General features: G+C 44.1%; 1 protein-coding gene, 4 long non-coding RNA genes and 5 other non-coding genes across 18 annotated transcripts; 7 read left to right on the top strand and 3 right to left on the bottom strand.

Moving 5' to 3' along the window:
- Positions 1 to 59,850: 59,850 nt before the first annotated feature.
- Positions 59,851 to 59,988, top strand: LOC114809689. Its single transcript, XR_003757466.1, has one exon. It is a non-coding gene; the product is annotated as a small nucleolar RNA SNORA7 (small nucleolar RNA).
- Positions 59,989 to 135,269: 75,281 nt separating this feature from the next.
- Positions 135,270 to 135,407, bottom strand: LOC114809505. The gene has a single exon (XR_003757284.1). It is a non-coding gene; the product is annotated as a small nucleolar RNA SNORA7 (small nucleolar RNA).
- Positions 135,408 to 206,007: 70,600 nt separating this feature from the next.
- Positions 206,008 to 317,380, bottom strand: HS3ST2 (heparan sulfate-glucosamine 3-sulfotransferase 2). The gene is made up of 2 exons (XM_029058586.2): positions 316,444 to 317,380; positions 206,008 to 207,576 (listed from the first exon to the last, which is right to left on the bottom strand). The coding sequence occupies exons 1-2, from the start codon at positions 316,974 to 316,976 to the stop codon at positions 206,958 to 206,960; spliced, it is 1,152 nt and encodes a 383-aa protein (XP_028914419.1). The 5' UTR covers positions 316,977 to 317,380; the 3' UTR covers positions 206,008 to 206,957.
- On the top strand, positions 218,151 to 218,288 carry LOC114809616. The gene has a single exon (XR_003757392.1). It is a non-coding gene; the product is annotated as a small nucleolar RNA SNORA7 (small nucleolar RNA).
- Positions 316,796 to 357,474, top strand: LOC114809218. Of its 8 annotated transcripts, none has more exons than XR_005659678.1 (9): positions 316,796 to 316,880; positions 323,018 to 323,143; positions 332,839 to 332,965; positions 335,319 to 335,416; positions 349,891 to 350,032; positions 353,697 to 353,799; positions 354,893 to 354,949; positions 355,787 to 355,843; positions 356,850 to 357,474. It is a non-coding gene; the product is annotated as an uncharacterized LOC114809218 (long non-coding RNA). The 8 variants fall into 8 exon arrangements; XR_005659682.1 differs by lacking the exon at positions 323,018 to 323,143 and adding an exon at positions 354,136 to 354,140 and having other exon boundaries at positions 316,797 to 316,880; XR_005659679.1 differs by lacking the exon at positions 323,018 to 323,143 and adding an exon at positions 351,156 to 351,223 and having other exon boundaries at positions 316,797 to 316,880.
- LOC114809220 lies at positions 356,354 to 378,368 on the bottom strand. 2 transcript variants are annotated; one of them, XR_003756992.1, is made up of 3 exons: positions 378,317 to 378,368; positions 358,634 to 358,899; positions 356,354 to 357,022 (listed from the first exon to the last, which is right to left on the bottom strand). It is a non-coding gene; the product is annotated as an uncharacterized LOC114809220 (long non-coding RNA). The 2 variants fall into 2 exon arrangements; XR_003756991.2 differs by lacking the exon at positions 378,317 to 378,368 and adding an exon at positions 362,150 to 362,277.
- Positions 378,369 to 384,589: 6,221 nt separating this feature from the next.
- LOC114809160 lies at positions 384,590 to 505,465 on the top strand. Its single transcript, XR_003756922.2, has 3 exons — positions 384,590 to 384,834; positions 474,560 to 474,644; positions 504,749 to 505,465. It is a non-coding gene; the product is annotated as an uncharacterized LOC114809160 (long non-coding RNA).
- Positions 481,921 to 482,058, top strand: LOC114809545. Its single transcript, XR_003757322.1, has one exon. It is a non-coding gene; the product is annotated as a small nucleolar RNA SNORA7 (small nucleolar RNA).
- A 1,023-nt stretch (positions 505,466 to 506,488) lies between the features above and the next one.
- LOC114809939 lies at positions 506,489 to 506,595 on the top strand. The gene has a single exon (XR_003757710.1). It is a non-coding gene; the product is annotated as a U6 spliceosomal RNA (small nuclear RNA).
- LOC120639014 lies at positions 506,494 to 518,327 on the top strand. Its single transcript, XR_005661115.1, has 3 exons — positions 506,494 to 506,533; positions 515,634 to 515,638; positions 518,309 to 518,327. It is a non-coding gene; the product is annotated as an uncharacterized LOC120639014 (long non-coding RNA).
- The last annotated feature ends 58,389 nt before the right edge of the window (positions 518,328 to 576,716 follow it).

Genomic DNA, 576,716 nt, shown 5'->3' with positions numbered 1-576,716 from the left:
GCTTATGCTGAAGCAGAAAAGAAAACCCCACCACTCATTCAATTGCTATTAACTCCTTTCCAGGAGGAACACCCTGAGATGGCAGATTTCCTCTTATCTTCTTCTGGCTTTATAATAACCCTTCCTTTTGATCTGGTATTGATCTTGGGAGAAGAAAATAAACCTCCCCTTTCACGGGGATGCTTCCTTGGTGATGAATGTCAGATAGACACACTTGTTACTTGCTAATATTTATGGCAAAGGCACAAAGGGAATCAATGAAAAGCCAATTTGCACACCCAACTCCAGCTACTGCAACAGCAAACAGTGTCAGGATAAAGAAACAACTAAAGCTTCTTCTGAAGTTAAAATAATTTTCATTAATTCCATTCTGGCTTGGAACAGTCAGTGCTGTCCACCCCGAGACACAGCCAGACACTTTGCATTAAGCACCCAGGACATAAAGAGGACCATTTACCCATTGCGACTATGCTGGAGGAAAGAGTTCTCCATTTCCTCCGAGGAAGTGATTTAAACACATTTCTAGGGCATTACTAGGACACTGGACTGGGGAAATGGAAAGTTCCACCCAGGAAGTGGGTTCCTCCACCACATATCTGGAAAGTTTATGGAGTTTATGCATTAAATCTCAAGAAATTGAAGATTCTTCTAAAAACCAGCACTATGCAGCCATTCATTCATTCAGTCATTTACATTTATGGAGTTTATGCATTAAATCTCAAGAAATTGAAGATTCTTCTAAAAACCAGCACTATGCAGCCATTCATTCATTCAGTCAGTTACATTTATTGAGCACTTACAGTGTGCAGATCACTGTACTAAGTGCCTGAAAAATACAATACAGCAATAAAAATACAATATAGCAATACAGTTAACACTGTGAATGAAAACGCAGAATGTATAGTTCAGTTTGTTCCCTGAATATGCCCAAGAAGTGGAATTTAGGAAAGAATACTTGATTATTCAGGAAAGGAAAGCAGCTCAAGAAAATATATTACTATAAAAACGCTCATTGTGGGCAGGGAATGTGTCTATTATACTGTATTCTCCCAAATACTTACTACAGTGCTCTGCCCACATTAAGCACTCAATAAATGTGATTGACTGAGTGACTAAATAGCTTAGACAACAACTAACTCTTGAAGACCTCTTCCCCCACTTCCAGGAATGGCGAAGGGAGCAAATGAAGGCGTCCTTGAACCAGATAGTTTCTGCAGGGACACAACCAGGATTGGATGGACAGAAGTGTGAGTTTTTCACCCTTTTATCCCAGGGTTTGGCGGCAGAATCTCCCTTTTGAGTATATGACATGCCACACTGGTTCATCCAGCCCCAGGATTCAGGTTATCTTTTTCTGTCTATCCTTTTTAGTAGTAATATGTCCTTCCTGAGTTACGAACAGGGTGAGACTGACTTCAAAATCATTACTTGGGAAACCAAGTTTGAGAAGTGGCATGACCTAGTGGAAAGAGCACAGGTCTGGAAGGCAGAGGACAAGGGTTCTAATCCTGGCTAGGCCACTTGCTTTGTTGTGTGACTTCGAGCAATCACCTAACTTCTCTGGGTCTCTGTTACCTCATCTGCAAAATGGAAATTAAATATCAGTTCTCCCTCCTACTTAGACTGTGAGGCCCATATGGGAGAGGGATGGGAGTGATCTTGGATCGATCCCAGCATTTAGTACAGTGCTTGGCTCATAGTAAGCCCTTACCAAAGACCACTCTTATTATTAATGTTATTATTTTTTTCTTGATTATGGAGAAAAGGGAAGGGAGACATTTTAAGGCATGGACATTTCTCTACTTCTGCTTGCCTCCTTAGCTGGATTTAAGGGGCTGCTTGATTGCTCAGAGTTCTGAGCCAAATATGGAAACATCTGGAGTCCGAATTGACTCTGAATAGTTTTGACTGGTCCTCTTGGGCACAAACTCACCGGCTTATTCCCAGTTTCCAGTGAGCTCGTCCAACCCTGGATAAGAAAACTAAACTGCAAACTCTGTTCCAGTTGCAGATGTACCTCGGAGGGTAGAACTCTGCTTTTTTTAGTTTTTATACTCTACTTGATAATGCCCAGCAATTTCCTGGCCTTTTTAGCTGTGCTTCAAATTGGATCAATTTTGACAATGATTCCAAGATCTGTTTCATGAGTGGTGCCTGGTATCTCGGAGCCCATCATGAGATAGTTGTAGTTTGAACTATTTTTCCCTAGATGCATGAGTTTTCCTTTGCTCACATTGACTCGCATCAGTCTCCTTCCTGCCAGACTCCTTAATCTTTGGAATCTTTCTGCTGTACATTTTCATCAACGCCTTGGTGTACCACCCAGGAGAGGTTTGAGCCGCCTGCAAATTTGAAGATTTTACTATGCATTTCCTCTTCCAGAATATTTATGAAAATATTAAATATATTGGAACCTCTCAGTTATTACTGGAGACCTGCATAAATTGTACATCTCTATCTAGAAATAGGTCCTTTACATTTAGCCTGTTTCCTATCTGCATCATTTATTTTAATGTTCGTCTCCCCCTGTGGAATGTAAGCTCCTGGTGGGAAGGAAACATGTCTGCAAACTCTGTTATACTGTACTTTCCCAAGCACTTAGTATAATGCCCTGTACACAGTAACCTCTCACTAAGTACTATTGATTGACTGATTGATTTTCTATGAATGGTAGCATATTTTCTCCAGTGCCATGATTATACAGTATTTTTAATAAAGTCTTTGGTAGAAACCCTTGTTGTTGTTATTATTATATGTGTTATCCACTTACGCTCTGTCAAGCACTGTTCTAAGTGCTGGGATAGTTACAAATTAATCAGATTGGACACAGTACCTGACCCACACGGCTCTTACAGTCTTACAGTAAAGGAGGAACAGGTATGGAATCCTCATTTTACAGTTGGGGAAATCGAGGCAGAGGGAAGTTAAGTGACTTTCCCAAAGTCACATAGCAAGCGGTTGTCAGTGCTGGGATTAGAAACCAGATCCTCTGATTCCTAGGCCCGTGCTCTTTCCAGTAGGCCATGCTGCTTGTTAAAGGTTTTTTGAAAAATCTAAGTATATTATGTCTACTGGTTGCCCACTATCCAAATGTTTATTGATCTTTTCAAAGAACATTAGAGGCATGATTTCCCTTTATGGGAAATATCTGCTCAAAACTTTGTGTTCTTCTATGGGCTCACAGATCCTAAACTTAATTCTATATTCTATAAATCTGTCAGGTACACAAGTGAGAATCTGGTCAATAATTCCCAGTCTTTTAGAGAAGCAGCAAAGCCTAATGGATAGTGTATGAGTCTGGGAGTCAGATGGACCTGGGTTCTAATCTTGGCTCCACCACTTGTCTGTTGTGTGACCTTAGGCAAGTCACTTAACTTTTCTATGGCTCAGTTACCACATTTATAAAATAGGGTTTAAGACTGTGAACCCCCACGTGGGACATGAACTGTGTACAATCTGATTAGCTTGTATCTTTCTCAGTGCCTACTTCCGTGCTTGATGCATAGTAAGAGCTTCACAAATCCTATTTAAAAAATCATTTTATACCTTGAAAGCACGTTGGAGATCTGTCAGCTATAGTGGTCCCAAGAAGTTATATTTTGTACCAAGGATTAGGGCTCCTGAGCAATATCTGGTTCTTCATGACACTAGGTGTGGCTTTCCAGCATAGGTGCCCATTCTGTGGGCAGACAGGACATCAGGAGGGTGATGCTATTCATTCATTCCTTCATTTAATGGTGTCTATTGAGCACTTACTATGTGCAGAGCACCATACTAAGTGCTTGGGAAAGTACAATACAGCAATAAAGAGAAACAACCCCTACCCACAGGGAGAGTTCGCAGTCTGGAGCCATTAAATCTTCCTCACAGCTTTCTGGATAAGAAAGAGCTTTATATATTCCCACCTTTGAGCCAGATAAGGACTGAGGGGGGAGACAAGATGGCTACTCCATCCCTCGGCTTCTGCGGGCAGGATGTGGCGCAGACTAGGGCAAGGTGGAGCTGCTTTGCCCTCTCCCCATCCTGCTCTGGTGCCCATGTGAGCAGCTGTGGCGCTGAGGCCGGACAGCTAAGGTTGACGGGGAAGGGGAAAGCTCAAGCCCCAAATAGATACTGGGTGCTGAGCACAAAGATAGTGGCAGTGATTAGCTGTATGCTCCTAAGTGCTTAGGGCAGTGCTCTGCATAGAGTAAATGTTCAATAAATACTATTGATTGATTGATTGACAGGGAAGTGCAGAGGCAGGTTCCCCCCATAAGGCCCTACTCTGATGTCATTTGAGTGAGCTGCTATCAGGGCCTGGTTAAGAAGAGCCTTTGCATTAGGTTCTACCATTCATTCATTAGGTGCTATTTATTGAGTGCTAACTGTGTGCACAGCACTATACTAAATGCTTGGAAGAGTACAACATCCAGACAGGGCCGCATTACATTGGCAGCTCAGGCAGAATGAAACACAATGATAGTGTACTGCAACTCTGGTACGTATCCTCCCCACATTCCAAATGAACCAAGAATAAATTTGTGTGCTCTTTCGCTTTCCCCACCCCTCTTCCCTGCCTTCCTTGCCCTCTTTTTTCCCCTCTTTTTTTCCTTACTCTCCTTACCCTGCCTCTTCTGTTTCCATTTTCTCACTGGCTTTTTGCACACCAACTTGACAAAAGTTCAATTCAGTATAACTCTTCTGCATGGTAAGGTTGAAAATCCCTGCATTATACATTCTTTCCTGGAATTGCACAGCTTCATCTCTGAGTTCCTTCAGAACTCTGGGGGTCATGCCTTCTGGTCCTGGTGATTTATTTTCCCCCTGAGTTTATCCATTTGGTCTAAAATCTCCTGTGAGTTTAACACGATTAGTTTTTTAGAAAAGCTGGATCAGCTGGGGTGTAAAAATCTCCTTAACCTCTTCTCCAGTAAAGATCAACAATATATATGGTTAAAGAGCCAAAATGTCAAGGCATGCCCTCACCTTTAGCTTTGGGAGAAATTACTCTTCCCATTTTGTGGCAATCAGATTTGCCCTCCTTATTGAACTCAAATGCCCCATTGGTTTCCCTCCAGACCCTCACTCTTCAACCTCTGGCAGATCCTTTCTTAATAATAATAATTAATAATAATAATCACGGTATTTGAGTGCTTACTATGTGCAAAACACTGTTCTAAGCACTGGGGAGTATACAAGGTGATCAGGTTGTCCCACATGGGGCTCACAGTCTTCATTCCCATTTTACAGATGAGGTAACTGAGGCACAGAGAAGTGAATTGACTTGCCCAAAGTCACACAGCTGACAAGTAGCTGAATCAGGATTTAAACCCACGACTATTTCTTTGCAGGAATGATGCCAACCTGGGTCTTTATTTCTACCCTCCATTCTTGTTTTTAGTTAAGAATTACTCTACAACTTTTCAAAGTTCATGTTAGTGATCTGGTGCCAGTGGGGTTTAGTTGGAACCTGTCCTTCCACTTATCCCAGCACAAATTCCCTTCTGTCAAATCCCACCTTTCAGCATGATCTACTCTAACCCACAGGAAAACCCTAAATCTTGCCTTCTTCTCAGGCCTTGCACGTGGAAACCTCCACAGAAACTGTGACTAGTGAGATAATCCCAAAATAAATACCGTTACTCCAACATCAAGATGTTGAGCTTCAGTCTCCTGTTTAGGAATCTGAATTTGGCTTCAGAACCCCTCTCCCCCAGGCCCACTTTCCTTAGTACCTATGACAGCTAGCTCCTTCTCTACCCCTTGCAACAGCCTCCTTATGCATCTAGTGCCATCCCCTTCATTTGCACTTAGCAAGCGAGGCATCATGTGGTCTTTCAGAAGTCACAAACCCAGCTGTCGCCATGTTTAACCTCCCATTTCCACCATCTGCTTCTGCCTGGTCTGGAGGATTCCCCTCCTTGAAGAGGTGTCCTTGGTGCGGTTATTAAGCAGGGAGGTAGATTGGTTGCCCTCCTTTCAGCTGAACCTTCTTCTTTCTCCCTAGCAACTTGATCATTGCTGTGGGGGAGATGGTGCTGTTCTATACTGTCCCTGGAAATCTCATTGATGAAACCCTGGTTCCCTTATTCATTCAATCATATTTATTGAGCACTTACTGTGTGCAGAGCACTGTACTAAGTGCTTGGGAAGTACAATTCAGCAACAAATAGAGAAAATCCCTGCCCACAGTGGCCTCACAGTCTTGTTCTTATGCTCACCTCTCTAGTCGCCAACCCTTGCTCATGCTCTCCCTCCTGCTGGGAACTCCTTCCCACCCCTCTCCCTCTTCAAGGCCCTTCTGATTTCATGCCTTCTCCAGGAGATCTTCCCTGATTAATCTCTGTTTTTTCTAATGCTTAAAAAAATAACATTTTAATGATATATAACATGATTTATTGTTATAATCATTTATTATAATGAAATAATATTATTATTTTTAAGCACTTACTATGTGCCTGGCACTGTGCTAAGCACTGGGGTAGATACAAGCTAATCAGGTTGGACACTGTCCATGTCTCATATGGGGCTCATAGTCTTAATCCCCATTTTACACATGAGGTAAATTAGGGATGGAGAAGTGAAGTGACTTGCCCAAGATCACACAGGAGACAAGTGGTAGAGCTGGGATTAGAAGCCAGGTCCTTATGATTTCCAGGCCTGGACTCCATCCACTATGCCACACTGATCTCTCATCTCCCTATCACACATTCCCTCCACTCTTTCCATTTCAACACTTTTGTACCATCTTAACACTCTGTGGATATAGTACCAGAATGATGTCAGAGAGAGGTGGGGTATTCTGGGTGAAATGTGTCCTTGGAGTCGCTATGGGTTGGAAATGACAGCATACGGCAAGACAAGCACTTGGATCCTTCCCCTTCCCTTGCACATCTTAATAATAATAATAATTATTATTATTATGGCATTTGTTAAGTACTTACTATGTGCAAAGCACTCTATTGCTTTCCTTTCCCATAGTTCATTTTTGGGATGACTCCCCCACTGGATTGTAAATTCTCTGAGAGCAGGAATGGTGTCTACTATCGTTATTGTAGTGTCTCAGGCTCTTAGTACAGTGTTCTGAATACAGAACAAGTGTTTCATGAATACTATTGACTGTTCAGCCACCATTGCCTGAAAAGGCTATAACCTGTTCTCTGAGAGCCTGGGGCTCCTTACATTGAATGCACAGATCTGTGATACACCTGGTACAATAAACTGGGTTGCCTCACTATATTGCTGAACATGTAACTCCATGTTCTTAATTGACTGGGTTAGAACCCAGCCTTTAGGTCAGGTGGCCAACTCAAATAAAATTACAGGCTTCCAGTCTAGGTATAGCAGCATGGTTTACTTGGACATGGCTTCCCACTGGCTTTGCTAGGTAGTTCTCAATGGCATACGCTGCCTGTTTCCTACCCCTTTTGGAATCTCTCCGATGGGCTCTGCTTGAACTGCTTCTGTATCTAAGGGATAGCAACCCAGGGGAGTTCACCTTCTTAGTTTTCAGCTGTGGGTGGGCTACAAAATGATAAGTCCCGGCCCCTGAGAAGAGAAGCAATTGTTCACACATGCTTACTGTGTGCAGAGCACCTTACTAAGCACATGGGAGAGTACGATATAACAGAATCGGTAGATATTTCCCTGCCCACAGCAAAGCTTACGTCTAGAAAAGTAAGGTGTCAGGGATTCTGCCCAGCTCCCTCCTTTTCCTCTTTCTCATCTTTGTTAACCTCCCCTTCTTTATTCTTTCTTTTTTTGCCTCCTTCTCCTCTCTGTGACTCAGGAAACTGTCCCCGTCGCCATGATCATGGGTTATTTTCTGCCATGGCTGTGCCTGATTATTTATTTGTGCCTGCTGCTGACCTGGAGAAAGCCTCAACAACTCCTTGCTGCTGCGGCTGTTGGAAAGACTGGGGAAGATGGGGAGTGGGGCTGGGGAGGGGGAGAGAAAAGCAAGCAGGCCCACCTGCTTGCAAGAGCATTAGGAAGAGCAGGTGGGAAACAGCACAGCTTGATGAGAGAGGCGGGCACTATCTCCGCAGAGGCTTTCACGGCAAAAGCCCCGAATTGTGCGTCTGCTGCCGGCTTGCTCGTGACTGAAACCCACAGGAGAGAGGGAAGACAATCAGAAGGTGTTGAGGTTCCTTGCTGCTATCAGAATGGAGCAGGAGGAGATTGCAACGAGAGGCCCTCTGAAAAGTCACAACTGAGCCTTCGCCTGCTTGCGGTGGAAGCAGAGAGTTGCCAGAGGAAAGAGTGTAAGCAGTTAATAATAATAATTATGTTGGTATTTGTTAAATGCTTACTATGTGCAGAGCACTGTTCTAAGCGCTGGGGTAGACACAGGAAAATCAGGTTGTCCCACGTGGGGCTCACAGTCTTAATCCTCATTTTACAGATGAGATAACTGAGGCACTGAGAAGTTAAGTGACTTGCCCAAAGTCACACAGCTGACAAGTGGCCCAGCCGGGATTCAAACCCATGACCTCTGACTCCAAAGCCCGTGCTCTTTCCACTGAGCCACGCTGCAGTTACATCACTCCCCTATTCCCCCGAAGAAACAGACTCTTCAGGATGTTTGAAAGGTGAGAGCTGACAGGCTTCAAAGGGACAAGGACCTTTCTGGTTTCCTTCTTCCCTTAGTCCTCTATTTCTTGTATCAGAGAATTTCCTTTTTATCTTGCTCTCAGTATTATATCTATTTTCCTGGCCTGGGTATGCTTGTCTATATATATATACCTGCACTAGGAGGTTTGAATTTTAAGTATATATATATCTGTCATTTTATTTGGATTGGTGTTTGTCTCCCCCATTCTAGACTGTGAGCTTGTTGTGGGCAGTGACTGTCACTGTTTTGTACTTTACCAAGTGCCAAGTACTGCACTCTGTACCTAGTAACTGCTCAAAAAATATGATTGAATAGTTAAGTCCAGTGTAAGAAGGATTTTCATCTCCTGGTAGGAGCACAATTCTCTTTTTCACAGAAGATTTTCTTGCATCAGCTGGGAATCCAAGGTAGTTGAGTCCTAAAGAGCCAGAATAAACTTTTAAATAGGAGAGAGATTGCTTTAGTACTGCTCTGAGTTCCTTGACCCTTGAACCCAAAAGAGGATTCTGAAGTTACACAGAGAAATGATCCAAGAGGGAGTATGAAGAATCACCGGACTAGAAATGGAGTCTCAAGGGTAGGAGTCAGGTGAGGGGTAAAACAAAATAAAAACAGTAGGTGACAAAATGGGCAGGAAGGGAAACGGTTTCAAATAGGAACTGAGAGGATAATTTGGAGCCATAGAAAAGAGTGGCAGTTTGGGCAATGGCAACTGTTGCAATTATGGAAAAGGTAAAACTCCAATGATGATCATACTTCCCACCTTCAAAGCCATATTGAAATAACATCTCTTCCAGAGGACTTTGCCTGACCAAACCCTCATTTTGTCTAATCTTTCTCCCTTCTGTGTCATACATGCACTTGGATTTCTATCCTTTACCCCACACTTAACCTGACAGCCCTTTTGCACATTTCCATAACTTATTTCAGTGTCTGTCTCCCGCTTTAGACTGTTACCTACTTGTGGGCAAGGAACATGCCTACCACCTCTGTTATATGGTACTCTTCCAAACACATAGTACAGTGCTCTGCGCACAGTAAATGCTCCAATGCGATGGATGGCAAGCATCTGGTGCAGATTGGCTAGCAAGAATCAAGGCTAACCATATTAAGATCTCATTTCTTTAGGGAGGTGACAGGAGATAGACATTATACTCGTATAAGGCTAATAAACATACCAAGTGGGACACTTGGTAATAATCAGTGAGTGGTAATTATTGTTTATTGCACATAGCACTGCACTAAAAGGTTGGAAGAGTATAATACAGAAGGGATGAGATTGAGTGAAGTTTTCTCAGTGAAGTCTTTATCTTTTTCTCCCATGTAAAACTATGGAAATCCCAGCTAGAAGTGGAATGATAGGAGTCTCTATGGCTCGGGCTAGTCCACTGGCCAGGTAAAACCAGGCTCCCAGAAACCTCAGCTGACCTGTATTATCCCAGCCACCCCACAGGAATAACTTCACATACCAGCTTTTTCCCTGTTATGGAAATAAAGGCTGACCTCCTTAGGCCTGCCTGGGGTTTAGAGTGGCTATTTGGTCTTATACTGGATGGTCTGTTTTAAAGCTGGTCTATTCTCCCATCATATGCTCTTGGGCCTGAATTTTTTAGAATAATTGTTTTTTAAGCACTTACTATGTGCCAGGCACTGTACTAAACACAGGGTTGGACACAGTCCCTTCGCAGGAGGGGCTCACAGTCTCAATCCCCATTTTACAAATAAGGTAACTGAGGCACAGAGAAGTGAAGTGACTTGCCTGAGGTCACACAGTAAACAAGTGACAGAGCTGGGATTAAAATCCATGACTTTCTGACTCCCAGGCTGGTGCTCTATCCACCACTACAGAGAAGCAGCATGGCTTAGTGGAAGGAGCATGGGCTTGGGAATCAGAGGTCGTGGGTTCTAATGCTGGCTCTGCCACTTGTCTGCTGTGTGAACTTGGGCAATTCACCTAACTTCTCTGTGCCTCAGTTACCTCATCTGTAAAAATGGGGATAAAAAAAGTGAATCCCCCGTGGGACAATATGATTACCCTGTATCTACCCCAGTGCAGCACATATCATTATTATTATTACTACATCATGCTAACCTTCCTCAATTTCTGCCACTAAATCCCACAGCCCAAAAAGGGTGCTTGTGTTTTAGAGGCCTTGTGAGGGGAACACAATGGCAAAGAGCAGTAGATTGGATTGAGGCATCCTCAGCAATGTAAAAGTCCTGCACAATAATGAAAAGAATCTTCTCATGTATCTTTATAACCCCCTTTCAGACGTGCATTATATAATGAACCTAATTATAACTGTGGCTTCTGTTATTTACTATGTGCAGAACACTTTCCAAGCACTAGGAAAGCACAAGTGCAGGATAATCAGGTTGGACATAATAATAATGATATTTGTTTAGTGCCCACTATGTGCCAAACCCTGTTCTAAGTGCTGGGCTAGATACAAGGTTATCAGGTTATCCTAGGTGAGGCTCACAGTCTTAATCCCCATTTTACAGATGAGGTAACTGAGGCACAGGAAATGATTGCCCCTAATTGCCCAAAGTCACACAGCTGATGAGTAGCTGAGCTGGGATTAAAACCTATGACCTCTGACTCCCAAACCCATGCTCTTTCCACTAAGCCACGCTGTTTCTCTAAGCAGCCTAATGTTGCATATGTAATATGCATTAGCAAAAATGGGGATTGGCAAAGGAGTATTCCCAAAGTCTTTATTATTACTAGTGGCCCCCCTCATATACGAATATGGTCTGTGCTGCTGGGGTGCTTGGGGCCAGGCCCCCAAACTGTAGCTGTACTGGGCTCTAAATACAAAGGGTGGGAGGGGAGAAGTTAAGGACTGGAGGAGAAACAAACTGTGCTGAGGTACTCTATGCATACCCAAAGGGAGGAGACTCTAAGGCCGATTAGGCTGGTATATGCCAGACTGCATTGATAATATTGAAGATGATAATGGTATTAGGTGCTTACTATGTGCCAAGCATTATACTAAACAATTGGGTAGATACAAGTTAATCAGATCCCGCATGGGGCTCAGAGTCTAGGTGGGAGAGCAGGTATTGAAACTTGTTGTGGGCAAGAAATGAATCTGTTGTTGTACTCTCCCAAGCACTTAATACAGAGCTTTGCTCACACACTAAGCTCTCAGTAAATACGAATGAATGAAACCTCGTTTTCCAGATGAGGGATCTGAGGCACAGAGAAGTTGTGGCTTTCCCAAAGTCACTAAGCAGACAAGTGGCGGAGCCAGGGTTAGAACCCAACTCCTCAGATTTCCACGATCGTGCTCTTCCCACTAGGCCATGTTGCTTCTCTTTATTTCACATTCAAACGTCATTCAGGTGGTACATTTTAAGTAGTGGTTTCTATTTTGCTTTTTTGCAGCTTCAAGGGGCTAAAAAAAATTTCAAGGGAAAAATCTATAGGAATGAATGGGATGAGCCAGATTCATTTGGAACATAAAGCTGAAAATTGTACCTACCAAAGGACAGTTCTCTTACTCCCTGGAGACCCTGGCATTGACAGAAACTGTATTAACTCTTCAGGCCTATAGAGGGTCGAGGGATGGGCCTTGGCCGCAGTAACTTACTAAATGGTTTCCTAGCCATCAGGGCCCCAGTGGCCTAAAATGAATTCAGCCTCTGCAAATCTCCAACTAACTCCCAAGGAGTAGTGCATTCATGGGGTTCACCTAGCTCAAATGTGAAATGCCACCACCTCTGTGGAAGAAAGATGCTAAACATACACACCCAACTATAAATTTAATTAGTTAAGGTCTGTCACACTCCCATGCTTCTTCCGACTCCCTACTCTATCTCCCAGAGATCAAAATCGGGGATGTGGTTGCTGTTTTTGCCTCTGCACTAGAGCTGATGATGATAAAAATGGTTATTTTTTATATCCTCCCTGTTTTCCTCCTACTTTCCCTATACCTGGAAAATCACTTTTGTGGGACATTTAGTGGTTGCCAGGGAAGAATGAGATTCCTTGAACATTCCCTTCTTAGCTCCTTTAACTTTATTTCCACTTCTTCAAAGTTCATATACAACCAAGTCAGAGTTTGAAAGATAAGAGTTGCCAGGCAGAGTGAGTCTAGTGAGGACAGTTTTATAGAGTATAGGAGCCTTGGGTTGTAATCTAATGTAGACAAATCACTTTTTCCTCTCTTCCTTAGTTTTCCCCTTCTCTTAAATGGAAATACTTATTCCTAACCCTCTCTCAGATATTGTGGGAATAAAGTGAGATAATTGATGGGAAGGTGCTTTATAAGATGAAAGCACTTTAAAATTTCAAGGAGATATTATTATGCACCTAAATCCGAGTCTTTTGTGTGTGAGTGTGTTTTGGTTTTTTCCCCTTAGTTTCTAGTTGCTGCGGTGGCTAAAGGGAAAGATTTGGCAAGCAATGGCACATTCCCAACAGGGCTGCCTGCCTATCCCCTTATTCATTCATTCAATCATATTTATTGAGCACTTACTGTGTGCAGAGCACTGTACTAAGTGCTTGGAAAGTACAATTCAGCAACAGAGAGAGAAAATGCCTGCGCACAACAGGCTCTCAGTCTAGAATTATGGCACTGACTAAATGGAGTGCAAGAGATAATCAGATCCGACACAGTCTCTGACCCACCCAAGCCTTCCTATATATTTTATCCCTGTAACTGTGGTATTTGGTAAGCGCTTCTTGTGTGCCAAAGTGCCATTTTAAACAGTGGGGTGGATCATTCAAGCTTCCCTACACACACTTCATGTTGGATAATCAGTTCTCTCTATCTCCAGGTCTGACCTCATTCCCTTCAGAAACTGATTACTTCAGAAACTGAAACTTCAGACTGATTAGTCTGGAACATCCCTTTCCTAAAGAGCTGAGGGTGGTTTCTATCAGATTTAGACATCTTTTCTCTAGTCCCAGAATAGAAATTTAGCTTGGCTCTAGATCTGCACATCACTAATTCAGAAAAATATATTTTAAAACATGATCTGGATAATTTGAAAGCATAGGCACAGCTTCAGGAAGTCAGTTTTTCTCTTGGTTTATAAGGAAAGCCTGTCTCGGTCCCAGCTTCATATATGAAGTATTAAACAGGCAAAAATTGGGTCACAAGTTCTTTCTCCTTTATCCTTTAAAAAAATTGTCCTTTTGGTTCTGTCCAGCAAGTTAGAAACTGTTTATTTGAAGCGGGTAGTTAGAGCCCTGATCTCACTTGCTCAATTTGTCCCATATAATCTGGTTTGAGATGGAGCCATTGTTATTCTTTTGTTTCTTAATGGTATTTGTTAAGCACTGGGGTAGATAAAAGATAGGTTGGACACAGTTCCTGTCCCACGTGGGGTTCACAGTCTAAGAAAGAGGGAGGATAGGTATTGAATCTCCATTTTACAGGTGAGGAAACTGAGGCACAGAAAAGTTAAGCAACTTGCCTAAGATCACACAGTAGGCAAGTGGCAAAGCTGCGTTTAGGACCCAGGTCCTCTGACTCCCAGGCTGGTGCTCTTGCCTCTAGGCCTTTCTCCAATTAAGTCCTCTTTTCCCCTACTCTCTTTCCCTTCCGCATCACCTACGCACTTGGATCGAAACACTTTATATTCACCCCACCCTCAGTCCCACAACATATATGTACATGTGTAACTTATTTATATTTTCTTTCTCCCCCTCTGTAAACCTCTTATGGCCAGGGAACATGTCTTACAAGTCTATTGTACTCTCCCAAGAGCTTAGAACAGTGCTCTGCACACAGTAAGTGATCAATAATTTTTTAATGGTATTTAAGGGCTTACTATATGGCAGGCACTGTATTAGGCACAGGGGTAGCATGGCTCAGTAGAAAGAGCCTGGGCTTGGGAGTCAGAGGACAGGGGTTCGAATCCCAGCTATGTGACTGTAGGCAAGTCACTTAACTTCTTTGTGCCTAAATTACCTCATCTGTAAAATGGGGATGAAGACTGTGAGCCGGGACAACCTAGCGCTTAGAACAGTGCTCTGCACATAGTAAGCGCCTAACAAATACCAACATTATTAATCAGATTGGGCACAGTTCATCCCACATGGGGCTCACAGTCTTAATCCCCATTTTCAGATGAAGTAACTGAGGCTAAGTGAAGTGATTTGCCCAAGGTCTTAGAGTAGACAAGCAGTAGAGCTGGGGTTAGAGCCCAGGCCCATGCTCTTTCCATTAGGCCACACTGATTGTTGATAAATACCATAGATTGTTTCAATAAATAACATTGATTGGTAAGCCACCCTGAGGGAAGATCAAAGTTTTTTTTATTCCTTAGATATCTGATCAATGTAGGTCCCAGTCTACTTTCTAGGCACAATTTTAACTTGGCCTAACACTGTATCTGAACTGTTCTTGTACAGTTCCGTTTGTCATAAGGTGGGGGCCCAAGCATGGCTGAGAAGAGAGAGAAGGTAGATCGATCATTCAGGTAGATTGATCAATAGATCATATTTATTAAACACTGGCCTGGCACATAGTAAGTACTTAAATAATACCATTATTATTATCATTATTTTTGGAGAATGCCTTGGAAGTTGTGGTTGTTGGCACCCAGACTTTCAGGGTTTAGGGTCTCAAGTTCTCCTAGAAATCAAGGGTTTGGGAAGTATAATTTGTTGTTTGGTTCCAGAACAATTACTTTACATCTGTGGCCTCAGTTTTCCCCTTCTATAAATGCATCCCTCCCACCAAGTTAGTCTCAAGTTTTCCCACAAGTAGTAAAGATGACTAACCATTCTTCAGTGTCAGAGCAAAGCTGAATCAGTCAGAGAGCCCTGCCAGACCATGCTAACCTGCCTCCCAGCTTTCCCATGGAGGCTGTTCCCTCCATCCCTGACTCCTCACCGGGGGATTGGCTACAAACATTCTGGCCAGCAAGCCAAAGCAAACTTGTCGAGCGGGAGGAGGGAGAAGAGGAGGAGCACGGCTTCCTGGGTCTGTTTTATATATTGAATGTGGGGGCATTTTTTTGCATGGATCCAAGGTGGGGAGTGTCTTGGATGACTCCAGCTTCATGTCCACAAGGAGTGGAAGCATTAATTCAGCGCCCTTGTGGGGCAGTCCACTGTACTATATTGTTGTAGGCCCTTGGGAAGTGCAGAATAATAGTGTCACATTTTCTGATCGCAGGGTGCTTACACTCTGACAGGGGAGACAATCATGAAAACATTTTCTACTAGAAAGGTAAAACTGAAAATGCCCCCGAGAACTAATTGAGAAAGGTCCCCAGTAAGTGAGAGGAAAACTGACTTAGTGGAATGAGCATGCGACTGGGAGATGGGAGAGCTGATTTCTCCGCCCAGCTTTGGCTCACCGTATGCCCTTGGGAAGGTTACCAGTGTGACTCAGTGGAGAGAACACTGGCTGGGGAGTCAGAGGTCATGGGTTCAAATCCCAGCTACACTGCTTGTCAGCTGTGTGACTTTAGGCAAGTCACTTAACTTCTCCGTGCCTCATCTGTAAAATGGGGATTAAGACTGTGAGCCTCACTTGGGACAACCTCATCACCTTGTATCCTCCCCAGTACTTAGAACAGTGCTTTGCACATAGTAAGTGCTTAACAAATGCCATCATTATTATTATTAACTCTCCAGGTCTCAGTTTCCTAATCTGTAAAATGGGGGCAAAGTAGATTGTGAACCCAGTTGGGACCATGTTTGACCTGGTAGCTTTGTATCTACCCTAATGCTTAGCATGTAGGGAATATTTAATAAACACAATAATTATTTGAAATCTATTATTTGAGTAATAGATCCTCCACTCCCCTACTCTTTGAGTTGACCACTTCCAGCTTCCACACTTGTGTTTCCAAAACAAGGTGCTAACTCTGGAGTTATTTTCACCATCTTATAGCCACAGAATAGGGCTTGCTGCTGATTTTATGGATTGCTAATGGCTTTCTGCAAAATAAGAAGCTTGGTGGAAAAGACTAAATCCAGGCATGGATTGGCAACGCTTTCTTTTTGTTTCCAAAATGTGATTTGCTTAAGTAGTAGAAGTTGTTTTATCTAATACACTTAATGTTCCAGTATCTTTATGGCAAGTAGAATTCCAATTAAACCACATATCTCTTCGAATGAGCCAGCAACTTTGAGAACGGGATAGAGAGAGTGGAGTGTTACAAATATTGCGGGCGGTGGTATTTAATTCAGCGCTTACTCTGTGCCAGGCACTGTACTGAGCGTAGGGGTAGAGGCAAGTTAATCTGGTTGGACCCAGTCCCTGTCCCATGTGGGGCTCACATTCTTGATCCCTATTTTACAGATGAGGGAAGAGAGGCACAGAGAAGTGAAGCAACTTGCCCAAGGTCACACAGCAGATAAGTGGCAGAGGCAGGATTAGAATCTTGGTCCTTCTGACTCCCAGGCCCATACTCTATCCTGTAAGTCATACTGTTTCTGTAGTGTTTTGTTTCAGAAGGATTTATGTTTGCCTTTGCTTGGGTCTCTGGTCATTTAGACTGAGAGATTTCCTCCCAGATAACATGGATAGTGAGGTTATGAAAGACTATTTGTTGGGGAACTACATGGAGGAAACTAAAGGTCATTTGCATTTCTCTTCACAAGGAGGCATGGGGCCCAGATTTTTTTTTTTATACTTTCCCCTTCGTCTTTATCATGACCATGGGAGATTAATGCTTAGCCCAGGGTTAGTGATCCAGAAACAGGACTCTGTGTCATTTTCTGCCTTGCCCCCCAATAGCCCCATGAAGCCCATAACGTCTTATACCTCCACCATCACTCCAGATCCCACACCCAATAATGTGCATCAAGTCAGTCTCTTCTCTCCCCCCTCTCTCTACTGCACACCAAACCCAATCATGCACACTGCCAAATTCGGCTCTCAAAACACCTTCTCCACAAATGTGTACGTACAGCTCCCCAGCTCCACACGCAGTGCGTATGTGCCCAAGTCATATGGACAGAGGACATTAGCCAGCAATGCTGTTAGTGTTTTCATTTCTGCTAGGCAACCACAGAAGGAGCAGTTAACTCCCCACCCCTCCAAAAAGACTCCCAAAAAACTAGCCCATAAGGCCAGGCCATCTGGCCTGCTGGAAGCCCAGGGTGGCAGCCACACTGGGTGGATTGGACTTTTCCATCCTCTAGTTTAGGGTCCATAAGCAGGGCCCCCCTGGGGGACCCAGGGGAGGTCTGAACTAAGTGCTGGGGTAGACACAGGTAAGCATTTGGACAGTCTCTGCCCCCTAAGGCCTCACAGTCTTAAGGGGAGGGAGAATGGATATTTAAATCCCCATTTAACAGATGATCAAACTGAAGCACAATGAAATTAACTTGCCCAAGGTAGAGCAAAAAAGTGGCAGAGTTAGAATTAGAACCCAGGTCTCCTGACTCCCAGGCCCATCCTCTTTCCATTATGTTATACTGCTTCTGGTACTGTCACCTACTTGAATTTTACATCTTTAGAAACTGAAATTTCTGCTTCTGAACATATAAGGGGGAGGGAATATTTTTCTTCTCTCTTCCTCTGCCTCGAACTGTTCGTTCTTTCTCTCTCCCTCCCTCCCCCTTACACAAAATTCCTCTTCACATTAACCTCAGCATACAATAGTTAAATACACTGCAAAGGATAAAATACTTCACTTCCTCCCAGTAATTGCAAGGCACTGTTACTAAATCTAATGTCATTTCACAAGCCACTACATCACTAACCTTCCATGTCCAACCAACACGGAAAGGTAAGTAAAGCCATGTCTCATGGGAAATGGGGGGCCATGGGGAAAGATTCTGGAGTCCCCACCTCACCCTGGCCCCCCACGCCTGCCCCATTATCATCATGCAGCATTACAACTGACAAAGTTGGATGAATAGGTCATTTTGGAGGTCTCTAAGGTGAAGTCAAAGAGCATGTTCTTATGCATTTCTGCTTCAGGATTATTCCCTCTCTCCTTCCTCACCCCAAAATGAACGGTCTGGTGCTGGTTTTCAACTGTGATAGCAGTCAAATGACCCCTTGGAGAGGAGACTGTGATCACCAAAGAGACTTGGCCTTCAGACCTGGATCATCAGTATGGAGCTCAGGGTCCTAATGTGACCACTGCCTCAATCGTTCAGTGGTATTTACTGAACGCTTAATGCGTGCAGAGCACTGTGCTAAGCGCTTGGAATGTACAATTTGGCAACAGATAGAGACAATCCCTGCCCAACGACAAGCTCACGGTCTAAATGGGGAAGACAGACAGCAAAGCGAAACAGAACAAAACAAAAACAAGACAACATTATCAAGATAAATAGAATCAAGGAGATAAACACCTTATTAACAATAAATAAGGTAATAATATATACAGACGTTATGTACCAAGCTCTGTGCTAAGCAGTAGGATAGGCACTAGTTAAATCAGATACTTTCCCTGTCCCACAAGGGGCTTCCAGTCTAAGGAGGAGGGGGAGCAGGTATTTGATCTCTAACTTACAGATTTACAGAAGTAAAGAAAACTAGTACCAGGAGGGAAATCAACACAGTCTTTAGGCCAGATTTGAATGTTTCTTCCTTCTCCTCAGAGCTGTCTTGCTCAGGAGAGGTCAAGGCAGAGGTGAAAAGACCTGATAAGTGCTCCTGCTGGCTCAGGGGAGCCCCTTAAGGGAGGTGAGCCTTGGGACCCTGTGCATTTTGCATAAAATGTCCCTGCAAACATGGTTGGGGATAAAACTGTGGTTGGATGCAAGGGTGATATGGACATCTTTTCAACCTCTTAGTCAACTGTATTATCTGAACATTTATGTACAGAGCACTGTACTAAGCATTTGGGAGCACAATATAACTGTTCAACTGTGTTGAGTGCTTATTGCAAAGATTACTGTACTAAGCTTTCCTTGTTTTGTTGCCTTTCTCCCCTCTTCTAAACTGTGAGCCTATTGTAGGATAGGGGTTGTCTCTCTCTGTTGCTGAATTGTATTTTCCAAGTGCTTAGTAGAGTGCTCTGCACACAGTAAGCACTCAGTAAATATGATTGAATGAATTAAGCTCCTGGGAGAGTACAGTATAACAATAGACTCATTCCCTGCCCACAATGAGCTTACAGTCTAGAAGGGGAGACAGACATTATAAATAAATGAAATTACAGTTATGTACATTAGTGTTGTTGAGCACTCATGTGCCGAATGCTGCACTAAGCACTTGGAAGACTACACTACAATAGGGTCGGTAGACATGATCTCTACTCTCCATTTTTCTCTTTGTCCTTTGTTCATGTACTCTAAATTTTCTGTTTACTGCTTCAATTACTAATCACCCTCCAGAACCCTCACCACTAGAGACCTGGCTCCGATTAGGACCTGTTTTTAATAATCTCTTAGTGCTTGTTGTCCTTTACGTTTCTCTTCCTCTTTCCCCCATGCCCCAGGACAGGTCATCTGCCACTGAGGTCTTTATTTCACTTGAATGGTGTTTCAGAAAGATCTGAGCCCCAGGGATCTTTATATATCAGGGAAGACTATTCATGACAATGGCAGCCTCAGTTTTTAAACAATACACCTCCTCTTTTATATGCTTTAAATTAAATAGAAACTTGCCTTTTTTGCCTGGCTCTAGGGGCTTGCAACCTGTGCTTCTTTTTTAAATAAGCTTGTGTGCTTTGATATAAAAATCGGCAGAAGGAGAAACAGGTTTCAGGTTCTTACCCAAAACCCTCTGTTCCAGAAAACAAGTTCCCCATCTTTTACCGTTCCCTCAGTACTTGCCCCAATTCGATTAAATAAAAGGTAGTTTCCCAGTTCCTGAGAAGCAGTGATGTCCGGCCTTAGGAGAAGGTGGGGGGTGATGCCCTTCAGACCTGGTTTAACTCTTACAGTTACCCAGTGGTCATTTTATGTGGTCAACACCTGTGGAAGACTGTAACTGATTGGGTTGAGGCTAATATTTATACAACACCCTGGGCAATTCCAAGTTCAGAACTTTGCAGCAGCAGTTTGGACAACAGGAAATGGAGGCTCAAGGAATGGAAATCCCTTTCTTTCTCTTCCCTTCCCCTTCCTCAGCCCCATCCTTGCTCCCAAAATCTCCATAAGGGAGGTACCAAAGATATAAATAAAAGAATGTAGGAAGAGAATCCAGTGGGACAAATAGGTTGGGGTCAAAGGGGTATTCAGGAATGATAAGAACATGGCTCAGTGAATTATTTAATTTGACGAAGAGGTTGCCCTAGTGGAAAGATCCCAAGGCTGGGAATCACTTTCCTGATGTGACATCAGGTGTGTCACTTGACATCTCTGTGCCTCTGACTCTTTATCTATAAAATGGGGTTTCACTACCTTCCTCAAACTGAGACCCCTATGTGGGATAGAGATTGTGTCTGGTCTGACTGTATTGTGTCTCTCCCAGTGCTTATAGTAAGAATTTAGGAAATAGCAGCGCTTAGAACAGTGCTTTGCACATAGTAAGCACTTATATTCAATATATTTTTTTTGAGGTAGACAAGGTGTTTTAGATCAAATTGATCAACTAAATTTAGACAAATGACCAAGACTACTGTCCACTTGAGTAGTGAAGGAACCTCAGAAGGGAAGTTGCCATACTTTTGGTTAGAGAGGGTGACCTACTGTTACCAATGAACACTGTGCCAGTGGACTGACAGATGGGCAGTGTTACTCATGTTGATTTTCTTTTTTTTTTTAAAAAAAAAAAGGCTTGAGAATTGACCCTAGGAACTAGTCCAGTTAATTCACTTCTTTTCCTAGCAGATTAGTAGAATCTATAATTAAGTTTAAGATCCATGAGCTCTTAGAAAAATACAACCTTTTGGATGAAAAAAGTACATAGTTTCAATAAGAGAAAATCCTCATTAGCCTGCTGGAGTTCTTTGATGGATCACTACATATATGGGTGGAACCAAGAGAAATGAAAGATTCAGATTTTCAAAAGGCTCTTGACAAAATTCCACCCCCCCCCCCCCAAACCGCCCCACCCAGTAGCTTTAAATGAAAGCAGAATAATCATGGGGATGGAATTGGAGTCTCCAGAGACTTACAAACCCAGTGGGATTTAATGAATAATATCACTGCCTTATGATATGAATGTACAGTGAAGTTTCCAACAGTCCAAAGATCTACTATATGGTACCAATTATAGGTACTCAGTACATACCACTGATCTATTAGATGGTTCCCAGTGCTTCCCAGATTGGTTTACTCGACACTCCTGATGAGGAGAGCAGGTAGTGTTGTTTCCAAACTCCAGATGGCACTTAAGGCACAGAGAGGTAAAGTGCCTTGCTCAGCAACCCACAGTAAAGGGATTGTGAGGGTTGGGGGGTTCGATCTAGAAATAGAGCGAAAGTCCTTTAACTTCCAAGCCAATGCTCTAATCTCTAGCCACCGTCCTTATTATATAAGGCTGTGAGTTGGATGTTCTCCAACTTTACAGTGAAATATTTTAATGCATGGGGGAGGAAAGGACCTGATGAGGAAAACCTAGTAGGAGAGGACAATGTATCCCAAAGTATCTATGAGAAAGGTGAAGAAGAGGTGAGGTGGGCTGGATTATGGGCCACCATTATATGGTTCTCACGTGATTGAGGGGAAGAACTCAGGATTACAGGACTGATTGCCCAAGAGAGGATAAAGAATGAAATGTATTTGAGGTAAGGGAATCTCTCTATTGCAAATGTAAATGAGGTCTAATGAGGTTCTCATGATTACCTTTAATTAGCTTTTACTACCTGTGGCTGCTGATTTATGTCCATGGACTTTTGGACAGGCAGCACTCTCTCTCTCTCTTTCTCTCTCTCTCTCTCTCTCTCTCACACACACCCACACATACACATACACACACACACACTCTATTGCCTTCATTAAAACTAGATGCTTTTTTAAATGAGTCTGCAATATGCAAATTACCTATTAAATGTTTTATAAAAAGATTCTAGGGGAAAATAGATACATATACATATGTACATATATTTCTGTTTAAAGGCAAACTGTCAGAAGTTTACACCATGTTTCCCCTTCTGCCTCAAGCTAACTTTGTGTTTAATAACCCAAGAGGGGGAAGTCAGGGGGGAAATCTCTGCTGTTGATGCCACATCTGCTTTTGAACTGATGATTACAAGCCTCCAAAGGGGAGTGAAGAACAGGAATTTTTCTCCCTTGATCATACTCTACTAGCCATTCTTTGACCCACTGCTTTCCCAGAAATCAGTGTATTAAGAATGCCTTTAATATTCACCCCCAAATAAATCCCACTCTTGATACGCTTTTTCTTCCCTACTCCACATCTCAATGGAATCAAAACACTTAAATAGGTAAATACCACGAAACGTATAAGCTGGGCTCCAGTGGTCTCAGGCTGTTTGGAGCAAATTAAATTTCACGCTAACCCACCTCAGGCAGAGAATATGCTATCAGGCTCCAGGGCATTTGGTTAATTACACTAAAATATATATTCATACTATCTAGAGATGTGGGAGAGGCACAAACATTTTGATAGTAGCATCAAGGAATTTTATGGTATTTACATCTCAAAAAGGCAAGGTGCCAAAGTTTCTGGGTTAACGTGATACACATTTGTGTGATTCTTCAGGTCCTACCCTGGGCCTCGGCAGCTTTGTGAATGCTATCTAGCTTTGCTTTGATGAGGTTATGGTTACCATTTTAAACTCCCTGCTCAACAGTAGCCAACATATGGCATCACACAATTTCTCAGACTCCAGGGGTATTGAGGCCTTGTATAATCAGGACTGAAATCTCCAGAATGGGATAGGATAAACACTGAACAGGGTTCTGGAGCTATCCTCATGGAAAGTGACTGCAATGTCCTTGTTTTGTGCCTGGGAAGTTTAGGATTTGAGAAAGTAGAATAATAATAATTGTAGTAGTTAAGCACTAACAAATGTGCCCAGCACTGACGTAAGTACAATCAGATAAGGCACAGTCCTTGTGCCACAAAAGGACTCAGTCTGAGGAGGGTCAACAGGCATTGGGTCCCCCTTTGCAATTGAGGAACTGAGGCCCAGATAAATTAATTTGCCCAAGATCACACAGGAGCTAAGTGGCAGAGCTGGGATTAGAACACTGTTCCTGTGACTCCCAGGCCTGTGCTCTTTCTACTAGCCCATGCTGCTTCTGAACAACCAAACATTCCCAGATCCTGGATGTCCTAGTTTTCCATGAGAGAAAGCCAGATTCTAATTTGCACCAGAGCCGGCTGGAGTTTATCCTTGACAACTGTGGGCATAGATGCCCATTCACGGGTGTTGGGGGCAGTCATTGCCAGAAATTTTGGGGCTGGACTACTCCCTTAATTCATCCCAGGTCTCTGGCAAGACCGGAGTTTCCAATTAGAGCTGAAAAGACAAACATATAGTCCTCATCACCATGCCCATCCCCCTCACTGCCACCGCCAACACGCCCCCCCCCCCCCAAAAAGACCCCAAACCTCTGCCTTCTTTTTCAGCCCCACATTCTAAATGGAAAGCTGGCACCTTTGCCTGTGGTCAAAGTCCAGAACCTATGCTGGGCAGTGTCTTAGATGGTTCATGGTCCACCCCCAGATGGCTGAGTGTTTCTGGGATTATGTGCTGGAGCCCCACCTGTGCTCCATCCTGGAATCTCTCTACTTCTTATTTTCACTTCTCTTCTACTCTACACCCAAACTTGCATTCTTCACTCTTCCCTAGCCAGCCTATTCCCTAGGCCTCATTCGTATCTCTGTCACCAACTCTTGCTGACATCCACCCTTCTGCCGGGAACTTCCTCCCCCTTTACATCCATCAGATCACTACTCTCCCCATCTTTGGAGCCCGTCGGAAATCACATCTCCCCTAGGAGGCCTTCCCTGATTAATCTCTCCACTCTATTTTCCCCCTTACTGCCACTTTAGCACTTTCATACCATCCTGAGCACCTGAATACTCAGTGTCCTTCTTCCCTTATTGTACTTATGTACATAGTTTTAATCAATCCATCAGTAGTATTTATTCAGTGTTTACCATGTGCAGAGCTTTGTAATGAATCCTTAGGGGACTGTAAGAGAGACAGTCCTTGCCCACAAAAAGTGTACAGTCTAGAGGAGAAAAAATATTTTAATATTGGCCTCTCTCCACAGATTGCACCTTCCATGAAAGCAGGGATTGTGCCTACCAACTCCACTGTATGCTCCCAAGCACTTAATACAGGGCTCTGTACACATTAAGCACTTAAAAATACCACTGATTAGTAAATCTCATTCAATTGTACTTATTGAGTGTTTACTGTGTGCAGAGCACTGTACTAAGCACTTGGGAGACTACAGTATAACAGTAAAAAGACACATTTCCTGCCCACAATGAGTTTATAGTAAATTCTTAACTTTGGGTTTGGACCCAAGGAACAAGAGCACAGAGTGGGTGGTGAGTGAAAGGGGAGCTGTCAGAATAGCCTAGAGTCAATCCAGAACTCATACTCATTGCTTTCCTGATCAGCCAGGGAGATTTCATGAAGAAGGTGGGATTTCACAATGAAGAAAGGGGTAGCTGATAGTGCTAGGATAGGTTTTCTAAGCATTGTATCTGTTCTTGGAACATCACTAGTTTTTTGGGGAAGGAGTTTAGGTTAGGCACCACCAAACTATAATAATTTAGAGGAGGGTATAGATGTCAGGACACCAACTGGTCCCCTTGACCGTGCTATCAAAGTAGCTATCTGGTTACAGTACTTGAGCACTTGCTATACACTAGATGTGCTAAGTGCTGGGTTGAAAGTTAATTAAATAATTCAGGCCCAGTCTGGCTGAGAGAGAGAGGATGCAGAACTAAACAATTAAAAACAAATTAAAGTAATAATTATTTGTTAAGCGCTTACTATGTGCCAGGCACTGTACTAACAACACGGGTAGATACAAACAAATTGGGTCCCTGTCCCTCCTGGGGCTCCTGGTCTCAATTCCTACTTTACAGATGCAGTAACTGAGGTACGGAGAAGTCAAGTGACATTCCCAAGGTCACACAGCCGACAAGTGGTTCAGCTGGGATTAGAATCCATGACCTTCCGACTCTCAGGCCCGTCTCTCTCCACTAGGCCATGCTGCTTATGAACGGGGTACTGAGGACACAAGAGCCTGAGAAATAGGACTGAACAGTCTGATTGTCCCGAGTATGTTGGATTGGTTACTAAGGGTGATGAGAGGGGTTATGTTCTCCTTCAAGAGTCGGGCCTGAGAGACTAAGAGCCAGGAAAAGAACATGGAGGTACAGACCCGGTGGGAGCCTGCTGTAGCAAAGCAGCTTCACTCTGGCTTTGAGGAGAGAAAAGAGATGAGTCATATTCAAGATGTTCCTGGAAAGTAAATTGCATGGTTCTTATCAGCGAGTGCATGCTGTCTGTCTTCCATTACATTATGCAAGGGCTCTCTGGGGAAAATAAGCATTTTCAGGGAATGTCAAGTTTGCTTTATTTTCTGCCTCCATTAAAGGAAGATGATCCCAAGCAGTGGAAAAGCACCCCAAAGTGAAAACAGAGCCTGTCCTGTTATGAATGGATTTAATTAACCAACATATTCCCTTTTATCAGGGTGCAGGCGATAGGCAGATTTATGGAGTGTCTATTTCATCCCGCCTCTCCTCTCCAACCCATATTTCAAGGTGAAGGAAGAGGTCCCTGGTTAATTTAGCAACACATTCTAAATCAACTGGGTAAAGATCGCTATTGTCTTTTCAAGAAAGGCAAGGAAGGGGGAACTGAGCAACGTCTGTAAGGAGGTTTGGTTCAGGATGTTGTAAAATGCCCAATATTGTCTCCAGATAAGCCAGCACATTGGTGTGTTCTTTTTAAAAGGAATGGCTAGGACACTGGGGCTTATATAGTGACTTTAGGATTGAAGTAAAGTTAAGGCTCTTTGCTGTGTCCTTAGTAGGCTCACATCTTCGAAGGCTTCAGGGCAGGTTGTCATTCACTAAAATTAATGTTCAAGCTCTACCTCTCCTGAATTGTTGTTGGATTGTGAGCCCCCTGAAGGACAGGGATTTAGAACAGTGCTCCGCACATAGTAACCATTTAATATATACTATTATCTATCAGTCAATCAGTCAATCATGTTTATTGAGTGCTTACTGTGTACAGAACACTGTATTGAGGGCTTGGGAGAGTACAATATAATGGAGTTAGTAGATATGTTCCCTGCCTACAGTGAGTTTACAGTCTAGAGGCAGAGAAAGATGTTAATGTGAATGAATTATGGGTAGGCTGTGAGACTGAGGGAGGGGTGAATAAAAGTGTAAATTCAAGACTGTAAGCCTGGTGTGGGCAGGGATCGTCTTTCTCCATTGTCTCTCTTCCAAGTGCTTAGTACTGTGCTCTGCTCACAGTAAATGCTCAATAAATACAATTGAATGAAAGTGCAAGGGTGATGCAGAAGGGAATGGTAGAAGAGAAAATGAGGGCCTAGTTGGGGAAGGCCTCTTGGAGGGGATGTGCCTTCAATAAGGCTTTGAAGGTGGGGAGAGTGATTTGCATGTCAGATATAAAGAGGGAGGGCTTTCTAGGCCGGAGGCAGGATACTAGTGAGAACTGTGGGGAATGGATAAAGACAAGGTACAGTGAGTAGGTTGGAATTATAGTGAAGAGTGGCAGTTGGGTTGTAGTAGAAAATCAAGGACTTTTGGTAGGCGGGGGAAAGGTGACTGAGTGCTTTAAAGCCGTTGGGAAGGAGTTTCTGCTTACTGAGGTGGATGGACCACCACTGGAGGTTCTTGAGTGGGGAAGCATAGACTGAATGTGTTTGTAGAAAAATGATCCGGGCAAAAGAGTGAAGTCCAGACTGTTGTGGGGAAAGACATGAGTCAGGGAGGTAAACCAAGAAGCTGATGTGGTGATCAAGATGGGAAGGGTTAAGTGCTTGGATTAATATGGTAGCAGATTGGATAGAGATCTCCTGATCTCCTCACTGATGTCTTACTGCAGCCCAGCCCACACGCTTCACTTTCCTAACACCAGTTTACTTAGTCGCTGTGGCCCAATATTGTCTATCTTGCCCCTGACCCCTTTTCCATATTCTCCCCCTAGCCTGGAACTCCCTCTTCATATATGCCAGACCACCATTCTCCCCACCTTCAGAGCCTTATTAAGGTCACATTTCCTTCAAAAGCCCTTCCCCGACGAAGCCCTTTTCCCAGCTCCCTCTCCTTTCTGTGTCATCTATGGACTTGGATCTGTGACCTATGGACACCTGATATTCGCCCCACAGCACTTTCTGTACATAGCTATACATTATTTATAGTAAATTATTTATACTGATGTCTGTCTCCCCTCTAGACAGTAAGCTTGTTGTGGGCAGGGAACGTATTTGCTAACTCTAATGTATTGTAATCTCCCAAGCACTTAGTACAGTGCTCTGTCCACGATAAACGCTCAGTAAATACCACTGATATTGATAATGGTATTTGTTAAGCACTTATAATATGTCAAGCACTGTTCTAAAAGCTGGGATGTAGTACCTGTCTCACATTGGACTCAGTCTTAATCCCCATTTTACAGATGGGGATTAGAGAAGTGAATTGACTTGCCCAAGGTCATACAACAGCATGGCTCAGTGGGAAGAGTGGGCTTTGGAGTCAGAGGTCATGGGTTCGAATCCCAGCTCTGCCACTTGTCAGCTGTGTGACTTTGGGCAAGTCACTTAACTTCTCGGTGCCTCAGTTCCCTCATCTGTAAAATGGGGATTGACTGTGAGCCCCACGTGGGACAACCTGATTCCCGTGTGTCTACCCCAGCGCTTAGAACAGTGCTCGGCACATAGTAAGCGCTTAACAAATACCAACATTATTACAACAAACAAGTGGCAGAGCAGGGATTAGAACCCAGGTTCTTCTGATTCCCAGGCCTGGGCTCTGTCCACTAGGCCATACTGTTCCTACTATTGCTACTACTAATCCCCTGCCCCAACTCTGTCTCTTTAATCCTCTCTGTCTTGGCTGCTGCTGCCGTCGGTTGTTATAAGAGGTCATGGTTGAATATTCTGTCTTTCCTGAAGAGGATTCTCATTTTCGGGCTTTTGACTGACCAAAGTCTTTCAGGGGTGGCTCTGAGTATATGGTCCCTGGCCACCCACTAAGGAGGGTGATCCTCTTTGAAGGTCCTCTGGGACTTGAGCTCCCCTGTGGAATGATTCTGGGGATGTTCGCAGGTTCCAAAAGGGAAGAGGGTGGAGGTCTGAGGAGGGAGAAAGAGGCATATAGGAGCTAATTCCGGGAGCTACCGAGCCTCATTAGTATCCCAATCACTCGAGACCGTGCAAATGAATTTAGCAGGGATAGAGTCAGAGTTTCTGGAGCAAATCGTCTTTTATTCCCATCACTGGCACAAAGCCAATGCAGGGGTCTAGACTGTGAGTCCGTTATTGGGCAGGGTTTGTCTCTGTTGCCGAATTGTACATTCCAAGTGCTTAGTACAGTGCTCTGCACGTAGCGCTCAATAAATACTATTGAATGAATGAAGGGTATAGTTCTGAAACTCCTCCACATTTTTTTTAAATTGCTGACAAATTCATCCACTATTTCTCTTTCTGCTTTTCCACAAAGAGGAAACATGTTGCTCAATAAGCTGTCCTTGAGTTCCTTCTTGGAGTCTAAATCTATCGATGGTATTTGAGCACTTATGTTTGCAGAGCACTGTGTATTCTATGTGACTTTGGGCAAGTCACTTCTCTGTGCTTCAGTTGCCTCATCCATGAAGTGGGGATTAAGATTGTGAGCCCCATGTGGAACATGGATGGCATCCAACCTGATTAGCTTGTATTTACCTCACTACTTAATACAGTGCCTGGCCCATAGTAAGCACTTACCAGTACCATAAAAACATAAAATAACTTCTACTAAGCTCTTGGGAGAGTACAGAGCAACAGAGTTGATAGACTTATTCCCTGCCCCCAAAGAGTCTACAGTCCAGAGGGGGGAAAGACATTAAAATAAATTAAGGATCTGTACAGAAGGGCTCTAGGGCTGCAGGTGGGGTGAATAGCAAGTACTAAACCCCTGGAAGGCAGAGATGAACCATTTACCTATTCTGAACAAATCCTAGTGTATTAGCAAATTGGAGACCTTTTTATAGTGTACGATAGTATCTCCTAATCTGGGCACCTCTTGGTACAGCAGGTGAGTTGAGCCAGATAAGCTCAATCAGTGATATTATTGAAGGGTTAATGTGTGCAAAACACTATACTAAGCTCTTGGGAGAGTACAGTGCAAAAGAGCGTGGTTCAGTGGAAAGCGCTTGGGCTTCGGAGTCAGAGGTCATGAGTTCGACTCCCGGCTCGGCCGCTCGCCAGCTGTGTGACTGTGGGCAAGTCACTTAACTTCTCTGTGCCTGTTACCTCATCTGTAAAATGGGGATTAAGATTGTGAGCCTCACGTGGGACAACCTGATTACCCTGTATCTACCCCAGCGCTTAGAACAGTGCTCGGCACATAGTAAGCGCTTAAATACCAACATTATTATTATTATTAGGGTTTGAAAGCACATTCCCTGCCCATTAGGGATTCTCCTCTTCAGCCAAAATATCCCATAGCTCCAAGGAAAAATGGCAAGAATTTAGGGAACAGGTTCTGCATTGGCCCTGAAGTTATGGGGAGGGGAGGAAAGATGTACCTGAACAAGAAGTTGAGAAAGGTCCTCAAATTAGAAGTTAGTGAGATACTATCATTAATCAATCCAGTGTGGCCTAGTGGAAAGAGCACAGGCCTGGAAGTCAGAAGGACCTGGGTTCAAATCCTAGTTCTGCCACTTGTCTGTGTGACCTTGGGCAAGTCATTTAACTTCTCCGTGCTTCAATTGCCTCATCTTTAAAATGGGGATAGACTGTGAATCCCATGTGGAACATGGACTGTGTCTGACCTGATGACCTTGTGGACTTCAGTGCTTAGAATAGTGCCTGGCACAGAGTAAGTGCTTAACAAATACCATTTCAAAAAAATCAGTGGTATTTTTCAAGTGTTTACTAGGGTTCAGAGCACTGAACTAAGCACTTGTGAGAATATAATGAGTTGGTAGACATGTTTCCTGCCCACAAGGAGTTTAGTCTAGAGGGGAAGACAGACAGTAAAATAAGTTACATATAAGGGAAATGGCAGCATATAAAGATCTGTACGTAAGTGCTGTGGAGCTGGGCTTGGGAAGAGTATCAAAGGGCTTAAGAGGTATTCATTCAATAGTATTTCTTGAGCACTTACTATGTGCAGAGCACTGCACTAAGTGCTTGGAATGTACAAATGGGCAACAGAGACAGTCCCTGCCCTTTGATGGGCTTACAGTCTAATCGGGGGAGACGGGCAGACAAGAACAATGGCAATAAATAGAGTCAAGGGGAAGAACATCTCATGAAAACAATGGCAAAGAAATAGAATCAGGGTGATATACATCTCATTAAACAAAACAAATAGGGTGATGAAGATATATACAGTTGAGCGGATGAGTACAGTGCTGAGGGGATGGGATGGGAGAGGGGGAGGAGCAGAGGGAAAGGGGGGAGAAGAGGGTTTAGCTGCGGAGAGGTGATGGGGGGGTAGAGGGAGCAGAGGGGAAAGGGGGGAGCTCAGTCTGGGAAGGCCTCTTGGAGGAGGTGAGCTTTAAGTAGGGATTTGAAGAGGGGAAGAGAATTAGATTGTCGGAGGTGAGGAGGGATGGCGTTCCAGGACCGCGGGAGGACGTGGCCCGGGAGTCAACGGCGGGATAGGCGAGAGGCAACACAGAAGGCAGAGCAAACAGGGTGGAAAAATGATGGCTTAGTCAGGGAAGGCCTCTGGGAGATGTGATTTTAATAGGGCTTTGAAGACAGTGAGAGAGTTGGTCTGTCAAATATGAAGGAGTAGGGAGTTCCAGGCCAGAGGGATGATGTGGGCAAGGAGGGTAGTGGGATAGATGAAACTGAGGCACACCTCAGACATTCATGTCTACAACAGTTCTTCTCATTTCCCTACTCGCATATAATAATTTTGATGTTAAGCACTTACTGTGTTCCAGACACTGTACTTAGTGTTGGGAAAGATACAGTATAATCAGGTTAGACACAGTGCCTGTCATATATGGGGCTCTAAGTAGGAGGGAGGAGGATTTAATCCCCATTTTACAGATGAGAAAACTGAGGCACAGTCACAGACCTGCCCAAGATCACTCAGTGAGCAGGTAGCAGAGCCAGGTTTAGAACTCAGGTCCTGTGATTCCCAGGCCCATATTCTTTCCTCTAGGCCATGCTACTTCTTTCACAGAAACATACAGGAAGGTTCAGGAGGGGCCAAATAAGTAAATATGTCTTCAAAGTGATTTTCATCTCCAAATACCACTTGTTCTCAGATTGGCTCTATTTCTCTGAGGAAAAAGAGGAGAGAGTAAGCTTAGTGGGAGTTTTTAAAAACACCACGGCCATTGTTATATCCCTCAAGTCAACACACTGAAGGACTCATTCCTGATTTTTTTCATGCAGCAATAGCTCCTGCTTTTCTTCCTATATGTAAAATCCAGTGATGGTAAAAGAGGAACAAGGCTTAAAGTGTGAAATGAGGGATGTAGTTTAGCTAGAAGGAAGAGCAGCAAGATGCTGCTCTTGAAGGACATTTTCTGTAAATAATAATATTGGCCTAATTGTTAGAGCTGGGTGTTGGGAGGAACTGGGTTCTAATCCACTTCTCTGCTGTGTGACCTTGGGCAAGTCATTCACTTCTCTGCACCTCAGTTACCTCATCTGTAACGTGGGATTAATTTTGTAAACCCCAAGAGGGACAACCTTATCATCTTGTATCCCCCCAGCGCTTAGAAAAGTGTTTTGCACAAAGTAAGCGCTTACATATACCACCATTATTATCAGTGGAAAGAGCAGGGGCTTGGAAGTCAGAGGTCGTGGGTGCTAATCCTGGCTCCGCCGCTTGTCAGCTGTGTGACTCTGGGCAAATCACTTAACTTCTCTGGCCTCAGTTACCTCATCTGTAAAATGGGGATGAAGACTGTGAGCTCCACGTGTGACAACCAGATCACTTGTATCCCCCAGCGCTTAGAATAGTGCTTTGCACACAGTAAGCACTTAACAAATACCACTATTATTATTGCCTAGACTGTGCTCAACCTGGTTAGCTTGTATCTACCCTAGTGCTTAGTACAGTGCCTGGTATATTGTAAGCACTTAGCAAATGTCATCAAAAATAATAATTGTAGTACTTGATTACCAGTCAAAGACTGTACTAAGTGCTAGGGTAGATTGATGAGGGCTGTAGAACCTTCTCTGGAAACCTTTAAGAGCAGTTAAGCTGTTGTCTGGAAGACATGGCTGGTCTGGCTCCAAGAGACCTTCCCCAACTAAGCCCTTATTTCCTCTTCTCCCACTTCCTCCGTGTCACCCTTGCACTTGAATTTGCCTATTTTATTCACCCCTCCCTCAGCCCCACAGCACTTATGTACCCTTATGTAATTAATTAGATTAATGTCTGTGCCCCCGACTAGACTGGAAGCTTGTTGTGGGCAGGGAATGCGCTTACAACTGTGATACATCGTAGTCTCCCAAGCGCTTAATATAATGCTCTGCACACTGTAAGTGTTCAATTAATAAGATTGCTTGCTCAAGGGGCTCAAAGTTAAGAGGATGGACTACCTGTGACTTGCATTTGCTAGGCTGAGGTGTCCATGATGTGAAGGCTCTCCTGAAGCCCCTTCACGCTCTATCTGAGGGGTAACTCTTCCCTTCTCTCTTTTAATGGTATTTGTTAAACGCTTACTCCATGTGAGGTGCTGTACTAAAGGCTGGGGTAGATAAGTCAATCAGGTTGGACACAGTCCCTGTCCCTCACGGGACTTAATTAAGCAGCGTGGCTTAGTGGATAAAGCACAGATCTGAGAGTCAGAAGGACCTGGGTTCTAATCCCGGATCTGCCACACGTAATAATTATGGTATTTGTTAAGCGCTTACTGTGTGTCAGGCACTGTACTAAGCACTGGAGTAGATACTAGCAAATTGGGTTGGATACAGTCCCTCTCCCACGTGGGGTTCATAATCTCAACCCCCACTTCAAGATGAGGGAACTGAGGCACAGAGAAGTAAAGTGACTTGCCTGCTCCAGGTCACACAGCAGACAAGTGGCAGAGGCTGGATTAGAACCCATGACCTTCTGACTCCCAGGCCTGGGCTGTATCCGCTATGCCATGCTGCTTCCCTACACGTCTGCTGTGTGATCTTGGCAAGTCACTTAACTTCTCTGAACCTCAGTTACCTCATCTGTAAAATGGGGATCAAGACGGTGAGCCTCATGTGGGACAAGGACTGTGTCCGAAATGATTAACTTGTATCTACCACAGTGCTTGGCACATAGTAAGTGCTTACCAAGTACCATAATGATTATTGGATGAGGTAACTGTGACACAGAGAAGTTTAATGACTTGCCCAAGGTCCCACATCAAAGAAGTGGAAGAGCAGGGATTAGAATCCAGGTCCTTTTGACTTCCCAGCCCATGCTCTATCCACTAGGCCATGCGGCTTCTCCTTGATGCTCTAAGCTGTTTCCCTTCCCTCCCTCCCTTGTATCTGTCGAAGGAAGAATGCACTGGATCCCACTTACCCACACCAAGCTGGGCTTCAGAGCTTCCTTAGTTTCAGCAACCATTGGGATGGTGCCTTGTGCCTGCGGATTCTTTCTCGCTGAAGCCCTGGGATTTGAGGGCACCCTTCTCAGTGCCCAGAGGGGCTCCATTTTCCATTAAAAAAATAATAATTTGTGGAATTTAGGTACTTATGTGCTCAATATATACCCTTGATTGATGTGCCAAGCACCATAATAACGTTGGTGTTTGTTAAGCGCTTACTATGTGCAGAGCACTGTTCTAAGCGCTGGCGGAGACACAGGCTCATCCGGTTGTCCCTCATGGGGCTCACAGTCTTCATCCCCATTTAACAGATGAGTCACTGAGGCCCGGAGAAGTGAAGTGACTCGCCCACAGTCACCATACTAAGAGCTGGGTACAAAATAATTTAGTCAGACAGAGTCCTTCCCACATCTAGAGGTCACAGTCTAAGTAGGAGGGAGAACAAGTATGTATCCCCATTTTTACAGATGAGGGGAACTCAGGTTCAAAGAAGTAAAGTGACTTGCCCAAGGTCACACAGCAGGAAAGTGGCGGAGCAGGATTAGAACCTAGTTCTTCTGATGCCCAGACCCTTGAGCTTTCCACTAGGCCACGGTACTTCTCTAAGATGCTTTTATAAGAAGCAGCGTGGCCTAGTGGAAAGAGGTTCTGGGAGTCTGGAGACCTGCTTTATCAGTTTGATTCTAACCTAGAGCCTACCATAGTGCTGAACACAAAGTAAGAAATTCACCAAAGCCATAATTATTATTATTTTATTTTTTGTTCTGTTGGAATATTTCTTGGGAAGTTTTTAAAAGTGCCAACCAAGCAATTTTTACTTGAAAACCTGCCTGGCTCTGAATGCTTTCATATCCTGATATGTGCCGCAGCCTAATGTAGTCCTATGTAACATTTATGCCACATTGTAAACTGTAATGCTGAAAACGGAAATGGTTATTGTTTTCAGCAAAATCTGTAACCACTAAAATTTTAATAAGGAATCTGATAGTCTCCTAGGTTCTGGAAAGGACTGGCCTTTTTAAAATGCTCTTTATTGCCTTCTAATACATTTTTTTCCCCTGAAATGCAGCAATTCATTACAGTGCAATGGCAGCATTAATTGCAGAAAGGTACCTGAGCTCATTTCAACCCACAAAACACCTGTTGGAAATTAAATTGCCCACTCCATGAAGGTCAGTGGGGTAAGGGGTGTCAGATTATACATCTACTTGAAGAGCAGCATGATTTGGTGGAAAGAGCACGAGCTTAGTTGTCAGAGGACCTGGGTTCTAATCTCATCTCTGCCACTTACTGGCTGTATGATCTTAAGCAAGTTATTACTCTGGGTCTGTTTCCTCACATGTAAAATGGGGATCCAATATCTAGAGACTGCAAGCACCTTGAGGGCAGAGAGCATGTTTACCGATTTTGTTGTATTGCACTCTCCCAAGCATTTAGTGTAGTGCTCTGCACACAGTGAGCATTGATTGATTATGGAAAATTGAATTTTTAAAGGGAAATTATGCTGGAAACCCCTGCCTTTGAGATTGCTCCTCTAGCCTCGTGGAACTACAGCCTTTCATGGCCCTGGATCTCTGTGGTCTGTGCTTTGTGGCTTTTAGAAGGTTTAGCTCTCTTTTTAAAGCAGGGATACAGTTATGGCTTAAACTATTAACCAGTGGTTTTACCCATCCTGCAACATCCCATACAGAACCAGAAAGTCAGAGGGAGCTTTTTGGCCAGGGTTTGGGATTTTGAGGTGCAAGAAAGAGGGTGGATAGGGACATTTCTGAACATTTTGAAATTCAGTGAAGGATAGGATAATTTAACTGCTATGCACTTTACTTTTTGTCATCATTTTGGGCACCTCTCTAATGGGATTGTAACCTTGATCTGATGGGAAACAGAATGCCACAGTGGAAAGAACAAGGGCCTAGGATTCAGAAGACCTGAATTCTAATCCTAGCTACTCCATTTGCCTGCTGCATGCCATTGAGCAAGTCACTTAACTTCTCTGATCTTCAGTTTCCTTTTAGGAAAAATGAGGATCCACGTAGCCATATTAGTAATAGTATTTATTGAATTTCTACCGAGTTCCATGTTATGTACTAATAATTTGTGGTGTTTAAGCATTTACTATGTGCCGAGCACTGTACTAAGCACTACAGGAGGAACAATTTAAGCAGAGCAGACACAGTTCCTCTCCCACTTGGGATTCACAGTCTAAGGGAGAGGGAGAACAGGTAGAAGCAGCATAATGTGGTGAATAGAACATTGGCGTGGGAGTCAGGAGATCATGCCTTCTAATCCAGGCTCTGCCACCTGTTGGCTATGTGGCCTTGGGCAAGTCACTTCACTTCTCTGGGCCTCAGTTCCCTCATCTGTAAAATCAGAAATAAGACTGTGAGCCCCATGCAGGACAGGGACTGGGTCCAACCTGATTTTCTTGTATTCCCTCCAGCCCAGGGCTTAGAACAGTGCTTGGCACATAGTAAGCACTTAACAAATACCATTATTATCATTATTATTTTATTTAGTTTTCATTTTACAGATGTGAAAAAGGAGGTATAGAGTAGTTGAGAGAGTACAACAGAGAACAAGTCATTTTCCTCGCTCACAAGGAGCTGACTCATAAAAAATATCTGTGAGCTGCTAAAGGCAAATCCCCACCACTTGGGATCATAATATTATTGTAGCAACAGAGAGGGACTGGTTGTAAGAAGGATGAGTTTTGGCTGGCCCTCACTTCCTTGGTTGAGGGAAGCCTGTTTGATTCTCACAGCATCTTCAGCTGCATCACTTGAGTCTGCAGAAAACCAGGCACCTCTTGTTTCAGTAGTGAACGCTTACTGTGTGTAGAGCACAGTGGCACTGAGGAAGTACAATACAGCAGAGTTGGTAGGCAAGATTCCTGCTCACAAGGAACTTATAGTCTAGAGGGAAACTGAGTCATGTTCGGAGTGGAAGGTTGGAGCAAGAAGTAGCTAGATAATTTGAGGAAAAACTCTGATTTTTCCTTCATTTTTTCATATAACTCAAGCCAAAGTTTCTGTTTTCATTTTTTTCTTTCTCTTTATTTTTTTTTTTTCGGCCCAAACTCCCCAGAGCACTATGACTATAGAACTACTTTAAATGGTGATTTCCCAAGATAAGTTACAAGGCAAAAAAAAAAAACAACCTTAATTCTGGCACTGCCCTACCAACATGTTGCCAATTGGACCAGCTGGGCGCCCTTTCTGCCTGGCACACTTATAAATCATCATTCCAATCCCCTTAAATCCCCGTTTTATGTTAGAGCAGCTAGCAGATTTATTTAAATCTTCCACCAGTAACAGGGCAGCTCTCTTCACCAGACAATTGGGATCTCTGGCATTGTAGGAACTATGTGAGGAGAGACTGGGGAAAATAGCTGATGAGAAAATGATTTATAATGAAGTCCTGTAAAACAGATTGCAACAGTACCTCCAGCCTAAGCCTGTAGGTATTAAATCACCCAATTTCATTCTTTACAAAAAAAAAATAGTTTTCTACTGAAACACTGAGCTGAGGCTTACTGAGTACCCTTCCTCACCTTCTCACACCTATTTTGTTTAAATTACAATCACAAATGTGTCTACTGTTTGAAAATATATTGAGATCATGTGAGAGACTTTCCGGATAGAGTTAATGTACAGAGCCTCTTTGCCACTTTGGAATCACCTCTGTCTATTTCATAGCTCTCTCTGGCACAGCCATAGCCATGAATCAAGCCTGAGGCCCACAGCAAGACCCAGATTGCAGGGTGGAGGCAAAGCCAGCTGCTCAGCTGGAACGACAAATGGTGACCGGAAATTTGCTTTAAGATTTCAAAACATGTTCTCCCAGACCTCGCTCCCATTCTGTGTCCAACTGGGTTTTTCCCCTAGAAGTCCTCTTAAGCAGAAAATCAGTGCAAGTTGCTGTCTGATTTGTCTGATTTCATTATTTTTCTGAAGCTTAAAATATTTTCTCCTTCCCTTCCAGAAAAGAAAAGGAGGAAGGCTTCCTTTGGGGAATTTCTAGAAGGAAGTGATTGAAGGAAACTGCTAAGTAAGGGAGGAGTCACACTGAGTAGAACTCATTGGTCTTGGCTATGAGGAAGTCTTTGGAGATCTTGGAGAGTGCAGTATCTAGGAAGTAAGAAGATGAAAACCTGATTGTAATGGGTACAACCATTACAATCAGGTCAAGAAGAGCATTGCTAGAGAGGAGGTAAAGGCAGTAGGTGCTTGCCATGTATTCAAGGATTTTGGACAGGATTAGAACAGGAAGTTGGGCAGTAGCCGACAGGAGCTGTGGGACAAAGAGAAGACTTCATTAGAGTAGGAGAGATGTGAGCATTTTTGAAGAGAGACTGGAGGGAGCCTGTAGCAAGAAGAGGTTGAAGATGGTGGTAAGGGAGGTTAAGAAAAGTGGAACTGATTTTCTTGAGAGGGAGTAGGGCAGTGGAAGAGGGTGTAAGTTTCGAGAGCAGCTGTCAAAGAGAAAACAGTGGATGTGGGAATAGAAGAATGTTGAGGAGACAAGGCTGAGATTAGGGAAGTTCATCCTGGATGACTTCTATTTTAGCAACAAAATAGTTGGCAAGGGTATCAGGATTAATAAGGGAGGAGAATGGGGTACTGAAAGTTTCATGAGGGAGTTAAAGATTTGAAATGATTAGTGGGAGCTATGGGCATGGGAGTCAATGTGGACGCTAGAGTGCCCACTTTAGAGCTGCAAGGGGTCGAATTATAACAGGCAAAGGGAGATCTGAAGTGGCCAAAATGAGCCTGACTTCTGGATTTGAGCCAGAAACTTTCTGGTACCTGTCAGAGAAAGGGGACTGTGGGGGCGATCCAAGGCTGGATCGTACTGGTGGGAAAGTGATGGAGGGACAGGGGAGAAAGGAAGGTCTTGCCATAGTGGCCAGGGCAGTATGGAGGGTGTGGAGATCTAGTTTGAGAGAGGAGAATTCATAGAGCATCCAAAGGGAATATGATAGCTTGCAGCAGGTGGAGACTATCCAAAGCTCAGAGGCTCTGTGGGGAAATGTCAGTTTTGGGAGGCAAGAGAATGTGGGTGAGGAGATAGATTAGTAAGTGGACATCAGAGAGTGGTGGTTCAGCGTTGGAGAAGTGAGAGAGTGCGCAACGTTTTGGTTATGAGGAGGTAGAGTGTGTGTTCATGATGGTGTGTAACTAATGTGTGATTGAGTAAAAAGTCACCAGAGATGAGGAGCAGTAGTAGTAATAGTATTTATTGAGCACCCTTTTGATACAGTGCATGCTTAAGTACAAAATAATAATAATAATTGTGGTATTTAAGGACTTACGTAACATACACTATACTAAGTTCTGGGATAGATACAAGATAATGAAGTCACACAATATTTGTGCCACATGGGGCTCAAAGCCTGTGTAGGAGAGAGAATAGATATTTAGTTCCAAGTTTGTAGATGAAGAAGCTGAAGCCCAGAAAAGTTAAGTGACTCTCCCAAGGTCACACAACAGGCAAGTGGTGGAGCCGGAATGAGAATCCAGGACCATTCTGTTTCCACTAAGATAGCAAGTGATACATTCCCTGCCCAAACTGAGTATATACTATAATTTGGGCAGATAGACTTAAAAGTACTTACCGAGTAACCAAAATAAATAACTCAATGTACATATGAATAAAAATGCTGAGGATAAGAACATAAATGTTAGAGATGATTGATGGCATTATATGACTTGGGATGCTGGGAATTAATTGGTGAAAACATGTTGGAAGAGGTGGCTTCAGGAGGGCTGCGACTACAGGGAAAACTGTAGAAAAGCAGTGTGCCACAGTGGATAGAGCACGGGTCTGGAAGCCAGAAGGACCTGGATTCTAAACCTGGCTCTCCACTTGCCTGTTGTGTGACCTTGGGCAAGTCACTTAACTTCTCAGAGAAGCAGCGTGGCTCAGTGGCGAGAGTCCGAGCTTGGGAGTCAGAGGTCGTGGGTTTTAATCCCGGCTCCCCCACTTGTCGGCTGTGTGGCTTTGGGCAAGTCACTTCACTTTTCTGTGCCTCAGTTATCTCATCTGTAAAATGGGGATTAAGACTGTGAGCCCCACGTGGGACGGCCTGAACACCTTGTATCCCCATCCCAGCGCTTAGAACAGTGCTTTGCACGTAGTAAGTGCTTAACAAATACAATTATTATTATTCTCTGTGCCTTACCTCCCTCATCTGTAAAACAGCGATATAAACTGTGAGCCCCATGTGGCACATAGACTGTGTCCAACCTGATTAGCTCGCATTTACCCCAGGGCCAAATACAGTACCTGGCATACAGTAAGCACTTAGTAAACACCATAAAAAAAAATCTTTGCTCTGTCAGATGTGTGGAAGCTGGGAGTCCCAAGCTAGGAAGCAGGGAGAAAGAGGAGTCAGGAGCAGGAGGTTGAGAACAAGGTACAATTAGAAGGTTAGCTTGGGTGATTAATGCATTAAAAGAGGTGGCCCGGAAGTACAGCGGAATCATCAATTCCCTGGGGAGCAGTTTAGGTAATGTGACTAGGAATAAGAAGGAAAGAAAGGTATCAGTCATTCAGAAATGCAGGGGTTGTACTGGGAGAGATGGAGATTAGAGGTGAATATCGGAAAGGCCAGAGCTGTGCAGAGTGCGACTGTGTGAAGTTGCACTGGGGGGGGTGAAGAGTAGATTGACTCTCTGTTTCATAACATTTTGAAGGGATTCTTTCTTTTTTCCTTAGAGATCCAACTCACTTTTTTTGGCCATTGTGCTGTCCTCCCAGAATGCACCAGGGAGTGGTAATCTTTACCCTTCTTGGACCAAAGTTTTGTGCAGCAGTGTTCTGGGTTCTCTGTAGCGACTGGCAATTGTGCATCTCTGTGGAGTTAATTTCATCCACAGACCGAAAAGGATGTATCATCCCAACCTACACACATAGCAGTGGATTAAAATTTTCATTATAGATACAACACCCGGCGAGTTTTCATAATCAGGAGCGTGATCCAAAGAGTGAGAGAAGCCCCAAGACACTGACCCAAGAATAAAATAATTCCACCTAGACCCTGACCCTGACAGCCCTGCTCTCTCCAGGGAGACCAAACTCATTAGAGGTAGAGCTTGCTTAATTGTATGCAAAGTAGACTTGGGGCACCGTTCTCACAAGTTGATGGCCAGTGTCATATACATGTTCTGCATCTGTATGTTGTGACTTAAGTGGCTGCTGAGGTGATTGTGGCATGGAGCTCATTCATTTCCCAGTAAATATTAGCCAGTTTGGGTGTGTGTTTCTTAGTAAAGAATCCCATTACTATGTATCGGTAAAACATGACAGATTGCTTTCCCACCCCCTAAAATAATAAAACATCTCTTTCCTTCTGAACCTTCAGGAGTAATGAAAATTTTATTGCAATCAATTCTGTCTCCTCCAGGTCTTTTGTTTTGATTCCGCTCATTATCAGCTTTGAGCCCACCCCAGTCCCCCACACATCCTGAAATGGAAGGTTTACAAATGCTGATTCAATATTATGGCCGCATTACTCTGATGGATCATGGGATTGCCAGGTCTTGGATCTAACTTAGACCAGTGAACTCATCTTAACCCTCTGCCTCCAGGCAGGAGGGCATTTAAAAGAATCCAAGCAAAGGATTTTATGGCTGATTTTTAAAGACCTGTGGGAAAGGAGTTTGCAGAAACTGCCTTGGGAAAATTACCGTGTATTTTTGGAGCTCAAAGTGAGACAGTCTGGTTGGACTCTTAGGGAGCACAGTTTCCATCAGCATGGGGCCAGTGGTACAAGATTGTGGGGTAATGAGTAAATCAGGATACACGCAAGACTCTGCCTTCAATTCAGCCCTCCTCTCCAATTGACCTCTTCCCAAACACACACGTGACTTCCCCTTGCAGCCACCACTGTAACAGCCTTTTTCTCCACTGGCTAAAATGATGATCTTTTTCTATAATGGGGTCACCTGGCCGCTTTATCTTTTGGTGGCCCACCCTCATATTTAATGAGAAGTGGAAAGAGCACGGGCTTGGGAGTCAGAGGTCATGAGTTCGACTCTCGGCTCTGCCACTTGTCAGCTGTGTGACTGTAGGCAAGTCACTTCAGTTCTCTGTGCCTCAGTTACCTCATCTGTAAAATGGGGATTACCTGTGAGCCTCACGTGGGACAACCTGATTACCCTGTATCTACCCCAGCGCTTAGAACAGTGCTCGGCACATAGTAAGAGCTTCATAAATACCAACATTAATAATAGTAGCAGTTAGCTGGAAGCATGTATTTGAATGAATGTGATTGAGGAACAGTTAATCATGAAGGGAGCCAGAGTGGGAATGTCGGTTAGACTGGTTTACGGAGGGGTCAGGCCAGTGGGTGGGGATGTGTCTGTTGTTGTACTCTCCCAAGTATTCAGTACAGCGCTCTACACACAGTAAGTGTTCAATCAAGACGATGGATTGAATGAATTTTTAGAGCCGTGCGTTATGACCTTTGGCCAGAGCTCAGTCTGCATTTTCATGCCTGCACCAACCTCTCCCAGAGGATTTTCTTGACTGCATTGTTTAGATGGCCAACGATAGTTCAGATGAGAAGCTTTAGTGTGATCCAAGCAGGGTCAGTGACTTTCCTGTTCAAATTGCCTTCTTCCTCCCAGACCTGATAAATACCTCTCCCCAATTTTACTTCTACCCACCACCCCTTTTTTAATGGTACTTGTTAAATGCTTACCGTATGCCAGGCCCTGTTCTAAGTGCTGGGGTAGATATAAGACAATCAGGTTGGACACAATCCCTGTCCCATGTGAGGCCCCCAGCTTAAATAGGAGGGAATAGGGTTTAATCCCCATTTTACAGATGAGGTAACTGAGGTATGGAGAAGTTTAAGCGACTTGCCTAAGGTCACCCAGCAGACCATCAGCAGAGGTGTAATTAGAACATATGTCCTCTGACTCCCGGACTTGTGCTCTTTCCACTAGACCATGCTATCTCTTCCACACCGATTTTTTTCCTTCTTGGTTACTGCCATAGCTCCCACATAAGGGAGAGATAAAACCCCTGAACTCCTCATAATCTTTGCCCTCTATCTACTTCATAAACGTCTCATTCATTTCCACAGATTGTAAGGTCCTTGAGAGCAGGGATGAAGTCTACTAAACTCTTTTGTGCTCTCCTGAGCACTTTGTACAGAGCTCTGCACACAGTAAGTGCTCAATAAATACTGTTGATTGGTTGATTAAAGTCCATACCAACCTCTCTATTTAAAGAAAAATCGCACAGCAATGCCCATTGACGCTATAACTCTAAGATAAATTATTAATCGCACATTCCCACCTCTGCCCCTTGCTTTCTGTTCGACCTTGAGCAAGTCACTTACGTTTTTATTCCCAAAGTGCTCTTACGTTAATTTTTGCCCTCAAGCTGAGCCTGGAAAGTAAACAGGTATTAATTACCTCCAGGTATTAAATTTCTCACGCTTCAGTTCTAGGTCCCTTCTATTCTCCATTTACACGATTCCCTTGGAAAACTCATGTGATCCCATGACTTCATCTACTCTCCCTAAGTGGAAGATTCCCAAATTTACACCTCCACTCTGATCTCTCTCCTTCTCTGCAATCTCCTATTTCTTTCCGCCTTCAAGACATCTCTACTTGGATGTCCTGCTGATACCTCAAACTTTGACAGATTCAAAACCAAACTCCTTGACTTTTCTCTCATTCAACTCACTTATTAACCTGCCACCAAATCCTGTCGATTCTACCTTCATAAAATCACTAAAATCTGCCCTTTCCTCTTCAACCAAACTGTTACTATGCCAGTTCAAGTATGTGTCCTATTCCTTCTTGACTATGCAACAGACTCCTAGCTTACCTTCTTGTATCCTGTCTCCCCACTCCAGCCATACCTTGCTCTACTGTCTGGATCATTTTTCTAAAACAAGAAAAAAATTTCAGTCCATGCTTTCCCACTCTTCAAGAACTTCCAGGATTGCCATCCACCACTGCATCCAACAGAAACTCCTTACCACTGACTTTAAAGCACTCATTCAGCTCTCGCCTCTTACCTTGCCCCACTGATTTCCTACTACAAGTCAGCATGCTAACTTCACTCCTCTAATGACAGTGTATTGATTGTACCTCAATCTCGTTTATTTCTGCCTACTCCTTGGCAATGCCCTGCCTTTGGTCTGGAACTTTCCCTACATAGCTGATTGATGGTGAGGAGAGTGATGGTCAAAGCCTTATTGAAATCATAATTCCTTCAAGAGTCCTTCACTGCCTAAGCCCTCATTTCCCCTACTCCCTCTCCCTTCTGCATCTTCCTTGCACATTTTTTGTACTGTTTGAGCACTTGGTAAACACCCCACCCTCACTTCCACGGTACCTATGTACCTACCATAATTTAATATATGCTTCCCCTCTAGACAGAATGTTCCTTATACCACATTGATAATAATAAGGATAATGGTACTTGTTAAGTGCTTACTGTGGGTCAACCACTATTCTAAGCCCTGGGGAAGATAGAGGATGATCAGTCAGACACAGTCCCAGTCCCACAGAAGCCTCTCTAAGTAGGAGAGAGAACAGGCACTGAATTCCCATTTTGCAGATGAGATAAATAAGGCTCATGGAACTTATGTGACCTGCCCGAGGTCACACGGAAGACAAGTGGTGGAGCTGGGATTAGAACCCAGATTCTCTGACACCCAGGCCCATGTTCTTTCCCATAGATCATGTGCTCCTGTGCTGTGGTTGAACAAACAGGCATAGAGATAGCGTGAAAGAGAAATCTGAATGGAATTTAGTCTTACGTTATTTCTTAAGCCATGGCTTTCTATAGGGAGTATGGAGGTAGACCGGTCCCTTGTTGACCTGATTTGTACAGCCTTTGCTGTAATAATGTACTCTCCCAAGTGTTTAGTATAGTGCTCTACACACAGTAAGAGCTTAGCCTACTACAGTCCACCCCACACATTTCACTCTTCTATTGCCAACCTTCTCACTATTCCTCGGTCTCATCTATCTCAACACTGACCTCTCGCCTCTGGTCTGGAATGCCCTCTCTCCTCATATCCAACAGACAATATCTCTCCCCCTCTTCAAAGCCTTATTGAAGGCTCATCTCCAACAGGCCTTCTCTGACGAAGCCCTCCTTTCCTCTTCTTCCACTCCCTTCTGTGTAGCCTTGACTTGCTCCCTTTATTCATCCCTCATCGCCCTCCCCCCAAAGCAATTATGTACACATCTGTAATTTTATTTATTTATATGAATATCTGTCTCTCCCTTTAGACTATAGACTAGTTGTGGGCAGGGAATGTCTGTTCTATTGTTGTACTCTCCCAAGTGCTTAGTACAGTGCTCCGCACACAGTAAGCACTCAAAAAATACAGTTGACTAATTCACCTGCCTTTGGCCTGAATTGGGAGGCTGAAGAAATTCCAGCAACATGGGGCCTTCTCAACCTTTAGATTTTTGGAAAGCTGTGGCTGCTTCAGCTGTGACCGCTGTGACTGTTGGACTCTGTCATGAGGAGTTTGAACCTCTCCTCCAGCCACAGCATTCTATACTGAACTCTTGTATTCTATATTGTCCTCTTGTCCTCTGTGTTAACTTTGTGTTTTTACTAGTTTATCTTTCCTTTTGAGTCTGTTGCCAACCCCTTCTCCCTCCTAATTCTTAGATTGTAATTCCCTTGGAAGCCCAGGGACTGTATCTAATTCTCATCCTTTTCTTATTTTCTTAGTTCTTGGTTCAGTGCTTACCACAAAGTAGGTGCTAAATGAATATTACTGTTGTCAACCAGTGACTGAAAGGAGAAAGGAGTTGTTTTCTTTAAGCAAAAGCTTTATGAAGAGCGAGAGACAAAAGAGAAAACAATACCTGATTTTGCAGACATTAACCATGGCAACACAACAAGGTACAGTCTTTGTGTATGCCCAGTGTGGCTAGGATTGAGAGTCCTTTTCTGCCTCCCAGGCACTCGCAGATTAATTTCACCATCTGTGGTGTCTTTTTCAAATATGAAGGATAACTATTATGTGCACATTTATATCTCGTAGATACAACACGTAACTATAGATCACACATAATCACATAACTAGAGAAACAGCATGGCCTAGTGGAAAGTGCACAGGCCTGGAAGTCACTCGTCTGCTGTGTGATCTTGGGCAAGTCACTTAACTTCTCTGTGCCACAGTTTCCTCATCTGCAAAATGGGGATTCAATACCTGTTCGCCCTCCTACTCACTGTGAGCCTCATATGGGACCTAATGATCTTAGATCTACCCCATAAATTAATACAGCACTTGGTACATAGTAAACACTTAAACACCACAGTTGGAATTATATAGCATAAATGCTACATGTTATATTTCCCTATCAATTTGTGTCTAAAACCTAGCATCAGTCATTCTGCTGTCTTCACTTCTTGCCCTTACGCACTAAACTGCTCCACCTGCATTTGCACTAACAGCTCTGATCTCCAGGTAGCAGGCATCTCTATCTAGTTGGTTCCTTGTAACTCATCAATCAGTCACGATTATTGAGCACGTACTGTGTGCTGAACATTGCACTAAGCACTTGGGAGAGTAAAACAATACAATGGCCACGTGTGTCTGTTATGTTGTACTGTCCCAGTCACTTAGTACAGTGCTCTGTACTCGGTAAGTGCTCAATAAAGATGATTGCTCACATTCAGCTTAGAGTTTAGAGTGGGAGACACACATTGAGACACACGTTAATATAAATAAATTATGGATATGTAATAATGGTATTTGTTAAGCGCTTACTATTTGCCAAGCACCGTTCTAAGCACTTATATGCACTTATAAGCACTTATATGGGGAAGCAGCATGGCTCGGTGGAAAGAGCCTGGGCTTGGGAGTCAGAGGTCATGGGTTCGACTCCCGGCTCTGCCACTTGTCAGCTGTGTGACTGTGGGCAAGACATTTAACTTCTGTGTGCCTGTTACCTCATCTGTAAATTGGGGATTCACTGTGAGCCTCATGTGGGACAACCTGATTACCCTGTATCTACCCCAGCGCTTAGAACAGCGGTCTGCACATAGTAAGCGCTTAATAAGTACCAACATTATTATTAAGTGCTGTTAGGGCAGAATTGTGGGGGTTGAATAAAGGGAACAATCCAAGGTGCTGGAAAAGGGACTGCAAGAAAAAGGAAATGAGGGCTTAGTCAGGGAAGGCCTGTTGGAGGAGATGTGCTTTCAATAAAGCCTTGAAGGTGTGGAGAGTAATTGTCTATTGGATATGAAGAGGGAGGGCATCCTGGACCAGAGGCAGGATGTGGGCGATTTACTTAATCAGCGAGTCTATATTGTGTTGCAGTCAGTTTTGATGGTATTGATGCCTGACTATTTGTTTTGTTTGCTCTGTCTCCCGCTTTTAGACTGTGAGCCCATTGTTGGGCAGGGATTGTCTCTATCTGTTGCCAAATTGTACATTCCAAGTACTTAGTACAGTGCTGTGCACACAGTAAGCGCTCAATAAATACGATTGAATTAATGAATGGTATTTATTGAGTTTCTACTATGTGCAGAGCACCGCTCTAAGTACGTGGGAGAGTACAGTACAACAGAATTAGCAGACGCTTTCCATATCCATCGTGAATTTACAGTCTAGAGGGGGACACAGACATCAATATGAATAAATAATTTATAATTTATAAATATGTACGCAAGTGCCTATGTACATAAGTACTTTGTGACTAAATCCCTGAGAGTAAAAAATTATCTTTGTGAAGCATCCCAGTTGATGTAGACGAGATTATTTGGCAGAGGATGAATTAGAAATTCACCAAAGTGGTTAAAATAAAAGTAACACACTGAGATTAGAATGACATTAATTTGCCAAAAAATATGGTAAGAGTAATTAACTACATGAATTTCTTGTTTATGGGAAAAAAAGTCACCCTTGCTATAGATGTAACCATTTGGTAGTAATTTGTAATATGAAAAGGAATACAGGAATCAAAAAGGAGCAGAATGAATAATCAATTGTATTTATTGAGCGCTTGCTTTGTGTAGAGCACTTGGAAGAGTTAGGGTACAAGGAAGAGTACAACATAATATATAATGTAATCTAATAGCATACATAATTAAAAATAGCAGCACCCTTTAGCAATCTTCAGTGGAAAAGAAAGCAGTCGGCTGATTTTTAAACACATAGACACTAATGGGAAATATAAAATCAAATGGACTCATTCCAGATGGGAATATAAAACTTACCCTAAATGGAAAGGAAGTACAGTCCAACTGTCCAAGTGACTATTAAACCACCACAGACTTGCAATAGGTTAAAAAAAAGCCAAATCTAAATGGATGTTCAAAAACGGTATTCAAATCATGCATTGAAATAATATTCCAACCAAGGGTTCTTGTAATATACCGGTGCAATTTGAAAATGGGAAGGAAATATTGTGCAATATATTGTTAAGGGGAATAGTTTAGTAATTTGGAGTTTGCAGACTTGTTTAGTGTTTGGGTTAATTAAAAGAGCTTGTTTCTTGCCAGAGGAAGGTAGTATAAATGTTGAAGATAGATATCAAGAGATATTTAAAGGCATTTGAAAGTTACAAACAAGCTATAAAATTAGGCTGAAGAAAAATTACGTTCTGGCAATAAATGCTCAAAGAACTGAACCATTAACTTTAAAGGAAAAATTAAATGAGGAATTTAACAAATTGGAAATGTAAGGGTACATTCATTAGTGAAATGAGAGAAATAGGACTAATCATGTAGCTTGTATTTAGTTTCCAAAAAGCTTGTGTATATATACTAAAAGAACAATTTCCCATTCTGGAATGAGGTGCACTTTTGGGACAAATGTTAGGGCCCAAATGTTTTCCCTTTCTAGAAGCATTTTGGGGATTTTGGCAGAATTGGAGGCTTTGCGGGGGAGGTAGGATCTGAGAGGAATAAACAAATAGTCTTGGACAGCATAAGGGTTGTTTTTTTCCCTATGGTATTTGTTATGCACTTACTATATGCCAGGCATTTTACTGAGAGATGGGGCAAATGCAAGCTAATCAGGTTGGACATAGTCCATGTCCCAAATGGGGCTCACAGTCCTAATCCCCATTTTACAGATCAGGAAACTGAGGCCCGGAGAAGCGAAGTGACCTGTCCAAGGTCACACAACAGACAACTGGCAGAGCCAGGATTAGGACCCAGATCCCTCTGACTCCCAGGCCAGTGCTCCATCCACTAGACCATTCTGCTTCCCCTGTGGAAAAAAATAGTATGGCCTATTGGATAGAGTGCGAACCTGGAAGTCAGAAAGACCTAGTTTCTAATCCAGTCTTCACCACGTGTCTCTTGTGTGACCTTAGGCAAAGGCTTCCCCTTGTGGAAAAAAGCAGCATGGTCTAGTGGATAGAACATAGGCCTGGAAGTCAGAAGGACACGGGTTCTAATCCCAACTCTGCCATTTATCTGCTGTGTGACCTTAGGCAATAAATTTAACTTCTCTTCCTCAGTTACCTCATCTGTAAAATGGGGATTTAGACTGTGAGCCCCATGTGCAACATGGACTATGTCCAACCTGATTAACTTGGATTTACCCCAGCATGTAGTACAGTGTCTGGCATGAAGTGCTTAACAAATGCCATTTAAAAAAATCAAACCCAAACAAACAAACCCCTGAATTCCAGGGAGATGAATGAAGTTATCCTAAACAATTCTAAGAGACAGGGAGAAGAGATGAGGGAAGGTTAAGATAATTTACAGTGGTCATCTAGCTTGGGAAGACTGCCTGAAAAACTCTTCGCTACAGTATAAAGTATTAAAATGATTTGTTAATGTTAGAAGAGCAAATATTAATAATAAAGGAGAAAATGATAGGATTTTTAAGAGGTCTAGGAAATACTTGTGGAGTCAGCAGGAACCAGAAAAGCACAGAAAAATGTATTTTGTTACAATTTAACCCTAGACTCTTTTTAAGAAACATTCAGGGATTTATTTGAGCAGCAGTGAAGACAACTCATGCGGGAAGCTGTTAGTACTTCTGGTGTTAGATTAATCAATCACTTGGGTGTTTACTATGTGCAGAGCACAGTGGGCGTGGGTCTGTGTAGATCTTAAGGTGATAATAACTGTGATATTTAAGTGCTTTCCTATGTGACAATTGCTGTTCTAAATGCCGGGGTTGCAAGGTTGGATACTGTCTCTGTCCCACTTGAGACTCACAGTCTTAATCCCCATTTTGCAGATGAGGTAGCTGAGGCACAGAGAATTCATTCATTCAATAGTATTTATTGAGCGCTTACTATGTGCAGAGCACTGTACTAAGCGTTTGGAATGAACAAGTGGGCAACAGATAGAGACGGTCCCGGCCGTTTGACGGGCTTACGGTCTAATCGGGGGAGACAGGCGGACAAGAACAATGGCAGTAAACGGAGTCAAGGGGAAGAACATCTCGTGAAAACAATGGCAACTAAATAGAATCAAGGCGATGTACATTTCATTAACAAAATAAATAGGGTAATAGAAGTGAAGCGACTCGTCCAAGGTCATACAGCGGACATGTGGCAGAGCTGGGATTAGAACCCACTTCCTCTGCTCTTTCCACGAAACCACACTGCCTTTGGTGTTGTATTGGTTTGGACGTCTTGGATTATTTCCACCTTGGCATGTCACTCCAGGTTGCAGAAGTTCCTTGAGTGGCTTGTTAAGCAACAGGCTTCTGAAGAGCTCCCTTGGGTCAAAGTCACTGAGCAACTCTGCCAGGCTTTGGCAAAGCATTACTTGCTTCACAAAAAGGAGTTTTTTTAGTTTCCATGTCATCGGCTCACCGGGGCCACCGCAGCCTTAATGGCTGCCGCACAAACAGTTTGATGGAGAGTTTCTCATTTGACATTCATGTGGGTAATTGCATATGGAATGGCTCACTGAAGGTTTACTAAGGTGCTCTGCATACTGTAAGCACTCAATCAACACCATTTGGATTAATGGATTGATTAAAAAGGCTGCGGGGATTGCTGTTTGGTGATCCCCGAAGGTGACTTGATTCTCTTTGAGGCAGTAATTGGTCGTATTTGTGGTAGTGCCGTGTGAGTGTTCCTTGTTGAGCCGCTTTGGATTTTGTCCAGTTTTCACTGGACGTGTTCATATTATTTGTTCGGCTACTTGGGGGGTGGGGGGAGGCTGGATGTCCCATAAATTGGTAGGTTGTGGTACGAAGCCTGAGGCTAGTATCCCTTTCAGAGACCTACAGCGGTGCTAGACAGTCTTTCTGTTTAATCTCGCTAGTATTCCCTGAAACCTTGTTTGAGACAGGAGAGTTCGATGTGGTTCTCTCATCACATTCCCAGGTTTCCTTTGGTCTAGCACTCCTCTGATAAGAGACTCTCCTGATCAGAACTACATAACGTGCATGGAGAGTTGCGGGATTGGAATCTGTTCAGGCAGAACTGAAGTCAGAAAGCATAATTGGCTTGACAAATGTTTCTCTACTCTGCCTTTTCGGCTCTGAGCTATAACATATCGGTGTCTCTATTTCAAGATTATTTTTTTCAATTGCCATGTAACGGTTGTAGAGCTCTATCTTAGTTCTAATCCCGGCTTTGCCACCTGTCTGCTGTGTGACCTTGGGCAAGTCACTTCTCTCGCCTCAGTTTCCTCATCTGTAAAATGGGGATTAAATATTGCAGCGTGGCTTAGTGGAAAGAGCACGGGCTTGAGAGTCGGAGGACGTGGGTTCTAAACTTGGCTTCGCCGCTTGTCTGCTGTGTGACCTTGGGCGTGTCACTTTACTTCTCTATGCCTCAATTACCTCAGCTGTAAAATGGGGATTAAAAGGGTGAGCCCCACGTGGGACAACCCGATTACCCTGTATCCTCCCCAGTGCTTAGAAGAGTGCTTGGCACAAAGTAAGTGCTTAACATATTATTATTAGATTGCAAGTCCATGCAGGCAGGGACTGTGAGTGATCTGATTATCTTGTATCTACTCCAGAGTGGTCTGGTGGAAAGAGCACATGCTTGGGAGTCAGAAGGACCTGGGTTCTAATCACGGATCTGCCACTTGTCTGTGTGACCTTGGGTAAGTCACTTCTCTGCCTCATGGTGTATCTACCCTAGAGCTTAGAACAGTGTCTAGCAGATAGTAAGCGCAGTGGGTTCGAGGGAGGCCAGGCCAAAGCTTTTGGTTAAGCATATCTAGCCCGGTGGAGGAAATAGCCCTGGAGATGGGGTTTGCACAGAAATTCATCCTTCTAAATACAGAAACAAGGAGGGAGGGTTGGGGAGGGAAACCTATTTCAGAAAGGCACAAACCCGTAAAAGGATCTAAGATAACTGCTCAGATCAGCCCAGCATCTGTGAATATTAAAGCCTAAGAAAAACAATACAAAATAGAATGATCTCAAAAATTTTCATTTCCTGCTCTGAGTTATCCTTAGATTTTCCCCCTTTTTTTGTGGTTTTCTCCGCTTTTTCATTCCTTACCTTCTCATTTATTTTTGGTGTGACGTTCCCTCTGGGTTGACCCTCAGCAGTTCTGTCTCTCTCTGACTGCCCTCAGTATCCTGGCCCTACTTGATCTCTCCCAAATGTATCGCAGAGTTATCACCTTCCAACATTGTTTCTGAAATCACCTGGAGTGGCTGGAATACAGATTGAGAGGTACAATGGAGAGAGAATTTTCATTTGGATTTCCACAACTCTCCCTGAGGTGGGGAGGGGTTTCTATAGATGCAAAGGCCAGGCCGACGCTATGATACGGCTGTCGTTAGGTCAATCGAAATGTACACTGATCAACAATAAATAAAAAAAAGACTGCCCAGGATGAATCTAGATATCCACTTTCTATAGTAGAGAAACAGCTGTCCTGGCTCCAGTTTGATTGTTGATCAATATAGGTACAGAGGGAAAATACTGGCGGCGGAAAGTTGTGCATGCAGGCTGGGTGAGACGGAATGTGTTTGGAGGGGAACGGAGGCAAGAGGAGCCAGGACTAGAGTGTTAAGGGATTTTCTTGTTTGAGAATTTCCTTAATTAGTAGAGAAGCAGCGTGGCCTAATGGAAAGAACATGGATCTGAGAGTCAGGGGACCTGGGTTCTAGTCCCTGTCCCTCAAGGGGCTCACAGTCTTAATCCCCGTTTTACAGATGAAGTAACTGAGGCACAGAGAACTGAAGTAACTTGCCCAAGGTCATACAGCAGACAAGTAGTGGAGCTGGGATTAGAACGCAGGTCCTCACTCCCAGACCTGTGCTCTATCCACTAGGTCACGCTGCTGTGTGAAGTTGGGCAAGTCACTTAACTTTTCTAAGCCTCAGTTGCCTCATCTGTAAAATGGGGATTAAATACTTGTTCTCCCTACCCCTTAGACAAGCTCCACTTGGGACTGGGGCTATGTCCGACCTGACTATCTCGTATATACCCCAGGGTGCAGCTCACTATTGGGCACGTAGTAAGTGCTTAACAAATGCCACAATTATTATTTATGGTTGTTAATTTCTCTTCTTCCCAGAGAAGAGATCATTTTTCTCCTTCCTGGGTCATATATTGCCATATAAGTACTTTTTACACATATGGATGTGCATAAGATACTATTTAAGTACTCATCTATCCAATTCCTCATCTTCCTTGACTTTTTAAACTATTTTGTACCTGCCTCACCCACTGGACTCTAAGATCCTTGAGAGGAAGGATTGCTTCTATTGTACTGTCCCAAGTGCTTAGAACAGTGTTCTGCATGATAATAATAATAATGTTGGTGTTTGTTAAGCGCTTACTATGTGCAGAGCACTGTTCTAAGCCCTGGGGTAGATAGGGGGTAATCAGGTTTTCCCACGTGAGGCTCACAGTTAACCCCCATTTTACAGATGAGGTAACTGAGGCCCAGAGAAGTGAAGCGACTTGCCCGCAGTCACACAGCTGACGAGTGGCAGAGCCGGGAGTCGAACCCACGACCCCTGACTCCGAAGCCCAGGCTCTTTCCACTGAGCCACGCTGCTTCCCCTAACAAAACATACAGTAGATACTTAGTAAATACCATTGATTGATTGTTTAACGGTGACAAACATTATCAAGAGGCCTAGCTAGCTCCCCCCCATTTCCCTTGTAACATCAGAGTAGGTGGAGAGGGATTAATGTAGGGATACTCTTGATATGATCTGGATCTTTCTAAGACTTTGAGTCCCAGAAGCCCCTAAGGAGCAGACAACTATTGCCAACGCCAACAGATACAGTAGCAGAGGAAAGAGGGCCCTCTCCGGCATTACCCATACTCCCCCTGCTTTGTGTAAAGCTCTGAGCTTCTGCCCTGGTGGCTCTTTCCAGCCTGATTCATTCATTCGTATTTATTGAGTGCTTACTGTGTGCAGAGCACTGTACTAAGCACTTGGAGGAAAGAGCACGGGCTTGGGAGTCAGAGGTCGTGGGTTCCAATTCCAACTCCGCCACTTGTTAGCTGTGTGACTTTGGGCAAGTCACTTAACTTCCCTGTGCCTCAGCTACCTCCGTGGCTCAGTGGAAAGAGCATGGGCTTTGGAGTCAGGGGTCATGAGTTCGAATCCCAGCTCTGCCACTTGTCAGCTGGGTGACTGTGGGCAAGTCACTTCACTTCTCTGGGCCTCAGTTACCTCATCTGTAAAATGGGGATGAAGACTGTGAGCCCCACGTGGGACAACCTGATTCCCCTGTGTCTACCCCAGCGCTTAGAACGGTGCTCTGCACATAGTAAGCACTTAACAAATACCAACATTATTATTACCTCATCTGTAAAATAGGGATTAAGACTGTGAGCCCCACATGGGGAACCTGATTACCTTGTATCTACCCCAGCACTTAAAACAGTGCTTGGCACATAGTAAGTGCTTAACAAATACCAGCATTATTATTATTATAAAGCACACTTCAGCAACAAATAGAGACAATCCCTACCCAACAATAGGCTCTCAGTCTCGAAGGGGGGAGACAGACAACAAAACAAAGCAAGTAAACAGGCATCAGTAGCATCAAAGTAGATAAATAGAATTATAGATATATGCATTTCATTAATGAAATAAATAGAATAATAAATATGTACATAAGAGATGTGGGCCGGGGAGGCGGGTAGAGCAGAGCCAGAGAGTCAAGGCAATGGAGAGGGGAGGAGGAGCAGAGAAAATGGGGGCTTAGTCTGGGAAGGCCTCCTGGAGGAGGTCAGCTGGCAAGGCATATGGGACTCTATTTGGAAAATGTGGGAATGGTCAGGATCCGTGTCAGAGGATGTATGCTTAGAGAAGCAGCGTGGCTCAGTGGAAAGAGCGTGGGCTTGGGAGTCAGAGGTCATGGGTTCGAATCTCGGCTCTGCCACTTGTCAGCTGTGTGACTGTGGGCAAGTCACTTAACTTCTCTGTGCCTCAGTTCCCTCATCTGTAAAATGGGGATGAAGACTGTGAGCCTCACGTGGGACAACCTGATTACCCTGTATCTACCCCAGCGCTTAGAACAGTGCTCTGCACATAGTAAGTGCTTAACAAAACCAACATTATTATTATGCTGATGGGAAATTGATGTAAGGTGTTCTGAACTTTCAGAATGAGTTGTAAAAATGACCAAGACAACCCATGTTAAATGAGCATCAACTGGTTCTGCAGCGCCCATTACCATGGTAACCTGGCAGTTGGCAAAATAGATTAAAATACATTTCACACCTGATGGAGAAGGAAAAAAAAGAAACTTTGCTTCCTTATCCTAACAGAATGAAGACTGGCACTAGAAGCAACTTACTGGAGGCAGCTCAGAGGGGATCTCCTGTGCTAGGATTCAGAAAGGCTTGAATGAGGAAACATGAAAACCCTTGAGAGAGAATCAGCCCAAGACAGGCAGGATCCTGGCCTTGGGAATCTTCTTGGTCCAGTCTTTAACAATCTCATTCTCTGCCTAAGGACAAAAACTGGTTGGAAACAATGGCCTAGAACTAAGAATTTAAGGCAAGAGGGCAGGCCTTGGGAGTTTTTACAGACACAAGAATCAGGGCAGACCTGAGTCAGCTGAGTCTGAAACAGATTCTCTGCTGTTACTCAAGCGAATGCTTACCTAACTCCAGCCTTCCATATATCACTGGACAATAAGGCCCATTTCAATCCATAAATCAGTGCCATTTATTGAGAACTTACTTGGTGCTAAGGGTTTGCGAGAGTACAAAAAAGTCAGAAGCCACCATCCCTGCACTCAAGTATCTCACGATCCCTTTTGAATGAACATATTACTATAAATCTATGGGGCCAGCCCCATATCCCCCACTGGACCCACTCAGAGGAGCTGTACTGCACTGACCATTGCTTTAACCTTTTTTATGGTTTGTCAAGCCCTTACAATATGCCAGTCCCTGTTCTAAGTGCTGAGGTAGGTACAAGCTAATCAGGTTGGGCAGAGTCCCTGTCCCACTTGGGGCTCAAGTCTTACCTGAAGCACAGAGAAGTGAAGTGACCTGCCCAAGGTCACACAGGAGACAAGTGACAGAACAGGGATTAGAACCCAGATCCTTCTGACTACCAGGCCTGTGCTTTATCCATTAAGCCATGCGGCTTAATGTTGAGGTAATCCGATCCTGTCATTTGATATTTTATGTAGCTCAAAAATGTAAAACTTCATGTGTCTTGGGCTGTAAACCCAGTCTTACAGGCATGTTGAAGGGCTGTCATTGCAGTTTTTTTGCCCTTCAGATTGCTACCCAAATGTTTCCAAATTGCACAGCTCCCTAAAGCCATGCTCATCTTGCAGCTCTTCATGATAAAAGAAGAGGCCTATAAAATCTTGCTATGGTCCATACAGATCACACTAAAAAACATTCATGGACAGGGGTGAGATGGCAAAGCTGAAGAGATCCAGGGATAAGTTGACCACCAGCAAATTTGGGGGCTTTTCTCATTGGAATAAAAGTTATACAAAGAGTTGGGTTGGCACCTCCTTCATTACAAAGAGGGAACTGTGTAACTTCCTCAGAGGTTGGAGCTACACTGATGATTGGAAAGATGAGTTCAGTATCAGTCCGATTTAAAGGATTCCCCTTTCTCTCTAAGGTGGTGCCATCTAAACTCTTTCTGTATATATAGTTATCCTTTATCCTCAGCAAAGACCTCAACTGTGGTATTAGTTTGTCTGAGGCAGGCTATTTTATGGACACTCTCTCTGATTGCTATTTTATGGATACCTTTTCTAGCCCTTTTCCTGATTTGGAGTGAAGTACAGTCAGGCCCAAATAGTGTTGCCCAGAAATTCAGGGTGCCTCCAAGACACTGCCTCTTCTGGGATCATACAGCCAATATTCCATATTGCCTGCTTAGATAGGACTTTTGTGAGTTTAGATATGACTTGCCCTTGAATATTCTCCTTAGTGTAATGGGTTATTGAGAGAATTAGTTGAATCGTTCACTCTGGAAGAGTTGGGATAAATTCTGATCCATCTCACATGATGGCTGTAAAGTCCTCCTGGGGTTGAGGGATGGACCAGCTGACCTCTTGAGAACAGCTCTCTTTTGGGGGAAGAAAGAACACAGAACTGGTGATCAGGAGACCTGGGTTCTGATCCTGATTCTAGCAATGATCTGCTGTGTGACCTCAGACAAGTCGCTTATCTGCTCTGTTCCTCAGTTTCCTCACCTATAAAATGGGGATAAAATCTATAAAATGGGGATAAAATACCCTTTTTTCCCCCTCTCTCTTAGGACTGTAATAATAATAATAATAATGTTGGTATTTGTTAAGCGCTTACTATGTGCCGAGCACTGTTCTAAGCGCTGGGGTAGACATAGGGGAATCAGGTTGTCCCACGTGGGGCTCACAGTCTTGATCCCCATTTTACAGATGAGGGAACTGAGGCACAGAGAAGTTAAGTGACTTGCCCACAGTCACACAGCCGACAAGTGGCAGAGCTGGGATTCGAACTCATGAGCCCTGACTCCAAAGCCCATGCTCTTCCCACTGAGCCACGCTGCTCGAGTCCTGTGTGGGACCTGGACTGTCTCAGATCTGATAATCTTGTATATTTCTAGGTGCTCAACACATAGAAAGTGCTTAATTATTGTTGATGAGGACACCGCTGTCTCTTTGTTTCTGGGAACTCAGAAAAGCAATCCTAATCCAGGGCAATGGGGATGGGAGGGAAATTTCAGCTCTACCCATGAATGTGGAAAGACTGTACCTGGCTCTGAGAGCTGTCTCCTGGGGCACCTTTTTCAAGGAGAAAAGGTGAGTGAACAGTAAAGAGGTATAGGCCAACCATGGACTGCTAAAACCTAAATAAAACCGCAGTGAATAATGGCCCAATCGCTATTACCCTAGACTAACTTAAATAAAGTGCAATGAAGCAGCACAGAATGTGGCTTTTATTAACTGCAGAAAGACATCATTAAAATGTTAAGATAAAGAATATCTAATTCAGCTTTCCTAGCTTATTTATTTAGCCAACTATGGGGATCCAAGAAACCAAATTCTCCAGACTTATGACTGCATCAATTAGTACTGTTACAGTTCTTGAGCCACCAAGTTGCTATTTGCTTATTTCCTGCCATCTCCTTGGGGAACTGGGTCCCCAAGGGGAGAGAGAAGAAAAGGACCGTGGTGAAATGCTTTCTCTGCTTTGTGGAGTCAAGGGAGACAAATGGGGAAAGAACAATTTCTGGGCAATAAGGGATTATATCCACATTTTCCTTGAAGTCAACAGGATCATTTTGATATTATCTTACATTCAGGAAGAACTATAAGTCCCTTGAATTGTTCACTGCTTTCTTTTCTTCCTGCTTCTGCCACTGAGTTTTCGGGTGACCTTGAGTGAATTTTCATCTGTCTGTTCTTGGTTCCTTTCCTGTATAATGGTTGGGGGGGGGGGAGGGGGTGGACAACTAACTTACTACCTGGTTGTTGGAAGGGATTACTAACAACGATAACTCAGTGGGACTTTACAAGCCAGGAATGTGATAGAAATGTATAATCATGCTCCGGGGACACATTTAAACACTCAGTAGCATCCTGCTGATGTGTTTTCAAATACTACAGTGCACACAGGTTTATTACAGAATCCTGTAGGGTGTAACTGTCTCTTCTTTTCAGTAAAAGTGAAGAAGAATTAGGTGGGAGAAGAGTGTAATGTGGAGGTGAATTTGGATGATGGTGATTTCCGTTCTGCTCTGGAGTGTGTAGTGGGAATTCTGAAAGATGTACAGCCTTCCAGAAGGCCCTCACCCCAGTGCAGAAGTAAACTGCTAAGTGTTGTCAGGAATGAAATACCCCTGAGTAGCCCACCCAGGAGCAGAGGGCCTGAGCCCCAGCAGATGTGCTTTAGAAAAGTATTTTCCAACATAGCCCTCAGGAGAGAATTTCCTCCTTAGTGAGCCAGTGTTTGTTCCTGTTCATGACTATGTTCATAGTTCCCTGAGATGCCTGGGGGCTGCCACCTGCCTTCTAATTGTCTGCAAGTGGTGAGTCAGTGTGTATGTGTGTGTGTTTGTGGGTTGTTTTTGTGTGTGTACCGGGGGAGCACAGGGATAGGGAGAGATACTGAGGCTCTTTGGGATTCTTTCCCATGGTTAACTTAATTCTTCTCAGTTTGATCTGTGGAACCCTCACTTGAAAAGAAAAATCCAGGAGGAGAAAGTCACCCTTTAGGGAAAATCTCTGACAGAAAAAAAATTTAAAAATGTTAATGACATTTATTAAGCATCGACTATGTGCTAAGTATTGGGTAATCAATGGTACTTGTTAAGCACCTACTATGTGCCAAACTCCCTCTCAGGATCACACCTGGAGAGTTTCCAGTACTCTACCTGTCTCGGATATGGGAGGGAGAGTGGAGCAGAGGCCTACCCATTCCATTCCTAACTTGGGCAGTGGCTAGTGAGTGGAAGGCCATCTGCTCCAAGTCAAAACTCACCTGTGCTGGGCAGCAGCTGCATGGGAGAGAGTCAAGATGGAGACTCATTTACTGCGCAGAAGGAGACAATGGTAAACCACTTCCGTATTTTTACCAAGAAAACTCTATGGGCATACTACCCGAACGATTGCAGATGGAAGTGGGACATTCTGGGAGAGAGGTGTCTATGGTGCTGCTATGGGTGGGACACAACTCGACAGCATGAAAACAACAATATGCCAGACACTGTTCTAAGCACTGGGGTAGATACAAAATAATCAGATTTGATGCAATCCCTGTCCCACATGTGGTTCACACTCTAAATTGTGTTGGGATGCTTTCTCTTTTTTCTTTTAATGGTATTTCTAAAGTGCTTACTCAGTTCCAGGAACTGTACTAAGTGCTGCGGTAGATGTGAGCTTACCAGGGTGGACACAGTTTACTTCTCACATGGGGCTCACAGTGTTAATCCCCATTTTATGAATGAGGTAACTGAGGCAGGGAGAAGTGACTTGCCCCAGGTTACATATCAGACATGTGATGGAGTAGGGATTTGAACCCAAGTCCTCTGACTCCCAGGTTTTTGTTCTTTCCAGTAGACCATGTTGCCTCTCTATGCAGGGACACTGTACTAAGCACTTGGTAGAGTTGATAGACACGATCCCTGACTTCAAGGAGCTTTAATGTTTTATGGGAGAGACAGACATTAAAATAAATTGCAGATAGAGAAAGCATCTGAGGGTTCTGCCCAAGACTTTGGCACCACTCAAATTGCTCTTCCTACTTGGGAAGAGGGAGCTTGGGCCTGGACTGCAGAGAAGCAGCATGGCTTAGTGGATAGAGCATGGCCCTGGGAGTCAGGAGGCTCTGGGTTCTAATCCAGGCTCCGTCATATCTGCTGTGTGATTTTGGGCAACTCACTTCACTTCTCTATGCCTCAGTTACCTCCCCTGTAAAATGGGGATAAGAGTGTGAACCCCAAGTCGAACAGGGACTGTGTCCAACCTGATGAACTTGTATCTAGCCAAGTGCTTGGTACATAGTAAGCTCTAAACAGGTACCATTATTGTTATTACAAACAGGGTGTCTCTCTGGCACATGACCTGCTGCTTTTATTAGAGCACTGCTTTTCACCAGGTGGAGTCTGATTCTGGGCCCAGCAGAAGAGGGAAGGCCAGATGCAGCCCGGAGGCAGGTCCCTGCTGCCTGCCTTCAGCCTGGGAACTCCTTGAGGGCAGTTATCATGTCTGCTAACTCTATTGTATTCTTCCAAGTCTTAATACAGGGCTCTTCACACAGTAAGCACTCAATAAATGCCACTGATTGATTCTAGTGCCCACCCCACAGCAATGGTTACGTTGGGTGGTCCTTTTCCTCTCTTATCCAATGCACCAAACAAGACAGACTCCATTGCCTAAGAAATCTGAGCTCCTTTGTCACAGCAGAACCCCAGGTTTCAGTCATTCAGTCAGTCATATTTATTTTATATTACTTTTCTTTATGGTACTAAGCTCTTACTCTGTGTCAGGCACTGTTCTAAGTGCTGAGGTAGATGCAAGCTAATCAGGTAGAACATAATCTCTGACCTGAATAGGCCTCATATTCTTACTCCCCATTTTTGCAGATGAGGTAACCAAAACACAGACAAGTGAAGTGACTTGCCCCAGGTCACCCAGCAAACACGTGGTGGAACTGGGATTAGAACCCAGGTCCTTCTGAATGAATCCCAGTTCCATGCTCTTTCTGCTAGATCACACTACTTCTCTATTGAGTGTTTACTGTGTGCCAAGCAGTATACTAAGCACTTGGGAGAGTACAGTATAACAGACGCATTCCCTGCCCACAATGAGTTTACAGTCTAGAGGATTGTTGCAGGCTTGGGGGATGGGGAGTTGGCAAAAGAGCCACTCTGGGGCCTACTGGGTCAGAGGAGCGTTGTCACCCGACCATGGGAGGAACAAAGTATTGCTGGCTCAGTAACCTGGAGCCCAGATTGCGATGTTTATCGTGAAACATTTGTCAACGGTTTAATGAGAAGCTCTTGCACGATGCCTGGGGCGATCATAATGCCATGAGAGCTGGACTACTGCCCATCCTAATCTGCTTTCATTGTAATCACATGTGGGGTGGAGTGCTGAACTCCTCACTCAGCCTGCAAGGGAGGGCTTGAGAACTGAGCAGATTGCCCCTCTCCTCTTCAAACCCTCCTAAAATCCTACCACTTCCAGAAAACCTCCAATCATCAGTCAATCACCAGTGGCATTTAAGTGCTGATTTTGGACAGAGCACTATATTAAGCCCTTGGGAGAAGCAGCGTGGCCTAGTAGAAAGAGCAGGGGCCAGGTAGTAAAAAGGATCTGGGTTCTAATGACTCTGCTGGATGTCTGCTGTGTGACCTGAGAATGTGTCTGTTTATTGTTGTAGTCTCCCAAGGGCTTAATACAGTGCTCTGCACACAATAAATGCTCAATAAATAGGATTGAATGAATGAATGAGAGGGATGGGCTTCATCCACCCAAGACAGAGCCCTACAGGGAAGAGGGAGAGGCAGATGCCCATCCTTGAGAGCTGGCAGGAAGAGAGACAGGGAATTAATAGGGTGGAAAGGAGTCAGTTGTGGAGTGGAGGGGAGAGAGGGTCAGTCTTCCTGCTTCTATGAAGCAGAGGGTGGAGTGCGAGATGTTTTTCTCCACTTCCCAGAGAGGCTGCAGGAAAGAGGCAAGATGAGGAAATCTCACTTAGGCATGGACGAGTCCAGTCAGCCATTAATGTGATAACAGGTGCATTCTCCCAGCTAATGAGCCTCATCTCTTCCCGCAGTAAAACCAAGAAATGTAAGCTAAGAGCTGACGGATTTGATACACCTAATTTCTGGCTAAACCACTGCTCTTGGCTGAGCAGAACCCAGGGTTCTTGTAATCTTAGGGTGTAAAAGGGGTCTTTTTCAGGCTGCCTACCTGAGACAGCACCCAACTGTTCCAGTCAGAAAGGTGTTTGCTTTGTTCCAGGGAATGAAATATCCTGTTCTCCCTCCAGAACCCATTCCATGGTTTGACAATCATAACATTTTGGTTTTGTTAAACACTTACTATATGTCAAGCACTATGCTAAGCACTGGGGTAGATTGAGGATCATCAGATTGAACACAGTCCCTGTTCTATTAGGGTTGCCAGTCTAGTGGGGAGGGAGAATAGGTATTAACCTCTTTGTTTCTTCATCTGCAAAATGGGTGAAGGGGAAGGGTAAAGTGACTTGTCCCAGGTCACCCAGCAGGCGAGTGGCAGCGTCACCATTCAAACTCAAGTCCCCTGACTCCCAGGCCTGTGCTCTTTCCACTAGGCCAGGATGCTGAATAATCCTCATTTGTAGAGAATCCTTCTTAGACATAACCTACATCCTTAACAGAAGTTCTCACACGTTGAAGACTGTAATTAGGTCACTCTGCAGTTGCCTCTTATCCAGGAAGAATAAGTCCAAATGAAGTTTTCTGGACTTCTTAAGAGCCAGGGAAATGCTTCCACGCTCTCAACCTGAACTTTTAATCAGTGGATCCAAATGAACTAATTTGAACTAATCATCCTGCATCTCTCAGGACATCTAGCTTCCTGTTTCTCTGACAAAGTTATGAAAGACCACCAGGTGAACCAAGAGGTACCCAAGAGGTTTACTGGTGTGGCACAATCCTCTCTTTATGTGGAGCTCTTGGATACTATATCTTTCTGCAAAGGTCCTGGTTAAAAGGAAAGGAACAGGAAAAGCAATTCTGGGATTTGGAACCTAGCACTCCTTGCAGACTGCAAATATTGCATCCTAGAGTCGTGGAGTTCATAAGGTTATCTTGTCCAGCCTCCTGCCTCTGGGCAGCAAATGCCTAATTGGCCTTATGATTGCTTTTACTATTTTTAAAGCACTCCAAGATATGTATCTATCCAATTAATGATTTCTTTGGTTAAAAAACATCAAGCCATAGTTGATCCACTGGAAATCAAGGTGTTTTTTCATTAGCCTGCCCTCACCTGTAATTTATTTCAAGGTCTTGCTCACCCTCTGCATTGTCAACTCCTTGTGGGTGGGGATTGTTACCAACTCCTAAGTGCTTAGTACAGTGCACCACACAGTGCACACTCAATAAATACCACTGATTGGTTGATAACAGTACACTTAAAGGCAGTGAAGCAGCATGGCCTAATGGAAAGAGTAGAAGACTGGGAGTAAGGAAACCTGGATTCTAATTCTGGCTCTACCATTTGTCTGTTGTGTGACTTTGGGCAAGTCATTAACATTCTGTGAATTCAGTTCCCTCTTCTGTAAAATGAGGATGATAGCTGTGCTCCCCCTACCTTAAACTACAAGTCCTAAGTAGAGCAGGGCCTGTGTGCTCTCTGGCTATCGTGTACTACCCCAGGACTTAATACAGTGCTTTTTATAGTATTTGTTAAGCGCTTACTATGTGCCAGGCACCGTATTAAGTGCTAGGATGAATACAAGCTAATTAGATTGGACACCCTCCGTGTCCCACATGGAGCTCACAGTCTTAATCCCCATTTTACAGATGAGGGAACTGAGGCTCAGGGAAGTTAATTTGCCCAAGGTCACCTACAGTGCTTGACACACAGTAAGTGCTTAATAAATACCAGAATTGTTATAAATAAATGAAATCTGCATTCCCTAGTCATCTTATGGAAGTGGGCAAATGACTCCTTGCAGAGAAGAATGTGGATCTCCTCTTGTAGCTCCTGGGGTGACATATAACCTGCAATGCTCCCGACATTGGTTTGGGGTACCACCTGACAAGCTATGGTGGCAGCTGGGTTTGTGGGGCATGAACCAATCCTCCCTCCACCGGGTAAAGGACTTATATTTTTAGCTCTGTGAAAGGATGCAAGCATCTTTTTTTTTATGAAGAATCCAATCTAACGGATCGGCTCTGTGCACAACAGTGAGTCGCTCTTATTTTATAACCCGAGCAAAATGAGCTTGAGTGAGGAACGTGGGATAGCATTTCACTCTGGCTTTGTAGTTTATATTTCCCCATCATTCTCCTTCTCCATTTTAAACTTTATTGCAGACTGGAGTGGCTTGGAATCTGCTTCAAATAGACAGGTTGGGGAGTAGGGAGCCCTGCTGAAAGAGCAGGAAATGTTTTCTGAACTCAGTGCAGACTCGTGTTTGAGGACAAATCTTAACTGTCTAAATTATGTACCAAAATTCTCCCTGCCCCTCAAACTAATTAAATTTCACTTATTTGTGGTATTTAAGTGCTTACTATGTGCCAAAGGACTGTACTTAATGCTGGTCAGCTTATTACAAGCTAATCAGGCCAGATCTAGTCATAACTAGTCCAGAAGAGATAGGATTGTTGTTGTAGTACTCTCCCAAGTGTTTAGTACAGTGCTTTATGCAAAATAAGCGCTCAGTAAATACAACTGAATGATAAGTCAGAGGGCGTAATGGACTGGCCGATTAATCCTATGCTACTACCATCAGTGAATGAAAACCTCTTTTGCGTGCATCTTGCACATTTCTTTTAAGAAGCTTAAAACACTATTGCAGCTTTCTCATTTGATATTACGTCCTTGAGAGGATTGTCTGATTGCCCCACTTTTCAGGGGGTGAAATGACAGCCCAGAGATGGGCATAACTTGAATAACTTGGTTAGGGTTGCACAGCAAATCAGTAGGGGAATGGGGATGGGCATTTGGATTTTCTGACTTGCTTCCTCTCATCTCCTGTGTAAAATATTGGAAGCCAAAAGAGAAGCCCAGTAGGCTTTAAAATGTATCCCTGGCCCTCTTGAGTCCACCTGAGTTAGGAACCCATCAGATGCATCAGCTCCAAGGTAATACGAGAAAAAACAAGCTAAAACCAAATAACACAGGGAAGATGTGGTTTCCTTTACAGTTAAGACCACTGAAATGCTACCGTAGAAGGGCAGAGAGAATGAACTTTGAAAGTTTAGGAGGCCTTGATCCGAGTAAAATAAGAAGCACTACATCATAAATAACCACAGTGTCCAAAAAGCAGTGGCAATTATTGGTAAAAATAACCTTTATCCATTCTGGAGCCACCTGGACTTGCCAGATTCTGCAGTGTAAGTCCTTGGTACTTCGATTTGGTCTCAGATTCTGCTAGTTGTTCTCTACAGGCACCACAGGTTGACCTTCAGCTTGAATACCTTCATGGCCTAATGGATAGAGAATGGGTCTGGGAGTCAAGAGGATCTGGGTTCTAATTCCAGCTCCGCCACCTGTCTGCTGTGTGATCTTGGGCAAGTCACTTAACTTCTCTGTACCTCAGTAACCTCATTTGTAAAATGTGGATTAAGATTGTGAGCCCCATGATGGACAGGGACTGTATCCAACCTGATTTGCTTGGATTCACCCAAGTACTTAGTAGAGTGCCTGGCACATGGTGAGCGCTTCACATATACCACATAATTATTATTAGAGGGGAGGTGCATTAGATTGTTAGCACCAGAGATTCTAAGGTTGAGACCAGTAGTGGTAATGGCATTGCAGTAAGCCCTGGGAAAAATGCACGTGAAAATTCATGTATCATCTGGTCCTTCTTTTTGGTGTTTAGTACAGGCTTTGCACCTGATAGACTAAAATAAATACTATTGATTGATCATAAAGGGCAATAACAATGATAAAATAAGATAGTAATACTGATAAAAAGAGGACCAATGGCGATGTCGTCAATGGGCATAGCAGATGACAGGTGGAAAGAATGATCCTAGAAGTCTTATGGGTCTTGATGATGCTAAGGATACTTAATTATCCAGTTAATATTTGACAAATTTGAAACTGGTACTTTTTTGCAATTAAGTCCAGGAAGACTCAAGGCATATAAGCAAAATATTTTTCACTGAGGCTACATCCTTGCACATCTCTCGTGTTAATCTCAAAGAATGTGAATCACTTCAGAGCAGTGACTGTTTCTTCTTCTACTGAAGGTTTTCCTGTACCTAGTACAGAGCACCAAATGAAGCGTCAACAGTTCCCTGTTGTTCACCAAATTTTCCCACCAATAGAGTGAGAAGGTGCTAAATAAAACTTGGTGACAGGAATATATTCATTCATGGAATTTAAGCACTTACTTTGGAGAAGCAGCGTGGCTCAGTGGAAAGAGCACGGGCTTTGGAGTCAGGGCTCATGAGTTCGAATCCCAGCTCTGCCACTTGGCTGTGTGACTGTGGGCAAGTCACTTAACTTCTCTGTGCCTCAGTTCCCTCATCTGTAAAATGGGGATGAAGACTGTGAGCCCCACGTGGGACAACCTGATTCCCCTATGTCTACCCCAGTGCTTAGAACAGTGCTCGGCACATAGTAAGCGCTTAACAAATACCAACATTATTATTATTATTATTATTTGGGCCAAGCTCTGGGATAAGGTTCAAGAACACTAAGAAGCAGAATGGTCTAATAGAAAGAGCAAAGACCTCAGAGTCAGGGGACAAAGATTCTAATTCTGTCTCCACCACTAGTCTGCTGCATCATTTTGGGAAAGTTACTAAAAATTTCTGTGCTTCAGTTTCCTCATCTGTAAAATGAGGATTAAATCCTAGTACCTCCTACTTAAACTTTAAACCTCTTGTGGAATATGGATTGTGTCCAACCTGATTATCCTGTATAATAATAATGTTGGTATTTGTTAAACGCTTACTATGGGCAGAGCACTGTTCTAAGCACTGGGGGAGATACAAGGTCATCAGGTTGTCCCACATGAGGCTCACAGTTAGTCCCCATTTTACAGATGAGGTAACTGAGGCACTGAGAAGTTAAATGACTTGCCCACAGTCACACAGCTCACAAGTGGCAGAGCTGGGATTCAAACCCATGACCTTTGACTCCAAAGCCCGGGCTCTTTCCACTAAGCCACGCTGCTTCTCTAATCTATCCCAATGTTTAGTACAGTGCTTGGCACATAGTAAGCTCTTAATGAATAGCATCATTATTATTAGTTGAGAAACTGATCCTGGCCCACAGTATAAAAGGGGAAGCTGATGGCAGATTTACAGGGGAAGAAATTAGAGTACTTTCAGTGAAAGCTATGTTTCACAAACAACAAAAGTACAGTATTGCTGAAAGAAATTAAAGAAATATGAGAACCCATAGCTCCTTGGGTTTCTCAATATTTCTGGTTAAACAGTCACAATTTTCCTGATGTTCTGAAAGTTGGGCTATGGAAAACTGGAAGTCTCTCAGAAGGAAAAACCCCTGAATAAGTCAAGCTAAATTGCTGGTGTTTAGGCTCTGAGTTCCAACTCTTTGCAGTCTAGTTTTGTATCCATCCCAGTGCTTAGTACAGTGCCTGGCACACAGCACTTAACAAATCCCATAACTATTATTATTGATGTAGGATGTCCTGGGTTCTGAAAAACCCACCAAATGGTGATAATTGCTTGAAGACTCTAAACTCCTTGTGCACAGGGAATGTGACTATCAATTCTGTTACATTGTATTTTCCAAGGGCTCAGTATGTTGCTCTGCACACAGTAAGTGCTCAGTATACAAATGTTTGATTATTTATCTTTTGTCATCATAGTCCTCACCACCATCATTGCCTACCAAATTGATGGAGCACTTTTTGGGGCTTAGAGCACTGTTCCCACTCATTGCTGGAGACATATTCAGAAGGTAGTTTTTGACTTCAAGGGGCAGATGTGGGGAAATCTAATTGGGAAGACTGACAAACAAGAATGAGAATTTACTAGCCCACATTTCATACCTGTCCACTTTTCCCTCTTCTGGTCCCTTCCCCTTCCAATCAATAAATGGCATTTATTTAGTACTGACTATGTGCAGGGTACTTGCTAAGTGCTTGAAGTCTGCAGCCAGAAAAATGAATGTACTCATTGAGAAGCAGTGTGTCCTAGTGGATAGAGCACGGGCCTGGAGTCAGAAGGACCTGGGTTCTAATCCTGGGTCTGTCATTTGTCTGCCATGTGACCTTGGGCAAATCATTTAACTTCTCTGTGCCTCAGTTACCTCATCTGTCAATGAGGATTAAGACTGTGAGCTGCACTTGGGACATGGACTGTCTCCAACCTGATTTAACTTGTATCTGCTGCAGTGCTTTATCGCATAGTAAGCACTTAATAAATACCACAAATAAATAAATGAAAACTCAGTCTTCCTTACTATTCACTAAATCATTGACCAAGTTCCAGAGGCTAACTGGTTATTTGAAAGCCTTCCCTGCTTCTCTTTGGTGAAGTAGCACGACGTAATGGATAAAGCATGGACCTGGGAATCAGAAGGGTATGGTTTCTAATTCTGGCTTTGCTGCTTGTCTGCTGTTTGACCTTGAGCAAGTCACATCACTTCTCTGTGCCTCAGTTACCTCATCTGTAAAAATGGGAACTAAGACCGTGAGCCGGTCTTAGTCTGTGACAGGGACTGTGCCCAACCCAATTTGCTTGTATCCACCCCAGTGCTTAGTACAGTGCCTGGCACATAGTGCTTAACAAATACCACAATTATTTTCATTTTCCAAATCAGAGGCTCTGTAGGCTTTTCTTTCCTTTTCCCCTAATCCCAAATATGATTAAATAAAATCCCTCCTCAAAAATGTTGTTTACCTTTCATTACATCTTCTATCGATTCTAAATGCTCTTAATTATTCAAACAAAATAGGTAGTGCTTTATATAATTTCACCTTAAAATGAAGTACATTTATTAAAAGAAGCATCCAGGTTGATATTCCACCCTCCACATTTGTACTTCAGTGACCCAGGTCAGACTCTGACCACCAAGGTAAGCCTGCAGAGCCAAATTGTATCATTTCTCTCTGGCAGCTTCCATTCCAGGGTTGGTTAAGCCAGCACCTACAGAAGTTGCATGGTCCACTGCTTTCTTACATAGCAATTTATTCTGGAAGCTCTGACACTTTTCCTCTCCAGCATTGCAATGAATCAGACTTCAGTCAACATAGATCTGCACTTTTACATAATAACACAATCACTTTTTGGCAAACTGTATATTACCGCCAGGAATGAATCTAAGCCCCTCCTTTGCTGTCTGCTCCCCTTACATTAGAACCATCACTTTCCTTGTATTTCACATCAAAAGAGGTCAGTTCTACATCACTTCTTGAATTCATTGTTTATCGTTCAAAAATGTAAAACACCCTGTATTAGCTGTTAGTATTTAACAATTACGATTTCATTGCCTACCATGTTAATACAATCACTCATCCTATCCCGCCTAGATTACTGCATCAGTCTCCTTGCTGACCTCCCAGTCTCCTGTCTCTCTCCACTCCGGTCCATACTTCATTTGTTGCCTGGTTCATTTTTCTACAAAATCACTGGGGACTTGTTTCTCCACTTCTTAAAAAAAAAAAAACACTCCAGAAGTTGCCCGCCCACCTCCGCATCGAACAAAAACTTCTCACCATTGGCTTCAAAGCACTCAATCACCTTGCCCCTTCCTACCTCACCTCGCTACTCTCCTATTACAATCAAGCCCACATACTTCACTCCTAATGCTAACCTTTTTACCGTGCCTCGGTCTCACTTACTCCACCCGCCTTCAAGATCTTATTGAAGGCACATCTCCAAGAGGCCTTCTCTGACTAAGCCCCTCTTTCCCCTTCTCTCACTCCCTTCTGAGTCGCCCCATCTTTTTCCTTTCTTCATCTCCCCTCCCAGCCCCACAGCACTTATGTACACATCTTTAATTTATTCATATTGTCTGTCTTGCCATCTTGAGACTGTAAGCTCGTAGTAGGCAGGGAATGAGTCCTTTTATTGTTGTATTGTACTGTCCCAAGTGCTTAGTACAGTGTTCTGCATGCAGTAAGTGCTCAATAAATACAAATGAATGAATACTAATGCATCATATTTCATTTAGGGGTCATAAAATGATGTACATGTGTTAAACCGAGGGGGAGAGAAAAAGGGAGGTAAAGATTGGCATTCCTAATTCTGAAATATAGTTGCCATTTGGGCTCAAATAATACATTCGTTAGGGTGAAATGCACTTCCAGGGGCATGTGTAGCTGAAAAGGTTAATAACTGTGGTATTAAGCACTTATTATGGGCCAGGCACTGTATTAAGCACTGGGGTGGATACAAGCATATCAGATTGGACACAGTACCTGTCTCATGTGGGGCTCACACTCTCAATCCCCACTTTACAAATGAGGTAACTAAGGCCCAGAGAAGTAAAATGACTTGCCCAAGGTCACGCAGGAGACAAGTGGCAGAGCGGGGATTAGAACCTATGGCCTTCTAACTCCCAGGCCTGTGCTCTCTCCACTTTAAGGCAGGACTGCATTTTGCACACACATAAAATGTCCTCTGATGTGCTGTTATGGTTGTTGGTTGCCATGCTTGGAGCTGTTTTTGCTCTTGCTTCTTTGTCTTACGACCCTTATGAGACTTCTGTTTGGAAAGAATTGCCGTTTGCTTGGTTGCACTGTCTGCGAAGGTGTGTCGGCAACAACTGACTCCTGGTTTTCAGCAGAGCTGCCTGTGGTCTGAAGCTTTGTTTTGCTGTCTCCTTTAAAAGGTTTCTTTGGTCCTCTTTTTACTTTGTTTCCCAATTTTAGCTCACAGTAAATACCACTGATTGATTCCTCGGAGACTGACTTCATTCCTTTTTTGTTTGTGATTAGTTTTTTTCCATTTGATGTTGAATAAGTCCCATATATGATGCTGATGGAACTACTTAATATGTCTAAAATTGGACTCCTCTTCTTTCCTCAAACCCTTCCTTCACCTAACTTTCTTATACCAGTTACCACCCTCCTCCATCCCTGAAGCCATAACCTCGACAGTATCCTTGAGTCCTCCCTCTCATATATTCCGCCACTATAGCCTACTATAGTTTCCTCCACGGTATTCCTGGATCTATTCTTTTCTTGCCATACAAGTGACCACCACCCTGGCTTAGGCCCGTTTCCCAGGTTTGACTACTATATCAGCCCCCTCACCGGACTTCTCGGTCTTTGATCTCTCTTACCTCTAGTCGATATTTCATTCTCCTTCTCTTGACGACAAAATTGATGACCTCAACACCACCCTCTCTACTGAACCTAACTCACTTGCTCCCTTAGCCCTTTGTCAATCTCGTACCACTAACCCACAGCCTTGAGTCACCTCCACAGTCCGCTTCCTTCCCTTCTGTGCGTGTTCCGCAGAGCGCTGCTGGCAGAAATCCATAGACCTGGCCGACCTCACCCACCTCAAGTTCACCTTTGCATGCTTTAACTCTGCCCGACAAAATTATTTCTTCATCCTTATTGACTCCCATTGCCCTCACCAGTTGTTCCAGATTTTTAACTCCTTCCTCAAAGTCCCTGTCCCCCCGCCTCTCCTGTCTCTCACCCTTAATTATGTAGAGAAAATTGAAACCATCAGGTGTGATATACCTAAACTCTCCCCTCCCTCTCTTCTGTCCCCTCCACTTATTCATTCTATCCCTGAATCCTATCAGTTCATCCTTCACATTTAAAATCCACCCTTTCCTCTACATCCAAACTACTACCATTGTAATCCAAACAATTATTCTATCCCACTTTGATTACTTTATCAGCCTCCTTGTTGACTTAGAAGATTCTTGTCTCTCCCCACTCGGGTCCATATTTCACTCTGTTGACCGGATGATTATTCTACAGAAACGTTCAGTCCATGTTTCCTCAATCCTTCACTAGTTGCCTATCCACTTGTGCATCAAACAGAATCTACCGACCATCAGCTTTAAAGCACTCAATCACCTCACCCCCCTCCTACCTCACCTCACTGCTTTCTGACTAAAACCCAATCTTCACCCTTCATTCCTCTAACGCTAACCTACTCACTGGAACGTCAGTCTTATCTATTTCACCACTGACCTCTTGCCAACATCTTGCCTCTAGCCTGGAACGCCCTTCCTCTTCATATCTGCCGAACAATCACTCTCCCCACCTTCAAAGCCTTGTTGGAGGCGCATCTTCTCCGAGAGGCCTTCCCATACTAGGATCTCAATTTCTCTTCTCTCACTTCCATCCACATCATCCTTATACTTGGATTTGCATCCTTTATTTACCCTTCCCTCAGCCTCACAGCACTTATGTACATGAGAAGCAGTGTGGTTTAGTGGAAAGAACCCAGGCTTAGGAGTCAGAGGTGGTGGGTTCTAATCCCGACTCTGCCAGTAGTCAGCTGTGTGACTTTGGGCAAGTCATTTCACTTCTCTGGGCCTCAGTTACCTCATCTGTAAAATGGGAATTAAGTCCATGAGCCCCAAATGGGGCAACGTGTTTACCTTGTATCTTACCCAGTGTTTAGAACAGTGCTTGGCACATAGTAAGCTCCTAATAAATACTATTATTATCATGTCCATAATTTATTTATATTAATGCCTATCTCCCTCTCATGACTGTAAGCTTGTCAGCAGGGAATGTGTCTACCAACTCTCTTATATCCAACTCTTGCTAGCACTTAGTACAGTTCTCTGTACATAGTTCAGTGCTCAATAAATGATTGATATCAAATTTCTAAAATAGCTCCGTACTCCCTACTCCACTCCTCTAAGACCTCCGATGGTAGCCCATCCATTTCTGCATCAGATTCTTCTGTCCATTGGCTTTAAAATAAAATAAATGAATGGTGGTATTTGTTAAACGCTTTCTATGTGCAAAGCACTGTTCTATGCGCTGGGGGATACGAGGGGATCAGGTTGTCCCACGTGGGGCTAACAGTTTTAATGCCCATTTTACAGGTGAGGTAACTCAGGCACAGAGAAGTGACTTGCCCAAAGTCACACAGCTGGCAAGGGGCGGAGCTGGGATTAGAACCCATGACCTCTGACTCCTAAGCCTGGGCTCTTTCCACTGAGCCATGCTGCTACAGCCCTCCAACATATCTCTCTCTCTCTCTTTCTCTCTCCTATGTATCCACTCCACCCACTACACCTCAGCTTGCCTTCTTCATTCCCCTCAATCTACAGTGCCTTTCTTAATGACTTCCTTCTATTGCTTGCCCCTTGCCCCTTTCTCATTTTGGCTCCTTCCCTCCTTCCCTGTCTTTCTCCATTCTTCTCATAACAAATCCTAAAGTTTTTAGTACCAACATCATTTCCAAATTCCATTTCAGCAGAGAACAGAACTGGGAGCTGGGAAGTCCAAGTAGTTTCCTTACTGTGCAATTCTGTAGAAGTCATTCAATCTCTCTGGGTCTCAGTTTCTCCCTCTCCATCCACCTGCTCAATCATTAGGCAATTCACTACTCAATTGGCCCTCCACGAGAGGCCAGGCAAAGGGAGAGGGAAGAAATTAAACTCAAAGCTACTTATACCAGCAGCACCAGTGAAATATTTGCTGGATAAAGAAATAGAAACTAATGGATCCAAGGAGATTTTTGATTGCCTTTGGCTTTCATTTTTCTCTCTCTACATCTGGGCTCATGCCTGGCAGTAGAGAATAGCTCCCTAGGGTGCTGATTGTCCTTGTGGCCCCCAGCAGAAAAACTTTCTTGATAGTGTAATAAGAATAATAATGGTATTTATTAAGTGCTTACTATGTGCAATGCACTGGGGGAAATACAGGGTAATCAGGTACAATCTCTGCCCTGCATAGGACTCACAAGGGATTTACAATTTTTGAATGATTATTATATTAAGTTCTTACTCTGAAGAGCTGTTCTAAGCGCTTGGGTAGAACCAAGTTAATAAGGTCAAACAGAGTCCCTGCTCCATGTGGGGCTCACAGTCTAAAAGGGAGGACGTACAGGTGTCTTAGCACCATTTTACAAATGAGGAAATGAGGTCCAGAGAGATTGTGATTTATATGAAATTCCCACAGCATGTTAATGGCCACTGAGATTAGAAGATGTGTCTCCTGACTTCGGGTACGTCTTTCCTCTAGTTCATGCTTCTTCCTGTGCCGAGGAACAAGCCGAGATTATCGTGAAAGTGGAAGACCGTGGATGCTGATCTATTTAGCGACAGTCCCCCAGACTCCTACCCCTACCCCATCTCTCTGTGCTTGAGCAGAATTATCCAGGGAAGAGCCACGATACTCATGGAGAGGGCAAAGGAGGGGAAAGGAAAGACTACTCACCTCCCTTCACAGGGACAGGAAAAAGAGAAAATTAGCTCCATTTATATTCCAGGACTGATCAGCTTTCCATGGTGTCCTAACTCCAGCTCTGGGCTCCCCTACTTAAAAGAGATATAGAGATGTGAAGAACTTGGAGAGAGGTCAGAGGAGAGCAATAAAGATTATTAAAGGGCTGGAATACAAGACTTTTCAGGAGAGGTTAGAGAAACTGAGATTATTTAACCTTGAAAAAAAGTGGTCTGCAAAGGGAAGATTATTATACAGGGGCTACTAACCAGCTGTCTCCAGCCCCATTGTAGTTGGTGCAAGAGGAAATGGGTTTGAATTGCAGCATAAGGAATTTAGGTTAGCTATCAATTTCCGGGCAGCTAAGACTATTAAATCCTGGAATGGATTTCCAAAGGCGGTTGCAGAATTTCCTTCATAGGTCTTTAAAGATAGGAGAGCGTCTCCCTTGACTTGGATGACTTAGTGACGGTTCTACCCAAGGCAGGGGAATGGACTAATTGGTCTTTCAGAATTGCATCTAGCCCTCCCTGAGTATATAACACTTCTGTATGCAAGCCAAGACCAAGCCCCTTTCCTCTTTTCCCACTCAGAATTTCTTGCCTTCCTTGCAGACATTGTTTCTGCCTAAAATCAACCGGGAGAAGGAGAGGGGAGTCGGAGCAGATGGCTGTTCTAATAAACTGCATCAAGTAGCGGAGTTTGAGTCTCCCCATTTAGCTCCCTTGCAAAGTGCCAAAAAAAAAAATAAATCTGCCTTGGAGATAATTTAGGGAAGAGACTTTGGAAAAAAATGTGACTTGTTTTCATGATTTCCTAATGCAGATGGTTATCCATTGAGTAGCAGACTCTAACTTGCAAACATTAGAAATATTTAGAGAGAAGGTTCAAATCTCAATGGTTCAGATTCCCACACTTCCCACGGTCCTTTGAGGCAATCCTATGATTATCACACTTAAGCAGTGGTTGTGAAAGTCTAAGAGAAGTTCATCTTTTCCATCTCTGTCAACAACACTTCCATCCTCCCTGGGGCTGAAACCCACAACATGTGTATTATATTACTAATAATTGTGGCATTTGTTAAGCACTTAATATGTGCCCAGCCTGTACTAAGCTCTGGGGTAGATACAAGATCATCAGATTGGGCAGACCCTATCCCCAGTAGGGCTCACAGTCCAAATAGAAGGGAGAACAAACGTTTACTCTTCAATTTACATTTAATCTAAATTTTATCCTTTCAGCCTTATTTGTGTTTATGAATGTTGGTTTTTATGTCCAACCTCAGGACTTTTGGTTGTGTGTATTAAAAATTTGTGTGTCTCCTCCAGCCTTAGACCGTAAGCTCCTTGAGGGAAGGAATCCTGTCTTATGCATCATTTAAATCTCCCAAGCACATAGTATGCGGCACTGAACTCAGTAGTTTCTGAAGAAGTACCATTCCTACTATTCTTGTTTAAGAAGAAAGTAGATAGTTTAGGCATAAGAAATTACTTTCTGTCTGGAAGGCAGATTTGCTAATTGTTTCAACACATTTTCAGACTGCAAACATTTTTATTAGCCTGCAAATTTTCACCAGCATTCCCACATCAATCCAAGTTCTATTGCATCTGATGACAATGAGCATCAGGAATTTGAAGAAGGAGAATACAGTGAATATTGCATTTTCACTAGCTTCTTAGCTAAATTCTCAGTTGACTGGTTTCTTTTAAGGTAATATTTTCAGACCTTGGCCTTGTCAGAGGCTGTCAGGGTTGTTAGACATTACAGTGGGTCTTTAAAATAGCTTGGGGAATAGTTTTCTATGTAGGATGGACTAGGAATAATTAGAGTTTCCTTCTACTCTTATGACCCTGCGCTTAACTCTGTCCTGTATGCTTGGAAAACCTTTAGAACTTTGCCTTTATGAAACAGTTCTCTTCTAGATTTCCTTTTACTTCCCTAGCCTATCTTTCTCATTTTCTTTTGTTGGCTCTATCTCTGCCTCCCACTCCCAACTGTGGGTACCTCTTCAATCTCTATCCTGGGTCCTCTTCTCTTAATTTCCATCCATTCTCTGGGGGAACTAATCCATTTCGAGAGTTTCAACTGCTACTTCTATTCTAATGACTACTGCATCTACTTCGTTATTCCTCTCCTCTCTCCTCTGCAATACAGCATCTCCTCTTGCCTCTAAGAGCATCTCTCCATGATGTCCCACTGGAACCCCAAGTTCACTATGATCCAAATCCTCTCTTCATCTTCATTTTCATACCATAATCTACCACAACCACCATCATCCCTGACTCCAAAATCCCAACTTCAGCATTATTCCTGACTCTTCCCTCACATTTACCCCCACATCTAGTCTGTCACCAAATACTGTCACTTCTTTCTTTTTTTCCAATGGTATTTGTTAAGCACTAATGTCCCAGGCAATGTACTAAGTGCTGAGATAGATACAAGTTGAGAAGCAACATTACCTAGTGGAGAGAGCATGATCCTGGAAGTCAGAAGGACCTGGATTTTAATCCTGGTTTTGCCACTTGTCTGCTATGTGACCTTGGTCAAGTCCCTTAACTTCTCTGTGCTTTTTATCTCATCTGTAAAGTGTGGATTATATAGTGAGCCTCATGTGGGACGTGAACTGTGTCCAACTTGATTACCTTGTATCTATCCCAGTGATTAGAACAGTGCCTGGCACAAAACAGGTGCTTAAAAAATACCTGCACCCTAAACAATGTTAATCAGGTTGGATGTACTCCATGTCTGACCTGGTGCTCACAGTCTCAATGCTCATTTTACAAATGAGGTAATTGATGCACTGAGAAGTGAAGTGATTTGCCCAAGGCCATCCAGCAGATGACTGGTGGAATCGGGATTAGAATCCAGGTCTTTTTTCATTCTTTCAGTAGTATTTATTGAGCACTTAGTATGTGCAGAGCACTATACTAAGTGCTTGGAATGTACAATTTGGCAACAGATAGAGACAATCCCTGCCCAATGACAGGCTCACAGTCTAAACGGGGGAGACAGTCAGCAAAGCAAAACAGAACAAGACAACATCATAAAGATAAAGAGAATCAAGGGGATGTACACCTCGTGGCTCAGTGGAAAGAGCATGGGCTTGGGAGTCAGAGGTCATGGGTTTGAATCCCGGCTCTGCCACTTGTCAGCTGTGTGACTTTGGCCAAGTCACTTAACTTCTCTGTGCCTCAGTTACCTCATCTGTAAAATGGAGATTAAGACTGTGAGCCTCATGTGGGACAACCTTATTACCCTGTATACCCCAGCACTTAGAACAGTGCTCTGCACATAGTAAGCGCTTAACAAATACCAACATTATTATTAACAAAATAAATAGGGTAATAAATAAAATATACAAATGAGCACAGTGCTGAGAGGAGGAGAAGGGGGAAAAACAGAGGGTGGAGGGAGAGGAAGCAGAGGGAAAGGAGGGCTCAGTCTGGGAAGGCCTCTTGGAGGAGGTGAGCTTTCATTAGGGCTTTGAAGAGGGGAAGAGAGTTTGGCGGACGTGAGGAGGGAGAGCATTCCAGGACAGCGGTAGGACGTGGGCCAGGGGTCGATGGTGGGATAGGCGTGAATGGGGGACAGTGAGGAGGTGAGCGGCAGAGGAGCGGAGTGTGCGGGGTGGCAGAAGAAAGAGAGAAGGGAGGTGAGGTAGGAGGGGGCAAGGTGATGGAGAGCTTTGAAGCCGTCTTTTTGATTCCCAGACCCGTGCTCTGTCCACTGAACCGTGTTGCTTCCTCTTTTGGGTTCACTATTAGATGAGATGCCACTCCTGACAGACATATTGGTCAGAGAGGGTCACTCTGGATTACTCTTGTCTACTCATATTGGGCTGGGCTTTAGAGCTGCTGTTCCAATTCCTTGTTCTCCAAATTGTTCCCTCTGCCCTTTGGACTTCACCTTCAGTCAGGTTGTCTTTGCTTTCTTTGATTCTGAGACAGCGAATAAGATTTCTGAAGGATGAGATTTTCTAATGCCATATTTACATAGGAAGGATTGGTAAAGTTTATCCCATGACCTATTCTGGCTAACAGTGGGAGTCATCATATTCAGTTCAGTTGCTAGCTGGTGGACATCCAAAATGAATTCATCATGGGAACAATCCTGGAGTAGACTTTGACAACTCCACAGGGTTTGGTGAGAAGTTGAAACTCCCAGATGTTTTTGGAATCAATTAGTTAATCAGTAGAATTCAATGAGCACCTACTAAGTGCTTAGTCTTCATGCAGCATTATGTAGTGGACAGAGCATGGGCCTAGGAGTCAGAAAATAATAATAATGATTACGGTATTTCTTAAGCACTAACTATGTGCCAGGCAGTGTTTTAAGTGCTGGGGTATATACAACATAATCAGGTTGGACAAATTCCTGTCCCTCATGGGGCTCAAAGTCTCAATCTGCATTTTACAGATGAGGTAACTGAGGCACAGAAAAGTTAAGTGACTTGCCTAAAGTCACACGGCAGATAAGTGGCGGAGCAGACAAGTGGCGGAGATGGAATTAGAACCCATGGCCTCTGACTCCCAAGCTCGTGCTCTTGCCACTAGACGATGTTGCTTTTCTGGGTTCTAATCCCAGCTCTGTCACGTGCCTGCTGTGTGACCTTGGGTAAGTCATTTCCCTTCCTCTGGGCTTCAGTTACCCTATCTGTAAAATGGGGATTGAAGCTGTCGGCCCCACGTGGGACAGGGACTGTATCCAACCCGATTTGCTTGTATCCATCCCAGTGCTTAGTACAGTATCTGGCACATAGCAATTGCTTAAAAAATACCACGATCATTATCATCATTATTATTATTAGGGTAGTTCACCAAACTCCATGAGAGGGCTCCTGCCCCGAGAAACTACGCTGATCAATTGAAGCGAGACACCCCCATGCACGCTGTTTTGTCTAGGTTCTCGATCTGACTTGAATTTCAGCCAGGTTCCCTTTCCACTTCAACTGCTCTGTCCTTTAAAGATCTTTTCTGGCCTTCTGCTTATTTGTTGGCTCTGGGCATGAAGCCCAAGTTGATTTAATTTGGTGTTTACTGTGCACAGCATCCAAAACACTGTCTTGTAATGTATCCTTATTGATGTATCCTTATTCTCCTGGTTAATTAGAGTTCTGTGATACTCTTAGGGCTTAGGACACTGGGTGCCTGCCCCAACCATTTCCCCTGCTTCTCCCCTGCAGGAGTCAACTCAGAACCAGTTGGTGACATCCCATATAGTTCCACCAGCCCTGTGCTGATATTATCATTGAGTCCTGAGCTGCCCAGGGAGGGAGGGGGCAGGGAGGGTCTGACAGGGGGAATATCTGAGCTCTTATTCTTTCACAAACATCTTTAATAATAGAAGAGGAAAGGGAGGTAATGACTGGGCCTATCAACTCTTGTCATATAAATGTTTTCCCTGTCAACTTTATTCTCCCATAATAGTCTTCCTTTAGCTCACCGTCTTTTTGTTATTTTTCTCTGACTGGCCATCTGCTCTGATGGTATATTAATTTTTCATCCAGGGTGGAAACCTCCTTGTTAACATTCAGGCCTCTCACACATGTCATAAATCTCAGCTTTGATTGCCTGTGTGACTCTCAGTGATTTATGAGCAGGACAACACATTTGCAAGTCCAAAGACTAGGCGAGACCCTGAGACTTGCTCTGTAACGGAATACCGCCGACAGGGCTGATGAGCAGGTCCTTCTGGCCCTGGGCTCCTGCTAGCCTCAAGACTCTCCCCTTGAATGACTCTTCAGGCTGATCCAAAAGTCCCTGCTCAGAGGAGTAAGTCTGGAGAAGCAGTGTATCCTAGTGGAAAGAGCACAGGTGTCAGAGTCAGAAGACCTGAGTTTTAATTCCAGCTTTACCACTGGTCTGCTGTGTGAATTTGGGCAAGTCTATAACTTTTTCTGTGCCTCAGTTTCCTAATCTGTAATATGGGGATTAAATAGTACTCCCTCCTACTAAAACAATGAGCCCCATGTGGGTTAGGGACTGTGTCCAACCTGATTATCTTGTATCTACATGAGTGCTTAATACAGAACTTGTCACATATAGCAAATGCTTAACATGTACCATAATTATTGTTGTTGTTATTATTATTATTACTATAAGGTACCCTTCCTTTTCTCTCTGAGCTTCATTGCTTGGGCAACTCTCCTATTATGTCTTAGGTTAGAGGGGGTGGGGGAAAATGAATGGAAAGGTGATGGGAAGCAGCACGGGCTAGTGGAAATAGCAAGCGCTTGGGAGTCAGAGGAAGTGGCTCTGCCACTTGTCTGCTGTGACCTTGGGCAAGTCACTTAACTTTTCTGTGCCTCAGTTACCTCCTTTGTAAAATGGGGATTAAGACTGTGAGCCCCATGTGGGGTAGGGACTGTGTCCAACCTGATTGCTTTGTATCTATTCCTGCACTTAGAACAGTGTTTGTCACAATCATTATTATTATTATTATCATAATTATTATTAAAAGCAGGACTGAAGCCAGATCATGACTACAGTATAGATCCTGCCCAAATTTGGTTGCAAGCAGTGGAGTGATTAAATAGGATTTGTTAGGTGGTGTTTTTATGCCAAATTCTGTGCTAAGCACTGGGGTAGTTAGAGCACAATCATACTGGACTCTGGGCTCACAGTGTTGGAGTTTGATATGAAGCCCATATCTGGGGTATTGTTGAAGGCCTGTGACAATTCACCATTTTTGGTTGTGGGAGAGGGATGGAGTAAGCTGGAGAGGAAAGAGATTCTGTGGGAGAGGATTAATATGGGCTAATCAATTTTTCATATCAAGTCAGTCAATGAAGTTTACACACACACAGCTTTATCATTCCTCCCCACTTCTGTTTACTTGTCTCCCTGGATATGTGATCTGATGTTTTGTTTCCATCCCAGACAATTGTGCCGGCTGGAAAACGGGGCATTCAAAGCAGACCTCAGAAGGCATTTGGTCTTGGGATTTGCAAGGTCTTTTCAATTCCTCTTCCATTAGCAAGAGCAAAAGCCCTGAGAGAGAAAAACGTGCCAGATACTTCAGTGGGGGCATCTTTCTTCTTGTGTTACTCTTTGGCTCACAGTGAAGACAAAGGAAACAATTTTTGAGTTTCCTTGTGGGGGCTATTATAACACAGACCACTTACTTTAGCTCCAACCTAGTCTTTGACCTTGACCTCTTCTATCCTACCACTGACCTTTGGTGCTGGGATTCCTTTCCCCCTTCATATTGGACAATTCCACTCTTTCCACTTTCAAAATCCTCCTATAAACACATCTCTTCCAAGAGGCTTTCCCATACCAAACCCTTTATTTCCTCTTTTTGCCCTCCCTTCTGTGTCACTAATAATAATAATATGAATAACAATAGTTTTGCTTCTTAAGTACTTACCTTGAAACAAATCCTGGGTTAAGATACAAAATAATCATATTGGACATAGTCCCTGTCCCACACACTATGGGGCTCACAGTCTATGTATGCACTTTGCAGTATCCTCTTTCAGCACTTTGATACTCAGTCCAGTCCCACAATACTTATATAAAGATTCTTACACTCTACTAGTAATTTCCCCCATTCCTAATCTATTTTATTTTCTGTCTTTCCCTGTAGACTGTGAGCTCCTTGTGAGCTGGGATCCTGCCAACTCTGTTGCATTTACTTTCTCAAGCACTAAATTCAGAGCTCTGCACACAGTAAATGCTCAATAAATACCATTGATGATATGCACCCAGTAAACGCTCAATAAATGTCACTTATTCTTTGATTGATACAAAATTAGAGCTTAATAAATACCACAGTTATTTGCCTCAGAACTATTATTGTTAGAAGCCACCAATGTGCCAAGCACTATTCTTAGCACTGGGGTAGATAAAAGGTCATCAGGTTGAACAGAGTCGCTGTCCCAAGTGGGGCTCACAGTCTTAATCCCTATTTTACAGATGAGGTAACTGAGGCCCATTCATTCAATCATATTTATTGAGCGATTATGGTGTGCAGAGCTCTGTACTAAGCACTTAGGCCCAGGGAAGTGAAGTGACTTGCCCAAGCTCACACAGCACACAAGAGGTGGAGCTGGGACTAGAATCCATGTCCTCTGATTCCCAAGCCACTCTTGCCTCTAGGCCATGCTGACTTCCCTCCTAAACCGACTTTTGGTTCTCCTCATCCGGTAGTGGCTCCATTTTTCGCCCTACTTCTCCTCCCTTTAGAATCTCTCTGCCTTGCACAATTGCTCTCCGCCTCTCACTGCCTCCCAGAATCTGTTCAGTTCCTGAGAGATTTCATTAAGCACAGGCTTTATTTTTAAGCAGTTGAGTAAACCCCAGCTCAGACTCTTACTCCGCCAGTTCCCGACTTGCTGTTCCAGCGAGCCGCATGCAGATGGCTGGCTGGGGGCTCCTGCTCCCTTTAGCAATCTGCCCGCGCACTGACAGTCTCATTTGAAAAACAATTAAGCCATCTTTTTTCCATACAAATATCTGAAAACTGGCTTGGAAGGTAGCACCCCTCCCCAGGCTTTCAGCTAGAGCTCAAACTCAAAGCACGGAGCCCCGGGTGGCATACTTTCTCTCGCTCAATCACTTCCTGTTGCTTATGATGGGGCAAGAGAGAGGGTCTATCATTTTTCATGGCCCCAGATGATACTCTGCCATCACCAGAGCTCAGCCCCAGAAATTGGGCTCTCACTAATGGTGTCACTGCGGGACTTGTGAGGATTAATGAGCTGATGGTTGTGAGTCTCTCAGAACTCTTCTTATGAAAGTTGCTATCTACGTACAAAGTCTCCCAAGCCTGGGGGAGATTATGATTCTATCTATTCTATGATTCTCTAGACCCCTATGCAATGCATTTCTAATTGTCATTTTGCCTTAAAAAGTTTTCAGTCAACTTTTTATGGATCCCATAAAAAGAGATGGTCAGGCTTTTCTTTCAAAAATAGCCCCAAGTCTGTACTGATGATCAGGTAGGAGTCCTTCTCAAAGAAGATGAAATACCCATTTAAAGAAACCTATGTATGAACAATCAGGCACAAAAGAGCCACACTTTTGCTTTGTATTCATTAATTCATTTTTTTATGGGAAAGGATGTTTTCACAATGAATTCTACATCAATTGCAAAGGACAGATTTGGACATTGATATCTCCGATAATAAATGTAGTATTTGTTAAGTGCTATATGCCAAGAACTGTACCAGGTTCTGGGGTAGATTTAAGGAAATCAGGCCAGACAGTCCCTGCCCCACAAAGGGCTTACATCCATAGTAAGTGGAAGAAATAGGTGTTCTTTATTTTACAGCTAAGGAAACTGAGGCACAGAGAAGTTGCGACTTGCCCAAGGTTACATAGCAGTCAAGGGGCTCATCCAGGTTTAGAACCAAGGTCCTCTGACTCCCAGCTCTGTGCTTTTTCCAATAGGTCAAGATGCTCTTTTCATCCAATGACTACTTGACTTTGTGGACTATGGAATTCCTTGGAAGGGAAAGATGTGTTATCTCTTTGGGCATTCTGACTCCAGTTTATGAGAACTGAGTGAGCATTGTAAGAACTTCAAATGATGAAGTTAGGAAAAGTCTCTCTGACTTCTCTATTCTTTTCCCCCTCTTTTTCTTGTTTCCTCTCCCTTTTTCTGACCCTCTTTCATATCCTCTCTTTCCTTGGTTCCTTTCCTTCTATTTCTTCTCTTCAATCTGCTTGGACTCTTTTTCTTTCAGTGTCATGCTTGGTTATCAAAAGCCTTGGTATCTGTTTTCTTCATCAATATGGAGTCTTCCCTGTGACTCTTACCCTCTTCTCTCTTATCGGATCCTCCACCATTTTTCCATTTGCTGCTAGTCTTCTCTGAAAATTCCACCCCCATTCCCTCTACCCTACTCTCCTGATCACTTTCTACCCTGACCCATAAGCTAAAGGGATTTTGCTAAATTGGTGTTAATTTAAATATGGGAAAGGCTGGTAGAAATGATCAAATGCTGTAACTTTTCCTTCTTAACTGTAATCTCATTATGGGCGGGGAAAGTGACCCCTTATTTGGTATCATATGCCTTCAAGTACTTAGTACAGTGTTCTGCACATAGTAAGTGCTCAGTAAATACCACTGATTGGCCACAGGAGTAATCCTGGTTCCAAGCATGCTAAACAGATATCCTAAAATGTTAAAAAAAACCACAAACATACCTCGGCATTACACCATTGGGGGCAGAGATTTGATTAGCTGAAGGACCTGACCATGGTGGTATTCTAAGGGAAACAGGAAACAAAGGGGGAACAGAGCTAGAGCAGAATGTTAACTTGCTCCCCAAAGTGGGGTGAAACAGGTTTTTTTTTTTTTTGGCATAAACTCTTATGAAAGGAAATGCCATATTTACATGTGAAATTGTCTCCACACTGATTTTTGAGGAAGATATACAACATAATTTTATTTGGGGACAAAAAACCAGAACTCAGTTTAGAATCCACTCTTTTTTGATATACCACAGAACATTTCAATATAAGAAAAGCGCTCGTCTAGTATGCTCATAAAACAAACAGGGGCAAAAATTGCAGTGTCGTGCCAAGCCTGAAACTACCACAGATTGAATTGTATCTATCCCAGTGTTTAGTACAGTGCTTGACACATAGTAAGCACTTTACAAATGCCACCATTATGATTTTTAATCAATAAGGCAGGAAACTTCCCCCTTATGTAATAAGAAAATGCTGCCTAAACAGAAGGGGATTAGTGGAATCCACTAGAGGGTGTAAGAGAATGGATGGTTGCAGATGTAAAACAGAATTGGCTAAACACTGTGAACAGAGACAGAATACCAGTAAATATTTTCAAGTTCCATTATTGCTAGATGTCATTTTTATATGACCAGGAAATGGGCCTGTTCAAGTTTTAATGCAAAAAAACCCCAAACTGTGTGGAAGAAGTGAAATGGAAGGGAGGACAAGGATTGGTGTTCTAGATGTGGGGATCAGATGGACCAAAAGACAGAGAGAGACCGTCCTTTTATTGAAAAATCATCCATCACTGGAGTTGACCTTTTGGTTTTGCCCTCAGGGAAGGGCACAGATGGAGCAGTATAGTTTTGGATTCGCTGTACAGACTTAGCCTCAGGGAGGGAGAAAGGCCACTTGGCCATGAAGCCTAATCCTCAGCTACTTGTAAACATAGCCGTCTTTGGCCTCACCATTAGAGGCCCAACACTTGATGTCTGCCTGCTCTCTCTGGCTGTTGTTATTCTGGCAGCTGACTTGGTTTCTAAAAAGGTAAATAGTATGGAATCAGAAGGAAAAATAGGTCTCTAACTGGATCCCGTCTGATTCTTAATGACCCAAATGTGAGCTGTCTTGGGGATTTTTACGGTATGTGTAAGCACTAACTACGTGCTAGGCACTGTACTAAGGGCTAGGGTAGATACAAGTTTAAGTTGGACACACAGTCTCTGACCCACATTGGGTTCACAGTCTTAATTCCCATTTTACAGTTGAGGTAAATGAGGCACAGAGAAGTGAAGTGATTTGTCCAAGGTCACACAGCAGACAGATGATGGAGCTGGGATTAGAACTAAGGTCCTTCTGACTTCCAGGCCCATGCTTTATCCACTAGGCCACTATGCTTCTCTTGTTACTCTTTTTCTTGCCCTGGCTTCTGGTGATATCCATTCCAATTTAGGATTGTTCAGTCAGCCCATTCAGGCACTCATTTGGGCATGAGAGAGAAAAGGTGGTCTGTATCATCTCTTCGTGGCGCCTTTGTTTTTCTTGCCCCGGTTTCTGTTGATATCCTTTCCAATTTAGGATTGTTCAGTCAGGCCATTCAGTCACTCATTTGGGCCTGAGAGAGGAAAGATAGTCTGTATCATTACTTCGCAGCTCCTTCTCCTACTGCTTTCTCATTAACATCAGAATTCACAGGTCTGACAGTGGACTTTTCTTAAAGGAGGGGAGTGGGCTGAGACGTCATGACATGCTTCCCCCATTCTGCTTCCAGTTCACTTGAGTCTGCCCAGATTGGCAATGGGGCTGGGGAGGAAGGCTCAGAGGTGTGGTAAAACCTGGGATAGTTTTCTAACATCCAAGCCATGTCAATATAGAGTGATCAGATTCTTGAGGCAGATTATTATGGGGTGTGTGTACCTCTATGAATGGATAGGGTATCAACCAATATGATCAATCATTCATATTGGGCTCTTACTATGTGCAGAGCACTGTATTCAGTGCTAGGGAGACTATAGTAGAACAGTGTGTAGACCCATTTTCTGCCCACAAGGAGCTTACAGTGTACAGGGGGAGACAGATTTGAGCTCACTGTGGGCAGGGATTGTCACTCTTTATTGTTGTATTGTGCTTTCCCAAGCTCATAATACATTGCTCTGAGCAAACAGTAAATGCTTAATAAATATGACTGAATGAATATATTACAGACATGAGCATAACTGCTGGGGGCTGAGGCCGGGGTGAATAAAAGATGCTCACCTACCATGGGTGTACATTACTGTCTGAACACGAAGACTTTACCATATTCAAAGGCGGGGAAATAGAGAGTGCTGGCAGAAAAGAAATGACATCCTTGGTGTAGACACATTGTCAGTTAAGTCCTTTACAGAGTGAGAGCAGTGTTCATCTCCCATTCAGGTATTACTCAGAAAAGAATTACATGAGGCACTGTAAATCTTACCTTGTTGACTTAGCTGACTTTAATTTGATTGCAGCATGTCTCCAAAGGAACATTTTCATTCATCAAATTGCCGAGATGTCTCCTAAGAAACATGTCCCTCCAGTCCCTACAGCTAGATCACTTACTTGCCTAGACCCACGGCTATTATATATTCCCTGCTTTTATTAAAAAAGCATTTTTGAGTAGAAACATGTCAGATGCTCTCTCACAAGATGAGACTATCTGATCCTTTATCACCTGAATTCCAGTCCCCTCTCACCTACTAAGGTGGGATCTACCCAAAGCCAGAAGAATGAAGAACTGAGGAAATGATCTCAGTATTTCGGGATAAAGAGGGCTCTGGTGTTCAAGTGGGTGACTGTGGTAGATAGATACGTCTAGTTCAGGCTCCCTTGGATCTAGCCCACCATCTAGTTCATAGAAAGTGCTTAATAAAAGTCAGTAGTATTATTGAGAGCAAAACTTGGGTCTGTTTTCCCAATAATTTCCTAAACTTCACTCCCCCCTGCATGCAGAGGCTGAGTATTGGTCTTCACATGCAAATTATTTAAACAATTAAGACCCATGATTCTGCTGGACTCTTCCTCCGACTACCTGTTACAAAATCATATCTTTCCCCTCCTTTAAGTTGAATCTTGTTTAAACTAAACCACTGTGCAAGTCGCCAACCCAATCCGTGTTATTCTCCTCTTCTTTAACACAATCCAGTAATCAGTGCTTGGGTATAGAACATATTATTGATTGTGTTTTTACACTGTCTTACTTCCCCTATTAGATGGCAATCTGAGGGTATCATCTTATTCTCTCTAGACTGTAAACTCCTCCAGCGCTATCACTCTGTTGTATTGTAATCTCCCAAGCATTTAGCACAGTGTTTGGCATACAATAAGCACTCAGTTGATTCAGGAGACAGACATCAATACAAATAAATAAAATTACAGATATGTACATAAGCGCTGTGGGGCTGGGAGGGGGGAAGAGGAAAGGGAGCAAGTCAGGGCAAGGCAGAAGGGAGTGGGAGATGAGGAAAAGTGGGGCTTGGTCTGGGAAGGCCTCTTGGAGAAGATGGACCTTCAATAAGGCTTTGAAGGGGTAAGTTCACTGTGGGCAGGGAATGTGACTGTTTATTGTTATATTATACTCTCCCAAGCACTTAGTTACAGTGCTTTGCCCACAGTAAGTGCTCAATAAATTCATTTGATTGAATGAATGAATTCAAATATTCACTATTATTTAATTTCCCATTAATATAGTTCATCTTTTGGCATATGTCTCTTTTAATTAATCAGTGGTGTTTATTGAACACTTTTTATCGTATTTTTAATTGGTTACTATGTGCCAGGCACTATAGTAAGCACTGGGGTAGATATAAGATAATTGAGTTGGACACAGTCCCTATCCCACACGGGGTTCTCAGTCTTAATCCTCATTTTCCAGATGAGATATCTGAGGCACAGAAAAGTTAAGTGACTTGCCCAAGGTAACACAGCAGGAAAATATTAGATCTGGGATTGGAACCCAGATTCTCTGACTCCCAGGCCTATGCTCTTTCCACTGGACCACCCTCTTTGCTGAGCACTTACTCTGTGCAGAGCACTGTACCAAGCATTTGGGAGAATTCAATGGAATTGGTAAACATAATCCCTTCCCTCAAGGAGATTATAGTCTAGTGAGGGAAACATTTTGAAATTCATGGTATTTACAAAAGAGCATTCCAAAGGATTCCTCTAGACTGTGAGCTCACAGTGAGCAGGGAATGTGTCTACCAAAGCCATTATAGTATTCTCTCCTACTTACTTTCATTCATTCAATCATATTTATTGAGTGCTTACTGTGTGCAGAGCACTATACCGAGCACTTGGGAGAGTACAGTATAACAATGAACGGACACATTCCTTGCCCACAGTGAGCTTAAGTGCTCTCCACACAGTAAGTGCTCAATAAATATGATTGACTGATTGCTCCCTCGGTGGTATTCCCCTCACATTTTCGATCCAACAAAATTTAGGGGTTTTGCTCCTGTACTTGAATTCCATTTGCCTTGAGCCTAACGGATCAGTCGCTCGGAGAAAAGGCAGTGGATCCATGGGATGGCTTCCTAGGTTCAGTCTGCAGGTTCACACTGGACACAACCACTGCCGGCCGACGCTGGCAGTTCTCAGATCACCCTCCCACCCCAGTACCAGCCTGTCCTGAGGCCACTCAGACCATGGGTGGGCAAGCAGCGTGGCTCAGTGGAAAGAGCACAGGCTTGGGAGTCAGAGGTCATGGGTTCGAATCCCGGCTCCGCCACTTGTCAGCAGTGTGACTGTGGGCAAGTCACCTCACTTCTCTGGGCCTCAGTTTCCTCATCTGTAAAATGGGGATGAAAGACTGTGAGCCTCATGTGGGGCAATCTGATTACCCTGTATCTACCCCAGCGCTTAGAACAGTGCTCTGCACGTAGTAAGCGCTTAACAAATATCAACATTATTATTAGGGATTAGCAAGTATTAAGAGAGGCAAGTCTTTTGTGCTCTCAGGGTCAGGGTGTTGTGGCCTCATCAGGGAGATATCTGGGGCCGGTCAGGATACAGGATAATAAGGATTATCTGTCTCTCCTGCTTCTTGTCCCCTCTGCCCAGTCCACCCACTGTAAGTATTTGATAGGTGCTTTGCATCCACTGAAGCAGAATTTTCTACCGAAAAATGCCTTAGGAAGCAGCTTAGTCTAGTGGATAGAGTAGAGGCCTGGGAGTAAGAAGGACCTGGTTTCTAATTCTTGCGCAAGTCACTTCACTTCTCTGTACCTCAGTTACCTCATCTGTAAAATGGGGATGAAGACTGTGAGCCCGATGTGGGACAGGGATTGTGTTCAACTCAATTTCCTTGGATACAGCCCAAAGCTTAGTACAGTGCCTGGCACATAGTAAGTGTTTAACCAAATACCATTAGGAGAAATCTGCCCTACAAGAGGACTTGCTGGAGATATTGTGACTGACCGACTGTTTCCTTTTTGGAGTTATCCAGATATTTCAAACCTAAACAGCTCACCTACCTAAAGTATCTGGGTAATTGAGTCCATTGTTCATCTGGGGGCTTGAGTGATCCGTGTCATTCACCCATGTAGATATAGTCACAGGCTCTGAATTTGCTATTTCTTGCAGGAAATGTTTGTGAGCTAATTCTGCAATTTCACTCCTGGATTTCTGTCCTGGGATTGGGGTTATTCCTACCTCTCAGTAGACTTCTGAATAACAATGGTTGGATGATGATAATTGCATTGCAAATAGGCACCTCTTATGGGGAAGTCTGATTCTCATCAAACTGACACTCAGATTTCCCCCAAAACCAAGTGATTTCTTTTTCTTCTTTTTTCTTTTGAGAAACACTTCTACTTCCTTCCTGAAAGATGGAATTCAATTAGCCAAATATCACAAATCTTACAAACATTAGTGTTTCCATTCTTTCTTTCCTAGGAAAAAAAATTACCACTAACGTGAGACTTTCAAAAGCAACCATCTCTCAGGAAAGCAGAGCATTCATACCAAAAGCAATTTACTCTGCTAATTATTTTCTCTGTTCCAGCGTTAAAGGTATTTGTATTTGAATAAGAGCTATCACGGGGCGGGGGTGTCTCCTTCTGCTCGATGCTTCAGTCAGCCATAATTCCATGTTTATGACAATCCTGTGAAGTAATGACACTCTTTTTTAAAAAAAAATGACATTTGTTAAGCACTTACTTGATAGTGGGCACTGATTCAAGCACTGGGATAGATACAAGGTAATCAGGTTGGACACATTCCATGTCCCACTTGGGGCTCACAGTCTTAATCCCCATTTTACAGATGAGGTAACTGAGTTCCTGAGAAGCGAGGTGACTTGCTTAAGGTCATATACAAGAGACAAGTGGCAGAGCCAGGACTAGAGCTGGTCCTTCTGACACTCAGGCCTGTGCTTTATCCAATAGGCCAAGCTGCTACCTCTGTTCTTGTGAAGGACCTCTTATCGCTTGATCTCAAAGCACTTAGCATTAATCGGGCCCCTCAGCACTTTGCCAACAGTCATGAAGTAATGCCAAAGGCCACAGAACCAGAAAACAAGCTATATGAAATGTCCGAGACATCCTGGCTAGTATGGTAGTTCTCCAAATATATATATTTTTAATTGTATCCTGTTTGGTAAGTGCTTACCGTGTGCCAGGCACTGAACTAAGCGCTAAGGTAAATAGAAGCTAATCAGGTTGGACACAGTCCATGTCCCACATGGGGCTCAAACTGAGGGACACAGGAGTCAAGTGACTTGCCCAAGGTCACACAGCAGACAAGTGTTAGCTGAGTTAAGAAACCTGGTGCTTCTGACTCTGAGCCCTGTGCTCTATCCACTAGGCCATGCTGCTACTCTTTAGCTTTAGAGAAGCAGCGTGGCTCAGTGGAAAGAGCACGGGCTTTGGAGTCAGAGGTCATGGGTTCGAATCCTGGCTCAGCCACTTGTCAGCTGTGTGGCTTTGGGCAAGTCACTTAACTTCTCCGTGCCTCAGTTACCTCATCTGTAAAATGGGGATTAAGACTGTGAGCCCCACGTGGGACAACCTGATTCCCCTGTGTCTACCCCAGTGCTTAGAACAGTGCTCGGCACATAGTAAGCGCTTAACAAACACCAACATTATTATTATTATTTAGGACATTCTTGTTTCCCAAACCTGCACTTTCATCAGTAACCAGGGCAGAACCAAGGAAAAAATCTGGCATCTCTGGCAACTGTTGATGGTTGCCATCCTGGAAGAGGTGTCCTTTAATTACCAGCCTGTTTGTGGTGATGGGTGGGAAGGAGGAGGTGCTTGGATGAGTGAAAATTAGTCACCTAAACAGCTTTTGTCTGCCTTGCCTCTCCCCGGTCAACCCAGTCCTAATCGTATGAGTCCATTTCCCTGGGAAGAGATAAGCTTTGGGGAATTAAATGTAAAAGGTATTCAAAATGAACCAGAAATGTTCTGTTATTCAATAGTGTTTATTGAGAGCCTACTGTAGACAGAGCACTAGAATATGCCCCTGTGGTAGAATACAAGTGGATGAGGAGACTTGCTCACTGCCCTGGAAGAATTTACAATTTAGTGAAAGAGCCAGACATTAAAATAAATTACAGTGAGTGGAATAAGGAAAAGGATGTATTTAAGCTTGTTGCACAAAGTTGAGACTTGATAATTATTACATAGAGCATATAAGTGTGGTAACCTATTGGAACAAGTGTGCTTTCTATGATAGACACACCTAAATACTATTTCAGCCATGCCTGGTTCCTAATACGCTTTTCAAAATTCCTGCTTAACTCATGGCTGAGTGAAGCCTGTGTTAATAGAGAGCTACCCACTCGGAATTGTTGCATAAAGCCTGGTCTCTTCACTTCCTTCCCATCCGTGTTGCCACATTTAGACTGTGAGCCCGTTGTTGGGCAGGGATTGTCTCTATCTGTTGCCGAATTGTACATTTCAAGCGCTTAGTACAGTGCTCTGCACATAGTAAGCTCTCAAATACGATTGAATGAAAGTACGAACTCTGTTGCATTACATCTCCTTAGTGTTTAGTACAGTGCCCTGCACACAAAAGGCACTCAATAAATGCCACTGATTGATATGTATGAGTTAGTGGTTGTGAGCAAGGGAACACGTCTACCAACTCTGTTGTACAGTATTTTCCTAAGTGCTTAGTACAGTGCTCTGCACACAGTAAGCACTCAATAAATACCACTGATGATGTTACATAAGTTAGTGATCATCAGTAGGGGTCATGTCTACCAACTTTGCACTTAGTGCAGGCAAAGAGGCAGGAGAAGTGATGTTGCCTTTTGGAGAGAGGAATGAGTTTTAGCAAGTGAGGATGAATCTGCGTTCCAAAGTTGGCCTAGTGCCTGGATTTCCACCAATGGCAGTCCATAATATGGGCGCGGGAATGGAGGAAGCAACCTGTGGAGGCCAAGTGGGGTTAGAAGTTCCTGGGGTGAGAAAAGTCCTGATGTTTAGCAAGGAACATGTACAAGGGCTTGAGAAGTGAATTTAGGAAGAGAAAGGGCTGAAATCTACCCCCATTGAATATTTCTGGGAATGGGTAACCTGCTTTCTCCGGGTAGATCTCCACAGGCCCAAGTTACTTGAGAATCCATTTGAGCCTTTGGGATTATCATGTAAGCCCCCCTGCAATTATGGGTGCAGCTACCTGTGTTCTGAAATGATTTGAAATCTCAGACCTATTTCCGGGTAATCCGGGGACTGCCTCAAACCTGGCCCTTGGGGAGAGCCGCAGCTTACTCCATGTAATTGTAACACCAGATCAACTAGCAAGACAACTCCTTATCCTGCAGTTCCAGCTGGGTGTGAAGACCCCCAAAAAGGTTTTCCCCACATGATTAGGGTATTTGCTTCCTGGACTCGGTGTGAACCGGGTGTGTGTGTGTGTTTAACCTTCCCACATGTATAATGAATTTGACCAATCTTATGTGCGTAGCAGAGCAGCTGAGGGTTAATTAGATAAGACTGACTGCCAAGCACATAGTGCTCTGGGGAACAAGGTGTGATATATATGTCACTAGGAGTGATTATTGTTTGAAACATAGTCACATATCCATCCTACCCCATTCATAGGAAGCTGAATGATTCTGAATGCTGACCCATAGTTTTTTCAGGTGAGTTGTCTCATCAAAACTCATTTCTGGAGATTTGTTCCTTCATTCTGTTTCTCTCCCAGGCAGATCTCCTGTCATCTTTATTTCCATGGGTTCATGGGTGGGCTGGTGACAGCTTGACATACATATTGGGTGATGGGATCTGAAGAGAAATAGAGGAGGTGAATTTCCCCTCACTCTTTTTCCCTGGTACGATCTTGGACATTCCAGTAAGGAGGTTTCTTTTTTCTGCCACTCACCTCTTGTTCTTGGAGGGAGAAAAGGAATTTTTAGAAATTCCTGGGCAGAAACAGATGATTAAATCTGGTTCTGTAATTAGCCACTTGCCCTGCCAAGTCATAATGCAAGATGAACTGGTTAGTAAAGAATTTAATTGGACTTTCTGGGTCTCTCTGTGCACAGGGAATGTGACTACCACTTCAGTTATATTGTATTCTTCCAAGTACTAGTATAATGTTCTGCCCACAGTAAACACTCAATAAATATGATTGATTAGGGAAGAAAGGGCAGGTTGTTAGATCATTGCACTTATGGGCAGAGTTGAATTTTCACCTTTATTCTTCATATATCTATATATTTGAGAAATGAGAATATATATATATATATATATATATATGTATACATATGTAAGTGGTTAATGATTACAGCATTCCTTAAATACATATGTTCCCAGCACTGTGCTAAGCACTGCAATAGATAAAATACAATTAAATCAGAGAGAGTCCCTGTTGTATATGGGGTTCACAACCTAATTGAAGGGAGAACTGGGATTTAATTTCCATTTTACAGAGGAAGAAACTGAGGTACAGAGAAATTACTTGCCCAAGTTCACACAGCAGGCAAATGGTGGAACTGGGATTAGAACCCAGATCCCCTGACTTCCAGTCCTGTGTTTGTCCCACTAGGCTTCACTTTTCTATTTCCTTTTAAATAAAATGTCAGCTTGTCTAGGCCCATGATAAAACAAGCCAACATCTAATCACTGATCTCAACAACACAAATTGAAACTTATTTACAATTCTTAGGGAAAAAACAATCACCCACTCTTTTAAATAAACCCACTCTCATTGACACTGCTTCTCTGCCTTTTGAATGTTTGGGATTTGGGCCCATTACTTCTCCAAGGGTCAAAACGAGGATTTCCAGAAAGCTCATCCAATTTCATATTATCAAAATGACTCTGATGGCTAGTGTAGTGCCTCTCTGTTCTCACTTCAGCTGTTCTTACAGCTCCGGCTGCCTTCCAGGTCTGTCATATGCTACTATTCTGAGTTACTGCCGGTTATTACTCACTTCCGAGAATAATCCAGGAGTGAGATTGTTAGAACCACACTGCTCCATTCAGTGTGATGAATGGTTAAAAGTAAGGCCTTCCATTAGCTGGCATGTCAGAAATGCGGGCTGCTGCCACTTCAGCGTACAATACAGCTGTTTTTAGGAGATCGCTTATCTTCTCAACCCAATGCTGGCTGCTTCTCTTTCAGAAAATCCACCTCCAGTTCACATTCCTTAGCCTAGATTTGGCTCGAGAGACTTGTTATTAACTTTTCACTTACCCAGAGTACATTAATAAACTGAACAAACAGTCAAAACCTAAAAACTGAGGCTCAATAAAATATGAGTATTAGAAAAGAGCGGAAAAGACTCCATCGCCAATCTATTCTCCAGCTTGGACTAATCTTTTTCTCTGTGGTATTTAAGTGCTTACTATGTGTCAAACACTCATTCTATTTACTGGGATAGAGTCAAGTTAATCAAGTTGGACACAGTCCCTGACAGACAAGGGACTCACAGTTGAATCAGGAGGGAGAACAGGTATTTAATCCCCATTTTACATATGAGGTAACTGAGGCACAGAGAAATTAAGTGATTTGCCCAAGACGGCTCAGCAAGCAATTGGCAGAGCCAAAATTAGAATCCAGGTCCTCTGACTCCCAGACCCATGTTCTTTCCACTAGGCCATGCTGCGTCTCATGCTAATTGTGAGGAATAATGGGGATTGGGGTGAGAATGGGAGACTTTTCTTTCAAGGACCCTCTGTATTATATTTGCCTCATGTACTTTTTTCATTCATTCATTCAATAGTATTTATTGAGCGCTTACTATGTGCAGAGCACTGTACTAAGATCTTGGGATGAACAAGTCGGCAACAGATAGAGACAGTCCCTGCCGTTTGACGGGCTTACGGTCTAATCGGGGGAGATGGACAGACAAGAACAATGGCACCTCCTCCAAGAGGCCTTCCCAGACTGAGCTCCCTTCTCCCTCTACTCCCTCTACCACCCCCCCTTCACCTCTCTGCAGCTAAACCCTCTTTTCCCCCTTTCCCTCTGCTCCTCCACCTCTCCCTTCCCCTCCCCACAGCACTGTACTCGTCCACTCAACTGTATATATTTCCATTACCCTATTTATTTTGTTAATGAATTGTACATCGCCTTGATTCTATTTAGTTGCCATTGTTTTTACGAGGTGTTCTTCCCCTTGACTCTAGTTTCTATTATATATAATATATGAAAATTATATAAAGAAAATTCATCTATCCGATCAGAGATGTGTGATGGAAGAAAAATCTCATCAATTAAAGAGTATTTATCAATTTTTTTTTTTTTAGTCAAAGTGCCATGCAAATTTCTGCATAATTCAAGTGAAGCAAACATGGCCTCTGGGGGTATAATCTGGATTCTAATTATTCAGGTAGACATTAAGAAAGACAATCTGAGCCAATCATTGAGGAGGGCTCCAGGCAAATGCCATCCTGTGTGTAGAATGGAGATAAATACTTCTATTCTGCACAAACGTCCTCTCCTCAGCCCAGCCTGCTCCACTTGATCCAGGGGTCTCCACCCTCTAGCCAAATCTATGACTGGGGATATCTAGGAGCAGTGTATGACCAGTCAGTCAATTGTGTTTATTGAGCACTTACTATGTGCAGAGCACTATACTGTTTGGGAGAATACAATATATCGATAAAACAGATACACACAAGCTTACAGTCCAGAGCCAATTCAGTTCCTGCAGGTCTTGAAGTAAACTGAGTTTTGTCCTAGGAGAAAACTCAACCTCTTGCATTGTGCAGCTAGTTGAATAGCTGTAAAGTTGAGAAGCGGCATGGTCTAGTGAATAGAGCATCGGCCTGGGAGTCAGGAGGATGTGGGTTCTAATCCAGGCTCTGCCATTTGCCTGCTGTGTGACCTGAGCAAGTCACTTAATTTCTCTTTTCCTCAGTTATTTTATCTGTAAAATGGGGATTCAGATTGTGAGCTCCATGTGGGACATGAACTGTGTCCAGTCTGATTTACTTATATCTACCCCAGAGCTTAGTATGGTTTTTGGCACATAGTGCTTAACAAATACCCTAAAAAGGAATTTTATTTCTTTGTAGGAACACAGCTGTTAATGGTGGTGGGGAAACATTCTCCTATCCATAGTATTCTCCTTTATGGAAGGATCTGGGTAATCCAAATATCAAGGCTCATAAGAATGAAAGGCAATGAGTGATAATAATAATTACGGTACTTGTTAAGCACTTAGTATGTGCCAAGCACTGTTCTGAGCACCTGGATATATGTTAATCAGGTTGGACACAGACAATATTCCACACTGGGCTCACACTCTTGATCCCATTTTTTTACAGATGAGGTAACTAAGGCATAGAGAAGTGAAGTGACTTGCCCAAAGTCACCAGCAGACATGTGGTGGAGTTGGGATTAGGTCCTTCCGACTCCCAGACCCGTACTCTATCCACGAGGCCACGCTGCTTCTCTGAACCGGATCAATGGTGCTGCTGGATTGTCAGCTCCTTGAGGGCAGGGATCATGTCCTCAAGGATATTTCACTCTCCCAAGTGATTAGAACAGTGCTTTGCACACAGTAAGTGCCACTGATTAATTGATTGGTCCATTCAGCCCCATGGCCTGTTTCTGTTCAGATATGTCAGTGAATGCTCAGAAGCCTATCATGATGGTTTGCTCTCCAACATGCTTAGCATTCACCCTGGAAACCTACCGTGGATGTATTGTCAATAATTAATCAGTGGTATTTATTGAACTCTTACTGAGTGCAGAATACTAGATTAAGCATTTGGCAGAATACAACAGAATTGGTAGACATGCTTTAATCCCACAATGAGTTTACAGTCCAGAGAAATTAGGAGTAATAGTATTTATTAAGCAATTACTGGGTTGAATTTTGGAAAGAATTTACGGGGGAGAATTAGACAAGATCCCTGGCCCCAAAGACACACAATCCAAGATTAAAGGGGGAGAGAGGAGACTGACATAAAAGGGAAAAGTAAAATAAAAAAAACAAAATCAACAGAAAGACGAGGACAGGTATAAGCACCAATAAACAAATAAATATAAATAAAGGCATAGGGAACTGTGGATAGAAGAGCAGAGTTTTGGGCTATGGGCTGTCTAGGAGAGACCACTGCAGACACAGTGAGCCCGCAGCTAGGAGTGTTCTACAGTTTATGGAGTTGGCACCCTGACACTGCTTCTGCTCTTCCTGCCAAGATGGGGCAAGACAGGCTGGGACTGAGGCCCGGGGATGACACGGTGCAGGGAGTGGGAGAGAAGCAGGACAGATTGGGATGGAGGTCCCAGGATGACATGATGCCAGGATGGAGGGGGTAGGGAGAGGGGAGCGGGGCAGGTTGGGATCGAAGGCCCAGGATGACATGGTAGCAGGGGTGGGGAGGGGAGCAGGACAGGCTAGGATTGAGGTCCCATGATGACATGGTATTGTGGGCCAGGGGTGGCATGGGTTTCCGGCAAAGTGGCTTGGCTTTCTGGTGCACTGGGCAGCCCAGGTGCGCCCTACTGCTGCTTCTGTTCTGCCCAGGAACTAGGTATTATATCTAAAGGATAACACCAACTGGCATCATCCATACAGTCCATCAAAACCCTTCTTGAACTCTCTAACATCCCTGACCTTTCCCTGCAGTATTAGAATGTGAAGAACTTTAGGAAGGACCGTATCTGATCCATCCCCTCAACCTCCATCGTACACAGCCCAGTGTCAGGCAGCTTGTAGGGCTCCTACAGATCGATGCTGAATTTTTCCCTGACGTAATGAATCCACTCGAGACATTCATTTCCGGCAGACTGCCTGACCCAAGTCTGAGGGGGAAGACAAGTGTTGGGTGGGAGGGAAGACACACAGATCTCTAATTCACCCTCGAATTTCCTTTAGGCAAAGTATCTTTCCTCAATCACAGTAGGCAGACTTTTCTTGCAAGCTGAATTCTCCCTCAGTGTTTCTAAAAACCAAAGGGCACTCAAAAATACCCATTAAGACTTCATTTCTTACTCTTGTTGAGGCAAAGATGCCCAAGAAAGCAGGGAATAGCACATAGGCATTAATAATTCAAGAACACACATCTGTTAGGGCTTCTGCATCATGTTTACTTAGATTCATGTCAAAATAAGATTTTCATGGCTTTAATCCCTCTGGGCCATCAGCTTTTAGAAACCCAGCCTTTCTGTCTTTCATCTCCCATCTGGATCACCCTTTACAGGTACTAGGAAAACCCACATGATCCAGTTCTGAAGCCCAGAGCTAGGTGAGAAGGCCACTGGAGAAATCATTACTGGAGAGACCCAGGAATCCAACTCCCGAAGGAGGGAAGAGAGAGGTTAGGGTTTCTGCGGTTTCCTTCTTTGAGAAATTTAAGGAGACTCAAAGACTTTTTTTCAAATGAATTATCTCGGTCACCCTAGGAGGGTAAAATAGAGGGCGGGGTCTTAGCCCCATTTTACAGATGGAGGAAAATAAGATGGCAGAGGGGTGAGGGGGAATAGGGAATGGTGTGAAGCAGCATGGGGCAGCCTCTTTGCTTCTCTTCTTCAGGGTTGAAGAAAAATGTTGAGATGAGAGATTGTATGCAAGAGATTGGTATGAAATTATTCATGTCCATTCTTGGGGTTTGCATTTTATTCATTCTTTCATTCAATAGTATTTATTGAGTTGAGCACTCACTGTGTGCAGAGCACTGTACTAAGCACTTGGAAAATACAATTCGACAACAAATAGAGACAATTTCTACCCACCAGTGGGCTCACAGTCAAGAAGGGGTGAGACAGACATCAAAACAAGTAAACAGGCATCAGTAGCATCAATATAAATAGAGTTATAGACATGTACACATCATTAATAAAATAAATAGAATAATATGTACATGTATACACAAGTGCTGTGGGGCGGGGAGAGGGGTAGAGCAGAAGGAGGGAGTCAGGGTGATGGGGAGGGGAGGAAGAGCAGAGGAAAGGGGGCTCAGTCTGGGAAGGCCTCTGGGAGGAGGTGAGATTTCATTAGGTCTTTGAAGGGGGAAGTGTGCTAGTTTGGCAGATGTGAGGAGGGAGAGCATTCCAGGCCAGAGATTCGACTGCGGGACAAGCAAGAACGAGGCACAGCTAGAAGGTTAGCAGCAGAGGTGTGGAGTGTGTGGGCTGGGCTGTAGAAGGAGAGAAGGGAGGTGAAGTAGGAGGGGGCAAGGTGATGGAGAGCTTTAAAGCCAATAATGAGTGTTTGCTTGATACGAAGGTTAATAGGCAACCACTGGAGATTTTTGAGGAGGGAGGTGACCATCCCCAGAGCATTGCTTTAGAAAGATAATCCGGGCAGCCGAGTGAAGTATAGGTTGGAGTGGGGAGATATAGAAGGTTGGGAGACCAGAAAGGATCTCCCATTCACCTCATCACATTAGGAAACAGAGGCACAAAGACATTCAATAATCTGGGCAGAAACTCATCATACAGAGAGGAAACAGTGAAAAATAGAACCCAATTTTATGAACTCCCTATTCAGAACTATCCACATTAGACAACATTATTTTCTCAAGTGTTTCTAGTGAGTAATTAGAGGCAGCTCCAGGAAATGCCTGAGGTGCCTCTCCTCTTCCCCTATCCCTCTGTTTCCTCTCACTGGCCCTTTCCTCTCCCTGAAGCAATAAGCTCATCCTCTGTCATTTCCCTGGCCCAGACAGAGAACAGCTAAAGGCTGCAGATGAGATGGTAGCTCATTCCTTTCCCGCTCCACATTCTGAGTCACTGGGGGTGGCACAGCAGCAAAACTTGCCATGGTCCTCTGCAAACACGTCTCGCTATTTTTGAAGAAAAGAATCCAATCAATCATATTTCATCAGAGCTTACCGTGTACAGAATGCTGTACCAACCAAAGTCAGCTTTTACCAACCCACTACTTCTGGTTTTCCTTCTCACCACCTCCTCCAGTTTTATTTAGTTTTTCTTAAGATCTGGTTACTGGAACTGCTCATATATTTTCAGTCCCATCAATTAATCACTCGTGTTACTTGTTTTGTTTTGTTCTGTTTTGCTTTGCTGTCTGTCTCCCCCATTTAGACTGTGAGCTCGTTACCGGGAAGGGATGTGTCTATCTGTGGCCAAAATGTACATTCCAAGTGCTTAGTATGGAGCTCTGCACATAGTAAGTGCTCATTAAATACGAGTGAATGAATTAATAGTGTTTATTGAACATGAACAGTTTGCAGAGCTGTGTATTAAGTGTTTTGGAGAGTACCAACAAATTAGTAGGTATGAAAGAGCTTAATTTGGTTTTATATAATGGCAAAACTATGTCTTTTGTTTTGAACCCCCATTTCTGATGAAGCCCAATACTAAGTTGGCATTTTTAGCTGCTCTTGCATATCGGACAAATAATTCACAAAATAATAGTAGAAATACTACTTTTTGAGTGCTTCCATGTCAAATATCCACCTTGCATTGGCTCCCAATGCTTAGTACAGTGCTCTGCACACAGTAAGTGCTAAATATTATTACAATTACTGGATGTACTCTAGTAAGGACTTAGAAAGTCCTAAACAAAGGAGTGATGTGTTCTCTGCCCCCAAATGGAGCTTACCCTTAAGAGAGTCTAAAAGAGTCAGAGATCTTCTTTCTGAATCATGACTCTTAAAATGGGTCCAGATCATACCTCCATTTCAAGCAAAAATATTGTAATCAGATGACTTTTGCAATGATCAGTATCATTTGAGTGCTTCCTGGCTGCAGACCACTGTACTAACTGCTTGGAGGAGTACAGTATAAGTGAGTTGGTAACGTTTCCTTCCCCTAACAGGCTTACAGTCTAGAGAGAAATGAGTTTCTATTTGGGTGCTTTTATTGTCTTAGTACTTTGCATTAGTTATTTCAATAGACTTGATAATGTTTCCTTCCTGTAATGAGCTTACAGTCTAGAGGTTTTCTATTTGGTGCTTTTATTGTCATAGTATCTTACATTAGGTATTTTAATTAGCACCCCTGTGAGGTAGGGTTTTTATCCCCATTTTACAGACAAAATGATGGTTGAAATGATGGTTGAGATTTCAGCTAAAGTGTCTACCTATTCAAAGACCACAGAATCCCAGGGCATCCTGCCCAGGAGTGGATTTGGGTGGAAGGAGAGAGAGGCTTGGGAGCACCAGTTTCACTTTCTCTCCCATCACTGGGCTGTTTCTCCTGGAAGAGAAACATGATGATGGCTGCAGCTCTTCTGTCAAGGTTTTGTTCCCTCGGGCACTAGTATCAGGCCCCTTCAAAAGTCTCACTACCTAACTCAACACGATGAAAGAATCGTTGACACCCTTACTGCCCATTCCGCCCCAAAAGGACTTAGATGCTAATTATAAATGACATATAGAAAACCAGCTTTCGAAAGCACCAAAGAGAAATCCATTAGAATCTAAGAGCTCCTTTGGTAAGTGATTTCATCAGATTGGCTAAAGAGAGGATGGATATAATCCATGTAGTTGAGTTGGCCTTTGGTTGCTTCAGATGAGGAACATCGCCACTCTCTTGATTTAATTGTTGTGTGACAGGGTTGGGTTTTTTTGCTGCTACCCAGTGGCCAAATCGAGCAACCTCAAGGCTGCGTGAAGGTCCCGGAGCCTCTGAGGTGCAAATTGTCATAAGACAGGTAGCAACGAAACCACAAACTATTGTCTCCTCAGGCATTAAAAGGAAATGATCTTTGCAGCAACTTTGCTTCTTTCCGACTGGGAAGGAACAGTGCCAGTACCCAGAAAGTGAAGATATTTCCTCATCTCCCCTTCCCTCCATGTACTGTGGTGGAAGAAAGCTCTTTGACTTGCCCAAGGTCAGACAAGTGGTAGAGTCAGGATTAGAATCAAGATCTTACTGGCTCCCAGACCTGTGCTCTAAGCACTAGGCTATGCTTATTTTACTATCATCGTCATTATTATTATTTGTATTACCGAGGCCTTTGAAAAGGAGATTGTGAAATCGTTGGGGCCATGTGTAGTTAAATAAAACCCAAATGAGTCACCTTTACTTCCATTAAGGTAAGGTTAAAGGGAACCTCCATAGTCTCTGGATCTGAAAAGCCACCAAAGCAGAAGCTATAGAGACTCCTCCTGAATCAGGTAGACAGAACCAGTTTCCAACCTCATGGCCCCAAAGATAAATGAGGCTTCTCCCCTGATCTCACTGAATTGAGTTGTGGAGGGCGAAATACCTCATTGTTCCTAGTGAACTGTGATATACTACTCCTACTAATAATAATGGTGTTTGTTAAGCACGTACTATGTGCCAAGCACGTACTGTGTGCCAAGCACTATGCTAAGCGCTGGGCTAGATACAAAGTAACCAGGTTGGACTGAGCTCCTCTCATATGTGGGGCTTACAGATGAGGTAACTGAGGTACAGAGAAGTGAATTGCCCGAGGTCACATAGATAAGTGGTGGATCTGGGATTAGAACCCAGGTCCTTTGACTCCCAAGCCTATGCTCTTTCCACTAGACCTCATTCACCGTCATATTTATTGAGCCCTTGCTGTGTGCAGAGCACTGTACTAAGTGCTTGGGAGAATACAACAATGAACAGATATACTTCCCACCGGTCCCTTTCAGGGCAAGGAGAGCCACCTGCAGAAGAGGCCCATGGCCAGCAGATGACATGGCCAGCAGGAGAGCTGTTGCCATTGTGTGATCATCCAACATGAACAGCTCCACATTGGACCTTTTTCTTGACCAAGCCTAGGGAGCATCTGGAGAAAGCTGTTCTCCCTTCCGTGTGTGTACCCTGGAGCAGCCTCTGTTCTCTGGCGTTATCTGCAGAATTGGGTTCATCCCCTTGTGACTCTGATAGCATGCTATAAGCTCCATATCTCAAGCTTACAATCGGGCTTGACCCTTCAGATCTCTCAGACTCAATGAGTCAATCAATAAATCAATCATAGTGATTGATTTATAAGTGCTGTGGGGCTGAGGGGAGGGTAAATAAAGGATGACAACCCAAGTATAAGGGCTTTGCAGAAGGGAGTGGGAGAAGGAGAAATGACAGCTTAGTAAGACATTCAATCACCTTACCCCCTTCTACCTTACTTTTCTGATGTCTGACTATAACCCAGCCTCCAGATTTCACTCCTCTAATGCCAACCTATTCACTGTACCTTGATATTTTTTATCTATCTCACTGCCAACCCCTTGCCCACATCTTGCCTCCCCTGGCCTGAAACTCCCCACCCTTCCATAACTGACAGACAATCACCACCCTCGAAGCCTTATTAAAAGCACATCTCCTCCAAGAGGACTCCCCTAACTAAGCCCTCATTTCCTCTTCTCCCCCTTCCTTCTACACTGTCCTTGCACTTGGATTTATACCCTTTATTCACCCCACTATCAGCTCCCATCATTCAATCAATCATATTTACTGAGCATTTATTGAAGTTTAGAGAAGCAGCATTGCAGAGTGGATAGAGCACGGGCCTGGGAGTTAGAAGTTAATGAGTTCTCATCGCGGCCCTGCCACTTGTCTGCTGTGTGACCTTGGACAAGTTACTTCACTTCTCTGTGCTTGTTACCTCATCTGTAAACTGGGGATTGAGTTACCTCATCTTTAAAAGTATGGAGATTGTAAAATGATTTGCTTGTATTCACCCTAGAGCTTCAGTGCTTAGTACAGTGCCTGGCATATAGTTAGCACTTAGTAAATACCAAAGTTATTATTATTAATGTGTGCAGAACACTGTATTAGGTCCTTGGAAGTATACACTATAACAGTATAAAAGAATTGGTAGACACGTTCCCTGCCCGAAATGAGCCTACAGACTAAAGGAGAAGTTTACAATCTAGAGGTTTCTTTTGTTCATAACCACAAATTATTTATATTACTGTCTCTATCTCCCTCTAGGCTGTAAGCTTCTTGTGGGCAGGGAATGTGTCTTCCAACTCTGTTAGGTTCCCCTCTCCCAAGTATTTAATACAGTGCTCTGTACACAGTAAGCACTCAATAGATATGATTGATTGTAGTGAAGACTATTACTGCCAGATTGGGCCACCTACATGGAGGCAAAGCAAGATTCTCCCTGTGAGAAAAGGAAATGACAAAAGGGGAACAGGCAAATATGTCACAGGGCTAACCGAGGAAGTTTTATGAGCTGTTAAGACAGCTTGGGATGGCCCATGGTGTCCTTTAGACGAAGGAAGCCGTGTTCGTGCTAATTTCCTCAGAGCATTTCTAAATTATAAATCCAAGTGGGGAGAGGGCCTGGAACTCTACATGAAGACCCCCATGCGCCAAAGCGATTTCCACCGTCAGACACAGCAGAGCAGGAATGTCAAGTGAAATTTTCCGTCTGGTTAGAAATGTTTTTCACCAGCTTCTGGCTTGTAGGGAAACGGTTTTAGGAGTCCCCAGCCAAAGCCGGAGCCGAGAAAGCAAGTACCAGCCTGAGCAAATGTAGCCCCTTCAGGGAAATCACCGGCCGCGAAAGGCAGGCAACTGCACAGTGGCTTCCAGAGGCATCCATTAAGCTGTGTGCCAGAGTGATTCATTGCATTGGTAGTTAGAGTTTAATTAGATCTTAATCACGTAATTTTATCTTTGTTTTAGAAATTAGAGCTTAATGACTGTATTGCTCTCATAACAGTGCCGTGACTAAACACAGCAATATCACATCTCAGCTCCATAGTGCACAGATTTGGAATAGATATTATCCGCTGTTCCTCAAATCATCCCTTTAAAGGAGAGAACCAAAAAAAAAAAGCATCTTGAAAAGCAAATACAATCTGTAAGTCCTTAGCTCTGCATTAAACAAAGAATGGGAAAACGAGCCAGAGAAACGCATTAATATCTGCACATTGAAACCACCTAAACATTATTTGTCTCTTCTCCAGGATCAACATGCAGATTCTCCTCCTGGATTTGGTTTTGGAGGAACAAGAAGAGTCAAATTCTGGGCTGAGCTTAAAAAGCCTTCATGTTGGTGATCCAATTTGGCTGATCCCCTGTCCGGTTCAGGAGGAGGGTGGTTAAATTATGGTCTGACAGATTAATCCGCAAGGAGACCCTGGATTCTCCTAGTAATAATGGTATTTGCTAAGTGCTTATTATTTACCAAGCACTGCATTAAATGCTGGGAAGATTCAGGTCAAACACAATCCTTGTTCCACATGGGACTCACAATCCAAGCTGGAGAGAGAGCAGGTTTTAATCCACATTAACATCTGAGGAAATGGAGGCACGGAGAAGTGAGCTGATTCGTCCAAGGTCACACACAGGAAAGTGGCAGAGCTGAGTTTAGAACCCAGATGATCTGATTCCCAAGCCCAGGCTCTTTTCAATTTACTAACCTGCTTCTCATGGGATTGTTAGCTCTTCACACAGTAACTGCTCAAAAAATATGATTGGCTGACTGAGTGGAAGAGATCTGAGGTTGTAGCTGTCCTGATCGATAATCCAGGAAATTTAGATCCGGGATGAGAGCCTGGGATATCTCCCGTAACCCTTGGGGCTGTCCAGGGCCTTACCAGAGGACTGTAACCAGGTCCAGATTTCCCAAATTTATAGTGAGGAAGAAAAGTCGAAAAGGAGCAATAGCCAAATCCTCCTCCTCCAAGCATTTGTATTGTTGGGCTGGTCTCCTGCATGTGTTTGTCGACTTCTGCTCTGTGGAGGGGGCAAGGGGGGACGGGGGTGGGGGGAGATGGGGACATAAGCAGCAGCAGTAATTGCATTTTTTAAGTCCCTACCAAATACAAAGGACTGTATTACAGGCTGGGGTAGAGTACCTGGATGAGAACAAGTCACTGTTCCTGGCCTGCAAGGTGTTCACAATTTAGGGAGCATAATTGGGATTGATGAGGAGGTGGTGGGACAAGAAAGTATGGCAGCCCTGTATCCTGGAGCGCATCCTCTAAGTTCTCCTCCTCCCATGTGTAGGGTGCAGGAGGTCGTTGAGATAAACTGTAATGGCTGCCACAGAATGGAACCGGGGTCATGGATCCAGGCAGTCTAGTGGGGAGAGGCTGGAGGCAGGGAGACCAAGTGAGGAGGCTGATACAGTAGTCTAAAAGTGATAGGACAAGAGCTTTGGGGACCAGCTGGTTTTCCTCTCCAGCTGAAGACAGAACAAGCAGAAATGGGATTAAACGCCTATCAAGGGATTCAAGTTAGTCATAAGGAAAAAACAAGAGATTTTAAGTAGTGAAATAATAATAATGGTATTTGTTAAGGGCTTACTATGTTCCAGGCACTGTACTAAGTGCTGGTGTGGATACAAGCAAGGCGGGTTGGATGTGGGGTGCTCAGTCTCAATTCCCATTTTACAGATGAGGTAACTCAGGCACATAGAAGTGAAGTTACTTGCTCAAGGTCACCTAGCAGACAAGCGGAGGAGAGCCCAGGCCCGCGTTCTTTCCATTAGGCCATGCTGAAACTGATTATTAGTGGGAAGCCCTGGGCAGGTTGAATTACACTCCTTTCTGAAGGCGGAGGAATGGACCAGATGACTTCTAGAGGTCCCTTTCAGCCCAAGGATTGTACCTGTCTAGGTGGTGCCAACTAATACCATGCAGTGAATGTCAGCGTTACAAGGTGAGGAGACTCTTGTGGTCAGAACACCAGAAGCTGGAGCTCACTTCAGAAACCTGCACCATTCACACCGTCTCTCAGAGCCTCCGGTTTATTATATGTGAAGTGGGAATAGCAGTATCTCCAGCGGTTATTCATTTGTTTCTATATCAAGCAGAAACACCTCCCCATCGGCTTTAAGGCACTCAATCAGAAATCTTCCCCCACCTACTTTCACGCCTCTCCCACAACCAGACCATACATACACTTCACTCCTTTAATACCAAACTAGTCATTGTCCCTAGCTCTCATCTCTCTCACCACTGACTCCTTGCTCGCACCTTTCTTGCCTGGAACTTTCTCCCTCTTCATTCCTCACAGTCCAGCACCCTCCTCATCCTCAAAACCCTATTAAAATTCATTCACTCATTCATTCAATCATTTTTATTGAGTGCTTACTATCATATCTGTTTCACGAAGTCTTCCTTTAGTAATTTCTCCCCTCCACATTTTCACTCTCTACAGTGGCACCTGTGCTCGTGTACCTGTACCCCCTAAGCGCTTAGATACTCTTCCCACCACAGTACTGATGCACGTATCCTTGTGATCTGTTGCCCCTCGTACCTGTAATTTATTTTAATGTCTGCATCCCCCATTAGATTATAAATTCCTTGAGCTGAATGAGCTCCTTGAGGGCAGGGATCAGGTCTACTTTCTCTGTTATACTCTCCCAAGTGCTTAGCACAGTGCTCTGTACACTGTATGTGCTTAATAAATACCACTGGCTGACTGACTTTCTGAATATTCCAAAAGATTCAAACCATTATTAGTATGATGAGATGGCTTCTATCAAGCCACACAAGTAATAAGATTTGTTTCCCATGTGCTTCAACGCATGTCCTGTGAATTGTTTCTTTCCACCCGGGGGTTCAAATCTCATCACCTTTATTGCTGATGTCATTAAAAAAAACCCAGCTGCCATGCACTGATTTACTAAACAGGGCTTTGGAGCGGGTATCTCAAATCCTGCACTTCCATTTCACGCTTCACGTTTTCATTTCACGCTTCCAGTTTGTCGTCCTCCCACCTGAGAGTCAAAGGAAGTTCTCTCCCCTCCTCGCTGTCGTCCTGTGGATGCCAGAGCAATCTGATCATGTCAATTATCCAGTGTGCTTTTCAGTCTCAGGAACTGGTTGACGCCCTAGGATCCGGGCCGACAGGGCACGGGCAAGCCAGTGAGCAGAAAATGATAATGGGTGATGGCCAGGGATAGTTTGTGTCCCAGCACGTCAGTGGGCATGTTCAGTCATCCCCAGGAAAAGGAGATGCTGTAGTGGATGTCAAACAATCTGGGTAGGCACCCTGAGACACTGTCTGACTGGAAACACAATCCGGGGGAGGAAATGTGTGCCTCCAGCTTAGTTGGTTTTTGTGTTGGATATCATGGTCTCCCGGTATACACAGTGGAAAATTGATATTCTGATTGCTGGTTACCATAATAATAATTGTGGTTTTTGTTAAGTACTTTCTATGTGTCTGGCACTCTAGTAAGCGCAGGGGTGATTACAAACAAATCGGGTTGGACAGTCACTGTCCCGTATGGGGCTCACAGTTTTAATCCCCATTTTATAGATGGGATAACTGAGGACAAAGAGAAATGAAGTGACTTGCCCAAGGACACAGAGCAGGCAAGTGGAGGAGGCAGTATTAGAACCCAGGTCCTTCTGACTCCCAGGCCTGGGCTCTATCCACTAGGCCACGTTGCTTCTCCGTATCCTTAAGGGCACTACTAGGCAAAGGTGCTAGAATATAGACACGTTCCTCTTTTGTGGTATTTATTAAGCATTTACTACGTGTCAATCACTGTTCTAAGTGCCTGGGTAGATAAAAGTTAATCAGGTTGGACATAGTCCCTGTCCCACAAGGGGTTCACAGTCTTTATCCCCATTTTACAGATGAGGTAACTGAGTCCCAGAGAAGTTAAGTGACTTGCCCAAGGTCACACTGCAGGCAAGTGGCAGAGCTGGAAATAAAATCCAGATCCTCTGATTCTCAGGCTCCTTTGTAGAACCTCTCTGTTTAGCATAGCTTTACAGCAGTGCTTGGAGACTGACCTCATTCTAATGCTTCATTCCTTGTGATCCAGTTGTGGTGCCCGCCCATGATGGGAACGTGATGCCTATATATTCGAAAACTCTACAGAATAGGGAATTAAAAGAAGAGGGAGTGTGCATCAAAATTATCCTCAAATTATTGATCTGATATTCATTATTCTTTGATGCCTATTTCTCATTTTTCTGCCCTGATTTTTTCTTAAATCTAAAGTCATGGCTTTTCCATATTACAACCATAGCCTGAAAGGATGAGTCATTTCCCTTATTTACCCTTGTGTGGTCCATTTGTCTGGTGGTATGCTTTTGTTCACTCACCTCCCCTCTTTGATTTAAGTAGCCGGAGAGTAAGAATTCTTCTTTTGTAATTCTCCCGATGCACAGTATGGTATAGTCCATAAAAAAGTCACTCAATCAACACTCATGGTGGGTATGATAATGAAGATGGAGATAATGATAATGGGCAGATGGACAGGATAGGTTTTGGCATTTATCAAATTTTCCTAAGAAAATACCATGAGGGAATGTTTTGAAAAACACTGAATGTTGCGTGAACATGCATTTAGTTCATCTTCACAATCATCTGGTTCTGTTGGTTCCAACCCAACATTCTGGCAGCTCTCCCTACAACAGAGAAATTAAAGACAGGACAGAGAGATGATCTGGCAGAAAAAATAAAAGAGATGGGCTTCCTGAAGACAGGTTTTACACATCAGATAGCAATCCTCTTTCTAGAAAAGGAAGAGAAGGTAAACCACAAATAGTGAAATCAATAAATCAATCATCAATCATTCAGTGGACATGGTAAGGTGCTGGTGAAGGGAGTAGAATTTGAGATGTAGTGGGAGATCTCTTCTTGAGATACTGGTGGGAAGGTTGGGAGATTGAAGAGCGGGCAGGAGGAGGTAGGAATGGATTAGGATCTTGGGGAATTTTAGGGAGATCACTCCTGATGGTTTCAACTGTGAGTCTGTTGTTGGGTAGCGATTGTCTCTATTTGTTGCCGAATTGTACTTTCCAAGCACTTAGTACAGTAAGCAGTAAGCACTCAATAAATGCGATTGAATGAATGAATTAAATCGATGAAGTATGTGGCCATGTCAGTAGGGGCAAAAGATGAGGCGGGGGACGGGTTTTTGAGGAAGGAGTTCAAAGACTGAAACAGCCGGCATGGGCAATGAGCATGGAAATCAATAAGGATGGAGAAGTGAATTAATACTCACGAAGCAACAGAATTGATTTACAAACAGCGGGAGGAAGTACAAGGATATAACAAGAAGTAGTACAAATGTGTCAGGAAGGAATAGCTGAATAAGTGGATAAACAACTACAGGAATATGCAGGCACCCAAGTGCTGAGAGCGGGAATGAAATATATAAGTGCTAAGGGTAAGAAGCAGGGTGAGCTAGTGAATAGAGCACACATGCGGGAGTCAGAAGGACCTGATTCTAATCCCAGCTCTGCCATTTGTCTACTGTGTGACCTTGGACAAGTCACTTAACTTCTCTATGCCTCAGTTATCTCATCAGTACAATGAGGATTAGATCTGTGAGCCCCATGTGAGATGTGGACTGTGTCTACCCTGATTAGCTTGTATCTACTCCAGCACTTAGTCCAGTGCCTTGCACAGAGTAAGCACTTAAATCATTAAAAAAGAGGTCATTGAAAATGCCAGTCATTTATTGTCATAACCTCAACTGAGTTTATCTCTAAATCTAGGAATAATCTGGATTGTAATTTTAATTGTAATTTTAAAATATGGGCTTCCGTGTCAGTGATAGGTTTTGCCAGTTAGGTGCAGATAAACTGGTATCTTAGGTGGGTGGAATGTCATTGACCACTCCACTTCCTGAATTCCTTCAACAGTCTAAGAAAGGGGACACTAATACGCCAAGCCAGGAAACCCAAACCTTATCCTAAGCATGTACAGACCCTGTGCCTGATTGACTTGAGTTTTAAAATACAGATCTGAGGTAGAATCACTGAACACTTTCACATAGTTTCTCCAGAGTGTTACATCGTGGCAAACAGTGTATCTGTTTAATCAATCCATCAAGGGTATGTATTGAGCACTTACTCTGTGCAGAGCACTGTACTAAGTATTTGGGAGAGTACATTACAACTGAGTAGGTAGAGCAGCGTGGCTCAGTGGAAAGAGCCCGGGCTTGGGAGTCAGAGGTCATGGGTTCGAATCCCTGCTCTGTCACTTGGCAGTTGTGTGACATTGGGCAAGTCACTTAACTTCTCTGTGCCTCAGTTCCCTCATCTGTAAAATGGGGATGAAGACTGTGAGCCTCACTTGGCTCAACCTGATGACCCTGTGTCTACCCCAGCACTTAGAACAGTGCTCTGCACATAGTAAGCGCTTAACAAATACCAACGTTATTAGAGCTGATTCCGGCCCACAAACAGCTTACAGTATGTACAATCTTTTTATTTTAATGCTTTTTGCTAAGCGCTCACTGTGTGTCAGGAACTCTACTAGGCGCTGGGATAGATGCAGGCTAATCAAGCTGGACACAGTCCATGTTCCACATGGGGCTCACAGTCTTAATCTCCATTTTACAGATGAGGTAACAGGCACAGAGAAGTTAAGTGACTTGCACAAGGTCACATTGCAGACAAGAGGCACAAGGGGGATTAGAACCCAGTTCCTTCTGATGATCTACAGTTTATGTTCAAGTTGTTAATGTTAGGCTCCCTTATTAGATAAAGCATCCAGCTTATCTGTGCTGCTTTCCAAATGTTCTGTTATGGCAAAATCAATGAAGGACTCGATCTGAACTGTATCATCTAAGATTCAAAGGGAATGAGTCTCTCTCTCTCTCTGTGAAGCAATAACCACTCACTTTGCAATTGGAGTGAGTCTTTTTATCGTCCTTGAATTCTGCATTGCCCTTGTGGAGTGAGGAAGAGTGCCCTTCCTCAGATTCCCTTTCCTGTTTATTATGCCATATAAGCCACTCAGAGTCATTACAGCAGAAGCTTATATGTCCCTAGGTAATAAAACATATTTGGATAATTACTACAAATCCCTAATAGGAAGGAACTCAATGGAAACAAGTCAATCAGAAACTAAATATTTGTTTTTAAACTATATCAATCCGACACAGCATACAGCTTTCAATCAACCGTGCTGACAAGTGCCACAATTTACTGGCCTATGGGCATTTTACCAACCTCCCTACAAGGAATGCATGAACCTTCGTGTAATTCTACAACTCCTCACTATCTTTCACCTCTCACTTTCAATCAGTTGCTAAATCTAGAAAACTTCCCCTTCTTCCTCCTGACTATTTTCTGAATCTGCACCTTCATCTCTACCCAAACGACGACCACCTGGTCTAAAATCTTGTTATATGATAGTATCTATGCCTCCGGTCTCTCCTTCAGATTATACACCATGCTGATGTATGGATCAGCTTCTTGAAGCATCACTCAGCACGCATCTCTCCAGTCCTCTAGCCACAGTAATGATAATAATCGTTGTTGTTTTTTTGTTAACTTCTATGTGCCAAGCTCTGGGGTAGATACAAGATAATCAGGTCATTCATTCATTCAACCATATTTATTGATCACTTGCTGTGTGAAAAGCACTGTACTAAGCGATTAGGTCATACAAGGTCCCTATCCTAGATGGGGCTCCCAGTCTAAGTCTCCAATGGCAACCCATCTTTCCCCTCATTAAGCATAAACTCCTTGCATTGGTTTCAAAGCTCTCCACCACCTTTCTCCACCTTACATGTAGGCCCTCTTCACCTGCTACACCCAGTTCACATTGCACATAGCACTTAACAAATGCCATTATTATTATTACTGTTCCTCCCAAGATAAACTTCTCACTGTACCTCACTCTCAATTCTCAATTCAATTCTCAACACTCACACTGTTTCCTGAATCTGGAACTCCATCTCCCCGCTTATCCACCAGAACATCCTTCTTCTTGTCTTCAAAGATCTAAAATCCCATGTCCTCGAAGAACATAATCCCTTTAAAATCACAGTAATAATAATTCATTCAGTAGTGTTTTTGAGCACTTACTATGTGCAGAGCACTGTACTATGCGCTTGGAATGTACAAATCTGCAACAGATAGAGACAGTCCCTGCCCACTGATGGGCTTACAGCCTAATCAATTCATTCATTCAATAGTATTTATTGAGCGCTTACTATGTGCAGAGCACTGTACTAAGCGCTTGGAATGTACAAATCTGCAACAGATAGAGACAGTCCCTGCCCACTGATGGGCTTAGAGTCTAATCAATAGTAATGGTGATATTTATTAGGCACTTAGAATCAATCAATCTATTTAATAAATGCTCTTTATTCAGTGCTTACTCTGTGCAGAGCACTGTACTAAGTGCGTGGGAGAGCTTAGTATGAGTTCATAGACACGTTCCCTGCCCACACACAGTACCAAACCTTGGAGTAGATACTAGATAATCAAGTAGGACCCGCTCTGTATTCCACATAGCTCAGGATCTAAACAGGAGGGAGAACACATATTGAAGCCCCATTTTACAGATGTGGAAAGTGAGGCACAAAGATATGAAATGACTTGGCCAAGGTCATATAACAGGCAAGAGATGGAGTTAGGATTTGAACCCTGGTCCTCTGATTCCCAGGTCTAGTTATAGCAGTTATACCAGCCCAACACCCAGCCTCGGCATTTTTTGTGCCTTATTCCTCTCCTCAGTACTTACAGGTGGGGCTTCATTTATTTATGTATTTATTTGGACATTAAATTATTTACTCCGCTATTTCATCTGGATGTATTTGTACTCCTTCCTGCTCTCTCCTCGTTCTACCTCCTACCCTCACTATTTGTAAATACTTTTGATGAGTCTGTCTCCCCGCATTAGATATTAAGCAGCGAGAAGCAGCGTGGCTTAGTGGAAAGAGGACAGGTTTGGGAGTCAGAGGTCATGGGTTCTAATCCTGCCTCTGACATTTGTCAGCTGTGTGACTTTGGCCAAGTCACGTAACTTCTCTGTGCCTAAATTACCTCATCTGTAAAATGGGGATGGAAAATGTGAGCCCCACGAGGGACAACCTGATTACCTTGTATCAACCTCAGCGCTTAGAACAGTGCTTTGCACATAGTAAGCACTTAACAAATATAATTATTATATTAAGTTTCTGGAGGGCAGGGAACATGAGTCTTGCTTCCATTGTACTATCCTAAGGGCATAGTACGGTGCTTTGCGCTAAGTACGTGCTCAGAAAACTGCACTGATTGAAGTAGTTCAGGGATTAGCACTAGGATTGCTTAACACTTATCCAGAGCTAGGGGTTAAACGGCAATATGGAAGTGTGCTTTAAATCTGCTTACGACTCCAACCAAAGCCAATTCTGAATGTAGAGAGTGAGGACTTTCCTTAAAGTGGTACCTCTGCTACTGGACACCTTCCCAGATGATTCTGAGGAAGGCACAGTGTCAGTAGAGTCTGACAAAGATGGAAAGATCCACGGCTGGTGGGCAGCTTGCTAGTCAACCTTGGGGTTGGGTGGGGGTGGTGGGTGTTAATCAAGGATAATCAGGATAATTACAGCAGACTGTTTCTAGGCTTGTGGCTACCACCTGTTCTCATCTGACCTGGAAAATCCTGATGGGACGAACACAATGTTATTTCTACCATGAAATGAAAAATGATCTTTTCTGCTCAGACAGATGCTGAAAGGTCAAAATAAGGAAGGAAAAAGGCTGACCCATTTCCAAAGTCTCCTGTGGTATAAAAATGCACTGAACAAGGTAAGTAGAAGGTTAGATGGGCTTTCGACTCAGGAATCCTGTTCTTTTACGGGTAGAAGGATGCAAAGAATGGACAAACAGCCCTGTTGCACTCCAACCCAATTATAAATCTTTCCCTGAAGTTATTCTTGAATCTGCCATTCCCCCAGGATAGAATGAAAAAATCTCAAAACTGGGAAAGGTGTCTTCCAATTCCTCCCTCTGCATTTAGATAGGACTAAACCTTACAGTGATAGGGAAATAAATAGTCACAGCACAACTCTACATCCTCAAATCTCCATCCAAGTCAAGCAGACACTACTGGGAGACCTCACAGGCCAATCAGATTTCCAATCAAAATTAAAGCTCATACTCTTCCCGGTGGAAGAAGATACCCACATTCTGAGTTAGCAACCTTCTATTTCCAGACTGCCTCCTGCCGGACTCCATGAAGGAAAACCTCCCAGAGTGTCTGAGACTACATAATTTTGTTTTCCCTTCTCCAGGGCTCTTTCATGTTTGACCTGTCCAGTTACGATTGGTATTTTTTCAGAGCTATTTTGATCTGCAGAAAAAAGGTGTGCAGAGAAATTGTGACTCACACCTCAAAAGCTTTTGGTTTAAGTGCTCCAGCCGTATCGCCTCCTGTGTTTATAATTTCAATCACCCGTCTTTGTGTTGTACTGGATGCCTTTTCACTAGAATTAGTCTTTGGCTGTGACACGAGAAGCACTATTTCTCAGACAGAGCTAAAATGTTTTTGACAGGAGCTTTCTCAGACATCACTTTGTGAAATGCCCACTGCCATCTGCCTGCAACTATTTCAGCAGGAAGAACTGACATCATTGTTCTGGAGAAGGAGGTTGAGGGGGAGAGGGGAAAGAAAACAAGCTATAGATGCTTATAAATACAGATGCCAAGGGTATAAATATATACAGATTTCAGACCATTCCTTGAGAACAGAGCACGCTGAAATCTGCCAGACGGCTGTCTCCTGGCTCTCAGTTCCTCTCTGAACCCTAGCTAATTAGTCGACATTAAGTAGACTAAGTGACTACCTCAGGAATCCAGGTCTGTGTCAGGTGATTGCAACTCTGACTGACAAAGAATAACTGACAGGTGGTGTTCTCCCCCTTTGAATCTACCTGGTGGTTTTCAAATCTGTGCAACAAAGTATATTTAAATGAGTTCTTTAAAATGTGGAGATAAATTCTCTTTGAAGGTACACCAACTCTAAAGCTGAATAAGTGCAGGGTTAAAAGTTAGATTTGCAGTTGTGGAAAGTAGGAAGCATTTCTTGTTTACTTGGTTGTCAATTAATGGTATTTATTGAGTGCTCATCATGTGCAGAGCACTATACTAAGCACTTGGGAGAGTACAATACAACAGGGTTGGTAGACCTGGTCCCTGCTCACAAGAAGATTATAGTCTAGATGTGGCATCATAGAGGAAATTTTCAGGCAGGCCCCCATTTTACAACTTGCTTGTCAGATAGAAAAATGACTTACTATGGGCAGGGCACATGTCTACCAACTCCGTTATATACAACTTTCCCAAGCCCTTAGTACAATGCTCTGCTCAATAAAGTGCTCAGTAAGTACAACTGGTTAATTGATTGTGTTCCCTGATCTACTTCAGCATCTTCAGTGACATCAGTTGTAGGGGAAACCACATCCTTGAACTCAGGTGTGTGTACTAAGGGGAAAAATTTTCCGTCATTTCAACTTTTTAATAATAGTATTCTTGTCTTATGCTGTCAAACCATCTCCGATCCATAGCAACTTCACGGACACATCTCTCCCAGAACACGCAAAGCCCATCTGCAAAAATTCTGATAGTTGTATGTATACTTTTTTTGGTAAAAATATGGAAGTGGTTCCATTGCCTTATTCTGCACAGTAAACTTGAGTCTACACCCTCGAATCTCTCCCATATCACGGCTGCCCAGCACAGGTGAGTTTTGACTTATAGCAGATTGCTTTCCACTCACTAGCCACTGCCCAACTTAGGAATGAAATGGGTATGTCTCTGCTTGACTCTACCTCTTGTAGCTGAGACTGATAGAGTACTGGAAACTCTCCAGGTGTGATCCTGAGAGGAGTATAATAGTAGTAGTAATAACATTTATTTATTGCTTACTATGTGAAAAGCACCATACTAAGCACTGGGCAAGAAATCTGTGGATGAGATAGGGACATGGCCCATGGCCTCATAACCTAGGAATGAGGCTGAAGAGATGTTGGTAACAGCCTTGCAAGGAAAGGCAAATAAGTATATTAAAGTTATAGATGATGATGAACTTGAAAGAAGCAGCAGGATTTCAGAATCCACAGAGTTTAGGTGAACAGTCATATGTCACAACCGTGGACCTTCTCACTACCAGCTATTCTATTTAATAATAAATAATAATGATGGTATTTACGTGCTTACTATGTGCCAAGCACTGTTTTAAGTTCTGGCACTGTTCTAATTTCAACTCACCATTCAGCCACTGTGAGTTGCCTAATGTAAAGCTCCGTGAGTTCAGGAATCTAGTCTATCAACTCTATTACATTGTACTCTTCCAGAGCCATGTCCTAAATCATTCAATCAATCATATTTATTCAGTGCTTACTATGTGCAGAGCACTGTACTAAGCCCTTGGGTGAGTACAATGCAATAGAATTAGCAGATATTTTCCCGGACCATAATGAGCTTAAACAATAAACCTAAACTGTGGTGAGATTAACTTTTTTGACATCATGATTTGTGTGGCCCAATCTTGCTAACTGATATCAGTGTCAGTCAATTTATTGAGTACTTACTGTGTGCAGAGCACTGTACTAAGCGCTTGAGGGAGTACAATAAAATAGACACATTCCCTGCCCACAATGAACTTACAGTCTAGAGGGGGGTACAGGCATTAATATAAAGAAATTACAGATATGCTGTGCTGTGGGGCTGGGAGGGGGGATGAGTAAAGGGAGCAAGACAGGGTGATGCAGAAGGAAAGTCAGATGCTTGAAGAAAAGGAAAAGAGGACTTAATCAGGGATGACCTCTCGGATATGTGCCCTCAATAAGTCTTTGAATGTGGGGAGAGTAATTGTTTGTTGGATATGAAAAGGGACGGCATTCCAGGCCCGAGGCAGGATGTAGGCGAGAAATCACAGGCAAGATAAATGAGATCGAGTTACAGTTATCTTCAATGTGGCAAGTAGGTAAACCTAATGAAATCACTAAGAGATTTTGATTAGATTTCATTGGTGGGTTCAAGTTTCACAGTTATTTAGAACGTGGGGTCCATGGCATGTCTAGCAACTTTGTTGTAATCACCCAAGCACTCAGTATACTGCTCTGCACACAGTAAGGGCTCAATAGATACCACTGATTATGTATCTCCAGACCTTCAGTGCAGTCTGAAACTTGTTAACCTGAAACTTATTAATAATAATAATTTAAAAATTGTGGTTTTTGTTAAGCGCTTACTATGTGCCAAGCACTCTTCTAAATACAAGGTAATCAGGTTGTTCCATGGGGAGCTCACAGTTTTAATCCCCATTTCACAGAAGAGGTAAATGATCCACAGAGAAGTTAAGCAACTTGCCCAAGGTCACACACCAGACAAGTGGTGGAGCCAGGATTAGAACCCAAGTCCTCTGACTCCCAAGCCCGGGCTCTTGCCACTAAGCCAGTCTGCTTCCCCATGCTGCTTGTTGCCACTTTGTTGCCTCTGCCTCAGTCTTCTAAAGAACAACCTACTTTTCTTGATTAGCTTTCTAATCCTTCCAAATTCTTTCAGAGCATTAATAGGCAGTGGGATTCCTAGATAGGCTAAAATCAATCAGAGGAATTTCTAGAGCATTGCACTGTTATTAGGGGAGTAAAACTGAATTAGTAGACATAATCCCTGCCCTCAAGGAGTATGCAATCTAGAGGAGGAGACAGACACTAAAATAAATTACAGGCAAGGGGAAACAACAGTTTAAAGATTAATGTGTAGGTGAAACCGAAGAAGTGGAGGTGGTGGTGGGTTGGGCGGAGGGGTCAGGAAAGGAGATATCAAGTGCGTAGGTGTCTTCTGTGATAGAGGAAAGATTCACATTTCTAATGAAGATTATCAAGTATATTAAACAATTCTACGGTTTTCTTCCTACTTGGTTCAATAAATGATGATGATGATGATATACCTTGCGAACCACTGTGGAGAGTATATACTCAATCAGCTTTCCCTCTACTACCTAACCATGCTCCCCTCCCACTACAACCCAGTCTGTACATTTCACTCTTCTAACACCAACCTACGTACTGAACCTCATTTTTTTCTCTCGCCATCTACTCTTTACATCCTCTTTCCTGCCTGAAACTCCCTCCTCCTTCATATCCAACACATGACCCCTTTTCAGCTTCAAAACCCTACTAAAACCCCTCCCATTTCCTCAATCTAACCTCCCTCCCTTCTGCATCGCCTATGCAGAGTGTAAGTTCACTGTGGGCAGGACATATATCTGTTACATTTCTATATTATGCTCTCCTAAGCGCTTAGTACAGTGTTCTGCACACAGTGAGTGGTCAATAAATACGATTGACTGATTCTTCCCCTTAAGCACTCTGATACTTGCCCCACCCCCAGGCTCACAGCTTTTGCGTACGTATCCTTTGACTCTGCCACTTCCTCTACCTATTTTAATGTCTGTCTAGGGCAAGGACTGTGTCTACCAACTCAATTGTACTGAACCCTTCCAAGCACTTAGAACAGTGCTCCACATTCAGTAAGTGCTCAATAAATACCAATGATCGACTGAGTGGCATACTGAAGAGAGTTTGTGTCCACCCAGATCTTGTGTAAGCCGTGGACTGATGGCGACTCAAATACTCCACCTTACCCAAACGAAGATGAGGCCCTACAAAGGCTCAATGCAGTATATTGCAGTTAGTAGGTGCTCAAAGAATATTACTGTTATTAGAACAAAACATTAAGAAGCAACAAATACATGAAGACACCACCACAGTGCCTGGCACATAGTAAGTGCTTAATTGTGGACGGCATTACCATCCTTCCCGTCTCACAAGCCCGCAACCTTGGTGTCATCCTTGACTCTGCTCTCTCATTCACCCCCACACATTCAATCTGTCACCAGAACCTGCCGGTCTCACCTTCACAACATTGCCAAGATCGAACCTTTCCTCTCCTTCCAAACCACTACCTTGTTGGTGCAATCTCTCATCATATCCCGAGTGGATTACTGCATCAGCTCCTTTCTGATCTCCGTTCCTCCTGTCTCTCCCTGCTTCAGTCTATACTTCACTCTGCTGCCCAGATTATCTTTCTATAGCAATGCTCTGGGCATGTCACCCCCCTCCTCAAAAATCTCCAGTGGTTGCCTGTCAACCTTCACATGAAGCAAAAACTCCTCACACTTGGCTTCAAAGCTCTCTATCACCTTGCCCCTTCCTACCTTGCCTCCCTTCTCTCCTTCTACAGCCCAGCCTGCACACTCGGTTCCTCCGCCGCTAAACTCCTCTCTATACCTCGTTCTTGCCTGTCCCACCGTCGACCCCTGGTCCACATCCTACCTCTGGCCTGGAATGTCCTCCCTCCTCATATCCATCAGATTAGCTCTCTTCCTCCCTTCAAAGTCCTACTGAGAGCTCACCTTCTCCAGGAGGCCTTTCCAGACTGAGCCCCCATTTCCCTCTGCCCCTCCTCTCCTCCCATCGCCTCTCCTCCCACCCTCCGCTCTGTCCCCTTCCCCACCCCACAGCACTTGTGTATATTTGTAAATATTTATTCTATTTATTTTATTAATGATGAGCACATCATCATTTTGATGCTATTGATGCCTTTCTACTTGTTTTATTTTGTGTCTGTCTCCCCCTTCTAGACTTTGAGCCTGTTGTTGGGTAGGGATTGTCTCTATCTGTTGCCAAATTGTACTTTCCAAATGCTTAGTACAGTGCTCTGCATGCAGTAAGTGCTCAATAAATACGAATGAATGCATGAAATACCATTATTATTAGTATTATCCAGCCATCTTGAGGCTCTTAGTCACATTAGTCACTATGAGTGTTCAGGCAGAAACAACCCAAAGCAGAACTTGGACCTACCCATGTGGGAAACACGTTTCTCAACCTTGAAGGCAGCAGGAGAGATTGTTTTTCTCAAGGTGAGAGCTCATACAATTTGTGAGTGTCTCAAGGCAGTTTGGAGACTTGAAACTTTGTCCTGGGCAAACATAGATTCTTATTTCTAAGGTTTAGCTTGGCTTAGGTTTATATATGGCTCACAAAGCTTCTCAGACATTAGACAGCTCTTGCAGGATCACTGAAGGGACCTGGGATAAAAGAAAAAAAAACCCCAAAACCAAAACAACAGCAACAATAACAATAAAGGATTCAAATTGCCTTTGAAATTATTGTTATTATTATTGTATTTCTTAAACACTTGCTATGTGCCAGGCACTGTACCAAGCACTAGGGTGAATGCAAGCAAATCCAGTTGGACCCAGTCCCTGTTCCACGTGTGGCTCACAGTCTGCATCCTGATTTTTCGGATGAGGTAACTGAGGCATAGAGAAGTGAAGTGACTTGCCTCAGGTCACCAGCAGACAAGTGGCAGAGCTGGAATTAGAACCCATGACCTTCTGACTCCCAGGCCCGTGTTCTATCCACTATACCATTACTCAAAAGTTTCAAAATAATGATATGAAACAAGTAACCCTGTAGGGTTTGGGTGAAGTAGCTTACTTGAAAAACAGTTTGGATGCTTTCGAACATTTCTTAGCATCCTTGGATTCTCTATTGGCTAGTAAAGAAGTAAATTGAAAATTACTGGCTGTGCAAATAGGTTGGAATGACAGACGAGTATTTCAGGCAAGGTTTATTATTACTCAGGTGTTGATAATGTCAAATATCTTTTCTTGGAACTTTTCAATTTGAAAAGCGAGGTAGCATTATGTTTGCATCACATTGTATTTGATTCTCTTGTATGTATTCTTAGCACTTATCACAGTGCTCAGAGCATATTAAGCAGTTATATACCACAGTTAGTATTAGTGTTATAAGTTTGATTTAGCCTTAGAAGTTAAAGAAAAAATGGACCATACAAACTAATTTCTAAATCCAGTCAGAGAATCTGCACCAAAACTTGAAGTGTTGCTGAATGTTTGCCAAAGGACATCTTCACTGTAAGAGTGACACACCTAGAAACCCAAAATGTTTTGGAAACATCCATTCCAATAAGCAACCAAATGATTTTTTGCGATGCTTCCGACAGCCGTTTCCCATAAGAAGCCATGGGTGGAAGTGATGGCAAAATGTTTGAGTGACGTCACATCCCTAAAATAAGCATCCGCATTAGCCGCAGTGTTGGAAGCAGATTCTTGAATTTTGGAAACAGGGACTGCTGAAAGAAACTTCTGCAGAGGAAAAAATAAAAATAAGAGCCACATATTTGCAGTCAAGAAATATGTATAGCTCCTGGAAAAGAGAAATTCCTTCTAGGGATGCCACCCCGCATTGCTTGTTCCTTTCTCCCACTAGCTCTCGTATCCCCTATTCTCTTTCCCTTCCACACAACCCTTTCACTTGGATTTGTACCCTTTATTCACCCTGCCCTCAGCACCAAAGCACTAGTAGATATCCACAATTTATTTTAAACTTCCTATGGGCAGGGGATATGTCTATTAAATGTTATATTGTACTCTCTGTAGTGCTAAGTTCAGTATTTTGCACATAGTACAAGCTCAGTAAATACTTTGATTAAATGATTCTTATCCTCTACTGGGAGAGAACCTGAGGTGATGGAATCAGCAAAGTTTAGTACCTGGTCATTGGAGACCAGTCACATCCCCTCAAACCATTAATGAATGACCCACCTTATATTGCTAGAACTAAGCCTCAGGTCTCCAAAATAAATGAGTTAGAGAAGTCCTGGGCTAAGGAGCCTCCAAGCTTGGAGATTTTAAAAAAAGAAGTGAATAGTCCTGAGTCCAGGTTGTTTTAATTTCCCTCTCTGAAGACAGTGGACTGGGCCAGATTACACCCTCATATCTCTTTGGCTCTAGGATCCTATGATCCAGTGATTCATGAAAAAGTGGCTTTTTAAGGTATAATTATAGTAATACTTGTGGTATTCACTAAGTGCTTACCAAGTGCTAAATTCTGGGCTGATACAAGATTATGAGACCAAACTCTGTACACTTTCCACTAGGCTACATTGTTTCTCCTCTCCCCCGTTTCTTTCTGCCAGAAAGGTCCCCATATTGCTAACTTCCTGGTCCAAACCTCACATTTAGGCTCACAAGGGTTTAGAGAGATACAAACGCTTGAGGAAGGTGGTCTTGGAAGCTGGAGCTTTGGAGATCAAAATTTATTTGAGATGATGGAAGCTCTTTAAACAAACTCCTCTCTAGATTTCCCTTTCCCTAGTCTAGTCATTGGTAATATACTTATTGAATCCTCCTGGCCTCTTGGGGCAGACACAGCAGCAGATTGAAAAAAAATTCAGGGAATCTACTTGCATTTTAACAGTGCTAACAGTAGTCAACCTGTTAATCTACCAACATTGGCGAGATGGGATATTAAAACTTGGTGTTGCAATCCTAATGAGGTGAGCTGAAAAAACATTAGGTTCATTCATTCAATCATATTTACTGAGTTTGTGCTGTGTGCAAAGCACTATACTAAGCACTTGGGAGAGTAGAAAACAATGAACAGAAACATTCCCTGCCCACGACAAGCTCACAGTCTAGAGGTTGAGGGGGCAGAGGATGACTTTTCATCCATCCCCTGTATTTGATTCCTGGGACTGAACTTTTATCAGAGGAGGTGCCACAGTGTCATGGGCAGCCTGGAACTTGTTTTAGCGATCCAGGCTACCCAGTTGACCACCTGGACTGAGTAAAGAGGTGTTCTTTGATCCCTTGGCACACAGGTTGCATGGATGTGGGGGTCTCTGGTGCTGCCCCAAGTCTGCCAAACAGTGCTTAATGACTGTAAGCTCATTGTGGGCAGGGAATATGCCTGTTTATTGTTATATTGTACTTGTCCAAGTGCTTAATACAGTGCTTTGCACACAGTAAGTGCTCAACAAATATGATTGACTGACTGAATCCCCAGGGGAGATGCCCAAGTGCCCAGAAACCTGGACCTCTCCCATTGCTGAGTGAAAACTATCATCTGGAATGCTTGAATGTAGGTTGGGAGGTGGGGACATGGCTGAGGAAGCTCTCCTGAAGAGCTTGCATTCTGATCCAGGCTCTGCCACTTGTCTGCTGTGTAATCTTGGGCAAGTCACTCAGCTTTTCTGTGCCTCAATTACCTCATCTGTAAAATGGGGATTAAGACTGTGAACCTCATGTGGAGCAGGAATGGTATCTGATCTGACTAACTTTTATTTACCCCAGGATTAGAACAGTCCCTGGCACATAGTAAGTGCTTAACAAATACCATTAAAAAGAAAATTAAGCATGACTCCATAGGTGACACAAGATTGTCAACTTCTAGGGGATGATGATGAAGATAATGGTACTTGTTAGCACTCAAATGTGCCAAGCATTCTATTAAACTCTGGGGTAGATACCAAATAATTAGGTAAGACACGTACCCTAATCCACATAGAGTTCACATCCAAGTAGAAAGGAAAATAGATATTGAATTCCCATTTTACAGAAGGGGAAAGTGAAACCCAAAGAAGTTGTGACTTACCCAACATCACGCAGCAGGCAAGTGACAGAGCTGGGATTAGAACCCAGTTCCTCTGACTCCCAGGCTTATGCTCTTTCCCCTAGGCCACCCTGCTTCTCTATCTCTTTAAACTAGTGCAACTAGAAGACTAAGTCACCACCGAGTGGCTGTGGGCCTCGGGAGATCTTAATTACATAGATTTGTGTCTGTGGCAGCCACGTGGCCTAGTGGATAGAGCATGGGCCTGGGCATCAGAAGGACCTGTGTTTTAATCCCAGCTCTGCCACTTGTCTGCTTTGTGATCTTGGACAAGTCACCTAACTTCTCTGTGCCTCATTTATCTCTTCTGTAAAATGGAAATTAGGACTGTTGACCCCATGTGGGATTAACTTGTACCCACCTCTGAGTTTAGTAGAGTGCCTGGCATATAGTAAATGCTTAACAAATACAATAAAAAAAAGATATCTTCCTGGATCTTAACCAAGGGTTGCATAGTATAAGGACTGAGAGAGCATCTAAGGATCAAATGAGGAAGGGACTAAATTGAAGGAATGGATAGGAAGTAAATTAGTGAACTCCACGAAATGACAGGGAGAGTGGAATGAAATTCCTGAAAGGCAGAGAACTAGAGGCTGGGGATTCCTTACAAGTGGAAATCTAAAAACAGCAACGAGACTATTTCTAACAAAGCTGGGAGTCCATTTCCAATCTGGAATCGCTGGGATTGTGATTGCAGTCAGAGTCTATACACGGTTCTTTGGAAATTACTTAGCGCTCAAGTGCTTTGGGAGCTCAAGTAGGCTAAAAAAACAGGATTAGACTAGCTGTTCCCCTGAGCTGGGACTGTGGATTGTGGTGGAGAGGGGAGTTCTTCTCTCTCTTAACGTGAATGGAAGTGAACAGGCCATCTGAGCTTTGGAGGATCTTGATTAATTGATAAGTTCAACGACTGGCTGTTGGAAAAAAGAAAAACTGGATTTGTGTTTGTAATTGGAATCAGAGAGCTGGAAGAAAGGAAGATGAGGCTGAGAGTTCAGTGAGGGAATAATCTTTCTGATAGGCTCCTGAAAAGACAGCAGACTCATTGTCTAACCTTTGTGGTACCCACCAAGCTGCTGTACCAATCAGAAGCTAGTCCTTACCGATGCACATTAGCTGGGATTTCTCTAGGATTCTTCAGCCTCCTCTTGTTTCAACCAGCAACTAAACCTGCATGCAGAGAGCAGCCCCTCCCCAATGCCATTATGGAAAACATGAAAGATTTATGATCAATCAATGGTATTTATTTTGAGCTTACAGTGGGCAGAGCACTGTACAAAACACTTGGGAAAATACAGCAGAGTTGGTAGACATGATCCTTGCCCACAAGGAGCTTCTGTTAAAACTCTAGCTTTTGTGTCCAGATTGTTCTCCAGTTATGGGACAGATAAGCAGCTAAACCCTCACCAAATTGGATATTAACAAAGTGTAGATAGGGAATTCTAGAGTTTGGATGACAGGAACTGGCTGCGCTTGTCTTGCTAGCCCAAGAATATAGCCTTTGTGGAGTGCACTGTAGGGTCTCTTTTCTTGGCATCATCCATGAATTTCTCCTTCAGAGTCTGTGTCTGCTAGACTGTAAACTCTTCGTAGGCAGGGAGCCTGTTGTATTATGCTCTCCCAAGCACTTAGTTCAGTGCTCCATGCACAGTAAGCTCTCAATATATTGCACTGATCTATTGATTCTACTGCATGCTCCCAAGTGCCTAAATACAGAGCTCTGCACAGAGTGGGCAGTCGATAAATACTGAAGATGATGATAAAGATGATGATCCCGTCAGACATGAGCCTGACGAAACAGGGAATTACTGGGTAGAAATAGCATCTAGGAAAAAAAATCCAAGGTCCTGGTTACTTTTGTTTGACATTCCTGTTGAAGAGAGTGGTTCCTTTCTCTAACACTAATGGAATGATGAAAAAATATTTGAAGTAAACATTTCAGAAGAAAATCGCCCTTGCTTTATTGTGACTTTTTCTGCCCATTAGTTTCTTCCTTCACTTTGGTTCTCTGGTCATTTTAACTCTCTCTCAAAGTGTTCTGTTGCTCGAGTATTCCTTGATGTAATTACCGATTCATCTATTTAGCGAGTCCTCACCCCAGGGTTCCTATCTTTTTATGTAACATCAGAGGCACATTGCGGAGAGAGTCAATCACAAGCAAAAGAGAACGGGGAGGCTTAAAGAGATCACTCACATAAAGAAGTGACTCAGGGGCTCACAGGAGCGGAGTTTATGTGCATTAAGCAGAGGAGAATGAATGGCAGAAAACACTCAGCTCTTCACACAGAGAACTGGTAAGATTAGCAGAGCAGATGGAAAGAGGACGTGAATGAGAAAATGGGATGGAATATTTCCAAGGAGCATTTCCAACTTAAGACAGCTGTCGGTGATTGAGTCTTTGAGAGTCCATCCTGATTTGGGTATTTAATCAATCAATCAGTCATATTTATGATCGCTTACTACAAGCAAAGTGCTGTATCGAGCACTTGGGAGAGTACAGTATAAAAGAAATGGTAGACACGCTCCCTTCCAGTAAGCCCTGTGGAGGTCCTCTAGGGCAATCACGAATTACCGCTGGGATCAATGATCCCATCTGTAAAATGGGGTTTTTGGCTCATGGGTCTGTATCAATGTGTTTTTCTGAGGACCTATGCAGTATCTTTGTTTTGTTTTTTTTTTATACATGGTCAGTTCAGCATCTTAGAACCATTTCCCATTGTTGCTGCAACTACTCAGAGAGGCCTGCAGGCTGCTCTTGTCTCCAAAGATGCCCCAGAAATGCTGGCGCTTACCTGCTACATCTAATAATAATTATGATATTTGCTAAACACTTACTATGTGCCAGGCACTGAACTAAGCGCTGGGGTGGATATAAGCAAATCAGGTTGGACACAGTCCCTGTCCCACAAGGGGCTCACAGGCTCAATCCCCATTTTCCAGATGAGGTAACCAAGGCACAGAGAAGTGAATTGTCTTGCCCAAGGTCACACAGCAGACAAGTGGCGAGTCCAGGATTAGAACCAGTGACCTTCTGACTCCCAGGCCTGTACTCTATCCACTACACCATGCTGCTGCAGGAGTGCAAACATCATTACCTCAATCCAGGAGCCCAAAGGAAGAAATAGTTTGTAGATGAAGCGGAAAAACATTTCTATCTCATCTGCACCCACTGAGAGAGGAAGGGAAGAAAAGAATGACTGGAAAGCCCCATAGAAACACATTCCCAACTCTGGCTAGTTTTAGGAATTTCCCTTCACATGCAATTTGTGTTTACAGAGGAAATCTATTTAAAGGAAGAGGAGAGTCAGGATAGTTCTTGCAGAATACTGGCTAACACTTCGTTCAGCCATATTTATTGAGCGCTTACTGTGTGCAAAACACTGTACTAAGAACTTGGGAGAGTACAGTAGAACAATAAACAGGTACATTCCCTGCTCACCTGGGCCCCATCCATGACTGCACCCCATTTGGATTTTATCTGAAGACACACAGACACACACAGTCACACACACGCTGCAGCAAAACTAAGAGCTCTACAGCTTGTGCGTTGGGGAGGAAGGCATTCTCCCCCACGATGCATATGTAGGTTTTAAAAAAAATTATTTTATGGTATTTGTTAATCGCTTACTATGTGCTGGGGTAGATAGAAGATAATTGGGTTGGACGGTCCCTGTGTCACATGGGGTTCACATTCTTAATACTTTATTGATTAGGTAAGAGAGGTACAGAGGAGTTGAGTGACTTGCCCAAGGTCACTCAGCAGAAAAGTGTCAGAACAGGGATCAGAACCCAGTTCCTCTGATTCCCAGTGTTCCTTCCACTAGGCCATGCGGTTTATGCAAGTTTCACCCTTCGTCCAAATATACTCCGTATTTCTAAAGGAGATACTTTATTTAGCCCATGTCTATGTCTTCTCTTTTCTTTTTCCAAATTTGTGGAGTTACTGCAGCTGCCGTTGCTTTTAAAGATAGCAGATTTAGATAGTTTCTAAAGTGCAACTAAAATATTGCTTTATAGAAATCAGGCAGGCTTAGCAAGGCCTGAGGCAAAAATAAAATCCTGTGAAAAAGTTCTGTGATGGAAACCACCAATTCTGGTTATGTTTGGGAGCCCTGCTAGTGTGCAGACCTTTGTTCAGGAGACTTGAGAGGAAAAAGAAAATGGGAGTTGCAGGATGTCACTATGGTTTCTGATTTTCGATTCAAAGTCACGTCTAAGTTAAGGAAGCTCATAACTGAGCCAGGAACGGGGGCAGAGGACTTGATAGTAAAAAGGAGAATTTCAGTCTTTGAAGTCATCAACAGGTGAGTTGTTTGGGAAATGAAGCTGAGGAAATAGTAGGAAGGGAAAAATCAGGGAATGAAGGGGGTTATGATACCCTTAATTCAGAAAGTACGAGATAGGTTGGAGCAATCAGTGACCTATTCCTGAGGAAGAGGATTCAGGCATAAAATCTGGGGGCTTTCCCCTCTTAGAGGAAATGAGAACAGTCGCAGAACCAGGAGAGACAAAGAACCGTGACTGTCAGCAGGTGAGCGCCCAAGAGAAAACACTTCCATATAGAGGTCAGGTAATGAAGGAAGAAAGATCAATGGAATGAGATCCGTGGAAGAAGTTTTAACCACTCAGCTCCTACCAGTCCCATTTCAGGGAAGGTGCCTGAGCCCCGGGGAAAAGGACTGTGTCTGCTCTGACTACCACAGCGCTTAGCACGGTGCCTGGCATATAGTAAGCATTTAGCAAACACTATTATTATTATGATTATTAATAATACAATGTGCTGGAAGCTTGAGTTTTCCCTCCTCAGTTTTCTTGGGAGGGATGAGAATCCTCCCATGGTCACTCCCTTGTAGTCAATCAGTGGTATTTATTAAGTGCTTACTGAGGTTAGAGCACTGTACTAAGCACTAGTAAGAGTACACTATGACATAGTTGGTAGAAATGTGCCCCATGAGCTTACAATCTAAAGGGAGAGACAGACATGAATCTAAATAAATAAATTATGGATATGTACATAAGTGCTGAGGGGCTGAGGGAAGGGTGAATAAAGGGAGCAAATCCAAGTGCAGAAGGGATTGGGAGAAGAGGAAGTGAGGGCTTAGTCAGGAAAGACCTCTTGGAGGAGTTATGCCTTCAATAAAGCTTTAGTTATTATTTCACTAGAGTCTTAATTTTACTTAATGCCCTACTTGGGCCATATCGGATGCATCCTGGAGTGGGCACTTGTGCTACCATAGCAGCTTCCCTCTGACCCAGTTACTCATCTCTCCACCCGATTTCCCTTACGACTGTACTTGGGTCCAGACTCCTAAGCTCTCCGACACTCACCACATCCACCAGCCCCACAGCACTTAGATACAGATTCTTACATTCCGCCGGTTCCCCAATCTGAAATTCATTCCAATGTCTGTCTCTCCCGCTAGAATGCAATCTCTTTAAGGGCAATGATTTTTGTCTAATTACTCTATAGCTCTCTTCCAAGTGTTGAGTACAGAAGTCTGTGCGCAGGAAATCCTCAATAAATACTGATTGATTGGTCGGTTGACAAAAAGAAGCCAGTTGTAGAGGTTTGAGACTTGAGAACATTCGTGAGGTCAAGAAGGAGAGAGAGAGTGAAATGGGGGTGGGGGGGAAGAGAAAGAGAATGTATTATGTCCACTCATGAGAGATGACTTTGGTTGCACCCTTCTGAGAAAAAAGGGAGAATCAAGCTGATTACATTTATATTTAATGTGTTCATTCCAGCCATGCAAGTGATTACAGAACCAAAGATCCAGACCCTGAAGAAAATCAGCCTGAGATTTAAAATGGAAATCATGTGCAAATCTTAAAGTAATTCCCAAAAACTCCATCTTTCAATTTTATCCCCTTTTTTCCAGGAAGGAAGATGAGAGGGATTGATTTTTCTGAGGAAATTCAGAATTTATTTAACTCTGGACAGACATATTCTCTTAGCCCATTTGATATTGGAATGTTTTCAGAGGTGTTTATGGACAGAATTGACTGGTAAGTACACTGCCCAATGTGGATAGGGCTAATTCCTCTCAATTAGTGGTATTTACTGAGAGTTTACTGTGTGCAGACCATTATACTAAGCACTTGGGAGATACAATACAGTTGGCAAACGTGATCCCTGCCCGCAAAGAACTTACATTGAAGGCTGCTGAGCATTTTAAGGGGTTTGGAATCTGCCAGTGAGTCTAGTCTTCTAAGACCTGAAATGGGGTATGAAGCAAAGCTTCTATTTTTGGTACTGATGCCATTATCAATATGCTGGGGACACTTAGAACTACAGTATTTCCTCTGGGGTATTCTCACCCAGCACTTAGTAGAGGGTAAGCCCTCAACAGATACTATTACTGCCACAGTGTCTCACAGCCAAAGGGCAGCCTGAAGAATTTGCAGGCCCATTTTGAGGGGAAAGAGGCTTAAAGCTGAATATATGGAGCCTGGTTCTAAGTCGGCAAGGGAATTCCTTTTAGCCTGGATTATCCTAAGAGTCAACATGTACTTTGCCATTTATTACACTGAAATATTCTTGAGAGGGTGCATATTAAAGAGCAACTCACTGAGGTGTTCAAACTTGAGTGCGCCAGTTAAAATGTGGGGCCCAAGAAGGTACTGAGCCCACTGCAGGGGCTGTCAATAAGTAAATAGTGAGCTGAGAGGAAATAGTAGAACACAATATCCATTTTTTATCCATTAGGTGTTGCCTCTATTAAAACTCAAGCCCATTAGTCTGAAACCATTCACTCAATGAGGCTTCATGTGCTTTGAAAAAGATTGCCAAGTTGTATGAGTTAAAACAAAGCATTGGCTTGTGACTTAATGTTTAGGTCTGATTTAACTAACTGATCCCTTTTATGGAAAAAAGATCTCCCTCCTCTCCTCTCTCTTCTGTCGTTTTTCTCTCTCTGTCTTCTCTTTTTCTTTCTTCCCTCCTTCCCTTTTCCCTCTTCTCTTCCACCCTTTATTTATCTCTATTAGCTCTTTGCCTCTTGCTCTGCTTTTCTTATCTGAGCCCTTCCTATTCCTTCACTTTCCCTCTCTATTTTCTTGTCTTGTTCTCCTTAATTCATCACCTTGCCATCTGCTCTTTCTCACTCTTACTTTGAATCTTAGAAAATCTAAGATATTTCCTGCTTTTGTTCAATTTCAGTACTGACTTTAGTGAAATTTCCACAAATTAGATCTCTTTTTAACCAGGATTTTACGGGTTCTTGGTTTTCTATAAATATTGATATTCAGTAATAGTTCAAGAGTGAACACTTTATTATTATTTATTGGTGAAAATCAGCTAACGGCATTAGTGGCTTTCCATTATGTGCTTCCCTTTTATATTTGAGAGGCTTTGCCCACTTATGATTCTTTATTCTGAATTTCTAGACAGGCCTCAAAATAACTTTCTGAAGAAGTAATTTTCTACCCAGAAACCACCTCTTCTACAGCTTGTGAGCCATCTCCCCACTGTAATATATGTAAGGCTCATCTTGCCTTCCTCTTCTGCAAGGAGTTTTGCTCCAGTAGCCAGAGGTATGGTCAAGGGACTTCAAGGATACAGGGAAGATAAGCTGGGAAAGCTGTAATGTTCAGGAGGTGAGTTGAGGAGTATCACAAGGGAAGAACTTCATTCTGTCTCTGACCCCTTTGACTTTGTAACTTGATCTCACCACCAATGACCTTGATGGTAACTCAGTGAATCTGTGAATGAGATGATGCAGAGAGAAGGATCAAGACAAGAGGGCAGACCAAGATGGGAGGGAGAGCTCTCTGAGTCTCTCTGATGATTCCTGCTCTAGGCAATTTGATGACACAGGCCAAGAAGCTGCATTCTAGATTTCCCAGTCACTTCATTTCCTTGCACTTGGATCTGGGACCTTTGAGCATTTTTTTATTTGCACTACCCTCAATCCCACTGCACTTACGTACATATCTTTAAATTATATATTATAAATTATTTATTAAGGTCTGTCTCCCTCTCTAGCCCATAAGCTCATTATACGCAGGGAACGTGTCTGCTGATTCTGTTGTACTCGCTCAAGTACTTAGTACAGTGCTCTGAATATAGTAAGCGCTCACTAATTACCACTGATTGATGTCTTTAGAGACCAATGACTGCCCATGGCACCCTCACTCCCATGAGGGAGAAGCTAAGGCAGAATCCATCCTAGAGCAGTGGTTCCCAAGCTCTTTTGCCTGAAAAGTACCCTTGAGCCCCTTTTCCTGTTTTCATGTGTCCTTGTCCCTCATTATAATTGTGCTCCCTTGCAGAACCTAATGCTGTGACAGATTTTGAACGATATTAATAGTGAATATTGACAGTGGATAAAAATTTTCATTCATTTAATTAAACATGAAACTAAAATGGTTGATTTCTAATGCTCATATATTTTTAAAAAAGATTTTCAGAGTAAAAACATCAAAACTGGTGATGTTCAAAATCCTTGATCACAAAGAAAATAGATATTTAGAAGTCAATGAAAAGTGCTCTAAACTTTTTTATCCATATTATTTAGGGAGACACTTGGCATTGAGGAGATTTATGGATGTGTTTTAGCTGTTACACTCACCCTTCTTTCACTGTCTCTTCTTTCCCTGTTTATTTTAAAAGGAAGAAAGAGAAAGCAGCTCCCCAAGTCTCCATGTCCAAGCATCTCCTCGCACATCCCTAAAGGCAGATGTTCCTTCCCACTAGATGTTAGATTACCTCCTTTGTGCATATCAAATGTCCATTCTCTACTTCAGGGTGGGGCATCTAAGGTGTAGAACATTTCTGAGGGATAATACCAAAACAAATGAGCAATCATGGGTTGAAAATTAATAGATCAAATGGTGGAAAGGAAGATGACTAGGTAATGATCAAAGGAGTTCACTTTTTGGTTTTATGGATTGTACAAAACCTGTGCTCTCCAGCAAGATAAATGTCTCTATCGGTCAATGGTATTTATGGAGCAATTACTGTATGCAAAGCACTGTACTAAGGGCTTGGGAGAGAACAGTACAATAAAGCTGGTAGACATGATCCCTGCCCACAAAGAGGATACAGTCTAGACCCATATACATCAATAAAACCTGCTCATAGTCAATACATCTCTCTTTCCCATCCATCTACTCTCTCCATACATCCACTGATCTCGTGTGATCCTGCCAATCCACTGTCTTCCTTTCCAATTCACTCTCTGCCAGCCAAACCTTTTCTCTGACACTTCTATTCACTCTTTTCTAATACTCTTTCATCTGCCAATTCAGTCTTGCTTTCAAATCTCTCCATGTTTCCCTTCATTTTTATTCTTCTCTCCTTTTCTCTTCCTTTAATTTTATGTGCACCTTTATTTCTTTCCCTTCTACCCTGTTCTCCCTTCTAGGCAATAAGCTTGTTGTGGGCAGGGAACATGTATCCAACTCTGTTATATTGTGTTCCCCTAAGTGCTTACTACTTAGAGTATCCATAGAGTTTTCTTGGCAAAATTACAGAAATGGTTTACCATTCCTCCTTCCGTGCAGTAAACTTGTGTCTCTGCCCTCGACTCTCTCCCATGCCTCTGCTGTCCAGCATGAGTGAGTTTTGACTTGTAGCAGATGGCCTCCCACTCACTAGCCACTGGCCAAGCTAGGAATGGAATGGGTATGCCTCTGCTTGACTCTCCCTCCCATATCTGAGACTGGTAGAGTACTGGAAACTCTCCAGGTGCAACCCTGAGAGGGGCTGCACACAGTAAGCATACAATAAATATTATTGATTGATTGTATTTCCTCCAGTATCTGTATCTTTTCCCCTTTTCCTCATTTATCCCTGTCACTACAACACTCTGCAGGCACTCAGTAAGTTATTCATTATAGGCAATTATTGCTTGATTGACTGACTGTTGGGTGACAGGTCTCCTGAGAGGAAAAAAATGGGGGGAAAAAGAGGAAGAAGGAAAAGAAAATAGCAGAATGGGAAAGAGTGGAAAAATAAAAGCATGACAGAAAAGAAAAAAAAAATACCAGGAAGGAAAAGGCGAAAGAAATAAACTATTAGGTCCCAACATTTACTTATAAGCTAACCAAAGAGGTGAACAAGATAAAGGAAAATGATACAGATGCAGGACAGCTGTTGCCTGATGGCATAAAAGTTCACCTTATTGTATGGACTCATAGAACTAGGAAGCATCATAGCCTTGTGGATAAAGCATGAGCCTGAAAGTCCGAAAGATCTGGGTTCGTATCGCCCTCTACCACTTCTGCTATGTGACCTTGGGCAAGTCACTTAACTTTTCTGTGCCTCAGTTCTCTCATCTGTGAAATGGGGATTAAGACTGTGAGCCCTGGGTAGGACAGGTACTATGCCCAACCTGTTATCTTTCATCTACCCCAATGCTTAGTGCAGTACCTTTCATTCATTCATTCATTCATTCAATCAATAGTATTTATTGAGCGCTTACTATGTGCAGAGCACTGTACTAAGCGCTTGGGATGAACAAGTCGGCAACAGATAGAGACAGTCCTGGTACATAGTAAGTGCTTAGAAAATACTATTAAAACAAAAACTTAACTGGGACCTCTCCTGAGTGCCTAAGGGGAAAAGGAGAAGAGCCAAATGGTGGGAAAAGCAAAAATTACATCAGTCAGGCAAATTCTTAGCATTCCAAAACCAGGAACGAAGCAAGATAAAGGATTCCCAACACATCAATCACATCTGCACTGCCCTCTCCTTACTTATAATGTCAGAGCCTAATATTAGGTTTGCCTTAGGCTGATTAGAGTCCCATATTGTGTTTTTTCCCATGGAACATTTGTTTTGGAAATTTGCTTGCCCAGTTGAGACATGGGTTCTGATTCTGAGACGATGCTGAGATGGCATCACAAACATTCTAATGGTGGACAAGTTTTCTGCCCACCTCTGCACATGGAAATGGGTGTGCAAGGCTGACTGGGGAAATGTGGGGGTAACATCCCCAGCTAAAGAGTGGTGATAATAGGAATGTTTTACAACTAATATGTGCCGAGAAGCAGCAAGGCCTTGTGGAGAGAGCGCGGGTCTGGGATTTCTTATCAATCTTTATAATTTTATGGTATTGTTAAGGTGCTGTGTGCCAGGGACTGTACTAAGCACTGGGATAGATACAAGTTGGTCTGGTTGGACACAGTATCTGTCCCAAATAGGGCTCACAGTCTTAATCCCCATTTTACCGATGAGGGAACCGAGAAGCTTAGTGACTTGTCCAAGGTCATACAGCAGACAAGTGGCGGAGCCAGGGTTAGAACCCAGGTCCTTCTGACTCCCAGGCCCCTGCTCTATACACTAGGCCACGCTGAGCTAACTGTTTGCAGAGCAAAGTACTAAGCAATTGAGAGAGTACAATATAACAGAGTTGGTAGACATGTTCCTTCTCCACAATGAGCTTACAGTCTAGAAGATGAGGCAAACATTAATATACATAAGTAAATTGCAGATTTGTACATAAGTGCTGTCGGCAGAGGGAGGGTTAATAAATGATGCAAATTCAGTTATCTTCTCTGGACCTCAGTTTCCTCATCTTTGAAATGGAGCTTCGCTACCTGTTCTTCCTCCTACTTAGTGAGTTCCATGAGAGACAGGGACTGCATCTGCCCTGATTATCTTGTTTGTACCTACCCCAGTGCCTCATATTTCCTTGACACTTAAGTGTGTAACAAATACCAAAGTTATTATTATAATTGGACAGGGCACAGGATTGGGAGTTAGAAGACCTGATTCTAATCTCCATTCTGCCATTTGCTTACTGTATGACCTTGAGTAAGTCACGTAACCACTCTGGGCCTTAGTTTTCTCTTCTGAAAAATGGGGTTAAGATACCTTTTCTCCCTCTCCCTTAGACTGTGAGCTCAATGTGGGAAAGGGATTGAAGCTGATAGTATGCAGTATCTACCTCGGTCCTTAGCAGAATGCTCAGCACATAGTAAACACTCCATAAATACTGCCATTAATATTGCGTTTCACGATCCCTTGCCAGGCTCCTGGAAAAGGCAGTTCCCAAGATGAGAATTCACATAATTTCAATTTAGGATAATGTTTGTGTATTCCTCTAGGCTTCCAAATAGCTCAAGAGCATCCTAGCACGAGTTCTGCCATTTGGGCAGTAGTCCAACTTCTTTATTTCAAATAAGAACCCGACGCTACTGCCTTTGCCGGCTCCAGGTCCCCACTGGTAACAGATGTCTCTTTGCCATTCCCGAGAGTGGCCTGCCTCTTCGGAGCCAAGCAGCAGTGGTGGGAGGAGAAAGCCGAGGAGAAAGTCCTCTGTGGGACCCATGCGAGGAACGATTGCGCCCTGGGCATTATTTGCGGAGCTGCAGAAATCCTTGCTGATGAAGTCATTCTTACTGGGGTTAGTGGCATGTCTAGAAAATCGAGGACTCGCTGCATCCTGACTAGGCAAATATCTGCCAAGATTAGCGACCCATGGGGGAATTTGGGACCATTTTAGAGGGATCGTGATTTCTTTTCTTTTTGTCAGACTGTAATTAGCCAAATGGGCAGCAAGAATCTTGGGATGATGAGGATCACGGTAGTTACTTCTTTGGCTTTGTAGAGTTCCTTTCCGACCCAGCAGCTGCAAGTAAAAATCTCCACTCCTTGCTAAGCCCAAACTCCTGACCCCTGGCTGCAAAGCACCCTTGCAGTTCTCTCTCTCCTATTTATCTACTTTCCTCTTCCACTGTGCTTCGGGTCACACTCTTCATTTCTGTCAAGATAACCCACAACCCCTTTCCTCATTCCTGGAGCCTCCTCCTGCTTCAGATCCACCCCACCACAGTTCTCCACATTTTCAAGGCCTTTGTGAAATTACAGGCCTTCGAGAATTAATTTTTCCTCCCAAGTCATCTCCCTCCACCTAACACTTCAGCACTTCTGCCCCAAAGACATACTTACACATTCACATCTACCTGTGGTAATTCTGTACTCTTCAGTTTATAAACCCTTCTATTTAAGTGCTTGCTCATCCTCATATTCACTTCTTCTTTCTCTTCTATCTATAAATTACTTTGAGTTTCTCTCCCCTACTAGACTGTCAGAAGAATGGGGCCTAAGGGGAGTCAGGGGACTTGGGTTCTAATTCCAGTTTTGCCACTTGTCTGCTATGTGATCTCCGGCAAGTCACTTCACTACTCTGGGCCTCAATTTCCCCATCAGAGACTCTGCCTGACCTGATTACCTTGTTTCTGGCCTCATTGCTTAGTACGCTGCTTAGGACATTGTAATCACTAAAAAAATCCCACTATTGCTATTATTATTATAAATTTAGAAATTTCCTGTTCAATCTAAGACCTACAATTTGAAAGTTTCTTTGGCAAAATTACTGTTTTTCAGGGTGGCCAGTCATCTGATTTTGGACTGAACAGTCTAGTTTTCAGCTGACACTGTCCCGATCACATATAGATTGTCAACACATGGGTTTATGTTGAACAGTGTAATTTTAAGGGCCCAGTCTCACTAAGTCTCAGCTCTTTCTGCTAAGTCCCCTAGCTCATAAGTGATTCTGTTCAAAGAAACCTGGGAGTGCTGTATAGTAGAAAATCAGGATGCTGTTCAGGAGAAATCCTCAAGATGTGGACAGTCTTTCACGAAATGTTCTGCGTTACATGATTATATTATGCTGCATGCCCTGCAGAAGGCACGTGATGCCAGGGTTATCCAGTATCTACCAGTGGCCACCCAGACAGTGTTTCATGATGCTCTTTCTCTGGGCTGCTCACTGCACAGTTCAGGTCTAGGAAATTGCCTTTAGCCCCCATTCTGGAGGTTCCTGCCAGTCCCCTTGAGCTTTAGATATGCTGCTCGAGAAGCACCATGGCCTACAGGAAAGTTCGAAGACCTGAGAGTCGGAGGACCTGAGTTCTAATCCTGCTCTGCCAATTACCTGTTGTGTCCTGGATGAGTCACTGAACTTCTCTGGGCCTCAGTTACCTCAATTACGTGGGTATTAAATATCTACTCTCCATTTTACTTAGACTATAAGCCCCTTGTCAGAAAGGGACTGTGTCTAATCTGATTAGCTGGTATCGACCCCAGAGCTTAGAACAGTACTCACAGTAAGCACATAAATATAATTATTAATTATTATTAGTGAGTAGAATTAGCCAAAGTTGAATTTCACTTAAGCTTGAGGAAATGTTGCTTGGCCAGAGTGATAGGAGTGGAAACATATTGTTTTACTTCTGGACATTGGGGTTGGTTGGCCCTTATTATTATTAATGATTCATAATATGATTATATTTTATTATTATAATATTCATGCATTCATTCAATTGTATTTATTGAGCACTTACTGTATGCAGAGCACTGTACTAATTATTATAATTATCATTAATAATAATAATACTTATGCCCTTATTATGTGCCAAGTACTGTTCTAAAAACTGGGGAAGATACAAATTAATTAGATTGGACATAGTCCCCATTCCATAAAGGGCTCACTCTCTTAATCCCCATTTTACAGGTAAGGAAACTGAGGCACAGAGAAGTGAAGTGGCTTGCACAAGGTCACACAGCAGACATGTGACAGAGCTGGGATTAGAACCCAGGTCCTTCTGACTCCCAGGTCCATTCTCTATCCACTAAGTTCTCCTGCTTCTACTATAGGTACAAGGGCGATTATTCTCATACCACATTTTGACCTCTACTTCTGGCATCCTTTTTCTGGATTCCTAATCCCTCTACTGCATAGAAACTGGATTCAGCAGTTTGAACTTGACATACCCATTAATCATGTCACTGAGAGGTCCAAGTTGTCATCGTGTCAATGGACATTTTCATCAAGTCTCTATACCAAAACATTCCCTAGGAAAACTCACTGGCTCCCTGACACGAATACCTGGCTTCATTTATCCACATTCTTAGCCCACAGAAAACTTTGCCAAAATGATTAGGGCAACCATGCTGAGCTACAAAATTCACATTGAAAAGAAACATTTCCCCCTAAATGATTTCCAGCCTGAACATGACATGTAGAATATTCAGGGCTTCAGTTGCATAATGAAGGAAGCATTGTGCAATCACAAATAATTGGTTCTAAAAGATAAAGACTCACTGCCACTTAGGGGCAGCATTGACATTTTTAGGAGGTAATTCTGGCCATCGAGGTTTACTATCCAGTGCCTGCAACATGAAAGAAGCTCTTTTTTATGGTATTTATTAAGCACTTACTGTGTACCAGGCACTGTACTAAGTGCTGGGGTAGAAATGAGCTAATCAGTTCAGACATAGTTCATGTCCCACAGAGAACTGAAGTGACTTGCCCAAGGTCACACAGCAGGCAAGTGGCAGGGCGAGGATTAAGACCCAGGTCATTTTGTACTGAGCCCTCATCTTCCCTCCCAAGCCCTGTCCTCTTCCCCACTTCCCTATCACCGTGGATGGTCCGACCATCCTTCCCGATTCTCAGGCCCGCAACCTCGGTGTCATCTTTGACTCGTCTCTCTCGTTCACCCCACACATCCAATCCGTCACCAAAACCTGCTGGTCTCAGCTTTATAATCTCGCCACGATCCGCCCTTTCCTCTCCACTCAAACGTCTATTTTACTGTTACAGGTTCTCATAATATCCCGGCTGGATTATTGTGTCAGCCTTTTCTCTGATCTCCCTTCCTCCTCTCTTTCCCCACTCCAGTCTATTCTTCATTCCGCTGCCCGGCTCATCTTCCTGCAGAAACACTCTGGGCATGTCACTCCCCTTCTTAAAAACCTCCAGTGGTTGCCTATCAACCTCCACATGAAACAAAAACTTCTCACTCCAGGCTTCAAGGCTCTCCATCACCTTGCCCCTTCCTACCTCTTCTCCCTTCTCTCTTTCTACCGCCCACCCCGCACACTCCGCTCCTCTGCCGCCCACCTCCTCACCGTCCCCCGTTCACCCCATCCCACCGACGACCCCTGACCCACGTCCTCCCGCTGTCCTACAATGCCCTCCCTCCTCACCTTCGCCAAACTCATTCTCTTCCCCTCTTCAAAACCCTACTTACAACTCACCTCCTCCAAGAGGCCTTCCCACACTGAGCTCCCCTTCTCCCTCTACTCCCTCTACCGCCCCCCCCCCTTCACCTCTCCGCAGCTAAACCCTCTTCTCCCCACATTTCCCTCTGCTCCTCCTCCTCTCTCTTCCCCTCCCCTCAGCACTGTACTCGTCCACTCAACTGTATATATTTTCATTACCCTATTTATTTTGTTAATGAGATGTTCATCCCCTTGATTCTATTCATTGCTACTGTTTTTGTCTCTCTCCCCCGATTAGACTGTAAGCCTGTCAAGGTGCAGCGACTGTCTCTATCTGTTACCGATTTGTACATTCCAAGCGCTTAGTCCAGTGCTCTGCACATAGTAAGCGCTCAATAAATACTATTGAATGAATGAATGAATGAATGCTCTATCCACTAGACCACATTGAAATAGCATGGCATAATGGATAGATCACAGGCCTGGGAGACAGAAGGTCATGGGTTCTACTCGTAGCTCTGCCACTTGTCTGCTATGTGAACTTGGGCAAGTCACTTCACTTCTCTGCACCTCAGTTACTTCATCTGTAAATTGGGGATCAAGACTATGAGCCCCACGTTGGACAGGGACTGTGTCCATCCAGATTTCCTCATATCCAAACCCCATGCTCAGTTCAGTGCCTGCACACAGTAAGTACTGAACAAATACTATTATTATTATTATTATTATTATTACTATTATTGTTTCCCTGGCAAACAATACCATCTTACGCAGAGAAGGTTGGCTGCTGATTGGTGCCTACGGCCCAGATCCTGACCAGGCTAGCCACTGGGAAACAGGGCTTAGGTTTGCATTCAGATTTGTTCCTAATAATTACAATAACTGTGATGCTTGTTAAGCGCTTTCTATGTGCCAAGCCCTCTACTAAAGCAGTAGTGTAGAAATAAAATAATCCCTATCCACACTTGCAGGGGGGAGGGAGAACAGATATTTCATCCTGATTTTATAGATGAGGAAACTGAAGCACAGAGAAGTTAAGTGGCTGGCCCAAGTCACACAGCAGACAGATGGCAGAGCCAGAATTAGAAACCAGATCCTCTGACTCCCAGGCCAGTGTTCTTTCTACTAGGATACCTTCTTTCCTCTCTATTCCCCTCACTCCATCCTCTATTGTTCAAGGCCTGAGGTGTGTGTTTCATTCCCCCTTTCAGTTCAAAAAAGTATTTTTCAGTCAATCAATAATGATAATAATGATAATCGTAGTATCTGTTAAGCATTGACTCTGTGCCCAGAACTATACTAAATGCTGGGGTAGATACACGTTAATCAGATCCCACATAGGTTCACAGTCTAACAGGTATGTAATCCCTATTTTAGAGGTGATTGAACCAAATACTATCGGTAGTTTTTATTGAGTGCTTACTCCATGCAGAACACTCTATTAAGTGCTTGGGAGAGTTCAGTAGAGATAGTAGACATGATCCTTACCAACAAGGACCTTGCAATCTAGCTGGAGAGACGGAATCTTAAATAAATTACAGGTGGAGGGGAGCAACAGGTCTTAAATATATACTTATATATCTATAGATAAATGCATATGTATTTCATAAATGTAATAAATGCATATGTAAAAGCACTATGGATGATAGGGTGGAAGTATGAGTCTCAATTGCTTAGGTGGTGCTGAAGTGGCAACTGTGAGATTAGAAGGTCAAGCATTTCTGAAGGGTTTTGAAGATGGGCACAGTAGTGGTCTGCCACATGTAAAAGGGGGAAGGAGTTCTAGGCAGAAGGGAGAGATTGAGCGAGGCTTTAATAGTGAGAGAGATTGAAAGGGAGGTATAATGATTTGACTAGCTTGAGAGGAGCTAGGTTTCTGCACTGGGATATAGTGCAAGAAGAGTGAATAAGTCAGAGAGAGAGAGAGCTGACCAAATTCCATAAACCAGCGGTGAGGAGATTCTGCTTCATGTCAGGAGGAATAGGCAACATTTTAGAAAAATGATCCAGATAGGACAGGTTAGTATGGTCTGGTAAGAGGAGAGATCAGAGGCAGGAAGGTCACTGAGGAGGGTGTTAGAGCAGTCAAACTGGGATATGAAGAGTGCCCAGACCGGTGTGGTGGTTGTTTGGATTGAGAGGAAGCGGTGGATTCTGGAAATGTGGAGGAAACCACATCTGACAGGATTTCGAAATTGGCTGCACATGAGAGTCATTGAAAGAAAAGGAGGACTCAAGGGTAATGTCATGGCTTTGGGCTTGAAATATGGGGAGGCTGGTGGTGGTGTCGGCAGTGTTGTGAAAATCAGGAAGACGAAGAGTTCAGTTTTGGGCAAACTGAAAGGGAGGTTCCATCAGAATATGCAGCTACAGATGTCCTGGAGGCAGGAAGTAATGGGAGATTGCAGTGAACGAGTGACGCCAGGATTAGCAAGGTAGATTTGGCAGTTTGATGTGTAGAGGTGCTATTTGAAGCAGTGGGAGCAGATGAACTCCCACCCATCAGTGTAATGAGAAACTAGCTTTATGTGCCCACTGAATGGAATGAATTGTTTGTCATAAATCTGCCTTTTCAGCCACACTTGCATGCATGGAAAGAATTTCCCCATCAATAGTGTCCCCTTTGAAAGAGAAGGATGTACCAGCTGACATCTTTAACTTTTCCCTCTGATAATCTATTTCGAGCTTCCTACCGTCCCTAACTCTTCCCCCAGAAACCCGCGAATTTGTTCCAATTTTACTTAAAGCTGTTGATACTTTTGTGCTTCACAATTTTCCAAGGTAATGAAATCATTATGTTTACCAACCCTGTGTAAAAAAAATATTTCTACCACCTTCAAGCTTCAGTGGGTGCCCCTTCCTCTCGGTGTTGTGGATTTGATTGAAAAAAGTCCGAGTGTGTCTTGTATACGTGTTTTGTTGTGATTTTGTAAAACTTCCATTCTGTCCCCTCAGTCTTCAACTTTCCAAACCTAAGAGTCTGAATGTTTTCAATTTATCCTCATCTGTACCTGTGCCCACTGACTGACTTTCTCCACCCCTTCCTGTGCTGCATGATCAGAACTGTAACAAAACCAGAATAATTCTGACGATGACAAAGTAAAATATTTAAACCTTAGGTTACTCGCAACACTGGACAAAGTCTATTACTTCATTCCAATATCTGAGCCAAAACCGACTGGAAAAAGACAACTTCAGAGGTATTTTTAAAAGGTCGATACAATTCTGTTACTTACTTAAGATACATAAATTAAAGGTAATAGGTTACCCCTATCACCCTCACTCTCTATTGAAACTGAAGGGCATGTTGCCTTTATATTATTATTACTATTATTATTATTAAATTTGATGAGCACTTTGTGCCAAGCACTGTACTAAGCACTAGGGTAGATATAGCTAATCAGGTTGGACACAGTCCCTGTCCCGCATGGGGTTCACAGTCTAAGAAAGATTAGAATTGAATTCTCATTTTACAGATGAGGAATCTGAGGCACAGAGAAGTAGCTTGCTCAAAGTCACATAGCTAGCAAGTGGCAGAGTCAGGATTAAAACCCAGGTCCTTCTTACTCCCAGGCTTGTGGTCTTCCGATAGGCCATGCCGTTTCTCAAATTGCTACTTCCAAATTGCACTGCCTTCTACTTCCTCCTCTCTTCTGCATTTCCTATCCCTTTTCTCCCTTCCTCTCCTTCCCATTTCCCTCTCCTATTTCCCTAATAATTTTGGTATTTAAGTACTTTCTATATGCCATGTACTGTACTACACATTGGAGTAGGTACAAGAGAATAATACTAGATTCATTCATTCAATTGTATTTATTGAGTGCTTACAGTGTGCAGAGCACTGTACTAAGCTCTTGGGAAAGTACAATACAGCCATAAAAAGTGACAATCCCTTCCCACAGCAAGCTCACAGTCCAGTGGGATCCAGCCCCCTCTCCCATACAGGGATTACAGTCTTAAAATGTACAGTCTTAAGCTTTTCACAGCACATCTCTTTCCAGAAGCTTTCCTTGCCTAAGCTCTCATTCCTCTTTTCCCACTCCTTCTGTGTAATTCCGGCTTGCTCCCTTTATTTACCTCTGACCTCCAGCCCCACAGCACTTATGTACATATCTGTAATTTATTCATTTGTATTAATGCCTGCCTTCCCTGTAAACTCATTATGGGCAGAGAATATATCTGGTATGTTTTTATGTAGTGCTCTCCCTAGCGCTTAGTACAATGCCCTGTACACAGTAAGTGCTAAGTAAGACTGACCTGAACCTCAGGTCCAAGGTTCCCTGGGCAAGAAACACTTTTAGTTTTTAAACCCAAGACTGACTGTAAAGAACTCTTAAACTTGACTGAAGTGGAGGTCAGTCTGGCCCACCCGTTCCTTATGATTTACCAGCCCACATTTTGTTACCTACCTAGGAAATTCCTAAAGAGTAAGATACAGGATCTAGGCATTCTTGGCATTCTTTAAAGCAGAGAAGCAGTGTTGCCTAATGTAAAGAGCACAGACCTGGAAGTCAGAGAACCTCGGTTCTAATCCCTGCCCTGCCTCGTGTCTGCTGTGTGACCATGGCCGAGTCACTTAACTTCTCTGTGCCTGTTACCTCATCTGTAAAATGGGGTTTAAAACTATGAGCCCCATGTGGGACGTGGATGGTGTCCAACGTGATTAGCTTGTATTTACATCAGTGCTTAGTACAGTGCCTGGCACATAGTAAGCACTTAAATACTACAGAAAAAACTTCCCCAGACCAAAAACCGAAACAAAACAAAAAACCCCTCACTCGGCATAAATCATTACTTGTCAAGGTAAATGGGCAAGAGACTATTTCCTGATCTCAGTGATCACACTCCAGGTAGAGGACAGAAAATTCATAGTTCTACGAAGTGAATGAAACCAGAAGAAAAGGGTAGAGAGCCAGGGGGGCAAAATGAGGGGTTCTAAGTCAGATGAAGCCTTTTTGAGTTTCCACAAAGGATATATCTGGTGACCAGGATGTAAACATTTCAAATGGAGGACTGGGAGTGATGGGAACTGGTTGGGTGAAAGTTGTGTATTTCCCAGCACCTGCTCTTTGCCTTCACCAACCCTTGACTTACAGTGTGAGCAACACAACTCTCCAAACCATCCCAACAGGAGTTCAGAAGATCTATGGCCAGTGAAGTGACTTTAATAGGGCCAAGGAATCAACCTGATTGAATTGCCACTCATCAACAACTTGCAGAATCCTGACTGAGGCAGGTGGTTCCAGCTCAGTGGTCTTGTACACATTAAATGCTTGAGGGATTCTTGAGACCGTGCAAAACACCTGCAGTGAATGTGTTCAGCAACAAAGTAGAGCAAGCAGATGTTGAACTGACCTTCACAGGTTTAAGTGTCCTTATTCCTGCCTTGATAGGAATCAAGGAGGCTGGAAATGCTGATTCATTTTTAATTCAGCCTTGCAAATAAGATCCTGAATTGCCGGTCTACATATTACCTACTTAGAACATTGTTGAGGAGGAATATACATGATCTTCAATCAATTAGTGGTACTTATGGAGCACTTATGGTGAACAGAGCACTGTAATAAACCCTTGGCAGAGTACTAGGTAACAAAGTTGGAAACCACGTTCCCTGCCCGCAAGGAACTTACAGTCTAGAGGATCTTGGCATTCTTTACAACTAATCTCTCTCACATTCAACCCACATATTCAAATCTATCGCCAAATTCTGGCACTTCTACCATCACAAAATCACTGTAATCTGCTGTTTCCTCTCCATTCAAACTGCTTTTAATTCAATCCGATTTCAGTTCAATTCAACATATACTCATTGAGTACTTACTGTGTGAAAAACAGTGTATGTCCTAAGCTCTTGGGGGAGTATACTATAACAATAAACAGACAAATTTCCTGGCCACGTGAGCTTACAGTCTAGAGGAGGAGACAAACATCCAGGCATTTATCCTATCCCACATTGACACTAGCATTATCAACCTCCTTGCCGGCCTGCCTGCCTCTTCTCTCTTCCCACTCCAGTCCAGTCACTCTGCTGCCCAGATTATTTTTCTCAAAAAATTTCAGTCCATGTCTCCCCACTCCTCAAGGATCTCCAGTCCTTGATGAGGATCCACCTCCCCAACAATCCCAAACTCCTTACTGTTGACTTTAAATCTCTCGGACAGCTCACCCCATCCTACCTCACCAATCTATCACAGTCCAGCCTGCACATTTTGCTCATTTGCACTAAATGAGTTCCAGCTTACCCACTGTGCCCAGATCTCATCTGTCTCACTGCCAACCCCTTTCTCTTGTCCTCCCTCTGGTCTGAAACTCCATCACCCTCCATATACTCCAGACCAACACTCTCCCCAATTCAAGGGCTTAATAAGGTCACATTTCCTCTAAGAAGACTTCCCCGATTAAGCCCTCTTTTCCCCAGCTCCCCCCTCTTCTGCATCATCTATGCACTTGGATCTGTACATGAGCCCCACCCTCAGCCCCTCAGCAGTTATGAACATATCTATTATATATTATAAATTATTGGTTTATATTAATGTTTGCTCCACTTCAAGACTGTAAGCTTGTTGTGGGCAGGGAACTCTATTGTACTATACTACCAAGCAGTTAGTACAGTACTCTGCACACAGTAAGTGCTCAATAAATACTATTAATTGATTGATTGATCTGGCACAAGTCGTTACTTGCCTAGATAAAAGGGCAAGTGACTGTTTCATCAAGTAGTTCCATGTATCTTTCAGACCATCAGACCAGGATGCTGGGGTAATCATCTAGCATCATGGAGGTTCTTATTCTGTGGGGCTTTATGAGAGCTTCCCTCCTGGCTACATTTTCTCTGAGGAAAGTAGCATGGCCTGGTGGAAAGAGCACAGGCTTGGGAGTCAGAGGACGTAGACTGTAAGCTTGTTGTGGGTAGGGAATGTGTTTATTGTTATATTTTACTCTCCCAAGTACTTAGTACGGTGCTCTGCACACAGTAAGCACTTAATAAATATGATTGACTGACATAGGTTCTAATCTCAGCTCTGCCACATGTCTCCCGTGTGACCTTGGGAAAGTCACTTCACTTCTCTGTGCCTCAGTTTCCTTATCTATACAATGGGGATTAATCCTCCTCCCTCCTACTTAGACTATGAGCCCCGTGTAGGACAGGGATGATGTCCAACCCGATCATGTTATATCTACCTTAGCATTTAGAATAGTGCTCGGTGCATAGTAAGCACTGAAGTACCAAAATTATTAATTAGTTATTATTATTAGCCAGAAATCTGATGTAGCAAACCAGGTGATCCAAGAGGAATCTATCCACATCCAAAATGAGATCTTTATCAGGTAAGAGAGATGTCACTGCAGTAACCATGGTAGCAGGGGGTGCAGTTCAAAGACTGCTACAGATGGGCAACAAAGAAAACAGATGGCAAAAGAGAGCAATGAAGATGGCAAGTCTTGATCCACGTCAGTAGAAAATGAAGTACTCAAATGGAGTTTGGGGATTCAAGTGGAAAGCACAATTTTGGTCTGACCCCTTGTTCCCCACGATTGTCTAATGCTTCTTAAGATTTCATCCAGGATAATATGCTGCAGTGGGACTGGGAACTGTTGGAGAGAAGATTATGAAAGAAAGGGAAATGATAATGGATTCATCCAGTCCAAGCTTGGAAGTGAGTTTGAAGTCACTTGGACAGACTGCTCACCTGGTGAGATTTTTTTTTTCCCCCTGTGGCTCATTGGTTTTCCCTATCCATGGTGTGGTATGATCAGTCAGGTAGTCAGTGATATTTATCGAGTGTTTACTGTGTTCAGAGCACTACGTGCTTGGAAGAGTAAACTAAAATACAACAATACAGTTAACAGACACGATCCTTGCTTTGAAGGAGCTCACAATCTAATGCGGAGAGAAATACACTAAAATAAATTGGGTATAGGGGAAATGGCTGATTGTATGGTTATGTACATGAGAAGCAGCCTGGCCTAGTGGAGAGAGCATTGGCCTGAGAACCAGAAGACCTGGGTTCTAATCCCAACTCCACAGCTTGTTAACAGTGTGACGTTGGGCAAGTCACTTCACTTTTCCGTGCCTCAGTTCCCACAGCACTTCTAGACTGTGAACCCGTTGTTGGGTAGGGATTGTCTCTATTTGTTGCCGAATTATACTCTCCAAGCACTCAATACAGTGCTTTTAACCCAGTAAGCGCTCAATAAATATGATGGAATAAATGAATGAAACCCCATTTTACAGATGAGGTAACTGAGGCATAGAGAAGTTAAGTTACTAGCCCAAGGTCACAGAGCACACAAGTGGTGGAGTCAGGGTTAAAACCCAGTTCTTTCTGACTCCCAGACCTTGGGTCCAAACACTAGAGCATGTTGCAGGGAACATGTTTACCAACTCTGCTATATTGTACTCCCCCAGTCACTTAGTTCAGTGATACATATCTGTGACTGATTGATTCACCGTCTTCAGAGAAGGCTAAAATCATTCCACTTCCTTTCAGATGTTAAATCTGTACCTGGGAATCAACCATTCCAGTTTATTTCTTCAGTGGAACAGAAACAAAAACCATCTCATTTTCCTTTTCACCATCTTTATTATCCCACAGGCTTAGTACAATGCTCTGCACACAGTAAGCCCTCAGTGAATGCTATTGATTGACTGATAAAGAGTTCTTAATTAAAGCACCTCACAACAGTGGAATAAGAGGAAAATTTGAAAAATCTGGTTTCCCATGTCACTGAATAATAATAATAATAATTATGGTATTTTCAAGTGCTTACTATATATCAAGCACCGTTCTGAGAGCTGGGGTAGTTAATCAGGTTGGACACAGTCTCTTCCCCACACTGGGCTCCCAATCTAAATGGGAGGGAGAACAGGTTTTGAATCCCTATTTTACAGTTGAGGAAACTGAGGCACAGAGAAGTTAAGTGATTTTTTCAAGATCACTCAGCTAGTATTAGTCCTAAGCAGAGTGGCTTTGTGGAAAGAGCACGGGCTTGGGAGTCAGAGGACGTGGGTACTAATCCTGGCTCCGCCACTTGTCTGCTGTGTGACTTTAGGCAAGTCACTTAACGTCTCTGTGCCTCAGTTACCTCATCTATAAAATGGGGATTAAAAGTGTGAGCCCCATGCGGGACAACCTGATTACCCTGTATCTACCCCAGGGCTTAGAGCAGTGCTAGGCACATAGTAAATGCTTAACAAATACCATTATTATTATTATTAGTCCAGTGGGTTGCATAAAGTTGATGCTCAATAAGGAACTGATGATCATTTCTGACCCCACTTTGGCAAGATATAAATCGAGGTCCAGAGAGAGTAGACAGATTATCTGGGTTCACAAAGTAAGTTAGACATCAAGGAATAAAATCCAATAGTCTACCCCCTCCCTACCAATCCCTGGTATAGCCTGGGAAATCATATTTATTGAGCACTTACTGTGTTTAGAGCACTGTACTTAGTGCTTGGGAGACTATGATATAGCAGAGTTGCTAGACATGTTCCCTGCCCACAAGGAGCTTACATTCTAGTGCGGAGGCAGACATTAAAATAAATTTCGATTCATGTTTGCACAGTGTAGCAAATGATGGTGAAATATTTGCAATGACGAATCAAAGAATCTACAGTATTTATTGATCACTCACTCTTGTGCAGAGCAGCACTTGAAAGAGAACAAGAGAGCAAGTAGACACGATCCTTGTCCCTCAAGAAGCTTTCATTCTAATGTGGGAGACTGCCTTAAAACTAAATTGCAGTATAGAAGAAGTTCTATGTAGCAGCACCAGTGGGATTTATTAGTACCAACCTTTACTAGTATGGGAACTACAAAACAATCTAAAACTTCTTTTAATTAAAAAGAATGAGAACCGGCGAAAAACCCAAATCAGTGGCAGAGATTCTCTGAAGACTAGGAAAGTACAAACCTATTCATTTTGAAACCAAATATTTTACACTTAGTTTTTCCTTTGGACGTCTGCCAAGTTCTGAGTTCAACACAGACAGTGCAGCCCTCAAAGATCTCTTTTCCTTGCTTTTGGTGGGATGAGCTGTTCTTTGTGGTTAACCAGAGGAGGCTGTGAGGACACATTCTTAGAGATGAGCTGATGAATGAAGTTCCAAGAGCTTGATTGCAGCTGTGAATTATAAATCTGATCAGAGCCATTAGATTTTCCTAGGAAGTTTTGGTTCTGATTTAGTATCTTAACTTCATCGCAGAAGTTATAGATGATTTAAATTTGATATTAACCCCACCCTTAGCCCCCCAGCACTTATATACATATCCATAATTTATTTATATTAACATCTGTCTTCCCCTCTAGACTCTAAGCTCACTGTGGGCAGAGAATCTGTCTACCAGCTCTGTAATATTCAACTCTCCCAAGCACAAAAGTAAGCACTCAGTAAATGTCATAGATTGACCGATTAAATTTCATCTTTAAGAGGGGCCTCCAGATATTTTCCTGGAGCACATTTTCTTCTCACACAGTTACTCCTGACATACAGGCAAAAAATAGACAAGGGAACAGATTCATATGGAGATACAGAGAGAGGAGAGTATAATATTGCCATCCATTGAAAGTCATTACAGACTTAAAGTGTAAAATTAGATGATTGCTTGAGTCCTGGCACTTCTTTCATTACACATTATTCGCTGGTCCCTGAAAGTTTGTGCTTGGTGCCAGCTCCTTAAAAGGCTATTTCTAAAAGCAGATTTGAGCTCTAAGCTTGAGAATAATTGTGGTATATTTGTGCTAAGCACTGAAGTAGATACAGAGCAGATCTCACATATTCTCTCTCCCACATGGGGATTACAGTCTAAGGGGGAGGGAATATCACCTTAAAAAAGGCTCCCTCTTGAACTGTGCAAAGAAAGAGTTATTTCATTTGAAATGGAGGTACTTCATTTCACCGAGTGGTGTGGTACTTCACTCTACAGCTGGTTGAGTCCAATGTCAGTTCTGGGGGAGGCTGGAAAGTGTGGGAAGGCACATGTGCTGGGGAAATCTCGGTGATGTGTTGGGCATGTCTTCAGCCCCAAAGCACTTACATACATATCTATGAATTATTTATCTGAATGTCTCTCTCCCGCTCTAGACTGTAAGCTCTTCATTCATTCATTCAATCATATTTACCGAGTGCTTACTGTGTGCAGAGCACTGTACTAAACACTTGGGAGAGTACAGTGCAACAATAAATGGACACATTCCCTGCCCACAGTGAGCTTACAGTTTAGAGGGGGAGTGACATTAATTAAAAAAAAATTACAGATATGCACATAAGTTAATAATGTTGGTATTTGTTAAGCGCTTACTATGTGCAGAGCACTGTTCTAAGCGCTGGGGTAGATGCAGGGTCATCAGGTTGTCCCACGTGGGGCTCACAGTCTTAATCCCCATTTTACAGACGAGGTAACTGAGGCACCGAGAAGTTAAGTGACTTGCCCAAAGTCACACAGCTGACAAGTGGCCGAGCCGGGATTCGAACCCATGACCTCTGACTCCCAAGCCCGTGCTCTTTCCACTGAGCCACGCTGCTTCTCTGTCTCATGGACAGGAATGTTTCGACCAACTCTGATGTATTCTGCTCTCCCAAGTGCTTACTCCAGTGCTCTGCAGATGGGAGGCGTTCAATAAATGCCGCTGATCGATGTCCATTTGACCTGAGAAGCGGCAAAGATTTACAATAGCAGCAGCAGTACCTGGGCTTCACTGTGAGGCTGCAGGGTGAAGCCAAACTGCTACAAAGTAGCATGGCCTAGTGGATAGAGCACGGGATTGGGAGTCAGAAGGCCCTGGGTTCTAACCCCAGCTCCGCCCCTTGTCTGCTATGTGACCTTGGGCAAGTCACTTCACTTCTCTGGGCTTTGGTTATCTTGTCTGAAGAGTGGGGATTAAGAAAGTGAGTTCCATGTGGGAAGTGGATTGTGTCCAAACTAATTAGCTTTTATCTATCCCAGTGCTAAGAACAGTGCCAGGTATATAGAAATCCCTTAACAAATTTGACAAGTATTATTATTATTATTATTATTAACATCACCAGGAGACAGAGTTCCTCCCTCCCTGAGAATGTGAGAATTGGCTGTGGTGTGGTCCACCCCACTCCAACCTAATAATAATAATAATAATAATGATAATGATTTGTTAAGCACTTACTATGTGCCAAGCTCTGTTTTAAGCACTGGGTAGATACAAGTTAATCAGGGTGGACACAGTCACTGTACCACATGGGGCTCACATTCTTAATCCCTATTTTACAGATGAGGTAACCGAGGCCCAGAGAAGCCAAGCGACTTGCCCAGGGCCACACAGCCGACATGTGGCAAAGCCAGATTTAGAATCCAGGTCCTTCTGACTCCCAAGCCCATGCTCTATCCACTAGGCCAATCTGACCTGGGCTCCAGTTTATCTTACCTTTCTTTACCCTGGTCAGCCCAAGGCCCAGCTCAGGTTTGGGCAAGGTTCTAGTTCCTTGCCAGATTTATGTTCTTCAGGGCCTTGCATTTTGCAGATGAGATGAAGTTTAGATGCCAGTTTTCATAACATCATTGAGTAAGGAGTCAATCACTCAGTGCCTTGCATGGCAGATGCTTTATATACGTCAAGTCTAAGAGCCAAACAATGCCACAATCAATAAAATGTTACTGTATAGATCTAGGGTGCATCCATTCAACCTCTATAGATCTAGGGTGCATCCATTCAACCTCACCGAGCAGATGCCACCCTTCAAGCTCCATGTGATCCGACTTCTTTTGCCAAAATCCAGCCCTGCTGCCAATCTCTGCACTGAAATCTTCCTACTCAATAGGCTTATCAGTTGCTGGTTCTGTCGCAGTGACTTATTTCTAGATCACTTTAGAACCTTTCTTCCCAAAATGGCATCAATCCATGCAGGCAAGTAAGACTCCATTTTGAGAAGCAACATGGCCTAGTGGAAAATGCACAAGATTGGGAGTCAGGAGGACTGGGTTCTAATCCTGGCTCTGCCATCAGCCTGCTCTGTGACCCACTGGCCTGCTGAGGAACTTGAACAAGGTCTCACAGCAAGCCAGTGGCCGAGCTGGGATTTGAACCCTGGTTTCCAGACTCACGGTACCATATTCTTTCCCACTAGGGCCACGCTGTGTTAGTCACTACAAGTGGAGAAGCAGTTGGCTCTGGGAAAGAGCATGCATCTGGGAGTCAGAAGATCTGAGTTCTCATTCTTCTGCCAATTGCCTCTTGTGTGACCTTGGGTAATCACGTAACTTCTCTGAGCCTCAAATCCCTCATCTTTAAAATGAGGATTGAATACCTCTTCTCCCTCTTGCTTAGATTTTGAGACCCATATGGGACAGGGACAAAGCCTGAAGTATCTTGTATCTACCGGGGCTTTGCACAAAACACTTGAGAAACAGCATGGTGCCGTAGATAGAGCACAGGCCTGGGAGTCAAGAGATCACGGGTTGAATCCCAGCTGTGCCACATATCTGCTTTGTGATCTTGGGCAAGTCTCTTCGCTTTTCTGGGCCTCAGTTACCTCATCTGTAAAACGGCGATTAAGACTGTGCTCCCCACATGGGACAGAGACTGTGTCCAATCCAATTTGCTTGTATTCACCCCAGGGCTTAGTACAGTGACTGGCACATAGTAAGTGCTTAAGTAATATCCAATTATTATTATTAACACTTAACCAATATAAGTATTATTATTTCCTATGGTTGATGACCTTTCTCCCCATCTTCAAATCCCTGGTAAAAATCATTCATTCATTCATTCAATTGTATTTATTGAGCGCTTATTGTGTGCAGAGCACTGTACTAAGCGCTTAATAATGATGGTATTTGTTAAGTGCTTACTATGTGCCATGCACTGTTCTAAGCACTGGGGTAGATACAAGGTAATCGGATTGTCCCATGTGGAGCCCACAGTCATAATCCCCATTTTACAGATGAGGGAACTGAGGCCCAGGGATGTGAAGTGACTTGCCCAAGGTCACACAGCAGACAAGTGTCAGAGCTGGGATTAGAATCCACGACCTCTGACTCCAAAGCCCGGGCTCTTTCCACTAAGCAACGAGATGTCTGCACATCTCCTCCAAGAAGCCTTCCCTGACTAAGCCCTCACTACCCTGCCTGAACCATCCCTTCTGCATTGCCTATGTACTTAGCCTGTTCCCCTCAAGCACTCTGATAGTCACCCCTTCCCCAGCCCATGAACACTTCAGTATATATCCATCTGTAATTTATTTTAATGTCTGTCCCCCCATCTAGTCTATAAACTCCTTGTGAGCAGGGATCATCTATACCTACTCTTTTCTATTGTACTCTCTCAAGCGTTTACTACAGCGCTGGCCCCACAGTAAGCACTTAATAAACACGACTGATTGATGGATTGATAGCTTACTTTCAGAGGATACAGAGGTCATGTCTACCAACTCTATTGTACTGAACTCTTCCAAGCACTTAATACAGTGCTCTTCACAGAGTAAGTACTTAGTAAATACCGTCGGTTGACTGATTGCCTATGAAAATCACTGAATTCTTTAGCCTGTGGAGGGAGGGAGGAAATGGGAGATCCTGCATAAAGATAATGGTATTAGTATTAGCGGGAGGGGCTTGTAACAAAGTTAGAACAAGAATCCACACACTCAGAGAATAACGCATGAGAAAGGGCAGCTTGGAAGCAGTCTACTAAGACTTCTCTCTTACTCTTTCCATTTCCAATTACCTCTCTGCTCTATTCCAGCCTAAAGAAGCACCTTCCTCCCAGAACGATCGTCCACAATCGTATAATGGAGGGAGAAGTGCACAACGGTAACCACTTTCTGCCATCTCTCATTTGAATCTCTAAATACTTGAGAGAATAATTGAGGTCCAATGTGTAAATCAATAGCTAATTAAAAAAATAAAAAAAGGCAGCAGCACTAGAATTTAAAGCTTTAGCATTTCCTAGGGGAATGGAAACTGCGAGAAAAAAAGGTTATTTTATCGATTTGGCTCAGGACTTTGACGGGGATGGCAGACGTTTGAGGAGTCAGCCAGTCAGAGGAGATGGGGCGGCCGGCGGGGGGAGCGGGGGAATGCAGCCTCAGATAAGTTTTAGGTTGTTTGCGATCCAAGGGAGCCAGCCGGCGCCTCACCATCACTGTCTGCCTGGGTCTGAAGGGTTTTGCCTCTTTGACCCACTGCATTGAGAAAAGGGAGTGAACGCAAAGCCTAGTTTGTTTCTCAGAAGGCAGAGGGTACCCAGAAAAGGACACTGTTTCAAAGTAGAGCCTTCTGAAGGGGCCAGTTTCTTCATCATCTGTGAAGTGGAAATAATTGAAATTCTTAAGGGGACACCTCCTGAGGTCAACTATCCATCCCACTGACTCCTTTTGAACCATCCCTGACAAATGGCTCCCTGGATAGCACATTTCACCTTCACATCAACCTTAAACTAGCCTGAATCCTTAGTTAGAATCCTAAAATTTAGAACTGCCTTCTCAGGTCCTGTACTCAGGGAAATGGCAATCCCGTGTAGAATCTTCAAGTTGGGAAGACTGATATTGAATTCTCTCATCAGTCTTTACCTTGCCTAGACCATCTCAGTTTCATAAGAAGCAGTGTGGCTTAGTGGAAAGAGCACAGACTTGGGAGTGAGAGAGCATGGGTTTTAAATATGACCTGCTACTTGCCTGATGTCTGACCTTTGGTAAGTCAATCAATCAAGAATCAATCATATTTATTGACGCTTACTCTGTGCAAGACACTGTACTGAGCACTTGGGAGAGTACAATATAACAAAGTTAGTGGACATGTTCCCTGCCTTTAGCAAGTTACAATGTAGACTGTGAGCTCCATGTGGAACAGGGACTGTGTCTTGCCTGGTTATTTTATCTTTCCCCAGAGCTTATATAGTCCAGTGTCTGGCAAATACTAAGGTCTTAGCAAATACTATTGATATTATGTTCCTTTTCCACTTCATAAATATGTTTTTAAGCATAGCCTCTGAAAATGTTCAATTGTCCAGTGGATACTAAGTTATCAGCAGGCAGGGATAGTGTCTGTTACATTTTAGTGTATTTCCCCATCCACCATGAACACAGTAGAAGCTCAAAAAAATGATGATGATTAATTACCCTTCTGAAAATTCTGGGTGCCCAGTGGAAGGGAGAGCAGGCAGAAGAAAGCTTTCAGATGGAGAGGGAATATCAATCAGTCAATCAGTGGTGTTTACTGAGCACTTATTGTGGGTAGAACACTGTACAGAGCATTTGAGAGAGTAGAATATAACAGTTTTGGTACACACATTCCCTGCCCATAAGGAGTTTACAGTCTAGAAGGGGATACAGACAATATAAATGAATAAAGTGTGGATATGAACATAAGTGCTTTGGGGCCAAAGGTGGGGTGAATATCAAATACTTAAAGGGTACAAATCCATGTGCATAAGTCACTCAGAAGGGAGAGATTGTAGTGGAAAGAACGTCTTACCTGGCTGTGTGCCAGAGTAATCCTGCAACCCTGTGTCCCCATTCCCCAGCATAAGCCCCGGTGGTCCCCCAGAATGGAACTGCTTTTCTGAGGAGAGCCACGAGTGTGATCCCTTTAAGTGTGCAGAAGGCAGTTGTTCCAGCCTTACTACTGAAGATTCCCTGCATGTCCACCTGAGACCCGAAGAGAAGCTCCATTGCAAGAAGCAGTGTAAGTCATTAACTCCTGGGGAGTGAAACTCCCTTGACTAGGCATTAACATGACTTAAACAGAGTGCAGTCCAGGAACAGAGGGGAGGAGGGCATTTCTTCTCACTTTGTTGCTTCAGAGGACATGCTGTAATGTCCTTCAGACCAAGAGGGGAGAGAATAAGGGTGAAGGATTTCCAAATATTTATTTTGAAACATTAGCAGGTTAGCCACCTCAGAGTAGAGACACACTGCACACTCCCTGTATGGTGGTGACTCTTTGGTTCCATAACAGAACAACATCACCATACTGTGTTAGTTAGTTTTCCTGTAATGGATAAAACCACTGCATTATCCCTTGGGACCCACCCTGACATTTGGGTGAAGTTTTGGATTGGTTGTTTTTACTGTCTACCAGAAATTAAGCTAGGATTTTCACCTTTGTGGCCTCTAAGCTTCAAATTAGAAGTGAAAAAAATAATAGACTTGAAAAAGACACCTTCTCCCCCCTGGGTCTCTATATAAATAGTGACATGATAAATTGCAGTGCTTGCCAGCAATTGAAATTAGTGCTGTTGGGAGTGTGTGTGTGTGTGTGTGTGTGTGTGTGTGAGAGAGAGAGAGAGAGAGAGAGAGAGAGCGAGAAATATATGAATGCCTACACTTATGTATTCACAATAAATTGATAAAACACTGTTAATAATAATAATATTTAAGTGCTTACTATGTGCCAAGCACTCTACTAAGCACTGGCGTAGATAACAGATAATCAGATCCCACATGGGGCTCACAGTCTAAATAAGAGGGAGAACAGGTATTGAATCCCCTTTTTGCAGAGGGAACTGAGGCACAGAGAAGTTGTGACTTGCCCAAAGTCACACAGCAGACAAATGGGACAAAGACTAGAATCCAGGTCCTCTGATTCCCAGGCCCATGCTCTTTTTCTCTAGGTCATGCGGATTTACATTTAGTCTTCTTAAATTTAGTTGATTGTTACTTTCATAAGCTGTGCAACAAGTTCCCTAGAGACTGGAATGTTCTAATTAAGATTATGATTTGCTCTTAATCTTGGAGGTTACCTCCATCACTTAATAGATGAGTTTTTGTCTACCCCATTAAAGTGTATTGGGTAAGGAATATGTCACTTGTTATTCAGAACTTCCAAAGCACCTAGTACACTGCACTGTAGCAAGTGGGTGCACAATAAACACCACTGCTGCTTCAACTACTACTAAATAAACCTTTAATGAGTGCCCAAGGGACATATTATGAGGATCTTGGAATCAGTGCCAGTCTTAGGGTGAAAGTGGGAAACTACCTGGGACTTTTGGGAAAAGGAATTTTGACAGTCTGTGCCCTTCAGCTCTCTGGGAAGGAGCAAGAATTTGAGCATGCTGAGATGCTGAGAGTCTGGGATGGTGTTTCTGGGAACTAAAAGTCAAGGAAATGCTTGTGGCATACAACTCTGCCTTCCCCACCTCTTTTTCTCCACCCACTCCACCTGCTTTCTTGTTTGTTTGACTGGGTTGGTGATCTGGCAGGCAGGAAGAAGTAGGATGGTGATTGGAAGACCCCAAAACATTGCTCTTCCAATGTCCCATCTGAACTAAGGCTGTTAATTCCTAGAATTCAGGCTAAGAACCAGAGAGCCTACAATAGATCACGATAGACAATTGTCAAAGCTGAGTATGACAAACCTAAGGGCAGGTTGAAGAAAATTACTTTAATTTATCTGGGTTTTAATAGTATTAATAATAGGTTTCTGACTCATTAGCTAGCTAATGTAGAGGGTTTTGGGGCAGCTTTCAGCAAAATATGGCTCTAGGCAATTTTATCATGAAATTATGCTGTGTGGCCTCATAGAAAGAACTTGAATCTGAGAGTTAGAGAACAAGGCTTATAATACCAGCTCTGCCACTTATCTGCTATGTGACACTGGGCAAATCATATCTTCCCTGTGCCTTCGTTTTCTCATCTGTAAAATGGAGATTCAAAGTCTGCTCTCCCTTCTACTTGGACGGTGAGCCCCATATTGGAGAGGGACTGTGTCCAATCTGATTATCTGGAATATGTCACAGTGCTTCATTCTTTCATTCTGTTGCATTAATTGAACATTTATTATGTGCAGAACGCTGTACTAAATGCTTGGGAGAATATGGTATAACAATAAACAGACACATTCCCTGTCCACAATGAGCTTATGGTGTAGAAACTGTGCTTAGTACAGCTCTTGGCACAGAGTAAGCTTGCTTAACAAATACCTCCTCCTAAATCAACAGTGTCTGCCTAAAGGGGTGGAGGGTTAGCAGTGCCTTTCTCCTCTCATCACCAGCCTGTCTGTATCCTGGGAATAGCCAACTGGTGGGCTAGAGACTGATGTATCCATCAAGCACTAAGATGGAAGATGCCTGGGCTCTTAGGGCCAACTCGAAGGCAGGGCTTGTGATTTGTGACTATAATAAAATTACTCCAGCAGGATAACAGGGCAAGCCTGGCAATCTCCACTTGCCCTCACACCAGAACTCCAACTGGGGGACAGAGCTGAAGGTTGAAGAGAAAGAGCCTGAAATGCTAAACGTGACTCAGTCAACTGTGCCCATATTTCTAAAGTTCCTGGAATGGGGAATTGTCAGCCATGGTGCCAAAATTTTTAATGAGTTTTCCCTTGGCAAACCCTGCATACTTGAGGTAGACATTTCTCATAAGGTTTACCCTGGGCAGAATGGGGAACCCGTTGGATTTTCCTACCATAAAATGATCTGTGAAGTTGCATTTTTCCTATGTAGACACATCGAGGCAGGTGGATCAATCTCCCATCGCTCCTATCTCTGTTAATCATGTTCATGGAGTGCTTACTGTGTACAAAGCACCGTATTAACTAGTTGGGAGAGTACAGTACAACAAAGGTGGTAGGCATTTTCCCTGCTCATGACGAGCTTACAATCTAGAGAAGGATCCAGGCACTAATATAAATAAATTACGGATATGTACATAAGTACCGTGAGACTGTGGGTGGGATGAACAGCAAATGCCCAAAGAGTACAGATCCAACTGCATGGACTAAGGAGGGAGAGGGAGTCGGGGAAAAGGGGGCTTAATCAGGAAAGGCCTCTTCGCGGAGAAGGCCCTTAAGGAGGCTATGAAGGTGAGGAGAGTGGTGGTCTGGCATATATGGCAATGGGCAGTGGGAGAGTTCCAGGACAGCTGAAACATGAATCTAAGATCAGAGAGTGGGGAGGTGGCCCAATAGGCTATTTCTCAGTCCTGCTCTGGCACTGTGAAGTAGTCAGAAGGAGATGAGAGGGGCCTCAACAGGGGAAGGCTGTTTTTAGGATGAATGGATAATAATAATAATAGCAATTATTATTATTATGGTATTTGTTAAGCGCTTAATATGTTCCAGTCACTGTACTAAGTACTGGGGTACATACAAGCAAATCGGGTTGGACACAGTCCCTGTCCCATGTGGCACTCATAGTCTCAATCTCCATTTTACAGATGAGGTAACGGATGCTCAGAGAAGGAAAGTGACTTGCCCAAGTTCACACAGCAGACAAACGGCGGAGCTGGAATTAGAACCCATGACCTCTGACTCCCAGGCCCTTGGTCTATGTACTATGCCATGCTGTGTAATGAAATGGATGAAAACTTTGGATATTAACAATAGTATTTATTAAGTGCTTACTTTGTGTCATACACTGGGCTAATGATGATAATAATAATAGCGGTATTAGTTAAATATTTACTGTATGCCAAGCTCTATGCTAAACACTGCGGTAGACACAGTACAATTTAATTGGACACAGTCCCTGTCCCACACGAGGAACTGTGTCCATTCTAATTGTCCCTACTACAGTGTTTAGCGTAGTGCTTGGCACAAGGTAAACATTTAACCAAAATAATCTAAAGAGGAGGGAAAACAGATATTCAACCTCCATTTTACAGATGAGGAAGTTGAAGCACAGAGCAGTTAAGTAACTTGCCCAAGGTCACACAACAGAGAAGTGGTAGAGCCAAGATTGGAACACACATTTCCCAACTCCCAGTCCTGTCCTCTTTCCACTAAGGCCTGCAGTTTTCAGCATCCAGGATCACAACAAAGGGGGTTCAACCCTCCACCCTCCCTTCCCACATGACCAGCATTCCTGGAGGAGAGAAACTGGGGTTGAGAAAAGGGAGGAGTAGATCTTGGGAATGGGCAAGGAGCATGCCTACACCCAGCTTGTATCACAAAACCTTGAGGCAGCTTGTCCTGCTACAAGGGCAAGGATCACATCCCGCCTTAGTCAGTTCCTGAGATTAGACCAGGCCACTCCTGGTTCTGAGGCAGTTGAACTAAATACTCCCAACTTTGGACGCATGTTCCAGGACCTGACCTGAGGTCATCCAGACAATAGCTTTGCCTCCTCCTAGTAGGATTGTTCACTGTTCCGTGTTCATTGTTCATTCAATCTAGGCAACCCAGCTGGTTTAGGGCAGGTGATTGCTTGGGACATTTCCATTTCACCCCTGCTTCTTTCCATCGTCCATCACTGACAATGACAGTTCTGAACTCACGGCCAAAGCTCCTAAAAGCTTTTCTCCTTTATGGTGTTTTAGCACTTCTCAAATCCTCATTTGCTTACCCTATGGATATTTAATACCGGGTTTCAACAAAGTAATGCTCTCTCCAGGGAGTTTCCTATGTTCTAGCTCAAACTTCTCACTAGCTCAGCATTATCAAGAGCAGCAGTCTCTCCCATCACTGTTTATCAATCAATCAATTGTGTTTATTGAGTTCTTACTATCTGCAGAGAACTGTACTAAGTGCTTGGGAGAGTGCAATTTATCATGTTCCCTGCCCACAAGAAGCTTATACTCTAGAGGGGTAGATGGACATTATTGTAAATAAATTACAGATATGTCCATAGGTTATTTAATGCCCAAATGACCTGGCCACATACTTCATTAATAAAAGTGAAACCAACAGGCGTGATCTCCTTAAAATCTCTCCTGCTCTTCTCCAATCCCTGCCTCCTTCTCCACCCTCTTCAACTTTCCCTATATTCCCTGAAATAACTGAAGAGATCTCTTGCCGCCTCTTTAATTGTACACCCGTCACCTGAGCTTCTGAACCCATCCCTTCATATATTTTTAAAACAATCATCCCCTCTAATCTCCCCTCCTTGATTGTCATTTTCAACTGTTCACTTTCCAATGACTTCTTCCCCACTGCTTTCAAATGTGCTATGTGACTTTGGGCAAGAAGTTAAGTGACTTAACTTCCCTGTGCTTCAGTCTTCTCAACTGTAAAATGGGTTTTCAGTACCTGTTCTCCCAGGTCCTATGACTCCTAGGGCTGTGCTTTTTCCACTAGGCCTTGGGAAAAGCAGAATGGCCTAGTAGAAAAGCACAGGCCTGGCAGTCAGAAGGATGTGAGTTCTAACTCTGGCTCTGTCACTTGACCCTGGACAAGTCATTTAATTTATCTATGCCTCAGTTCCTTCATCTGTAAAATGGGGATTAAGATTGTGAGCCCTACGTGGGACAGGGACTGTGATTACCTTGTGATTACCTCAGCTCTTAGAGTAGTACCTGGCACACAGTAAGCACTTAAAAAATGCCACAGTTATTATTATGCTGCTTCTCATTGTGCCCCAATTTCATCTGTCTTAACTCCAACCCCTTTCCCATGTCCTTTCACTAGCCTGGAACTCCCTACCCTTCCATATAAGCCAGAGTACTACCCCATATCTTCAAAGCATTATTAAGGTCACATCTCCTCCAAGAGGCCTTCCCTGATTAAGCCCTGTGTTCCCGGGCTCCCTCTTCCTTCTGTATCATCTATGCACTTGGATCTGTATGCATTTGGCATTTGATATTCACCCCACCCAAAACCTCACAGAATTTATGTACTAATCTTGAAATTATATTTTGTAAATTACTGATTTATATTCATGTTTGTCTTCCCCTCTAGACCAAAGACTTGTGGACAGGGAACTGGTTCGATAACTCTGTTCTACTGTACTCCCCCAAGAGGTTAGTACAGTGCTTTGCACATAGTAAGTGCTCAATAAATACCATTGATTGATGTATTGATTGGTAACTGCAGTGGGGCTGATGGAGAGGTGAGTAAAGGGTACAAGATTAAGTGAAAGGATGAGGTAGAAGGGAGTGGAAGAAGAAGAAATGAGGGCTTAGGGAGGGCCTCTTGAAGGAGATGTTATTTTAATGAGGCTTTGGAGGTGGGGACAGTGATGGTCTTTCAGATATGAAGAGGGAGGAAGTTTTAGGCCAGAGGTGGGACATGGGTGAGTGATTGATGGAGAGAGATGAGATCGAGGTACAGTGAGTAGATTGGCATTAGAGGAGCAAAGTGGGTGGGCTGGGTTGTAGGAGTAAATCAAAAAGACATGGTGGATGTTCTAAGGCCAATGATAAGGAGTTTCTGTTTGATGCAGAGGTGAATGGACAACCACTGGAATTCTTGAGGAGGGGAGAAACCTTTACTGAATGGTTTGGTAGAAAATGGTCCGGGCAGCAGTGTGAATTAAGGATTGGAATGGGAAGAGACAGGAGGCAGGGAGGTCAGTGAGGAGGCTGATGCAGTAATCAAAGTGGGATAGGATAAGTGCTTGAATTACTGTGGTTGCAGTTTGGATGGAGAGGAAAGGGTGGATTTTAGCTGTTGTGAATGTGGGATTGACAGGATTTGCTGACAGATTGAATATGCTAGTTTAAATGAGCGAGGTGAGTTGAGGATAATGCCAAGGTTACTAGCTTGTGAGACAGAGATGAAGACGGTGTTGCCTACAGGGATAGGAAAGTCAGAGGGAGGGGACAGGGTTTGGATGGGAAGATGAGGAATGCTGTTTGGACATGTAAAGTTTGAGGTGTCGGCAGGACATCCAAGTAGAGATCTCCAGAAGGCAGGAGGAAATATGAAACTACAGAGAAGGAGAAAGAACAGGGCTGGAGATGTAGATTTGGGGATCATCCCCATAGAGATGTTAGTTGAAGCTTCAGGGGCAAATGCGTTCTCCAAGGGAATGAGTGTATTTGGAGAATAGATAGGGAACCAGAGCTGAGCCTCATGGGACTCCAACAGTTAGTGGGTGGGAGGCAAGCGAGGAGTCTGCAAAAGGGACTGAGTATGAGCTACCAGACAGGAGGAAAACCGGGTGAGGAAGGTGTCAATGAAGCCCAGGTTGGATAATTTCTCTGGGAAAAGAGAGTGGTGCCCAGTGTTGAAGGCAGCTCAGAGGTCTAAAAGGATTAGGATGGAGTAGAGACCATTGGACTTGACTGCTTAATTCCCACCATGGAAATACTTTCTTCCCCATTGAGATTCTGGAATTTGTGAGGTGCCTTCTGAAATTTCTGTTCTCCTTTATTAAAATATGTCACTTTTCTTAGTACCATAGTCTCCCAATCTTCCAGTAACCTAAATCTCTGTAGCTCTGACAAAAGCTGTTCCATCTTCCCTCTAACTGTGAAGGAGCTCAGCTGTTGCTCCTGATATATAGACTTTATTGGAATAAATGCAGATAGACCTTTCATTAGATGTTCATTAATTACCTCCAATTTTTCCCATTAGATCTCTCTGGATAATAAGCAATCCAAATACCATCTCAGGCACAGTCATTTGGCTTTGGGCTCTTTTAACGACCCGTCTGCTTAAAGCAACAAAGGATACTTTGACATTCTTTCTGTCACTCGTTGTTGTCTCAGATATTTCCAAAGGCAAGGAAAAAAAATGAAGACATTCTGATAATCAGAGAAGGTCAATACAGATTCTAATTTGAAAGACTGATTAAGTATGGCTCTGCTGCTCTTCTGAAATACAATATGGCATCTGAATCAGATCTCGGGTGTGATTTCTTGGTAGATATTTCTTCCCCATAACAACAATGACATATTTTACCCAGATAAGCCGATGATCATCCCAGATATCTGGAGAAGGTGCCAAAGACAGTGTGGGTGGGGATATGCTCAAAAGATAGATTGATGCTGTCATCCATCTCACCCCTTACGTCGATCTCACCACTGACCTCTTGCCCACATCTTGCCTCTGGCCTGGATTGCCCTCCCTCTTCATATCCAACAATCAGTCTCCCCACCTTCAAAGCCCTAATAAAAGCACATCTCCTTCAAGAGGCCTTCCCCCACTAAGCCCTCATTTCTTCTTTTTCCATTTCCTCTCTGTCACCCTTGCACTTGGATTTGTGCCCCTCATTCACTCCTCAGTCCCGCAGCATTTATGGTCATATCTGTAATTTATTTTTATAAATGTCTGTTTCCCACTCTAGACTGTAAGCTCTGTGTGGACAGGGAACATGTCATTGATTGATTGACATCAATTAATTGTATTTGCTGTGTGCTTAATGTGAGCAGAGCACTGTACTAAGCACTTGGGAGAGTCCAGTAAAACAGAGTTGGTAGATACGTTCCTTTCCCACAACAAGCTTATAGTCTAAAGGGGGAGACCGATATCAGTATAAATAAATAACATATATGTACATAAGTGCTTTAGGGCTGAGGGAAGGGTAAATGAAGGGTGAAAATCCAAATGCAATGGCGACACAGAAGGGAATAGGAGAGGAAGAATGAGGGCCTCGTTGGAGAAGACCTCTTGAAAGGGATGTGTCTTTAATAAGGCCTTGAAGGAAGGGAGAGTGATCCTCTGTCAAATATAAAGAGGGAGGGTGTTCCAGGCCAGAAACAGGATGTGGGCTCGAGGTCAGTGGCGAGACATACAAGATCGAGGTACAGTAAGTAGATTGGCATGAGAGGAGTGAAGTGTGCTGACTGGGTTGTAGTAGGAAAGCAGCAAGGTAAGGTATGAGGAGGCGAGGTGATTGAGTGCTTTAAAGCCAATGGTAAGGAATTTCTGCTTGATGTAGAGGTGGATGAGCAACGACTGGAGATTCTTGAGGAGCGTGGAAACGTGGAGTGAACATTTTTGTAGAGAACTAAATCCAGGCAGCAGATTGAAGTGTGTACTGGATGGGGAGAGACAGGAGGCAGAGAGGTCAGCAAGGAGATTGTTACGGTAATGAAGGTAGGATAGGATAAGTGCTTGGTTCAACTTGGTAGAAGTTCTGAAATGTGTGCCTGTGTGTTTGTGTGTATGTGTGTGTATGCTGCAGAGAAGGGCATAACTAATCATCACATATGATAGGTCATTGTCCAGATTGGAGTGAGCAGATTTTCTTCATGTCTACTGAAAATAAGTGATCACTAAGTCCCCTAGATAACAAGCAGTGCTGAAATTTCACTTATCTAGATGTTTTTGCTTAGGGGTCTGGATGAAGATGGCCATTTGGTCTCTGGACAGAGAAGTTTCCCAACCAATCTCCTATATGTGGATGTTTGGGTGTGATCACCTGCTCCAATTTTGGGGCAGAGGTTTCCCTGCCTTTTGAGTTTTTAAAATGGCATTTCCTGGTCATTTCTTCTTGTAAAGAATTAGATTTGTTCTTTTTACTTTTGTGTCTTCTAATAGGAAATCATCTTCCAGTAGAAAACCATTCTGATAGATTGATGATGCTGAAAAATAACATTTCAAAAAAGAAAATCAATCATTTGTAATCCTCCAGAAACTTGGTTTCGAAAGCTCCCCTAGCCTCAGAAATCCCAGTTTTGCCCAACGGCTTGCTTAACCAAAAAGAAAAGGGAACTGAAGTCAACAAAGTAGGAGGGATGATGAAAATCTTCACCTTTACTCTTAGAGTCTTCAGGGATAAGCAAAGGATCTGCATCACTGATGAGGATATTAAGAGAATTAAAGTGAGAGGTCTTTAGATGTACTGTTAGGACAAAGTACTGAATGGGGAATCAATAATCCAGGATACAAATCTCAATTCTGCCCTTCACTGGTGACCTTGGATAAGTTCTTCCCAGATCTCTGCATTTTCTGTCAAGTGAGGTCAACAATTAGTCAATCAATCATATTTATTGAGCGATTACTGTATTTAGAGCATTATACTAAGGGCTTGGAAGAGTATATGCTACCAGATTGGTGGACTCCCTGCCCACAAAGAGCTTGCAGTCGTAAGTCAAAACTTCTATTTCCTTAACCCTACCCCTCTGCAGGATTTGATGATTGAACACATGATCTTCATTAAGTGGCAGCATGGCCTATTGGAAAGAGATGAAGGACCGGGATTCCTAAACCCAGCTCTGCCAGTTGATTGCTGTATGACCTTGGGTAAGTCGCTTAAATTTTCCTCGCCTTGTTCCCTCACCTGCAAAATGGAGATTCAAAACCTGTCTTCCTCCTACTTAGACTGTGAGCCCCATGTGGAACAGGCTGTATCCAGCCTGATTAACTTGTACCTACTCCATTGCGTAGAAAAGTGCTTGACACATGGTAAGCGCTTAATAAATACCATTGGAAAAAAAATGAACTACTCTTTACAGATGAGAAAACTGAGGTGCAGAAAAGTTAAGTGGCTTCCCTAGAGAAGCAGCATGGCTCAGTGGAAAGAGCACGGGCTTTGGAGTCAGAGTTCTTGGGATCGAATCCCGGCTCGGCCACTTGTCAGCTGTGTGACTTTGGGCAAGTCACTTAACTTCTCTGTGCCTCAGTTACCTCATCTGTAAAATGGGGATTAAGACTGTGAGCCCCACGTGGGACAACCTGATTCCCCTGTGTCCACCCCAGCGCTTAGAACAGTGCTCGGCACATAGTAAGCACTTAACAAATATCAACATTATTATTATTATTAGTGTCACACAGCAGGCATATGGTGGAGCCAGGATTAGAATCCAGGTCCTTCTGAATCCTTGGCCCATGCTCTATCCACTAGGCCCCGCTGCTGCTTCTCATTTCCCAGGATTTCCTAGAAGCTGCAGTAATTTCCAAAGAAACCCATGTGTCTTTGTGAAACAGGCCTGAGATTGCTAAAATAATCAGAAATCTAGGGATTTCTGATCAGAACAGTGCTCTGCATATAATAAGAGCTCAATAAATCCCACCGATTGATTCACTTATCCTAGGGTTTGCTTTGGAACCCTAAAACCCCAGTTCATATGGACTTTGGGACTACATTCTCCTTGGCCCAAAAGCCCAAGACATTGTGTCATCCTCGTCCCCTCCCAGTCATTCAGCTCTCACACTCAGTGCAATTGCTAACTCCTGCTAATTGCATGCTGCAAACATTTCCCGAGCCTCTCCCTTCCTCTCCACCCAAACAGCCACCGTCCTTGTTCCTGTTCTCAGTCAATCAATCAGTAGAATTTATCGAGTGTTTACTGTGTGCAGAGCACTCTACTGAGCACTTGGGAAAGTACAATAAAGTCGAGTTGGTTGACTTGATCCCTGTCCACCAGAAGCTTACGTACCACGGCTCGACCACCGGATCAACCTCTTTACTGGTCTCCCACCCTCCAGCCTCTCTACGCTTGGGTCCATTCTCCATTTTGCTCTGCTGATCATCTTCCTGAAACATGGTTCAGCACACATCTCTCCTCTTTACCACTGGTTTCCTGGCTCTCCACCAGCTGTCTCTACCTCAACATATTGGTTCTCTTCACCCATCCCAGCTGTCCCTCTTGGCTCCTTGCAAGCTTGGTCTCTAACTGTATCCTGACCTTCTTGTTTTCTCTTTCTATCTTCCTGGCCTAGAATTCTCTCTCCACCTCCTTACCAAGTCATCAAACCAGAAATGCTCCCCATCCTCAAAGCCCTCTTAAAATCACCCCTTCTCTAGGAAGTCTTCCCCAGTTAATATCAAGCGCCTTAAGACATTTTAACCTAACAGCAACTCCTAGCATTTGTGTATTTTGACCCATCATCAGCACTTAGGCATATATATGCATCTCAAATATGTATATTTAAATTGCGCATTCAATTAAATGGAAATTTCATTCCAACATATTTGCCCTACTACTTTTTGACCCTAGTTTTTCATCCAGCTTCTATCTGTAAATTCTTTTGCATGTTTGTCTCCCCCATTAGATTATAAGCTCCTTAAGGACAAGGAACATGTTTTTACTTCAGCTATATTTTCCCCAGGGCTTTGTACAGTGTGCTTAGTAGATGGTCAATAGAGACTCTATCTCTGCCCTACCTTGAAACCCAAAATCTCCTTTCAGAATAATATTGTGATTCCTGCTTCTGCTTCATAAATCCCCAAATCATCTGCATCTCCTGGCGCAAACCTTGCCACTTGAGACTGTGACCTTGGGCTAATCACTTAATTTTTCTGTGCCTCAGTTTCCTCTTCAGTAAAATGATTTTTCAATACCTCTTCTCTCCCTTATTTAGACTGTGAGCCAGATGTATGTACCTCAATGCTTAGTACGGTGCTTCACACATAGTTAAGCCTTTAACAAACACCAGCATTACTATTTGGAAAAGGAGATATGAAAAATGAGGATTGTTTTTAAGAACCAGTGTAGAAACCTCCTTTTCTCCCATAAGTATGTGCAGGCCCAGAGGTTGACTTGAGTTGTAAGAACTTACCTCACCCAGGAACTTTGGAAGGGGCTGGCAAGTGGAGGTCTTTGAAAGGGCACTTGAGTCCGCCCACCCTCCGTCAGCGGGAGGAGGTCGGTTCATCTGGACATTAACGGGGCTTCCGCTCCTTTCCTCCTTCCCAGGTAAAAGCAGCTCCGTGGTTTACAAAATGGCACTTTAAACTATTTTTACAATCGTGTGAAAGAACTGGATGGCGGTGGTGCCTCTCCACTGTGATTTAGATGCTAGTCGTAAATTGCAACCTTTGACAGAAATGGCTGAGATTTACTGCAAAAATCAATAGATGATTCAAACAGTCCACGAGCTCGAGGAGCTGAAGAACACTCCACCAACTCTCCGGCGAGAGGCTCTTTTGCTATGCAGCCGAAGGAAGCACTTAGCGCCTGGGGCCAGTCAGGTGGAGAGAAATGGTACAGGTGAGTGGGACCAGGGGTAGATCAGGCAAAACACTTTCTCTCATCATGTCTTACCTGTCCCACCTTCTCACTATGCCTCGTTCTCGCCTGTTCCGCCGTTGACCCCTGGCCCACGTCCTACCTCTGGCCTGGAATGCCCCCGTCTTCCAATCTGCCAAACAATCACACTTTCCCCCTTCAAAGCCCTACTGAAGGCTCACCTCCTCCAAGAGGCCTTTCCAGACTAAATACCCCCTTTCCTCAGCTCTCCCTCCCTCCATGTCGCCCCGACTTGCTACCTTTGCTCTACCCCTCCCCTCCCACAGCACTTGACTGTATATATATGCATATCTATGATTCTATTTATTTCTATTAATGCCTGTTTACTCACTTTGATGTGTATATATAAGTCTATTTATATTGATGCCTGTTTGTTTTGATGTCTGCCCGCTGCCCGGCTCATCTTCCTGCAGAAACGATCTGGGCCTGTCACTCCCCTTCTTAAACACCTCCAGTGGTTGCCTATCGACCTCCGCTCCAAACCAAAACTCCTCACTCTAGGCTTCAAGGCTCTACATCACCTTACCCCTTCCTACCTCTCCTCCCTTCTCTCTTTCTACCGACCACCCCGCACGCTCCGCTCCTCCGCCGTCCACCTCCTCACCGTCCCTCGGTCTCGCCTATCCCGCCGTCGACCCCCGGGCCACGTCACTCGCGGTCCCGGAATGCCCTCCCTCCTCACCTCCACCAAACTAATTCTCTTCCCCTCTTCAAAACTCTACTTAAAACTCACCTCCTCCAAGAGGCCTTCCCAGACTGAGCTCCCCTTCTCCCTCTACTCCCTCTACCGCCCCCCCTTCACCTTTCAGCAGCTTAACCCTCTTCTCCCCCCATTTCCCTCTGCTCCTCCCCCTCTCCCTTCCCATCCCCTCGGCACTGTACTTGTTCGCTCAACTGTATATATCTTCATTACCCTATTTATTTTGTTAATGAAATGTACATCGCCTCGATTCTATTTAGTTGCCATTGTTTTACGAGATGTTCTTCCCCTCGACTCTATTTATCGCCATCGTTCTCATCTGTCCGTCCCCCCCGATTAGACCGTAAGCCCGTCAAACGGCAGGGACCGTCTCTATCTGTTGCTGACTTGTTCATTCCAAGCGCTTAGTACAGTGCTCTGCACATAGTAAGCGCTCAATAAATACTATTGAATGAATGAATGTCTGTCTCCCCCCTTCTAGACCGTAAGCCCTCTGTGGGCAGGGATTTTCTCTTTTTATTACTGATTAAACTTTCCAAGCACTTAGTACAGTGGTCTGCACAGAGTAAGTGCTCAATAAATATGATTGAATGAATGACTTGAATGAACAAATGAATAATAATAACGATGGCATTTGTTAAGCACTTACTATGTGCCAAGCACTGTTGTAAGCGCTGGGATAGACACAAGGTGATCAGGTTGTTGCATGTGGGGCTCACAGTCTTAATCCCCATTTTACGAGATGAGGTAACCGAGGGCCAGAGAAGTAAAACGACTTGCCTAAAGTCACACAACCGACAAGGGGTGAGCAGGGATTAGAACCCATGACCTCTGACTCCCAAGCCCATGCTCTTTCCACTGAGCCATGCTGCTTCCTCCTTCTCCCCTCACAAGGGCTTATCAGCTGTCTCTGGTGGCCCAGAAGCTTGCCCTAGTGGAAAGAGCGAAGGCCTGATAGAGGACCTGTGTTCTAATCCCAACTCTGCCACCTACCTGCTATGTGACTTTGGGCAAGTCACTTCTCTGTGTGTCCATTTCCTCATCTGGAAAATGGGGATTAAATCCTTCTCCTTCCAACTAAGACTTGGAGCCTCATGTGGGAGAGGGACTGTCTGACCTGATTATCTTGTATCTACCCCAGTTCTCAGTGTACTGCTTGGCTCAGAGTAAGTAATCAATCAATCAAACATATTTATTGAGCTCTTACTGTGTGCTTGGGAAGAGAGTACAATTAACCCTATAACAGAATTCATAGACACAGTCCCTGCCTACTTTGAGTTTACAGTCTAGAGGACCATTATTTTATTATTAAGTGGGAGAATAGAATTATTTGCCCTGGTTGGTACCATCCCTCCTGACCCCGAAAGAAGCAGTGAAATCACCGGTTGGAAGTGGAATGTTCGCATTACTCTGTTTACCAGACAAGCATCAGGAATGTCCAGTTTCCCTGGGGCATAAATCATGAACAACATTTTCTCTGACCTTGTCTCATTTGACCATCACTAGGATACCCTAGTGGCCAAAGCTACCCTGAACTAGGAATTAAAAAATGAATACTCACAGTAGGCCTAAGTGTTTTATGTAGCGCTCTAGACTGTAAGCTCACTGTCGGCAGGGAATGTGACTACCAACTCTGTTATATTGTACTGTCCCAAGTGCTTAGTATAGTACTATGCACACAGTAAGGGCTCAATAAATCCCATTGATTGATTGATTAAACCCCTTAAATCGTGGCTTGAAGCCGCAAGCAGATGCCACGGTGGGTACTCCATAGTCCAGTGAGCTGACAAATTAAAGCCTGATGCAGACTTCACACTTTCTTTGGCCTAAGGTAAAACCGAATTAATGATTGCGGTAGTGAGGCTTTGTGAAAAGAGCCGAGTCAAGAGACCTGGGTTCTAGTCCTAGCTCTGCCTCTTGACTGCTCTCTGGCCTTGGGTATGTCACCCAACTTCTCTGGGACTCAGTTTCCTAATTTTTTAAAATGCAATAAAATCCTTGATCTCACCCTGTCTTAGCCTGTTAGCCCATGAATCTACCCCAGAGTTCCTCAGGGTTCCTGAAACTCAGTAGGCATTTAACAAATACCATCATCATCATTTTTGGATTTGGGGGTGGAGACCAGAGCCAGCCTTGGACTTGCTTCCTTCCCCCCCATAGTGGTCTCTAAAATTGTGGGGAGGCTTCCAGAGGTGTTTCTGGGTCAGGGGACCTGCTCTTTCTCCTGCTGCTTGGAACTCACTTAGGTTTTGCTGTGTGTGAGAGGAGGAGGCCATAGGCTCTGGGCAAAAGCTTCAGGAGCCAAGCATAGACAGGACTGCTGACAAGGCTTTGATGCGTTGCTGACTGCTACCTCTGGGGTTGGCAAATGGGAAAGACATTCCTCCACACTCCTATGCCTCCCCTTAGGGTTCAGATGCCCCGTACATGGTTCCCTCCTGTCTTTTGGGAAGCAACATGGCCTAGTGGATAGAGCACGGGCTTGAGAGTCAGAAGGTCATGGGTTCTAATTACAGCTCCTCCACTTGTCTCCTATGTGACCTTGGGTGAGTCACTTCACTTCTCTGCGCCTCAGTTACCTCATCTGGAAAATGGGGATTGAGACTGTGAGCCCCACATGGGAAAGGGACTGTGTCCAACCTCATTCGGTTGTGACCACCCCAGTGCTTAGTACAATGTCTGACACATAGCAAGCATTTAACAAATGCCATAATTATTATTATTATTTTGGGACTACAGCTGTAAGCTCATCCTCTAGACTGTAAGCTCGTTGTGGGTAGGGAATGTGTCTGCTTATTGTTGTACTGAATTCTCTTAAGCTCTTAGTACAGTGTTGTGCACATAGTAAGCACTCAATAAATGTGATTGAATGATTGAATGAATGAAGCATTACAGATGCTGGGAGACAAGAGAGGACACAAACAATGATTTGTGCTTCCATTAGAATTCCAGTAGTTGTTGGTCCTCCTATGGCTGCATTTCATGTTTTTTCAAACTCGCTCCCTTCCTCACCCAGAATTCCCAAGGCCTTTAAAGCAACTTGTTTTCCACTGTTGCTTACTCACATCTAAGATTTTCTTAACCCTCTTCTTCCAAAGTTGTCTTAAGAGAAGACTGGGGATTGAAGCAAGCGCCCAAGGTCTTTCTGGGTTTCCTGAGGTGAAGGGGGTCCAGGAATGTCTCTGAATGGGCCCTCGGAACTGGAGTTCTTTGTGCCCCCTGCCCGTTATCATCGGGCATAGATGCTGCCCTGGTGTGGGGAAACAAGTGCTACCAGCAAGCTGAGGAGGAACAGCCAGACAGCTGTCCTATGCCAAGACCATGTGATTAGCATGGCTCGTCTCCTGACCTCATTGAAAAACTCACCAGTCCCAAAATGTAACATAACTTCCACCCTGTTAAGGGGGAATTCAGGGAGGTAGGGGAAGGCGAAGATGAGAAATAGCTTGGCATAGTGAGAAGCAGCATGATGTAATGGATAGAGCCTGGGCCCTGGAGTCAGAAGATCATGGGTTCTAATCCCGGCTCCACCACTTGTGTGCTGTGTGGCCTTAGGCAACTAACTTCACTTCTCTGGGCCTCAGTTACCTCATCTGTAAAATGGGGATTAAGGCTGTGACCCCCATGTGGGACAGGGACTGTGTCCAACCTGATTTGTTAGTATTCATCCCGGCATTTAGTACAGTGCCTGGCACATAGTAAGTGCTTAACTAATACCACACTTCTTCTTCTTATTACTGTTATAAAGCAGTTCAACCCAACGTCCTTTGGCTCCTTCATGGAGAACAATGGTGTAGAAGTGATCCTTGGCCCAAGACCATTCAGGAGTGCCTGAGTTATGGACTAGTTAGGAATCAACCAACCAATCAATCAATGGGCTTTATTGAGTGTTTACTGCATGGAAGGCACTATACTAAACAAAAGAAGGACCGTGTTACAAAAGGGTTGCTCTGGGGCCAGCTCCCTGAACCTAAGAAGAATCTTCTTTGGCTTGTTTAGTACCCTTCCCTCCTCCCCACAACACTTTTGGGGAGGAACATAGAGAACTAGAGAAAAGGGAATAGGGTTGGACGATGAGAATGGACCACTAGCCCCATTATTATTGTAAGCTCTTTGAGGGCAGGGATCTCGGCCTACTAATGCTATTGAATCCTTCCAGGCACCTAGTACAGTGCTCTGTCCACCAGAAGTGCCCAGTAAATACTACTGTCTGATTGCCTGGATCAGTGGTGGACAGTGCCTTGGCCCAATAGAGAGGGCCTCTCATGTGCACAGGGATCAAGTGGACAGAAAGGCAGTAGGTTCAGGGCTCTTCCACCTGTCTGCTGTGTGACCTTGGGCAAGTCATTTCACTTCTTTGTGCCTGAATTTCCTTATAATAATAATGCTGGTATTTGTTAAGCGCTTACTATGTGCAGAGCACTGTTCTAAGCACTGGGGTAGATACAGGGTAATCAGGTCGTCCCACGTGAGGCTCACGGTCTTCATCCCCATTTTACAGATGAGGTCACTGAGGCACAGAGAAGTGAAGTGACTTGCCCAAGGTCACAGAGCTGACAAGTGGCACAGCCGGGATTCGAACCCATGACCTCTGACTCCCAAGCCCGGGCTCTTTCCACTGAGCCACGCTGCTTCTCTAGAGGTCTGGAGTGCGTTGGCCGGGAATCGAACCCGGGTCAACCGCTCGGAAGGCAGCTATGCTCACCACTAGTAAAATGGAATTAAATACCTGATCTCCCTCCCCCTTAGACTGCGAGCCATGTATGGGACAGGGACTGTGTCTGATCTTATTGTATCTGTGCCAGCACCCGATTGCTTGGAATGTGGTAGACGTCTTGTAAATATTATTGTTATTATCTTAGTTCTCAGCAGGAGACTCCATAGGGATTGGAGCAGGATGAACTGAGCGCTTACCGTTGACAGAACACGGTACTAAGCAAAACAGTAACCGTTACCAAAACGGTTGATTTGTGGCCAGCTTCCGGACTCTAAAGAGACTCTTTCTAAGGTTTGTTTCCAACCTTTCCCTTCCCCCTTGTCCTAGGCATGGGTGATTCTGGAGAGCTCTGAGCCAGTTCCCCAGAGAGCAGGGGAATCCAATCTGCATTCTGTCAGGATGCCGCTCGCCCTATGGATATACCTTCCCTGGAAGCCGAACCAATTAGGAGTTTGTTGTTCCTAAGATTAAAAGCACTGAAGTGCGACGAGCCGAGGGGGAGGCGGTAATTGTTCATCATGGGAAGAGTTCTCTGGGCTCACCTGCTGTGCGTATAGAATGGTATCATAGTCTTCATGAGCGGTGAGAGCTGAATCTGACCTCTAGACCTGAGCTGTCTTTCTGGATAATAATAATAATGATGGCATTTGTCAAGAGCTTCCTATGTGCAAAGCACTGTTCTAAGTGTTGGAGAGGGTACAGGATAATCAGGTTGTCCGATGTGGGGCTCACAGTCTTAATGCCCATTTTACAGATGAGATAACGGAGGCACCGAGAAGTGAAGTGACTTATTCAAAGTCACACAGCTGACAAGCGGCTGAGCTGGAATTTGAACCCATGACCTCTGACTCCCAAGCCCATGCCCTTTCCACTGAGCCATGCTGCTTCTTTCTGGATACCGTTCAGGTTTCTGGAACTGAATCTCGAGTGGCAAAGGAGCATTTGGTCTTGCCTCCCAGCTCTTCCTCTTGCCTACTGTGTGACCTTGGGTAAGTCACTTAACTTCTCTGGGCCTCAGTTTCTTCATCTGTAAAATGGGGATTCAATTCTGTTCTCCCTCCTACTGAGACTGTGAGGCCTTTGTGATGCCAGCAGCATGGCTAAGTGGAAAGAGCCCGGGCTTGGGAGTCAGAGGTCATGGGTTTGAATCCCTGCTCTGCCACCTGTCAGCTGTGTGACTGTGGGCAAGTCACTTCACTTCTCAGTGCCTCAGTTCCCTCATCTGTAAAATGGGGACTAAGACTGTGAGCCTCACATGGAACAACCCGATTACCCTGTATCTCCCCCAGTGCTTAGAACAGCGCTCTGCACACAGTAAGCACTTAACAAATACCAATATTATTATTATTTACTCTTATTCCAGAGACGTGTCTGACCAGATCATTTTGTATCTATCCCATCGATTAGTACCGTGCTTGACACTTACAAAGTACTACAATGATCAAAATGATAATGACACTTATAATAATAATAAGCATTACACAATTATAATTACATTATGATATAATTATAATTGATCATATTATTATTACTAGAGTTTTTATTAATAAACAGTAAGGCTACTTTAAACCTTTATGCCATTACTTTAGATCGTTAAATCTTATCACTAAATCCTGTCGGTCCCACCTTCACCATAAAGCTAAAATCTGCCTTTTCTTCTCCATCCAAATTGCTACCACATTAAGGCAAGCGTTCGTCCTATCCCACCTGGATTACTGCATCAGCCTCCTTGCTGACTGCCCAGCCTCCTGTCTCTCCCCACTCTAGTCCCTACTTCACTCTGCTGCCCAGCTCATTTTTCTGCAGTAACGTTCAGGGCATGTCACCATATTCTTTAAAAAAACTCCAATGGTCGCCCATCCACACCCGCATAAGAACAGATACTCCTCACCATTGGCTTTAAAGCACTCCATCACCTTGCCCCCTCCTACCTCACCTTGCTATTCTCTTTCTACTACCCAACCCCCACGCTTGGGTCTTCTATTGCTAAACTCACTGTCCCTCCATCTCACCCATCTTGCCACTGACCCCTAGCCCACATCCTGCCTCTGGCCTGGAACACCCTCCCTCCTCAACACCAACAGACAATTACTCCCCACTGGCCTTCGAAGTCTTACTGCAGGCACATCTCCTCCAGAGTCTTCCCAGATTAAGCCCCCCTTTCCGCTTCTTCCACTCCCTTTTGCGCCACATGGATTGGCTCCCTTTTTTCTTATTGTTCTTGTCGGTCTGTCTCCCCTGATTAGACTGTAAGCTCATCAAAGGGCAGGGGCCGTCTCTATCTGTTATCGATTTGTACATTCCAAGTGCTTAGTACGGTGCTCTGCGTATAGTAAGCGCTCAATAAATACTATTGAATGAATGAATGAATATTCTTCCCCCCCCAGGCTCACAGCACTTATGTACATATCTGTAATTTATTTATTTGTATTGATGTCTGTCTTCTCTCCTCAAGACTAGACTGTAGATTAGACTGTAAGCCCATCAAAGGGCAGGGACTGTCTCTATCTGTTACCGATTTGTATATTCCAAGCGCTTAGTACAGTGCTCCGCACATAGTAAGCGCTCAATAAATACTATTGAATGAATGAATGAAAGACTATAAGCTCGCTGTGGGTAGGGAATGTGTCTGTTTATTTTTGTATTGTACTCTCTCAAGGCCTTAATACAGTGCTCTGTACACAATGAGCACTTAATAAATATGATTGAATGAATAAATGAATGTGTCCATTAGATTATCTTGTATTTATAATGATAATAATAATAATAATGGTATTTAAATGCTTACAATGTGTCAAGCACTGGGATAGATACACGGTTATCATGTTGTCCCAGGTGGGGCTCACAGTCTTAATGCCCATTTTCCAGATGAGGTAAATGAGGCACAAAGAAGTTAAGTGACTTGCCCAAAGTCACACAGCTTACAAGTGGCAAAGGCGGGATTTAGAACTCATGACCTCCGACTCCCAAGCCCATGCTCTTGCCACTAAACCACGCTGCTTCTCTTATCCCAGTGCTTAGTACAATGCATGGCACTGAGTAAACACTTAACAAATACCTCCCTTATAGCAATAATACTAATGATAACTATTATTAATAAAGAGTGAGGTTACTTCAAAATGTGAATGTCATTACTTTAGACTGTTAGCTCCATGTGGATCAGGGACTGTTATATCAGAGCTATCTTGCACCTACAGTGCTTAGCACGTAGTAGGCCTTTAAATACCTAAATAATTGTTGTTGTTGTTAGTATTGTTATAATAATAACATTCTCAGGGATTCAAGCTTCGGTCTGGTGCTGGAGGACATTGAGGCATGAATGTAGGAGGAAGAGCGAAAGGGACTCGGTTGGGGTGAAGTGTTTAATGAACTGTTTAATGATCTGTTTAATGATCAGAGATTCCACTAAAGCTGAAACCCTGACCAGAATTGGATCCTATTCAGAGACCACCCGTTTTAGGGAAAGGAGGATCAAGAGAATTTAAAAGTGGGGGTTGGGGGGCAGAGGGGAAAGGAAGTCACCATAAGAAAACTGGTATTGGTTCAAAGGGATACTTTTTTCTTTTAAAAAAAGTATTTGTTAAGCACTTACTTTGTGTCAGACACTGGAGTAGATACGAGATCATCAGATTGGACACTGTTCATATAGCACATGGGGCTCAAAGCTTTAATCCTCATTTTACGGATGAGGTAACTGAGGCCCAGAGAAGTAAAGTGACTTGCCCAAGGTCACACAGCACAACTGTGGAAAAGCTGGGATTAGAGCCCACGTTCTCTGACTCCCAGGCCCATGCTGTTTTTAGGCGACCACGCTGCTTCTCCATTAGAAGATGCAAAACCTGAAAGCACTAGTGGGTGTGATCGAGAGGCAGCACCCAAGCAAGATAGTCATTTCCCTTTAAAAGATGGTGATCCCTGTGGATCACCATACACACTTCACCACACACTAGCACACCTTCCTCCTTCAAAGCTCTACTGAAAGTTTACCTCCTCCAGGAGGCCTTCCCAGACTAAGCCCCCCTTTTCCTCTGCTCCTCTTCCCCTCCATCGTCCCCACTCCCTCCCTCTCCTCTACCCCCTCCCTGCAGCACTTGTATATATACTTACATATTTATTATTCTATTTATTTTTAAAATGATGTTTATCTATAATTCTACCTCTTTATATTGATGCTATTGATGCCTGTGTACTTGTTTTGCTGTCTCCCCACTTCTAGACTGTGAGCCTGTTGTGGGCAGGGATTGTCTCTATTTGTTGCAGAATTATACTTTCCAAGCGCTTAGTACGGTGCTCTGAACACAGTAAGTGCTCAATAAATACCAGTGAATCAATGAATGAACTTGGGTATCAAGAACTTTCTGCTCCTTGGTGGGAACTTCCTGCATCTACAACATTGAGCTAGTATCAGTGAGTTCTCAGGAGTATCTTCTGTGATCCAGAATTTATGTAAGCAGTTTGATTCCCAATTTGCATTACCTGTAGCCTTGAATCAGTGTTACGTGACGGAGACCTGTGGTCGCTGCTATTGCAGAGGTCAGTGATGGAATTTGGATCTATGCATCCGAATGAGGGTTAAAGCTGCTTCCAGGGCAGATAGCATGGACCTGGGAATCTGAAGGACCTGCCTGGGTTCCAGTCTCGGCTCTGCCGCGTGTCTGCTGTGCGACCCTGGGTAAGTCACTTCACTTCTCTGTGCCTCAGTTACCTCATCTGCAAAATGAGGATTAAGACTGTGAACCCCATGTGGGACATGGACAGGGTCCAACCTGGTTACTTTGCTTCTATCTCAGTGCTTAGAACAGTGCCTGCTACATAGTAAAGACTTAACAAATATCATTAAAATAAAAGAAAAAAGTTATCTATTCTGCTGGGCCACTCAACATAGCCCTATGACTTTGGTGGTTTGGGGATTACTAGAGTGCTGTTTTCTGAGGCACTGGTGATCACCCTTTAGTGATCCTTCAGAGAACTAGTAAACTCCACCTCATGATATGTTTGCTAACGGATGTGTTCATTTTGACCCCATGATAGGAGACTCGCCCTCCCCCCCCCCCCGCCCCCAGGGTGACAACCCAAGATTTCCGTCTGTTCTAAAAGGACCCAATCACTTTGCATCACCTGAGTCCCTCCGTTCCACAGCCTTCCCTGTTTAAATTGCTAATTTACATTTTTCCTATTAACTGCCTTAAAAAGATCTTGTGTTCTCCAGTGACATGAGGAGTGCAAGTAAACAGAAAATTAACAAGAACACTTGCCAGGAAGCCCAATCTGGAATCATTTTTTATTTTTACCAGCGTCTCTCTCCTTCACTTTTTTTTTTAGTTCAAAGTCATTTTAGTTTTGTATATAATGAAAATGCATTAAAACAGTAATGAGAGAGGTTTGAAGTAATTGACACTTATAATTGGTACACAAAGGAAAGGCGAGAGCAGCTTTTATCTTGGAAGTTATTCTGTGTAGCTGGGAATTGATCTTTAGGACATGATGGGAAAATTGAATTTAAAAAAAAAATGCATGAAGAACTGACTGATGTTTGGAGATATGCAAAAAATAGATGGGTCCTCTGGTTGCTATTTAGATTTTCCACGTGCCTGTTTAGCCAAGTCATGTGATTTTGGGCTCAATCTCACCTCTAGACTGTACGCTCGTAGTAGACAGGAAACATGTTTATCAACTCTGTTATACTGTGCTCTCCCAAGTGTATAGTACAGTGCTCTGCTGATGGTATGTGCTCAATAAATAGGATTGATTGATTGTGTCTCCCCATCTGTGACATTGCTGCTAAGATAATGTAGGTTGGGTTATTCCCCCAGTGCACTGGTAATAGTTCAAGCCCTATCTAGGGAGTGGGTAGAAAAGGGAGAGGACCTGTGGAGCTCTCGGCTCCTTTTCCCTCATCTCTGTGGTCTCTGTCTCGGATATCACTGTCCCTGTTGGCGTAGGGAAACAGCATCATGGAGTGGATAGAGCACGGGCCTGGGAGTCCAAGTTCTAGTCCCAGCTCCTCCACTTGTCTGCTGTGTGACCTTGGGCAAGTTACTTCACTTCTCTGAGCCTCAGTTACTTCGTCTGGAAAATGGGGATTGAGACTGTGAGTCCCATGTGGAATAGGGACTGTGTCCAATCCTATTTGCTTGTATCCACCCCGGTGCTTAGTACATTGCCTGACATAATAAATGCTTAACATATACCACAATTATTATTATTATTATTAATTCCTCCTACACCCCATCTAAGGATGGAGACAAGACTCCATGCTCAGATATGTGACCACCCAAGGAAGTTAATTTTTAACAGTCATTTTCAAGGTTTTATTTGAAACTGTTACTGGACATGTCTTTGTAGAGTCAAGGATGTGTTGCTTTAAGAAAAGGTAGACTGAGAGACCATCGGGTGGCTCTGAAGCTTCTTTGTTGAGTGCCCTTGTTCTGAGGTCTGGTGGAGTTTCTTTCTCATTTGGTCCTTCAGCTTAGAGAAGTAATCCATTTCTAATGACCCTGTAAGTTATATGGCATCTTTTGTGTAAATAGTAAGTGATAAAAATAGGTGTAGGTTTAAGTACTGTTGCAGGAACATATTTAGCTGTTAAGTGATTTCTTTTCCACACCATTGACTTTCCCTATTTATATCTATTCCAGCGGAGAAGTCTCTTTGTACTCATTTCCTGCCCAGCTGCTGGTCTCATAATCTAATTCTGAAGTGATGACCTACAGGTTCCTCCTCAGTGGCAGCTGGGGGCATTTTTCTGGGTTTCGGGTGAGGATGCCCCTCCAACCTGAGATTAAGAAGCCAACAAATGCATCTCTTCTCCTCCTCTCCCAACCTTGTCTCCAGTGCATGGACTGGTTCATTCATTCATTCACTTAATGGTATGTATTGAGTGCTTACTGTGTGCAAAGCACTATACTATGAGCTGGGAGAGTGTAAGAGACACAATTCCTGCCCATAATGAGCTCACGGACTAGAAGGGGAGACAGACATTAATAAACATAATGGCAATTAATAAGTTGCCATTGTTTTTACGAGATGTTCTTCCCTTTGACTCTATTTATTGCCATTGTTCTCGTCTGTCCGTCTCCCCCGATTAGACCGTAAGCCCGTCAAACGGCAGGGACTGTCTCTATCGTTGCCGACTTGTTCATTCCAAGCGCTTAGTACAGTGCTCTGCACATAGTAAGCACTCAATAAATACTATTGAATGAATGAATGAACATAAATAATAAATTACAGATCTCTACATATGTGCTGTGGGTACAGAAGGGAGGATGAATGAAGGGAGCAAGTCAGGGAAAGGCAGAAGGGAATGGGAGAAGAGGAGAAGAAGGTTTTAGGGTTCTGAGTGCAGATTTCTGGTATGAGGCTTCAACTGGCTCACGTAACATAGGATGGTAATTTGCCCACAATTGAGTACTAGGGGCCCATCATCTGGCAAATTGTTTTGTTAAAAGTTACCCACCCCCTGCCCCAACCAAGCTCCTAATCTTTCAGCTAAGGGCAATGGTCTGCCCAGAAGGCCAGCTCTGGTACCTAGCAGAGGGGACACTGCGCCTGTTTTCAAATCTTCTGAAGTTCTAGTTAATTCCCTGCCCTGGAAGCTGATCTCAGACTCCTCTCTGAAGTTGGTGGGCATTCTGCAGTGAAATAAATCCAGAACTTTCTTGTGATGTTTTACTTGCAGGTCACTATTACCTATCAGTTGATCAATCAATGGTATTCATTGAACACATTTATTTATTGTGCCCTTATTGTGTGCAGAGCACTTTACTAAGCAGTACAGTACAACAGAGTTGGTAGACACAGTCCCAGTCCACAAGGAGCTTATAGTCTAGAACTGGGGGACAGATATTAAAATAAATTATGAATAAACTTAGAAGTGCAGTGAGACTGGGGGGCGGGGGTGAATATCAAGTGCAACCAGGTGATGCAGACAGGAGAGAGAATAGGGGAATTGAGGGCTTAGGGAAGGCCTCTTGGAGATGTGATTTTTAATAAGGCTTTGAAAGTGGTGAGAGAGGTGGTCTGTTTCAGGAGTGTACTCAGAAATGACAAACAGCATAGCTCAGTGGAAAGAGCACGGGCTTGGGAGTCAGAGGTTGTGAGTTCTAATCCTGACTCTGCCACTCGTCAGCTTTGTGACTTTGGGCAAGTCACTTAACTTCTCTGTGCCTCAGTTACCTCAACTGTAAAATGGGGATTAAGACTGTGAGCCCCACGTGGGACAACCTGATTACTTTGTATCTACCCCAGCATTTAGAACAGTGCTTGGCACATAGTAAGTGCTTAACAAATACCATCATAATTATTGTTATGATTATGCATCATTTTGGGAAGGAAGACAACAGGCTTGCAGTGGACTACCCTAGATGGCACCTCTCTAGAGCTCTAGTCTCTAAACTGTAAGCTTGTTGGGGGTAGGGAATGTGTCTGTTGTTGTACTGTACTCACCCTTGCGCTTAGTGCAGTGCCTGCACAGTAAGTGCTCAATAAATATAACTGACTGACTGACTCCCACCGAGCAGGATGTGGGGAGGGCCAGGAGGAGAAAAGGGCAGGTACCACCCCCAACTCTTGAAGCATCTCTGAATTTGTCTGCCTGTTAGTTGGACTCCTTGAGGGCAGGGATGGTGTCTATTTACTGTGATCTCTCAAGAATTTGGTACAGTGTCTGTAATCTATAGCACTTAATACCATTTCTTGAGTGATTGATTACTAGGGGAGGCAGAGGAACCTGATCTTGGGAATGATCTGCAAGGAGGTTAGGAAGGGATTTGAAGAGAAACCTACTTTCCTGCTGTCTGACCTCAAATTTCTGGAGAAGACAAATAGCTAGAAAGCCAGGGGACTCAGCAAAAGTGATTTAAATGAGAGCTAATGGGAAAAATGTGTTATGAATGATGAAGAAGAAAATAGATTACAAAGACTAAGTGCTACAGTAGTAAAAAAAAAAAAAAAAAAAAGGAGAGGAAGAGCCAGAGGGCTAAGTTATTTGATTTGCTTTGGTTATGATGATTTCTAAGAAAATCATTTATACAGCTCCTGTAACTCTCTTGTGAGGACTTGTGTTTAGAGAAGATTGACAGTGACATCCCCGGTTATGTGATCAACAGAGAGAACTCACTTCAGCCAAGACTAACCATTCAGAAAGCCTCTCCTTAAAATTACTAGCTAGTGGCTAAACATTCCTATCCTCTTACTTCAGTTTTTTATGGTACTTGTCCAGTCAGGGGTTCACAGTCTAAATTAGAGAGAGGATGATATAATCCCCATGTTACAAATATGGTAACTCAAGTAGAGAGAAGTTAAGTGAATTGCCCGAGATCACAGAGCTGACAAGTGACAGAACCAGTATAAAAACCAAAGTCCTCTGATTTCTTGGTCTGCTCCCTTTCCACTAGGTTTTGCTAATATGCAATTCTCATCAGCTAATCTAATGTATCATTCCAATACAGACCACAGAGATCAAGGCCAGGTGCCTCCAGAAAGTAATTTTCTGTCTGTGTGTAAATTAGACACTGGGGTGTTAGGACTGGGAAGAGGCACTGAGCCTCTTGGGGCTGAGGGATATGTGGCTTAGAGAAGCCCGCCCTTGGGCATGAGGTGGATTAACATAGTGGCCCCAGATGTAGTCTTTCTCCTCAATTTTCCCACACACTCTTGGACACCGGCCCTGTACGTGTTATCTCACAGATCCTGTATGCATTCTTTATTTTTCCTTGTACATTCATTTGGTTGTCTCCTCTCAGAACCTTGTTAATCAACTTCTCCCCTCCACCTTGTGGAACTAGGAACATCTTCCAACTTCTTTTTTCCACTGGGTGAGGCCTCTCTAACTGAAATTGATCCATTAATATATTTGAGAAGGTACTGTGTACAATTCACTGGACTAAGCTCTTGGGAAAATACAGAATGAATTATTGTACTTGTTAAGCACGTACTATGTGCCAAGCACTATTCTAAGCACTGGAGTAGTTACAAATTAATCAGGTTGGACACAGTCCCTGTTCCACATGGGACTCCGTCTTCATCCTTATTTTACAGTTGAAGTAACCAAGGCACAGAGAAGTTAAGTGACTTGCCCAAGGTCACACAGCAGACGAGTGATGGAGCTGGGATTAGAACCCTGGTGCTTCTGACTCCCAGGTCTGGGCTCTATCCACCAAGCCACACTGCTTAGTAGACTTAATCCCTGCTTTGAAGGAGTTTACAATCTATTGGGAAATATAGGCTCAGAATTATGGATAGAAGAAGAGAAAGGAAAAATGGATAACATTCATTGTGGCATTTTTTAAGCACTTACTCTGTGCCAGATAGTACTAAGAGCTGGGGTAGATACAAGATAATTTGTTTGCACACACTCCCTGTCCCACATTGGACTCTCAGGATGCAGGGAAGAATAAGTGCTTAAATAGTAGGGAATTTTAGTCAATATGTAAAGGATTGATGCAGCAGGGATTGCAAGAGCTTTTAAATGCACAGAATTGGCATATACAATCAGTGGTATTTTACTGAGCTCTTATTGTGTGTGGAACACTATACTAAGCACTTAGGAAAATAAAACAGAATTGATAGACACAACTGCTGCTCATAAGAAGCTCACAGCCTAAAGAAAGAGAGAGACTTTAAACTGGGGAACACAGGTGATTGTTGTGGGAGGGAGGGTAATAGGAGTATTTATTGAGCATCCACTTGGTGCCATCAACTGGAATAGGCTCTTGGGAAGTATGGAATAAAGAAATGAAACATTTTGTGCCCACATGGAGTTTACACTTGAACTGTGGAGACAAACACAACCTGGGCAGAAGATAAAGCCCAAGTTCTGGAAAACTATGCCCTAGAATATTTCCTGGGACCATTGAAAATCCAACCAGTAATCAATCAGTGATATTTACTAAGCACTTTCTGTGCCTAGAGCCCCAAACCAAGCTCTTGGGAAACTACAATAATGTAACAGCATTGGTAGACATGTTTCCTGTCCACAAGGAGCCTTACAGTCTAGACAGGCCTGAAGATTTAATGATCTCGCTTTCATTCCTCAGCCGCAAAGGTGACCGCATCAGCCAGATTGGCTGGACCCGAGTCTGGGATGACATTCCACATCCTTCAGGGGCGTCGAGGAGAAAACAGCTTGTGTCCTCTGTGGGTAGCATTTCCTGAAACGACCGTCTAGCTAGCACTGGGAAATTGTGCAGGTGACAAACCTCCTCCTCGTTAGCTTTCTGTGAAGTCTCTGGAGTAAACTTAATGATCGGGGGAAATAAACCATCTGTCACAGACTATTTTTGATAAATTAATTAAGAAAACATTTAAATTTCTTTATATGTGAAACGTGCCCCTGAGGAAAAATATTTCAAAGTCAGAGCCTGTGCTCTCTCCTCACTTATACCGTGTGCCCCATGTTGAACAGAGACCATGTCCAGTCTATCTTGTATAATAATAATAATAAATTGTGGTATATCAGTGCTTGCTTTGAGCTAGGCACTGGATTAAAAACAATATAAGCATATCTAGCTCAGTGCTTAGTACAAATCTTGTCACATAATGAGCATTTAGCAAATGCAGTTATCAGAGAAACAACCCCACTCCCTAGCCCCACATCCTTTCAGTGTTCTCACAGCTCCAGCCCCCAGCCAGGTCCAGATCGCTGCCTCAGTCTGTTTCCTCTGCTCCCTCCACTCTTGTGGCTGAATGCAGCTGGCAAAAATTCAGGCTCCGGGTCAACTCTGGCCATTGAAAATTCACTGTCGTGGTAGGTCAGCTCTGGTTTCTGCTTGATGACTCTGTTATTCCTCCCTCATTGACTCACGTGTCCAACATCCTTGCCAACTTTCCCAGGCTTTCGGCTCCTGGCTGAAGCCCCATTATCACCTCCTTCCCTAAATGGCTGATGACCTGGCCAACTACATTATTGGTAAAATGAATGCTGAAAACTATAAGCTTCTTGTGGGTGGGGATCGTGCCAACCAACTATAGTGTACAGTACTTTCCCAAACATTTAGTGTAGTGCGCTGCCCACCACAAGCATTCACTAAATACCACTGATGGAGTTCCCATAGTTTTTCTTTAGTCTTGACTCCCCCTCCAAATCCAACAGTTTGCAGCTCTCTCCAAATTTAAAGTCCTCCTACAATCTCACCTCTCCCAGTAAGCCTTCCCTAATTACTTCTTAGCCCCCTAAATAGTATATATCTGTCATCCCGCTCTAATACTTACAAATTTATTTAGACACATCCTCAGCGATTTTGTTCACTTGTATATTCAGTGATTTGTTTTGACTGCTGTATTCGTAAGCAGCGTGGGTTAGTGGAAAGAGCACAGGCTTGGGAGTCAGAGGATGTGAGTTCTAATTCCGGCCCCGCCACTTGTCTGCTGTGTGACCTTGGGCAAGTCACTTAACTTCTCTGTGCCTCAATTACCTCATCTGTAAAATAGGGAATAAGATTGTGAGCCCCACGTGGGACAAACTGATTAACTTATATCTACCCCAGCACTTAGAACAGTGCTTGGCTCATAGCACTCAAGTCACATCTTCACCATCTGTAAAATAGGGATTAAGATTGTGAGCCCCACGTGGGACAAACTGATTAACTTATATCTACCCCAGCACTTAGAACAGTGCTTGGCTCACAGCGCTCAACAAATGCCATAATTATTATTATTATTAATAATAAATCTTTTCATATCTCTTAGATTAGAATGTAAACTCTTTGCAGACTCTCTCTCCTTGTTTTTTGACTTCCCAAGTCAATCAATCCATCAGTGATATTTATTGAGGGCTTACTGTATAATAGTAATAATAACGATGGTATCTGTTAAGCACTTACTATGTGCCAAGCAGTGTTCAAAGCGCTGGGGTAGATATAAGGTAATCAGGTTGTCCCATATGGGGCTCACAGTCTTAATCCCCATTTTACACAGCTGAGGTAACTGAGGCACAGAGAAGTGACTTGCCCAAAGTCACACAGCTGAGAAGTGATGAAGCCAGGATTAGAACCCACAACATCTGACACCCAAGCCCATGTTCTTTCCACAAAGCCAAGCTGCTTGCTGAGCATTGTACTAAGTTTTTGGGAGAATACAATGTAGCGGTAAACAGACATATTCCCTGTCCACAGTGAACTTACAGTCTAGAGTTTACAGTCTCTACAGTCTACAGTACAGTAGAGTTGCTAGGTATGATCCCTGCCCTCAAGGAGCTTCCCTTTTAGTTAGACATTAAAATGACATTCAAGTAGGGGAAGCAGCAGTATAAGTGCATGGGTGTTGTGGGTCAGGAGGGAGGATCTCAAAGTGCTTACCGAGGAGAGACCCAAGTGGAAAATAGGGTGGGGAAATGAGGGATTAGTCCAAGAGGTCTTCTTGGTGAAGATGTGACTTTAGTGGGGTTCTGAATATGGGGGAAAGTGGTGGTCTGTCAGATTATTGAACGGGTGTGGGGATTCCAGGCAGGAGGGAGGATGTGAGCAATGTTTCGGTGGCTAGAGATGAGGTTGAGACACTCTAAGTAGGTTGGTGTTAGAGGAGTGAAGTGTATGATTTGGGTGATAGTGCGAGAGATAGGAAGTAAGGTAGGAGAGGGAGACCTGATTGTCTTAAAGCTGATAATGAGGAGTTTCTGTTTGATGTGGAGATGGATGGGTAACCACTGGAGTTTCCTGAGGAACGAGGAAATGTGGACTGAACATTTTATTTTAAAAATGATCGAGGCACAGAGCTCTTGCTTGTTGTATTAGTGAGTGCTCAATCAATACCATTACTACTAAGTCAGAACCAGGGGGACAAGGTTTTCCTTTGCTTAAGTCCCCCAAACTGGTCCATGACCTCACTTCTGCCTGACCTTCCAGCCCTGAGAAACACCAGAGGGGGCTTGGATTAGGCTCGGGGTGGCAGAATTGCAGCCACTCGACTATGCAGTGCCTGGAAAGATGGCTGGAGCAGCAGCCGAAGCGCCGCATTGGTTAACTAAATTAAATCTGAGAGAGAGATGAAATCAGCCCCCACGAGTCCCGCTGGGAAAACGGAGTTGAGAGAAAGAGGCAGGCGTGGCAGATTGTCACCTGGCTGCTGCTCCACGTTCTCAGCAGCTGACCTAGTTCTGTTTGAAGACGAATCATGATGAATTGTTGGTTTGTTCATAGAACAGATCTCTGGAGATTGAGAACATTGTGAGATTTGCCAGTGGGTAGGGGAGGCAGCCCCAGCACTGAGCAGCAGTGGGGTTGGCTGCAGCGGCGGCAGGATCTCAGCCTTGCAGCCTCATCTGCCCATCCTTCCTGTGTTTCTACCAGTCCATGAACTGGCTCATTCCTCATCATGGGACTTGTGTTCTGCTGGTTAACCTCTAAGAGGCCTTCCCTGACTAAACCCTTCTTGTCTCTTCTTCCACTCCGTTCTGCATCACCCCGATTTGCTCCTTTTATTCATTCCCCTCCACCCACCCCACAACACTTTTGTACGTATCTGTAATTTATATATTTATATTAATTTCTGTCCCTTTAGATTGTAACCTTGTTACGGGCAGGGGATGTGTCAGTTTGCTATCTTGCACTCTCCCCAGCTCTTAGTACAGTGCTCTGCACACAGTAAGCATTCAATAAATGATTGGTTACTAACTTCCCACAGATCTGTTTTCAAGTCAAGGCCACATCCTATTGTCTCAGGGAAAATGAGAGAGATTTGAGATTAGAGAAACAGCATGGCCTAGTGGAAAGAGTCCAGGGCCTGGGAGTCAAGGGACCCCAGTTCTAAAACTTGCTCCACCACTTGCCTGCTGGGTGACCTTGGGAAAATCATTTAACCTGTTTGTGTCTCATCCATAAAATGGGGATTCAATACCTGTTCTCCCTCCAAACTAAGACTATGAGGTCTGTGTGGGGGCAAGGACTGTGTCCAACCTGATTATCCGGTATCGACAAGATAGGCCAGACACTGTCCCTGTCCCTCATGAGGCTCACAGTCTATGGAGGAATGAAAACAGATATTTCTTTACTTAGAGAAGGAAAGTGATTTGCCACAGGTCACACAGCAGGCAAGGGGTGAAGGCAGGATTACCGACCCAGGGCCTCTGACTCACAGTACTGCTTCTTGCAGGGCTCAAACAGGTGAGTGTCAGCTGGACAATGATGTCATCTTCCTCCCAGCTAAATTGAACTCCGGGACAGAAAAGCAGGTGAGCAGTAATGAGCCAGCTCTGGGCTATAGCTCAGAACCAGACATTTACCTCAAAAGTTGCTTCCATCGACAAGACACTGAGCAGCGTGTGCTGGTTGGGGGAGGCGTAGAGCAACACAGAGTGCCCAAGAGCAGGGGAGCTGAGACTCCAACCCTCTCCTCAAACAATGACTAGGTAGGCAGCTCCTCTCAAAAATCCTGCGGGAGAAATGGGACAAGGCAATGAAGCAGGGCCACCATACAAATAGGTGACATCTGGCAACCCTAGCCTGGAAATACACCTGCCAGGAGGAGAATAGATAGAGGATGGGGAGATAAAAGATTGGAAATCTAACAATTAATTTGAAGAATTAAACACCAGGTGCAAGGGGTTGGAGGATTCCATCCACAGAGATTCACAGCACTTGACATTCAATTATAATTGTGGGTTCCTATAAAACAGCCCATTAACTGCGCCTATAAATTATTATTGCTTGTGAGGAATATATTAGGAAATATATTGTTCACTTAGTAGCTAATACTAAGGATAATGAAAATTATTAACAAGAAGGAATGTGTCTCTGACTCCTTTTTCAAGCATTTATCCTTTGGAAGTTTGGCAAGTCTGGCTGTAGATAACTTTGGATTTCTAACTGGATAATAATACTCATAATAGTAATAATTGTTGTATTTGTTAAATGCTAAGTGCCAAGTACAGTATTAGGTGCTGTGTAGGTACAAAATAGTCAGGTCTGATGGGCGCTGTCCCACAGAGGGCTCACTATTTAGACTTCTAGAGTGTAGACTCATTGTGAGCAGGGAATGTGTTTATTGTTATATGCAGTGATCTGCACACAGTAAGCAGTCAATAAATATAAATGACTAACTGCCTAAGGGGGAGAGACTAAAAGTATTGAATCCATAATTTTTAGATGAGAAAACTGAGGCACAGAGAAGTTAAATCATTTGCCCAAATTCACACAGCAGGCAAGTGGCAGAGGTGAGTTAGAATACAGTTCTCCAAATTCCTGTGCTCTTTCCACCAGCCCACATGTTCCTCCTAAGAGTCCTAAGTTCTTACCTAAAGATTAGGCTTGGTTGTTTCCTGTGATCATCAACTATGCATACACCTGGACATAGCAAGGTAATGGACCTGTATTCTCATCATTATCTAAACCATTCATTAGGTGTGTACTGTGTGCTGAGCAAAGTACTAAAGAAGAGTAGAATAGAAGTAGATGGAAAGAGCACAGGTCTGGGAATCAAGAGATCTGGGTTCTAATCCCAGCTCCACAATTTGCCTGCTGTGTGACCTTGAGCAAGTCACTTAAATTCTCTGTGCTTCTGTAAAATGGGGATATAATATATACCTTTTTTTCCTCTTTAGACTGTGAGCCCCATGTGTGACAGGGGCTGTACCTAATCTGATTACTTTGAATCACTTTCAGTGCTTAATACAGTGGTTGACTTATAGTAGGTGCTTAATAAATATCACTTATTATTACTACTATTTATTATTAAATCAAGGACTCTATCTTCAAAGAATTTTAAATCTCTGGTCTGCAGATGATTTTTTATTTTTAATGGCATCTGTTAAGCCCTTACTTTATGTCAAGCACTGTTCTAAGCACTGCAGTAGAAACAAGTTAATCACATAGGACACAGTCTTGTCCCACATGGGGTTCCCGGTCTAAGAGGTAGAGAGCAGATTTTTAATCCCTTTTTACTGTTAAGGCAACTGAGGCCCAGAGAAGTGAAGTGACCTTCCCAAGGTCACATAGCAAGCAACTCCCAGACCTGGAATTAGAATCTAGGTCCCCTGACTTCCAGGCCTGTGCTTTTCCACTAAGCCATGCTGATTCCCATTCATCATTCCGGACCCTTGGTGGATGGGGTGACTGTCGGTCTGGGCCCCCGATGGATGGGTGATGGTCATCCTGGGCTACTGATGGATCAGTGGGTGCAAGTCAGTCCAGGGGCCTAGTGAGTTGGTGATGGTCAGTCCAGGTACTCAATGGATGGATGGGTGTTGGTCGATCTGGGCCCCCATTAGTTGGATGGGTGACAGCCTGAGTGCCCAATGGATTGGTGATGGTTGGCCTGGGCCTCGATGGATGGATGGGTGACGGCCTGGGCCCGGATGGATTGGTGACAATCAGTCCAGACCCCTGATGGACGGATGGGTGACAGTTGGCCCGGGCCCTGCGGGAATGGCAATGGATGGATGGGTGGATGACAGCCCAGGCATCTGATGGATTAGAGATAATTGGCTTGGGCCCCGACGGTTGGATGGATGACTGTTGGCCCGGACCCCTGATGGATGAAAAGTTGATGGTCGGTCCAGGCCCCTGTTGGATGTATTGGTTACAGTCAGCCCGGGCTCCGATGAATAGATGGGTGACAGTTGGTCTGGGGGTCCAGTGGGTTGATGATGGTCAGTCTAAGCTCTCTATAGATGGGTGGGTGATAGTTGGTCTGGGTGCCTGATGAATGGATTGGTGAGGGTCCATCTGGGCCTCCGATGGGTGGATGGGTGACAGTCGGCCCAGGTGTCTGATGGATTGGTGATGATTGCCCTGGACCCCTGATGGATTGGTAATGGTTAAGCCATGCTTTACTTTTAATTAAAGCACTGCAACATTCCTCCTCTGGGATGAAATTTCAGGTTTAGCTTTCTTGAGGCAGTTTCAGTGCGACAGATTGTCACTCTTTGTCCCCCGGGGTCTCTGTCTCATTCTTTTTGGAGAACACCCACCTTACCACTCTTAAGACTACAGCCACGATGATGAGAGGCTGGTCTGAGGCAGCCAAGTGTCGCGAAGCTTCTCCGGCGGGGAGAAAAACATGACCCTGATGCTGATCATTTATCTATTTCTTAGACTGTTTCAATTGAACCTTTTGCTAAGGAGCCTCAGGGAACAAGGACCATAAATAAAAAATACAATTAATGGAAAGAGTTTAAGGAACACATTAACAAAAGCAAGATTCATTCACTGTTACATCAGCAGAATTACCTCCCTGTCCTTATCGAGCTAAACCAGGCCCACTGAGGCCCATGGGGATCGTGTCTACCAACTCTGCTGCACTGTGCTCTCCCAGGTGCCTAGTACAGTGCTCTGCACACAGTAAGCAGCCACTAAATACCACTGACTGAGTAGTGCCACATATCTTGGGCCTTCATGCCAGTAAACTCTAGGCCTGTGTGGGGCAATCTGGTACCCCTGTGGGAGAAGAGGGTGGACAGAAGGAAACTCCATCAAAATATTTAGGGTGTTGGAAAGATTGCTTTGGCGTGAATGAGACTGAGAACCAGTCTTTCTCAGCAGTTACATTCTCTGTCATCCTTCTCAGCAGTTACTCTCACTGTCCTTTCTATGAAATTGATCTTTTAATCCTGGTGGGTTTTTTCCCACTGTGTCTGCTCCAGAGCAGATGATGCAACTTTAGCAGCGAAGAGAAAGTCACCATTTTATGACTCCTGAGCTAGTTGGGGAGGGTGTAAAGAGAAGAATGATAGCTAAGTTCAAATGGCTACAGTCCACCTTGATTTTCCTCCACCTCTTAGCTGCTTTTGACACTGTGGACCGCTCCTTCCCCTTCAACAGCCTTAGATTTGTTAACCCCTAACGTGGTTCTCTTCCTACTTCTCTAACTGCTCCTTCTCAGTTTCTTTTACTGGCTCCTCCTCTGCCACTCATTCTTTCACTGTGGACATCTCTCAGAGCTCTGTTCTATTCCCTTATTCCTCTTCTATACACTTGCTTTCTTGGGGACTTCATCAAACAAAGGTATTTTATTGAGTGCTTACTGTGTACAGATCAATGTACTAAGTGCTTTTAGAGGAGGGGTTTTTCAGTCTAGAGGAGGAGTTTATCAGTCTAGAGGAAGAGTTTTCAGTCCAGAGGGCCTCATCCATTCACATGGTTGTCAGACCCCTACTTGGATGACTCCCAAATCTTGGTCTCTAGCTCTGACCTCTCATCTGATTTGTAGCCTTGCGTCTCTTCTTGCCTTCAAAATATGTTACTGGCTGCCCCACCAGCTGCTCAAACTCAATATGTCAAAAACACAACTATTAATCTCTCCCATTCCAACCCACTCCCGCTTCTAACTTTCCTAACTTTCCTAATACCACTATCCTCCATGCAACACTGGTGTCACTCTCAGCTTGTTGCTGCCTTTAAACTCTCACACTCAGTCTACTGCCCATTCCTGCCCATTCCTCCTTCACATCATCTCCTGGATCCACCCTTTCCTCTTCACCCAAATAGCTGCCATCCCTCTAAAAGCTTTTTATCATATTGCTGCTAGACTACTGTCTCAGCCTCCTTACCAGTTTCCTAACCTCCAGCCTTTCCCCACACCGATCTATACTGCACACTCCTGGATAGATCATCTTCTTTTCACTGGCTTCCTGGCTCCCTCTGCATCAAATAAAATCTCACAATCAGCTTTGTGCACTCTTCCCCAGTTTGCTGTTTTTGTTTAAGACTTCTAATTGTACCTTGCTCTCAAATCTCTGCCTTTATACACACACTCATTGTTTCTCCAGCTAAGAATCCTCTCCCTCCACAAATCCAACAGATCTTCCCACATTCAAAGTCCTCCTAAAATCCCACCACTTCTCAGAAGCTTTTGCTGATTAGTTTCCGCAACCCAAATGATAAAATCCCTTCAGCAATTTTTAGCAATTTGTATGCATTTGTTTATACACATTTTCAACAATTTTGTACATACATTCATTCAACTGTACATTTAGTTATTTCTTTTGACTGCACTGTAAGTACTTTTATGTCTGTCTCATCCCCGGGTAAACACCTTGTGGGGAGGGCACATGTCATTTCTCTGTTTTGTACTGCCCAAGTGCATTTGCACAAAATATCTGCTCAATAAATAGTACTTCTAGTAATAATAATGTTAGCATTTGTTAAGCGCTTACTGTGTGCAAAGCACTGTTCTAAGTGCTGGGGAGGATACAAGGTGATGAGATTGTCCCACGTGGGGCTCACAGTTTTCATCTCCATTTGACAGATGAGGTAACAGGCACAGAGAAGTTAAGTGACTTGCCCAAAGTCACACAGCTGGCAAGCAGCAGAGCCATGACCTCTGACTCCCAAGCCCGGGCTCTTTCCACTGAGCCACGCTGCTAGTAGTACTTTTACTTTTAATACTACCTCAAGACTACTCCCTTATCAGCAAGGGGGCTGTTATGGGAATCAAGGAGGGTTAGGATGAGTGCTTGGACTAATGTGGTGGCAGTTTGGATAGAGAGGAAAGGGTGGTTTTTAGCGACGTTAAAAAGGTCAAACCGACAGGATTCAGTAATGGATTGAATATGTGGGGTAAATGAGAGAAAGAAGTAAAGGATAAGCAGCGTGCAGCAGCATGGCTCAGTGGAAAGAGCAAGGGCTTGGGAGTCAGAGGTCATGGGTTCTAATCCCGGCTCCACCACTTGTCAGCCGTGTGACTTTGGGCAAGTCACTTACCGTTCTATGTGCCTCAGTTACTTCATCTGTAAAATGGGGAGTAAGACTCTGAGCTCCATCTGGCATAACCTGATAAATGGTATCTCCCCTCGTGCTTAGAACAGTGCTTGGCACATAGTAAGCGCTTAACGGTATCATCGTTATTATCATTATTACTATTATAATGCCATAGTTACAGGCCCGTGAGTCAGGAAGAATGGTGGTGCTGTCTTCAGTCATCCTGGAATGGTGCAGGGTTTCAGAGTTCTATTTTGATTTGCTGGGAGATCCCGGATAAATTCCCACATACTTGGCTCCTCTAATGCCAATCTGCTCACTGTGCCTCCATCTCATCTATCTTACTGCTGGCCTGATATGCCCTTCCTCTTCGTATCTGAGAGAAAACTACTCTTCCTGCATCAAAGCCTTATTGAAGGCACATCTCCTCCAGGAGGCCTTCCCTGACTAAGCCCTCATTTCCTCTTTATCCTCTCCCTTCTTTGTCACCCTTGCATTTGGATTTGCTCCTTTTAGTCACCCCTCCCTCAGCCCCATAACACTTATGCCCATATCCATAATTTATTTATTTATATTAATTCTGCCTCCTGCTCTAGAGTGTAAGCTCATTGTGGGCAGGGAATGTATCTACCAACTCTCTTATAATAAAATCTCCCAAGCACTTAGTACAGTACTCTGCACACAGTAAGTGCTCAATAAATAAGATTGATTGATTGATTGAAATTCCTTAGCCTTTCTGAGCCTCATTTTTCTTATCTAGAAAATGAAAGGTACAAGGTTAAACTACCACTGGAGTTCCTGGGAGAAGTAACTGATAGTCAAAAGAGAACCAAACAGGGCAGTGTCCACTTGAGAATAATTTTCAGAATAATAATGTTCTGTTGACCATGAGTGGACAGCTCAGGGGGTACATAAGGGGCATGAGGCCCTACTGCAAATTGTTCCCTCATCTGGGTTGGAGTGAAGTGAAAGGTGCTGGGGGTGAGAGATGCAGTGAGCATTTCAGTCCCCCTCCCCTAGATCGTCATCTGTCACTGCTGTATCCGAGTCCTGCCCTCTCACTGGAGCAGAGCGGAGGGAAAGTTGAGCAGTTTCATCGTAGATATGTGGACGTTGTGGACTTGCCTCTTACAAGGCTGGGAATGAGTGATGCATGGAGAGAGGGTAAGTTTTAATGTTTCTGAGTTAGTTTTACCAGTGTTTGTTTTGATACCAAGAAACCATTGCCTAGGGGATAGAGCACAGTCTGGGAGTCAGAAGGATCTGGGTTCTAATCCCACCTCTGCCACTTGAGTTCAATTTAATTCAGTCATATTAATTGAGCATTTATGGTGTGCAGAGCATGGTATTAAGCACTTGGGAAAGTATAATACAACAAAGAACAGTGACATTCCCTGCTCACAACGCGCTTGCTTTTATGTAAGTCATTTTACTTCTCTGTGCCTCTTTTACCTCATCAGTAAAATGGGAATTAAGATTGAGCACTATGTGGGACAGGGACTGTATCCAACCTGATTATCTTGAATCTTCCCCAGCGCATAGTACAGCACCTGGTACAGAGTAAGTCCTTAATAAATTTCATAACAAAATACCACTATGACTACTATTCATAATAATAATAATAATAACAACTGTGGTAATTCTTAAATGCTTACTATATTCCAGGCACCGGGGTAGATTCAAGATAATCAGGAATCAGGTCCCACATGAAGTTCATGGTCTAAATAGGAGTGAAAACAGGTACTGAAAATCCATGCAGATGAGGAACTGAGCTACAGAGAAGAGAAGTGACTTGCTCGAGGTCACAAAGCAGGTAAGTGGTGGAGCAGGGATTAGAACCCAGGGCCTCTGACTCCTAGGTGTGTGCGCTTTCCATTAGGCCTTGCTGCTTCACCGCTCTAAAATGTAAGCTCCTAGTGGGCAAGTTCTATCTTCAATTTGTGTTTTTGCATATCTCCAAGAACCTGGCACCCTACTATACACAAGGCAGACCCTCAACACATATTAGTACTAAATGAATCATGTGATGCTGCAGCAGGAGGTGGGAGAATCTAGCTAAGGATGATGCAAGGGTGGCAAGAGGGGCTCACCCAGGACAAATGTAGTGAAGGGGAGCCGGAGGAGGTGGAAGGTGGAGAGAGAGTGTATGAATGAGCTGGGGAGAAAGAGGCTCTGGGGACGGTTGGGCAGGCAGGGCAAGTACTCAAGAGAAACGACTGTAAGACTATTTTCTGGGCCTGACAGATTATCTCCCAGTGTGGAACCATGGTACTGGAGGAGGAAAACGACTACAAACACCAGAGGCCAGCCTGAGCCCTGAGGGCCAAGAAGCAGAGCCAGAGGCCAGCACCAGCAAGATAGCAGCAGCTGAGGGAAGCTATTGGTAACAATGAACAGGCACGGGAGAGATTCCAGAGTCCAAATATCAATCAACTGCACAGATGGGGCCCAGCTGCTTCTCTTAAGAAAGGAAAAGGCACAGGATTGGGTATCTAGTCTATCTCGTCCTTGACCTCTTGCCCACATCCTACCTTTGGTCTGGAAAGCTCTCCCTCCTCATATCAGACAGGTAATTGTTCTCCCCCACTTCAAAACCTTATTGAAGGTACATCTCCTCCAAGGAGCCTTCCCTAAGCCCTCCTCTCCTCTTCTTCCACTCCCTTGTGCATCACCCTGACTTGCTCCCTTCATTCATCCTCCCTCCCATCCCCAGAGCACACATGCATATACCTGTATGTATCTGTAATTTATTTATTAATTTATTCTCATATATTAATGTCTGTGTCTCCTTCTAGACTATGAGCTCATTTTGGGCAGGGAATGGGTATTTTCGTTGTTATGTTGTACTCTCCTAAGTACCTAGTACAGTGCTTCGCTCATAGTAAGCACTCAATAAATATGATTGATTGAATGAATGAATGAATGAATGAGAGGGCCAGGCTTTCTCTTTCAGGTCCCTTGCCCCCTGGCAATAGTCTCCTTAGTAACAGTTTCTTTTTTCTTAATGGTATATGTAAAGCACTTAGTCTATGCCAGACAGTGTTCTAAACACGGGGGTAGATACAACCTAATCAGGTTGGACACGGTTCCTATCCCACATGGGGCTCACAGTCTCAATCCCCATTTTACAGATGAGGGAACTGAGAAACAAAGAAGCAAAATGACTTGCCCAAGGTCATACACCAGGTATGTGGTGGAGCTGGGATTAGAACCCAGGTCTTTCTGACTCCCTAGCCCGTGTTCTATCCACTAGACGCTGCTTGTACATCTACTGATTAGGAAGTGAATCCGACCCGGTTGCTAAGTGCCAGCTCTCTCCCATACCCCCATCAGGCACCACCAGGACAGGAGATAAAGTTGCATACAATAGTGGTAATAATAATGATGGTATTTAAGTGCTTATTTTGTGCTAAGCACTGGGGTAGATGCAAGATAATCAGGTGGGACACAGTCCCTGTCTTACATGGGGCTCACAGTCTAAGCAGGGAGAATAGGTTTCCAATTTCCATTTTTCAATTATGGGCACTGAACTAAGCGCTTGGGAGAATAAAATTCAACAGAGATGGTAGACATTTTCCCTGCCCACAATGAGCCTACAGTCTAGAGGGGTTAATGTTCTAGACGAGTTAACTGAGGCACAGAGAGGTTAAACAGCTTGCCTATGATCACAGAGCTGGCAGGTGGTGGTGCTGAAGTCATGTTGTCATGACTCTCAGGCTCAGTCCTTCGACTAGGCCGTGCTGCCTCCCTCCATCTATTTGACCTGTTTGCCATTTGACCTGTTTGCCATCAGTCACCAGGTACCTCTCCGCAGCTAAAGCCTCATTTTCCCCTTTTCCCTCTGCTCCTCCACCTCTCCCTTCCCATCCCCACAGCACTGTACTCGTCCGCTCGACTGTATATATTTTCGTTACCCTATTTATTTTGTTAATGAATTGTACATCGCCTTGATTCTATTTAGCTGCCATTGTTTTTACGAGATGTTCTTCCCCTTGACGCTGTTTATTGCCATTGTTCTCGTCTGTCCGTCTCCCCCGATTAGACCGTAAGCCCGTCAAACGGCAGGGACTGTCTCTATCTGTTGCCGACTTGTTCATCCCAAGCGCTTAGTACAGTGCTCTGCACATAGTAAGCGCTCAATAAATACTATTGAATGAATGAATGAAAGGATCTCCAGATCCAGGGAGGCTTAGTACTCAGGAATCTCATTCCTCAACTTCCCTCCCCCAGGGAGAGAAGGGGCAAGGTAGGTCTGGTTCCACCTTTGTGGGGAATTGCCTTCTATGCCAGCACGGATCGACAGGTCCTGCCAGTGAAGGGTTAGCGGGCCATTTAGGGGAGTAAATGAGAGCTCACCTCCTCCAAGAGCCCTTCCCAGACTGAGCTTCCCCTTTTCCTCTGCTCCCTCTGTTCCCTCTCTGCTCCCCCTTCACCTCCCCTCAGCTAAGCCCCCTTTCCCCCCTTTCCCCCCTTTCCCTTTGCTCCTCCCCCTCTCCCTTCCCTTCCCCTCAGCACTGTGCTCATTTGTATATATTTTTATTACCTTATTTATTTTGTTAATGAGGTGTACATCCCCTTGATTCTATTTATCATGATTAAGTTGTCTTGTTTTTGTCCATCCGTCTCCCCCGATTAGACTGTAAGCTCGTCAATGGGCAGGGATTGTCTCTATCTGTTGCCGAATTGTACATTCCAAGCGCTTAGTACAGTGTTCTGCACACAGTAAGCGCTCAATAAATACTATTGAATGAATGAATGAGTATCAAAGCTGAACTCTGGAAATAATCTTTGTCACCGTTCAAGCGGTTTTAGAGATTTCTTGGAATAAGTTCAGCTCCCATTTCCCACTTCCTGCTGCTGGTTACAGAGCTTAGTACGGTGCTAGTAGAGTGGTCTGCATACCAGAAGCCCTTGATAAATATGATCGATTGATTAATAGAACACCATCCTTCCTCCTTCTGAGACTCTTGGCGTTGAGGCATCATTTGGGATGATGTAATAAAATGTTGAACTCCTTGTCCCACTGCTACTTTAGACTGTCAGCTCATTGAGAAACAGCATGCCGTAGTGGATAGAGCTGAAGGTCATGGGTTCTAATCCCGGCTCTGCCACTTGTCTGCTGTGTGACCTTGGGCAAGTCACTTCACTTCTCTGGGCCTCAGTTACCTCATCTGCAAAATGGGGATTGAGTCTGTGAGCCCCTTGTGGGACAGGGACTGTGTCCAACTAAATTTGCTTGTCTTCACCCCAGTTCTTAGTGCAGTGCCTGGCATGTAGTAAGTACTTAACAAATGCCATAACTATTGTTTTTATTATTAGTGTGGGCAGGGAATGCATCTACCAACTCTTCTTCATGTAATCTCCCAAGCACCAAGTATGGTGCTCTGCATCCAGTAAGCACTCAATAAATATGATTGATTCATTTATGGCCAAAGTGCTGCCCCGCTTAGAGCAGGCCTCCATTGGCCCAACTCTTCTCATCAGACTCTGTAAGGCCAACTGGCTCAGATTCTGTTTTCAGGGGTTTTAAGTATGTGCTAACTGCCTGATTCTTCCCTTGGGCCTTGGTGGAAGATGGAGCTTTCCGTGGTTGGGGGGGGGGGGGGGCGCCTCTGTTTCCCCTACAAAGGACTGATTTTTAAAAGGGAATACATGTCTTCTCATCCCACTGGCCCACACTTTCCTCCTGCCAAATCTACCCCAGTTATGGCTGAGAAGATCAGAAAAATCTGTTGCTAGCTCTCCCGGAAGGCTTCACCGAGGGGAAGTCATGGCACTGGTCCAGACCTTGGCCAGCAAGTACACATGTTCTCTGACAATTGATGTTGGAGACTGGCCCCATCGTCCCCTGGCAGAAGTTATCTTGGGGAGGGGAGGATATGGATTTCTGCAGCTCTCTGGAAAAGGGAACATATGCTGCTTGGGGATTTTTTCCCTGCAGTTGCAGTTCCAAAGGGAACAACCCAGGGAAACAAATTAAAATTTCCTCCAGACCTAAAGAGAAGCAGCATGGGCTATAGGAAGGCGCATGGACTTGGGAGTCATGGGACCTGAGTTCTAAACCCAGCTCTGCCACTTGCCTGCCATGTGACTCTAGGCAAGTCACTTAACTTCTCTGTGCCTCAGTTTCTTTCCTCTGTAAAATGAGAATTAAAATCCGGTGCTCCTTCCCCTTAGTCGGTGAGCCCCATGTAGGACAGGGACAGTTTCCAATCTGCTTATATCTCCCCCAGTGCTTAGTGCAGGGGTTGGCACATAGTGTTTAACGAAGAGTTTTATTATTACTAGTATTATTATTACTTTGACAACTAAGGGTATCCCAGTCCTGTCCTTACTGTACTTGGGAATTGAGGGTAGCTTCTGGCATGAAGATTTGTTCTGGCTCCCAAAGGGGTGATATGGGGGCAGTGAAAGAGATCTCAGGTGCAACTTGAAGAATAGGTTGGGTCTGGCCTTCTGAGGCCTTGGCACCCGCTGTTCCTATTGTTACCACAAAACCTTCGATCATGTCTAAACCCAGCCTGAAGAAATCCCATTGGACTCTGATCTCCTGCAGATCACCATTTTCTGGGGACACAAGGAATGTATGGGACCACTAAACCTCAATATTCAGCCGAAATTACCTTCGTCCTCCTGATCTTTTTTCTCTGTGTGTGTCTCTCTCTGTGCCTCTCTCTGCCTCATCTCATTCTGCCTCTGCTTCTCTGTCTCCCTCTCTTTTTGTCTCACTCCCTCTTTCCCTCTACCTTGATGGACTCCCTTAATTCCCACTCCTGCAGGGGTAGGCACTCACTGGTTTCAAACTAACAGTATCCAACAAACAAAGCTTAATCTCTACCAGCTGCTCAGAAAGCCTCTTGGGAGGAATGAATTATGTACAAAGGCAAGAGGAGGGGAGCAGGTGAGTGAGGAAAACCAGGCAGTGCGTGTTTGAGCGCATACACAAACACACACACACACACACACTTGCTCTCTCTCTCTCTCTCTCTCTCTCTCTCTCTCTCTCTCTTTCTCTCTGGATTCCAAGCTCTGGCTTGGGCAAGCAAGAATCTGGCAGTTAGGTGACTTTTTCCCACAGGTCAAACATCCTTCAGGATATCCTTTCTGAGGTCCGAGTGTCACAGTGCTTCCTGTGCACTGTTCACTTGAGATGCCTTCCATTAATGATGGTTCCCGCTTTGTTAAACGTTTAAGGCTACTGTGAGGGCCCTTCGAGGGGAGATAGAGAGCAATACAATCTTCTCAAGGACCTGAAGGACTCTCCTATTTACCCCTCTGGGCTCATGGAGGCTCCTTCTGGTCTTTTCCTTATCCTCTGATGATAATAGTTGTGCACATTGATGGACAAGTGACTTTACTTCCCAGTGCCTCTGTTATCTGTAAAATGAGGATAAAGACTGTGAGCCCTATGTGGGACAGGGGCTGTGTCCAACCTGATGATCTTGTATTTACCGCAATGTAGGTACAACCCTCAAAGTGCTTATTTAGTGCCAAGCACTATGATAACCACAGGGATTGATACAATATATTGGCAGGTCGGACACAACCTCTGTCTCAGTGTGGGGTTCACATTCTGAGGGAGGGTAAATAGGTATTTAATCCTCATTTTACAGATGAGGAAACTGAGGTCTGGAGAAGGGAAGCGACTTGCCCAAGGTCACACAGCAGACAAGTGCAGAGTTGAGATTAGAACCCTGGAGTCCTAACTGCCAAGCCCATGCTCTATCCACTGGGAGCTACCAGCAGCCCCTCAGATAGTACAGGGATGGGGAAAGTTATGCCAATCCGGAAGAGAGCGGAGCAGACCGTCTCTTCCCCATTCTGGCAGACTGCCAGGAGCAGAACCACCAGATGTTAGAGTCACCTCAGCAACTCTGCAGGCACGTGAATGGCTCCTGAGGTGCCCTCCCATGATCTCGGGCAGCTCATCATTGGACAGAACAAGGCACGTCTCCTAAAATGACCATTCCCAGCTTTAACCCAGATCTCTCATCCTGTTGGTAAAGGGAGGATCGGTCCATTATCTGAATGGAGTAAAGCAGAACTTTTATTTCTGCTGGATGGTGGGTAATTGGGGTGGGGTCAAAGTGGCTGAGAGTGACTGAACTTGGACAGGAAGATGATCCTCATGCCGAGGAAGTGATTCCTGAGCTTGAGGCCAATCAGAGGTTCTTCACCTCCTCCTTCCACCTAGTCCCCTCCCCCAACACCCCCACCACAAACTTTATTGCAAAAAGCCTCCACACCCAGTCCTCAGTCCCCCTAATTGTAATAATAATAACTGTGGTGTTTGTTAAGCGCTTATTAGGTGTCATCGAGTTAGGATTAGGGTTGTACCTACATTGCGGTAAATACAAGATCATCAGGTTGGACACAGCCCCTGTCCCACATAGGGCTCACAGTCTTTATCCTCATTTTACAGATAACAGAGGCACTGGGAAGTAAAGTCACTTGTCCAAGGTCACCCAGCAGACAAGTGCCAAGCCAGAATTTAGAATTTAGGTCCTTCTGTTTCCCAGGCCTGTGTTTTTTCCACTAGGCCATGCTGCTTCTATCTATAGATTGCCTATCTGGCCTGTGAGAACCACCACTTCTGCTATGCCCTAGGCACAGCTCTCCTGACTGAGATCTTGCTTTGCTGAGTTGGTTCCTGAGAAAAGTACATTACTTAGGACAAGTGATAGCCTTCTTTATTTCGCACGAAAAGAATCACATGCTGAACAAGAAAACTATTGTCAATAAAGTACCCGTAACAGCTGAAATCTGTGCTTTATTCACAGGACCAGATATCATTACAATGGGTGTTTCCAAGACTGTTTTCAAGCATATACATCACCCCCTTCATGGTTACAGGTTTCTCTTAAGTGACAAAAGGCAAACCGGAGAAGGACTCCGACTCCGAGCCCTCCAGCCATGACTTCCACTGGGTTGCCGAGGCCCATTCCAACCTCAAGCCTCTTGTAGGGGAGTCGGGGCGGGGGGTGTCCTGGCAGTAGTGGGGAGAGCTGATGAGATGGCTCCCTGCCCTCTTTGTCCCCCAAGTGGACAGATTTTGTTCAGGTAATGCACCTCCATTGGCATTGACCTTGGAACCTGGAAGGAGGTATATGCCAATAAGGAATTGAATTTGGAAAGCCAGGGAATGTATGGGCAGCAAATGTAGGTTGATTGACTTTGGGTGTGTGCGTTTGTGTGTGTGTGTGTGTATGTGTGCCTGTGTGTGTGTTTTTATATATATATATATCTATATATCTATAATCTCTGAAAATCAATTCTCATTCTACCCAGATTCCCCAGGCTTCCTTCAGTGAAGCCAAGGAGACGTGCCCCGTTGCGTAGAAAATAACCATGTGACTGACCCGACAGTGGGAACGTTGCAGGGCTAAGCAGAGGCTCTGACGGACAGCTCAGACCCTCTCCGCCCAGCAGACCCTGCCTCCCAAGTAAGGCTGGCAGACTGGAAAAGGTCAGCAGTCAGTGGGCTTTCTGGGTGCTCAAGCCCACCATGATTTCCCAAACTGACCATTCCTTGGATGTGATGGCCTGAAGGGATGCCCTCACGTGGTGGGCGGGGGTGGGGTGGGGGCTAGGGGGAGCGGATCAGAGCGGGGTACCCCGCTCTCACATACGCCTCTAAGATGCCGTCCTCACGGAAGACTGAAGGATGCACTTACTGCTGCCGTCATCTGGGCCCGGCCGGTTACTCCCACCTGAAATCCTGCCCGACGGTTTCATAGAATTTGATATTATAAGGTCTATAGAAGTCTCTGAGCTGCTCTATCACCTCCGGATCTATCTGTACATGAGTTCTCCCTTTCGATTTCCCCAGGCAACGGGGGAGGCTACTACTCTCCGTTTTTTTCAAGCAAGGGAATCCTTTTGTCTTGTTGAAGTAGAAATGTTTGTCCGTGATGATGCGTTTGATGCCCAGGAAGTCCTGGACCCTGCCCATTTCTCCTGCAGGATCAGTGATGAGCCGCTCCCCGCTGACGAAATGGATCTGGGAGAGGGGGAAGTACTGAAGCCAGATCTCCAGATGTACCACGTACATGCCGATGCGGATGGCGTTCCATGATGTATCCACGATGCCCAGGCTTTGGTTGCGGAAGGAGAGACCCTCGAAGGTCGGGATGTCCGGCTTTTTGGAGAGGGTCTGGGTGTAATCTGAGATGGCCCTGGTCACAGGGTTTCGGACCACTACGATCAGTTTGGTATCTCTGGACATGTTGAAGATCCTTCTTGGGGCTTCCTTGGTGACAAAGTAGCTGGGAGTCTTCTCCATAGTGATCTGACTTTCAAGAGTCCGAGGCATCAAGCTTCTGCAAACCAAAGAAACACAGGTCAGAAACAGCTCCTTGGTGTCTAAGCCCGGATGTGGGGCAGGTAGCTCTGTAAACCTGGTGTGTTCTTCATTTAGTTGTGTTCTGAAGTTGGTGTCCTGAACAGTTGCCCTGTTGTAGCTAGTTGGTTGCCCAGCCACCTCCATAACAAACAGGAACTCCTCACCATTGACTTTAAAACACGCAATCACCTTTCCCGCCCTCACTTCACCTCGCTGCTCTCCTACTACAACCCAGTGCAAACACTTCACTCCTCTAATGTCAACCTTCTCACCTTACCTTGATCTTGTCTATCTCACCACTGACCTCTCGCCCAACTCCTGCCCTTGGTTTAGAATATCTTCCCTCCTCATATCTGACAATTACTCTCCCTCCTTCAAAGTCTTATTGAAGGCACATCTCCACCAAGAGGTCTTCTCTAAGGCCTTCTTTCTTCTTCTCTCACTCCCTTCTGTGTCACCCTGACTCACTCCCTTTATGTATCCTCCCTCTCCCAGGCCCGCAGCACTGAGGTAGAGATCTGTAATTTATGTATTTATATTACTGTCTATATCCTCCTCTATACTGCAAGCTTGTTGTGGGCAGGGCTTCGGTTGAAGTGACCAATTCTGGGCTGTGCTGCCAAGGCCACCCCTTCTACCCCAGCGATGGTTGAGGGTGGCAGTGGTGATGGTGATTTCCTGCTCTCCTCCTTCCTTTGTCTGTTTTCCTGACCCCTTTTCCCCTCTATTCTCCTCTTCCCCTTATCCCTTTTTTGTTCTTTTATTACTCCCTTCTTTCTTCCTCCTTCTCCAAACCACTCTTTCTCTCTAAACTCCTTCCTCCCTAAACCACTCTCTAAACTCCACTCTCTTTAAGTGCCTCTCTCTCTAAACCCCTCCCTTGCTAAACTTGTCTCTAAACACCTCTCAACTCCTTTCCCTCTGAGCCCCTCTCTCTCTAAACCCCCTCCCCCCACTAAACCCCACTCTGTAAAGTCTTCTCTCTAAACCCCTCTCGCTAAACTCCTCCTTCTCTAAACTCCTCCTTCAATAAACCCCATTCTCTAAACTCCTCTCCCTAAATCCCTCTCTGTAAACCTCTCTCTCTCTAAACCCCTCTTTCTAAACCCTTCCCTGGCTAAACTCCTCCCTCACTAAACCTCCTTCTCTCTAAACTCTTCTCCAAACCTCTCTCTCTTTCTAAATCCCTCTCTCTAAACCCCTCCTTCTCTTAACCACTCTCTCGCTAAACCTCTCCCTCTCTAAGGCCCCTCTCACTAAACCCCTCTCTTGCAAATCCCCTCTCTCTTACTCCCTCTCTCTCTCTAACCCTCCCTCTCTCAACCTCTCTCTCTCTCTCTAAACCTCCCTCTCTCTAACACCCTGTCCCCCTTCACCCATCATGAGGACTTGCTAACAAGGAGCTCAACCCTGCACTAGTAGGAGTGGGGAGTGAGTGAGAGAGAGCTGGGAAGTCTAGTCGGTGGCAGTCTCAGCCCAGGACCGTTCAACGTTTGTGTCCATCCAGCAGTGATGAATGGTAGCTCTGTGCATCACCGTTCTGGTTGATTTATCGTTTTGTTGAATTTTTGATGTTCAATATTGTCTTTAAACTGATACTCTTTCCCTCGGTGCATGTCTCTCACCCACCCCTAGATTGTGAGTACTCTGGGGATCAGGGCCCTGCCTGAATCTATTTCCATGTAATTATCTCCAGCACATAGTACAGTGCATCGGCCCTTGCAAGTGCTTAATAAATGTCTGAGTGAGCAAGCAGGCAATAAACAGGTTTGTTTGTTTTTTTCAATTGAGAGTCATGCCCAGCAAATTCTTTAAGCGCACTGCAACACCATAAGAATAACTACAACGCCGTAACACCCACAGCACATATCTATATGTATATATCTGTAATTTATTTATTTACCTATCCATTTATTTATTTATATTAATGCCAGTCTCCCCCTCTAGCCTGTGAGCTTGTTGTGGGAAGGAATGTGTCTGCTTGTTGTTATACCATACTCTCCCAAGTGCTTAATACAGTGCTTGCTCACAGTAAGTGCTCAATAAATACGATTGAATGAATGAATGAATAACAATGCAGTATGATTCCTAGTTTGACTGCAGTAGTCCAGAAATCATTTCCCACCAGAAACAGTAGTGTGGTCTTTTACTCTTTGTTTTTTAAATAATGAGCGATGGAAGATAAAGGTTGAGTGGAGATGAAAGGTTAAAATGTGGCCTTAGTTGTAAGCACATAAGCCTGGGAATCAGGAGACCTGCATTCTAATCCCAATTTAGTCAATTTTTTTTAAGGTATTGGTTAAGCGCTTACTATGTGCCAGGCGTTTTGCTTATTACTGGGGTAGATACAAGCGAATCAGATTGGACTCAACCCAATCTATGGAGTTGAGGGGCCATTTTAATCCCCATTTTACAGATGTGGGAATTGAGACACCCAGAAGCTAAGTGATTTGCCCAAGGTCACGCAGCAGATGAGTAGTTGAACCGGAACTAGAAAACAGGTCCTCTGACTCCCAGGCCTGTGCTCTTTCCACTAGACCACACTGCTTCTCAATCAACCAATCCAGTGTATTTGTTGAGTGCTTACTGTACTCAGAACACTCTATTAAGCACTTGACTGAGGTTTCAATACAACAGAGCTGCTGGCCATGCTCCCCGTCCACAAGGAGTTTACCAAGAGCTGCTGTGTGACCTGGGGCAGTCTCTTGACTTCTTGGTTTACTCATCTGTAAAATGGAGCTTAAACTCCCACCTTGACTGCAAGCCCCGTATGGGACAGGGACAATGTCTGAACTGATTGTATTCAATCTACCCCAGTCTTTAGCACAGTGATTGGCACAATAGTAAATTATTAACAAGTGCCACAATTATTATTATACAAGATTTATCAATATACTAAGAGGCAGCAGTTAACTTATTGCTTATGAGCAGGCAGATTCTAAATGTGCCCCTGGTTTTCTGTACTTTATCTTTTCCCAATTGTCTACCAATCTGTGGAAAGAGATCAGGTCTCAGCTCTTACAGAAGGCAGTTCTGGGGTTGCTGCTGCTGGGTCTGAGTTAAGGCTAAGGGTAATTTCCTAATGTGACAGTTTTTGTTGTTGACCCATTAACAGCACCTCCCCAGCCCCACTTCCACTTTTCCATTTCTTCCTCTCTTCCTCAGCTCCCCCAGCCCCAGAGCTTTCCTCCTGCTTCTGGAATCTGTACCTAATTTTGAAAACTAATTTCCACCCCTGCTCATAAAATTTGTTGGGGGACTTGTTTGACTCTACCCTAGAGTACTTCCAAAGAGTTAATAAATTTGAACCACATTTTAAAAGACTCTAGGGCCTGGAACATTGATGTCTTATAAGACCGAAGTTCTTATGACATTTCAAGACTTACTCAACTGGAGCCAAATAATTCTTTACCACAACTTTTCCTCCCCAGTTCCTCCCAGTTCCAGACTTGGATAAGATCAGAATGTTCATCATATCTTTTCTACAAAACCAGAAAATAAGGAGGGGAAGGGCATGTGATTTCCTGACCATAAGCAATCAGTGGTATTCATTGAGCAGTTACTGTTTGCAGAGCACTGTACTAAGTGCTTGAGAGGATACAATACAATAGAGATCTCTGTCCACAAGGAGCTTACAGCCTAGATGGGGAGACAGGCATTAAAACGAAGTACAGGGCATTAAAACGAAGTACAGATAGAGGAAATGCTAGAGTATAATGATATGAGGTCTTGGATGAGCTCTGTTTTAAATCTAAGCAGTTTTACCTCAGCCCAGCTTGTTTTTCACTGTCAGTCATATTTATTGAGCACTTACTGTGTGCAGGAGCACAGTACTAAGCACTTGGGACAGTACGATACAATAATGAACAGACACATTCCATGTTCCCCCAGTCCTAATTGCTCAGAGAAAATAATTTCACCTCGAGATAAGAATAAAGCTGGCTTTGTCTTGAGAGAAAACCCTGGGTGAGCCTCCTGCACGTGGGAGGTTGAGTGAATCAGAGGTTCCCTTTTAACTATAGAACAGCTTGAAGACTGTATGACTATATTCTGAATTCTGGGCAGTTGGTTCTAACTCGAGCTGAGTGAGGAAAGTGCCGAGGTACTCTGCATACAGTAAGCGCTCAATAAATATCATTGGTTGAGGTTTCATAGCATTGCTCCAGTAAGCTGTCAGAAGTTGTTTCCATTCAGTTGCCCACAATGAGCTGAACTCTGTCCACACCCTCCATTATTTCTTCAAAAGTAAACTATGGTGGTGCTAGAATGGGGAAACTGCTAAATCACAAATCGATTTCTGTAGCCTTAACCACCACCCCCACTTCCCCCATTACATCCCCTCTGTTATATAATCCCACATGTCTTTTTGCCTCCAGGGTTTTTCTACTTACATGAGCAGACTCAACATGTCCCAAACAGAATTTCCCAAATTGCCTCCTGAGAAGCAGCATGGCCTAGTGGAAAGAGCATGGGCCTGGGAGTCAAAGGACTTGGGTTCTAATCCCAGATCTGCCAATTGCTGTGTAAATTGCTAGCTGTTTGACTTTGGCAAGTCACTTAACTTCTCTGGGCCTCAGTTTTCTCAACTGTAAAATGGGGATTCAATACCCGTTTGTCCTCCCACTTGAGACTGTGAGCCCCATGCAGTACAGGCACTGTGTCCTGACTAATCGACTTGTACCAGATACTGTCAAAATCAGGTTGGACACAGTCCATGTTCCACATGGAGCTCACATTATAATCCCCCTTTTGCAGATGAGATAACTGAGGTTCTGAGAAGTGAAGCGACTTGCTTAAGGTCACACAGCAGACAAGTGGTGGATCTGGGATTAGAAATCAGGTCCTTCTGACTCCCAGGCCCATATTCTATCCACTAGTCCATAGTACTAGGCACATTGCAAGTGCTTAACAAATACCATGATTATTATTACTAATGAACCACTCAACTGAAAAACTTATTTCTTTCTCAATGACTAGATTCTGAGCCAGCATTATAGACAGTGATGGCAAGGAGTGATTGTAGGTAGCTGATAATAGTAGAAGCAGTGGCAGCATTTATTGAGCTCCCACTTCAAATAATATGCTGTAATAGGCACTGGACAAGTACGGAATAAAGAAGTAACATATTCTTTGTTCACAGGGAACTTTGAACAATAATGGGAGAGAGAAACGTATATTTACAGTCTACAGAATAGAGGCAGTTTTGCCATAAGGGCAACTTCTAGTTTAAAATCAAGCAAGAGCCTTCTGCTTAGGACCAGGGAGGTAAATGGCAACCATCAGAGGGAGAATGTAAGCTCGTTGTGGGCAGAGTGCACGTCTACCAGCTCTGCCACTTGTCGGCTGTGTGATTGTGGGCAAATCACTTAACTTCTCTGTGCCTCAGTTACCTCATCTGTAAAATGGGGATTAACTGTGAGCCTCACGAGGGACAACCTGATGACCCCGTATCTACCCCAGCGCTTAGAACAGTGCTCTGCACATAGTAAGCGCTTAACAAATACCAGCATTATTATTACCAACTCTGTTATACCATCGCAAGCACTTAGTACAGTGCTCTGCTCACTGTAAGAGCTCAGTGAATAGCGTGGCTCAGTGGAAAGAGCACAGGCTTAGAAATCAGAGGTCAGGGGTTCTAATCCCAGATCCACCACCTGTCAGCTGTGTGACTTTGGGCAAGTCACTTAACTTCTCGGTGCCCCAGTTACCTCATCTGTAAAATGGGGTTTAAGACTGTGAGCCTCACGTGGGATGGAGTGATTACCCTGTATCTCTCCCAGCGCTAAGAACAGTGCTCGGCAAGAACAGTGCTCGGCACATAGTAAGCGCTTAACAATACCAACATTACTATTATTATTATTATTAGATTGAATTATGTTTGTTTGAATTCACTGAACAGTTTCCACATCTGTGGGGAAGCCTCATATATAACAAGACAGGAATGAGCCCTGGGTTCATTCATTCATTCAATAGTATTTATTGAGCGCTTACTATGTGCAGAGCACTATACTAAGTGCTTGGAATGTACAATTCGGTAACAGATAGATGCACTCCCTGCCCAAAGACGGGCTCACAGCCTAAACAGGGGAGAAAGACAGCAAAGCAAAACAGAACAAAACAAAACAAGACAACATCATCAAGATAAATAGAATTAACATTATAAATAGGGTAATAAACAAAATAAACAAAATAAATAGGGTAATAAATAATATATACAAATGAGCACAGTGCTGAGAGGAGGGGAAGGGGGAAGAGCAGAGGGTGGGGGGGGAGGGGAGGGGAAGCAGAAGGAAAGGGGGCTCAGTCTGGGAAGGCCTCCTTGAGGAGGTAAGCCCTCAGTAGAGCTTTCAAGAAGGGAAGAGAGTTAGTTTGGCAGTTGTGAGAAGGGAGGGCATTCCAGGACAGTGGTAGGACGTGGGCCAGGGGTCGACGGTGGAATAGGTCTGCACATAGAGAGTGCTTAACAAATACCAACATTATTAATAGATGTGAACGGGGGACGGTGAGGAGGTGGGCGGCAGAGAAGCGGAGTGTACAGGGTGGAAGAGTAGAAAAAGAGAAAGGAGGTGAGGTAGGAGGGGGCAAGGTGATGGAGAGCTTTGAAGCCAAGAGTGAGGAATTTTTGTTTCGTGTGAAGGTTGATAGACAACCACTGGAGGTTTTTGAGGAGAGGAGTGACATGCCCAGAGCGTATCTGTAGGAAGATGATCCGGGCAGCAGAATGAAGAATAGACTGGAGTGGGGACAGGTGGAAGAGAGATCCGAAAGGAGGCTGACACAATAATCTAGTCATGATATTATCAGACCAGTTCAAACTGGGTTCAAACTGGTCTCACCCTGCTGGCATGGGTTTTCTTTGCTCTTCTGAAAAAGGTGGGGAGGGAGGAAGAGAGAGAGAGAAGGGGGTGGGGAGGAAGGAGAAGGAGGAAGGGAGGAAGGGGGGGGCAGGGAAAAAGAGGGAGGGGTGAGGGTGAGGGAGAGTTGGGAGGGAAGAGAGAGAGAGGGAGGGGGAGAGCGAGAGAGAGAGACATCCCTATCAGACCTGTTGGCACTATAAATAATCCTAATTAAAGTTTACAGTGCACCTGTCACCGCTCAGGAACCCAAACCAATTTTCTGATTTTCCAAACATGAAGTTGGTGAAGAGAAGTTTTGGCAATTATGGGGTAATTTGATCAGCCTAGAAAATTGGCCAATTCAGTCCATAGAGGAGATTTGGGGAGATCAGAGGGATCACCTTTCCCTATTGATCAAATTCACTGGGTGACCTCCAAATCCCTAATTCAAACTGGACTGTGTAATCGCTCCCTTTCACTGGTGCTACACTGGGCAGTTTTGCCTAGTTTCCTCTAGGGAGAGTTTGGTCTCTGAGCCATCTGCCAAAGGTCAAGATCAAAATGGCACCTTCCAGAGTCACTTCCAGGCCAGTTCCCTATCTTGGGATATTCTAGTTTATACCTGCTGTTGGAGGCTGGTTGCCACCTCTGGGACTTGGTCTTCTGCAGTTGGGGCATCAAATTTCCTGCCTTCCTCCATCTACCCAAGCAGTCTTAGGTGTAGGGAATGACCCTCTTCCCAGAAGTGGAAAAATGGACATTAGCTTCTTGTGAGGACCAAAGTACAAGCCTTTTTTAAAATAGTATTTGTTGTCAGGCACTGACCAGGCACTGTACTATGTGCCAGGCACTGTATCTGAGGTTAGATACAAGCCAACCGGGTTGGACGCAGTCCATGTCCCATATAGGGTTCACAGTCTTAATCCCCATTTTACAGATGAGGGAACTGAGACACAGAACAGCGAAGTGACTTACTCAAGCTCACACAGCAGAGAAATGTTGGAGCTGGCCCATGCTCTTTCCACTAGGCCAACCGTTCTCTCTTTTCAGTCTTCAGTCTCTACCACTGCCTGGAGCGGTAGATTTTCTAAACCCATTGATTTTCTAAACCATCTTTTAGGAAATATCTTCCATTCTAGAGAAAAATTGTTCCTTTCCTCACAAACACTCAACCACCTGCATCACAGAGCTGAATGGGATCAGGGGAGGAGAAAATGGGGAGAGGTGTAATGAGGGGAGTTGAGGCCACTTCTGTAAAGTTATAGCACTTCTTCCTCTCTGATTATTACCAGGAAAATTAGCTGGATGAAATGTTCATTTTTTGCTAAATTTGTATGATATCAATATCTGTTCTGGAAGAGCCTGGGGGATTCTGGTGATTTATTAGAGCCTGCCTAGGCTACAGGGTTCCTTGAGATGGTTTCAGTCTCTTGAGGGACAATTACATGCAGGGGGTAGGGAAAGTGATATTTGTTAGAAGAAATCAGTGCAAGCAATTGAAACTGGATAACTTCCAAAAGCCAAAACAGTGGGACAGGACCTGCTGGTCTTGAAGCAAGCTGGACCAGCTGTGTGATGTTTATTATGGTAAGAAAGAGAGAGCACTGTAGCTACTAATAGGACCTGCTTCCTTGCAAGCAGGCAGGTCCCATCAGTTATCCTTGAGAAGTAGCACGAAAATCTATGACAATTAGAGAGAGAGAGTGCCAGTAAAGCCCCACCCAGGCAAGGCCAGTGGGGAGAACAATGTTTGGAAACAGGCATGTTTCTATCTCTGGAGTAGAAATGACAACACAGTTCTTTGGTTACCAATAGGCTATGATTCTGTCCCCAATCTGAGACAGTCTTCAAGATAACCTTTTGGTCATTTGCTTCTTCTGACACACCTGGAAGCCTAACTGTTCTCCCCTTCTTCAAAGCCCTTCTGAAATCACATTTCCTCCAGGAAGCCTTCCCTGACTAATTGATCTCTCATCTCCCAACTGTCACTCCAGCACTTTGACATCATCCAAGCACTTGGGAAATCACACCTCCCTCCCTCCCCATATCATTTACATTCATATCTTTATTCTCCACTGTTACCTCCTTTATGCAGTATCTTTCCCCACCCCTAAACTGTAAGCTTCTTAAGGACAGAAACCATGTCTACTAACTCTACTGGATTCTTCCACGGTTTTAGTTCAGAGCTCTATAAATATTCTTGATTCAAATGTGGCTTGTGGTTTTTTCACTCCTTCAAGAGTAGTGAGATAAAGGTGATCTCATAAGAAAATGACTGTGGTTGTTCATTTGTGAAAATATTTTGTGTAGCAAAATCCTTCACCTTGACAAAGGCATTTCCTCGAAGTTGTCAGTCAGTCAGTGGGATTTATTGAGCACTTACTGTGTGCAGAGTGCTGTACTAAGTGCTTGGAAGAGCTTAAAACAGTAGTGTTGGGAGACAAGATCCCTGCCCTCAAGATATTTCAGGGATCAGCATTTTGGAACTGCAGGTCCTCCCACTGAGTCTGCTATGGGGATTCTGGACTCAGCAAAGCCACCATACTGGAGGACATTATTTCATGCATCTCAGCCACCCTGCCAAGTGGAAGGGAAGGATAGAGAAGCCCCTCTTCTCTCCAAGTCTTTCCCTTCCATCTATGCTCATTTGAGTGAGCTGGGTACAGTCCTCTAGACTGTAAGTTCCTTGAGGTCCGGGATCAAGTCTACCAATTTTGTTGGACTCTCCCAAACACTTAGAAAAGTGCTCTAGGGTGGGGAGGAGCAGTTTCTGTGCTGTAGTGGTTAGACATTTGCAAGCATCTGGCCAAATTTAAAGTACTGTCTGCATGAACGGGAAACTGGAGGGAGAGTCAATGGCTCGGGACCAAGGGTGGAATCAGGAGCCTCTCCTTTGTCTCAGTTTTCATTGTGCTAAGCTGCGTGTGCATAGCATATACTGCAATAACATCTTATGGCATGGGGACCTGATGTGGTGGTATGTTTTTCCATGTCTTGGGTACCTTAGTGTCTGGAGTTCCATTATCAACCTGGCAACAGATGCCCACCTGATGGACTCCTGGATTAGTTAGGAGTGATAAGCACTTAGTACAGTGTTTTGCACAGAATGCTCAGTAAATACCATTGATTGATCAATTGGGCCCTCGAAGACCTGCCTCTCAGGAAAAATACCCTGCTTGTCCAACTTCAGCTGCTGTTCTCCACCTCCCCCATCCTTCTTTGGGATAAAGGGTCATCGTAAAACCCTCTAAAGATTTTAGAGAAACAAATATTATTAGGATCTTTGAGATTCAAATGAAATCCATGGGAAGTAGAATGGCTGTGTGGGGGAGCATAGGACTGTGGGCAAGTCACTTAACTTCTCTGTGCCTCAGTTACTTCATCTGTAAAATGGGGATTAAGATTGTGAGCCCCACGTGGGACAACCTGATTCTCTTGTGTCTACCCCAGCTCTTAGAACAGTGCTCTGCACATAGTAAGCACTTAACAAATACCAACATTATTATTAAGTCAGGAGACCTGGGTTCAAGCTTCAGCATCACCACTGGTCTATGGTGTGACCTTAGACAAGTTGTTTAATCCTTTTGGGTCACGGTTTTCTCATCTGTAAAACTTGGATAAGATAGGTTGTGAGCCCAGTGTGGGACAGTGACTCTGTTCAGTCTCCTAACCATATATGTATTCCAACGCTTAGCACATAGCTAGCAGTTAATATACGCTCTCAGGGTCATATCTGGAGAGTTTCCAGTACTCTACCAGTATTGACTATGGGAGGGAGAGTCAAGCAGAGGCATACTCATTCCATTCCTAACTTGGCCAGTGGCTAGTGAGTGGAAGGCAATCTGTTACAAGTCTAAGACTTCCCTGTGCTGGGAAGCAGCAGCATGGGAGACAGTTGAAGACGGACGATCAGGTTTAGTGTACAATAGGAGGCAATGGTAAACCACTTCCATAGTTTTACCAAGAAAACTTTATGGATCCACAACCAGAACAATTGCAGATGGAGGTGGGGCGTTCTGAGAGAGATGTATCCATGGTGTCGCTATGGGTCAGAGACGACTCAACAGCATAAGACAAGACAAGCAGTAAAAAATGCCATAATTTGGATGGCGATGATGATGATGATCCAAGCACTTATTTATACTAACCTGCTTTGATTTCTGTAGCAGCCTACTTGCTGTCCTCCCTGCTTCCTGTTTCTCTCCACTCCAGTCCATACTTTACTCTGCTGCCTAGATAATTTTTCTACAAAAATGTACAGTCCATGTTTCCCTATACCTCAAGAACCTCCAGCAGTTGCCAATCCACCTACACATCAAAAAGAATCTCTTTACCATTGGCTTTAAAGCACTCAGTCACCTTGCTCCCTCCTACCTCACCTCACTGCTCTCCTACTACAACCCAGTCCGCACGTTTTGCTCCCCTATTGCCAAGCTTTTCACTGTGCCTCAGTCTCATTTATCTCACCACCTACTTCCTGCCCAAGTTCTGCCTCTGGTCTGGAATGCCCTCCTTTTTCAAATCTGACAGACAATTACTCTCCCTTCCTTCAAAGCCTTAGTGAAGGCATATCTCCTTCAAGAGGCCCTCCCTGACTAATTTCCTCTTTTCCCACTCCCTTCTACATCACCCTGACTGGCTCTTTTCATTCACCACCCCTTACCCCACCTCCACAGCATTTATGTTCATATCAGTAATATATTAATTATATTAATGTCTCTCTGTCTAGATTGTAAACTCACTGTGGGCATGGAATATGTCTGTTAAATTGTTGTTTTGTACCCTCCCAAGTGCTTAGTACAGTGTTCATTCAATAGTATTTATTGAGCGCTTACTATGTGCAGAGCACTGTACTAAGCGCTTGGGATGAACAAGTCGGCAACAGATAGAGACAGTCCCTGCCGTTTGACGGGCTTACAGTGTGCTCTGCACAGAGTAAATAGTTAATAAATAGAACTTATTGATTGATGATGATAATGATGATAGCTTGCAAATTGTCATAGGATTGTTTTTCCTGTGGGCTCAGTCATAAAGTGTCTGGAGTAGCTTGACAAGAAGTTTGTCCTTTATCTTGACTGCCAGTGAAGGTACCCAATTCTGCTCTCCTTGAGCCAACAAGAAAGCAAATACCCATTTCAGATGCATTACAGGATCTTTGCCTAGAGAGAGAGTGTGTTTGGAGCCAGTCCCATACAGCTCAGTGCTTTTCTTGGACTATCTTCCCTCTGAAATCGCAGAGGGCCATGATGAAATAGTTTGACAGTTTGCCAAGTGGGTCAGTGCCAATTTGAGATGACAGTTTCTCCTTGGGATAAAGTTTGTCCCAACTCCAATAACAGGTCTACATTTTCCACACTCTGAAGCTGTCTTTCCTATCAGACACATCCGCCTGAACACCCCTTCCTTTCACACCCCCGCACATCCTCTCCCCTCAGAAATAAATTTCCTTCCCCCTCCCCTGAAACAGCGATTTGTTGAGGGAAGTTCAGAGCCACAGAAAGCTCTTACTCTAGGGGCAGGAAAGAGGGTTGTGACCCCTCCCATGTGATTGCCATCTGCATTTTGTTCCAGGTGTCCACTCGGGGCCCATAAGAGAATGGATATTTGCCCTCACCCACCCAACCTGGCAAGCCCTAGACCACCGTACTGAACGTCTCTACCTCCCTCTGCAGTGAGGCCTGTAAGAGAGGAATGGAGGGCCTTCCAGAACCCATATTCAATGAAACCAGAGTCCTCATCTGTACAGTGGCATTTAAATGCCTCTGCTCCCTCCCCTTAGATTGAGAGCCCCATGTAGGACAGGGATTGGGTCTGACATGGTTATCTTACATCCACCCCAAAGCTTAGTACAGTGCTTGACATATTATTAATAGTTAATTGATACCACGGTTACAATTATAATAATGATTAGTGTTATTATTAGCTCTCTGTGCTCTCCCACAAACCGTACCATGAGCAGCATTTGTAGAACATCCTCCCCACCCTGCCTTATCCTTCCTGTTTCCTTGTAGGGGCCATCGATTTGGGAAACCAAGAAGATTGATTTCCCAGCTCCTCCTGCAGGAGGTTACCACAGAGACTTGGAGAGGGCTCTCATATGCAGAGTTTGAAAGGAGACCCAGCGTGGAAGCCTAGAGAAATTATTATTATTATTACTCTATTTGTTAAGCACTTTGTCAAACACTGTTGTAAGGGTTGGGGTAGATCAAAGTTAATCAGGATGGATGCAGTCATTGTTCTACATGGGGCTCACAGTCTGAGTAGGAGGAAGAACAGGTATTTAATCCCCATTTTTAGTTGAGGAAACTAAGGCACAGGGAAATCAAGTGACTTACCCCAAGGTCACACCAAAAAAGGCCGGCAGAGCTGGAATTAGAACCCAGGTCTTCCGACTCCCAGGACCATGATCTTTCTACTAGGCCATACTGGGAGAAAGGCCCAGGTGGGTGATAAACTTCAGCTGGATTTAAGCCGAATCTGCTTGAAGGGAAGTCCAGGAGGGAGGACCAAGCTAGGAACCCCAGCCAGACAACTGTGGTTCAGCTCAGGGTTGCCTTCTTGCTCACTGCCACGGAACCAGCTTTTTCTTCATCATCTCTGCTTGGCTAGTTACTTCATGGTTCAGCTCTAGATACCATGAATAATAAGCATCAGGTTCATCCACGGTGGAGAAAGCGTGTCTGAGCGTTTACCTGGCGCATCATCCATTTCAGGCCAGGCATGGGTGCAAACTGCCAGAGAGCTAAAGGAGAAGGACTTTGAGGAAGGGGGAATATCCTCAAGCTAAAGTCACCCCCTGGCCTGCTGCAGGACACCCTCTGACCCTGCATGCCCCCTGCCTTCTCTGCTCCCTTTGGTTGGATTATTTGGGAGTGGGGTTATTGTATCCCAAGTCTCTCCCATCCCTCCCTGCCCCTGCCCCTCAGGATGTCTTGTAGAATTCAGAAGAGATATTTCTCCCATGATTTCCTTTTCCTCTAATTTCCCCTAGGTTCAGTAGGGTTGAATGATAATGACGATAATAATAATCGTGGTATTTGTAAAGTGCTTACTCTATGCCAGGTACTGAACTAAATGATGGGATGGATACAAGCAAATTGGGTTGGACACAGTCCCTGTCCCACATGGTGCTCACGGTCTTTAAAGATGATAGAGGGTTTGTAAACTCCTCTTGGGAAGGAATCGCGTCTACCACCCACCTCTGTGGTATTGTATTTTCCCAAGTTCTACACCCAGTAAGCACTCAGTAAATACCACTGATTGATTGTTTGAAACGGGCAGGGTGATAATCAGAGAGCCCTTGTGGATGCCACCTTTGGTTGCCCACTATCCAGATGGGCCCCTTCCACTGGTTTTAGACCAACCCGTGCGGGGCCAAGGTCTGGGTGAGAGACACAAAAGATCAGGGTGGGGAGAGTTTTTGCCCAGGGTGGCGCAGTGGGGAGGCGAGGGTTTTGTGTTTCACCTGCAAGTGTCAGCTATGGAAAGACACAGGGAGGGGTTTAGGCGACAGAAGTCCGTAGGTCCCCATCAGCCACAACCGATCCCTCACAGCTAGCTGTCTTCCTCCCCGGCGGCTGAATCATGAACAGTGACCTGTTTGTTTTGAAACCACTGCAGCTCTCAGCCTGCCTGGATAATGCATTACTGGAGAAACTCGCTGAAGTGTCGATTTTTTAAAGCACATTAGACTTCACGACGTAAATCAATAGCAAACCACACAGGGAGGAGATGGGATGGGGAGGTGGGGGGAGCCAGGGGAAATGCGGAGGAGGGCAGGAGGTAGGAGTGGTGGGATTGGGACAAGGGGCCTTGGCAGGCGATGCTGCTCTCCTCACAAACCCCGACCGCCCCCATCACACATACACTCATCGCTTGTATTTATAATCTAATCATTTCAATGCTAACTCCCAAGTCAAAGGTCGGGGCTCCTCCTCAACAGCCCTGACCTTGGGGAAGCCGCCTGGTTCTCAAGGCTCATGATGGAGACCTCACCTAAAATGTGTAGGTGGGTTTGCGTCAGGCAGTTAAAGAGTCTTTGAAATACCCGATTAGGATTATTGGAAAAGCTTTTCAGGGAGACCCTTTGGATCATTAGTTATCTGCAGCTTTCTATTCATATCCTGGATGACTAAGGCTATGGGAGGAATTGGCATGAAGCTGCCATCTCAATCCCCCCAGATCTCTGGAGCTCTGAGGCCGGAAGAGGGTGAGAGACTTTGCTAAGAATCACCTCAGTGAGGTTGGAAGTGCTAGGAAGTATCAAACCCAAGGATGAAATCATCTGAATAGTCACTTCCACCACGTTTTTTTTGTTTGTTACTATTTTTATTTTTTGATATTTGTTCAGTGCTTTCTATGTGGCAGGCACTGTACTGTACCTCAGGTGCTGGGGTAGATACAAGCCGATATCCCACATGAAGCTCACAGTCTTAATCTTTGTCTTCCAGATGAAATAACTGAGGCACAGAGAAATGACTTGCCTAAATTCACACAGCAGACAAATGATAGAGTCAGGATTGGAACCCAGGTCCTTCTAATTCCCAGTTCCATAGTCTATCAATTAGGCCATGACTTTCAACAATTCCTCAGCAGCTGACACCAAGTCACTTGCTTACATGCCAGGTGCAGTAAGATTTTATGGCAGGTGTTTAGGAAACAATGCCGATTTTATTAATTCCACCCTCTTGAATGCTTGGTGAGCTTCTTTTCAAGATTCTCTGGCCAGGAGGTGGGCAGATCCTGGGTAAAAGTCAGAGGGCCTACACTTCATTTCAGTCTCCTCAGTCTGTTTTGCTGGGGGAACCTCACTTTCTACAAGCCATTCTTAGACCTGTTTTTCTCCCCGGAAGATGGGGATATAGGTATCCATCTGTAATAATAATGATAATAATAATTATGGTGTTGGTTAAATGCTTATTATGGATCAAGCACTGCCCTAAGTACTGCGATAGATGCAAGTTAATCAGGTCGGATATAGTCCCTGTTCCACATGGGGCTCATAGTCTTAATCCCCATTTTACAGATGAGGTAACTGAGGCCCAGAGAAGGTAAGTGGCTTGGCCAAGGTCACGCAGCAGACATGTGGTGGAACTGAGATTAGAACTCAGGCCTTTCTGACTCCCAGGCCTCTGCTCTATCCACTAAGCCTAAGTAGTAGGGAGAACTGGTTTTGAATAACCATTTTATAGTTTAGGAAACTGAGGCACAGAGAAGCTAAATGATTTGTCCAAGGTCACACAGCAAGCTAGTAGCAGAGGCAGGATTAGAGCCCAGGTCCTCTAATTCTCAGGTCACTAGACCACACTTCTTCTACAAGCTGCTTTTATATCTTGTATTGGGCTTGGTTGATTAAAATAGGCATTGTCTGCAAAGCGCTTAAAGGTATTAGGGCATGCACTTTAAACTTAAAATTTATAATGCTATACCAGATATACATCATTATATAGTGTTTTATGTATATATGAATCATTCAAGATGAAATGTTTGATGATTTGTCAGAAAGCATTCATTGACTTATTAATCAGTGCATAAAATGTCTGGACACTTTCGCTGTGCCGAGCACTGCATTAAAGTACTTTGGAAAGCCCAATAGTATAATGTAAGCTCCTTATGGGCAGGGAACATTTTTGCTAATTCTGCTGGATTGTACTCTCCCAGGTGTTTAGTACAGTGGTCTGAACATTGTAAGCACTCATTAAATACTATTGATTGACTGACTGATCGATTGCTAAACAGGATCTCTGCTCTCAAGGAACTCCCAGTCTAGTAGGGGAGACATACACGATCAATCGGTGGTATTTGATGAATATTTACTGCGTGCAGAGCAACAACTAGTGTTTGGAAGAGCAAAACAGAGTTTGTAGACATGATCTCTGTCCTCAAGGAGTTTACAATTTACAATCTCTCACTAAAATAAATTGCAGGAGGAAAGAGTAAGGTATAAAGATATGTATGTGCGTTATGGTGGGAATGAGAGATGCAGCGACTCAAGTTCTTGATTCATTCAATCGTATTTATTATGCACTTACTGTTTGCAGAGCACTGTACTGAGTGCTTGGAAAGTATAATACAACAACAACCGGTGACATTCCCTGCCCACGGCAAGCTCACAGTGTATGGCGTTGGAAGCAGACATCAATACAAATAAATAGAATTATAGATATGAACATGACTGCTGTGGCACTAGGAGGTGGGGGAAAGACCAAAGGGAGTAAGTCAGGGCAACACAGATATGAAAGTGATATGGAAGTGATGAAGTGACAGTAGTAGAGGAGGAGATACGGCAGGGAGATGAGAGGTTAATCAGGGTAGGCCTCTGGGAGGAGATGTAGTTTCAGAAGAACCTTGAAGATGGGAAGGGCAGTGGTTTGCCAGATGTGAATGGGGAGGAAGATCCAGGCAGAAGGGACGCGGTGTAGCCTAGTGGATAGAGCACGGATCTGGGAGTCAGAAGGACCTGTGTTCTAATCCCGGCTCCACCACTTGCCCGCTGTGTGACCTTGGGCAAGTCACTTCACTGTGCCTCAGTTACCTCATCTATAAAATGGGGATTAAGATTCTGAGACCCATGTGGGACGGTCTCCAACCTCATTATCTTGTATCTACCCCAGCACTTAGAACAGTGCCTAGCACATAGTAAGCACTTAACAAAATATCATTAAACAAAAAAAAAAAGAGTGGGTGGCGCGACAGATGAGAATGAAGAAGGATGGTGGTGGTGTCAACAGCGATGGGAAAATTACTTAGGGGCAGAAAGGATTTGGAAGGGAATGTGAGTTCCGCTTTGTACACATTGAGCTTGAGGTGTTTACCAGATATCCAGGTAGAGCTGTCTGGGAGGCTGGAGGAGATGCACAATTGCAGAGGAGGAGAGAGGTTGGGGCTGGTGAGGTAGATCTGGTAGTTATCCCCAACATCTAGGATATAGCAATAACTATTAGAGGTTGAGAAAGCGATAGGGAATAGGTGGAGTAGGGAGAAAGATTAGGTAAAAAGATCACTGTGAGAGTTGGAATCTTCACTGAAGGTACAACTGAGCAATTTTGAAAGGTGGAAAATAGATTCTTGATGAATATGGCTGCCTCCTGTATAAAGCAAAATACCAAAGGACAAACTATCCTCCATTCCATCTCTTTCTTGACTCCTCTATATTCCCATGTTGGAGATTCTTCTACAATAATCATTCTAGCTTTATGTTAGCAATTGAGAGGGATGCCCAGCCCATTGCTATAACTGACCTGTGGAAGTTGGGGTTAATGAAATTGTTTCTGTCTTGGTTTTTGAACTTGGGACTGCCCTCCACTCCACCACAACAACACACACACACATAGAAATCACAGCTCTGAATACCACTGAAATCCTGTGTAAACTACTAGAGTTCAAGGAGGAGAAGATCCTGTTTTTCTTGGCAGCCCTGTTGCGTATCAGCTGTGGAGAAATACAGCCCGCCAGGGAATAGAACTGGACAGAACCCAGAGGACCAGAACTGGGTGGAGTTGAGGTAAGAGGAGATCGATGGAGGTAATAGTAGAGGAGACACTGGGTTAGGGCAAAGATTCATTATGTCTGGCTTAAGCCAGCAATACTGTCCTCTGATTTCTTTGTGAGAAGTAAATCTTGTATCATAGGTCGCCCCACCAGAGAAGCTGGAATTCCAAATATAACCCTTTGCCTTGTTCACGGTAACCAACCCAAAAAATCCATCCTGATGATAGATCTACCCTTTTTGGGATGCTGTTCCTTGGAGTTATTGTCACTACCCTTCCCTCACCACTTTCCCTCTGTAACTCAAAGCATTTTCAACTTTGCCCCCAATAATACCTGACCTGGCTGAAAATTCCCAGCTATGTGATTCGGTCACATTCTTCCACAATTAGTAAACAAAATCTGATGTCAAGTGAGTGCTCGAAAATTCTGTTGGCTCACTGGCTGTTTATCTATTTTTGCACGCCGGGAAAATCTCTCATTAGTACCTACCTCTGACCCTGCATCCCTTTCTGCTGTGGCAAAGATAGGTTTGGGTAGAGGGTAAAGAATTAAAGTGGAAGAGAGAAGGGACATAAATATAGAGGTCTCCACTAATTATGCTCTCCCTACCTTACCTTGGTGAGCTCTTATCACAACCCAGTCGGAACAGTACACTACTCTGTCAACCTACTCACTGTTCCTCGATGTCATCTATACCACCACCAACCCGTTTCCCACATCCTCCCTTGGGCCTGGAAGTCCTTCCCCCTTCATAGCCAACATCTCTTCACCTTCAAAACCCTCATTAAAATTACATCTCTTCCAAGAAGCCTTCCCTGACTAAGCCCTCATTTCCCCTCCCCTCTGCATTGATTATGCACTTAGTTTGGTATCTGTTTTGCACTGTGCTACTCACCCCAGCTCCACATAACCTATGTACATATCATTATACTTTATTATTTCTCCTATCTGTAATTTATTTTAATGTCTGTCTCCCCTTATAAACTCTAAGCTTATTGTGGGACATCTCCTCCAAGAGGCCGTCCCTGACCAAGCTCTCATTTCCCTTTCTCCCACTCCTTTCTGTGTCACCCTTGTGCTTGGATTTGTTCTCTTTATTCATCCCTTTCTCAGCCCCACCTCACTTATGTATGTGCCCAGAATTCATTTACTTATATTATTGTCTGTCTCCCCCTTTGGACTGAAAGTTTGTTGTGGGCAGGGAACATTTCTACTAACTCTGTTACATTGTGCTCTCCCCAACTCTCAGTACAGTGCTCTGCACACAGTAGGCACTCAATAAATACCAGTGATTAACAATTGTTAGAGGAGTTCTAATGTGAGGAGCAGAACTATAGAAGCTTCCTAAACCCTCCATGCAACCCCATCTGAGATGATTACTATCCACTCCAAGAATAGGCCTGGGCCTGAGCCTTAAGGATAAAACATGTATTCTTGTAAGGGTGTGGGAAAATGTCTCCAGAGAGAATCAAATCACTTAGAGGGGCTGCAGACACACACACACACTCACTCACTCCCCCTGCCCCCCCACCCCCCACCAGTCAAGCCAGTGTGCTGAGACAGAGAACATAAAACCCGGTGTATTGTGTCTGGACCCTCATTCTTCACAGTAGAAAATGCATTGGAAAAATCAATGCTGCCTATATATAGACCATGTGTTTCAGCTACCTAGAGGTGGAAATTGGAGATATGTTATTAAAGTCCTTTTTCCACAGCCCTGGAGTGAATGGAACCAGAAAGTTTCATACAGCTTAGCAATGAACTGACCTACACCCAGCTAAGGTCTTGGGAGTGTCCAATAATAATAATAATTATAATTGTGGCATTTGTTAAGCTCTTATTTTGTGCCATGGACTGTACTAAGCACTGGGGAAGATACAAGATAATCTGATAGGAAACAGTGCCTGTCCCACATGGGGCTTACTATCTAAGTAAGGAGGCTTAGAGAGAGTCGTGGATGCCAAATGGAAAGGCAGCTATTTTTTCCAAAATAGTCATGGGGAAACAGTATACAGCCAACCCCCAATGAACTATCTGTTACAAGGTTGTTGATTCTGTTGTGGGAGAGCACAACACTTGCTTCCAGGCTGAAGAAAGTAGAAAAGGTTCCCTCCTCCCCAAGCCTCCATCCATACCCCCACAGTCACCACTGAAGAAGGGTGACCTGGTGGACAGAGGGCAAATGATGGATCAATCTGTGAGTGGAAGGCAATCTGCTACAACAAGTCAAGACTCCCCTGTGCTGGGCAACAGCGGCATGGGAGAGAGTCGAGGGCGGAGACTCAGGTTTTCTGTGCAGAAGGAGGCGATGGTAAACTACTTCCGTATTTTTACCACAAAAACTCTACGGATACACTACCAGAACGATTGCAGATGGAGATTGGGACGTTCTGGGAGAGATGTGTCCATGTTGTTGCTATGGGTCGAAGATGACTCGACAGCATAAGACAAGACAAAATAAGAAAGGTGGTAGACACCTTCCCTTCCTACAGGGAACTTAAAGTCTAGAGGAACTGTAAGGATGCCAACAGGTGTATCTCCAGGAGAATTAGGCTTACCATTTCCTGTCCTCCCTGGGCCAAGTCCACTCTTGATTTGCCAACCCCAGGTTAACCCCTGGGTGTGGTACTATTGTGTGTGTGGCATGGCTCAGTGGAAAGAGCATGGGCTTTGGAGTCAGAGCTCATGGGTTCGAATCCCAGCTCTGCCACTTGTCAGCTGAGTGACTTTGGGCAAGTCACTTAACTTCTCGGTGCCTCAGTTACCTCATCTGTAAAATGGGGATTAAGACTGTGAGTCCCACGTGGGATAACCTGATTCCCCTGTGTCTACCCCAGCGCTTAGAACAGTGCTCGGCACATAGTAAGCGCTTAACAAATACCAACATTATTATTAGCATGGTGGAAGACTGTGGGAGGAGAGAAGAGAGACATTCTTTCTGTCTACCAAGTCTGTCATATAGTCTTCCAAGCGTTTAGCACTCAATAAATATGATTAATTGATTGATTTCTGACCTGTTGCAGAAAAGAAGGAACGCTTTCCCTTGTGGTTTTTTGAAAGCTCTCTCCATTTCCCTGTAAGTGAGAGTGGGCTTCATTAAATATAGGGTAGCAATTGCCACTGAATGGGACTCTTTATCTGGAAGAAGGGGGTGTTTGAGAACTACCATCCCCTAAAGATATTTAACTGACTTGTTTTGGCATTGCTGTCTTGTCTGGTTGACTCCGTTGCTTGCTGTTGACTGAAATCTATTGTTACCATTGCCTCTGTCTACTTCCACCTGGATTGGAAGCTGGATAGGGATTGTGACTCATCTATTTTGTTAGTATCTACCCCGGTGTTGAGCACTTTGCTTGGCATATACTAAGCTCCTAGTGGTATTCATGAATAAATAATAAATACTTATTTATCTATTTTTAATAGTATTTATGGTATTTATTAAGCACTTACTATATGCCAGACACTGTACTAAATGGTGGGGTAGATGCAACCTAATTAAATAGGACACAGTCCATGTCCCACATAGGGCTCACCATCTTAATCCCCATTTTACAGATAAGATTTATTTTTTTTAATGGAATTTGTTAAGCGCTTACTACGTGACAGGCACTGTTCTAAGTGCTGGGGTAGATACTAGGTAATCAGGTTGGACACAGTCCCTGTCCCACATGGGGCTCATATAGTCATAATCCCCATTTTCCCGAAAAGGTGACTGCGGCCTAGAGAAGTGCAGTGACTTGACCAAGCTCACACAGCAGGTAAGTGGCAGAGCTGAAATTAAAATCGAGATTCTCAGGCCAATGCTCTAGACTGTAAGGTCATTACGGGCAGGTAAAGTGTCTATTATTGTATTGTACTCTCTCAAGCACTTAAACACAGGGCTCTGCACATAGTAAGTGCTCAATACGAATGAATGAATGAATGAATGAATGGTGAGGAGTACCAAACAGGAGGGAAAGCATGTGCAAAGGGTCGGTGGGTGAAAGGGACAAGAGTGAGGCCCAGTGAGTAGGTTGGGGTTAGAGGGTTGGGTTGTAGTGGGAGAGGAGCCAGGGTCAGAGAGGGGACAGTACCTTAACACCGATCATGAGGAGATTTTTTTTGGATGCAGAAATGGATAGTCTTTTTCACCAGCCTTCACTGTCCCTTCCTCACTACCATCAGACACCCTCATAAGGTCAGTAAAAATGTTGGGATGGGGAGACACTTAAAGAGTTGGCAAAAACTTAGGGGGAACTGTTGTGTGTTTGTTACTTGATAAACAAAGCGAGCTTAGTCACCTGTTAGGGATGTTTAGAGACGGATGGAATAAAATGTATGTTACATTCTTTAAGCTCTCTAGAGGGACATTGCTTCAAAATTGAGCAAGGGCCTTTGCTTTAATGTGCTGTCCACACTCAGGCTGAGCTATTTTAGAAGACCGGAATAGATAGCATTCATAAAAGCTGGGGAAAGGGAGGAGGTGTCCGTTATAAGGTTGTACTCTCCCAAGTGCTTAGTACAGGACTTTGTACACAATAAGCTCTCAATAAGTACAAATGATTGATTGATTTGTCAGCCCCCTAAGGGGAGGGACCTCATCTACGTACTCTGGGATATTCTCCCAAACACTCAGTTCAGTACTCTGCACCCATTCAGCATTCAATAAATACCATTGATTGACTGGTATTCTGAGATAGTTCTAGCAGTGACCTCTCTCTGTCTCACAGTTCCTCAGTGTTCCCACAGTGTTAATGATGGAACTTATTACCGGGATAAATCCCTGCATCTGCCTTGAGAGTAGACTGGAAGATGACAGGCTAGGGAAAGAACTTGGCTAACTTATTTTATTTTATTTAATTTATGGTATTTATCAAGCACTTACTACGTGCCAAGCACTTACTAGGTGCCAAGAACTGTAATAATAATGTTGGTATTTATTAAGCACTTACTATGTGCAGAGCACTGTTCTAAGCGCTGGGGTATACAGGGTAATTAGGTTGTCCCACATGAGGCTCACAGTCTTAATCCCCATTTTATGGATGAGGTAACTGAGGCACAGATAAGTTAAGTGACTTGCCCACAGTCACACGGCTGACAAGTGGCAGAGGGGGGATTCGAACCCATGACCTCTGACTCCCAAGCCTGGGCTCTTTCCACTGAGCCACGCTGCTTCTCTACTACGTGCTAAGTACTAAGTACTTACTAAGTACTAAGTACTAAGTACTGTACTAAGTGCTGGGTTAGATCCAAGCTAATCAAGTTGGACACAGTCCATGTCCCACATGGGGGCTCACAGTCTTAATCCCCACTTTGCAGATGAGGTAACTGAGGCACAGAGAAGTGAAGTGACTTGCCCAAGGTCACCAACAGACACGTGGTGGAAGCTATTATTATTTTATTATTATTGTGTGATTTGCTAAGCGCTTACTGTGCGTCAAGCCCTGTTCTAAGTGCTGGGGTAGATACAAGTTAATCATGCTGGACAGACCCTGCCCTACGTGGGACTCACAGTCTAAGTAAGAGGAAGAACCGGTTTTGAATACCCATTTTACAGTTGAGGAAACTGAGACACAGAGAAAACGTTGGTATTTGTTTAGCGCTTACTATGTGCAGAGCACTGTTCTAAGCGCTGGGGCAGATACAGGGTAATCAGGTTGTCCCACGTGAGGCTCACAGTCTTCATCCCCATTTTACAGATGAGGTCACTGAGGCACAGAGAAGTGAAGTGACTTGCCCCATGTGACACAGCGGGCAAGTGGCAGAGGTGGGATTAGAACCCAGATTCTCTGACTCTCAGGCCCTTGCTCTTTTCACTAGATCACACTGCTCAATCCCTCTGGCGTTACCATTTGTGGAATGACACAACCACTGAAGGGAGGACATTGACTTGATTACATTTGATTAACACTATTACAAGACTGTTCAACTGAAGACCCTTTCCTCTCAGAATCTTGCACTGGAAAGTAATTATCGCTTTTCCTGGGTGACAGTAGACTAATTGTTTTCATGAGTTTTTCAACTCAGCCCAAGGAACAAAAGGGGCCTGCCCACTTGGGAAATTTCTGGAGTTTGGGTCTTTGCGATTAGGGAAATCCATACGGTATCAACTAGCAAGAAATGATCTTCCCATTTCTAAACAGACACCTTGGTATGAAACTTACTTAACCAAACGGAAAGAGGAGAGGTTTACCTGGAAACAGTGATAATAATTATGACGTACTAAGTGGTTTGCTATGTGCCCAGCACTGTGCTAAACACTGGATTAGATTCAAGATAAAGCAATCAAATACAATCCCTGTCTCCACATGGAGCTCAGTCTCAGAGGGAGATATTTAAACCCCACTTTACAGATGAGGAAACTGGGTCACGGAGAAGTCAGGTATTAGAACCCAAGCCTCACAACTCCCGATCCTCAACTCTCTATCCATTAGGCCATACTTCTCAAAACAATCCTACAGCAGCTCCCATTCAGAGCAGCAGCTGGAAATTAAAGGGAATGTTTCAGAGGAGAATGAAAGAAATTGAGACTGCAATGGGAGGACTTGTGTTCCTCTAGTTAAGAAGCAGTGTGGCTCAGTGGAAAGAGCATGGGCCTGGGAAGTGAAGGGTTCTAATACTTGACGTCTCCGTGCCTCAGTATGTTTCACTGAAAATGGGAATTCAATCCCTGTTCTTCCTATTTAGACTGTGAGCCCCATATGGGCCAGGGACTGTGTCTGACGTGACTACCAACATGATGCCCCACTGCTTAGAACAGTGCTTGACACAGAGTAAGTGCTTAAAAAATACCACTGCTATTATTATTAGTTTTACATCTGGAAGCTTATGGAGAAGGTCAAGATCACTCATCCCCCAGTCAGAATCAAATGATTGGGTGTCTCAGCTGAAAAACTAATAGTAGTAATAACAGTGATATTTGTTAAACATCTGTTATGTTTAGATATACTATGAGGAGAAAGAAAAAAACAACCAGCCAGGACTGATCTAGAACTCATAACATATTAAGGGCTGTTTGAGGGGAAGGACCAACTACTCTTTATTTGTTCAGAACTAGAGAAAATGGGCTTAGAGTGAAGCATGAGGGATTGAGGTTATTTTTGAGAAACAGGATCGCTGCCAAAGGATGGTTAAATATTGCAATGATTCTAAGTGGAGGTGTGGAATCTCCATCTTTAGGAGACTTTGAGAATCCGGTAGTTTAAGAGAGCTTGTCTGAAGGTGGATAATGGGCCAGGGTGTGTGAATGGGCAGGGGGTGGGCGGGGGAGGTAGGGTGGGGGTGTTTCTTTAGGGATCCTCCCAGCCCCACTCAGTGAAACTGTGAGAAAGAGGCAGTTAAGTAGAGAAAGAGAAAGGAACGGCTACCAAGGAAACCAAGGCAAAAGGAAACAACCACGGTAATCAGTAAATGAATCGCCCAGAGGAGAGAGAGCCTGGGTTGTGGAAGGAAAGGAGTCAGAGCCTGTGTCTCTCTGCCGTCCGTCTGTCTGTCCATGGAGGACTGGAGCCTGCTGTTCTGAGACGAGGCGGTGCTGGGATCCCAGGCTGCATCTAATTAAATCATTGCCAGTGATAGATGAAAGCCCAAATCAAATGAAGACTGAACGTAAAGATTGATTTACAAATCTTGTTTTATGATGAATAAAATATTAAACCCATTGAGTCTCAATTCATTATCTCGGGTATCCCTTCAAGATGGCATCTTTCCTGAGAGTAGTCCCCTGGTTTAAATCATGGTTAGGCAACCCTGGAGTTCTCCCTGAACGTTTCCCACAAATTCACTGCCCCTTAGAGAAAGGAATCTATTGACAGTCCTGCGGCACTCTGCTCCCCTGGACATTCATGTGAGCATATGAATATGCGTGCACGTATATGGATATGTGCGTGTCCACAGCTGTCTTTATATATGCATATGTACCTACCAATTTATATAAAATTGAAAGTGATACATATGTAAGCTAGATTTGTCATATCAAACGACAGACCTCCAATTCATAACATTATTTCTGCCATTGGTTGGGCCAAATAGTCCCATGCATATGTGGCCATCAAAACATAGCGACTTTTGAACCCAAGCTCTATGTTGCCTTTGCTCTATCCCAGCTCCTCTACTGAATCAATCATATTTATTAAGTGCTTACTGTGTACAGAGCACTGTACTAAGCACTTACTGTATCCAGGGGTGGAATAATAATGTTGGTATTTGTGAAGCGCTTACTATGTGCAGAGCTCTGTTCTAAGCGCTGGGGTAGATACAGGGTAATCAGGTTGTCCCACATCAGGCTCACAGTCTTAATCCCCATTTTACAGATGAGGTAACTCAAGCACAGAGGAGTGAAGCGTCTCGCCCACAGTCACACAGCTGACAAGTGGCAGAGCCGGAATTCGAACCCATGACCTCTGACTCCAAAGCCCGGGATCTTTCCACTAAGCCAGGCTGCTTCTCTGAGTAAGTCAGAGCAAGATGGAGGTTCATCCCAGTAGCTGAGGTGGATAAAAACACCTCGTTCTGTCTGCTCCAACCTCCCCGACCACTGGTGTGACACACTTGATCTTAATGCCTTGGATTCTGGCTTTCTCCCCCACACCATTGTGAGTCAGTTTTTACTTTCACTCCTGACTATATCAGTCTCCTCACTGGTTTTCCTGTCTCTAAACTTTCCCCTGTCCAGCTCGCTCTGCACACATCTCCAAGTCTTAACCCATTTCTGTCTACATCAAGTAGAAACTCCTGATGGTTGGTTTCAGGGCACTCCATCAGCAATCTCTCTTTCAGGTATCTACTCCCCTCACTCCCATTGCCCATTCCATCCCAGTTCACACCCTTCTTTCATTTTCAAGTATATTTACTCACTGTGCATTATTCTTGTTTCTCCTGTCTGTAGACTTCTTGCTCACACCCCTCCTCCTGCCTGGAACTTCCTCCCACTTCAAATCTGCCAGACCACAGCTCTTCCCATCTGCAAAATCATCCTGAAAGCTCAGCTCCAGGTTGCTTTTCTTGATTAAATTTTCTCCTCCTCACAGCCATCAGGAGCACCTTTGTAAATGGTTTATATATACACCGAAGTAAGCACTGACTCAGCTATCCATCTTTCCATTCTCTTTTTCTTCTCACTGGGAAATTCTTTCGTATCTCTTTCCCCTGTTAAATTCCATGCTCCTTAAGGGCAGCGATGATGTCTTCTACCTCTACTGTGCTCTGCCCAAGGCTTAGTATAGAGAAGCAGCGTGGCTCAGTGGAAAGAGCCCGGGCTTGGGAGTCAGAGGTCATGGGTTCGAATCCCGGCTCTGCCACTTGTCAGCTGTGGGACTGTGGGCAAGTCACTTCGCTTCTCTGTGCCTCAGTTGCCTAATCTGTAAAATGGAGATTAACTGTGAGCCTCACGTGGAACAACCTGATTACCCTGTATCTACCCCAGGGCTTAGAACGGCGCTCTGCACATAGTAAGCGCTTAACAAATATCAACATTATTACTATTATAATAGTGCTCTGCATATGAGCACTCTGTAAATACTGATGAAGGCAGGGAATGTTTCTTTTCCTTAATGAATACTGTAGTCAGGTGTCTGGTATGTCTACAAACGGGGAGAGTTGAGCCATGTGTGTGAGAGCAATGTTGTTGACAATCCATGTGAGGGAGTTTGGCTAGAGAGGACTGGACTCAAAACGATTCTGAATCAATCTTTGATGATGATAATGAGGAGGCTGATGACAATGATGATAATGCTAATGGTGATAATGGCGAGTGCAAGGAGAGGAGGGGCGTTCATTATCTCCATGTCCTTCTTCAGAGGACAACAGGAGAGGTTTATCGACCATACAATTAAATGGGATTAAGCACTGGAACAAGCTACCAAGGGGGGGTTATGGAATCTGCATCCCTAGAGATCTTTAAAAGCAGACAACCATCTGTCTAAATTGGGTTAGGCAGTCACCTGACGAGAGGCAGAGGGCGTGGCTCAGTGGAAAGAGCCCGGGCTTGGGAGTCAGAGGTCATGGGTTTTAATGCCGACTCTGCCGCTTGGCAGCTGTGTGACTGTGGGCAAGTCACTTAACTTCTCTGTGCCTCACTTACCTCATCTGTAAAAAGGGGATTAAGACTGTGAGCCTCATGTGGGACCAACTGATGATCCTGTATCCACCCCAGTGCTTAGAACAGTGCTCTGCACATAGTAAGCGCTTAACAAATACCAACATTATTATTATTATTATTATTATGACCTATTGAGGATCTTCTAGTTCTCAAGCTTTGAAAAGGGACACGAGCAGAGCGGCTGACAGGGGCGTGTTACAAAGGTGTCACCTAGAGAAATTCAGATTTCCTTAGTGTTTCACTATGGCTTAGACTATGTGAGCACTGTTGGGGAACTGTTTTGAGGAGAAAACTACTTTGCCTTGACCTTTATTGCTGTCAAGAAGAGCTCTGCGCTGACTGTCCTTTCCACCTTAATTGTATTCTCCCCTCCTTCTATAATAATAATAATAATGTTGGTATTTGTTAAGCGCTTACCATGTTCAGAGCACTGTTCTAAGCACTGGGGTAGATACAGGGTCATCAGTTGGTCCACAGTCTTAATCCCCATTTTACAGATGAGGTAACTGAGGCACAGAGAAGTTAAATGACTTGTCCAAGGTCACACAGCTGACAAGTGGCAGAGCCGGAATTCGAACCCATGATCTCTGACTCCCAAGCTTGGGCTCTTTCCACTGCGCCACGCTGCTTCTATGGGAGGATAGTAGGCAAGTGTCAGGGCTGGCTTCAGATGTTTGAACGCCCCCCCCCACCCCCTGCACCCCCTCTTCCTTGTCATATAATAATAACAATGATGTTGGCATTTGTTAAGCGCTTACTACGTGCAGAGCATTCATTCATTCAATAGTATTTATTGAGCACTTACTATGTGCAGAGCACTGTACTAAGCGCTTGCAATGGACAAATCGGTAACAGATAGAGACAGTCCCTGCCATTTACTGTTCTAAGGGCTGGGATAGATACAGGGTAATGAGGTTGTTCCACGCGAGGCTCACAGTCTTCATCCCCATTTTACAGGTGAGGGAACTGAGGCCCAGAGAAGTGAAGTGACTTGCCCACAGTCACACAGCATATCATCGTTACATTGCACACATGCTGCACGATGCAATTATATCCTAGGAACCATTTTTCAGAAGGACGTCAGAGTCCATCTGAAACTAGAAAATCCCACCTGTCAGTCCCCTGCATTTTCTCCCGATCGGTTGTTTTCCTCTCCCAAGTCTCTAGGCGTGTGGGCTGCTCTACTTCCTTTGGGTGAAGCGAGGTGGGGCAGCTTGGCCTAGGGGAAAGAGCGGGGCCTAGGAAGCAGGGGATCTGGGCTCTAATCTCAGCTATGCCACTTCTCTGTTGTGTGTAGTGGACAAGTCATTTACTTCCTCTGTACCTCAATTTCCTCATCTCTAAATTGGGGATTAAATATCTGTTCTCCCTCCCTTTCAGACTGGGAGTTCATGACAGTCAGGTATTGTTATCTGACCTGATTATCTTGTAACCAGTACAGTTCTTGCCACATAGTGAGCACTTAACAAATATTATTATTGTTATTATTATTATTATTATTATTATTGTTATTATTATTATCCCTCACCAAACACACACCAAGTGCTGCTGTATGGGTGCAAAGTGCTAAAGATGGGTACAAGTAAAACACATAAGTGTTAGAGAAGGCTGATAAACTGATGCAACTCAGGTTTTAGGAAATTAATGGGGGAAGACTTGTGAGAAGAGGTGGGACTTTAGGTGCTCTTTGAAGGTGGGGAAGATTGAGATCTGGTAGATTTGGGAGGTGGGAAGGGAGTTCCAAGACAGGGAATGGAATCATCGTCATCACTGATGGTATTTATTATGAGCAGTTACAATGTGCAGAGCACTGTACTGAGCACCTGGCGAAGCAGCGTGGCTCAGTGGAAAGAGCCTGGGCTTCGGAGTCAGAGGTCATGGGTTCGAATCCCAGCTCTGCCACTTGTCAGCTGTGTGACTGTGGGCAAGTCACTTAACTTCTCTGTGCCTCAGTTCCCTCATCTGTAAAATGGGGATTAAGACTGTGAGCCCCACGTGGGACAACCTGATTCCCCTGTGTCTACCCCAGCGCTTAGAACAGTGCTCTGCACATAGTAAGCGCTTAACAAATACCAACAAATACCAACTTAACTTCTCTGTGCCTCAGTTCACCCATCTGTAAAATGGGGATTAACTGTGAGCCTGATGTGGACCAACCTGATTACCCTGTATCTACCCCAGCGCTTAGAACAGTGCTCGGCACCTAGTAAGCGCTTAACAAATACCAACATTATTATTATTACTACACAACGGAGTTGGTAGGCATGTTCCCTGCCCACAAAAGTTTACAGTCTAGAGGGAGGGACAGATATTAATATTAATTGATGATTTATATAATTTACAGGTATGATGATGATGGTATTTGTTAAGCACTTACTTTGTGCAGAGCACTGTTCTAAGCGCTGGGGGAGATACAGGGTAATCAGGGTGTCCCACGTGGGGCTCACAGGTATGTACATAAGTGTTGTGGAGCTGAGAGTGGGGCAAATATCAAATGCCCAAAGGTCACAGATCCAAATGCACAGGTGATGCAGAAGGGAGTCTGAGCCTGGGGAAAGAGGGATTAATGATGGAAGGCATCTTGGAGGAAGTGTGATCTCAATAAGATTTTGAAGGTGGGAAGAGTGGTGATCCGGTATATACGGAGGGAAAGGAGTTCCAGGCTATAGGGAGGAAATGGGAAAGAGGTCAACAACGAGTTAGACAAGACTGGGGCACGGTGAGTAGACTGGTGCTAGAGGAGTGAAGTTTACAGTCCGGGGTGTAATAGGAGATCACTGAAGGTAGGAGGAGGAAAACTGATTGAATGCTTTAAAGCCAGGGGTAAGGAATTTCTGTCTGATGTACAGGTGGAAGGGCAACTTCTGGAGCAAGGGCCAGGGGCTGGAGGTGGGTGATTAGAGAACGGGGTGCAGATTTACTCCACTGGATTGGGAGGAGTAAAAACTGTGAGCTGGGAAACAGTGAATGAAGGGAGCTGATATAGGAGATGAAGAAAACTGGCTGACAGCCTTGCAGCCCATGGTGAGTTTTTGTTTGATGATGAGGGAGATGTATGATTGTGTGTGTGTGTATAAGTTGCATTCCAGTCAACATTTTCTGAGTCAATCTGTCATATGTCTGCTTTAAGGGATTTTGATGTTCTCTGGCACTTTTGAAATTAAGGTTTTAAAAAGAAGGTGTTATCCATTCAATAGGAACAAAAAATGACTTGAGAGAAGAAATAATTGTATATTTTCATTTCATCTATCTCAAAGAAGCATTGGGGCATTTCAACAAGTTTGAGTTTTCCTCGAGGATTACAGCCAAATATACTGTGGTAAGCAGCACTTTCCTGACACCAAAAAAGCCTGGGACTTCCAGGGACCCCAAGCTGCTGAGACTGACCCCTTTTCTCTGGGGGCCAAAACCCCACATTCGACAACAGCCACAGCAACAGCAACAAGTCCAGAACTACAAGTGAGGTCTTTTGACTTCTGGTCCCATGCCATGTTTCTCAGACTCTTTGGTTTCTGATGGGACATCTGGGAAACTGAGTCCCAATAACTGGGAAGCAAAGAAGCCTACAGTCCTTGACTCTTTGGAGGTTGGCACTATCTTTCCATCACAGGAAAATCAAAAGCTACTAGAGGTCAGGAATTGAAATAGTATAATAGGAGAGACTTAAGTGCCTAGTACAGTCTGCCTTCGGTAGGTGCTCAGTAAAAACTGCTGATACTAAGGAGGAGGGGAGCAAAGAGTCACCATACAAAAGTGAAAGAAACGGTTCCTTGTGTAACAGCATGGCCTAATGGCATGAGTATGGACCTGAGTTCTACTCTTGGTTCTACTTGTCTGCCATGTGACCATTAGCAGGTCGCTTAACCTATCTGTGTCTCAGTTTCCTCATCTGAAAAATGGGGATTCAAGCCTGTTCTTCCTCCTTATTAGACTGTGAGCCCCATGTGGGATCTGATTATCTTGTGTCTACTCTAGTACTTAATACAGTGCTTGACACATAGTAAGCGCTTGACAAATACCACAATAATTGTTATTACATATTTCATCCTAAACCTTGGGGATCCTTTCTTTTTGAATGGCATGAGGTAATTGTGGAAAAAGAACAAGAGGGAAAGAAAAGGAGGGGAGAAAAAGGAAAGAGAGAGGATGATTCAAGAGTCCCCATTCTTCCAAGTGTCATACCAAAGGCGAGTCCATAATGAAAATAGAGTGAATTAATTTTGCTGCAGGGGATTTTGTTCTTCATTTCAAAGTTGCTGAGTTATAAACTCATTTTGTCAGATTATTTATCTTAAGGCTCTAAAGAAATGTAAACAATGCAAAAACTTTGTTTATGCTGAGTTATGTAAAGGCAGTTCTCCCTGGCTGGATGAACTACGCTGGGAGTTGAATGGAAAACTAAATTGAGAAAAATGGTGGCGCAGTCCCCTTGGATCCAAATCTGGGGGTTGGCAGGTCCAGTAACGGTCTTGGGAAAACTGACAAGCTGTGCTTTGTTAACCTGCTGCACCTGAGGCTCCCTCAGAATAGGTCATAAGGAGCTAGTTGGACAATAATCTAGAGCCTCCTTTCTGGACAGTCTTTAGGATTTTTGTCCAACTTTTCTTGCTATGACTAAAGAATGACATAAATCCCTTCACAAAAGAGGATGGTAATAATGTTGCAATCAATCTTATTACTATTATTTGATTGAAATGACATCTTTCTTCCGAGAATTCATAGCATATTTGCATATTTCATCTCATTTCTTCTCCTAATATCTCTGAGAAATGCAAGAGACATATACCGTTATCTTTGCTTTACAGAAACAGGAAACCAAGGCATCGAGCACTTAAGTGACTTCACTGAGGATCCATTTTCAGTACTAAAATTAGGACTAGTCCTTTTGAATCCCAGTTCTGGTCCTACTCGTCAGACCTTGCTTTTGCTAATGGAGTTTCTGGGACTGGGGAGTTCCATCACCCAGGAAAACCTGCTGTTCCATCATCTTTATTAAAATCTCATCTCCTCCAAGAGGCCATCCCTGACTAAGCCTTCAATCAATCAATCATATTTATTGCGCAGTTACTATGTGCAGAGCACTGTAGTTAGCACTCAAGAGAGTACAACATAACAGAGTTGGGAGACACGTTCCCTGCCCATAGTAAGTTTACGGTCAGAGGCGGAGAACTTCATTTCTCCTACTCCCTTTCCCTTCTGCATCACCATTACGCTTGGATTTGCTCTCTTTATTCACCCCACCCTCTGTCTTATGGCACTTACTGTTCATAACCATAAATTATCTTAACGTCTGTCTCCCCCAACAGAGCTGTGCCTACCATCTCTGTTATACTGTTCTCTCCCAAGCAATTAGTAAGTGCTCACCATACAGTAAGCACTCAATAAATACCAGTGGTTGATTGATCATTCATTTATTGGAGTTTCTTGGGGTCAACAGATGCTATGCCCATTCACATTTCATTCATTTATTCAATCGTATTTACTGAGCACCTACCGTGTGCAGAGCACTGTAATTAGTGCTTGAAAAGTACAATTCGGCTATAAAAAGAGACAATTCCTACCCAACAACGGGCTCACATCTAGATTCACATAGGAATCACACCCACAGTTCTACTCACTGATATAAATAAATCCCATTCTATCACTTTTATGACAAAGTGGCTCCCTTCCTTCTCTTGAATCTTCCCGCATCCCACTTCTCCCTGTGGTCTTTCTTGAGCTTTCGGGAATCCTGAGAATGATGGTAGTCTGGGCCAAGCCTTGGGGAATGCATGATAATAAGCAGTCAATCAATCAATCAACGACATTTATTGAGCACTTACTGTCTGCAGAACTCTCTACGAGTACAGTAGAGTTGGTACACATGGTACCGGATCTCAAAGAGTTTATAATCTAGCAGGAGAGACAGACCTTAAAATAAATTACTGAGAAGGGAGTCACTATTGGACATTCAAGGGTTCCCAGGAGTAGTGGTAGAAGTAATGATGCTGGGGGTAACAGTAGTAATAGTAATAGCAGCAGCAGCAACATTTATTGAGCTCCTACTCGGTTTGGAGTACTGTACTAGACACTTCAGAAGTACAGAAAAAAGAAATGACATACTCCCTGCCCACATGTTGTTGATGCTTTAATGGAGTTTACCATCTATGAGGGAGATAGAGCAGGTATTCTATTCCCATTTTGCAATCAATCAATCGTATTTATTGAACACCTACTGTGTCACCTGTTCTGGGCAGTAGTGACGTGGGAGAGAATCAAGGGTCAAGACTCAAGTTTACTACATGGAAGTCGGCAACGGTAAAACATTTCCATATTTTTACCAAGAAAACTCTATGGATACACTACCAGAATGATTGCAGATGGAAGTGGGGCATTCTGGAAGAGATATGTCTTTGATGTTGCTATGGGTCGAAGATGACTCAATGGCACAAGAAAAGACTGTGTTCAGAGCACTGTACTAAGTTCTTGGGAGGGTACAATATAACAGACTTGGTAGTCATTCTTCCTGCCCACAATGAGCTTAGAGTCTAGGTGGGGAAGCAGACATTAATATAAACTAAGGATATGTACATAAGTTCTGTGAGGGTGAGGGAGGGGGGAAGTAAAGGGTGTAAATCCAAGTGCGTGGATGACACAAAAGGGAATGGGATAAGAGGAAATGAAGGCTTAGTCAGGGAAGACCTCTTGGGGAGATGTTGTTTTAATAGAACAGTACTTGACACATAGTAAGCACTTAACAAATACCAATGTTATTATTATTATCATTATTATAAAGTTTTGAAGGTGGGGAGAGTGGTCCTGTCAGGTAGGAAGAGGGAGAGCATTCCAGGTCAGAGGCAGGACATGGCCAAGTGGTCAGCAATGAGGTAGACGAGACTTAGGTGCAGTGAGTAGGTTGGTATTCGAGGAATAAAGTATATTAATAAAGTTTACTACTTTAAAGGTTGTAGTACTTTTGCAGTGGTCAAGTGGGAGACCCAGGATTTGAACTGAAATTTCCAGAGCTCCCAGTTCCTTGGAGAGCTCTTTCCACTATGCCACACTGAAAACAATTGAGAGGACCCGAATGAAGAGGCTCTTCAATATTGCTGCCTCACCCTCCATTGTCTGAACAAATCTGAGAGTCAATCCATCAATGATATTTACTTTTTAATGACATTTGTTAAGTTCTTACAACATACCAGGTACTGTACTAAGTGCTTGAGAAAGTACAGAACAATTCAGTTGGTAGACAGAATCCCTACCTTAAAAGAGTTTACAATCTAGTGGGATTTGTAGAAAACTTGTAGAAAAACTGTAGAAAGTCCCCCTAGCTTTTTCCATTGCTATAGACAATGCTCTATGGATTGGAGAGTCTTCTTCAATTTAATCCTAACTTTTCTAATTTTCTCTTCAGAGATGAGAGAGAATTAGTGACCAACACCCTATATTTAACCATTCTTTATGAAGCTAAAGATTTACTGAGTAACCCCTCCCCAAGCCTTCTTTTCTCCCGGCTGCAACATCCCAATTCTTTTAAGCTTTCTGTTCAGATGCTCTTTTCCAAGTCATTCATTGCATTCCTTGTTAGTTTCTAATTTCCCCAATTTGTACTCATCTCTCTGAGGCAGAAGTCCATACCAAAGCCTATGAAAGTTAGCTTGGCGCCCGTGATCTGCTCACAGTTCCAGGCACAGACAGAGATAGGCGTATCAGGAAAAGTGAATAATCTTTTCCTGCAGTTAACTGCCACTGTCTCCCAGCTACATAGAAGTTAGAAAAAAACCTAATAGAATAATCATCTTCAAGAAATACTTCACTCTGGAGGAATTTCTGCCAAGTATTTTATCACGGCCCAAGTCAGCATTTCCTCTGTGAGACTAGAGTTGGGGTGAATTACCTCTCTCCTGAGATCATTCTTGTAGAACTATAGTATAGTATATAGTAGTATAGGAGTATAATAGTATATACTAAGTTTAGTAGTATAGTATAGTAATAATAATAACAATAATAATGGTACTTGTTAAGCACTTAATATGTGCCAAGCACTGTTCTAAGCACTGGGGTAGATACAAGGTTATCAGGTTGTCCCACATGGGGCTCCCAGTCTTAATCCCCATTTTACAGATGAGGTTACTGAGGCCCAGAGAAGTTAAGAGACTTGCCCAAAGTCACACAGCAGGAACGTGGCAGTGCTGGGATTAGAACCCACGGCCTCTGACTCCCAAGCCCATGCTCCTCCCACTAAGCCAAGCTGCCTCTCTGTAGTTTAGACTGTGAACCCGTCATTGGGCAGGATTGTCTCTGTTGCTGAATTGTACATTCCACGTGCTTAGTACAGTGCTTTGCACATAGTAAGCGCTCAATAAATACTATTGAATGAATGTATGAATAGTAGTAATAGTAGAAGAAATGGTAGCAGTTGTAATGATAATTGTAATAGCATTTATTGAGTACCCATGAAATCAATTAATAGTATTTATTGAGCATTTACGGTGGGCAGAGCATTGTATTAAGTCCTTGGGTGAGTACAGTAGAGTTAGTTGATATGATTTCTGCCCCCGAGGGGGTTTGCCATATAGTGGGGGAGACAGACATTAAAATAAATCACAGGTTTAGGGGGGAAAGGAGTTTAAAAATATACATTTAAGTACAGTGGTGTACCTAAGTGCTTAGGGAGTGAGGCCTCAAGAGCATAGATGATGCAGTAGGCAAGGGGAATAAGTAAGGTGGGAGATGAGAGATTAGTCAGGGAGGGCTTTCTGAAGGAGATGTGATTCGAGTTGGGCTTTGAAGTTGGAGAGAATTGTGATTGATTGGTTGATGAATAGGCAGGGAGTCCCAGGCTAGAAGGAAGGCAAGAGCAAGAGGTAAATAGTGAAAGAAATGGGAGTGAGGCAAAGTGGATAGAGTAACATTAGAGGAGCAAAATGTACCGAGCATTACAAGTTCTTGGGGATAGCTGAATAAAGAATCGATACCACCCCAGTCCACCAGGAGCTTGCCCGGTGATGGGAGAGGCAAACATAAAAATACCTACAGCTAGAGTGGTCAGAAATGTCCTGCAAGAGACCTTTCCCAACTAGGTCCTCATTTCCCCTTCCCACACTCTCTTCTGCATCACCCTTGTCCTCGGATTTGCACCTTTTATTCACCCCTCCCTCAGCCCCACAGCATTTATGTGTATCTCTGTAATTTATTTATATTAATGTCTGTCTTCCCCTCTAGACTGTAAACTCACTGTGAACAGGGAATGTGTTCACCAACTCTGTTAAATGGTACTCTCCCAAACACTTAGTGCAGTGCTCTGCACGCGGTAAATATGATTGGTTGATTTATGATTGATAGATAAATGTATAGTATTCACGAGTGCTGAAGAAGGTATAAATAAATTCATATTTTAATGCCATAATATCTGGGTTATGTGAGCCGTCCGGTCCTAACGTTTCCCCCTGAGTCCCAGGCAACTGATCCCGGTGTTCTTTTTGGCATTCAGATTCAGCTAATGAACAAGGATATTTGTTCACAACCTCCGCTATTGCTAATAGGGATGGGAAAAGAAAAAGATCAAGCCAGCCTACATGGAACAGGCCAGCGGGTGATCTTTAAGGACAATCAATCAATTGTACTTATGGAGCACTTATTGTCCAGAGCTATTATTATCATTATTATTATTAGTATTATTATTCCTGTTGTTGTATTAAGCACTTAATACGTGTCAAGCACCGTTCTAAGTTCTGGGGTAGAGATAAATTAATCCAGTCAGACGTAGTCCCTGTCCCACATAGTTTATGTAGGAGGGAGAACAGCACTGATGCTCCATTTTACAGATGAGGGAAACTGAGGCACAGGGAAGTCAAGCAACTTGCCCAGGTTTCAGAGTTGAGATTCAAACCCAGGTCCTCTAAAACCCAGGCCCATGCTCTTTCCACTAGGTCTCTTTGTTCCTCTACTAAGCCCTTAATTGTGTTTGTTTGCTCTACTTTATGAATTATAAAGTTGTTAAATAAATTGCTCAAATGCTCTCTTTCCTTCCAATATACTGGTAGGGATATGCTGAGGTCTGATGCATCCCAGAACAGCCCCACTGGAAGTTTTTCCAGGCTGAACCAATCTAACATAACACTGGGGGACTTGGAGGCATTAACAGAAAATGGGCTTTGGGTCTGATACCAATCAATCAATTGTATTTATTGAGTGCTTACTATGTGTAGAGCACTGTATTAAGTGCTTGGGAGACCACAATACAACATATTTAGCAGACATGTTTCCTTGCCCACAACGAGCTTACTATCTAGATATGTTTGGTTCAAACAAGCCACGTTTGGGTTTTTCAGCAGACACGAGGCAAAATGTATGAGAAGCATGGGGCCATTTTGGGAAATTGCCAACATTTGGGTTTCTGTCAACAGACCTATATTGTCAAAGAAGCAGCATGGCCTAGTGGAAAGAGCATGGGCCTGGGAGTAAGAGGACCTGGGTTCTAAACCCTGTTCTGCCAATTGCTTGCTATGTGACTTTGGACAAGTCACTTCACTTCTCTGTGCCTCATTCCCCTCAACTGAAAAATGGGAATTAAACACCTATTTTCCCTCCTACTTAGACTGTGAGCCCCATGTGGAACAGGGGCTGTGTCCAACCTAATTAACATGTATCTACCCTGGTGCTTAGAACAGCAGCTGACACATAGTAAGTGCAAAACAAATACCACTAAAAGAAAGAAAAGAAAAAACAAAACAAATCAATGACAGACAAAAATCACCGAAGGGGAGTATAGACTGTAGACTGTAAAGTCCTGTAGGTAGGATCATATCTACCAACTCTATTGAATTGTACTTTCCCAATCACTTCGTACAGTGCTCTGCACACAATAATTGTTCAATAAATACCATTGAAGGATTGATTGAATTTATGCCCTTTCTGGAAAACCTCTAGCCTGTTCTCTATTAGCCTGAAAGAGTCCACGTTTGGGTAAAGGCCTTTTAGTCACATGACCCAGAACCCCAGCACCTATTACTATCCCTTCTGTCCCACCGTAAGAAGACTGGGTCATGTGGAAGAAGAAGGTAGTAATTTACTTCCCCCTGTGTAGAAGGCAGCAAAGCAGTTTTTGCTAGTGGTAATTTCAAAACTTGTTGTCCACTAGCAATATAGAATCAGGTTTCTGAGCCTGAAATTTGCCTGGCAACTTTTATACCTCAGGAGCCTGGGGTCAGTTTTGTTCACGAACAAAGTTCACAGACAGACAGCCCTTGCTGGCCTGTGTTTCCATGGTCCTGTTGCCCACTGGATGACGATGCTGGACAGGAGAGTCCTAGAGATTGGTAAGCCAACCCGGGCAATTTAAAAAATGTATTTAACTATGCCAAAATTGGAATTGAAGTGGCTTAACTAGTTGTCTTATCCCAACCCCAAACTTGCTCACTTTAAATGCTGTTTTTCACAATCCAGTGGTGGTAACACGTCAGAATGTGCTGGATTTAGATCCCATAATACCCCATAACCTACAGTGGGGACATCCTGGGCTTCTATTCCCAGCTCTGCCACTTGCCTGCTGTGTGACCTTGAGCAAGTCACTTAACAACTCTACACCTCAGTTTCCTCATCTAGAAAATGGGAATTCAATACCTATTCTTCCTCCTACTTAGATTGTAATCCCATTTATGGGACAACGGTAATCCCATTTAAGGGACAAGAACTATCTTTTATCTTCCACAGCACTTAGTTCAGTGCTTCATGTCTAGTAAGCACTCAACAAATTCCACAATTATTATCTCAGAATGCAAGAATTATCTTTAGTCTCACTGCCTCCTCTTCTCCTCTACTCTCACCCCAACTCGCTTCCCCTAATGAAGGGGAAATAGATGGTTCACAAACCGATGGCCCTATTATCTTGGTTCCACAATTATTCCGATCAGCTTTGGAAGATTTCATCAGCCAAATTTTTAGGAATCCCATAAAAGTGAACAGGGCTTTCTTTGAAAACTATCCCCAAGTCTGCCCCATAAGGTATTTGGACACAGTTTCACTTGACAGTTGTTGCAGCTTCCATTTTTTAGCATCTTACATTTAGATCTCCAATCTCAAATGTGACTTAAAAACGGACCCAAAGCAACTTTACATAGCAAGTTAGAAGAGGAAGGGCCAGAGCACTTCGTAGTCAAATAAAACTGCAGGGGATATTCAAGCAGAATGTAATTACCCAAGTTGGAATGTGGCCAAGGTACCTGGGTCTTGCAAAAATGTGCCACTGGGTGTTTAATCAAGATATATATGCACCCTCCTACACACAAAGCACACACTCCTCTCCCCAATGCACAAAACGGCAAAATGCATTGCACCATAGCACATCTGTTCATTTTAGAAAAAAAAAAATCTCCCACCACTAATTAACCAGGATCCTAGTTAAATGTCTCCAAGATGCCTCACAAAATTAAATATCCAACTTCAGGGCTTTGTCTGCACAACTGACAGGGCACAGAACCCTCTTGCTGGTCTGCCCTTCTATCGCCAAATTGGCATACAAACTTCTGGGGGTTTGGCAATGTTTAGCTCAGGTATGGATGCTCCAGCCTCACTGCCCTAAAGCCAGCCTTTCTGCTTCTGTTCAGGAGGGGCCAACTAAGGAATGGCTTCATACCTGTGAACCTATGTTGGGCTCTGCAAAGGACCTGCGGGGACTCCAGTGGGTGACAAAAGGAAGAGGAGGAGAAAAGGATGAGTTGATGAAAATCAGGCAACTTTATGAACATTAGTGCCTTAGGAGCCACCGAACTGGAAAATGCTGAATTATCTTATTCCCTGAGAGACTGGCAAAGTCTCTAGGGAAATCTGTATTATCCTGGGTTAATTCCAGAAAAAAACTCATTTCATTTACTCTGATATGCTCTCTTTAACAACTAAAGCTGCTGTGTCCTTATGAGTATTAACATTGATATAAATGACATAGTGTAGAGTGAAGGCATGGGTTTTCTAAGGATCTGGATTGTTTTCTAGCTATCTCTGGAGCAACGGAACCTAGTTTTACCAGATTGTAATGTTGAGAATATGAGATACCAACTCAAGAGCAAATTCATTCTTTCTGCTCCTACAGAGATGGGATTGGTATTACTTAAATATGGACAATTATGTATTCCTTATGACCTTCCCATGCAGAGGAGGAAAGGCAATGGAATGAGAGAATATCTCATCAATTTGGGACATCTGGCAACCCTAATGGAACGTATCTGGCAGAGGATGAGAAGCTAGAACAGCAATCCAGGTGGGGATGTGTCAAGTTAAAAAAAAAAGTTGGTACATCTAGGGGAAACTTTCCATTTAATCTAGCATCAATGTCAGGACCCAGATAACTCTTTCCTAAAGCTGGCCTGCTGTTGGCTCTTTCATTTCATCCTGCCTTGAAGTAAACTAGATTTAACCTTGGATTTTAGGGGATGAAAATGAGCATGTTTGGCCCAGGAGCCTGGAAATAGGAAATTACTGGAGAACTGTTGGAGAAGTGGAATGGAATAGTTTAACTGGGCTTCCTGCAGATTTGATGTGAGATTAACCACAGTGACCTAAGACAGTGAGTTAGTTGCCTGAAGTCGAATGCTTCAAAATGGAAGTAGAATATATTCCTCCATTGCCAGCAAGTGCCTGTCACTTGCCTCCAGTGTCTTTAAATCACCCTATTTAGTCACCCATTTATTTTCCTACCCCTCTTTTTAAGGATTGAGCTGAAGACTTGGTTTGAGAGAGAACCAAGAAACTGAGGCCTAGTGGAAAGAGCATGGGCCTGGGAGTCTGAGGACCTGGGATTTAATCCCAGCTCTTTCATTTGTCAGCTATGTAACGTTGGGCAAGTCATTTAACTTTATTGTGCCTCAGTTATCTCATCTGTAAAAAGGGGATTAAGACTGTGAGCTCCATGTGGGACAAGGACTGTATCCAACCTGATTAGTTTGTACCTACTCCAACATTTAGTACGTGCTTGGCACATTGCAAGTGCTTAGAAAATACCATTAAAAATGGGGAAGTTAGATATGTAGCAATACATGCACAAAGTGAGGCAGAGGAACATTGAGGGAGGGACTCTAGAGAGTCAGAACTCACAGATATGGAGGAAGAGAGATTGGGGAAGACTCACAGACATCTGGTACTCATGGGAAAGGCTAAAGAAGAACTCAGGGATGGTTTTGTTCTTTCATCAGCACTTCTACCCTAGGTTTTACCCTTGTTTCTAGCACTTGTTTATCTGTATAGGGAAAGAGGGAGGGAGAGGTCTTGTGGAAAGAGCCCAGGAATGAGAGACATGAGACCTGAATTCTAATCCCTGCTTGCCTGCTGTGAGACTTTGAGCAGGCATTTTTATTTCTCTGTACCTCTATTTCCTCATCTGGGGATTAAATACACATTCTCCCTCTCCTTTAGACTGAGAGTCCCATGTGGGATAAGGACTGCATCTGATCAGACTAACCTATATCTACTACAACATTTAGCATGATGCTTGGAAGCACTGTGGCCTAGTGTAAAGAGCAGGGGTCTGGGAGCCAGAGGACCTGGGTTCTAGAGAAGCAGCGTGGCTCAGCGGAAAGAGCCCGGGCTTGGGAATCAGAAGTCATGGGTTCGAATTCTGGCTCTGCCACTTGTCAGCTGTGTGACTGTGGGCACGTCACTTAACTTCTCTGGGCCTCAGTTACCTCATCTGTAAAATGGGGATTAAGACTGTGAGCCCCAAGTGGGACAACCTGATTAACCTGTGTTTACCCCAGTGCTTAGAACAGTGCTCTGCACTTAGTAAGCGCTTAACAAATACCAACATTATTATTATTATTATTAATCCTGGCTCTGCTATTTGTCTGCTGTGTGTCCTTGGTCAAGTCACCTAACTTTTCTGTGCCTCAGTTACCTCATCTGTAAAGTGTGGGTTAAGACTGTGAGCCTTACTTGGGACAGATACCATGTCCAACTTGATTATCTTGTATCTATGCTGGCACTTGGTAGAGGGCATGGCAAATAGTAAAACCTTAACAAATACCACAAAACACAGTAAATATTTGACAAATACCATACATTATTATTATTAAGTGAAGTGACCTTTACCACTTAATAAGCAATTGTTTAGACTGCTATTAAGATGAGGCTTTTTTCGTTTGTGTGAAAAATGGCTCCAGTGGCTCATCTTGGTTGTAAAGCACGATGACATCCATGGGGGAAAAAAAGGATCTTTGCAATCCTAATTCAGATGCACAGTTCCCTCTAGCAAGAAAGCAGAGACCTGTAAACAGGGAAAACTCCTCCCTAGAAGCAATAAGGAAAGACTTTGATGTCGATTCTAGAAGTTATCACACATGAGGTTCTAGCGAGGAGAGGCTGTGGAAATCTCTCAGCTGTCAGTTGTAACACCTGGTTTTTCAGCTAAAGAGGGAATGGTGGAGGGATTACAGGGAGACACGTGATTTGATGCACCCCCAAATTAGTGTTGCAGGGAGAGGTGTTTTGTCTGGTAGGGGCTGGAAAGGGAGGCTATATTTCAATTATGTTTATTGCTCAAGAGCATCTGCTACATTTTCCACTTTGCAGGGAAACTTGGTGACTCGTATTCATAAACTTACAGATTTGGATTTAATTGTGCAGCAGAACTCAAGCTATAAAGCACAATCAGGGGGCTGCCTGGGGAGGGATTTTGTAGGGAACTGTGAAATGTGCCTCCAGGAATGCTTTGTTTAAAATAGAATCCATATGTTTAACTGGATCGGCCCTGCACGTGGCCTGAATAAAGCACTCACATCCCCATCAGGCGGAGACCAGAAAGCTCAAAGCCCCACTTTTTTTCTCCTTTCCCATGCAGCTGAGGCCTTCTGCGATAAGCTCTGATCCCTGGGTGATTCCAGAGGTGGTAACAAGGAGCTTTTATTCTCCAGGCTCGACTAATGCGAACGATTTCTGCCTTGGAGCCCGGTGGCTTCTCTGCAGTTCCCACCGGTGGGCCCTGCCAGGTCACTTCTCAAGGGAGCCGAAACTGCCGGGCTGCTAGGAAGGACCAGCGCAGTTGCCCAGAAAACTCGCCTAAGACTGCTGGGCAGGTGGACGTGGTGGCCAGAACCTGTTGCTCAGGTTGGGTCTCTGGCCCCCAACCCTGAGAGGAGAAGAGAGACAATATCACAGTCATTCTTTCAGATTCAAAGTGGATTTTTTTTTTTTGTCTGGAAGGTGTCAGTGTGGCCTAGTGGAAAGAGCGCAGGACTGAAAGTCAGGAGATTCAGGTTCTAATCTCAACTCTTCCACTTGGCTAATGTGTGACTTTGGGCACTTCACTTAACTTCTCTATGCCTTTGTTTCCTCACCTGTAAAATGGGAATTAAATGTCTGCTATCCTTCCCCATGAGACTTTGAGTTTTGCCTGAGACAGGGACCCTGGCTGATGAAATCATATGTCACATTCCAGTACTTAGCAAAATACTTGGCACATAGTAAGTGCTTAATAAGTACTGCTATATTACTGTAATTTTTTTTATTACTGGCTGACTGCACTGCTTTGAATTGGCTGGGAAGGTACAGAATTTGGGTCCAATGGTCAGGTGCATTGATGACTTCCAAATGGTAGATTCAGTGATTTCTAGAAGATCCATTGTTTCTAGAAGGGAAACATGCTTGCACCATTTAGTGCAAATAGACCCAATTACTACCCCTTGGGATCTAGACATGTATTTTCCTTGACTGTTTTAGGGGAGTCCTGAAAGGAGGCAGAGGGATGGAATCAGTAACCCCTTGGGATGACACGAGGTCCCATGTTTCTCTGGTTCTTTATCTTCATTAATTCCCCAATTGATCAAGGATGCGTGTACATATATATCCAGGATACTGACTTTATTCAGTGTACATACAATTTACAAAGTAAAAAAAGACCTATATTTGCTTCATGTATGGGTATATGTATTTCCACTTTTCTCCTTGTTTATTGGAAGTCTCCAGTGATTTTTTTTCTCACCATCAATGGACATCTCAACATAGCAGTTAAGTGATTCAATACTCACTTAGCTCACATTTCTACTGCTGTCAGTCATAATAGCGGGAGTCTCCATTTCTTAGCTCCCCTTAACCCCTTGAACTACCTCTCTTTGACTCAAGTATGAACAAAGGAGTAATCCAAGCAGGGAGTTGTCTCTTATTCTTACTGGAGCATTAGCAATCAGGGCAGAAACTGCAGGTCATTAGAATCAGCATAAACTCTGGTGGCAGATCTTCTAATTGTAATCTCCTCATTAACTCTGTGCAAGTTACTCCTAGGTTTCAATGCCTCAAAATGCGAAGTGATAGGTTGGTAAAATGGAAATATTTGCCATTGATCATGGCATCTATTTCAAACTCCTCAAAGAATAGTTTGATGGAATTGGAGCAGAGAAAGACATACAGTGGTTTGTTTTTTTTAATCAAATCAGCGAGTTGGCAAAAAAGAGGCTTTGCCAATGTTCAACTGCTTCTCGGCAGAGTAATAGAGATGCTCAAAACTGATGATTTCTCACTTTGCAAGAACTTATGGCAAATAGATCTTTTTTCCTTTGATTTCAAAGGTGTACAAGCTCCAGCACGAAAATAGGGTCCTGGGAAAGATCGATAAATAACTTGGAGGCACAAAAATAGCGATTTCACATCTATGGAGTTTTTGCAAATTAAGGGCAGGAGTCTTGATTTCTACAAATCTGATCTTGAGTATTCAGGAAGGGAATGCACTTAATACTCATTCGGGAATGAGAAATCTATTATTCCTGATCCTTAAAAGCATCGGGAACCCCACAGGGGCACAAATACCTGGCCTTAAAACTCCAGAGCTGTTACCAATTGTCTTCCCTGTATACCCCTCATTACTTTGGAAGGATTGCAGTCCCCTAAGTCTGACTCCATCTTCTCCAGAGTTCCTGGAGGTGCCATGGCAATATAGCCACCTTTAATTCTGAATTATCAGTCAACCAATCAGGGAAGTAGCATGAGCTAGAGGAAAAAGTACTGGCCTGGGAATCTGAAGGCCTGGGTTCTAATCTTGGCTCCGGCATTTGTCTGCTGTGTGACCTTGGACAAGTCACTTAAATTCTCTGTGCCTCAGTTCCTTCATCTGCAAAATGGGGATTCAATATCTGCTCTTCCTCCCACTTTGATTGTGAGCCCCATGTGGGAACCGATTATCTTGTATGTACCCTAGTGCTTAATACGGTTGTTGGCATGTAGTAAGTACTTAATGAATACTGCAATTGTTATTATTGTTATTATTCAAACAGTGCAAAGGATTTGAATACCCACTATATGTAGAACACTGTACTATTTGAATGGGAGAGTACAAAGGAACTAATAAACATGATTCCTGCCACAAGCAGCTTACAATCTAGCACAGGAAACCAACATCTAACCAGCTAAATTCTTGGTCGTATGACCATTATTTACACTTGAATTAATTTACTTTTGGATCCCAAAACAAAAGCCAGTACTTTTTGATAGCCTCATTTTATCACCACCATCTACTAGGTTGGAAGTCACTGTAGAATCATCATGATAGCCCAACATTCAAGGATCATCTTTGGGCTTGGTCTCCCCTTATAGCCTAGTCAGTCAGTCAATCATATTTATTGAGTGCCTACTGTGCACAGAGCACTGTACTAAGCACTTGGGAGGGTACAAAGTAACAATAAACAGACATATTCCCTGCCCACAGCAAACTCACCGTCTAGATTGTAATAAATGAGCGCTTATTATGTGCCAAGCACTATTTTAAGCACTGAAGTAGATACAAGGTAATCAAGTTGTCCCATGTGGGGCTCACAGCCTTAATCCACATTTTACGGATGAGGTAACTGAGGCACAGAGAAGTGAAGTGGCTTGCCCATGGTCACCCAACAGACGAGTGGCAGAGCGGGGATTAGAACCCCCGTCCTCTGACTCCCAAGCCCAGGCTCTTGCCACTAAGCCACGCTGCTTCTTTAAGGGGTCAGCACCTTGGGGGCAGGGATCATATCTACCAATTCTATTTTTGTATCAATTGCTTAGTACAGTGTACTGTACGCAATAAGTGCTCACATGCCACTGACTGATTAAACTACAGTTAGGATGAACTAATATAGTATAAAGAGATACAATCACAATAATAATAATTATGGTACTTGTTAAGCACTAAGTGCTAAGTACTTTTATAAGCCCTTGGGTAGATACAAGTCAATTAGGTTGGGCACAGTCCATGTCCCACATGGGGCTCCCACTCTAAATCCCCATTTTACAGATGAGGTAACCGAGGCCTAGATAAGTTAAGTGACTTGCCCAAGGTCACAATACAGACTTATGGTAGAGCTGGGATTGGAAACCAGGTCCTTCTGACTACAGGCTCGGTAGATAGAGCCATGCTGCTTCTTGTATACAGTCCCTCAGATATGAAGGGGGGAGGGGAATCAGGCAAAGGGCTGGGTGGGAACAAGAGATCGGAGTTGGGAGAGACCAGAATAAGGCACACTGAGTATGTTAGTTTGAGAGGAATAAAGAAAGTGAGCTGGATGTAGTGGGAGGAAAGAGTGGTTATGAACTGATAGAGTGCCTTAAAGCTTCTGGTCAGGAGTTTCTCCTTGATACAGGTTTCTGCTTGGGAGTCAGAGGTCATGGGTTCAACTCCCAGTTCTGCCACTTGTCCGTTGTGTGACTGTGGGCAAGTCACTTAACTTCTCTGTGCCTCAGTTATCTCATCTGTAAAATGGGGATTAACTGTGAGCCTCACGTGGGACAACCTGATGACCCTGTATCTACCCCAGCGTTTAGAACAGTGCTCTGCACATAGTAAGCACTTAACAAATACCAACATTATTATGCAGGGAGGAATACTAATGATGGTATTTGTTAAGCGCTTACTATGTGCCAAGCACTGTTCTAAGCTTGAATAAATAATCACTGTAGGTTTTTGAGGAGTGGAGTGGTGTGCAGAATGATTTTTTAAAAACATAATCCAGGCAGCAGAATGAAGTATAGCTTGGAGAGGGAAGAGACTGGAGGCGGGGAGATTAGCAAGGAGGATGATGCCATAGTCAAACTGGGATAACAAGCACCTGGATCAGCATAGTGACTATTTGAATGGAGTAGAAGTGGCAGATGAGTCTGGCAGCTAATTTTCATAAAATGGCTCCACCACTTGTCTGCTGTGTGACTTTGGGCAAGTCACTTCACTTCTCTGTGCCTCAGTTAACTCATCTGTAAAATGGAGATTAAAGTAGTAAGCCCAGTGTGGAACATGGACTGTGTCTACCCTGATTAACTTGTATCTATCCAAGGGCTTAATACTGTGCCTGGAAAATAATTAACAAATAATATTTTTAAAAAAGACAGATTGAAAACACAACTATTTGCCTGCTAAGAATTGGACCCTTAAAAAGTTGACCAAAAACCTTTCACCTGAAAGGGAGGCAAGCAAAAGAAATACTTCTGGCCATTTGGGTCATTTCCTGGATTTTTTTCTGCCCCATACTGCACCTGCAGGCGTTCCTAGAGTGGAAAGGGAAAATTTTTAATTGTGGTCAATTTAAAATGCCTGCAGGTGGAAATCTTGTCTTGAATCTACCGGCGAGTCTACAATATAGGTTATGTCATGGTCTGGAAGTCAGATCATCTGAGTTGCTAAGTGACCCAGAACCAACCATTTAGCTCAGTTTACAAGATACCTTGGATTTCCATCAACAGAATGAGCCTACTTCTATACACTGCTTTGTAAAATGCTTCATAGGCCTAAGCCTTAAAAGCCCACTAGGAACAGAAAAACAACAGTTTTGCTAAAGAGCACCTGAAGTTGCATTATAGTACCATGTACCTATTGTTAGATGGACCAGAATTAGTTCAAGGGACAGGGAGGGAGGAAAACGAATGTAAAATATAAAAATTATCACCTCCAATTGTTACCAATGATAATGCTGAGGCCTATTCTTCCTCCCCAGATCCTACTTTTTCTCCTATCCAGGGACGGGGGCAAGGAGAGCCTGAATAAGCAGCAATTTGAAATGGAGAATGGGAGATTTCCTAGATGTTGAGTACTGGAGCAAAATGAGTTTGTTCATGACTAATTTGCCACGTGTTCATGGCCCATGCAAGAGGAGTGAATGTGGAACAAACTACATGGCAGAAGAGATTATAGCACTTGCGACTTGTGGAATGCCACTTGCAACCTCTTGATCCCTGCCGATCATCTGCCCTCTGGTAAATCAATGGTCTTTGTGGACCACTTCCTGTGTGCAGAGCACTGTACTACGCACTTAGGAAAATATAATACAGCAGAGTTAGTAGACATATTTCCTGCCCACAACGAGCTTAGGGTCTAGAGATGCATGGTGACCCTTCTCCCCCTTTTCATTTTAAAATTGGAGGCCCCCGAGGGGACACTTCTCTTCCCGAGCAGGACTGCTGTGGGCAAGGAATGTGCCTACCAATTCTGTCATACTGTAATATTGTACTCGCCCAAGTGCTTAGAACAGTGCTCTGCATGTAGTAAGTGCTCAATAAATACGATTGGGGGCATCTGTGGGGGTCTTTGCAACCCAGAGGAGTAATTGAGTGTTCTGTGCAAACTCTCACATCCCCAAAGAGCAAGAACGCTTCGTTCTTCACTAACACGAGGATTGCATTCTTGCACAACCCTGCCTTGAGACAACGTCTCGCTGTGTCACTCAGCTGTTTCAATTCTGGGCTCACATGTACACGTCTTTCCTCCTACTCCCACGACACGCTATAACCAGTCACGCTGCCGGGCAAACGTTGCCTAATTTTCTAACAATGCTCTATCCAAAATCCAGAGTAAAAGCAAGCGTCATGGCAGGAATGAGCATATCTGAGTGTTCAGCGATCCAAAATGTCAGGGTGTTTCTGTCTTGCTGGCTTTGCTGGAGTTCCACATGCCCCACTGGGAGTGGGAGATGTTTAATCCGCTGTCCTCCAGCTTCCCCATTTGCAAAGAAGAAAGGGGACGCAGAGTCCCCTGGATTGGAAATATAACTCAGATACCCCTGATTTTGGTCGCTACACACAGAAAATATTGGTCATCCAAGGTTCAATATCCAGAGTCTGTCAGATTCCTGAGGGGTTGCTCTATATGTGTATTTGTATATAGACCTGTAATAATTACCCACGCATGTATTTAGATGGATACACACAAACATGTGTGTTTACATACACCTTATCTTTGTTGCATATGCAAATTTCTCATTTACTTGTTTGGGATTTACACAGTTCTCCAATCTGACTCCCCAGTGATCTCCATACTAATTAGAGTGTGGGGCCTGCTTATTCTAGGCCTCCTTCTGAGTCTAATGACTAGGGCTTCAAAGGGGTAAGGGAAAGTGATCAGTTAATTGAGCATCCTTGGTTTGAGAAAAATAATGAGAAGAGGTTAGTTTTTTAAAAAAAAATCTGCTTGGGTTTCTCAGAAAAAGCCATCACTTTCACTGTTCTGAGGGGCTCATTCATCCTCCCCTCATCGTCTAAGTAGTCTGTTTCCATCACTGTCAATCACACTATCAATTTTCTTGTCCCAGAAATTCAAAACCCTGGGTTTTTTCTGCTCCTCTTTTGCTTTTGTCTTCTGCATTCATTTGGTCTCCAAATCCTGCTAGGTCCTCTTCTGCAGACTGCACAGATCTGTCCCTTTGTCTTCATCCTTATGGCCATCTCCCTAGTTGAAGCTACATTCTTTCATTCATTCATTCAATAGTATTTATTGAGCGCTTACTATGTGCAGAGCACTGTAACTAAGCGCTTGGAATGAACAAGTCGGCAACAGATAGAGACAGTCCCTGCCGTTTGACGGGCTTACGGTCTAATCTTACGGACAGACGAGAACGATGGCAATAAATAGAGTCAAGGGGAAGAACATCTCGTAAAAACAATGGCAACTAAATAGAATCAAGGTGATGTACATTTCATTAACAAAATAAATAGGGTAACGAAAATATATACAGTTGAGCGGACGAGTACAGTGCTGAGGGGGTGGGAAGCGAGAGGGGGAGAAGCAGAGGGAAATGGGGGGAGAAGAGGGTTAAGCTGTGGAGCGGTGAAGGGGGGGCGGTAGAGGGAGTAGAGGGAGAAGGGGAGCTCAGTCTGGGAAGGCCTCTTGGAGGAGGTGAGTTTTAAGTAGGGTTTTGAAGAGGGGAAGAGAATGAGTTTGGCGGAGGTGAGGAGGGAGGGCGTTCCGGGACCGCGGGAGGACGTGGCCCGGGGCTCGACGGCGGGATGGGCGAGACCGAGGGACGGCGAGGAGGTGGGCGGAGGAGGAGCGGAGCGTGCGGGGTGGGCGGTAGAAAGAGAGAAGGGAGGAGAGGTAGGAAGGGGCAAGGTGACGGAGAGCCTCGAAGCCTAGAGTGAGGAGTTTTTGTTTGGAGCGGAGGTCGATAGGCAACCACTGGAGGTGTTTAAGAAGGGGAGTGACAGGCCCAGAGCGTTTCTGCAGGAAGATGAGCCGGGCAGCGGAGTGAAGAATAGACCAGAGCGGGGCGAGAGAGGAGGAGGGGAGATCAGAGAGAAGGCCGACACGGTAGTCTAGCCGGGATATGACGAGAGCCCGTAGCAGTAAGGTAGCCGTTTGGGTGGAGAGGAAAGGGCGGATCTTGGCGATATTGTAAAGGTGAGACCGGCAGGTCTCGGTAACGGATAGGATGCGTGGGGTGAAGGAGAGAGACGAGTCGAGGATGACACCGAGATCGCGGGCCCGAGAGACGGGAAGGATGGTCGTGCCATCCACGGTGATAGGGAAGTCTGGGAGAGGACCGGGCTTGGGAGGGAAGATGAGGAGCTCTATCAACTCCTTTTATCTAACAGTTCTATCAACAGCCTCTCTACTTACTGATCTCCCTGCCTCAAACATCTTTCCTCTCTAATCTATGCTACATATAACTGCCCAGATCATCTTCCTAAAACACCATTCAGAACATATCTGCCCTCCCCCAAAACCTCCAGTGGCTTTCCAGTTCTCTCTATGCTAACCAAAAATCGTAAACATTGGAATTAAGGGTCTACACCACCTATTTCCTGCCGACTTAATAATAATGCTAATAATAATGATTATGGTACTTGTTAAGTGCTTACTATGTGTCAAGCACTGTAAATAAGCCCTGGGGTAGTTACAAGTTAATCAGGTTGGACACATTTCCTGTCCCATACATGGCTGGTACTCATCCCCATTTTACAGATGAGGTAACTGAGGCCCAAATAAGTTAAGTAACTTGCCCAAGGTCACCCAGCAGACAAGTGGCAAAGTTGGGATTAGATTTTTGCCCAGATTCTTCTTACTCCCAGGCTCATGCTCTATCCACTGAGCCACAGAGCTTCTCCTAATAATGTTGGTATTTGTTAGGCACTTACTATGTGCAGAGCACTGTTCTAAGCGCTGGGGTAGATACAGGGTAATCAGGTTGTCCCACGTGAGGCTCACAGTTGATCCCCATTTTACAGATGAGGTAACTGAGGCACAGAGAAGTGAAGTGACTTGCCCACAGTCACACAGCTGACAAGTGGCAGAGCCGGAAGTCGAACTCATGACCTCTGACTCCGAAGCTCAGGCTCCTATCCGTTGATTGATTGACCTATCATAGTTATTGAGTATCAATCATATTTATTCAGTGCTTACTGTGTGCAGAGCCCTGTATTAAGCACTTGGGAATCTTCAATACTCCAGAGCTGGTAGACATATTCTCTGCCCACAAGGAGCTTACAATCTAGAGAGGGACCTATCTAATCTAATAATAATAATAACTGTGGCATTTATTAAGTGTTTACTTGGTGCCAAGCACCGGACTGAACGCTGGGGTAGATGGCAAACAGTCCGAAAGGTCTTGCCCATGAACCCATAGAGCTCATCCATGATCCCACTGGTAGACTTTGGCTGCCAGCCTCCCTTCTCCTGGATTTTGCTATATTAGGTACAACTGCAGAAGAGAATATGGGTGAAATTGGTCTCTTGAGCCCAGTCAAAGGAAAGTAATTACAACCCCTCTGCTGAAGAGTCTGATTAGTCCTTTACTCTGATTCCAAAAGAACTGTCATGAATTTAAGTTTCCCTGAATTCGAGATGAGCCCCAGGCTGGTTTCCTGCTAATTAACATCTGTTTCGGAAAGTAAGTGATTGATATTTTCTCTGGTTGGCACTTAACCCTGAACACAGCTGAACTTGCTCCAAAGGGACCCTGTCTCTGTTTACGAAACATGCTCAACTTGTGGTAGGATCAGCCCGTGGTGAAACTGGGCCATATTCCCACTCACTGGTCTCATTTCCCCCAGAGTAAAAGGGTGGGGAAAAGCGATGGTGCGGAGGGCACAGGCTTTGAAAGCTGATGAACTGAAGACAGAGTCAAAACTTCTCTCCAACATCAGACCCAAGCTGGAGAACCGAACGAGGAGAACAACCAGTCGATCATGCAGTCAATGGTATCTACCGAGTGCTTACTACGTGCAGAGCACTGTACTAAGTGCTTGGGAGAGTCAATACAACAGAATTAGCAAACCCATTTCCTGCCCATAATGCGGATGGGGAGTGGCGAGACCAGAGCTGTGCATAATAGCAACAGTTGTGGCATTTGTCAAGTGTCCATCATGTGCCAAACACAGCACCAAACGAACTAGTCCCAACTGACTACCAGGTCAGCCAGGGCTGCAGCGTGGCTTAGTGGAAAGAACCTGGGCTTGGGAGTCAGAGGTCATGAGTTCGAATCCCACCTCTGCCACTTGTCAGCTGTGTGACTGTGAGCAAGTCACTTCACTTCTCTGTGCCTCAGTCCCCTCATCTGTAGAATGGGGATTAACTGTGAGCCTCACGTGGGACAAGCTGATGACCCTGTACCTACCCCAGCGCTTAGAACAGTGCTCTGCACATAGTAAGCGCTTAACAAATACCAACATTATTATTATTATTATTAACGCCAGGGCTGAAGAGATGGTAGAAGGAAAAGGAGCCCCTTGCACTTCTTTTCAGGGTCTGAAATGATCACAGCGTGCTGGAGAGTAGACCAGCCTGCTTTCTTATTCATCCAGGATACACAACCATCACGTTTCCTCGTCTGGGCAGGTTGTCAACCAGAACTGAGGCCCTCCATCATCCCTGTTGGGACATTCCATCTTTATCCTCTGAAGCACTGAGCCCTGCTCTGAGAATTTCAGACCAAATGAACGTAGTAAGTGTTCAACAGATAGTAGAAGTAGCATGGTGTAGTGGCTAGAGCATGGGCCTGGGAGTCAGAAGGTCATGGGTTAATGTTGGTATTTGTTAAGCGCTTACTATGTGCAGAGCACTGTTCTAAGCGCTGGGGGAGATACAGGGTCATCAGGTCGTCCCACGTGAGGCTCACAGTTAATCCCCATTTTACAGATGAGGTCACTGAGGCCCAGAGAAGTGAAGTGACCTGCCCACAGTCACACAGCTGACAAGTGGCGGAGCCGGGAGTCGAACTCATGACCTCTGACTCCGAAGCCCAGGCTCTTTCCACTGAGCCACGCTGCTTCCCTAATCCCACCTCTGCCACCTGTCTGCTGTGTTGCCTTAGACAAGACACTCAATTTCTCTGTGCCTCAGCTACCTCATCTGTAAAAATGGGGATAAAGGCTGAGCCCCATGCGAGACAAGGACTGTGTCCAATCTGATTTGCTTGTATCCACCACCGCACTTAGTACGGTATCTGCCACCTATTAAGTACTTAACAAATACCACAATTGTTATTATTATTACTATGTAGTGAAATGCCCTCGAGACACATTAGAACGGGAAAGAATTTGAAGATTTCAAAATGACACTGTAAAGTTGGGTCCTCTAATTAATGTAACCAATTGTGGAATTTATTAAGCACTTACAATGTGCCAAGCACTATACAAAGCACTAGGGCAGATAATAAAGATGGCATTTGTTAGGTGCTTACTCTGTGTCAAGCACTATTATAAGTGCTGGGGGAGATCCAAGCTAATTAGGTTGGCCACAGTCCCTGTTCCACATGGGGCTCACAGTCTTAATCCCCATTTTACAGAAGAGGGAACTGAGGCCTGAGAAGTTAAGTGACATGCCCAAGGTCAGCCGGCAGACAAGTGGTGGACACAGGATTAACACCCAGATACTTCTGACTCCCAGGCCAGTGCTCCATCCCCTAGGCCACTAATCAGGTTGGACAAAGGCTCTGCCCCACTTGGGGCTCACAGACTAAATAGGAGGGAGAACTGGTAGTGAATTCCCATTTTACAGATGAGGAAACTGAGGTGCAGAGAAGTTAATTGACTCGCCCAAGATCACACAGCACGCAAGTGTCAGAGCCAGGATTAGAACCCAGGTTCTTAGACTCCCAAGCCTGTGTTCTTTCCACTGGACCATGCTGCCTGGTATCTTTCAAACGTGAAATGAGGACCCAGGGACGTTTTCCTTCAGATCAGATGGAAACCCATGCCACGGAGCCACAGTATCTCTCTCGGTTCTAAATTACCCTGGTCCTCCAGACCCAACCCTCCCCTCAGCCAGACTGTCTCTGACCTAGAAAAGCAAGCCAACCAGGCGACTCGGAGCAGAGAGCGTCGCGGCGGCCCGTGTATAAAACTCTGTGCCTTTGAAAGCGGCGAAGGAGAAAGGAAAAGGCGCTGCTCTGGCTTGCTCTCCCCAGGGTCTGGTGAAATATCTCAGCCAGCCACAAACATATTCGGAGGCAGCAATGAGGGAGAATTAGGTAGTCAAGACGCTGCCCTCTAGATTAATTTACACTCCAGCAGCCCCCAATGAAACTGACAAGCTGATGGATGGCAGTGCATGCTGGGAGCCAGCAGCTGCGTGAGCTGGCGGCATTAATGCTGGCACTAACTCAGCTCATTAGGTGTTGAGCTCTCTCTCTCTCTCTCCTCCTCTCTCCCCTACAATTCATACCTCGTAAACAGTTAATCTAATGTAAAATTTGTCCTGGCTCTCCAGTGCCATACATGCTAAATGCCAAGTCCCTGAAGCACACTCCAGGGTCAGTCTGTAGACCAGGAGGGATGGGTGTGTGCATGAGGCGGGGATCAGCTGAGGCTGATTCCCCAAGCGCTTCTCCAGTGGTCAGACTCCAAAGGTGAGGGTCAAGGGGCAGAGGTGACAGTGACATGGACTCTTGATCCATGGGCCTCCATGAGAGGTCTTATTTGTGGGTAAAAAACGTAGCCAAGTTAGTCACCCGAGGGGATTCCCATGACCCATTTTTAAGGCGAGGGGCTGTGTGCTGTCACTCGTAAATGATCCAGCCCAAGACCAGTGAGCATTATTCCCTTCCATTCTCCATTTTGGAGAGGCAGCATGGCCTAGTGGAAAGGGCATAGGCCTGGGAGTCAGTGGACCACTGCCACTTGCCTGCAGCGGCATGCCCTTGGACAAATCACTTGGCTTCTCTGCTCCTCTATTTCTCCACCTGTAAAATGAGGATTCAATACCTGTCCTCTCTTCTACTTAGATGGAAGCCCCATGTGATAGAGGGACTGTGTCCAATCTAACTACCTTGTATCTCCCCCAGCACTCAGTACTTTGAATGGCACAGAGTGAGCCCTTAACAAATACCCCAGTTGTTACTATTATTATCATTATTATTCTTCAACAGGTGATTTGATGAATATGTCAAGCCCTGAATTGTGAGGTATTAAAGACTTTAGAAACAAAGGAAGAGAACCTTGCTTTACTCCAGCCTTGCAAATCACATACCCATTCACCCAGTAAAAATTTACACCGGATTGGCAGTAAAAGAAAGCAATTTCACTTTCTCCTTATGTCCCTCCTGGGAAGAGAGGTGACTGGTAAATGCAAGGCTGAGTTAAGTTGATTGTCCCTAAATCAGCCTAAGGGTTACGGATCAGACCGCAGCTGCTTGCTATCCAATAGAGTTCCAGTTTCCTAAAGAGGCAGCAGGTCTCCCAGCCAACAAGAGCACATCAAGCTTTTGCCTTGTGTCTACATGTGCTTCCTGTTCAGAGTAAGTAACTGAGGTTGGAGAGTGAATATTGAGAAAGTCAGAAGATGTGCTGCAATCCTGTTTTTAACCCAGAGAAAGTCAAAATGCTTGAAGAAGGTAGGAGACAACCACATCATTGGAGAATCATGACTGTTTACACTTACCTATCCAGCACTTTCTGCTGAGTAGCTCTAACTACTATGTAGATTTTTGTTGTTGTTGTGTCTCACAAGGAAGAAAAGGGGAAAAGAGATGAGTCCCATTTTATAGATGTGGAGACTGAGGTATCGAGACAGGAATTGCTTTGTGCAGAAATGTTCAGGGAAGGCATGATGTGGATGAGAGAGAGAGAGAGAGTCAGTTTAGGTAGTTTGGGCAATTGATGTAATTAATTTGAATATGTTAGAATCTTGTTTTTAAAAAAATTATATCTGTTCTATTCAAAGACTAAAGGCAGATCATACAGGGACTTTGACTAGAAATCAGGGTAGAGAGTCCAGAACTACATGGGATTTAAGTTGATTGCCCTTGCTGAGAGAAGCCTCTGCCAAATTAGGATTAAGACATGTGGTTGATGCATTTGCACAGAGCTCTATCTTATTCTCCACTAAACTGTAAGCTTCTTTAGGTCAGGAATCGTGTCTACCAACTCTGTTGTTCTCTTCCAAGACTTCAGTATAGTGATCTGCACACAGGAAGTGCTCAGTAGATACCACTGATTGGTTGCAATGAAAAAGCATTTGAGGTGAGAGAGCTACTTTCTGGACTGATTTTAGTCATGGAGTTAAGTTGAATCTGCAGTTTCCAGATATGTCCCTTTGGCAGTTTTTGCTGGTGCTAAAAAACTCATTTAAAAATTCTGTTCAGTGTCCTTGTAAACATTCACGTCAGTCGTACCCAGGGAACAGACACACATTCAGGGTGATTTAGTAGCTAACAGCTCATTCCCAGAACGCTTTTAATAGCATAAATTAAATGTGAGTCCAGGGACGACTCACCTCCAGACCTGAAGGGATGAGATTGTCTTTAGGAAGGGAGAAAAACAGAAGTTTTAGCTCACGGGTGGGCCACCTGTGGAATCTGTAACAGCCCCGAACTCACCAAGGGGGAGCCCATTTCCCTCAGCAGCTAACTGCTCTGAGCAGATTCTGTTGTGGAGGCTTTGACATCCCTGATGATGGTCATCCCCTTCAGTCACCAGAAACTACTATCGTAAGGGCTGCACCTTTGGAAGACAAGGATGAATGGGTGAAAATACTGAGACCTCTGTTCCACTCAAAAATGGCCCTGGGGAGACGAGGAGAAAGAGGTCTGGCCAGATCCTAATCCTGAAATCAGTTCCAGGATTCTTTTCTTACATCCTAGATCCTCTTCCCCGAGTCCCAAGAGTCACTGTTGTGGCTTCTACCAACTCTGTTGTACTTTCCAAATGCTTAGTATAGTTCTCTGTACCCAGTAAGCACTCAATAAATACCACTGATTAACTGATTCTAGCCTCCCCTTTTCCTTTTATCTTTGCCAAACTTTGACACCTCCCTTTCCCTAAGCACTCTCTCAAAACCCTCTTCCACTGAGCCTTTCTGGTTGAACTGTTGATTTCAGGCATGCTGAGTTCTTGGATTCACCCCCACTGTATTTATATACTGTGGATGTTACTTATGTGCTTTGTTTGTTTGGGATCCATGAGATTTGGGTTTGGTCTTTAGTAGGGTAGGCTCCCTGACTTTGCCCAAGGTCCATGTAGGGTGAGGAGAAGGCTGATTGTGCACGAATTGATGGCCAGGTTAGGGAAGGTCAATGGACTGGAAGTGCAGCTAGATCCAATTCCACCATCCCTTCTTGGACCAGTATAAATGTGGAAAAGCAGAGCTCTTTCCTCAACTCCTGCTGCTACAGGGCTCTGTTGCTGCTGGAATAAATCTTGTCAGGGTGAGATGCTGTCTCACCACCACTTGAGCATTTGGGTAGTTTTTATGTTGAAGCCTCAGTCATCTCGGTTACTGAGTGCCCACTGGGAGCAATGCCCTACCCTAGGCACTTGGGATAGTAAAATACAAAGAAATGATGAATTCCCTGCACTCAAGGAACTTACAGGATGATAAGGAAGCATCAGAGTTTATACACTGATGGAGAAGCTGGCATAAAATATCTACAGAGTAAGCAGAATAAATAATTGCATGTCCAGTAGAATAACCGTCTGGACACAAGTACTTAGGGTAGGTGTACAAAAATACATAGTTGCCTGAGAGGGTCGATATGAAGAAGAATGTTGGGATTTAATCAGGGAAGCCTTATTGGAGGAGATGGGAATTTAGAAGGCTTTGAATATGGATAGAGTGCCGAGGTTTTGGATTTGAGGAGTTAAGAAGATACAGGCTGGGGAAACATTTTAGATGAGGAATGGAGAATAGATACATAGAATTCATGTACTTTTTTTCTACTGATGTCCATGTATTTCTGTTTGTTCTATCTTCCCCAACAGATTTTATGTGAGCCTGTGCAAGTCACTTCACTTTTTAATTCCTTCATTTCCTCATCTGTGAAATTAAGATTATATAACACTCGATCACTCAATGCTATTTATTGAGCGCTTTCTGTGTACAGAGCACTGTACTAAGTGCTTTGGAGAGTACAATACAAGAGAATTAGCAGTTGTCATGTACCTGTTTAGCATATTTAGCATACAGATCTTTTTTAGCAATTAGCATATATCTGTTCTCCTTTCCTTAGACTGTATGTCCCTTATGGAACGGGTTGTTAAGTCTGATCTGTTTGCATTGACACTACCCCAGCACTTAGTAAATTTTTTGGTACATAGAAAGCACTTTACAAATACCACCATCATTTATTATTATACTCCCTGAGGGGAGGACGCTTGATCATCTTCCTCTGTGATTCCTGTCAGCACCTAGAATGGCTCTTTATTTGAAAAAATACAGTGGCAGACAGGCTGACAATAGTCCCCAAAGGAGGCGTTCCCCATGTCTGTAATTTACTTAATGATATTAATGTCTGTCTCCCTGTCTAGATTGTAAGTTCCTGTGGGCAGAGAATGTGTCTATTGTTGTATTGTACCCTCCCTTTGCGCTTTGTACTGTACTCTGCACATGGTAAGCACTCAATAAATATGATAAGCATTGGGACTTCAGGCCTCCAATCAGTGCCTCTCTCCTTCCTGCTGGTCTCCACTCTTCCAGAGAATGCTTATTGGAAGGCAGTTTTAGGAATACATGACAAATGCTTGGGGTTAGTGTCAGTGTTTCCAGAGCCCCTTGGATTGCCTCATGGTTCTTTGTTTGGCCACATAAATCCTGATTACAGTGCTTGTTGTCTAATGACTGTCAGAAAAATGTTAATTTCTTCACAGGCTCCACTGCCATTATCTCTCTATCACAAACAAATTTCCATCATAAATCAACGAGGGGCAGCATTTATCAGTGATTCCCTGGTACAATATATTGGTGGCGACTCATAAAACCGCTGTTTCATTAATGGCCCATCTTCTGGCTTGTTATAGTTTCATTACAGGGTGTAATAGGTCTATGTATTTAAAAAATGAAATTACAGGTTCTAATCAATTATAAAAGATACCAAATAACTACTTAATAAATTTAAAAAATGAGACAAGATTTTTTTTTTTCCAAAATACTCCCTGTGCTCAGTATTCCCCAGTAACTCAGAATGCTGAGGCCACAAAACTGCCCCCCAAATAGGGAAATGAATCACCAAATAAAATTGCAAGGTGGAGAACTGACTCCAGCACATTCATTTTTAGGTTAACTGGGAGATCCTGGAAACCGCATAGGCCCCCGAAAGGATCTTAAGCTTAATTGCAGTTGACTTTAAAAATGATATTTCCTGGCTTTGCATTCTCCGAGTTATTTGCATGCAAATAACATGTCACATATTTTTAAGCCTTATTTTTCTTCTGGGTTTAAAAATCTTCCAGCCTTGGGATTGTTTTGGGATGCACCACAGGCTGCAACCCCCGACAGTGTAGGACTTGTGGCTTCTCTTCATATATATGCAATCGATCAATTCACCAGTCAATGGTTTTTATTGAGTGCTCACTGTGTGCAGAACATCATACTAAGCACTTGGGAAAGTACAATAATGTAAAGTTGGTAGACAAGTTCCCTGCCCTCAAGGAGCCTGCAGTCAAGAGGGGGAAACAGACATTAAAATAAATTACAGGTATGGGCAATGGAGTATAAAGACATGTACAGTGTTTTGTAGGGGAAAGAGCATGGGCCTGGGGGGGTCAGAGGACATGGGTTCCAATCCCGACTCCACCACTCACCTATGTGACCTCGGGTAAGTCATTTAACTTATTCGTGCCTCAGTTACCTCATCTATAAAATGAGGATTAAGACTATGAATCCCATATGGGACATGGACTGTGTCCAATCTGATTATCTTTTATCTACCCAGCACTTAGTACACTGCCTGGCACATAATAAACACTAAACAAATACCATTAAAAATATGTGCTGTGGGGCTGAGAGTGGGTTGATTACCAAGTGCTTAAAGGGTAGCTAGCCCAGAGGGGAGGGCACATAGGGTAAGGAAAATGAGAGCCTAGTCCTGGAAAGTCTCTTGGAGGAAATGTGACTTTTAGGAGGGTTTTGAAGGTGTGGAGAGTGGTGGTCTGTTGGAGATGAAGGGGGAGGGAGCTCCAGGTCAGAGGGAGGACATGAGTAAGGGCTGACAGCGATACGGGGAGATCAAGGTACAGTGAGTAGGTGGGTGTTAGGGGAGCAAAGTGTGCAAGTTGTGTTGGAGTGGGAGATCAGCCTTGTTTAAGGAAAGAATGAGGAAAATTGGAAAAATTAGTGGTCCGATCCAATGTCAACGAACAACAGTGATCAAGTGTTAACCAGTTGCCCCACCAAAGAATGAACAGAAAGTTCCAACACAAGGAAAGGGGAGAGAGGGAGCTAGTTCAGGGCTTAAAGCCAACGGTTAATAATTTGTATTTGATGTGGAGGGAAAGAGAGTGAAAAGCAGAGAGGAAGTCTGGTAGTAAAATTCCCATAAGTAAATGCCACCTTTTCTTACAATAACATATTTTTTGCGGATGAGAACACAGAGGGCGGGATTGAGGAGATTTTTATGCCAAAAGTGAGTGTTCTGTGGTAGAAAATCACAATCCCCTGTGCCTATGGGGCCTTTCATGGAAGACTGGGGGATATATTAATAGCCCCAGCAAGGAATGATGATCAGATGATCAGAACTGAAACAGTGCTCTCTTCCTTGATGCCCATGGTTGTCTCTAAAATAAGAGACTGTAAGATCACTGTGAGCAGGGAATGTGAATGTGTCTGTTCATTGTTATTTTGTACCTTCCCAAGTGCTTAGTATGGTGCTCTGCACACAGTAAGCAGATTGGTTGTGGCTGAGCTGAACTTTCAGGATCAGGCAGGGACTTTTTGAGAAGCAGAGTTTTAGAGAAGCAGCGTGGCTCAATGGAAGGAACACGGGGTTGGGAGTCAGAGGTCATGGGTTCTAATCTCAGTTCCACCACTTGTCATTTCTGTGACTTTGGGCAAGTCACTTAACTTCTCTGTGCCTCAGTTGCTTCACCTGTACAATGGGTATTAAGACTGCTAAGCCCAAATGGGGCAAGCGGATTACCTTGTAAACCCCCTCCTCCCACCCCGTGCACATAGTACACTTGGTTTGGCACATAGTAAGAGCTTAACAAATACGATCATCATCATCATTCTGGTGATGTTGGGAATTTATCACCGAGCTGCTCCCAAAGCTCCTATGCACTGGCCCAAGAGGGATAGTTGAGTGCAGGCAAGTGGCAGGGTGACTTCGGCTATCTGTCACTTTTCAGCTACTGCTGAAACCGATGCTCATTGATGTCCACAACTCCCTGACTTTGGTGGCAGCAAAACTGATGGCAAGGATTATCAGAATCCCACAGCCCAGGCCGCTCTGAGGGGGCTGGGCAGTGGTGGTAGGGAGCTGTGGTCAGTAGACAAGGGAGAGGAGGAGGCAGAAGAAAATCCCTCCTCCCTTATCTCATATATCCCCTTTACTCTATAATAAAAAGAATTAATACCTTTGATTTTCATTAAGTGCTAATTTGGTGTCGAAGCAGAGCTAAGTGCTGAGGTAGATAGAAAATAATCATATCGGACACATTCCTTAACCCACATAAGGCTCATTTATTAATTCAGTCATTCAATCGTATTTATTGAGAGCTTACTGTGTCTAGAACACTACTAAGCGCTTGAGAGAGTACAATACAATAAACAGACACATGGTCTGAAAGACAGGAATTGCAGATATCTTATATCCATTAACCAGATGAGGAAACTAAGGCATAGAGAGATTAAGTGACTATTCCCAGGTCCCACTCTCTCCGTCATTCGCTTACTTGTCCTTTCTCCTTTCCATTCTCCCCTCAGCTTTTTCCCTTTTCTTTCTCTCCTCATTTTATCATTTCCTCTCTCTTCCTCAAATTTCTCCTCTCTCGGTGTTCTACCTCCACCTTTTGCATGGGGTACTCTGCACACAGGAAGCTCACAATAAATACCACTGATCGATTGCTTGATTGTGGCCCTGCTCTTGTCACCTCAGACATGTTACCCACTACATTCATTCAGTCCCCAGCTCTACCAAGGATATCTAAGGAAAAGAGAATGGGGCCCCCAGACTGGCAAGAGGCTTCATGATTTTTGCATAAGAAAAGAGATTTTGGATTCTCTAACATGGCAGTGAATCTATATCTATCTCAACACATTAATCTCCCAGGGGATTCCACATTATTAAAAAAATATTTAATTCAAGAGGAATTAGTTACTAAACTCCTAAGGCCACTACTGCCATTTTATACTAACATTAAAGTTCCTTAAACTTTGAGATTTAAATATTGATCTGTGGACACTTCACTGAAATGGGGAGAATATACAGTATCCTTACAGAGAAAAGTCCCTCTTGGAAAAACAGCTGTAGTATTTGTGAACGTCTGCACGGCACCCAAATTCTTTAATATCAACTCTTTTCCTGACCATTTCTGGGACCTGGAGCAGAATCCGTTCAGTTTTGCTTTCTTTGTAAATGTCAGCCTCAGCCATGCCTACACTAATTTACCAAAATGCAAGATTGCAGTGGATGCCCCAAACTGATTTTCACTTGAATTCCAGTTCAGTGTGAGAGATGGAAATAAAATATTTGTTATAAGTGGTTTTCATTATTAAAGGCAAATGAGTGGGCAGGGGTGGAGCCTGTATGTTAATCAGATTGGCTGAAAACTCTCATTCTTCATAGGATTAGAGAAGCAGGAAAAAGAACACAAGCCTGGGGGTCAGATGACCTGGATTCTAATCCTGGCTCTGCCACCTACCTGATGTGTGACCTTGGGGAAGTCAATTAAAATTTTTTGGCCTGAGTTTCTTCATCTGAAAAATGGGGATTAAATACCTGCCCTTCCTCCTACTTAGACATTAATCCCATGCGGGGCAGGAACTGTGTCTGACCTTATTATCTGGTATCTTCCCAGGTGCCTAATAGGTGCTTGGAACACTATAAGTGCTTAACAAATATCACAATTATCATTATTACTCTGGGCCCACTGCCAGTTTAACTGAGTATAGCTATCTCTCTGACCACATGCCCTGTTCCTTAAAAACCTACTCTAAACTGATAGGGTTGAAAAAACAAATTAATGGCCCATACCTATTTTTGCTCTGAGACTGCAAGTTCTTAGTGGGAAGAAGTATTTGTGAAGTACTTATTATGTGCTGAGCACTGTTCTAAGAACTGGAATAAATATGGGATAATCAGATTGGCGACAGTTCCTGTCTCACATGGGGTTCACAGCCTGAGAGAGAGGGAACAAGTATTTTCCTCTGATTTTACAAATGAGGCCCAGAGAAATTAAATGACTTGTCCAAGGTCACACAGCAGGCACGTGGTAGAATCGGGTTTAGAAATGAGAAGTAGCATGGCCTAGTGGATAAGCACAGGCCTGGAAGTCAGCAGAACATGGGTTCTAATCCTGGCTCTGCCACCGTGAGCCCCATGTGGAACACGGACTATGTCCAACTTGATTAGCTTGTATCTATCCCTGCTCTTAATACAGTGCCTGACACATAAGTGCCTAACAAATACCATTTAAGAGAAGAAAATGCCAGGTCCTCTGATTCCCAGGCCATGTTGTAAACCATGTTGCTTCTCAGTGAGTGCCGTGCTCCAAAGGCTAATAGTCAGAGGCCCAAGTGAATATCCAGCTGTAGCTACTTGGATTTACTTGGACACCTTCCACAGCAAATGATCTGTTAGTGATTGGTTTTTACTTCAATTTGTTTTCTGAGCCTGGATACTGATTTCATGATCTCACCATATGTTACCAAGCCTAATCTGGCATCACGGCTTCATTACCTATATGTCATCAGACATAAACATTTCATGTGCTTGGTATAGTGCATTTCTTAAATACGAATGCTACTACTATTGCTATTATAACTAAAACCCCATTTTCTATTAAGTAAGTTTATCTTAGCATTTGCATTATCCTCTTCCCTGGTCAGGTCTCGCAGCCTCCAGCCTCTCCCCTCTCTGATCCACACTACATACTGTTGCACAGATCATCTTTCTGAAGCATCACTTAGCCCTCATCGCTCCTTTCCTCAGATCCCTTCTTAAACTTTCTATAAATCTTGCCTCAAGCCAAAACTTCTAACAATTGGCATCAAAGCTCACCTCCATCTGGTCCTGACTTACCTATCTGCTCTTTTCACCCACTATTCCCCATCTTGCTGTCATCATTCTCCTTAAGTCAACTTTCTAGCTGTCCCTCACTCTGGACTCTCCCACATGTCCTCTCACTTGTGCTATTCTCCAGCATAGAGCTTCTCCCATCAGACAGGCCATGGCTCTCCCGACATTCACAGCTCTCCTAAAATCCCACATCCTCCTCAGTTCATCTCCCAGAACTGGCTCCTACTGACATCCTCAACTCTCAACAGATCAATTCAATCAACAGTATTCAGTTGCCCTCTCCAAAGGAGAGAAAATTGCTGGCCCAGAAAAGTAATTTTGCATGTAGTCTACACTTGTTATCCCCTAACTGGCTAAACATTTAATTGCTCTAAATACAAGGGATCAGCTACTTAATTATGCACGATGCTCAGAAAACATTCATAAACTGATTCACTATTTCTATGATTTCATGGAGACCTTTGGTTATATATTAGTTTCAGGACTGTGCACTTCAGCTTTGGCATCTGACATTCTATTCTCAGAGTTTTTTAACTATCGTTTTGTGCAATTGATCCCCTAGAGAGGTGAATCATCCCATTTCCACCTTGCCCTCACTTTTTTTTTTAATTTTTAAAGTTACATAAATTAAGTACTCTACAGAAAAGGTTCTCTGTTAATACAATGGACTTTGTAAAGGTAATTCACGATAAGGTAACTTAACCATATTTCAGTGTACTTATGATCTCTTTGAAACTGCAATGTACCCTTCTGTGTTACTGTAGTTAGATTTAATTTAATTATTTATAGTGTGCACAATGAGGGTGAGCTACTGTTACTCAAGAAGTTATTGTTTGCTCTCAGGGAGAGTCGAACGTTCTGAGGTAAGCACTATTCCTGTTTCTTTTGAGGAGTTTTACTTTTGGAAGGGATGAAAGATGGAGTTTCAGCATATTCAAGCATGTGGCCTATGGATTGTTTTGCAATGCGTCCTTTATATTACTTCATGTCTATTTTTGGTCTTCAGGGGTTTTGTGACTTATTAATAATGGATAGAAATGGAAGCACTGGAAAGGAAGTTGATGTGGTATAATCACACCCTGTATTTACTTTATCGTGAGTAAATTGTTAAGATTTAATAAAGCAGTCATAATTGGGAACCATTCTCCCAGAAGTCATGGAAGAAGCAGATAAAACATTTGGGCAAAACAGATCATATTTTCTTACCCCTTGATTAAACCAGTTACAAAAATAAATCCAGTAGGAGATTATGCTAGAAATTCTTTGAGCCTTCACAAAAGATCTCTCTCAAGTGGAAAAATCAGAGACTTAGGAATTTTTAATTAGGGTCGGGGGAATACAGTCATCCTTGCCTTTCCCATGCCTGTCTGCAGATCAAAGGTTTGGTGTTTGACCAAATCTTAAACTAATTTTGTCATCAAAACAGTTCTCTTTGTTCTGATTTGCCAAGTGCCATGGGAAGTTCTATTCATCTAGTCCTGCACTGAGAAGCAGCATGGTCTAATGGAAAAAGCTCAGGCCTAGGAGTCAAAGAACTTGGGTTCTAATTCTGACTCTGCCAATTGCTTCCTGAGTGACCTTAGGCAATTCACTTAACTTCCCTGAGCCTCAGTTTTCGCAACTGTAAAATGGGAAAATTAAATCTTACTCCTTCCTATTTAAACTATGAGCCCCATGTGGGACAGGATTGTGTCCATCCTGACTGACTTGTAACTACTCCAGTGCTTAGAACAGAGATTGACACATAGTAAGCGCTTAACAAATACAATAATAACAATAATAATAATAAAGTTATACATTACTTATGCTAAAATAATTTACAATATATACATATTTAACTGATCTTTGTTCTTGAAGAGCTACAAACAGTGAAATTCACACCCACATTTGTCTGTGTGTAAGAAAAAGAGGGAGAAAAGAGAGAAAGAGAGAGAGAAAAAGAGAGAGGAAAAAAAGAAAAAGAAAGAAAGAGAAAGCCAGTGCAGAACCCAGAGTCCTGGCTATATTTTAAAGACCCAAAGGCTAAACCTTATTGTACTTTCATATTTGTTGTATGCAGCAGCTGGGCCTGTTTTTGCTTTTACTGTATTGTTTCACAGTACTTTTAGAGCTTTTGCTCCACCAACCAGTCCTCTCTTGACAGCAGTGTGCCATGCTTGTCCATCTGCAGCAACTGACTCCCAGCTTTTAGCTGGGTTGCTGCATCTTCTGGACTTCATTTTACTGTATCCATAAATGGTTTTCTCTGGCCTCCTTGATTTGTTTCCCAACTTCACTTGCCATATAGCAGCTTGCTTGAATATCCTGCTGTCTTCCATTCTCCTCACTTGTTCCACTCAGCTCAGGTGTGTCTTGGTGAGCATAGCCTCAATGCTATTAATCTAACCTAGTTCTAGAATTTTATTTTTTAGGATCCTGCCTTGCCATCTGTTGCTGTATTGCTCATAAGTGTGGATGAAGGAACTTGCTCAAAGAGTCAGAAGAGTCTGTGGGAAGTCCAAGCTTCATTGTTGTAAGGCAGTTTGATCAGCACTAAGGTTCTGTGCAAGTTTTGTTTAGTCTGGAAGCTGATACGACTCTGCCACCATACTCTGATTGACAGTCTTCCAATATTCTTCTTGAAGGATCCATCAGTGGTCCTGAAGATTATGGCAAGGAAAATCTGAGGGTCCTTGGATTTTTAAGGACACAGTGTGGCAGTGGGTGAAATATTGGTGGGAGATTAGAGTGCGTTGTGGGTTTATGGAACGTTTGCATTTTGGCATGATTTCTTTCAAATTTCACATTTGATTATACGGGAGTGTGGAAGTATGTTTTGATTCCAAACCTCCCTTGTCTCTGGTTTGAAGTTCAGTTTGGAATCGAAACACATTTCCTTACGCCCACACCTCTCCATGTCAAGCAAAAACCCCTCACCATTGGCTATAAGGCACTCAGTCAGCTCTCCCCCTATACCTATCCTCGTTCCTCTTCCACTACATCCCAGACCTCACTGTACCTCGTTCTCATCTCTCTTCATCAACCCCTTGCTCACACCCTCCCATCTACCTAGAACTCCCTCCCACTTGATGCAACAGGCCACTGCTCTCCCAATCTTCAAAGCCCTACTAAAGCTGCATCTCTACCAGGAAGTCGTCCCTGTCTCATCTCTCTGCCCTAGTCTCCCTCTCTACTGCTTAAATGGTGCACTTGAGTCTGTGCCCTTTAAACACTTAAGTACTTACCACCCCTCATCTCCACCACTCCACAGCAAGTATGTATGTATTGTTAGACTTTGCTGCTTCCCCCATCTGTAATTTATTTTAACATCTGCCTTCCCTATTAGATTGTAAACCCCTTGAGGGGAGGGACCAGGTCTACCAACTCTATTGCATAGATTCTCCCAAGTGCTTAATACAGTGCCCTGCACAGAATAAGTGCTCAATAAATATGATGGATTGATTAATGAGAAACTCAAATGGCTGATCTCTATTCTCCCCAGAGGCCCAGAGAAGTTCAGTGACTTGTCCAAATTCACACAGCAGGCATGTGGCAGAGCTGGGACCAGAACTCAGGTCTCTGGACTCCCAATCTCATGTTCTTTCCACTTGGCCATACTACCTCTCAAGAAAAATTATCTGTAAATAAACAGCAAAGACTAAATAAATTATGGTATTTATTGAGGACTGGGTTAGAGACAAGGTTAAGACATTGGATGTAGTCTCAATCCCACCCTCATGTCACAATCTATCTTTGCCCCATTTTGAAGATGAGCAAACTGAGGCTCAGAGAGATCTAGTGACTTACCCAAAATCGCACAGTAGGTCAGCAATGGAGCTGCGACTCGAACCCAGGTCTCCTGGCTCTTTCCACTCTCACTGACATATTCTCCAACCTCATTATATGCTCCCAAGCTAACTACCCTCCATCATGTAGATTATCAAGTGAGCCTAAGAGCAGTGTTGATGTTTTTCTATCTTGAATCCCCTGTGGAGGCTACTGATTCTCTCTTTTATCCCTCCAAGGGAGCACAGATAAGACTGGCGAAGTGGGGTAGGGGTTGAAGAATCAATCAATAAACTACATTCATGGAGTCCTTACTGTCTGCAGAGCACTGTTCTAAGAGCGTGGGAGAATGCAATACAACAGAATTTGTAGACATGTTTCCCGCCCATACTGAGTTTATAATCTAGATGGGGAGAAAGACATTAAAATAGATTATGAATATGTACTTAAGTGGTGAGGGGCCGAGGGTAGGATAAATAAAGGGATATAAATCGAGGTGCAAAAAACAATCATCCCAGAAGGCTCCTCTCCCGAGGGTTTGCTCCCAAGGCTCTGAGGCTGGCACACTTAGGAAGAAACTGGGCTCCCTCTTAACATCCGTTCCTAATTTCTAAAATGGCTGATTCTCCAGTTACTTTTCCTATTTCCTGAATTATTAATTTCCTTATAATCTGCCTTCAGGCACCCTCTGGCCTGCCCAATGCTTCCACATTAAAGAAACATATGCTCTCTGCCCTTTGATGTCAAACACGAAAGAAACGCTCTCCTGGGGATAAACTGGAACCAAAATTTATCAAGAGACTGAGATGTATCTGTCTCTCCATATGCACTGACATAGATTCCAACATAGATATTAGAGTAATCTCATTATAACATGATTTCTTTCCATCCAACTCAGGAAGCTGGTTACACTTCAAGCTAAAGTCAGTGAGTAAATATTTGCTCATTTTATCCATTGTGCATTGAGGATTTGCTAGGCTGGAACTTGGCAACTGAGTAGATTCTGTGTAATCCTGGATTTTATCCACTTGTCGGGAACAAAATAAACTCCCTCATTAGCCAAGAGGCAGAGGAAGGGTATTCTTTGAGGAGAAAGTAACTCACCTTCACCTCCCTTACCCTGCTGCTGCTGCTTCATATTTGCTTATTTAAATTTACTCGGATTTCAGATAGGAGCAGGACTCTTGACACTAGAGAAAAAATGCTAGAGTGTGATGAGGAACTTTTTCTAATAGAAAAGAAACAACTTCCCCATTTTCCCAACTGTGCTCCACCTGTGGGTCAGATTTTGCTTCCCCTATCTCTAATTTATTTAAATACCTCTCTCCCTCTCTAGGTTCTTGTGAGCACAGATCACAACTACCAACTCTTTTGTAGTCTCCCAAGTGTTTTGTACAGTGCTCTCCACACAGTAAGGTGCTCGATAAATACCACTGATGGCTTGATTTATTAAAGTTAGGTTAGTGATAAAGAATTTGTATAGATTGGAATTTTGTGTGGCTGAAGGCAAACAAAACACACCCATAATGTCGAAAGGGCAACAGTGCCAGAATGATCCAGGCTGGGAGCAGAAATCCTGGTGAGGATTTTGGCCAGGGAGAGGAATGGGATCACGTGACCCTATCTGGGTCTTGGAGAAGTGACACCAATTTCAAAAGTTGATTCAATTGGTGGCCTTATGAAGCAGCATAATTTCATAGCGAGAAGGGGTCAGGAGAACCTGATTCCAATCCCAAGTCTGACACTGGTCTGCTGCATGACCTTGGCAAGTCATTTAACTCTTCAGTGTCTCAGTTTCCTCATCTGTAAAATGGAGATATGGTATCTTGCATTTCCTTCCTCCCTCTTAGATTCCGAGACCCTTGAGGGTCAGGGACTGTGACCAATTTTATTGTATCTACTTAGTGCCAGGCATGATTCTTGGCCCTTAGTAAGATGAAAGTCAGAGAGTTTGGCAAAGGAAAATCTAGCCTAGTTGTTGGGCCAATTGTATTCTCCTTAGGGAACCAGGAAGAGGTAAAAAATGTTAATACAGACAAATGCCGCTCTGGAGTTAGTAGTAGACAGCCCAGAGCTGAGAGTTACAAAACCTGGTGACCCATGCATGCTATATGACCAGACTGAACTTTTAACTCCCTTTATGCAGAATGAGGCTTAGAAAGCTCTGTGGACCTTGGGGAGTTACTGGACTCTCCTAAGGGGGGGGGGGGGGGGAGCAAGAAAGGGCTTGGTTTTCCCAACTGAGCCTGTAAGGGAATTACTTTCAAGTGAATGAAGCCTCAGATGAAAAAGCTTTATTCTTTCTTACTTACCATCTCCTTTACTAACTCCCCACAACCATTCCTCTTCAGACTTCTTGAGCAAGTTGCTATACCACCTCTTTCAAGTTCCTCTCCTCCAATTCTCTCCTTGTCCCTTTCCAATCTGTCTTCCAATCCTTTCACTCCACCGAAACTGCCCACTCAAAGATCATCAATGGTCTTCTTCTTGCCAAATCTAATGGCTTCTACTCCATCTTAATCCCCCTTGTCCTCTCAGCTGGCTTCGACACTGTGGACCATCCCCTTCCTCTAGAAACATTATCTACTCTTGGCTTCACTGATACTGTACTCTCCTGATTCACCCCCTATATCTCTGGTCACTCCTTCTTAGTCTCTCATGCAGGCTACTTCTCTGCCTCCCACCCTGTAACTGTGGGAGGCCCTCAAGGCTCAATTCTGGATCCCCTTCTATTCTCCAGCTATAACCACTCCTTGGAGAACTCATTTATTCTCACGGCTTCAACTACCATCTCTATGTGGATGATTCCCAAATCTACATCTTCAGCCCTGATCTTTCAGCCTCTCTGCAGTCTTTTAATGTAACCTGAAATTGTATTCTCTGATAACCTTCTCACTATACCTCAAACTCAACCTTTCTCATCGTCAACCTTCCGTCCACATCCTGCCTTTGGCTGGTAATGCCCTCCTCCCTCCTATCCAGGAGACAATAACTCTCCCCACCTTCAAAACCTTATAGAAGGCACATCATCGCTAAGAGGACTTCAATGACTAAGCCCTCCTTTGTTGTTCTCCCACTGCCTTCTGAATCACCCTTACATTTTGATTTTTCCCCTATATTCATCCCACCCTCAGCCCCATAGTGCTTATATACCTATCTGTAATTTATTTATATTGATGTCTGGTTCCCCTTCCAAGACTGTAAACTCCTTGTGGTCAGGGAACATGTCTACCAACTCTGTTATTTTGCTCTTTCCCAAGGGCTTAGTACAATGCTCTTCACACAGTAAGTGCACAATAAATACACTTGATTGATTTATTGAACTCTATCACGTTCCCTATGCTTCAGCTAATAACTGTGGTATTTGTTAAGCTTGGAATCTGCCAAGCACTCTATGATAGACACATGATAAACAGGTTCAACATAATACTTGTCCCTCATGGGACTTACACTGTAGCGGGAAGGAAGAAAAACTATTAAGTCCTCATTTTTCAGATGAGAAAACTGAGGCACTGAGAATTTAAGTAGCATAAATAAGATCACCCAGCAAGCAAGCAGTAGAGCTGGAATAACAACTCAGGTCACCTGACTCCTAGGCCTGTGCTCATTCCACCTTGCTTATTCAGCTCCTCTGGGCTTGGGCCAGCTAAGATGGTGAATATCTTTAGGCAGTGTGGCACAGTGGATAGAGCATGGGCCTGGGAGTCAGGTCATGGGTTCTAATCTCCACTTTTCCACTTGTCTACTCTGTGACCTTGGGCAAGTCATTTCACTTCTCTGGGCTTCAGTTACCTTATCTGTAAAATGGGGATTGAGACTGTGAGCCCCATGTGGGACAAGGACTGTGCCCAACCTGCTTTGCTTGTATCCACCCCAGCGCTTAGTATAGTGCCTGGAACATAGTAAGCACTTAACAAATACCACAGCTATTATTATCAGCACTTAGAACAGTGCTTGGCACATGGTAAGCACTTAACAAATACCATAATTATAAATGCCCCAGATGGCTCTTGCAGCAGACGTATGTCTTCCCAGGAGGTCTCCCATACAGGGGAACAAAAGACAATCCAGATGTGGCCACTCTCTAAGAGGCAGAATTGCTGCTCACTTGTTTGTCAGTAAATCGTATTTATTGAGTGTTTACTGTGTGCAGAGCACTGAACTAAGCATTTAGGAGAGTACAATATAACAATATAACAGAAATATTCCGTGCCCACAATAAATTTACAAGTTAGAGAGGGAAAGCAGACAACCATTAAATTAATTCAATCCCATTTATTAAGTGTTTACTGTGTGCAGAACATTGTACTAAGTGCCTGGGAAAGAACAGTGCAACAATAAACAGTGACAACCCCGGCCCACCACGAGCTCCCAGTCTAAATTACAGATATGTACGTAAGTGCTGAGGTGCAGGGAGGGGGAATGGATAAAGGGAACAGGTTAGAGCAATGCAGAAGGGAGTGGGCAAAGAGGAAAGGAGGGCTTAGTCAGGGAAGGTCTCTTAGAGGAGACGTACCTTCAAATGGGCTTTGAAGGCAGGGAGAGTAATTTTCTGCCAGACTTGAAAAAAGAGGACATTCCAGGCCAGAGGCAGGCTGTGGGCAAGAGAAGCAGCGTGGCTCAGTGGAAAGAGCACGGGCTTTGGAGTCAGGGCTCATGAGTTCGAATCCCAGCTCTGCCACTTGTCGGCTGTGTGACTGTGGGCAAGTCACTTAACTTCTCCGTGCCTCAGTTCCCTCATCTGTAAAATGGGGATTAAGACTGTGAGCCCCACGTGGGACAACCTGATTCCCCTATGTCTACCCCAGCGCTTAGAACAGTGCTCGGCACATAGTAAGCGCTTAACAAATACCAACATTATTATTATTATTAAGTCAATGGTGGGATAGAGGAAACTGAGGTACAGGGAGAAGGTTGGCATTAGAGGAGCAAAGTGTGGGGGCTGAGTTGTAGTAGAAAAGTGGCGAGGTGAGGTAGGAAGGGGCAAGGCGATTGAGCACCCTTGCTGGGTTTTGTAACTGATTGTTCTTCCCTTCATGAGGGAGTGTCCGAATGGAGGTAGTTTTATAAACCAAATAGCTTCTGCTAAGAAAACTTGTGTACGTTTATGTAAAATCCAAGATCTGGAAAATTAGTCAGAAAGAAGTAGCAGCCATGCTTTGCATTTAATTGTTTATGAAAGATTTTCATTATAGGTCAGAATCCAGTCAAGTATCTTTATTTGCATTTTGTGGAGTTTGTTTTGTTTCTTGAGTAGAAGGTAAAAACAGTTGTTACTTGGTTAGGGGCTGAGAAATCTTTTAAAAATCTGTTAGCTGAATACAGTTTTATGAAAGTGAGGGAAAGTGGCCACTGGAGGAAATTATAAACACATTAATCTACTTCACATGAAAGCACCACTTTAAACCCATTTTAAGACTGGATTACGAATGATAATTGCCCTGGAAGCAGAGTCATCAAAAAAGCATATCCTTACAAGGTCGCCTCCTGGAAGAAGAATGGGAGGAGTGACCTAGTTAAAAGTACACCTTCACAGTCAAGCCTAGCTTTCAGTAACCTGCGTATTGAAAAGTGTCTCCATAGTATTTCTGAGGTAACAGGGACAAGGAATAAAAGCCAGTGTCTGGTTATCACAGTAACCACAATTCCGGAGTCCATAGTCTTTGAGGAGTTGTTGCTTTAGGTCACTCTGGAGTTGGCCATCTTGAAGGCCTCCAGATCTCACTGAGATGGGTTTATGATTCTCACAGAATTTCGTGTGAGATTTCATGCCCAGAGTGCTATAGGAAATATCCTCTGTAATGGAGATAACAGAACCTGATAAATCTAAGTCTCAGAGGACTCACATGCCCAGGAGTAAGATTGTCACTAGTCAGGTTTTACCTCAGGGTGAAGCCTCAGGTTTGCCTCAGGTTTTTCCTGGAAGGTGAGGTATCTGCCCTGATGTCCATACAGACCTTCTCTACATTTTAAATTGTTCTGCTGCATTAAAACTCTTTAATAAATATATTCCACGATCCTATAGATTTCCTCCAGATACTTTCTTAGCTCCTCCTTCAGTGGTGGGTATCAATGCTGATGGCTTCGGAGTTGTCATAGCATCTTAGACAACCAAGCTGTTTCCTCCTATTCCACCACCTATTCCTATGGTTTTTTGTTTTTTTTAAAATTTTGAAAAGCCCATCTGGTTTTTGGAGAGCAGAGTTGAATAGAGGGTATGGCTAAATGATAGGCATCTCTAATACAGCTCGGTAAAGGAGCTCTGTTGACTTAGAGTGGAGTAGAATCTCTCTAAAGAACTTAAATGATTAAAAATGAAACGGAAACCAAGTTAATTACTATGTTTCAACTGTTAGCCGGCATTGAAATGTACCTAATTAGCTGTCTTTGAGCATAGTTGTAAATTTCTGGAACACATACATTTATTAAAGAGAGTTAATGCATTATTCACAATTTCATATTCCTGTGTATAGGGTACCAAATTCAGTTAAGTGGTCGGGAGAAACAGTCTACTCCCTCTCTCTTTCAAAGAAGGAGGTAAAATCCCTTTGTCCTTGCCACAAACAGCTATTCCCTGCTACAGTCTGAGATTACGCTTGTCCATGCAATCTATGAGAGAACGACTCAGAAAAAGAGTTTGCGAGTCAGGCACTACTTGACTGGGTGTCTGGTAGGGGCTTTGACAAGGAGCGTGGCTCAGTGAAAGATCCCGGGCTTGGGAGTCAGATGTCATGGGTTCGAATCCCGGTTCTGCCACTTGTCAGCTGTGTGACTGTGGACAAGTCACTTAACCTCTCTGTGCCGCAGTTCCCTCATCTGTAAAATGGGGATTAAGACTGTGAGCCTCACATGGGACAACCTGATTACTCTGCATCTACCCCAGCGCTTAGAACAGTGCTCGGCACATAGTAAGCGCTTAACAAATACCAACATTATTAATAGTGGCCAAGGTTGACTACTACTTGAAGCACTGAATGACTTAGTGGGCAGGAAGAATGAACTGGTCTCTTATTTTGGTTGCTTATGGTTTTTTTTCAGCTTCAAATGGCAGAACTCAATGCTGCCTCTGCTTCCACACATTCTTTCCCCATCAGTCCCCTCCTCCCTGAAAGCTATAAAATCGGGGGACTGGACAAGCTGAGAACAGAGAAAATGATAGCAGTGTATAAGGACTCAGATTCAGAATGTCTCAAATGTCATAGTACTGATGGGTCCAGACTAACTCAGATTGCATTCTCCACTCTGTACGGCCCCACTCACAGCACTTATGCACATATCTGAAATTTATTTTGATTTTATATTAATGTCTATCTCGCCTCTAGACTGTAAGCTTGTTGAGGGCTGGGAATGTGTCCGTTTATTGTTGTACTGCACTCTCCCATGTGCTTAGTACCGTGCTCTTCATATAGTAAGTGCTCAATAAATAAATTTGACTAACTGATAGTAGTTATTCAGATTTCACTGATGGGTATTTGGGGCACAAATGTATGTCACTTAACCAAATTGGATTGAATCAGGGGCCAAAGGGATGTTGAGAAGCAGTGTAAAGAAAGAATACTGGCCTGGTGGAAAAAGCATGGACGTGAGAGACAGAAGTCCTGAGTTCTAATTCTAGCTTTGCCACTTGCCTGCTGTGTGACCTTGGTCAAGTTATTTAACTTCTTGGGATCATAGTTTCCTCAGCTTTAAAAATGGAGATACAATATGTTCTCATTCCCCCGTAAACTAGGGTTCAATGTGGGACAGGAACCATATCTGATCTGCTTCTCTTGTATTTACCCCAGTGTTTACTACAGCACATAATAATAATAATGTTGGTATTTGTTAAGTGCTTACTATGTGCACGGCACTGTTCTAAGCGCTGGGGTAGACATAGGGGAATCAGGTTGTCCCACGTGGGGCTCACAGTCTTAATCCCCATTTTACAGATGAGGGAACTGAGGCACAGAGAAGTTAAGTGACTTGCCCAAAGTCACACAGCCGACAAGTGGCAGAGCTGGGATTCGAACTCATGAGCCCTGACTCCAAAGCCCGTGCTCTTTCCACTGAGCCACGCTGTAGCACATAGTAAGTGCTAATTGCTAATATTATTATTATTACAATATTACCCTATACACAGGAATATGAAATTAACTCTTTAATTTCTATAATATATTACTATAATAATAGTGGTATTTTAAATCTCTTACTTTGTGTCAAACATTTTTCTAAGCGTTGGAGTAGGTACAAGATTAGTCAGGTCAAACACTGTCTTTGTCCCACATAGGGCTCACAGTCCAACAATGAAAAAAAATATTATTATTATTACTGATAATAAAAATATAGAAACCAGATTAAGAAACTCTCAGGCCAGGGGTCTTTCCAACCAACTACCACTGAACTCAGTGCTGAGGGGGTCCCAGTTGGGGCCAGACGGCTTGTGAATTAATTTGACCAGGTGTGTTTACTGAGGTTTGTTGGATTTTACATTAATAAATGTGGAAAGTCTGCCTAAAACTTTCAAATCAAATGTGGGATTTAAAAAACAGCTGGATAATTTGACAGCATTTGTAACATGCTGCTAGAATGAATGTGATCAAACTAAATGCTTCAGCAAATCTCCGAAGCACCTGCTGTATTATCTGGGTTGCTTAACTTGTAAATGGCAATGTGAAAAGATGGCCTGAAAAACGGTACCTCACTATCACTGGTTAGATATGGAATCTCTGACCAAAGAATTCATGAGAGTAGCGATTCATGGAAAGGGAACTGAATACTTTCCAAATGTCCTGGTATGAAAGAGTCACAGGCCTGGAAAAGATCTACCCTTTCCAGATAGTCTAAACTATTTGTCCCTAAGCAGAACCGTGACTAAATCTCCTCACACTGAGATATACCCATTTTTAAAGGACAATCTGTGACTTTCTCAGTAGCCCTTTTTTTGTTTGTTTTATGGCATTTGATAAGTGCTCATTATGCATCAAAAACTGCCCTAAGAGCTGGCGTTGATACAAATTAATCAGGCCAGATACAGTTCCTTGTTCCACATGGGACTCACAATCAAGTAGGAAGGAGAACAGATTTTGAATTCCCATTTTGCAGTTGAGGAAACTGAGGCACAGCTAAGTTAAGTGACTCTTCTGAGATCACACACCACAGGCAAGTGTCAGAGTCTGGATTAGAACCCAGGTCCTCTGGCTCCCAGGTCCATGCTTTATCCACTAGGCCATGCTGTTTCCCAGAAAGTTCTTATCACACTGATCTATAGTCCTCATCCTGTACCTTAAACCATTGACATCTTAGCCTGTTTTCGGTGGAAGTTCAGAGCCGCTCCTCATCTTCCACCAAATAATCCTACGGCTACTCGAAGACCGCTTGTAGGTCATTCCTCAGGTCCACATTGGTCTTCCTCATGTTGGAAGCAGCATGGCATAGTGGATGAAGCAGAGGCCTGGACGTCACAAGGTCATGGATTTTAATCCCAGATCTGCCACTTGTCTGCTGTGTGGCCTTGGGCAAATCACTTCACTTCTCTGTGCCCCAGTTACCTCGTCTGTAAAATGATTGAGACTGTGAGCCATATGTGAGACAGGGACTGTGTCCAACCCGATTTGCTTGTGTCTACCCCAGCACTTAGTACGGTGCCTGGTACATAGTAAGCGCTGGACAAATATAATTATTGTTAGTTTAGCCCTCTTATTTCTCTTCTCATAGAGGAGTTTTGTCTTCAAATTCCAAAGCATTTTCATTTCTTTTCTAATAATAATAATTATGGTATTTGTTAAGCGCTTACTCTGTGCCAGGCACTGTACTAGGCGCTGGGGTGGATACAAGGAAATCGGGTTGGACACCGTCCCTGTCCCAAATGGGACTCACAGTCTCAATCCCCATTCTACAGATGAGGTAACTGAGGCCCAGAGAAGTGAAGTGACTTGCCCAAGGTCACACAGCAGACAAGTGATGGAGACAGGATTAGAACCCATGACTCTTTGACACCCAGGCCCATGCTCTATCCACTATGCCATACTGACCCTTGCCCACTTTTCCTATAATCCTCAAAATATGGTGCTTGGACATGGCCAAGGTGTGATAGAATGGGTCTGATGGACACAGTTAACACTCAAATATCATTGATTGATGAAGGCTGAACATAACGAGAGTTGATTTGTTTTAAATGTTGCTTACGATGAGCCAAGCCTTGTGCTAAATTCTGGGATAGATACAAGAAAATCAGGTTGGAGATGTCCCTGCCCCCCATGGAGCTCACAGTCAAAGCAGGAGGAAGTAGGATTGAATCCCATTTTACAGATAAGGTAACTGAGACACAGAGAAGTCACTCAGCAAAAATATGGCTGATTAGAACCCAGATCCTCTGACCCCTCCTGGGGAGCTTCCCCTGGCAGTTCTCAAGACTATCTCAACCTGACACCTCTCCTTGCTCTTAGAAAGCTAGCAGAACTGGCTAAGGCCCTTGAATTTCTGGGAATAACTTCAGGACATAAGAAATGACAATGGAAAGAGAAACATTGATCAGGTAATTGAACAAACCAATGTCACTGCATTTCAATGAATGAAACTTTCTGCCACTAACTGCTTGACACCCTGACCTTTTACAAAACATCCTCTCCTCTCACTTCTCTTTTACCCCTGCCCTTTTGAAAATCCATCCTTCAAACTTATTCTACAATTTCCAGGCAGAGGACAATATCTAATCGATAGTTATTCATCCTTGTTCTTCTCAACTTATGCATTGGCATATAACATCTGAGAACCAGGTGTTTTGGAGTCAGGGTATCTTGGAAAGCCTGTACAGGTTTTATGGTTTTAAAGAGCTCATTCTGCTCTCTTTGTACTAGATATTTTGCTTCCTTGTTCTCTGCTGTGACATCTTTTCCCCACCAAAAATAAAAAGTCAGTAAATGACTCAATTCATCAGTAGATGTACTAAGTGCTTACTTTGTTCCTAGCACTTTAGTAAATGCTTGGGAGAGCACAGTAGAGTTAATAGATGTGATCCCTATCCTTGAAGAGATTAGTCTAGTGGGGGAGATGTACACTAGAATAAATTGAAGGTTAAGAAGCAGCATGGTGTAGGGATAGAGCACGGTCCTGGTAATCAGAAGGTCTTGGGTTCTAATCCTGGCTCCACCACTTGTTTGCTGTGTGCCCTTGGGCAAATCACTTTACTTCTCTGGGATTCCGGTAACTCAAGTGTAAAATGGGGATAGAGACTGTCCAACCGAATTTGCTTGTATCCACCCCACACTTAGCGCAGTTTCTGGCACAAAGTAAGCATTTAATAAATACCATAATTATTATAGATAAGGTGTTACGGTGGGGACTGGGAGGGAGGTGGAGTAAGTATCCGATTACTTAGGTGACACAGAAATGTTGGCGTGGTGGACAAGTGTCAAGGCCTAGTGGAAACAGCAAACGCCTGGGTTTCAAGGTACCTGGGTTCTAATCCTGGGTCCTCCACTTCCCTGATAAGGGGCCTTAGGCAAATCACTTAACCCCCCTGTGCTTCAGTGTCCTCTTCTGTAAAATGAGGATTAAATATCTACTCTCCCTCCCCCTCCAGCTGTGAACCCCATGAGGGACAGGGATTGGGTCTGATCTGATTGTACTGTATCTATCCCAGCATTTACCCAGTTTTTGGCACATAATAAGTGCAAATGTGCTGTAATCATCATCATTATCACCATCCTTGTTAATAATTATCATTATTAACTGACTCCAGTGAGGAAATGTGGTCGTGAGGAAATGTGCTTGTGAAATGGAAAATTTATCCGGAAAGGCGTCTTGGAGGAGATGAGGTTTCAGGAAGGGCTTTGAAGATGGGGAGAACAGTTTTATGCTGGATGTGAAGGGGGTTTCGAGCAGGAGGAAGGGCATGAGCAAGAGAGGCAAAAATGAGTCATGGGGAGTAGATTGGCTTGAGAGGAGTGAAGTGTGCGAGCTGGGGTGTAGTGAGAAAGGAGTGAAGATAGGTAGAAGCTTTATCTACACAGCTACAATTATCTTGGTAATTTAGGAGCAGTTTCCTTTCTGAATTCCTTGAGGTATTGAAATTATATGGACTTTACCTTTCTATCTGAATTCAAGAGCTCACCTACCACTAGCTTTAAATGGAATAGAATGTGGAACCAGAACCAAATCCTAGTATGAAAGAATTGAGTATTGCTGCTCCTTCAGGAAACAAGGTTGAGGAGTTGCATTCTCATATATACAGCAGAAAATAATGGGAGGAAGATTGAGGGACTTTTCTGTAGGATGTAAGTTACTAAAACTTTCCGTCGGCCCTCCTCCTCTCTCTTAAAGAATCAGGATGGCCAACTGACAACCTGGAAAACAGAATGTAATAGCCTCTTGCATGAAAGATAGTACAGTTGGATGCATTCCAGATGTACCAAATTACACGTTCACAACTGATGATCCATCTGCCACTACACAGTATAGATGAGTTCCTTATCATAGAGAGAAAGTAGTCATGATGCATCTGTTTCAGAATCACTGGAATTGAGTGCGGAAATGATATTTTGATTCACTACCGGGCAGGGGAGCCAGGATGGGAAGCTAGTTGGGTGGCTTTGGGGCTTTAATCAGCTTTCCTTGAAATGTTTCGTTATGATTTCATTCACCTTTAGGAGTTCTTTCCCCAGACCACACACTTAAATCCCACTCCAGGGCTCAGATAAACTCTGCTTTTCTATCCAAATACATGGCTTTAACACTCTTCCCAATGTCCCCCGCTTTCACCCTACCCTGTTCTCTCTGTGGTACATATGCCTGGCAGGCAAAAGTCTCACTTTCAGATTTTTTTCTAGGACTCGGCCATGGGAAGTCCCATTTCAGCCACCTCAGATTGTCTTAATGGAATTTCTTCATAGTGCATGTCTAGCAAATTTGCTTTGTCTCTTTGGAAGCCAAGTGGGTCAGCCACAGAAACACAGTGAACTGGTAATTCTAGGAGACTGAGAGCCAATGAGTGGCAGAACAGAAGAAAGGAGAAGACAATCCAGGTAATAACAGTCACATCGATGGTCTGATGACCTCGGGAAAGAGGGCAAGATTATCCTGCTGTTAGGGAAAAAAATGTGTAAAGGGGACTGCTGACAAAATGTGGATTGGCAAATCACATTGAGCACTTACTGTGTGCAGAACACTGTACTAAGTGCTTGAAAGAGTACACTACAAAAGAATTAGTGGACATATTCCCAGTCCTTAACGGTAATTGTGATTGATTAGTCAGATGAAAGTTACTCTCTTACTGTACAGGCAGGGGGTGATCCCATCAAAATGTCCAAGGTTCTTTTCACTTGGAGAAGAATATCTGATGTCATTTGAATGATCGGGCTTGTATGTGCTGTCCTACAGGGCAGCAATTGCTATTATTATTACCAAAAGGCACAGATGAAATTACTCCACAAATGTGACTCTATCCTAGGTGCTTCACAAAGCAAGCTATGCAGGCAAGGTGCTTGCCCCCTAAGAATTGCCTATGTAAGAAAGGAAACTATTCCCTGGAATAAAATAAAGAGCAAGCACACAAGTAGAGAGACCCTTTAACTATTCTTGTACAAATTATGATGGGACATTATCTATACCGCTGCCCTTTATATTTCAAAAAGATAGCTGATGGTGAAGTTCACCTCATTTGCTTAGTACAGTGCTCTGCTCACAGTAAGTGCTCATTAAATATCATTGATTGAGAGGAATGTGTCTGTGACTGAAAGAGCAATGCAGGACCCAAGGTCCCGGCTACACTGTGCACATAAAAAGGTTGTGCCTTGTTGGGTTGTCATGCTTAATTCTTGGCATGCCTAGTTCTTTTTTCTTTTTTGCCTCCTTATCTGTCTTTCCTTACAAAGTCTTTATTCAAAAAGAGAGTCACTCCTTTCTTAATGAAAACATCTGCTGATCAATCCTCAGCAGTTGACTTTCAGTTTTCAGTGGTACAGTAACTGTGGTATTTAAGCATTTACTATGTATCAAGCCCTGCACTAAGCATTGGGATAGATACAAGATAATCAGGTCTCGTATGGGGCTCCCAGTCTAAGTAGGAGGGAGAACAGGTATTGAATCCCATTTAGCAGATGAGGGAAGTGAGACACAGAGAAGTTAAGTGACTTGTCCAAGGTCAAACAGCAGTAGGCGGCAGAGCCGGCATTAGAACCCAGGTCCTTTGACTCCCGGGCCTGGGTTCTTTTCAGTAGGCCAAGTTGCTTCCTTGATACAGCATTGTTGGAGACTGAGTTTTACCAGTCCTTGAACTATCTCTTCTGCACTCCTTGCTTTAGGTTTTAAAAACAAAATATTATCGATCAATAACATATTGGCCTTACTTTCATCAAAAATTGCTTGGCACTGGGAGAGGTGAAGGGGACCCAGTCCCAAGAAACCAGGGTCTTGGGAAAATATCCTGTACTTAGCGTGCATAGTACAGTGCTCTGCACACAGTAAGCTCAGAAATTCCAAAGATTAATTGATTGCCTGAGTGGGTCTCCCAGGGTCAATGTATTCCTTTTGATTAGAATAATCCATGGCTCTGAACCTGCAGGATTCTATCAATCGATCAATCAATCATATTTATTGAGTGCTTACTATGTGCAGAGCCCTGTACTAAGAGCTTGGGAGAGTACAATATAACAGAGTTAGTATATATGTTCCCTGCCCACGATGAGCTTGTAGTGTACAGGGGGAGATTACACCCCAAGGGAAAAGGGCAGGAGAGCAAGAAGAGGCAGAAAGGGGTTAGTAATGGAAACACTCAATATTGGTAGTTAGTTGGAAAAGAGGTCGCCAAGTGACTCTCTACCTCAAGTTCCCTCTTCACTAACCAAGCAGTGAGCTGCTCTTAAAGGAACCCATGGGAGTGCCGAGTGTCTTCTTCTTCCTTCCAAGAAGAGCCCAAAGGACCTGCTCATTTCTAGAGGTGGCGATCCCCTCATTCTATCACAGTGTGAAGTGAAGGAATGAAACAGAGTCCCCAGATCAATTAAGGATCACAGATTTAGTGTCAGTAAGCTTTCTCTCCTAAACAGGGACAACACCCGACTCCTCCCTAGGATGCACAACTTCCTCTTCCTGCTCTCACGGATGCCGGAACTTATCTCCAGTCCCTCCAGTCCTCAGTTCCGCTGAAATTTATATAGATATCTAAGGCTGGATTTTGGCAACCTCCTGAAACCCTAAGCTTCTGATATATATATATATATATATATATATATCATTCCAGCTGAATGAGAGTCTTTTGAGAATTATCTGTCTGTCACAGCTAGCATTATTCACTCTGTCTCTGTTTCCCTCTCTCTCTTGCTCTGTTTTTTCCTCTATAGTGTGTATGCGCTCTCTCTCTCTCTCTCTGCACTCAGGCTGGATGGAATTCTTATGGGTGGGAAAGATTTCTCAAACATCAACCCAAACATCTTGCCGATGTAGTCTGACAACTCTGTGAGGAAATTGCCTGAAAAGTGAAGCAGAGGACAAGCCAAGGCCCCCATGGGACTCTATCCAACTTGCACTGCCCATTTACTATCCCCACTCTTATGCAAATCATGATCATTAAAGAATGTTCTATGGAACAGTTATGCTGCCCACCCAAAAAAGGAAGGTAAATGCATATTTGCCTCTCTTTCTCTTTAATCTGTGTAGGGATTGCAACAAAATTGTCTGGGAATACTTTGGAGCTTAGAAGATTTCTTTGGAGAGTGGATCTTAACCCTTAGCATGAAAGAGGTGGATGGACCCAATGGGGAATGGCTTTGGCCTAGGAAAGGAATCTCATCTGTAAAATGGGGATTTAGACTCTTAGCCCCATGGAGGACATGGACTGTGTCCAAACTGATTAGCTTAGTAAAGTGCATGACAAATATTAAGCGCTTAACAAATACCATAAAAAATCAACTAACAGTTGGCTAATCTATTTGGAAGCACCAGTCATTTCAGTTTGAGGTCAGAATTAGCATGTAGTCTAAGAATAGAGTCTGCGCTAGTCATTAGGAGACTTGGTTGAATTCTTGGCTTTGCTACTGACTGTATAAACTTGGTTAGGTAACTTTACTGCATTGTGTCTCAGTTTCTCCAACTGAAAAATGGGAGGAATACTTTGCCTTTTCCTACCTTGCTGTGATATAAGGCGGTTTTATGTGAAAGTACTTCAAAATATTCAGAAGAAATGGCATTTTAAAATCCAATGTGGTGGTGTTGGTATAGATGATAGGTGTTCTCTAGCCTGTAAAGGACAGAAACCTTTTTTGTTTCTTGGCAATTTATTCTGAGCTCTGTAAGATCTTTGTCTGAGAAAGCCTTGTCCAGCCGAATCTTGTTTCTTTTTCCTCACTTCAGCTTGTTGCACAATTTCAAAATCTGTTATTCTGAAAGGGTTCTAATCTCGTCCCCCTTGGGAAATCTCTTGAGGTTATTTGATTTCTCCCACCACCTGGGAAAGAAGATTCTCCTGGTAGCAACCTCCATATTCTCTGGATTCAGGCCAGCCTCTGGTCAAGAATGGGGTTATGGATTCTACCCCCTCAGAAGAAACTCAATGATGTTTGTAAGGCATCAATTCCTCAATCTCCGGGTGAATGGGAGATTGGAGTTTCAGAGATATTTAGGAATGGATTGTGCCCATTAACTCTATGATAATCTCCCAAACACTCAGTAAATACTATTGATTGCTACAAACCCAAGAAGAATCTCTTCAACAGGGTCACAGGCTCATAAGTAAAAGATTCCAAGCTGTTGATTTGAAAACAATCGTTAAAGTGAAGATGAGCTACGTTTCCTTTATCAGGCATAAACCCTTTCAAAGATTTCCCAGTCCTTACTCTTTTTCTGCCTCCTCCAGAGCCTCTTAGCCCCTTCTTTTCTCCAGTGTCCCCTAATACCTGTCAGGCTGGGCTGGGCTACCCAAGGTGGACAAAATGCCAAGTTCCCTAAAGCACCCCTCAAATGCAGCTCTATTCTCCAACCTCTAGACATTTTACAGGACAGACATTGCTTTCTGCTTCTCTTTCTCTCTCTCTCTGATTGACTCTCCTCACCCACTGTGTGTCTTCAACTATATGTCAAGTAGAATTTTCCTGCTTGAGATATAAGGCCATGCTTAGATGAAATCTATCCCAGTGCTGCCAGGGCATCTTAAACTCAAATTAGCCCTCTGGGTAGTCCAAAAGACCCAAATGAGAAATTTCCTTCCACCAAACAGCGAGGCCTAGTGGAAATAACATGGGTCTGGAGTCAGAGGCTCTGGGTTCTAATCTCAGATCTACCATTTGTCTGCTGTGTGACCTTAGGAAAGTCATTTAAATTGGTCTGTGCCTCAGTTTCCTCATCTGTAAAATGGGGATTAAATCCTACTCCCTCTTAGACTCTAAATTCCATGTGGGACAGTGACTGTGTCTGCCCTGATTATCTGGTATCTACTCCAGCACTTAGTTCAGGGCCTGGCACATAGTACCATAATGTTAAATTCAGTGACTGGCACAATGCTATTCAAGTAACATAATTATTACCAAACAAAAAGGACTCTAAATAATCTAGATTGACAAAGATGGACAGTCTTTCAGAGGAGAGCTGTGGGACCAATTCCTCTCTGCCTGCCCAACAGGGAAATAATAATGATAGTGGTATTTGTTAAGTACTTACTATGTGCCAGGCACTGTGGGTAGAAACGAGGAAACTGGTTTGGATACAGTCTCTGTCCCACATGGGGCTCACATTTACAAATGAGGTAACTCGAGGGCCAGAGAAGTGAAGTGTCTTGACCAAGGTCACAAAGCAGAGAAGTGATGGAGCCGGGATTGGAGCTCTGGTCCTTCTGACTCCCAAGCTCGTGCTCTATCCACTAGGCCATGCTACTTCTCAATGCCTGGTACTCTCAAGTTCTCTTCCCAAGGTTGTAGAACCTCCACCTCCCCTCAGTGGCACTTGGGATAGAATCACCAGACTCCTTCAAGCCAAGATAGATTATACCTATCACTTCCCTCAACCTCCAGGCCCATCTCTCCATCAAGACCAGTCGTTTAAAGGCCACACTCCTTATTACCTTCACCTCAGGTCCTTCGAGGTGTTTTCAAATTAGAACATCCTTCAGTTTCCTGTCAAAGGGTTGGCCATCAGTTTTTTCCACTATCATTTTTCCTACTTACATCCTAGGCATGTCTCCTGTGACTCTTTAATTAATACTAATCATCTGAATGTATTCATTCCCCTCCTCTAGGATGTTTCAAACATTCATATGTGTTATTTACCATCAACATCCCTATGGGGTAGGTAGAGATGGGTAGTAGCATTTTTATGGTAGAAGTAATAGTAGTATTTGTAGCATTTACCGAGTGTCGTGTAGGTTCAGTGCACTCTAAGTGCATGGAAATACAAAATCATCAAGCAACACATTTTCTGCTCACAAGCAGCTTCGCCTCTAATGGAGAAGATGATTGTAAATGCATTTTCAAATAGAGTAAGCAAAATAAATAATGGAATGTCCAGTTGAATAAAAGTATATACAAAGTAAGACCAGGATCTACTGCTTCTAGAATCTAGAACCATCCTGATTTTAGAGCAGTTTCATCAGTGCCACCTACAAACCAGACTCAGCATCAAATGGCAGGCCAAGGTAACCATAAATGAGCCATGGGGGAAAAGTCACCTCACTAGAATTAAAGCCATCCTCAAAACAACATAGCTACACTGGGAAGGTCATGGGAAAAGAATGGACGAGAGCAGGATTTCTAAGTTGCTGTTATAAGATGAGCTGAAAGGGGCATACATGATCAATGGTAAACAGTGTAAGTACTGAGTGCTTCCTGTCTGCAGAGCATTATATTAAGCACTTGAGAAAGAACAATTTAATAGAGTAAGTTGACAGGATCCCTGCCCACAGGAAGCTTACAGTCTACATGAGCCAGGAAAGCAATATAACAATATAAAGACTAAAGGAAGTCTTAGGGAAGCAGCATGGCATAGTCGATAGAACACGGGCCTGGGAGTCAGAAGGTCATGCGTTCTAATTCCAGCTCTGCCACATGTCACAAGGCTTGTGTGACCTTGGGCAATCACTTAACTTCTCTGTGCCTCACTTACCTCATCTGCAAAAAAATGGGGATTAAGAGTGTGAGCCCAATGTGGTACAGGGACTGTGTCCAATCTGATAAACTTGTACTACCTCGGCGCTTAGAACAGTGCTTGGGACATACTAAGTGCTTAACAAGTACCATAATAATAATTATTATGATTAATGAAGCATATGGTAAATCGATAATATTTATCAATATATCGAAGCCTATCTATGTACAGACCACTGCCCTAAGTGCTTGGGAGAGTGCAATAGAGTTAGCCATGGTCCCTTACCTCAAGGCACATACTTTCTGGTGGAGAAGACAGATCTGAAGTAAATTACAGCTAGAAGGAGGAGGAGAAAGGAAAGATGGGTATGCCGATGGGAGAACAACGTAAAAACAGTCAAGACTGCCAGGAGACAACTGCAACAGACCGGCCTTGCGGAAAGCAACTGGGTCAGGGGTTGGTCTCTGTAAGGTTTTGCAAAGGTCAGCATACCAAGTGGAGACAGTCCCTGTAGAGGACAAACCTATTAACATAGCCAGAATTTAACCTGAAGTGCAACTGATGCAGCAGAGTGCCTCAGTCACATGTATTCATGCACTTGGATAATAATGATAGCAATAATAAAAGGATCTTATTCTCAGTAATTTCATCTTCAAAAGTGAGGGAAAACTTGGTCCATGTATATGGCTTCTCGTTGATACATTTATTTTAATCAGGAGAAAAAGGGATTTTCTAAGGGGATTCAACGTACTTTACCGAGGAGAAAATCAAAGTGAGCCACTGGAGAGCCGTTCTGGGGACACAATATATGCCTCCAATATTTCCACTGCTTATCACAGCCCTAGAATAGAGCAGTTGAATGAAGAAGCAGTGTGGTTTAGTGGAAAGAGCATGGACCAGGAAGTCAGTGAACCTGGTTTTTAATCCTGCCTCTGTCACTTGCCTGCTGTGTGGTCTCAAGCAAGTCACTTAACTTCTCTGTCTCAATTCTCTCACTTGTAAAATGGAGATCAGATGCCTATTCTCCTTCCCTCTTAGACTGTGAGACCCACGTGGGACAAGGACTGTGTCCAGCCCGATGACCTTGTATCTCCCCCAGAGTTTAGTACAGAGCTTGTTCGTACTAAATACTTAAGATGTCACTTCTTCTTGTTATTATTACTTGCCCCATGTCTCTGAGTCAGGAGTAAAACACAAATTTTCTGAGTCCCAGTTCAATATTTATTTCCCCGTGGTTTGTTGCTTGTGTTGATTTGGATGGATTTGGGATGAGTCCCCCACTCCCTCACACATAATGAGGCACAGGGAGATTCTCTATGAGGTGAGGCCACCCTGGTGTCGGTAAAGGCCACGGTATACGTGAATCGTCCATTTCCTCTTTCCCTCCAATTTTCTCTCTCCACTGCGATCACAATGCCTACTCTAGTTTGAAAATGATGATTCGAGGGTGAAACTTAACCACCTCCCACCCCCCAGCCAATTTATATTCATTGAAAAAGCACAGAATCAGCCACAGCTGCTGCAATTATTTCCTAATTAAAAGCTTGTAAAAAACAATGAGTTATCCATTTGCCCTAAATGTTCCAATAGTTACCCAAACACCCTGGGTTAGAATCTGGGAGGAAGCCATGCAGAAGCAGCAAGAGGAAATGAAACCATCATCAAGCCAGAATATTTATTCAATCATTTCTAGGAAATGCACATTCAGGGGGTCTCACAGTGCTTGGCTGGTTACTAATAGGGCTGAAGCTTAGGTATCCAGGGAGGGAGAGATGCCTGAAGATGCTGTTGAGATTCCCTTCACAAAAGCAAGAACAGTCTGGGGTGTGCTGGGGAAGCCCAGTGGTGCTGCTCACTTCTGTACTCAGGAAAGTTAATCTCCTGCTTTCCCTCCCCGATGGTCCGAGCTGCACAGCCCCTTGGCGGTTGTAATGCACAATCTCTGCAGTTATCATCTAGAAAATGACGACTTGAGCGTTACCAGGCCAGATGGTTTTTAACCGGAAGTCTTCCCCACAAGAGGTCCATTGGGCTGAAAAATAAACACCATCAGCATTTTGTACTATACCCTGGCATAAATTTTTAGTCATCCTGGGTGGGCAAGTGGCTATTTGTATGCCTAGTTGTAGTTTTGGGTTCTCCAGGTATTTAAATCTTGACTGGGCCTATTCAGGTTTGGATTTTGTTGTTTTGCCTTCCCTGAAGGAGATTTGGTATCAGGCACTGGTGCAGACAGGTTCAGAGGTTTGAGTTTCCTTCTTCTTGAAAGAGTAAGGTGGCCTGTGAAACTGGCAGAGTGATCAGCCCTGGGGAAACTGGGGCTGGATCTTGGGAGCAAGAGCAGAGAATCACTGTGGGGACAGACGGAATCCTAATCCTTTGTTCAAAGACCCTGCTGCTCTGATTCGAGGAGAGGAGTTTCCAAAATTGATGGGAACCAGGGCATTTCCTGTCAGGTCATGGAGTGGAAACTTGAGGAACAGGGAATGAGCAAAGGGGAGAGCCTAGCTTTTAGAACCCTTAGAAAGTGAGTGGATATGGAGATCCTACAACATGTAAAGCCCTGGCAGGAGAATTTACCAAATCACAGTGTGCCTTGTCGTATCCCTCAAAATAATGGCTCCAAGAAGAGCAGTGTGTGGGATAGGAGGGAGTATATCCTTCTGCCCTCTATTCCGTCCTCGAATAGGTTGTCAGAGGAAAAGATGGGAGACAGAAAAGAGTGAGCTGACTGTGTTTTGAACTTTTATCCTAGGATTAGTAATGAATCAATATTCCCCCGGGCTGAAAGTTTGGCTTCTGCTGTCTTAAGCAGATCATTCTAAAAATATCTTTCTCGCATTGCCTCTGCGGTTAATGAGGCGGGATAAAGGGGCTGACGGAAAGTGGAGGAGCATGTGCACATTGGGGTAGGAATTGTCATTATTTGAACGTCGGAGCCTGGCGGATCTTTTGGCTCATATGTGCTTAACGTTTGGTGAGAAGGGTGAGGGGAGGATGAAGTCAGTCGGGGGCGGGGGCAGCTCTGGCTTGCTCTCTGCTGTTAACGAGACTATGCACTATCTGGTGGAGACTGGCTGCCGATGCTTCCTTTGCAGAAGACAGAAAGGATGAAGGAAGGGCAAGAAGGTGTCTGAGCTGGCCGGGAGAGAGGACTGTGCTGAGGGAAGACCATCTGGTCCACTAACAGGCTTACATTTACATTTCTCTCCTACCTCCACCCAAGCTGTTCAAAGGAAACATGATTATTGATTCTGAAGGGGTGTTGGGAAGGTTAAAGTTGTTTGCAGTTCTATGGGAGAGATGTGAAGGGAATACCGTGTGCACAGTCCAGGTGGCATCTAAACACCTCAACTTTGCCTTAAACCCACTTGTCCCTCTCACTGTCCCAGCTCAGCTGATAATGCTGTCATCCTCTTCAGTCCCAGAAGAATGCAATCTCGGTGTCATCCTTGAATCTCTGCTATTGTCTATATTCACATTCAGTCCTGCCATTTTTTCCTGAACACTTTTCATGGATCCTCCACTTCCTTTCCACCCAAACTACTGCCAGGATAACTCTCATCTTTCCAGAGCTGAACTATTGTAATTATCCTCCATGCTGGTCTCCTGGCCTCCAGTCTCTTCCCGCTCCAATCTACGTGTCACTCTGATGGACAGGTCATCTTCTTGTAGCATTGTGCAACCCAAATCTCTCATATCCCCCAAACCCTCCACTGGCTCCCTGTGTCTTTTCACATCAAACAAAAACTCCTCACAAATGATTCATCTTCACTTGGCTGCTCTCTTCATCCGCTATTCCTCAACTCACTGTCTGCATTCCTCCCAAGCCAGCCTTAACATTGAAACTTGCTTTCAACCCTCTCACTTCCACCTCTTGTTCACTCTGCTCCCCCAGCTTGGAACTCGATCCCTTCCCTCATCACACAGATTACAACTCTCATCTAGTTTGACGACTCCTAAATTCCCACCTCCTCCAACAAGCCTTCCCTGATTGATATCCCAGTAACCTGGGCCATATAATGTCATCCACCCACTCTAGCCCTTCTGGACTTATTTACAACCCACCTCAGAATTTGTGGACCTTTGCATATGCAATTATTTACTCTGACCACTCTGACTGTAAAGATTTTTATGTCTATCTCCCCAAGTGGTGTGTAAAACCCCTGTGGATGGGAAAAGGTGAACGCCATTACTCTTTACTTCCCAAGTGTCTATTACAATGCACTGCAACAGGTGAGTGCTCAATAAATGCTGCTGCTACAACTATTCCTATTGGTACCATTACCATTAATACCGCTATTGGTGCTTGGGAAGCAGCATGGCCTAGTGGATAGAACACAGATTTGGGAGTCAGAAGGACCAGGATTCTAATCGCGGCTCTGCCACTTATCTGCTGTGTGACCTTGGACAAGTCACTTAATTTCTCTGTGCTTCACCTCATCTGTAAAATGGGGATTAAGGTTGTGAGCCCTTTGTGGGACAGGGATCTTGTCCAACCTGATTAGCGTGTAACTACCCCATCACTTAGAACAGTGCTTGACACATACTAAGTGCTTAATAAATACTATTATCATTATTACTTGTACCATTACTTCTATTACTACCGTTACTATGGTAAGACCACGATAGAAACTCAAACTTCAGGAGTATCATGAGGAACCTCAAATTCAGAGGACAAAGAAACTTCTGGGAAGGTCTCAGAGGGGGGCATGAGGTTGTTTTGATGGGCATCTCTACCTCCATATCCCGAAATCCTCACACACGCCTTACCTGGAGTGAATCTAATCAATCAATTCTACTTACTGAACACATTGTTTTGGAGACTACAATACAATACAGTTGGAAACACAATCCCTGCCCTCAGAGAGCTTGCAAAGGGGCATAGGAGACTGGAACTCACTTAGACTCTGAGCCCCCTGAGGGACAGAGACCTGATTATCTTTTATCTATCCCAGTGCTTAGTACAGTACTTGACAAAGTAAGTGCTTAACAAATACATTATTATTGTTATTACTGGGGAGAATAAAATCTCTACACAAGGAATGCTGCAATGGTAAACGTGTTGTGTGGGGGGGGAAATGAGGTAGAGAGGAGATTCCAGTGGGGCAGAGTGAGTCTTCTAAGCCAACTTCAAAAGAGGAAGAAGATACAGGATTTGGGAGAGCACACAGCCCAGTCCTCCGAGCCTCAGCTGAAGTCTTGGGGACGATCAGTCAGTCGGGGCAGGCCTGAGCTCTCAGCACGGAGGCTACCATCCATTTGTTTGTACGACCCTGCATCATGCTCTGCACCACGGGCAGGTGGTAGCATTTTTTAGAAATTACTAAATAAATCAGTGTGACTCTACTTGGTAGGCTAGCAGGCTTCCGTCTTTAGGGAAAGTTTATTTACATGTGAAAATGCCCCAGAATCGAGGCCACAGCAGATGGTCTTTGCCTAAGGATTCCTCCAAGTACCGTTGGATATTTGTGCTTACCATTTTCACAGGGGCTGTGAAGTTCACTAGCCCTCCTGACTGCCCAATCAGACTGGACTCAGGAGGCTGGGTCTCTTCTTGCGATAGGGAACTAATGGGAGATTCCATTACTTTCCTCCACCCCACCTCCAATAGGATTCAGGGATGTCAGGCTAGTGGCCCACCCCTCTGCCGGCTCCCTGAAGCCAATCCAGCAGGTGAGACCTTTGTTATCAGAGGTAGGAAAGGATGCCAGCCAGGGCTTGTTAATCACTTTAGAGCTGCCCTTTTCTGGGCTAGGGCTGTCAATACTGAATCTCTTATTGGCTTCCTGGGGTCTATTGGCAGAGAAAATGGGAGATAATCATGTTGCTAAGGTCACCAAGCTCACCAAACAGGGCTGTTTAATTGCTCCACTTTAGTAGAATAAAATCAATTCAGCATTTTATACTTTAGTGCACTCTCCACTTAAGTTTTGGCACCCATGTGAGGTTACAGAGGAGAGGGAAAAAATCTAATAAAGTCAGGGGGGAAGTGTCGTTTAATTGTTTTAGCTGAGCTAATTTAAAAGTTTTATTACTTGGGTGCTATCCGGGGGCCTTGGCCCTTCTCAACGATGGGTGGCATCCAGCGAGGCTCATGGGCATCAGGCTGGCCCATTCTCCATCCCGGTGATGATCAACTACTTCACTCTGTTCCCTGTTCTGGGGGCTCATGGCATATAAAGTCTGATATGCTTCTTTAATTCACCTTTGCAAGGAGTGTAGACATACCTAGTCCCCTGGTCTCATCCACACTTCCCAGCAACAGAATATCTGACAGTAATTTTGTGAAGCTCAGAATCAATAATAGGGACTCGTGTTTCTTATTCTCTTTTCACTCTTACTTGCCTGCCTCCTGATTTTGTTCAGTTATACCTCATTTCTTTCAGGGCCACAGCCTCAGGGTTAGGGAAAGCGTGGTCTGACCGAATTCCTCATGCTGGGATTTCAGTCTATTTCTTCCTCTTCTGTCCTCAGTGGAGGCCAGAAAGCTAAGCTGTTCACCGTCTCTCGAAATCTTTTCACCATCTGCTTAATGACTCTAAAATTCAGTCTCTCCCAGTTTAGCAGAGCATCTCAGTTAAACGGAGACGTTTGATATAGAATTTGGCTAAGACAGTATGAGAGAAGTCAGGGCTAAATTAGGGATTTTGCAGCTACCGGGCTTTGCAAAGACTTAACTCATTTGTCACGGAATTAATAATTCAGGTTCCCACCCTGTTTCAGCTGGATACAGCCAGAAACAGCAGAGACTGCATCCAGCCTCTTCTGAAATGGGGATTGATTCTAGGGAATGCTCACTCCACGTTAGCCATTTCGCTCGAGCAAAAGGTAAGTTAGATGATTTCATAGCTGTGGGAAACCCACCAAGCAGCAACATGATGTAAAATATGCCTCTGTAGTAAAAGCCAACCCTGAGCACTTTAGCAATTTGGGGTGAGGCAGGAGGGTGCTGGCCGAGACTACTTTAAAGACGGTGCTAAGGACTGCATGAGGAAAGCCAAGTCGCCGGTGTCGTAAAATTAACTCAACTAGATTTCATCTTGGTTCAGTACCACGTGGCCTCCGGTTCCACCACTTTCTTTATTTTCTGTTTTTAACCCCATTGCTCCCTGGGGTTCCGTTGAGTTGATGGAGAATCTTTCCTTCATTTGTTCTCAGGAAACATCTCTACCAGGGAAGGCAGTTTCCATTTAATTACCTGTTTTTCCATAATTAGAGCCACCATCACAGAAGGAAGCACCAGCTTCCCGCACACGGAGAAACCTATCTACTCAATCCGCACTTGGCTTTTATCTGGGATTCTCTGGGCTCAGTTATCGATGCTTAAACAGTATCTAGAGGCCCACGGTTGTCATTCCTCTGAGCTGCTATCAAATCACATCATTATAAGTTTTGGTAATTACCTACCCAACCAAAGATCAGTATGAAGATATTGAGCAAAGCAGACACCCACTGCTTTACTTAAATTAAAAGAAGGTGGAAAGCACAGAAGTGATTCCTTTGGAGTGGAGAACTCATTTCACTTTTTTAAGATAATTACAAGAACAAAAATTGGGTTTTTCTCCCATTTGGTTAAATCCAGTGTCCTTCGCTTTAATGAGTGTATAAAAGAGCTCTGGTGGTCTGAAAACTGAAAAGGGAATTTATTCCAACAGGGGTAGTTTGAAAACTAAATGAAAATGGGAGTAAAGCTCCCCCTACTGCTCAGACGATGCATTGTATTAGACTCCACTTCCCCCCCCGAAAGCAAATTCTTCCAAAGTTTATCCGCGAACTTGACTTTGGTGTCACTTTGGCAGCAAAATTCACAGTTCCTAAAAAAAAATGGAGGCCATGTTTGAAGTAGCAGCTTGGGTAGGAGTTAACCTCATTCTAAAATAAAGATACTCATCTGAAATTTTACGGATTAGGAAGGCTAGTATGTGTGGGCTCTGTTGGGCTAATTGTGATCTGAAATGTGCCTTGAATCTTAAATGAGAGAGTATCATTTTCCTGAATAACCACAATCAAACTGCCTGGAAATGGCCTGCCATCTCCCCTTTCCTGTCAGTCAGTAGAAGCAAAAACAGCAAGTACATTGTTAAAAAAAAAAAAAAAATTCCGGGTGATGCAGCTAGAGGCAGATAACAATTAGTTCTGAAATGCAACATTATTTCCAACTCACATTTTATTCACTTATTCCAACTGACTGTAGCCTACCGACCGTATTAAAGCATTACTTTAGGTGAATCCATCAGTTTACCAGAACTTTAGCAAAACCACACAGAAGTTCTTCAGAGAGGTATCTCCAAGAGAGAGGTGGGAAGATACCAAAACTGATACACCGACACTGATTTTGCAGGACTTCAAATAGGCTCCACATCCTTTTATAGATCCTGACCGAGCTCTTCATTCTCACTTGCCCCCCCCAAAACACCCTGTCAAATCCACTTCTGAATAAAGAGGCGACTGTTACATTCATCCTAACAACCCTAGGCCCTTTTTAAATCTAGGTTGCTTATGGATACTGAGGGTTAAATCTGAATCTATGGGTTTTCCCCCTTCATATCTGGAAAACTACTACTCTCCCTATCTTCTAAAGCCCTTTGAAAAATCACATCTCCTCCAGGAGGCCTTTCCTGACTAATCTTTCAAATCTCACCCTAATGCATCACCTGTGCTCTTAAATGTGTGATGCTCGAAGGTTTAAGAACACACCCCAGCCCCTCCCATCACACCACTTACGTACTTAGCTTTAAATTCTATTGCTACTTCCTACCTGTAATTTATTTTAATTTTTACTTGCTTCCTAGATTTTAAAAATCCTTGCTGGCAAGGTTTATGTCTACTAACACTATAGTAATCTGCCAGGTGCTTAGTATGAGGGCTCAATAGATACTCTTGACTGGTTGAATAACTGATTGATTATCTGACTCCTCCCGCTACTGAACAGAATCTAGCTTTGCCCAGACATGAAGGCAAAGGAGTAAGGAAGTGAGCTGAGTTTGCAGAATGACTTTATGTGCAGTGACAGCTCTGCTTACCCCATAATTAATTTTCCAGGTTGCGTTACAATTACTGTACATATGCTGGAACTAATTGTAATATATTGTGAATGATGCCCAAGTGATGGAGAGCTATGAGATTTCCAGTGGATTTATGTACTTGGTGATTTTATTCACAGTCAAGACCAACAAGAGGGATGTGTTCGTGTTACGAAAAAGCAGAGCTTTGTTTTTTTTGATTTGGGTGTGTCGACACCTCTCTTCCACCGTATGCTTCACATATTTAATCACTCATAAAAAAAATTATGAGAATAACATTGGCATGAAAACCTCATGAAGATGGTTCCCATTTCCAGGCTTTGGGTTTATTATTGGCAAAGGTTGATTTATTGGGAATCTGCAATGTTTTTACAGTTTGATTTCCCGATTTAAACAATCCAGATAATGTAATGGACCTTTTATTGTGCTTTTTATTGTCTGTCTCACTTAGACTGTAAGCCTCTGGGGCAGGGACTATGTCTTCCCCATTTTATGTGGCACCAAGAATACCGACGATTCTCAGCACACAATAAATAACCATAATAGCAAAGCCAGATTTCAAGAGTAGCAGAACATACCGATTGACCTGGAGCAATGACATCAGAACAGCACTGAGGCAGTAATCACATATAAACTTGATCTAGTTTGCATATGAAGATACTGTGGGTTAAAACACCGTGAAAGTTATGCCTTTTCTAGCATTTAAATCTACCTTGGTCTGAGAGCAAGGGAAGGAAATTGAGCTGGTGTCAGTCTTGTCCCCGTTACAAGGTTGGACTAACCCTGTCTACAGCACAATGCAGGAAATCCCACGTAATTCAGAACTATTGAATCCCCTGAATGTTGCCAATGTCAGGTTGTAGCAGTTACCTATCACAAGTTTCTACCCAATGAAAATAAATCAATCAGTAGTATTTATTTAGTGCTTATTGGATACAGAGCGCTATACGAAGCCCCTGGGAAAGTAGACTACAACAACATCAGAAGACACGATCCCTGCCCACAAAGAGTTTACTGTCTGTAGGGGAAAAAAGACATTAATTGTAGACATAGATTAAGGACAGGGGAAATAGTCCAGTATAAGAATCCTTACCTAAGTACTGTGGGGTTGAGGTGAGTGTCAAAGTGCTTAAGGGGTACACAGCCAAATTCACAGTTGACGCAGAGGGGAGGGTGGAAAGGGGAAATAGAGGACTTAGCCTGGGAAAGTCTCCTGGAGGAGATGTGATTTTTAGAAGGGTTTTGAAGGTGTGGAGAGTGGTCGTCTGTTGGATACGTTGGCTATCTCGTCTATTGGCCGTTGACCTCTCGCCCACATACTAGGTCTGGCCTGGAATGCCCTCCCTCCTCATATCAGACAAATAATTGCTCTCCCCCACTTCAAAACCTTATTGAAGGTCCATTTCCTCCGAGAATCCTTCCCTGACTAAGCTGTCTTCTCCCACTCCCTTCTGGGTCACCCTGATTGCTCCCATCCCCACCGTACATATGTACATATCTGTAATTATTTATTTTTGTATCTTCATTAATGTCTGTTTCTCCCTCTAGACTGTGAGCTTGTTGTGGTCAGGAAATGTGTCTGCTGTTATGATGATGATGATGATGGTGTTTGTTAAACGCTGACTATGCGCCAAGCCCTGTTCTAAGCTCTGGGGTAGATACAAGGGAATCAGGTTGTCCCACGTGGAGCTCACAGTCTTAATCCTCATTTTACAGATGAGGTAACTGAGGCACAGAGAAGTTAAGTGATTTACCCAAAGTCACACAGATGATAAGTGGCTGAGCCGGGATTAGGACCCATTACTCTGACTCCCAAGCTTGGGTTCTTTCCACTAAGCTACACTGCTTCTCATATTGTACTAGTGCTTAGTACAGTGCTTTGCACACACTAAAGACTCAATAAATACAATCGAATGAATGAATATGAAGCGGGAGGGAGTTCCAGACTGGAGGAAGAGTTGGGGTAAGGGGTTGCTGGTAGTATAGATAAGATCCCGGTACAGAGAGTAGGTTGGTGTTAGAGGAGCAGAGTGTGCAGGTTGCAATATAGTAAGAGATGAACAAGATTATGTAGAGGGAGGGAGCTGATTAAGTGCATTAAAGACGGCGGTAAGGAGTTTGTTTCTGTTTACAGAGGTGGATGAATAACGATTGAGAATTTTTGAGGATTGGGGAGATAAGGACTGAATGATTTTTCTCAGAAAATTGTTCTGGGCAGCAGGATGAAGTATGGACTGGAGAGGGAGAGACAGGAGGCGGGGAGGCTAATGCAGTAGACGGGGTGGGAAACGATGATTGCTTGGATTAGAATCGTAACAGTCTGGCACAAAAAGGGAGGATTTCAGCGATCTTGTGAGAGTAGAACATGAGGATTTCATGACACTGAATATATTCCCCCTCCAGCCTGAAAGCTTGTTGTGGGCAGGGAATAAAGCTGCTTATCACTATATTGTACTTTTCCAAGCTCTTAGTTTCTTGCTCTGCACACAGTAAGCACTCAATAATTATGATTGAATGAAGGAATGAATTTGTGGGTTGAATGAGAGACATGAGTTGAGGATGACGCCAAAATTATGGGCTTGAGAGATAGGGAGGATGATGGTTTGGTTGGGAAGATGAGTTCTGTTTTGGATATAATAAATTGGAGGTGTTGATAGGACATCCAAGTAGAGATGAATTTCCTCGTGCAAGACTGCAGAGATGGAGCGGTCAGGGCTGGAGATGTGGTTAAAGCTATGACAGCAAATGAGTTCTCCAAGGGCATGAGTGTAGATGGAGAGACCCAGAACAATAATAATACTTATTATGGTATTTGTTAAGCGCTTACCATGTGCCAATCTCTGTTCTAAGCACTGAGGTAGGTAGAAGGTAATCAGGTTGTCCCACATCTTAATCCCCATTTTACAGACGAGGTAACTGAGGCACAAAGAAGTTAAGCGGCTTGCCCGAGGTCACATGGCAGACAACTGGCGGAGCCAGGATTAAAGCCCATGTCCTCTGACTCCCAAGCCAGTATTCTTTCCACTAAGTCATGCTGCTTCTCCACTGAACCTTGAGGCACTCCACACAGTTAGAGAGTGGGTGGCAGAGGAGGAACTGAGATAGAGACCTAGAGGTGGTAGGGGAGACAGGAGGAGATCCTGGAGAGAACAGTGTCGGTGAAGCCAAGGTTAGAAATTGTTTCCATGAGATGGTGTCTGGAGAAAGAATTTTAAAATGATAGAAAAATCCGCTGATGTGGGACACATGGTGATGCTCTTTGCTTAAAAAAATATTAAGCAGTGTGAGAAGCAACGTGGCCTAATGGATAAAACACGGGTTCGTGAGTCAGAGGTGCTGGGTTCTAATCCCAGTTCTGCCACTTGTCTGCTGTGTGACTTTGGGCAAGTCATCTAACTTCTCTGGGCCTCAGAGAAGTTACCTCATTTGTAAACTGAAGACTAAGACTATGAGCCCCACGTGGGACAGGGACTCTGCCCTCTGCCGCCCACCTCCTCACCGTCCCTCGGTCTCGCCTATCCCGCCGTCGACCCCTGGTCCACATCCTCCCGCGGTCCCGGAATGCCCTCCCTCCTCACCTCTGACAATCTAATTCTCTTCCCCTCTTCAAATCCCTACATAAAGCTCACCTCCGCCAAGAGGCCTTCCCAGACTGAGCTCCCCTTCTCCCTCTACCACCCCCCCTTCACCTCTCCGCAGCTAAACCCTCTTCCCCCCCCTTTCCCTCTCCTCCTCCCCCTCTCCCATCCCACCCCCTCAGCACTGTACTCGTCCGCTCGACTGTATATATCTTCATCACTCTATTTATTTTGTTTAATGAGATGTACATCACCCTGTTTCTATTTATTTGCCATTGTTTTTATGAGCTGTTCTTCCCCTTGACTCTATTTATTGCCACTGTTCTCGTCTGCCCGTCTCCCCCGATTAGACTGTAAGCCCGGCAGAGGGCAGGGACTGTCTCTATCTGTTGCCGATTTGTCCATTCCAAGCGCTTAGCCCAGTGCTCTGCACATAGTAAGCGCTCAGTAAATACTATTGAATGAAGAATTTGCTTGTATCCTCCCCAGTGCTTAGCGACAATAATAATAATAATTTTGGTATTTAAGTGTCAAGCACTATTCTAAACACTAGGATAGATGCCAGGCAATCTGGTCTGACACAGTCCCTTTGTCACATGGGGCTCACTGTCTTAATCCCCATTTTATAGATGAGGTAACTGAAGCACAGAGAAGGTAAGTGATTTGCCCAAGGTCACACAGCAGACACATGGCGGAGGCGGAATTAGAAACCACGTCCTCTGACTTCCAGGCCGCACTCTTTCCACTAGGTCATGCGGTGCCTGGCACATAGCAAGCGCTTAAGGAATGCCACAATTATACATAGTAAGCACAAAACAAATGTCACTATTATTATTATTTCCTGCCCCAGAAGTGGGGGGAATCCTGCTGGGCTATAATAATAATAATAATAATGGCAGAGCACTGTTCTAAGCGCTGGGGTAGACACAGGGGAATCAGGTTGTCCCACGTGGGGCTCCCAGTCTTAATCCCCATTTTACAGATGAGGTAACTGAGGCCCAGAGAAGTTAAGTGACTTGCCCACAGTCACACAGCTGACAGGTGGCAGAGCTGGGATTTGAACCCATGACCTCTAACTCCAAAGCCCATGCTCTTTCCACTGAGCCCCGCTGCTTAGTGACAGAAGAATCACCCGGGACATACTGCAAGGCGGACAGGCCCAGCAGGAATCCCGAGAAACAGCTGGCTAATTTGGGAGACAAAAATTACAGCAAGCTGCCAAGGCCGCCGCCTGCTGCATCGGCACTATGCTGCAGATAGTTGGGCCAGTAATAGGGTCCTTCCCACGAAAAATCCCTACGTGCGCGTCACAATGTGCTGCAGCCCTGCCCGCCTACTTGCTCCTTGCTTTCTAGGCCCTCGGGGGAACATGATTGGTAGACACGAGGGAGGGGAAGTGGTTCCGTGTAATCGACTAGAATGAAATCCAATTCCTTCTTGCTGGTTCTTGGGCCTCGAAATCTCAGGACTGAGGTTCGTTGTCGGTATGTCGACGGGAGGCTCTCTCCTCCCGTTGCTCTCCTGTGGCAGTGGGAGCAGAAGCAGCATCGTCTGTCTTGGGCAGGATCCCGTCGATGTTGCTCATCAGGGGGGTTTTCACTTATCTCTGGGTGCCTTTTCACCGACGTTCAGGAGCATCAGCTCTAGCCCGACCGCTTCTCTCCCCTGGCCTGATTTCCCTCTGCCTCAGTAAAGCCAGCGGAAGCTCTTCCCAGACGAAGGGAGTTGAATGCCTTCGAGTGCAACCGGGCATAACTGCCTAATTCACTGGAGTTTGGCACCAAACAGATCCAAGTTCAGGCTCTAGGAGGAGGCTCGGAGCAGGCCCCGTCAGCACTCATCGAACAGTAATGGAGTGTGAACTACCTACAAAGAATTTTCCAAATCCGAATGTCTGGGTTTTAGAGTGATGGCTTGCATTTTGGAAATTCAAATATTTTAGAAAGTTTGAAGAAGTAGCATGGCCTAGTAAAGAAGCAGCATGGCCTAGTGAAGATGTTACGTGGTCTAGTAGATAGGGCACGGGCCTGAGAGTCAGAAGGACCCGAGTTCTAATTCGGGCTCTGCCACCTGTCTGCTGTGTGACCTGGGGCAAGTCACTTAACTTCTCGGTGCCTCAGTTACTTCATCTGTAAAATGGGGATTAAGACTTTCAGCCCCCTGTGGGACAGGGTCTCTGTCCGATGGGACAACCGTGTATCTACCCCAGCACTTTATAGAGTGCTTGGCACAAGTACGGCTCAGTGGAAAGAGCCTGGGCTTCGGAGTCAGAGGTCATGGGTTCGACACCCGGCTCTGCCACTTGTCAGCTGTGTGACTGTGGGCAAGTCACTTAACTTCTCTGTACCTCAGTTACCTCATCTGTAAAATGGGGATTAACTGTGAGCCTCACGTGGGACAACCCGATTACCTTGTATCTACCCCAGCGCTTAGAACAGTGCTCTGCACATAGTAAGCGCTTAACAAATACCAACATTATTATTATTACAGTAAGTGCTTAATGATTACCATAAAAAATAGAAAGTCAGAAGCTGCTTCAAACATAGTGACCCCCTTTGAGTTTCAATGTAGTGGCCACTGGGATCAATTAATGGTATTTATTTATTGAGCTCTTACTGTGAGCCGAGCACTGTACTATGTGCTCGGGAGAGTGCAGTACAATAGAATCAGTAGACATGATCCCTGCCCATGAGGATCTTACAGACTCATCAGGTGCCCTCAGGGTTCAGGATATAGAAAGTTTAGAAGACGAGGAGGACTAAGCACCCTGGGCTGAGGGTTAATTTGTTCAAAATATCCGCCTCCAGAAGGGTTGGGGTAGAGAGCCCTGCATCTGTCACCCAGGTTGACATTAAATGAAACTCTCCAGGATTCCAATGAAAATTTCAGCAGAAACTAAATGTGGTTTTAAAAAATGTGCTCTCAAGTTAAAGGCTCACAAAAATCAGGCTTAGACTCACACATGCCCATGTTAAAAATCAATCATCATCGGCTGTGACTCATGCAACTCTGTTCTAGAAGGGAAAGGAGTTTCTGGTTGGGATGAGGGACCCAGAGTCTCTTGGCTACAAGGCAGGCCAGGTCCTGGTGCTGGGAGGATCAGTGATTCTGGTACAGTGGGCGAATTTGAGCACATCAGGTATCCAAGAGACCAGAGCTCTTTATTATTATTTTGCATTTAGAAAGCACTTCATATTGGCAAAGTGCTTTACAATCATTTATTAGTTATTCCTCTCAGGAAAAGGTGGTATCTACCACCTGAGTAGAGATGGAATTTCTATCCTATGGGGTCCCGCCATGGAACATTACTGTATGTTCCATCTGCCTCACTCTTTCAAAGCCCAGGACAGGACAACTAGGGTCCCCTGAGAGGCTGCTCTTGCCCATGACCCCTCACTATCGCCTACGAGCAGACTCACAGCCCCGTTCTCCAAGCCCCCGATCGCAGAGATCTTAGTGTCACGTCCAAAAACCTCTTCGGTAGAGCAAACGCAAGGATCCCATCCCAAAGCCTCCCTGATCTCCCTTCCGTGTCCAACTTGTTTCCTTGCACTGAACCATGTGAAAAATTCTGATGGGAGGAGGTGAGGGACCAGAATGTGAATCCAAACAGGCTTGGATTTGCTTGGTTTCTGCATTTACCCCCTTTATTCACTCCACCCTCAGTTCCAGAGCACTTATGTGTATATCTGCAATTTATTTACATTAATGTCTGTCTCTCCCCCTATCCTGCAAGCTCCTCTTGGGTGGGAAATGTGTCTACCATTTTTGTTATGTAGTACTCCCCTAAGCATTTACTACAGTGATCAGCACACAGTAAGTGCTCTATAATAATAATTGTGGTATTGGTAAAGTGCTTACTATGTCCCAGGCACTAAGCGCTGGGGTGAATGCGAGCAAATTGGGTTGAACACAGTCCCTGTCCCACAGGGGGCTCACCGTCTTAATCCCCATTTTTACAGATGAAGTAACCGAGGTACAGTGAAGTTGTGATTTGCCCAGGATCGCACAGTAGAAAAGTGATTGATTTAAATTGATTGGTTTTTGCCCCTTCTGGAGGAAGAAATGTTTGATTCTCCCCTTGGGGGGCAGCTTCAGTGGGTGAAGACATCACAGAGAGCAACTATTTTACTTTATGAAAGCATCCAGTTTACGGCTGGGGAATAGCCAGTAGAATAGCAACAATTCTGGGATGCAAGTCCAAGGTCTAATGGAATTGTCTCTCCTTCCCAGTCCCTGATCATCCAGAAGGAATGTCTATCAGACGCAATAATAATAATAACTTGACTATGGACAGCCCTTTCAGTTTTCCAAATTGCCTTCCCATCAATCACTTATTTGGTCTTCGCAACATTCCCTGTGAAGAAGGGAGAAGCAGGTTCTTTTATTTCCATTTTGCAGATGAGGGACTGTAGTCCAGAGAGGATCGGTGATTTGCTGAATGTCGCACAGCAGATCGATGGCAAAGTTGGGGCCCAAACCCAGGGCTGCTCACCAGGGCTCCGTACCCCCTTAATCTATACACTAGCCACTAGACCACCTTGTGTCCTCTTTAGAGTGCGAGGAGAATAAGGCATCATCAGGTCCTCAGTGGCAGCGAGCAAACTCCCTAGCCACTAGCCCACCTCGAGTCCTCTTTAGACTGCAAGGAGAATAAAGTTCTCAGTGGCAGCAAGCAAACTCCCTTTGCTCCCTCAAGGTTCTGCAAACCACCATCTGCAAACAACTGAGAGAAAATGTTTTGTTCTCTAGGGAGGATTCCCAGAGAATCTGGGGAATTCCACGTTCTTAGTGCACTGGTCATCTCCTTCTGCAAGGCTTTGAAAGATTCGCGGGGCACAGGTGATGCGTCCCCTTCCTGCTGCATCCTGAAACGGAGTCCTCTGCGGTAGCAGTGTGGCCTAGTGAAAAGAACATGGGCGTGGGAGTCAGAGGACCTGGGTTCTAATCCAAGCACTTAGAACGGTGCTTGGCACACGTTAAGCACTTAACGAATAGCGTAGTTATTAATCCTGGCTCTGCCCTGCGTCTGCTATGTGACCATGGCCGTGTCACTTCACTTCTCTGTGCCTCAGTTACCACATCTGTAAAATGGGGACTCAATACCCATTCCCCCTCTTTCTTAACATGTAGGTCCGGTGTGGGACAGGGACTGTGTTTGACCTGATTATCTCCTCTAGATCGTGAGCTCCTTGTGGTCAGAGAATTTGTCTACCAACTCCTTGACACTGCACTCTATCAAGCGCTTAGTACAGTGCTCTGCGCACAGTAAGCGCTCAATAAATACAACTGATCGATTGAGCTCCAGTAGATATCATTATTATATTTCCATTTTCACCCCTACTCTTATCTGTCTTCTTCCCTTGGTGCCTCAGAGATCTGGGGGAGATCCAGGCGTATCGGTTGCTTTAAAACCTTAAGGAAAGATTTGGAAGGGGCGCCGGCGGGCTTCTCGCTGGAGTGGCCGGGTTGCCGAGGCTTACGGCGTCTCAGAGAGGTCTACCCCTGCTTCTTTGCTTTGTCCCCATCCCCACTCACTCATTCCTCTCCCCATTTTCAGGTAGCTCACATAGGATTTTAGGTGCCATATTTGTTCTTTCGGAGGATGGGGAGAGGCTGGGAAGCCTGGACGAGTTCTCTCTTTCGATGCCGGACAAAGCTTTCCTGCTTAGCTTCCCCATGAGGGTGGTCTTGCACAAGGCGCGCGGTGGGGTTGGCTATAAAGTGACTCCCTCCCTCAACGCGGCTGTCACTGCGGGACAGTCTTCACTCCATGAGCTTCGCCTGTGTCTGCCCTCGGCCCCCACCGCTCCCAGCCAGGACACCGGTTTTGCCTGCCGTCAATGCGGTGCTCTGGTCCTCCTGACCGTAGGGGCAAGGGGGTCCTCCTGACTGCAGAAGGGGCGACCGACCCATTCCTGGGGGTGACTGGGCCCAAATTCCCTCACCCTGTGGCCCTAAGGGGACAGAAATCAATCAGTCAATCCAAAGCATTTATTGAACGCTTCCTACGTGCAGAGGACTCCGCTGAGCGGTTGGGAGAATAGAGTACGACAGTATCGGCGGACGCGTTCCTCGCCCGTAACGAGCTTTCAGTCTAGACGGAGCTTACGGTCTAGAGGGTGGCCCCAGAGAGGAGCTAGAGGGTGGCTAGACAGTTGCCCAGGCCGACCGAGTCCAGGGATAAGCGACGATCCTCTTCTCCTTGGCAACAGCCCGGGTCCTAGTCCGGCGATGCTCTGGCCATAAGCACCCGCTGAGCTTGAGGCTCGAGGGTGCAGGGAGGGAGTCCTCTGAGGGCAGCCGGGGTTGGGAAATCTGGGGGCGACGGAGTCTCTCGGGGTCACCCCCGAACTCCCCCCGGCCGCACCCTAGATCCCCGCTCCCTCCGTCTGCAGCTGGAGGTTACGGCGTGGACCCCCTTTTACACCCCCAAACCTGGAACAGCCGCCCCGGAGAGGTTTGGCCGACGGTGACCCCCGCCCACCCTTCGAGGGGGCGATCTGGTTCCCGGGCTTCGGGGGTCCGCGAGGTTGGGGGGAGGCCTCGGGGGGGCCCCTGATCTCCACCGACCCCGAGCCCTCTCTCTGCCTCCGTCCGGTCCTTCCCCAGGAAATATCTCTCCGCGGCTCCCCCTCGGTCCTCGGGCGGCACCGATCAGAACAGCGCCTGGCGTTCACTCAATCCTATTTATCGAGCGCTTACTGCGTGCGGGGCACTGGGGTAAGAGGTCATGGGTTCGAATCCCGGCTCTGCCACTCGGCAGCTGGGTGACTGTGGGCAAGTCACTTCACTCCTCTGGGCCTCGGTTCCCTCATCTGTCAAATGGGGATTAACTGCGAGCCTCACGGGGGACAACCCGATTACCCTGGCTCTCGAAAGGTGCTCCGCACATCGCAAGCGCTTAACGGATACCAACCTCCTTAGAGCAAGCGCTTGGAAGGGCCAGTTGGGCGCCGGAGAGAGACGACAATCCCTGCCCGACCACGGGCTCGCGGTCTTGGAAAGTAGGGTTCGGCCACGGAGAGAGAGACAATCCCTGCCCAGCGAGGGGCTCACAGTCTAGAACGTAGGAAGCGCTGGGCAGATCCCATCATTGTTAATATTATTATGACGGTGCCCGGGCAGACCCTCTCTCTGGTCAAACGCGGCGACTTGCCGGTGGCCCGGCCCTCCAGGCCCCTCTCCTCCCTCCCTCCCTCCCTCCCTCCCTCCTAGTGCCGGTAACCGGGGGGGGGAGGGGGGTCGGGATCCGGGCCGGGTGGTGGGGAGCGGGACGGGTCGGAGCCCCCGACGGGGCGGAGGAGGCGGCGGCGGACGGTTCGCCCTCTCCGGCCGTCGAGGGCGTCCGGGCCGGGGGAAGAGGGGCCGAGGCGGGCCTTACCTGTACCAGTCCAGCCCCCGGTCGTAGTTCCTGTCGAAGAAGTGGGGCTCCGTGCCCACGGCCCGCACGTCGGGGTGCACTCGGATAAACTCCAGCACGGCCCGGGTCCCCCCTTTCTTCACCCCCACGATGATGGCCCGGGGCAGCCTCTTGGTGCCCAGCTTGGGGGGCGGCCCGGTGCGGTTGCCGCCCTCCGGCCTGGGCTCGGCCTGGCGGGGCCGGGGGGGCGTCCGGCCGCCGAGCCCCGTGGGGGCGGCGGCGGCGGGGGCGGCGGGCCGGCCCGGGCCTTCCCGGGGCTCGCCCGCCTGCAGGCTGCAATAGTGGGACTTCTGCAGAAGTTTCTTGCCGCCCACGTTCCGGACGAGGAGGCAGCGGGTCTCGCCCAGGCCCGGGCCGGGCATGATGCGGTGGCAGCAGAAGAGGAGGCTGTAACAGAGGTAAGTGCAGGACAGGGACAGCGTGAAGATGAAGAGGAGCCTGCGAGGCAGCCGGGGGTGAGGTGGCACGGTCCAGCCGAGGACCCTATATGCCATGGCTCCATGGGGCCGGGGCTGGGGGCATGGTTGAGGGGCTGGGCCGGACCCGGCGGGGCATGGGGCTCTCAGTCCGGGCCGCCCGGGGAGGCGAGCGCCGGCTGCGGGCGGACCGTCGGGGGCCGCCCTCCTCCCAACGCGCCCACCCTGCCCGGCCGCCCCGGGCGAGCGGGGCCGGGCGGAGGCGGCTCTCCCCGCATCTCCCGGGCGGGGGCCGCGGGGCGGAGGGACCACAGAGCCGGGGTCGCCCCGCTTAGATGCCCCCTGCCACCCACCGCCGGGGCCGCTCCCGCCCGAGGTCCCGTGGACCCATCTCCCCCTCCTCGGGCCGCCCCGCCCGCCGCCGCCCCTCCGAAGGGCGGGGCCCGGGAGCCGGGTACCGGGTACCGGTCGAGCGCCCCGACAAGGCCGGGGCGGGGCGGGGCGGGGCGGGGCGGTGCGGAGCGTTGCGGTGAGGAGCGGAGCTGGCCGCCGCCGCCGCCGCCGCCGCTCCTCGCTGCTCTATTTAAAGGGGGGGGGGGGGCTCCTGACGTCAGTCGCTCCGGCTCCCGGAGCCCCACGACCCACGCTCGGGGGGGGGGGGGATTGGAGGGGACGGGGAGGGAGGAGGGAGGGGGTGGGGGGTCCCCCCCAAACCCGAGCCGCGCCCCGGACTGGCCCCCGCCCTCGCGTCGCCAGCCCGCGCTCTCTGCCCGCACCCCCGGAGTTTCTCCCTCTTCTCCGGTGGGAATCCCAGATGCCCCGACCCCCCCCCCCCGGTCCCCTGTCCCCTGTCCCCTCCCCTGTCCCTTTCCCTGTCCCTGTCCCCTGTCCCCTGTCCCCTCCCCAGCCTTCCCCAGGGCCCCCGGAGGGCAGCCGGCAGCTCTCACGCAGCCAGGACCGGTCCTTTTGGGGAATATGAGAGAGAGAGAAAAAACAGAGAACAGAGAAATACAAATACGTCTCTCTCTCTCTCTCTCTAGATAGATATAGATATAGGGATCTATCAATCTCCCCCACCTAGATTGACCCCCTCCGGGGAGCGGCGGCCCCGGGCCTCCGACGCGCCCACATCCACGTCCATTCATTCGTTCAATCCTCTTTACTGAGGGCTGATTGGGCGCAGCACGCTGGACTAAGCGCTCGGATCGGACAGTTCGGCACCAGAGAGAGACGATCCCCGTCCCACAGTGGGCTCACCGTCTAGAAGGGGGAGATCACACACACACACACACACACACACACACGCGCGCGTATTCCTTGCTGTCCAGTGTGGATCTCGGTGTTCCCCAGGGAGTGGAAGCGGGGTGGAGGGCGAGGGTGAGGGCCGGGAGGTTCTACGTTGGGGGTGTGCGTCCCTGCTAGACTAGCCGCGGGCGCTCAATAACTCGGAATCGAATTCCCCGAACTACCGAGTTGAGCCCCGCCGGTGGGGACCCGGCCGGGGGGAAGCGGCTGCCATCCCGTCTCCCTCCCGTCGCACACGCTCCCCCAGTGAACTGACGTCCTCTTCGCCCTCTCCGTCTGCCTTTCCCTCTTCCTCTCCCCCCGCCCTCGGCTCTACAATTCCGTAGCCACATCCCACTTTCCCTTCCGAGCCACACACGCCTCCACGCCTCCGGATCTCAGACACAAACGCTGGCGCTCACGACGGCCCAGCTCCCCGCCCCCGACGTCCTCCCCTCCTCCCACCTGCCCGACCCACACTTTTATTCCCCGCGTCACTCACACCCACCCACAAACACACACTCACTCACACCCTCATACACCCCCCCCTGCACGCGCCACGCTGGCCCTTGGCCCAGGGAACGTGTCTGCTAATTATGTTGTGGTGTGATAATAATGATAATAATAATAATAATAATGATAACAATAATGTGGTATCTGTTAAGCGCTTACTATGGGCAGAGCGCTGTTCTAAGCGCCGGGGGAGATCCAGGGTCATCGGGTTGTCCCACGGGAGGCTCACGGTTAATCCCCGTTTTCCAGATGAGGGAACCGAGGCCCAGAGAAGTGAAGTGCCTTGCCCACAGTCACACAGCTGACGAGTGACGGAGCCGGGATTCGAACCCATGACCTCCGACTCCGAAGCGCGGGCTCTTTCCACTGCGCTACGCTGCTTCCCAAGCGTCCAGTACGGTGTTCTGCATTAGACTGTAAGCCCGTCGATTAGACTGTAAGCCCGTCGAACGGCAGGGACCGTCTCTATCCGTTGCCGACTTGTTCATTCCAAGCGCTTAGTCCAGTGCTCTGCACATAGTAAGCGCTCAATAAATACTATTGAATGAATGAATGAATGAACACGGTACGCGCCCAGTAAATAGCGCCGATTGATTGACTGATTGGGCTCGGCGGCCTCCCGTTCTCCATGTGTTGTAGTGTACTCTCCCAAGCGCTCAGTACAGTGTTCTGCACACGGTAAGCGCCCAGTAAATAGCACCGGTTGATCGACCGGGCTCAGCTCGACGGCCTCCCGTTCTCCAAGTGTTGTAATAATAATGATGATAATAGTTTTGGTATTTAAGCGCTTACTGCGTGCAGAGCACCGTTCTAAGCGCTGGGGTAGATACGGGGTAATCGGGTTGTCCCACGTGAGGCTCACGGTTAATCCCCATTTTACAGATGAGGGAACTGAGGCACAGAGAAGTGAAGTGACTCGCCCACAGTCACGCAGCTGACGAGTGGCAGAGCCGGGAGTCGAACCCATGACCTCTGACTCCGAAGCCCGGGCTCTTTCCACTGAGCCGCGCCGCTTCTGTTGTACTCTTCCAAGCGCTCAGTACAGTGTTCTGCACACTGTAAGCATCCAGGAAATAGCACTGATTGATCGACTGGGCTCAGTTTGACGGCCTCCCGTTCTCCGTTCACCCTCCCTCGTCTTTTAGCCCTCTGTCCCTCTGTTTTGGGGCCCCTCCGTCGCTCCAACTCCCTCAGCCCAGGCCTGGGCCCAGAGCCCCCTCTCTCTCCTCCCACCGTCTCCCTCCCCGAGCCTCTCCAGGGGCCGCTACTCCGTCCTGGAGCTGAGGGACGGAGGATCGGGATCCCCAGGCCGCAGTCGCTCTCCTTCCCATTTTCCCCGAGAAAAGGGATCCCTCTCCCCACGGACACATCTTTCCTTCGCACCTGGTCCCAAGAAAGAGCGGGTTGCCAAGGGCAGTGCCCGGGAGAGGCAGTTCATTCATTCAGTAGTGTTTAGTGAGCGCTTACTATGTGCAGAGCACTGTACTGAGCGCTTGGAATGGACGAATCGGTAACAGATAGAGACAGTCCCTGCCCTTTGACGGGCGCACAGTCTAATCGGGGGAGACGGACAGACGAGAACGATGGCAATAAATAGAATCGAGGGGATGGACATCTCTTTAAGACAATAGCAAATAAATAGAATCAAGGCGATGTACATGTCATCAACAAAATAAATAGGGTGATGAAAATATATACGGTTGAGCGGACGAGTACGGTGCTGAGGGGAGGGGAAGGGAGAGGGGGAGGAGCAGAGGGAAATGGGGGGAGAAGAGGGTTTAGCTGCGGAGAGGTGAAGGGGGGAGTAGAGGGAGAAGGGGAGCTCAGTCTGGGAAGGCCTCTTGGAGGAGGTGAGCTGTAAGTAGGGTTTTGAAGAGGGGAAGAGAATGAGTTTGGCGGAGGTGAGGGGGAGGGCGTTCCGGGCCCGCGGGAGGGCGTGGCCCGGGGGTCGACGGCGGGATGGGCGAGAACGGCAGTTCCGCCGGAAAAGGCTGAGAAGGATGTCAGCCTGCACCGAGCCCTAACCTCCCACCTCCCTCAGAGCCCCTGGCCCTGCCAGGCCCCCGCCAGGACTAGACCACCCCAGACCGTCGACCCCAAATCCAGTCATTCATTCCTTCATTCAATCGTATTTATGGAGGGCTTACTGTGTGCAAAGCGCTGTACTGAGAGCATGGGCTCAGTGGATAGAGGAGGGGCCTGGGAGTCAGAAGGTCATGGGTTTTAATCCGGGCTCTGCCACTTGTCTGCTGTGTGACCTTGGGCAAGTCACCTCACTTCTCTGCACCTCAGTTACCTCATCTGTAAAATGGGGATTGAGACTGTGAGCCCCACAGGGGGCAGGGGCTGTGTCCAACCCGATTTGCTTCTATCCACCCCTGTGCTTAGTATAGTCTCCGACAGTAAGTGCTTAACAAATATTATTGTTAATTATTATTATTATTATTATTACAATACAGTAACACACTGACACATTCCCTGCCCACAGTGAGCTCCCTCAGATATAGGACTGGACCCCCTTTGTTCCTCATTCCCTGTTGACTGTTTCCCGGGCCCCCGGCCCCAACCCTGACCCCATCCCCAGCTCTTCACCCAGGCATCCTCTAGCATGGAAAAGGTACTTTAAGGCCCCGCAGAAAAGATTCTAATGCAACAGTCCCGACATCCTTCTTTTTTTTTTATTTTTTTGGTATTCATTAAGTACTTACTATGTGCCGGGCACTCTGCTAAACACTGGGGTAGATTAAGATAATCAGATTGGACACAGTCTCTTAACTCCCATTTTACAGATGAAGTAGTTGAGGCACAGAGGAGTAACAGTCTAGAGGCAAGGTAAATCTTGACAAGGTGACAAGGGAAGGGTAGCTTGCATGAAATTAAGGACTATGAGAAGCAGCATGGTGAAATGGTTAGAGCGTGAGCCTGGGAGTCAGAGGTTATAATAATTATGGTATTTGTTAAGCACTTACTATGTGCCAAGCACTGTTCTAAGCGCTGAGGTAGATACAAGGTAATCCGGTTATCCCCCGTGAAGCTCACGGTCTTAATCCCCATTTTACAGATGAGGTAACTGAGGCCCAGAGAAGTTAAGTGACTTGCCCAATGTCACACAGCAGACAAGCGGCGGAGACAGGATTAGAACCCCTGTCCTCTGACTCCCAAGCTCGGGCTCTTTCCACGAAGCCACACTGCTTCGAACTCCAGCTCTGCCACTCGTCTGCTGTGTGACTTTGGGCGAGTCATCTCACTTCTCTGGGCCTCAGTTTCATCACTTGGAAAATAGGGGTTGAGACTGTGAGCCCCACGTGGGACAAGGTCGATTTTCTTGTATCCACCCCAGTTCTTAGTACAGTGCCTTGCACATAGTACGCACTTAACAGATACCATGACTAATTAAGAGACTTGCCCAAGGTCACACAACAGTCAAATGACGGGTCTGGAATTAGAACCCGGATCTCCTGATACCCAGGCCCATTCTCTTTCTACTAGATCACACTGCTTCTCATAATCCTCAACTTGGTGAAAGCTATCCTTCCCTTGTCACCTTGTCAAGATTTACCTCGCCTCTAGACCATCACCTAGTTTTTTATGGTATCTGTTAAGTGCTTACTATGTGCCAGGCACAGTACTAAGCACCGGGGTAGATACAAGTTAATCAGCTCGGACAGAGTCCATGTCCCACATGGGCTCCCAGTCTTCATCTCCGTTATATAGATAAGGTAATTGGGCCACAGAGAAGTTAAGTGATTTGCCCAAGGTCACACAGCAGTAAAGTGGCGAATCTGGAATTAGAACCCAGGTCCTTATACATCCCAGTCCTGTGGTCCATCTACTAGGCCATTCTTCTCCTCGCTGTGGGCAGGGAACATATCTATCGACTCTGTTATAGGATACTCTCCCAAAGGCTTAGTATAGTGCTCTGCACACAGTAAGCACTCAATAGATATCACCAAACGCTCAACCGATCAATGGATCCTGGGATTAGAGCCGAGAGTTTACCTGGTGAACCTGGTCTTTTCTTAGACCACAGGGAAAGAGAGCTTGGGCTGAATGTTTATGAGAAGCAGCGTGGCCCAGTGGAACGAGCACAGGCTTGGGAGTCAGAGGTCACCGGTTCGAATCCCGCCTCTTGGTAGATGTGTGACTGTGGGCAAGTCACTTCACTTCTCTGTGCCTCAGTTCCCTCATCTGTAAGATGGGGATTCAGACTGTGAGCCCCACGTGGGACAACCTGATCACCTTGTATCCTCTCCAGCGCTTAGAACAGTGCTCTGCACATAGTAAGCGCTTAACAAATACCAATATTATTATTATTATTATAGGATTTCCCCAGATTCCCTATATGAGACGGAGTCCACAGGACACAGTCATCATCTCTGAAGCAGCTTCGCTGGACGGCCTCTGAATACTCCTCTGGCACCTCCGTTTTCCAACCAAGCTGTCTGAAAGTTAGAGAAGTTAACTTTATGGTTGGGGAGGTCAGGTTCAAGGCTCCAGGACTGGCTGGGAAATGAATGCGCCTAATGAATAAGGGAGTTTGAAGATCAAACAGATGGCCTTCCTCTGAGAGGAGGTCATATTTCATGTGGGTTCTCTCCATATTTCAATTGGCCGTGGGTTGGATAGCCTGAGATGAGGTAAACAGGAAGAGTTAGATGGTGTATGGAAAAATGCGTAGGGGAAAGAGGAGATGAAGATGAAACAGCCAGAGGCCAAGACAAAAACAAACAGGAAATATGTGAGAGGATGAAAATTTATGCTCCAAGAAGTGATGATTAGGCACCCACCAGCCTGAAAAAATCACCTACCATGGTTTGTCAGAAAACTGAAATAGGATGTTGTGCACGGGATTCCCAATGATGCAGTGGAGGAGGGCCATTTAGCAGGTGGGATGCTGGTTGGTGGGTTGGAAAATAAAATTAATATATCAAAAAACAGCAAGGAGCAATAAATATAACCTCCCACAGCATCACTCTTTTTGGCTACTATTATAGCATCTAAAAGCATTTTACTACTATCACCATTTTTCCTGTTATTTAATAGTTAATGATTTAAATGTGTGGCCCATAGGGGAGATGTGATTTTAGTAAGATTTTGAAGATGGGAAGAATAGGTGGAGGGGGTGGTAGGCTAGAGGGATGACATAAGCAAGGAGAGGTCAGCGAGACAGATGAGATCAAAATGCAGTGAGCAGGGAGACGTTGAAGGAGCTGAGTGAACTGCAGTGGGAGATTAGTGAGGTTAAATGGGAAGGGGAGAGCTTATTAAGTGCCATAAAGGAGTTTCTGTTTGATAGGGGGGTGGATGGGCAACCCCTGGAGGTTTTGGAGGAGTTGGGAGATGTGGACTGAACTTTTTTAGATGATTAGAGAGTGAAGAGAGAAGATGGTACATTGTATCCGTAGCTGGTCGGCAGCCAAATTTCTTATTAGCCACCTCCACTTAATGAAACTGTATAATTGCCTAATGAACATGCATAATGAATTACCCGAATATCAACTGAGTACTCTCCATCCGCATTTATTTGTGGTCAAGAAAGTATCGTGGCTGGTGAAGGGGAGGGGAAGAGAGGGCATTTTATTAGCAGGGGCTGTATCGGCGATCAGATCGAAGAACGATACAATCGATTGATAAGGGAATAGTAGCAGTAAGAAGACATGGCACTCTCCCAAGTGCTTAAGAAAAGGTTGTGCTTTCTATCGTTAATACTCCAGATCGCAGAAGGTGTTCGGGATGATTTACAGCTGGAAAAATGGGAAGGAGTTGTGTGATTTTGGCCTTCCCACTAATATTCCTCTGATCTATTAGATTGCAAGCATGTTGTTCCCAGACACCTAGTTACAGCGCTTTGCGAACAAAAGACTCTCAATTAATACTGTTGATAAGAAAGTTTTCTTTCAAATTTTAATGAGTCCATTTTGGAAATTAGTTGGCATGCATGTCAAGAAAAATAGTAGAGCCTGAGAGAACAGGAAGACTGTAGTGTGAAATAGAAAATAGATAAGAATTGATTAATTCTTCCCCTTTTGGGGTTTATGGTACGCTTATTCTTGAGTGAAAAGGAAAGACCCTCTCGCAGATTCTCTTGTGCCTGGCCTTGGTGCTCCAGTTCAGGGGAGAATCAGTGACCCATGGCTGCCACCCATCTCCAAGAAGAAGCTATCTGTGCTTCAGAAGACTCCAGCAGATGTTCTTTAGGGAGCACCTGGAACCAGCAGCCCTCCTTTGAGAAATGACGAGAGATGCATGCTGCTGACACCCCCAGTCCCTCCATCCTGCCCCTCGGCACCCCAACTTTGTAGATTTCTGTCCAGAAGGACGGACACTGCGTGGGAACTGTAGATTCTGCTTGGGGGAGGAGTCTTTGTCTACTCCCTAGAATAAACCTGCATTCACAGTGGTATGGTGATAAGAGCTGTAAAAGAAGTAGAGAAGCAGAGTGGCTTCGTTGATAGCGCGTGGGCCTGGGAGTCAGAAAGCCCTGGGCTTTAATCCGGGCTCTGCCACCTGTCTGCTGTGTGACCTTGGGCAAGTCAGTTAACTTCTCTGGACCTCAGTTCCCTCATCTGTAAATTGGGAATTAAGACTGTGAGCCTGTGAGACTGTGTCCAACCTGATTAGCTTGGATCTACCCCAGTACTTAAAACAGTGCCTGGCATATAGTAAGCACTTAGCCAATACCACAAGTATTATTATTAGTAGTATTAGTATTAGTAGTAATAGCAGCAGCATTTTTGGACCACCTTCTGGAGGTGGTACACTGTACTGGGAACTTGGGAAGCCCAGAATTTTTAGAAAATGGCATTTTCCTTGTTGGCAAAGAGCTTACAGTCCAATGGGGGAGACAAAAATGTTTTCAATTTGAGTGGTCAAACTAAATAAATACCCAAATATACTTGAGTGCTAAGGAAGCTGTAAATGAGTTTGCCTTGCCGACAAAGCGTTGTAACAACTGTGCAGGGGAAAAACATTAACCTGTTGCAGAATAACACAAGTAGCAGCTGACATGAGGAGAGGATTGTACGGAGAGACTCCATCAATCCCGGATGAGAGATCTGCCCATCCCGATGACCAGTTCTAAGGAAAGGGGCCAATTTAAGTGCAATTCCTCATCTCAGAGCCAAGGAAATCCTAGTTCCAATAACCGATCTTTGAGAACTCCATGACCAGCCTGGTCCTGTGTACCAAAATCTACAGTGCTTAGGAAGCATCTACTGGGGACGAACATTTGGAAAACATATAGAAGGGGTCAAAATGTAGCCTCTACCCTCCGGGAGTTTCCAATCTAATAGTGGTGGGAGGGGGGCAGTTGAAATGCTCTGATTAACGTGCAATAGTTGAAAGAGAGAATAGGTAAATAAGCACACATCTAAATTCAATCAAGTACAAATAAAACAAAATCATAAAAAATGAGTGATGAGATTGAATGCGTGATTAGGAAGTAGAAATGATTAAATGGGGCATATCTCCTGGAAGAGATGGCTTTTTACAAAGGTTTTGAGGGGAGGACTGCAAAGAGGAGGAACTGGAGCCTGGCTTGAGCTGATAATGGAAAGAGGGGGCAAGCAAGGTCAGGAGCAGAAACTCCCAAGTCGAGTTTCTAACTTTCCATCATAGTCGACAATCCTACTATCCCCCCGTCACAGCAGCCTGTGAATTTGGGGTCATCTTTGACCCTTCTCTTTCTTTTCACACTTCTGTCGTTTGCTAAATCCTGTCAGTTTTCCCTCCGCACCATTTCTCCATTCCACCCTTTCCTCTCCATCCAAATGGCCATCGCCCTGGTTCAAGTTTATGCCACTTCCCCACTCTTCACTGATCTAGATCATCTTTCTAAAACGTCATGTGAAACATGTGTCTCTATTCCTCAGGCCAAAAAGTTCTCCCCCAGCTCTTCCAACCTCTGTTTCATTTTATCTACTACTCCCCATTTTATGCTCTTCATTCCTCCTAAGCGAACTTTCTTATTATGGCTTGCTTTCAATTCTCCTGCCTCTGCCTCCACGGTCATGTCCTCCTTCCTCTCTGAAAGTCCCTTCCCCTGAAATCCCACTTACTCCAGGAAGCAGACCCCCAGATTAATTACCACCCCCTCAGGTCATATGATGTCAACAGTCCCACCCACTCCCCCCTTTTCACTGAGGTATAAATTGATTTATTTATTTTTCCATTCTTGTGCTCTTGCCAGTTATATCTATGCTTGTCCTCCCGCTCCGCTATTTGTAAATCACGAATGTAGGCCTTTCTCCTCAGATTGTAAACTCCTTAAAGGCATGGATTGTGTCCTTTGCTTTTATTGTACTCTCCCAAGTACTAGGTAGGTACAGTGCTTTGCATGATGTGGGCACTAAATAAATATTTTGGAGTGACTTAATGGGGAGAACTTGTGAATGGACTCAGTCCAGCCCTGATTCCAAAGAGGGATAGCAGCGTGGCTCAACGGAAAGAGCCTGGGCTTGGGAGTCAGAAGTCATGGGTTCGAATCCCGGCTCTGCCACCTGTCAGCTGTGTGACTGTGGGCAAGTCACTTCACTTCTCTGTGCCTGTTACCTCATCTGATTACCCTGTATCTACCCCAGCGCTTAGAACAGGGCTCTGCACACAGTAAGTGCTTAATAAATAGCTTAACAAATAGCAACATTATTATTATTATTATTATTGTTATTATAGAGAAGCAGCGTGGCTCAGTGGAAAGAGCACGGGCTTTGGAGTCAGAGGTCATGAGTTCGAATCACAGCTCTGCCACTTGTCTGCTGTGTGACCTTGGGCAAGTCACTTCACTTCTCTGTGCCTCAGTTCCCTCATCTGTAAAATGGGGATGAAGACTGGGAGCCCTACGTGGGACGACCTGATTCCCCTGTGTCTACCCCAGCGCTTAGAACAGTGCTCTGCACATAGTAAGCGCTTAACAGATACCAACATTATTATTATTATTATTACCTGTCTGTGCTGTGCCCTCTGGTGGTCAGGAGGTGTCACTGTAGCCTTTTCCCACATTCTTAAAAAAAGCTCAAATCCCAGCGAAACTTATGCAATTCCCAGCTGCACAACAGTTTTGCAGCGAGCGCCTTCCTCAAAAATGAAAGGATTTTGAGAAAATCAGCTCGCTCACCTGCCGAGGTACCCTCTGAACTAATAGCCAGACCTGTATATTTAATATCCACTACCAATCTGACTGCTGCAATTTCTAAGTTCTTATCCTGAATGCTGAGCACATGTTGCCCTGGGCATAATTGCAAAAGAATGCTGCCACTTCGCCCTTATCGGTGGGACCTGGAGGAAAGAAAAAACAAATTTAGCTCCAGAGTAAGGGATTCCCCCAAATTTCATTAAACTTCGGTGGGAGGACGGTTTACCTTTTTATTGAGGGTAGATGAGAGTCTGTAAGCCTATTTCAATGTGGGGTGCATTATGTTATAATAATAATTAATGGTAATAATTACGGTACTTATTGAACGCTGACTCTGTGTGCCAGGCACTGTACTAAGAACTGAGGTGGATACAGTAAATTGGGTTGGACACGGTCCCTGTCCCATGAGGGGCTCACTACCTCAATTCCCATTTTATTGATGTGGCAACTGAGGCCCAGAGAAGCGAAGTGACTTGCCCAAGGTCACGCAGCAGACAAGTGGCAGAACCGGGGTTAGAACCCATGACCTTCTGTCTCCCAGGTCCGTGCTCTATCCTCTACGCCTGCTGCTTCTTTATCATGGGTCCCTTCTAGTGTTTAGACAGTGTTCCTACCTGGTGTTATTTTGAACATCTATATTTCATGGAATGGGTAAGGACAGTCTTTCATTTACCGGGGGACAGATGACTAGACCAGAGCTTCTGTCATCTTGTGATTGTCATGAGAATATTTTTGAACTCTATTATAAAATGACATATAATGTCTTTACGACTGAATTCTCCCATCTCGAGGTTCATAGCCTGATAAAAATGCAGGAAAACAAGAGAGAGCCAGAGAAAAAGAAAGCGAATATTGTATTCTCCCAAACGGTAAGTACAGTGCTCGGCGCATATTAAGAGCTCAATAAATATCATTGATTGATTGAGAAAGGACACTACCAGGAAGGGGTAAGAAGACAAATATTCACAAATGCCCACACATGCAATCAGTCATACACTTAAAATTCATTCATTTGTTCATTCATTCCTATCCATTGAGCGCTTACTGTGTGCAGAGCAATGTGCTGAGGTCTTGGAAAGTCCAATTCAACAATAAAGAGAAACAATCCCTGCCCACACTGGGCTTACTGTCTAGAAAGGGGAGGCGGGCAGCAAAACAAGAAAACAGGCATTAGTATAAATAAATAGAATTATCTATACTTAGTGTATATTTATGTGTGTATGTATATCTATCTCTCTATATACACTATATATAGATAATTATATATATGATATATATGATAATGATATATATATATATAATTATCATATGAGATATATATATATATATATATGATAATGACATATATATCAACAAGTAAACAGGCAGAATCACTCACCAAGACGTCTTCACTACCGGGCAAGTCAGCCACAGCTGCAGCACCAGGGAAGAGCTGAAGACAGGCAGCCAATGTGACACATTCTCTCCTCCCACAATTGTCATATTCACCCTGACAGCCCAGGCCAGTTTCACAAGCTGTCAAAGTGTTTCTGCCAAAGCCATAACTGCAGACATGGTGGTTATGGTGGAAATTCTGGGAAACACTCTTAGGATCTACCCCTGGATATGGAGTCATTAGCAGAAGGGAAACCTCCAAATACTAACAGTAGATACTATTCATATCTACTGTTGCTACTGCTACTGACTCCTCTGGGTTGTATCACTCCCCTTCTTAAATGCCTCCAGTGGTTGCCTATCAACCTCCGCTCCAAACCAAAACTCCTCACTCTAGGCTTCAAGGTTGTCCATCACCTTGCCCCTTCCTACCTCTCCTCCCTTCTCTCTTTCCACCGCCCAGCCCGCACGCTCCGCTCCTCCGCCGCCCACCTCCTCACCGTCCCTCGGTCTCCCCTATCCCGCCGTCGACCCCTGGGCCACGTCCTCCCGCGGTCCTGGAATGCCCTCCCTCCTCACCTCAGACAATGTAATTCTCTTCCCCTCTTCAAATGCCTACTTAAAACTCACATCCTCCAAGAGGCCTTCGCAGACCGAGCTCCCCCCTTTTTCCCTCTTCTCCCTCTACCCCCTCTTCACCTCTCCGCAGCTAAACACTCTTCTCCCCCCTTTCCCTCTCCTCCTCCCCCTCTCCCGTCCCACCCCCTCAGCACTGTACTCGTCCGCTCGACTGTATATATCTTCCTCCCCCTATTTATTTTGTTTATTTTGTTTAATGAGATGTGCATCACCCTGATTCTGTTTATTTGCCATTGTTTTTATGAGATGTTCTTCCCCTTGACTCTATTTATTGCCATTGTTCTTGACTGCCTGTCTCCCCCGATTAGACTGTAAGCCCGTCAAAGGGCAGGGACTGTCTCTATCTGTTGCCGACTTGTACATTCCAAGCGCTTAGTACAGTGCTCTGCACATAGTAAGCGCTCAAAAAATACTATTGAATGAATGAATGAACTCGTTCTCTAGGCTGTAAGCTCATTGTGGGCAGGGAATCTTTCTGTTTATTGTTGTACTGTTCTCTCTCAAATGCTTAGTACAGTGCTCCACACATAGTAAATGCTCAATAAATACAATTAAATAAATAATGAATATTTCTTACCACCTCCATTGCTGCTGCAGCCTGGTTGTCCCACCTGGTAGCTAAAAGTAGGACTTTGGGAGATCTCAATCAATCAATCAGTGGTATTTCTGAGCATTTACTGTGTGTAGCACTTGGGAGAGTATAGTACATAGAGGTGGTAGACACTTAAGCACTATATTTTTGGGTTCAGGAACAAGTGAACAAATTAGGGCGTGTCCCTCCTAATCTGGGGCACCTGATATCCTAACATCAGAACTTGCACCATTTTAAAAATGCCTGCATTTCTTTGGGCATTTTACTTATCAGCAAATTGACACCTTGCCCTCAAAGAGCTGATAATCCCAAAAAATATAAAAATGCAGAGGAGTGAAAGGAAAAGAGGGGCCACTTCCTCCAGATACCCACTGTGAATCTCAGCCTTCGATGTCAGTTTTCAGGGCCGTCAGTCCGGCACGTTTCAGCAGCGGTGAATTCAAACAAAGCAACGAGAAAGCTCTGAGCAGATTTATGATCAAAATGTGTTGAAAGAAGTTCTAATATATTCTTTCAACAATTTGCACATCATGAACCTGTTATTCCCACACCTTTCCTTTGATTTTTAAAAATTACAAGGTTAAACAGGTGGAATTACCCACACTGACAGGTATTTAATAAATAAACAGGCAGATAGTCATTCCCTCTCAATCTGCTTGCAGTTTAGCGGGGCTTGGTTTTTCTTGCCCCCTGAATTTATCAAGGTAGTGATAACCCTTCTACCCTCACCCTCTAAGGCAGAGTATAGTGACTCCTCAGTGGACACCCCCCCCCCACTCTCAAACGAGAGTTAAGGGTACTTAATTGGAAATTCCAAGTTCCTCCCTAGTTCCCCAGTCGATTTTCCAACCATACAATGTAACCATTCCTTCAAGTGTATTTATTGAGCACTTAGTGTGTGCTTGGGAGAATACAATATAACATTACCTTTCCCAGCTACTGGTTGGGTAATTGAGGGAGGAGGAGCGCTCCTCAAGGTGGCTCTGAGTCCATACCCCAGACTGAGCTCCCCCCTTTTTCCCTCTGCTCCCTCTACCCCCCCTTCACCTCTCTGCAGCTAAACCCTCTTCTCCCCCCTTTCCCTCTCCTCCTCCCCCCTCTCCCGCCCCACCCCCTCAGCACTGTACTCGTCCGCTCAACTGTATATATCTTCCTCCCCCTATTTATTTTGTTTATTTTGTTTAATGAGATGTGCATCACCCTGATTCTGTTTATTTGCCATTGTTTTTATGAGATGTTCTTCCCCTTGACTCTATTTATTGCCATTGTTCTTGACTGCCTGTCTCCCCCGATTAGACTGCAAGCCCGTCAAAGGGAAGGGACTGTCTCTACCTGTTGCCGACTTGTACATTCCAAGCGCTTAGTACAGTGCTCTGCACATAGTAAGCGCTCAAAAAATACTATTGAATGAATGAATATCCCTGACACAAGAATATCCCTCTCCTGGTGGTGCTGGGTCCAGGCTATGGAACCCAACTCCTGTTCTATCCCAAGCAACACTGGCAGCTGAAGAATTGGAGAGGGTGGAGCTTTTCAAGGATTCCACAGAGGGAAGCACTTATTCTAACTTTCCCATCACTGTGACCGGCAGAACCGTTCTCCCCATCTCAAAAGCCTCGCCTTGCTCCCTTTGCTCTTCCCACCCTCTCCCTGCCCCTCAGCACTTATGCATCTATGTATATATCTATAGTTCTATTTATTTATATTGATGCCTGTTTACTTGCTTTGATGTCTGTCTCCCCCCTTCTAGACTGTAAGCCCAGTGTGGGCAGGGATTGTCTCTCTTTCCTGCTGAGTTGTACTTTCCAAATGCTTAGTACAGTGCTCTGCAAACAGAAAGCACTCAGTGAGTATGATCAAATGAATAACTGAAGGAAAATCTGGTGCCAGGGGTGAGGGGTATGTATGCAAAAACTCTGGTCTTAGCCCCAGACTCGGTCTGGTACAGGGGAATTTTTTTAAAAAAATATATGTGTTAAGGACTTACTGTGTGCCAGACACTGTATTAAGGGCTGTGGTAGATACAAGTTAATCAGGTTGGACACTGCCCCTATCACATATAGAGTTCATAGTCTTAATCCCCCTTTTTACAGCTGAGGTAACTGAGGTCAGAGAATTGAAGTGACTTACCCGGCAGATAAATGATGGAGCCAGGAAAATCTAGTAAGGGCACCATCTAGCCTGTTTTGTGACCTTGGGCAACTCACTTAACTTTTCTGTGCCTCAGTTCCCTTATCTGAAGAATGGGAATTCAATACCAGTTCTCCCCTACTTAAACTGTGAGCTCCATGTGGGACCTGATTATCTTGTATCTTCCCCAGCACTTAGTACAGTGCTTGACACATAGTAAGTGTTTAATAAATGTCACAGTTATTATTATTTTTAGTATTAGTGTTGTCTTCCTCCAGGCTATGCTCAGAAGATCAGTGAGAACGAGACAAGCACCCATTTGAGCCCCAGTATCCAGTGTGGGGACAAAAACAGCCATTATTTTTGCAACTCCACTTCTCCTTCATCTCCATCCATCTCTACAGGGTGAGTAATCTAGTTGCGGCTGCCTGTCCTGCTCCAAAAGATGTGAAATTAGGGTGAATTAGCTTCACCTTCACAGGGTAGGGAATGACCCCCTCTTCCATTTGATACCTATACTTCCCAGATCTACTCTTTAGAAGGAGAATTGTCACTGGCTGGCTTTAAAGAGAAGCCAATGGGGTGAAAATTATGCAAGTGTATGTAGCTTTGTACTAGCTAGGAAGAGTTAAATTAATAAATTAATGTTCTTTTCTGGTTTGCCTGTAAAACATTTGCATATTACTTTCTTTCTCCCCAGTTCTCTCTTCATAGTTCTATTTCTCTTCCTCTGCCTTTTTCTATCTTGAATGCTTCTTCAGTGATATTTCTCTATTCGTACTTCAGTGTGTGGCTCTAAGGAAGTATTGATGCCTCTTTGTTCCTGTTGTCCTGGAACTGGGTAAAATTTTGATGGCAAAAGATGAAGACACAAGAGTTTTCACACTGTGGAAGACACTAAACTTGTGTCTATCTAAGTGATCCTGAAAACTAAATCTTTGTTCCATCACTTCTCATTAGCAAAGAGGACAAAGATCTGAACCTGTTTGTAGTAGTTATAATAATAGTACTAATAATAGTAGTAGGAGGAGGATAAGGAGGAGTGTAGCATTTATTGAGTGCCCACGTGGTGTGGTGCCCTACGCTAGGCATTTGGAAATTACAGAATTAAGAAGTGGCACATTCCCTGCCCACAAAGAGCTTACACTCTAGTGTGGGAGAGGAAGGCAGAACTAAAGCAACTCTTGAAATTCCTGAAGCCTGGAAGTTGGTGGCTTAATGTACTGATGATATAGGAATCTCTGAATATTAATCTCAGAGTGACATTGGCTATTTCTGACATTTGCTTTGCCAGTCAGCCATATTCCTGTCCCAGTGGCTAATGTCCAGAGTCCCAGTAAAGAATGAGGCTGGAGAGATCTTGGAAATGCTTGACCCAATGAGTAGTGTGAATAATAATAATAATAATATTTCTGGTATTTGTTAAGCACTTACTATGTGTCAAGCACTGCACTAAGCGCTGGGGTGGATACAAGTAAATCGGATATGGACACAGTCCCTGTCCCATGTGGGACTCACGTTTTCAACCCCCATTTTACAGACGAGGTAACTGAGCCACACAGAAGTTAAGATAAACCCAAGGTCACACAGCAGACAAGTGACGGCGCCTGGTTTAGAGACAAGACCTTCCGACTCCCAGGCCCGTTCTCTATCCACTTTGTCATGCTACTTGACTCTTTCACCCATGATTCTAGATTTTAACTAGATAAAAGGGAAGGAAGAATATCTTCTTTTACATTATGCTTCAGGCCATAGCATGTGTTTTCAAGGTCTTTCTGGAAAAGCAGACAGTGGATTATCAATCAGTGGTATTTATTGGTTGTCTACTGTTTGTGAAGAGTCCTGAACTAAGAGTTTGGGAGAGTACAACAAAAGCATAAACAATGATTCTATTGCAAGACGTTTACAGTCTAATTAGTGAGATATACAGATATAAATTGTTCACAGTAATTTGTTTCCTCGCCTCTCTCGATGACATGAATATTTTTTACAAATAGAAGAGACTTAAATAAATACTGAAGTGTATAACTGAATAAGCAGATATACAAAATTCTTCTCTCTTGAAGAAAAAAGTATTGGGAGGAAGAGAGAGGGTGTTGGAAGAAAGGAAAGGGATTGGTAAAAAGGGAAGAGTTTGGGAGAACCATCAGTCATGCAAATCTTATCTGTTTCATGAGAAACCGCCAAAGTGAAGCTCCAGACAACTTGGCTTTTCCATTTTTAGCCACTTTATTACCTCCATGTGGTGATGGAGCCTCAGCAGCAAACACATGGCTGACGATCTGAAACATTAGCTGATATTGTATAAATAAAGATGGCTAAACTCCTCCAGATTTTCCCACTTGCAAAGGGAAAAATGCTTCCTAAATGGATCATTTTGCCTTCTGTCCCTTTGTTTCAGCATTTTTTTCCTCCCTCGCCGTCTTATCCACGGCCCAACCCACGAACCTCTTTGCAGTTTACACCCAAGCTCGCACAAACAACAGCTTTCTAGCACTTCCCTGTTCACGTGGTGCATTTTGGGCCTTGGTGCCGATGCTAATAAGAGACTGGCAGAGATGGAGACTGCTCGGAGAAAATGCTCATTTGCTTTCAGCAGCGTCTCTGTGCCTCTTTATCCTCCCCAGTCTCCACCCTCCCCTACCTCTCCCCAACCTTTCTCATGATATTATTAGCTGAAAGGTCATAGCTCATTTCAGAGAATTTATTAACTTGCCAATGGAGAAGACGTGATGAAATCTATAACATTTCCCCCTAGATAAGTGTCAGGTGAAAAAGAGAAGGGCAGCGGAGGAGACAGAAGGGAGCAAGTGGGTAGTGTTGAGTATCCACTGAAAATAGCATGACGACCTTGAGGTGAGTAGTGTCGACATGAAAGTGATTTATTCTCCTATGTGACTTGAAGCAAGCTTTCAATGGTCAAGTTATCCCATCTGTACAATGGAGAGAATAATCGTGGTGTAGATTGAGCACTTACTGTGTGACAAATAAAGCTGAGCACAGGGGTAGATATACAACCTTGCTCCTCTTAGGGGCTCAAGACTGCTTGCTCCTTTCAGAGCTCACAGGGAATCTGTGAAGATGAAATCGGTTGTTCAGCCTAGTGCTGTGAGTTATTCAGAGGACAATAGAATCAAAAATGTAAACTCCTTGAGGGCAGGGATCAGGTTGATTAATTCCTCTGTGCTACCCCCAAGCATTTTATACAGTGCTCTGCATACAGTCAGGGCTCAATAAATACTATTGATTGAAATAAGGATATTATTCTTGATGGATTTCAACTGTGGTAAGGACAAGGGGGTGGGCCCTCGAGGGTGTAGGTATTGATTATGAAATAGAATTTACATCATTTTTGTCAAGACCAGCTTCATCAATAAGCAGGCCTACTGGCAGCTCATTAAATGGTATTAATCTGATGTGTATGGACACCAATTTTCTTTTAAATATATTGTTCCTCATAATCTTTTGTATTCCCATGATGCCTTTCTTCCAAAATGCCTGCAGAACCTTGCAGGAATTGTCCAATCAGTTTACACCCACTACAGTGGGTGTAGTGGGTGTACCCTAATGCTCCAGCACTTAGAACAATGCTTTGCACGTAGCACTTAACAAATACCACCATCGTCATTATTATTACTATTATTAGTAATACAGCATCCTGAATAGGGATTCTGTTCTTCTTTTTCTGTGGGTATGTACAGCAACAGCCCTGTCCTGTACATTTCCAGTGCAGCATGTCTGTCTGGGTATTTCTTTGTCTCCCATCATGGAGGAGCCCTCAGATAACCAGCAAGAATGAATAGCATCCGTAGTGAAAGGTACATGGGAATGGGATTCAAGGAGACTTGGGTTCTAATTTCAGCTTGGACATTTGACTGCTGAGTGACCTTGGTAAGCCACCTGACTTCTCCGTGTTTTAATAATAATGTTGGTATTTGTTAAGCACTTACTATATGCAGAGCACTGTTCTAAGTGCTGGGGTAGATACAGGGTAATCAGGTTGTCCCACGTGAGGCTCACAGTTAATCCCCATTTTCCAGATGAGGTAACGGAGGCACAAAGAAGTGAAGTGACTTGCCCACAGTCACACAGCTGACAAGTGGCGTAGCTGGGATTCGAACCCACGACCTCTGACTCCCAAGCCCGGGCTCTCTCCACTGAGCCACGCTGCTTTTAGTTTCCTCATCTGTAAAACAGGGATTCTATACTGGCTCTTCCAACTCCTTAGGCTGTGAACCCCATGTGCGACCAGTACTGAGCCTAATTTGCTTATATTCAATCACTCAATTGTATTTAGTGAGTGCTCGCTTTGTGGAGAGCACCGTACAAAGTACCATATTAACAGATTTGGTAGAAATGTTCCCTGCTCACAAGGAGCTTACAGTCTTAAGGGGAAGACAGATATTAAAATAAATTACAGATATTGCACAAAAGGGCTATGGACCTGAGGATGGTGTGAACAAAGGGTACAAATCCAAGTTCAAGGGTGAAGCAGAAGGAAGGGGGATTAGGCAAAATGAGGGCTTCGTTGGGGCAGGCCTTTCAGAGGAAATATGATTTGAATAAGTCTCTGAAGATGGGGAGAGTGGTGGTCTGTCAGATAGGAAGGGGGAAGGAGTTCCAGGCCAGAGGCAGGATGTGGGTGAGGGGTTGGCAGCGGGATAGATGAAATTGAGATACAGTGAATAAGCTGGCATTAGAGGAGCAAAGGAAGCATTCTATGTAGTAGTAGGAAATCAGTGCAGTAAGATAGGAAGAGGCGAGGTGATTGAGTCCTTTAAAGTCAATGATATATTGTATTCACCCTAGCATTTAGGATAGCGCTTAGCTCATAATAAGCACTTAACAAGTACCACAATTATTATTTTTATTAACATTATTATTACTACTACTGACAACCTTGAATTACTAGGCAGAGGGAAATTCTAGTTAAAAAAACAGAGAAACAGTCAAGAATACTCTTCACAACCAAGGTTCCCAAAGCAGCAGATAGCCCTTGCTGATAAGCTCTACTGCATCTTCTTTAAACTCTCTTCCTTTGACAATAACATTTTAAGCATTTGTGCCAGATGAAGATTTCATCATTCAGATACTATTCCATCCATCTCTCCAGGAGGCAAGGGGGCAGCACATCAATTATGAGATGAAACCTTGGCTTTTCACTCTTCCTCAATCCTATCTTTTTCTCCACCAACCCCCTGCCCATGTCTCCCTCCCCATTCGTATCTGTCACACCCCCACTGTCCCCAAGTCCAAATCACTACTAAAATCACATCTCTTCCAAGAGGTCATCCCTGTCTCAGCCCTGGTTCCCCTATTTGCCCTTCCTTCTGTATTACCTATTCCCTTCGGTCTGTACCCCTTAAAACAACTTTGATTTTCACTCTACCCCCATAACACTTATGTACATATTCATAATTTATTTATTATAATGTTCGTCTCACGTCTAGTCTGTAAGCTCCTTGAGGGCGGGGAGCATGGAAATCTACTCTTTTGCACTCTCCCAAACACTTTTTGCAGTGTTCTGCACACAGTGAGTACTCAGTAAATACTACTGCTTGTTTGACTGGTTGATTGAAATTGGATGGGTGGTCTGGTCCAGGTTTCACATGGACTAAGGAGAGGCAGGACTGTTTTCCCTGGAAGGGACTTGAACAAGCCCCCTCCCATTTGTATGGCAGCACCAGATTCTGGGGAAGGCTGTGCTGGGTTGAATAGAATCGATCAAATCAAGATTAGTCAATCAATCAGACATTTGCTCCAACGAGCCAATAACTTTCCATTTCAAGTCATGGGAAATGGATCTATTAAAGGAATTTTAAGTGAATCCAAATCTGGCTATTGCTAAAGTAGCTTTTCACTGCACTAACAATATTACGAAGGCTAGATTCTCCCATTGCCAAAATAACTCCCCAGCTCCAAATCAGCCACCTTTTGCAAAATACATGAACTCTTTGAGACCCCCCCCAGGGTATTTTTTGCTATATAGAGTATTAACCTACTAAAAAGGAGTCCGTAGGTGTCCCTAGGGCACATAAAAGGCCATCTCCTCTAAGACATTATTGCTGTTCCATTTTCTAGATGGAGAAACTTAGTCAGAGGAGCTAAGAAACTTGCCCAAGGTCAGATGATATAATACAATTACTTTATCTAGCAATTCAGTTCTATGCTACAAATTCCCTTAGAGGGATGTCAAGCAAAAGGGGCCATAGGCTTCCTTCCACCACAATGGCTGGAAAACTGCTATTCAAATACTGATTTGAAAGGGCTCCTTTCATCTTTAAGGTGGCCAAAGCTTTTATACAGAGGGGCATACCCCCTTTTTCCATCAATCAATCATTAGTATTTGTTAGGGTCTTACCGGGGGCAAAGCATTGTACTAAGCATTTGGGAGACTACAGTACAATATTGTTGGTAAACACAATCCCTGCTCTCAAAGAGTTTACAAATCTGTCTGTGAAGACAACCTTTAAAATGCATCTCATATAGGGGAAGCAGCAGAGTATAAGCCTATGTATATAAGTCCTGGAGACCTAGAGGTGGGGGGACTATATTAAAGAGTGTAAGAGGTACAGACACAAGTATATAGGTGATGCTGAAGGGAAGGTAAATAGAGTGGAGAAATAAGGTTAGTCAGGAAAGTCTTCTTGGAGGAGATTCATTCATTCATTGAATCGTATTAATTGTGTGCTTAGGAGATAGGATTTTTGTTGGGCTTTGAATATGGAGAGAATGGTTATCTGTCAGATTTGAGGAAGCAGCGTGGCTCAGTGGAAAGAGCCTGGGCTTCCGAGTCAGAGGTCATGGGTTCGACTCCCGGCCCTACCACTTGTCAGCTGTCTGACTGTAGGCTAGTCACTTAACTTCTCTGTGCCTCAGTTACCTCATCTGTAAAATGGGGATTAACTGTGAGCCTCAAGTGAGACGACCTGATTACCCTGTATCTCCCCCAGCACTTAGAACAGTGCTCTGCACATAGTAAGTGCTTAACAAATACCAACATTATTATTATTATTATTATTTGAAGTGGGGTGGAGTTCCAGAGTGGATGGAGGACAGGAGCATAGGTTGATGGCAAGAGAGGTGGGGTTGAGGTGCAGTGAGTAGGTTGGCATTAGGGAAGCAAATTGTGTGGGCTGGGTTGTTTTAGGGTTATTCAGGTGTCAGGGTGGAGGAGAAGGGCCTGAATCTGATGAAGCAGGTTATTTTGTTGCCTATTTCTTAACCTGCCGCTCAAAGGATGAACAATGAAGAGCACTGGATATTACATGCAATGCTATTACTGAAGTAACAGAATATGTCTGTGCTGAAATATGTACAGACTTAGCCTATAGAAAGAAAGGAAGCCAATAAAAAACATGTTGGAAATAGCAAATAAGATTAGACACAATATTATAGCCTTGATGTCTTCTTTGGGTTCCATGTAGAATAGATCAAGGTTAGAATTTATTTCCACAGTTTCCACAGCCTGAAAAAAGCCTCCGGGGCCAAAATGTCACTGCTAATCCAATTTTCTATTTCTAACGTGTATGTCATTCAACACGTTTTGATTCTGCAGCCTACAAACTGACACTTCTTAAAATCCGGTTGGAACTGAGCTCTGTGCAGCCGGCATCCACTGGCTGTGTACGACACAGCAGACACTGCAGGCACGCACTTCCCTTACAGAATTCTGAGCCAAGTGAAATTGGGGAAAATACACCACTCATATATGTGCCTTGAAAGAGAAAAAAGGTTGTGTGGGAGTGGTTCTGAAGTCCTTCTTTAGATGTTGGGCTCTTGCCTGTGGAGCCCTAATGTAACAGGGAATTAAAATTGAAGGTACATTTCAAGGTTTTGTGACCAGGAAATGAATGCAACAGGGAAATAATAGAATAAAAGTAACCATGTCAATTTCTATTACTATGTTGTCAGTAGGGTCTATATAGTGCGCAGTCCCTTAAAGTGATGAAAGAAGCTGAGGATTTTCTAAATACAGGAATAGAGACGCCATTCCAGTTCATGAATTGACCATCGCCATGGGTCAGTTTTAATTGGAATAAACTGCATCAGTTCCTTCTCTCCCTGGAGGCAGAGCCAGCTCTGGAGTAATGCAGGCCTGGACCAAGGGGCTCCTACCTGCTCCCCAATTGCTAATTTGGAAGTGGTACTGGCAGCTGGCCCAGGTCCCAACTTTCCAAGTCCTCTCCCTGAGACTCTTCCTCACCAGGTTCTGTCCTAGGGCTGGCAATTAGGGAGACAATCAACCAGTGTTTTTTATTACATGCTTACTGTGTGCAGAACACCTTACTAAGCGCTTAGTGCAAGAAGGCAGCCATCGGTGGTGAGGAAGCGGCGGATGGCAACATCCATCATTTTGCTCATTGGCCAGTTGCAGTCTGTTATAGCTATGTATATGTGTTGTGGGGCTGAGGGTGGGGTGGATAAGGGCATAATTCCTCCCCACACTCTCTTCCTCCAGCTAGGTTTGGGGTAGGCCTGAATGCAGTCTGAAAATAATTGAAAAAATTTACATGCATCCATCTGCCTCTATTTAGAGGCAAATTTGAACACAGCAAATTGTGTGTGTGTGTGTGGCGGGGTGGCGGTAACCTGAGAGCAGCCAACTTTACCCACTCTGAAGGCCAATCATGGCCAGAACCTCGTTTAGAGCAGAGTTTGCACCCTCCTGCCAGTCAATCTATCAATCAAATTTATTGAGCACTTGCTGTGTGCAGGACACTGTACAGAGCACTTGGGAGAGAACCATCTAAAAGAATTGGTAGATACTCTTTCTGCCCACAAGGAGTTTATAGTCTAGAGGGGAAGACAGATATTAATATAAATAAATGAATTATAGCTATGTAAATAAGTGTTGTGGGGCTGAGGGTGGGGTGGATAAGGGCACAGTTCCTCCCCACACTCTCTTCCTGCAGCTAGGTTTGGGGTAGGCCTGTATGCAGTCTGAAAATAATTCAGAAAATTTACATGCATCCATGTTTCTGAGGCCCTCTCATTCACTTTGGGGCTAACACTAAAGGCATTTGATCCTAGTACCGTTTGTCACAATTCAGCCTGGTTAGGGCCAGAAACAACAGATGGAGCTGGTGCGTGCAGAATTTTGGCTGTGAAATTACAACCTGTGCTCAGAGGTGTGGCAAGTAGTGTGAGATTTCAAATTCATGGAAAAGGTATTTTCATATAGGACTCTTAGAATGTGTAGTTTTATCAGATTTACTAAAGATGTTTTCCCCAACATGCTTTGTGGTACAGTATTAGGGCTATTTTGGAAAGATACCATTTAGATGAAAACCCTCAGAGGTTTTCAGATAACACTCTTTGACTATATTAGTGCAACGAATCATGGGTTGATGGTCAAAAACTCTTTCCCATGGATCAGGAGTTTCTAGCTAGTTAACACCCACTCAGCTTCCTCCCTCACCCCAGTCCAAAGAGTGAGAGCCATAGGCCAAGAATGAGAGTTGAATCAGCATAGCTTTGGGATGGAGCAACCATAGAGACAGGGTGAAGATGGCCAAGCTGGGGTCCCTCCTGCTTGGTCTTCCATTGAGACTTTTGCTTTTCCTCCCCAAACTCCCTTTGACCACTTGCATTAATCATTCCCATCCCCATGAGTAGGGAATGGGAATGTGAAGCAGCGTGGCCTAGTGGATAGAGCAAGGGCCTGGGATTCAGAAGGACCTGGGTTCTAATTCCAGCTCTGCCACTTGTCTGCTGTGTGATCTTGGGCAAGTCACTTAACTTCTCTGTGCCTCAGTTCCCTCATCTGGAAAATGGGGATTAAGACTGGGAGCCCTATGTGGGACAGGGACTATGTCCAACCCTATTACCTTGTACCTACCCCAGTGCTTAGAACAGTGCCGAGCACATAGTGAGCACTTAAAAATACTACAATTATCATTATTATCATTATTATTGTTACCTTGTACTCTCCCAAGCACTTAGTACAGTGTTCTGTACACAGTAAGCACTCAATAAATGCTATTGGCAGGTTGTCTGAGTGATTACTTACCTTTCCCCTTCCTCCTCCATTACAGTGGCCCCCAGTTGGCTGGGGACTGATTTAACTGAGCAGCTCCCCTTTGAGATAAACATTAGAATTCTTAGTTTATCCATGATTCACTGAGAAATGAGAGAGAAACAAGGTATATCCCTACAGAATATCTGAGCAGGTATGAGTGCAGCAACAGAATTGAAGGGTATTCTGCTCCCGGTACCCAGCATGGCCACTTGATGGAATGGATTCTTGTGAAGGGACAATTTGGCTACCATCAGTGAGAAATAATGACCCACAACCTCATTTAACAGATCCCTTCCTGCAAAAGTTACGTTTGGAAAAAAGGACTCATTCTCCTATGTATTTCTGGTTGTTGTCAGTTTAGAAATGCTTCTAAATGGATGGCAAAAAAAATCAGATTTGATTTTGAAAAGTTCAAGGTAAAACAAGAGACTCATTCGGGGTGTAGAATCGCATTATAAATCGGCATTGCTGATCATCCATTATTGATAGATTAAGGAATATAGTAGAGTGATGCTTTATATTTACAAACCTCTTGTCTTGCTTAATGAGCCACTTTCATTAGCAGCATATCTTCCTGCCCTTCACCACCTCCCCACCACATGTTTAATAGTAGCGAGAAAATCCCCAAGTATCATTACCTTAGGAATTCATTCACTCAGCTCCAATAAGACTTAAAGAACTAATTCCCTAAACAGTCACCTCAGGCATTCACAGCAGGGTCAGCGTGAACTCCTTACCACTGTTCTTGTTGCTTTTTGCTTCTGGGTCCTTTCCACAATCCCCATTAGATCGAGAACAAAAAGCAAAAACAAAGCTAATAGCATCAGCGAAGGGGATGGCACCCTATGGGCTCGGTTTAACATATGCACCTTCTTCCCTACAAGGAAGAGAAGGCTCAAAAGGGATTAAAATAAGAAGAATGATGATTAGAATAATAATATTAAAGGATTGCAATGTACGAGTAATAAATGCAGCTCTGGGAAGAATATATGACATTTATGCAGACATACTCACTACTTCCCCCAGGGACTCATGATTCCAAGGAGTACTGGGGAGGACAGGGGTAAAGATACAAAGAAGGATAAAAAAGAAAATAAGCTGCGCTAAGAAAATAAGTAACAGCAGTAAAGATAACACTTGCTGTCAGCTTCTCCTTAGACTCTAAGCTCCTTGTGGGCAGACTCAAGGGAGGCAAGGGAGACTTAGGGAAGCAGCATGGCTTAGTGGAAAGAGCACGGGCTTGGGAATCAGAGGACGTCGGTTCTAATCCCAACTCCACCACTTGTCTGCTGTGTGACCTTGGACAAGTCAGTTAACTTCTCTATGCCTCAGTTACCTCATCTGTTAAATAGGGATTAAAAGTGTGAGCCCTACTTGGGAAAACCTGATTACCCGATATCTACCCCAGCACTTAGAACAATGCTTGGCACATAGTAAGTGCTTAACAAATACCATAATTATTATTATTAACTTTATTATATTATACTTTCCCAAGTGCTTAGTACAGTACTCATCACACAGTAAGTGCTCAGTAAATATCATGTATTAATTTGTTGGTTGCTGCCTGGAGTGGCTTGTGCTTGGTATCCTCTGTTCCTCCATGCTCCAGTGGAGGCTGCCCTGGTCTAAATCACCACAACCTTTATAGTATTTTCCACATTGCCCCAGGTTTCCTCCTGTCATCTGCTCCTGCCAGGGGGTGGGGATTGGATCATGTGGAGTTGGGCAGGATGAAGGCTCTCTGGAAGCTCCAGCTCTTCACTGTTGTGGAGACTATGGGATATCCAAGGCACAGCTTCTCCTGTCCCTCCACTCCCGTGCAAGATGGAGCCATCTTTGTTGGGGGGGTGAAAGGAGAAAAGCTGCCTTGGCCATTGGCCTCATGGTCCTCGGGGGTGACATGGGGGTTGTAGGCCACATAGTTTTCCTGGCTCATGTGTGGACACTTTCTCCCTTTTACATGTCCCCTGGACTGTTGCCGGGGCCACTGTTAGAACAGGGTAGTAGCCAAGGACAAGTAAAAGCCGGGTGGAGGTAGATGATATTCAATCGACCACACTGGGCCTCCTTAAAGATTGTGGTGAGTTTCCCGATGGTGGGATGGACAGAAGGTGGTGGTCCCTGAGCAAATGCCCAGTTTGCCCATTTGTTTGTGATAAGTGGCCCTTTACCCATCTTCCAAAGGTGAAGCTCAGTGGTAGTTGCCATATGCTGTTCCTTTGGGCTCTGGTCTGAGCTCAGGAAGGACTTTCCTAACTTCTGCTTTGGCTACAGCAGCCCTGAAAAGTATTATTGCTCTTAGCCTAGAAGTACCTCCCATTTGGGCTCTTCAGGGGTGGTAAATGAATAAAGACCTTTCTATGTGTTGAAAGTAAGTGACTTCCTAGCCAGGTTGGGGAATTTTGGACAGCCGAGGGAGAATTAAAGGAGCCACATTATCTCAACACTAATCCAGGGCATTTCCCAACATGGCTAGAGACTGTCTGACAACTCTTGTTTAGTACTCTCCCAAGTGCTTAATACAGAGCTCCACACATAGTAAGCACTCAGTAAATTACCCTGATGATGAGGATGGTGATGCAGATAGACCTGTAGCCATTACTTAAAAAGAACTTGACTTGAACCAAACTTGACTTGAACCTCTGCAGTGGGGCCTAGAGAGGCACGGATAAAAGAAGCAAATCAAGGTGATGCAGAAGGGAGTGGGAGAAGAGGAAAGGAGGGCTTCATTAGGGAAAGTCTCTTGGAGGAAATACGCTTTCAATAAGGCTTTAAAGTGGGAGAGTAATTGTCTGTTGGATATGAAGAGAGAGAGGGTGTTCCGGACCGGAGGCAGGACATGGAAGAGAGGTTGGTGAAATAGATGAGATTGAGGTACAGTGAGTAGGGTAGAGTGAGTAGGTTGGCATTAGAGGAACAAAGCATATAGGCTGAGTTGTATTAGGAGAGTAGCAAGATGAGGCAGGAGGGGAAAAGGTGATTGAGCGCTTGAAAGTCGACGGTAAGGAGTTTATTTTAGGCATGGAGGTGATTGGGAAACTACTGGAGGTTCTTGAGGATTGGGGAAACATGGATTGAATGTTTCTGTAGAAAAATGATCCAGGCAGCAGAGTGAAGTATGGACTGAAGAAGGGAGAGGCAGAAGACAGAGAGGTCAGAGAGGAGTCTGATATAGTAATCAAGGTGGGATAGGATAAGTGCTTGGACTAATGTAGTAGCAGTATGGATGGAGAGGAAAGGGAAGGTTTTAGCAATGTGAAAATTGGACCAACAAGATTTAGTGATAGATTGCATATGTGTGTTGAAGGAAAGAGATGAGCCAAGGTTAACACTAAGGATACGGGCTTGTGAGAAAGGAACGATGGTGGTGCTGACTACGGTGATGGGAAACTCATGGAGAGGACAGGGTTCGGGTGGGAAGATAAAGAGTTCTGTTCTGGAATGTTAAGATTGAAGTGTCAGTGGGACATCCAAGTAGATATCTTGAAGGCAGGAGGAAATGCAAGCCTGAAGAGAGGAAAAGAGATCAGGCTGGAGATGTAGATTTGGGAACATCTGCATAGAGGTGGTAGTTGAAGTCATGGGAGCAAATGAGTTCTTCAAGGGAGTGCATGTTGATGGAGAATAGAAGGGGTCCCAGAACAGGGCCCTGAGAGACTTACAGAGTTAGGGGGTTGGAGACATAGGAAGAGCTTGTGAAGAAGTTTGAGAACAATTGACCAGAGAGATAGGAAGAGAAGCAGGAGAGGACGATGTCTGTGAAGCCGAGTTTGGATAGTGGTCTCCAGTGTCAAAGGCGGTTGAGAGGTCCAGGAGGATTAGGATGAAGTAAAGGCCTTTAGATTTGGCAAGAAGGAGATCATTTGTGACCTTTGAGAGGGCGGTTTCTGTGGAGTGAAAGGGATGGAAACCAGATATGAGGGGGTCAAAGAGAGAATTGGAGGAGAGATAATTGAAACAGAGGGAGTAGACAACTTGCTCAGGGAGTTTGGAGAGGAATGGTAGAAAGAAGATAACTGGTAATAACTGGAGAGAGTGTGGGTTCAAGGGAGGGGTTTTTTTTAGGAGAGGGGAGGCATGGGCATAATTGAAAGCAGTGGAGAAGAAGTTATGGAAGAGTGAACAGTTCAAGATGATGGTCAGGGAAGGAAGAAGAAAGGGGCAAGTGCTTTGATATAGTGTGAAGAATGGGGTTGGACGCGCAGATGGAGGGGTGGATTTTGAAAGAAGGCAGGAGATTTCTTTGAGATACTGTTGGAAAAGATGGGAGAGTAGAAGATTGGTCAGGTGAAGGGAGGGACAGGAGAGGAATGGGGGAGATTTTAGGGAGATTGCCCCTGATGGTTTCAATTTTCTCTATAAAGTAGATGGCCAAGTCATTAGGATAAAGATATGGGGAAGATGGGGGGATGGGGATTTGAGGAGTCAGTTCAATGTCTGTAATAATGGACAAGGGGAATGGGCATGGGTGTCACCAAGGATGGAAAAATAACTTTGCCAGTCAGAGAAGAAGGCAGAGTTAAAACATGAAAGAAATACATCATTCATTCATTCAATAGTATTTATTGAGCACTTACTATGTGCAGAGCACCGTACTAAGCGCTTGGAGTGTACAATTTGGCAACAGATAGAGACAATCCCTGTCCAATAACGGGCTCACATTATGAGTGTATTATGCTTAGATTCACAGTGAAAGGCATAGTTCTACCATCTCTGTTATATTGCTCCCTCCGAAATGCATAGGACAGTGCTCACACAGAGCAAACACTCAATAAATACCACTGATTGATTGATTGTATGAAGCAATGATAAATCCACACCAGATCACTACATCTTATAAAGACAAGAATGGAGCTGGAAAAAACATAGCGAAGGCTAGCCAAGATGACCAGAAAGATCCATAGTGGCTCAAGAAAGCTTGAGAGCAGGGAGAATGGGAAAGAGGGAAATTTTAGAAGGAGTTCCTCTACTTCCAACCACTTCAACTCTCCAGCTGCTCCTGTGGATTCCAAAGCTGTCTGAATCCTGAAAGGAATTCCTAGGTAGTTTTGCCCAACCACTTCATTTCTTCTGTTCTCATGTCCTATTGGAGTTGCATTTCTGTCAAACCAAAACATCTCTAGGATTACCTGCTAAAGGTATTCTCTCCTTAATACTGGAAATCTCAAGGTTTATTGCCTTGGGCCAAATTCTTCTATTTTCTTACTGTATGGTTTCCTGTTCCCAGGCAGTAGCAGGAGGATGGGTATGATAAAATAACACCGAATAGGATACTTCTCTATTCTTTTGAGATTCCTTTTTTTTTTATTTAGTTGCCAGTACTCAAAGCACACTCTTCATTGATAGGTGTTAGCTTTTTATGACCAGTTCCTTCACCTGACAAATTAATTAATGATAGAACAAATCTGAAGATATATCTGCTTATTATTTAAAACCAAACATTAGGGGTTTGCAAAACCTGAAACCGAAGGGAAGTAAATTCTTGTCAGAAACCATTAGGAAGAAGTGAAATCTTGAATCTAAATCCCAGTGGTCCTGGGCTGAACAGAAAACAGCTATATTCACTGTTCCCCATTAATCTGTCTTTAGAATGAGACCCTGGAATCATTTGTTTGCCCTGGTTATGTTGAACCTGGTCTTTAATTCCCAGGTGAATATTGAAGCAGGATTAATATGGCACAAAATCAAAATGGCTTCAGGTACAACCCCCTCCTGGCAAACTCTATGGAATAATAACACAAAGTACGGAAATGAGACAATCCTTGTTTTATGGGAAGGCTGGCAACTCTGTGACTACTCTGTTTTCACCCCACCCCTTCCCTCCCCTCCAGCCTCCGTAGACTTAATCACTTCTTCTACTGAAGCCCTGGAATGACAGGGATAAAGAGTTTAGGGGAACAGTTTTAATCTCGCTGAGTAGATTACAGAGATTACTTCCATCTAATCCTCACCTAGCTGTCACCAAGGCTGCAAAGAACATAACTAAATGAGCCAGCATTTGCTCACTCCAGGCTTTCGGTCCGATGATTAGACTGTGAGCCCGTCACTGGGCAGGGATTGTCTCTATCCGTTGCCGAATTATACATTCCAAGCGCTTAGTACAGTGCTCTGCACATAGTAAGCGCTCAATAAATACTAATGAATGAATTAGTAAAGCTGATGAGAAGGTTGGAATTCCTGTAGGAATCTGTAAAATCACTTTCGCCCACACATATCCCAGAAGGCACTTTGGAGCCTCACACTGAAGTACTCCTCTAGGCCCCTCATTCTGCCATTTTGTTGCAGAACAATGTGGGTGAGATGACCTCACCTTTAATCTCATTCTAACTCAGTCTGAAGGTTGTAAGAAGGTTTTGTTTAATCCATTTTCCTTTTATTTCTCTACTAGGAAGAAAGTTAAAGGCCCTGGGAGAATTACGCTCTCTATTCTAGATTTTCAAGAGACTCCAAGAATTTCCTCAGATACTTAAGTCCTTGTCCCAAGACTATATAGCATCAGCCCCTTAAGCAAATCGCACTGCTGAGTGACATGTATTGAGCACAGAGTAGTCTACCCAGCAGAACTCTGTATTCGTTTGTGGGCTACACCATATTTATTACTTGTCTTGCTCCTTGTCCCTGAGTTCAGACTCTGTCCCTGCAGGATGTGAGAGACAAGATCTACTTCCCTTGTACTCTCCGAAGAGTACAAAAACTGGAAAGTGGAAAGAGCATGGGCTTTGGGGTCAGAGGTCATGAGTTCGAATCCCAGCTCTGCCACTTGTCAGCTGTGTGACCGTGGGCAAGTCACTTAACTTCTCCATGCCTCAGTTCCCTCATCTGTAAAATGGGGATGAAGACTGTGAGCCCCATGTGGGACAACCTGATTCCCCTGTGTCTACCCCAGCGCTTAGAACAGTGCTCTGCACATAGTAAGCGCTTAACAAATACCAACATTATTATTATTATTATTAAAAAGTGCCCATTACATCCTTATGGTATTGCTCTGTAAATACTATTGATTGCAATTTCAGCAACCTGCTTCTGTAAGGGAAGTTAGACTGTGAATCCTATGTGTCCAATATGATTTTCTTGTATCTGCCCCACTGCTCAGCACATAATTGAGAACTTAATTAATGTCATAATCACATTATTTAACAATTAATAATGACATTGATTAATTAATGTCATGAGAATAGTAAGTGAAAAATTCCTTCTTCAGCTAACTTCCTCTAGGTTTTGGTTGGAATTAGAAGAGGTAGCAAGAGAATGAAATGAAGGGTGATGGAGATGGTGTCACACTTGAATATTCAAAATTACTTCTTGGCAGGTGATAACTTCAGAGACTGCAGAGACGCTGTATTGCAATTAAATAATAAACATCACAAGAGCTGGAAGCCCTCACCGGGACATAGAAGGCATTAAGGCCTTTTTGTGCAATCGTATCAGCTGAAGTTATCAAGACTAGGAAGGTAGGACACTCTGGTGATTTTCTAAGAAAAGTGTTATACCTTTACATCATCAACTGTATGAATACAGTACCAGAGATGTAGCACTAGGGATGTAGTTCCAGTGATCTTTATTGTCTGACAGAGACATCCAAGATCTGTGAAAAATTGCAGGGCAGAGGAGTGAGGTCTTCCAATCTCTGCCCTTCACCGAATCCTCTTTCTACAAGATCACCAATGATCTTCTAGTTAAATGCAATAGAGTCTACTCTGTCCATTCATTCATTCATTCAATCATATTTATTGAGCGCTTACTGTGTGCAGAGCACTGTACTAAGTGTTTGAGAGAGTATAATACAACAATAAACAGACACACTCCCTGTCCACAGTGAACTTACAGGCTAGAAGGGGAGACAGACATTAATGGGTACTCCCCTTCATCCTGTAGGTTGTCTTTGAAACAGTCGACAATTAATCTCTTGGAAACACTATCTAACCTTATTTTTTCTGAACCAGCTCTCAGGTTCCTTGAATAAATGCAGGTTTGTTGAGTGGGGGAAATGCTTAGAGTATGATATATTTCCAGCTGCTTGGTTTAGGTAGACTTCTTCCAGGAAGAAGGGGGATGGGCTAATTGACCTCTGAGTTCCCTCCTGGTCCAAGAATTATCTTACTGCTAAACAAGAGGATAATGTATAAACTAATGCGGTTTAGAATAATTTGTCAGCTGCCGTCCTGTGTTATACCAGCCCATACACTTTGCTCCATCCTTCCCATAATCTCCAGTTGTAATGGGATTGATGTACCTGATAGTCATGAGCATCAGTAGCCTGAAGGGTATGGTCCAGGGTAATGGATCATATTTTCCATTTTTATTAAAATTCTTCTTTGTCCATAGCCCAATTTCTCTTAGACCCTGGACCTGGGAGACCCAGCTAATTTGCATGATATACACAATAGGGACCAGCCTGTATCCCATTCAGCCAACCTGCAGTTGTCAGCCTGACAAACCAAAATTCCTCAGGGAGCTCATATTAATGCAGACGGCAGACACTGTAGAATAAGAAGCCTCCCCGTGCCTAACACAAAATGCTTTCACATCTATATGCTTAGACACTAGCCCTACAGGGCATCTTTTTCCTCTGAGGTCCCGAGTGTCAACTGGAGAGAAGAGACCATGGAAGAAGCAGGATCTCTGTGGGAGACTGTACTAAGGTTGATATTTCCCCAACTCGCAGTCCTACAGCACTGAAGTATATATCCATAACCAGTCATATTTATTGAGTGCTTACTCTGTGCAGAGCACTGTACAATATATTGTAATGTCTGTTTCCAACTCTAGGCTGTAAGCTGGTTGTGGGCATGGAATGTACCTGCCAACTCTGTTGTAGTCTATTCAATCAAGCAAAGGTATTTATTGAACGCTCACTATATGCAGAGCACTGTTCTAAGTGCTCGGCATTGTTCTAAGCATATTCTTCCAAGTGTTTAATGCAGTGCTCTCCACATAGTAAGTACTTAATAAATACCACTGCTGATGATGATGTACCTAAGTGCTGGGGGGTGGGAGAAGCAGTGTGGCTCAGTGGAAAGAGCACGGGCTTTGAAGTCAGGGGTTATGAGTTCGAATCCCAGCTCTGCCACTTGTCAGCTGTGTGACTGTGGGCAAGTCACTTCACTTCTCTGGGCCTCAGTTCCCTCATCTGTAAAATGGGGATGAAGACTGTGAGCCCCACGTGGGACAACCTGATTCCCCTGTGTCTACCCCAGCGCTTAGAACAGTGCTCTGCACATAGTAAGCGCTTAACAAATACCAACATTATTATTATTATTATTATTATTATTATTATGAGCACCTAAATGCTTAGCAGGTACAGACTCAAATGCTTAAGTGACACAGCAGGGAGAGAAAATAGGGTTGGGAGATGAAAGACTAGTTAGGGAAAGCTTTCTGGAAGAGATGTGATTTTAGTTGGACTTTACAACCAGTCCTTTCCACTCTTCAACTACCCCGGCTCAAACCCTCATCATCTCTTCACTGAATTATTTAATCATCTCCTTACTGCTAGTCTCATCTCAAGACTCTCTCTTAAATCTCTTCTATTCGTTGCAATACAGATTATCCTTTTAAAATGCCATTCAGAACACATCACTTTTCTCCCCTTAAAATTCCTGTAACCCCTTCTTATAAGAAACTAAAATCTCCTGATCTAAAGTTCTCTATCAGCTATCTCCCTCTTCCCGACCTGCTCCTGTTGCTCCAGTCTGGGCTGAGCTCTTCACACCATGGAGTTAGCTAACCTTCTAAATAGACATCTCTCAGGTTTCTCCCATCTCAGATCATTTGCTCACATCATTTTCCCCTGAAATTCCTTCCCTCTCACATCTATCAATCCGTGTTTCTCCCCACCATCAAACTCTGCTTATCAAACATGTTCCTTAAGAAGCATTCCCTATTTCTCACTTTCCTGATCATGCCACCTCTCCCCTTAGCCCTTATGTGTTTTGTTGAATCTGTTATTCATTTATGCATCTAAGCCATGAATTTAATTATGGCATTTAAGTGCTTACTATGGGCCAAGCACTATGCCAAGTTGCTGGAGTAGGAATGGGATAATCAAATTGGACCGAGTCCCTCTCCCACGGGGGCTCACAATCTAAGGGTTTGGGAGAACAGATATTTAACCCATTTTACATATAAGAAAACTAAGTCACAGAGAAGTTGTGACTTGCCCAAAGTTACACAGTAGTCAAGTGGTGTAGCCCAGATTAGAACCTAGGTCTCCTGACTCCCAAGTCTGTGCTCTATCCACTGAACAACACTGCTTACTTTTGTTTTTGCCATACGTGCTCTTACTTTTTTAGATGTTGGCAGTATATTATTATTACTATATTTGTTTAACTCTTACTATGTGTGCAGTACTATGCTAAGAGCTGGGGTAAAAACAAGATAATCAGGTTGTGCACAGTCCCTGTCCCCCATGGGGCTCACAATCTAAGTAGGAGGGAGAACAGACATTGAATATACATTTTACAGATGAGGAAACTGAAGCACAGAGAAGTTAAATGACTTGCCCCAAGTCCCAGAGCGGACGTGTGACAGAGTCAGGATTAGAACCCAGGTCAGGGGACTTCCAGGCCCATGCTCTTTCCACTAGGCCATGCTGCTGTATACACGTCTCCTTAATTAGCTTGTAGACCCTTCAAAGCTCAGAAACGAGCTTTTCCTTCTAGGATAGGTTCCCAAGAATCCAGCACTCTGAACTCAATTGACATAGACAAATACTATCTGTTATGGTTATGATGATGATGTGTTTGCTTTTAGCACTCTTCAGGGCAAATGTAATAGAATCCAAGCAGGCTACCTCAGGGCCCTGTGTGGTCTAGTGGAAAGAGTATGGGCCTGAAAGTCAGAGCACCTAGATTCTAATCCTGGCTCTACCACATGTCTGTTGTGTGACCTTGGGCAAGTCATTTCAATTCTCTGTGCCTCAATTACCTCATCTGTAAAATGGGGGTTAAGACTACAAGACCCAAGTGGGACATGAACTGCATCCATACTGATTAGTTTGTATCCATCGTAGTGCTTAGGACACTGCCTGGCACGTAGTAAGCGCTTAAAAAATACCATTAAAAAAAGGAGATATTTAACCCCAGGCCAGTTTTCCTCATCTACCTCTGTTCTCAGCTCAGGATCAGCCATCGTCTGCATTGTACCGACCAGAGGGAGTGCAGCACCTGGGACACGACTCAACCAGAGGCAAATGGATCTGAACTGGATTCCTATCTGGGTAGGTTGTAGTGAGGCACCATCAACCCGTGGGCTGATTGAAAGATGGGATAACTGACACATACTACAGTCACCCCCAGAGGCAATCCTTGACCACCTCTGGCTTGATTTGGCCCACCTCTGAGTCACTGGAGTTCTAGTCAGTATTCCAGATGAGGAGCTGGGGGCAGCCAGAGAGTTGTCTGAATAATAATACTAATAATAACAATTGTGATATTTGTTAAGCACTTACTATGTGCCAGGCACTGTACTAAGTGCTGGGATGGATACAAGCAACTCAGGGTGGACACAGTTCCTGTCCCACAAGGGGCTTACAATCTTAATCCTCATTTTACAGATGAGGTAACTGAGGCCCAGAGAAGTGAAGTGACTTGTTCCAGGTCAAACAGCAGACAAGTGGCAGTACCGGGATTAGAACCCATGAACGTCTGATTCCCAGGGCCGTGCTCTATCATCTATGTCACGCCTGAACCCAACCTATATCCAGGAAGTCAAGTTCCCAATGCCAGCTATGTCCCGACTGCACCCTTTCCCACCAAAGAAAACAATGGGCTAGTACATATGAAGGGTAAAATAAGAAAAAAGCTACGATAAAAAGTGAGATGCAACTTGCAAAGGACATAAAAGAGATCAGTCTGTGGGGATGGAGGCTAATGATGTACCCCCCCCCAGGTTTGAAAGAAAGGCTAACCTCCCTCTCCCACTTTCCTGAACAAGTAGGACCTTGGAAAGGAGGGTACAGAGAAGGATCACGAAGAAGATTTCTGTCCTTCAAAATATAGGAGAGTCAAGCAAAGACCTGCAAGTCTCTGCTTTCTTTACCCAACTGGCCGGAAGCCACAACAAAATTGATAATCAGTTCAAATAATTAGGGTGAGTGGGCATGGGGGAGGGGAGGGCCATTCTGCTGCAGAACCTGGTAGCTGACACCGCTGCCAACTTCCCAAACTTCGAGGAAATTCATGGTGGAATGGCAGGGCAGCTGCATGAGAGGTAGAAGAAAGAACAGATTGGGGCTCGGAGTGGTGGGAGTTATCTTAGGCAGCAGCCCTGCCCATCCTACCTTACCCAAAATACACCCCTCCAATCCACAGAAACCAGGAGCAAAGTTGGAAGTTGGACTTGGTAGAGAGTCTTGACTGTCTCTGCAGGTAAGGGTCAGGTAAGGGTACATGGTCTGTGGGTGAACATCAGGTATGGGGGAATGAATAAATTACCTGTGCTGATCTCTATCTTCAAGTTTAATTTCCCCCTGGTGATTGCTGTTAAATATCTGAATAGGTTATTGAGGTAGAAGGTGGCATTTGTTTCTCTGAAAAGAGGAAAAAAGAGAAGCGGCGTGGCTTAGTGGGAATAGCATGGGCTTGGGAGTCAGAGGTCATGGGTTCTAATCCTGGCTCCGCCACTTATCAGCTGTGTGACTTTGGGCAAGTCTCTTAACTTCTCTGTGCCTCGGCTACCTCATCTGTAAAATGGGGATTAAGTCTGTGGGCCCCACATGGGACAACCTAATTACCTTGTATCTATGATAAGAACAGAGCTTGGCAAATAGTAAGCACCTAACAAATGCCATCGTCATCTTATCTGTCTTGTTAGTTTAGTTTTGGTTCAACTGACTGAAGGCAGGAGGGTGAAAAAGAGAAACTCTCTAGCTCCCTTTCAGCCCTAGGATTCTGGGACTCATCCAACACTAATTTAAATCCAAAGTTTAATGATTTGCCCACATTTCTTTTGGGAGTTGTGTAAGGGGCCTTGAAGGTAAAAATAGGACTTATCCATTCTGTTTGATGTTAGTTTTTCATGCCTTGCTCATGGAGACTGGGCGTGAGATGGATCTGGGGACCGTGGTTTTGAAGTGACATGTGATTGTTAAGATTCTGGGTGTGCTCTGGGAGGCTGGGTCAGAACACTCTCAGGGATGCGATAGCTCTGCTAGGTGCCCTCAGAGTGGCAAAGGGACTTGAGCCAAATTATTTATTTTTTCATAGGAGGAACAATGCTACTAGGAAAGAATAGCTGTGGTTTGGTGCACATGCCTCAAGAGGGTAAGTTCTTTCTGGGCAGTGAACGTCACTTCGTTATTCTATACTTCCCAACTGTTTAGTACAGTGCACCACACCAAGTGAATGCTCAATAAATGCTGAAACCTACATCCACTCCACAGTGCTATCCCATCTACCAGAGCTCTGTGCTTGGGAAAAACACAGATCCCAGAGCTTGTTCCAAGCAGTCTGGAAGTTGGGAAATGGAGGCCATTTGGGGCAGTTTCTGACTCATTTGAATAATTTTAGGAGAAGAGGAACTTAAATTCAAGTGTCATCAACCCCAGGGAGATCTAGCAGGCAGCATTTCCCTACTGGATAACTGGGCTACATCATCAGCAAATCTATAACAAAAATGATAATATTCCATCTATAAAATTTAGCACCAGTCCACATCAGGGTAAAAGTTCAAATGTGACAAGCTACTTTCCCAGACTTTCCTTTCTTATTTAAAGAGACTAGTCTCCTCCATCCTCCCCACCCCCAAAATACAGTTTCTATTGGACACTTAGGAGCCAATTAAAGTCATATTTCTTTTATTCTCTCACTTCCTGTAAAGGGGTCTTAGCAGGGGATGTTGTGACGTACAGTGCGGGAGGTATAGATGGAAGATACTTCAGGTGATATGGTATCAATTTCAGTACATCCCTCAGTTAGAGAAACTATACCGGTTGTGCCCTAGAATGGTTGCTCCGCTAAATTCCCCAGGGTGTCATCCCACTACATAGAAAATTTCCCTTGTGTTCCCAAGCAATACATCTTGGAGACCTTGGGAATGCCATTGCAAAGATTAGACCCCGGGAATTTGCAACTGGAGAAGCTTCATTAGGAATTTCAAAGGGTGTTTTATGCTCATTAATATCAACTTTTATAACTTCCCTTATTTGTCTGATTTAAGTCTTACTTCAGGGACCTTAACCTACTTAACACAAGAGCCTGCTGTTTTTGCTAATGTTAGGAGAGAACACAGCTCTTCAGACAAAATCATTTCTCTTCCTCTCTCTCCTAGATTCGGAACCTGCACACAGCTGCTCTCAGCCATCACTCAGATTAGAGATATTTGATTAATTCTTGAGCCCGGCTTCCACCGATCAACGGATCCGCTCCTTCAGCTGCCTTTAGTGGGAGATAAATCCAAGAGGAGTTTCAAGGCTTTTCAGTCTGGATTTCTGTCCCAGGAGACTGCCAAAAAAAAACAAAACACCATTGTAGGGGCACCTTTGACTGGATGCTTGCTGTTATTTCTTGCATCCCCTAATGGCAAGCAATTGCTCTACAGAACACATTTTCAACCGACTAGACACATTCAGTTCAAGAACTGGAAAAAGTTTTCTACCCAATCTGTTCTTGGATCCTTTAGAGCTCCGGTTTACCCCCCACCCCCTTTGCTCTAACCCAGGCCTGAAAGTAAATATTCAATAGCAAAGAATTATGAAGCACCAAGAAGGAAAGCAGATGAAAAAAATCAAATTTTTTAATGCCTGTGTGCCTGTGCCTAAGGCAGACTATCAGGTTTTAGATGGCCATAGCTGTGTCATTTGCCCCTTTTTCAAATGTTTAGTGCTGGTCTGTGTACATTTGTTTGGTAAGTGCCATGTTCACAGAAGGGCAATAAAACTGGTAATGATGAAGAAGTGGAGGAGGAAGAAGATTCAGTGAAAAGGATCACAAGTACCTACGAGAGATTTCTCAAAGGAAAAATTATGTCACTCACATCTCTAATCCCTTCTTCTCCCCACACCTGAGATCAAATGCACTGCTTTCTCAGTGTTTTTTTTTTATTTTGGACCCTCCCCCACCCCTCACTCTAGGAACCTGCCTCTTTCCTTCACTAATGGCTGATCAAATCCTGCCTTCCACTTAAGAGGTATTTCCCTGGAAATCTTTGCCCTTGTCACTAAGAAAATGGCAGCCACAGGAGTAGAGATGGGCTGAAATGGGCAGTTTCAGTGGGCACTTATGGTTCTCAATTAAGACCACCTATCTTGGCACAGTTTAACTTGAATAATTGTGGTATTTGTTAGGCACTTATTTTGTACCAAAACACTGTACTAAGAGAAGGGATAGATACAAGATCATCAAGTCCTACATGGGGCTCACAGTCTAAGAAGGTGGGAGAACAAATATTGAATTCCCATTTTGCAGATAAGGGAACTGAGGTGCAGATAAGGTAAGTGACTTGCCAAAGATCACACAACAGACAAATGGCAGAGCTAGGATTAGAACCCATGTCCTCTCTGAGACCTCTTTCCCAATTAGCCACGCTGCCTCTTGAAACTTTCTAAGGATAAACAGTAGTTACTTTTTACTTCTTTCCAAAGTGGAATGTGGGGTCAGTGAACTCTGCCATACTCTTTTCCAGACAGATCTTGGAAAATTAAATCTAAAAGTTTTCACATCCTGGAAACAGGATGTGCCAAGAGTTGGGGAGTTCTGATGAGCTTCTTTTCAATCTGTCAGTTTGACCATTTCTGAACATTTCCTAGCGTTTAGGCTTACGAAGATGGGCAATTAATATTTATTGAGCACTTACTCTGTTCTAATCCTAGCTCTGCCACTGCTCTGCAATGTGATGGTGGGCAAGTCACTTAACCTGTCCATGCCTTGGTTTCCTCATCTGTAAAATGAGGATAATCACACCTGTCCTTCCCCACCTCTAAAAAGATGTTGTGAGGAGAGACTGAGAACTGATGGGATAGTGCTTGGGAAAAATATGTGTACTATAATTTCAAGGTATTATTTTTCTCAGTCATCCTTTCACCCATTTGGAAATGTCAGGGTAGAGAGACATACCTGTGAAGGGAGGTGATAAAAACAGCAGCTCGAACCAGAATTCATTCTCGGGATTCCTGGTGATATTTATCTGCATTAAAATTCCCACAGGTGGAGGAGGTGAGATCACAGGAACACCACCTCCACAACTGGTTCACCTTTCCTCAAGGTCCTCTAAGCAACTCCCAGGCTGATGATGGCTCCGTAACAGCCCAGTGGCTTCATTTCCTGCACAGGAAGTCAAAGATGTCCCTCTGATGCTCACCTCTAGTCACCGGGAAGGGAAGCTGTGAAGAGAATAACCCAGGGCAAACGACACTTCAGCAGAGCTCTCTCTCCTATAGAAGTAGCCTCAATAATTCCTGCCCAAATCCCAAAGCCAGAACCCAGCAAGCTCAAGTGACAAGCGGTTTGTCTGTAGACCGAACAACTAGAGGAAGCTCCGGTTCCCAGGTTAAAGCTGAAACTCTGTCAAGTACAAGATTTTCTGGGCAAAGAATTGCAGCTAAGATAAAATAATAATAATTAAAGTATTAAGTGCTTATTCTCTGCCAAGTGCTGAGGCAGTTACAAGTTTAATCAGATTGGACACTGTCCCACATGAGGTTCACAGTCTAAGAGGGAGGAAGAGCAAATATCTTATCCCTACTTTACAGATCAATAATTCAGTGGTATTTACTGAATGCTTACTGTGTGCTTGTAGTCTGTAATATTAATAATGGCATTTGTTAAGTGCTTACTACGTGCCAAGCACTGTTGTAAGTGCTGGGGGGATACAAGGTAATCAGGTTGTCCCACGTGGGGCTCACAGTCTTATTCCCCATTTTACAGATGAGGCACGGAGAAGTGAAGTGACTTGCCCACAGTCACACAGCTGACAAGTGGCAGAGCCGGTATTCAAACCCATGACCTCTGACTCCAAAGCCCGGGCTCTTTCCACCGAGCCACGCCGCTGCTTCTACTTAACAAAGATGATCGAACAAATTATTCTTCAGTGTCCCCTTGGAAGCTTCCTCCTCCGTGTCACCACTAGTTGAAGCTTAGTGACCACACCCCTCTGAACTCCAACCACAGAAATTGGCTCCCTGAACCCAACCAGTTAAAGCAATATCCTCTGCTTAATGATTTTCATTATGAAACGGAGAAAGAAGCCTATAAAGCGTTGCTGATCCTGATCTCCCCGCTCTGATTTGAAGGGAAGGGGCCAATGATGGAGAGAAAAGCCGAAATCCTGCATGAGGGCTTACACTAAGTGATTGCCTTACTCTTAATCAGGCTTTGCGTTGATTTCCATGGGCAAAAGCTGGGGAGGTGGGGTAATGAGCAGGAGAGTGAAGCCTGCCCTGGGACCTAGAATGATGGAAATCTTTGGCCTCACACCGTGAAATGTTAGGTGTTTTAGACAACGAGTGGGCCTAGTCTCCTGGCAGATAGCTCTAGCAACCTCTGGAATCAGGCCTAGAGGCAGGTGCAGAAGGGCATCCTGGGGTGCATGATGGCAGCATGGCCTAGTGGATAGATCACTGGCCAGGGAGTCAGAAGGACCTGGATTCTAATGCCAGCTCTGCCATTTGTCTGCTGTGTGACTTCGGGCAAGTCACTTGACTTCTCTGTGCCTCAGTTACCTCATCTGTAAAATGGGGATTAAGCATGTGAGAAGTAAGTGGGACATACTGATTAGTTTATATCTTTCTCAATGCTTAAGACAGTGGCTGGCACATAGAGCTTAACAAATACCATATAAATAGACTCTGAGCCCCAGTGTGAAACATGGGCTGTGTCCAACCTGATTAGCTTATACCTACTCCAGCACTCAGTACAGTGCCTGACACACAGTAAGGACTTTACACATACCACAAAAAAGAGGGGAACGAGATTGTGTGGAGCTTCTGTTTTCACCCATTATCTACTCCCTGCCTCTTCAGAGGTCAACTGCATCCTCCATCCTGCTACACCTGCAGGGAGATGGGGGCAAAATCCCTGAAGGGAAGATAATTAATCTCCTAGCCACTCCTCTGGAGCACTCCACCACGGTAATTGTCATCATTATTAGCGTTGTTGACTAATGTGATCAATACTGGAGTGTACATCAAAGGGAGATTGCATCCTGGAAGGGACAGTTTTCCCTATCATAATCACGACCTGTTTTCTGGGGCAACAGCTCCTGTGTCTATGCAGTCAACTGCTGACCTGGCCCTGCTGCCTCTCCATTGTGCTTATCCAGTTTTCTGCAGCTGGACTGCGGGGGGGGGGGGGGGGGGGGGGGGGGGGAAGGGGGGCGACTGACCCCGGGGAATTGCTTGGACAGTGCCCAAAGGATCCGGAGTATGCACTCCTCTGCCCCAAGGGGAAAGATGTGCTCTTTCTGCCTGTTTCCACAGGAGCTTTACCTTGTACCTGTCATCCTTATGATAAATGGACTTTAATTTATGACTCTGGTTTCCGTGCAACCAATTATGCTAAAATATTTCCAGATTAATACATTATGGCTTATTTATGAGTCTATGAAGTCAGTCCTTACTGGACAGTAACCTGACCTCTAGACCTAGTGGGTCTCTGGTCAATCTTCCTATTTTAAAAATGAGTTTTGATCGATGACAGTTAACTCAGCACAATGCATGTTTAGCAATGTGAGTTCAGAAATATCAGTGGGAAAAGCTGAATACTCTAGAGAATCTCTCAAGGACGCTGGGCACCAAGACTCAGTTCAGCTATTCCGCAGTTTTCCCTGCTTTCTCTCCCTTCCAAATTCTGACCCTAATGTCCCCTTAAAACCTTCCCTTGGTAGTGCAGAACCCCTATTTATTTTGTTTATGTTGTTTAATGAGATGTACATCACCCTGATTCTATTTATTTGCCATTGTTTTTATGAGATGTTCTTCCCCTTGACTCTATTTATTGCCATTGTTCATGTCTGCCCGTCTCCTCCGATTAGACTGTAAGCCCGTCAAAGGGCAGGGACTGTCTCTATCTGTTGCCGACTTGTACACTCCAAGTGCTTAATACAGTGCTCTGCACATAGTAAGCGCTCAATAAGTACTATTGAATGAATGAATGAACCCCAATCCACACCCATCTCTCCATAACATATCTAGCCTACTTCCACTAGCAATTTGAGGTATAATTTATATGTATGCAAAGCAGCTGTTTATAGCAAATTCACTTGCAACTAATAATGTCCCCTGACAACAAGAAGTGACTAATCCAATGAGAAGCAGCATGGCCTAGTTGGAAGGACATGGGCCTTGGAGTCAGGGGATCTGGTTTCTAAACCTGTCTCTGCCACATGCCTACTGTGTGACCTCAGACAAGTCACTTAACTTCTCAGTGCCTCAGTTTTCTCAGTTATAAAATGGAGATTACCTCCCCCTTAGACTCCGAGCCCCACATGGCCCAGGGACAGAATCCCACTTGATTAGCTTGTGTCTAACCCAGGGGTCGGTACATAGTCAGTATTTAAATGTCACAATTATCATTACAGCACTTTATACACAGAAAGAGCTCAATAAATACAATCAACTGGTTATTATTACTCACTGAGAATGATTTCCTTCTTCACACCAGGGAGAGCTAGCCTTAGAAGACTGAAGCCATCCTCCACTGAATCCTCTAATTCTCCCCTTCAACAGGTGAGGGAGAGAATGATCTGATCTCCTGCAGCTGAAAATCTTCCCTGCTGGGAGGTGATGTGGTGGTTACAGGAGAGCCAGGAGAGCCTAAAAGCATTCCCATTCTCCACACACCATGCTGGCACAACCTGCCACTCTGCTTTGAAGAGCAGAACAGAGCCTACACAAGACCACTTTGTTCTCTTACAGAGGAGAGCAATCTCTTTGATACCTGCCTGGTGCAAATCTCTGGTTGACTTTCCCCTTCGATTGAGGGTAAGGGAGAAATGGGTCTTGCCAATACTGGTTGTTTCACTGCCGCTACTGCTGCTTCTGACTACTTCTTGTTCATGTGGTTCTGTCATATGTCCGGAGCCCAAATCCGCATCCTTTTTTCCTTACATAGAATGCTCTTCTAGGAGCTGGGCTCACGGAAACATCTCAAAAGACCCTCCTTTCCATCAAATTTATAATCTGGGGGAATGAGAGAGAAAATGGAGGGGAAAAACTGAATGAAAAAGAAAAAGTAAAGAGTGAAAGATTTGTTACTTAAATATAAGACTCAATGTACAAACAATCCAATCATCAAAAAGATAGATTCCTCTTAGCAATAATAACAATAGTAGTGGAATTTGCTAAGTGCTTACTATGTGCCAACCACTGTACTAAACTGGCGTGGATACAAGCAAATTGGGTTGGACACAGTCCCTGTCCTCCATGGGGCTCACAGTCTTGATCCCCATTTTACAGATGAAGTAATTGAGGCATAGAGAAATTAAGTGACTTGCTGAGATCACACAGCAGACAAGTGGCATAGCCGGAATTAGAACCCATAGCCTTCTGCTCAATCCACAACATCATTCTGCCTTGACACACTATAATCAGGTTGGACACAGTCCCTGGCCCACATGGGGCTCACACTTATTTTCAGTGACTATGAGAATCAGGGGTCCATAGTTTTTTGTCAGAGCTACAGAAGGTTTGAACATGACCCGCCTTCGTCACATGATCTGTTCCCGCTCCTCACACTCTATTCCTCTACCTCATTATCGGTTGGTAACAATAGCTTCTCCTTACTGTGGCACTTGTTTGATGAGATTATTTTGTACTTCTCAAACACTTAAAGCAGTGTATTGCACCCAGTGAGCACTCAGTAAATACTATTAGTAGTCAGGCAGTCTTATTGTACTTATTGAGCGCTTACTGGGTGCAGAGCACTGTTCTAAGTGCTTAGGAGAGTACAGTGTAACAATAAACAAACACATTCCCTGCCCACAGAGTGCTTCCAGTCCAGAGGGGGAGAGAGACATAATATAAATAAATGAATTACAGATGGGTACATAAGTGTTGTGGGATTCACTCCTACTTCTACTCCTCCTCCTCCTCCTCCTCTTCCTACTGCTCCTACTCCTACTACTTCCTGTCCTCTACTTCCATTACACGAGGGACCTCTGGGCCCTGCCTTTCCCTGCTCTGGGTCAGAGGAGGTAGAGGGCTCCCGTATCACAGCGGGTGGACTCAGAGAGAAATCCCTCCTCTGGCTCTGCTTGCTCTCAACCTTTCCTCTTCTCTAGAAATGCCACCGGGCCCACAGTGGCATAACTGACGGCCGTCATCCGGGGCTAAAAAGACCCCCAACTCCCTGCCCCATCCTTCCCCCTGAAGCCACCCCCATCCTTTCCCAGAGTAGTCCCATTTTCTCTTCCACCCCTTGTCTCTTGTAAAACTAGGAAAGCCCCCTGAAAGTTGCTCCCCCAGACCCTGAGGACTAAAGACCTCCATCCTGCAGTTCAACAGTTCCATCCCATTGGTCAGAATTATGGGACTAGGGAAAAGCACAGTGGGAAATCTATCTTTCCTAGGGCTTTTGGTGTTTCTTAAGGAATGGAATTCCCACTTTCCCTTCTCTTCCTAAGGACACTGTTAAGGAAGGAATGAGGAAGGGATGCAGAAGTGTTTGCCCTAGGGGCAAACCGGTGAAATTCCTCAGAGACCAAAATATTTTATTAAATAAATAAATTGTGGTATTTGTTAAGAGCTTACTATGTGCAAAGCACTGTTCTAAGCGCTGGGGGATACAACGTGAACAGGCTCACAGTTTCAATCCCCATTTGACAGATGAGGCAACTGAGGCACAGAGAAGTTAAGTGACTTGCCCAAGGTCACACAGCTGACCAGCGGCAGAGCTGAGATTAGAACCTGTGACCTCTGACTCCCAAGCCCGCGCTCTTTCCACTGAGTCACGCTGCTTCTCTAAGCAGCGTATTATTAGGTATTTGTAATACCCTTCCTCCCCACTGTCCACCCATGTCCTGGCTCCTTTTACATGAGATTTACTCAAATATTCCTCAGCTTGTAATGGAGCCATGTTTTTAGCTCTCTCCCCACCTCACCCCCAGCCAACTGCATTTATTAAAAATCTCCACTCCCAGACCACAACCACCCTCTACCTCCAAATTACCAAGACTTTGGAAACTGATCAGTCAATTAATCGATGTTCTTTTTTGAGCACTTACTGTGGGCAAAGTCCTGTACTAAGTGCTTGGAAAAGAGCAATTAAACAGAGTTGGCGGGTGTGAGCTGCCCACAAGGATCTTAAAGTCTGCAGGGGGAGACATATCTCATCTTAGGCACACTCTTGACTGCTATTCTCTTCATCTGTTTCCTCTGAGAGAGCTCTGACATTTGGAGAGATGAAGAAAATCAATGGAATTGGGGCCAATTTCCAGAAAGATTCATTCATTCAATCATATTTATTGAGCACTATTGAGATGAGCACTGTACTAACTGCTTGGAAAGTACAATTCAGCAATAGAGACAATCTCTGCCCACCCCAGGCAGAGGAGGGTGGGGAATATTCCAGACTGATGAAATCCATGAAACCCCCTACCAGCTACAGGTCCAGTTTTTGGGGGTTTTTAATGGTATTTGTTGATAATAATAATGATAATGATGATGGTATTTGTTAAGCACTTACTATGTGCCAAACACTGTTCTAGGCACTGGGATAGATAGAAGGTTATTGGGTTGTCCCAAGTGGGGCTCAAAGTCTTTATCCTCATTTTACAGAGAAGGTAACTGAAGCACAGAGAAGTGAAGCAACTAGCCCAAAGTCACACTGCCGACAAGTGGGGGAGCAGGGATTAGAACCCACGACTTCTGACTCGCAAGCCTGCGCTCTTTCCACTAAGCTATACTGCTTCTCATATAATAATAATGGTACTCGTTAAGTGTTTACGATATGCCAAGCACTGATCTGAACACTGGGGTAGATACACATTAGTCAGGTTGGACACAGTCCCTGTTCCACATGGAGCTCACACTCTTAATCCCCATTTTACAGATAACTGAGGCCTAGAGAAGTCAAGTGACCTGCCCAAGGTCACACAGAAGACAAATGGCTGAGCCGGGATTAGAGCACATGACCTTCTGACTCCCAGGCCCGAGCTCTATCCAATAAGCCACGACTCACTATGTTCCAGGCATTGTCCTAAGCTCCGTGGTAGGTACAAGCTAATCAAGTCGGAAAGAGTCCATGTCCCACATGGGCCTCAAAGTCTCAATCCCTGTTTTACAAATGAAGTAACTGAGGCCCAGAGAAGTGAAGCGACTTGCTCAAGGTCACACAGCGGACAAGTGGCAGAACCCGAATTAGAACCGAGGTCCCTCTGACTCTCAGGTCCATGCTCTATCCACTTGGCCACCCTGGTACTAGTTTTTGAGGCCTGATTCTTTTCTACTCACTGAAACTGAGCAAAGGCCTACTTTCATAATAATAATAACAATAATAATAATGTTGGCATTTGTTAAGCGCTTACTATGTGCAGAGCACTGTTCTAAGTGCTGGGGTAGATACAGGTTATCAGGTTGTCCCACATGGGGCTCACAGTCTTCATCCCCATTTTACAGATGAGGGAAATAAGGCATCGAGAAGTGAAGTGTCTAGCCCAAAGTCACACAGCAGACAGGTGGCGGGACCGGGATTAGAACCCAAGACCTGTGACTCCTGAGTCCATGCTCTTTCCACGGACCCAAGCTGCTTCTCTAATGAATGCTTCTCCTCTCCATCATGAATGAACACTACTTGGCTGTCAAAAGGTTTCAAGGCAGAGGATGAGCTCTTAGCACATAAACAATGTCATTTAATGGGAGGACACTGGGAATTAGTTGGTATTTCAAATACTGTAGTTGACTTTATTTCATTGAATTAAAATGTCATTGCCTCTGGCTCCGGGTGACCCTTGTGCAGATAACCTTAATGAGAGAGCAGGTGAACCAAGTCAGACAACCAGGAGGTCTGATTTAGGTCAAGGCCTGATGCCAGATTCTTAGATCAGATGCCTATCACCAGTCTCCGGAGTGTTACACTAGAATGCTGTGAGGATAAAAACACATTAGAGCTGATTGATACTTGTAATTTCAAACCAAATGTATGCACAGTTGTTATAGTTTAGTTAAAAAACGAAGACGGTGTTAATGTCTAAGTAATACAGAAAGATGCGCTGAGGAAAAATGAAGTCCATTTATTCTGAATCAGAAATGCAGTTAGTTGGTAATAACCCACCGCGGCTGCTTTCCTGTCTAAATTAACTGAAGACCACTTATTTTGAATGCAACAAGCTTCACGAGCCACTAATGTGTCCCTCAGCAGCACCACGGGCATCTGCCAAACATCTGCTGGCCGAATAGCCATTTTAAATTTAGGGTGTGTGCGTGAATAAATACCCAGCTGTTTACTAGCATGGCAGAGGAACTATGTTGATATTAGATTTTGGGGCCCCGGCAGTGGGGGCGATTCTCCCTCTGTTGGATCATTTCTGTCTGCAGCCACCGAGATTGAAGACTTCCTTAAGAACAGTTTATGTAGATGGCATCAGTGAGAGGATAGGACCAAAAGTGAAATAATATCATGAAACAAGACATTCTGAAGGGAGATGACTCCCAAGAGTCAAAATGCTCTGTTAAATTCATGTTGTCGCATTTCTCTCTCCTCTTCAGCATGACTCAGTGGGAAAAGCCCAGACTTGGGAGTCAGAAGACCTGTGTTCTAATCCCAGCTCCGCCACTTGCCTACCGTGTGACCTTGGGCAGGAGATTTATCGTCTCTCATGACCTCAGTTTTCTCACCTGTAAAATGGGGTTTAAATAGTAGATTATAAATTCCTGGAGGCCAGAGATTGTGTCTACTTATGCTTAGAGAAGCAGCGTGGCACAGTGGAAAGAGCACGGGCTTTGGAGTCAGAGCTCATGAGTTCGAATCCCAGCTCTGCCACTTGTCGGCTGTGTGACTGTGGGCAAGTCACTTAACTTCTCTGTGCCTCACTTCCCTCATCTGTAAAATGGGGATTAAGACTGTGAGCCCCACGTGGGACAACCTGATTCCCCTGTGTTTACCCCAGCGCTTAGAACAGTGCTCTGCACATAGTAAGCACTTAACAAATACCAACATCATCATTGACACTAAGTGCTTAGTACAATGTTCTGTGCAAAGTCCACCACTCAACAAAAACCATTGATCCACTGACTGAAACACCAATTCTCTCTCCCCCTCGGACTGTGAGCTCCGTGTGGGAAAGAGACTGTGTCTGTACTGTTTATATTATGACTACCTCAGCACTTAATATCTACTTGTATCTACTTGGAGAGGCAGCGTGGCTCAGTGGAAAGAGCAAGGGCTTGGGAGCCAGAGTGGCTCTGCCACTTGTCAGCTGTGTGACTGTGGGCAAGTCAGTTCAATTCTCTGGGCCTCAGTTCCCTCATCTGTAAAATGGGGATTAAGACTGTGAGCCTGACGTGAGACAATCTGATTACCCTGTATCTACCCCAGCGCTTAGAACAGCGCTCGGCACATAGTAAGCGCTTAACAAATACCTACATTACTATTAATACAGTGCTTCACACAGAGCAAATGTTTAGTAAATACCACAGTTACCATTATCATTACCCCATCTCTCTTCACCCTTTTTGAGCTACAAACATTGGTCTCAGAGTTAGGACTAGATTCCCAAGAAGCGGCAGGAGTATCGCTTTGAATCTAGTGATGTCTCTGGGCCTAAATGGCTTTTCTAGTTCAGAGTAGCCACTATGTCCCTGAGTTGGGGCTTGTGTATTCCCCCTGCAGGTAGCCTCAATCTGTCCTGGAAGTCCTTAAGGGACTGGACCACAGCCTAATGCATCCGTCGATCAATCACATTTGTTGAGTACTTACTATGCGCAGAGCACCGTAGTGTGGGAGAGTAAAATACAACAGAATTAGCAGTCACGTTCCCTATCCATAATGAGCTTCGAGTCTAGCATCTCCAGCACTATAGCGCTGTACTAAGCACTGGAGTAGATACAAGTTAATTCGACACAGCCCATGTTTCACAAAATGCTCACAGTCTTAATCCCCATTTCATAGATGAGGTAACTGAAGCATAGATAAGTTATATGACTTGCCCAAGGTCACACAGCAAAGCCGTGGCAGAGCCAGGATTAGAACCCAGGTCCTCTGACTCTGTCCATTAGGTCAATCTGTTTCTCGCGATGTCTTTTCATCAATATGTCCTGAGCAGAGTATTCCTTGACCTGCACTGATAGATTGTCCCTATAACAGAAACACAATGAGACCAGACTTACTGAGAGTTAATCACCCTACCTTACTATTCTTTTTTAAGAGTGAGGCATGAACATTTTTAATGGAGCCAATAATGGGTATTGGGCAGGAGCAAAGAGGCTGACTGTTGAGTGTCCCAGAAGCATTTGGGGGATGGAGGGGAAAGGTCATATCAAACAAGGACACCCCCAGCAGCTTGAGCAGGCTTGCTAAATTCCAGGAAGCCTCAAAGGGAACAGGAATTAGGTGCCAGGAATTAGTACCCTCAGCAAACTTGAATGGAGAAGATGCATTTGATCAGGTTCAGGAAAGTCTTGGGCTCAGATTCATGATGGAATGCTAGACCTTCAGGCTTTAAATTCCATTCGCCTCAGACAAAACTTGATTTCTGAATGGCTAAAATACTTTTTCTTCCTCCTCTTTTTAATTTTTCATTTTATTTCCCTGACAGCCACAGAAACGGAGAAAAGGAGCCTTTATTGTTTGCCTAAGAGAAGGTTCCAATGAGTTGGGAAAACATGTTTCCTTAATAAACTTTCCTTCCCAGAGAACAAAAGTGCATTTAATGGGAAGCAGTTTGGATCAAATCTCAAGTGATTTTAGAGCCTGTCAGTGGGTTTAAAGAAAAATATATTGAGAACTTTGAAACAGATATCCTGTGCTGGATTCCCCTATCCCCATTACTTACAGGATGCATAATTTTAAACAAGGGTTCTTTCATGGTGTAGCATGGGCCTGGGAGTAAGCAGTTCATGGGTTCTAATCCTGACACTGCCACTTGTCTGTTTTCTAGTCTTAGGCAAGTCACTTAATTTCTCTGTGCCTCAGTTACCTCATCTGTTAGATGGGGATTAAAATTGTGAGCCCCATGCAGGACATAGAATGTGTCCAACCTGATTTCCTCCTATCCATCCAAGCACTTATTACACTGCCTAGGATATAGTAAGCACTTAACAAATACTACAGTTATTATTATTATTCCCGTTCTTGGATCCAGGTTCCTTGGAGACCCGCCAAATCCCTTAACAGATTGTTCTTCCTGAGTACTGGAGGGGCTAGGAGTCCGTCTCCTCCTGCAAAATACGCAGCACTCAGGAGTGCTGGCATGAGCAGCCTGAATTTGCAAAGCTCGAAAAGCGAGATTCCTGAACTAACATCTTTAAATCAGCAGTAATCTCCAGAACAAACCCTTGGTAAAGCCTGCCTTCTGCTCCTTCTGGGAATGAGTAAGAGAAGGAAGGAAATAAGAGCCATGTTTCCAAACTAAGACCAACAGAATGGGATCTCTGAGTCACATCCAGCGCTCTTGTTGATATTCTAATTAATGCCAGATCAATTCACAAAAACGGAGAGAGAAGAAACCAAATATTTAATCAAATCCTATTTATTCCAGGCTTCCAATCAAAGCAATGTATTTTCCCCCAAGAAAAATGATTTTGGCATTTACCCTCTGGTGATTAAACTTCCTCTTACTAGCCCATCAATTTCCTTATTTGGCACTGGCTCCTCGATCATAGGATCAGCAAGAACTTACTTAGTGACAAAAGCCTGAAACCATGGAGGCAGATCTATACCTAAAGTCTCCACATCCATTTATCACTTTGATCAGATTTTTACAATCTGGCCTCTCCCGGTAGTTCTGAGCATCAGAGAAGGAAGGCAAAGTGGGACTGTTAGCCCTGCGTGGGCTCGCCAACACTCCCTTGGGCCCACTCAACACTCCTTTGGCCCCTTGGATGTTATCTGCTTTCCAGAGTGAAATAATAATTATTGATAATAATAACAATGATAATAAAAATGGTATCTGTTAAGTGCTAGCTATGTGCTAAGCACTGTTCTAAGTGCTGGGGTAGATACAAGTTAGTCAGGTTGGACACAGTCCCTGTGCCACATGAGGCTCATACTCTTAATCCCCATTTTACAGATGAAGTAACTGAAGTCCAGAGAAGTGAAGTGACTTGCCCACAGCAGTCATGTAGCAGAGTCAGGATTAGAACCCAGGTCCTCTGACTCTTAGCCCCATGTTCTGTCCATTAAGCCACACTGCTTCTCAGTGGTCAGCACCATTCAGAGACAACTTGGACAAAACCTATTTTAGGAATGCAAAAGCAGAGTCCTATCTCTCCAGAAAACTAAGCTTCTGAGTTGGAATTTTGAAACTGGATCTCCTCCATGTTCTTGGTAAGTACATACCGTTCCATCCTTGCCTTCTCCATACTCCTAAAGGAAGAGGACCACTCACCATAAAACCCCTCACAAAATCTCCAGACTAAGAATGCTGGAAAATAAAAACTAAGCAATGTGGCCTAATTGATAAAGCATGGGTTTGGGAGTCAGAAGGACCCGGGTTCTCATCCTGGCTCTACCACTTGTCTGCTATGTGACCCTGGTCAAGTTACTTCATTTCTCTGTACCTGAGTTACCTCATCTGTAAAATGGGGATTAGGGCTGTGAGCCCCACGTAGTACATGGACTGTGTCCAACCTTATATCTACCCCAGTGCTTAGTGCAGTGCCTGGCATATAGTAAGTACTTAAAAAATACCAAAAAGAGAAAACATCAATCAACTGTATTTATTGAGTGCTTACTGTGCACAGGGCACTGTACTAAGCACTTGGGAGAGTACAACACAACAATATAACGGATGCAATCCCTGCCTATAATGAGCAGACAGTTTAGAGGACCAACAGTTCTTTTGGTTTCCATGTTCCTCCCAGGATGGTGCATGTATCCTCTACTCTAAGAATTGGTCAGGCACAGCTGTCAGAGACCCTCAAACTTTCGTATTTGTGGCACAAAGCATGGACATAAGGACGGTGTTCCAAGGATGAAGTGATAACGTCTTTCCCTGTTGGTCCCTAGCTCTCTCATTCTGCTCTGATGCCTGTAAAGAGGGGTCCTGGGGTCAGAATCTGTCCGATAATCCATGTGACACTTAAAGGGTGAGCACCTAGTGGGACAGGGGTGGTGTCCACTCTGATTATCTTGCATATACTGTAGGGCTTAGTACAGTGCTTGGCACACACTATGTGCTTAGCAAATACCAAAATTATTATTATTATTATTCTGCTGCTGCTGTTGTAATAACAGTTTGCTACTTACTTTTCTGGCAGTGTACTGCATTGCACTCCAGAACTTTGAAGGATGGACACTGGCAGAAATTTTCCATGTGAACAGACTGCGGAGAAGTTGCTTTGCTGCTCTACAAGGTGGCTTCTGGGTTTTTTATTGTGGACAGGGAACATACCTACAAATGCCATTATACTCTCCCTAGGACACAGTACAGTGCTCTACGTACAGTAAGTGCTCAAAAAATTCCACTCATTAGTTGATTGATTTCTGAGAATGGTCGATAGATCTCTAAGTTGCGGCAGTTGGAAGTTTGTTCCAGGGCACGGTCCAATGGCACTCTATTGTTTCTGGAAAGGGCTGATCTTGCCTTCCTGTGGCTCAGGCTCACAACAATCAAGGCTTGAAGTGGAGCGTGTAGATCCAGTGCCTTAGTGACTGGGTCGGGGGAGGGTTAAAAGAGGGAATTCAAAGTGGGTTGGGGGAGGAAACGTGAAATATATGAGAAGGGAAACATGCACGATTTCCACCCAGGGGTCTTCTCTCCAAGGGAAGCATTAATTAAGTAAAGGGGGAAAGGAGAACTCTGAAGCTAGCTCCAGGGAAAATTTGATTTCAGGTGGAGAAAATTCAGTTTTGGTTGAAGAGAGGCAAGCTTCCGGTTGTAATGGAAATCAGGTTTCAGGCAGATGGGACAACTAGGTTTCCAGAGTTGTGACCATTGCTTATGCATTCTGTCTAGATATCCCTTAGTGAACCCTTATATATTGCATTTTGAACACAGCTGAAGTAGCTAAATGGAGTAACCCATTGCTTGAAACTTTAAAATGGGTAGGCAAATTCTTGTAAGACCGGGTGAAACATAGTTTCAAACAATATGATAAAGTCAGACCAGCCTGGCAATTGGGAAAGGGGTTTTTTCTCTTTGAGCAGAGGCTTCTGGATGATTAGGTAACAAAGAGGCAGTCTCAAAGGCAATGATAAGTGGTAAGGGAGTTGTGAGGCCAGCAGGAAAATACCTTTTTGAGCTCCTGATGTGGAATGCATTGTTCTCCTTTACCCTTGCATCTCTCTTTTAAGTACTTATCCCGCCCTGAGCCCCCAAACGTATATATGTACATATCTGTAATTTATTTAAATTCACGTTGGTCTCCCCCTCTAGTCTGTAAGCTCATTGAGGGCAGAGAACATGGCTGTTTATTGCTATATCGTATTCTACCAAGCACTTATTACAGTGCTCTGAACACAGATGTCAATAAATACCATTGATTGATAGATTGATAAATAGTAATATTAGTAATGGTAGCTATACTTAGACCTCATCGTCGAGACTGAGGCTATGCAAGAAATCCCCTGGCATCTCTGATTAGTTGGCAGCCCTGCTGCCATCCTTCCCCCTCCTCCTCCACAGAAAGGAATCAGGTCAATAGGAAGCATGCGTACTTCTGGTCCTGCAAAATTTTATCACCCTACCCTGTGCGCTGAATATGCTGCCTCAATCCTTGTGTCCAGATTGATTTGTCCTGGATTCTTTGATTAATTAATCTCTCAGAGAAATTTAAGGTCTGTTAATTACCCCTGATTAATTAGGGTGAACTTTTTAATTGTATCCCTAAGCTGAGTGGTGCTGTTCAATAGGCACCGTAATTAGTGACCCAGCAATCAGTTTTAAACCAATTATCCAATGTAACAAGTGAAACTAGACTAGCAGTACCCAGGGGGTCTGGGCCAATTTCTGTGCAACTCTGAAATAAACAAATTGGCATTTGCTTGCATGGAAGGTGCAAGGCAGAGCATTAGTGAACTGTGATGTTTTTTAACACTAACTCTATCCCATAAAAGCCTAGCTTCTAGGCTTTTAGATTCACTTTCACTGTTCACTAGCAGATTTTTTTTAATTTGTTTGTTTTTGTTTTCTTTTTTGTTTTGTTTTTAGCTAATGGATCATGGTTCTTTGACCTCTCTGAACAAATGCAGAAGTTTTTCTTCTTGGTTGCACGCCTAGAGATTTCATTATGGCTTGCAAGGAAATTTAGAGATACGAATTATCCAGGTTCACTAATGAAACTGAATGCAGGAAAATAATACATCCTCAAAGTTCAAGATAATTAGCTTTTCGGAGTCAATAAGGAGACCAGCACCTGCTCTTCCCAGGAGCTAAGGGGCAGGGCCCAGGAGAGCCAGATTTCTTGGGCAAAAGGTGAATGATTTAGATGCTTTGAAACGGTTGCCCCTGGGAATGTAGATAACCAGATTTTTCTTTTTTTTGCCTCATCTATTTCTGGTTTACTGGGCCTGATTAGGGACCTATCTAATCTTTCCTTAATGCTACCTATCTATTTAAATCCAAAATTCACAAAAAGACAAATTGAAAGCAAGTTATTTGAAGTTATAGAAAAGTGAGGAATTTGGGGGGGAAATGACCTCCACGGTATCTTTGCTACTTTTGCAACTGAAGACATATTTTTTCACTGCATAACAGTATATATGTAGCAGTATCCATGTGTAACACTGTATACAACTGTGGGGACAGTGGTCGGGGGGAGGGGGGACAGTGGCCAGGAGAGGGGAGAGTAAGGAAGTGCAACTTGATCCAGCGGTGACACTTTCACCAGCTGCTGGGATTTGCTACCCAAGTCTGAGAGCAGATTGAAATCAGTTCATTTCATAGCCACCCTTGATAAGAGAACACAATAATTGTTGTTTATGAGCTCCTTTTTCCTGAATTAATTATGCAAATAAAACATAAATGTCCTGCCTCCCAGTTCTGTTCTCCTTTCTCTCTCCTCAACAGCCTAGCAAATTAAAATGCAGACATGTAAAGTTAGGAGAACAAAGGCAACAATAATGATGATGAGTGATTCTGTAGCTAGTGAAAAAAAGAAAAAGCATGTAGGACGGTTTCTTACAGACCAAGTGAGAATCCAGAACAGGGCGCAGTAGCCCATCACAAAGCATGACTAAAGAAAAGGGAAGGGAGTTCTCAGCAGATGAGATAAAGCAAACAAAACTGCCAGAGATTCAGAGATCGACAGCACCTCTGAATCTTTCTAGGCACCTAGTCACTCAGGGGGAGAGAATAAGAAAGCCAAAGCAGAATGACAAGAAAGAAGCTAGAGTCAGGTGTTCCCCGTTAGCATGCCACAGTCCTTGTTCTGGGTGTGAAATTTCAAGAGTGCTGCCATCTTGGATTTTGTCATTCATGTGCATGTGCTCTCCAACTTCAGGATCATTCCCATATAGTGAAGTCAAAGATGGTAGGTTGTAAGCTCTTCTGGACAAGGAATGTGTCTGTTTATTGTTACATTATACCCTCCCAAGCACTTAGTACAGTATTTTGCACACAATAAGTACTAGATAAATATGATTAAATGAATGATAGAGCCTTTCCACACAGCATGAGTCATTTTCTAACAACCCCTCTCTCTGCCATTCGCATTGGTTTCTGGTGATGAGAGCAGACCATTTATCCTGGGATTTGTATGCTCCAGCGGAAATGTTGGGGAAGCACTGAAATAATGGAAAGAACACTCACTTTGGTGACAAAACACCTGCATTCTGTCCCTGACTTTGCCACTGATTTACCTAAACAATGTTAGGTGAAGTACTTAAGCTCACTTGACCTCAGCTTCACCATCCGTAAATTGGAGCTAGTGATACCAGTTACCCCCTACCTTGTAGCGATGCTGTGAGGACCTTGGTAGGAGCAAAGTCTGATGGTACACAAAGTGAAGAGGGGTGTGGAAGGGGAAGGAAGAAGAAGGTAGGAGAAGATAGCATTTCTAGCAAATTCCTATCTCCACTTCTACTCCTCTCGCCTGTAAGCTCATTTTGTGCAGGAAAAGTGTCTGCTAATTCTGTAGTATTGTACTCTCCTAAGCACTTAGTACAGTGCTATGAGCATATTAAGCACTCAGTAAATACCACTGATTTATTTATTGATTGATTGCTATGCAAGACTCTCCCTGGAATCCTCCCTTGTGAGTTATTTGCCTGAGCCCTTTCCAAAGGCAGCTGCACAGTTCACTGGTGAACTGCCGCCTCCCTTTCTGAGATATCACTGTTTGTAGAAGAGAATAACGGGGTACATCGGTTCCTGAAATTCCCTCCCAGTCCATCTCCAGGGCAAAGAAAAAGCAGTCCTGCCTCAGATGGAGCCTTGTGTACAATATGCTCCCTGCAACTTGCTTCAAAGGATCACGTCAAAATCATGGAGTGCCCGGAGAAGTCATTATCCATTAATTTTGTTCCTGATCCTTTAATCCAGCTGCTTCTTGATTTGATAAGCGAAAAATATGCTGAGGCCCCATGCCATTCGTTCAATTCGGTAGTCTCGACTAGCAACTCTGCCGTGGATAGAGGCGGTGACACCTCTTCTCGTTCCCCCCACGCTCTTTCCTTTGTGTTATGAAGTGTGAGAACAAGCTCTTTGTGTGGTGTTCTTTTTCATACTTGCAATATGAGCTCATTCCGCCCCTTCTCACAGCAAAATTCCAAGAGCTGCTTTTGATAGAGAATCCCCATCTAACAGGCTAATAAGAACAAGGAGGATTCAGCTATAAGGTGAGTTCTCAACATCCCCTCCTGTCCTCTGGGACCATGACAAAGGCTGTTGATTGAAATACAGCTAATCTTCAACTCCTTAAACCCAGGCTGTTGTTAAAGCTTCTTGGTTTTTCTTTCACATCATCTTCTGAATCCACCTCTGCCTCTTCACCTCTGTCCCTTCTTTGTCCGGCCCCTCTGTCTTTGAACTCCTCCCTACCAATACCTTGGCACACAGGGTCAAGCCTCAGCCCCATTGTCAAAGTTGACAGCTTTTCCCATCTCTTAATCACATGGCTTCCCTCCTTAGGGTGTTTTGGTGTCTTCCCATGACTCTTCAGGGAAGAATCAACACCTTTTTCTCTTGATATTCACCTCCATCCTCAGCTACACAACACTTATCAATCAATCATAAATGAGTGGTATTTATTGAGGGTTTACTATATGCAGAATACTATACTAAGTGCTTGGGAGAGTACACGTACATATCTGTAGTTTATTTATTCATATTGGTATCTATCACCCCCTTTAGACTTTGAGCTCCTTGTGGGCAGGGGGCATGTCTAATAACTGTTGTACTGTACTCTCCCAATCTCTTAGTCCAGCCCTCTGAAAGCTCACTGAGGGCAGGGAATGTACCTCTTTATTGTATATTGTACTCTCCCAAGTGCTGAGTACTGTGCTTTGCATACAGTAAGCGCTCAATAAATATGATTGAATGATTGAAGTGAGCACTCAATAAATACCATTGATTGATTCAAAAGGTTCACTACAATCCAGCTCCATCCTACCCCAGCCTGTGCCTTATACAAAAAAAGACTGTTGCAATATAATAAAGATGGTAGGATAGGTTGAATTCATAATTTAGCCTGCATCGGCAGGCTCTTGGGTTTTAAGAAACTAGGCTAAGTCTTAGAGAAATCAGGCTTCTGGCAAGGCAGAATGCTAATCAAAATCAAAAACAAAATGTTTAGAGCATCGATTCTTCAGATTCATCTTTACTGGGATGATAGTAACCAAAGCTGGTGGAATTTTCAAGAGCTCAAACAATTCAAACACATCAGGAAAACTGCCCTAGGTCGTTTTCACACATCGAATGAGTAGAATGAAAGATGAAATTGAACTAATCCTCCCTTCACCAAGTTCCAGGACTGAGCAACTTCTAAGATAGCCACTCAAGAGAGAAAATTTCTAAACAGAAAAAGAATATGAATCACAGAAACACCTGAATGTTATCTGCCTGAGTGAACAAAACTTTAATTACATGTTCCATGATGAGGCATGAGGGGGTAGAGACAGGGGAGCACCTGGAGCAGAAAAGGAATCTGTCCCAGAGCAATGAGATCAGCCAGATCTGAGTGCCACGCAGTGTCCAGCAATGCAAAGTGGAATTTGGAAAATATAGTGCTCAAAATATTAAAGCTCATATTCCTGCTTGGAACTCACATTGTCAAAAATCTTAGCAGCCAAATTAGATTGTGAAGTTATGTTTCAACTACATAAAATCAATATTAATTACGCAGGGAGACATTCCTTAGAAAGGGGCTTGATCCTGAAATGTGTTTACATACAATTACCCAACATGGGTTTGTAGGGTTTTTTTCTGGTGGCAGTTTCCAATATGATGCAATTTGGAGACAGAATGCAAACGTGAATTGGCGTGCAGGTACACAAGCAAGACCCAAACATACTCTCTCTCTCTCTCTCTCCCCCTTCCCCCGCCCTAAGCCCATAGTGTAAAAATGAAGCCTAGCTTCTGTCTCTCCCTGCAAAATTCCTCATGATTCCAGAGATTCAGAGGCTTCCAGACACTTCCAATGAAAAAGCAGGCTATTTAATCATGTTTACCTGGGGCTCTTTTCCCCAGGGAGTTCAGAGTTAACTCACCTAGGTTAACTTTCCGGAGTGCCTCCTAAATAGAATGTTCCTCCCCATGGATACTCTTGTTATGGAATCAAGTAACGGAGGGAGAAGAGTTGAGCTCATTATCATTGTTATGCAATAGACAATTCATCGATTCAGTTTTTCTGCAGGAGGGGGTGATTGATATTTGTTCTTTTCCATTCATTTATGGATAGGGATTCTGAGGCTAAGAGACCTTTCCAAGATCCCACAGCATATTAAGGTGGGAATAAACCCAGCTTTTGGTCACTTCTTCCTCTTTCACTCTCTAGATTTCTTTCCCTTTCCAAGAGATGACATTGTGGAATCTCCACTAATCAGACTTCCCTCCCTGATCCTGCCTGTTCTCTCTGGATTTATGTACAGGGAATGAAAAATCAGCTAGCCTTGGTACAACATACCCCAGTGGTCGCTAGTTACACTGGCCCAGTCTCCCTTATGCTTCTCTCTTTGAGCACAGCTGAGGTTGTAGAGGGAGAGGACGAAGTGTATTTATTCTTGTAACAAACATCAAGAAGAGGAAATGGAGCTAAATTAATTCATTCTTCTGAAAATCTTCAAATGGCTTTTTAAAGGGCTATAGAACTAGGGCTTATTACTCCTTAGTCATTGTGGAGAAGATACCATAATGGCTTAAAAGCATGAACCATTTCAGAAAATGAACCTTCATCTAGTAAGCCTGTGGCTTACCAACCACACATGACATTGACGGCTGTTTGTAGTAAATGGGAAGATTATCCTTGAGGAGAAATCAGTCAATCAATCAATGAGATTTATTGAGCACTTACTGAAGGCAGAGCACTGTACTAAGCACTTGGGAGAGTACAATATAACACAGTTGATAGACATGTTTCATGCTCACTACCGGGTTACATTCCAAAGGGGGGACAAACATTAACATAAATATAAGAATTACAGATATGTACATTAGAGTTGTGGTGCTGAGGGTGGAGTGAATAGAGGGTGCGCAGACAATTGAAGGGTGATGAAGAAGCTAGTGGGGAAAGGGGAAAGGAGGGCTTAGTTGAGGAAGGACTCTTGGAGGAGATATGACTTTAATAAGGCTTTGAAGGTGGGAAGAGTGATTGTCTATCAGATATGGAGGAGGGAGTTTAGGCCAGAGCAGGACGAGAGGCAAGGGTTCAGCAAAAGGACAGATGAGAATGCGATACAGGGAGCAGGTTAGAATTAGAGGAGTCAAGCGTGCTGTCTGGGTTGTAGTAGGAAATAACAGATGTAAGATGGGAGGGGAAGGATGTTGAGTGCTTTAAGTCTAATGGTAAGAAGTTTCTGTTTGATGTTGAGTTGGATAGTCAACCACCGGAAATTCTTGAGGAGTGGGGAAACATGGGATGAATGGTTTTGTAGAAAAATGATCTGGGCAACAGAATGAAATACGGATTGGAATGGGGAGAGAGAAAGGAATCGGGGAGGTCAGCAAGGAGGATGACAGAGTAATTAAAGGGGAATAGGATTGGTGCTTGTATTAATGAGGTAGTAGTTCGGATGGAGAGAAAATGGTGGATTTTAGGGATGTTGTCAAAGTTGTACTGACAGGATTTGGTGACAGATTGAATGTGAACATGGAGGAAGGGAGAGGAGTCAAGGATAACACCAAGGTGAGAGGCTCGTGGGACAGGAAGGATGCTGGTGCCGTCTACAGTGATGGAAGAGTCAAGGGAGGGCGGAGTTTGGTTGGAAAGATCAGTACTGTTTGGACAGGAAAGCCTCTAATCTCCTCTCCCTGTGCCTCCCATTTCTGTCTCTGTTCTGGTCTGATGGATTCTGAAAACATTTGTATGGTAGGAAAAATGCACCCAAATCAGGATGTCTCAACACCTTGCAAAGCAATAGGATATATCAGAGTCTTATCAGGAGCAATAGGCCCAGATTTATGACCGACATGTTCATCCAGGAGGGCTTTTGAATGTAAATTTGAGCCGTAGATCAACCATATAAATAAGTATTGGTCCACGTCCCCATGGCCACGATGAAGCCAGAGTGGGCAGAATTCAAATCAGGCAGCAGGCTTAGGAGAAATTGAATATACTCTGCCTTTAATTTTCATTACTTTTTAATATCTGTTTTGTTTGCTTTTCATAGGAACTATGCCTTATGGGCAGGGAAACGTGTCAGACAACTCTATTGATTTGTACTATCCAAAGTATTTAGTACAGTGGTCTGTACACAGAAAGCACTCAATAAATACCAGTGATTGATTGATCTAGGGATACCAAAGTAATAATAATGATGCTAGTAATTACAGTACTTATTAGGTGCTTACTATGTGTCAAGCGTCATTCTAAGTGCTGGGGTAGATACAAGTTATTCAGGTTGGATACAGACCCTGTCCCACATGGAGCTCACACAAGTGAATTGCTTTTAGACAGACACTTGGGTTCTCTTAACCTACTCCTATGGGAAGACCAGAAAGAAATGTGGTTTGCGAGGAAGGGTATTTTGAGAAAACTATCACTTTTGGAGATGTATTTGCAAGGCTCTCCTGGATATAATCGCATCAAGAAGGAAGGAGGTGGACTAAATGATATTTAGAGATCTTTGTGACGTTCTTTTTTAATGGTATTTATTAAGTTCTTACTAGGTTCCAGGCCCTTTACTAAGCGCTGGGGTAGATATAGGATAATTAGGTTGGCCACAGTCCTTGTCCCACATAGAGCTCACAGTCTTAACCCTCATTTTAGAGATCGCCCCTGCCCTCCTCCCTTCCTTAACTTCTATTTTTAACCACTCAATCTCCAAGGGCTCCTTCCCCTCTGCCTTCAAACATGCCCACATCTCCCCCATCCTAAAAAAACCCGCTCTTGACCCCACTTCCCCCTCCAGTTATCGTCCTATCTCCCTACTACCCTTCCTTTCCAAAATCCTAGAACGAGTCGTCTACAATCGATGCCTAGAATTCCTTAACTCCCATTCTCTCCTAGACCCCCTCCAATCTGGCTTCCGTCCCCTCCACTCTACCGAGACTGCTCTCTCTAAGGTCACCCGTGACCTCCTTCTTGCCAAATCCAATGGCTCCTACTCCATTCTGATCCTCCTTGACCTCTCTGCTGCCTTTGACACTGTCGACCGTCCCCTCCTCCTCCATACCTTATCTCACCTTGGCTTCACGGACTCTGTCCTCTCCTGGTTCTCCTCTTACCTCTCTGGCCGATCATTCTCGGTCTCCTTTGCTGGAGCCTCCTCCCCCTCCCATCCTTTAACTGTTGGAGTTCCTCAAGGGTCAGTTCTTGGCCCTCTTCTGTTCTCCATTTACACTCACTCCCTCGGTGAACTCATCCGCTCTCACGGCTTTGACTACCATCTCTACGCAGATGACACGCAGATCTACATCTCCGCCCCTCTCCTCTCCCCCTCCCTTCGGGCTCGCATCTCCTCCTGCCTCCGGGACGTCTCCGCCTGGATGTCGGCCCGCCACCTAAAACTCAACATGAGCAAGACTGAGCTCCTCATCTTCCCTCCCAAACCCGGTCCTCTCCCAGACTTCTCTATCACCGTGGATGGCACGACCATCCTTCCCGTCCCGCAGGCCCGCAATCTCGGTGTCATCCTTGACTCGTCCCTCTCGTTCACCCCACACATCCTATCCGTTACCGAGACCTGCCGGTTTCACCTCTACAATATCGCCAAGATCCGCCCTTTCCTCTCCACCCAAACGGCTACCTTACTATTACGGGCTCTCGTTATATCCCGGCTAGACTACCGTGTCAGCCTTCTCTCTGACCTCCCTTCCTCCTCTCTCGCCCCGCTCCGGTCTATTCTTCATTCCGCTGCCCGGCTCATCTTCCTGCAGAAACGATCTGGGCCTGTCACTCCCCTTCTTAAACAACTCCAGTGGTTGCCTATCGACCTCCGCTCCAAACAAAAACTCCTCACTCTAGGCTTCGAGGCTCTCCATCACCTTGCCCCTTCCTACCTCTCCTCCCTTCTCTCTTTCTACCGCCCACTCCGCATGCTCCGCTCCTCCGCCGCCCACCTCCTCACCGTCCCTCGGTCTCGCCTATCCCGCCGTCGACCCCCGGGTCACGTCCTCCCGCGGTCCCGAAACGCCCTCCCTCCTCACCTCCGCCAAACTGATTCTCTTTCTCTCTTCCAAACCCTACTTAAAACTCACCTCCTCCAAGAGGCGTTCCCAGACTGAGCTCCTCTTCCCCCTCTACTCCCTCTGCCATCCCCCCTTTACCTCTCCGCAGCTAAAGCCTCATTTTCCCCTTTTCCCTCTGCTCCTCCACCTCTCCCTTCCCATCCCCACAGCACTGTACTCGTCCGCTCAACTGTATATATTTTCGTTACCCTATTTATTTTGTTAATGAATTGTACATCGCCTCGATTCTATTTAGTTGCCATTGTTTTTACGAGATGTTCTTCCCCTTGACGCTGTTTAGTGTCATTGTTCTTGTCTGTCCGTCTCCCCCGATTAAACTGTAAGCCCGTCAAACGGCAGGGACCGTCTCTATCTGTTGCCGACTTGTTCATCCCAAGCGCTTAATACAGTGCTCTGCACATAGTAAGCGCTCAATAAATACTATTGAATGAATGAAACAGATGAGTTAACTGAGGCTCAGAGTCTTGCCCAAGGTTACACAGCAGAGAAATGGTGGAGCCAGGATTAAAACCCAGGTTCTCTGACTCCCAGGCCTGTGCTCTTTCCACTAGGCCATGCTGCTTCTCATTCTTCTCCGTCAGATGGCCTCATGGTTCCTGGTATAGCTTCCTGCTTCCAGCATGCTCTGTGAACCTCCTGTTGAATGAATTTGTCATCACTGAGCACTGTGCTTCTCTCCCCACCAGACAGCCACATGACTCTTTTGGGTACCCCTCACCCCTGGCATCACTCCTATTAGGGCCCTGGGCATCATCCTATGACAGAGAGCCTCCTCTACTTGATGGGATCTAGCACTGGCTCTACTCCTTGTCACCGACGACCCTCCTTACCAACCTGCCTCCTACCACTCTAGTGGAACAGAGGAAAGCAGCCACAGCTTGGTTCCACCTCCACAAAATCTCAGGAACACTGGGAGGCCACTGCTGTAGCGGTCAGCATGGCTGCAGTTGGGATTGTGATCTTGAATTGTAAGGCGCCTGAAATTCTGCTCCCCTAACCATAGCAACCTTCTGATCCTGGCTTTTTATCCTTGTATTTTCTTTTCGTTTTGCTTCATCTCCGTTATGTGTGTGTCTCCTAGTTGTCATTTATTTTAATATCTGTCTCTCCCTCTAGACTATGAGTTTCTTATGTATTGTCTTCTCTCAAGCATTTAGTACAATGCTCTGCACACAGTAAGTGCTCACTAAGTTCCACTGATAGATTATGTGTCTGTTGCCAGTCCCCTGTCCCCTGTTCCCTTTTTTAATTTTAGACTGAGAGCCCCCCAAGAGACAGGATCCTTGTCTAATTCCAACCTGCCTATTATTTCCCTGGGCTTAATATGGTGCTCTGCACACACTAAACACTAAACATAAATACTATTACTACTACTTCTATAAGATTTCTGTAGGATTCAGCACAACAGGTGATACTTTTCTTGGAAAATAAAAGTTGGACTCTAAGCATATTTCTCTTAAATCACTCACTGTAGCCCTTTCATCGGTGAATATTCCTAGACTTTCCTGAACTAAATGATATACTTTGCCCAAATTCCTGTGGATTCAATCAATAGTATTTATTGAGCTCCTCCTACTGATTGTAAAGCACTGCAATAAACACTTGGGAGATTACAATAAAGTAGAGTTAGTAGACATAATTCCTGCCTTCAAAGAGCTTACATTCTAGTTGGGGGAGTAGATATTAAAATACAGTACAGACAGGGAAGGCAACAGAGCAAGGAATATGTAGGTAAATGCTGTGGGGAGGGATGAATATAAAGGAATTTAGCTGACACAGAAGTGAGGGAGAATATGATTTTAGGAAATACGATTTTAGTAGCAATATGAAAATAGGGATAGTGATGATCTGTTGGATATGAAGCGGGAGGGAAGGAGAGGAAAGCAGAGGATGGTAAATACCAACATTATTAAGACTAATTATCATCATTATCTTGCAGGTGCAGCCTCTCTTTAAGAGCTCCCAGGGAGAGGGATCTGGAGAAGCATCAGGTGACTGGTAGCTGTTTATTGCAGGTGATACCACTTCCAACCAGGTGCTTAGCATTCCCTTGATCCCTTCCTGACCATCTAAAAACCCCACCCCTCACCTGCCCTTTCTTCCTCCCTGCTCTAAAGTCACTTCTTCAGAGCCAGAGCCCAGAAGGATAGATTTTAAAAAGTTTGCTGGAGAGAAGCTATTTAAAAGTACAAGACAAAGTTAGTTTCAAACTTAAGTCTTGTCTGGGAAGGCTGGGCATCTTGTATCCTGTTGGGAGATGACTTGATTGATGAAGAAATCTGTTAAAACAGTGCTCCCTTCCTTTCCATCGCAAGGACAAAATTGAAATACGGAGAATACCCAATGTGGGCCAGACATTGATCACCTTGGGGCGTTACTTGTAAGTGAAGTAATATACTTTATGTAAGTGTTACCACTCCTCACTGTCTCTCATCACTTCTGTTCCTCCTCTTCAGTGCTCAGGTCTAGGACATGGATAACTTAAGGAGCAGGGTGAATCCTAAGAAGGTAATCTATGAGGGGGGAAGGTTGATTTATAAATGTAGTCTGGGGATGAAAGGAAAAAATATTCTAAGGGGTCTGTTGTAGTTACAGTGAAACTAAACTCTTGTTTGGAGATGAAAGCCTGGGAGGATAGATGGCTTTTAATGCCACAAAGAGAATAAGATATTTGTGACCACAGTGGTGATTGCCTTAGATGACTATGCTCTAAAAAGGGCCTTGGGGTGTAGGAAGTTCCAGAAAAGGGGAGCCTCATGCTTTCTGCACAACTCTCCTTCATTCTCTCCTTTCTTTTTCTATTTTTTCCCCCTCTATCTTAGAAAGCCTCCTCCTCCAGGAAGCAATCTTCTCAGCCTTGTTCCTTTGCACACAAGTAGGCATCTATTTAACATTTTGTGCTTACCTATTCTCTTAAGCATTTATCAAGTTACAGGAATATATATTTGTATCAACTTCTCTCATCAGCCTGAAACTACTCAAGAGATGTAATCCTTACACTAATTCCTTTAGCATGTCTTCCTAATTTTTATTATTTTTTCATTGGTATTTAAGAACTTTTTATGTGTCAAGCACTACTTAATAAATAACTCCTAGAATGCTCTCCCTATAATACACTCAGTGTTGTTGAAACAGTGGCTGATACAAGGATTTCAGGCTGATTCCAAAGCCCAGTTAAAGGACCTAAGGGAAAAAAATCACTTCTTAGGAGGATATGGGAGAGAGATCTGTAATTCCCACATGTGTACTTCTCAGTGCTTAGTTCAGCACTCTCCACATAGTGACTAATAAATCCTACTACAACATAGACCAGTGTTTTCAAGTAACATGAGAAGGAGGCTGTAAGCTTGTGGTCAGGTGACATCTCTACCAAATCTGTATTGTATTTTCCCAAACACTTAGTATTGTGCTCTACATACGGTAAAAAAAACTCAGTAAATACCCCTGACTGGTTCCCTCTCATTCTAGTACAGGTGAATTCCACATTTTTTAAAATTAGTTGCTCAGTACTTTCTGCCTCCAAGTATGCAGAACTCGGGGCTTTAGTGTTGAGGGATACTGCTAAAGCTGTATGAACCACAGTACAGGGAAAGTATTTTTACTTCAAAGTTTCTCCTACTCCTCACATGAGGTGAACTAAATGCCATTAATGAGGAAGGTCTCCTCCTGCAGGGAGTCTACAGTCTGTAGAGAAATCTGTGAGAATTGAATTAATCCGATTGACAGTATGCCCTGTAGTTCTAGGAACTCTTGGGAAGACTCATGAAACTCTTGTTTCTGGAAAAACTACTTTCCAATTGACAAGGGGGCAGACCACCGCTTGGCTAGAGCCCAGTGAGGAGAGAGCCCAAACTGGGAAAAATCTGATTAGACTTGCTCAAGAAAGACTGGAAAAGCATTTAAGGAGTAGCTCTTCATGTCTTTGCAAACAAAAGAACAGAGTAGCTGAGAAGGGACAGCTTCAGGCGAGTGATAAGGATGATTGTCCTGAAGCAGTTCATATTGATATCAAAGATCTTAAAGCTGTAGGCACTCTATTCAATTTAATAATAGTAATAGTTAAACGCTTATGTCAAGCACTGTTCTATGCACTAGGGTTTATACAACTGTAATCAATTTGGCTGTAGTCTCTGTCCCACATGGGGCTCAAAGTCTGAGGGAGAGCAGATGTTTAATTCTCATTTTACAGATGAGGAAATTGAGGCACAGAGAAATGAAGCGACTTATTCAAGGTCTCACAGCAGGCAAGTGGCAGATTCCGGATTAGAACCCAGATCTTCTGACTCCCGGCTTGTGTTCTTTCCAGTAGCCCATCCCTTTTGCTCCTGTCCATTTACTGGTGGTTCTCTCTCTCTTTCCTAGTCACCATCTTCTGCAGCTCCCCTGTTAATAAGTTACTAAAACGTAACTAATCCTGCTACAAATACATCTGGAGTCCCCTAAAGAAAGAGAACACAAGGGAGACAGAGTTTGAGTAGTTCATTTTGCTTAATGCTCTATTCCAGGCTGTGTCAATGCCACATAGGCTTCACAATAGTATTTGTAAACATGGTTGGGATTTCTCCATCAGTAGTGTCATCTTTGAATAGTAGGACAACACCCATACCTGTATACTCATTAACTGGCTGTCTAATTTTTATCCCACTGCATACTCTTTTCTTTCCTTTTCAGAATTCCAACTGACCGAGCCATATAGACAATGCTTATCATTTTATGGCTGACCTAAAATGTCCTAATACTGGTTTTCCAGAGGGTTGGGGTAAGGTTTCTACAGGGTGGATCAACAAGCCAAGCATGGTAAGGCAGGGTGGAAGGAGTGAGCCTGTGCACGTAAGGATTACAAGAAACAGAACAGACAGGTGAAAAAAGTAGCCAAAGCCAGTGGTTCCTTCTGCAGAGATTCCTGACCCGATAGGATGCCTTCGGGCTGCTGGCCCATATTAAGGAATGGGGGAAGAGCAAGTTGTTTCTCTTCTTTCGCCCTTATTCCAGTTGACTCTTTTCTGTGAATTTGTCTTCTCCTGAGGTGATATCTCCAACTATGCCTTTTTCTTTTTAATGGTATTTAAGCACTTACTGTGTGCCAGGCACTGTACTAAGCTGTACAGTCTCAAATCCCCATTTTACAGATGAGGTAACTTGAGGCACAGAGAATTGAAGTGAGTTGCCCAAGGTCACACAGCAGACAAGTGGTGGAGCCATTATCTGAAAACTAGCTTCCAGACCCATCTGCCACTTCTAAACCATGGTAGAACAGTGGATAGATCATGGGCCTGGGACTCAGAAGGTCATGAGTTCTATTCCCTCCTCTGCCGCTTGTCTCCTGTGTGACCTTGGGCAAGTCACTTCAGTTTCCATGCTTGTCACCTCATATGTAAAATGGGGATTAAGATTGTGAGCCCCACCTGGGATGGGGACTGTGTTCAACTCGGTTTGCTTGTGTCCACCCCCAGAGCTTAATGCGGTGCCTGGAACATAGAGCTAAACAAACACCATCGTCATTATTGTTATTACCAAATGGTCTGTGCCGGTCTTGGGCCTGCTGACGCTCCACCTGCTCAGCAGTGCTGTTCCAAAGAGGCAAGCTCAACCTGATCTGTGGGGGTAACCCAGAAGGAGGTGTTGTGGAGTTGGCAGTACTGATCTCTGGACCACTAATGGTGGAAACGTTACAGTTTGTCGGTTTAGTCTCCACTGAGGTGGTCAACTGCTCCAGGTCCAGCACCCTCTACATCCACCCTACTGATCTGATATGACTTGCCTCCTGAATAAACAGCCCTTAGTCCCCAATTGCTGGTTGGTTCTGTAATTATATCTGTAGAGAAGAGACGACTTTTTTAAAGAAACCCAGAAGGATTTCCATATTTCTAAAGAATGATTCTTTCATCAGTCACTGAGAGCCATTTCAAATCTCCACCCCCTTGTTCTCATCCATCCATGTGGGTGCTAAGGAGAAAGAATGGCATGCTTCTGACAGAGCTACCTTGTTTAAAGTGTAAATTGAAGGTTTTCTGGCTACTTGCATAACCTGCCCCAGGAGATGGTTAACTGATGCGAAAGACTCTGAACTTGGATTTTATCCCTCATTATGTCCTTTGCTGGTGACAGGGCCCAACCGTGTGAATTTGTTGTGGACAGGGATTGTTACTGTTTATAATTTTATTGTACTTTTTCAAGTGCTTAGTACAGTGCTCTGCACACAGTAAGTGCTTAATAAATATGATTCAATGAATTAGTGCAAAGAGCACAGACAGGGAATCAGGAATCCTGGGTTCGCTTAATTCTTCTGGGCCTCAGTTTCTGAATCAGTAACATGGAGATAAAATGTCTGTTCTCCCTCCCTCTCGCACTGTGAGGTCTGGGTGGGAGGGAAACTGTGGCCATTCTGATTCACTTGTATCCATCACAGTGCTTGGCACATGGCAGTATTCACTTAACATTTTTCCCACTGGAGGGGAGCTTAGATGGATAGACTTTGAGGGCAGTGATGTTGTCCTTTTATGCTCCAAAAGACCTTGAAGCTTGCACACAACAGATGCGTAATACATACTGTTGAAAAGGATCAATCAATGGTAACGAACACTTACTGAGTGCAGAGCATTATACTAAGAACTCAGGATAGTACGACAGTTTGTATAAACATTTCCTGCCCACAAGGAACTTACAGTCCAGAGGGTAATGTATTTGACCTCTTTATATAGAAGCAGGACCGCCTAGTGGAAAGAGCACAGGCCTGGGAGTCAGAGGACCTGGGTTCTAAACCCCATAGTCTGCTGTGACCTGGGGCAAGTCACTTTACCTCTCTGTAAAATCTGCAAAATGGGGATTTAATAACTGTTCTCCCTCCTACTTAGATTGTGAGCCCCTTAATAATAATAATGGCATTTGTTAAGCGCTTACTATGTGCCGAGCACTGTTCTAAGCGCTGGGATAGTTACAAGGTAATCAGGTTTTCCCATGTGGGGCTCACAGTCTTAATCTGCATATTACAGAAGAGGTAACCGGGCAAGTCACTTGACTTCTCGGTGCCTCAAAGTCACAAAGCCGATCAGCGGCAGAGCTGGGATTAAAACCCACGACCTCTGACTCCCAAGCCCATGTTCTTTCCGCTATGCCACGCTGCTTCTCTAAGTGGCACCCGATTTATAGTACAAAGTGAAAGCACCAAAGTTATTCCTGTTAATGTATTTAAATTCTTTCTGTGTTCCAACTATTGTACTAAGAGCTGGGGTAGATATGGTGAAATCAGATCAGACACAGTCCCTGTCACACAGTGACCTAAGATGCCCCAATGCTTTCTTCTTGCCTTTTGGTTTTTCCCTTCTCTCTGACTCCACTTCCTGACATTTCACCAAATGACAGGTGTTGATGAGCCTTCTAAAATCAATCAGTAAATCTTATTTGAGTGCTTACTATACACAGAGCACTATACTAAGTGCTTGGGAGAGTTCAATGTTTCAGATTTTGTAGACCTGTTCCCTGTCCAAGGTGAAAAACAAGTACGTTATCTGAATGCTCCTGCTGCCTCCTTCTCTCTCCCATCCCCACCACCTGTAAGCCATGTGAACCCCACTCCCTCCAGGGGAGAAGTGGTTTAGTTTTGTTTCAGAAGACAGAGGAAGATGTCATTCTGTTTTGCTTAGCAGCCTCAGCTTAAAACAAATGGCTTTAATACTTCTGTTGGAGCCAAACTTAGAGCCTCCAATTGCTCTCCAAATCTTTCTAACGTACTTTTTCTGGCCGGCCAGCAATAAAACAAATGAAATCAGCCACTATTTATCATGCTGAGGAAACTGCCCTGTAGATGGTACCAAGCAGGCTAATCAGCAGCCAGCAGTTCTATGCTTGAGTGTTCACCCAGAGTGGGCGAACCCTGATCTACCATGGACACTTTGTGACCTCTTGCCAGATGTGTCCAGATCCAACTTTTATGCCCTGGAGAAACTGTTTCTCACAACTAACCTAGTTTACAGCTGACTCCATCTCCACTTTTCTGGCTGCTCTGTGGTCACTGGGATGTTTATTTTTCTCACATGGAGGAGGATTCCTGCTAGTTAAGAAGTTTTAGTTCCCTAAAGCAGTGTTCTGCAGGAAGGCAGAGAAAAAGCACTCAGAGGTGATCCCACAGGCCAAGATTTAGGGTTGGGATTTAATGTCCATCCCTGCTCTTCAGCTACTCTATTAATGTGGCCAGGATGTTTATTAGATAGCAGAAACTCCTAGGCACAAATATGGAATTTCTAACTAACCCACATCCAACTGCCTCTTTTACTGAGGTGTGGTAGGGCTGGGGAGCGGGATATCTTGGGAAGGGAAGGCTAGGAGGCTGGCACACTTATCTATCGCTTTACAAGGGTTTTCCATTTATTCACTTTTTCCATACTCTTGCCATAATCAATTGCATCTATTTTTCCTTCTGCTCCTGCTGCGTGTATATAAATTATGCTTTCTGGTCTCTCCCATTACTCAGTTATATTATAAACTCCTTGAGGGCAGGGGGCCATGTCTTCTCTGCTGTGTTCCCAAGCCCCTGGCCCAGTGCTTTGCACCTAGTCACACTCAGTAAATAGTACTGAGTGAATGAATTAATCTAGCCAAGGAGAGTCAGATGACTCTAGCTCCTCTCAGCCAGTTCTGTCCCAGAATGACTGGCCAGTAGAAGTCAAATGGGCTTCCATTTGGCCAGGTCTGTCCATCAATCGATGGTATTTAACCACTTACTGTGTTCAGAATACTGTACTAAGCACTTGAGAGATTATAACGCAATAGGGTTTTTTAGATGTGATCTTTGCCCTTGAGGAGCTTACAGCTTTTTGAAGTTGTGCAGCCCCAGACCCATTCAATCAATCAGTGGTATGTATCGAGCACTTTGGGCAGAACACTGTACTAAGCACTTGGAGAATACAATACACCACCCCAGCCTCTGCTTCCTTGGCTCATTCTTTGCTCCACTCCTATCATTTGGACTGAATTTTTAGATCAGTCTCCTTTGAGGCAGAATGAGATTCTTTCCCTGTTCTGCTCTTGAAAAAGATGTCAAAGTGAATTTGAAGTAGGACGTTTAAGAGTGTCTGACCCTGCAGCCTTAGGGAGATCCCTCTGCCTGAATGATTTGGTATAGGTGGAACTAGTGAGCCCCATATGGGACATGTACTGTGTTTGACCTGATTATCTTGTATCTACCCAAGTGCTTAGTACAGTGCCTGGCACATAGTAAGTACCTAACAAATACCATTCATTTACAAGAAAAGAAAAGGAAACAAAACTGATCCTACTTGGGTCTCCCCTGGAGGGTTCCCCAGTAGCTTGGGGTGAGAGGAGAACAGGGCAGAAAGGAGGGCTGACTGGACTCAAGCCAAGTATAATCTGTGTCATGAAGACACCCACGAGACTGAGTTGGTGCTATTGCCCCCAGTTCCATTCTTCCATCACAGGCCCACAAGCTAGCTCTGTGTCCCCTTCCAGAATTTAGTGTCTGCCATAGTCAGGCCGGACAACCGGGGTCTGCTATCAGTCCTGAGGGATCCCTAAACCAGTTATGTCCAGGCACAGACCTCAGGGGATTCCCCCAACAAGCCCAATCTCAGAACTGCAGAGGCTGAGACAGCAGGCTAACATTTTCTGGTCAGGCCCCAGCTCCGGATGACCACCTTGTTGTATTCTGGGGAGGAGCAGCTGGATTGCCCCCCATTCCCAACATCAACACCTTTGTGCCACCTAAGCAATTAAATACAATTCATTGTAGAATTTATGCACGTACCTTATGTTCCATTGCTTCCTCCTTTTTTGAATGGGATTTGTTAAGCACTTACAGTATCACAAACACTCTTCTAAGATCTGTGATAGATACAAGGTAATCATGTTGGAAACAGTCCCTGTCCCACATTAGGGCTTACAGTCTGAAGGAGGAAGATGTAACCCTCATTTCACAAATGAGGTTACTGAGGCACAGAGATGTTGAGACTTGTCCGAGGTCACACAGAAAAGTGGCAGAACCAGGATTAGGACCAGGGTCCTCTGAGTCCCAAGCCCTTTTTTTTTTCACTAGGCAATGCTGCTTTCCAATAATAATAATAATGGTATTTGTTAAGCATGTACTATGTGTCAAGCTCTGTTCTAAGCACTGGGGTAGGTACAAGCTGATCAAGTTGGACACACTCCCTGTTCCCCATGGGGCTCCTAGTCTTAATCCCCCTTTTACAGATGAGGTAACTGAGGCACAGAGAAGCGAAGGTACTTGCCCAAAGTCACATGGTAGACAAGTGGTGGAGCTGAGAACCCAGGTCCTTCTGACTCCCAACACTTACTATGGAGCAAGCACTGATCTAAATGTCGGAGTATATACAGGATCATCACATTAGATGCAGTCCCTCTCTTTGAGGGAGGGGGACAGGTATTTTATCCCCATTTTTACAGCTGAGGACACAGATGTTAAGTGACTTGCTCAAGGTCACAGAACAGGTAAGTGGTGGAGCCGGAGCTAGAACATGGGTCCCCACTCCTAGGCCCATGCACTTTTCGTAAGGCTACCCTGTCTCCTAGGTGGAAATTACACTCTAGCAGGGAAAACAGGCATTAGATTCCTTGAGGGCAGGGATCATGTCTTTTACTGTTGTTATTCATTCATTCAATAATATTTATTGAGCGCCTACTCTGTGCAGAGCACTGTACTAAGCGCTTGGAATGTACAAATCGGCAACAGATATGCTCCCCAAGTGTGTAGTACTGTGCTCTACACAGAGTAGGAACTAAATAACTGTGGCATTTCTTACGTAATCACTATGTTCTAAGCGCTGGAGTAGAAAGAAAATAATCAGGTCTGACCCAGTCCCCGTCCCATGTCGTCTAAGGTAGATGGAGAACTAGTATTGCATTCCCACTTGACAAATAAGAGCGGCTCAGTGGAAAAGAGCCTGGGCTTCGGAGTCAGAGTTCATGGGTTCGAATCCCGGCTCTGCCACTTGTCAGCTGTGTGACTGTGGGCGAGTCACTTAACTTCTCTGTGCCTCAGTTACCTCATCTGTAAAATGGGGATTAACTGTGAACCTCACCTGGGACGACCTGATTACCCTGTATCTCCCCCAGCGCTTAGAACAGTGCTCCGCCCATAGTAAGCGCTTAACAAATACCAACAACAAAAAAAAAATAAGCAAACTGAGGCCCAGACAAGTTTAAGTGACTTCCCCAAGGCATGTGGTGGAATCAGGATTAGAGCCAGGTCTTCTGACTCCCACACCTATGCTAGGAATGCACCAGGTCAGAGTACCCGTAACAGAACTGAGTTGAGTGAGTGCCAGTAATAACTACTTAGCACAGGAGCGTTGGGGACGGGGAAAGATTTGCCCACTTGCTCCTTCCTTTCTGCCCGCTCCATCTCTGGGGCCCAAATCGAGGGGCAGGACAATAAGAGCCCAGGCTCTTGCGAGGTGGAGCCGGAGTAAACCCGATCACTCTGTCATTTTACCCAGTGGTCTCCAAGTGGGAAGCCGTAAAGGTCTGGCAACCAAGAATCCCCTGCTCAGACAATTGGAGCTGCCACTGCTGGCCTCTGCACATCATCCCGTGCCTGTTAGTCACTTTGATCTAAATGCAGAACAGTGTCTCTAATTAGTAGCTTCTGATCAGTCTGGGGCTAAGCCTACACCTGTCGAAAGGAGGAGGGAGATAGGGCCATCTACTGGTGGAGAAGATGGAGTTTGGATTTTTCCTTGGACTCATCTTTAGCTTTCGTTCATTCAGTAGTATTTATTGAGCGCTTACTATGTGCAGAACACTGTGCTAAGCGCTTGGAATGTACAATTTGGCAACAGAGAGAGACAATCCCTAACCCCGGACTTACCGTCTAATCGGGGGAGACAGACAAAAGCAATAGCGATATATAGAATCAAGGGGATTTTATTAACAAAATAAATAGGGTAATAAAGATATATTCAAATGAGCCAATTTGACCCTGGGCCTGTGAACTAAGGCTTCTCCCTGGAGCCCGGGGCCCCCGTGGCTCAGTGGAAAAGAGCCTGGGCTTCGGAGTCGGAGGTCATGAGCTCGACTCCAGGCTCTAACACTTGTCAGCTGTGTGACTGTGGGCAAGTCACTTCACTTCTCTGTGCCTCAGTTACCTCATCTGTAAAATGGGGATTAAGACTGTGAGCCTCACGTGGGACAACCTCATTCCCCTGTATCTCCCCCAGCGCGTAGAACAGTGCTCTGCACATAGTAAGCGCTTAACAAATACCAACATTATTATTATTACCTCTGAGACCCCATACCCCTCCAGTGTCACAATTAGAGAGGACATTGAATCCCCCGCTTTGGAGTAGAAAGACGCTGACTGGGTTGCCGTCCCTAAAGTCCGTCGATTTAAAATTATTGGACATCGGAGCATATGGACAAGTACGCAGGCCTCGGGCACAGCCAGTTGGGACTCCGTCTTGCTTGTCACCCTCTCGGCTGGTATATTTTTTGACAAGCTAGTTGTCTTCCTTCTGAACCCTCGTTTCCTACCTCTTTGTCACAGAGTTGCTACCCCATTAAGAAGTGATCTAGCAGGGAGAGCCGGGCATAGAATTAAAACAGGAGGGAGCCTTTTAATTAAACAAACAAGTCAAAGCTCATAATGGAGCTGACGAGTGACTGACTGTTGAGGGAGATTTTGCTGGTGTCGAACAATATCGATCAAAATGCCACACTGCACCTTCCCTTCGCTCCCTGGCTCATGATTAGAGAAAATAAATCACTCCTCTGTGGATTGCTTTGCAAACCTTATCCCTCCCTATTTTGGGGGTGCTGCTGACAGTCTCAGGGAGGAACTGACCATTTGTCACAGATCATTTGAGTGGAGCAAGGGAGAGACCCAAAGAGGGATTATGAAGATGACCTCATTGGGGATTTTGCTTTGAATCTGTACAGCACGTTTAGTTTTCCAAAGCACTTTCACATCAGTGATATCATACTGGACTCTTAATATCCCTGTGAGGTAGAGGCAGGGAAGATAAGCTCTTAGCACAGTGCTTTTCACTCTATAAATACTTGATTGAATAGGAAGAGACCTGAGGCGATTTGGTTTTAAGAGGGCCAGAGAGCTCTGGTTGAAACTTGGGTTTATTGCTTGTTTCTGTTAGCAGAGGGGTTTTAATTGTGATCCTAGAGACATGACAATGGGTCACATTAACATTTTAACCTTTGGTGCCTCTTTCTTGACAAATGGAGTGATGATAATATTGTGGCATTTGCTAAGTGCTTACTGTGTGCCAAGTACTGTGCTAAGTGCTGGGATATATTGGATACAGTCAGATCAGACACAGTCCTTCTCCTCCATGAAGCTCAGAGTATAATGGGGGAAGGAGAACAGATATTTAGCTGCCATTTTACAGATAAGAAAACTGAAATACAGGGACACTGTGACTAACCCAAGGTCACAATGCTGGCAAATCATGCAGTCAGGGTGAGAAAAATGATTATCTCACTTGTTAAACACTGAAGCACTCTACAAAGTGCTGGGTAGATATAAGAGAAACAGGTCCCACGTGGGACTCACTGTGTAAGTGGGAGGGTTAGCAGCTATTGAATCCCCACTTGCATTTGAGAAAACAGAGGCACAGAGAAGTTGTGGCTTGCCCAAGATGGCAGCACAGGCAAGTGATGGGGCTGGGATTAGAACTCAGATCCTCTGGCTCTGTATTTTATCCACTAGTCCACGCTGCTTTGGCCCAGGAGATGAGTGTTGATCTCAGCCTAGTAGTCATGAACCAAAATCCCCTCTTCCTTGAGGAAAAGACAAAGGAGTGGATGTAGAATCCACAGTTCAGGAAAGGATTTGGTATTCACTCTTCAAAATATACTCCAGATAAATCGACAGGTGAACCCAAAATTAGTTATGATGCAGACTGTTTCCTCTCTTGAGTTTTGAACACCAGCTAAAGAGATACTGGAACCTTGGAAGCAGATGTATTGCCAAGTGGGTCAAATAATTTCTTTAAAAATCATATACTTGGCCATTTTTGTTAGCCTCAAAGGCCTGGATGAAGCAGAGCGCAATAGTTAGTGTTGACTCACAGTAATTCCATCTGGGGGACTGTGGCTGAGACTCCTCACCCTCATCTCTCACTCCCTCCGCCCTGTCTTCTCCTCATCTCCCACTTCTGAGCACTTCTCGTCCTCCCTTAGCAGATCTCACTCCCACTTATTTCTCACGTCTTCCTTCCTATTCCTCACATCACCCCACACCCACTCCTCACACTTTTGTAGCCCCCCTCTTTTTCATTTTTCTGTCACAGCCCCAAACTCACTTCACCCATCCTCCCCTCTCCAAAATCACAATCTCCATCTCACACTCCTCACTGGGAAAGGCGGTTTTGCCACAGGACACAAGGGCATGATAAGGATGGAGGTTTGTTTCCCCAGGCATTCCAAACATGTAAATATGCTCCTGCCTAATTGTTTTTTTAATTGTTCATGTTAAATGCTTACTATGTGCCAGGCACTGTACTAAGTTCTGGAGTAGATACAGGACACTCAGGTTGGACGCAGTCCATATGCCATAAGGAACTCAGTCTTAAATCCCCATTTTACTAATGAACTAAATGAGGCACAGAGAAGTTAAGTGACTTGCCCAAGCTCACTCAAGAGGCAAGTGGCAGAGTTGGTATTAGAACCCAGGTCCTTCTGACTCCTAGGCCCATGCTCTATCCACCAGGTCACACTACTTCTCTAATTACAGGTAAAATTAATTAATGAAACCATTTCAAATTGCCCTTGTTGTCTCGGCAGATTGGTGGCTTTCTTTAGCTTGGAAACGTCAGCATCCTATGCTCCTATTTTGTTCAGGGGAAAGAAGAATTGGCCCCAAGGAAAGGAAACAGTGGAATTGTTTAGATTACTTTTCTCATTTGGAAAATGAAACAATTAAAATGTCAATTTCTTGGCTTGGACTGGAAAGGTACTTGAATCTCTGTGTTTTCCCTTCTGCCCTGAGGCTTGCGTCTGCTCAGCTCTGGTTCTGGTTCTGTGGAGTCTCCACTTGATAGTGCAATCGTGCAGGGAGTCATTGTTGAACCAAACAGATTTAAGAACATTTGTCCTTTACTCCAGGATTGAAAACTGACCAAGAATGCACTGCCAGTTTTTAACTGAAAACTGCACTAGGAGGAACTAAACACAGGGTACCAATAGATGTGTGTGAGGTTTCTGTAGGAACTGTTGCCTGAGAGTTCAGTTATAATTGGCACCTGACTGACCTGTCTCTTGCTCTAAGATGCCCATCTGCTAGGCTTTATATAAGGTTTTCCCTGTCAATATGCTTTATTCATTACTAAATGCTTGAAGAGATTTTTACTGAATTACTTTAATTTACTAATTTACTTTAATTGAATCAATTAATTGAAATAACATATTGAGTGCTTATTTCTTTTTTTTAAAAAAAAAGCATTCATTCATTCAATTGTATCTGAGTGCTTACTGTGTGCAGAGCACTGTACTAAGCCCTTGTAAGACTACAACCATAGATACCATCCCTGCCCGCAATGAGTTTACAGTCTAGCACTTGAGTGCTTACTATGTACCAGGCACTGTACAAAGTGCTGGGATAGATACAAGGTAATCGGGTGATAGATACAAGATAATCAGGTTGGAGACAGTCTGTGTCCCACGAGGGAATCACAGTCTTAATCCTCATTTTACAGATGAGGTAACTGAGGCACAGTGAAGTTGTAACTTGCCTAAGGTCCCACAGAAGATAAGTGGTGGCGCTGTGATTAGAACCCAGATTCTTCTCATTCCTGGGCTCAGGCTCTTTCCATTAGGCCATTCTTAGGAGAGTACCTTAGAGTATACAGACATGATCCTGGCCCTCACGAAGCTTCTACTTGTCAGCTGTGTGACTGTGGGCAAGGCACTTAACTTCTCTGTGCCTCAGTTACCTCATCTGTAAAATGGGGATTAAAACTGTGAGCCTCACATGGGACAACCTGATTACCCTGTATCTCCTCCAGTGCTTAGAACAGTGCTCTGCACATAGCGCTTAACAAATACCGACATTATTATTATTACTATCTTGCATGAGACAGATGTTCAAATAATTTACAGGTGGGGGAAGCAACCGAGTAAATGGCTATGTACACAAGTGCTTAGTGGTACAGATGAAATGCAGAGTTGAAACAAGGGAGGGGAAATGGAGTGGAGAAATTAAGGAAGGTTTTATGGAGGAGATGTGATTTTTAAGAGGGCTGTGAGAATGGTGGTCTGTCAGATATGAAGGGGGAAGGAGTTTCCAGGAGAAGGAAAGATATGAGCAAAGCTTTGTTAGCGTGAAAGACTAGAGAGAGGCACAGTAAATAGTTTGGTTTTAGAAGAACAAAGTCGGAGGGCTGATTTGTAGAGGGAGAGAAATGAGGATAGGTGTCAGGGAGCGAACTACATGAGTGTCTTAAAGCTGATGGTGAGGAATTTCTGCTTGATGTGGAGATGGATGCGTAACCACTGGAGGCTTTTCGAAAAATGATTGTAGGTGGCAGATGGATGGGCTGGAGAAGGGAGAAGCTGGAGGCAGGGAGATCAGTGAGGAAGCTGATGTGGCAGTCAAGACTGGATATGACTGTTTAGTTCAGAACCGTGGTAGTTTGGATGGGGAGGAATGAGCGCACGCTGGAAAAAGCCATGAAGATAAGATCGACAGGATTTGGTGACCTACAGAATATGTTGGTTGAAGGAGAGAGATGAGTCAAGGCATGGGAATGTGAGACAGGGACGATGGTGGTACTGTCAATGGGAAAGTATTAAAGACATTTCTGAGCAGATAACCAAATGAGTTGAGTCGAGGAGGCACCCTTAATTTGGAAATGGATGGGACAGATTTCAATAAATGAACTGCATCTCATTCAGAGTAATTATTGTCCTAGGGTCTTATCAAACTTTGACAATCATTCATTTTTGCAAGATGTCAAAATAGCTGAAGAAGCTATAGCTTTTTCCACCGCCAGCTAAAATTTTGGAGTTAGTCTTGTGTAAGGAAAACTTATAAATGTGATTGAATAAAAAGTCCCTAATGGATAGTTGAGTTCAAAAGGGCATAGAGGTATCTGGAAAGAATTTGCCTGCTTCAAGATGGTTTAAGAAGAAAAGAGCACGTTGGTGGCTCTCTATCCTAAATTGGAGAAATTCTTCAATGTTGAAAAATTGCTACAAATGGAATAATAATTGGTATTTGTTAAGCCCTTGTGCCAGAGCCGGGGTAGATATGATACAATTAGAACTGAACTAATCTAGGCTGTAAGCCCATCATTGGGCAGGGATTGTCTCTGTTGCCGAATTGTATATTCCAAGCACTTAGTACAGTGCTCTGCACATAGTAAGCGCTCAATAAATACTATTGAATGAATGAATGGAGTCCCTGTTCCACATGGGGCTCACAGGATGAGGGGAGAAAACTTGTATTTATTCCCATTTTACAAAGGAGGAAACAGATGCAGAAGTTGTCTGTCCAGAGGTAACACAGCCAACAAATGAGATTAGAACTCAGGTCTCCTGACTCCCAATCAAGTGCTCTTTCTACTGGGTTACACTGCCCTGTAAACCCTTCGGCAGAGACTCGCATCGTATGACAACTCATTTATTGAAAAATGTGATGTAAGACTTTGAATTTCTTTAATAAAGATTAAAGAGTAGTTTAATGACATTTATCATTACAGTAAATAGTATGCAAAGGAATTTCATATTCTCCTTTTGGGCTAAAGGGATGAGCATAGAATCACTCCAATTATTATTATTGTTATTAATATTAATAATGGTACTTGTTAAGCCCTTATTAACTGCCAAGTAATGTTCTAAGTGCTGAGGTAGAGATATAACTCTGAGGTAAAGATATGTTAAGCAGGTTGGACACAATCCCTGTTCCACATGGGGCTCATCCTCTTAATTCCCATTTTACAGATGAGGTAACTGAGGCCCAGCGAAGTGAAGTGACTTGTCCAAGGTCACACAGAAGACATGTGCTTTAGCCAGGATTAGAACCAGGTCCTCTGACTCCCAGGCCCATGGTCTATCCACTAAGCCATGCTGCTTCTCAGCGTGTTATAGGATAGTTATAGGGCAGCAGGTATCTGCATTACAGTCTTTCTCTTGAAGTTATTTGGTCTTTTCTGTTAGAGAAGTTACCTCTGAGAGTTGCCAAAAAGTCACTAATGAAGCGGATTGTATGAGTTTGCAGCCAAAATCTACCCAGTGTGGGAGTGACAGGGTGCAAAATGTAGCTGACAAGGAATGTCTTTAACATTTTTTTTTTGACATTATTCTGTGATAGACAATATGCATCTTTGGTTCATGGATATTTGTAGTGCAGTGAGATGGTTTTAAATAACTCACGGTGATTTCAAATTTTCACAGGATTAGCCAAAATACCACATAGATGGGTAGGAGGGTATTAATATATCTTCATATGCATCTGTGTGCACGCACACACACACACGGTATCTCTGTCTTTAGATTCGGATAGAATCAAAGCAGTTTTTAGAAATCTCTGCCCTGGCTCAGTCTAACCCCTTAGTAAATGGTAGGCTAGGGTCTCAGCGCAAGCTCATTTTTTGTGGTTGTTAAAATAGACTATATCTCTTTCTGGTAAAGTGGGGCTTGGAAAAGGTCTTCCCTTTGTAAATGAATGGGGAGGCAGATACAGTCAGCATTTTTGCAGGAAAAGTCCTAGATAGAGAATAGAATGATACCATGTTGCCACAGCGGCTTTGTGGGCAAGGGTCCTATATTTGGAGAATTCCTCGGATTGGCTGTCTTCAAGCGCTCGTCCTCTGCCTCTCTCGACCTCCACTGTCTCTGAGGACAGAGGAAGATGGTCTATGCTATTCACACCCTTTTAAGAGTCATCACCCTCCTTCTCATCGTTCTCGGCCGTATCCTCGTACTTGAACTCTTGGGCATGGCTCAGTGGAAAGAGCCCGGGCTTCGGAATCAGAGGTCATGGGTTTGAACCCTGGCTCTGCCACTTGTCAGCTGTGTGACTGTGGGCAAGCCACTTACCTTCTCTGTGCCTCAGTGACCTCATCTGTAAAATGGGGATTAAGACTGTGAGCCTCATAAGGGACAACCTGATTACCCTGTATCTCCCCCAGCGCTTAGAAGAGTGCTCTGCACATAGTAAGCGCTTAACAAATACCAACGTTATTATCTTCTGTCCAGAATCAAAAATCCAGGCTGAGTGGCTAATGGCCAGTATTTCCCACCCTCCTTCGAAGACTTCTCTGTAGATTCTTTTCTAGGACTACTTTGGTTTTACCTCAGGATTTTAATGTTTATTTCCCCATTTCCAATTGCTCGGCAGTAGATGAAAAAAGCAAGCCTGATTAGCCTTTAGCTAAAACATTTTAGCTATCTGGTAATAAAGAAACCCACTTCATGCTGGGAGTGAAAGAAGGAATATCTCCCCTTACCACAGCTCCAGACTTTTCATCTTCTTCCTTTCCTGCTTCCTGCCATTGTCCAGACCCTCCTGGCGCTCTCTAACAGAAACACATTCTCATAGCTTTCTGATGCCGGATCAGAATATTTAATCATGTTCCGCTTAAGGGACAGATCTCCAAATTTGTGTCTGGCCCTGTGACACCTCTCCCAGTATATAGCTTTTTCTGCCATTGTTTCCACTTTCACTCCCTCTTCCTTCAGCCCCTTGGGCTTGCACCAAGGTAATGGAGAGGAAAACTGCCTGTTACTTAGTGGCAGAATGTTTCTTGTAATGCTGATGTGCTGCGAAGTTGTAACTGGTCAGGAAGCAAGAAGTCTCATGGAGCAATTGACGAAAGCAGAGCTGTGGATGTCTTCTAAACTTAGGATGAGTCCTCCCCGAAGTTCAAAACTAGATTCTGTTTTGAATGTATCTGTCACTCAACCATGTGGAGTTTTTTGGGGGGTTGGTGGGGTGGAGATTGGGGGGGGAGGGGTTTGCTGTCAGATCCATTTGCAAAACTTTCCCTGCCTCCAAATGCCCGCACACATTTGTAATAATGATAATATGGTATTTGTTAAGCACTTTCTATGTGAAGCAGCATGAGAGGCAGCATGGTAGAGTGGATAGAGCATGGGCTTGGGAGTCAAAAGGTTATGGGTTCTAATCCCGACTCTGTGACTAGTCTGTCTGACCTTGGGCATGTCACTTCACTTCTCTTCTCTGTGCCTCAGTTACCTCATCTGTAAAATGGGGATTAAGACTGCAAGCTCTTTGTGGGACAGGGATTGTGTCCAACCCAATTTGCTTGTGTCTACCTACCCCAGTGCTCTGTACAGTGCCTGGCACATTTCACATCGTTCTAGAAGAACCGTGGCTCAGTGGAAAGAGCAAGGGCTTGGGAGTCAGAGGACACGGGTTCTAATCCCATCTCCACCATTTGTCTGCTGTGTGACCTTAGACAAGTACCCTTAATGTCTCTGTGCCTCTTACCCCACCTGTTAAATGGAGATTAAGACTGTGAGCCCCATTAGGACAACCTGACTACCTTGTATCTACCCCAGCACTTAGAACAGGGAAGCAATGTGGCTCAGTGGAAAGAGCCCGGGCTTGGGAGTCAGAGGTCATGGGTTTGAATCCCGGCTCTGCCACTTGTCAGCTGTGTGACTGTGGGCAAATCACTTCACTTCTCTGTGCCTCAGTTACCTCATCTGTAAAATGGGGATTAACTGTGAGCCTCACGTGGGACAACCTGATTACCCTGTATCTCCCCCAGCACCTAGAACAGTGCTCTGCACATAGTATGTGTTTAACAAATACCAACATTATTATTATTATTATTAAGCACTTAACAAATCTAGTGATTATTATGTGACAAGCACTGTTCTAAACCCTGGGGTAGATACAAGTTAATCAGGTTGGACACAGTCCCTCTCTAACATGGGGCTCACATTCTTAATCCTCATTTTACAGATGAGGCAACTGAAGTCCAGAGAAGTAAAGTGAGTTCTGCCCAAGATCACACAGCAGACGTGGTGAAGTCGGGATTAAAACCCAGGTCCTTCTGACTCCCAGGCCCATGTGCTATCCACTAAGTCATGCTATTCCTCCTATCTCCAGTAACACGAGATCTCCACAGTAGATAGTGTGAAGCTGTTGACAAGTGATATTTCTGTTTGGCAAGGGAGTTCGGCTACCATCTGCTGAGCCCTGGCCATCTTCTCTCCCATTTGGACGGTGTGCCCCATTTGGGACAGGGACTCTCTCTCATATGACTCTCTTTTTTATCTATTCCTGCACTGAATAGAATGCTTGACACATAGTAAACATTTAACAAATATCACGATTATTATTGAGACATAAGAGCAGGTTTTGCAGAACTGTCATTTGAAAGAAGCCACAGGAAGTGAGCCACTTATCACCCACATGTGGGTTTTCAACCTTGAGTTTCCTCATGTACTTGTGATAAACCCATTAAAAATTTTTTATGGTACTTAAGGACTTACTATGTACCAGGCAGTCTACTAAAGACACAAGCTAATCAGATTGAACAAAGTCCATATCCCCACATAGGGCTCACAATCTTAATTCCCATTCTACAGATGAGGTAGTTGAGGCACGTAGAAGTTAAGTGACTCATCCAAGGTCACAGAGCAGACAAGTGGAGGAGCTGAGATTAGAACTAAGCTCCTCTGATTTCCAGGCCCATGCTCTTTCACTAGGCCACATGGCTTCCCAATCCATATAAGAACCTCAAAATCAGTCTACAGACCATCTGATTCTCCATAATACTAGATCCAAGTGTGAGGTTCTATATTATTGAACGAATGAAAAGTCTTTATTGTATTATTTTTTATTCTACTTAACACTTTTACCTCTCAGGAGTTGGATGTTGTGGGTAAAAGACCACAATGACCTCTTCAGTTTTCTTTTCTTCCTGGACAGGAAGAAGAGGAGGGAACCTGGAGATAGGGGAGAGGGGGAAGAAAAGAGAAAAATAATGACTTATTACCACATTCCTCATGCCTAACTGATATCTTCAGATAAAGGCAGGAAGGGGGAGAAGATATGAGGGAAACTTAGATGGGAAAATGCTTCAATAACAGTTTTCGCCTCAAGTCTTTTTCATGAAGAAACCAGTTCTCAGCTAGGGACCCAATGCAGAGTTTATGTCTCTGGTATTAGGGGCTGAGTCAGATTTCCAGGGTTCATATAGAAACAAATTTCATGCATCAATTATTGGAAAAAGAATGAGGGTTTTGAGCTGAGTAGACCTTTCCCTCAAAAGTGGAATATTTTTACCTAGTTAAGAGAGTGGTTGGAACTAAAAAACTAATGGGATTGAGTCTGAATGAAGTTGGTGAGGTTAGAGCCATGTTTGAAAGGTAGACTCAGCTTCCTCAGCATGGTTTGCTCTGCACTGGAGACTTGGCACTGGGCAAGTTGAGTAGCAACCAGAACTAGTTTGGAGTGCAGGATAAATATCTCAGGAACCAATGCAGACTTGCAATACGAAGGACAAATCATTTCCCTGTCTTTTTGCCATCCCACCCTAGAGTAAGGAATACCAGAAACAAAATCATCCAGGATGCGTTTTTCACTCTCCCTAGAACTAGTGGAAAACTAGCTGTGGGAAAGATTGTTCAGATCGGAGAAGAGGAATAGGAAGAAAAGGTGTTTTTGGTTATGTATAAGCACACAGCCCACTATCCAACTTCTGGATTAAATGTGTTTCCCTTTCTTGCACCATTAACTGCCCCTAAATGGACTCCAAATAACAGAGTATGAAGAGGGGTAGAACCTAAACTTACTGTAAATAGTGATCTTTTCAGGAACATTACGGGGAGTGTGTGTGTGAAGCCACTGACCTAAGGTCAACCAGAAATGATTAAGCTCCAGGATAGAAGGGACTTCAAATAAGAGCGTAATGTTCTTATAGTGTTTAAAAGTGATAATGGGCTAGAAATCTGCAACCCAACTCATTGCAATTCCTGTCTGTGTCCTGCCCAGTTCAGCTCCTGACCATGCCAGGCTGGTCCAATCCAGTCCAAGCTATATTGGAACTATTCCAACAGCTTCTAAGTCAACTTCCTAACTCCCCGGAAATCAATCTCTTGCCAGTCTGGTTTGGTGTTGTCATGGCAACTCATCAGAAATAGAGAAGGGGGAGGGTCTGGGAAACTGGGATTTGGCAAGATGTAATGGCAAGGCATTCCCTGACACTTCTATTTTACCAGCAAGATAACACCTCCACCCCCTAGCCCCCCGCCCTCCCACCCAGATAAATTCCTTCAGGGCAGGGGTCAAGTTTACTAACTCTATTGCTACTTTCCCAAGAAATGAATAATAATATTTGAATGTGGTTAGTGCCTTAAAAAAAAAACACAAATGAAATCTAGGGAGCATTTTTATGCTTACTTGACAAAGAAACTATTTGAACTATGACTTTTTCAGTTTTTCTTCCCAGTTCCCCATCTCCTCCTACAGGGCAAGGGGGAGTCTGTTTCCTTGGTACCTCATCCTTGTGGTCAGTTTTTGGTTCTCTCATGAGTATCCTCATTCTTCTCACTCCATCTCACGTCTCACCTCAAAGCCAAGATTGAAATCTTGAGTTTAGGATTGATTCTGGAGTCCAGCGCCCCCAGTTAAACAATATTGATTTTATGGTTCTTGTTAAAACAAAAGGGAGCTTTGATGTCAAGCACCCATTTGGTCATTAAATTAATATTATTCCAAAGAAACAATGGTTAGGCAGACGTTATGTGAATAAAATTAAAAGCCAAAATAACATCCAGAAGTTGAAATTTAAATCCAATGTTTGTCCCACTAATTAATCTCAATCTATAAATCTGTTTCTAGACTGAAAAAACTCACAATTTAATTTAGTTCCTGATGCTATTATGCTTATCCCCCCCCACACATACCCCCCAACACACATACCAGGAAACCAAGACCAACACTCAAATACCTGGTATTCTCACAGAACATCCTGAAACAGTTGTTGATCCAGGGTGGGGGAACTGAAGAATAATAATAATGGTATTGTTTACTATGTGCCAAGCCCTGTTCTAAGCACAGGGATAGATAAAAGGTTATCAGGTTGTCCCATGTGGGGCTTACAGTCTTACTCCCCATTTTACAGATGAGGTAACTGAGGCATGGAGACGTTAAGTGACTTGCCCAAAGTCACACAGCTGACAAGTGGCAGAGCATGGATTAGAACTCACGAACTCTGACTCCCAAGCCCATGCTCTTTCCACTAAGCCATGCTCCTAAATGAAAGATGCTGAGAACTCTGTAAAAACATTAAAAAAAACCTGAGCATTGTGATAATTTGTAGTAGAAATAATTCAGAGTTAATATACAGGTGAGAGAGGTTCAAGAAAGATCATTCCCCAGAGTTCTATGAGAGGAAATATATGCAAAAACGTTTTCTATGTGTGTCCCTGGCGAATTTTTATGGTAGAAATTGGCCTCAATTTTACAAATGCTTTTTTTTTTTTAAACAATCAAAAACAAATTAGCATCACTAGGATGGAGAGTACTGTATTGAGCATTATAATAAGAGTGCCTGACAGAAAATCGTGGATATATAGGTAGCTTGCAATCAATAAATCTTAGCAAGGCAAGTTTCATGCGCCACCCACTGTAATGGGGAATTTAGAATTAAGGCCAGTCCACCACGATGGATGACAGAATCATCCCAGAAGCCAAATCCAGGGCCAGTCTGAGAAGGAATCTAGTTATTTAACCCTGAAATGATGGGAAACAAAATGTGACCGAGGTTGGGCCATCTTTGGGGAAGGAAAACTAAAATCCAAGCTTTAAATAATTCAACCTTTTTCATCTTTTCAGGGGGTTTGTGAGAGGAACTGTTACTTAAGATTGGCTTGTATCATCAAGTTCCAGAATCTGTGAAGGGATAATAATAACAGTCATGTTAAGTGCTTACTACGTGCCAAGTGTTGCATTAAGTGTTGGGGTAGATACAGGATAATCAGGTCTCACATGGTGCTCACAGTCTAAGTAGAAGGGAGAACAGGAATTGAATCTTTGTTTTGCAGGTGAGGGAACTGAGGCACAGAGAAGTTAAGTGACTTGACCAAAGTCACCCAGCAGGTAAATGACAGAGCTGGGATTATAGCCCAGGTCCCCTAACTCCTAGACCCATGCTCTTTCCCACTGGGCCACACTGCTTCTCTAGGGAGGATTTGAATCCTTTTTCTGTGACTTAATTAAAAGGAAATAGTTTGAAGAAATGATTGGCTTTGGTGTTTCTGACTTCTGACACCAACATTTATAAATTAATGGAATCAAGTGAGAATATGTCCATAACTGATTAAAAAGCACAAGGCTATTACAAAGTGCCACAGACACGATGAATAATGAATGCATTTTAGAAACCCAAAAAGTAAACCTCATTTTGTTTTAAGTATCTCTTTAAACTATTGATGAGCTCCGCAGACTGGTTTCCTAATTTGGCTCTCTGGCAACTTGCACAAAGAGAGCTCTATTTCTCCATTTTGCTCACTGGCAAGTAGAGGTCTTCCCGTTTGCTTTTTCAAAATGATTACTATACGCGATGCCCTGTACTAAGCAAATGAGGTTGGACACAGTCCATGTCCCACATGGGGTTTACATGGTCTTAATCCCCATTTTACAGATGAGGTAACTGAGGCCCAAAGAAGTTAAGGGATTTACCCAAGGTCACACAGCGGACAAGTGGCAAAATGGGGATTAGGACCCAGGTCCTTCTGACTCCCAGGTCCGTGCTCTATCCACTAGACCATGCTACTTGTTTTGTTTCAAGCTCTCTGGATCCCTAGGAATTCAAATTCAACAGGCAGGCAGAGGCAGGGCAGGACTCATCAATCAATTGTATTTATTGAGCACTTACTATGTGCAGATCATCATACTAAGGGCTTGGGAGAGTACAACAGAAAACTATAGCACTCTTGTCTCGGATGTCTGTCCCTCCATGATGTTCTCTTACTCTCTGTGTCATCCACCTTTGACTTTTGGCTTCCTTCCCCTCTAAACTGTGAGCTTGTTGTGGAAAGGGAACATGTCTGCCAACACTGGTGGATTGTTCTCTCCCAAGTGCCTAGTACATTGTTCTGTACATAATAAGTGCTCAATATCTGTCACCGATGATCTCCCCTCTCTGGAGCATGACTTGTGGAGAATTCCATCCAAACTAATTAGTGCTTTCATAGTTCCGGACCTGAAAAAACATCTTGACAGGGTGAGTCCCAGGCCCCTCTGGAGTCCTATCTTGTTATGGAGAGGGGAAAGATGACTTAAAGGAGAGTTCTGGAGACTTTAATGAGCTTGAACATGGAGTTCAGAGCAAAGGAAGGAAAATGTTTTGGTTGTTCCATTGAGCCCATTTTCAGAAGCTCAAATCCCCACTAGTAAGAGTGTCGACGAGAGGAACCAGTAGTGATGCAGGATTTAGTTATGCTGAGCCCTGTGTTAAATTGGTGTAGATAAAATTAACACTTCAGATATGTTTGGAATCCCAAATGTCGACTTCTGAGGTTTAATTTCAAAAAGTGGAAAACAGGGGCATTTTTTCATGAATGTGTAGGATTATTCAACTATTTTTATGCTCTTATGCTTTCCGGGGCACCCCTCCAAAGAAGAGAGATGTAACGTAGAGAACACAGTGAAAGCAACTCGCTCTGTCAGGCACCTTTAATCCCATTCCCTCTCAGGAGTGCCCGTAAGTAGCCGCAGATCCAGGTAAAGAGGTCTGGCCGCTTACATGAGTGGGATTTTAACACATCCTTTCATTTGCATAAACCTGCCCCTAGATGACACAGTCAGCTCCCGTTGGCCCTCCTGTAGATGCTCCTATGGGAGCAAACCATCATTTGTCCCCATGTTGCCAGTTAAATTCTATGACTTTTCACTGACAGATGAGTAGGAAATTAACATCCCTCCGCCTGCAATAGGATCCATTCATTGCTCTTGGTCCTTCCTCCTTTGGTCTCACTGATGTCCACCGCATGGCCTGTTCTGCAATATTGGAGTCTCATGACCCAGAAAGGTGGCAGGGAGGCATGAAGGTGTTCAGGAAACATGGGACATTAGAGTGGATTCCAAGCTGCGATGGGGTGGGGGATGGAGGAGTCCTGTGGAGGCAGCAGCTCCAGGAGACGCTGTGGGCTATGTTCCAGGGCAGGGGATGGGAGATGTGCTATGGCCTGGGGTGTCGGGGTGCGTATTTGGGAAGGTGTCAGTGGGTCTGGACTGCTGAAGCAGGGCGCCGGGTGGATGCCGAGCAGGGGTTTGGAAGCCCCAGTGCCCCACGGAGATGGTCCGGAGTGGCGACAGTTCAAGTCTGGGGGTAGGCCACAATGTGACAGTGCACGGGAAGGAGGGGGGCGCACTGGCTCCATGGTGGAGGCAGCTTGGAGCACCCTCTCAGTATTGAGGGGCTCACTGCAGGCTGTGGGGCTCGGATCTCCCTCCCTATATCATGGAGCTCAACTCAGACTGTGATTTGAAACAGGGACGAAGGGAGAAACGCCTCATGGCAGCAGAAGCTCTGTGTTCAGGATTCTGTGAAGGACTCTAGCACGGAGCCCGAGCCTGAGGTATTTACCGGGCAGGGTCTCTGTGCAGAACAGTGTACTGAGCACTTGGGAGAGTACCTAAGAATAAGTAGACTGAATCCTTGTTCTCAAGGAGCTGACTTTAGCAAGGGGGACAGACATTAAAATAAATTTCAGGTAAGGGAGGCATTCAGATATATAGATCTGTATAGATGTGCTGTGGTGGTGGGACGAATACCTAAGCAGTCACGTTTATTGAGTGGTTACTTTGAGCAGACCGCTGTACTAAGCGCTTGGGAGAGTACAGTGCAGAGGAATTAGCAGACAGGTTCCCTGCCCATAATGAGCTTATAGGCTAGAGGGGGAAGTGCTTCCGGGATGCTGAGGTGAGGCATAGGGAGAGGAAAATAAGGTCAGGGTATGAGAGCTTAATCATGGAGGAGGTCTTGAAGGAGGTCTGACCTACTGGAAGCTTGTGTTTGCACCAAGACTATTTGGAAAGTTGGTATGATTGAGAGATAATGTTCCTATCCCTTGTTCCCAAGAAAAATAAGGAATGTAAACCCCTCTAGGCCTGCTTGTGGGCAGGGAATGAGTTTACCAACTCTGTTACATTATACTCTTTTACGGTCTGCACTCAAATATGATTGGTTGTTCAACACTTTACAAATTGACTTATAGGACACTGTCAATGCAGGAATATCATTTTACAACCACTGATGCAATGATCCTGGGGACAGGTAGTAGCCAGCTATAATAATAATGGTATTTAAGTGCTTAGGATGTGCCAAGCACTATTTGAAGTGCTGGGGAAGATACAAAGTAATCAGATTGTCCCACGTGGGGCTCACAGTCTTAATCCCTATTTTACAGGGATTAACTGAGGTAACTGAGGCACAGAGAAGTTGTTACTTGCCCAAAGTCACACAGCTGACAAGTGGGTGAGCCGGGATTAGAACCGACTCTGACTCCCAAACCCGTGCTCTTTCCACTAAGCCACGCTGCTTCAGTTAGAGGCCCTGACATCTAATCCCTGCTCTGCCAACTTTCCTGTGGTGTGACTTTGGGGAAGTCACAACTCCTCAGTACCTCAGTTTCCTCATCTGTATTGAATCCCCATTATAGAATGAATCCCTCATCTGTAATGGGGTTTCAGTACCTCTTCTTCTAAGCCATGTGGGATGGGGACTGTAGCTGATCTGATCATCTTGAACCTACCCCAGGGGATAATACAGTGCTTCAAACAAATACCACTTGTTGTTGAGAAGCTGTGGTTAGGTTGGGGCAGGAATGCGTGTTAGGGGAGAGGCTGAGCGTTTCGTCGGGCCTGAGCTGCTTGTGTCCTTTAAAATTCAGGAAAATATTAAAGAAATGAAATGAGATGACTGTGGCTGTTTACAATAACAGTCATAATAATGGTATTTGTAAAGTGCTTAATATGTGGTAGGCACTGTTCTAAGTGCTAGGGTAGATAGAAGATAACCAAGTAGGACACTGTCCCTGTCTCTTAATAGGGCTCACAGCCTTAATTCCCATTTTACAGATGAGGGAACTGAGGCACAGAGAAATTAAGTGACTTTTCTAAGGTCACACAGCAGACAGGTAGAGTCCGGTTTAGGACCCAGGTCCTTCTGACTCCCAAGCCTTTGCTCTATCTACTAGGCTGAACTGCTTCCCTGCTCTTCTCTATCTACTAGACCACCCTGCTGTGTTTAGGACATATGTTAAGAGTCAAAAATCTGGTTGGTAGTTAAAACAATTTTCTCCTTCCTCCCTCCCTCACAGTGCTCAGGAAAACCAGATTAACACATCACCATTAAGGTAAGGGGTAGCAGAACTACACTTCAGTTGTGCTCCTTTTATGGTTTTACTTTTATTCTGATATTAGTTTTGCTGTGCTACAGAAGCCAAAGTGAGATTTACGTTTGTGGAAGTAGACTGTCTTAGACGGAATCTGTGCCCCCATGAGCATACTCCATTTTATTATTACTACTATTATTACTATTGCTGAAATCTATTAAAAAACTTTGTGTGCAAAAAGTGCACAATGCTCTGGGGTAAATTACATGAAAAAATCAAGTAAAATGTGGTTCCTAAGCCCCCCAAGAGATTCACAGTCTGAGTGGGGGAGGACTAATACGTAACAATAAGGATATAATCCAAACAACAATAAAAAGTTAAAAATCAAGAATAAAAACAGCACTAAAATGTTCTGTTTTATTATTCGAGTGATTTTTGTGAGATTTTCCAGCAATAATGTGCCCTGAGTCTTCAACTCATAACATTTCTTGATTGTAAGCTTGTTGTGGGCAGGGAATTTGTCTGCCAAAACTATTGTACTCTCCCAAGCACTTAGCACAGTGCTCTGCGCATAGTGTCAGTAAATACCAATGATAATGATGACGATGGCCACCTCCTCTGGCTTGATATCACAAAAATGACCCATTCAGCTTTGAGAACTCCGAGCCCTCCTCATTTTGAACTCTTGCCCTGCTGGTAACTGAGGGGTGGGCTCACTTCCCATTGAACTTTGGGGACATGACTCCTTTAAGCAATGGAGGCTCAGCTCAGTCCTCAAAGGGCCCCATCTTAGATTCTAATGTAGTTTGTAGCCTAGGAGATGAGGTAATGACAGTCACAACCTAAGAGAATGAGGAAACCTTACTTCTCAGGGTCTAGACACTCTACTCCTGGAGGTTTCTAAGCAACCCACAGGCAAAGTCTTGGGCCAGTAGCAGCATTTACATTGAACCACGAAATGTACCAGAATTAAATGAAACTCACCAAAATCTTTAAAACTGAACTACACAAAGAGCCTCACTTATCCCACAGTTTGGCTTATCCCGGGTCCACAACTCTCAGCTAGATATTTAGTTCAGCTGAGCTCAACACTTTTGTCTCAATTTATTACGAAAAGTTATGCAACTGGGTCGAGCTTTTGCTAGTACTGCATTTATGCATGCGTCAGCTTGCAAATTCTATCATTAAAAAACAGCTTTAACCAGAGATGAACTAAACAGGGGAGGTAATTAATACCCAAAATAAACCTGCCCTCTTTATAAAGGGAAGTATGAGCCACAGTCCTGATAGGCCTGGAACTGTGTCTTGTTAATAAGTGTATGTAGGTTAGACGTCATGGTAGTCCTAGAAGGAAGGGGCATGAGCCTGAGCTTCGGGAGGACAGATTGCTTGTGAAATAACACCAACTTTGTCATTATCAACTTTGCAGATCAATCAATTGTATTTATTGAGTGCTTGCTGTATGCAGCCTTCCGTACTAACTCTTTGGGAGAGGGCAGTAAAGCAAGGTTGGGAGACATGTTTCCTGCCCATAAGGATCTTACAGTCTAGAGGATGAGCTTACAGTCAAGATATCTGCAGGCTAGACAGAGTGCCCACGAGCACCGAGGTCAGTTGCATGGACAAAGAGAAATATAAGACTGGAAGTCCAGGAGACTTGGGTTCTAGTCCTGGCTATGCCTCTTCCCACTGCATAACCTTAGACAAGTCACTTTGGTTTCCTGTGCATTTCCTCACCTGTAAAATGAGGATAAAACACATGCTCTCCCTCCATCTTGGACTAGAAGCTCTATGTGTAACAGAGATTGGGTCCAATCTATCTTCTAACGATCCCAGTCCTTATGACTCTACTTGGCTACATGAATACTTAATAAATTCCATCATTATTCAATCAATTATATTTAAGAGCTTACTGTATGGAGAGCACTGTACTAAGTAGTTGGAAGAGTACAATATAACATATGGTAGAGACGCTCCCTCTAAACTAGATTATAAACTCCTCGAGGGTGGGGATCATGTCTGCTAATTCTTTAGCTCTCTCCCAATAATACTTAGTACAGTGCTCTGCATACATTAGGCCCTCAATAAATACAATCGATTGAAATAGTCCGTCATACGGGATACAAGACGAACCACCTCCAAATCAACAAGAACAAGACTTCGTATCACAACCAGTTATTTCTGTGTATAGAAATTCCTTGAGTACATGATTGATTCATATTAATGTCTATCTCCCTCTCTAGACTGTGAGCTCGTTGTGGGCAGGAATGCATCTGTTTGTTATACGGTACTCTTCCAAGTGCTTAGAATAGTGCTTTGCACCCAATAAGCACTCAATAAATACAATTGAGTAAATGAATGAATGAATGAATGATCAGGACTTACTATGTATACAGGTTTTTTATTATTTGGTGTGCAGTGCATGTGGCTTGCTTGCAGAGAAGTTCTTGGATTGATGTTTCCTCCAAGTTCAGCTGGACATCTTGAGGATAACTCTCTGGCCAAGACTGCTGTAGGGAAGCCAGTGACTGTGGCTCTGAACAGAGATTCATCCTACAGAGATGTCCAGTGAAATCTGGAAAAAAATGATCTCTGGAGCAGTCTGCAAGGAATCCTCCCCACCCCCACCCCACTGCCCTGCCAGTGTGGCACTCATAAGAACTATGAAGCCTATCACTATATCTGTACACACAGAATGAATGAGAACTGCAGGTTGTCTTGGATGGAAGGTCTATGGGTGAGATTGATTGGAACTGTGACATAAAAGAGGTGGAGGAAGAGTATCGTGGATAGGAAGAACTGTTTCTTGCATAAGATGCATAAAAGCAAAGTCCTAGAAGGTGAAGAGGACCAGGTTTGGGATTGTAAGAACTCAAATTTGCCCTGAATAGGGCATGCGAACTCCCTATTCCAGGAGTCAGGAGACCTGGGTGTCAAAATATTTGTGTTACCAGCCCTGCCATGAGCCTGCCTCAAGACTATGGGCAAGGCACTTGACAGAAGCTGTGTGGCCAGTGGGAAGAGCATAAGCCTTGGGAGTCAAAGGACCTGGGTTCTAATCTCAGCTCTGCCACTTGTCTGCTGTGTGACCTTGGACAAGTCATTTAACTTTTTTGTGCCTCAGGTACCTCATCTGTCAAATGGGATTAAGGCTTATGAGACCTCTCTGGGGCAGGGAAGGTGTTCACACCAATTATCTTGAATCTACCCCAGCACTTAGTATGGTACTTGGTACATAGTAAATGCTTAACAGATATATATATAAAAAAAAACCTTCTCTGGCCTCAGACAACAGAATAGTTGTAGAGTAGTTGGTTTCTTAACATGGCATAGTGGATAGAACACAGGCCTGGGAGTCAGAAGGTCATGGGTTCTGATTCTGGCCCTTCCACTTGTCTGATGGGTGGCTTTGGGCAAGCTGCTTCACTTCTCTGTGCCTCAGTTACCTCATCTGTGAAGTGAGAATGAAGACTGTAAGCCCTGTCCAGGAGAAGGACTGTGTCCAACTCGATTTGTATGCACCCCAGCGCTTAGTAAAGTGTTTGGCATACAGTAAGCACTTAACAAATACCATTCTTATTATCCTCTCCACATGTCTTAGCCTGAGGACATCCCTCCCAAGGCTTCAACTGCCAGTTCACTCATTCCTACTTATCCACTCTCCTCCAACTATACACCAGCTTGGACTCTTAATTCCTCTCAAGCTAACCAACAAACCGTGCCCCATTCCCATCTCTCCCACCACCACCATCTTATTCACGGTCTCCCCATAACTCGTATTCTCTCCCTTTTATAAGTGGCAGCACACAATTTTCCCCATCTTCAAAGTCCATATATCACATCTCCAAATGGTCTTTCTTGATAAATCACTCCTCTCAGTACACTATTTCTATACACAACTGCCCTTTCAACACTTTAGCATGAATTATGTGCTAAGCACTGTCCTAAGTGCTGGGGTAGGTACAAATTAATAGATCACAGACAGTCCTTGTGTCACATGGGGCTCACAGTTTAAATAAAAGGGAGGGGAAGCAGGTATTTAATCCCCATTTGACAGATCAAGTGAGGTACACAAAAATTAAATTACTCACCTAAGGTTACCCAGCTTTCCCTCTTAGACTGTGAGTTTCATGAGCGACAGGGACCGTGTCCGACCTAATTAACTTATATCTACCCCAGAGCTTACAACAGTGCTCGACACGTAGTAAACACTTAAATATAATAGTAATGATAAACCACAACAATAAATGGCAGAGCTGGCTTTAAAACTCATGTCTCTTGATTCCCAATCATGTGTGTGTTCCACTAGGAAACACTGGTATTTCCATTATTATCACCACCATAACCCCCTCTCAATGTCACTGCTGAAGAGGAAGGGAATCAATAAATCAATCAATCATATATATTGAGCTCTTACTGTTTGCAGAGCACTGTACTAAGCGCTTGGGATACTACAATAGAACAGATATGATAGACATGTATCCTGCCCCCAGTGAAGTTAGAGTCTGGAGTGAAGGAGGGACTGTTAATTAATGGAAGTGGAATGGTAGGGAAGACCATTTTGGCTTACTGGGTCACTTAGAGGAGGGGCTGACTTGAGAATACTTAGGACAACCACTCATATGTTAAAACAGGACATTTTAGCCCCAAAAGGCCAGGATGAGCTCATCTAGCATTAGCCTCCTCACTCTGAACAGCTCTTCCCTCTTGATGATGTTGCTTCTCAGCTATGGAAATTATACCGTGGCAACCTCCTGGATTCAGAATCGGTCACTCCTTTTCTCCTACAAACTGACTGGGTTATTTCTTTTGATATTAAGAAATCCAAATTTTAACTGGCAGCTGACGATGCCTAAAAGGGGCAAACGAAGAGGAACAGAGATGATTTATCTCCTCTTTGACATCCTCACTGCAACACCAGTCCCCAAGGAGCTCCTAAATTCTTCCTGTTAATCCTGAGAAATCTAACGCATCCAGAAGGCATAGCCCTTGGCCAAGGGCAGAGGGCACACGATCTTCTGTGGGAACTCGACAGGTTGGATTGACGACAGGTGAAATGAAGACAGACAGCAACATCAGAGGCCAGAATGGTGTTAGGGAGAATGAATCTTGGACTAACAGTGCTACCACCCAATTGCTGTTCCCTGTAAAGGAAAATCAAAGTCTCTGGAAATACAGGACTTCTGACTTAAAGGAATTCAGAAAAGGAAAATCAGATTAAAAGAATTGAGCCATCTTGATGGCTTTCCAGTTGTGTGCATTTTATTAGTTTCCTCCTAGATAACAACTGTGATATTTGTTAAGCACTTATTGTATGATGAAGATGGTATTTGTTAGGCACTTACTATGTGTCAAGCACTGTTCTGATCCCTGGGGTAGATGCAAGTTAATCAGGTTGGACACAGTCCCTGTTCCACATGGGGTTTGCAGTCTTAATCCCCATTTTACAGATGAGGTAACTGAGTCACAGACAAGTGAAGTGACTTTCCCAAGTTCACAGAGCAGACTTGTGGCAGAGCTGAGATTAGAACCCAGATCCTTCCACCTCCAAAGCCCGTGCTCTATCCACCAGGACATGTTGCTTCCCTGCTACATGACAAGCACTATAGTAAGTGCTAGGGTAGATATAACGTGGCTCAGTGGAAAGAGCCCGGGCTTTGGAGTCAGAGGTCATGGGTTTGAATTCTGGCTCTGCCACTTGTCAGCTGTGTGACTGTGGGCAAGTCACTTCTCTGGACCTCAGTTACCTCATCTGTAAAATGGGGATGAAGACGGAGCCCCACGTGGGACAACCTGATTCCCCTGTGTCTACTCCAGTGCTTAGAACAATGCTCTTCACAGAGTAAGTGCTTAACAAATACCAACACTATTATTACAAGATAATCAGGTCCTACATGGGGCTCACAGTCCAAGTAGGAGAGAGAACATGTATTGAATGAACTTCTCTGAAAAATGCCAAGTGACTTGTCCAAAGCCATACAGCTGGTAAGTGGTAAAGGTGGGATTAGAACCAAGGTCCTCTGACACTCAGGTCCATGATGTTTTCATTAGCCCACGCAGCTTCTCACATGCTTACTAAATCATTATGGTCATTACTCCAAGTGGTTAAAGTAGTGGCTGCTTGAATGCGAAGGGGAGCATTCTGTTAATGCTGTGGAAGAAAAAGTGACCTGATCTGATGAGACACTTAGATATGGGGATGAAAAGAGAGGTACAAGTCAAGGGCTGTCTCTATCTGTTACCGATTTGTACATTCCAAGCGTTTAGTACAGTGCTCTGCACATAGTAAGCTCTCAATTAATACTGTTGAATGAATGAATAATGACAAGGTTATGGGCTTGAGAGATGGGGAAGACGGTGGTGTGGCCAGCCATGAAAAGGGCAAGTTGGGTGTAGAAAAGGATTAGGTAGGAAAGATGAGGACTTCAGTTTTGGACACATTGTGTTCGATGTGGCAGTGTGACATCCTTGTAGAGATGTCCTGGAGACAGGAGGATAAGTAGAATTGCAGAAGATGAAAGAAATCAGGGCTAGTGAAGTAGATAATAATAATAATGTTGGTATTTGTTAAGTGCTTACTATGTGCAGAGCACTGTTCTAAGCGCTGGGGTAAACACAGGGGAATCCGGTTGACCCACGTGGGGCTCACAGTCTTAATCCCCATTTTACAGATGAGGTAACTGAGGCACAGAGAAGTGAAGTGACTTGCCCACAGTCACACGGCTGACAAGTGGCAGAGCCGGGATTCAAACCCATGACCTCTGACTCCAAAGCCCGTGCTCTTTCCACTGAGCCACGCTGCTTCTCCAACGATAGGAGTAGTCTGAACAGAGGTGGTAGTTGAAGCCATGGAAGCCAATATATTTCCCAAGGAAGTGGTTGTAACTGAGAAGACAAGGCAACTCCAGAATAGAACCTTGAGAAAAGAACCCATGCCAACGGGTGAAAGGCAAAGGAAAAACGGGCAGAAGAGACTGAAAAAGATCAGCTAGAGAGGTGTGAGGAGAACCAGGAGAGAACCTTTCCTTTCCATCCCAACTGCTACCTTGCTGGTACAATCTCTCACAATATCCCTACTGGATTACCGAATCAGCCTCCTCTCTGATCTCCCATCCTCCTGTCTCTCCCCACTTCAGTCTATACTTCACTCCGGTCCTCGGATTATCTTTCTACAGAAACGTTCTGGGCATGTTACTCCTCTCCTCATGCTGCTTCTCTGGATATTCCTTCCTATCTCCCTCCTTTGTCAATCAGCTACTTTGGCATCTTGGGCATGAAAGTTTTGTTTTAAGATAACTTCCTTTAAGGCACTGATTTTTATCTACTCACTCTATCATGCTCTCTCAAGTGCATAAAACAGTGCTCTGCATAAAGTAAAAAATTGCCTAGTGGATAGAGCCCGTCTGGGAGTCAGAAGGACCTGGGTTCTAATCCACTATGCGTCTGCTCTGTGACCTTGGGCAAGTCCCTTGCCTTCTTTGGGCCTCAGTTACCTCATCTATAAAATGGGGATTAAGGCTGTGAGTGCCATGTGAGACATGAACTGTGTCCAACCTGATTAGCTCGTATCTAAGCCAGTGCTTAGTTTAGTGACTGGCACATACTAAGCGCTTAAATACTATAAAAAATAGTAAAACATTCAAGTACCACTGATTGATTACAGACCACTGTACTAAGCCCTGGGGAGAAATCAGTAGTGATAGTAGATGTGATCCCTGCCCTCAAGCAGCTTTCAATGTAGAATGGAAGACAATCTGGGGAGCAGAAGATAATTTTGGCATGTTCATTGAGCAGAGATAGACAATTGCTATCTCTAGTTCTAATCTTGCGAGGTCTGATGACATTTTTCCAGGTTTCAGCATGACTAGCCACCCATACCCTGACGTTCCCATGATGATCATCTTGTCAGATTTTGGAGTTGCTGTAATGAGTCTATACAGGTCCATATAGAATTTTTTTTTCTCTTCATTACTCTTTGTCATTGCTTGGCATATGAGCTAATGATGGAAACAAAGTGCTTTGGTTTCAGAGATTGCCGTAGGAACATTAATCAGTCATTTATGCCTCTGGGCAGATTTGTGAGGCCGGAGACTTGGGGCTCTTTGAAACGTTCAACACCTGAGTGATGTCCCTCTGAAGAGGGAATGCCTTTGTTAGAAAAAATGTGTACCCAGTTCCCGTCTCTGCGATCTGTCCATCAGAGTTTGGGCAATCCTGTGATATCAATTTGGTATGGAACATGGAACCGGCAGTCAGGCAACACGGTTCTAGACCTGCTTCTGTCACTTGTTTGCTTTATTGCCTTGGATGAGTCACTTACCTCAGTTTCCACATATATGAAAGGAGATTGTTTGTTCTCCTTCATAGACTGAGAGCCCCATATGACACAGAGATTATCCCAGATCTGATTAACTTGAATTGACCCCTTGGCTTTGGACAGTGTTTAGGACATATCATCCTTACATAAAGCAATAAATGCTGTCTTCTAGATTGTAAACTCCTCCTCTAGACTGTCGGTTCATTGTAGGCAGGGAACATGTCTACCAACTCTGTTTTATTGTAGTCTCCCAAGCACTTGGTATAGTGTATAGAGCACTTGCTCAATAAATATCATTGATTTCTTTGTAGACCATAAGTTTCATGGGTATGTGATAGCCTGTTGCTCCATGAGGAAAATGCAACTTTGTTTCTATTCTTCAGTTTCTAATTGTTTCAGCACACTGAAAGATTAAAGTTCACCAGGGGCCTCCTTTGCTGGGGCAGGTGATGTTGGGAACACCTTCTCTATACCCTTTCCCATTTAGGGAAAGCAGTGCATTTTTTAAAATTAATTGTTTAACCCCTCAGGGATATTTTTATGGATTTTTTTAAGCACTTACTCTGTGCCAGGCACTGTACTAAGATCTGGGGTAGATGCGAACTAATCAGGTTGGACACAGTCCATGTTCCACATGGGACTGGCAATCTTAATCCCCATTTTACAGATTAGGTAACTGAGGCACAGAGAAATTAAGTCACTTGCCCAAGATCACCTAGCAGACTAGTGGTGGAGCGGGATTAGAACACATGTCCTTTGTATTCCCAGGCCCTTCCTCTATCCATTAGGCCATGTTGCTTCTCTAGACTGTAGGAGCCTCCTACAGACTATAAACACCTTGTAAGCCTATTCAACACAACTGCCCCCCTTCAACAAGCAAAATCCCAGAACATCTACTAGTGAAGTAGGGGGAATCCTACTACTGGGATTAGATACAATTGAATTAATTTTCCATTGGTAGTTAGGGTGTGCATTTGAACCAGTCACATTCTCATACCTGGTCCTTTTCTGACTGTTGGGTGTTGCAGGGGAGGAGGGTGATGGTGTTAAACGTGTTTCCAAAAAATGGATCTAATGCAACAATTTTGGATCACTGAGGCCTTCATTCACACTGGCATCTAAACTCTCTGTGTGAAAAATATTTCGATAATTGGTCCACAGTGTATTTTGGGATCTGAATAATCTGGATTATCTGATTATATAGACAATCTCCCTCAATAATTCATCCCACTGTAACTACTATTTAGGCAGTAAACCTTTTGTGGGACAGGGACTTTGTCCAACCTGATTAACTTGTATCTACACCAGTTCTTAGAACAGTGTTTGACCCGTCATAAATGCTTAACAAATGCTATTATCATTATTATTGTCATCTATTCTCACAGCCATGTTTAGAGGTCACTAAAGCCCTGATGCTATAGTCTGTCTACCTCTTCCTGTTCTCACCAAAGATCTACTTATCGTTTTTCTTGTATTTACACTTTATAGGTTTAAAAGAAGTTCTGTCTCCCTTCAACCTGCTCTTTTCACAGATAGATAATCTGATGCTTTGAGCAGCATGTTGGTTGATCCTGGTTAACCAGTTAAAATAGGTTAAGATAGTAAAACCTTTAATGGCAGAAAATGTGTTGTCTATTGTACTCTCAAGTGGTTACTGTCAGGCACTCAATAAATACCACTTATGGTTTCAGATCTAGGTCATAGAAGAACCAATGGAGTTTTGCACTTGGGTTGAACAGAGATTTATGTAAGGAAGATAGCGTAGAAATGATGGGCACAAAGCTGACGGAATTAAGATTGCTAGGAGAAGGATGGAATTCCTTTAATAATTATTGTACTCATTAAGTGCTTACTTTGTGCAGAGCATTATTCTAAGCACTGAGGTAAGAACAAGATAATCAGGTTGGACACAGTCCCTGTCCCATATAAGGCTCACAGTCTCCACCTTATTCTACAGATGAGGCAACTGAGGTGCAGAGAAATGAAGTGGCTTACCCAAGGTCACACAACAGATGTGTGGCAGATTTGGGATTAGAACCCAGGTCTTTGGACTCCCAGGCCAGTGCTCTTGCCAATGAGCACACTGCTTCTTACTACTTCTCCTTTTCATTCATTCATTCGATCGTATTTATTGAGCGCTTACTATGTGAAGAGCACTGTACTAAGTGCTTGGATGTACAATTCGGCAACAGAGACAATCCCTGCCCAATAATTGGCTCACAGTCTAAGTGGGGGAGACAGACAGCAAAGTAGAACAGAACAAAACAGCTGCAGCTGAAACTCTCAGGGGATGGATCAGGAAACTCGGAGGGATTCCTAAGTGTATTTGGGTCAACACCCTGATTTCAACTACCATTATTTGAGGGAGAGCAGAGTGGAAACTTTGCTCTTCAATCTCCCCTCAGTAATAATAATTGTGGTATTTTTTAAGCATTTATTGTGTACTAAGTACTGAGGTAGATATAAGACATTCTAATTGGATACAGTCCCTGTCCCAAATAGGATTCACAGTCCAAGGGGGAGAGAGAGCAGGTATTTCCATCTCCATTTTACAGAAGAGGAAAATGAGACCCAGAGAAGACTTGCCCAAAGTCATGCAGCGGGACTGAGATTCAAGCCCAGGTCTTTTCCACTAAGCCACATTGCTTCCCCATCTGGGACTCTCTGGCCCTTCCCTATGGGATTCTGGACAATCCCAACCACATGATTTAAGAGACTTCACCCCTCTCTGTAAACAACTCTAGAGAGGAGGAAGAGTTGCACAAACCACACTGCCTTGGTTTTGGTATTGTGCCTTCATCCCCAAAGGGCTTTCATGTAATTTCTTATTTTTGCTCTCAAAAAAACCTGTTTGGAGATAAAAAGGTGGGTGTTTATCCCCATTTTGCAGATGAGGAAATGGAGGTACAGAAGGATGAAGCCATTTGCTCATTTTCACACAGCAGGCAGTGGCAGAGCTCTGATTCGGGATTTGGATCTCTGGACTAGGGCTCTTACACTATATCATGTAGTTTCCTCTCACTGGAGGGATGGGAAAGGGGGAAGGGGCAGAAGCAGCAAGCTGCCTGCCTCTGTGGACTTGTGGGATTGACCGCTCTCTCCCTCCTTGCTGCCCCACTCCCTGGGAGACACCAAGCCCGGGAAGTTTGCCCCAATTAGCGTTTTCTTGGGGATGGCCCTGATCAGAGGTGCAGTTCACGGTCATCCTGAATCCAAGGTCTATAAACCCATTCTATATTTTATTAAAAAGAAGTGTTTTATTTGCTCATTTCTGACAGAGCTGCAGCAGTAAAGTTTATTAGGACTTTATTTCTAGTGTAAATTGTAACAGGTTTTGAAAACAGCACTAAAGAATAAATCCTCTGGGATGCTCTTAATCCATAACACCGTGGATGTGGGTCTTAAAGTTGGAAGGATGATTAAATCAAGTTTTTTTTTCTCCAGAAGGGAAAGTCCAGTAATAAACACCTTCATTTTCATGACCTAGGAGCAGTCTCTCCTTACCACTCCTGGGCTTCATCCCAATCTCCGGGGAACAGGGGAGTCGGGCGGGATGTTTTGAGGATCTGTCATTCCTGCAGTCACACAACAAGTTTTCAGGTGATAAAGCTGATGGGTGGATGTGAGGCAGAGGGTTGGGACTATTTCAGGGCCTGCTATTTGTGAACTTTAGCAGTTTCATCAATCCCAGAATTGTCCTTGGAGTGCAAAATCTAAGATGAAAAGATTAAAAAAGATCCCCAATCTTGAACTCATCCCCTTCCGGATCCGAAGGTTGCTTTTGGGGAAAAAGCAGGACCACAGAGTACAATACCAAGGGGAAGGCAAGTGGCAAGAGGTCATTCCAGAGACAGCTCCAGTAGAAACCTGAGCAGTGAGGGAAGACACACATATTAACACAATGAAACAGATGGCAGCGCAACAGCAAATGGCAGAGGGGAGGGAAAGAAGCTCATTTTCTCCCCGTGTGCCAGTGCGGGCACAGGAAAGATGTGATTGCAGTGATAAATCCATGCCAGTATGTTGCCTTATGAAGGTTTAAAATGAACTGTAAAAGTTAAGGGAGGTGGATAAGGTTTCGTTGGAAAAGAAAAGATTGTTAGTTGACCAAACATAAGCCTTTCAAAATCCTTCTAAGAACTCCGATCAAGTTGCAGAGGTTTCTGTTAATCATTTCTCTGTGTGGAGATAAGAGTAGATCAGCTTTCGGGAAAACCACCACAAAATATGATCCTTAGCAAAACAATTTCTGGATATGCATTTTTCCAGGTGACTTCACTGAGATGTTTAGTCATGGGGAGATGAAAAACCACAAAGTTTGGAACCAGCCACTGTGTGGATTTTGAATATTTTCAGATTTTACATGTGCAGGCCCAAAGGATTGTCAGATGCCCCACTGCATTCTTGGATTTCCAGACTGGATAGTTGGATTCCCCTAGTGGATTGTTAGATCTCCCCACTGGATTGTAAACTCTCAAATGCTTGGTACCCTGATCTGCCCCCATTAAGCCCTCAATAAATACCATTGACTGAACTATCACATACTTAGTAATCATCATCATCAGTGGTATTTGTTCAGTATGTATTATTCACAGTGCACTGTACTAAGTGCTTGAGAGAGTCCAATACAGTAGAGTTGGTAGTCAAGTTCCCTGCCCACAATGAGATAATGATCTAGAGCAATGTATTTTTCATATCTCACACAGATTTGGTGATGCACCAAATTGCCTAACAGGACACTGAGTGCCGGATCTAAGTAGACTGCCGATTTTGGGTGTTTGTGACTTTAGATTTTTGCCCTTCACTTTGACCTTTTTGCTTTAACAAGAAGATTAGGGCTTATGTTGTCCAGGATTCTGTATTTCATACTTGAGTTTATTCAGAAGGGTGGTATTTTTATGGTATTTATTAAGCTTGTACTATGTGCCAGGCACTTTATTAAACTCTGGATTACATACAAGCTAATCAGGTTGCACAAAGTTCATGTCCCACATAGGGCTCAGAGTCCCCTGCTCACAGGGGAAGCAGCACGGTGTTGTTTATAGAGCTCGGGCCTGGGAGTTAGAAAGTCATGAGTTCTAATCCCGACTCCACCATTTATCTGCTTTGTGACCTTGGGCAAGTCACCTCACTTCTCTGGGCCTCATTTTTCTCATCTGTAAAGTGGGGATTGACACTGTGAGCCCCTCAAGGGACGGGGACTGTGTCCAAACCAATTTACCTGTACCCACTCCAGCGCTTAGTACAGTGCCTGGCACAAAGTGGGCACTTTATTAATAATAATAATAATGGTATTTCTAAGTCAATTCAATTGTATTTACTGAGCACTTACTGTGTGCAGAACACTGTACTAAACACTTGAAAGGTACAATTCAGCAATAGAGACAATCCCTGCCCACATCGAGATTATAGTCTAGAAGAGGGGAGACAGACATCAAAACAAGTAAACAGGCGTCAATATCAATAAATAGAATTATAGATATATACACATCAAAACAAGTAAACAGGGATCAATATAAATAAGCAGAATTATCGATATACACACATATACATAAGTGCTGTGGGGTGAGGGCAAAAGGAATGAGTCAAGGTGATGTGGAAGGGAGGGAGAAGTGAGAAAAAGGAGGACTTAGTCTGGGAAGGCCTCTTGGAGAAGGTGAGCCTTCAGTAGTGCTTTGAAGGGGGGGAAGAATGATTGGCGGGTTTGAGGAGGGAGGACGTTCCAGGCCAGAGGCAGGATAAGGGCAGGGGTTGACGACGGAACAGGCTAGATCGAGACACAGTGAGATTAGCACCAGAGGAGCAGAGTGTGCGGGCTCGATGTAGAAGGAGAAATGGGAGCTGAGGTAAGAAGAGGCAAGACGATGGAGAGCTTTGAAGCCAATAGTGAGGAGTTTTTATTTTTGTTTTGTTTCATCCCCATTTAACAGATGAAGTAACTAAGGCACAGGGAAGTGAAGTGACTTGCCCAAGGTCACACAGCTGACAACTGGCGGAGCTGGGTTTAGAATCCAGGTCCTTCTGACTTCTGGACCTGGGGTCTATCCAGGAGGTCATGCTGCTTCTGTAGGACTCGGCACTTGTCAAGAATGACCTTTTTGAGCATCTGTTGTGTGCCTATGACCTCCCCCAGAGGAATCAAAATGTTGTTCCTGAGCATTTTTACCAAAAAAGCCATTTTCAGGAACACGGTAGGAATCTGCACCACATTCTTTGGCCGGACTACTCTCTCCTCACAGTTCTCTTTCATAGAATGAGATGAATTTACAATCATAGACAAAACCTCCCTGGAGATTCCCTCTGAAGAACTTTCCCTCTCCTTCTCGAGGCTGGAGAAAGTATTGATCCTTACCCAGTTATGAAATACAATAATGTCTGAATTAATCACCCTGTCTTATTATTTCTAACTAAATTTTGTCCTTGACTATGACCTTGCTGTCTTAACGAAGGGGGCTAGATGTTCATCCACTATAAAAAATTTTGGTTGACCCTCAAAGTGAAGGATTACAAACAAACTGTGGTATAAATAACCCAGCTATTGGAAAAGGCATTAAAGGTAACTTATCAATTAGCCCTTTTTCCCTTCAATAAATCGCCTCCCAGTGGCATCTGACCCTGGCCAGCTGACATTTCTATAACCCATTTGCCACAGAGCTTGTATTAAATGGCTTCTGGTCACCCTAAATTTGGAGATTTTAATCTCTTATATTAAGCCGGTGGTTCTCAGTAATTCTCCAAATCTATTTTTATTGGCTTTGTAAATCAGAGTTATCCATGTCACTGACTGTGGTCAGGGAGAGAGGCGTTTGTCTGTGAAATTGGCTTGACACAGACCATTGACTGCAATGATAACAAGTGATTTGCGGAGCTGGATGGACAAGCTATTCACGCTAAAGAGATTAAAATAGAACAAAATAAAAGGTTTTTTCTCCAGGGATAAGGTCCCGGGGGGAAGAGTTGTGTTTTTGGTAAAGGAAAATCCATCCAAATCTGAAAGAAGACTAAGGTACATATCGTTTCTACTTTAGACAGCCAAAGAAAGGGTTGGTATAAGGAGGCTGTTACAGTCAACCTGGTCATCCATCTATCATCTGGGAATTGCTAAAACCTCAAATCTGAAGTCTAATTCAGTTCTTTTGTGTTGGGTTTCTCTGTCTTTTTCTTATTATGTCTAAGAATGATAATTGGATATTTCTTAGATACTATGTCTCAAGCATTGTCCTAAGCACTGAGGTAACTGCAATACCATCAGATAAGATAGAGTATCTGCCCCACACAGGGAGGGTGAGCAAGTACTTAATTTCTGAATCACAGAAGTAACTTGCCCAAGGTCACACAGCAGACAGGTGATGGAGGGAAGATTAGAGCATAGTTGACTTCATGTCTACCTTCCCTAACACTGAAAATAGTTACTGGAGCAAAATGGTAGGAACTAAACAGCCAATCTTACATTTTTGGAGAAATAGTGTATATGGAGGATTATCTGGGGAATCAGTCCCATTTTGATACTACAGTTGAGCCAAATGCATGACATTTCCAATTGAGGATTAGTAAAATAATTAGCAGCGCATAATTCATTAGCCCTGGAGGGCAACAACATAGATGGAGATGAGAGATCACCTTTCAGTCCATCTTTTTTTGGCCCTAATATGACTTAGCTGATCAATTCATGGTACTGAACTAAGCGCTTGGGAGAGTATAACATCCTCTCAGGAGAAGCAGTGTTGGCCTAATAGATAGGGCACCAGCCTGGAAGTCAAAAGGAACTGGGTTCTAATCCCGGCTCCAACACCTGTCTGCTGCATAACCTAGTTCAAGACACGTCACTTCTCTGTGCCTCAGTTACCTCATCTGTAAAATGGGGATTGACTGTGAGCCTCAGGTGGGACAACCTGATTACCCTGTATCTACCCCAGCACTTGGCACAGTGCTCTGCACATAGTAAGCGCTTAACAAATACCAACATTATTATTATTGCGTGGGAGATTCCATTTTCTCTTTTGATTGTTCCAATTATGTGAAATGTGGGCCCTCAATTTAAACCTTCACTACTAAATTAGTGTGATCTGTAGATCAGGGGCTAAGGCAGATGAGATTGAAGGAAAGACAGAGAGCCTGAGGTTCTAATACAGAAATAATAATAATTATTGCATTTATTAAGCGCTTACTATGTGCAAGGCACTGTTGTAAGTGCTGGGGAGGATAGAGGGTGATCAGGTTGTCTTACGTGGGGCTCACAGTCTTCATCCCCATTTCAAGAATGAGGTAACTGAGGCACAGAGAAGTTAAGTGACTTGCCCAAAGTCACACAGCTGTGATAAGCGGCTGAACTGGGATTTGAACCCATGACCTCTGACTCCCAAGTCCGTGCTCTTCCCGCTGAGCCACGCAAAGCCCTCACTTACTACCTCTGGAAAATGGGTTAATATTTAGTTTTCACGGAGGATCAAAGCCTTTGGAAATGAAGGCGCAGTCAGGGAATATTAAGCATTATGATTTTTTTTTTTTTGCCATAGTTCATCAGGAGAGGCTGAAGAGAAAGAGAAGGAACTTAGAACCGTCCAAGTTCTGCTGCTGTTGCTTTCTTTTAATATGCAAGAAAATGCCAATAAAAGAGATGATCTGAAAGAACCGGGAAATTTAATAAAAGAAAAATATTAAAAATTTATATATATGTATATAAATACAGTCAGTGAAATGAAAGCCAGGAGTCATAGCCCATAGAAACGACAGATATGAGAGAATAAATAAAAAGGCCTGGAAATAACTGACAGAGCCCTTCCTTTTTATGTCAGAAAAGAGGGGCTGATGGTCTTTAAAATATGGTAAGAGCTAACCAAGGTAGAAATTGCTCAGATAAGTTTGCCCTGGAGACTGCAGGTGCTGACAGTTCCGATGAAGAGGCCTGGCTGTCTCAGGGGTGCAATCACCCCTCAAGTGGGCAAAGACATCTGAGGGAACCACTCTGAAAGAGCTGAAGGGGTTAAGATAAAAGGTATGAGAGAAGCGGTGCGGCCTAGTGTAAAGAGCCTAGGCTTGGAGTCAGAGGACATTTGTACTAATCCCGGCTCAGCCGCTTGCTGTATGACCTTGGGCAAGTCACTTGACTTCTCTGTGCCTCAGTTACCTCAACTGTAAAATGGGAATTCAATACCTGTTCTCCCTCTTATGTAGACTGTGAGCCCCATTCATTCAATAGTATTTATTGAGCGCTTACTATGTGCAGAGCACTGTACTAAGCTCTTGGAATGAACAAGTCGGCAACAGATAGAGACGGTCCCTGCCGTTTGACGGCTTACGGTCTAATCGGGGGGACGGGCAGACGAGAACAGTGGCAATAAATAGAGTCAAGGGGAAGAACATCTCATGAAAACAATGGCAATTAAATAGAAGCCGGGCGATGTACATCTCATTAAACAAAATAACCAAAATAACTAGGGTGATAAAGATATATACAGTCGAGCGGATGAGTACAGTGCTGAGGGGGTGGGATGGGAGAGGGGGAGGAGGAGAGGGAAAGCGGGGAGAAGAGGGTTTAGCTGCAGAGAGGTGAAGGGGGGGTAGAGGGAGCAGAGGGAAAAAGGGGGGAGCTCAGTATGGGAAGGCCTCTTGGAGGAGGTGGTTTTAAGTAGGGATTTGAAGAGGGGAAGAGAATTAGATTGTCTGAGGTGAGGAGGGAGGGCATTCCAGGACCGCGGGAGGACGTGGCCCAGGGGTCGACGGCGGGATAGGCGAGACCGAGGGACGGCGAGGAGGTGGGCGGCGGAGGAGCGGAGCGTGCGGGGTGGGCGGTAGAAAGAGAGAAGGGAGGAAATGTAGGAAGGGGCGAGGTGATGGAGAGCCTCGAAGCCTAGAGTGAGGAGTTTTTGTTTGGAGCAGAGGTCGATAGGCAACCACTGGAGTTGTTTAAGAAGGGGAGTGACATGCCCAGATCGTTTCTGCAGGAAGATGAGCCGGGCAGCAGAGTGAAGAATAGACCGGAGCGGGGCCAGAGAGGAGGAAGGGAGGTCAGAGAGAAGGCCGACACAGTAGTCTAGCCGGGATATAACGAGAGCCCGTAGCAGTAAGGTAGCCGTTGGGGTGGAGAGGAAAGGGCGGATCTTGGCGATATTGTACAGGTGAGATCGGCAGGTCTTGGTAACGGATAGGATTTGTGGGGTGAACGAGAGAGACAGGACAGGGACTCTGTCTCAATGTGTGGGGTGAACGAGAGAGACAGGACAGGGACTCTGTCCAACCTAACTTGCACCTTCCCCAGTGCTTAGAACAGTGTTTGACATAGTAAGTGCAGAATAAATGTCATTTTTTTTTTAAAAAAAAAAAAGAGGATCAGAAGGTGTGGGCAAGACAGAAGGCTCATCACTCAAGGTATACCACTTGATCCCTTTAACCTCTTTTTTTTTAAATAATTGTATTTGTTAAGAGCTTACGATGAGCCAAGCATTGTACTAAGAGCTAGGGAAGATGCAAGTTAATCAGGTTGGAATCAGTTCATGTCCCACATGAGGCTCATAGTCTTAATCCTCATTTTACAGATGAGGTAACTGAGATAAAGAGAAGTGAAGTGACTTGCCCAAGGTCACACAGCAGACATGTAGTGGAACGGGGATTAGAACCCAAATCCTTCTGACTCCCAGGCCTGTGCTCTATCCACTAGGCCATGCAGTTACTGCATCTGTAAAAAATGAAAGGGAATTGATCTGAAACCTGAAAGCTCCTGCCTGACGGGTCTTGGGAACAGTTTAGTCCAGTGAGCTGGGAGCATGTTCATCATCAGCATATCAATCAGATTTGATCAGTGATATTTACTGAGCACTTACTGTGTGCGGAATACTGTACTAAGCACTTGGGGGAATATAATACAACAGAGTTGAATAAGATTACGGCAGGGTGACCTGATTACTTTGCATCTACTCCACTGCTTAGAGCAGTGCTTGGCACATAGTAAGCCCTTAACAAACACCATAGACATTATTATAATATGATGATGATGATTATGTGGTAACAAGGGCTGTACCCTATCTGATAAACTATCAACCCCAGCTCTTGGCATATAAAATACCATAATTAGTTAGTTTTTTGAAATGGTAGTCATTAAGTACTTATGTGCCAGGCACTGTATTAAGCTCTGGGGTAGAGAAAAGCAAATCAGCTTGAATGTTGTCCAGGCCTGTGCTCTATCCAGTAGGCCACCCCGCTTCTCTACAGATGTGAAGACCCCCATTCATTCACTGTCGTAAACACTGAGTGTTTTACTGCAAGCAGAGCACTGTACCAAACACTTGGGAGAGTACAGTACAAAAGTTGGTAGACATTTTCTCTGCCCCCATGGAGCTTACAGTCCAGAGGGACTACCAAAGCAACGCCCTGCTGGATTCTGGTGTGAAAGCAGAGGGTCAGTGCTATACAGATGTCCCTTAGGCTGTTAATCTACTGTGTGGTCTTCACAGTGTCCTGTACTATTGTCTACTCATTTTTTTTTTGTATAGTACTTTTTAAACCCTTACTACAGGTCAAACTTTCTTCTAAGTGCTTGAGAAGGTACAAGTTAGTTTGATGATGATGATGTTGGTGCCTCTCAGGCCCGCAATCTCGGTGTCATCCTCGACTCGTCCCTCTCGTTCACCCCACACATCCTATCCGTTACCGAGACCTGCCGGTTTCACCTCTACAATATCGCCAAGATCCGCCCTTTCCTCTCCACCCAAACGGCTACCTTACTGTTACGGGCTCTCGTTATATCCCGGCTAGACTACTGTGTCAGCCTTCTCTCTGACCTCCCTTCCTCCTCTCTCGCCCCGCTCCGGTCTATTCTTCACTCCGCTGCCCGGCTCATCTTCCCGCAGAGACGATCTGGGCCTGTCACTCCCCTTCTTAAACAACTCCAGTGGTTGCCTATCAACCTCCTCTCCAAACAAAAACTCCTCACTCTAGGCTTCAAGGCTCTCCATCACCTCGCCCCTTCCTACATTTCCTCCCTTCTCTCTTTCTACCGCCCACCCCGCACGCTCCGCTCCTCTGCCGCCCACCTCCTCACCGTCCCTCGGTCTCGCCTATCCCGCCATCGACCCCTGGGCCACGTCCTCCCGCGGTCCTGGAACGCCTTCCCTCCCCACCTCCGCCAAACTGATTCTCTTCCCCTCTTCAAAACCTTACTTAAAACTCACCTCCTCCAAGAGGCCTTCCCAGACTGAGCTCCTCTTCTCCCTCTACTCCCTCTGCCACCCCCCCCTTTACCTCTCCACAGTTAAACCCTCTTTTCCCCCTTTCCCTCTGCTCCTCCACCTCTCCCTTCCCATCCCCACAGCACTGTACTCGTCCGCTCGACTGTATATATTTCCGTTACCCTATTTATTTTGTTAATGAATTGTACATCGCCTCGATTCTATTTAGTTGCCATTGATTTTACGAGATGTTCTTCCCCTTGACTCTATTTATTGCCATTGTTCTCGTCTGTCCGTCTACCCCGATTAGACTGTAAGCCCGTCAAACGGCAGGGACTGTCTCTTTCTGTTGCCGACTTGTTCATTCCAAGCGCTTAGTACAGTGCTCTGCACATAGTAAGCGCTCAATAAATACTATTGAATGAATATTTGTTAAACACTTACTGTGTACAAGGCACTGTTCTAAGCGCTGGGGTACATACAGGGGAATGAGGTTGTCCCACGTGAGGCTCACAGTCTTCATCCCCATTTTACAGATGAGGGAAGTGAGGCCCAGAGAGGTGAAGTGACTTGCCCACAGTCACACAGCTAAGGTGCAGAGTTGGCATTTGAACCCATTACCTCTGACTCCCAAGCCCGGGCTCTTTCCACTGAGCCACGCTGCGACAGTTCCTGTCGTACATGGTGCAGCCTAAGGAGGAGTGAGAACAGGTATTTAATCCCCATTTTACAGTTGAGGAAACCGAGACTCGGAGAGGTTAAGTGACGTGCCAAGCAAGCAAGCAATTGGCAGAGCCGGTATTAGAACCCAGGTCCTCTGACTCCCAGGCTCGTGCTCTTTCTATTAGGCCATACTTCTTCTCAACATAATTTCTTCTAATATTCCAGTACCTAGTGGGAACAGGGCTAACAGGAATGAGATAGTGAGAGAAGTTAGTTAATAATAATGTTGGTATTTGTTAAGCTCTTACTATGTGCCGAGCACTGTTCTAAGCGCTGGGGTAGACAGAAGGGAATCAGGTTGTCCCACGTGGGGCTCACAGTCTTAATCCCCATTTTACAGATGAGGGAACTGAGGCACCGAGAAGTTAAGTGACTTGCCCAAAGTCACACAGCTGACAAACGGCCGAGCCGGGATTTGAACCCATGACCTCTGACTCCAAAGCCCATGCTCTTTCCACTGAGCCACGCTGCTTCTCTGTCCAAAACTACCTTGCCTGCTGTGTGATCTTGGGCAAGTCACTTGACTTCTCTGTATGCCTACAAAAGCTGAGAGCCCCACGTGTGACAGGGATTGTGCCTGACCTGATTATCTTGTATCAGTCAATCAATGGTATTCATTGAGTGCTTACTCTGTGCAGAACACTTCAATAATGTTGGTATTTAAGTGCTCACTATGTGCAGAGCACTGTTCTAAGTGCTGGGGGAGATACAGGGTAATCAGGTTGTCCCACATGAGGCTCACAGTCTGAATCTCCATTTTACAGATGAGGGAACTGATGAGGCACGGAGAAGTTAAGTGACTTGCCCACAGTCACACAGCTGACAGGAGGTGGATCTGGGATTCGAACCCATGACTTCTGACTCCCAAGACCGTGCTCTTTCCACTGAGCCACGCAAGTACTTGGAGAGTACAATATATTAGAGTTGGTAGACATGCTCCCTGCCCACAACCAGCTTAGTCTACAGTCTAGTATCTACCCCAGTCCTTGGCCCAGTGCTTGGCACATAGTATGTGCTGAAATACTACAGTCAATATTATTATTACCTCTACAATTCTTTCACTCGGGTTTTTTCAATCCTAGTGACTTCCTGGCTGGGCTGAGGCTCACCGGAGTTGCCGATGCACCACTCTGTCTTCATTTTTGAACGATTAGCTCAAAGCGGGCTACTACTGTTTGTTGAATTGTAGATAAGCAGTAGGAGAACACAGGATGTCGCTGCTCTTTGAGGATGGTATAATTTAGTTTTGAGGCTAGAGACTAGGTGAGGAAGATTTCAGCAGTTTGCCTGAATGCTCCTAAGTACACAGCACAGGACTCTGCACACAGTAAGTGTTAGCTGAATATGAATGAATGAATTGTTAGGGCAAAAGGACTTATTTCAGTCTACCATATATTTGAGTGTTTGTGGTGTACAGAGCATTATATTTAAGAGCTTGGGAGAGTACAGTATAGCACATTGGTAGGCGAGTTCCTTGCCCACAATGAAAAACTCTAGAGGTAGTTGCTATGCAACCAAGATGAGAATCAAGTATGATCACTCTTCATTCAATGATAATAATAATGTTGGTATTTGTTAAGCGCTTACTATGTGCAGAGCACCGTTCTAAACGCTGGGGTAGATACAAGGGTTATCCCATGTGAGGCTCACAGTTAATCCCCATTTTACAGATGAGGGAACTGAGGCACAGAGAAGTGAAGTGACTTGCCCACAGTCACACAGCTGACAGGTGGCAGAGCCGGGAGTCGAACCCGTGACCTCTGACTCCGAAGCCCAGGCTCTTTCCACTGAGCCACGCTGCTTATTTATTGAGCGCTTACTAGGTGCAGAGCACTTTACTAAGCAGGAAAAGGGGAAGGACTGAGGGGTGGCCATGACAGAGAGAAGCTGCAGTGTAAGCAGTAGATGGTAAGCTCATTATGGGCAGGCATTCCTTACCATTCATACTTTAAGTGCTTTGGTGCTCTGCACTAATTAAGTGCTTAAGAAAGATGATTGTTAGAGTGACTATGATCTCTTCTCCTATCTGAGTGTTTAGTGCAGTGCTTGGCACATAGTAAGTACTTAATAAATACCATAATAGTGCCATAGCAACCGTGTCACAGAAGGGGCATGGAAGAGTGCCATGACAAATGGCATCGGCAAATCCTTATCATGATTCACGGATTTACCGCTTGTGCATCAGTGTACTAGTGTATATCAAGCAATTGCAAGTGTATCAATCAGTGGTATTTATTGAGCTCTTACACTGTGCAGGCCACTGTGCATAGTGATTGGGAGAGCACAATACAACAGAATTCATAGGCATATTCCCTGCCTATAAGGAGCTTACAGTCTAGAGGAGGAGACATATACTAAAATAAATTACAGATTTGTACCTAAATGCTGAATGAAATGGAAGGACGACAGACTACTTCATAAGGAAATATTTTCAATCCATCAGTGACATTTATTGAGCTCTTACTGTGTGCAGAGCAGTCTACTAAGCACTTGGGAAAATATAATACTACAGAGTTGGTAGATGTGTTCCCTTCAAGTCTGGAGAAATGTAGGCTAGGTGGGAAAAAATCCCTTTTCAATAAATTATTTAGGTTGAAGATCATGCACATATCTGTTTTTACCTAAGGTTTATCTCATTTCCATCAGTCAAGAGCATTTACTGAAGCTATCTTTCATTCATTCAATTGTATTTATTGAGTGCTTACTGTGTCCAGAGCATTGTGCAGAGCACTGTACTGAATTGTTCCCTTCATTCATTCAGTCATATTTATTGAGCTCTTACTGAGTGCAGAACACTGTACCAAGTGCTTGGGAGAGTACAATATAACAGTAAACAGCACATTCCCTGTCCAGCCCCACAGCACTTATGTATATATCTGTAATTTATTTATATTAATGTCTTTCTCCCCTCTAGACTTTAAGGTCATTCTGGGCAGAGAATGTGTCTGCTAAATTGTACTCTCCCAAGCACTTAGTACAGTGCTTTGCACACAGTAAGAGCTCAAATATGATTAAATGGCTGACTGGGAGAGTAGGGTGGAGTGGATCCCTGTCCTTAAGGAGCTTACAATTTCCTCTGTGGGAATTTTGTACAATTCTCTCTTATTTGGGGAATGAAAAAGCTGGGAGCTATTGAGTAGTGCAAGAGCCCTCTCCAGAAAACCTCAGTCTAAATGAAGGTGGGTCATCCTTACCCCTGGGAAGAGACTGCCAATTTCAGCATTGTTTACAGTGACAGCTTTGAGGCCAGCTGAGCACCCCATAGCCATTTGCTGTGATAAGTTTTACAAAATTAGAAATAATCCCTTAATATTCTAGTTTGGGGTTTTAGTGTCCTTAAACCTATTGAAAATAGCCTATTCTCCCAGCTCAGGGGATGGTTAATGGCTTGGCTGTTTAGAAAGTCCATTGATGTATTGAATGTCCCATTGATAACAAACAGTCCTTACTTTAAAGAACATAAACTCATTAAAATAAAAAAGCCTCTGATTCCGAAGAGCTACTGTGCTGATTTGTCTAGCTTCAGGCAAACAATTGATTCCAGCTAAGGGAAAGGCCCTCCATACCCCACACTTTTCACCCCCTCAGAAAGGCAACCTTAATTAATACATCCGCAAAACCATCGCCTGTCTACCTTGAAAAGAGTTCAGGAATAGCCTACACTCTAGTCAATGCAACTGTATTCCAAGGCTGGAGCCCTTTCGATTTAAATTAATCCCTTGCTGGATCCGAATAGCATTCTAAATGCTATTCTTTCATTTCCTCTTCAACATCTGGATTGATCCCTTCTCTCTTTCTCTTTTGTATCTATCCCCAACAATATATTTAACTAACCTACTTTGCATTTCACCCCATAGAACTCTCTGGTTGGTATCTAGCAAATGGGAAGCTTGTTAAGGTTAGAAATTCCTCAAAATGAAGACATTTTATTTAGTCAAGTCCTGAAAGCTTTGTTTCCCCAAAATCATCATTATAAAACAGAACAGAGCTCGGGGAAAGACTAAAGACTAAAACAGCTGCTCTGTGGGAGCTACAAAGGCCTTTTTGGTAGCTTGACTTCTGTTACACAGCAGAGAAAACCTGCAAATTAAAAGCCTGTTGCTTCCCTCATGAACTGTAGAGAATAACAATAGTTTAAAGCAAGGTGAGTTACCCATTTGCTCATTTTCTTCTTCTGATTATTCTTTAGAAGTTAGAATTACTCTCAAAGACTAAAGTTTTACAGAAAATGAAAGGGAAAACTAATGATAATTGTATTGGACTGCTTACGTGTGCCAATCGCTGTATTAAGCTCTGAGGTAGAATGAAGGTAATCAGGTTGGACACAAGCCCTGCCCCACATGGGGGTTAGAGCCTAAAGGGAAAGGGAGGGTAGGTATTTAATCCCTACGTTACAGATAAGGAAACTGAGGCACAGAAAAGTTAAATGAGTTGCCCAAGGGCACACAGCAGGCAAGTGGCAGGTCTTAAGATTAGTGGATGAGAAGAATCCAATTCACACCCCTATTTTACTAAATATGGAGCTTCTACCCTGCCACCTAATAATTACAACGGTGGCCTCGTTAAGAACGCATTATGTGCCAAGCCCTGTAATAACCACTGAAGCAGATACAGACAAGTAGGAGGGATATAGTTCCTGCCCTGCATGGACATCCCAGTCAAATGAGGAAGGGAAAACAGGTATCGAAGTCTCATTTTACAGGTAAGTGACCTTAAGGTGAGGGAATTTGTGATTTTACCCAAAGCCATCTAGTGGATCACCTCACCGACACCCTGCTACCTTACAAAACTACTCTTTCCTCCTCCAGGGATCTCTGGAATTTTTTCACATGTTCCAAATGTTGGATCCTTCTTCACACTCCCTTCTTTTAATGCACAAATCTGCACCTTTGAAACTGTCTGTCCTACCAAATTCAAAGCTCTCACACCACCCAGAGTTCCCTCAGTATTCTTCCTCCACTCTTGTGCTTATGTTCCTGAGCACTGATGGAAGCATTATAGATACCAGGGTGACTTCTGCCACTTCAAATCCCCCCTTACCTGCTAGAACTCATCTGCTCAATAACAGTCTTTTTCTTCCCTCACCAACTCCCATCAGGCATTCATTCTTTCAATTGTATTTATTGAGTGCTTACTTTGTGCAGAGCAATGTACTAAGCACTGGGGAGAGTACAATACAGTGATAGAGAGAGACAATCCCCGCCCTCAGTGAGCTCACAGTCTGGGTGGTGGGGGGAAGATGGACATCAAAACAAGTAAAAAGGCATCAGTATAAATAAAATTACAGCTATACATAAGTGCTGTGAGGCAGGGAGATCTAGATTCTAGATCTTTACCAATGATTCTAGCTCTTTACCTCAGTCAATTAGTAGGATTTATTCTTTTTTTAATACTATGAGCAAAACCTTGCACTAGGCACTAAGAGTGGAATAGAAGTAGAAGACACAATCCCTGCCTTCAAGAGCTCTCAGTTTGAGAGGAATAGACACAAAATGATTTACAAATAGAAGGAATAAGATATTGGAAATAGGGAGAAGTGGGTGAGGAATTGCTAAAAAGGAAGATTACGTAAATGATGCATTCAGGAGTTATACCTGAAGTTGTAACCAGTTCGCGGTTGAAGTAATTTTGCCCAAGAATGACCCTCAAGGAACCTTTTTTTTTTTTTTTTTTTTTACAGCAGACCCCCCTCTTCATTAAGTATGCTACTGGACCCTCTTGGCAAGTTTACCCCATCCCAACACAGTCCCCAAGGTAGAACCATGTCTCAGTGAGGGCATTGTCTTTTATGATTCACAAACCCCATCTATCCACAGCAGGTACTTCCCAGTTCCTTGCCTTAATTAACATAACTCTACCTCATTATCCTTCCCTCATTTTTCTTCACCAACCAATTTATGGGTCATCTGCACTCTCTCAGATCCTGTCACCTTGTTCCTCCATGTCAAAATATGCACATGGTATAGCTTTTTAAAAAAAATAGTATTTAAGTGTTTACTATATGTCAGGCACTGTACTAAGCACTGGAGTAGATACAAGTTAATCAGGTTGGACACAGTTCATCCTCAATCTTAATATCCATTTTACAGATGAGGTAACTGAGGTACAGAGAAGTTTAGTGATTTGCCCAAGGTCACACAGCTGGCAAGTTGCAGAGCTGGGATTAGAGCCCAGGTCCTCCTGACTCCCATAGAATGTGCTCTATCCACTAGACCACACCGCTTCTCAGCTTATGAGGTCCAACAGAGCCCAGGTTGTAGTTAGGGCCGTTCCTCTCCGTATACCTCATGTTTCTTCTGTGTTCATCTCACAGTTCCTCAGCCTATCCACATCACTAGGGAGTTACTCTGGCCTCTTTACCCAGTTAATAGTGTGTTGAAGTGGAGGTAGAATGCATAGAATATGGAGAGAATATAAATTAAGTGGCGAGAGTTGTCTGCAGGAGTTGGGATTTCAGAAGTGTTTTGAAGTTAGGGAGGAAAGTGGTCTGCCAGATGTGAAAGGGAAGGTTCCAGGTGGAAGGGAAGGTTTGAGAGTGAGAGATGAGATGAGAGTGAGGCACAGTGAGTAGGCTGTCATTAGAGGAGTGAAGGGTGCCGGCCCTAGATTGTAAGCTTGTTCTAGGCAGGGAATGTGCCCGCCAACTCTATTATATTGTACTCTTCCCCAAGTACTCTGAGCATGGTAAGCATTCAATATATGCCACTGATGATGGTGATTAGAGGAGCGCAAAAGTAGGGGGAGAGATTTGATTGATGAAAAGATGGTGGTCAGTAATTTCCGCTTCATATAGAGGGGAAAGAGCAACAACGGAGGAGTCCGTGAGGAGACATGCTAAATGATGTTTTACAAAGGTTATCTGGGCAGCATAGTGAAGCAACGAATAGAGACGGCAGACAGTGGAGGCAGAGGAGATCAGAAAGGAGTGATGTTGGGGAACTTTCTCTCCCAAGTGGTTAGTACAGTGCTTTGCATGAAGTAAGTGCTCAATAAATATGATTGAATGAATGATTGATCTTAGTCTGTGTCTCCTAGTTTCACCTGCCAAATGTCTGCCTCACCGATGGTGGGGCCCAGGAGATAACTGTTTATTAATAGTTTAAATGAATTATCATATAAGAAGCTATTAGGTAAGTGTTTTGAATGATTGAATTAACCAAGGAAGAATTAGCCAAAGATCTAAGGGATAACCTGTTGGAAATGATTATAAGGGGATCATCTAGACTGTAAGCTCACTGTGGGCAGCGGACATGTCTACTAACTCTGTTGTTATAATCTCCCAAGCACTTAGTAGAGTGATCCACACCCAGTTAGTGTCTCTAGAGTGTAAGCTCACTGCGGGGCAGGAATGGGTTTACCAAAGCAGCATGGCATAGTGGATAAAGAATGGGCCTGGGAGTCAGAAGGTCATGGTTTCTAATCCCTGCTCTGTCACCTGTCTTCTGTGTGGCCTTGGGCAAGTCATTTTACTTCTCTGTGCCACAGTTACCTCATCTGTAAAGTGGGGATTAAGATTGTGAGCCTTCTGCAGGACAGGGACTGTATCCACCCCGATTTTGCTTGTTTCTACCCCAGGGCTTACTACAGTGCCTGGCAATTAGTAATAGTAAACACTTAACACTTATTCTATTACCCCAGGTGCTTGGTGGAATGCTGTGCACACAGTAAGCACTCAATAAATGTGATTGAATTGAAGTGGTCAATAAATATGATAGATCGATTTTTGCTCAAGATCCTAAGGGAGCAATCCTAAGGGAGAGTCCACCAATATAAGAAAATGAAGTTTAGTAAAGTTCAGGGCACTAGCAGGAAGGATCCAAAGTAAAGAAGCCTTAAGAGACCCAAGAGACTAAGAAAGATAGCTGTTACTCAGAAAGGTCATCCTAGAGGGTTAGAACAGACTATATCAATGCCAAGAAAAGGGAAGAAGGATAAGAAGATTTTAAGGGTGGCACAACCCAGATTTCGAGAGAGACTGAGGGGCAAGGAGGGAATACTACCTAAAGCTGAAACTTTGTCAGGTTTTAGAACTAGCCTATATATATATTTATATATATGCTATATATATGCTATTTGTCTGCTTTTTAATCTTTTGTATCCATGTTCTTACTCTTTCATCTATAGCATTTTGATCATTTTGTACCCTTTAACTACTCCATTAAGTTGTAACATATCTACCCCTTGAATTAGTACAGTGCTTGGCATATTGTAAGCACTTAACAAATACCACAGTGTATTAAGCTCCTCAAAGTCAGGAACAGCCTCTTCTACCTGTCTTTTATACCGCTTTTATACTCTCCCAACCATTTGGGAAGCATGACCTAGTGGCTAGGGCACAGGCCTGGGAGTCAGGGGGACCTGGGTTCTAATCCGGATTCTGCCACCTGTCTGCTCTGTGACCTTGGGTAAGTCACTTAACTTCTCTGTTCTTTGGTTACCTCACCTGTGAAATAGGGATTAAGACTGTGAGCCTGTTGTAGGACAGGGACTGTATTCAACCTGATTACCATAATATCTGCTTGGTTCCTATTAAGTACTTAAATACCACAATTATTATTATTATTATTATTATTATTCAGTACAGTGCTGTCCAGCAGATGGTGCTTGACAAATACTACTGATTGATTTGTACAGACATGCCCTCAAGTTCCAGATACCCCATGATCATCATCATATTACATGTCAAGCACTTACTATGTGCCAAGGACTACATTAAATTTTGAGGTAGATACTAATTAATCGGATTGGGCACAGCCCCGTCCCACATTGGGCTCGCTATCTAAGTAGGAGGAAGTAAGATTTAATCCCTCTTTTATGGATCAAGTAATTGAGGCACAGAGAATTCGAGTGACTTGTCCAAGTCACACAATGGACAAGTGGCAGAGCCGGGATTAAACTGAGGTCCTCTGATTCCCAGACCGGTAATCTTTCCACTAGGCCACGGTTGATACAACTGACACTTAGAATACATCCAGAATTGTTTGATATCTAACCCCCCATTACAATCACCCCATAGTGTAACCAACACAGATCTAACCTTCATTACCTCTGTCTTACTCTACAAAAAAGCTAACCATCCTGGTGATCCAGCAAAGCACTCCTGATAATTATATTAGTAGTAATACTAATTTATTCAATAGTATTTATTGAGCGCTTACTATGTGCAGAGCACTGTACTAAGCGCTTGGGATGAACAAGTCGGCAACAGATAGAGACAGTCCCTGCCGTTTGACGGGCTTACAGTCTAATCGGGGGAGACGGACAGACGAGAACAATGGCACTAAACAGCGTCAAGGGGAAGAACATCTCGTAAAAACCGATGGCAACTAAATAGAATCGAGGCGATGTACAATTCATTAACAAAATAAATAGGGTAACGAAAATATATACAGTTGAGCAGACGAGTACGGTGCTGTGGGGATGGGAAGGGAGAGGTGGAGGAGCAGAGGGAAAAGGGGAAAATGAGGCTTTAGCTGCGGAGAGGTAAAGGGGGGATGGCAGAGGGAGTAGAGGGGGAAGAGGAGCTCAGTCTGGGAACGCCTCTTGGAGGAGGTGATTTTTAAGTAAGGTTTTGAAGAGGGAAAGAGAATCAGTTTGGCGGAGGTGAGGAGGGAGGGCGTTCCGGGACCGCGGGAGGACGTGACCCGGGGGTCGACGGCGGGACGGGCGAGACCGAGGGACGGCGAGGAGGTGGGCGGCAGAGGAGCGGAGCGTGCGGGGTGGGCGGTGGAAAGAGAGAAGGGAGGAGAGGTAGGAAGGGGCAAGGTGATGGAGAGCCTCGAAGCCTAGAGTGAGGAGTTTTTGTTTGGAGCGGAGGTCGATAGGCAACCACTGGAGTTGTTTAAGAAGGGGAGTGACATGCCCAGATCGTTTCTGCGGGAAGATGAGCCGGGCAGCGGAGTGAAGAATAGACCGGAGCGGGGCGAGAGAGGAGGAAGGGAGGTCAGAGAGAAGGCTGACACGGTAGTCTAGCCGGGATATAACGAGAGCCCGTAATAGTAAGGTAGCCGTCTGGGTGGAGAGGAAAGGGCGGATCTCGGCGATATTGTAGAGGTGAAACCGGCAGGTCTCGGTAACGGATAGGATGTGTGGGGTGAACGAGAGGGACGAGTCAAGGATGACACCGAGATTGCGGGCCTGCGGGACGGGAAGGATGGTCGTGCCATCCACGGTGATGGAGAAGTCTGGGAGCGGACCGGGCTTGGGAGGGAAGATGAGGAGCTCAGTCTTGCTCATGTTGAGTTTTAGGTGGCGGGCCGACATCCAGGTGGAGACGTCCCAGAGGCGGGAGGAGATGCGAGCCTGAAGGGAGGGGGAGAGGACAGGGGCGGAGATGTAGATCTGCGTGTCATCTGCGTAGAGATGGTAGTCAAAGCCGTGAGAGCGGATGAGTTCACCGAGGGAGTGAGTGTAAATGGAGAACAGAAGAGGGCCAAGAACTGACCCTTGAGGAACTCCAACAGTTAAAGGATGGGAGGGGGAGGAGGCTCCAGCGTAGGAGACCGAGAATGATCGGTCAAAATACTAATGATTTTGGTAGTTGTCATAGTAGCATTTACTGGGTTTCCCCAAGGTGCAATCCACCATACCAGGCACTTGAGGGGCAGTGCTGCATAGCGGATAGAGCATGGGCCTGGGAGTCAGAGGACCTGGGTACTAATCCTGGTCCTGCCACATGTCTGCTGTGGAACCTTGGACAAGTCATTTATCTTCTCAGGGTCTCAGTTACCACATCTGTAAAATGGGGATTAAGGCTGTGAGCTCCATGTGGGACAGGAACTGTTTCCAACCCGATTATCTTGTATCTACCCCAGGGCTTAATACAGTACTTGGCCCAGAGTTAGCATTTAACAAATACCACAAATGTTAATTATTATTACAGAATAACAAATTGGCATAGTGCTTGCTCACAAGGAGTTTACAGTCCAGTGAGAGAGACAAACATAACACTGGCAAGATTATCAGAATAATACATTAATAATAATAATGTTGGTATTTGTTAAGCGCTTACTATGTGCAGAGCACTGTTCTAAGCGCTGGGGTAGACACGGGAATCAGGTTGTCCCACGTGGGGCTCACAGTCTTAATCCCCATTTTACAGATGAGGTAACTGAGGCACAGAGAAGTTAAGTGATTTGCCCACAGTCACACAGCTGACAGGAGGTGGATCTGGGATTCGAACCCATGACCAAGCCCGGGCTCTTTCCACTGAGCCACGCTGCTTGAGCAAACCCCTTGCTGACTCCAGGGCTGGGATTAAACAATCAAAAATGAACGGATCTTGGAGGAAGCTCTATCTGCAGTTTGCATCACATCGTAAAGTATAGAAGAAACTTCTGAGTAGATAAATAAGAGGTTTTGGAACTGGGGAAGCAAGTGAATTTAGAAATGGCTGATACAGAGTTCGGTAAGGTAGCAGCATCTCATTCAGAGGAATCATCGTTTTAAGAGGCCATCTTTGAACTTTGCCAATCTAATGCATCATTACAATTCACCGAAAAAGATGAATACATTACAGTCCTTTCATACACCTGCCCAAATTTTGGGATGCAGAAATTTTGCATCAGTTTGAGAGAAAGCAGATGAATTTGGAAAATGATTGTAACCCCTGATGGAAAAAAGAGTTCACAGGTCTACCAAAAGTTACTTTATGAAGGCGAGGAGATGGCTGTCGGTATTCTTGTCAATCAATCAGTTGTATTATTTATTATCACTAACAATAAGCATAATGTGATAATAATTGTGGTATTTAAGTGCTTATTACATATGAGGCACTATTCTAGGTACTGGGGTGGATAAAAGCAAATCAGGTTGGACACAGTCCCTGTCTCACATGAGGATCACCATCTTAATCTCCATTTTACAGATGAGGTAACTGAGGCACAGAACAGTGAAATGACTTGCCCAAGATCACACAGCAGATAGGTGACAGAGCTAGAATTAGAACCCAGGTCCTTCTGACTCCCAGATCTATACTTATTGAGTATTTTTTGTGTGCAGGGCACTGTACTAAACACCTGGGAGAGTACAGTACAACAGATTTTGTACACATGTTCCCGGTCCCCAAGAAACTGGACATTTGGTGAGTGTAGTCAGTAGATGACACTGATGGAATTGTTCAAGGAGTTGAGGTCACTGTCTGTGTTAGCTGAGGTTAGAATGTTACAAAATGCCTAGAACCAGGCTTTGCACCCAGTAGATAGTTGTAAGTGCTGTTAGTAGTCATGTAATAACACTGAATAGAAAAACTAGGCTGCTGAGGAGACATAACCAGTACAAAGACCCTAGAACATAGGGCGAAAAAAGAGAATCTCTATATTAGGCCTGCAGTTGACAAGTGGGGAAGCTGAAAACAGATGACTCTGGAGAGGCAGAGTCTTTAATTTTTTTTTTTTCATTTCTATCTTTACAAAAAAAGATCAAATGATCAGTCAAGTAGGTCAAGGACCCCTTATGATGAGGGCTAGGGAGACAAACTGAAATAGAGGCAGAGACAGTTAAAGAGTGTTTTAATTAAAATGAGGGATTAGACATCAAGAGAGCTCAGTGACATCCATTCCGGGACTGATATTACTACAGAGCCACATTGCCTTTACCGTGAGGATGTACGCAGGACCGGAGAAGTCCCTGAGGATTAGAAAGGAATCCCTATTGTGTCGTCATCTAACAGGGGAAAAGGGATGACCCCGGTAATTACAACCCAGTCAGCTTGACAGCGATACCTGGGAAGATATTAAAGCAAGCTATCAAATAATCAATTTGCAACCTCTGTGCAGATTGTAATGTTAGGAAGGAGCCAACACGACTCTGTAAGGAGCACATTGTGCCAGACAAATTTAATTTCCTTTTAGGATTCGGTGACAGACATAGGAGTAGTAATAGATTAAATCTATCTAGAATCCAGAAAGGCTTTTGATCATGTCCTCCATGACATGGTCGTTGATAACCTGGGGAAGTACAGCCTTGATATACTCCTATTAAGTGTGTGCACGGCTGACTTTGAGGGTCACATTTATAGCAGGATTTCCTAGTAAGGGGTTGTGTCAAAATGTCCTGTGGGGATTTATCTTTGGATCAGTTCAATTCAACATCTTTAATGTTGATCTGGATGAAGGAATACAATAAACAACATCACATTTGTAGAGATTACTAGCTGGAGCAGCTTATACTTATTATAATACTTAGTAGTATTAATACTAATGGTATTTATTAAACTTTTCCTATATACGGAGCACAGGCGTAGATACAAGATAATCAAATTGGACACAGTCGCTGTTCCACATGGGTATCTCATGCTGAGAGGAGGAAGCACAGGTTTTTTTTTCCCATTTTACAGATGAGGAAATCAAAGCACCGAGAAACTGACATACTCAAATGTCTCACAGCAGGCAAGTGTCAGAACCACTTTCGATGAAAGCCATGACAGTCAAAATGACCCAAACAAATTGACAAAATGGGTCTATAAAACCAGGATGAAATTCGGGATGGACAAGTGTAAAATACAATTGTACAGTGAGGGATGAAAAACGAGCATAAATAGGAGGGAGGAAGATCAGCTAGGCACAGATTAAGCAGAAAAATCACTTGGCTGTAGTCCGTTGACTAGAAATTGAGTAGTCCTGTATTTTCAGAAGATTGACAAGCTAGAGTCAGGTGTAATCCTTCCATTGTGCTGTTCATTAATTAGACCCCTATTCCAGAATTATTACTTCACTTAACAAAAAAAAGAGAGAAACTGAAGATGAGGCAAGAGGTTGTGAGCCCCATGAGGGACAGGGACTGTGTCCAACCTAGTTTAACGTGTACCTTCCCCAGTGCTTTAAACACAATTTGACACTGTCACACATAGTAAGTGCTTAACAGATACCATAAAAAATGATTACTAGAGGTAGAATAGAGGTGTTGGAGAGGTGCAAGAATCTGGGTTGTTTGGCCCAAAGAAGATAGGTCTAAGGTCAGTAACTATCTGACTTCACATGTTTGAAGAGATTTTGTGGGGTGGGTGCAGACCAGTGGTATTCCGAGCTTGCTGAAAGCCAAACAAAAGGAAATGGATTTATATTAAAGGAAGACACATCTTAATTATGCAGTGCACATTCTCTGAATTACATATTCGGGTTAGAAGAATCAGGATTAGTGCAAGCTCTCAAGTCAACAAACATCTGTTTATTGAATGCCTTCAGACCACATATGTAGTATTGCTCAAGCCACTTGGACTGCATGTCAAGGTTCACATAAGCCTTCTGACTGTATATATTTTCTAAGGTAAGTTACATCCCCTGCTTGCTTTTCAAGAGACAACCCTTTTCCCTGTCCTCCCAGGGCTGGTAAATCCACCAAAGCATCCAGAAAGCATCCCGTACATATAGTAGTGTAGGGACCTGAGAAAATGAAATCATGGTGGTGAGGAAGCACATTGAAGGTGAGTTTGGCACTGGGCAGAAATCATCTGAACAAATCTTGTACCTGGGACTGGAGGGAGTTTCATCCTCCTGCTATTTGGGTTGGTTTTTGTTTTCTTGTTTTGTTTTGTGTGTGTGTGTTTTGATACTTAAGTACTTACTGTGTGCCAGGCACTGCAGTATGGCATGGGTTAGAGACAAATTATTCAGATTAGATACATTCTATGTCCCACATGGAACCGTGCTCTTCCTATTAGGCTCTGCGGCTTTCCAATCAATCCCATCAATCATTTTACTATTTGCTGTGTATTAAGCACTTGAATTCCCCCACATTTCTCCCTCTGCCAGAATTTATTTAAAAATCTCCATTCCTTAGACACCCTTCCCCTGAAATGATCAGCATCTCTGGCACCACTTTAATGTGACCCTAGGACCAGTGCTCGGAATGAGTTGGAACTGTCAGTCTAAAATTTCACACCATTCAGGGAAACTGGATGCCTTTTAGTGATCAGTGGATGATGACCTCAGCTTGGGGAAGTGCATAACATTCAAACAGTGGTTTCAACTGAATGTTTACTATGGGCAGAGCACAGTGCTAAGCACTTAGGAGAATGCAATGGAGTTGGTGAACATCCCTGCCCTCAAGGAACAGCATGGCCAAGTGGAAAAAGCATGGCTTGGGAGTCAGAGGACCTAGGTTCTAATCACAGAGTTGCCTGTTACCTGCTGAGTGACCTTGGACAAGTCCCTTAAACTTTCTGGGCCTCAATTGCCGCATCTGTAAAATGGGGATTAAATATCTATTCTCCCTACTGCTTTTTAGACTGTGAACCTCATGTGGGACAGGGACCGGTTCTGACCACATTCACGTGTATTTATCCCAGTGCCTAGAACAGCCTTGACACATAGTAAGCACTTAAAAAAATATACTATTATTACTGATAATAGTGATAATTATAAGGAGTTTACCTCATCTAGGTTCTTCAGGTCTAGAACTCCAAACAAAGTAGTTGATTGATAGAGGCAGGGAGCGGATTGGAAGGAATCGGAAGTAGCGTTGCCGTGTGTTTCCTGAAGTCACCACTAATAATAATAATAATGTTGGTATTTGTTAAGCGCTTACTATGTGCAGAGCACTGTTCTAAGCGCTGGGGTAGATATAGGGTAATCAGGTTGTCCCTTGTGAGGCTCACAGTCTTCATCCCCATTTTCCAGATGAGGTAACTAAGGCCCAGAGAAGTGAAGTGACTTGCCCACAGTCACCCAGCTGACAAGTGGCAGATCAGGGCTTCGAACCCATGACCTCTGACTCCCAAGCCCATGCTCTTTCCACTGAGCCACGCTGCTTCTAATGACAGAACATGCCTAAACCAAACCATTTCCTTGCTGGTGCGCCCCTTGTCCACTCTAACACCAAAGATCAGGAGTCAGTTGATCAGGTAACTACCCCAGTGGCTACTGTGACTTTCATCACCCCCTAGAGCCAGTTCTTTTTAAGATGCCTGCTGACTGTTCACCCTGTAAGAATCCCTCAGTGGATACTTGGTCAGAGACCTTCACTATTAGCAGCATTCCCTCAGCAGACATCCCTCTGGCTAGTTTTCTATTTGGCCCAAATTGGGTTCTTGTACTTAAAATTATGAGCATCCATTACTTATGGCAGCCACTGTCCCAGTGGTAAACTGATTGGCAGGTGAGAGAGTGCAAGTGGCACTGAGTACCCTATTGGCACTGTAATCTAGCACTCTTATTAATGTCTTTAAGCACCATGGGCCAAGCACTGTACTATGCAATGGGCAGATATAAGATAATCAGGTTGAACACAATCCCTGTCCCATATGGTGTGCACAGTTTGAATAGGAGGGAGAGCTGGTATTGGATGCTCAATTTACAGATGATGAAACTGAGACACAGAGAAGCTAAGTGACTTGCCCAAGGTCACACAGCAGGCTAGTGGCAGAGCTGGAATTAGAACCCTAGAACACTATGCCATTAGATTGCAAGATCATTGATTTTAGGTATCTTGTCTACCATTTATATTGTACTCAACCAAGTTCTCAGTGTTCTGCACACAGCTAAGTATTCAAATAAGATCACTGATCAATTGATAATTCCTTCATGTAGGTTTTCCGCCATAAAGTTTTCGTGATTGGACCGTGATGTCATTGTCACATGCCTTGACTAGACTGTTTTTTCATGTAAGACTTGATTTTAAGACCCAGTTGGAAAGCCTGGCCCTTTCCAAGAGTTCCTTTAAGCGGAGGCCTCCTGGAATCTGATCCCAACAGTTGGTGCCCATTTGATGCCAGAACTAGGCCTGGGACTCTGGAGAGAGAATAATTCAAGTCAGACTTGCTGAGAGACTCCCAAACATCATATAAATCAGGTGGAAAGTGAAATTCAGAACACAGAGCTAGCAGGAATCTTATATCAAAAATTGCATTACCTCCTTTCTCACCCCTCTCCTCCCCATAAAAATCAAAACATAGGAAAGATATTGTAATTTTAGCATGCAGTTGGAAAAAGAAAGCTTTGAAAAATTCTGTGTCTCTAAATATCTGATACTCAAATCCTGATGAATCTCAGAGATTCAATCTCATCCCACTGGGATGGGAATGGAAGTGATTTATTCTAGAACCATGGCATGCAAGGTCTTCAATCACCTTGACACTTGGTACCATGACAATGGAGTTGACTTCAAGGGACCAGTGAAAAAGACTCATTTTCAAGAGTTAACCCACTCCTAGTCTTCCCTACTCTAATTTCCATACTGGTGGGGCAGGAAGGTCCTAGAATCGTGCTTCCATAAATTATCCTGGCTTCCTGCAGGATCTGAGGAGAAATGGATTCATTTATTTATTCAATCAATCATAGTTACAGAGCACTTACTTTGTGCAAAGCACTATACTAAGCAGTCAGGAGAGTATAATCTAACAAAAAACAGATACATTCCCTGCCCACAATGAGTTTACAGTCTAGAGGAGGAGATAGACATTAATGTAAGTAAATTACAGATATGACGTATGTGGATGTGGGAGAAACTAGCCTGACCACCGACCTAGATGGGTCACCTATGTGGCTAGATGTGTATTTGCAGCTTATAACTTCAGGGGTCTCTCAGGACCAACCCTTGTCTGACACCTGGAACCCCTCTTTGCTGCAACCCAGGTTTTTCTTATCATGGCTTCCATTGCATTTTGAGCAACTTTCCACAGACAACATTCACATCCTACCCCAGGCCTGTACCCATCCTATAGCTAGTCCTGCCTCTTTCCAACCAGCTTCCAGTTTTGCTTAGAGTGCTGTAGGGACCCTTGTACCTTTTTCAGTTATCCTGAACTGATAACCTTGAAAGTGGATTAAATAGGTCGGTTCCTTCTCTCCCAATAGGTTGCTAGCTTATGGTCAGGTCTCACTTCCTTTTTTAGTCTCGGAAGCACCCTGTGGGTCAGGGACTTTGCACGCTGTAAGTATTTCTTCACACTGTTAGTGCTCAATAAGTACCATAGATGGATTATCACGTCAAAAAAAAAAAATGAGGAAAAAAAATCTTCCTCTTTCTTCTCTTACTCCCCTCTAGCTCATCCTCTTATCCTCCACTCCTCTGATGCTAACCTTCTCTCTATGTCTCGTTCTCACCTGTTCCACAGTCGACCCCTGGCCCAAGTTCTACCTCTGGCCTGGAATGCCCTCCCTCCTCAAATCCACCAAACAATCCCACTTCCCCCCTTTCAAGCCCTACTGAAGGCTCATCTCCATCAGGAGGCTTTCCCAGATTAAACCCCCCAGTCCTCTGCTCCTCTTCCCCATTGACCCAACTCACTCCTTTTGCTCTCCCCCTCTCCCCCCCCCCCATAACACTTGTGTATATATGTACATATTTATAATTCTCTTTATAATTCTATTTATATTAATGATGTGTATATATCTATAATTCTATTTACAGTGATGCTACTGATGCCTGTTTACTTGTTTTGATGCCTGTCTCCCCGTTTCTAGACTGTGAGCCCACTGTGGGCAGGGATTGTCTCTATTTGTTACTGAATTGTACTTTCCAAGCGCTTAGTACAGTGCTCTGCATACAGTAACCGCTCAATAATAGAGTTGAATGAATGCTGAATGAATCCCTTTCTGTTTCTGCCATCAGTCAGTGGTATTGGCTGAGCATTTACTCTGTGCATAACCCTGAACTAAGTCATTAGGAGAGTACAATAGATTTAGTACATATGATCCCTGCAATCAAGGAAATTACAATCCTAGTAGACTTTCTTCTATCTCCTATGGCTTTTAGTGTTTCCTTGGCTCTTCCAGTGGACTTTTTCATAAAAAAAGAACTCATCTGGTCTATAGACTAGCCTCTAGCTAACAGTAATGTGGAAATGCCTTCCTCTCCAGTTCAGGGACATCTAGTGAGGCAGAAGCCAGGGAAATTTGGCTTCACTCTGTAAGGACTTTTTTAAACTTCTTAGCCATGTTTTTTTGATCATCCAGTTTTGATCATCCAGCTGATGATGTTTTTCCATCATCCAGTGATTAAACAAATATCCATTCCCTATCCGAGGTTAGCAGAATTACTTAGTGTGTCTGAACGGCACACTGCTTGTGGAATTGCAAACTGTTTTAGTAAATCAGTTAGTAGTATTCATTGAGCATGCTGTGTGTGCAAACCACTATACTAAGCATTTGGAAGAGTGAAATAGCATTAGTTGACCTGATCTTTGCCCTCATGAAGCTTACAATCTAACAGTGGAGATGGATACTAAAAATTCCAGATAGGAGGAAAAATGGATATCAGGATGGCAATTGATCATATTCTCTCTTCTTTATTATTTATACAGTTCATTAATCAGTGGTATTTCAGTGCTTAGTGTATGATGAACACTGTCCTAAGGGCTTAAGAAGCAGCATGGCCCAGTGGAAAGAGCCCAGGCTTGGGAGTCAGAGGTCAAGGGTTCGAATCCTGGATCTGCCACTTGTCAGCTGTGTGACTGTGGGCAAATCACTTAACTTCTCTGTACCTCAGTTCCCTCATCTGTAAATTGGGGATTAACTGTGACCCCCACGGGGGACAACCTGATTACCCTGTATCTACACCAGAACTTAGAACAGTGCTCTGCACATAGTAAGCGCTTAACAAATGCCAACATTATTACACTGCAATGGAGTTAGTAAACACGAGGCCAACTCACAAGGAGTACAGAGTGGGAGACAGACATCAGAAAAAATAATATTACTATTAGCACTAACAGTAAACACAAGAAATGTGAGAATGCAATCATCCCTACAGTGTGGCCCAGTGGAAAGAGCAGAGGCCTAGGAGTCAGAATGACCTGGATTTTAATCCTAGTTTTTCCACTTGTCTGCTGTGTGACCTCAGGCAAGTCATTTCACTCCTGTGTGTCTCAGTGACCTCAATTGAAAATGGGAATTAAGACTGTCCCCATGTGGGACAGGGATTGTGTTCAACCCGATTAGCTTGACTCTTCCCCAACATTTAATACAGTGCTCTGCACACAGTAAGAGCTGAATAAATATGATTTATTGATCCCTTAGATGAAACTCTTTGGAAAGGTAAGGGGAGGGAAGCCAAGTGAGGGATCCTTCAGGGGACAAGTTCAAACTTCATCTGATGTAATATTTTAGGCAGCTAACTGCCTTTCAGAATGTGCCTGGCTGAGAATCGGACCAACAGATGGTAGCTAGAGATGATTCCATAGCAGCTGAGCCTCTAAAAACAACTTGAAGGTGTTCCTCTTGTCAAACTGCTACTTTATTACAGCACAGCTAATAAATGTAAAATTGCACTGTGGTGATAGAGGCAAAAAAGAGTGTAATGGATGTATTTAAGGCAGCAGATTTTATGCAGAAGTCCCGTTCTGACCTTACTGGAGGCTAGAAAGCACAGGATTATTTGTGATTTTTACAAAGGAGTTGGCTAATTGCTCTGGGATCTCCTCTCTATTTTTAGATCATGTCCCCAAAACTTATTTCTCCCAATAAGGATAGATGATTTATTCATTTGTAGTAGAACCAGAATAGAGAACTGACACATTCCTGTCCACAAGGAACTTTCACTCCAAAGGGGAGTTTATTCCCAGCAGGAAGCCAAATGTGAGGGGAAATAATCATGGCTCGGTGGAAAAAGCAAGGGCTTAGGAGTCAGAGGTCAAGGGTTCTAAACCCGGCTCCGCCACCTGTCAGCTATGTGACTTTGGGCTGGTCACTTAACTTCCCGGTGCCTCAGTTACCTCATCTGTAAAATGAGGATTAAGACTGTGAGTCTCACAAGGGACAACCTGATTACCCGGTATCTACCCCAGCGCTCAGAGGAGTGCTTGGCACATAGTAGGCACTTAACTAATATCAACATTATTATTATTATAAAGATGAGGATTATAGTATTATCTAAGTGCTTATTCTGTGGTGAAGCACAGCATTAAGATCTTGGGTAAATAGAGAAAACCTATCAATCAATCATATTTATGAGCACTTACTCTGTGCAGAGGTCTGGACTACATACTTGGGAGACTAAAACACAACAGTGTAATTTATACATTCCTACCCAGTCAGATTAAAAACTGCTCCATCTCACAAAGGGCTCATAATCTAAGAAGTAGGGAGATCTGGCTTCTTATCCCCATTTTAAAGAAGAGAAAATTGAGGCCCAAAAGTTAAGTAACTTCCCCAAGATCACAGAAGGCCAAAGGCATAGCTAGGACAAGTATCAATCAATCACTGTTATTTTTTGAGCACTTACTATGTGCAGAGCACTGTACTGAGTACTGGGGAGAGTAAAGTACGGCAGAATTAGCAGACATATTACCTGCCCATAATGAGCTAACAGTATAGAGGAGTAGACATACACAGATATGAATGAATCAGTGATTTAGAGTATATAATTTAGAGACATAGCATAAGTTCAGTGGGGTTGGGGTGAATATCAAATGTCCATAAGTCACTGAACCAAGTGCGTAGACATCAAATATCCAAAGGGCACCGGTCCAAGTGCATGGACAAGAAATGATGCTTTCCCACTCGCGGTTCCATCAGCCTAACTGCCTCTCAAGCATACTAGGTAAGCATTTCCTTTATCTGTACGCTATGACATTTCATTTTTTTCTTGATCGAGTAGCTTTCTGCTCATCTCATGATTTTTTGAACAGCCTGCATGACTCTGTGGGATAAACTTTGTACTTAAAAATTGAATTTCAAATTCTAAACCTCCCCATCCTAGGCATTCACCACTTGTCCTGGAGACTAAGCCCCTCTAGATCTCAGTTTCTTCCTGGATGCACCAGCCTGTAAAAAGGTGACTTACTTATCATCGCAGGCATCTACATCCACCTTCTTGCCAATACTCATGTTGGAGAGCAGCTATTTTCAATGCTTCTGTTTCTCTCCCAGGTTTCCTAAAGCAGTCACTAATAAAAAAGACCATTAATCCTTAATGAATCCGAAAAGGATCTGGTTGGTAATGCCTGACTGTGGAATTGTCCCAGGACCATCATTTGAATTGAAATGGAAGGAATGTTATCCTTTGCACACTCCTCTAAACACGGAAGACACTGAGAAGGGATGGTGGCTTCCAATAGACCAGCCATATTCCCCTTATGGACTTTCAAAATTATAAGTAGAGGGGAATAAAAATATCTGCTTTCTTAGGATTTTTATATCCCTGAAAACATTCTGGGGGTAGAACACTTGGGTGAATCAGTTAGCTCAGGCTGATGCCAGCAAAGTTTTCTCTTAAGGCTCTTCTGAATGAAAGGATTTTTTCAGCATTAATGGGGCAGAGCAATCTGTCCATGGTATTTACTGAGCATTTACTCTGTGCAGGGCATCATCAACATCAGTCCTATTTATTGAGCTCTTACTGTGTGCAGAACACTGTAGTGTGTAGAGCAGTATTAAGCGCTTGGAAAAGTATACTACATTGGAGTTGGTAGACAAGATCTCTATCCTCAAGAAGCTTACAATCTAGTGGGGGGAAATTGACATTAAAATATATTTACCTACAGGGGAAGCAACAGAGTGTAAGGATACATCAGGGAAATGCCAGAGACAGAGGAGTGATCTCTGTAGACAGAGCACACAAAAGCTAATCCTGTTTTGAGATGAGATCACCAAGTAAGAAACAGGAGAGCAATTAATCTTCCTGGTTGGGAGGATATTAAAACCAGCCAAAGATAGCAGAAGTAGCTTATCAAGCAGGAGAGACTTAATACAGTGTGTTTCAGATGTGACTTTCATTACACTCTTAATGGATAAAGCTTGGTTATAATCCATACTCCCGTTTTATTTTTTTTTTCTCTTTTTAATAAAGCCGTATCCCCTGTGCTAATGAGCTGCTTCATCTAATGTTACTGTAACACCAAACAGGGACACTGCCACCTGTTCTGCAACAGTGCTCTTCTTCTGGCAGATCCGATTATTGCTGTCAGTAGGTGAATGCACGTCATGTGAACTTTTCTCCTGTGGTGGTGAGGAAGCACCATTCATCAGCGAAATGGCACTGGGCAGAAAGTTCCTTAACCAAATTATTAGTGTCTGGATTTTTCATTTATCACATTGGGGCCTAGCCTCCTTCTGGCAGCTCTGTCAAGAAGGAACAGTGCCACTTCCCAGCTCCTATCAATTTCCCACTCTATCGCTGTATTCAAAAAGATGTTTTGGGGGCCTGTCTGTATACTCAGCTCTTTTTTTTTTGGACATTTATAAATGTCCCCTGTAGCAAGTATGTGGGTTGGTCATCAGTGCTGTTTTGTTGTCATCAGTTGGGGGAGTGGCAGTTTAGCTGGATGATTTTTGCTTTTAGAAATCATCCTACTAGGTTGCTGAAGCCATAGGGGTGAGATTGTAAATTCCTTGAAGACTGTAAATTCCTTGAGGGCAGACATTGAGTCACTCAACTGCACTGTATAGTGCTGTGCATGAAGTAAATCTTCAATAAGTACCATTGATGATTAACTGGTAGATTATAGAGTTGCTTTCATATCACAAGTGCTCAGTAAATACAATTGATTGATTACTCTGGTGTGAGGATACCTACGCACAGCACTTCTGTCCGTAGACTTCCCTTTCTTACTGTGTCACCACTCACTCAACTCCACACCCATTTTCTTCCCTCTTCTGCATGTAAGTCATTTCACATCTGTCTTCGCAGTTGACTGTATCAATCAATCATATTTATCGAACACTTAACTGTGTGCAGAGCACTTTACTAAGCATTTGGGGGAGTACAATAGAACAGAGTTAATAGAGAAGCAGAGTGGCTCAGTGGAAAGAGCACAGGCTTGCGAGTCAGAGGTCATGGGTTCGAATCCCAGCTCTGCCACTTGTCAGCTATGTGACCGTAGGCAAGTCACTTAACTTCCCTGTGCTCAGTTACCGCATCTGTAAAATGGGGATTAACTGTGAGCCTCACTTGGGACAACCTGATTACCCTGTATCTACCCCAGCGCTTAGAACAGTGCTCTGCACATAGTAAGCGCTTAACAAATACCAACATTATTATTTCCTGCCTACAATGAGAATACAGTCTAGAGTAGGGATTGGTTCTTCAGTCAATCAATCAATCATAATTTGTGAGCACTTAGTTTGTGCAGAGCACTGTACTGTCTTCTAGCTCCTCTGTACTCTCTCAGATGCTTAATACAGTGCTCTGCACACCATAAGTGTTAAATACTACTGATTACTGGGAAACAGTTAATTCCCATATTCTAGTGAAAGTTTCTTTAGTTCAGGGCCCTTCTGAAAGCAATATGAGGGTGTGTGAGGATTCTACATACCATACATTCCAGCATCAGTTCTTAAAGTAATACATGGGGTATATAAGTTCTTACTCCCCTCTTCAAAGCCCTACTGAGAGCTCACCTCCTCCAAGAGGCCTTCCCAAACTGAGCTTTCCTTTTCCCTCTGCTCCTTCTGCTGCCTCTCCACTTCACCTCCCCTCAAGTAAGCCTCGCTTTTCCCCCCCTTTCCCTCTGCTCCTCCCCCTCTCCCTTCCCCTCCCCTCAGCATTGTGCTCATCCTCTCATTTATATATACTTTTATTACCTTATTTATTTTGTTAATGAGATGTACATCCCCTTGATTCTATTTACTATTGTTTTAATGAGTTGTACATCCCCTTGATTCTATTTATTGCTATTGTTTTTGTCTGTCTGTCTCCCCCGACTAGACTGTAAGCCCAACAGTGGGCAGGGACTGTCTCTATCTGTTGCCAATTTGTACATTCCAAGCACTTAGTATAGTGCTCTGCACATAGTAAGTGCTCAATAAATACTATTGAATGAATGAATGAATGCTAAGTGCTGGGGTAGATACAAGATGATCAGGTCAGACCCAACTGTCTGTCCCGCCTAGGGCTCACAGTTCTTATATTTCTTTGTCTACCCAATTATTTATTTTGCTATTTCACCCTGCTATATTCATGCTGCTTTTCTGTTGTGGTGCTCTTTTCCCACTTCTCCCACTGCCAGTTTGCTGCTGTTGATCTTGAGTAAGTCATTTAACTTCTCTGTGCCTCAGTTACCTCATCTGTAAAATGCCCCATATGGGACAGGGACTGTGTCTAACCTGATTCACTTGTATCTACTCCAGCATTTAGTACAGTGCCTAACCCATAGGCACTTTAATACCATTTAAAAAAAAACCAACCTGTGAACCTCACATGGAAGACAGTCCTTAATGTGATTAACTTGTATCTCCTCCAGTGCTTAGAACAGTGCTTGACACATAGTAAACACTTAACAAATACCATCATCATTATTATACTTATAAATAACTTTCATCTGTGTTCCTTGCTAGATTAGACTAAAGAGGTTATCCCAAACGCACAAACACCACTTGGATTTCTCACCACATCTTGCTTGAAAACGAGAATCCTGGCAAACTGTATTTCTTTGCTCCAAATGTGGGACTCTGGGATAATGCATTCTCTGTCCTCTCCTCTGCACCTCTGCTGATCCAGGAGGCCAGGGATTGACTGTTGAAATGATATAGTATGTAAATGACATAGAAATGACATCCTGACTCTGCCCCTTTTCAGCTGTGTGACTGTGGGCAAGTCATTTCACTTCTCTGTGCCTCAGTTCCCTCACCTGTAAAATGGGGATGAAGACTGTGAGCCTCACGTGGGACAACCTCATTCCCCTGAATCTACCCCAGCGCTTAGAACGGTGCTTTGCACGTAGTAAGCGCTTAACGAATACCAACCTTATTATTATTATTATTAAAGAACACTATTTTCTCCTTCCTATTTTAGGGGCTGCCAGAATACTGAAGCAAAACACAGTAATAACCTTATGTGAATCATAGAAAATATTGTCAGCATTTCCTGAGGAGGAGTGATAGGATGATGAATGGAACTGTCAATGACATTATTATGGGATATGAAGAACCAAATTGGGTTAAGATATTTAGTTGGCAGTGTGATTAAGCTGATTCTGTGAATTGACGATTAAAGTTTTGTTAATTAGGCTTATTCGATAACAAGGAATCTTTTGATAATTAGCCATAGTGGAGAGAAGGGAAGCCGGACATCCGGTTTGGGAGAGCACCCTGAAGAACAAACAGGCCTGAGTTTTACAAAGCCAGTGGATTCTTATTGGAAAGCATGATTGTCTTCAGTTATACAGGCCCCTCCTTGTCCCCCATCCCCGGAACTAAGGAGTCCGCGAGGAGGCCAACCTTGGGCAAGCACTCAGGTTCAAGCTGGGGTGAGGCAGTCCACCCTTCCCATTCCACGAAACTCCATGTTAGGCCACTATGGTCCAGAAGAGGGTAGCCATGGAAAGCTCAGTGATTGTGAAGTGCGGGTATGGTTGTAAGGGTTGACCGAAGGTGCAGAAATCTGTGAGAACTGGGTGGACCTGTTGAAGCCCCAGCTAGGCCCAGGAACAACCACTTTCGTTCCACCCTGACTTTCTAATCATAATTATAACTGTGGTGTTTGTTAGGCACTTACTATGTGAAGATATAGTATCATCATCATCATCATCATCATCATCAGATCAGACAGAGTCACACACAGGGCTCACAGTAAGTAGGTGGGAGAAGAGCTATTGAATCCCCATTTTACAGATGATGCAACTGAGGCACAGAGAAGTTAAGTGACTTAAGGTCACACATCAGTCACATGATGGAGGCAGGGTTAGAACCCAGGCCCATGCCCTTTCCATTAGGCCGCGCTGCTCCTCTGCCCTCCACTTTGTCCTTCTTTGACTCCCCCAAGAACGGCCGACTTTAGATGGTTGGTGAGGGTGGCAGCTCTGATGGGGTGTGCCATCCTGAGGGTAATGGTGATTAAAAATTTGAGGGTACCCAGGCTGAGTTGGGAGAAGGGCCCATAAGACCAGGGTCCTAGGAGGGGAACACAGTTGCTCTGGATCAGGGGTTCTCCCGCCTTCAAAAAGCAGTCTGAGATTAGGGGTTCTGATGGACTTCTCTATGATACCATTATCAGTCAATCGATCAGTGATATCTATTGAGTGCTTACTATGTGGTAACCACTGTTTAAAGCTCTTGGGAGAGTACAATACAAGACAATTAGCGGACATGTTCCCCGCCCACAATGATATTACAGCCTAGAGGGGGAGACGGACATTAATATGAACAAGTGATTTATAATAATGTGAAGATATGTACGTAATTGCTGTGGGGTTGGGGGGAATATCAAATGGCCAAAGATCCAAGTGTATTATGCTGCATGTGGTGCCTGTGCTGTGCAGTGGTATAGTTTCATGCAGAACAGAAGGGGACTTACAGTCCTGCTAGATTGTAAACTGCTTGAGTCAGACAATCGTTCATACTTATTGAGCACTTACTGTGTGCAGACCACTGTTCTAAGCGCTTGGGAGAATATAGTATAAGCATTTAGGAGCGGGTACAGTAATGCTTGAGGACAGACATCATCATCATAATAATTGTGATGTCTATTAAGGGTACTCTATGCTGGGTACTGTATTAAGCACTGGGGTAGGTACAAGCAAATCGAGTTGTAGACAGTCCCCGTTCCATGTGGAGCTCACTGTCTCAACCTCCATTTTAGAGATGAGTTAACCGAGGCCCAAAGAAGTGAAGTGACTTGCTCAAGGTCACACAGTAGACGGGGGGAGCCTGGATTAGAACCCATGACCTTGTGAATCCCAGGCCTGTGCTATATCCACTACAGCCTGCTGCTTCTAATTCTACTATTACTCATGCCTACTAACTCTGAAGTACTCTCCCAGGTGCTTAGTAGAGTGTACTACACAGCATACATGCTCAATAAGTACTACTGATGGAGGGGGCAGCACAATTTTCCTGCCTTAGAACAGTGAAAGGACGGAAGCTAGCCCTGATCAGACTGAGCCAGACCCAGTCCAAGGGAAGACAAAGCATGGCCTAGTGGCTAGAGCACAGGCCTGGGGGTCAAAAGGACCTGGATTCTAATCTCAGCTCCACCACTTGTCTGCCGGGTGACTTTGGGGAAGTCACTTGACTTCTCTGTGCCTCAGTTCCCTCATCTGTAAAATAGGGATTAAGACTCCGTACCCCATTGTGGAACAAGGACTGTGTCCAGCTAGATTTATGTGTATCTACCCCAGCACTTAGTACAGTGTCTGACATAGAGTAAGCCCTTACCAAATGCCATTTAAAAAAAATACTTGTAGCTTATTCCGGAATGTTGGTCTTTTCAAGGATCTACCTGCAGTGGCTCTGAAGGGATTCCCTCTTGAGAGAAAACAGGAACTCTGGACTGCCCATTCTCTTTCTTTGGTGGCCTGCACCAAACCATTTTTGTTCTGTTGACACAAGTCTCCTTACAATATGGCCATTTTCCAGCTCACTGGCTCCCTTCGTTCACCCATTCCATTGTTCACTTCCTCCAACCTTTACTTCATTGTTTTCTCACCCATGCCTTACTAATGGATTTGTAAGAAAATTACAATATGCAGAGAAAATATGCTTGGAATAATACATATAAGGAAATCCAACCAGGCAGTGAAGAAAACGAGCGTATTACTCTTCATACTCTAATTTGGAGTCATTCATTTCTTTTCCGTTAAATGATAGGCATTCACTCAAGGGTCAGCCGAGAGGTAGTGTGGAAGGGTTGGAAGGAGTGACAACTATTTGACCTGCCATTTTCCCCAGGGGGGCTTGGAGAATCCAAGAATCCTATGCAAGAGAACATAGTGGATGGTGCTGGAAAGGCCACTGAACTTGGTCAGAACTGGAGGTTTCAGTTTTCAGTGTGCTTTCTTGAGTGAGAAAACCATTTTAAAAGTGCTGCTGTAGGTTCAGCATTGAGTCACTTCCAGTCAAGGTGGGTTAAAGTGAGAGCTGCGTCTGGTTCAACTGCACATTGAATCCAATTCACATTTCAAGCTGGACTGGTAATCATGGCCCTAAGCCTCAAGTTCTCTCATTTTCAAATGATATCTAAGCCACTCAGCAGTATTTATTTAGTTTCTAACAGGGGAAGGATACTATACATACACTGAATTTTGGATTTGAAAATGATGGTGATTTTGACAGTGAGATTTTATCAGTATTTGTAGCTGTGGTTGATATGCCTTTCTACATCGTGCACTTTGTTGCATTTATTACCCACAGTGCCAGGTACTGTTTTCCTTTCTCTTTCTCGGAGCATCAGTTTGGGAAAAAACATACGATCAAGAGTTGCCCCGTTTCTGATTTCTGTGCAACAGGTTAATCCATTCATTTAATAGTATTTATTGAGTGTTTACTGTGTGCAGAGAACTGCACTGAGTGCTCGGGAGAGTACAGTGTAACAATAAACACATTCCCTGCTCGCAACGAGCTAACATTCTAAAAGTGGGAGTCAGGCATTAATATGAATAAATAAATTACAGATATGTATATAAATGCTGCTGGACTGGGAGGCAGAAAGAACAAAGGGAGCAAGTCAAGGCAGTGCAGAAGGGAGTGGGAGATGAAGAAAGGGGATGCTTAGGGAAGGTCTCCTGAAGGAGATGTCTTAAATAAGGCTTTGAAGTGGAAGAGAGTAATTGTCTGTGGGATTTGATGAGGGAAGGCATTCCAGGCAAGAGGCTGGATTTGGGCGAGGGGGTCGGCATCGAGATAGGAGACGTCGAGGCACAATGAGAAGGTTAACATTAGAGGAGTGAAGTGTGCGGGCTGGGTTGTAGGAGGAGAGAAGCCAGGTGAGGTAGGAAGGGACAATACCTTAAAACCAAGGAGTTTTTGTATGATGCAGAGGTGGATGGGCAACCACTGGAGGTTTCTGAGGCGTGGGGTGATACGTCCTGAACATTTTTGTAGAAAAATGATCCGGACAGCAGAGTGAAGTATGGACTGGAGTAGGGAGAGTCAGGAGGCTGGGTGATCAGGAAGGAGGCTGACGAAGTAATCCAGGCAGGGTAGGATGAGTGACTGTATTAACGTGATAGCAGTTAATACTGCCTCCCAACTCTCTCTCACTCTGCTCAATCATGGTGGAGGTTTTTCTTCATTGTGTCTTTAAAACATTTCTTCTGCAAAAGTAATAATAATAATAAATGTGGTATTTGTAAAGTGTCTACTATGTGCCGAGTAGTGGGTTAGGTACAAGATAATCAGGTCTTATCCGGCCCCTATCCCACATGAGGCTCACAATGAATGTAGGTGGGGGAACAGGTATTGAATCCCCATTTTTTGGATGAAGAAGCTGAGGCACAGAGAAGTTAAATGACCTGCCCAAGGTCATACTGAACTAGGCAGCCCAGATGTAGAGGACAAAGAAGTGACATGGTCCCTGCCTACAAGGAGCTTCCACTCTAACTGGGGTATTATGCTAAATATCAACCAAATTCCTCTCAGGAACTGGAGGGAGACAAAGTCATGATCCCTGGTTCTAGTTGTGGATCTTCCCTTGAATCTTGAGCAAATCACAGGTTTCTTTGCATCACTAGGCTTCAGTTGTCTCCTCTGTGAAACAGAACTAATATCCTTTCCCCCTGAAGTGAAAGTCAGGTTTGCTTGCAGCTCCTTGTTGGTTTAGCTATTACTATTGTTGTCATCATTATAATTATTCTATTTATTAAGCACTTTGTGCCAAGCACTGTTCTAAGTACTGGGGTAGGTACAAGTTTACCAGATCGAACAAAATCCCTGTCCCTCATGGGGTTCACCATCTAAGTAGGAGGAAGAGCAGGTATTGAAACCCCATTTAGCAGATGGGGAAACTAAGGAATAGAGAAGTTAAGTAACTTGCCAAGGTCTTACAGCAGGCAAGAGGCAGAGGTGGGATTAGAACCCAGGTCCCCTGACTCCCAGGCCCATGCTTTTTCCACTAGGCCGCACGACTCCACGCTCTATTTCAGAGTAGTTGCTTGTGTCACTCGTTCTTCTCACAAGTCCTGCCCCGTGAAGGTTTTATATCCCTAACACTGCTTCAGTGCTAAGCCCATAAGAATAGTGGCCCCTGCCCTTCAGGATTCTAGAATTTAAAAGTGTAGACATAGCCAATACAATTTAATCTATAATTGCAGCACCAACATAGAAACATGCAGACAAAGACGAATTCAAAGCAAATGAAAGAGCACGAGTATCTTCAGAGATAGGGTAGAGGGAAATGCCGTAAGGTAGTTGGAATGGTGGGAATTTCTGGATCCAGTTGGTGTTAATGGACTTTAGAAGGCTAGTGGGAGCTGGACAAATGGTAGTGCTATTTAGAGCAACTGCAATATTCAACTTTTTATTGAAACGAGACCTAACTTCCTGTTTCCCCCATTAGATTAGTATTAGATTAGATTACTCTGCTGTATTATACTTTTCTAAGCACTCGGTAGAGTTCATTATAACGGAGTTGGTAGACACATTCCCTCCCCACAGGAAGCTTACAATAAGTGCTAAATAAATGCCACTGATTGATTTCAGCGTGGCTCAGTGGAAAGAGCACGGGCTTTGGAGTGAGAGGTCATCGGTTCGAATCCCGGCTCTGCCACTTGTCAGCTGTGTGACTGTGGGAAAGTCACTTAACTTCTCAGTGCCTCAGTTCCCTCATCTGTAAAATGGGGATTAAGACTGTGAGCCCCACGTGGGACAACCTGATTCCCCTGTGTCTACCCCAGCGCTTAGAACAGTGCTCTGCACATAGTAAGTGCTTAACAAATACCAACATTATTATTATTTCTTGAAGGCAGAAAATGTGGGTCTCGCTTTTATTCTCCGCCAAGTGCTTCGTACAGTGTTTTGCACTCAAATGCTCAATAAATACCAGTTAGCGATGAGTTGGGCTTATGACCTGGTGGGAGAAAATAAAGTTACCTTGGAAAAGAAGAGAGAGCAAAGGAGGAAAGAAGGAGAATTAAAAAGTCCATTTCTCAAACTTTTTGGCCTTAGCTGAACTTAGCCTCCCAAGTTTGCCCAGTATCAGTTGTGAACTCTAAGGTTACAGGCTTTGAATATTCAGAGACTCATCGGACTCTTACTTGTGGGAGCAGTAAGGTCTTATAATACATGTACATGCTATTTAAGCAGTTTCATTGTATGTTCCCGAGCCATCTCTGAATATTCTTTCCTTAATCAGAATGCCCTTAAGGAAAAAAATGTCATAGTTGGTGTTTCTCCTGCTAGATGAAAGAAAAAAATATGCAAATGAAATAGAGAAGGGAGCAACCAGAGACCAAGGGAGAAGAGAAGGGGAGCAATGTCTGCGATTAGCCGCTTGATATAGAAATAATTATAGAAGTTTTCCACCATGGGTAGACAATTACTCTCCCCATCTTTGAAACCTAATTTGAAGGCACATCTCTTCCAAGAGGCCTTCCCTGACTGAACCCTCATTTCTCTTCTCCCATTCCCTTTTGTATCACCCTTGCACTTAGATTTACTCCCTTTTTTCACCCCTCCTTCAGCCCCACAGCACTAATGTGCGTAGCCATAATTTATATTAAGTTTGTGTCTCCCTTTAGATTGTAAAGTCACTGTGACCAGGAAACTTGTCTACCAATTCTGTTATATTGCTCTTTCCCAAGCACTTAGTTACAGTGCTCTGCACACAGTAAGCATTCAATAAATATGATTGACTAATGGTGAGGAGAGGCCAGATAGGAGCACTGTACAAAAAGAAGACAAACGGTATCAGCTGGTGATTTTTTTTTCTTTTTCAGTTTTGTAGTTCTGTTTCTTTGCGGTAAGAATTTTGGAATCAGCCTTAAGGAAAGAAGAAACTGGCCCAGATGAAATGAAAACTGACCTGAACTTTGGGCCCAAGTTTTAATTGCTGTTTGATGATGATTCAAAAATGTTCATAGAATTATCCCTTCCAAAACATTGCTCTTCAACTGCCCACAGCCTCTGCTGATAAACCATATACTGATTTATTAGCAAAGAATCATTTTTTCCCCATGTTCTTACCCTGGGCTAATTTGCTTGGCTGCCCTAGCCGTTCTAAACTTTTTCATTTAAACCCTCCTAACAATTCCATTTGATTCTTAAATGCAATCTGACTCTCCAAACAAAATATCCGAAGAGCAAATGCGAACTCAAATAAGCCTCTTTCCCTTCCCTGTGGAAGGACAGAGTGTAAATTGAAAGAAGACAATTGAGGTTTCCTTTTCTGAAACATTTTTCATAGGTACCATCTTGCTAAGCATTAGAGTGATAAAAGTAGAGTGGGGATACTTTGAGTGTTACCCTAAAGACCCAGTTTCTTCACATCCTGCTTTATTTCGTAAAGAAGCAGCATGGTTTAGTGGTTAGAGCACGGGCCTGGGATTCAGAAGGAACTGGGTTCTGATCCTAGCTCGGCCACTTGTCTGCTGTGTGACCTTGAGCAAGTCACTTAACTTCTCTGTGACTCAGTTACCTCATCTGTATAATGGGGATTAATACCGTGAGCCCCATGTGGGACATGGACTGTGTCCAACCTCGTTATCTTGTATCTACCCCAGCTCTTAGTACAGTGTCTGGCATAAAGTAAGTGTTTAACAAATACCATAAAAAAGATTACAGAACGCTGGATTATGGAGATTTTTTTTTTTACAAGTCCCATGGAAGCAATTATTTCCTATTGAAAACGTAACCAAGATGGGCTGAAGGGATTGATCTTGCCTTAACTTTCTCCCCTGAAGGGCAAACAGCAGATTTTTCTTGAGGGGATAGAAAGCATGACGTGTTACTAGACAATATCTGAGTTATCACCCTCTCAGATCCTTTTAATTTCACTTTTTATCCTCTTTTCCCAAACTACTTTCATTCTGATTGGTTTTCCTTTCCTCAGGAATCTCCATCAAGCTGCAAACTCTGAAAAAATAAGAGGTATTTGTTAAGTGCTTACTCTGTGCCAGACACTGTACTAAGCACTGTGGTGGATACAAGCAAATCTAGTTGGACACAGACTCTGTCCCAGGTGGGGCTTACACTCTCAATCCCCATTTTACAGATGCGATAACTGTGGCACAGAGAAGTGAAGTGACTTGTCCAAGATCATACAGCAGACAAGTGGTGGAGCTGGGATTAGAACCCATGACCTTCTGACTCCCAGGCCCTATCCACTTCACCATGATGCTTCTCACACACCATGCTGCTTCTCACTCTAGCGTATCCTTTGCTCAGGACTTCCTAGGGACTCAACCTCGGTGCCAACATCCGGGCTCCTTAGATCATGGATCTTCAATATCATATAGATTCAGGTTGGATTTATTCAGAGAGCTCTCTGGCAATCAATGGAGGGACTCCAGGAAGAGGAGCAGAACTTTGCCTCTCCCTTCCCATCCCCACAGCACTGTACTCGTCCGCTCGACTGTGTATATTTTCATTACCCTATTTATTTTGTTAATGAATTGTACATCGCCTCGATTCTATTTAGTTGCCATTGTTTTTACGAGATGTTCTTCCCCTCGACTCTATTTATCGCCATTGTTCTCGTCTGTCCGTCTCCCCCGATTAGACCGTAAGCCCGTCAAACGGCAGGGACCGTCTCTATCTGTTGCCGACTTGTTCATCCCAAGCGTTTAGTACAGTGCTCTGCACATAGTAAGCGCTCAATAAATACTATTGAATGAATGAATGAACTTTGAAATAATAATAGCAATAATAATGGTATTTGTTGTTTACTATGTGACCGTCACTGACCTAAGCCCTGGGGTGGATACAGGAAGATCGAGTTGGACACAATCCCTGCTCCATGTGGGGCTCACAGTCTCAATCCCCATTTTACAGATGAGGTAACTGAGGCACAGAGATGTGAATCGATTTGCTCAAGGTCATACAGCAGACAACTGGCAGAGCTGCGATGAGAACACATGACCTTCTGAGTCTCAGGCCCAAGCACTATCCACTACACCACTAATGATCATAATTATGGCGTTATTTAAATGATTATTAAGTGTCAAGTACCGCACTAAGCACCAGGGTGGATAGAGGATAATGAGTTTGGATGTTATCCCTGTCCCTCAGGGGGCTTATAGTCTGTTCTCCTCTATGATTGATCTGTTGCTGGAGCCTGGCCCAGGAGCTACAAAAAGACTTGAACCAGGCTGGGATCATTCACCCCCTAGGAGGGTGGGAGAAAGGGTATTCATTCATTCAGTAGTATTTATTGAGCGCTTACTAGGTTCAGAACACTGTACTAAGTGCTTGGCATGTACAAATCGGCAACAGATAGGGACAGTCCCTGCCCTTTGAGGGGCTTACAGTCTAATCGGGGGAGACGGGCAGACCAGAACAATGGCAATAAACAGAGTCAAGGGGAAGAGCATTTCATAAAAAAACAATGGCAAATAAGTAGAATCAGGATGGGTTTACCCTTTCAAAATGCCTGGATGGGCTTGCAACACACCCTCCTCTCCCCTCTATGGGTCCTCTGCCCTTGAGTAAGGCAGAATGACTCTGTCCCCTGAATCAGTGGATGGGATATCTGCAGAGGCCTCTATATGCAGAACTGAGAGAGTTCAATTAGTTCATCAGTTCAATCCCCTCCAACCTTCTAAAAAAGGGAATCAAGGTCAGTATTTGAATCTGCACATTGAGATCTTCTAGGAGAGAGGCTTGGTGATAACTGAGTTCTAGCTTTTTTAAGTAGCTAGGGAAACAGTTATTTTATTTGAATACCGTATCATAATAGTTCTCCTCTCAACTAAACACTGACTTTCTGTCTTCAAAGCCCCCCAGATCCCTCTTTCTTCCCTACTTTCAGGGAAAGCAAGCTTTCCCCATGAACATCTACATCCCTCCACCCGCAGCCCCAAACCCAGAAATCCCTTGACATTGGCCCCATAATATTTGACAATAGATAACAATTTCTGATCTAAGTAATAATAATAATAATGTTGGTATTTGTTAAGCGCTTACTATGTGCCGAGCACTGTTCTAAGCGCTGGGGTAGACATAGGGGAATCAGGTTGTCCCACGTGGGGCTCACAGTCTTAATCCCCATTTTACAGATGAGGTAACTGAGGCCCAGAGAAGTTAAGTGACTTGCCCACAGTCACACAGCTGACAAGTGGCCGAGCCGGAATTCGAACTCATGACCTCTGACTCCAAAGCCTGTGCTCTTTCCACTGAGCCACGCTGCTTCTCAAAATACTAATAATGATGGCATTTGTTAAGCGCTTACTATATGCAAAGCACTGTTCTAAGCGCTGGAGAGGATACAAGGTGATCAGGTTGTCCCACTTGGGGTTCACAGTCTTAATCCCCATTTTACAGTTGAGGTAACTGAGGCACAGAGAAGTTAAGTGACTTGCCCAAAGTCACACAGCTGACAAGTGGCAGAGCTGGGATTTGAACCCATGATCTCTGTCTCTGACTCCCAAGCCTGTGATCTTTCCACTGAGCCATGCTGCCTCTCTAAGCAATTCCTCTTGATTCCGCAGGAAACTTCTCTCAGATTTTCCCATGAATGAAGTTGACCCAATGTCAGTGGTGGACAGATAATTGACACTGCTCAGATTCCTGGCTTTTAACTCCTGCCTGGTTTCCACCACATTTGACAGCTAAATCAATGCCCACGTCTCCCCCATCTTAAAAAAACCCGCTCTTGACCCCACTTCCCCCTCCAGTTATCGCCCTATCTCCCTACTACCCTTCCTTACCAAAATCCTAGAACGAGTCGTCTACAATCGATGCTTAGAATTCCTTAACTCCCATTCTCTCCCGGACCCCCTCCGATCTGGTTTCCGTCCCCTCCGCTCTACCGAGACCGCTCTCTCTAAGGTCACCCGTGACCTCCTTCTTGCCAAATCCAATGGCTCCTTCTCCATTCTGATCCTCCTTGACCTCTCTGCTGCCTTTGACACTGTCGACCGTCCCCTCCTCCTCCACACCTTATCTCACCTCGGCTTCACGGACTCCGTCCTCTCCCGGTTCTCCTCTCGCCTCTCTGGCCGGTCATTCTCGGTCTCCTTCGCCGGCGCCTCCTCCCCCTCCCATCCTTTAACTGTTGGAGTTCCTCAAGGGTCAGTTCTCGGCCCTCTTCTGTTCTCCATTTACACTCACTCCCTCGGTGAACTCATTGGCTCTCACGGCTTCGACTACCATCTCTACGCAGATGACACGCAGATCTACATCTCCGCCCCTGTCCTCTCCCCCTCCCTTCGGGCTCGCATCTCCTCCCGCCTCCGGGACGTCTCCGCCTGGATGTCGGCCCGCCACCTAAAACTCAGCATGAGCAAGACTGAGCTCCTCATCTTCCCTCCCAAACCCGGTCCTCTCCCGGACTTCTCTATCACCGTGGATGGCGCGACCATCCTTCCCATCTCTCGGGCCCGCGATCTCGGTGTCATCCTCGACTCGTCTCTCTCGTTCACCCCACGCATCCTATCCGTTACCGAGACCTGCCGGTTTCACCTCTACAATATCGCCAAGATCCGCCCTTTCCTCTCCACCCAGACAGCTACCTTACTGCTATAGGCTCTCGTTATATCCCGGCTAGACTACTGTGTCGGCCTTCTCTCTGACCTCCCTTCCTCCTCTCTCGCCCCGCTCCGGTCTATTCTTCACTCCGCTGCCCGGCTCATCTTCCCGCAGAAACGCTCTGGGCCTGTCACTCCCCTTCTTAAACAACTCCAGTGGTTGCCTATCAACCTCCGCTCCAAACAAAAACTCCTCACTCTAGGCTTCGAGGCTCTCCATCACCTCGCCCCTTCCTACCTCTCCTCCCTTCTCTCTTTCTACCGCCCACCCCGCACGCTCCGCTCCTCCGCCGCCCACCTCCTCACCGTCCCTCGGTCTCGCCCGTCCCGCCGTCAACCCCCGGGCCACGTCCTCCCGCGGTCCCGGAACGCCCTCCCTCCTCACCTCCGCCAAACCGATTCTCTTCCCCTCTTCAAAACCCTATTTAAAACTCACCTCCTCCAAGAGGCCTTCCCAGACTGAGCTCCTCTTCTCCCTCTACTCCCTCTGCCACCCCCCCTCACCTCTCCGCAGCTAAACTCTCTTTTTCCCCTTTTCCCTCTGCTCCTCCACCTCTCCCTTCCCATCCCCGCAGCACTGTACTCGTCCGCTCGACTGTATATATTTTCATTACCCTATTTATTTTGTTAATGAATTGTACATCGCCTCGATTCTATTTAGTTGCCATTGTTTTTACGAGATGTTCTTCCCCTCGACTCTATTTATTGCCATTGTTCTCATCTGTCCGTCCCCCCCGATTAGACCGTAAGCCCGTCAAACGGCAGGGACCGTCTCTATCTGTTGCCGACTTGTTCATCCCAAGCGCTTAGTACAGTGCTCTGCACATAGTAAGCGCTCAATAAATACTATTGAATGAATGAATGAATGAATAAATCACGTGGTCCCGAGAGGTGCGACAACTCTAAGATCTGTCATACTCTTTCCTTGGGGACCAAGGACAAATTATTTCAATATCCTTGTGACATATCCCCAGGACAATTGGCAAAAGGATCCCAGGCATTGGCCTTGGCTCCTTTCTCTCCATCTAGTTCCTCCCTCCCTCAGGAGTTTCTTGTTTTGCTACTTGTTAAGCACTTACTCTTTCCTGAACTAAGTATTGGAGGTAATAATAATAATGTTGGTATTTGTTAAGCGCTTATTATGTGCCGAGCACTGTTCTGAGCGCTGGGGTAGATAGAGGGTAATCAGGTTGTCCCACGTGAGGCTCACAGTTAATCCCATTTTACAGATGAGGGAACTGAGGCCCAGAGAAGTTAAGTGACTTGCCCACAGTCACACAGCTGACAAGTGGCAGAGCCGGGATTCGAACTCATGACCTCTGACTCCCAAGCCCTTGCTCTTTCCACTGAGCCACGCTATGAGATAATCTGATTAGACAGAGCCCTGTCCTTCGTGGGCTGAAACTATAAATAGGAAGAAGTAGGATTTATTCCCCTTTTTATAGATGAGGAAACCGGCACAGAGAAATGATGACTTGCCCTTGATTACACAGCAAGCAAGCGTCTCCGCCCGGATTAGAACTCAGGTCCTCTGACTCCCAAGCCTGAGATCTTTCCACGAAGCTCTGCTGCTTCTCATTGTCATTTGAACCTCGACTGTTAATTCCAGGTTGTCAGCCCTAACGTCTGTGGAAATGCAGCTGATAGAGACATCGGCATTCCCTTCACTGCGGCTTTAGCCGATACAACTGCAGGCTTGTAAATTAGTAATCTCGGATGTAACTGTGAGGAACAGCCCTTGGTCAGACATAGGGTGACCCCCTGGGACCTATTTAGACTACCCCTGGGTAATGGAGCAAGTGATTCGAGTCTGGGAAGGACCCTTCAAACATATATCAGGCGCTTGAGGTTGCAGCCTCATAAACTAGCCATGGGCTGGCAGGGAAGAGAATTCTGGGAGGAGAATGGCTTTTGGCACATCAACTAGCCCGCCCATCTCTGGAGGGCCATTTGGTCCCAAGCCAGCTTGATCAGGGCAGGCCCAGGAAAACAAAATGAAATATCAGCATTATTACCACATGAATGTGTGTGGAGTACATGAAGGCATCAGTGGTTTATGAGTCTGAAATCCCATCTCTGGCCTCCATGACGCTGTGATAGTCGAATAAGTTTTTGTGACATACGGGGCGGCATAATCATTTCCTGCTAGGAGACCAAGATTTGTCGTGCAAGTTGGCTAGCGGATCGCCTCTTTGCCGAAAGGACTCCAAGCAGGCTGAAGGGCTGATTGACACGTGGAAGGGTTGGAGAGCAAGAAAATAGTTCATGAAGAACCCTGCTTTCTGTCACCTACGCAGGCAGGGAATTCAGACGGAGGAAGTCATTTGACATTACTGTGGGTTTGAACTCTGTGGGCGTAGCTGCAGATTGCTATCAATTTCATGGTCTCCCTGATTCCACCGGATCTAAATCTTTAGGAATCGGTCCCTAAGCCTTACTCTTTTCTTAAATCTCCCATCTTAACATTTCCTCTCTCAGGCCACCGTGGCCTTTGGCTGAGCAAAGGCATTTCTCCCGATGACGAATCTGGTGACAATCAGCTTGGAGGTCCTTGATTTCCAAGGAAATATTTTATCTGACAGTTTTCCCTCTTTTCCTCTGTTTTGGTGAAGTCCCCCATGCTGCTTATAGTGTTCGCACTTTCCTATCTAATCAGCTATTCTCCTTGAGTGTGACTGTGACTGGAAAAAAACAATGTGGGGCTGATGTGGGGGAAGCAGCTTGGTCTAGTGATAAGAGCAAAGGTCTGGGAGTCAGAGGACCTGGCTTCTAAACCTGGCTCTTACCCTTGTCTACGATGTGACCTTGGGTAAGTCATTTCACTTCTCTGGGCCTCAGTTTCCTTAACGGCAAAAGCAGGATTCAATATCTGTTCTCCCTACACTGGACTGTCAGCTCATTGTGGGCAGGGAACATGTCTGCTAATTTTGTTGCAATGTACCCTCCCAAGCCCTTAGTACAGTGCTCTGCACATAGTAAGCACTCAATAAACACCACTGGTAATATTTAGACTGTGAGCTCTACGTGGGACAGGGACTGTGTCCGACCTGATTGACTTGTTTCTCTCCCAGTGCTTAGAACAGTGCTTGAAACACAGTTCATGCTTGACAATTACCGTAATAAAAAATAAAAATAAAGACTACTCCCTTGCATCCTGTGCATATAAAAGTAGCTTCTTGTTGGACTGATGGGTCTTTCTTTGTTTTTGAGCCTACCTCTTTGTATTCAGAGTTTTGATAAGCATTACGGCCTAGTGGACAGAGCACAGCCCTGGGAGTCAGAGGACATGGGTTCTAATCCCACCTCCACTTCTTGGCTGCTGTGTGACATTTTGCGTTCCTTATGGCTTAAAGTCCAGTGGTCACAAATGGAGCCACCAATTGAATGCCCCACTGCCTTCCCAAGGTGTCTGCTACCAGTATCCTTCCTCCTGCAATGAAGCAAGGCAGGATGGGAAGAAGACCATCGGATGATGCTTAGTGGGGGAAATGGGATACTGACGAGGCAGCAAGGCTCTCCAGTGGGTTTCGGAGGCTGTGGGTGTTTGTGTTCTTCGTGCAAAAACGTTAATTTTCAATACAAGGAGACGATCCAGTTAATACCCTCAAGGAGCTTACAATCTAATGGGATTGACAAAAGTATAGGAATTTTCTATTCCTGAATTTGGACATTAATACACCACCATGAAGCAAGTCCCTTTGTATTTTATATTGGTTATAATATCAACTGGAAATCATCCAATGATATTAACTATTCAAAAATTCTCTGACAGAAACATTACACCCAGTACATGCTTGGTTTACAAAACATGTTGAAATTGGAGTGAACAACCAATATAAAAATATCTTAAAGATGACACGGCAGCTCAGCATTTTGAGTCCACAGGGATGTAAGAAATAAGCTTTCTGCCTGTTGAAAAGTTTGCAGCCTAAGAACAATGCAATGAGATGTCAAATCATTTTGCGCTTTTTAACATGTAAAATCTCTGCCATGTCGGTATTTCTTTATTTGAAGATGAAAGGCATCTAACTCTTAGGAAATGTTTGGTTTGTTTTACTTTCTCAGTGTGTTTCAGGTAGGTGGGAAGTCAAATTCAGTTTTTTTGGTTTGTTCTGTTATCGTTGGGCTTTGTCAACATAGTATCTTCATGTTTATTTTCTTTCCACCTTCAGAGAGTCAGAATTTAGGCCTAATGTTCAATGAATAAGGGATACAATAGACTTCAGAGCACTGAAAGGCTTCTCCAGCATAGAGTGGTTTATCAATCAGCTTTTCCAAGAGAATGGTATCTCCCTGGTTTTGTTAAGTTTTCCCCTTGTTTGTTTTGCAGGTGTAAACGACACCTCCCGCCTGACTAGAAATCCACAATCACTCTCCATCAACGGACTTCTCACGGTTTCAGTGCAGGAAGAAAGGTAAGTCGTTCTACCATTTTTTCAGCCTCTTTTGGACCTATGGACACCTCACTGCCAGTTTGCGGGGCCGGCCTCAGCTCAGAATAGTAACCTTTCCTACGCTAGAACATGGTTATGGTGGTCTTTAGCTTGGAGTTCCTCTGCTTGGTGGTAGCTCAATCATTCAGACAGTAGCTAGTGCCATGCTTAGGTACTTTTGTGTTTGTTGAAGGGTCCAACTCTTGCTTCCTCCATCTATTCTTTTGGCATTTTGCAATTCCCAGCTGCAACAGGTGTAAGCAGGTGTTGACTATATAATAATGTTGGTATTTGTTAAGCGCTTACTATGTGCAGAGCACTGTTCTAAGCGCTGGGGTAGACACAGGGGAATCAGGTTGTACCACATGGGGCTCACACAGTCTTAATCCCCATTGTACAGATGAGGTAACTGAGGCACAGAGAAGTTAAGTGACTCGCCCACAGCCACACAGCTGACAAGTGGCAGAGCCGGGATGCTTGTTGTAGGCTGGGACTGTCTCTGTTTATTGGTCTATTGTACACTCCCAAGGGCTTAGTACAGTGTTTTGCACACAGTAAGCTCTCAATACATACTTTGACTGAATGAGGAAGCATAGACTGTGTAGAGAGGGAGAGTAGGGTGCAGGGAAAGAGAAACAGATGGTTCTGACTCCACCCTCTGGCCACCACCACCTTGGTTCCGATGGCAACCGAGGAAGGAAAGATAACAATAACTGTGGTAATCGTTAAGCGCTTACTATATGCCAGGCGCTGTACTAAGTGCCGGAATGGTTACAAGCAAATTGAGTTGGCCACAGTCCCTGCCCCATGTGCGGCTCACACTCTCAATCCCCATTTAACAGATGAGGTAACCGAGGCAGAGAGAAGTGAAGTGACTTGCCTAAGGTCACACAGCAGACAAGTGGCAGAGCTAGTGTTAGAACCTGTGACCTGCTGACTCCCAGGTCCCAGGCTCTATCCATTCAGCCATGATATGATATTTGTTAAGCGCTTACTAATGTGCCGGGCACTGTGTTAAGCGCCGGGGTGGATACCAAGCAAATCAGATTGGACACAGCCCCTGTCCCCCGTGGGGCCTCACAGTCTCAATCCACGTTTTACGGATTAGGTAACTGAGGTCCAGAGAAGTGAAGTGGCTTGCCCAGGGCCACACAGCAGAGAAGTGGCAGAGCTTGCTCCCAGTGCTGGATTCCTAAGCTTTTCAAACACCCCCTGCCATCCGATTGCTTAGATAAGTGTAGCCTGGCCCTTGGTGTGGTAGTTTAGCTTTTAGGACAGGAACGGGCCACTTTGAAACACCGATAACCCAGATTTATAAGATGTATTTCTTCTAAAGAGCACAGAGCACTTTAATAATAATAATATTGGTATTTGTTAAGCGCTTACTATGTGCCGAGCACTGTTCTAAGCGCTGGGGTAGACACAGGGGAATCAGGTTGTCCCACGTGGGGCTCACAGGCTTCATCCCCATTTTACAGATGAGGTAACTGAGGCACAGAGAAGTTAAGTGACTTGCCCACAGTCACACAGCTGACAAGTGGCAGACCTGGGATTCGAACTCATGACCTCTGACTCCAAAGCCCGTGCTCTTTCCACTGAGCCACGACAGATTTCCTTAACTACCCTTTCAACATCCCAGTGCGGTAGAGAGGGGCAGCTGGAAAAAAGCAAGAATGTGTGTGTGTCTGTGTCTCTGCCACTCGTCAGCTGGGTGACTTTGGGCAAGTCGTTTAACTTCCCTGTGCCTCAGTTACCTCATCTGTAAAAGGGGGATTAAAGCTGTGAGCCCCACGTGGGACAACCTGATCACCTTGTATCCCCCAGCGCTTAGAACAGTGCTTTGCACATAGTAAGCACTTAACAAATACCACCATTATTATTATTATTGTGTGTGTGTGTGTGTGTACGCTTATGCAAATGTGATTTACTCCAGGTCTCTCTGTCCAGCATAACACCAGGGAATTCTGATGCCAATCATGTGCTCTGCCGCTTTGAAAGCTGGTGCCCTCTTTAAAATAGACATCACTCTTTAAGTCAGAAAATAGAGTACAGACATTGGATGAAGCTTTCTCCAGACCTGTGTACTGAGCACTTACTGGGTGGGCAGAGCACTGTATTAAGCACTTGGGAAAGTACAGCGTCAGGGATGCATTCTCATAAAACCGCCGTAAGGAAAAACTCATCCAGTAAATGATCAATAATTATGATTGATTGGCAATATGGTGTCTGAGGCTATGAGCATGCTCATGATAATGTCTTCTGTCATGGTGTCCTGCTGCATCTGGAGAAGCTTGCATTGTTGCACGGTTGTTCTCTAATTCTGCCTCGCTAAACACACAGTGAAAACGTGCATTATGGCAGACCCTAGTGTGAGTATGGCCTGGAGGAGAGAATGTGAGCCTGGAAATCAGAGGATCTGGGTCCTAATCCTGCCTCTGCATGTTAGTTGCCTGCCATGTGACCTTGGGCAAGTCACTTCTCTGTGCCTCAGTTTCCTCATGTGTAAAATGGGGATTCAGTGCCTGACCTCCCTCCTGCTTAGACTGTGAGGCCCAACTGGGCCAAGGATTGTGTCCGACCTGGATTAACTTGTATTTACTTGTATCCTCTAGACTGTGAGCCCGTTGTTGGGTAGGGATCGTTTCTATCTGTTGCCAAATTGTATTTCCAAGTGCTGAGTACAGTGCTCTGCACACAGTAAGCGCTCACTAAAAATGATTGAATCAATGAATGAATCTACCCCAGTGCTTAGAACAGTGCTTGACACGTAGTGCTTAATAAATACCATAACGATAATTGTGTTCTGCATGCAGCTGGCGCTCATTTAATATCGTTGATGAGGTTGATGGTTCAAATATCCCATTACATTTCTCATCGATATCTCTATGAGCTCTTACGGGGAAGGGGTTATTTCTGATAAGTGAGGTACACCATGAATGCTGTTGAATCGTTACGGGGAAAACCTTCCTGACCCTAACTCATGATAGGGAGTGTGTATGTACTTTGAATCAATCAGTGTTATTTATAGAGTGCTTGCTATGTTCATTCATTCAATAGTATTTATTGAGCGCTTACTATGTGCAGAGCACTGTACTAAGCGCTTGGGATGAACAAGTCGGCAACAGATAGAGACAGTCCCTGCCGTTTGACGGGCTTACGGTCTAATCGGGGGAGACGGACAGACAAGAACATACAGAGCACTGCACTAAGTCCTGGGCAGCGTAATAATAATAATCATCATCATGGTATTTGTTAAGTGCTTACTATGTGCCAAGCACTGTACTGTACAAGGTAATCAGGTCATTCCAAGCACCTAGTAATAATAATTTTGGTATTTGTTAAGCGCTTACTATGTGCAGAGCACTGTTCTAAGCGCTGGGTAGATACAGGGTAATCGATCAGGTTGTCCCACGTGGGGCTCACAGTTAATCCCCATTTTACAGATGGGGTATCTGAGGCACAGAGAAGTTAAGAGACTTGCCCACAGTCACACAGCTGACAAATGGCAGAGCTGGGAGTCGAACCCATGACCTCTGACTCCGATGTCCAGGCTCTTTCCACTGAGCCACGCTGCTTCTCTAAACCCTTTGCACAGTGGTCTGCACATAGTAAACCCTCAATAAATACTACTGAATGAATGAATCCCACATGGGACTCACAGTCTTACTCTCCATTTGACAGAGGAGATAACTGAGGCCCAGAGAAGTTAAGTGACTTGTCCAAAGTCGCACACCTGACAAATGGCGGAGCCGGGATTAGAACCCATGGCCTCTGACTTCCAAGCCCATGCTCTTTCCATTAAGCCACACTGCTTCTCGTGGTTCTCGTGCTTCTTGTACTGAACAACAGAGTTGGTAGAAATGTTCCTTGCCCATAAGGAACTTGCAGTCTGGATGGGGAGACGTCCACCACTTTTTTTAATTGTCCTTGTTAAGTACTTACTATGTGTCAAACGCTGTTCTCTGAGCTAGGGTAGCTATAGGTTCATCAGGTTGGCCAGTCCTTGTCCCACATGGGGCTCACAGTCTAAGTAGGGGAGAGTAGGATTCAATCCCCATTTTACAGTTGAGGAAATTGAGGCACGGAAAAGTGATGTGACTTGCCGAAGGTCACACAGCAAGCAATTGGCAGAGCCGGGGTTAGAACTCAGGTCCTCTAACTCCCAGGCCCATTCTCTTTCCACTAGGCAATAATGCTTCCATGCTGCTTGTTATATGTGTCCCTGGACCTGGTCTGTATTCCAACACATAAGGTTCAATAAAAATCCCTTTTGTTAGAATCCTGGGGATTTTCAAGGTGATGATGCTCTATGAAGAATCGTCAACGTGCTGAAATACGAAGGAGAGGCTTTTGCTCCATATTGAATGAGGTCACCCTCGCAGATGGAGCCATGAAAAATGGCAAAACTCCTGGATCTGATGGAATAGATCTAAAAGCAGGAAAGGATGGTCTGCTTAAGGGCCTGCCAGACACTTGAAAACATACGCAAACACTGATGAAATGCCCTAGGATTTCGAAGATGCATCCATTATCACCACCTTCTAAAAGGAAGGGGAGACAGCTGAATGTGGAAACCACTGAAGGATTATTCTCTATGCTGACTAGGATGATAACTCCAGAGTGGGAAGAAAGGTTAAACATCTAAATTAGTTCTCCCTCGTATCATCCATGTAGCACCATGGAGCTCTCTTTACTTCCTACTCCCCAGCCTGTATTCTCGGTTCCCCACAGTGGTACCTCACTCCTAACAATCTCGGCAATGTTCCCTTTCTCTTCCTGTTCCCCTTGGCTGGACTCTTTCCCTGACCAGATCCTCCAGACCCCCTCCTTCCTCATCTTCAAAACCTTCCTAAGTAACAATAGCATTTATAGGACAGCTATTAGGTGCAGTGCCCTATACTAGGCTCTTAGGAAGTACAGAATAAACAAGTGACATGATTTTTGCCCACAAGGAACTTACGCTCTAATGAAAGACAAAAACATAAAAATTTTTAGAGTGGTCAAAAAAAATTGAGCACACAGGTGTACCTGATTGAGAAGGAGGGTGTAGATAAACCCAGAATGGCTAGAAATGGCCGAGGGAATGATGTTACTCAAGGTGCCAGGTTCCTAAAATCCCACCTCCTCCTACAAGCCTTCCCTAATTCTTATCATTGTGAGTGGAATCAACTCAAAAGCCACTTGTAACTTTTATGCATTTATTCATTCTCTCCTCAGTACAATGTGTATATATTTATGTCAAATTGTAATTCAATTATTTATTCCTACTCCACTGAAATATTCAAATTTGAACCATTCGTGGTCAGGGGTTGCATTCTAAGTCCATCGGTTATACTTTCCTAAGATCAACCGATCAATCAATCAGTGATATTTATCAAGTGTTTACTGTGTGTAGAGCACAGTGCTAAGCACTTGGGAGAGTACAGTAGTGCAGTTGCCCACAAGGAGTTTACAGTCTAGAGAGGGAAACCAACATTAAAATAAATTACTGATATATACATACGGGCTGAGGGCCTGGAGGTAGGTGTCTATCAAAAGGTAGAGATCCAAGTGCATAGGTGATGCAGAGGGAGAGGACGGGGGAAATGAGCACTTAGAGAAAGCCTCTTTGAGTGGATGTAATTTTAGGAGGGCTTTGAAGGTAGGGAGAGTGATGGTCTCTGATACATTCATTCAATAGTGCTTATTGAGCGCTTACTATGTGCAGAGCACTGTACTAAGCGCTTGGAATGTACAAATCGGCAACAGATAGAGACAGTTCCTGCCTATTGACGGGCTTACAGTCTAATCGGGGGAGACGGACAGACAAAAACAATAGCAATAAATAGAATCAAGGGGATGAACATCTCAGTAAAACAATAGCAATAAATATAATCAAGGTGACGTATATCTCATTAACAAAATAAATAGGGTAATAAAAATATATACAATTGAGCGGATGAGCATAGTGCTGAGGGGAGGGGAAGGGAGAGGGGGAGGAGCAGAAACAAAGGGGGGAAAAGAAAGCTTAGCTGAGGAGAGGTGAAGGGGAGTAGAGGGGGAGCAGAGGGAAGAGGGGAAGCTCAGCCTGGGAAGGTGTCTTGGAGGAGGTGAGCTCTAAGTAGGGCTTTGAAGAGGGGAAGAGAATTAGTTTGGTGGAGGTGAGGAGGGAGGGCGTTCCAGGACGGCGGGAGGACGGTGAAGAGAAGTTCCAGGCCCCAGGGAGGAGGTGGGCAAGGAGTCGATGGTGTGATAAATGAAATGGAGGTCCAGGGAGTAGATTGGCAAGAAAGGAGTGAAGAGTGTGGGCTGGGTTGTACTAGGAAATCAATAAGGTAAGGTAGGAGAGGGAGAGCTGATTGAATGTTGAAAACCGAGTGTAAGAAGTTTCTATTTCATGTGGAAGTAGATGGGCAAGCACTGGAGGTTCGTGAGGGGAGACATGGAATGAATGGTCCCAAGACTTTAATACAGTGCTTTGTGCCCATTGGACACAGTAAATATTGCTACAATCTCACAACTTCCTTTCATCTCTAGGCTGTAAGCTCTCTGTGGGAACATATTTATCAACTCTGTTGTATTGTACTCTCTGAAGCACTTAATAAAGTGCTCTGCACAATAAATGCCATTGATTATTATCACGAGCTTCTATGGGGTTGAGATGGTCATCTTTTCAAGAGGATAAAGGACCCTTTTTTCCTCTTTATGTTAGTACCTGAGACTTAACTCTTCACCCAGATAGGGGTGAAGAGATTCAGCCACCTTCAGAATCCACGAATCTCTCTCACACAGCAGAAACATCTGCCCTCATCAAACACTAAGAACCATAGTGATTAATCAAAGGGCCATGAGCAGTTCTTGTAGGCAATGCTGCAGATCAGTTTATATTCTCTCACTGTCCCTTAAGACATGACTTGAAAATTTGTTCCCTGTTCTATTCTGAGTTGTGGTGTAATATACAAATCTCTCATATGCTGTCTCTTCCAGACATGACTTATTCACAGGGAAAGTCATGTAAAATAGACTTACAGGAGTTACTAAGTCTCTAGCCAGTCGATTTTCTATCACTTCAATAACGGATCTTAACACTCAAAGCTTTTGAAGGATCCAAATCTAAATCAACCTTCTAAGCATACTGTTCCTAGCTATAGATAGCATTGCGGATGGAATTTTATGGAAAATGAATGTTATTTGGGGAATCAAAGATTCTATTATTAAAATGGTTTCCTGTGGTGTGTCCTCCTTCCTGGAAGAATTAGGCCTTCTTAAAAAAGAAATGCCCTTCTCAGGATCACATCTGGAGAGTTTCCAGTACTCTATCAGTCTCAGGTATGGGAGGGAGAGTCAAGCAGAGGCATACCCATTCCATTCCTAGCTTGGCCAGTGGCTAGTGAGTGGAAGGCAATCTGCTACAAGTCAAAACTCCCCTGTGCTGGACAGCAGCAGCATTGAGACAATGGGTGGAGGAGACTCAAGTTGACTACGCGGAAGAAGGCAATGATAAACCACATCCGTATTTTTACCAAGAAAGCTCTATGGATACACTACAGAATGATTGCAGATAGAGATAGGGGCATTCTGGGAGAGATGTCCATGGAGTCGCTATGGGTCGGAGATGACTCGATAGCATAAGACAAGACAAAGAAAGAAATGAGTCTAGAGGATTCCAGAATAATCTGCGGGGGTAAATAGAGCTGAAGATGGTTGAGACCAGGTAGCCATGTCTAGGGGTCATTTTGGATGATGGATGCCTTGGTTGTGATCTGTGCAGTTTCTCAACAGATAAAGGAAGTTAGAACTACCAAAACAGATTTCCCATGTGTTTGATTGGACTTTACTAGGCTGCAGACTTTACCTGGACTTTAGTTGGATTGGACTTTACTATGCTTCTCCCACTCTTTTCTGCATCACCTTGACTTGTGCCCTTCATTCATCCTCCCTCCCATCCGCTCAACACATATGTCTATATCTGTAATTTATTGATGCGTATTAATGTCAGTCTCCTCCTTAGATTGTGAGCTTGTTGTGGGCTGGGAATGTGTCTGTTTTCAAATTGTACCCTCCCAAGAGTTTAGTACAGTGCTTTGCACACAGTCAGCACTCAATAAATGCAACTGAATAAATGAATGAATGCAGATCCATTCAAATCCTTCATACCTACCACCTTAACTCTATTTCTAATAAAACAGTTTTGTCCTGGCAAGATAGCTGTCTTCGAGCCTATTGTAACTGAAGATTTGTGGTTGCCTTAGCCCTTGGAAAGTCGATTTGATTCAAAGGAATCTGGCTCAAAAGTATAGCACCATTAATTAGAACTACCAATCAATGATATTTATTGAACACTTACTGTGTCCAGAGCACTGTAGTAATCACTTGAAGGGGTACAATACTATAGAATTGGAAGACATTCCAATTCCCTGCCCAATAGGAGCTTACAGTCCAGCGGGGGAGACCGACGTTAATATAAATCAATAAATTACATTGTCATTACAATAATAGAGGTGAATCAAAGATATCCTTCACCTGTTTTGGTGGTTAAATTGAAGAGGAACTGGAGGGGGAAGAGCACCAGGAATGAAAAACTGAATCTGTCTCGTTAATTCAGCAGGCCACTCGAAGTGGGTTTTCTCTAAAGGATTCTGGGCCAATCTCTCCTAAACATCTTCTCCCAGGACATTTATGAGAGCCAGTGTAAACAACAGTAACCTTCCTTATAAACCTGCAATGGATACATCGGGGGACTCCAAATTAATGAGGGGATCAATGGACAAGAAATGTTTGCTCTCCTTAAACATTCCGAAGGAAAATGAAAACTTTGAAAAAGCAGTCAGTGGAGGATCTTTCATTTGCTCCAGTCGAGTTAACTTTCTTCTGATTTTTCTACTCTTCTCGACATGTAGATTCAAAGGGCCCTGGGACCCACAATCGAGAAGTCATTAGGAAAGCAGTGGTCTGTTCGTTTGGGAGAATACGTATTCCATGCTTCCTTAGAGAGTTGTTAAAGAAATGAATGTGTGTTACCCTTACACAGCTTTGATTAAGGCCATGCCTGTTTTCACTGTTGGCACACTGGATTCCAAATGGCAAAATTATGTAGAATTTATTGGTTAGTATAAAAAACTGCACGTAGTTAATGCTGACAGATTCTGGAACCGAATAATCTCATTTCAAAATAAGTCTATCCCACGTTTAGGAAAAAATAAGCACATTTTGAAGATCTGTCAATGTTCTTTACCAGTCTGTCTTGCCCATCAGAGGTTTGGCTGAAAGTACAGAAAGTGGAGCAGGGAGAGGGAGAAAAGTGAGAAAGGAGGGAGGTTTTGAAGGACTAGGGAAACATCAAGGGCTTGTTGGTCATCTTCTTCAGGGTGAGTCAGCTTACCTCACTTCCCAGGTCCTTTCCTCTACCCTCTTCTTTCACAAATGGAAATCTGATATGTAGCAAGAGGAAAGCCAGAGTTCTGATGCTCCTAGCTGGGGTTTTGCTGGGGTATCCACCTACCAGATAAACTGAGGGGAAGGAGATCGCAGGAGACTCTGGTGGGATTTGTTGGATGAAGTATTTTGAGAACTGGAGGAGAGAAATGAAAGAACATTCTGGACTAGTCATCTGGTATAAATTATTACTCACCCCAAGTGAAAGGGTGAATGGTTCTATATCCATAATATCATAAAAATGATGTACCCCGGGGGAACCTTTTCCCTCAGGCTCCAGAGTTGCCTGCTGCTGTCCAGAGAAGCTTGCTGATGTAGGAATATACACTGCCAAAGGAGAGGGGATGTAGGTTTATGCATTAAAAGGCAGGGAACACCTAATGATGCCAGGTGGAATGCCAGGAATGCAGATAAGGGTGTCTGGTGGAAGGCCAACTGTAAGATGAAAAGATAGGTTTGAGAAATATTGACCACCCAAAAAAGACCCCAGAGGGGACTTGGAAGCAAAAACCCACCACAGGTTCTAGCTGAACCCAGTTGAGACCAGGTGATGGGGGTCTATGGAGAGGAGCATTCATTCATTCAATAGTATTTATTGAGCGCTTACTATGTGCAGAGCACTGTACTAAGCGCTTGGGATGAACAAGTCGGCAACAGATAGAGACGGTCCCTGCCGTTTGACGGGCTTACGGTCTAATCGGGGGGGACGGACGGACGAGAACGATGGCAATAAATAGAGTCGAGGGGAAGAACATCTCGTAAAAACAATGGCGACTAAATAGAATCGAGGAGATGTACAATTCATTAACAAAATAAATAGGGTAACGAAAATATATACAGTCGAGCGGACGAATACAGTGCTGAGGGGATGGGAAGGGAGAGGTGGAGGAGCAGAGGGAAAGGGGGAAAAGAGGGTTTAGCTGCGGAGAGGTAAAGGGGGGGTGGTAGAGGGAGTAGAGGGAGAAGAGGAGCTCAGTCTGGGAAGGCCTCTTGGAGGAGGTGAGTTTTAAGTAGGGTTTTGAAGAGGGGAAGAGAATCGGTTTGGCGGAGGTGAGGAGGGAGGGCGTTCCGGGACCGCGGGAGGACGTGGCCTGGGGGTCGACGGCGGGACGGGCGAGACCGAGGGACGGCGAGGAGGTGGGCGGCGGAGGAGCGGAGCGTGCGGGGTGGGCGGTAGAAAGAGAGAAGGGAGGAGAGGAAGGAAGGGGCAAGGTGATGGAGAGCCTCGAATCCTAGAGTGAGGAGTTTCTGTTTGGAGCGGAGGTTGATAGGCAACCACTGGAGTTGTTTAAGAAGGGGAGTGACAGGCCCAGATCGTTTCTGCGGGAAGATGAGCCGGGCGGCGGAGTGAAGAATAGACTGGAGCGGGGCGAGAGAGGAGGAAGGGAGGTCAGAGAGAAGGCACTAGCATGTCCAACCAACCAATTATGGAAGGACACAGATGGAGAAGAGGACTAGTAGCAGAAGAATGGGCCTGAAGGAGGTTGCATATAACCTATTTGGTTGTAATAGACTCTCTCTGGTTGCCACTGTCCCCGATAGAGATCACTCTTCATTTCGCGACTGGGGCGGCACCTCTCCTTGATTGGTTGGAAATAAACCTGCAAGCGCCGCTTCTGAGCACCTCCTCGTTGCAGTCTCGCAGTGCCCCACCCCAAATCTTCAGAGAATGAAGCCACTTCTTGCTGCTTGCGTGAACCTTCTCTGTGCAACCTTGCACCATCAGCTCTACAGGGGGGAACTTCTCTGGGGATTAACAGCAGACACCTATGTTTAGGTTGGTGGAAATAGCATAAAGAATCAACGATGTAAAAATCAAGTTCTCGGGACCAACCGAGAAGGATTTTGAAGGATTCAGAGGCAGCTTTGCAGGTTTAAGTTCTGAATGATGGGGGCTTTTTGCTGAGCACTTTTCTAGCACCATTTTAAAGTGCCAGTGCCTTCATCCTCCCTCATCTTAGATTGACTCCGTCGATTTCTGACCCTCAAATGGTTCAGACTGCTAAGGGTCTCCCAGAGTTTCCTAGTTTAATTATTAAGAAAGAAAAAAAAAAGCCTTTCAGCTGAGAAGGAAAGTCCCTAGAGTGAAATCCACAGTCTGGATGTTCTATTGATTGATTTTATAAAATTGCATCCTTCATGATCAATTTGCTCGAGGGCACAAGCAGAAAAATCAAACCCCTCCAAATAGATGAGAACAGCAGCAATTAAAACTGAACATTTTCAAAAACATTCACCTTAAGGCACTGACTCCTCAGGGAAAATCATGCCTCTTGTAAAGGCAGGCTGAAGGCACTCTAGCCTCAGGGAGAAAGCATGGGATGGGGACTCAGAAGACTTAGGTTTTAGTCCCAGCTTTGCCACTGGCCTGTTGGGTGATTTTGGGCAAAGTGCTTATCCTCTCTGGCCCTCAGTTTCTTCCTCTGTAAAATGGGGATCAGATACCTACTCTCCCTACCTCATAGGTGGTTAGCCCCTTGTGGGACTGGGCCTCTTTTAGATCTGATTAGGCTGTCCCTGCACCCAATACTTCTCAGACTATAAGTGCTAAATAAATACCCAAGATACTCTTTCGTTATAACAGGGGAATCTGGGTTTTATAAGAGCAGTGGAAAGGTTAGCCCTGTCAGGGCAAGATCCATTCTGCAGTTCTAGAGGGATGTCATTGTGTCAGGCAGCAAAGATTGATCGATCAACCCATGGTATCTGTTGAGCTCCTACTTTGTGTCATAGCATTATACTAAGCACTTGGGACAATATTGATAATAATAATGATTATTTAGTGCTTGGTATGTGCCAAACACTGCACTAAGCACTGGGGTAGATAGAAGTCTAATCAGGTTAGACACAGTCCACCCAGTTTTCTTTTTTTAAATGGTATTTGTTGAGGGCTTACTATGTACCATGCCCTGCACTAAGCACTGAGGTACTTGTCAAGTGCTTACTATGTGCCTAGCACTGTTTCAAGCCCTGGGGTAGGTATGAGATAGTCAGATTGTCCCATATAGAGCTCACAATCTGAATCCCCATTTTACACTTGAGGTAACTGAAGCACAGAGAAGTTAAGTGACGTGCCCTAAGTCACACAGCTGACAAGTGGCAGAGCCGGGATGAGAACCCACGATCTCTGACTCCTTAGTCCATGCTCTTTCCACTAAGCCACTCTGCTTCTCAGACTGAACATAGTCCATGTCCCAGCTGGGCTCACAATCTTAATCTCCATTTTATAGGTCACGTAACTGAGGTTCTCTGACTCTCAGGTCCATGCTCTTTCCACTAGACCATGTTACTTGTCAATTCAACAGAATTCAGAGACAGGCTCCTTCCCCTCAAGGACTTGACAGTCTAGTGGGGTTCAGCAGGGGGTGGGCATTGCCCCCTCCACGTCATAATGCTGTCGATTAGACTGTAGGCCCGTCAAACGGCAGGGACCGTCTCTATCTGTTGCCGACTTGTTCATTCCAAGCGCTTAGTACAGTGCTCTGCACATAGTAATCGCTCAATAAATACTATTGAATTGAATGAATGAATCCAACCCCTCATGGAATCAGAGACTGAGGACTTTTGCCCATTCGGGAAAGCGGAGAGGGAGAGGCTATTTGCCTCAGGTTGACGTAGGTTCCCAGACACAGTTCCCTTCTGGGGACAAATCACTGAGAGTGTGATGATGATGTTAATTTTAATGCTATGGAGGTAGCATTTTCTCCACTGATACATATTTTTTTATAGCCTAGCCAAGAGTAGTTTTTGATAACATTAATTTTTTTTATGGCTGCAAAAAAGATAGCTAGATATTTCCAGTAAGCTCATTATAGGCAGGGAATGTATCTGTTTACTCCTGTATTGTATTCTTCCAAGAGCCTAGTTCAGTGCTCTGCACACAGTAAGCGCTCAATAAATACGATCGAATGAATTGAGAGCTTTTACCTAGAGAATTTCTGTCTCGATCATTTATGCAAACAACTCGTGTCCCCATGTCCCCTGGACAAATGTGACACCTAACCAAAAGGCAGGACAGCAGCCCAGACAGGCTAGATTTCCCAGGATTCACTTTTACCAACTGTAGCCATAGGTAAGGGAACACTCTCAAGGAAGCGCACTTTGTGTTTTAAAGCATTTTTGTTCGGGAACACAGGAGTCTACATCTGCGTATCACTCCTCCAATCACCATCATCATCAGTGGTATTTATAGAGCTCTTACTGCGTGCAGAGTACTGTACTAAGTGCTTAGTAGCGTACAGTATAACAGAGTTGGTAGACAAGTGCCTTGCCCAAATTGAACCTGCAGTCTGGAAGGGAAGACAGATGTTAATATAAAAAAAAATCACAAATTTGTACTTAAGTGCTGTGGGCCATAAGTGCTTCCTCCACCAGCAGATTTATACTTTTATTTTTCAGGTAGTCCCCATCTTCTCAAGACGTTCTCCAGTTCCACTCTCAGGCTAGATAGGGTACTTGTGTTTCAGATGAGTCAGTACCTTAAGCAACCAAATCCCACAGCTGAGCAAGGCAATTCTGGTGGAGAACAAGGAGAGGGGACAGAGAACAGCAGGGAGGGAGCACCCTTTCTGGGTCTTTTCAAGAACTAAAGGAAAGGCGGAGGCCACATACGACATTTCACAAGCTTTGACACCAGCAGCTTTTGTTTCATTCATTCAGTCGTATTTATTGAGCATTTATTGTGAGCAGAGCACTGTACTAAGCACTTGGGAAAGTACAATACAACATTAAACAGTGACATTCTTTGCCCACAGTGGGCTTAAAGTTTTGCCCAGCCTCCCTAGAGGAGAATGTAGGTTGGAAGCAAAATTGATCAGGGCCTGCTCTCCCAGCTGTGTATTCTTTCACAACACTTATTACAGTGCTCTGCACACATGGAGTGTTTAATAAACACCATTACTGCTACTACTTTTTCCATTTCACACTCCAGAAGTCTTCCATCTGGAAACTGAGGTGGTAATTTCCCAGGGTGGCAACGGATGGCCACCCGAGAAGCGGAAACGTGTGAGGACCATGGGAAACAGCATGGCCTAGTGGAAAGAGGATGGGTCTGAGAGCCAGAGTACCTTGGTTCTCATCACGGCTCCCCCAGGTATCTGCTATGTGACCTTGGGTAAGTCACTTCACTTCTCTTTGCCTGATACCTCATCTGTAAAATGAGGAGTGAGAGACTGTGAACCCATGTGGGACACGGACTGTGTCCAACTTGATCATCCTGTATCTACCCCAGTGCTTAGTACAGTGCCTGGCACGTAGTATGCGCTTAACCAGTGCCATAAAAAACAAGACAGTAGAACCAAAATCAAAACTCACACATCTCCTTGGCTAAGGGCGGGGCGAGCCTCGCTGCCTCTTGGCCGATGACTTGTCTGCATGGGCCGGGACATTAAAATTCCACTCTAATTGCTAGGCTCATAACAATGGCATCTGTTCCCCGAAACACCACAATATTCAGGCTGGTCCAAGGAATCGTGATAGCTGTGTAATTATAGATGGCCCTCTAAACTGTAATCTTCTAGTTTATTTACAGCTGGGGAGCAGTCCATTCTTTATTTGGGGCAGCTGAGAGTTTGAAGTGTTCAGACAGACGACCGGCTGCGCTTCTCATTCCCTCCACGACCGTTATTGATGTGGAGCTCTGGGGGGACGGGCACGAATCGGTTATCGTTTTCCAGAGAGAGTTGAGCAAAGACGTGTCTCTTTACCGCTGGGATTGCCTGGATTCCACCGGCTTTCAGCAAGGGCCGCCCCTTCCCTCCCCTCGGTCTGCGGTGAGCCTGTCCCTGGTCGTGGATCTGATTTCTATATATTAGGGGCCCCGCCAAGAAATGGAAGAGGAAAGGCAGAGCACAGACTGGCAGAGCGAATGAGTTTCCCTGGCAGACAGTTCCACAATGGGAAGGACACCAAGGAGGCATTGCATCCATTCATCTCTCTTCTCATCCGAGGAGCGATGCCAGGTTCACGTAAATTTCCTTGATATTACTTTGGATTTGTACGGTAACTTTCCTTTTAGGGGCTCAGAGGGTTTGTCACAAGACTCTCCTTCATCTTCTCCAAACCACTGTGGAGTAGGTTGGGGGAAGCTGGTCTATCTTGGAGAAACAGAGGTACAGCAAGCTTCAGAAAGCCATGGAAGTCTCCAACCGAACAGTGGTATTTACTGAGGGCTTGAAATAAGTATTTGGGAGAGAACAGGGCAACAGAGCTGAGGGACCAAATTCCCTGCCCACAAAAATAATAGTAATAATAATGATGGCATATGTTAAGCACTTATTATGTGCAAAGCACTGTTCTGAGCACTGGGGAGGATACAAGGTGATCGGGTTATCCCATGTGGGTCTCACAGTCTTAATCCCCATTTTACAGATGAAGTGACTAAGGCACATAGAAGTGAAGTGACTTGCCCAAAACCACACAGCTGACAAGCGGCAGAGTTGGGATTTGAACCCATGACCTCCGACTCCCAAGCCCGTGCTCTTTCCACTGAGCCATGCTGCTTCTAGAGTCTGGACTAGAACCTAGCTCTCTGGAACCCTGCTTTTTAATAATAATATAATAATAATGATTATGATGGTATTTGTTAAGGGCTTACTGTGTATCGAGCACTTTTCTAAGCGCTGGGTTAATAGTAATAATAATAATGTTGGTATTTGTTCAGCTCTTACTATGTGCCGAGCACTGTTCTAAGCGCTGGGGTAGACACAGGGGAATCAGGTTGTCCCACGTGGGGCTCACAGTCTTCATCCCCATTTTACAGATGAGGGAACTGAGGCACCGAGAAGTGAAGTGACTTGCCCACAGTCACACAGCTGCCTAGTGGCCGAGCCGGGATTCGAACCCATGACCTCTGACTCCAAAGCCCGTGCTCTTTCCACTAAGCCACGCTGCTTCTCTATACAAGGTAATCAGGTTGTCCCACGTGGGGCTCAAAGTCTTAATCCCCATTTTACATATGAGGTAACTGAGGCACAGAGAAGTCAAGTGACTTGCCCAACGTCACACAGCTGATCAGTGGTGGAGCAGGGATTAGAACCCACGAGCTCTGACTCCCAAACCCGTGCTCTTTCCACTAATCCAGGCTGCATCTCTTTCTCTAGAGTGCACACTGTTAGCAAACTAACCATTTGGTGGAGTATTTTTAACCCTGACATTAGGCCCACCCAGAAATTCACAACCTGTGGACCCTGATCTCTAGAATGAAGATAAACTCGGTTCCAAAACTGGAGTAGTAGGAGTAGGTACTGACTTTGGTCTAAGATGGGTGACTCATTTTCTACCAAGTATCTTAAATCGTAGAGATGAAGGAAGCAAAGGGAATTGCTGGATAGAAAGGAGACGATAATCTGTATTGTTGTGATGAATATGGATCAGTGCATTTCCACTTAAACGTTTCCCATAGTATCACCTTCCTGCCTCTGGTCTGGAACGCCCTCCCTCTTCATATCTGACAGGCAATTACTCTCCCCCTCTTCAAAGCCTTAATGAAGGCACATCTCTTCCAAGAGACTCTCTTTTCCTTTACTTCCACTCCCTTCGCCTTCACTATGACTTACTCCCATTTTATCCATCCCCCTCCCAGCCCCATAGCACTTACGCACATATCGGTAATTTTATTTATTTAAATAAATATCTATCTCCCTCTCTAGACTGAAAGCTCGTTGTGGACAAGGAATGTATCGATTATAATGTTATATTTTACTCTCCCAAGCACTTAATACAATGCTGTATATACAAATGCTCAATAAATACCGCGGACTGACTGACCTTGGTATCAAGGGCCCCCCACTGTTTTTTACACACACATTTAAATATCCAGGAATGAGAGAATTAGCATCTGATTTAAACACTAAAAGCCAATTCTCTTTTTTTTTTTCTCCTCTCAGCCCCCCTGAAGCTCAAGAAACTGCGAGTTACAATTGGGCCTTCTCTCCCTATTGGATGAGTGAACTGATTCCAGGGACTTAAATTCTTGGCCCCTCAGTTTCCCAGTATAGTCTAGTGGAAAAAGTATGAAGCTGGAGTCGGGAGACCTGCATTCTAGTCCTAGATCTGCCACTGGCTTGCTGTGTGACTTTGGGGAAGTTTGTTAAGCACTGGGCCTCAGTTTCCCAATCTGTAAAATGGGGGGCAAAAACACCTCACAGAGATGTTGTGAGGATAAAATGAAATAACGGATGATAAAGCATAATTAGAAAAATAAAAGCCCTAGAGAAAAAGGTACTTTTATTGCCATTCTTCTTCATACTGTTATCCCTGTGTCATCCTGGTGGAAGAAAATGCTAAAAATCTTCTTTGCCCCCCACCCAAGACCCTGGAGATGGAAGCATAGCAACCTGATGCTCTTTCACTGGAGTATAATTCTCTGTCTATGTCTGGAATATTTAAACATTTTAGCATCAAAGAGAAAAGGTTTTTTTTGGGGGGGGGGCTTCCTCTCCCCATCTTCAAAACCCTTCTGAAAATCTATCTTCTCCACGAGATTTCCCCGGTTCATTTCTTCTTCTATCTAGGCCCAACCTCTTCATTATCACTACAACATAATAATAATGTTGGTATTTGTTAAGTGCTTCCTATGTGCCGAGCACTGTTCTAAGCACTGGGGGTGATACAGAGTAATCAGGTTGTCCCACATGAGGCTCACAGTCTTCATCCCCATTTTACAGATGAGGTAACTGAGGCACAGAGAAGTGAAGTGACTTGCCCACATTCACACAGCTGGCAAGTGGCAGAACCGGGATTCGAACCCATGACCTCTGACTCCCAAGCCCGTGCTTTTTCCCCTGAGCCCCACTGCAACATGTTTATACTGCCTTATGACCTTTTTCAGTCACTCTTTCTGTGTGACCTTGGGTAAATCACTTAACCACTCTAAGCCTCAGTTTCCCCATCTATATGATGGGAAAAAGATACCTGGTCTCACTTCCTCTGAAACTGGGAGTCCCACGAGGCACAGGAACTGCATCTGACCGGATTATCTTGCATGTACCCCACTGTTAAGCGCATAGTAAAGTGGTATTAGTATTATCACATTTTCTCCTTTCGGCAGAAGGTCAGTGATTCAAAACAGCACCCTTCATCTTCTGCCCACAGTTATTCACATTCTTCTTTGTGGCAGTAATTCTCTCTTCTGTTCAAACAGCGTCCTGTTTTTCTCTGACCCTCTTAGCGGAGACAGTGATACGGAACACACCCCATCCCTCTCTCTATCGGTCCTCTTCTGCAGCATTTAACTGGCAGTAAAATGGCTGCCTGCTCAGTCAGTGTCTCACCCAGTTGAGAGCCAGACTCTTTCTCACCCTGACACAGATCTCTAAGGAAAACTAGAGGGTTTTGTATAATATTGCCCCAGTCGAGAATGCTCGTGGATACAGTAATAAAGGTTGATTGCTTTATTTGCGAAAACTTGTATTACAGTTCTGTCAGATTGGGCCTGTCAGATTTTTGTTCTAAAGTGTCATGTAGAGCAGTCTAACGTACTGGAATACCAAGCCCAGGAAAATTATGAAATCAATAAACAAACCAGCAATCTTGAGCTACATTCCAATTAACTCCCCAAAGGAAAGCAATGTAGTGTGTTAAAAATTAATCCTAAAGGGAAGACAAGGAGCAAGTGAACTCAAGCAGCTTGGTAATGTTTTAACTAAGGAAATTCCCTCCCGAGTGGCTCCGTGAATCAGTGCTGAAAAATTTTACAGTCTGTGTCCCTTGCACCCAAGTGAGTTGGCTAATTATGGTGGTGTGTTGGGTTTTGTAATTAAGGCTGCAGAAGCCATTTCCACCAGCATCTAATATCTAGCATCTAATCTGAGGTGCGGTTCCTCACTGAGAAGAAAGCTGGATAGCAGGGGGATTTCTGCTCAGCGTGAAAAGGAGTTAATGGAATACACACGCTCTCAGACTTCTGGAGTGTTCACTGTGGCCGTGGAATCCGAGAACCCCCTTTTGGGATTGGGAAAGTGGCCGAATCCCATAGCCTTTGTTTTCTTTCCCACATAAATGATTTGAGAGTTAATATTCCAGTCCTTTCCTGCTGAAATCTCTCGATGCCTTCTTGGGAGTGAGGCCAAAGGGATAGCAAAATCCAGGCACTCCATGTTTCTTTCTAGAATGTGCTACTTCTAAGCCACATCCTGTCCCTGAATTCTTTCCCCTCTCCACCTCACGCTTCCTTTAAAGAAAATGGTATTTGTTAAGCACTTACACGTACCAGGCACTGTACTAAGCACTGGGTTAGGCACAAGCTAAACAGGCTGGATACAGTCCATGTCTTAGATGGGGATCACAGTTTTAATCCCCATTTTACAGAGGAGAGAACTGAAGCTCAGAAAAATTAAGTGACTTGCTCCGAGTCATGCAGCAGACAAGTGGTGGAGCAGGGTTTAGAACCTAGGTCCTTCTGACTCTCAGGCACGTGCTTTAACCACTAGACCATGCTGCTTCCTTTGACACCTTTCCCATCTTGCCCCAGAAGAGGTAGCTCTGATAACAACAATCTAGTCCCACACGATCACTTCCAACATCTTGGAATTTTACCAAGCCAAACTTCTGATGGTGGCAACTTGACTGATTCTTCGTCAAGGATGTCATCTGTACAGGGACTGCTATGATGATTGATTATGGGTCATGTATGCATGACACCCTGAGGGGACTTTCTCCGCCCTTTTCAAATATATCAGGTGATTGGAATTTGAATTGATCAAGGTAACGGGTGGACTGACTGAACGTATCACTTCCAAAAGGAGAGTTCCCTGGATCTTCCTGACTCTCTCTCTAAGGTTCAACACTACTGTCTCTTTCTCAACCCTTTAGGCTAGCTCTAAAGCCTCACCTCCTTCACTACTTTTTTCTCCCATTAGCTAAGACCATGGCAACAACTAGGGAGATGTCCCAAAGCCCAGTGGGTTTTCATGGTCGCCACCATTTTCAGCTCTTGGAAAGAGCTTGATATCCAACTGAATGCCAGCAAGTGGCTATTCTCATGGGTGCTTTAGCAGTGTAGCTAGTTAGTGAACATGATTACTGGATGACTATTGACTGATCCCTTGATCTATTTTGCAGCTGGTCGATTGCTGATATATCATTCATTCGCTAATATTTATTGAGCATTTACTATGTGCAGAGCACTGTACAAAGAGCTTGGAATGTACAATTTGGCAACAGATAGAGACAATCCCTGCCCATTGATGGGCTTACAGTCTAATCGGGGGAGACAGATGGACAAAAAGCAAGACACCTTCATCACGATAAATAGAATCAAGAGGATGTTCACCTCATTATATTTGTCAATCACTTACTATGGGCCAAGCACTGTTCTAAGTGCTGGATAATCTGGTTGAACACAGTTCCTGTCCCACATGGGGCTCACAGTCTAAATAGGAGAGAAAACAGGTAGGTATTGAATCCCTATTTTGTGATGGAGGAAATTGAGGCACATAGAAGTTGCAAATTTCCCAAGACCATACAGAGAACAATCAACAGAGCCAGGATTAGCACCCAGGTCCTCAGGTTCCTGTGCCCAAGATTTTTTCACTAAGCCATGCTGTTTCTCTTTTATGGTACATCTCCATTTACCTCGTACGGTACAGCCCTTTGTCAGAGGTGAAGGGAGGGGCTTGCAGGCTTGCATGGGAGAGATGAGAAAATGGAGGGAAAAACCCATGACAGAGTTGGGGGAGAGGCAAGGATGCGAAGTGAAGATGGGTGTTTACTGCTAGAGTCCTCAGGAAGGATCAACATACCCATATTACGTCTGATGAAGTATAAGTTGGCTTCCCTATCATAGAACCTCTCCAACTCCACAAAAATGGATGGATGTAGCCGTATTACTTATCTATCATTTATTGAATAGTCATTTCTGGGTAGTCATTTTGGTAAAAATAGGCTGTCTGACCCAGCAAAAGAGGAATCAGCAAAATAGACCGAGAAGCAGCAACTGGACAGGAGAACCAGAAGAGATCTGAACTGGTAAATCTGAAATGGGTTATTGTATCCAGGATATGACATTCGGGACATTCCTCTCCCTCCCTCTCCACCTCCCTCTCTGCCTCTCCACCCCAACCCCACCATACATGTTATTGCAGAATTTGTAAGTACAGGATGTGTCTGAGTACATGTTAGAGCGACGTGTGTCTCACCATGACGGTTGCATAGAGGGCTAATGGGAAAACCACAGAGCACAAGACCTACCCTCAAAAAGTTTCTCATCTAATGGGGAAGGTAAGACAAAGGACCACTTAGCACACACAGAGATGTTTATGTACCACAGATACGGATGCACAGGGCAGAGAGGGTGGCAATAGCAATTTCAAATGAGTTATGCACGTTTTGGGGTTCAGGCTGTGTGTGTCAACTTCATAGGGAGGGCCTCACTGTAGCAAAGTGTATAGGAGATGGAGGCGAGTGAGGAAGATTGGGAAAGTAGACGCTGAAGACAGAGTTCAGGATCTCTCTTTCATGCTATATCAGATCCCCGCTTATTCCTGAGCTGGCCCTTCCTGATATTTAATATTTATTCCTCATGAAGACATATGCCTTACTAAGACATATCCTTCAGTAGGAGAAGCAACAGCAAGAAATTTGGAGTTATATTTGATTTGTAGAGCTGGCCTAGCCTCGTAGTCTATCACAACACTGTTTCTTCTGTCGACCATGTTAATGATCAGAAAACCTTAGAGATGCTAACTGAACCAAAGATTTTTTTTTTATCCTCCTGGCTGTGGCTGTGCGCTGGATTACACAGGTCCAAAGTGGCATCTCTGACTGATGACTCAAGCACTCTATTCCAATCTGTTCAAAGTTAGGCGACGGCAGTCATTTTTTTTTAAGCCTTGTCATATATAAAAGCAATTGAGTCAGCAGGCACCAGTTGTCTGGCACTGCAACTCAATTGCAATTTCACAGGGTTTAGCAGACGGTCTATAAAAGTTCTTTCCCTCCACCGAACCTCCACAAAAAAGACAACAACGCCCCCACTGATACCCAAAAAAAGACTTTGATTTTACCATGTCGAAACCTGGTATGGAATCTGAAAATGTCCCGGAGCTATTTTCAAAGTTTTAAATTAGAAATGGCAGATAGAGAGGTTTATGTTGAGAGTTTATCAACCGGGAAAATAGCAGGGAAGATTAGTAAATCTGCTGGCACTTCATCCATGGTTGGAAAGTAGTCGAGGGGTCAGGACAACCTATTGGAGAGAGTAGGGAGTCTAACCATCAGGGATTCTAACGCTACCTGTGCCAGCGACTAAATTGTTGGGTGACTTGGATGAGTTGTTTAATCTCTTCATGCCTTTAAAAAAATTTTTTACAAAACCAAATGGATAAAAATACCTGTTCCTTGTAAACCTCACAGCAATGTTGTGAAATGAAACAAATGGCTGTCAAGTACAGTGTGCTCTTGCGATCAGATATTACTGAAATTAAAGGGGTTTTTTTCTTAATATTTTATTTAAAAAGAGCAAGGGGAGGGTTGTGTTTTTCCATGAACTTGAGATAGGGAACCTCCATGGCTTTGGTGTGAAGTCTAAAGTAAAAGTTCTCAGCAGGGGAGGGGGCACCAGTGTTTTCTTTAGTTTATGTGTAGCTGGTTCAAGCACCGTCCTCCTATGTGGCTTCCTGTTTTTCAGATCTCTATTTTACTACCTCTCTGGGAAAAAAAAATAGCAGTAATAACAATAATTAAAGTAATTCTTTAAGTGTTTTAAGCATCCTAAAGGCATTAATTAATCCTCCAAACTCCCCAAAATGCTTTTTTCGTGAAAGGATTTCCAAGCACTTTAAAACACGAATTAAGCCTCACAAAGTGCTCTCAGGAATGGTTAAGTATCATTTACTTCATTTTAACAGTTCAGATCTGCATGGTAATCTCCTACCTACTGTTTATTTAACTCCCATCTTTAAGAAGCGCAGAGCCTTTTACAGACATTAACAAATCAATCTTCTCCTTCAACCTCTTCCCCAGCACACTTAGTCCAGATCCTGAGTGAGGTGAATGTTGTCAGGGATAGACGATGGCCAGGTGCCACAGGTGACACTCTCGTTAGGTAGGCACTGAAGAGTGGGAAAATAAGGTCTGAGTAAATGACTGGTCAGGGAAAATTGCTGGGAGACTGGGGAATGAAACCTACTGCTCTGACTGCCAGGAGCACACCTAGTAAAGCAAGGCTGCTCCAATCATTTGGTCCAATTCCCCAGGAGCTCAGAAAGCCTAAGACTGAAGCATCAGTCATCCCCTTTTGTTAACGTAAGGCTGGGGAAGCAGGGCTTGGTGGTCAAGGGGGAATGAAACAATTTGTAAAGGATCAAATCAAAAGCGTCCTGGCGGTGGAAGCAGCAGCAGAGGGCTAGGTCTCTGTGAGCTCTGGGAGGTTTATATTTTTTATTATTGGTGGTTGTACGATGGTTATTAAAGCCACAGGAAAGGCCAACATGAATCTACAGCTATAGATTTTTTTTTTTCTGATGGAACCTGACCTCATGAGATTGCTGTTCATTACAAGCTAAGGAGGGTGGAAAAAAAAAAAAGAATTGCTGTAGTTATAAACACAATTCATATAATTGTCTTTTGTTTTAAATGGAGAGTGTTAATTATGGAAAGGTATTAAAAAACAACAGCAAAAAACCCAGCTCCACAACATTAGCCGTTCGATCCTATGGCAGCCCTGTAATGGTTAGCAGCATCTCCTTGAGATTCATAAGGCCCTGGGGCTACTCACTGGGCTTCAGGAGGTAATAGAGAGCTTATATTGCTTCATAAGTGCATAGCTGAGATTCTGTGTGCAAAGTCTTATTTTTGAATCCGTCTTCTGTACTCCGTGCGAGTCCTCAGCTGCAGATTTCCTGCTTTGCAGTTCTCCCCCTCAAACTCAGTTTGTCTCTGCTTTTCAAGTCAGTGCTCTGCGGAGAGTGGAAGAGAGACTTTGTAAAGTTCGCAGCTCTTAAAGCAGCAGAAGGCTTTGGACTCTGCTTCAGGGCCATCATTTATGCGTCACCGTTCCCTTTCCCACCTCCAGACAGACTCTGTCAATCAGGAGACTCTCTTGATGGGACTTTGCCTTCACTCCTGAGTTAATCCTCTTACTGTGAGCCACTGCTGGGAGCGATCAGAAATGCCACCAAAGAGAAAATGGGAAGAAGGGCAAGCTGACTCCTAAACAGCAACCTCCCAGGGTGTGAACCCACCATGCACTTGCTGTAAAGGAAAATCTCTGCTTTTGGTACCTGTGGAGCAGTTCTCCTGCCTCAAATTCATTTTTGGGAGGAATGAGAGATAAGGGAAGCGGCATGGCCTAATGGAAAGGTCACGGGTCTGAGAGTCGGAGGACCTGGGTTCTAAACCTGACTCTTCCAACTGTTTGCTTTGCGACCTTGATCAATTCACTGCACTTCTCTGTGCCACAGTTCTCCTGTTCTCCCTCCTATTTAGACTGTGAGTCCCTTGTGGGACCGGGACTTCGTCCAACCTAATTAACTTGTACCCACCCCAGCGGTCAGAACGTTATTTGATATATAGTAAGTGCTTAACAAATACCACATGAGGAAGTCAAGAAAGGTTGGTTGTCCACTTTGACAGAGACAGAAGTTTCGGGAAGCTGCTCCTGGTCTCAGTTTCCCCATTGTCATTTGCAATGTTGCCCTCATTTGGTCCGGTTCCTGAAACTTTCAGAAGAGAAAAGGCACATCCATACCTGTGGTGTGACAAAAGCTTTCCAACTGAAGGCAGTCTAGCTGACTACAGTGGAGGGAGGAGAGCGGAAACAGGATGAGCGAGGCAGTTGGACTCCGGTGAAGCCACTGCTGTTGTGAGCATCTTCACCGTGGTGGGGCCGCTCTGATCCTGGCAAGTACTCTGGGAGGCAAAACACCAAACTACCAATGGTTGCCATTTCCTGGCCTCTTGGGCCTTTTCCCTTCAGCAGAGTAGCAAGCCATGAGAGGGAAGCAGCAGGGCCAAAGTTGATAGAGATCCACTGGCAGCTCAGAAACTGGGTTTTGCACTGGGAATATACGATGTGGCCTGTGGCTATTGACAGGGTGGGTCTTGTAGCCGGCCAGGTTCCTTGGTCCTGTCCATCACTGGGCACTTTGTTCCAGAATCCAAATCCACTTCCCGGACAATGTTAACTCCCATCTCTCTCCATGGACCCCACTACTTTCTGAAGAAAGGTTTTTTTTCTTTCCTTTTTTAGAGGGGGGTGTTGGTTTTTGAAATGTGAACAATGATTCCTGTGAACGTGAATAATAACAATAATAATATTAATTGTGATATTTGTTAAGGGCTTAGTATGTACCAGGCATTGCACTAAGCGCTGGGATGCAAACAAGCAAATCAGGTTGAACAGAATCCCTGTCCCTCATGGGCTCATAGTCTTAATCCCCACTTTATAGATGAGGTAACTGAGGCACAGAGAATTTAAATGACTGGCCTAGGGTCACAAAATCAGACAAGTGGCGGAGCCAGGATGAGAACCCAGATGCTTCTGACTTCAGATCTGCGCTCAATCCACTAGGTCATGCTGCTTCTATAAGAATAATAATAATGATAATGATTATGGTATTTTTAAGTGTCTACTATGTGCCAAGCACTGTGCTAAGCACTGCAGTAGAAACAAGATAATCAGATTGGACAGTCTCTGTCCCATATGGACCACACAGTCTAAATGGAAGGGAGAACACATATTGAATCCCCAGTTTACAGATGAAGAAACCTTATGACTAGCTTCTAATTCATCTCACCACCCTGAGTTACTGGGAAGCAAGGAGCCAGCTCTCAATCCACAAGGTCACAGGAGTGGGAACAAGGAAAATAAGCTTCTAATATTAGCTTTCATGCAGATATGTTGGGTGGTTTTGTGCAAACCTGTGCCGGTTTCACCATTTTTGAAACGGAAATAATATCTGCCCAGACATTGTGAGAATAAACTGTTCATTTTTACAGAGAATTATGCATTCTCAGTGGGAGTCCTAGGTTCTAGTCAACTTCCACCTTGAAGCCAGCTTGCTTCCCTATTTCCTTACTCTCTCCATCTGTTCAATGGGAAGAATGACACCTCTCTTAACAAGCAACTTTCAACAATGTTATTAAGTGCACATGGTGTAACATATGGAAGTGTTGGGAACACTTTGAGGAAGAGCTGCTCTGTAAATCTATGGCATTATTATTAAAAAGAAACTGTTGCCCTCCACGCTAGAGACCTCTGTTTCCCAAGGGAGAATGGTAAAGTTTGCAGTCACTAACTCTTCCCCAGGTTTCTGTTTGCCCAGATGCCTTGGTCTTGGGCAGTTCTTGGCCCTGCTTCAAGGAATCAGCCTCTAGGGACAAGGGGGAATCGATCTTTTGTCACTGCGGGTGAGGTGAGAGACGCACTAGACCATAAGCTCCTTGTGGGAAGGGATCATGTCCAACAATTCTATTTTGCGGTACTCTCCCAAGCGTTTTGTACAGGGCGCTGCACACTGCGGAAACTGACTGTGAGTGACAGGCTGTTTGTCCTGGCTGGAAATACGTTCATTCACCAAGCATGCAATCATCTTTCTCCAGACCGGTTCTCCGCAGTGACCTTTGTCTCAGTGGTTTTGAAGGATTAGGAATTCCAGCCTCGCAGCAGTGTAACAACTAATTTTTCCCTGCACAAGAAACCTTTCTGAAATCCCCCTGAGGCGCTGGGAAAGATATTTGAAAACAGGTTGTTTAAAATGTTACATCTGATAGACACCATATCCGAACGGTCCCAGGAGAACCTCGCTATAAAAAGAGCAGAAACAGTCCCCCTCTCCACTGACCGCCTGGTCACCGGAGCCTGCCCGCCCCATCTAAGTGAGAGTGATGCTTTCCCAATACTAAGTGGAAGGAGAAATGCAAGCTGTAATTTTCCCACTGCCTTGACCTCTGTTATTGCTATGTAAAGGTTGCTTGGGAGGCAGCGGGGACTCCATTTGTCACTCGGTGTCATAATTTACAATTCTCGGTTCTTCTCGAAGGCACACATTTGTTCAGTGACAATGGCAAGCTTAGAATCCAGTGGTCCAAACCAGATCCTGCCCTATTTAGCCCCAAGGATCCAGATCACTAGCTTTAAGTCCCTCTCCCAAAGAGGAACCTGATTGTCAAGGAGAATGATCCCCTTCTGATTGTCAAGGAGAATGACCCCCTTCTGGGCATAGTCCTTGGGTATCACATCACTTCAACCTTCAGCACCTATGACCGCTTTTACTCTTTTAGATGGATGTAAACAACTTTACAGCAGAAAGTGTTTACTAGCTCTGAAAAGTATTTTCTCAACCTGTCTGCCCTCCTCCAATACTTTATTTCTTCATTCCCCCTCCTCCTTCCCACTTCTATCTCTCTCCACCCATGAGCTTCAGTCAGGAGGGTGTCACGATCCATCACAGTAGACATTCTTACCCTCAGGTCGACCACCACCTCATAACTGGCCAAGCAACTCTTAAACTCCCACCACCTTTCCACTCCCCTAAAATAAAGTTTCTGGGAGAATTCACAGCCTGAAATGACTTTCATGGAACAAAATCTTGCAGAGTTCAGAGGGCAGGTTGCAGCTTTTGGGCTCCTATTTTACCTGTGTGACAGAGTTTCCCGATGGGTGGAGACGCAGATTGATAAAGACCCAGACTGACAAAAGCCCACATCCTGTCCGAGGTTGAGCTCTCTTGCCAACCCTATTGGTATAAATCTCTGGGAGAGAATCCTAAAGATGAGTTGATGTGTGTGTACCTGACTGGGTGAAAGGTCACAGAAAGGAAAAGGGGAAGGCACTATCATTGTCTTCATCAATGGTATTTTTGAGTGTTTATTGTGTATAGAGTGCTGTGCTAAGAGCTCGGTTGAGTCACGCGTACGTTTTGAGTGGTTACTGTGTGCAGAACACTGTACTAAGGGTTTGGTAGAGTGCAGTATAACAATATAGCAGACATATTCTCTGCCCACAACAAGCTGCCAAAGAGATTAGGGGCAACCCCATTTTCAGGGAATTATTTTCAGTTGTGAGTCTTAACGATGATGCGAGAACCCGATAAAGAGAAAAAGGATTGCAAAACCCAGTATTAGGACAGTCTGAGGAGAGATCAATCTGCTCAGCTTGTGACCCTATAGGTCTCTCTACACTCCCAAATGTGTAGAGCCAATTATAGGGGCTCTGAGGTTCCTGCTTACCCTCAGGACCATGCAGGGAGAACTCCTACTTTACCATTCTGATTCTACTCCTGCTGTTTAAACCCAACATGAAAAAAGGGAGTGGGAGAGTGGCAGTAACCAGCCTCCTTGCCAAGCCGTGTCGGTAGAGAAATGAAATCTCAGAGCAGAAAAGGAGAATATCAGGTATTGCAAAGACACACTGATGGGGTTTTAGAAAGTGGACATCCCAACCATCCCCTTCCCAGACAGTGTCCCTGCACACACCACCAACATAACCTCATTTTCCCCTTCCTAACCTCCCTCAAGAACATATCCTACCCACACGAAGACACTCATCTCAAAATCCAAATTAATCAGTGAGTGATATTTATCAAGGGCTTATGGTGTACAGAGCCCGTACTTAGGGCTGGGGAAAGTACAGTGGGGTAACTAAACACAATCCCTTTCCACAAGGAGCATACCATCTAGTGGGAGAGTCAGACATGAAAATAAATTGCATGTTTAAGAGGTGACAAACTATAAGGATTTGTACATAAGTGCTGTTTTTGTGTATGTATCTCGATCTCATCTATCTCACGGCCAATTCCTCAACCATTTCCTCCCTCTGGCCTGGAACTCCCTCCCCCTTTCATATATGACAGACCACCGCTTTCCCCACCTTCAAAGCCTTATGAAAATCATCTCCTCCAAGAGGCCTGTCCCAACTAAGCCCTCTTTTCCCCGACTCCCTCTCTCTTCTGTGCCACTCTGCACTTGGATCTGTACCCTTGAAGCACTTAACATTTCGTCGACACTAAGCCCCCACAACACTTATGCACATACTCATAATTAATATTATTTTCCCCTCTAGACTGTAAACTCCTATGAGCAGGAAATGTGTCTACCAACTCCATTGTATTTTACTACCCAAAGGCATAGTGCTCTGCATAAAATAAGCATTCAGTAAATACCATTTACTGATTGATTGCTGTGGGCCAGAAAAGGGGGTAAACACCTAAGTTCTTAGGTGTACAGACTCAAATGTGTAGATGATTCAGGAGAGAGGGCAAAAGGATGGGGAGACGAAAGGTAAGTCAGGGAAGGCTTCCTGGAGGAAATAATGTTTTAACAAGACTTCAAAGATGGGAAATGTAGTGGGATTTGAAATGGGAGGGAACCTCTCTCAAGCCTCCTTTCCCTCTAGTGTGCACCTTCAAAATCAGTGAATGGGATTTTTAAAATAAGGTAATTTGGGGGAAACTGTGTTACACTGACTGAAGCAGAGTTGTCTTCCTTAGTATTTTGGATGAAGCTGACTAATTGCCAGACCTACTGGCACATAGATGTGGATTTTTGTACTCTCCCAAGTGCCTAGCACATTGCTCTGCACACAGTAAGTGCGCAATAAATACGATTGATTGAGTGACGGTTGGTCCACAATGTAACAGCAAGGCATCTAAGGTAGAAGCATTCGATATCTGCATAAAACCTCCTAATGCAAAGAAATGATACACTACCCATTTTTTTTTTCTTGACTTAAGAATGAAGCCGAAAAAAAAAGGGACTTGAACATGTAGAAATGGAGAACTGTGGTTTAAAAAGAGCTCTTTCCAAGACCCCCGGCCTGATGCAACTCCAGGACAAATGCCATCTTCACATGTGAAAATTCATCAGAGGGTTAGACCAACTTGTGCGCAGGTTGAGACGTTAACTAAGATGTTCTGCCACCTGGTTAACCACCTGCGACTTGCTCTTTCAGAGCCTGCATCTTTGAGAGGAAACAGCCCCATGCACTTAGTCTCCCCAGGAATGGAATCTTTTGAATCCTGACAGGAGCTTCTGCAGCTCCCCCATTGGACCAAGCAGAATAACATCATTACAGAAGCGGCAGGGCCACCAGGAATTCCTCAGAATACAAAATAACTCCGGTGTCTGGAATGGCTCAGGTTCTGTTGCTCTGTTTCCATTAGTTACTGTTAAGTTGAAGTCAAAATCTGACCTGGTAGTTGTTGTTTTTTTCTTCAAGCTTTAGAAATTAATCTCTGACTAGAGTAGATATCTCATAATTTGATTCTGTCCAGGGACAGAACTTGGGCTAAGGCAGGGAAAGAAGAAAAACACAACTGAGCAGTGGTTTTGTGCTGTCAGTCACTGGAGATATTTTGAAATGGGTCTCCCAAATGCCTGGAAACAGAGAGGTGGTCAAAACGATCTCTGAAGTGTCTCCCAGCTTGTATCTATCGCTTTCTCTTGACTGGGCCTATCTCCATCATCTAAGCATAAACTTCTTGCCTTATTTTTAAAAGTCTTTGTTGTAATTTTAAAATCTGATTTATTTTCACAGTTGTTTATTTGGTTTATTCTGCAGATGGAGGATTGGATTAACACTGTCACATTGGGACCACTTTTCAGGCCTCCACCTCCCAGAGGGAAATGTTTGCATTTGTCAGGGTAGATTGGGTTGGGAATCATTTCAAAGATGCTTTACTTCTTAAAGATCTTTTACTTCTGTTCTGCCCGCTTGCCTGTCTGGCTCAGACCTGAAGCTGTATCTCCTTAATTGTCTCTGAAACCATCATGCTTAAGGGCTCGGTAGGAGAACAAGAACACAGCAGAAGCAAAATATCTTTTTTTGAGGTATTTAAGTGCTTACTATGTTCTAGGCAGTGTTCTAAGCACTGGAATAGATACTAGGTAATCAGGTTGAACATAGTCCATGTCCCACCTGGGGCTCACAATCTTAATCCTCATTTTATGAATGAGGTAATTGAGGCACAGAAAAGTGAATAGACTTGCCCAAGGTCACATACAGACACGTGGCAGAGCCAGGATTAGAACCCAGGTCCTTCTGACTACCACGCTCGTGCTCGATCCAGTAGGCCACGCTGCTTCTCTTCAGATTCGGTTCCTCGAACCTATCCCTTCTTCCCTCCTTGGAGGGACCCCCATAGGTAGCTTCTTCAGGCTCTGGTAACTTCATCTGGTTGGAGCCCCTGGTAGATTCTAGACCCCTAGAGAGTAAGGACTGTGTTTGCTTAACTTATGCAGAGCTCACTAGAGTACCACACGTGAGGTACTAGGCATGCCTCTCCCTCAGTGACAGATGAATAAAAGGATCTCATCAGTAGTGACCAATTCCACCCAAAGAGAGTAGAGTATTCCTTGTATTTATATGGCAACTTAATTCTGAGATGTCCAGAAAGCTTCCTTCTTTCAACTTCAACCCTGTAAGGGAGGGAGAAGATGAGTTCATCATCTTCACTTCACCTATTTAGGCATCTGTGCTCGCTTCGGCAGCACATATACTAAAATTGGAACGATACAGAGTAGATTAGCATGGCCCCTGCGCAAGGATGACACGCAAATACGTGAAGCGTTCCATATATTTTTCCTTGACTCTATTTATTGCCATTGTTCTTGTCTGTCCGTCTCCCCCGATTAGACCGTAAGCCCGTCAAACGGCAGGGACTGTCTCTATCTGTTGCCGACTTGTTCATTCCAAGCACTTAGTACAGTGCTCTGCACATAGTAAGCGCTCAATAAATACTATTGAATGAATAGGCATCAGTTTCTACAGCTGTTGAAAGGTCTAGCTCAGGAACACACAACAAGCTCAAAACACAGCCTCAAACTTTGACTTCTGAATCCCAGGCTACTGAGCTATTCTGTCCTTTCCCGCAGGGGTTCCTGAATTAGTTCTACCAAAGATTCCAATGGCAGCTGACTATATTTTACCATTTACTGTTTCTTTTTATAAATACGTTTTCCTTCTTCCCCTGCCTCCAGACCAAGCTTGTCTGCTGTGTGACCCTGGGCAAGTCATTTTACTTCCCTGTCCCTCAGTTCCCTCATCTGTAAAATGGGAAATAAGACTATGAGCCCCTTGTGCAACATGGACTGTGTCCAACCTTATATTTATCCCAGGGCTTAGTACAGTGCCTGGCGCATCGTAAGTGCTTAACAAATACCATTTTTTAAAGATTCCTTCCCTTCACAGTATCGTACAGCCCCAGGAATTTCTCTCCTTCTCGAAGAAATAATTCCCCCTCATCCTTATTCGTTCCCTCTACTTGCTTTCCCTGCAATTTGGTTCTGGGACTTGGGCTCACCTACCCCATGTACTCCATGCAATCATTTGACCCAGTAGATTCAGTGTGACTCTCAGCAGGCCCAAGACGGGGGCAAAGTCCCTTTGGGGAAGACTGCACTAGATCCATTATTTCTTAGGGAAGAAGGAAAGCCATAAATGAGGCAGAGACAGCAGGTTAAGACACAAGACAAATGATTACCAACACTTGGTTTGTGAATTTTCATATCGTTTCAGCCACTTGCTGGGTGACTTTTGACAAATGGCTTAACCTCTTTGTGCCTCCACTTTCTTATTTGAATAGTTCAAAATTGGTGTCCACCATTTCAAGTGTATTTTCATTAGGCAAATGCATTAAAAAGACATCAAAGTTGTTTTAAATTTAAAGAACTATATATGATAAAATATGTTACTGAAGAGAACTGGGATTCTTTGGGGGATTACTCTGTTCAAATGTCTGGACCTCAAAATAATAATTACGATAAAACTAATGATGATAACTGTGGTATTAAGTGCTTACAATGTGCCAAGCACTGTACTAAGTGGCAGGGTAGATACGAGGTAATCAGATTGGACACAGTCCTTTTCCACATGGAACTCACAGTTGAAGAGGAGGAAGAAGCAGAACTTAATCTCCATTTTATAGATGAAGAAATGGAGGCCCAGAAAAGTCAAGTGATTTGCCCGAGGTCACAGACAAGTGGCAGAACTGGGATTAAAACCGAGGTTCTCTGACTCCCAGGTCAGTGCTCTTTCCACTGGGTCCTGCTGCTTGGAGTTGAAAACACCACCAAATTTCAGGTTATATGGGTCATGTGAATAAAGTTACACTAAGTTCCTGTATTATCCAAATCAGTAAACTTATCCAGAATTGGTCAATCCTATGTCCTTCCTTCACTTTTACATCAAAATAATTTTGAAGTTTTCAGATAGAAATCAAAGAGCTAACATCTTCCCTGCTGGCTACAAGATGCAGATATTAGCATTCTGTCCCAGTAGGCAAGTGGCCTGTGATGATGAAGCAATGGAGTCTAAAACAAACTCAACTCATTCACTTGGGAAACATACCTACTGGCTTCTTGCATTTCAAATGAAGCGACCCATTAATCGACAAAAATCTGTGCCTCCTTCAGCCGATAGATCTCTCCAGAACTGCAGTTGTTCCGGTCCAACTTCCTGCTTTGAGGCTGGACTTAGACCTAAGCTACTGAATGTAGATGGGCAGCCAGTCTATCCTTAAAGCCGTTTTGATGTTGGAAAGAATGTAGCTGCTCCTGTAGCTGAGGGTTACTCCTCCCACTATTGTTGGACTCTGAGCCGCAAGGAGCCTCCACCCTGTACCCACAGTTACCTACCACTTTTCTGTTTCAATTTTCTGTATTTGTCCCTGTCTTTTACATAGTTTTAGAATTTTTACTGTCTCATTTCCCCTTATGTCTCTGTTGCCAGGCCCTTCTTCGTCTTCTATTCTTAAATTCTCCCCCACAGATTCTTTCCCGGTGCTTAGTACTATGTTTCCCACACACTAAATGTTCAATAGAGACTATAATAACAATAATAATAATAATAATGTTGGTGTTTGTTAAGCACTTACTATGTGCCAAGCACTGTTCTAAGCACTGGGATAGAATCAAGGTAATCAGGTTGTCCCACATAGGGCTCACAGTTGTAATCCCCATTTTATAGATGAGGTTACTGAGGCACAGAGAAGTTAAGTGACTTGCCCAAAGTCACATAGCTGATAAGTGGCGAAGCCAGGTTTATTATTAATAATAATAATAATGTTGGTATTTGCTAAGCGCTTACTATGTGCAGAGCACTGTTCTAAGAGCTGGGGTAGGTACAGGGTAATCAGTTTGTCCCATGTGAGACTCACAGTTAATCCCCATTTTACAGATGAGGTCACTGAGGCACAGAGAAGTGAAGTGACTTGCCCACAGTCACACAGCTGATAAGTGGCAGAGCCGGGATTTGAACCCATGACCTCTGGCTCCCAAGCCCGGGCTCTTTTCACTGAGCCACGCTGCTTCTCGTCTGTCAAGAGGTTCTTCCTCTACCTAAACTATTGGATTCTTTTCCCTCTGACCCTCTACTCAGGTTTAAATTGAGTAGATCTCACCACGTCTCATCTAGTATCAATTTTTAAAACAGGGCCCATGGCTGGATCAACACTGGTGCGATGGTGCAGCTTCCCCAGGCTCTGCATAATGATAATAATAATAATTGGTATTTATTAAGTGTTTCCCATCTTCCAAGTACTGGGCTAAGCACTGGGGAACATACAAGATTATCTGGTTGGACCCAGTGCCTCTCCCCTGTGGGGTTCACAGTCCAAGGGAAAGGGAGAAGAGACATTTAGTACCCATTTTGTCATCTGCAAAATAGGAACAGAGATGTTAAATTATTTCCCCCAGGTCTAACATCAAGCAAGTGACAGAGCTGGGATTAGGACCCAGGTACTCTGTGTCCAGGCCCAACGTCGCCTAGTGAATAGAGCACGGGTCTAGGGGTCAGAAGGACCTGGGTTCTAATGCCAGCTCCGCCACGTCCACTGTGTGACTTCGGGCGAGTCACTTCTCTGTGCATCAGTTACCTCACCTATAAATTGGAAATTAAGACTGTGAACCCCATGAGGGACAGAAACCATGTCCCTCCTGATTTTCCTGCATCCAGCCCAGCACTTAATACAGTGCCTGGCACATAGAAAGCACATAACAAATTCCACAGTTATTATTATCATTATTATTTTCACGTAGGCACCAGGTGTGTCAGACGGGATGTTGGGCCAAGCAGCTCCTAGAAACCCCTCTATTTTCACTGTGCATCTCCAGTTGGCAACAAGCCCAGGCTTTGCTCAATCCCCCATAGGAGACCAGATCTGTGGCAGAGAGCCAATAAAGGCAATGAGATGGAAATGAAAGAATATCCACTCGTTAGTCAGTCCTGTCCCCACTGCAGATTCTCTGAGAGGCCAAAAATCCAGGTTACCTGGAATACTTATCCCGGCCCCCGAGGGATCCACTGAAAGAAGGGGCGAACAAGTGTGCCTCATACTATGTGGGAGGGATGAAGGGTCCGGGATTTCTTCAGTCCAAGACCAGGGAAGCAGTGTGGCCTAGTGGAAAGACCACAGGCTGGGAGTCAGAGGACCTGGGTTCCAATCCTGGCTCCATCACTTACCTGCTGCGTGACCTTAGGAAAGCCCCTTAACTTCTCTGTGCCTCAGTTGCCTCATCTGCAAAATGAGGATTCAGTACCCATTCTCCCTCCTCCTAAAACTGTGAGCCCCTTGTGGGATTTTGAGTATCTAACCCAGTGTTCAGTACAGTGCTTAGTACATAGTAAATGCTTGAAAAATACCATTATTATGATTATTATTTCCCAAAAAGAACCAAGTCAACCCCTACTAAGAGGACTGGAACCTTCCAACCAAGCACCTGATCATCCTGGGACTTCCCTACCTTGCACTGGTTGGTTGTGCTTAAGGTAATGCTTTCAAGGCTTGTCTTTAATACCAAAATTTATTAGAGAGGGGAGAATTTCCTGATTCGATGCAAATTATAGATAGAACACAAGCAAATTGCAGGCTTTTACTAGCACATAAACCGAGTGAAACCTTTGCGATAGATCTGCATTACACTAAACTGCATCCATAATTCATACCTAAAGGAGAAATTTTTAGCGCTCTCTGAGGTTTGTTAGTATCTATTATTGATGGACCCCGAGAAAAGCAACAATAGGCTACTTCTTATTCACAAGCCATTTACTGTTTTAGTCAATTTTACAGGCGGCTGCTGCACCTTGATTCATCAGAATCAACTTTCAATTAGATTTCTAGCAGGATTTGGAAGGGATTTACTTAAGAAGTCAAAGTGACAGTAAATGGACTGAGCTGTGAAGGTTTCTAGAATAACCCTGACTTGGGTAACGAATCAATATAGGCGGAACAAGAAACTGTTGGAATAATTAGCCGGCATTCAAATCTATAAAAGCATGTGCGCGGTCGCACCTCTTCGGAAATCATTAAAAGCGCAAAACAATTTCTCCTGATTTGGACCATTGTCATCTGATAATCAGGGGAGCTCAGAGAGCGGCGGGACCCTGGGGAAGGGCAGGGTGTTTGAGGTGTTTGACCACAGGAAACCACTACTGGAGGGGTATGTGTGATGATTATATAAAGTCTCTATAAATTTGAAACTGGACTATATATATAACCCCAAAGAAGACGCTGTAGGGAGTAATCCTCCGCAGGCCCCGGGGGATGAGGAACCAACTTCCTCACATCCATTTCCATCTCCAACTTCACAAGGAAAAGAGGGCCAAATTTTCTTTTCTTTTGAAGACCCTGCTGGGTAGCGCTAACCCCTTTTCCCCCCCAACCCCTCCCCCCCCCCCCCACACTACCATCAACCCACACACTCCCTGAACACAGGGCATCAGGGAAAGGGCACAGTGGGCAGAGTCAGCAAAAGTAAGGACGGTCCATGAGATGACGGCAGTGGTGTCAGTTGTGGTATTTGTTGTAATTGTTAGGCACCTACTTTGTGCCAAGCACTGTTTAAGGTTTAAGCGCAGGGGTAGGTACAGGTAATATTAAGTTGGACAATGTCCCTGTTCCATATGGGGCTCACAGTTTTAATCCCCGTTTTACAAGTGAGGCAGCTGCGCCATGGAAAAGTTAAGTGACCTGCCCAAGGTCACACAGCAGACATAATAATAATAATGTTGGTATTTGTTAAGCGCTTACTATGTGCAGAGCACTGTTCTAAGCACTGGGGAAGATCCAGGGTGATCAGGTTGTCCCACATGAGGCTCACAGTCTTAATCCCCATTTTCCAGATGAGGCAACTGAGGCCCAGAGAAGTGAAGTGACTTGCCCACAGTCACAAAGCTGACAGGTGGCGGAGCCGGGATTCGAACCCATGACCTCTGGCTCCCAAGCCCGGGCTCTCTCCACTGAGCCATGCTGATATGTGGCGGAGGCATCATTAGTATCCACATCCACTAACTCCCAGGCCCATGCTCTTTCCACTAGGCCATCCATCTCTAGAGCTTCATGATTCTTTTTGTCAGAACTGTTTCAACCCTTTGAGGGATCAGGGCTCATTAGCTATTCGCCTTCATTACGGAACTGCTGCCTTTAACAGTGCCCCATCCTAAGCCCACCGTCCAGGCATTCGATAAGAAACAGTAAAGCAAAAAAATGAAATAAAAGCTTCTTGCCTTTAGCAAGTTGCTACCATGTACAGGACTTCCTCCCCAACTTTTGGCTCCCAGGCATGTTGCCAGCTTTCTGCAACAAGGTGTAGTTCTCTTCGTCTATCATTCTCCAACAACCACTCTTTCCATCTGCTGAACTAGTTTTCTAACTCTATCCTGTGCACAGTCCTCCCACCTCCAACCCATCGGTCCCACGACAGTTGAAATGGAACCCCTAAATCTACCACATCCACAGCCTTCCATCCTTCTGAACCCACTAAAGACCCTCCTCCAAGAGCCACTTCCTGGCTAGTTCCCGACTTTTCTAGATGCGTCACAATCGGCCACCTTAGCGCCAGGCACGTATCTGTTTTCATGTTAAATTACTTGTGTTCATTTTTCCCACACGTATCTATGTTCAGATCATTATATCCCGTCGCTTCCCCTCTCTGTAAATCATCTTAATATGTTTTCCCCTGACTACATTATGTTCCTTTGAAGATAGGGATCGAGTCAACCTACTCGATCGTGGTGTGCTCGCCTAAGAATTTAGTACAGTGCTCTGCATACGGTAAGTGACCAATAAATATCACGATTGATTGGGGCCGTGTTGATTAGGAAAGTGCTTAGGAAGCATAGACCAAACACGCAGAAGGCAGGGAAAATAGGGTGGGGAGATGAGAGGTTAATCAGGAAAGGTTTCCTGGAGGAAACATAATTTTAGTAAGTCTTTGAAGACAAGGAAAGTGGTGGTCTGTCAGAGATGAAGGAGGAGAAGGTCCAATACAGGAGGAAGGGTGTGAGCAAGGGGTCGACTGAGAGACACAGAACCCGGGCACAGTAAGTAGGTTGTTATTAGAGGCACAAGGGTTGTAGTAGATTTGTAAGATTAGGTAGGAGTTTGCTGATTGAGTGTCTTGAAGCCAGTGAGGCATTTATATTTGATGAGCTGGGCAACCGTTGAAGGCTTTTGAACAACAGCAGACATGTGCTGAACTGTTTTTAGAAAAATGATTTGGCCAGCAGAACAAAATAGGGACTGGAGAGGAGAAAAGCTGGAGGCAGGAGGATCAGGGAGGAGGCTGATAGAGAAGCTGAGACAGGATATGAGAAATTCTTGGAAGAACGTAATTAGCTGTTTGGATGGAGAGGAAGGGGTGGATTCCGTCAGGTTGTCTGCCTTTATGCCACATTCGAAGTAGAACTTCAAATAATTTAAACCATTTTAAATCATTTAAGTTTAATTTTAATTTCAAATCATTTCTTCTGTCCACCCTTTCTATGGTTCCTTCCTTTCAGCTCACCCTTGAGCGCCCATCTGTTGTCCATTTGCTTCACATGTCCCACCCAGGGAAAGTGTGAAGTGATGAGCTTTGCTACAATGCTGGTGGTCTGGCTGCATTCCAGGACTTTATCTTTTATAATTCAGTCTTGCCAGTTGATTTGAAGTACAACACGAATTTGGCATTGGTGGAACTGCTCTAGAAGTCACATAAGGCAGCTGGGATATGTTCAGGCCTTCCAGTATTAAAGCACATTGGTCGCTCTAATAGCCCTGTGGACTTGGAGTTTATTTGGACTCTTAATGGCACCGGCGATCATCGGGTTTTCCCAGGGACACCCTAGCCTTCTTGATTTGGTTATCTGTCTTTAATCTAGCCTCGCATCAGTGAATAACGTGCCTCCTAAGTAACAGAATTCAGTGACAGAGTTCAACTTTATGTTGGTGATTAATCAGTAGTATTTATTGAGCAGGTACTGTTTGTGGAGCACTGAACTGATCTCTTGGTAGGTTCCAGCTGAAGGAGTAAACAAGAGCTCTGCTCTCGAAGAGTTTAATAATAACAATAATGTTCATAGTAATAATAACTATGGCATTTCTTAAGTGCTTACTATGCGCCAGACACTGTACTAAGAACTGGGATGGATACAAGCAAATAGGGTTGGACACAGTCCCTGTCCCACATGGGCCTCAGTCTTAATACCCATTTTACAGATGTGGTAACTGAGGCCCAGTGAAGTGACTTGTCCGAGGTCACACAGCAGACGGGTGGCAGGAATGGGATGAGAACTCCAGTCCTTCTGACTCCCAGTCCTGGGCTCTATCCACTAAGCTCTGTTGGTTCCAGTCTACCCGGGCAGAAGGACACTAAACATTGTAAATTCCAGATAGGAGGTAGAAAAAGAGGGATCTATGAATGAGTTCATGGCTAAATAATAAAATCTGTAAGGCATGTACAATTGCTACGGGCACTTAAATGCTTAGGTGGCACAGAATTGCCGAAGGAGCAGGGGGTATAAGTAGAGGAGATTAGAAATCGGTGAAGGCCACTTGGAGGCACAGCAAGTAGGTTAGCTTGAGAGAAATGAAGAGTGTAAGCTAGGGTGTAGAGGGAAATGAGAATTGGTAAGTAGGAGGGAGAGAGCCCTTGAGTGGCATAAGCAAGATGGTTAGAAGTTTCTGTTTGATGTGGAAAGACCTATTTGTGGAATGGAAAAACATGCATAATGACATTTTGGAAAAATGATCTGAGCAGCAGAGAAATGTATGGAATGGAGATGGGGAAGAGATTGGAATCAAGTAGAACAGTAATGAGGCTGATGGAATGAACAAACCCTTGTGTGATAAGGGCCTGGGTCAAGGTAGCCGATATAATGGAGAGTAAGAGGCTGATCCTGGAAGTGTTGGGGAAGAAGAATCATTAAGATTTCCCAAAAGTTTGAATATGGGGATTGAAGAAGAGGGAGAAGTCAAGGATAATGCAAAGGTTAAAAGCTTGAGAGACACAAGAGTGGCATTTTCAACTGTGATGGGAAAGAGAGGTGGAGGAGGAGATTGGAGACGGACAATAAGGTGTTCTGTTTCGGATTGAGGTGCCAGTATGATATAATAATAATTTTTATAATAATATTTGTTAAGCGCTTGCTATGCACCAAGCACTGGGGAAGATTTAAGTCGATAGGGTTGGACACAGTCCCTGTCCCACTTGGGGCTCATACTCTTAATCTCCATTGTACAGATCAGGTAACTGAGGCACAGAGAAGTGAAATGACTTCCCCAAGGACAATAACAGACAGCAGACAAGTGTCAGAGCCGGAAGTAAAAACCCAGGTCCTTCCGACTCCCAGGCCCAAAAGAGGAAATGTGAGGCTGTGGTCATGGGTTCGAATCCTGACTCTGCCACCTGTCAGCTGTGTGACTGTGGGCAAGTCACTTCACTTCTCTGGGCCTCAGTTACCTCATCTGGAAAATGCAGATTAAGACTGTGAGCCTCATGTGGGACAACCTGATCACCCTGGATCTACCCCAGTGCTTAGAACAGTGTTCTGCACATAGTAAGCGCAATTTTGTTCACTGGGTTTACCAAATGCTGGCTGCTAGTTATCAGTCCATAGCTCTTCACTCACTCTGAGAAGCGATTTTGTTAATGAGGTGTATGTCCCCTTGATTCTATCTATCGTGATTACGTTGTCTTGTTTCTGTCCGTCTGTCTGCCCTGCTTAGACCGTAAGCCCGTCACTGGGCAGGGATTGTCTCTAACTGTTGTCAAATTGTACATTCCAAGCACCTTGTACAGTGCTCTGCACATAGTGAGCGCTCGATAAATACTACTGAATGAATGAATGAATGATTTGTAAATCAGTAACATGTCTCCTCATGGGTGTGCTTCCAGAACGTAATTAACCGCTCGGTCCCCAAATCATGCTACCATTTCTGACTACTGTAGAACATAGCAAACACGATCTTTGCCGAAAGTCAGATCTAGGTAGAAATGTAGGAGACGGCATCAAGATTTTGTATGCCACAACCTCACATACACTTTTGACATCATCGGAAGACTTTGTCTCTGGCAATTACTGAAAATGTTTGACCACCATGAAATGTTTCTCAAGATCAGGAGACCTCTCTCTATTACAATCTGGATGGTTGCATTAGAATCAGAGCACTGTATCACTTGGTTTTCCCATCACCAAACAATTCAAGCAGGGCTAGATCCAGCCCTGTTCAATCTCTCCTATGCAGTTATCAATCAAGTAATGGTAGTTATTGAGCATCTACCCTTTGCAAATCAATCCTTCGATGGTATTTGAGCATCTACTGTGTGCAGAGCAATCAATCAATAGTATTTATTGAGTACTTATTCTGCGCAGAGCAGTGTACTAAGTCCTAGGAAGAGTACAATAGAGACACAGTCGTGACCTCCAAAGAGTGAGTTAGACACGTACTACAATCGATTTCTGAGAGGAGGAAATAATAGAGAATAGTAGAGTAATATTATGGGTAGAGGAGTGTACCAAAATTCTTAGAAGGGCACAAAAGTGGAAGTTGGAAGGTATTCTCAACAAATAATCTGGCAGGTAGTGCGAAAATGCAATTCTGGATTCTCTGGGGATGTTTTTACGTGAAAAGCCCTCAACAAATTCTGCGACTGATGCCGCTAACCATAATGATAACAACATAGAGCACAGTAGGTCTCCTAAACCTGAAGGGTTCAAATGGTTCCAAACCCTTTTCTTCCCTGACCTATCGACTTAAATATAAAATAAATAACAACAACCTGAACTTATTGATTTCCTTCAAAGGAAATCGACATTCTTTCTAGACGTTGCCTTATTTACTGTCATAACATTCCTGAGAGATAGAAAAATAACAGCTCCCTATTTTACAAGCAAGAAAAAGAAAGCACAAAGAGGTAGAGTAGCTCATCTAAGCGAGCAAAGAATGTTAGTGTGAGTAGATCCTGGGTTTCCTTATTAGTGATGGTATTTGTTAAATGCTTATTATGTGCCAAGCACAGTTCTAAGTGCTGGGGGAGTTACAAGGTAATCAGATTGTCCAACGTGGGACTAAAAGTGTTAATCCCCATTTTAAAGATGAGGTGACTAAGGCACAGAGAAGCTAAGTGAATTGCCCAAAGTGTCACAGCTGACAAGTGGCGGAGGCGGGATTAGAACCCACGACCTCTGACTCCCAAGCCCGCGCTCTTTCCACTGAGCAGGGCTGCTCGCCGTCCAGTAGTCTGATGGACATTTATTCATTCAGTTAATCCTTTTTACTGAGCGCTTACTGTGTGCAAAGCACTGTACTAAGCACTTGGGAGAATACAAGCACGGGCTTTGGAGTCAGGGCTCATAAGTTCGAATCCCAGCTCTGCCACTTGGCTGTGTGACTGTGGGCAAGTCACTTAACTTCTCTGTGCCTCAGTTCCCTCATCTGTAAAATGGGGATTAAGACTGTGAGCCCCACGTGGGACAACCTGATTCCCCTATGTCTATCCCAGCGCTTAGAACAGTGCTCGGCACATAGTAAGCGCTTAACAAATACCAACATTATTAATACAACAGACACATTCCCTGTCCACAACGAGCTCACGGTCTAGAGCTTAAGTCACTTCTTAAATCTAGCTTAAGTCATTTCTTTCAAACAGCATGTAAGTATCATGGGCTCATAGATCTAGGGATAAAATAATCTTCTTTTTACTTTGCTATCTGATCCTCTGCAGTTCTGCTACTGGTAAACAAAGTAGGGACTACTGAAAACTGATTGGGCTAGTTAAGCCTTTTTGCAGATTTTCAGAATTCATTCAATTCATTCATTCAATAGTATTTATTGAGCGTTTACTATGTGCAGAGCACTGTACTCAGCGCTTGGAATGTACAGTCTGGCAACAGATAGAGACAATCCCTGCCCATTGACGGGCTTACAGTCTAATCGGGGGAGACGGACAGACAAAAACAATAGCAATAAATAGAATCAAGGGGATGTACATCTCATTAACAAATAAATAGGGTAATAAAAATATATACAAATGAGCGGAAGAGCACAGTGCTGAGGGGAGGGGAAGGGAGAGGGGGAGGAGCAGAGGGAAAGGGGGAGAAAGGGGGTTTAGCTGAGGGGAGTTGAAGGGGGGGCAGAGAGGCAGCAGAGGGAACAGAGGGAAAAGGGGAAGCTCAGCCTGGGAAGGCCTCTTAGAGGAGGTGAGCTCTCAGTAGTAGAATGTCTAAGGAGACATTTGTTGAAACATACCTCAATCTTAAATGATGCTTAGCACTTATTAACAGTCATAATAATTGTAGTATTTCTTAAGGACTTACACTTTGTGTCAAGCACTTTACTAAATGCAGATTCAAGATAGGTTCTACATGGGGCTCGTGGCCTAAATAGGAGAGAGAACAGGCATTGAATCCCCATTACACAGATGAGGGAATTGAGGCACAGGACAGTTAAGTGACCTGCCTAAGGCAGAGCCGGGATTAGAACACAAGTCCTCTGACTCCCAGGCCCATGCTCTTTCCACTAGGCCTCGCTGCTTCTCAGTCCTCTGTACGTTCTAAGCATTCAATAAACATCACTGATTGATTAATGAAGCCGAGCTACAGACTGCATGGAAATAACCGTAGACAGACTAACCTGGCGCGCGGCAGTTGGAAATGGTTTGGACGGGCAAGGGGAGCTGTTTTTGATTATCCGGACAATGAGCCTCCACTGTAAGAGTTGAAAATAGCATAAAGAGTGGCAGTGGAAAAATTTTTACACACCACTGGAAAAATGTTCTGTGGTTATCACCTAATTTTGCAGACATCTTTTCAGCCTACTCTCAAATTCATTATCAATCAACCAATTACTGGTGTTTATTTAGCATTAACCTTGTGCAAATCACTATACTAAACAGTGGGGAAAGTACACTATGACAGATCTGTTAGACATGCTCCTTGCCCATAATGGGTTTACAGTCTAGCAGGAGAAACAGGTACAATGGTACCTGTAAAACTGAAGCCAATCGGTACTTATTCCTTGCGTGATTCTTGCTTGGCCTCTATAATTGCCCCCATTTTACAGATGGGAAAATGAGGCACACAAAAATAAGTGACTTTCCTAGTCGCCTTGGCAATTAATGAGTGAACCACGGATGGCCTCTCCAACACAACAGCTGATCAGTGTAAAAACCTGTACCTTCTTTTAATATTTAAAAGCCCTTATCGGCTACAGCAATCTTGGCAAAAAAAAAATAGAATTATGATACTTTCATTTATTTAACTATATCAGTATCTCCTAGAGGACAGTGGGTGCAGAATGTTGTTTTATATTTATTTTTATGAGTCGAAGCCCACCAGTAATTAAGGAATGAACTGTAGGTGGTTTGCGTCGAAACAACAAACTGGCAAAGCAACTAAAACTCACTTAACTCTGAAGCCATATCTCCTCTTAGGAACAGTAAGATCTCAGGAAGAAAACGTTTCATTTTTGCTGCTGTGATGTTCTCACAGCAGCTAGGTCAAATGGACAAATTAGCACCATTTAGGCGCTTAAAGTTCCCCAATCCTGCCCTAAACACTGGCTCAGGAATTTGCCGAGGTCAAACCAATCTTAGCAGAACTTGGTATCTGGGCCTTCCCTTGACTCTCCACCAGCAGCCATGGAATCAGTAATCAGTAATTAGTAAACATTCCTGCCGTTGAAAGGAGGACACATAAATTGAGAGAAAAAGAGGAAAAAAATCCATTTCAGCTGTAATCATCATTATAAATTAAGCAAATGTGAATAAACCATATACATATTGATAAAGCCCAGAAAGGCTGGTTGAAAGGATAAGATAGAGAATGCTATAAACATGAAAACTCTATCCCTTAAAACCATCAGCTGTGAATTGAATTGGCTCCAGACACTTCCAATACAAATCTCTAAGCCACAAATTGCATGGATCACCCGTTTGGTTTTGTAAACCGATACACGGAGGAATTATACAGCGTGTTACGGCTATTCCTATCCCACAGATTGGTCTTGGACTAGTTCTTAGTGTCTATTGAGAGCTAAATGACTTAAGGATCGCCTCAGTGGAATCAAACCAGCATGATCTACTCATTCACTCAGTGAATGAACCCTCAATGCACAGTGTTGACTCTAGACCGTGAGCCCGTTGTTTGGCAGGGATTGTCTCTATCTTTTGTCGAATTGTACTTTCCGAGAGCTTAGTACACTGCTCTGCACATAGTAAGTGCTCAATAAATATGAATGAATGACTGTAAGTTCCTTGTGGGCAGGGATTATGTATACCAACGCTACGATTTTCTTTTATGGCATTTGTTAAGCGCTTGATCTGTGTCTAAGATGCTGGTGTAGATTCAAGTTAGTTGTGTTGGACACAATCCCAGTCCCACATGTGGCTCACAGTCAAAGTTGGAAGAACAGATATTAAATCCCCATTTTACAGACAAGGAAACTGAGGTTCAGAGAAGTAAAGTGACTTTCCCAAATTCACATAGTAGGCAAATGACAGAGCTGGATTCAAACCCAGGTTCTCTGACACCCAGACCCATGCTCTTTCCACTAGGCTATTCTGTATTGCACTTTTCCACAAGCTAAGTACAGTGCTTTGCACACAGTAAAGCGTTCAATAAATAGCATTGATATATTGACTGAATCTGTCAAAACTAGAGCCAGTCAGTCTGGACTAAGCACAAAGCCTTATTCATTGGGCTCATTGATATTTTGCTAGTGTCTACTTGCCATCAGGACTGATTCTCTTACCTTTAGTCCTAATATCTTTTCCCATGTTCCAAGAACATGAAAAAAGCAAATCCCTTCTCCCCAAAGTTTGGTCATCAAGAAAACACACTCCATAGGCTGAAAATTCAAGGGAATGAGAGCTAGTTTCATAGTTAAGGCTTGCAATAGTCACAGAACAAGCCTGGCTTTGCAGTAGTATCCTTGAGAAGTTTCAGCCCCAAAGACGGTTTATCTTAAAACACTCAAATCCTCCAGTAAAGGGCTGCCATGGAATAAGGAATTCCAGTTGAGGCAATATGCTGACAGGAGATTAATCCCCAAAATAAAGCCATGTTGTTGCCCCATTTGAAATACAATGTAGTTCCAAACCTCCTGCAATCCCTTGGTCGTTGGAGTCTTCTAGTACCATCTACGTACCTCAGAAGCTGTTGTCAAAGGCATTTTCCACGTTTTTGTTGGGTTTTTTCTTCTCTTTGGTTTCGAAGCTGACATGAGGATTAGTCGAGTCCCACAGAGTTTGTCAGACTAGTGTGTTCCTTATTGTTTGAGAGGTTTGCATGAAATTTTTGGATTTACAAAGTAGTCATAGCACTTAATCCCCTCAATAATGAGGTTTGGGGATTTCTTTGCAGGCATTTTCATTTACTGCTTGTGCAATTAACCTTGGCTAACCTAGCCAGAAAACTTCACGATAAGTTTAACTTCCCCAATTATTAAAGCAAAGGATTGTTTTAAAGGGCGGTTCATGGCCTGTGGGGTAGTATGGCTGCCCATTCTATCAGCCTTCATCTGTGCAGACGCTCATCCAGAAGCCAAGTCCATTGACTGCAAATGGGTCCAGCTTCCCAAATCCCTTCCGCTTCTGTCTCCCTTCACCCTCTCCAAGATAATTCAGAGATTAAAGAAGAGCCACTCTGAGACCCGAGAGGAGCTCTGTATTATGCAGGGAACCTGTGACATTTGGGCTAAGAAGGAAGTGAAACTGTGGCTCTGTCTTCTCCCTTTTCTTCTGGGGAGATTAATCTGAGGAAATGCTGCTAAACAACTGAAATCTTCCCAGTTCTCCATCGAAATGATGGAGGCCAACATCCTCACTGGTATTTGTTGAACACTCACTAGGTGCCAGGCACTATATTAAGCGCTGTATTAATCCAGTTGGATAGAATCCTTATCCCACGTAAAGCTCATTGTCTTAATCCCCATTTTACTGATGAGGTAACAGAGGCACAGAGAAGCTAAATAATAATTATGGTATTTCTTAAGTGCTTACTATGTGTTAAGCACTGGGGTAGATGACTTGCCCAAGGTCACACAGCAGACAAGCAAGGTCATTGTGGTCAGGAATGTTTCTGTTTGTTGTTATATCGTGCTCTCCCAAGCACTTAGTACGGTGCTTTGCACACAGTAAGCGCTCAATAAATATGACTTAATGGATAAATGAAGAGACAGAGCTGGGTTTAGAACCCAGATCCTCTGACTCTCAGGCCTGTGCCGTTTCCACTAGGTAACACTGTTAAAGTCTTACTATGGGCCGAGCACTGTACTAACCAATGGGTAGAAGCAACATAAACAGATCAGACACAGTACTTGTCCCACAAGGGCCTAAGGAGTCTAAGGAGAAAGGAGAACAGCTATCTTATCCCAATTTTTACCTATTCTGTAATGGTATTCGTTAAGCACTTAATGTGTCAAATACTGATCTAAGTGCTGGAGTAGATATAAGATAATCAGGTTGGACACAGTTCTTGTCTCACTGTCTTAGTTGGAGGAAGGAGGATTTAATCTCTTAAATCTTACTTCTCTGTGCCTCAATTACCTTTTATAGATCAGGTAATTGAGGTACAGAGAAGTTAAGTGATTTGCCCAATGTCACACAGCAGACAAGAAGAGGAGCTGGGACTAGAACCCAGGTCCTCTGACTCCCAATCCAGTGCTCTTTCCACTAGGCCATGCTGGTTCTATGAAGAAACTGAAACCCGGAGAAGTTAGGTGACTGGCCCAAGGTTACCCCATCAGTCAGTCAACTGTATTTATTGAGCACTTACTGTGTGTAGAGCACTGTACTAAGCACTTGGGAGAGTACAGTATGACTATGGCAGACACATTCCCTACCCACAGCAAACTTACAACATTGGGGCAGGGGGGAACACAGACATTAATATAATATGATAAAATTACAGATCTGTAGATAAAGTGCTGTGGAGCTGGGGAAAGATGATGAATGAAGGGAGCAAGTCAGGGAGACCCAGAAGGGAGTGGGAAAAGATAATAATAATGTTGATATTTGTTAAGCACTTACTATGTGTAGAGCACTGTTCTAAGCCCTGGGGTAGATACAAGGTGATCAGGTTGTCCCACGTGAGGCTCACAGTCTTAATCCCCATTTTACAGATGAGGTAAGTGAGGCCCAGAGAGTTAAGTGACTTGCCCACAGTCACACAGCTGACAAGTGGCAGAGCCTGGATTTGAACCCATGACCTCTGACTAGGAGGACTTACTCAGGGAAGGCCTCTTGGAGGAGATGTGCCTTCATTAAGGCTTTGAAGGAGGGGAGAGTCAGTGTCTGTGGGATATGAAGAGGGAGGGCCTTTCACACCAAAGGCAGCACTTGGACGAGAGGCTGGTGGAGAGATACACGAGATCAAGGTACAATTAGAAGGTGGGCATTAGAGGAGTCAAGTGTGTGGGCTGGGTTGTAGTAGGAGAATGGTGAGGTAGGAGGAAGCAAGGGAATGGATGGGGCTGGGATTAGAACTTGGGTCTCCTAAATCCCACTGCTGCACTCTTTCCGCTAAGCCACACTGCTTCTCAATAACGCTCTCTTTTGATGCCCCCTTTTCGAACCCCATATTTTGCTTGTTTGTTTAATGGTATTTGTTAGGTGCTTACTGTGTGTCACGCAGTATACTAAGTGCTGGGTTGGATGCACACTAATCAGGTTGGACACAGCCCGTGTCCTACGGGGGGCTCACAGTCTTAATCCCTATTTTACAGGTGAGCTGAGGCACGGAGAAGTGAAGCAACTTGCCCAAGGTCTCATAGCAGAAAAATGGGAGAGTTGGAATTAGAGCCCAGATCCTTCTGGCTTCCAGGCCCGTGGTCTATCCACTAAGTCATGCTACTTCTTGACTAAAAACTCTAAAGTCATTTGTGGCTAATGCCTTTGGCTTCTTTGCTTTCCTTCCTTCTGTTCCAACACTGATTCATTCATTCATTGATTCACTCATATTTTTTGAGCACTTAATGTGTGCAGAGCACAGAGCTTGGGAGAGTACAACACAACAAAAACCAGACATATTCTCTGCCTTCAGCGAGTTTACTTTCTAGAGGAGGAACCTATTTTAGTCCCTTCTCCCCCAACCCCCCCACACACAGACACACACCTTTAACTTTGAGAAGCAGCATGGTTTAATAGTTAGAGCACAGGCCTGGGAGTCAGAAGGACTGGAGTTGTAATCCAAGCTCTGCCACTTGACTACTGTGTGACTTTGGCCAAGTCACTGCACTTCTCTGTGCCTCAGTTACCTCATTTGTAAAATGGGGATTAAGAGTGCGAGCCACGTTTGGGACAAGGAATATGTCCAGCCTGTTTACCTTGTATCTACCCAATGCTTAGAACAGCGTTTGGCACACAGTGTTTACCAAGAACCATAACTATTATTATTAGCTTTTCACACAGTTCCTTCCTTCCTTGTGATTCCGGGCAGCATGGATTCTAGTCTGTGGTTTATGTGCATTAAAACCTCTTGAACAGCGTGGCCTTTTTAAGTCCTATTTGAGGAGATACTTTAGTGGGTGGTATTTTGACAAATCCTAATCAAAGAGATACCAAGGAAATAGGGACCTGAGAAGGATAAGGAAAGAATGACAATACACATAAGGATTGAAAATTAGAAACAGTTGGCTTTGAGTTTTCGAATGACATCTTATCACTGGTGTAGCATGTTTGAATATATAGAGATGGAAAATGCCGAAACAGGGCTGAAAAATTATTTTCACTACCTTTGACCTCATCCTAGCAAGGAGGTTGAGGGGAGGGAGGAAGATCTGACCCGGAGAGGATAAAAGGATTCTTTCTTTGTAATTAAACCTCTGGAGGCAATTCTGTCTTATTCTTTGTTTAGAAGAGACCATTTTTATTCCCCTTAGTAATTGCTCTTTGCCTTACCATCCGGCTTCCACTGGGATCACCTATATTACTGGGGATCATGGGAAGAAGCCAAGGTCTCACCAAGTGGCTGAATTTGTCTCTAAGAACCCCCATGTTTATGATATTTGTTCAGCACTTATCACAGTCTCAATCCCCGTTTTACAGATGAGGTAACCTGAGGCACAGAGAAGTAAAGTGACTTCCCCAAGGTCACACAGCAGGCAAGTGCCAGAGCTGGGATTAAAACTCATGTCCTTCCGACTCCCAGGCCTGTGTTCTATCCACTGGACCACACTGCTTCCCCAACCCCTACCTCCCCACATCCCCTCACGCTGTGAATCAGATGATGATAACTAGAAAAGGTGAGATTCTTTCAATCTGTGTGACCTGTGTCTGTGTCTGCTGTGTGACCTTGGGAAAGTCACTTTATTTCTCTGTGCCTCAGGTTACCTCATCTGTAAAATGGGGATTGAGACTGTGAGCTCCACATGGGACAAGGGACTGTGTCCAACCCGATTTGCTTGCATTGACCCCAGTGCTTAGTACAGTGCCTGGCACGTAGTAAACGCTTAACAAATACATATAATTAGGTATCTCTCCTTTTTTTTTCCAGGAGGTGATCTAGCAAGAATTTCTAGTTCAGGTATTCTGGTATTTTTAATCACTCTAGCTTTCCGACTGTTCTTCGTGTCTAGCTCAAATCCTTCGTGCTGCCTTTAGCAGATCAGTTGGTCCCATCCACAAGCTAGATCTAGGTTGAGAATTTGAAACCTGAGGCTTAAAAAGTGGAATCTTGGACTCTGGCGAAAGCTCTTCTTGGCTCCAAAACCGGTAAGGGTTCATTGGCAGAGAGGGTAGATTTAGAGGGAAGCCGAGGTTGTCTGTAGGCTCGAGCTCTTACTGTTCTGGAACCGTTAGGGTCTGAGAGGAATGTCTTCAGTGTTTAGGAAGAGCAAAGAGAGAGGGCCACAGACTTGAATGTTTCCAGCAGGATCCAGGATAATTCCTCTTCAGTCAAAAGCAGAGGATTCCCTAAAGTAGGATTTCAGATGGAAAACCCTAGAGTGGAATCTTGTCTCCTGACCCACTGTGTGTGTGGAAGGTGAAGTTTCATTTGTGAGATTGATTTTCTTGTTCTTAGGTGCTCACATTTAGCTGGGTGAGACATTTACATTTTCTCACAATATTGAATAGGAGAAATGACAACCCTTTATTCTTTTATATACATGGAAATTAAAATTCGCATGGAAAAATTGACCTAAAATAGTTCCCAAAGTAACTCAGAGCCACTTTCTCCATCCTGGGTGTCATAGGCCAGCCCTGCCAAGCTGTCCAAAGTCTAATAATTTTCCAATAAATCAGTATGATGATTTTCCATTGAAATAAAGCTCAATAGTCCCATCGTTTTCTCTCCTAACCGGCATCTCGATCTCTCCACGCTCTTTATTACCTTTCAATGACTTAAGCCCCTGAACCGAATAACTTCATCAAGGTGTCAACCTAAACAGATTTTTCCCTATAATGGCCCGACTCTCACAGGTCCTTAATGAAAAATATTGATTCCCAAGGATTAGTTGCAGATTTATGTGTTGGATGCTGATCCCTCTGTCACCTGATACCTTATCAGTGGATGAAGGAACTGATCCTCTTTGTATGGTTTTAAAAAAGCAATCACCGACTATGTCAAGGGGAGGCTTATGCTCGGAGAAATGCATATAATTCTGTGTCTGAATCAGATAGGATACTTAACAGATAGCTAATAGCAGACGTGAGAAAGGACCACTGTCCACAGCCTCTCATCTGCACCCTCACTTGCCACAGCCTGGACTAAAAAGTTTTGTCGAGATGCGAGAAGAGTACAGTTACCCTCCTGGGTTGGAATAGCCCCTGGAGTATCAGCAGAAGCGAAATAGGAAGACCAATCCATGCGGTATTGTAGACCCTGATGTTCTGAGCGGCTTCTGACAACCTCTGCCTCAAGTGATGCTGGGTTAACGCAAACAAGAAGGTGTTCTTCCTTTGCATTCACTTCCTCTGGCTTCCTGAGAATGAAGCATTGGGTTTGGTTGCTGTAAATACTTTGTAACAAAAAAATATCCACAGTTGCCCGTAATGTTGTCTGTGATTGATCCATGCACGCTACACAAGATGATTTTTCAGAAACCAGTGTGGTGTCAACATGGCCTCACCAGTCTTAGAGTTTCAGGTGGGTGCTACAGATTTAATAATGTTGGTATTTGTTAAGCGCTTACTACGTGCAGAGCACTGTTCTAAGCGCTGAGGTAGATACAGGGTAATCAGGTTGTCCCACGTGAGGCTCACAGTTAATCCTCATTTTAAAGATGAGGTAACTGAGGCACAGAGAAGTTAAGTGACTTGCCCACAGTCACACAGCTGACAAGTGGCGGAGCAGGGATTCGAACCCATGACCTCTGACTCCCAAGCCCGGGCTCTTTCCACTGAGCCACGCTGAGCGCGTGCATGCTGACACTGTGTAGTGTGGCCTTGTGGAAAGAGTACGGGCCCAGGAGTCAGTTGACCTTATTGTCATTAGCAATGTCCAGTGGCCTCTAGCAATGCGTGTCCAATAAAGAAACACACCACCCTTCTTAGCCTCTTTTCCAGCCTCTTTTCTGGTACAGCGCCTGGCACATAGTTAAGCACTTAACAGATACCATAATTATTATTTTCTAACAGTGATACTGATACTGATCAGTGGGATTTGATATCTGGGACAAAGAGTAGTGGGGATGAGGTAGGATGAAGCAGGCTACACTCTTGCTTTCCTAATTCAACACCATAAACCCAACTATAGAAAATACATTTTGGTCATTGGGAAATTATATCTCTGCATAATGTTAGTGAGTGACTATAAAGAGAATGATAGAATGTAATCATAATAATAATAATTATAGTATTTATTAAGTGGTTACTTATGCCAGGTACTGCATTAAGGTGGATATGAGCAAATTGGGTTGGACACAGTCTCTGTCACACGTGGGGCTACCAATCTCGATCCCCATTTTACAGATGAGGGAACTGAGACACAGAGAAATGAAGTGACTTGCCCAAGATCAAATGGCAGATTAGTGGCAGAGTTGGATTTAAAACCCATGGTCTTCTGACTCCCAGGCCCAGGCCCTATCCAATATGCCGTGCAGACCCTTCTCTGAGCAGTTTATACCATGCAGTCTGACTTTCCTTTACTGGACGAAAATGAGAACTACCAAATCTGAGTTCTAAGGCATTCTATTAGCACCTTATTCTTGCCGTTATTATCTGTGTGTTACTGTGTTTCAAACTTCCCCCGCCCAAAAGAAATGAGTACAGAACTGTGGAGTAATAATGAAATTCTAGGGTTCATTCATTCATTCAATAGTATTTACTGAGCACTTACTATGTGCAGAGCACTGTACTAAGCGCTTGGAATGTACAATTTGGTAACAGATAGAGACAGTCCCTGCCCGGTGACGAGCTCACAGTCTAATTGGGGGATATTAGGTATTCAAGTATGTCTGGAAGTTCTGCTGGACAGATAATTTCCATAATAATAATAATAATAGCAGTATTTGTTAAGCGCTTACTGTGTGCCAAGCACTGTTCTAAGCTCTGGGGGAGGGTCAAGGTAATCAGGTTGTCCCACGTGGGGCTCCCAGTCTTAATCCCCATTTTACAGATGAGGTCACTGAGGCACAGAGAAGTTAAGCGACTTGCCCAAAGTCACACAGCTGACAAGTGACGGAGCTGGGATTAGAACCCACGACCTCTACTCCCAAGCTCGTGCTCTTTCCACTGAGCCATGCTGCCTCCCTGCTTTTATCAAGAGTCCAAATTCCAGTTCCTACCTGATGAGTTTAGTGAGTACAGAGCAGTGAAATTTTGAACCCAAACTTTTGGGTTCTTGGATTCTCTATGGTCTTGGGTGCATTATAATAAACTGGTCACTTGTAAGAGACCTGAAAGGGATGTGGAAATCAGGCTGCATGTATTTATTAAATATAAGTCTTAGGGTATGCAGTGCCCTTTTCCTGTATTAAGGAACTTACAGACTAACGGGAAATTGCAGGGTAGACTGCAGCAGGCACTGTGGAAGTCTACCTCAGAATTTTGGAATCCAACTAAGGTGGCCATCCTGGTGTTTTGCTTCACTCCCCAAACTCAGGACGGGACCTATCTGGTTAGGACATAGGAAACGTACCACACAATCAGTCAATCAATCCGTGATATTCATTGAGCAATTCTTGTGTGCAGAGCACTCTATTAAGCACCAACACCACTCAGCTGAGATGGTAGTGGCAGAGCAGCAAGGTGGATTTGGAGTGGAGTGGGGATATCCAGTCCCTTCACCGCCTTATTCTTTTGGCCGCCCTCACCATCACCGTCTCTGCCAGTAACATGGCCAAATGAGCCCTTATTACGGTCGTTCCTGGGAGTGTCCAACGTGGTGGAGAACCTGTCATCTAGTCACACCAGAAATTCCCAAGAATCATCCAGAAAGGCACAGTCAAGTGATGGTCACCAATTCCACTTATGTCATCTGATTCAGGCGGTGATCCTGGTGGTAACCCAGCTCCCAGCCCTGAACGAACTGACCCTTCCTGGGGTCAAACTCCAGATTAATACTCAGAAGGGCAGAAAGCTGGGAGGAAATGGACTGACTTGCAGTCTTGGAGCCTACTGACCTTAGGTTGAGCTGGGCCATGCTGGGGGTTGCTGCTGAGTGACGTTTGTGTCCATTACTAAGAGAGAAGGTGGAGTTGTTATCCATATAATTATCTCAATGGGAAATATGATCACCAACATCGGAGACACTCAAGCCAACTGTTGTACTTCTTCCAGAGCTTTGCAAAAATTATGTTCTAAGAAATCAAATCTCGCAGTTCCTTTCCAGCAGCATCAAACCATCAACATCACTGCCTAAGCTGGACATTCCACTACATAGTTTTAAAGTAAAACAATATTATCCACTGAATGAGATAAAATGTGTTTTCATGCATTTTATTTATCCTGGAAGGCTTATTTTTTTTTCTAGGTTGTAAATTCTGCTCCAACTCAATATTTCCGATGGGTACAAAGGGAAAGCAGTATTAATTGAGGTCCACTACAATTTTAAATGTTCAGTTGTAAATATAAATTGCGCACGTTGAAATCTCTCTCTCTCTATCTCTATCTCTGTTAGATAAATGTTTGTGGGATTTTGTAACTGGAACAGAGGGCAAGGCCTACAGGGATACTTATTTGCACATCAGCACAATCTAATATAGCTAAAGTGTTTATTGGCAGAGGATTCACTTATCAGCACTTTATCTCTGATGTGTTGTATAATCTTTCCTCCCCAAGATTGAAATGCATAAGCTTTCTCAGAGCAAATACTCTGAATTGCTCTGAGATGGTGTGTAACTTTTTCTGGCTTTTACTCTATAGCCAGCCCAATTATCTCCTATGTTTGAGATCATATTTCCCATTGAGGAAATTTAATGAAAACAGGTCCGTTTCCCACTACATTAATCTTAAGCACTTAGGGTCGGGGGAACAACAATCAATCAGTGGCATTTAATGAGTGCTTACTGTATGCAGCACACTGTATGAAGTGATAGGAAGAGTACGCTACAAAGTTCCTTGCCCACAATAAACTTCAAAGTCTAAAACCTCTGAAAAAAGAAGTGTTTTCCATCTAATCATTGTAAAGTTCCATTAATGATATTTCTAGAAATTGTAATCAGAGCTCCATCGCTTCAGTCATGAAATTACCACCAACCCGAATCATTAAACCACTCCTACAAGGATATTCTCCTCTCCAACTGCCTCTCTGACTCCCACCCTGTTCTCCCTTCACTAGTTCATTAGTTCCTCCTTCTACTCCCCTCTTCCTTACAGGATTCTCTGCTCCAGGCCTAGTATCCCTTGGGGCAGATGATTCCCAAATCTACTGTTCCAACTCCAACCTCTCTTCTTCCCTGAAGTCTCCCATTTTCTCTTGCCTTCAAGACTTCTTTCCTTGGATAATAATCATAATAAAGATGGCATCTGTTAAGCACTTACTATGTACCAAGCACTGTTCCGAGCACAGGGGTAGATACAAGGTAATCAGGTTGTCCCCGTGTGGGGCTCCCAGTCTTAATCTCCATTTTACAGATGAGGTAACTGAGGCACAGAGAAGTGAAGTGACTTGCCCGAGGTCACATAGACAAGTGGCGGAGAGGGGATTAGCTGGGATGTCCTGCCAGCACCTTCCAACTTCCACACTTCTCTCTTCTAACACCATCCTGCTTACTTTACCTTCATCCTGTTAATCATCTTCTCCCTCTATCCTGAAGCTCCCTGCCCCCGTCATATCCGACAGACCACCACTCTCCCCATCTTCAAAGGCACACTAAAATCACCGAATAACCCCATATTTTGCCACCTATTTGGCCTCCCTTTTGTGTAACCTACGCACTTGGGTCTGAATCCCCTAAGGACTTTGATTTTCTCCCCAGCCGAGCTCCACATCACCCCTTAAGCACTTTGATACTTAGAAACCTACCCCACCCCAGTCCCATAGCAGTTATGTACAAATCCTTATGCTCTGCTGTTTTCCCATTCAGTAATGCATTTTAGTCTGTCTCCTCCACTAGTTCCTTGGGGGCAGCAATCTCTTTTACCAAATCTCTCGCATTGTATTCTCCAAAGCATAGTACAATGCTCTGTACATAGTTAATGCTCGATAAATACCGCTGAGTGATCGAGGTGTGGCTCTTTGTTGACTTCTCCCCGTTAAAAAAAATGAATATTAAATGATATGTATTACAAATAGGAAAAAACTGTTTATCTTGTGGGTACAACTAGTGTTTTTCGAAACTTGATCCACTCTTGATAATATGAATGTTTTAGTTTGAAAACAAAGAAGATGCAAACACTTCCATGTTCTTCATGGAACAAACATCCCATTCCAAATGGTTGCTATAAAAACTTACATAAACATACAAAGGCTCTTTGTGTTTTAAGATAATAAATACCAGACATTAGCTTGTGCCTACCCCTAAACTTAGTACTGTACTTGTCACATACCACATAATGATGCCAGGTGCTATTCGATACAAGGGACAGACCAGCTGAAAACTGAATAGTCCAAAATAAAACCAAATGAATGTCAGGCTAAGTGGTTATTTATTGAGTGCTTGCTGTGTGCAGAGCCCTATACTAAGCACCTGGGAGTGTACAATAAGAGAAGCAGCATGGCCTAGTGGATAGAACCCAGGCCTGGGAGTCAGAAGGATCGAGGTTCTAATCTTGCCTCTGCCACTTGTCTGCTGTGTGACCTTGGGCAAGTCACTTTACTATTCTGCCTCAGTTACCTCATCTTTAAAATGGGGATTAAGATAGTGATGTGGGACATGGACTGTGTACAACCCTGTTAGCTGTATCTACTCCAGCACTTAGAATTTTGCTTGGCACATAGTAAGTGCTTAACAGATGCTATTGTTATTTTTATTACAGTACAACAGAGTTGACTGACAGAGACAGACATTAATATAAATTAGTTAGTTAATCACAACTATTTTTGGTCCTCTTCTTTCACTCCTTCCTTCTTTCATTCCCTTGATTCTGCCTTATAGAGAGGTGAGAAAAATCTGCCCCTCAGTGAAGTTTTCTCCAATAGCACACAACAAAGAAATAGCAACCCGCCAATCAACCTGAGCCTTTTAGACTCCTCGCAACACACCTCACACTGCCCACGGTGATAGAAAGAACTTCTTGGCTCCACCACTTGCTTGCTGTGTGACCTTGGGCAAGTCGCTTAACTTCTCTATGCCTAAATTTCCTCATCAGTAATATTGGGATAAAATACCTTCCCCTGAAACTGGAGGCCCAAATGGGAGAGAGACTGACTGATCGGATTGCATTGTTAGCTACTCTGACTCTTAATACAGTGCTTGGCCCTGAGTAAGCCCTTAACAAAATGCCACAGTGAAGGTGATATGGAAATTGATTCTGACACCTTCCATGGCTTTAATAATGTTGGTATTTGTTAAGCGCTTACTATGTGCAGAGCACTGTTCTAAGCGCTGGGATAGATACAGAGTGATCAGGTTGTCCCACGTGAGGCTCACAGGTAATCCCCATTTTCCAGATGAGGGAACTGAGGCACGGAGAAGTGAAGTGACTTGCCCACAGTCACACAGCTGACAAGTGGCAGAGCCGGGAATCTTAAAGAAAGGAGGACAGAAACGCAGAGCGAAATGAACAAGCTGTATTTAACAGTTTGCCCGTCACTGGGCAGGGATTGTCTCTCTCTGTTGCCAAATTGTACATTCCAAGCACTTAGTACAGTGCTCTGCACATAGTAAGTGCTCAGTAAATACTATTGAATGAATGAAACAACATCAGTTAAAAAAAGCACTGTTCTAAGTGCTGGGGTAGGTACAAGGCAATCAAGTTGTCCCATGTGGGCCTCACGGACTTAATCCCCAATTTACAGATGAGGTAACTGAGGCCCAGAGAAGTTAAATGGCTTGCCCCAGGTCACACAGCAGACAAGTGACAGAGGCTGGATTAGAACCCATGGCTTCTGACTCCCAAGCCCGGGCTCTTTCCACTAAGCCAATCTGCTTCTCTAATTCAGTCCAACTCTGGGCAGGAACTCCCTCTTCACATCTGACAGATAATTACTCTCTCCCTCTTCAAAACCTTACTGAAGGCACATCTCCAAAAGGCCTTCCCTTGTTGTGTTCTCTTTTTCTGTTCTTCAGCTCCCTTCGGCGTCATCCTGACTTGCTCCCTTTATTCATCCCCGCTCCCAGTCCCACAGCACTTATGGACATATCTGTCATTTATTTACTTATATTAATGTCTGTCTCCCCCTCTAGACCGTAAGCACACTGTGGGCGGGGAGAGTGTCTGTTATATTGTAATATCGCATTCTCCCTTAGGACAAGTCCTTAGTACAGTGCTCTGCACAAAGTAAGTACTCAATAAATACGATCGACTGCGTGGCTGACTGAATGTCCTAAGTGTTTAAGAGAGTGCAGTGCAACACAGTCGGTTGGTATGGTCTCTGTCAAGGAGATTATTTTCCAGCTGGGGAGACGGATACTAAAATAAGATCCAGCCCAAATTCTTTCAGATGTCTGTAGGCCAAGGCTCAATGGACTGACTTCAGGAAATTGTGATGAAAGGCCTGAACTAATAATTGGGTGTTTCAACACCAGAGGGTCAGGGAGGGGACTGAGATGATGTTGGGAGGCGGATCTACATCCACTTGCTAATCTTTTCTTCCCCCTGAAACTTGAAGCTGAAATTAAGACATAAATTATAACCACTGAGTGAGCTGTGATAAATAATAACAGAAGGGTTTTGATTATTTACATTTTTATGGAATCTGGACTGATCAAATATAGAGAACTCACCAGACACATGGGAGAATTATGTCTCGTTCAAAAATGATTTAATAGAGATGGAAAATAAAGCCGTCTGTGGGTCCTTGTAGAGCAGACTGGTAATTCTCTACCAGATGAACAATGGACACAGATAGTACAAAATAAACTCCAGCACTCCCAAAATTCAAAGAGATAAAGGAAAAGCAAAGACAGCATGCTGAATAAAACTCTTAAATACTTAAAGATTGGAATATTATTTTGTTACCATTTGCTCTAGGAAAAATTATCCTGAGCTTTATAGGCAATGTTCGAATTCAGGCAGTTCTCCTATGACCTAGGGGAAGAGAAGCAGCGTGGCGCAGTGGAAAGAGCATGGGCTTTGGAGTCAGGGCTCATGAGTTCGAATCCCAGCTCTGCCACTTGTCAGCTGTGTGACTGTGGGCAAGTCACTTAACTTCTCTGTGCCTCAGTTCCCTCATCTGTAAAATGGGGATTAAGACTGTGAGCCCCACGTGGGACAACCTGATTCCCCTATGTCTACCCCAGAGCTTAGAACAGTGCTCTGCACATAGTAAGCGCTCAACAAATACCAACATTATCATTATTATTAACCTCACATTTATAGAAAACTCACACGACAGTGTTATCGTGAATTATCTGATTATCTGATTATTTTGTACCTGATTATCTTGTATCTAGCCCAGCACTTAGTACAGTGCTTGGCACCTAGTAAGCACTTAACAAATACTACTGTTATTATTGTTATATAAACTCCCTTGATCAGTGCCTTGGACATGTGCAAAATTGTTTCTTCCAGGACCACATTACATCAGATGCAGAGACAGATATATTGTGGGCTGAATATAGAAGGTCATAGGTTCTAATCCCGGTTCTGCCATTTTCTGCCATGTGACCTTGGACAAGTCACTTAACTTCTCTGTGCCTCAGTTCCCTCAACTGTAAAATGAGGATTAAGACTGTGAGTCCTATGTGGGAAGGGACGGTGTCCCATCTGATTATTTTTTATCTACCCCAGCTTTTACAACAGTGCCTGGCACATAGTAAGCACTTAACAAATACCATCATTATCATTATTATTACTTCCTCAATAGCATCTACCCCAAACGAATATTGAAATCACACATTATGGCAGATCTGACTGTAGTTTCTAACATCAACAGTAAATCCATTACAGGTTTGGATTTGAGATTTGGGTTTTAAAGCAACCTACTGTATTCAATATGTGATCGACCAATCAATCAACTGTATTTATCAAGTTCTCAGTGTGTGCAGAACACTCTACTAAGCTCTTGGGAAAGTAGGATACAATAGAGTTGGTAGATGCGATCCCTGCTCACAAGAATGTTACATTTCACAGGAATTTGACTGGTCATAGGTCTAGATCATGGTTGTTTTTAATCTATATAATGAAAATGTGACTAACATAACCTGGACTAAAAACTGATTTTTATTGAGACTTTACCTGATTTTAGCATGATGGACTGATAACTATAAAACACATTAGGAAGCCCATGAGAAACCTTCACTTTCCAACTCACTTTGGCCTTTTTTATGTTATTAAACACTTAGTCTCCTCTGGGCACTGTAATAAGTGATTGGGTAGATACAGCTAATAAGGTTGGACACAGTCCAAAGCCGATACAGGGCTCACGGTCTTAATCCCCATTATACAGATAAGATAACTGAGACAGAGAGATGTGAAACGATGTGCCCAAGATCATACAACAGATAAGTGTCAGAGCTGAGACTAGAATCCAGGTCCTTCTAATAATGTTGGTATTTGTTAAGCGCTTACTTTGTGCCGAGCACTGTTCTAAGCGCTGGGGTAGACACAGGGGAATCAGGTTGTCCCACGTGGGGCTCACAGTCTTAACCCTCCTTTTACAGATGAGGTAACTGAGGCACCGAGAAGTTAAGTGACTTGCCCAAAGTCACACAGCTGACAAGTGGCCGAACCGGGGTTTGAACTCATGACCTCTGACTCCAAATCCCGTGCTCTTTCCACTGAGCCACGCTGCTTCTCTACTGACTCCCAGGTCCATGTTCTATCCACTAGGTCATGCTGCCTCTCTGGCTTACAGACACAGAGAAGTAGTAATTATGATAGTGATTAATTATGTACTAGTTGGTCAGCAATGGACTCTATATAATAACAATAAAATAGTAATTTGGTGTTCATTAAGCGCTTACTATGTGCCAGACATTGGACTAAATCCTGGGTTAGATGCGAAGTAATTGGGCTGAACACAGCCCCTTTCTCACACTGAGCTCACAGTCTTAATCCCCATTTTACAGATGAGGTAAGTGAGGCAAAGAGAAGTGACGTGACTTGCCCAAGGTCATATAGCAGACAAGTGGCTGAGCTGGAATTAAAACCTGGGTCCTTCTGACTCCCAGGCCTGTGCTCTACCCACTGGTCCATGCTGCAATCTGATCAGATCCAGTAATGATAATGATGGCATTTGTTAAGCGCTTACTATGTGCCAAGCACTGTTCTAAGCGCTGGGGGAGATACAAGGTCATCAGGTCATCCCAAATAACAATAATAATGATGGCATTTGTTAAGCGCTTACTATGTGTCAAGCACTGTTCTAAGCACTAGGGGAGATACAAAGTCATCAGGTTGTCCCAAGTAACAATAATAATAATAATAATGGCATGTATTAAGCGCTTACTATGTGCCAAGCACTGTTCTAAGCGCTGGGGGAGATACAAGGTCATCAGGTTATCCCAAGTAACAATAATAATAATGACGATGGCCTTTGTTAAGCGCTTACTATGTGCCAAGCACTGTTCTAAATGCTGGGGGAGATACAAGGTCATCAGGTTGTCCCAAGTAACAATAATAATGGCATGTATTAAGCGCTTACTATGTGCCAAGCATTGTTCTAAGCACTGGGGAAGATACAAGGTCATCAGGTTGTTCCAAGTAACAAGAATAATAATGATGATGGCCTTTGTTAAGCGCTTACTACGTGCCAAGCACTGTTCTAAGCGCTGGGGGAGATACAAGGGAATCAGGTTGTCCCAAGTAACAATAATAATAATGGCATGTGTTAAGCGCTTACTACGTGCCAAGCACTGTTCTAAGCGCTGGGGGAGATACAAGCTAATCAGATGGTCCCCCTCCCAGTCTCATCCCCATTTTCCAGATGAGGTCACTGAGGCCCAGAGAAGTGACTTGTCCAGAGTGAGGCAAGAGGGAGGGGCGGGATACTTATCCTACCACTGGCTCATAATCAAAGAGACCAGTTTGAGGCCAAAGAAATAAGGAAGTTCGGTAAAACATAATCTGCTAAAATTCCTTAAAGGGACAAAAAAGTATGAGAAACTTCTCAGCCACTGCAGACACCAAGCATAAATCCTCTTCAGAATAATGAGTTTCCCTGTCTCTTGCACAGAAGATTGAGGGGGCTGGGCAAGGCAATGCTGCCTTGGGCACTGGGCTTTGGCCTGAGTTAGTATGTAGTATAGAGATCCCTTCTGTATGTTATGATTATGAAGACTCCAAAAGACCTGGGACCTCATTGAAGTGCCCTGGTTATTATCCCTAATGGAATCACTAACTGGGGAACCATTTTGCCTCAGTGGCCTCATTCGATTGTCCGATTTTCAACGGGGGTAGCTGATCAACAGTCAGACTGCAGAAATCGGTTTCCCGGAGCAAGTTTAAAGGGGATTTCTTTCTCTTGGTTCCTGTCAAAGGGAATGAACATAATGATTTAGCAGTAGCCATTTACTTCAGATCAAATAGCAGTTGGCTGTAGAAATGCTAGATCATGCTCCAATCCCCAGAGGCCCTAAACTTTAAATGATGGACCTGGGAGAACAGATGATGTCAGCATCCCTTCTTCTAAGAGTTGTTTTAGGGTATCATTCTTGCTATTCATTGCTACAGCAGGAAGAGGTGGGAGAAGGTAGCCATATGTACTGGATGTGATCTAATCATATAAGTGCGTTCTTATATATTCAGATGTGGCTAAATTAATTTACTAATTATGCCATGTGTTAAGCACTTACTATGGACCACGGCACTGGGCTAAGCACTGGGGTAGATACAAGATCACCAGATGAGACACAATTCCTGTCCCCCAAGAAATTCACAGACAAAGAAGGAGGGAAAGCGGGTTCATTTAATTCCCATTTTACAGAAGAGGAGATTGAGACCCAAAGAGATTAAGTGACTTGCTTCAGGTCAATCAATAGGCCAGTGGCAGAGCTAGGCCAAGAAGCTTCCCTCCGATAGATTTGGAAAATATCACCTGATTCATCGTTTTATGGAACAAAAAAGATTTACTCACTTGTTTGAGTTTCCTCATATTCCCCATATTGCTTTAGAATTACTGGTCAACTTAAGTTCTTTTCCATTAGCTCCTCTATTGGTAAGTTGGCCATTAGTGCTATGCTGCATTATTTATCTTTTGAAATTAACCTTCTCCTATTTGAGCTTCCCAGTGTGAAATGGACCTGGAAATGGGATACTGAACTGCACTGGGAATTTTGGTCCATTTAGATTAGGGAAACCTCCGGATTCCATGTGCCTACTAGCCCTAAAGAGTTTTTGAAAATCCAGGTAAGCCTTGGAATACAATCAAAACCCCATCTTTCTTTGAAATGGAAATCTTTTCTAAAAATCACCCTAAAAGTCAAAGATGTCAACTCCATGGGGGTGATGACCTTACAGTATCATATGGCACGTTCTCGCTTCCCCCCAGATCTCTGATAGGATCAGAGAGTTTCCACTCTGTGCTGAAAAGACTCAAAATGGAGGCTTTCTGGCCTGTTTGCTCTTGGCAGTCTGTCTTCTCTCATTCCCCATTGCCCAAAAAATCCCAGGTTTTTTTCCACCCCTACACTCATGGGGCATAGTTGGAACTTGTATCCCAAGTAAGAAACCTCTAGAACAGAAAGAGAGACTGGGATTCTTCAAAGAAGGGAAGCTACTAAGGAACAGATTTTCATCCTCTATGGCAGGGAACCTGTCTATTTACTCTGTTGTAATATTAATAATAATAATGCTATTTGTTAAGCACTTACTGTGTGGCAGGCAGTGTTCTAAGCTCTGGGGTAGGTACAAGATAATTGGGTTGGACATAGTTCCTGTCCCAGGTGAGGCTTCCATTCACTCAATCGTATTGCATTCAATCGTATTTATTGAGCACTTACTATGTGCAGAGCACTGTACTGAGCTTACAACTCCTTATAGAGCATTCCACTCACAGTAAGCATTCAGTAAATACTAGGTGCTTAGTACAGTGCTCTGCACACAGTAAATACTCATAGAATACCATTGATCGATTGATTATTGATTGAATGATTGATGGGTTGACCACACCTGCCAAGTGATGGACAATTCAGAGAAACTGCAACATTAAATGTGGCAGATACCTTTGCAGCAATTCTCTGTGTATCAACAATTTGCTAAAATTATCAATCCTCCAATTTGGCTAAAATCGCTTAAAGGCAATATCTATTTTTCTAGACGTGACTAGAAGTGCTTTAGAAGGGTCTCTCCAGCTTTTACAATAGAATGCTCTTGAGCCACAGAGTGATTTGTCCTGGAACAATTAATCTGTTATCTGTTTTGTCAAGATTTCATCTATATTCCTAAATGTAATGGAATTACAATTGAGTTTCAGCATTTGTGTCTCCAGGGTTTTGATCCCTGGAGTAAAGAAGGGTTTCAAACCTGTTAGATTTCCACCAGAAGGAAAGCCTTTATCCCACAGACATTCACCCGTCTGCTGTAGATATGTAAGTGATTGTGTGATAAAATGGAGTCTAATAGAGTTAGATCCATATTACCTATATGGTATGTTATATGGTCAATACTTACTGAGTTTTGACTCTGAGCAGAGCACTAACTAAGCACTTGGGAGAGTACAGTACAATGGAGTTGGCAGAAACATTCCCTGCCCCCCACAAGATTACGGTGTAGAAGATGAGACAGACATTAATATAAAAAAAAAAAGAATTACGGATATGTACATAAGTGCTTTGGGGCTGAGGGACGGGTTAATAAAGAGGGCAAGGGTAACACAGAAGGGAATGCGAGAAGAGAAAATGAGCATATCGTGATTAATACCATTAATAAAAGCGGTAACTGTTAAGCACTTATTTTATACCAAGCACCAAAATAAGCACAGAGCTAGATATAAGATAATCAGATTGTATACCATCCCTGTCCCACCTGGGGCCCACGGTCTAAGTAGGAGGGAGAATGGATATTGGATTCCCATTTTGCAGAGGAGAATCCTGAGGCACAGAGACATTAATTGACTTAACCAACGTCACCCAGTAGGCAATTGGCAGAGTCAGGATTAGAAAACAATTAGGTCCATGCCCTTTCCACTAGGCCAGGCTGCTTCTCTATATTGTAGTTGCTGATTTAAAACCAGCTGTGGAATGTACTGGATATAGCAATTAAAGATCTATGTAGCTTCATGAATGAGGGCACTGAAGAACAGAGAGGGTGAGTGACTAAACTAATGTCACCGAGGGAACCTGGAGACACAATCAGGGAAAAGAATCCAGTCCAGATGTTGCATCTTTCTCTTCTTACTGCCCTAAAGCTTCCCTACGTCGGGTAAGCCACGAAGCTGATCTCTACTTGATCCAATTGCAAGATCCTTCTGGATAAGAACCGGAAAGACGCAATTGATTTAAAGTCTAACTCCTTCCTCTTCAACCCACATCCCAAATGTATGACTAGCTGCTTTCATCTGTTATCTTAGTTGAGGTGGTGGTTTCCTCTAGTAATAGTAGAAGTAGTTTTTTAGTAGTCGAGTAATGGCACCAGCAACAGTAGCCATATTGATAGTATTATTGAGTTCTTTCTTTGTGCAAAGCACTGTACGAAGCAGAGGGGAGAAAGCAATGCCTGTACCTGTTCCACAAGGAGTCTCCATGATGGAAGATCTTGTCTTGTCTTATGCTGTCGAGTCATCTCCGACCCATAGTGACACCACGGACACCTCTCTCCCAGGGCAATCGTTCTGGTTGCCCTACTGAGAGCTCACCTCCTCCTCACCACCTCCCCCATCCTTCTGCTCCCCCTTCCCTTCCCTCTCCCCCACCCTCTACTGTTCCCCCTTCCCCTCCCCTCAGCACTGTGCTCATGCGTATATATTATCACCCTATTTATTTTGTTAATGAGGTATATATCTCCTTGATTCTATTTATCTTGATGATGTCGTCTTGTTTTTGTTTTGTTCTGTTTTGCTTTGCTGTCTGTCTCCCCCGTTTAGACTGGGAGCCCGTCACTGGGCAGGGATTGTCTTTATCTGTTTCCCGAATTGTACATTCCAAGTGCTTAGTACAGTGCTCTGCATATGGTAAGCGCTCAATAAATACCAGTGAATGAATGAATGAATGGATGAATGGTAGTGCATCCGTAGAATTTTTTTGGTAAAAACACAGAAGTGGTTTACCACTGTCGTCTTCCGTGCGGTAAACTCGAGTCCCCGCCCTCAACTCTCTCCCATGCCACTGCTGCTCAGCACGGGTGAGTTTTGAGTTGTAGTGGAATGCCTTCCACTCGCTAGCCATTGCCCAAGCTAGGAATCGAACGGATAAGCCTCTGCTTGATTCTCCCTCCCATAGCCGAGACTGGTAGAGTACTGGAAATTTTCCAGGTGCGACCCTGAGAGAGGAATGAAAGATCTACACTTTGAAAAGTGAAGAAAGGCACAGACAATAGGAATGCTTAGAAAACAAGAATCAAAAGCAAAGGAAAATCGAGAGTTACTCCAACAGCCTATGAGTCAAATTTACTCTTTTGTTGCAGACACCACAGAACCAACATTAAGTTCTGGAATAACGGAAATTAGCTAAGAGAAATCACCAAATGGAGAAAGGAGGAGTGTTAAAGGTGGTGTGATTTTTGTATGCTTTTTTAGAAGCTGTATTTAAAGGTTTCAGTACCAATATTTCCTCACAAAGGTTATTTTGGCTTAATTAGGGAGTGAGTTTATTCACTCCTGCTCCTTTAGTCCCCTATCCTAAATCTACTAACATCCCCTGACTCTCTTCTGATGAAACCTTATGCTTCTTGGCCACAAAATGGTTCAAAATGCCAATTTTGGTTTCCTGCATAGGAAAAGGTCTTCAGCAGTTGCCTAAGTGTTCACTTTATATTCACAGATAAATGAGAATACATGTTAATTATTTCTAATCGTGTCCCCCCAGTTCAGACAATTTCCAAATTAAACCTAATTAACACGGTGCATCCTTGAGTCCCCATAAAATTTAATTAAACCTTTTATAAAGAAACTTGCGAAATGGCTGTCTATAGATTATACCAGCAGCCCCACTGGGCATCCACAGTGCAGTACTCCAAATAGAATGTATATTTATAAAACCACTTCAAGAAAGTCTTTATACAGTATCCTTTGGACTAAAACTCAGGGAAGGATCACAGAAAGCAACCAGTCTTTAATTCTATTGACCTATCATCCAATTGTAGAGAAAGTGCAGTGGTGTGGGGCTAGAGTGGTTTCTGAGGAGCAGTCGATTTATTTGTAACAAATTTGGTTGCTCTGACTCTAGGCAAAAATGCGGTGACCCCAACTTTTTCATGAGAGAGAGAGCCAACCCCCTCTGCTGGAATTGATGCTGCAGGGATTCGCTCTCCCAGCTTCGTGGTATTTTGCTTACCAACAGCAGGTAGGTTCCCTTATTCGAATACAAAGATATCCCCACTTCCATAAAGCCAATAAAATGGAGTCTTAGCAGGTTTCTTTTTCAAAAAGACAGAGAAAGGAGAGCAGAGTCAATATCTGTGAAGTAGTAAGAACTCAAGGCCACAAGTTATAAACAAAAATTCCCACCTTCCCGAATGTATCTTGTAGGGAGCAAAAGCCAAACTCAATGCATTCATTCTGCCAGATTTGAAAGGTAGAATCAGATAAGAATCATAAATATAGAGTGAATTTCACTAGCATATTTTCCTGCATTTAACAATTATCTCTTTGAGGTGTCGCTTTTTCTTTGGCACTTGAAAATTATTTTAAGGGACTTGGCAATATTGCACTTACAATGAGAGTTTTGCTAAGGAATTTTCTCAATTCTCTAAATCACAGTGAGGAGGCTTATTTCACTACCTTATTTCCTTCTCCTCCCTCCACCACACTCTAAAGATAAAAGAATTAGACTGAGAAGCTGTTATCATGTTTATAATAGGAGAATTTCACAGTAGTCTGGAAAAAAAAAAAAACCTAAAGGGATTTGAGCAGCTACCTCCTACTGATTAATGGCTGTTATGGTTTCAGGCTTGTTTTCAATCTAGTGAAAGGGGGATTGTAACTAGTATTTTGGACCACTGGGTTGAGTTTGTGGAACAAGGCAACAGGCCCGAAGTGTTGTGCTTCTTAAGAAAACCTCATCAGTGACAGCCAGGGATGTTGGCAATTCTTACCTCATTGCTCACCTGCCTGGATTCTAAGACCTTACCTGAAAGCCTCCTGGGATCTCAGCAGGATGAGATGGGGGGGTGAGCAGAGAGGCAGTCAGAGGAAGGGTGGCACCGTCTGAAAAAACAAACTTTTTGTTGCCAGGGTAACATGGTATCTTAGGGTTCCTGAGGTAAGCTTGGAGGCTGCCTCTATCAGAGCTCCTCTTCTCCCTCTACTCCCTCTACCACCCCCCCCCTTCACCTCTCCGCAGCTTAACCCTCTTTTCCCCCCATCTCCCTCCGCTCCTCCCCCCCTCCCTTCCCATCCCCTCAGCCCCGTACTCGTCCGCTCGACTGTATATGTTTTCATCACCCTATTTATTTTGTTAATGAAATGTACATCGCCTCGATCCTATTTAGTCGCCATTGTTTTTACGAGATGTTCTTCCCCTCGACTCTATTTATCGCCATCGTCCTCGTCTGTCCGTCTCCCCCGATTAGACCGTAAGCCCGTCAAACGGCAGGGACCGTCTCTATCTGTTGCCGACTTGTGCATTCCAAGCGCTTAGTACAGTGCTCTGCACATAGTGAGCGCTCAGTAAATACTATTGAATGAATATCAGGGATTGCATCCTGACTGAGACCAAATGCTGCGAGCGTTATGTGGGGCTCAGACATCAGAATGGCTTGCTAAAAATCTGTGGCTAAACCAGATGCTTCTAGTGGAAAATGCTGTTTGAGCAAACTATCGGTGTCTGAAGTCAGAAGGGGTTTCTCAGTGCATCATAAAATAAGAATTTGGCACTCTGGAGAGGGACATGATTCGATTTGATATGAAAGAATATTTCACAAGGGAGTTGGAGTCACCTCTTAAAACCCTTTTAGTGCCCACATTAGGAAGTTATATTATTCCAGCTGAATTTTTCTAGTAGAAATGTAGGCTTCAAATATCGCTAAAATCCACCCTTTCCTAACGTCGCTAAAATCTGCCCTTTCCTCTGCAGCCAAACTGCTACCATATGAATCCAAGCCCTTATCCTTTCTCACATTGATTACAGGATCTGTCTCCTTCTGACCTCCCTGTCTCCTCTCTCTCTCCCCACTCCAGTCCATACTTCACTCTGCTGCCCAAATCATTTTTCTACAAAAATGTTCAGACCATGTTTCCCCACTCCTCAAGAACCTCCAGCGGTTACCCAACCACCTCTACATCGAACAGAAACTCCTCACCATCAGCTGTAAACACTCGGTTAACTTACCCCCTACTATCTCACCACCAGCCCTCACACTTTGCTCCTCTAATGCTAACTTTCTCTCTGTACCTCGATCTCGTCTATCCTGCCACCGAACTCTTGGCCACATCCTGCCTCTAGCGTGAGATGCCTTCCCTCTTCAAATCTGACAGACAGTTGCTTCCCCTCCCATCCCCCATTTAAAGCCTTATTGAAGGCACATCTCCTCCTGGAGGCCTTCCTCTTTTCCTTTATTTCCACTCCCTTCTGCGTCATCCTGACTTGCTCCTTTTATTCATCCCCTCTCCCAGCCCCACAGCACTTAGGTACATAACTGAAATTTATTTATTTATATTCATGTCTGTCTCCCCCTCTAGACTCTAAGCTTGTTGTGGGCAGGGAAAGTTTCTGTTATATTGTTATATTGTAATTTAAGAGAAGCATGCGAGAATGCTAGAGAAGCAGCATGCTTCTAGAGAAGCAGCATGGCTCAGTGGAAAGAGCACGGGCTTTGGAGTCAGAGGTCATGGGTTCGAATCCCGGCTCGGCCACTTGTCAGCTGTGTGACTTTGGGCAAGTCACTTCACTTCTCGGTGCCTCAGTTACCTCATCTGTAAAATGGGGATTAAGACTGTGAGCCCCACGTGGGACAACCTGATTCCCCTGTGTCTACCCCAGCGCTTAGAACAGTGCTTGGCACATAGTAAGCGCTTAACAAATACCAACATTATTATTAACATTATTAATTTCCCAAGTGCTTAGTACACTGCTCTGCACACAATAAGTGCTCGATAAATAGGATGGGCTGACTTGACCTAAACCTCCATTATATTCAGGGAAAGTGACAAACCTAGTGCCTCTTTCATGCTGATGGTCTTTGGACTATGTAAGCAATCCTTCCTTTAGGGAGGAAAACAACATTTATGTCTTCTTTGAGGGATCCTGACATCATTATCATCAATAGAATTCATTGAGTGCTTGCTGTGTTTAGGGAACTGTAGTAAGCGCTTGGGAGAGTACAGTATAACAGAGCTGGTAGGCAAATTCCCTTCCCACAAGGAGCTTAGAGTCTGGAGGACCAATAGATTCCCCACTCCAGCACCCCATTCACCAACACATCTTAGATTTTCCACCCCTCCTTCCTCCATTCCTGTCCTGTGACCCCACTGTGAGCCCAGATCTCAGAGCAGTTCCCAGAGTCCAGGCAGGTTATGCAGGGCAGGGGGTGAGGCAGATGTCCTGCTAGACCAGGCCACAGCTGTCAATCACCAGCACAATCAGGAGGCTTCATGGACCTGCAGCCTTGTCTCCTTGTGCCCAACTTGGTATTTTCAGTGCAAAGCTTGAATAAATTGTCATAAAAATACTAATTACTAATCCTCCTTGCAGCCCAACAAGGCTGGGTTTGAAATGAATGGAAAACAGCTTGGTGAATCTACTCAGATTCTTTTTTTGTGGTTTAACAATTTTTGTCAGATACAACACATGCACATACTAGGAAGCGGGAGAAATAGGCTCTGGTAGTGTATTTTCAGTTTACTGTCTGAGCTTCGGTTAGTCACTTACTCTCTCTGACCTCACAGTCCTGATGACTTGTCAGGGGATGCCCTAAATTGGAAGCTTCCTCTAGACTGTACACTGACTGTGAGCGGGGAACATGTCTACCACCTCTGTCATACTGTACTCTCCCAAGCGCTTAGTCCAGGGCTCTGCACCCAGCAAACACTCCATAGATATGATTAACCGAATGATAGATGGGAAGGTATGGAAAATACATACAGAATAATTAAATAGATCAAGCCAAAAAAAAAAAAAGGACGTTAGTATCAATTGTATGAATTCTTCTGGTCAAAACGTTTGGGACCTTAAATGATGGAAAGACCACACGATGGGAGTTAGGAGACAAGTGTTCGCATCCCAGTTCCACCCCTTGCTTGCTGTGTGATCTCAGGCAAGTCACAACTTTCTCTACCTCAGTTTCCTCAGATGAAAAATTAGATTTAAATACCTGCCCCCCCCTCCTCCTTAGACGCTGAGCTCCTTGTGGATTAGGGATTGTGTCTTGAATGGATTTTACTGTGATCTACTACCGCATTTAGCACAGTGCTTGACATAAAGTGAGCACTTAACAAATACCGTAGCTATTGTTATTTAGATAATTTCCTATTTCCTTTTTTCAGAGAGTTAGTTTAAGTGTACTTTCTGGAACTAGGTATTTGGCTTCTCCTTTCTCTCCAGGCTGTCCATCACCTTGCCCCCTCCTACATCTCCTCCCTTCTCTCTTTCCACTGGCCACCCCACACGCTCCGCTCTTCTGCCGCCCACCTCCTCACCGTCCCCGTTCTCACCTATCCCGCCATCGACCCCCAGGCCATGCCCTCCCGCGGTCCTGGAATGCCGTTCCTCCTCACCTCCGCCAAACTCATTCTCTTCCCCTCTTCAAAACCCTATTTACAGCTCACCTCCTCCAAGAGGCCTTCCCAGACTGAGTTCCCCTTCTCCGTCTACTCCCTCTACCGTCCCCCCTTCACCTCTTTGCAGCTAAACCCTCTTTTCCCCCCATTTCCCTCTGCTCCTCCCCCTCTCCCTTCCCATCCCCTCGGCACTGTACTCGTCTGCTCAACTGTATATATTTTCATTACCTTATTTATTTTGTTAATGAAATGTACATCGCCTTGATTCTATTTATTTGTTATTGTTTTAATGAGATGTTCATCCCCTCGATTCTATTTATTGCTATTGTTCTTGTCTGGCCATCTCCCTCGATTAGAATGTAAGCCCGTCAAAGGGCGGGGACCGTCTCTGTTACCGATTTGTACATTCTAAGCGCTTAGTGCAGTGCTCTGCACATAGTAAGCCCTCAAATACTATTGAAGGAAAATAAAAATACTATTGAATAAATAACAAGGCCAAGAGGAGATGAGTATATTGGAAGTAGAAGAGGAAGCAGAGGTGATTTTGGGTGGCCATTAGGTGATTTTTAACCATTATTTGCAAGGATAGTGTATTTCCTGAGAACTCTTAATGCTACTCCTATTACTCCTTTTCCCTTTCTGCTCCTTATTCCTGGACCACCCATCAAGCTTACTTCATTGCATCTTCCAAAGAATTCAGAACCTGCAGGCTCCTTCCAGAACAAAACAAAATCCCACCAGAATGGAAAGAGTCTCTGAGTGACAGATCTTATAACCCTGTAACTGCCTTAGTGCTTAGTAAATACCATAATAGTAATTATCTGCCTTTGAACTCCCACTCACCTAGAGCTGTTGAATAACAATGAAAATAATAACAATGGTGTTTATTAAGCATTTATTATGTGCCAGTCAATCAATAGTATTTATTTATTGAGCGCTTACTATGTGCAGAGCACTGTACTAAGCGCTTGGAATGAACAAGTCGGCAACAGATAGAGACAGTCCCTGCCGTTTGACGGGCTTGCAGCCTAAAATTGATTGATTCGAATCAATCAAATCAGTGGTATTTATTAAGTGCCTCCTGTATACAAAACACTTGTAACTGTATCTTGGGAGAGTACAATGCAACAGTTAGACATGCTCCCTGCCCACAGTGAGCTTACAATTTAGAGTGGGAGATAGATATTAAAATAAATTATAGATCTATGCATTAGTACTGTGGGTCTGAGGTTGGGATGGATAAGCGTGGCTCAGTGGAAAGAGCACGGGCTTGGGAGTCAGATGTCATGTGTTCGAATCCCGGCTCTGCCACTTGTCAGCTGTGTGATCTTGGGCAAGTCACTGAACTTCTTTGTGCCTCAGTTACCTCATCTGTAAAATGGGGATTAAGACTGTGAGCCTTACATGGGACAACCTGATTACCTTGTATCTACCCCAGCACTTAGTACAGTGGTCTGCACGTAGTAAGCGCTTAACAGATACCAACATTATTACTATCAATTGCTTAAAGAGTACAAATCAGTGTAAGGGTAACGCAGATGGAAGAGGGAGTAGGGGATATTAGGGTTTAGTGGGGAAGGCCTTTTGGAGGATATGTGATTTCAGTAAGGCTTTGAAGATGGAGAGAACGGTGGTCTGTCATGTATGGAGGGAAGGGAGTTCCAGGCCAGAGTGAGGATGTGGACAAGGAGTCAGTGGCAAGATAGATGTGATTGAGGTATAGTGAGTAGACTGGCATTAGAGGATTGAAGCGTGTGGGGCTGGATTGTGGTAGGAAATCACTGAGGTAAAGTGGGATGGGGAGAGCTGAATGAGTGCATTCAAGTCAATGGTAATGAGTTTCTCTTTGTTAAAGAGGGGAATGAATAACCACTGGAGGTTTTTGAGGATTGGGGAAACATGGACCGAACTACTGTTTTAAAAAAAGATCCAGGCAGCTGAGTGAAGTGTGGACTGAAATTGGAAGAGACAGGAGGCAGGGAGGTCAACAAGGAGGCTGATGCAGTAAGTCAAGGTGGGATATGATAAGTGACCGGATGAACATGGAAGCAGTTAGGATGGAGAGGAAAGAGCAGATTTCAGTAACATCGTGAAGGTAGAACCTGCGTGATTTGGTGACACACTGAATAAGTAGATTGAATGAGACAGGTGAGTTTAGGATAATGCCAAGGTTACAAGCTTCTGAGAGAGGGAGTAAGGTAGTGCTGTCTACAGTGATGGGAAAGTCAGGAGGACAGGGTTGGGCTGGGAATGTTAATGATAATGGTATTATTAGATTAATAATTACATGAAGATTAATAATTATTATAATGGTATTTGTAAAGGGCTTACTATGTCCCAGGCACTGGGGGAGATATGAGGTAATCAGGTTGTCCCACGTGGAGCTCACAGTCTTAATCCCCATTTTACAGGTGAAGTAACTGAGGAACAAAGAAGTTAAGTGACTTGCCCAAAGTCACTCAGCTGATAAGTGGCGGAGTTGGGATTAGAACCCACCACCTCTGACACCCAAGCCAGGGGTCTTTCCACAAAGCCACACTGCTTCTCTAATAATAATAATAAAGGGCTTTAAATTATGCATTATAATGTATATTAAAATGTCTGTCTCCCCCTGTAGGCTGTAAACCTGTTGTGGGAAGAGAATGTCTGCCAACTCGGTTGTATTTTACTCTCCCAAGTGCTTAGGAGAATGCTCTGCACACAATAAGCACTCAATAAAAAACCATTGACGACGATGATGATGATGTTTTTGACCGCAGAGATGTAGAACAGTAGAGGTGGTATTTGAAGCTATGGGGGCTTATGAGTTCTCCAAGGGAGTGGGGGTAGATGGAGAATAGAAGGGGACCCACAAATGAACCTTGAGGGTCCCCCACAGTTAGCGGGTGCGAGGCAGAGGAGGAGCCTTTGAAAAATGCTAAAGATGGGCTCTATACTAAGGGGTGGGGAAGATATAGGTAAATCAGGTCAGACATAATCCTTGTCTCACATGAGGACCACAGTCTAAGCACTGCGGAGAGCAGGAATTTGAACCTTAATTTACAAAGAAGTTGAGGTTCAGACAGTTAAGTGACCCACCTAAAAGTTATGCACCAGGAGCTAGTGTTGGAGCCTGGAGGTTTGGACTACCAGGCTCTTTCCACAAGGCCATGCTGCTGCTTACCTCCGCTCTCCTTTTCTCCGCTCTTTCGGACTGTTGGACTGAATTAAATACAGAAAGATGTGGGGGAGATAATGGAGTTTAGGATTTTGAGATTTCTGATTTATTTAAGAATAAGACCTGATATTTTGGACAGCAGGCATTACAAAGTAGCTTTTGCCTTAAAAATAGATTAAAGAAGAAATCTTTTTAAATAAAAAACTGGATCGGCAGATGTCTGATCCACAAAACAGTGTCAGTAAAAGCATACTATCAAAGGAATACTGGCCTGAGAAATGGGATCAGCACCATGCATGCAACCCCCACTTATTTTCAAATCCAGGGGGTGGGCCCTGATTGCTTTGTTGAGCATTAACACATTCTCCACTGGACACTGAACATTTCCCTCTCCCTGTTCACGCTTTGTTGCTCCTATTCCTGGAATACTCACCATTCCCAGGAAACCAAAACAGCAGAGAGGGGGTTAAGCTGAATCTACTCCTTGACAGTCTTTTTAAAGTCTTAGAAGTTATTCCCAGTCCATAATCACAAATGGAGTTTTTAAAGCAGCATTTTTTGGTATGAAAAAATGTAATGCATTCATTTCCCCAAAATACTAGAGAAAATTGCTACCGGGGAAAGCTTGGCATTTGAAACCTTGAGGGGGATTTCTGCACAGATGGTTTTGTACCATAAAGCTTTTAAGCATCTCAGGCTGATGGAAAAAATATATTTTCCTATATATGTGTGTGTGTATATATATATATATATTGCTATTGATAGATCTAGATGTGCATATACATTCACTTCTAAGTCTATATCTCCTTATATTTACTTTATACATACACACACATTAGTTTCACTGCCAAACTGTAGCCATCAGTGGCAAGCAAGGGAAGGCAAAGAGGGTAAGCAAAATTGAGGTGAAAAAAATATGGTCAAAGGAAATCAATCCCTATTTGAGGTCTGCAGGCTAGATTGCCCTGTAGAATGTAGGGTGATTGGAGTCTCACAATTCAGAGCGTGGTTAGGGAGCATTGATGTATTATCAACTTTGCGAATCCTTCTCTCCTGTTGGCTTTTTGGACTCTCCTCTGCTAATATCACCACTCGATGTTTAGAAACTTAGCTGGGGTCCTGGACCATCCGTCTCCCAGCATTGCATTTGAGAAAGACTTTAAACTCAATGTGCCACATGAAATGTGTCTATCAAGTCACCTCAGAAACTGGCTCCCAGGCGTTCTCTCTTCCTGAGGAAAGGAAAGGGACTATTTCTCATGAGGTCAACCAGCCATCCACTTCCACCACTGCACAATTAATCTTTGGATTGAATTGTTTTGTTTAGGAATGATAACTTTCACTCATAGGGAAAGCTGTGTCTCCCACTTTAGGCAATGATAACTGCAATATTTATTAAGGGCTTACTCTTTGCCGAACACTATTCTAAGTGCTGGGGTAAATACAAAATGATTACACTGGACAAAATCCCTGCCCCATATGAGGCTCACAGCAGAACTAGGAGGAGAAAAGGCATTTAATTCCCGTTTTGCAAATGAAGAAACCGAAGGCACAAAGAAAACAAGGGATTTGCCCCAAGTCACACAGCAGGCATGTGGTGGAGCCGAGATTAGATCCCAGGTCCTTTGACTCCCATGCCACTGCTCTTTGTACTAGTTCCTGCTGCAGAATTCTAACAGGGATTTGTGCAATTCTAGCCAATCCATCCAGAGGTCAATATCAGTAGATAATGTTATCGACCAATCGATTAATCAACTAGTCCCCTCAATTCCCCTTATCTGGTTTCAAAACAAAATCTGAAAATTTCCTGAAAAATCCACATGGAAAACTTTTTAGACCCAAGATACCATATTGTTTATGTTATATATTGCTTAAATTGTATTACATATATCATGTATTGTTATACAGATTGTTAACTGTAATAGTGTACTCTCCCAAATGCTTAGTACAGTGCTCTGAACACAGGAAGCGCTCAGTAAATATGATTGAATGAGTGAATATCATGATTTGCTTTTGATGATCTGGATTTGTAATAAGAATAATAATAATAATGATGGTATTTGTTAAGCGCTTACTCTGTGCCGAGCACCGTTCTAAGCATTCGTTCATTCAGTTGTACTTATTGAGTGCTTACTGTGTGCGGAGCATTGCACTAAGCGCTTGGAGTGTACAATTTGGCAACAATCCCTGCCCAACAACGGGCTTACAGTCTAAAAGTGGGAGACAGACAGCAAAACAAAACAAGTAGTCAGGCATCAATACCATCAAGTTAAATAGAATCATGGCTATATACACATCATTAATAAAATAGATTAATAAATAATATATACAAATATGCTCAAGTGCTCTGGGGAGGAGAAGGAGAAAGAGCAGAGGGAGAGAGTAAGGGGAATGGGGAGGGGAGGAGGAGCAGAGGGAAAGGGAGGGCTGAGTCTGGGAAGGCCTCTTGGAGGAGGTGAGCTCTCAGTAGGGCTTGGAAGAGGGGAAGAGAGTTAGTTTGACGGAAGTGAGGAGGGAGGGCATTCCAGGTCAGTGTAGGACGTGGGCCAGGGGTTGACAGGGGGACAGGCGAGAACGAGGCATCATGAGGAGGTTAGCGGCAGAGGAGCGGAGTGTACGGAGTGGGCTGTAGAAGAAGAGAAGGGAGGTGAGGTAGGAGGGGCCCAGGTGATGGAGAGCTTTGAAGCCAAGAGTGAGGAGTTTTTGTTTCATATGAAGGTTGATAGGTAACCACTGGTGGTTTTTGAGGAGGGGAGTGACACACCCAGAGCGTTTCTGTAGAAAGATAATCTGGGTAGTGGAATGATGTATAGACTGGAGCGGGGAGAGACAGGAGGATGAGAGAGGCTGGTGCGGTAATCCAGTCGGGATATTATGAGAGCTTGTACTAAGCAAGGTAGTTTGGATGGAGAGGAAAGGGTGGAGATACAAGGTTATCAGATTGTCCCACTCGGGACTCACAGTCTTAATCCCCATTTTACAGATGAGACACAGGGAAGTTAAGTGATTTGCCCAAAGTCACACAGCTGATAAGTGGTGGAGCCGGGCATAGAACCAAGAACCTCTGACTCCCAAGCCCATGCTCTGTCAATGTGAGCCACGTTGCTTCTCTAAGGTAGGTAGGGGACTAGGCCGGTAGGCTTAATTAAATGGAACCCTCCTAAACTCTGGTCACCCAGCCCACCACCCCTAAAACAGGATAATGCCACATTATTCCACCCTGCGTTGGCAATACCCAGCAACAGCCAAGGAACCAAGGGCCAGGGCAAGCAGTGGTCTAAACATTCACAATGGCTGATCTCATTTGGTTTCCCCTAGTCACATTTTAAGTCCTTGATGCAGTACAAGTCGATTGGCTAAGCCAGTGATAAGTTCAATAATGAGGAGTTATTAAACCCTAGGAGAGACTCAGTGGATATATTATGCCCATTAGTAAGGAGAAAAAAAGAGTGATTTTAATTGGTGAAGTCCTGGGTTGGTGAGAAAAGTATGATAAGGAGTAAGATAATGAGGAATAAAAACCGAAGTGATTATACAGTAGAACTCACATTATTTAAAATTATCATCATCCTGAAATGAAGTTAGATCTCTGCTTCTGACAATATCTCACTAACAGGAGCATTATCCCTACAGGGTATTTACATCTTAAATCAGGTTTTACAGACCGAGGCGAAAGGAATTCCAGGGTAGAAATGTACAATATGATGTAACTTTTATTTCCTGTGGGGACTGTACAAGCTGCACAGAATATCTGGATATATAACGCCACAGGGAAGACTTTTATCTGCCTAATGTATACTGCTGAATTTTACATCGATGCCAAGAGAACACTACAGGATACTAAAAAGTGATGAACTGGCCAGATTTAATTTGGACATTCTGCAGCCGAGGGGTATCCATCGAAGAGTTTCAGAAAATGTGGACAGTTATCAGAGGCCACTGATGACATTTCAAACTTTGATTTGTGAGCCAGGGAGACCAGTAGTGGGCAGGTTGCCAATTCACGAAGGAGTCTTCCCTGAAAATTCTCATTCATTATAGATCCTCACTAGCTCTGACACAGCATAAGCCGATTAGAAGAGATGGAGCCACCCAGATCGTAGCTTGGAAAATAAACATCTGCTCGGAGTTGGATAAATAATGCCTGAAAACTTGAGTTTTTTGTGCTTGTCTCAATGATAGATCAAAACCACGTATAATTCATTATGTACAACTCCCTACAAAAAATCACATTTCTTATCCCTACCCTAGATCTCAGAGAAAATCCAGCTGTGAAAATCATATTTCACACTTACCAACATAGAAAAATATTTTCCTAGAGAACCAGGAGGAATATTTTTCAGGGTGTGGAGAGGTGTAAGAAGCCCATGGTATGGGCAGAGCAGAGAGGCAGGGTATTTTCAGGGAGCAGGCTTCTTGCTCTCTGCTATTTTGGCAGCACTGTTGCAAGAGAGACTTGGGTTAATTTTGGAGAACGATCAGAAAGTCAGTGTCCTTATTCTTTCCTTGCAAACAGCAAGTCTCTCAGGGGAAGTAATCACTTATGCACAGTGAGAAGCGGAGATGTTTAAATTCATTCATTTTTCAATTAGCATACCTCCTAAAGGGATGATGAGACCAGTCTTTTCTTTGGTTGAGGAATTTGCCTTGGGCTTGCAGTGAACCCTGATAGGCAGCAACCGAAGCCTAGAAGACATACTATTAAGTGAAGTTTTGGCTTCAAGGAGCCTTTATAGACAGTATCTAGCTGTATCAACATCCTTGAGAAGCAGAAACCAGGAATGCTTATTTTCATTTTACACATGAAAATCCTGGAGGGGGCATTGAGGTGTCCAGACCCATGAAGGAGTCACAGGCAAATCTCAGAGTGGAAACCAAGCCTCCTGGAAACCCAACCTTGGCTCTTTCCACCCACATACTTCTCTGATGTCCTCAGTAGCTCACACGTCCACAATATGGGCTCTGTTGCTTTACCTTGATTCCCGAACAGGAGGAAAGGAAACGCAGGTTAAGACGTATGATTTTCATGGGGAAAGCTCCATCTTAGGGAATAGAAGCTGAATCCACCAGCACAGGGAGTAGACTGGACCATCTTGGCTTGGGAAGGGGGCATTAGCGTGTCTAAAACAGCTGTCTTTGAGCAATCGAATCTATAATCCCTGGAAAAATAGAACTCTTCCCACCACTGCTCCGAACGCGGTCAGTCAGTCAATCATATTTCTTGAGCACTTACTCTGTGCAGAGCACTGTAATAAGGACTTGGGAGAGTTCAATATAGTGATATAACAGACACATTCCCTGCCCACAACAATCTTGCGAGGCACGACCATTACACTGCACCGAAGCAACCAATTATTTCTGCACATTTATGTCTTTCTGATCTTGGACTCCGGAACATAGTTCTATTCCATTTGTCCTCATACTCCTTCCTCTCTGCTCATTTATGCTCTCCTCTTTCAACAAATACAACTCACTGAGCACTTACTTCTGTTCAGAGCACTGTACTGAATGTAGAGAAGAGTTTGCAGAAACAATTCATGTTCCTTTAGCTGCTCTTCTTCACCTTGCCTATTTTTGTATGGATGTTTTTTGTTTTTAATGGTATTTGTTTTTAAGCACTTACTATGGGCCAGGCACTGTAGTAAGCTCTGGGGTAAATACAGGAAAAGCAGGTTGGACACAGTCCCTGGCCCCCATAGGGCTAGTCTTAATTCCTATTTTACAGATGAGATAACTGAGGCACAGAGAAGTTAAGTAACTTTCCCAAGATCACACAGCAGACCAGTGGCAGACCTCTGGCTCCCAGGCCTGTGTTCTATCTACTAGGCCTTGCTGCTTCTTATATTAAGGCAGTGTCCCCAATAGTTTGCTCTTATTCATTCATTCATTCATTCAATCATATTTATTGAGCACTTACTGTGTGCAGACCACTGTACTAAGCTCTTGGAAAGTACAACTAGACAACAGAGACAAGCCCTACCCAACAACGGGCTCCTATTTGACTCACTGTTGGGGGCTCAATCACAACTTTCCTCTCTCTGCTGTTGTCAGAACAAAATAACGGATTTTGATCTCATACCATGTAGTAAAACTATGGGGAAGTAAAGTGAAAGGTATGCTTAAGGAGAGTGGTGTGCGTCAGTTTCAGTCAACACCACACTACGTTTCCAAAATGATCACCTCCTTAGATGTACATATAAAGTAGGACAATTCTTGTATTTCATTCTGCACAAGAAATTCCCCCAGTAGTCACTGCTAGAAACCAAATAATGGTAATTGTGATAATTCTTAAGCACTTACTTGGTGCCAGGCACGGTACTAAGCACTGGGGTGGATACAAGCAAATCGGTTTGGACACAGTCCCTGTCCCCACCTAGGGCTCACACTCTTAATTCCCATTTTACAGATGAGGTAACTGAGGCACAGAGAAGTTAAGTGACTTGTCCGAGGTCACACAGCAGACAAGTGGCAGAGCTGGGGTTAGAACTCAGGGCCTTCTGCCTCGCAGTCCTGCGCTCTATCCACTAGGCCAGTTTAAATACTACGAACGATGTCTCTACCATTAGCCCAGGTGGAAAATTCTTCCCCTTCCACTGACAGTTTGAAGATCTGTAAACTCTAGACCGTAAACTCATTGTGGGCAAGGAATGTGTCTACCAACACTGTTGTATTGTAGTCTCCCAAGCACCTAGTACAGTGCTCTGTACCCAGTAAAGGCTCAATAAATATGCCCAACAAGAAAGCCATTAAGATGTGGGCATTTTAGAGACAATACCAAGACTAGTTTCAGGAGATTCATAATGAGATCAGAGAACAACTCGGAGCAAAGCAAGCGTTGAATCACCGGGATCTTACATATTCTTATGATCCTGTCAAAAGGGACACTCATTAAAGCCTATGTGAAGCATTAAAACTAAGTCAGAGAGCACGCTTGATAATTCTGTGAAGAGAATTAGAGAGAAGCAGCACGGCATACAGGAAAGAGTGCAGGCATAGGTCCAAGTTGATCGGGTTAGATATAGTCCCGATCCCATCTGGAGTTCATGGTCTAAGTTTGAAACTGGTGGAGGATTTGGGCCCTGTGTCTTAAAGCATTTTTGAAATGATGGGAAAGGTATAAACTTTGGGTATGGTGTTAGGACCGAGCTGGAAGGAAGTGGTGGAGGGAGAGAAATTAGATGAGGATCAATTAATACTAGCCCGGCCCCTGTAAGGCAGAGATTTGGGTGTTTCTTCCTTGGAAGCACTAGAATTAGTACAGGACATTAGAGGTGCCTCGTTGGTTTTAATTATATGGTTTAAGCCACTATCTCTAAATACATTTTGGATGATTCCTTTGGATCTGTGTCTCTCAGCACTAGCCCTCTGCACACAGCCCTCTTCAGAAACTAATCTCCTCTACCAACTGTGATTTGGTTTCTTTTTGCTTCTCTCCTCCGTTTCAACTCTCCCTTGATCTCTTTACCCTTTAGCCGTGCAATTCAGACAGCCATGGATTCTGGGAAACAACGTGCATAAAACATCGATAGGTAATGAATTATAAATCTGTGCAACCATTACGTGACTGTTAAGTTGATTTCTCTTTCGACAGCCCATTGGCCTCCAGTGTACACCAGGCGCACGGTAGGGGATAAACACTGAAAAAACAAGATATCGATGTAATATTAAAGTTCCCAATTATCATGCAAACCTGGAGAGGAAAGGAGTAAATAAAAGCATAAAGAAAAAGGGTAGGACACTGGAGACAAAATGAATAGTTCTTTGCCATCTGCAAGTAATAAGGATAATTTATAACTTAGATTAGAAAAGAACTTCCGAGCTCATTTATAATGAAAACATTTAATGCTAATGACAGTAATAAGTTTTAAATTGAAATCCATTTACCTATTGGGGATTCTTGCATATTTTCCATCCCTAAGTTGATTGGTTTTAGATGGGCAGACGTGTTCTGCTCAACTTCTGTCCAACTTCCATAAAATAGTCAGAGAACGGCAGGAAGAGTGATGTAAACACAACTATACAGTATCACCCAGGCTCTATTTCCTAGTCACTAGATTCCTTTTCCGCTTTTCTATCTGTAATCTCTATTTTAGTGTCTGGGTCCCTTGCTCGGATTTAAGGGATCTTGCTTACTAATTCTGTGGTATTCCTCACAAGGGCAGAGTACATTGTTCTGCACGCTGTAAGTGCCCAGTGAATGCCATGCTTGACTGACCGACTGATGAAAAACTCTCTCTGTATTTGGTTGACTCCACTTTCAAATGCACGTCATAACTCCGGGACTGACAGAAGACTAAAGCAGGCCAGGGACAGAGGAATTCTTACCAGGAAGTAATAATAATAATAATCATGGAATTGATTAAGTACTTACTATATGCCAGGAACTATACCAAGTGCTGGGGTAGATACAAACAAATCGTGTTGGACGCAGTCCCTGTTCCACGTAGGGCTCACAGGAAGAACACACAATGGTCAAACATTCAGGGAGGAGAAGGGGGCTTTTTCCATTATGCCCAATTGGCCAAACCTCCTGGTGTCTCCTAAGGTTATCAGGTGTTGGGCCCTTTTCTATCAATTTTATTTCAGAGGGATCCCAGTGGTAGGTATTTGCTGAGTGTTCACAGTGCATCAGGGTGTACCCAGAACAAAGATATGATATGTCCCTACCTCAATCACTGGCATGTCCTTTATGTTCTGTGCTTCAAGAAAAGGGCAAGCTTCAGAAGCAGCGTGACGTAGTGGAAAGAGCATGGGCCTGGAAGTCAGAAGGACCTGGGTGCTAATCCTGCCTGTGACACGTCTGCTGTGTGACCTTGGGCAACTCATTTAACTTCTCTCTGTTCCTTACTTACCTCATTTGTAAAATGAGGATTAATCCTCTGAGCCCCAGGTGGGACATGGACTGTTTCCAACCTGAAAAACTTGTATCTACCGCAGTGTTTAGTACAGTACCTGGTATACAGTAAACACTTACAGGTGTCATATGGAAAAAAAAAGTGGGCAACTAACTTCTGAATGGCAGGGCCAACTAGCACAATCTACATAATATTCAGGTCCCAAGTACAGTAGAAGCGTTCCCTAGATGTATCAGCTAGCTAACCAATCAACGTTAGAATGTAAGCTTCTTGAGGCTAGGATCCTGCCTATCAAATGTACTGTACTCTGTCACTTGTTTAGTACAGTGCTCTGCACTAGGTAAGCACTTTATAAATACCGTCAATTGATTGAGTCAACTAAAATAATGTGAAACAAAGAAATGCTTCCAAGTAGGGATGAGGCATAAAATCTATAGTAAAGGAAAAATGGAAAAGTTTTTTTTGTTTGTTTGTTTGTTCCTTGGAGGAGATATTATCACTTCTCCCTTAGGAGTTGATGGGAGTGTTTGACCTGTGATAAGAGCGTTCACATTTGGGAGTTGGATTCAATTCTAGCCCAATAATGTCCCATTAGTGGCAGGTTAGCGGCAAAGCCTTGAAGACCTCATACATCACTGCTGCTCCTTGAGATGGAGAAGCTTAACCCAACTCAATAATCACCCTGCATTCCCTACTTTGGACCATTAGTGGTAAAATAAAAAAATCATTTGAGGGGCTGATTTATTATTTTCAATTTTTATGATAGTATAAAAGAAATCTGAGACTGTCCTGGGCACTCACCTTCTCCTGACCTCTGAGGTTCACCGCACAATTCTTTCCTCTCTTATGAGGAAAGAGAAGCACCATGACTTAGTGGAAAGAGCACGGATCTGGGAATCAGAAGGACATGGGTTCTAATCCTGGTTCTGCCACGTCTGCTGTGTGACCTTGGGCAAGTCACTTAACTTCTCTGGGCCTCAGTTACCTCATCTGGAAACTGGGGATTAAAAGTGTGAGCCCCATGTGGGACAGGGACTGCATCCAACCCAATATGCTTGTATCCCCCCCGCCAGCACTTACAACAGCGCTTGGCACATAGTAATCGCTTAATAAGTACAATTATTAATTATTGTCATTATTGTGATCTCTAACTTTCCCTGAGGTCCGCTCAAAACATTCCCAGGGGAATGGCGTGCCGGTCGTATTCCTGGAGCTAGTTTCCCGTTCCAATCATACTTTCCACATGCAGACCTTACTTACAAATACAGACTCATCCCCAATCATATTTTCATCTGGATTGAATGAATTTCAAAATAACACCTTTTAAAAAGCACAACCCCTTCTTCCTACCACATGGATTCCTGAAGGCGGTGAACTTTTGTTTTGACTTCTGTTTCACGTAGCACCACAACCCAAGACTGAGGAAATCCAAACCTTACATCCACAACTGCGGGGAGAGCACACATCTGGAATGAGGCCTTTGGGGCCTGAACCCCAACAATTTCACATCTGATCCTCCTCTGTGATTTACATGAGTCTGTGTGTGGGCCAGCTTTGTGTTACTTCTCCAAAACCAACACATCAGGAATTTGGTAGTCAAGGTCTCAGCCTTCCACATGACTTTTTTTTTTCCTCTAATGGCATTTGTTAAAGTGTTTACAATGGGCCAAGCACTCTACTAAGTGCTGTGGTACATACAAGTTCATCGGATTAGACACAGTCTTTGTCCTAATCCCCGTTTTAAAGATGACGTAACTAAGGTGCAGAGAGGTTAACCCACTTGCCCTAGGTTGCACAACAAACAAGTGGCGTGGCCTAGTGAATAGAGCATGAGCCTGGAACCGAAAGGACTTGGGTTCTAATCCCAGGCCTGCCATTTGTCTGCTGTATCATCTTGGGCAAGTCACTTCCTTTCTCTGTGCCTCAGTTACCTCGCCTGTAAAATGAAGGTTAAGGATATAAGCCCCACGTGGGACATGGATTGTGTGGGACATGGATTGTGTCCAACCTGGTTACCTAATATCTATCCGAGCATTTAGTACAGTAACTGATACATAGTAAGCACTTAATAAAATGCCACACACAGAAAAAAAATCCCTTTAGCCCTATCATGGGTGTGGTTTTAATTCCTGCAACTTTGAGCTGATGCAGAGTTTCTCAAGGTGATTCCATATCTAGCCTTCCTGGTCTCTCCTTTATATTGTTCTCGTCTCTTAAATGCTGTTGCATTTTGGAGACTAGCATTAAAAGTTAAAACTAGAAACGATTAGTGTTTAATTTTTTTTTTTCTGAATTGCACTCCTGCTAATTAGCCCTTTAAAAGTGTCTGGAGATCTTGTTAAGATATCCGAGGAGGTATCTCTGTAATTGATAATTACTTGGTGTAAGAACATGAGCATCACCTTTGAAAAATATAATTGTTCCTTATCAACAGTCGTTTTATTTAAAGAGAGTTGGTGCCAAATACCTAATCTGAAAGAATTCCATTACATTTAGGAATTAAAGACCAGGAAAAGCTTTTCAGAGATGCTTTGCTCTCTGCCTGGTGAGTGTGAAAATCATTTGCAAATTTTTATGGTCATAGTGAAACAGATATTTTCATAATCATAGGTATTCCCTGTGAAATACTAATTGTGCTATTGGTTAAGCACTTATTATGTGCTAGGAACTGTACTAAGTGTTGGGGTAGATACAAAATAATCAGATTGAACTCAGTCTCTGTCCCATATGAGGTTTAGATTGAAGAGAGGATAAGTATGGGATTGGAGAAGACATACGAATGAAGTGGGGCTGTCATCCAGTGCTTAGAAGAGTGCTTTGCACATATTAAGCGCTTAACAAATACCATCATTATTATTATGAATCAGACCGAAAGCTAATCCGGCCCAATGCTCTGAGTTTGACAGTGGCATCAAAGGACAGGGAAGAAGGTACATACAAATGAAGAGCAGATAGTTTGTGAAGATTTCTCTACTTCAATCTGTCTACAACTCGTCCATATTCATTTAGCTTATATAATTTCCACTCTTTTTCATTTTCTACATCCTGTGTCTTCCCTCCCAACTTTCTCATGCTTAGAAAGGGAACAGTTATTATATATAAGCTTGTCTCTAGACTGTAACCGCACTGCAGGCAGGGAAAGTGTCTATCTACTCAGTTGCACTCTCCCAAGGGCTTAGTTCAGTGCTCTGCACCCAGTAAACCTTCAGTGAAAACACTGATGATGATAAGAGAAAGTAGCACAACATAAATGCAGAGAAGTCCAAAAGCCAATACCTCTAGCAGTTTGAGAAGCAGCAGGATCTAGTGGATAGAGCACGGGCCTAATAGTCAGAAGGACCTGGTTTCGAATCCTGGCTCTGCCATTTATCTACTGTGTGACCTTGGGCAAGTCACTTCACTTCTCTGTGCCTCAGTTACCTCAACTGTAAAATGGGAATTAAGACTGTGAGCCCCAAGTGGGACAGGGACTGTGTCCAACATCATTAACATGTACCTACCCTAGTGCGTAGTACATTATCTGACACATATAAGAACTTAACAAATCCCACAAAAATGTAGATATGCATTTTAAGTGGGATAAGGTAAGAAAATTTCTTAGATTGCACAAGGAGAACAATCACTGTGGAGTGAGGCAGAGAAGATATGAGCTAGATTATTCTCTGTAGGTAAGGTTGCTTCCAGTTCCGTAATACTGCCAAAAGATATGGCAATTTCAGAGTGTGACAGCATTGTGGAATGGTAGGGAAAGACTGATTCATGACACAAGATTTGAAAGACGAAAATCTTGTAAAAGAGAATCCAAGACATAATTTATGGCTGAATTACTAACTAAAGCAAGAACTGCGCTCTTGGGTTTTCCTATCTAACGATTATTCTGAGAACCCTAAGGCATGTATAGTGGTAGCGTCTTCTCACAACATAGTAGTGAGCTACCTTGAGCTGCTGATTATTCACTGAAAAAGATTGATGAGATGTGGAATGTTGAATTTATGTATCACTTTATGAAAGAGACTTTATGAAAAGTGCCTGTTTTCGTCTTCAGTCAATCTTTTATTGTCTTAACTACTTTTCTGGGGTGCATACTCTATGTTTTGTTCTCTAATGACGTATATACAAACCAACAAATAGGTAACTTTGTTTCAGTGCCCAAAATTCCCCACACAACGCCAGTGGATTTAATTAAACCAGAAGCTGAGATTCTTTTAATCAGTCAATCAGTAGTATTTATTGAGTGCTTATTGTGTGCAGAATACTGTGCTAAATGCTGGGGTGAGTACAACACAACAGAGTTGGTAAACACACTCTCTGCTCACAAGGAGCTCACAGTTTAGAGAGGGAGACAGACAGTAAAAGAAATTCTGGGTTGGTACATAATTACTGTGGGGCTGAAAGTGGGGTAAATATCAAGTGTTTAAAGGGTACAGATCCAAGCACATAGGTGATAAAGAATGGAGAGGGAGTAGGGGGAATAAAGGCTTAGTCAGGGAAGGCTTCCTAGAGGAGGTGGATTTTAATAAGGCTCTGAGGATGGGGAGAGATGTGGTTTGTCGTATACGAAGTAGGAGGGAGTTCCAGGATAGAGGGAAGACATGGACACAGGGTTGGCGGCTAGATAATAATAAATAAATAATGATGATATTTAAGTCCTTATTATGTGTCAAGCACTGTTCTAAGTGTTGGTTTAGGTACAAGCTAACAAGGTTGGACACAGTACCTGACTCACATGGGGCTCGCAGTCTTAATTCCTATTTCTCAGATGAGGTAACTGAGGCACAGAGAAGTTAAGTGAGTTGTCCAAGGTCACTCAGCAGACAAGTGGCAGAGCTGGGGTTAGAACCCAGGCCCTTCTGACTCCCAGGTCTGTGCTCTCTCCACTTGGCCGTGCTCCTTGAAAGAGGTTGAGTAGATTAGCAACAGAGGAATGAAGTGTGCGGGCTGGGTTGTAATAGGAAATCAATGAGGTAAGATAGGAGGGAGAGAACTGATTGAGAGTTTTAAAGCCAATGGTAAGAAGTTTCTGTATGATATAGAGGAAGACCTGCAACTATAGGAGGTTCTTGAGTAGTTGGGAAGGAGACTGAACAGTTCTGTAGAAAAATGATCTGGGCAGCAGAGTGATGTAGGGAGTGGAGTGGAGAGAGGCAGGGAGGTTGGCGAGGAGGCAGTGACAGTAGTCAAGGTGGGATCCGATAAGCGATTGGATCAGGGTAGTAGCAGTTTGGGATGGAGAGGAAAGGAAGGAGTTTAATGATATTGGGAAGGTAGAAATGACACGATTGAATACGTGGGCTGAATGAGACCGGTGAGTCATTTATATTGCCAAGGTTATGGGCCTTTGAGACATGGAGGTTTGTGTTGTCCACAGTGATGGGAAAGACAGAGTGAGGACAGGGTTTGGGTGGGAAGATGAGGATTTTAGATTGGACAGATTAGGTGTGCGGTGTTGGTGGGACATCCAACTAGAGATGATCCGAAAGCAGGAGGAAATGCAGAGGAGAAAGGGGAGAGAGGTCGAGGTTGCCCAGGTAGATTTGGGAATCCTCTGTGTAGAGGGAGTGAGTGAGTTCTCCAAGGGAGCAGGTGTAGTTGGAGAATAGAAGAGGACCCAGGACTGTAACTTGAGGGTCACCCACAATTAGGAGACAGGTGGGAGAGAGAGGAAGAGCCTGCTAAAGGCAATGAGAAGGAGAGGCCAGTGAGATGGGAGGAGAACCAGGAGAGGACAGTGTCAGTGGACATTACCCAAGTTTGAATAATGTTTCAAGGAGAAATGTGTGTTCACAGTTTTGAAAGCAGCTCAGAGGTCAAGGAAAATTATGATTTGGCAAGAAGGAGATCAGTAGTGATCCTAGAGGGCAGTTTCTGTGAAGTGAAGGGGCAGAAGCCCAATTAGAAGAGGTCAAGGAGAGAATTAGAGGAAAGGAAGTGGTGTAATTTTTCTCTATTCCACTCAGAGTGTCAGTCATATTTATTGAGTGATTACTGTGTGCAGAGCACTGTCCTAAGTGCTTGGGAGAATACAATATAACAACGTACCAGACACATTCCCTGCCCACAATGACCTTGCAGTCTAGAGGGTGAGTTTACAGTCCATCAGAAAGTTTTGTGACAAATTATCACCTGGGGTCTAGTGACCCCGGAATGGCTCCATTCTCCAGTTAGTATTCTACAGCTGCAGCCTAGGAAAGGAGCTGAACTTCCCCCTACCTGTGCCCCTAAAAGCGTGATAGGCTTAGCCTGTTGTAATCCCCAAAAATCTGATTCCTGAGGGGATTCTGTAGCTGTAAACAGGCAGCTATTTTGCATGTCGGTTGGTGTCTGGGTTCTGAAGTGGTTGTCCATATATCTATCAAGTGAACTCTCTCCAAGTGTGGATGGCCTACCCCTCTGCAGAGAACATGACATAGTAGGTCTGGCCTCCAAGGGGTTTCTAAATTGTACGTCCTTCCTGGAGTCCACTGGGCTTGTGATCACCCCCACCCCGGGATTTTGCATGACACAGGTTTTGCTAATCCAAGTGGCTTACCTGTTCCTCAGCTTTTCACTTTCCTTCTCCACTAAGGAAACATTCTGGGATAAATGTGTTCATGGCATTGCTATGGGTTGGAGGCGACTCAACAGCATGCAAGACAAGCCCGACGTTTGATGTCAGCCCAGATTTTTCCCTGAGGGAATTTTTCTACCCTGTGCTCAATCACGAAAAAGGGGCATGGACATAATAATAATAATGTTGGTATTTGTTAAGCGCTTACTATGTGCCGAGCACTGTTCTAAGCGCTGGGGTAGACACAGGGGAATCAGGTTGTCCCACGTGGGGCTCACAGTCTTAATCCCCATTTTACAGATGAGGCAACTGAAGCACTGAGAAGTTAAGTGACTTGCCCAAAGTCTGACAAGTGGCAGAGCCGGGGTTCGAACCCAGGACCTCTGACTCCAAAGCCCGTGCTCTTTCCAGTGAGCCACGTCCCTAGTACCCACGCATATTTCTTTTTTTAAAAAAATATATAAAAGTACTTTATGGGGAGCCAAAGAATGGTGGAAACAAAACAAGATTATAGTCTTTAACAGAGCTCTCCGGGAGTCCTACTAGGTACCAATAAAGGAACAAAAGGGTAGAAGATAAAATAATAGCTCCCCAAATTGCTCTTAGATACTAACTGCTCTGGAATATGATGCATGAGATTGAGTGAACTAGCAAATTTAATATTATTATGGCATTTGATCACGATTAGGCCATTAAGATCATTATGCCGCTTTGGCATGAAAATTTTACAGAAATTTGACGTACTTTATTAGGAATTCAGGATTAATATCTTCATGTTACCATTGTCCTTTTACACCTTTTTTAGAATGTTCTCTTCATTTATATATTTGCTTTATTTTTGTATCTTGGTGAAAAAATTGAAAACAGACCAAAGAAATGGCCAAAGCCAACCTAAGAACTCCAAGGGCAAAATGGGATTCAATACCTGTTCTCTCTCCTCCTTGGACTGTGGGACAGAGAGCATATTCAGCCCGATTATTTCATATCTACCCCAGCGCTTACAACCGCGTTTGACACATAATAAGCATTTAACAATTACTATACTTTGATTTTTCAAAAGTGCCCAGAGCTTAATAGACACCCATCAATGACCCAAGCCCTGTCCCCTGGCCTGAACTCTTTTCAGCTGCTCCTCATACCTTCAACCAATGAATCCTACTGGGGTCTATTTGGCTAAATGAACATGAAAGGTGAAGATGAAGTGCTCTCATTGCTTCAGCCGGGCCAGGGATATCAAGGTTAAGAAGACAAAGTAGACTAGAAATTAGAATGCAGCAAGGGGTGAATAGGATGCAAAGCAGGTAAGGATATTAAAAATATAGGAAATATGCTTTGCCAGCAAAGGATACGATGTCAATTCAGATTTATTTTTGCAACCAATGTATTGTTCCCATTCAGATCGGTGTGCACAATTTAAACCCCTTCAAAAATGCCAACAAAAGCCTTAGGTTGAATGTCAAGAAAATCATAATAATAATAATAATAATAATGTTGGTATTTGTTAAGTGCTTACTATGTGTCAAGCTCTGTTCTAAGCACTGGGGTAGATACAAGGTAATCAGGTTGTCCCACGTGGGGCTCACAGTCTTCATCTCCATTTTACGGATGGGGGAACTGAGGCGCAAAGAAGTTAAATGACTTGCCAAAAGTCACACAGCTGACAATCGGTGGATCTGGGATTAGAACCCATGGCCTCTGACTCCCAAGCCCGGGCTCTTGCCACTGAGCCATGCTGCTGCTCTATCTGGGATCTTGGTAAATGCTGGAAATATTTATAACTAGATGGCCAGAGCCCTTCCTTATAAGGAGGAAAGATACTCAAGCAGAAAGAGTATGAATCTGGGAGTTAGGGGGCCTGGGTTTTAGTCCCAGCTCTGCCATTGGCCTGGCCTGTGTGACCTTGGGCAAGATACTTAACCTTTCTCTGTCTCAGTTTTCTCATTTGTAGAATGGGGATAATCATTCCTGCTTTAGTCTTTTTCACAGGGATATTGTGAAGATGAAAATGAGAAAGGTGGTATTGTTATTAATAATGATAATAATTGTGTTAACTGTTAAGTGCTTATATCATATGCCAGGCACTATGCTAAACGCTGGAGTAGATACAGTATCAGATCAGGAACAGGAAAGAGACTGTTCCTGAACTGTTAATATACCTATGCCCAATCTATGGGGCTCTTACTAAGGGGGAGGAAGGACAGGCATTTAATCCACATTTTACAGATAAGGAAACTGAGGCACAGAGACATCAAGGAACCTGCTGAAGATTTCACAGCAGGCAAGGTGTAGAGCCAGGATTAGAACCAAGTCCCCTGACTCCCAGCCCTGCCTTCTTTCCACTAGGCCCCACTACTCTTCAAGTCATGTGAAAGTACTTCGGCAAATAAAAGCTCAATGCAAATTTTAATGTACTATTGTACTTGCTTTGCACTACGGAAGGGGCAGGTATTCTAACAGATTATCAAAAATCTGTGACTGACTACAGAGCCTTGACAACCCCTCACCAAATGGTATCAACACACCTTTACACAAACTCATTATTTACAGGATCTGGAAAAGGTCATGATAAATCACTACCCAATTAGATCGAGACCATCCATTCAGATATAATCTCCTGAGTTGGGATGGAAGAAATGCAGTGCCCAAGCTAGTAGAAGAAAACAGGTCAAACCCAAGCACACCAGGAGCCCTCTTTGTGACAGAAAATCTCTTGGTCAAACAAGGGGACTTTAATGTAACCAAAAGTAGGGCTCTAAAATTTTAAAACAGAGCTCAGGTTGAATGAGAAGGGCAAGAACTAGTTGGAGAGGATAGGACAGAAACCTATAAAGAAAATCAATCAATCAATCAGTAGTATTTATTGAGCACTTCCTATGTGCATCACACCATACTAAACATTTGGTAGAGTACAATACAACAGAATTTACAGACACATTCCCTACCCATACGAAGCTTACACTAAAGAGAAAGAAAGGCAAGAAGAAGCAAAAATGGTGACTATAAAAAAGAGAGTCCTGAACATTAGAAAACTGTATTCATCAGAGCCAAGAAAGGTGAGATTAAGTGAGAAAAAAACCCAAAATAAGCAAAAATAGAATTCAGAATATCAAAAAGGTGAGATATAGTAAAAAAAAAAAGGTGAAACAAAAATAGATAATGGGAATAAGGGGACAGAACACCTTATTTATGTGATAACTAACTGAATAAACCCAAAGAGAAATGGAAAATGTGACTGAAGAATAGAAGAGTCTATAAATGGGGTGCAGGACGGTCAAGAAAAAGCAGACTTAGAAGATGTGTAGCAGACGAGAGGCTGAAAAAGAGGTTCATGACTGCTAGGAAAGTTAAGCTTAATAAAGGAAAACAGACCTGCCTGGGACCCAGTGAAGTAAGTCCTATCAACTAATCGATGCTATTTTTTGAGTGCAGAGTTCTGTTCTAAATGCTTGGGAAAATACAGTGCAGTTGGTAAACAATCCCTGCCCACAAGAAGCTTACAGTCTATCTGGCCTAAGAAAGATAAACAGAGACCCCAGATAAGGCAGGGCTGCAAACAACTTTGGGAACTGGCAGAGGGGCAGACCAAGCCTGAAAAGGGAATTCAAGGGTGATCAGGAAAGGCAAAAAATACTGGTGAAAAAGTTGGAGTGAAGCCAAGAACTGAAACAAGCAGAGTAGTGTGAGAGCTAGCTGAAGAAAGCGGAGCCTAGAGTGAAAGTTAGGCTGAGGAAGGTCTTTGAACATTTGTATTGTGACAGCTGTGAAAGCAGAGAACTAGGTGAAAAAGCCAGAAGGAGACTCAGAGTGGATGGGAAATGCAAAGGCCAAGGGAAAGAAACCTGAATAGAGGCCAGAAACAGTAACGGAGTGACTGAGAAATGCTGGAACTGGGAGGAACCCAGAGATTGAAATGTGATAAAGAAGGCAAACCATCTGAAAGCAGGATAAAGCAAGGATGAGAAAGGAGAGAACTGGAGAAAGGAAAATCATAGAGAATACAAAATGAGGCCCACCATTGTAGAAGATTTATAAGCTGTCTAGACTAAAGTAGAGCAGAAGCTGAAAATGGGTTTCTGTGCAAGCAGGAAGTAAAGTAGGAAAACAGATTTATATTAATAATAATTATGGTTTTAGCTAAGCACTTACTACTTGCCAGGCACTGTACTAAGCACTGGGTAGATAGAAGCAAATCGAGTTGGACACAGTCGCTGTTTTGCAGAGAGCTCACAGTCTTAATCCTTATTTTCCAGATGAGGTAAATGAGGCAGAGAGAAGTGAAGTGACTTGTTCAAGGCCACAGAAGTGACAACTGACAGAGCTGGGATTAGAACCCATGACCTTCTGACTCCCAGGCCCATGCTCTACCCACTACAACATGCTGCTTCTAATATTAATAATAGTAACAATAGCAATAGAGATTGTTATGTGCTTATTAATAATAATAATAGCTTGGTATTTATTAAGTGCTTACTATGTTCTAAGCGCTGGGTAGATACAAGGTAATCAGATTGTCCCACATGGGGCTCACAGTCTTTAATCCCCATTTTACAGATGAGGTAACTGAGGCACAGAGAAGTGAAGTGACTTGCCCCAAGTCACACGGGTGATAAGTGGCTGATAAGTGCATTAGGTGATAAGTGCATTAGAATCCACGACCTCTGACTCCCAAGCCCGAGCTCTTTCCACTGAGCCAAGCTGCTTGCATGACATGCTCTGTAGTAAGAGCTGGGGTAGGTACAGTATAAACAGATCAGATAACCTCCCATTACCACATAGCACTCACAGTTTAAGTGGGTGGCAGAATAGATATTTAGTCCCCATTTTACAGATGAGCCAATTAAATGCCCGGAATGAAGCTAAAATAGAGCAAAGGCAGAAATCGGGGCTCAGATTGATCAAGAACTAGCATAAAAACACTTGAAGGGATTCAATAAAGGTGAGTCAGGATGAAAGATAAAAGGAGGGAGAAAAGAACAGGATTCAGAAAATATGGTCAGGGTGAGACGAAACATGTACAGAGACTTGAAAATAGAACACCTGTGGAAGAAGAACAAATGAACAAATTGGAAAAAAAATCTGAAAAGAGAATTAACTGAAGAAATCTTCCACTTGAAAATAGGGATGAAGAAAGAGCAACAGAACTAGAAAATCCCCATAGAACATATATAAGTATTTTAACACTTTGGTATTTCCCCTACCTGTATTTTTTTATTGTCCATATTCCTCACTAGATTGTAAACTCCTTGTGGGCAGGTATCATGCTTGCAATGCTTTGCATCCAGTAAGTGCTCAATAAATACCTCCAATAATGAGATCAGGGCAACAGGGCATGGTGAGAACTTGCCAAAAGAATAAGTGACACAGACCAGAACAGATAAGCAGTTGAAGAAAGCAGAAGAGATGCCAAAACAGAACTGTGGAAATCTAGCAGCTGAAAAGGAGAAAACAGAATGAAACAGAATGAAAAGGGGCCCACCATAACCATCAGGCAGTGAAGAGATCCAAAAACAAAAAGAAACCCAACAGCAGCCTGAATATGGGTCTCAGGGTGGCTGAGAAAGATGCAAATTGACTAAAGAAAGCCAAAGAAATGATGAAAATGAGATGGAGCAGCCAGGAAACACAAGATAATACAAAAAACTAAAGACAGAAGAAAACTGGGATGAAATCAAATGAGGAAAAATTAAAATGAGACAAAGACTTTCCAGGGAAATGAAGATTTGGCTGAAGGAAGGCAAAGAGAAAGGAAACATTGGTCTCATCGTGGTCAAGAAAGGAGAAAAGGAACAGGAGAAAGCTGAGTAGGGATCAAAAATGGGATTCAGACTAATGGAGAAACGGGAGAATGATCTTAAGAATGCTAAACAGAGAGGCTCATCACTGCACTTGGGGCAGTTTTCAAAAGAGAGAACAAATAAATTTTATTATGACATTTATCAAGTGTTTTCTAGGTGGCAATACCTGGGCTAAGTCCTGGGGCAGTTAAAATACTATCAGATCAGACCCATTCTCTGTCCGTGATAAGGCTCACAGACTGAGAACAGGTATTCGTTTTATGATATTTGTTAGATGCTTACTATGTGCCTATGAATCGACACCTTATCGTGGCAGGAAACTTTGTGTATGTGATGAACCTTAGAGCTACGCCACTGAGAGATACTCTCTCACTAAGGTTACCCATAATGGGAAGATCTAAGCCAAAGCATCAGATCAAGTCAATTCACCTGTGCTGGGAAGCAGCGGCATGGGAAAGACTCATAGATACTCAAGTTATTACCGTCTGGAAGAAGGCAACGGTAAACCACCTCCATATTTTCACCAAGAAAACTCCATGGATATACATACTAGAATGACTACAGACATAATGAAGATAGGACATTGTAGAGAAAATATATCCATGGAGTCGCTATGAATTGGAAACGGCTCGATGGCATTTGATAACAATGTGTCAAGCATTGTTCTAAGCTCTGGGTAGATACAAGCTAATCAAGTTGGAAACGGGCCATGTCCCAAATGGGGCTCACGGTCTTAAACCCCATTTTACAGATGAGGTAATTGGGACACAGAGAAGTTAAGTGACTTGCCCAAGGTCACAGAGCAGTTGAGTGGCCGAACTGGGATTAGAACCCAGGTCTTTCTGATTCCCAAACCTTGGCTCTATCAACTAGGCCACCCTTTACAGACAAGGGAACTGAGGCATAGAAAAATCAAGCGACTCACCCAAAATCCCTCAGTGGGCAAATGGTAAAGCTAGCATAGAACCTCGATCTCTTAAATATCGTTCATTCATTCGATTCATTCAATCGTATTTATTAAGTACTTACTGTGTGCAGAGCACCGTCCTAAGCGTTTGGGAAAGTACAATACAACAATAAAGACTGACTGTAACTGCTCACAACAAGCTCACAGTCTAGAGCTGGGGAGACAGACATCAATACAAATAAACGCACATCAATACAAATCAATAAAATTACATATATATACCTAAATGTTGTGGGTAAGAGCAAAGGCAGCACGTCAGGGTGACACAGAAGGGAGTAGGAGATGAGGAAAAGTGAGGCTTAGTCTGGGAAGGTCTCTTAGAGGAAATGTGCCTTCAGTAAGGCTTTGAAGGCGCGGGAGAGTAATTGTCTGGCGGATTGGAGGAGGGAGGGCATTGCAAGCCAGAGGTAGGACATTGGCCAGGCGTTGGCAGCGAGACAGGTGAGATGGAGGCACAGTGAAAGGTTAGTACCAGAGGAGGAAAGTATGTGGGCTGGGTTGTAGAAGGTGAGAAAGCAAGGTGACGTAAGAGTGGGCAAGGTGATGGAGTGCTTTAAAGTCAATAGTGAGGAGTTTTTGTTTGATACGGAGGTGGAAAGGCAACCACTGGAGATTTTTGAGGATCGGGGGTAGGGGGTGACAAGTGTTGAACATTTCTATAGAAAGATGATCCGAGCAGCGGAGTGAAGTAAGGACTGGAGTGAAGAGAGGCAGAAGGTTGGGAGGTCAGCAAGAAGGCTGATGCAGTAAGCTAGACAGGATAGGATAAGTAATTGTATCAATAATAATAATAATAATTGTGGTATTTGTTAAGCGCTTACTATGTGCAAAGCACTGTTCTAAGCACTGGGGGGATACAAGGTGATCAGGTTGTCCCACGTGGGGCTCACAGTTTTAATCCCCATTTTACAGATGAGGTAACTGAGGCACAGAGAAGTTGTGACAAGCCCAAAGTCACACAGCTGGCAAGTGGGGGAGCAGGGATTAGAACCCATGACCTCTGACTCCCAAGCCTGGGCTCTTTTCTCTTCTTCTCTTAACATGATAGCAGTTTGGATGGAGAGAAAAAGGTGGATTTCAATTCCTGTGCTGTAGCCATTAGGTTATACTGCCTTCTCAGAGTAACCTAGTTACAGGAAGATGAACGGAAATCAAAAATAAGGCTCAGGGAGGCCTAGGGAGTGGAGAACTAGCTGGAGAAAGCTGAAAGTCGGGAGCCGGGCCACAACCGAGGGTGAGAACAGCGAGAGGGAAGGCAGCCAACAGAGGCTAAAAACGCAATTCCTCAAGGGAGCCAAGTAAAGAAGGAAGAAGCTGACGGAAGCCAACCGAGTCCCAAAGAGGGCCTCTGTTATGCCAAGAAAACAAGAACATCCAGTCAAAAAGCTTACTAGAAGCCGGAAGTAGCCACAGGTTGGTCGAGGTATGTGAGAATTAGCTGAAGTGACCCCAACAGAGACTGAAAATGAACCTGAAGAGAGCCTAATGGACACCCTAAAGGGAGCTGAAGTCAACGACCAGAACTAACTGATAAAAAACAGAAAGAAAATGTAGCATGGCTGAAGAAAGACAGGAGAGAAAAGGTGGTAAAAACTGAAAGCCCGAAATAGGTTCAGGGAAATAAATGTGACAGCGGGCAGAAAAACCTAAACTAGGACTGAAGAAAGCCAACAGCTCTGAGCCCAGCTCAAGGCGGCTTGCGGAAGGAAGGTAAGCAGACATTGAAAGTCTGGCACAGGAAGGGAAAGTAAAACATAAGTTGAAAAAACCCTCAGAGGCCTAAACCAGGCTCAGGGTAGCTGCGAAAGTCAACATCCTACGGTGGAAGGATAAAATTGACGGGATGGGAAACAGGGCTTTAAGAAACCCTGAACAAACTAACCAAAGAATAGATCATTTTTCTGGAGTCAGAAGGCAAAAATTAGCTGAAAAAGCCTGAACAGAAACTGGAATCAAAATTTCGGTTGGGGGACAAGGTCAAAAACTAACCCTAAAATAAAGTGCCAAGACTGAATGCAGACTATGGGGTGAAGATGAAGGGAAATACTACAATAGTGTGCATAAAAGGGTGCTCTACCTTAAGAGGGCTCAACAGAGACAAAAATAGGGCTCACGGAAGCCAAGATGGCCAGAACAAGGTCAAGAAATCTCAAAGCGTATTGACAAGAGGGATGTGAAAGCTGAAGAGGAACCCGAAAACTTGCATCAGGGCACCATAAAATAGGGACAGCTATTTGGAGCATGCCAAAGAGATATCAAGAAAGGGATTCAAGGTCCAGAAACCCAGGACCTAGCAGCTGAAAAGCCAAGCAGGAAATGAAAAGAGGAGGCAGGGGAAATTAATCAATGAAGGCTTCCTGGTAGAGGTGATAATTCAGTAAGGTTCGGAAACAGGAGGATCTGCAGTCTGGAATATCTGAAGAGGGAGTTTCAGTAGTATTAAAAGGCATGAAGAAGGGGTGAGAAGCAGTAGTATAGAGAGTGAAGAATTGTTTTAAGGGATCTTGGGAGAAGGGAATTTAGAAAAGAGTGAGTTACAGTTAGGAGGGAGCAAGAATATGAGTTGGCAAGGAGGTAAAGCCAGCAGATAGGTAAGAAGGAGATCAAGCCCTCCTTTCCTCTTCTCCCACTCTCTTCTGCATCATCCCGACATAGTCCCTTTATTCATGCCCCCCTCCCAGCCCCATAGCACTTACGTACATATCTGTAATTGATTTATTTATATTGATATCTGTCTTCTCCTGTAAAACTGTAATCTCATTGTGGGTAGGGAATGTGTCTGTTTATATCTGTATTGTCCTCTCCCAAGCACCTAGTACAGTGCTCTGCACCCAGTAAGCGCTCAGTAAATACAACTGACTGACTGAATGACTGGGCTGGTGGGAAGGGCCTGAGTTAGGAGGGGAGAAGGGGAAACACAAACTGGTATCTTCCGAGAGAAAATTATTTTTTCAACTGGACTTTTAACCCACAGGACTGTGTCTTTTTTCTTACCATTTTTGTCTCTCTCACAAAGATATAGGAGGGGAACATCATGTCAGATATGCGGTATACTTTCCCAAGTGCTTAGTTTACTGTACTGCGCCCACTCGCAGCTTAATAAATATTGTTCCTAATACTATTACTTCTACTCCGGATCAGGAGGAGTCTGAAATTCTCCTCCTCTAACCACAGGGCTCCAATAACTTTCGTTTTTATTGTGTGTATTGGGTATTTGCCCTTGTCCATTATGCTGTTTCAGTGATTTCTTTCATTACTCTGGAGGTGTCTGTCTCCAGTCTTCCCCTCAACTTACATTCATAGTTTGTGAGCCCCTCATAGTATGGGGTCCCCGTCTAATTTCCACCTGTGTATTCTTTCCCAGTGCTTAGTACAGTGCTCTGCACACAGTAACTGCTTAATAAACACAATTAGTACTACTCTTGACTAAGAGCCCCTTGTCTGTCCCGGAATATGTCTTATCTGCTTATATTATATCTAACCCATTGGTTAGTAGAGTGCTTAGCATATTGCAAGCACTTAGCAAATATCACAGTTTTTAAAAAGTATTTTTATTAGAGTCTGTGGGTAAGAGACAGAGAGCTGATGTACTGCTTGGAGCCAAAGAGCAGGAGTTTTTGCTTGCTCGGTAACCACTGAACATTTTTGGGAAATGGGAAGACGTGCACAGAAGGATCATTTCAGGAAAATAATTCATTCAATCGTATTTATTGAGCGCTTACTGTGTGCAGAGCACTGTACTAAGGGCTTGGAAAGTACAATTTGGCAACAGATAGAGACAATCCCTACCCAACAATGGGCTCATCTCGGCAGTAGGATGAAGTAT

This window comes from Ornithorhynchus anatinus, chromosome 2 (assembly GCF_004115215.2).
Source record: "Ornithorhynchus anatinus isolate Pmale09 chromosome 2, mOrnAna1.pri.v4, whole genome shotgun sequence".
In the NCBI taxonomy this organism is placed as follows: domain Eukaryota; kingdom Metazoa; phylum Chordata; class Mammalia; order Monotremata; family Ornithorhynchidae; genus Ornithorhynchus; species Ornithorhynchus anatinus.
The sequence above is the reverse complement of the archived record's forward strand: the minus strand, read 5'-3'. Positions and strand labels throughout refer to the sequence as shown.

Coding starts and splice junctions, on each gene's coding strand:
- HS3ST2 (XM_029058586.2), bottom strand. CDS start 316,976: ATGGCATATAGGGTCCTCGGCTGGACCGTGCCACCTCACCCCCGGCTG. Junction 207,577..316,443: donor CGGGGGCTGGACTGGTACAG/GTAAGGCCCGCC, acceptor TTTGGTTTGCAG/AAGCTTGATGCCTCGGACTC.